This window comes from Buteo buteo, chromosome 11 (genome assembly GCF_964188355.1).
Source record: "Buteo buteo chromosome 11, bButBut1.hap1.1, whole genome shotgun sequence".
NCBI lineage: Eukaryota > Metazoa > Chordata > Aves > Accipitriformes > Accipitridae > Buteo > Buteo buteo.
Window position 1 is genome coordinate 20,794,244 of NC_134181.1, and position 470,641 is coordinate 21,264,884.

Sequence of the window (470,641 nt, forward strand, 5' to 3'; positions counted from 1 at the left end):
TTTTAGATAGTAGATTTTTACATATTATGATCACATATCAGTGTTGGCACGAGGAAAAAATTCCTACAGTTAATAAATAAAACCAAACTGTCCCAGGAAATCTCAACATGAGTGCTCCAGAGTGATTTTGGCACTTGTCCCTGGCGTTAAAAGTCCTTTATATTGTTCCATTATAGTCTGTTCTGTTCCTAATTATTTAAGAAACCAAGCACCTTGGATAAATTCCCACCTGATACTAGCAGGCAAGTGCTGTGGAGTCCCTGGCATAACTGTCCTTCAGCTGTGAAGGACAGGGAACCATCAGCAGCACAGGCTGGAGAGCCACAGTAACAGAGTAAGATTTAGTCAAGAATGGGAATAAGTGCAAAAACCTGTTGGTGTTTTCAAGTGAGTTGCACCAGAGATGTGCTGCAATCACGCTTTCAGTTAGCCAGGAATGTCTGGACCAGATTAAGCATTCAGCTGTCTGCAATACTGACAGTGCAAAGCAATGGAAATGAGCTTTTTTAGAAGCATCCAAGGGACTTATGGGCTTTCAGAAACTTTACCCAGAAACTTGTGTGTGTGTGTGTGTGAATAGTTTGAGCTATAAAAGATGATTAGTGATTAAAAAAACAACACCAAAACAGCAAAGCATTGCTTCAGTATTTTAGTTAGTGCTTAAGTAAAGCAAAAAAATGTGAGCTATTTCCGGAGTCGATAGTTGTTCTTGCCAAAGTCTACAGTGAACACTCAGTCAAGAGCGGTACTTCATCCTCATGATCCCTGACCATGCTGAAACACAGTTTTGAAACTTCCTGCTCCCTTGACTCCAGTGATTTCCTGGTTGTCTGCCCTCCCTCTGATCATTCCCCTTGGTGTATATTTGGAAGTTTTTCCAAATCCTCTCTCCAGTTTTCTGTATGTGGGAGGCTCAAAAGCTTCTTTTCTGCCACATTTTTTGCTATGATTCATATACAAAATTATCCACCATCACTTGTTGAGGACTAAGAAATCTACCTTTTTATTTCTGTTTTCTACCCAGAAGAGAGCCTTGGCTAAAATTTATACTTGCAGATAATTTAACATGGTGTTAAATTCGGTGTGGCTGAACAGAATAGTTGAGGTTGAAAGGGACCTCTGGAGACCATCTAGTCTACCCCCCCTGCTTAAAGCAGGGTCAGGTAGAGCAGGTTACCCAAGGCCATGTCCACTTAGGTTTTAAATACAACCCAGAATGGAGACTCCACAACTTCTCTGTGCAACCTATTCCAGTGTTCAGCAACCTCCACAGTAAAAGCAAGGCTCAACTTTCTCCCCCCTTCTGCAAGTCATTTTGTCTAAGTCCCTATGGAAATCATTGTCCTGCTTGTCAAAGAGCTCACTTTGAGTTTAGACTTATCTCTAGGTTCTCACTTAGAGTTTCTAATTCTTGCTGCAGGACAAATACAATAGCTATGCTCTCACCAAGACTCATCCTGCAATTGAATTCTCAGCCTGAGATGTTGTCTTCCTTTTCCCTGAGCAATAGTGACATTTATGTAAGGGTATTTCTTTTGAAGTCTTCCCTGCCTATGTTGGCTTGTCCCTTTTTATGGCTCTCCTAGCTCCTTATTCCTTTCTGTCAGTTCCCAATCAACATCTGCTTCAGTAAAAGTGGAAAGAGCAGAATGTAGAACCAAACCAAGAAGCCCTAGTAGATGTATACTGGCTGTGCTGTTTCTGCCACTAATTGTCTTGGACTGATGTAGAGGTCGGCCCAATGAGGCACCTTCCCAATTTTCTTAAACCAGGTTTGTCTATAGGAAGATCAGAAGAACTGCTTGTGTACATTTCCATATCCATCTCTGCATGACATGTCATTGATTATAGGTTACTCTCGAAAGCTGTCAAATGAACACTCTTATTTCAAGGTACACTCCGTGCTTGAGAATAATTACCTCTATAACATTGTATGGATACTGGGAATGTGCCTTACCAGTGACAAAAAATACCAACACCAAATGCATGCAAAAACTGTCGCTTCTTTCTATTAATGTCCAATTTGATAGCCTCATATTCAGTAAATGCAACTGATGTTTAAAGTGATGGTAAGGGACTGTTTTGTGTTCTGTAACTAAGATTCATGATTAATGTAAAGAATTGGAAATTTACTGAAGCCTCTGTGAGACTTCTGTACCTATCTGCAATTTTGGAAGTTGCTGTCACTTGATTACTAAGATACTGTTATTACTCAACACAAAGCTTGATCGCAAGGGTGAGATGATGGCTTCTTTGTAGAGAGTTACCAGGATACTGATGCCAGTGTCACTAGCGTAAAAGACAATACCTTGACTGAGAAGTTCAGAGAAGCAGGTCTGCTATTAAAGTAGCAATATAGTCACAGAGCAAAATCAGAAAATGTCTGTTTCTCATTATTTGATCCCAGCACCTCACATTTCCCCCCCCAAAGTAGGCTTTAGAGCAGCAATCTGAAGGTTGATCCATCCACACGTTCCAAGTCAGATCAATAGATCTGTCTTCCACTGAAGATGATTATACAACCTGTTTTCAAAAGTCCTCTGTGATAGGGACTCCAAGGCCTCCTCAGGCAGTTTGTTCCAGGCCATCTATTACATGGGTGACTCTACTTTCTGAAAAAGGTCTGCACAGAGTTCTGCAGCAGCCTTTTATGTTTTAAAATTAATTATCATGTCTCAGCCCCTTCCTCTCTGGAATGAGCAATCCCAATTCTTTCAGTCATTGTGTGGGTCACAGTGTTCTCGGTTTCTCTTCTTTCCTATGGATGATGCTTTATTTCCTGTATATTGATTACCTAGAAACAGTATGTGGGTGGGTTCTTGGAACTGGGAATGAACCACTGATTCCTATTCTGGTTTCTGGGTAGACTCTGGACAGAGGATCTGAAGGCAACTTGCAGAAACCATAAGAAATTATGGTACAGAAATTCTTGGGGTGACATTTGGTATATCATTACATTATTTTTCAATCTGCAGTAAGCATACTGTGACTGTTGTAGATTATCACTGATGTTATTTAGATTAGAACTGACCTTTTTATTCCTGTTGGGATTTCATAGTGTTTTACTTTGAAACCAGCATATACTTAAGTCTTTGTGGTATCCTGTGCATATCATGTTGGATGGAAAAAGCCTGCACGGGCATGTGACCAAGATCACTTGTATATTTAACATGCTAAATTCATGCCATCAGCTGTAAACGCCAGTAACAAAGTGCATCTATGGGCAGGTTTTTTTAAGCTTCTTTGGACAGGTTTGATTTTAGTTTGCCTGTTGTCTGCAAGATGCTACATACTTAAAATGTAAGCTAGAAGGCTTTTTTTAAGCCCAGGTAATGAATCTATGACATCTAGAACACATAGTCCTAATCTGTTTCTGGGCCAAAGATCAGAGTATAGGAGTTATTAGGATTACAGAACACAATCCCTTTATATCCTTTAGGTTCTGACTCACAGAAAGCAATTGCATTTGATGAAACTAAGTGCTGGAAGGTGATTTTTTGAGAATGCTTACAAGGGTGAGAGTTAAAGAATAAGGTATGCAATGAACAACTGCATCTTTCATGTTTATAAGTGACATTTTAGACATGGTTTGGGAAACAGACTTTTAGTTCCATACATATTACAAATAAGTAAACACAGTAACACTTAAAAGCTGACATTGTGTGAACAGAAAAGGGCCAAACTGAGCAACATAGACATATAGCAAAAGAAAGGTTTCCCAAAGGATCTAGAAACTCTGTCTACTATTTAGATTCCAACTTGTTTAATAAGCAACCACTTCCTCTCAAAAGCCATCAGCAGGCATGCACCTTGGGTAGCTGAAAATGTCATTACATAGAGCAGAGCCCACTGAAGGATTCCAGCTGTGGCTTTAGCTCCAGCAGTTAGTAAACTGGAGACCCTGACTAGGTTCTTTCTTCTCTGACTGCCCAGGTTACCTGGAGAGATTTGTGGTTACAGCTTTCCTCAGCCCCCCTTCCTTTGGGGGAATTTAATTGTTTTTCAGCTTGATCTGTTTACAACAACTTGCTTTTCTTATACATTACTTACCAAGCACACTGTAAGGGAGAGGCAAGAAAGGGATGTTCTGCAAGGGAAGGTGAGCAGGCAGGGGCAGTGTCCTTCCCAGCAAAAGCTGCAGTCCTCCAGTACCCGAACAAGACAGCGGAGCAGACCTGGTGGTCACAGCACAAGTACCAAGCAGTAAGGTAGGGCTGAGAGCAAGATAGGAGTAGTAAAACACTAGACTACATACAGCTCAAGCAAGGACTCAAAGTAAGGTCTGGAGCTTAAATGCAGTTCCTGGGCCAGTGGGACAACAGCATGTGGGTGGAGACCCAGATGGTGTTGATGAGGGTAATTAGGACCTGTTGGTGCTCTCAGGACCCTGACACATTCCAGCAGGTAGAAAAAACTTGCGCAAACAAGATTTTGCTTTTGTAAATGGAAGTCATATGTTTAGCAATGTGAGGGACTAAAAGAATGTGAGTGCAGCATTAGCTGAGAGAGCAGCAGTACATCTGGACCAGGGTGCCAGAAAAGCTTTGTGCAAGGCGTATTTGTTATTCAGACTGTTACAAGGATGCATGGTTTTGGAATGCCTTGGAACAAGAAAACCAAGTTATTTTTCTGGATGTTGGGTTGTTGTTGTTTTTTTCCCTTGCCTCCAGTTATCTAACACTGTCTTGAGTAGGTGGACTTAAGTTACCTTTTTCACTATCTAAATTTCTGCAGGAAGGTTTTTTTTCTACATTTCCTTCTTCCACATAACTACATTGTTATAAGAAGTGTGTCTTCAACTTATCTCTGCAGTACTTTTCTTTGGACACTGGTCTTTGAATACAACAAGGATATTGACCATTATTTAGCACAACAAAATAATCTGGGTGTGTTTTACCTTCCAGTACAGTAAATATTTATTGGGCTGTAAATAAAATTCCTAAATAAATGAATCCTTGCAACAAGGAGGATGGAGAAGGATAGAGGATCCAATCTGAGCTGAGACAAGAATGTCAGTTAAAGTTATTTAAATGTTTGGATGTTGTGGGAGAACTGCTCCTTCATCTAATGGATTTTATTTCTCAAAATAAATTTGCATGCTCCTATCTCATTTAGAATTAATATAAAAATTCTTCTATATAAAAAATCCATGATTTCACCACTTATTGGGAGGTACAAATACATCTCCATATAGTAATTGAACCCAGAATGACATGGCCATTCTCAGGCTAATTTGTTTTCCATTTCTATTAAAACATGTGCCAGACAGCAGTATGTCCTATGAGCCATGGTTAAAAAATCCAATGGAAAGAAGTTAACCAGTTGAAGCCCTTTCTGCCTGTAGCACTGGCATTGGGATATAAATAATAGGAAACTTTTTCTTCCTCTCTAATGAGATAAAGTGAATGCATAAATCTTGACTAACAAACCTTTCTATCTATTCATAAAGTTTTGGACTCTCTAGGAATATAGGCTTTCTTATTGTCTTCCATTTCCTTTTTGAAGGTAGGCAGAGATCTTAGCTCTCTGAGGATGTTCTGGTGGACCCGGAGGAGTATTCTCCTTGTGGGTACATTGTGCAGCTGAGAACAGAGAATTATGAACCAGTATTACACTATATGTCTTCACAAATAGTCAAAGTTTTCACTCTGGCAGCTGACAGATGCAGGATATAAACCCATTACTGAAGTAGGAGCTAGGTAAGGGTGGGTAAATGTCATGTATGTTGAAAGATCTTTCAGTCAGGGAGGTTTTGCTTTATTTTTTCAAGTTAATTAAATTAAAAGCAAATAATAGAGCAAGTAATCGCATATACCTTGCTGTTAGGTATGGAAGCAAATTATGAGGTTGGAAGGAGGCACCTTCACACCAAATTGAAGTAGGAAGCATTTCTTAACAATGGATTTATAGCCTATATAAGGCTTCAGAAGAGCAAAAGATAGTTTAAATGGGCAGAAAATTCCCAGAAGGAACAGAAATTCATCTGGGGCATTTTGAAACATTTGGGTTTGAGAGTCAATGTCTGTGAGACTTGCCTGGGCCTCCAGGCTGTGCAAGCTGCTTTCCACAGTTTGCTTCCCATAGCACCTAGGCAGAATCCACTGCTGCTGCCACCCTTAATTTTTGCACCCTGTGTATTGCATCTGGAAGAAAGGGGATTATCAGAGGCGTCAGTGGGATGAAGGAGCCTTAGGAATTCATGGTGCCAGAAAAGGTATAGAGGGTCAGACGAGGTGATAGGGAACAGCTCATCCTCACATGAGGCTTGAGGCATTTTCTCTCTCTTGAGAATAATTGAGATCTTCTTAGTGTTTGGTAGCCTTGTCATGTGCTCTCTGCAACTGCTTTGCCTAGAGGACGTATCAGTGAGAAACTTGTGGGAATTTAATTTTATATGTTTTATTACAGGAAGCTACACAGCTAAATTCAGTCTCCTCTTGCCCAGAGAATGATAAAAAGTTCTGCCATGCCAAAGAGGCTAGTTTTCTGCTTTTTTATTAGGAGAGTGATGTGATGAGGTAATGAATGCTAACCTGCTCCTGTGGTTCAGATAACTGTCTTACCTGTCCCCAGAATTCAGATTTCAGAACTGCCAGTGTCAAGTTTATGTTTTAAGTATTTTAAACCCCAAATAACAGAGATCACATTGGTCAGAGTGCTGGCAGGAGAGCAGAAAGGACCGAACAGAGATCCTATTTCATAGAATCATAGAATAGAATCATAGAATCATTTAGATTGGAAAAGACCTTTAAGATCATCGAGTCCAACCATCAACCATGCCCACTAAACCATGTCCTGAAGTGCCTTGTCTACACGCTTTTTGAACACCTCCAGGGATGGTGACTCAACCACTTCCCTGGGCAGCCTGTTCCAATGCCTGACAACCCTTTCAGTAAAGAAATTTTTCCTAATATCCAATCTAAACCTCCCCTGCCACAACTTGAGGCCATTTCCTCTCATCCTATCTCCAGCCACCTGACAGAAGACACCAACACCTACCTCACTACAACCCCCTTTCAGGTAGTTGTAGAGAGCCATAAGGTCTCCCCTCAGCCTCCTTTTCTCCAGGCTAAAAACCCCCAGTTCCCTCAGCCACTTCTCATAAGACTTGTGCTCCAGGCCCCTCACCAGCTTGGTTGCCCTTCTCTGGACACGCTCCAGCACCTCAATGTCTTCCCTGAAGTGAGGGGCCCAAAACTGAACACAGGACTCGAGGTGCGGCCTCACCAGTGCCGAGTTCAGGGGGACAATCACCTCCCTGCTCCTGCTGGCCACACTGTTTCTGATACAGGCCAGGATGCCGTTGGCCTTCTTGGCCACCTGGGCACACTGCTGGCTCATATTCAGCCGGCTGTCAACCAGCACCCCCAGGTCCTTTTCTGCCAGGCAGCTTTCCAGGCACTCTTCCCCAAGCCTGTCGCGTTCCCTGGGGTTGTTGTGACCCAAGTGCAGGCCACCAAGAACAAGGCACTCAGCCTTGTTGAACCTCATACAATTGGCCTCGGCCCATCGATCCAGCCTGTCCAGATCCTTCTGGAGAGCCTTCCTACCCTCGAGCAGATCAACCCTCCCTCCCAACTTGGTGTCATAAGGTTCATGCAGAAGAAAATTGGCTTTATGTTTGAGTGACATGGGATGGACATGGGATGAACATGGGATAAACTAATCTTTATGCATACTGTCATAGACAAATTTTTCCATTAGATCCAGAGCTGTTCTGGAGACAGTTCAATCTGGCTGAGCTGAATAAAATGTTAAAAATCTAAAGTTGTTCCTGAACCCACCTCCAGCATGCTCTAGTCTCTGCTGTAGTTATTCCTTTAATAACTCCTATTATTCCCAAGAACCATGTTGTCTGTGCTGATTTCAAAGGACAGCAATCAATACTCAATTCCACACTGTTAAAACCCAAATTTTTTATTTATCTCATGCTAGGAAATTTTCAAGGACTGTTCCTCAAGAAGATATTACACAACATATCTTCCCTTTCTTCCATTCCTCCTTTTAGCTTCATTTAGTATATTGAGGCATGATTCAGACTATTGCAAGTGAATGAAAAGACTTCTACTGATTTTGCCAGGCCTTCAGTTAGGGCCTGAGAGCCCAAGTTAGATGCCAGTCATTTCACATGCATGTATGTACTTAGGGAGAACAGTAGTGCTTTTGAGCCATTCAGATTAATAACTGTGGAGATGGAAATCACCTATTTATCCATACAGCAAGTGGAGGAAAAGTTAGCCATGATCTCCTGAATGTGCTTATTTTTGGTGCAGAGTATTAGGGTGGTCTTACTGACATGATTTATTTCTTTGCCTTCTTGGACAGACTGATAAGAGTCTTGATGGAGCTTATTTTTATAATTGTGAGAACCTGAGGGCAGGCTCACCTGGGATCTTCATCCCCTCCACCCCCGCCATGGCCCCAGGAGCCCATTTAATCTCAGTCCTGGGCCTTTAGTCCTTGCCTGAGCTGTGGATGTGCTAGTCTCTGTGTCTGGCACTGGTTCTTACTGCTTCTGACCTGTGGACTGACTTCTCACCCTGACCTTGTCACTGTGGACCTGTTTAGCGATCACTGGCCTGCATCTGAGCTTGGTTATCCTCCTTGGAGCTGACCTGCATATTGAATTCTTGGCTTGACCTTGGACATGCCTTGTTACCATGAGGCTTTCTCATGATCTAGGTTCTCAGCTGGCTGTGGCCGTCCTCTGTGGATGTGATCATGGGAGCCTTAAACAAAGTTTCAAGGCTATTTTTCCAGGTAGCTACACATTTTCATTAACTACCTTGATCTTTTGCTATTCTTAATCAACTTGAAAGCAATGAAATATTAATCATGAGATGAAAAGCAAAGCAAGAACCTAGCTTGTCCTATGATGGCTAATAAAGTGGTTGTAGCCACAAGGCAAAGTGGATTGGTGTTTACTGGCTTAGAGAAGATGCAAGCAAGTTTTTCTTTTTAAATAGGAGTTTGCTCCTGATTCTGATGATTGACTGTCACAACAAACAGTGTGTTGATACAACTGCGGGCAGAGAGTGGGTAGCATGAGAAATCACTGACAGGAAAGGTGGACTATTGCTGATGGTTTGTATCATCAAATCATGTCCCGAGAGTCCTTTTCTTAATTATAGCATGGCTTTGGGGGTTACAGTAGAACACAGCTTATAGAAGTGATTTTTGTGTTGAGATTTTAAGGTTGTTCAAAGTGGGTACAAACCTGTGCCATGAGATTAAATTCACTGAACAAGCACAAGGGAGTTGTTAAGATTGCTTCCCCTCTATCCCAAGGCTTCTTCACTTTAACTGCAATACTGTCTCAATTTTTAAATATAAGCATTAATTAAAAGCAAACTGCTTGAATATTTCTTTAGATTTTTTTTTACAGAATTATAGTACAAGATCCAATATGGGCTAAGTAGTTCTTGAAACTCATCTGGAATTCTATGGTAGTGGTATCACCTGTGACAGCTTAATTGGATCTGAATCTTCTGCCGAGTGTTCATCTGTAAATATGTTTTTATTTCAGATCTGTGGCTAGTAGTGGGCACCTTGCATATGTAACTGTCTTCTGTGGAACTGCCAAGGTGGGAACTCATAGGAGCTGTAATAAAGCCTTAGATAACCATGTTTGTGTTGCAATAACATCTAGTTGTCAGTTGCACTAAATGCAGCGCTAATAGTGTGAGACAAGCCCTTCCTTTCGATGTTAACACTTCAGTTAATCTTTAAAGCAATGTTAGGCAGCCATTGTGAAAAAAGTTTTGATTTTCTTGGTGTTACCTTTCTGATAAAAAACCCGGAAGTGTAAAGTGTTAGCAACTTGAAGTTCTTGCCTGTGTTTTTGACTGAGGGTGCCTAATGACAGGCACTTAAGTTTCCTTTTAGGCTGTTTTTATACAATTTTTCCAGTGGTTCTCAAAGTACAGATTCTACTGAAATCCAGAATATCTGCCAGGGTGTAATCTCTGAAACTAGGTGTCATGGTTTAGACCCAGCCAGCAGCTAAGCCCCACACAGCCACTTACTCACTTCCCCTGGTGGGATGGGGGAGAGATTGGAAGGGTAGAAGTGAGAAAACTCGTGGGTTGAGATAAATACAGTTTAATAGGCAAAGTAAAAGCCACGTAAGCAGGCAAAGCCAAACAAGGAGTTCATTCACCACTTCCCATGGGCAGGCAAGTGTTCAGCCATCTCCAGGAAAGGAGGGCTCCATCAAGTGTAACGGTTACCTGGGAAGACAAACGCCATCTCTCTGAATGTCTCCCCTTCTTCCCCCAGCTCTATATGCTGAGCATGACATCGTATGGTCCAAAATACCCCTTTGGTCAGTTGGGGTCAGCTGTCCCAGCTCTGTCCTCTCCCAACTCCTTGTGCCCCCCCAGCCTGCTGGCTGGTGGGGTGGGGTGAGAGGCAGAAAAGGCCTGGATTCTGTGTAAGCACTGCTCAGCAGTAACGAAAACATCCCTGTATTATCAACACTGTTTTCAGCACAAATCCAAAACATAACACCTTACTAGCTACTATGAAGAAAATTAGCTTTATCTGAGCCAAAACCAGCACATTAGGGCTTCATGATTTTAAGTCACCTAGTTAGGAAAATACTGGTCTTTAATTGTCTTTATGCACTTACTAATGATACAAAGCAAAGCATTTATGGTAGTTCAGAAGTGAAAGGTGGAGCTAATAGGAAGATGCTATAATGTAAACCACACTGATCTTCTATTACTGCCTTAGTATCTGTAGTAAACTGGTTAGTTATCTTTGAAGTGGTTGGAGTGGTGTGTATGTGCATGTGTATATATATATTTGGGAATCAAAACAGTACATCTTACTATTGTGCATAAACAATATTGATGTCACCTAAAAATGAACCCTTCTGATATTGGACTGGAATGTTACAAAGTTTCTGTAAGCTCAGTCTTGCAGTAGAGAAAAGTACATGTGGTAAATGAAATGGAAAATTCCTTTTTCTGGAAAATTATTGTCTTCTTTGTATAGGTTTAAATTATAAATTTAATTGTTAATGTCTTGAGATGTGAGTAGTTAAGGGTTTTCTCCTCCCCATCTTCAAGTACATCTTATTAAACATATGAAAGTCTAAGCTTAGATAATGTTGCAGCTGTGCAGTGCCTGCTAGTATTTATTAGCTATATAATAATTTGTGTAGTGTACCTTCCCCTTCACCTTCTGCAGGAGCAGCTGTGTTGGTTTGATGCAGCCAGTGATTAGAGGCACAGAGTGCTATTTTAAAGAATTTTTTGGTGTTTTCTTGCCTCTTTTTCTTGAAAAGAAAATACTTAAAATATACATTTGCTCTTCTTGGAGTCTCATGAGGCAGACTTTATCTTCGCTTTTCTTGGCTTACACTTACGCTTTATGGACTGGAGTTGAGTGTATTATTCACCTTGTAGTTATGGAGCCAGAACCTGCATTGTTACTTTCTTGGGAACATGGTGGTGTGGTGTCAGCACAGAATTTGTGTTGTCCACTGTAACTGACAGCTATATTAGTTCAAAAGCAAAGTCTCCTACATAGTGCCTTTCATCCAGAAAGTACCTCATGCCAATCTAGAACCCTCTTAGCACATCATTTATTGTTTTTTAGTTCTTTTGGCTGCAGTGGGATGGTTTCAGATCGAGCTGGGCTAAGCAAACTGTCTTCACAATATTTATGTATCTATAATGCAAATAATACTGGACTGAGAGCCAGCAGCTTGTTGAATGTTACTGTATTTTGCTAATTCCTCAGGCTGTAATAACAAAATCTGAATTTGACCATGATACTATATCTGAATTTCTCTTGTAACTGGACTTAAAATGTCTTCAGTGGTTTTTTTGGTTGCTAATGTCACTCAGTAGCTCCGACTGACCTTCCACAAGATGGCACTTCAAGTATCCTGATGGAATCTGTTCAGTACTAACATATAGAAAATGATACTGCATTATATATCTCAATTTGTAATGTGCTGCCTTTGATATTTTTTTTAATGTCTTAGGACTGGAATCAGCATGGACAGCTGTATCCCCAGGTACAGACCCTCTGAATGCAGTCACATCGTGTAATCTCGTTCAGACTTTCCTGCTCAGCTTTTATGCTTGTTAAGCTGTTTTCCTTGGAAATCTCCATCTAAATATGGCTTGGTCAGTCCTGTTGTGAAGCTGTATGAGATGAAAGCTTTAGGAGGTATGGCTGCAAGCCACTTAATACAGATATGTGGCCAGAAGTCTTCTGAGTGTGTCAGCTGGAGTTCACAAGGACCATGCTGGGTTTAGAGACATGACACTGAAATACTGCAAGAAGAGAGGCAGTATTTTTATGGAGAGTAATATATCTTATTGATTCAATACAAATGTAACTGTATATAACTTTAAAAGCCCTCAAGAAACCATGAATATGTAATTCTGGAATATGTTCAGTTTCTATTGTGGTGTTAATATACCAAGTGCTGAGATTTTCAGATTACTCATCCAGAGGCATGAAAAGTATACTTACATATTTGGAAAAGGCCTCTAATTATGTGGTAAAAAAATCAGATGTTCATCATTATAGGTCTGTAGAAATGATCTGTTTAAACTGTTTGTATTAGCTTTTGAAGCTGTAAAAGGGATTGCAATCTCATTTTTCTCAATGCTGTACAAACATGCTTTGAAAAATATTCCCTGCCCATGCAATATAGCTACAATCAGAGGATAGAAGGTTCAGAGAGCTCAAGTGACTTATCAAATGCTGATCAAATCTGGAGATAACCTTAATATCTAGGTTGGTTTTATCTATCAGGTAACGCTTTTGTTAAATAACAATGTAAACTCTTCCTTTCACATAGATGTCTTCTGTAATTCCTCTGCATCTTTCCCACTTGCTATAGAAAGACATCAGGAAATAACTCTTTTTATGCTAGAGCAATTGTGTCAAGACACAGGACTTCTAAATCTTTCTACCCATTGCTTTTAAAATCATATTCTGAGTTTAAATTAATACTTATAATATCTAGACATTGCTGAAAAGTGTTCTGAAGCACGGGACAGACAGAAGTAAAGCCCCTTTTGCTACTGTAAGGTGACTGTGGTACTGTCACATCTTCCAACACTTTGAGTGTTGGACAGTGAATAGAGAACCTCCAGGGAGCTATAACAAGCTGTGTAACTGAGTTAGTCCTTGACAAGGATGAAAAACTTTTTATCCCTCTCATAGGACACATTACTTACTGTTGATCTTGCTGAGGATGCACAGGTCAGTTAGAGATATGTCCCTGGGCAGACCAGGTGCCAGTGCTTTCTGCTCTAATATAATTCACTGTCTTAGAAAGCTGAATGCCTTTGCAAAGTAACAGGCTTCTGGTTTCTCTGGGTGTGAATCTTTATCTTTAACAACAACTCAGACTTGTTCAGATTGATACTTCTAGTTCAACAAAACATTGGAACCATTTCCATTTTTGAATTCTCAGATCTGAGTCTTTTATTCTTTGATTATATAGTAAAACTGAACTTGGAAGTGAAGGGAATGTGATTGCAAAACTGTGGGTGCTTTTGTCTTCATTGAGTTCAGTACTACTTGCAGCTGAACTTCAGACATGAGTTGTCTTCAGCAAGTTTTTTCTGCCAACTGAATTGTAGGAAATAGTTGGTTGTTAATCACCAATGATGATAAGATTTCTGTTTGCCCATTCCTCATTTTATGGGGGGCGGGGGGGAGATGCAGGTAAAATCCAGCTTATATATAAACAGGCCTTTTCAGACATGACTTGATTTTTTTTTTAATTTTTTTTTTTGAGATCTGATGAAACACCCTGAATGGGGTAGTTAGAATAAGGGTAAAGGTAAAGTGAGCTCGCTGGCAGTCATTTAATAATATGAGTCAGGGAAGAGGAAGCTACGAGACAAGTGATCAGTATGGTCTCATCAGTGTGGGTGAGAGCAACATCCCAGCTTTGTCAGCATGAATAATACCCTGGAGCTGAAAGGTTAAAAATGTACCTGTCAGTCTCAAACTGGCACTTCAGGAGTTGTCTGCCGAGCTTTTTTAAGGGGCTAAAAATATGCAGATATTAGATTGGAGAAACTAGAGCCCATCTGTGCTGCCCTCAGCACCAGTTAGGGAATTGAAAGAGCAGCTGAAGATGTTTCAAAAGAAAGAAAGGGATCTCTGAACTCCTGTTTTCAAATAAATGGAAGCAGCATGGGCTGCAACAGACTCTGTTCAAAATAACTCCAAATTATTTGCACAGGCTGCTGTTGTAAGCCAGGGGAAGAAAAGACTTGCAGATATAACTTAAGCTGCTACCACAAATACTACTGCAAGCAGGTCAAGGTTTCTGTAATCTGTTTGTTTTTATTTATTAACTTGATGTTTTGCACAAACATTTCATACTCTTGCATCATGTAGGGCTGTGTATTTACTATGTGAGTAGTCTTGTGCCTTCTTTCAGTTATCTTGTCTTCTGAGAAGAGTCTGAATAAGTGTCTTTGGTAGAGGTTGTTCCAGAGACAGCTTAGGAGCACAGCCATAAGAAATGGAGAGGGACTGGCAGCCCACAGAGCCATAGACTTTACTTTTTTAACTGGTTAGTGTTACTGTGTTTTACTTATGTACATGGATTGGAAAACATGTTTCTGGGTTTTCCTTTGATAGATGTAGCACGGAGGGAGACTGGTCCAACTCAAAGCTCTAGAAAAGACTTATGCTCATTTTTAATATTAATTTGTCTTTTTCCATGCTTAGAAATGCAAGTGTGTTTTCTAGGAAAACGCAAAGCCCTACTAGGAAAGGAGCAATCTGATATTAGTTTGATTAATCTTCTCTTTATCAGGTTTCTTCCTAAAACTTTGAGATTACTGCCTTGGTGTGTGAAAAAAACATTGTACCTTTTCCTATATTACAAAACCATCATAATATATCTATTATATAGGAAGGCTAATCCAAATGCCCTTGAAACTAATTGGAATGCTTACCTCTGCTTCAACAGGCCTTTCTATTTAATGTGGTGTGATTTGGCTCAGACCCTTCTTAAAAACAGAACACACAAGATATTCCAAAAGTAAGTTTTCAGGAATGTTGACAGGCCCCTTCCCCCTCAACAGCCTCATTCTTGTTAGTGTTTAAGATGAGGAGATTGAAGTGGATAATTAACATGTATGAGCTGCATTTACAAGCTGAAAAAATGTTTATCGTTTTATGCCTTAAAGACTGACTGCCTTGCTCAACACTAAACTGAGTAAAACCAGGAGGAAAATTATCCTAGTTTTTATGAAGAATGTGCTTCTGACAGTAGGGAACTAACTGGCTAAGACTGTATGCAATTCTGGCAGCTATCTTATGGTATCTCAGTTAACAAATTCCCTCTCATCCATCACTGATACTCAGCCAGAAAGAACTCCTTCCTGATACCTGATACTAGGCTGTTACAATGAAACCTTATACACTTGAAATTCAGGCTTGTTTTAATGTGTTGCTCAGACACTTTTTGTATGTCTTGGACTTCTTTCAAAACAGCTTTATGTTTAGGAGTTTAAATAAACAAACCAGCAAGGTTTTGTCTGAGTTAGAGGGATGTGGGGTACCTGCTGGCCTCCCCACAGGTAATTTACTCAGTAGACAAAGCATCTCTGGAGGTGTGGGCTAGTGTCATTCAAATGCAATACACTATGATCTGTATTTCCCAGTTTTTAGAGCAATTCTGTGGTGAGCAATGTCCTGTGGAATAGGATGTACTGTGTGACACCTCTCGCCACTGGTGGAGCTGGTTGCTGCTGAAACTAGCAAGTTTCCTCCAAGGACCTGTTGCACCTAATCAGATAGAGATGGGTTTATTTCCCTTAAGGCTCTTTTTCTCCCTCTGCCAGCTGTGACTAGTGAACCTGCCTTCCTGTACTAGGCACATTCTTTTGCACCAAACACTCCTTCAGCAAGCTGCTGAAATACCTGCTCTGCTCCAGTGAATATGCCAGTATTATTCCCAAACTGGTATTGGGCAACTGATTTCTAAAGATTTTGGCAGAATCTTTAAAGGACTGGAGATGATATTAGGCAGAAGAGGTTTGGCGTGGAGTTCTGCCTGACTCAATTGTTTCATTTCCCAACAGAGCACAAGCTCTCTGCTTCGTGGCATGTTGCTTTTGACGAGCTTATACCTGAACCGAGGCATGAAGCCATCTTTTGCAAGTTTTAGAAAAGTATATTGCTTCTTGGCTGAAGAAATAAGGAACAGAAAAAAAATCACTTGGTAAGTTTCAGTAAGGAATTTTTGTTGGGAAAAACCCTTGGAGGCCGCATAGTTGCAGTATATGAGTCATCTGAAACACATAAAATGAACTGGGTAGTAAAGTCACCATCCCCTTCTGAGAAAATTAAGTTAATTATTATTTCTAGAAGATTAGGAAGAATAGGGGAGAGTGGATAGATGTTTAACAAGTTGACCTTCCAAAGTTCATGGAAGTAATTTCTCAGTACAGGCTAAAGATAAGATCAGAACCTGTGGGACAAACATACCCCCAGGATAAAAGCAGCATACAAATAGTTTTAACACAAAGTTCAACAAACCTGCTGTAATAAACTGCTTGTTTTAGTTATTAACATATATATTAGGAAATAAATGCTTGTATATTGGAAAATATGCAAAGTTTCTGTAGAAACTGCAATTCTGTAGAAATTTATAACTTCTTGGAGAGATGTGAAACTGAAAAATAATTTAGCTATAAAGATGCAGGAATATCTAAGTCATAGACTGTTCCTATAGGGGCCTATTATACAGGGATTGTTGGGGGTTTTCAGCAAGAATGCCTGATATGAAATGCACTCTATCCTAGTGATGCTAAAGGATTTAGCAACTGTATCAGAAGAGATGCCTGTTTACAGCAGAACATGCCTGAACAGTGCCTGGGTATGTTACAGGATGCTGCATGGCTGAGGAGACTGCACAGGCACCTAAGGCCAAAAAACCCTACTCAGAGCATGCAAATGTGAATTCATTCCTGGGAGATCATATTCTATAACTAAAAATGAACTTGTATTGTAAATAACTATTACAAATCACTTAGTCTATTGTATTAGAAAGTTTTAGCACTTTTTAAGGAGATGCTCAATATTTGTTATCAGGCACAGAAAGGTGTGACAGGTTGTTCTCTTGTAGCATAACAAGAAATCTGGATAATTTTTGTGCTAGAGTAGCCCTGTGGCTGAAGCATAGGCCAGGAGATCTGGGTTCACTCCTTGCCTCTGTTATGGCACTTATGAAGCAGACACTTAATATCTGTGAATTGTTTCTGTGTCCTTAAATGATTGAAAGCATTTATTTGACACCCAGTCACACCTATGTGATACTTATGTGACAGACTGACACCTTGTTAAAATTAGAGGTTTTCCTTTACATTATTAAATTCTCCTACTGTTTTGTAAGAGGATTTCTGCTATTATATGTTCATTTGTGTGCCACTCAGTTATTTGATTGGACTTTTTGCTTTTCTACTACACCTTTGTGTATTTGTGATGAACGGTCCACTCTCAGGATACAGCTTAGTAATGACACTGACTTTTAATGGTGTTCCAAGACTAACGCAGGACAAGTTTCCCAAATGACAGAACAGGGAGAAAACCATCAAGGCTTTATACTGAATGCACTTTGCTTTCAAGATATGAAAGTATCCCAAAGCTACGTGGTACTCAAAATCCCGTAGCAAGGTTTTATGGGAAACTACAAAAAAAGAGCATATTTTCTAAAATTATATTCCGTTGTAATAGTTTGTATTAATAACACAGGTAAAAAACTTCATAAAAATCAGAGGGATATATGGAAAGCTTGCATAATTCTATAGGTGCATGTAACTGGAATTATTTTGCTAAAGCTACTTTTGTTTCATTGTATCTTAAGATCAATGGCTGCCATAACATTTGACCTGAAGTGGAAAGCTTTGATTCAGCAAAGAACTTGAGGATACTAAGCATTGTAACAAATCCTTTCCTCAATTAAAGTACTTGATCACATGTCTACCCTTAACCATGAGTGCAGCTGCTCTTTTGTAATCACGTATGCTTAAATTCCAATTAAAATCCATTAAATGGAAAAGGAAAGTAATTCAAGATAATTGTTTGACAATGATAGGTTTTTTTACCTTGTGAAGCTTGTATGAGTACAATTTATTTCCCAATATAGTTGTGCTCATAGTTGATATTCTTATTGACAAGCTGAATTGAAGAGTTGAATAAAGTGTCGTGTGTACTCATGTACACTGATGGTAGTGGTTTTGGTAAGTGATGTGAGAAAATGAAAATTCCTTTTAGAGTGGAGTGAAGCATGTTACTTTCCTTTTCTTTTTAATCATAAGTTTAAATTTTTAGATTTTTTTTTGTTTGTTTTAAATCATGTAAGTGAAGAAATAAAATGTGCTTTCTTGGTGTTAAAAATTCATAATATTCAGATGCAGCTGAAACTATTACATGTTATTCACTGAACTTATAAATTCTCTCAAGAGTACTTTCAGCGGAAAACATGTCCAGAAACTTGTCCGGAAACTCAGTTCTCAACTCTGGAGTCTTGATACTTTGCAGTGCCAGTCAGCATGCTGGAGCAATTTTGGGCCAGGAGCTGAATTCCTACGTGCCACAAAACATGCCCGTGGCAGGGTGTGCCACCCGATTTTTCAGAGGCACTGACTTTGCAATGCACTGAATGCTGTGTGCCAAAAATCTAGGAATTGATGTTTGTTACAGCTTACCATAGTGGGGACATCAAACATGAGCAAATTGACAATTGGCATGTGGCTTATTGTTGCTGCTGAGACATTTATGAATGCCTGGCTGGCTTTCTTCATGGTTACTAATAAAAAAGCTTTTAACATAAGTCAGTGGGCGCAGGGGTGAGACAAGGGTAGGGAAAGACTGCAGGAAGAGAATAATGAAGATTATAAGGTAGGCCACAGTGGAAGACGGAGTAAGAGACAATAGATGGAGAATGATGTAGTAGTACAACAGTGACTTGGTTGTATGCTGGGATTGTTGGCCTGAAGTGGAGAAGCAAGACTCGAAGGCCAACAGAATGGGCTTCTTTTCTGGCAAGCCTGCATGCAAAAGGGGGTTTAACATTGCAGTGTGGGTAGCAGACATAGAAGATGTGGCGCGCTCATGCTCAACAGCCTTATCTGGTTTCCCCAGTTGCAGGAGGAGTAGGGAGGGAGTACTTTAGAAGTCCTGCACATTACCTTGGTGCTGCTTAATATCCATTGTGTCTGTTCCAGGTTAGCTAAGGGTCCAGGTTAGCTAAGGGTTCAGTACATTCACTGGCTGTGCATGTACTTTGCCTCTTTCAAATATGCATGAATAACAGCCACTCCTGAGGCAAACCTATGAGTGACTTTGCATAAGCTCTTCATGTATGCTTTTTTTTCCAGGTGAGAGAAAACAAGCAGATCAAGACCAGGTCAGGGTATGGAGTGCAATATTAGCTCTTTGTGCTTCTCTACTGTGTTTACCTAAAGCCATCTCCCTCCTGAGGTACAAGGTGAGAACATGCTTCCTCCCACACACTGGCCCTTCAGTGAGGTTTGTGAATAAAGTGTATCCAGAAAGTCTCCAAGGCTTTCCACTTTGCTTTTTATCAGGCATGTGGGTGACTGCATTGGTTTGAAGAACAAGGTGTGCGATGCTTCTGTACTGTCATACCACTTCACACTTTTGCACAATTCCTATGTGTTGTCTGACACTCTGGCACAGGTCCAGGCAAGGAAGCTCAGTCAGAGTAGTGACTAGCTTGAACTTGAATCTAAGGTCATGATAAATAGTCCTGTGGAACTGTCAGCTCAGTGTTTACTAGCAGTGAGGCAGATCAAGTGCCAGGAAAGGATGGAGGCCAAACCAGAAGGCTGCTGCATAAACCTGTGGTTTGTCTGTGCTTAGATTACTGGATGATGTGCTGTTTTTCTCATCTCAGCATATGAGAGATCTGGAGAAGGTCTAGAGGAGGCAAAACAGGTTGACATAAGGTATGGAACAGTTTCTGTATTGGGAATAAGTCGGAGGACTGAGAGGAGTGTAACAGAAGTATATGGAGCTGAGGGGTGTGGAGAGGGATCAGTTGTGTAATCTCCCTTCAATACAAGTACTAGAGGCCGCACGTGAAATTACTAGGAACTAGATGAAAATAAATGGAAGGCTCTAGCAAGTGAACAAACCTTATCAGATTTCAGCCGGTTCCCTCAGCTGCAAATAGCTTGGAGGTAGGGGAAGACACAAGACAAGCATCACGTGCTTGTCCTGTTCTCTTCTGTGGGTGTCTGCTGACGCCCACTGCTGAGGATGGCATACCAGGCTGGATGGACCCTTTGAGTCAGTCTGGCCTGTCGAATGCTTGTGCCTCTACAGGCAGTGCAGATACAGGGAGCTCTAGTTACCTAGTGTGACAGCTCAGGCACGCGTTCAGGCACAGCAAGCTGCAACAGCAGAGACAAGGACGTAAGCTCCCCATGACATGGCAGAATAGCTCTGATCTGCAGTTATTACTGATAGCCTTGAATGTAAACCTTCAGGGTATCAGGAGTGCAAAAGAAGGCTTTAGATGGAACCCTGGTCAGAGCTCCCAGGGAACCGCTACCAGATAGCCTGCACTTCTGGTCACCTTGGTGCCGCACCATTCTGCCCTGCTGAGCACATATCAGTCTGCACTGATAAACAGAGCAAGTCAGGTACTTCACTGTCACAGCTCTGCTGCATGGCTTCAGCCGTGAGGTAAAGGGTCATTGAATATTACAGTCTTCAGGCTCTTTGGTAGAGGTTTTGCTTGATGATTCTAACTTAGCATTTTCACAATCAAGACTAATATTGACCAGGGAACCAGAAATACCTCCTCCTTTTCATCACTGCTTGGGACAATTTCTCTGTGGAAAAACAGGAAAATTGGGGCATGCTGCAGCTGGTCTGACAGCTGCCAAAAATGTGAGTGGATTATAAATAAGTTATTTCTCTCAATAGAATAATTATTGGCAAGGGCTTACGACTAATCTAGAGTCTCTTATCTCTAGACTAGACATAGCTGCTTGGTAGACAAAAAATAAAGCACACTAAAAACCAAACCAAAACCAAAGTCATTCAAGCAAAAAATACACCTGAAACAACAATAGTTAGCTTTTGGTAAAATAGCTGGCGAGGAGAAGCAAGGAAGACACCTTTAGTGAAATTTCTCTGCAAAAAGCAACTTGAACAAGATCTTCAGTGGTTTTGGTTTTTAATCTGTTGGATGCTGAGTATGTATATTGAAAGTAATTCTTGCTACAGCAACATTGCACACTTGTTTCATTGACCTATGCTCAGCTTTAAGCTTTGACATGTGCAAAAATGGATGACTGTCAGCTAAATGTAGAATTACACAAATCACTAGGTATTTCTAAAACAAATGCATTGGGGAATTAGTTACTGAATGACTTTATTCTTACACAGAAATCCTGCCTCTTTCTTTCCTGTAAATTCACTGTGCCAAATCTTTTCAGAGTTCATAGTGAATATTCTTGTATGTTCCTAAACCACAGAAATGACCCCAGGATATATGCATGTATTTCAAAATAGCACATTCTATTTTACAGCAAGTGGCAGCTCCTTTCATGTTCTAACCTCCTTAAACTAGTCGAGAAACAGAGCTGTCAATTACAGGTGAGAAACCTTGACCTGTGAAATAATTTTGTTACACTTTAATACATTACTGTTATACTGTGACTAAGTGATAAGACTGTCTTTGAAAAAGATACTGGTTTATCCAGTTTTGTGCAGAACAGTTCCGAGGGACTTTAAATTTCACTCCTGGCAGTCAGTGTTACAGCACATGGTGCTACTGTGAGGGGAAATTGGGGTCTAAGAAAAACTTATGTTTGAATATATCACTTCAGCTGATCTTTCAATCCGCATGAAAGCCCTGTTAAGAGGAAGGAACTTGCATGCTAAAATCTCTTAAAATTTCCCAGAGACTCTTAAAGTTACAGCAGAAAGAAAATGTTGCAAGTCAGGAACATCAGAATTGGTAACCTGGATCTAAGCAGCATCTACCTCTGATAGGCAGTATCAGCTGCTTAAGAGGAAGATGAAAATAAACCTGGGGGTAGGAAGTTGCAGGATAACTCTATCACAGTCCTTTTCTAGACCCTCACAGCTAAAAACTATTGTGCTCTGCTGCAAAAATGCATATTTTTCTTTTAAGAAATCAATCATGCTGTCTATATTAGCTCTGGATGCCCTTAGCTGTATATGTTTCTAAACCTTTCAGGAATGCTACTAAATCCTGTATCTTAAGTGATTCTTGATCTTGATAAAGTAAAGAAAAGAAAACTTTGAAGTTAGGCTAAAGAGCTGCAGAATGGCTTAAGCTGTGACAAGGAAATCGATCCAAGAATCTCCAAAAGCTTTCTGCAGCCCTTTTTATGAAATTTTGTGTTACTGAGTTAAACAAGCTCATTGCATTACATGCTCCTTTTCCAGTTTTGAATTACCCACTTGTATTTGAAAATTACTGTTTTGCCTTGAGGGAAAATATGTACAGAAAAGATGCTCAGTGCTCACAGTTAGGCTGTACCTCCTACTTCAAGGTTTCTTCTCTGTTGGTTATTCCAGTCAAGAAACCGTGAGCATCAGCTTTTGTAGGATATTTTCTGCTTTGGGGCATATGCTTGCCAAGTTGCTCAATCTGGCACATCATAATATGATACAGCAGTTTATTAAATTAAGCTATCAGTTGCTAAATGGCAGTATAGATTAAAAGAACATAACTGAACACTGACTTCAAGGTTGTAGAGACTAAAGGCTGTGTCTTCAAATGATCCTGCTATCCTGAACTCATGTAAATATTTATGAATATATTGACGTTAAGATAAGAAGACGAAAATTCCCTACCAGCTTCATGTGCAGTTTAATCTTTGACTAGGTCATAGCTGTTGTTTGTTTGAAATGAAAGTGCACGTGTTTACTTTTTCCCCAAACCACATCAATGTTGAGATCATGATCTGAGTGCAGTGCATGTGAGCTGAGCTTTCCCCTGAGTGTTACAGGAACAAAGATTCTGCAAAGGCCCAGTCCTTTGGGGAAACAAGCATGGCTGTAGTTCCATGAACCTAAGGACTGCACCTCTTTGCATCCAACTAGTTTCTTGAAAGGAAGCATATGTGCTGGGAAGTAGAAAGCACACTAGATTTGGCTATCATCCCCATACACTGTCATCTGAGGAGAGAACAGTGACCCTCAACTGTTTTCTGAGGCAGACCAGGGGACATGCATGCACAGCCACCCAGCACTCTGGACTACTTCTCTACATAGTCACTTCACATGTGAATTCAGAGTGACTGTATTTTTGCAAGATATCCACTGCTTATCTGACAGTATAGTGGACTACTTTGTACTTGCTAGGAACATGTTTTTCAGGTTGTGTTTATACAGACTAGCCAGCTCTCTGCTAATGCTCTCCATTATTGTTCCCTTAGCCTGGATAGAGAAGATGTGTGAGACCTCCCAATAAGGCATTCTTAGTATGCACTAGAGTGCCTAGACAAGTCTTTACTGCAGAATAGCCAAAGATATGACTGCATGAATGTAGACAGTAGAGCTTTGTAGCCCTCCTGGGTACCATGATTGATTCTCACCTCCCCAGATTTATTTCTTAACAGATGTTTTCAAGACACAGTGGTAGAAGTGGCTGATGCATCTGAATAATGAAGGGTGGTGAAAATCTTTGGTTTGGTCTCATTGATTTAGGAAGACAACCCTCTTAGAGAATGCTTTCAGGGTAATGAGTTGAGAGCAAGGAAAAGCAAAATTCACTGTTTTAAAATAGTTCCAGCAAAATGTAAGGTTTTGCTTTTTCCTTTCCTCAAACATCTTTCCAGGTTACTGGGACAAAACCATTTCAATCATTTATCTGACTGAGAGGTCAATGTTCCCTTGAATAACAGATGGGTGCGGTGAACCTTTATGTCTCTCCCCTTGGACCCAGCTGCCTAAACACTGCAAAAAGAAGTATGAACACAGGACAGATATGGCCTTGACAGGGACATGGGAAAGTTGGACACGTGCTCTGGGCCAAATCTTTCTTTAGAGGAAGCCGTGTGAAAGCACAAACACATGTAGGAAGTCGGAAGTATAACTGAGAGCAGAACTGGGTCTCACACTTGCAAAGTTGCCTGAGCTGCTTTTTCTGTCAAGCCTAGCAATTATCTGGGCTTCCCCATGGCTTTTTTAACTCTGTCATTTAGCAGAGCAAGTAACATACCTCAGAGATCCAGCTGCTGTCAGAGGTGGTGTGGCCACAGCTTGCCACTTCTGATTCGGGAGATGCCAGGACATCTAGAGGGAGCATCTTGCTGATGTGGGTCCAGGTTATGGTGTTGGTGACAAATGTGGGTTTTTTTCAGTTGAAGCAAAAAGAAACCAGGTAAAATGTTTCAGTACTGATGTCAAACCATATATTATTAAATATGTGGGTTCTAGTTTTGGTGCATAAGCTAACATACTGTTTTGTAAGTGGAAGTTTTCCTGTGTGAAAAGAGTGGAGATGCTTTAGGCAGCAACAGAGCAAAGCTGGATTGTAGGTACTGCACAGACATCATATAGAAGCAAAATATGTGGTCAGCTTTTCTAACACCTGAATTTGAGATTCTGCCTTAGATTAAATGATCTGCACTGAATGTTCTCTTAGGCGGAAAACATGCAGAATTTTGTATTTGTGTTCTACCATAATTGAAAGAAACATCAAAGCACTGCCGTGGCCCATGGAGGATCACACTGGGAGTGTTCCTCTAATTACAAAGAGCCAGCAGAACATGAAGTTCTAATGTGTGAAACAAAGTAGTATGTCATGATAATTTGGCACATAGTGATGGTACACCTTAAGTTTGGCTAGAGGGGAGGGTGGGTGCTACAGAGGTACTGTAAGAAGTGTTCCGCCATGAGCTGTCAGCAGCAGAGGTAACACCAATGAATTCTGACACCAGAAGGGTGTTACTCCTTAAGCTCCCCCAAATCAGAGGACAGCAGAATCAGGGCTATCTGGCACGTCTCATGAGTAGAACTTAGTGACCTGACGTGAAAAGTCAGTTGGCAACAAGGAAATTTCTTGCAACAAGAGATGGTCCAGGTGCAAAATGTTCCCCCCAGAACAGTGCTATGGCTCTGTCCATGCTTCCTGGCATATTATTCAAATTTTACCTTGGTAAAACATAGCATCAACTTGTTGGAGTTCTGAGAACTATATTGTGGCTGACCTAAAGGGAAACAAACTGACCTTGGCAACAAATGCACCCAGGATTGCTGATACTGTGGACTGCAGACTTGCAGCTGTATGACTTGAAGGTGGAATGAATGACAACCATGAAGTCTGCCCCTCTTTTCTGCAGGCCAAAACCTTCTCGGGGGGGACTGATGAGTTGTACAGTGTTTTGAATTCCTCCGTACACCCTGATAGGGGATGATTTGCCTAGCTACCATTATATTATGTGTAAGGCTTATTCATATAAAAGCAAATGTAGTGCTCTACCCCTGTGCCCTGTGTTTTTGCAAGTACAGATGAAGATAACATTGGTCCTTTACATTATCTGAAGGCAGTCCTTAATGTCATAGGTCCTATTTAAAAAAAACAACAAACAACTTTTTAAAGAAGGAATCTTTTCACAAGCTGCTGCATAAATATTATTTTGCTTTGGCTAGATCATTTGGTGGTGTCTTGCTAATCTAGCTTAGTATCTGTTTTCTCGATAATGTTCATTAGAGGCTAAGCTTTACTATCTTATTTTTTAAAAGGAAAACTTTTAAAGAACAGAGGAGAAACCCTTGCAAATAATCCATATAGCTGACAGTGTCCACTTAAGTGACAAATCTGTTTGTACCCTGTGATAGAGATGTGGACTTTTCAGATCTCAGCTGGAGTATAGTGCAATACACCTCAGTGAATGAGCCTACAGACTAGTAGTTTAGATGAGTTTTTCTTTAAAAATCTGAAGCCCTCTAAAGACCCTTAGATGTGCATGAATAAAATGTTTTATCAGTTTGCGCAAAGAAGGAAGTTAGTGTTGTTAGTCAACTGCTTACTCTGACAGCTATGAAGTGCAAAGTCATGCTGGAAGTCTACATAAGCTTTTCACTTGAGCACTTAACTAATCTGAATATACTGCTTGCAATTAATCAGGAAGAAAATATAAGTGAATTGCATAACTTTGTAGGTCAAAGGCTGGCTGCCAGGTCAAGTGCACATTGCACAATTACTTCCTCTTCTGGAAAGTTTGTGCAAAGTGTTGGGCTGAATTATTTGTTTCTAGATGAGGAACACAAGGAGAAACAGTAACATTGATATATATTCCATGTGATGTGTTTGTTGGGATAGCTATAAAAAATAAGCCCCCAAATTGCTGTATTCAATGGTCTTATTGTACAAGCAAATAAAAGACAGTGGGTTATTGTTGTACATTAAGATTTTCTTGTAAAGAATTATACTGTGTGCAAAAATATGATAGAGCTTGTGGTTTTGGAAAGACATCCTGGCTTTATTTGCGGAGGTAATACGGATTCTAGTTTTCCAAATTCTGGTGGGAAGTGGAGAGGATCTTCTCTTCTTGTACATAGAGCACAACTTTATTTCTGCAGGTTTGCACACATAGGAAGTATTCCTGATTTTACTGCTTATAAAGTCTGCCAAACCATCATATGGCTTCCTCTTGTATCTATGCTATGAGCATGTATGGACTTGAACATCTTTGTTCTGAAACACTGACATGCAACACTGCAATGTATTGAAGAAGGCTTTTGAAAAACCTGGCAACAGGACAGTCTGAAATCACCTAACCAAACAAATGCCTTAGTTTCTCTGGAAGCTTAATTTTTCCTTGACTGATACATGTACATTTGTTACCTGCCAATAAATATCTGAATAATGCATATAAAAGCCTTTGCTCCTGTCAAAGAATCAGTATGAGTTACTTAAGAGCTCTGTGCAAATGCTACCTTGGATGAAGGCCCAGGCAACTTGAAAGACCTTAAAAAATAAAATAATAATAAAAAACCCCCAAACCAAAACCCAAACCCACCACTCCTCAGTCCGATAAGTATTTACTGAGTCAGATTTTCAGAGGAATCGCTGTTAGTTAAATTTTAAGTGAAATGATGGCTTCATAATTATTAAAACAACTTATTCTGGTAGAGTTAAAATAGATTATGAAGCATCCTACTTTGATGTGGATTGTGAGTACAGAATTCTTTCTTATGAACTGTTTTTATCTTTTATATCACATGGTTGAAAGTATGCATCTTAACTGGGTATCAGCAGTCCTCCTGATTCCCTGGAGACTGTAGTTTCAAAACAGATGACCTCAGAGATAAAAATATGCTGCACTTACTACTTGAACTGAACACTTTGGCACAAATTTATTTAATTTGTTATCGGCACTTTAAATTTAGCAAGCTTGATCGATTATTCCACTGAATTGAGTAAGATATCTTGGATAAAAATCGTGGTAAGTTTCAAGTTTTGCAGGAAGTAATCAGACTCATTTTACTGCTAGTGTGCAACAGGTTTATAAGACTTTATCTCACTGAAGAAAAAAAGATAAACTGAATTCCATCTTTTCAGACCCACTATATCTATGATATAAGGTGAAACTAAACCCACAAACTGTCCAAAGTAGAAAGTAAGTAATCACATCTTCTTGTCCTTTTGTGGCCAAAGATATGACTAGTTTTGAAGCAAGCATACAGTGCTATCCTATCACTTTTATTCCCACCTGTAACTATAACCAGCAGTTTTTCTTTTAAATACAGAGGAAAAACCCAGTTCTGCCACAGGAAGCATTGCATTTTATAAGGTCTCAGGTTTAGCCCTGAGTGTTGAAAATGAAGATATTTGTTCAATGCAGGACTTCTGCCATGCATGGTTCCTATAAGCCTGCTTTTGCTGTAGTCATGTAGTCAGCTGAACATTACTAAGGAAGATCACTACATCATTCATTCACAATCTAGGAAGGGAAATATTCCTGCTGACTCATGCTTATAAGTATTTTCCTTGCTCCGCCTCCATTCATTTCAGCTCCTCCTCTCCTCTCTTAGTGCTGCTAGCCTACTAGATTTAAACAGCTGTCTAAGAGCAGAGGCAGGATTCAAGGTTTGTAGTTTGGTTGGCGTTCCAGGCTGTACAGGCATTTCCATAAAGGTCCTACTTCTCATCGGACCTGCTGCTAAAGGTAAGAAGGGTATAAGTAAATCTAGAGAGCTCTGTCTGGCATACTGTAACATTGCTTTCTGAATATCACAGGGGTGTTTTTCGAAAGGCATTATTGTTATGTACCATAAAGTTGAATTTTTTTCCACATACCTTAATTGTGTTTGTGGGGTAACTGGCCTGGCATGTAAGAGTGATAATGCAAGGGGTGGGGGGGGAAACAAACTTCTGAAACTTGTAGGAAAGCATAAAATGTAAAAGCTATTGAGATGCCTGCTTTTTTATTTTTAAAAGCACTGATGAATTAAATTTTAAAAACTGCTGGTGAAATGAATGAGTTGATGAAGAAATGAAGCTGAAGAAAACTGTTGCATTTGTGTTAGAATTGTTCTTGTTTAAACCTGAGTGTCATGGTAGCTCTTTCAGTCTCTTCCATTATTTATATACTGACTGCACTGCTCTTTTAAACTCTCCCCATGTGCTGTACAGGCCACACTCGGTGGTCCTTACTTGAGCGAAAGTCTCATTGATGTTACAGGGAGAGCTACTTGCATATGACTGATGTAACTTGGCTTTTTATTTCTGCTAAAGATCATAGTGTCACTGTCTTGCTAAATGCATCTTTGCTTTTTCTTTTACTTACTTAAAACCTGTTTCAGTTGTGCAGCCTGGAACTACTAGGGGCCACACTGACCGACTTTATGTGAGTTATAGTCCCTCTGGGCTTAAGGCTGTGTTGGGAAGGTATGCAGAGTTTGGCCCAGAATGAGCTGGGTGCTTTTCTAAGCCAGAACAATTATGTAACATCACATAGACACTGAAAGGCTTTGGAAGCAGCGAGGAGATAAATTGTGGAGCTTGCAGCATGCTCCCAAATGAAGAGGAAAGAGATGCCTATTTAAAGTAGGAAGCCTAAAGCAGGAGCCAGAATAGGGATCAGTGTCACTGAGCTGGCTAAGTGTGAGTGCCCAGCAACCTACTCTACATAGAAGGAGGGTGAGAAGAGCAGTCTTGAGTTTCTTGCTAGCTCAGGCTTTCTCTTACTGCTAACTAGTTTTGTGTAGGTTTGAAATTTACTTCAATGTCCTGTATGCTTTCCAATAGCCTCTGCAAGAACAGGCTTTTATCTGCTATGCTGTATTAGCTGTACAGGTTATTGAAGTATATGTTCTCCCTTGATTCTAAGATTGCCAAAAAAAAAAAAAAAATTAAAATAATCCACCTTTAATTCTAATGGCAGAAAAAGTGAACATCTGGCCTGAAACTGAAATGCTTGAGATGCTCTGAGTTCAGTTTTACCCCCAGAAGTCAAACATTTAGCCTAGAGGATGGGAATAGCTATAAACAGGGTTTAGCATCTGGTTCACTTTTTACATAAAAGGAGAATTATTAACTATGAATTACAGAGATGGCAGCTATAGGCTATGGAAGGGACTTCTCTCATTTGTAGAGACATGCTAGGATAAACAGAAGCATTTCTGATAGTTAATCTTGTGTTGATAGAATTGTGCAGTGTCAAAACTTCAGGAAACAAAGTGGGTAGTACTAAAATTGTCATTATGGGGTTTTGTGAACCCAGATCCCAAATAAACGGTGGCTAAAAATGATCCTGTATGTGCATGGATCTAATAATTTCATCAGACTAACAATTGTGCTCCTCTAGCCATTAAGATTTGGTTTAATTCTAGCAAATGCACCCTTTTTCATATGTCAAAAGGTACAGAATGGAGGAGGAGGAGGGTGAAATGAGGAGAGCGAGCCAGCAGCTGCTGGCTTTACTCTTTATCAGGGTGGGGTAGCATGGTGTAGTGCAATGGCCAGGAGCCAAGGCAACCTTCCTTTAAAGCAAGGAGGACTGCCAGGCTGACTTCTACAGTCTTGTGCCTTTTTTGTCCCCTTCAGATCCCCCAGAAAAATGCTGGCACGCAATGGCATGACTTTGCGCCCAAGTCTTGCAAACAGACTTGCAGGCTGATTTATACGCTGGCTTTGCTGCTTTCCTGGAACTGTTGCCATGTGCAGTATTGGGTTGGTTCTGCAGCCCTTCCAGCAAAAGTCCCACAGATGTTGCTGGGTTACCACTGTCTACAGAGTGCGTACAGTCATTCTGTGCATGCTGTTGCAGAGTGCTATGGAGCAGAAACCTGGAAGATCGCTTCCAGAGATCTTGCTTCTCTTTTCCAGACTCCCAATAATTTCACAGAAATAAGATGTGCACTCTGTGTTAGGAAAAATTAATAAGAACTTGTCTTCTTCTGTAGTACAGCCATGGAGGGGATTTATTTGTTATGATGGAGAAGAAACCTCTGCTAACCTTCAGATAGGTACTGTGGTTTAGCTGGTTTGAGGGGAATACCTTACTGGTCACACCAGTGTCCTGTTCCTTTGGTGTCTCTGGCCATCCCAGGTGCTAGTGCTGAATTCTACAAATTGCAGCTCTGGAGCTTTGTGGTAGGGAATTATTTGGAGGTAAACTTACACAACAGTCTGCTGAAGGTGGTGCAGGTTTTGGTTCATGTGGGAGAAGCTACCCGAAAGGCTTGGGAAATACTTGGACAGTTAGGCTGTGCTCCTGCAGCTACCAGGGATGCATGCCTTGGTATGGACACTAACACACTGAAGTGTTCATCTTCTGTAGTGCATGCATCTGCCTTTGAGTCCCAATTAAACTGGGAACCTGTTTCCTTGAAATCCAACTCTCTTCAAAGCTAGATGCTTGAAATGACTTAAATTAGAAAGCACGACTATTATGTCTTTTAAGTGGTTCTTGCCCTGTCAGGCAAAATGCATGAGAGTCTTAGACTAATGCTTAGTTAAGTAGTAATAGGCAACCAGTAAGCGTTACTAAGCTGTGATGCAAAGTTTTGGACAAAGCTCCTACTTTTGAATTCAGCTTGTAAGCCTTAAGTGCCTTTTTACTTGGATGAACCCAGTCCTCTTGGAACAGCTCTGTCTAGCCCAGCGACGGCTGTATATTGGTGTATATGAGAACTGTCACATCCTTGCAGGCAAATGCACTTACAAGACTCCTCCTGAAGCCTGGGATTCTGCAAAACCAACTCACCTGTGGTTTTCTGGCTGTTCATTCAATCACCAGGGTCTTGCCTCATTACTGTAGTTGCTGGTGATGTAAATGTCAGGCTTAAAGTGGAGCATTACACTTGTAGGATGACATTTACTGCAATACCTTTGTCAAAGGCAGTGATGTGCCAGACCTTATGGAAGGGTGCAGTGCACTTTCCAAATATCTTTCTGGGCTTGAAAAGGGTGTGGAGAGCATGCCCTACTGAACAAAGTCATGCCATTCAGTGGATTTTTACTTGGCTTTCCAAAATGAGAATAATGTTTTTATAAAAGACTGTGTTCTCTGTAGAATACCTTAAAAGCTTATGCTGAATTAAAAAAATCTCATGTTTGTTGCAGTAAAAGTAACTTTTAACTTTTCTAGGTTAGTGACAGTATAGTTGAATTCCCTGGAAAACTAAAGAAGTCATTATTTGACATGGTAGGATTCCTGCAGGAATGCCAAAAAACTTTGATTCACTGTTCATTGAATATCTGCATAATGATTAGATTAGTTTTGTAGGTGCCACTCTAATGACATCTTAGTCTCCAACGTAATTATGATGTATATTTAGTTTAAAGACTTATTGTTATTTACTTGTTCAGACCTAGAACTCTCTGTTTTCTGGAAAATTAAGAAATATTCAGGAACTAAAGTAGCACTTCTCAAAAAACCCTGTAGTGATGGAATGGTACATATTTGAAAATGCAGCCAGGAGATTTCCAGCCTTTGGGCAGAAGTCTGGAATGAGGTTTGCTCTACTTACCAGTAAATGCCCAAGCTGCTTTTAAAAGTACTAAGTGTTCATGATAATTATGACAATTTTCTACACAGTGTGGGCAGAAGTGAAGTTTTCATTAACAAGCTGCAACACTTCAGTTACTGTAGCCAGAGGGTTACTGAAGTTGCCAGTTGCCAGCTGTTCTGGAGGCACTGGAATTCATGTGTGGAAGAGAAAGATAAGGATTCTCTCTTTTTTTTTTTTTTTGTGTGTGTGTGTGGTGTATAATCAGGGAATCATCCTTTCGTTTTGGGGGCAAGAGGAGAAAAAGATAAGTAGCCCTGACCTGAGTGTGGAAGTCTAATGTGATGGTCTGCAATGCAAGGATAATAATTTAAAAGATGAACCTGGGTTTGTGGACTGTAGGAAGTCACAGGGTTTTTTTGTCAAAAAAGCAAATAATTCAAAACTTACTTGTTTTAACAGGTAGACTCCAGGACCTAAATGCTTCCGGACAGGAAGATGTATGCTTTATTGACCAGACCCCAGAATAAGAGTGGGTTCAAGCCACTGCCTGTTGTGATCATAGGTGAGCTTTCTCCTGCCAGCATTACTGTGCACTCTCGTGCTGTTGTTGCTTTGGACTTACTATCTTCAGCTCTTATGCCACATGTTCTTATTCAAACCAGAAATGCCTGACTACTGTTTCTGCATTCCTCCCCTGATAGTCAAACTTTCTCTAGTACTAAGAGAAAGACCACTAAGAGTTGTGGGAAGTAGGGAACTAGTTATCTGACTAACTATAACACATACCTCTTTTTTTAATAGTAAAATTGGTAACCTTTTGGGCATCAGTTCAGCTGGGCCTGGTTTTTCTCTGTTGGATATTTAGAAGGGATTGAAACTTTTTCACTACAGATAGTTAATCAACTTGCTGTGAAGTGATTATCTGTAGTGCTTGAATGGAGGTGGGTTTGTGCGATTTTTTTCCCCATTGTGTGTGTTTAGAAAGTGCTACAGATGCTGTTAAAGTTTCTTGAAATTTTTCACAGATTTATTTTAAAATGCAAATCAGCTACACTGATTTTGTACAGATTTAATAGAATGGTAAAAAACTGAGGGTTTTTTACCAGTTTAGGAAAGAGGTTATGTAGTAACTGTCTTGTCTCCCTTGCAAGAGGGAAGCTTTGTAATGTGAGGTGATTCTTGGAGCAAAGCCCAAGTAGTGATGTCAGTGTGTTCCCCTCTGTGACCGATCATGAGCTGTGCTCGAGCACAGGTGTTGGACCCTGTTTATCTGAGCATGTGCTTAAATGCCTTGTAGAGCTGGGTTCCTTCCTTATCTGTCATCTAATTTATAGCACCTGAGAGAGCTAGTCCAAAGTTAGTGCACCACATAAATCACACTTAATCCTTGCTAAGAGCGAGTTTGACGAGGACACTACTCCCAGCAGGTTCTAGTCTGAGAGTGACTTTGTACTGCCCAGTTGTGCAAGTCTTTAGGTGGGAAGGAGGATATTTCGGTACTTCCCTAGTGCACCTATATAGGGGTCCAGCACGGAGATGTCACTAAAGCCTCAGAAGCACCAGTGTGAGGATGTGCACTCTGAGGAGGCTGTTGGACTGAAACAGCTCAACTGCTTCACTGCAGCTGGACACTGCATGCAGGTTCCAGCTACTTCCCCAGGCCCTGCTCCAGGAAGGCTGTGGGCTCCCTCAGCTGTGCTGGCAGCCTCATGAAAGCAGTTGCTTTCTAGAATAGTTTGAGCCGCAGAAGCAGCTGTACTTATGACCATCCATATCAAACTTAGATGTGGTTCAGAGTAAATCCGGTGTGTGTGTTGCTGAGTGTTGTGCACTCAGGTGATTTGAGTTTGGCTTAGGTGCCTCCTTGTACTTCCTAAAGTGAAGAAGAAACCTGAAAAGTGTTATATTTCACTATAGCTGCAGTTTAGTTTGCTTTTAATTTTTGTTGCTCTTGGTTTTGGATAACTTTCCTGCAAGTGGAATATTCCAAACACTGACCCGCAGCTGCTGGTCCTTGCTCAGCACAGCAGGCTTTGGCCCCAGCTGCGGCATATACTGCCCTTCACATAGCTCAGCCCACTGTTAGTTTTTACAGCCTGAGCCTCCCTCTGTCTCATATCTCCAAGAATCGGCCTTTGCTCCAGTCACTCTCACATGCAGCACAGGCACTGTGCCAACACAGGCTGCTGTGTCACTTCAGCTCTCCTTCCCGACATCGTCACCGCGTTATGTAATGGTGGTTGCTCACATAGTAGTGAGCAGCAAAGCCTGAGCAGCCGGAGAGGCTGACACCTAGTTATGCAGGCACTGTAAAATGTTAAACATGCTGGAGAACAGCCATGTGAAAACTTTCCACGAGCTACTCTCACTGGGCTTTGGAGTCACATATATCAAGTTTTTCCACTGGTTGTTGGATGGTCAGCAGGAGTTCAGTCATCCAGCAATCTGTTCAAAGTGCTGTATTCTGAGGGGTTGTCTTGGCATGGCAGAGAGAGTTTTTTCTTTAACACACTGCCTGCAGTACCATGGTAGGGCTGGTTCCCATTTGCAAGTGTTCTCAAGAACTGTTAGTCAAAACTGCTATTGCCACATCTCCCTTGTTAGAAGGCATTTCTTACTGAGCAGAGCTGTTCCCCGTTCACTTCAATAGTTACTCTCTTTTCTGGACTTACTCTGTATCCTGTGTGCAATGAACTACTCTGCACTGGTTTGAAATGTGCATCCAGGAAAGCTGAGGTCCCCAGTCAGTATGTGACCAGTTTCTAAACCTTTAAAGTAGTTAATGAGCAATAACTCAATTCATCAGCATGCTAGAGACTTCAAGCTTTAAGTGATGTTAACCTCTGGCTTGTTTAACCAAATGTCTTTTCAGCAAGTTCTGAAGACCTTGCAATGCAAATAGATGCAACTGAGAAGGAGAAAGGGAAATATGAGAGTAAAATTACTTCCCCAACTCCATCCAATAAGTCAGTGGTCAACGTGGAATAGAAAATCCTCTGTATCCACAGCAGTGTCATAACCTTTGGATTGGTCTGGATATTAGAAACACTCTTCAAAGGGCTGCTTTATCTGCAGGAGTATAAATTCTTCTCCATTGTGTCTTTTTAGGGAATGGACCTTCAGGAATCTGTCTTTCATATTTGCTGTCAGGCAACATCCCTTACTTCAAAAGAGGCTCTCTTCATCCTCATCCCATTCTTCAGAGGAAACTGGAAGAGGCACCAGATGTCTCCATTTTGGACCAGGTTTGTGTAAAAAGAAACAGTATAACATCACAGTAAAGCATCCTAGGGGTATATTATGAGTGATAACCTGATTTGAATTTCCAAAGTACATGGACAGAATGAGCCTTAAGCAAAGTACGCACAATAACAGGGTCTGTGTGCTGGTAAATGAGCTTTGCGGAACACCAGAACCACTGACTGGAAATACTGGAGTAACAAGCTGTCTGCTGCCTGGCAGGACAAGTATTTTGATTATCTGATCTGCCTCTCTTTAGGATTTGGAGTATCTGTCTGAAGGCTTGGAGGGACGATCCCACAGCCCTGTGGCTCTTCTGTTTGATACTCTTCAGCGTCCAGACACAGACTTTGGTGGAACAGCAGAATCTGTCCTCACTTGGTGGCATGAGACCAACAGAGCCATCCCTCACCTGGTCCTTGGCAGAAATGCTCCTGGAGGTGCCTGGCATGTAGGTGAACTGAAGCCTAACTGCTTAGATCTGCATGTTGTAAGATAGCCAAATGTGTTGACTGGAGATGCAAAAGCTCCTTTAATATGGAGTCAGCCATGTTTAATTTAATGTATATAGACAAGCAGAAGTTTAAAAGGGGAAAAAGCATGAGAGGTAGTTATACTTCCAGTCTGTTGTTCTTTTTGGAGAATGTGGATGGTTTCATCCATGATGGCAGATCAGAGGAAATCACTGATTTCATGATCTGTGCCATATTGAAACATGACAAAATTGCATTTCGATTCTTGCATTAAATAACTGAAAATCATTTAACTGTGTTTCTTGTTCCAGTCTATTGAGGGCTCTATGGTTACCCTGAGTAGAGGGGAATGGATGGGACTCCCAGATCTCCCATTCAAAGACTGGCTAAAGCAAAAGAGAAGGTAAGATATCTGTGGTGTGATTATTTGCAAACATCTGGAGGTTATTTGGGAAACTGGACTGGAGTGGACTTCTTGAATGTAGCTACCCATCTGTTATGGATGATTCTAGTGAGAGAAAGGACACCCTCCCAACCCCCCAGTAAAAGTCCATTCTGCATTCAGTGATTCAGGTAAAGTTGCAGTGCTGCTTGGAATGTGTCCTTCTCAACACCCCCTGGAGAGATGAATCACAGGGACCATGAGTTCTGAATAAAGCTTGGTAAAGGCATGGTCATCTGACTTCTGTGTCTACTGCTGCTGTCCCTAATGACAAGTATAATCAGCTCAGCTACTGTACTGTCTCTGAGGTGCTTCTGCTCTTGAGATCTGTAACAATTAATATTAAAAACTCCAGGAGTTAAAAATGGAATGGAAGTAAGATGTGAGAGGAAAGCATAAATGAGCAATCATGTTCTTGGGGATTGGATTCATGCTAGAGAAAGCTGCCTCTGTCCAACAGCTTGTGGATCTGAGTGTTAGCTCCATATACCAGGAATAACTTTGCTGAAGTCAGGGAAACTAGATAAGTCTTCTCTGGTAGTGCAAGGATAGATGGCTCTAGGATACATTCAGTGGAAAAGGGCAGAAATTCCAGTCTCTTACTTAACTGCTGCTTGACCTTTGTTTGTACTGTATTACAGAGGCCTCAGAAACAATAGAGCCACAGCAGAAGACATTGCTCAATATTACCAACACTATGTGATGAAGAAAGGACTGCAGAAGAATTTCAGATGTGGTACTGTTGTGACCTCTGTGAGGAAAGTGAGTGCAGAGAGCATCTCCAACCACACACAGAAAGATCTGCTGGAGAATAGTGACTCACTCTGGAACTTCAATGAGAAAAGTGCGGAGGTCTTTCAGGTGGATGGATTTTTCAAAACTGTGAAAGGTGATAAAGAGCCCTTCTCCATCTATGCAGAGAATGTGGTCTTAGCTACAGGAACATACGATAGTCCTACTTGGCTTGGGGTCAAGGGAGAGAACCTTTCCTATGTCCATCACCAGCTGTCTGCCCTGGAGGAAGCAGTGAAGAACAACAGCATTGGCATTATGTCAGATCCAGTCTTGATTGTAGGTGCTGGCCTGACAGCTGCTGATGCGATTCTCTTTGCTCACCATTGCAATATTCCAGTAATCCATGTTTTTCGGAGACAAGTCAGTGATCCGGGTCTTATTTTTAACCAGCTCCCCAAAATGATGTACCCTGAATACCACAAAGTCCATCAGATGATGAAAGAACAGTCAGCTGCTTGTGCTGGGCCCTATGAGTGTTATGTTAGCCTTCCTGAACATCACGTGCTATCCTTCGGCAAGGACAAGAAATGTATCTTTCAAGACAAGAATGGCTACCAGAAAGTTTATAAAATTTCCATGGCTCTTGTTCTAACTGGCTCAAACCCCAACCTCTCCTTTCTGCCAAATAATGCCATTGACTTGGCAATGGACAGTGACCAACCAGTCAATCCAAAGAGGAATCCCATAGATGTTGATCCATTCACCTATGAATGCACTCAGGAGAAAGGGCTTTATGCTCTAGGACCTCTAGCTGGAGATAACTTTGTACGCTTTGTACAGGGAGGGGCTCTGGCTGTTGCCAGCTCTCTGTTAAAGAAAGCAAACAAAAATCCCCCCTAACAAAAAAAATCCCTATGCTAACTGTGTCTGAATGGGCTACTGCTGTTTTCTTCGAGGAGCAAGTCATCTGATTTTACATCCTCAAATGTAAAGCCCACTCCTGGTATTCTCCAAGGTTATGCAGAGAGTAACTAAGTTCTTGCTGAGTTATTTGAGAAGATTAAGTCACCAAATACAGAGTGGGTTTCGCACACAGCAATGCCTTCAGTCCCTGGGGATTCAGCTCCTTTTCTGCATAGCTGTGCCTGAAGGCCACAGGGGCTTTGAATCTTGTGCCTGGAAAAGTAGGGGCCAAGATAGTGATGACTCTTTTTTATGTAACATCTTCAAGGTTGCTGAAAACTGAATTGGGGAACAATCAATATTTATTATTTCCAGACAGCAGGCAGACAACCCTGTGTCTGTCAGTGTTTCACGGTGTTTTTTCATGGAACAAAGTAAGCCAATGTGGTTTTATTTGCTCCTGTGGCTTGGCTGTATGCTCATATTAGGGCAGAAATCACTGAAAGATGCTGCAAGTACCTCTCTGGCACATGAAGTAGTACTCTGCAAATAAAAACTGACACAGAAACAGTCAAAACTGTATTGTTTCACTGACACCAGCATCAAGTAATATGTAATATCTTTTTAATCAAGAGATTCCTGTGATTTTTTTTCTCCTTCTTGAGAAGGAATGGTACTAATTTACAAACACGTGGTTTGCCATCTTGCAGCTTTCTACTTTCTAAATCCTAAAACTGTGATAGCCAAATTCTTGGCAGCTGCTGTAGAGACGGCAGAACTAAAGGAGAGCTACTGGTCTGTCTTGTAACTGCCCAGGTACTATATGGGGCTTCTGCTGCACAAGAGTATTTCAGAAAGATGCAATATGTTATACGTTGTGTGAATTTCTAATGTAATGTGATTTATTTTTTTTTAGAGTACTATTTGTGTAAAGGGGAAATTGGCACGGTCACTTTTTGATAGTTTTATGCTATATGGAGTATTTTTTCATACTGTTTCCTAAAAGATTTTTATTGGCAAAATATTTTGTTACAGGCTTTCAGTCAGTGTTTTGAATGAGCTGGGATGGGTGGGAATGATGCCTTATGTTGCAAATAGCATTCTCAACAGACCTACAAGGCCTTTCATACCTCTCACAGGAAAAATCAGTCATAGCTAATCTTATCTGATGTAAAGACAGACTGCACTGAAACTCACTGACATGACAGGATGCTGCACATGTCTCTGGAAAGCTGAGTATGTGGAGACAGTGGCTGTTTGTAAACGAATCAATCTCAAGTTGAGATGTGTAAGGAGCTTGTTTGTGGTGTTGCTGTATCACACTTGAATATTTTTGCCACTGACTATTCTTGTATTAAATTTTTCAATAAAGCGATTTCAGACTTAGTCTGTGTTTGTTTTTTTAACTGTGACTTTGAATCTCTCACCCAGTGAAGATATAACGAACTGTTCATCAACTTCCTGGCAAGCACCAGGTTGTAGTTTGTGCCTGCTAAATCCTGCATCTTTCTACTGCCTAGGAGCACAACACTGTGGATTTGCTTTCTGTGTATCTTCCTCTCTCCAGTAGGATAGAGAACCCTTGCAGAGTGCTTTGGCAGTGTCTATCTCTTGTGAGGCTAAAACACAATACCAAACCAAGCTGTTTGCCAAGCATGTTCTTGCCTAGGGGATCTTAGATCCTGTTACCTACTGTTTTCTTCTGTCTGGAAAAATCCCAAATCAGGGCCTAGTCTAGTAAGTCAATAAGACAGTTTAGATCAGAAAGGACACTTGAGGGTCTCTGGTCCAATGCCACTAAAACAGGGCAAGCTTTGAAGTTAGACCTGGTTGCTCAGTGCCTTTTTGGGGAAAGCTTTGAGTATCTTCCAGGATGGAGACTGCACTATCAACACTTGCTTGCCCCATTCAACATTTGACCACCTTTGTTGTTGAGAATTGTGGGGTATTTTCTTAACTAGTTGAAGTGTCCCTATTGCAGCTTATCAACTGCCTCTTGGTTTGTGTTGGTGGTTCTTTTTGCGTGTGGTGGTGGTTTGTTTTTTTTTTAACTGCACAGCTCTGGGAAGAGTCTGGCTCGATGTGTTAAAAGAGCAATCCTCATTCTTCTCTGAAGGCTGAGACTGGAGGCCCCTCAGGATTTTGTGGGCACAGAAGTGGTGGTGTGAATGAGTTTCCTGGTCTGTAATTGCTCACTGGCCAGAGCGGTGGCAAAGCCCTCAGGGCTCTCTTTGGCAGTATTGCTCTAAATGAGATGGTAGTTGTTCCCCTGAATCTGTTATCCTGGCAATATGGGGATTACGGAGTATGGATAATGTGGTCCTGAGCCATCTTACATGTTTTTGGTACTCCCCAGAAGCGATGAGCTGATACTCCTTTCACCCAGTCTTATGCTCCTCATAGGAGCTTAGGTCCCAAGCAGTGCAGGATTGTGCTGTTCCTCTCCTGCACCTGACCTTTGCTAGAAAAAAATGAGTGATCAATGTTCACCTTTCTAAAAATACCATTTTTGGCTAGTTCTCAAATTCCTGCATCAAAAGCAAATGGAGCAGAGAACAAAAGCCAAAGGGCATCTTAAAAAAAAGAGGGGGGGGGGGCATCAGAGTGTGCTGGGAATAAGGGCATAGGACTGGTGTCAAGTGAAATGCTGCTCTTCCCATCACTGAGGTCAAAGTCACAGTGTTCATGCTGATCATTCCTGTATCCTGTATTGCATTACAGTGATCTAATTTGCCCTGTGCCGCGAAGCTCCTAACTAGGGCAGCAGCCTGTGCCTGCGTTGGGTGACTGTTTTAAATAGCCGGCTTTCTCACCCAAGAGGGATAAGCTGATTGCCTGCCCTGTGTAGGACCGGAAAGGGAAGTGGTTTTTCACAACTGATCCTTAAAAAATATCCTACATTCTGCCCCAGAGGGATGACAAAGCAGAGGATCTCAATAGCAGAGGTGGTGGTTTGCTCGTCAACAGCAAGTCCTCAGGGCAAGGCTGCGCAGTGCTAATCCAAGTTGTCATTCAGTTCTCTGTATCCAGGGAGGCAAATATGAATTACTGTTCCAAAACAATCAGCTGTGAGAGTTAACAGATACCAGCTTTGTTATGTATGGGATTCATCCTTGCATTATGACCTTGACCTACAGCATGTGACGGGACCAGGAAAAAAAAATAGTCTCCTCCTGGGCCTTCTGCACATCACGTTCCACCCATGCTAGTGACGCAGCTTCATCAGGTGAGGTGCTAAATGCTTTCACCACCATTTCCACTGCTGCATGTGAGGCCCAGCTGGGAAGTTACCTTGGTGAGTTAGCGGACTATTTAAAATTGGAGATGACTCTGCTTCATTTCTCCATCCCCTGCAAGTCCTTTGGTGTCCTCTCCATGCTGGCCAGTGGGAACCTTCTGCAGCCATGGTGACCAAAGCAGATCAGTCAGGGAAGCCTCAATCAACTCCCTGCACTGCTGAATTTGGATAGAGCAGGATTTTTTTTTATTCAGACCTCTGGCTGCCGCTAAGAGGTGATGTTTGTCACTCCACAAGAAGGGCTACACATCAGGCACTCATTTTCTGTCCTTCAGCGCTTCTCAACTTCCTTTGGTTTCCTCCCTGAACTGATCCGTCCCCAGTTTGTGTCTTTGCAGAACAAGCTCCTGAGACTCGCTGGCACTTGCCAGGAGCAGTGGAAAATTATGCACCAAGAACAGAAACAAGGATTTTAAGTTTACCAACAAGACAAAAAAAAAAAAAGAATTTTTTTTTTTTAATTTTATTTTGTTAGTAAGTCCTTGTAGTCAAGGCTGATGTGTTTTAAATAAACATGCTTGCGGGTGTGGCAGAACTGACTGTACAAGTCTAAACTCAGGTACCTTTTATTATGCAATTAACATGCAAACTTACTGCTTCTACTTTTTGCTTTGATGAAGGACTTAATAAGATGTCAGAGCATGTTTGTTGTGAGCTTTCGCTTCTTAAAAGAAGGGAAGGGTACCCTCTTTTTGAAAAGAACCATCTTTTACCTATCATCTGGATTGAAATCATCTCAGTAAAATAGTCTTGGGAACCCCTTTGGTTGTCCAGCATTCACTTTTTTTGGCCGCATTTCTGTCTTTGAGCATAGGACTAAATCCAGCCACGTCTTGGCCAGACCACTCTCTTTACAAGGTGTACAGGACATTACAATATATTGCGAGTTCAATGATTGCCTGAGTCTTAGCTTTATAAGGACCCTTAGGGAGCTGTTAGACTGTTGCAGACTGTGCTGGCTTAAATTAACCTGCTTTATTTGTGAAATATAGATATTTGCAGGCAGGCCAGCAGCCAGTGCATCACTGCCTAACCCACAGCTCCTGAGGTTGTGCTAAGCTGCTCATAATTGGGGAGCACTTGGGGGGTGGACGGTGGAGGGGGGGTCTTCTAGCAGAAGGGGTTTCAAGCTGGAACCAAGCCTGGAGGCTCCAGGGAACAACATCTGACCTCCAGGGCTCTGAAGCAAGCTGCAAGGGTTGAAGCAAGCTCCTGGCTAGAGAGTGGCTAAGTGAGGAGTAAGAAAAGGGAGCGCAAATTTTGATGCTATTGTTGGCTGGATCCTGTCTTCTGCCAGAGCCTGGAAACCTGCATGGATCGGCTGTCCAGGAAGAGTTTCCTTTGGCATCCCTGGGGACTAAGCCTTGAGGGCCAGGACAAAACCAGGATCCTCTGCTGTGCAGCTCAGAGACAGAGAGATTCTGCTCCATCATGGGAAGGAAAACGTCTCACGGCATTTCTGCCTTCGGGAATATGAATGTGCCCTTCTGCTCAGTAGGGGCACCCATATGTAACTTGGCTCAGAGAAGCAGGACCACTAACATATTGATTTACAGGAGCTTGTCTGAGGAGGGGCAGAGCAGGCAGCTCCCATGAACTTTCTGCGAAGGAAACAGAATAGATTTTGTTTTCCAGTCCAATTTTTGCTGGTTACGTTCATTTCTTGGAAGTGCCATTGATGGTTCTGCCTGATTTTACCGCTACACCGCAGCAAGCTGGAAACAAGGGAAAGGAGGGGAATCCCAAGCCAGGCAGCATGCATGCACGGGCAGCATGGCCCTGCTCCATAACCGGCACCACCGCCAGCCGGGAAACCCTGTTGGGAAGGTGCAAGCACTATTTATTTAAGGTATTTACCCCGCAGGTGAATTTCCATGTCTTGGTCTCACTGGAAGTGAAGGGGCTGGTGAAATAACTGCAGGAACAACCTTCTGCAAAGTGCTGCGGTCCTCACGGCGGCCGGCCGAGCTGGGGTGTTTGATTACAGCCCAGCTATCTCCGGGGTAAACAGAGCTGGTTTGGCTGCGGTGGTAGGCTGGAGCCAGGTCAGAAGGGGTTTGCTCCGTGAAATAGGGGCTAACTGCAGGCTGGGAAAGAAGAGGCGGTTCAACAGGGGTTGTGAGCGTGTAAAGTTACTGCTGATGACGGAGTGCAGATTTTGGGATATTATATTGGGTAAGTCTCCAAATTTGAGTTGCGCTTTTATGGGCCACTGAGCCTTTTGCCAGGGAGGCGAATTTTAACCAGAGGACAAGCAAAGGGCAGGATGAAATCATTCCTTTAATGATAAAGACGTAGAAAACCAGGAGAGCTGTGGGTTTTTATGAGACCACAGATGCAGTTTCAGGCCCAAACCATTCATTCCTTTTGAGAGCTGGCCCAGCAGAGCAAACCTCATTTGCAACTTGGCATTAATACCCAAGTTATCCAGTATTACCGTAACTCCGAGTCAGCAGAGGTCTCAGAGGCAGAGATAGCTTTCAAAACTAATAAACCGACCCATAGATCTTTCAGCTGAAAAAGCTATGGAATTTGTATGTCAGAAAAAAATTCCTTGGTGTTTTTCTGGAGTAATAAATGGAATTTTCAGTTAAAACATTAAGCTCTAGCAAAACCAAGCAAATGACAAAGTGGTGGGATGCTGAATGCGGATGCCCTAGCGGCTGCAGTGCTGGGAGCTCCATGGGCTGTGCCAGATTCAGCCCATCCCTCGCAGGGCATCCTGCCTGGGGATCAAAGGGGACACAGGGGCTGTGTGGCCTCGTCCAGCTGGGAGGAAAGGCGTATGTGTGATGGGCATCGTGACACGGAGGGGGGTGAGAGGTTTGTCTTCCCAAGCTGCAATGGCAGCTGCAATAAAGATGAACAATGAATCAATTTGCACAAAGTTAACTTAGCAGTGTTGTTTCCAAGCAAATTTGAACTGGTGGAAAGTTTATGCTATGTGATCCCCTTGTGCTGTGCAGCTGAGTTTTCTTTTTCTTCTCCCTTTTTTTTTAAATCTGGTTGCTGGGATGCCAGTGCTGGATTTACTCTCTTATCGAACCGCAGCCTGGGAAAAGAAGCAGCGGCAGCAGATGCTGACATGTCGTGGCCCAGGGCTAGAGGGATTTCACAGCTGATGCTTCTGAACAGCTTTGTGGGTGGGATGTGCTGTGGGCTCGCTCCCACAAGGGTGGTGGGTGGCAGCCCTGCCCGGAGCTGGCAGCCTTCCTGAGGGCACGTGTGGGTGTCTGCGTGGGTCTGGGGGCCATGCGGATGGGAGAGGTTCAGCAGGGTCCAACCTTGCATGTGGAAAATGTAGGGAAAGGGAAACTGGAGATACGGGGTATCCGCTCCCCAGTAGTTTTCCTGCAGCTGGTTGGGAAGGATGGTGTCAGCATGGCCAGAAAGGCAAGGGCCAGTCCTGGGCACTGCAGTGGGAGCACTGTTTCCAAGCTCAGATTTTGCAATCAAAGTTTTCCCTGAGCCCTTTCCAGCACCTGTTTGCCAAATTCCATTTCACAGAGGTTGCTGGAGCAGCTTTCCCGTAAATGCTGCTCTTGTCATGGCATCTCTGGCAGCTGCCCAGGAAATTAAGGCAATTAATGAGCAATAAGACACATGAGAGGGAAGGGTGGCATTTCGTATGAATGAATTACGAGTGACTGGCGCTGCCTGAAGTAACCTATTTGCAAAAACATACCTCATCCCCTGTATTGCACTTTCACGAAGTTTAAACAAAAGAGTTTCTCAGGAGTATGAATAATTGGCAGTATTTTTGCTGGCAGGAGCATAACTAAGATGGCTTAGGGCAGTGTGTTAAAGCAGGCAACATGCAATCTCTGTGATACATTGACCTGATCAAATGTATAATAGTAAGAGGGTGTTCTCCCCTGAAAATGAAAGCTTTAAAATCCTCCCTCTGTTTTACACAGAGATGGTCTTTGGAAATTTTTCATTAGAAACAGACACAGAAACCAGCATTTGATCGGGGATTTATAGCAGAACCTCAGACACAGCGCTCTGATGTTGTGGTGAATGCTGTAACCTCTGGGATTTTAGGGTGGATTTCTGGTTCCCCTTTTGGCTGGCACTCCCATCTCAAGGCTGAGAGACATTTCCAGATTTGTGTTTCACCAGAAGTGGTTTCTTCCCCTGCATATTTCTGGTTTTGGTGAACTGGTGTTTGTAAGAAGAAAAAAAGTTCCCAGGCAATGCTGCAGAGGTCTGCAGCAACCCCTCGTACCATTTTATAGTTAAGGTGGCTGTCATCCTGAGGTTGATATAACTAAGTTCATGTTCCTGAAAATATAAATATTTAGATAAACATCCAGGAAGATAGAGAAGCAAGTGTCTGAGAAAAAAATAAAGTTATATAAATAAAGGTTATCTGTCTGATGTACTACTCCAAATACCTCATCCACTGAGTAATCTGGATATGATGTAATGGGGGAGCTGGATGAGAGCTGGCCAAGTGAAATGTTCTCACCCCAAAACAAAGGAAAGCAAATCAAAGAGAGGTGGAATTGCTTGTTCCCAGGCTGCCTGTCCCCTGTGACCTTCCTCGTGCTCTGTTACATCCATTTCCAACAAAAGGTTTTTTTTCCCCCTTCCTTTAAACAATGTAATGGATACCCCTCCGTCCCTGTGCTGGAAAATGGCTTGCTGCAGGGGAAGCGATGCAGCTCCGCTGGAGCAGATCCCTGCTTGCAAGTGGAGTGTGTGCTGCTTTCCCAGTGTTAGGTGAAGAAAATTACAGGGCTTTGAAAGCAGTCCTGCAGCTGAAACAGTAGTCTTACTCTGGTTGAATATCATTATGGATGAATGATCTTCCCCCTTTCCTCATGTGAGCAGTCCCAACAGGCTTTGAATACTGCACCGCTAAGGGAAGTGGAAATGCATGGGATAAAAGTGCTTATTCTGTTAAGGGCTGAATGACTGAGCCCCAAATTCTCACTGTTTCCAAGGCTAAAAAGTTCCAATAGCCCCTGCTTGGTGAAAGAACTAATACTAAGCATTTTCCATATGGAAATATAATTTCCATATTCCTCTGATTCCCTAATACTCAGATTTGTCAGGATGATATTTCATGAATTATTTACTATTTTGAAGTTTATATTATGTGGAAAAAGCTCAGCAAGCAGGACAGTCCATTTCATCACACTTTGAAACTGCCACCTGAATGTGTTTGTTTTTTTCTTTCTGACAGCTCTTACAATAACAAATGGGAATTCCATTCTCAATAAACAGTCCACCCTAGGAAATCTCACTGCTGGCAAAGTTTGGCTTTGAAATCCTTACAGTGGCTGCAGGTAGGAGCCACCCCATCTACGAGAAGGATTTGATGTGTCCTAGTGATGGGTAATGGCCAGTTCAGCAAACAGGGCTGTCCGGAATGGGGAGCTGAAGGAAAGGCTTTAACAGGGCAGCAAAGATGTAAAAGGCCGAAAGAGGACAAGCCTAAAAAAATATGAACTATTTGAGGAAACTTCCTTGGATTTGCGCCAGAGGACCTGAAGGTGGCAACTGTGGTGGTGTGCAGGGTGCTGGTGTGCCTGGCTCTGCAGTCGTTGATGGCTTTTTGGAGGCTGCTTCCACGTACAGCTCTGCTGGTGCAGAGGCAGAAACTAGCTGGGCACGGGCTGCATATTTCTTGCTCTCCTTTAGAAGAGAAATGCAGCACATTCCTGGAGGAGGAGGGGTGAGATTATTACAGGGAGCTGGGAAATGAATTTGCTTTTTATTAAGAGTGGACATTTTCTAGGTATGCTTAACTGCCCTTCACCAATGCCACGTGGCCCTTGAATGAAGCTGGTCCCTGCTGCATTTTTAGTCTGGGAAGGGCAGATAGTTTGCTGTGCTTCACTGTCACGTAAAGGTGGTGTCTCCAAACTGGCCTTTGTGGGAGCCACAGGTGCCTTTTTCTTTCTAGCTCTTCTCTCCATTTTCAGCTCTCCCAAACCTTAGTTACATCAAGAACCCCTTCAACGCAGGGCACAGGCGAGCACCCTTGTGCTGATTTAGGAAGCGGAGTATTGTATTTATCGTAGCTTGCTTACCTTCTAGTGTGACTGCAAACGTAAAAACTTCCTGGTGTGAGCTGGTGCTCGTATTTCAGTAAATATTAAAAGAAATCATTGTTTATTTGTGTCCTGGTTTCAGCTGGGATAGAGTTAACTGTCTTCCTAGTAGCTGGTACAGTGCTATGTTTTGAGTTCAGTATGAGAAGAATGTTGATAACACTGATGTTTTCAGTTGTTGCTAAGTAGTGTTTAGACTAAAGTCAAGGATTTTCAGCTTCTCCTGCCCAGCCAGCAAGAAAGCTGTGAGGGCACAAGAAGTTGGCACAGGACACAGCCAGGGCACCTGACCCAAAGTGGCCAACAGGGTATTCCATACCATGGGACGTCCCGTCTAGTTTAGGAGCTGGGAAGTGGGGGTGGGGAATCGCTGCTCAGGGACTAACTGGGCGTTGATCAGCAGGCAGTGAGCAACTGCACTGCGCATCATTTGTATATTCCAATCCTTGTATTACTACTGTTGTCATTTTATTAGTGTTATCATTACCATTATTAGTTTCTTCTTTTCTGTTCTATTAAACCGTTCTTATCTCAACCCATGAGTTTTACTTCTTTTCCTGATTTTCTCCCCCATCCCACTGGGTGGGGGGGAGTGTGTGAGTGGCTGCGTGGTGCTTATTTGCTGGTTGGGGTTAAACCACGACAATTTGTTGAGGGACCGGCCCCAAATACGGCTTCCTGGCAGTATCTAATCTGGCTGTCAGGGCTGGAGGGCACTGCCCATACTACTAGTAGATATTTTGCGGTTGATACTGGGCCGGGCTGTTATTTTGTGGTTGATACTGGGCCGGGCTGTTATCCAAGCGTATTGTATCGCGAGGGTTGTTTATAACGTTGGCATGTGAACCACCATGAGAGATTGAGCCTGGGCAGCAAGTCATTCAGGAGGAGGATGAATAGGTGATGGCGTTATGTTGTCATAACTCCATCCCCAAAAGTCATCGAGAAAACCTCCTCTTGGCAGGTGGACTCAGAAACATATGAGACTATTCTGTTAGCCAAAGCTTTTGTATTTTGCCTTAAAAATGGAGCATCCAGTGCTTTTCTGCAGCCTGCCAGGGCAGGTGAGTGTTGGTGTCTGTGGTGGGGGATGTAAGAGGCAGCTTTGCTGTCAGGCATGTCGTGACTGCCAGCACAGAGCTTGTCAGCATGGCAGAATAGGAGTGAGAGCCATAAGCTAGGGCTGGGGAAGGGGATGGGTTAGTAAGCCAGCATCACCCATATGGCCATTTTCCAAAATCCCAGATGACTGCCTGGAGGGACTTCCCCAGCCGGTTCAGGACCATGATGTGCAGTGAGTTGTAATTCCAACTAAATGCCTCTGGCACCTGTTGATAATTTATTTCCCTGATCCCTGAACTTCCTAGCAATGAGATCAGTCCCAGCAACACATAGTTGGTGCAGCCATGCCAGCCTGGCTGGCCCCGCCTGGGGACCCTGCAGGTGCCCAGGTTATTCTCACCAGGCTTCGTGGCCTCTCCTGGTCCCACTACACTTCTTCCCAAGCTGACAGCCCCGGTGTCCTCCAGCCTGCTGGCTCTTTGGGACTGAACTGCGCCTGCTCCTCTCAGGAGGGGTTATTGGGAGACTCACATCTCCCTGCTGCAATCAAAGTTTGCAGTGGGCCATTAAAGTGTGCCCTGTAATGCTGTAAAATAAACAACTCTGGATTGGTTTTTTTACAAGTTTGAGACTAATAGCTAGAAATGCTTCATAGCCATAAAGAATATACAGTAGGACAGGAACATTGCACTGGGAATCTCTCTGCTGGAGGTGGAATGGTTTTCAAGTCTATAAGGGGTTTCTGGAGTCACTTGGCATAATCCTGGAGGCAAAGGTAAAGCAGTAAATCTGCTGTGATTCAGTGTGCACCTGGTAGAGAAACCCTCAGAAACATTACTGCAAGGCACCAGATTTATTTTGGAGACAGCAGGTGAGGCACATTGGGGGAATCCCTCTAAGATTGCTCAGAAACGAAGGGAACCCAAACAAGGATCTGAAACAATCCATGGATGCAACCCATAAGCACTGTTTTTTCTGCCAGGAAGAAAACCAGAGATCCAGGTAGTTTATCTATTTGCAGTTTAAGATTTCTCTATTTCTGCAGTCACGGATGCAAGCTTTATTCTGCTATTTAATATAGCCACTCTTCACAAATCTGAAGTGACAAGTGAAGAAAACTGCTGGTAGATCTGTCAGGTGGGAGCCTTGTGTCCTGGTACCTGATATCCCACCCAATGCTTGCGCTTCCTGGATGCCCATCATGAGAAATGGGTTTCTACCATGTGAGAGTCGGTGCTAAGGAACCCGAGAAAGAAACCTCTCCTTTTGAGACAGAGCTTGCTGCAATGAACTCAGACAATCTGGGTGGCCTAGGAGTCCTTTGCAGTTATAACTATAGCATGGTTTCATTTAATAGCTCTATTTCTGCCATTTTCATGGGAAAAGTCATGTGGTAAATAATTAGCTTCATATTTTTGCCGATGTGTCTCACAGTGCATTGTCTCTTACTGAAATATGTGGATCATCAGGTGCACCTAGAAACTGGGAATGAAGGCGTCTCTGGAGAAACATTACAATAGGTCTTTTACCACTTAAATTTGTGGTTTGCTTTGGATCTTTTTTCCAGAAGTTACAAAGTCGTAGTTACCTGGAGTTTAATTGCCACCCTGTGTCTTGCTATCTGAATTCACTAAGTAGCAGACAAAGGAAGGGTAAACCCCTTCAGATATCTATTGCTTGTGCTGGAAGATGGGTTTCTCTGAAAATCTGTGCCTGGGACCCCCAAAAAGATGCTGTTCACTGCTGGGCTGAGGGCTTTGCATGCTGGCCTCACAGCAGGAGCAGACAGCCAGGGCTTTGCCAGATTTGCACAGAAACAACGTGGTGATCTTCTCCATCACGGTGTTTTGGACATCGTATTATGTGATTATCTGGGTACAGACTGTACAGACATGTTTTTAAGGAGGTGATTAGCTGTATTGCCAAACCCGAAGCACCAATCTGGACTTGCACGGGGCAGTAAAGCTGTCAGGACAGGTTTTGCTGAGAAACGGTTTGGGCTTCTGGAGGTGTGATTCAAACCCCAGTTAAGAGAATAAGACCTATGTGTGTGACCTGGGATGCAGTTGGCAATGGGAAGGTCAGAGCTGGGATCTTTCATGAGATCTTTTAAAGAGATGCAGGTGGTGGGTGCGAGGGGGCAGGATGGGTGGGTGCCCAGGGGTGCCGGGGAGTCACACAGAGGCTTTGTGCAAGCAGGGCAGCACCGAGACGCGGGTAGCAAGCTAGTTAGTTAAAAAAGTGATATTTAGGGGGCCCAAAGTTATTCATAAACTTGCACCAATTTTGTGAATGGCTATGGTTTTTTTAAACTTCCAAGGAGAGAGGGGAAGCCGACTGGAAAAATGTTGATGCGTTCAATTAAAACCTCCTTAAATCAGTATTTTATTTAGGAAACACGAGCATACCATGCTCCACGGTCTGGTCGACAACAGGCTTTCAACCCTCCCTGAGGCGTCCGTGGGTCCGTCCCGCAGCAGCAGAGCTCCCTCTCCCGACCTCACCAGCAAAGCTCACGGCTCCGAAATGAAGGGCTTGGGAAGCTCTGTGAGACGAGTTCAGTTTTGCAGAGCAAAATTCCTTTACAGCAGGAAGGAAGGCATCCCTACCTGCGGGCATGGGCTAGATTAAGCCATCCCAAATCCGCAATTATTTCAGGGTCTCTGTTAAACTGTGTGGCCCAGTGGGACCTTCCCTATCTCCAACCATCTTCGTGGAGTCTCGTTTAAGGAAAATCTCTATTTTACAGTGAGGGCCGCTGCTTAAGGTGGGCAGGGGCATCTGCTGGCAGTGCCTCGGTGCAATGAGTTTCTGTCCTCAGCTGCAGCGTGCCGCAGTGCTCGGCCGGGCGACTGCCCTCCCTGCTGCCAGCCTGCGTCCCGGGGCTCTGCGGGGACAAGACCAGTACGGGGACTACGCAAACATGCTTTGTGCCTAAACCGCCGCTACACCCGTGTGTCACTCTGCGGTGCTCTGACCTTTTAGCCCTGTGAGATGGGTTTGAAATCTTGATTGTCCACCTTCCTCAGCTGTGGATAGCTTAGATTATCCTCAGAAATACGGTATTTCTGCTTGTACAGGGGCTTGACAAGCCCTGTTTTTGTTGCCCAAGCAGCTTTAATGCACCTGGGTAGCTTGGATGGGAGTATGTCCTCTGAAAACAAGATTGGCTTCTTCTGCTGCAAACCATGTGGTCAGCTCCATCCCCAGGTGCAACGCTCTGTTAGGATGCTGGGTCTGTGCCGAACTTTGAGAAGCTCACAAAACAGATAGAAGAGAAGAGAAGAATAGAAAGGTGGGCACTGCAAGTAGATGAAGACACAAATCTTACATTCTCATCAGCCCTGCTGCATTACCTACATTACCCCATGAGCGGTGCGGGACGTGTCAAAGCCCAGCTGGGGAAACAGCCCAAAGCTGCCCAAACTGGACCTGTCAGAGGGGCTGTGTTTTACACAAAGGGACAAGGGCTTTTTGGGAGCTCTAGCTGGTGAGATGAAGCCCCAGACATCACAGAGAGCTGAAACACATCAGAGCCTCACAGCGACCCTCCCACCAGGACCCCACTCTGGTGCACCGCTGGTGCTGGGCCCAGGGGGACTTTTTGTTGCTGTGAGGAGATAAACTGCCAGAAAACCACACTTTGCTGTAACCCAGTCCCTCCTTGCAGCCTCAGCATCGAGCACTAGATGTCCTTGCATGCTGTGCCAAAGGCGTGCAGCCCTCCAGTACCGCACAGGCTGCGGGCATGGCATTTCCATCAGGGTGACCACCGCTGGATGAAGGTGGCCCTTTTCCAGCTCTAGCCTTGTGGGATGGAAGGGTCCTCATGGGGGAAAAGCACTTGCTGCTCTGTTCACCGTCACGCTTCCCTGGGGGTGCTGGGTCAGGAGCTGCCTCGCGCAAGGGGACATTTTCCGTGAGATCCCAGCAAGCTCTCGTCCATGTGCACTCCAGCACCTGCAGCTCAAAGTCGCTTAATGGTGATCCCATGAAATTATTTCAAGAGCAGCCCTTTGTTGTGGGAAATCGATAGCTGCCTTGCGGGCCTGTTGATGTCTCAGTGAAACCCATTAAATTACATGGGTTTGATCGCAAAGTGGCAAACACAGCAGCATTTTAAAATAGCTTCACACCCAGGAAACCAAATAATGTGCTCATAAAGTGATTTTTTTTGTGTGTATCCACTGGTGAGCAGGACTGGAGAAATGGAAGATGTTACTCACCCAAACTCTTGGTGAATAATTACTGGAGCGGTGTAAGATATAAATAATTTCCCCACTTCTGTCACTTTGAGGACAGCAAATAAGGACAAGTAAAATGCTGCAGGAAAAATGAATGTGCCTGGTCCTTGAGCAGTAAGGAGCAGCCTTGAGTCTGCTACTAAATTGATGGTGTGTACATGAAAGTCCGGTTCACACCTGGGATTTGCAGCGAGCATCCTTTGGGGAACACCTGACAGACCTCTCTTCCTCGCCGCCAGTGCTTGCTGCCGGGCCACTTGCTTACCCTGAACCTCATTTACTGTGTGTGCTTGTGGCAGTGATCCCTCGCCCGTGGGGATCCCATCTAGGAACACGGTGTAAACACACCAGTGAACCCTGGAGCTATGTGAAACTTTTAGTCCCAGATGTCCCCGGAGTGGCTGAGGGCAAATTACAGCCATGTGGCAGCTACCCAAGTGGTCCCCGAGCGTTAGCACAGCGTGCCAGACCCCTCCGGCATTTTCATGTCCAACTCCTCCTCTGGCCAGTCCATTCCCGCAGAACGGGTCGGGGGTGCTCCCGCCCTCGGGCTCCATCCAGTGTGGTGCTGGGGCTATGTGAAGCAAGCCTCACTTGTAGGTTCAGCCTCTATTGGCACAAGTTTTGTGCCAAAATCGCGCCTATCCTGCCGTTTCAATGGCGCTTTGAGGAGAGCGAGCATTGCTGCAGGCAAAGGGATGCTCAGGTAAATTTTATGCCCTTCTGAATAACCTCCATGCATTCACAGCTTTCACCACAGCCTAAATATGTTAAGAACAAGAAAGGTTTCTATTTTATTTCTTTAAACTGAGCATTGCCTTGGGCAGCTCTTGGCCAGCATCCTGCCTGCAACCCTGCCCCGGCTCTTGGCAGGAGGGACGTTGCCATCATGCCTATATTGGGTACCCCAGAGAGAGTCCCTCTTACATTGAAAGCTGTCAGACTTTACCCCTGAGTGGTAATTAATGGTATTTATTGTTCCCAATAAATTGGGGAAATCTTCTTGTCCTCCCACAAATGTGGCCAGAGGTGGTATCTGCTGGGCAAAGGAGGAAATTACTTTAGAAATTAGTTATGAGGGCATGAGCAATGGGAGAAATGCCAGTCCCTCCCTCTCCACTTTTGCTATGAAGAAGCTTGATAGCTCTATTTTCAATACATTTACAGACACATTTTGCCTATTAAAATAATGTAAATTAATAGTTTTATGTTGCAGTTGGGGAGAACACATGAGGTCAATTACAAAGAGGCATTAATTTATTTAGGTGCAATAAATCAACTGCTTTTTTAATTGGTGGTCATGCCCACACACAGGCTTATGAATCTGAAAGTCTACAATTCCCCATTTCTGTGCTTTTTATACTGTTACATATGATCCGATATGAGGTGTACCAGGCACGAGAAACAAAGGGTAATTTTGAAAGGTCACTAGAAATGGATTAGCTTATTCCAAGGGTTCTTAATAGTTCTGACCTAAATTGCATGTTGAAAGGAAAAATATTTTGGTCTGCTTTATGTGAACACTATTATAATTAATAAGCATGCAAGAAAATTGTTACAATATCTCTTCTCTACAGCTACACAACCACAAGCTCTATCAAGTCAGTGACGTGTAACTTTAAGCAAGGGTGGGGGGTCGGTTTTGGTGTTAAGTGCTCATTTTCTCAATTGCCAAAACAACAGAGCTGTGTAACACCCCCTTAATACCCAAACAGACTAAAACCCACCAAACCAAAACCAACCTCTGAATATATTTAGCAGCCATCAGCAGAACGATTTTACCTGCTGTTTGCCTGCATCCCTGCACCTCAGAATAACAAAAATGCAATGTTCTTTGGTTTTTAAGGTTTCCACTAAATGTTGGCAGCTTGCCTGGGGAGGAAAGGCCATGCCTGGAGCTGGCGTGGAGCCCCCAGCCCAGGTGTCTTGAATTTCACAGAATGCCCAGAGCTTGGGAGAAGCTGCACAGCTCCCAGGCCCTCTCAGGGATGAGCCTGTGTATGGCTTGGAAGGTGTCTCTTATGATTTGGAGCTTTGATTTTTTATTTATTTGGGGTCTTTTTTTTTTCTCTTTTTTTCTTTCTAATAGTGGTAATTGCTCATACTGCTCTGGAGAACCATCTCAGAGCTCTAGGGAAGTCTGGGTATCTGAGGACTATGATCTCCTAATGCTGCAGGAGTTCTATTTGACAGTGAGGTTAGTCCAGGTAATTCCCCTTTACAAGGTTTCCCAGATATCTAGGGGTTGCCTTTAGGATTAAAACCAGGAATAACCTGAACTCTCACGCTGTGCCTGGTCTCCATTTACAGCAGCCAATTGCACTGGGTGGGCTGAGTAATTCCTCAGAAAAACCCTTTTGGTTGTCTGCTTTCACACAGGAGTGCTTTAAAAGAGGGGGGGTTTTGCTCATTAGTGTAACTGCAGTTGGAAGAGGCTCTGGAGGTATTTAAAGTCAAAGTCTACATTTTATCTTAAAGCAAGACCCAGTGTAGCACTCTAAGATCAATGTGACGTAAAATGATGCATTTGAAGCTTCATACTCGCTTTGGTTCCTGCCCTGCTTGCAGGGCCTGGATCAGAAACCCTGATCCCAGTGATGGCGGTGGACTCGATGCTTTATTAGCGGTGTGGGTGAGCTGTGTTACCCAAACCATCAGCTCTGCATCCCTCAACTTGCAGAGGGGAGGAGGTTTGTTGTAATTTTGGGAGTTAACATAGATTGCATGTGTACGTGGTCTCCCTGTGTCTTCTTCAGTTCAGACAGGTGCATTACCTTGGTGCTGTTGGCAGTGTGAGGTTTTCAAGCTGGGGTATAAATTTGTTATAAAATCACCCAGTGATTACCTGTTGTATTATAATAAACCTAAATTAGTGCAGGGACTAAGGTGGCATTTCAGCCTCCAGGCTGGGCAGGCAAGGTTGCTCTGCCTAATTCCCATCTCTGTAACAGGGTTGCCATTTCCCCTTCCAGCCATCGAACTGTTGGATTAACCTCAACCCCTCAGTCATTAGTAAATATTAGTAAGTCATATGTGACATTTTGCACTAAGTGAGGCTGCAGGTCCTGCCTGTTGGAAGTTTTTAATTAAATAAAGGTCCCTGCTGTGCACAGAGGGGCAGGGGGGAGAAGGCAGAATTCAAAGGAGAGATGAAAGCTGCTATCTGTGCCTGCCACGCTGAGGTGCAGGCAGGACTTCAGCTCTGCCTCGGACTTTTCTTTCAGAGAAGCCCTTGGGTTCTTCAGGTGGCCTCTCATCTGAAATTACAGCACATGGTTTGAGCTCCTGCTCCAATAGCCTTTCCAGAAGCTGCTGGAAAATAGTGGGTGTAGCACCTGAATAAAGCCCCTATGAAAGCTGGTAGAGCAAACATCACCGGTGATGGGGTAAACCAATGCTCTGTGCTGAGCACCATGTGCACCAGGGAGGAAAAACTGTTGGGCCAAGATCAGGCTTGAAACTGGAATAGCAATAGCCTTTTCTTCAGATCTCGGAGTTTCTGAACTTGGAGCTGGGGTGGGGGAGAATAGGTCTGATCTCTCTCAGCCTTCAACAACCTCCCTGTCCTTACTGTATCCTTCATTTATAAGACTGTAGTGGTCTGGGACCACGCGTGTGCCTGGTGAGCGCAGCGGTGAGAAAGGTCACTGTTAAATATCAAGGAAGAGAAGGTGGAGCTGCAGCTGCTGCCCTTCCCCCTGCAGCTCGCCCTTACTGCCATCGGGCAGGGTTTGAGCTCTCTGCTCGCCGAGCAGTGCGGAAAGCAAAATGCCACCAGGTCAGCGGTGGAGACGGCAGGCTGAGCTGCATGCTGGGCTCTGCTGCTGTTGGGCACTGCATGGCCTGAGCACTCTGAGTCTATCAAGACCTGTAATTAATGCTTTCTGCTTTCACTGGGATGCACTTTGCCTGGATTTAACTTTGCTTTTTTGTTGTCTCCTCTCTATTCTCTCCTATTTATTGCTATGCCACTCAGCATCTGCGTTATGCATACGCATAAAACTTTCAAGGCAGCCAGTGGCTGCTGGTGGACCTGCTTTCTTCAACCTTAAGGCTGAAGCAAAAACTGTGCTGGATGCCAGGGAGCAGCAGCTAAAGAGGCAGGCAGGTGTCCTACAGCAGGGAAAACCTTATTGTCTCCACCTGTCCATCACTTGTTTGCTTTGTTCTTCTGGCCCTGGTTGATGGCTGTCTGCTGGGGACCCTGGCAGTGCTGTGACTGGTAGCACAGGGTGGCGGGAGAGGCTGGCAAAGCTCTGATGCCTCGGCTGCAGTTGTGTTTATTTGCACAGGACAGTGTCCCATCTCCCTTGGCAAGAAGCAGGGGATGAGTTTTGGCACACCGAGGTCTGTGCCTCTGCCCTCCCCCTTGGCTGTGGTGTGACAAGTGGGATGGGACCAGTCTGAGCAAACGCCTTTGGAGTTCCTGTGGTCTCAGCTGGCTCAGATAAGTACGGAGTTGTCTTTTCCATTTATTCCTCAAAGGGAGACTTCAACCTCATGGAAATCTGGGAATAACCGAGCCCATAGCAATTTGGCTCGTTAACTTCCCAGTGTGAATGGCTGGCTTCTTTCTAATATCTGAGTGGCTGAAACTCTTTCTATCTAGATCCATTTAGGAGGAAAAATGAGTATTTAAATTCCATAGAGCCAGTTTTGACATTAACAAGAACTGATTTTTGACAAAAGCTCAGAAATAGCCCCAAACTTCCAAGCCAAGTAATGAATCTTCATGGCACACAGAAAAGATAATTCAAAGAACCTTATTTATAAACTTATTCAGGAAATAGTTTTAAATAACGAGCATATAGTAATCCTAAACTGGGTGTGATTAAAACAACCTGAACCAGCCATTTAGCCATGTCTAAAGGAAAAAGAAGCTTATAAATAATCTGAGGATTGTACAAAAGAGAGCAATAATTCAGGCCATAAGGGGTACGGGCCGATCAGCACCAGCAGTTGGTGAGTAGGGATCCAGCCCACCTAAGCTGGTGGTGAGGATGGTAAAATGTGTCTTGCCTTAGATTATCTTTGCTGTGAGATGTAAGTGGGGATTGAGCAATGGCTGGGTTGCACACCAGCCTGCTCTGAGCATTCCTGTAAATGAACACAGAGCCATTAAATTGTTCCATGTAGCTCCCACAAGCCAACATAACCCCCCTGAACTTCTTCCATTTTCCCCCATTAATTCTGTATTGCTGAAGAAGAAGGAAACCTTGAAGGGCGAGAGCTTGGTGAAAGAGGGGCTCAGCCCATGGGTGTTCTGGCCTACTGCCACACTTCTCTGTGCCCCATCTATTTAAAAGACTTTCAAAAGCCTCCAGCCATTATCCGTGTACTCCAGCAGAGAGAACGGGGCTCCCACTCGCTTTTCTTTGAGCAGCAGCTGAGAGGAAAATGTGCATTCCCCCACCTATCGCTTCAAACACAGAAGTTTCACCCTAATTTACCCAAATAAAGATGGGTGGTTAGAAGAAGAGGCTAAGTAATACCTCCAGGTAGGCTTTGCTGGGGGGTCTGGGCTCTGGTGCACTGCAATATATAAGCTCTGTTTCAATAAATCATTTATTGCTGTTTTTTTTTCTCTTAAAGCAGTAGCCGGTCAGGCCTTTGGGAGTGATCAAGCTGTTCCTCGTTTGGAGATCAGGCGCAGGGCTCAGCGTGGGAAGTGTGTAATGCTTGCATGGGGGTGCCGGGCTTGCTGGCTCCTGCGTCAGAGATGTTCAAATCTGGGGACGTGGCCCTTACGGGGCATGAAGCCCCCTAGGGCTGCCTGTAAGAGGGTCTGGCTGCTGTGGGTGGGCAGGGGGCAAAGGCCATTCGGAGCCTGTGGCAGCTCCAGTGCTCTGGGGAACCCTCCGAGAGAGTCTGGGTCGGAGCTCTCTGGCTTTGGTGCCTTTCTGGGTCTGAACTCAAACTGGGAGGGAGCATCTGCTCAAGTGTGGAGCAGCAGATGAAATGATTTAGTGTCAATTTGGCCAGAGGACTTACTGCCCCTACTGCAAGTCTAGATCTTGACCTGTGTAGGTGAGCACAGGAGTATCACCAAGGAATATCCTTATAATAGAGAATGACAGGATTAGAAATGTTTGTCCGGCTGAGCACTGTGATGATGAGCTCTGTAGCCACGAATGCTGCAATACCCCAGCTGGAATCGCTGGCTATTCATTGTACAGGGACTTTTCGGAGTAGGGCTAGAGGGTCAGGAGCAAATTTTATTTCCCAGCAAGAAAATTGTTCTCTGCTCTCTGTACAAAGAGCTGCGAAAATCTGTTGTGGGGGTAGGGAGGCTGCAGAGGGGAGAGGGCATGCCATAGGAATACTCTTTTTAGATAGAAAATGCCTAAAAGGATGCTTTATGTTGGAGCGGGGGGAGGGGGGGGACACGCAGGCAGCACCCACCGGAGCTGCTCCAGGGTGACATACCCCCCCTTCCCCCCCTTACTTTTCGGGCAGGACCCGCCGTCCGCCGTGTGCCGGGGGTGGGGTGGGGGGGAGGAGGAGAGGGAGGAGGAGGAGGAGGAGGAGGAGGAGGGGGGGGGATGTCCCCGGCTCCGGCATGAGGCCGGGCTGAGCGATGTGCGAGCAGGCAGCGCGCTCCTGCCGGGCCGGCGTGCAGAGGCTGCTGCGCAAGCCTCCGCCGGCGCTCCGCGGGCTGGACGGGCTGCTGCGCTGGGTGGTGGCCAGGATGAGCGACAAGGGGGTGGCCGAGCGGGAGCTGCTCAGCCCGGGAGCCGCCGCCGCGCAGAGGAAGGGCACCTCCGTCATCCTCGATGTGAGTGTACCCCGCGGCCGGCCCCTGCCCCCCTCACCCCTCCCGGCCCGCCCCCCGCCCCGGCTCGGGATCGGGGTTAGTCCTCGGGGCCGGCCACCCCCGGCTGGGCGGGCGCGGCGGGGCAGCCCGGGGGCCCGACCCCCTCGGGCCGGCTCCCGCGCCCACCCGAGCAGCTCGGGATGGGCGTTATGTCCCGGGTTCCGCATCTCCCGGCCCGGCTGGGCAAGAGGCTGCACCCCGGCTCCCGTGTCCCCTTGCCCGGCTCCTGCGAGCGCAGGCTGCCCGGCACGGGAGCGCACCGCGGTTCCCGCACCCCCCTTGCCGGATCCCGCACCCCCCTTGCCGGATCCCGCACCCCCCGACCGCCTCGGTAGCAGCGGGGTTACTCCTCGGATCCTGCATCCCAGGCCGCTTGGGCATGGGATGGGGCGCAGCCCAGGTCCCGCAGCTCCCGGACTGGCTGGGCGGAAGGGGCAACCCCCTTCCAGATCCTGTGCCCCTGGGCTGGCTGGGCATGGGCTTGCAGCCCGGGTCCTGCGCCCACTTGTCCGGACCTTGCACCTCCTAAACTGGCTGGGCACCAGGGGTGCAGCCCGGGTCCTGCATCCCCTTGCCCTGCGCACCCTGGGACAGTTGGCAATAACTTGCACCTTGGTTCTGCATCTCCTGGACCGGCTGCATGTGGGTGTGCAGCCCGGGTCCTGCATCCCCTTGCCCTGCGCACCCTGGGACAGTTGGCAATAACTTGCACCTTGGTTCTGCATCTCCTGGACCGGCTGCATGTGGGGGTGCAGTCCGGATCCTGTACCCCCTTTCCTGAGCCTTCCATGCCCAAGGTGGCTGGGCATGAGGGTGCAGCCCGGGTCCCGCATTGGTTTTTGACTGGCTGCGCATGGGGATGTACCCTGTATCCTTTATCTCCTTGCCAGGATCCTGCACCCTCTGGACGGGCTGGGCGTGGGGGTACACCTTGTTTCCTGCACCCACTGTACTAGCTGCGCATTGGGGTACACGCCAGGTCCTGCACCCCCTGAACCAGCTCGGATGGGGAGGCACTGTAGGTCCTTAATCCTGGTATTAGCTTGACTGGATAGGGATGCAGGACTGCAGGGTCCTGCAAACCTCCCAGTCTTGCACCATGGGTTGCGGCAGGTTAGCTGGGCATAGGGTTGCACCTCGGGTCCTGCATCTGCCCCAGGTCCTGGACCCCAGTCCCTGAAGGGCTGCAGCTGCGAGAGGCTGGGCAGCATGGTCCTGGATGCCTGCGAGTGTGTGCGACCCGGGACTCCCTCACCCAGGTTTGGGGGGGCAGGCAGGGGTCTGCTTAGTGTCTGGGCTGAGGTATTTATAGACTTCTTGATTAGGGAGCTAACGAGGCTATTTGCACTTAAACGAACCGGGAGAACAGGGTGGAATCAACTGGAATGCAAACGGTGTAATTACACAGTCTTTCTGCAATATCTAGTGATTAAACACATAGATCCTCAGCTTTGCTATCTCCTAGCTTTAAAAAAAAAAAGTAGTGAATGCAAAAATAAACTACTGAGGCATTGGCTGTAGTAAAGGATAACTCACGCTCTCCTCCAGCCTCCTCGGACTCAGGCAGTAGTAGCTCTGCCAGGCAAGCTCTTGCGTTTTCTAAATAATTTGGTGAATCTTCTACCATGTCCCCGGTAGGCATTGGCATGGGCTGGCAAATCCAAAACTCATTAAAACTCTGAGGACGCTGGGCTGATAGGCATTTCGGTTCCCTGAATGAACTGGTGCAGTTGTGTCTACTGAGGTGCCCAAAGCAGCTCAGAGCGTTTGATGGATGGTCCTGCCTGGTGAAATGGGCCAGCAGGTGGGCAGCTCTGGGCTGTGCGAAATCTTGCTTCATGGGCAAACTGAAAGGGAAAATGCAATGTCTTTTAAGTTAACTTGTCTGTTTCTGGTTTTGGTTGGGCTTTGGTTTTTTGGGGTTTTTTGGGGTTTTTTTTAACCTGCCCTGAAATTACCAAAATTTTACAACAATCTGGAATCTGGGCTTCAGAGTATAAATGCAATGGGGAAGCAACGTTAAGTTTGTACAAAAGGTTCTTGAGTTAGGACTGTTTTTCCACCAAAATGGTATCTTATCTGTTCAACTTTACCATCTTTAAATGGACTTTTTTTTTTCACTTTGAGGTTTGAGCTGAGAAAATGAGCCATGAACTTTCAGAAATACAATAGAGCTGGATGTGCAGCTCCTGATCCTTTTTCCCTTTCATAATGGGAATGGGAGCGCTTTCTCACCTGCTGAAAGTAGAAATGGATGCTGGAAATGTAAGGTTTGAGGGGTCGGGGGTTTTTTTCCCCCCCTCCTTCCTTAGAATTTGCTTCTCTCCTTTTTCTCCAGTTACAATAGAAACATCAATTGAAGCTGTGGCTTTGCTGTAACAGGCTTTTCAAGTGCACTGTGAGACACACACACACCCTTTCATAAAAAGAGTTTAAATATGGGAACACACATTTAGGTTAATTTTCACACATTAGCAGGTAAGTAACAAGGATCCCACTGAATCCTCAGGGATAAGAACATGCCTTCCAATTAACTCATTCATGTTATTGCATTACTTGGATGTGCTGGGGAAGCAGCGAGTCCCAGCCACGCAGCAGTGCAGCTCCTCGGTGGGTGGGGATGAAGTAAAAGACCTGTAAGATTTTACATTTAACTAACCTGTTTCCACAAGCTAGTGTGCTATGTAGGCAGTTCATTGGGGGCTGGGGAAGGAGGGTTAAGCTTGGTTTTGGCTACGAATTAGATAAGATGGCTCTGACCCTAATGGTACCTTAGTCAGTTTTTCTTCCTCTTCTGTTCTGGCTTTCCTCTGACTCAACCATCCCCGATGCGCTTGTTCTGACTCCTCCAGAGTGTGAGGGTGGCTGGTGGGTCAGTACAAAGATCCCTACGCCCTTTCCACCAAAGAAACAAAACTGTGGTGTTGTGGGGCAAAACTGAGGGCTGAGGAAGAACAAAATACAAGGGGGTTAGATGTCTTCTGCCATCAACCTGGCTACTGCCACTTGGGGGATGAATCTTAACTTTGGGCTAGTTTCAGTATTTTTCTTTTATTTTGCCTGTGTCTTTTTAGGTAAAGGATTAAAAAACGTTGAAAATGTTTACTAGTTCAGCTCAAAATCATAGATTTCCAAGTGTAAAAAATAGCTAAAATTGCATATTAACTAAACCCTGCTAACAAACTAATGAAGAAGATATTTAAGTCCTAAGCATTGCCTAAAGTAGGCAGCAAATAAAACTAGGGAGTGACAGATGCTCTTCAGTGGTGGTCGTAGATCAAGTGGAGGTGATGTGTCACTCCAGGAACCTGGAGAACATCACTTTGCATTTAATGGTCAGCTCTTACAATGTCAGTCAAATCAGCATAAGGGGGTTGGGGTTGAGCAAAGGGTCTGTACCCATCCTGTGCTCACCCTGAGGTGTCTGCCTCTGGGTGTTTGTTCCGTGGGTCTGGATTGCACATGGCTGCTCTGTCTGCAAGAGCCAAAAACTTAGGGTTGGCAGCATGTGTAATCTGCTGTAGATAACTAGTGTCTATCCACAGCTTATGATGTGAGATTGTGGTAATGCTACATTCTCTCTCTGCCTTCTGGGCTGCTCGAAGATGCCCCGACCTTCCTTCTGCACCCATGAGGACAAAACCCCTTTATTAAAAGGAAGCTGAAACTGTCATGGTGCTGCTCAAATCCACATGTGGTGGTGGTGGCATTTCCAGTCGAGAGCAAATCCTCAGATGTCACAAGACTTATGAAGAGGAGAATATAGTGTGTGTGGGTAAGCCTATATCAGATCATATTTGCTGAGTGTGAATGAGTTCACATGCAATATAGAGCTGAGGTGGATGGCTCCCAAGGCATGGGAAATGTCTAGACAGGTATTGCTCTGTCTGGGAGTAGTTCAGTGCTGACTTACAGACTCTCCTTACTCATCTCTTCCTGCCTTCACATCGCTGTCAAAAACCTGCGATGACAGCAGGAATGTGAACTCCAGCTCGTGTAAGACCTGGTCAGTCACAGCGCCTGCAGGCAGAGGTGCTCCCTCTGGTTTACGCCAGGGAGAGCCCATTGAAGACCTCATCTCCTACTTGGCATCCAAAATAAGGGTCAGCTTTCGGTATGGGTGAGCATCCCCATGGCAGGACTGCGCACTCCAAGGGGCACTGGCATCCCTGCCTCCTTTCTGGCTTTGCCAATGGTGACTAAATACATTGCTTTTTGGCTTTATTTTAAATGCCCTTGAAAAAAGCAGTGCCATTCATTTCAGGTCAGATAAAGCTTTCTGTTTCATCTGCCCTGTCTTTTGCTGAAAACTAATTTTGACCCTTACCTGCCTCTTCCCTTCTTTGACAGGGTCAGAAAGATCATTTCAAATCCAGCTCTCCTGCTTAGGGCTCTTCTTGAACCTTCTCTTACGTGGCCAAATCTGATTTGCACTTCTTCACCCCCATGGGATTGAGCAAGGAGTTTGGATAGAAGATATAGAGAATTTGGTTTGTGCCAAGGGTGTGTTTCCAAATGTAGATCCAAAAACTGGCACAGTTTTCCAACTGTTTTGTCAACGATGCAATTTCCAGTGCAGCCCTAACTAGCAAAACTATTGCAGCCACAGGAATCCCTTCCCAATCCCCTTCTGCTTTGACCTTTTTTCCTTCTGTGGTTTGTTTGGGTTTTGATTTTTGTTAGTTTGGTTTTTTTTAAGGTTGATTCACTCCTCCTTGTATCCTTGCTTACCTTCTCACTTCTCTGAGTGAACCGGGAAGGCCATTTTCCTCCTCCTCCATCCTCCCTCTGCAAAATCCGTGGTTTGAAATCGTCCCCTTGAGCCACGCTGGCAGGGCACGGCTGGGCTCTGTGCATTTGAGGTTTGCTCACTGCAAGGTACATAATTGCAAAGAAGAGTTCAGCCTTTCCCTTCTGTTCTTCAGGGCTTTGTAAGCAGGTGCTTGAAATGGAGCTGCACCCAGGGCCAATGTTTATGGAAAACTAACTTCTAGTGCTGTGAAGGTGGTAACGTCAAATGTAATTCTTACCTGTCTCATGCAACTCTTATTTAGGACAGCTAGGTAAAGTCTAAGGAGAAGGTGAGAGTGAAAGGAAAGGATAGGACATGGTGTTAACTGCTCTTCCCTTGGGGAGGAAAAATAAAAAAGTGCTTTGGAATGGGAAAAATGCCAGGAGACCTGGAGCTCTGTAGCAGCCTTGCTCTGGGGGGAGCCACTCCAGACAGGACAATATTTGCACACCAATGGTATATTTCTTACTGAAACACTAAAATCAAACCTTTCCCCTTGCATGGGGAAAGGTCATTAGCCTGATGGTGTCTAAAGATGTAGTCCAAAATGGCAAAGCTTCAGGTCAGTATTTTCTTGCGTTATTACCGGGAAGAGCAATATAGAGAGGCTGTAGGAGAGGAAGTTCCTACCGGTGCCTTGAGTTCAAGAGCTAAAAGCCATATCTGATATAAAACCTTGTCTTGGCTCCAAATGCAGTGTCAAGACTTGTAGGGAGAGGAATAGAAAGGAAGGACAGGAATGTAGGAACATAATGAACAGATTCATCAGGTTTTTAGGTATATCTGGGTATCTGGATGCTTTCTCATCCATAGGCTTTCCTCGCCCAGGAGACTTAGCTTTGGTTTGTCCTTGATTCTGCACCAAGATTATGATGGAAAACATAATTCTAGCTCCGTTGCACTCTAAGTCAACATCATATTAACCTGCTGAAGGGATAATAAACTCTACAAACCCTATAATAATTCCTAGGCTTGTTGGGGGAGTGCTTATGTGAATTTAATAAAATTGCTGAGAAAACCTGCATTAAGCAGCCTCCAATGTCGTACATTCTCATCCAGGAGCTTTGAGAAGGCAGAACTGAATGTTTAAATTTGAAACCATCATTTATTTTTTTTTTCAAGTTTATTATTACCACTAGCATTTTGAGTTGCTCACTTCTGCCAGCCAAATATCTGTAGTAACCATTTGAGAGTACAGCAAAAATGTACATTTAAAAAAAAATTATTGGAAATCTTGGCAGAGGTTGTTTGGTCTAAATAGTTTTTATATTCATCTAGATACCTGGTAAATGGAATAAGTATGCTGCAGACAGCAAACTGCATGCATTGCCTGTGTAAATCCTATAAAATGGGTTAATGTGGGCCATATTGTGTGTATCCTGTGGGCTCACGTTGCGACTTATCCTATGCTTCAGGAGACTTGCTAAGTAGTTTTAAAGTGTAGCTGATAGGGGAGATGGTTGCTGTAGTACTTTTTGGACTGGATAATTTCTCATTTACCATCTCAAAGCAGCATGTTACTCTGATGGTTGGAGAACTGGGGGTGATGGAGCAGAAAGAGCATCCCTGGTCAGGCTTTGCAGTGCTGCCGGCTCATTTTGTGAAGCCCTTGGCCCCTGGGGATGGTCCTCAGCCAGGGCGGAGGTGCAAGAAGCCAATCGCTGCCGAGGGCCTGGCAGGACAGGGCGTTTCTCCATCAATATTTCACTGCCTCTACTCTCGCTGACCTCCAGGGCTGATGCCTTGACTAAATCTAAGTGACATTGGTGCTGAGTGAGAATAGCAGTGGTGGAGTTACTGCAAGCCTGAAGAGAGCCACGGCGGGGTGGACCCGCTCTGCAGCCTCAGTGTTGGAGATGATGCAGCACCCTTGCTTGCATTGCCTTCTTCCTGGAGTTGGTTGGAGCTTTCCTTTCCCCAAGCTCCCTGGGAACCTGGCACTGAGCAGCCCTCGGGGGTTTGACCCACTGGTAGTAGGGGAGGTGTGAGGGGCTGCGGTTTCCCTTCCATGACCACATCTTACGCCTTTCCCTTACCAAAAGTACGCCGCATCCTTCCCACAGCGCAACAACTAATTCAAGACGTGAACAGAGGGCATCTTCAGGTCGTGTGTGGGAGGCCACTCTTGTTTGCTGAGCTAGAGCGTAAATCCTGGGTCTTCACAGAAGCAGTGTTTTTGTCAGCATTACCAGTCTATCATGGAGTATGTTATGTCTTTATCAGCCTCCGGATGCTCATTCCAGTGTTCATACCTTGATGTACTCCCTGCCTGTGCTGACAGATTACTTTATCTCAAATTGCTTTCCCTCCAGGTGTCCTGTTTGAAATTTTTTTTGTGTCTGCAAATTTTAGGTGGGTCAATTAAGTCGGAAGAATAAATCTTGCTCATTAGCAATAAAAACTAAACAGCTTGGTCCTGTAGAATAAACCTTGGTGGGTAACACAGCTGATGTGATGTTCCATCAACGTGTTCGTGTACAAATAGTCATACTTTCTAGGAGTATCTAGGGGATTTAAAGCCCTAAAAAGTTCACTTAGTGAAGCTGGACATAAATACTTGCATTTATTAACATTTCTTCCATTTCTTAATTATTTTTTTTTCTTCTTGCTCTGAGGGTTCATTGCAAGGTTGGTGGCTCCACAGAGCAGAGCACTGCAGATTGAGCCTTTATCTCACTTTAAGCTACATTTTACCTATTGTTTTTGCCTTCCTGTTCTCCCTCTGCCAGTTGTGCTTAGCAGGGTGGCGATCCCCCACAGGACCTTAAAATAGACATAGCTGCTTCTGCGTTAGACTCGATGTAATGTCTTTGTTTCAAAGCGGTGGGAACAGTAATAGAAGGATGTGGTGATGAAACAAAGAAAAACCAGAAATAATCAGCATCTAGAAAGAAAAGTACCTCATCTGGAGGTGCTCATGGGGAGTGAGGAGTTGGGGTGTCCAAGCCAGGAAAAGAGGAATATTTCATACTCTGGGCAGGGCATATTGTGCATGTCTGGGTGATGTGTGCCAAAGCCACGGGGCTTGCTGGGGTTCTGCTTGTCCTGCCTGGCTTTATTCTTTCTTCCCATAGACAAGCCATGACTGGCCGGCCCTTCAAAACCCATATTTAACCTCAGCAAAGTCCATAAGTGTGGAGGTAGGTAGGATTTTCCCCCAAAACTTCTAATTGCTCTAAAAAACTGAAGGTCAGCCCAAGAAGTAAGCAGTTTTGGAGTGGTCACAAGCTGTAATCCTAGCAGAGTTTTTATGACCCGCTCTTCAAGCTGGGACACAGTGACTCCAACCATTTGGGTCTGGCTTAAGCAGAGGGTGTTTGCCTCTGCTGAAGTACACCAGAAAGTCCAGCTTTGACTTTGCCCTATGCAGCCTAGGAAGACCTTTGGGCAAAAGAATTATTCATGTTCCTTAATGAAGCCATGTTCACTTAAATAGCACATTCTGAAATTCAATTTGTCTCTTGGGTTTCTTGTTTTGTGCAGCAGTTTCTCTTCTGCTATTTTTTTTTTGTAATGATTTTATGACCCAGAAAATAAGAGGTTCCATTTTACAGCTGACTCTGATCTGTCCTGCTGGTGCTTTTATTCCCTCTGCAAGGAAATTTCTTTGTACAGCCCAAGTCCCTGCTCTTGCACAAAGTAATAGGGTCAGGTTTGAAGAGATGGTGAGAATGTCATCCCTTTTCTGCCCAGTTTATGAACGTGTTAATTTTTGGTAATTTGTGGCCAAACCTGTGCTAGCAGCCATTTTTGGCAGGAACCTCAAAGATTTCAACTCCTACAGAAGCCTTCTGCTATTAATTGCATTGTGTCAGGGGACTACCTGTAAGCTGAGACTAGTCAGAAAAACAGCAGTTGTTTCTCCTGTCTTTCTCCCTGACAAATTCTACTGTACTACACATTGTTGCAATTTTTTTTCTTCTGAAAGGGCTATCTGATTCCTCTCTGTGGGCTGTTCCTCCACATTGTAGTTTTAAGTCTAAATATAATCTCCTTCCCACACAGGAAACTTGGTTTTAAAAAAAAATATTGTAAATAATTTGTTTTAGAAGTACAGAACTGTGAAACTTGGTTTAAGAGATATTATTGATGCTAGAGAAATTGGCTGGGCTGGCTGCATGGCTGTTGTAATTTTTTTTAATGGGTATTTTTCTTGTGTTGGGTCTCTGTTGCTGGCTTTCTTCTATGAGGGAGATGGGAGATGCTAGAACTGTTGGAAGCATTTTGTGTTACCTTTATTTTGCTAGCTAGCTCCTTTTCCAGCAGTTATTCCAAAGGCAACGACATTGATACTCTACCTGGCGGTGGTTGTCCATTGTGTGGGTCTGGGAGAGGTGGGCAGAGTCTTGGGAAGAGTGAGCTCAGTAAAGCACCTGAATTGGCTCTTGGGGTGCTGGAGATTGTGGTCCTGCCCTGTGCATGGGATTGAACATGGTCCTGGTGCTCAGGGCTTCACCCTTTCAAGTGGAACAACATGGTAAAAATGTTTCTCTCTCTTTCAATTCCAGATTTTCAGAAGAGCTGACAAAAATGGTAAGTCTGTACATTCATATTTCACATTTCTTGATTGAACTTTTGTCAGTATTACCATTTTTCCTGATAGTAACATCTAACTGTTTACGCATTCTTCAGTTTACTGGGTCTGACGCTGATATGGTCTAAGCATCAGAAAAGGTTTTGTTGTTTCTTTGGCTGAGATGTTCTTAGAACGGACATGCTACCCGTGTGCGAGTCGGCATAGCAAGATCCACCAGGCTTGGGGCTATTTCACAAAGAAGAACATAAAAATAGATCGCAGCTAAGTGATAAGTGAGGATCCACCTCTCGGTAATCTTGGAATAGCTTTGCAAAACAGACCTAATCTGTGAATATTAGTAGTTTGGTTCCTGAAGGACTGGACACACACATCAAGGAGCAACATGTATTGATGTGTGTTTTCAGTCTGTGCCTGCAGGAAGCTGAACAACTCCACTGAGCCTCGTCTTGTTCTTAGATGGGGAATAACATGGAGGGGGTCTTCATTAAACGACTGGGGATCCTGAAAGAAGAGAGCTGCTCTGCTGTGAGATAACGTAGTTGTGGGAAAAAAAGGCAATGGTTCCAGTCCCAGGATCTCTCTCCACCCTGAAAAGAAATTTAATTTTAGCTGCTAGCTAAAATCCCAACAGCTAGTCTCTGTTGTTTCCCTGTTGTACAAGAAGGCAATTAAATATGCATCAAAACTGTGTGTGTTTGCAGAGGGACATGTGGGAGGGTTGTGCAGAGGAGCGTAGGGGAGTGTTCAGCTTTTCCCTACCAGATTTGAAAGAGAGATACCTGATTTCTGCAAGAGCTTGTAGATACATACGTTCACTGCCTCTAGGTAAGGCAGTGAAGGATCCTGTGAGCTGGCTGGCATATAAGCAGCAAATGCCCTGTTAACGTGGGTATTTCGTTACAACAACTGATACAGTAATAAGACATTGAAATTTGTTTGCTTGGGTAAGCTGAGCATTTGTGCGATGGAAGGGGAATGCTGCGGGGGGGGGGGTGGTATGGGGGGAGAGCACCCCAAATGCTCCTTACAGGGAAAAATTAATTTGTGCTCTTGACACCCAGACTGTCACGCTTTACAGCCTCCTGAGCACTTAATTGTTGCATAATTGGAGACCCGGAGGTTTTGTCTGATGAAATATTAGATGCTGCCTCTGACAGATGCTGCCTGCTTGCTTTCTGCTGGCTGGTGTGCCTGCCCCATGGAGCTGAGTGCCAGGGTTGCCAGCTTGCGGCTTACCTGCCACTTGCTCTCCATCAGGAGAAGCCTGATGAGCTTTTTGGACTACAACTCTCAATGTCTTTGTTGCATGCAGGTAACAGGCTAAAATCTGTGCTTAGTTATTCCCATCTCAGTTTGAAGTTGAAAATGCCACTCCAAACTTCGACCTGTGAAACTGTTCCTTGCTAAACCTGTGTTTAAACCTCCTTTCTGCCACAGCCTCCTTCCAGTTTCCAGGACAGCCTTTGGGTAGGGCAGCTGAAATCAAAAGAAGTGACTTTTCTTCTCAATAACAAATGTTACTCTGCTGAACAAAGCTTGAAAGGATGCACTTTAACGTATTGGCCTTGATGTAGTTATTTCCAGTGACTGCTTTTTGAGCTCTGCCAAATGATGCTGCGCTTTTGTTTTAGTCTTGATTAAATTTATGACAGCTGCGATAGGGCTGAAGAATTAGAACTTGAAATACAAAATCTTGTCTTGGCTGTTGTGCCATTATTAAGGCTTTTCTAGGATGGGTGAGTGGAGCAGCTCAGAAGTTGCTTTTGAAGTTTTGGTATTCCTGGCTCGCCGCAGCACAATGGAAGGAGCTGCTGCCTGCCAGGGCCAGACACGTCTTTCCAACCCAGCCAAGACGGCAAAGCTGTCATTTTGGTGGTTTTACCACATCACGAGGTTGTGGGGGTTAAATTTCAGTATGGCTATTGCCACAGGGACAGCTCTCTTGGTGTATTCGGTAGGTGCCAGTGGCAAGCCATGAATCCTTGTCTTGTGGCGTGGGTGAAAACTTGGGGAAATGATGAAGCTTTGGACCTGCTTGGTCTGCGCTGGTGAGGGTCTCTGAGAAGAAAGACATACCTTTGGAAAGCTGGTGGCTTTTGCTGACCAGTTCCCTTGTTGTTGAAACCCATCCAAATCTCCTGTTTTTGCAACCTTTATACTCTGTTACTAATGACGGGCAAACACTCCCTCAGTGTTTTAGTATGAGTAACAGGTGAAAGCCAAAAGAGGTGTTTCCATCAGCAAGAGCAAACCTGTTGTTCTTACCTCTGCCCCTCACCCTGGTAAAAAACTACCCAGCTCCTCTGTGGCTTCCTCCCTGGACGTTCCTTCCCTTTGTAAGGCTTGAGCAAGTGATCTGCGGACAACGGGCAGGATCACTCCACTGCACGTGGGCAGGAAGACAGCAAGCAGCTCAGGTACAGCGTGCCAGTTAGAAGCATTTTCTTGTCCTGCTCAACCGACCAGTGGGAGTTTGGGTTTGAGCAAAGAAGCAGATTAATACCCCTGAGCTGACGTTGGGGTGTCCATCAGTCACCCTGGGCACCCAAACTCCTCTCCATGGAGCTGCTGTCCTGCCCAGCAGACGTACTCTCCTGGGGGCCAGGTGGTCTGTAACGTAATGCCCATGGGGAGCATTGCTCATGGACAAGTAGTCTTTTTGGTTGGCCTTGCTGTGCAGACATAAAAAGGTGTTTGCCCCTTTGGAGGTATTCACCTGGATGCTGTTTGAACATCTTTATTCCATGTTAACCCGTAATATCCCAATTAAAACTCAAGCAGGGATGCTTGCACGGATCAGAAGAATTGGAGCTCTTCTTGCCTGGGTCACAAAACGTTAAAATGAGTGTGGATTGCCAGTGACATGTCTGCCACCCAGTAGCTGTTAATGCGTTGGGTGTAAAGGTGATGGGCTGACTTGTCAGGACCCAGAGTCAGCTTGGGCTGGTATGAATGGGCACCAGCAGGGCAAGCCTTACCCCGACATCTGGTGGTGAAATTGGTGGTCCGTTGTCAAAGATGGTGCTGGGCAAGAATTTGAACTGCTAAGGGTGAGAGCTGTCGTGGCCAGGGTGCAGCAGGTCTGAGCTCTAGGTTTGCAGGGGGTTGAGGAGACCAACGCTTCTGGGCATAGGCAGAAAAGTGTGTGCCCCCCAGCCCTGGCGAGGCTGCTGGCTGCAATTGCTCTTCTGAAATTTGTCCTGCCTCTTTCTAACCCCGGATGGGCACTGCAGGGGGGTACAGCTGGCTCTGTTAATAAAGGCCAAATGTTCTCTGGAGAAAGAGTTGTCTCCATCTCTGGTTCCACTCTCATTACTTGCAATGCAGGTGACCTACAACTACATTGTTGGGACAACACAATGTGGTGCTCTCCATGGGACTAATGCTGCCAGGCAAACAGGATGCTGCCTTTTGCTTTTTATGACCTGGATGACAGGCTGTCACAAAGTAGTCTGGATTTAAGTGGCAGCTCTATCCCCATGTTGGTTCCTGCAAGACGAGGTGACCGAGCAGGTGTCAATCTCAGCGTGGCTGCTTTCCAGTCCCACTGGGTAGGGTTGTCCCTGTGATCTTGGGACTGTCTTCTGAAGGACTGTATGTCCTGCAATGTTTTTCCCTATACTTTTCCAGTTGTTTTTTTCTTGAGACATCTGCCAGTCGTGGTGGCCAGCTTCACCAGCCATTCGTATTTGCTGCTCTTCATAATTAGCTCAGTATGTTCCTCTGCAGCCTTTTGGGGGTATGGCTTCCCCTGGCTGCCCCTGCAGCTCACAGCAGCTGCTGCAGGAGACGTGCAAGAATATTTCCCTCGGTACAGCCTTCCCCGCAAGCTGTGGCTCAGAGGTTTCCAAAGCCGGAGGTGGTGTCTTTGTATTTAATATCCCTAGGGTTCTCTTTTTTTTCACAATTTTGTCTTTGACATCCTGGCCTTTAATTTATTGATTTGTTGAAATTCAGTCTCTTGATGGCTTTACCTGGTACAGCCCCAAGGAACAGTAGAAGCATCAGTCTGCCGCTTGCATGTCTCGCCGCAGGTGGCCTGTGTGCTGTACACAGCCCTCCGCTGAAAAATTAAAATCTTGCACTTCTCGATTTTTGTCAGAATCCCAGGAAGGTGCCCTGAGCCCTGGACAGGCTGCTGAAAACACAAGCTCACAGGTTCCCAAAATATTTTACTCCGTTAAGATTCTTCTGCTGTCTCCACACCTGCAGAGGTTCCTGTCCAGCAGGGACTTTGCTCTTTTTAATTAACCAGCTGAGACAACTCATTATCCAGTGCTGTGTGCTGGTGACATACTGGGGGAGCGAGCTCTCAGGGCAGGGAGTGCTGGCAGCTTTACCCAACCTGGCAACTCTTGCTTTCCTCAGCTGTGCTAAAGCCACTCTTACAGACCTGTGTGGGAGCCCTATGGAAATAGGGGGGGAAATCTGAAGAAAACTTCAGCTCTTGCCATCTAGTTTAACTAGAGCATCTCATGTAACTTTTGCCATCCAGAGGACAGATGATTAAAGTGTCACCTAAAAAGCAAAGCAGTGATTGTAAGCTTAAGGAATTGTCTCATTTAATGTGCAGCTTCCTCCAGTCAAGAGGTCCTAAATTTGGAAATCTTTTCAGCATCTTAAATTTTTTTTTTTAAACTTTGTCCCCCCCTGCCCCAGTGTGGTAAAACTGGCATGTATTGTGTTAAAGCAACACGGCTTGTTCAGACACGGTAACTATGGAGCCTGATCGTGTGAATTTAAGAGCCTCTCCCTCCTTCCTTTCCTTCCAAAGCTCCTCAGCATAAATTGTTAATGCATGTAAAATTGGATGTTCTTGGTGCAAGGTGCTAAAACACATTACTGTCCCTGCCATGTTCAGGTACTTGTATTAAGGTGATTTGATTCAGTGCCTGCATGTACTAAGAGACCGTTAATGAAGCAGCTCTTGCTCGTTAAAAGACATCTTGGTCTCCTGCCCCAGTGAAGTGAGATTCTGCCTCTAATGTGAGTTAAGTCCCCAACCTTTTCCCCATCAATAAGATCAAGCAGCTGGACTTACATCTATCTATACGATAAACTCAGCAAATGGTCTGGACAGTACACCTTGAAATGATGAGCACATTGGAGATACCTGGATAAACTGGCAAATGGTCTGAAAAAAGGGAGAAGGGCTGGGGCGTAACCTTCTGACAGTGAATAATTCAGCTAACTCTAGTCATGCTTTGAAAGGGCATGGCTGTTAGTCATTCGAAATAATCTTTTTCTTCTGTGTAGGACTGTTTTTCCTTTCTCTGCTAATAAATCCACCTACTGTCTTGTAATCCTCCCAGTCCCAGTAAACAATACTTAATCGTTTAATTGGCATGTGGTAGGAAAACGGAGGTATCTTGTTTTAGGCTGGTGAAGCAGAGCTGTCAATCATCTGAGTTATCTACTGTGTACTTTAATCCTCTCATTAGAAAGCTGTTGATCAATTATAAGTTAAATAGCCCAGGATTCTCCTTGAAAGGTTAAGACGGCTATTTTGACAGAACAGCCTAATTGCTAACAATTCATTATAGAAATGTTGCTTCCCAAAACCTGGAGTTTTTATTATCTTGAAATCTCCAGTCACTGCAACTACCCAACTCCTGTATCTTGAGTGTAACTAAGTGGTTTAGTTTGGAGTTTTTGCCATAATTACTAGATGTCATTGATGGAAATGGCCTTTGGTCTGTCTCATCCATGGGGCTGGCTTGCTGGGCACTGGGGGTTAGGTGATTCCTCTGGATGTCTGCCATGGAAGAGGAGAGATGCAGAAGAAAACGTGCCAAACATTCTGTATATGGTTATAAAGCACGTACAGAAAATGGCAGGAGGAGCTAGTGGTGGTGCAGTATTGTACTTGACAATGACTAGGGATGAATTAGTATCATGGTTCTTGGCACCTTCCTGTTGCTGCTGTCTTTGTGACTTCTGCACCAAGAACTGGCCCAAACCGTTGTGCTTCTTCCTTGAATTTATCATATCTAGGGAAGGTGTGGATGGGAACGAAGCCATTCAACACATGCTGTCTTAGATGGCTTCTGCTGTTATCAAAAATGAAATACAATGAAGTGTGAAAATGGATTAAACTAATTTAATTTATAAATTTAATGTAGAGATCTGGAGGGCAAATGCTGAGAGGAGTTTTTGGTTTTTAGTTGATCTGCGTGGTCAGCTGAAGGCCTGTAGAGGACATAGCAGAGCTAATAAAGGAAAAAAGGAAGCATGAATGCAGCAGGAATAGGAAAGAGTTTCTTGGTTAAGAGCCATGAAGGGCAATGGAGTTGTGCCCATTCCTATCCCAGTAGGGCTTGTCCTTTAAATAGCTGCACACAAGATATCTGTTAGTCACTTAGGAGCTCATTAAAGGAGATTTATGCTGTTATTCTTTGTAAGTAAAGGTCTGCATATCCAGTGTTGCAAGCTTCCTAGCAAATTGCCCTGCAAACAATGGGGGCACATATAGAGCTGCTGACAAGCAAGGAACAAAAATGTCTTTGGACATCAGCATCATAACAAACTGCCTAAGGAGCCTGGTTTGCTGGCAGTGGGGTTGTGCCCTTGGAAGTAGACCAAGCTCCTCCTCTTACGTATAAACCAGCAGTGCTGCTCTGCTTGATGGCTTTGTGGCTGTAATGCCCTGTATCACTGCTGTCCCCTTGGTCTGTGGAGCCCACAAGCTTCAAAAGCTGGAAAAAGACAGAAAAAGAAAACCAAGTAAAGAAAAAACTTCAGGGCCATCTCTCGGCCCCAGCTTATCATAGAATCATTTATGTTGGAAAAGACCTTTAAGATCATTGAGTCCAGCCATTAATCTAACACTGCTTGATACATTAAAGAACTGAGGCATGTCATGAGTGTTGCCTAAGTAGAAATTGGTCTTGTTAATCACCAGTATGCAAACGAAGAGCCTGAGGTTCTTCCATGGATTGGGTTTCTTTATTAAGAGATGGTGGTGGGAGAGCAGGGAAAGCCCTGGACCCTCAGCAGAGGGAGAGGGCTGAATGAGTCCTGGTGTGGTGGGTCTACAAAAGAGCGTGTGGGTGAAGCTCAGGGCGATTTCCAGCCCTTCCCAAGTTCTCTGTGTCTGTCCTCTGTGTCTTGTTTGTAGGCAGATACTGTTCCTCTGAGTAAGGACTTTGGGGATCTGGGAAATGTGCAGGACTGTTAACGGTAATAGCTCTCGAAGTCTCACCCACACTCTCCAGCCCCCACTTGGAGAAATGATTTTGATCACCTCTAGTGAGCCCCGAACAGGAACAAAGGAGTGTTTGTCTGTGGATGTGCTTAGGGCCCAAATTCACAGCAACTGGACCCAGAGCACTGTGTAAATCTGTTGTTCTCCCCCTTTCACTCTGAGAGTGCCCCTCACTGAGCTTGAGTCATTGATACAGAAGTTGGGGCAAAAAGGGGTGAAAACACCTCTTCAGTTCTGGCAATGTGGGAACATGGGGAAATGCAGGAGAGAGAGAGAAGGAGAAAACTGGCACTGGTGAGCAGGTGGTCTCAAGACCCTGTTTTTACTGTTCGCTTTCAATGCTTTATGTCCTCGTGGGCTCCTTGTCTTCAGGACTGCAGGTTAGAGGAGTCACTTCTGGGTCAGGAAAATGGGATTACAGTCTGAGAACAGCATTGCTATTGCAACATGTGCTAAATCTCGTGTATTGCTTGCTTGGTGTCCTGTCTGTGGTGGTGGTTGTACTTTAGTCCTTTCCTTATTTCGGAAACCTAAGAAGCTGTCACTGTTCAGCTTGCTCACCCTGCCTGGGCCTGTCCTTTTTTTTTTTTTTTTTTTTTTAATAGCATCTGATTGCCGGGCAAAAAACCTTTTGGAGTTGTTCTGAGATTAAAAATAGCAGGCATCTGTTATTAACTACCATCTTAATTTATTGAAACATTTTTAGAAAACTACTTGATTGGAATTTGGCATGGTAATTGTCCACAAGGTGGTTTTAAGACTCGAAGTACTTATCTCCCTACCTTCCCCCATCAATTTGAGGCCCTTTTGGAAAATATGCTTGGACAGGACTTGAATGGTGGTAAGCAGCTGGGACTTCAAAAATATGGCACCCAAAGCATCATGGAAGAAAAATGAAGACATTGTAGTTGTGGGTGCCTTTGTCAGATCTTAGAAAGATGCCAGGCTAGGACCATGATACCTCCATGTTATATATCAGATTAAAAAAACCCCAAACACCTAGTAAGCCACCTGTTGCACACACAGCTCTTCTTTCCACAGCCACAACTGTGCACCTATTTTGAAATTGTGCTTTTACTGTGAGGTCCCAGGAGCCACGCAGTCCCTGCCATAATGGGCTACCACTTATCAAAACCACTTATCTTCCAGACCTGGGTAATTACCTTCTGCATGGCTACTGCTCCTCAAGCACAGGGAAAACCTTGAGCTATTCATATCTCACTGGTGTGTCCAAATTAAATCATTAGTTCTAAGTGAGGATATTTATAATACTTGCAATAACAAAAACAGTATTAGCAACCACCCACGTATAAGTCGAAAAATGCAGTGATGAATCGGGTTTTCTATGTATGGATAAATCTGGTAGGTTCTTCCATGAGCAGATGACCAGACTAAATGTATTTATCTTTTCTAAAAAATAAAGAAAAAAAGATTTGCATTTAGGTAGTCTACATTTCATGTGACAATCAAAAAGTACCTTATAAAACTGTGTAATGACCTTTATTTACAAGGAGAAAGTTTGAACATGTTTTCAGTTATTTGGACTCCTGTATCACTTCCTAGCTCCCTCTATTGTATGTTCAGTTATCCTTCCACGTCCTTGCAAAGTTCACAGCACGTGGTTTTGAAGAGATGACATCTGTTTAAATTGGGACATGCTGTTCCCAAAACAATAAACAAACCTATCAACAGATGATGAATTTTGAGATAATGTAGAAAATGTGAAAGCTGGTTGCTGGCCATGCTTTACAGGTTGTCACTAGACGTGTCCAGAACTTCTGTCCACCCTTTAACCCTGTGAACTTAGGATTTGATTTTCATTACTGACTGGCTTGAAAGGGCACTTCTCAGCTGCTTTTGCCATTTCAGGGCTGCTTTTTCTTTCGACAAAGATATGAAGGTATCTGGTGCACACTGTGTGCAGCAGAGGTGAAGAGCTGAGAGTTTTTAGGACCTGTTTTTCTTCTCATGTCACTTCTTGTTAGCAATGCATGTTAGAAGCAAGGGGTATTTTTATACTTTTTTTTGGCTGGACCACCTTAATTCTGCAGAGTAGACCTTGAATTGGGTGCATAGGGTTAGGACTTCATTAACAGCTGCATCCTCATGTGCTACAGGCTGACAGTTATGCAGCGGTCCAGTTTTAATCGGGGCCCATGTGTGGTTTGCCTAGTGCAAGACTTAAGCCAAAGAAGGTTTGAGCTGGGCAAGGTTTGAATCCAGGCCAGAAACTCCCCCATGAACTCAATCCAATGATGTGGCCAGCACTTGAGCTTTAATTTCCACAACAGAAATGCCCATATCCCACCTATTCCTGCACAGCAGCAATTTATGGCCCATCACTCTCTAAAATTGTTATTCCTGTCCTATTCCTAAAGCTTTTCCCCGCTGAGAGAGCAGGCCGCCAAAACAGAGAGTACTATGAAAGCCTTCATGGGTGGCAGGCCATGGGGGCACTATTGGTCCCAGTGTGACTGGTGCATGGTGGTGTGCAGGGAATGGGACTGGTGGGTTATCCACAGCTGGGAAAGTTGCTGTATTTAAACAGAGCGCTTGGCTTCTATGCAGCTGGCTTGCGGACACTTCAGTTGATATCTGATAGCTCAGGCGCCTGACTGGTATCGTGCAGAATGCCCTTTCCTCATTATTCAAGGTACAAATCATTGCAGTGTTAGTGGCCATCACCTGTGTCCTCGCCCTTTTGCTGTAAAACCTACAGCTAGAATATCAAGCCAGACTTAAAGAAAAAATTTAAAAAGCAGCGTCACCTAATATTTGGCCTTCCTCAGGTGTGCTTACCAACCTGCGGTACTTGCTGCCTTGTGACTGTAAAGCATATTTGCATGTTGGTCCACCCCAGGGCTGTGCTGGCAGCGCCTGGCTGCCCTCTCTGCCCAGCACCTTCCCTTCTCGTGGCTGCTGAGCCTTTCTTTCCACTCTCTCTCAAAAATTCAGCTGCTGAGCGAAACCCATGGTAAGAATCAGTAACTGCTGTAACCTTCAAGGCTTTCTGATGTTTTTGTGTTGACAATAAATGGATTTGAACCTCAAAGACAGTTAGATACCTAAACACATGGGCTTTCATACCTTCATGCTTTCTTATTAGGCCATATGTCAGTCCATCAAAAACTCATGGTGATGCTGACCTGAAGGGTTGTCTTCCTATGACCACTGTCTGGGCAGAAGTATCAGCCCTTGGGCCATCGCTGACCTCTGCTCTCTGCTGGACCTCGCTAAGAGGGGTCAGATGTCGACGAGCAGGTTAGATCAAAGCTTTTGCGTTGGAAACCACCTACCAGTCTGCCCCAGGCCTGCATTTCCAGCCTGACCCATCAATCGAACCTTCTTGCTGCCTGTGTTTATCCCTGTTAGACGTTCAGGGTGGTCTGAGACCTGCCTGCCCACGAGCATTCTCCTGCCATTCATCAAACCTCTCACCCTCAGGAAACATTGCTCCCTGTGCTTAGCAAATGCTGATCTGGCAGAGCAAAGAGGTGTCTGTGTTTGGGCTCTGACTGATTAATGCAATTGTGTTGCACTGGGAAGTAGGGCAGAGGAGCTGTGTTCAGCCTTTAAGGTGGGTTTTGTGCGTGCAACGGAGCCTGAGCATTTCTACAGGCAATGCTCTATTTCTGCTGTGTCTGTTCTCTTGCTTGGCTCCTCCTTTCAATTCCTTTAATACAGAGAGTTGGAGACAAACATCAGTGCTCTGGTGTCCCCGAGAGATGCGGGGAGGGGACATCAAGCAGGGTTATTGCTTTAGCCCAGCAATTTGAGGCTGAATGTTTGATCTGGAGGGCAGTGTTTCCAAGCACTCCCGCTTTGCTTTGAAGTGCACCAATTAAGGTTTGACATACAACGTAACCCAAAGAAGACAGGGTTTATTTTCTTCTTCTCTCCGTGGGTTGGGAGATGTGGGTTTTCTTCTGCAAACCTCATTAGAGACTTCAGGCTGGACAGGAGCGAAGGGGATATATTATTGTAACAGATTTAATGACCTTGCTGCAAGTTGTGGAGGGTGGGAATAAGGGATCGTGGTTTCCCAAGGAGACTTTGAAAAGCCATTCAATTAGCTAAGAGGATTTTTAAAGATATTTCTTTCTGGAGCCAAAGTTGAGAGATTTGATGGGGGGCTACACAGCAAATGTGTCTACGTGGCATGATGACAGCCAGCAAAGGGCACTATGAAACATTTACGGAGCTACTACCTGCTGGCGATCCCTGGCCAAAGAACGTGAGCTTTATTGGTAGTGCCTTTAAAGTGGTGGTTCTTGTCCTGGCTTTTCTAGAGCATGGAAATTGCTGGGTGCTGCCAGCTGGCCCAGAGAACCATGGTTGTAGCCGTCCTGAAGGCCATTTCAGTTGAAACATATTCATGTATTTTCCTTGCCGATGGGTCAGTCTTTGTGCAAAACCGCCCTGATGTCTCTCCCCTCTGAGTTCATGGCACAAACCCCAAACCCACTCCAGGCTCCTTGTCCGGGTCAGGTGTGGGGAATGTCCCTGTGGTCTGGCTCACCTGCAGCACTTGGGTCAGCAGGTAGCAACTGTCAAAGGCAGAGAAAGCCAAAATAGCAGGGCATCCTCGAGAGGTGAGAGTCATGAGTGCTTCATGGGTCTGCTGAGATGTGGCTGCACCAGGCGCATCCGATACCTGCTGATAGGAACACAAACAGTGCAGGTTTGGGCAGGGGGGAGCTTCCCCCATCGCAGCAAAGCTGTGACCTCATGGAGTTGTCACTATGTGCATTGGCCCAATCTTACCGTAATGCCGTGCTCTGGTTTCAGGAGAGGAGGGTATCTACAAGAAGGTCTTTTCTGTGTGGAAATGGCAGCACAAGGCAAAGGGAAGGCTCTGGCTATAATGGCAAGCCAAAGAACTGATGGACGTTGAGGGCTTAACACCTAGGGTCCTTTTTGATCTGTCTCACTAATATCTCATGTTGCTGTACCCGGGAAGATTTTCAAAGTGAATCCAGCAAATCAATATTCCTCCTGCTAAATTCTTCATGTTTTTTCTGGCCAAGGTGAAATTTTAAAGTGCTTGGAAAGGACTTTTGCAACTTGGCTGGCTGTAGTTTCCTGGCAGGTTAAACAGGTGCAACTGACTGCAGGCTTTGGGGACTCGGCTGATGCGTAGAAGTGACCACGGGACATGGCTTGGGTGCAGGGACAAGTTCCCAGGGTGGACATTGGCATTTTGAGTGTTGGGAATTGAACCCTACAAAGTGTGGTAGGCTCCGAGCACCTTGTGTAGCTCTCCTTCGGCAGCTCATCTCTCATGCGGGACAGACAACTTGCTGCTTTCTTGTGCATCAAAGCTGGGTGTAGCTCTGGTTTGAGGATCTTAAATCCTTGTGATATGTAGTTTCACTGCTAGGTATTAGTCTGAAGGATCTTAGCTGCTCCTCCCAGCTCTGTATTACCATCCTTGCTGCCCATATGTGTCCCTTCACAGTGGGACGTCATACAGGGCAGTGGGGATCTCGCCAGGCACTGGAGCCCACAGTGCACTCTACATCTACCTGCCCTGAAATTGTCCTTGCAAAATCTGAGCCCCTTTGCCATAATTGAGCTTTAAAAAGGCTTGGTTTTGTCCTGCTGCCATGGTGGGAGGGTGTCACCACTGCAAGTGTTTCCCAAACTGCGTTCAAAGGCACAAGGTGGCTGTGAGATGACTTTATGCAAAGCTTGTTAGTGGTAAATGAATTTCCCTTGGAAGCACTTATGCATGATGCTGCCTTTGGTAGAGCGGTGTTACAGCCTGCATGTTTTAACTTGTTTTAAACTGGATCAGTGATGTGGTTTGTGTGTGCTTTCAGTGTCACTCATTCATAATACAAGGTGTCGTGTGGCAGTGGCAATACACACCCAGATGGAGGTGACCAATGCGTAAGAACTCCTTAAAATGCCTTTGCCACCACCACAGGCATCTTGTATGACCCCCAGCTTGCATTTTTTCTCTTGCCTCCCCACCTAAATTGTACTTACATCTTCCATCGCTGCTTTTCTCTCTTGGTAGCAGGACTTGCCTGTGTTTGCCTTTCAGTTTAATCCCTGGGAAGTTCCCTCAGGGGCAGCGGAGCAGATCCTGCGTGGAGGAAAATCACTGCTTTTGCCTCCTGCCCCAGTGCTTGCATGCCTTCCTCCACTCTCGGCGGTGTGGGAGCAAGGGGCAGCACTGGGCTCTGGCATCACTTTTAATTAGTTATCTTCTGCAGATCAGCTGTATTTATTGAAGATGGTTTATTATAGCTGTTAAAATTAAATAAGGCAAAAATTGAACCCAGAACAAATACACTACTGTAAGTAATCCTTATAATTTGCTAGCAATTTTTGCCAGACAACTGTGAGAAAATATGTTCTGGCAGCCTGTGTTCAGGCAATTGGCCAGGAACAGCTATAAATCATGTGTATCTTTTTCTTCCTATTATCTTTCTCACTCTTTTAAAATCCATGGGTTACCAGATAATATATGCTAGAGAGAGAGCAATAAGTATCTTACTGACTTGCAGTGGGGAAAGAAAAGTCTGAAGCTAAAACAATGGTACATCCAGGTCTGTAAATCTCAACAAGTACAATCTGGGAGACAGGAATAGCTGAATTTTTTCCTGGGAGGATATGTGAAAATGGATGTTCACAGACACGAGATGCTGGAGCCCGAGTGTCTTTGGTTTCACGCTTGGTTGTCTGCACTGTGGGAAGGTAGTGTCTTGCTCTGGAAAAAGCTTGCAGTGCTTTCCAGAAGTTTAACAGGTGGAAATAATTAAAAATTATTTTTAGAGTGGAAATTTCTCTTCTCTGACCCTGCTGCAGCCTCAGTACAGAGGGGGAAACCTGTTTGTGTGCCGGCCGAGTCCCAGCCAGAGCTCAGCTGTGAGGGAAGATGCTCTGGCCGCGCTCCTGCTGCTGCTCAGCAGAACGTGAAAGGGCTGGTACATGCTGGGCTCGGGTTCGAGAAACAGCTCAGCCCAGGCTTTGAGTTTGGACCTGAGATCGGTTCCTGCTGCCAAGTTTCTGCCTTAATTAGGTACTGGTATTGAGGCACCCAGCCTGACACAGCACAGACGCAAGTAGTTTCAGCCCTCTTGTTACTCATTGCTTGCTATCAGTAACGATCAGAGTGGGTTGCTTTTGGGTGCTTCTGGTGCTTGGCATGTGAACATGGGATTTCTATTCCTTAAGCCAAACTAATTGACTCCAGGACCCCGCAGAGCCTGTGTATTCTTTAGGCACATGGTGGTTCGGTTATGTATTGCTCTGCTGTGCTGGCACCGAAACACAGGTTTGCACCTGGTCCACTGATAAAAATAAGTACGCTGAGACTTATTTTCCTTTCCAAAGTATTTTCTGTTCATCATGGAGATGTTACTTTTCCAGCTGGCTTTCAAACATGCTACGCTGTTAAGCAAGGCTGGTTTTCCTTCCTCGCCTTTGTAGTACCATCAGTTGCTTGCTTTGTTTCCTTACACCTCCCTCCCCGGTTTCTAAAAAAGGTTGAATTAATATTGGCAAATAGTTCAAGATTAACCAAAATCAGTTATTTACATTAATAGGCTCTTCACAGTATAATACACTTTCTGCTTTCTTAATCCATAATCAACACCCTTGTAAGGAATTAATATCTGATGCCACTTAGTGGTTTGTTGTTCCCAGTAGAGCACGGAGGGATTACTTTTGGCTCTGTGGGAGATAAACAGGGCAATCCTCACTTCTGGCAGGCAGGAGGCGGCGCAGACCTGCCTTGGCAGTGTGCTGCTGGCTTCCTTGGCACCGGCACCGGCTTCAGGTAGCAAATGTGCAACACTCACCAGCTCTTGTGACTTCCCTGTGGGGTGGGATAAGAGGAAGGGAAGGATGGAGGGGCAGGAAGGGACCATGCATGAATCTGAAATGCTTCTGCCTGGGAAAGCTGGGTGATGGGAAGGCACAACTTGCCTGGCTGGGTTTCAGACTGGAGACCAGGAGTAGGGGATGGGGGACATGAGTCTGTCCCTGGCTTTATGGAGTTCAGGCCTTGGTTCTATGCAAACATAGTCGCGTGCAAATTTGTCTTGTTATATTTTTGTAGCTGGAGAGATAGTGGTATCAATTAATACGCTTGGTATGTGTTAAACAGTGGGGAAAAAAAGTGTGTACTATAATGGGAAGTACTTGCACAAGACTGTAAAACCAAGATGAAATATTTATTTTTTTCAAAGAAAGGAACCAGCCTTGTTTCCTCTCCCCTGCATCCTGTAATCTAGTTGTTGGAAAACAGCAGCATTTAGATCTTGCAAAAGGAATTCCTAAGTTTTAAACCAGAGGGGAAAATGGTTTTGTAGCATTTAACTGGAAGAATTAACTGAAAAGAAGTTACAGAAGTGGGACTGTGCGTAGTAAGGAATATTAAATCCTTATGTAATGAGCATTGTGAGCAGACGAAGTGATAAATACTGAGATCTTGGGGAGATGAGGGGGAAAAGAAAACTTAGCAGTGGGGGATGTTCTTGCAAAGCATCATCTGCAAAGGTGACTCGAGCAGGACACAGCCACTTACAACTTTTCAAAACCAGTTGTTGCTTTCTAAATGAGGAACCTGACATTTTAAAGGTCAGCAGCCAAGGAGAGAGTGACCCCTGTTAAGCAAATGCAATCAGAGACTGTGCTTGCTGGTTTGCCATGTCCTTCACGTCAGGGTACAGTGTTGCCTAATTGCCTGGGGAGACAATTTCTGTAGATGTTTCTTAAAAAGACAGATTTGCAGTAGCCAAATGAGGGAGGATACCTGCTATTTTTCCCATTTCTCCTTCCTCTAGGAGAGCTAATAAGGGGGCAGTGGGCGAAGAGAGACCTCATGGGAGTTTGAGGGTGGCTTTGGGTAGAGGAGATGGAAGCAGAAGGTGTCTGTTGGCAGGGGGGACCTCTCTGCAGACCAAAGCAGCAGTTAACAGCAGAGATACACCCTGCCTTGCTAACACCCCAGGGCCGTGGGGTGATGTGTCCCGTGGTGGCATCTCGGTATGTCCCTGCCCCGTCCCAGCAGGGCGAGCTCTCCCCAGCTGCAGCCTCCCACAGCTGAAGGCTCAGGCTCTTCAGCCCAAAACCCAGCTGGGAGCCGGCTATAGCCAGAGGAAAGATTAGCTGGGAGAACAGATTGGCATTTTTTTTAAATATCAAGAACCTTAAACTGTGGGTCACTGGAGCCACTCGCTTCCTTCCCATGTGCTTTTTCTGAAGACCCATGCTGAACTGAGCTAATGTATTCATACAGTGAAAGAGCAAATAACCAAGGCAACATAAAAGAAAGCAGTTTTCTTATATTCATAAGTCAGTACAGAACAGGACTGGGCCATTGCAGTGTAACACAAGTAGGTTTTTTTCCCTTTTACCTCCCATCTTCTACAAATTTGGTATTCAAGTTTTTAGCCTGAAGTATGTATTTCTTTGCTCTGATGCTTGGATGTTGGGACTGCTAAACCTTTGAATTATCAACATGCTGACCATTTTGATCCTTTTATAAAACAGGAATGAGGATTAAATGTTTCTCACAGCACTGCTGTTGCAGGACTCGGCGCAGATTCATAGAGGCTGATCTTGCGGTAGGAGCCACATTGTTCTGTAGAACAAACATCCCACCAGACTTTGGCAGGTAGGAAACCACCGAGCCAAAAGCACATTAGTGTGCTCCATGACAGAGACAGATGAGGTTTGGAATTAGCTTCTCTTTAATTAGGATGAAAATAGCAGGAAAGAGCAAATGTTGTGTTATCCCCCATGCCACATATCATCTGAGCCCTCAGTCAGAGTTTTCCTATGGATGCACAGCACCAAACCCTGCAGCACCCTGGTCTTCCTCGGCCAGACCTTGCTCTTTGCTGGGAGGTTTGCCAAGGTTTCCCTGAAGGGAAACGGCATCACAGATCACCCTCAGATGGGCTCAGCGGGGTTTGCTGGGACGAACTGGGCAGTGCAGCGCCTGTGGTCTGCTTGGCCAGTGCTACCTCCTTCTGCTTGAGGTTTTACAGGAGGTCTGACCAGCACCATGACCCTCACCAACACCAATGTTTTTGTAAAAACAGTTTTGTTTCCTAAATCCCAGATTATTCTTATGTCTTTTTTTTTTTGTGTGTGTGTGTATGTAAATAAGACACAAACCTTTCAGGTCCCTAAGGACAGGGGGTGGCTCAGAAATCCTGTTAACTTCGCCCATAGCTTTGTGCATTGAACCGGTCTAGAAATCCAGCTTGTGCTAAGAGTTTGGAAATGCAAGAGAATTTAGTGGGTTTCCTGCAGGCAAAGGAGAGCCTGGAGAGAGCTGTGCTCCTCCGAGGCTACGATGATGTTCCTCTGCTTTCTGAAAAGCTTTTCCATGACAGGTTTGGCAGTGACATGTGAGCTGTTAGTGCTGGAGACAGAAAACATCTCTGTAAACTGCTGCTTTGATGAAGATCTTAGATGAGCCTTCTCCTGCACCAGCGTGCTTATTGCTTCAAATGGGTCCAATCTCTGCTAATAAATCATCTCCTCCACGCGAGGAGGCTTTGATTGAACATCACAGGAGATGTCACCAAGGGCTAAATGTAACATTTTCTATTCCATTAGCTAAAGCTGGTAACGTTGAGTATTTCAAAGAAATACAGTGCTCCCTCAAGCGTCTCTATCGCCAAGCCAGGCAACCAGCAGTGAAATCTCCATGTGCAGAATGACTCCTGATTTTTCTTTCTTGGTTATCTTTACTCCTGTTGCAAGTCCCGAGCAGAATGGAGCAGGACTGTGCTCCCTGTCACAGGGCTCCCCAGCTTTGGGAAAAAAATGTCAGCAATTTGGATTTCCTATGAGTAGCCAGTATAACATTTCCTGGGACGGCACTTTAGTGAAATCTAGATGCTGCTGGGTTTTGGTGGAATATTTTGTGGGGTTTTGTTTTGTTTTGTTTCTAAACTACAAAAGGACTTTGACGATTTTGTTACCAGAGCTTGGGGGAGGAGAAGAAAGCTTGAAGGAGTCCGTTTTATCTTGTAAACTCTTGAGCACCTCCAGCACCGTAAGTGCTGGAGGCCCTCAGTGCTGCCACACTCCTATGTTAATTTGATTCTGCTGAAAGCAGAAGGTGGTTCGCTCTTCACCCTTTGTCAAACAAGTTGTGTATCTTGACTTTTGTGGCCAGCGTTCCCGTTTTCCTCCTCGTTTAGCACAATGCGTTGGTTTCCCAGCTGGTTGCTCATGCCAGCCTCCATCGCTTCCCCATCTGCTCTCCAGCCGTCACCTTCATGCTTCTTAAGACCTTAAAGAGAAAAGAAGGGAAGAGAGCAGCAGTTCCCTCTGCAGAGGCTGCAAACAGTGCTGTGCTGGTGGGTTTGGACATGCCTATACGAGCAGTGTTGCTCTGTGTTCCCATGGGTGCATCACTTGAATCTGGGTTAAACCTGGATGGATGGTGGCTCGGGGAGCTTTGCATCACAGAGGTCTGTGGCAGGGTCTGGCAGCATCTCCCTGTGCTGCCCGTGTGCCGTCCCCTTGGGATCCCGCTGATCCTAGGTTATCGGTCACGCCGGGAAAGGCTGCACGCTGCTGCTACTGCAGGTCGCATAGCTGCAGTGGATGCTGCTGAGATGGCGTGGAGAAAAATGTGGATTCAGCAAAAGCTAAGTAGCACACGGCATTAAAAATTCACAAAGGCTTCTCTGAAACCCGGTCTCCCAGAGAAGGGTTTTAATGAGCTGCAGCAGGTCTGAGTGAGAGAGTGGGGGGGACCCTTCCCCAGCGCTGTGTTAGGAAACAGCCCCCGTGCATTGGTCACCCCCGTCAGTTTATGCATTTATGGTTCTCAATTTTCAATGAAAAACCACACCAGAGGGTTTTTCTCTTTTTTGCACACTTAGGAACTCAGTGAAAACTTAGCCAGGTTTGCTGTGGAAAAGTAAAATAAAAATTGAGAGGCTGTTGTCAGTGTTCAAGGGAAAATGTTAGGATTAAACTGAAGCAAAACTTGATATACTCTGGGATTTTCAAATCTTCCTTTGAAAGCTTTCTTTAAGAAAAGAAGGCAGGTGACCCCATTTTCTCCTGGGAAAAACAAAACAAAACAAACTTGCAGGCTTTTTTCCAATAGCTTTGTCCTTCAAATACTTTTTTTCCTCATCTTAGATTTTGCCAAATCAAAGCGGGCTGGGCTGAACCGCAGCAGCTGGGATGCTGGAGACAGGGGCTGAAAGGAATTGACTGTGAGATGGTAAGATGGGGAGGTTAGGGGTTCTTCAAAACAAGAGTCTTCAGTTGGTACACAACTTCCCCTCTGCCTTTCGTGCCAATACTAACAGGCTCTGGCTGCTTTTGCTATTAAATCTTGACTGGAGCACATGAAACAGGCGCTTTGGGGATGCTCTGCCTCAGCCTTTTGCTGTGCTGCGCCGTGACCTACTTGTTAAACCAGCGCCCGTTTGGGTGGGTCGGGGGGTAGGCTTTTGCTGTGCAGCTCGATGCTGCAGTGGCTCTTGTTCTTATTTTATTCGTCACTTGTTTAAATTTATATTTTTTCATTTGTACTTTATTCTCTACAACGTGGGGCTATGTGGAAAACCCAGCAAAATATTTTTCCCTTCCCTTAAAACCAAAAAGCCTGATAAGAGTCCTGTTATTTTTTTTTAACCTACTTTTGAAATAAACCACCACAAAAAATAAACAGAAAAGATATTAATGCTGCAGCTTTGTTAAAAGCTAGTTGCAGAAGTATGTGGTTAAAGATGTGCTTGTTTCATTCGCTGGAGCAGAAAAACATATTTAGGGTTTTTTTCTTTGCAATCTTTTCAGAACAGATGCGCCTTCCCTGCAGGATTGTTCTGCTTCTGTGCTGCTCAGCTGGTTTGCTGAAGCAAACGGATGAAAGACTGTGGAAAAGATCTACATTGTTTGCTTTAGAGATGTTAAGTATCTTTGACAGGGCTGAGACACCCATCCTGCCCTGGACAAATAGCTGGAGACACTCAGCATAGGGCTTACATTTTTTTTCTCAGAAAATAAATGAGAAATGCAGAAGCTTATTAAGTGGGAGCGTAAAATTAAAGCAACTGTGCTGGACTGAGCGAGGTTTTGCTTGGCTGCTCTTCCCGTGCAACAACAGGGAGACGGGATGGGCAGCGCTGGAGACCCGCAGGAGCATCCTGTGGGGAGGGACCGCTCTGGCTGTCCTTTATATCGGGTCCTGAAGCAAAGATTACCCCCCAAAAAGAAGTTTCTGGAGGAGATTTGGCTGTTAGCAAAGGAGTTGCTTGGAGAGGGACCATCAAACATGAGCAGCAGTTTGGTTTAAAGCCTGAAACTTATTTTTTCAATGGGAATTTTGAGACCATTGAGTTTCAAGAAGCGAAATGTTCGTATTGCAAGAGATCAGTGTTGTAGGCTTATGCCTGGACTTCACAGTTCAGGGCTTAAGACGAGGAAGCAAGTTACTAATTATGCAGGTTCTGATTTGCTATTCAAGTACCTATTCAGTCCTGGCACAAGGAGCTGGAGGTCCTATATACTGCCAATGATAATGCAGTAGGGTAACTTTTTCTGCCTTTTGAGAATGTAAATGAGGTATCTGCTTTTCAAGCTAGTTTAATTTGGCGCCTTCATCTCTGTACAGCTCGTTAGCTGAATGGAAAACTGTTGATGCTGCCAATGCAATCTGGATATTGTTTCATGGGACTGCAGAAAGCTATGAGTTTGTAGCTCTCTAATCCGCAGTAATTTGCTGCTAATTTGTCAACAGTCAACAACTCCAATGGCTACCGCATCAAAACAGCCACGATGCCACTGCCTTTCTCTTACCAGTGGTAGTAAAAGGTCATTTCTAGCAGTGCCTTTCATCTGCTGCAAGGGTTTTGCTAAGCACAGAATAATGCCTATTTTACAAGGGGGAAACAAAATCACAGCATGACTGTTGCCAATGACAGAAACCAGGTGAGATTTCAGACTTGCCTGCGGCTGAGTGGCTCATTTCTGACATGGGGAGACCCCTCCATCCCCCAGGGACCCAGTGCAGCCGTTGTACCCTGCAGGCTGGTTCTGTCTCTTACACGAAATCCTTCAGGTAAGTTGAAATGCAACTTCTGCTATCATAGATCAGGAAATCCAACAAGATGTTATAGTTGCGTTCATTGCAATTTTTTTAACTGAGCACTCCGCTTCCCCAGCAAGGGCAGCAGCTGAAAGGCCACCCGTAGCTCCTGCCCAGGCTGTCCTTGGGAGAGGCCAGCACCATGGCACGGCCACAGCCGTCCCCGCTGAGCAGCTCGGCAGGAGCTGGCAGCAGCACCGGCTCTGCTGGCGACACCGTGCTGCGTCCATGTGGAGTGTGGTGTTGCAAGCCCTGCCGAGAACAGCCTAAAACCCCAGGGAGGTCCTCTCCCTGCCTTGCCCTGGCCACACCAGGACCACTCTTTTGAGGGGCAACACCATGTATTTTCATAAATTTCTCCTCTTTCGCTTAAACACTTGCCTCTTCCTTTTTTTTGAAGCCAAGTGCTGGTTGTAATGAGCTGAAAACAGAGCAAACGCTACCCTGGTCCTCTGAAATATTCATCTGCACCTTAGAGAAGAAAAAGTAAGTGAGAATGGCTGGTTAATGGGGAGCAGAGCCGGATTAGGGCTGTTTGGTGCCTGTTTCTGAGCTTTCCAAGAAATCTGGATTTAATAGGCTAGTGTTGGCCTCTGCTTCAGCTTGATTGAAACTTCCTGATATATCATGCCAGGTTCAATTTTTTTGATGTTTCTGCCAAAGTTTAATGATCAAGTTTGACAACTTCTGTGCTGGCAGTCTGCCTGGAGCTGATAGTTCCCGAATGTTTCAGCTAACGCATTCCCAGCTGGGGCACGGCACAAAATTACATACGTTGCCTTTCTAAATCTGTTTACTGAGTTGTCCTCAATCAGAAGCGGGGACATTAATTTGGCAGAGGAGGTCAGTATGATGTTACTATCTTCCCTTCTTGCTCTTCCAGTGAAATAACACCCAAATTTGGACAATATTGTAGTCTTAGAGAAATGGCTATATACACACTTGCTGGGCAAGCTTGCTGCAGGTCTGCAGCCCCATAGGCCAGGCTCTGCTATAGTCTGCTCTGCTGCAAGTATAGTAATGTATGGTCCTCTCTTCTCCCTCGTCAGAGGGCTGCCTGTTTTGCTGCTGTTTTGGGAGTGAGAGGGCCCTGTACAGACTGCGATGTGTTTTAGGAACGTGTGAGTAGTTACTGTCAGTAAGCGATGGTGTTTTCCCACGTGATTTAACTTAAGATGAAGAACCTGCTATCTAAAATTTTCTTCCTTCTCTCTTTCCTGTTCAGCCTGGTCTTTGGCAAAGCATGCATCTGCTGCTGCTTTCCAAGGAGGCCAAATGCTGGGTGAGCTCTGTGGTCCAAATTTGCTGCCGGCCTCAATGCACAGAGTTGTGGGGCTGCTCGTCTTTGAGCTGTTCCCTAAATCCGGTGGGGTAGACAGTCCATCTGAGAGGTGCCCCGGCGCCGGAGCTGCTGGGCCCACACTGTGGCTGCTCCAGCAATTTCCTGAGAGTATTGGTCATGCCCTCCTGGTCTGGCTGGGTGCGGGACGGAGCTGTAACTCCAGGGTCTGCTTTTCAGCAAAATGAAGCTTTTGGCTGCCTTCCTGGAGATGGAAATGAAGCGGCCTTCTGGTAAGCTCCAGAAGTGATGTTTTGACTTGTCCCCACAGAGAAAGCCAGGTTTCCCTCTGGTGCTGAACATAGCGGGAGGTCAGGCATGGGTGTACCTATGTGGTCTGTCCTCAGCCACCCTGGAGGGAAGGGACTCTGCAATATGTAGCTACCCATGGTAGCTTCTCAGAGGCTTTTTGTTCAGATAAGGTGAAGGTAACCTGGAGTTCAGAAATACGTGAGCTCCCTTAGGCCCCATCTCATTGTTGTAGGAGACATGAAGGAGAGCACACCGAGTGCTGTCGTGGCTTTTTGTCTCTGCCCATCACCCCCAGCTTTCTGCCTTTCAGCATATCCAGTGGGATGCATCCGGAGGAGGACCGTGGCATGGCAGGAGTAAGAGCCTTGCAACAGCCTGAAACCACACATAGCTTTTGATATGCATGGGGGCGATTGCAAAAAAGTCTCCCAAATAAACCCACTCCTCTGCTTTGATGGTGGCAGAGCTCAGTAGCAGATCTAAATTTCTCTGTGATTCCCAGACCACCTCTATTGTGCATACAGAGAAATACTTAACCTTGCAGGGAATTACATATAACACTGTGGTTTGCTGCTGCGTAGAAATGAACTATTTGTTGCATACAAAAATAGCAGCTATACTATTTAATATTTTAATATACATATCCAAATATCAGTTTTTCTCCCACTATTTGTTTTAGTGTATTTTTCAAGGTTTGTAATACTTCCCATGGAGAATGGTTGTTTTTAGGGCACTGTAGGAGGCAGGTTCTGTTTCCTTTTAGCCAGGTCTCCTTGGGAGAATTTTGCCTTAAATGGAAGGAGGAAGTTTTGAAGTCAGGATTTACAGTTTTGGGAACACTGGAGCATGGAGTAGTCTTGTATTAATGACAAGCTGTGCTGTCTTTATGTTTTATTTCCCTTTTAGATCAAATGTTTAGACAGGCTGTCAGTAGCTTGTGTGGTTTGACCGGAGGTTTGGTAGTGGAGAGCTTGCTGGTGTTTTTGAAATGCAGTGTTTCGGGAGGGTGACTAAAGAAGGGGTCTGCAATAAGGCTGCCTGGGAAATAAACAGAAATTTTGGCAATCAAGTGGTAGGGATCAAAGGTTGATGATGTTTCAGGCACTTCTCTCCATACAATCCCCTCTAAAACAGAAATCCTAGTTTTGTACAACTGTATCTACAACTTCATTGCATGTTGTATCCAAGAGTTCAAAAAGGAAAAGAAGGTAGGGAGTGTGGGGAGAGAAGATACTGAAGGCACATCAATGGAGAAGGAGGACAATGTTTGGGACGACAGAGAAAGATGGGGCTGAGTAACAATGGAGAAAGCAAGGCAGATATTTGAATATGTGGAGAATCAAAGCCTTTGGGAGAGAGAATTGGGCTCTTTGGGTCAGGAGGCTACAAGCTCTGCACAGGAATCTGCTGTTTTGCCATGGTGGCTTGTGCTTGTGTAACTCAGAGGGAAACAGTTTCAATGGGCAAATAAATCAAAGGTGCTAAAAAGCTATGGTTGTTCAAAGTCAGTCAGCCATTTAATAGCACCTAATATAAAGGAGACAGGCTGAGGCCAACTAAGATGAAAAATAACTAGAAGCAGTGGCAGTTTTATGTCTGGAGCTAAGCTGGGTCTGCTGGTGGCTGCAACAGCTTGGAAATGGAGATCTCCTGATGGGGCAGAGGGGCGAAAGAGGGGAGAAGGCCTGTCCCCAGTCTCTTTATTTATTTATTATATGCAATATATTTATGGTACTTAGCCCAGAGGAGCCCTGAGGTCTCCTGTGTGCTACCACACTGACCAGTAAATACCCATGGTGCGCGTCCATCCGGGCTGCCTCCCCTCCAGCCCCTCTTGGCTGCCCAGGCTGGAGCCCAAAGGCAGGCACTGAGAGTGCAGGTATTGCCTCTTAACAGGAACTATTTAGCAGGAGGTTGCTTACTGCAAGCTATGGTTTCTCTTCCTGAATGTTTTCCCACTAGTCTGCCCAGAGCTAGACCAACATGTTCACGTACAAATTGTCCCCGGGGGCCAGATCACCTGCGGTTTTCATAAACTATTAGAGAGCAGCAGCACGTGGAGAGGCTGACTCGGTATTTTCCTTGTGCCACTACAGATGTGAAGCAAATGTATTGAAATTGGCTGTTGACATTAATTTTCTTTTTAAATTGCAAGAAAAGAAATCTAATTAGCAAGAGGAAAACTGAAACAGGTTACCTCCTGTTCTCCATAGGCAAATGGGGGATTAAGAAAGCTTTGTGGATTACTGGCATCTCTGTCTGAATCCTCTTCCAAATGTTCAGGTAGGGTTTGTTATGGCCTCTATTAAGCAGCAGTCACATTGAACCTGGCCAGGCTATTTGCACTCTGGGGAAGTCTGATCCCAGCATTTAATTTGTAAAGAACTGGGAATTTCTTTGGAAGACATTCCTAAATAGCTATGGTAAAACATCCGAAGTCAATATATTGGGTGAGTGCAGAAAAAAAAAAATTTAAATCAGCTCATTACAGCAGGGTGAGGATTATCTGGGAAACTGAAAAAAAGTAGAGTCTTCACAAAAGACAGTGGGAGAAAATGTGCTATATCACTCCTGCATGTCTCCCTGCCTACCGGCCTACATTTGATAGCTATCTATAGCTGCTATTAAAAAGAATTTCAAAATTACTTCTAATTCTAGGATGACAAAAGGCTTGATTTGATGATAAAAGCTGAGCAGCTTAGGGAAAATTCTGGCATGTTATTGGGCATTGCTGGATGCCCTGGCTATTTCTGGTGGCAATGAGGTGCAGGTTTCTGACTACAATGGAAATCCCCCCTTTTGCCCAGGCCAGGTCCTAAAGAGAAGATTGCCAGCCATCGTCTGCTTGGTACATGCATACTCATCATCCTAGGCAAGAACCAGGCTTTCAGTCATTCCTCAACATCTTAGGCTGACTGATGTGGTCACTTTGAAATGAAAGTCACTTTCTCCCCTTTTTAATGGAAATTAAAAGGTTAACCCTGGCACAAAAAGGAGCCTCAGTCCTGCTATATCAGTGCCCGCCAAGGATTTTGAATATGCACCAGTTCCAGTCATACCACGAAACTGCACCATTTGCTACAGAGCAGAAAGGAAAAGACCAAAATTGCCTTCATATTTTTTTGTATGAATTCCGTGCTTTGATGCAGAGAGAAGTACCTTCAAATTGCTGAAGAAGAGCTGATCTTTATTACTGGGGTAAAAGACTAGGGAGGGTTATTGGCTGTCTTCTTAAGAGATGTTCTTTCATTTGCCATATGCAGTTTATGTCTCTATAAGGCCTCATCTGAGCATAGGAAGGAAAGATGTCCCAGGAAGATAAAGAAATCCCAAAGGTTTGAATTAACACATAGCAAAAAGAAAATGGTGATGCTGAAAGTAGAGCTGCATGTGGCATTTGCCACTGGGTTGTTGTGCCTGTGCACAGCCAGCCCTGGAGCGAGGAGTGCCGTGGGTTATGCTCATGGGAGCTGTGGTGGGGTCACTGGCAGAACATAGGAGACACCACCTTGAAACTGCATTAATGGCAAGAAGACGAAGGAGGCAATCATGCCCAATACATAGAAGAGCATTTATCAAGTGTTTTCCAATGAGTTGAGTAAGCAATACCCCAGCTCCTGAAGTTCAGTCCTTGGCGTTGTCTGTGTGGGAAACGGTGGCTTCTTCTGTACCAGCCTTTGCATTCCTGTGCCAGCATCCACCAGTCAGTCCCATCAGCAATCCCAACCAGCATTAGGAAGTGCACAGGAGTGTTTCAAACAGAGATTATCAGCTATGATGGAAACCTCAGTCTGTCTTAGGCTATCCAGGTGGATTGTTTGGTGTGGTACCAACCCTTGCAAAAACATCTGGGCTGGGCATTAGTTAACTTTCAAAAAAAAGGTGAATTTGGAGTCATTCCGTAAATTCCTTTTGCTAGAAAATTACTATAATTGTAGTAATTTCCTTTTAACGATGTGCGTTACACCTCATTAGCAAAGACGTTTGCAGGGGCTCCATTCCAGTGGCAATGGCACTGTCCCTGTAAGGAGCCACTGAAACGTGGGCTGTGCTTCTCATGCAGAACTCCTGTGGCTTCACAGCTTCAGCCAAAGCTGGAGGTGAATCACCAGGCCTGCTTCCAACTAAATTCACTTGTCCCCGAAGTAACACTGTAATATCGGAGTCAAACTGGGTGGATAATTTTCAGCTGGCTGCTATGTGCCTGCGCAAGTTGCAGAGGAGTTGCAGATGACTTTGGGAGCGGATCAGGTGCTGCCGTGATCGCACCCCTTCTTTGGCCAGTGGAAAGGTTCATCACAGATCAGGTCTGTGGACCTGGTCGTAGTTTTTCCTAACAGCCCAGGACTGAAAACTCAAGCCCATACCCAGCTTCATTTAAATGAATAAAGCTGCTCCTGCTGACTTCCAAGGGGGCTGGATGAAGGGTCCAGGGCAGAAGCCAGTCCATGTTCTTGCTGACTCATGTATCTGCATGCACACACCCCCAAGAAAGAAGAAAAAAATAGAGTTGTCACTTTTATTCACAGGCCACAATAAAATCCAGTTTGCTTACCCATAGCTCTGTTGGCGCTTGCACACTAAGTGGAACTTAAAGCATTTTTGTACTCATAGAGTAATAAAAATAAGTAATGAAATATATTCATAATATAGCTAGAAAATATATGAGCAGCCTCAACCTGATGTAATTGAAAATGGATTTAGCAAACTCAGGCTCAGAACAGTGACCTTATTTTGTAGATGCTTTAAGCTATTTGTATCGCTGAGTGAATTTCCCCAAACTCAGCCATTAGATTTCCTATATTTTGGACAATTTATGATCTTAGTTTGATTTTTCCCTCGGCTGCATTAGCAGGTGGGAGCAGTCTGATTGTGCGAGTTAGAAGGCATAAAAGCTGCCTCTAGACTCCTCAGATTTTAACGATGGCAAATGGAGCAATAATAAAATCCCAGTTGGGGCTTCCTGATAGTCTCTGTTATATCCTTCTCTCCCCAGTTAGTTTTAACTTTGATAACTCTGTTTGGCCAGTAATTTGCTTTAGTCTTTGCCCATGATTGAATTATTTTGAAAAACTAGAGTAAAATAAAGATTACTCTCAGGAAAAAATGATGGTAGAATATCTGTGGCCTGATTATCTCTTTTCTCAACTGATCAGCGCCAATGTAGATGATTTCTAGTTGGTGGCGTTAGTCCTTGCTGCCAGCTTAGGTGTTGACTTCAAGTACCGGGTGTAAAGGGAAGGGGCGGGGGGGGGTGGGGGTGGGTGAAAGTAAGTTGCCTGCCTTTAATGTGGTCATCCAGATGAAAAAAGTCACAAAGATTTCTTGAGATCTTAAAAGTGATGGAAGCCTTATTTTGTTTAGTGAGATTTGGTGTGGAATCTCAATTTTTCTATAATCCTTCCTATCAAAAGTAGCTACGTAGGGCTGAAGTGTCCCCAGACAAGCTCCTACAGGGCAGGGCATGGGCAAGGTTGAACCGTATGATTGACGCTGCCACTCTGGTGCAACGCCTGCCAGTTCATTTGGAGAATTTGTATCTCTCAAGTCCAGGAGCTGTCAGCAAAAAAGCAGGTCTCTGGAAGTCTTATCCGTTCTTTGGCAAGTGCAGGCACTTCTGCTTTCAGAAAAAGCTTGCTTTCCTGTGACTTTCCTGATAAGGCTGCTCCTGGAGCACAGCATCTCCATCAGCTCTTATCACGGCACTCGCTGGCAGGTGGACCTGGTGTCCGTAATGCTGTGGTCAATACTCCTTGCCCAGGATTTTCTGCAAGTTTAATTTTAACTGCCAAATCCCAGCCCTGTCTGCTTCCTCTTATCGCCCAAGTTGCCCAAAGGCTTCCTTGCCCACTGGGCACCAGCAACCTGCGGCTTTCAGGCTCTTTCACAATTACAGATATGCAGCTCAAGGATTATCTTGTTTCTCTGGAAGGCTTTTGCTTTGTGTGTTTGCGGACAAGTATTCCAGCTTGTATTAAATAACAGTCAGCTTTAAGCTGACTGGTACTTTGTAGTGGTGTTTGTTGGGGGATGAAAGTCTCGAGTGCTGTTTACGAGTAAAATTTGTACTTTTATTCAAATTTCTGCCAGGGGCCAAACAGTTCTGTGGGGGTCTCCAAACAATAAAAATGAAATAAAATTTACTGTCACCTCCTCCTTCCTCTAGATCCTTCATCACAGAATCATGGAATGTTTTAGGTTGGAAGGGACTTTAAAGGTCATCCAGTTCCAATCGCCCCGCCATGGGCAGGGACACCTTCCACTAGACCAGGTTGCTCAAAGCATCATCCAACCTATGCTTCCACCTGGCCTTGATCCTTCACCCATCCTATATTACTTTGGGCTGTTAAATGCCAAAAAAATCAGTGCGTGTGCTGTTGTTTTTCAGCGATCTGACCCGTCATGGTAGTTGGTACCTACGATTCTGGAGGGGCAAGATAGGAATCAGAACAGCATTTTGGCACAAGTTTTAAGCACTGACGTTTCAGAGGCTGCAGCAAAAATGCAGCCTGGCACACATTACTTAAAAGAAAAAAAAAAAATCAAGCAAGAGTAAAATGAAAGACAGGTTATAAGATATAAGCTAGGTAAAGGAAAAAGAATTTTTTCCTTAAACTTAGAAACACCTTAGTGTCTTTCAGAGGTGAGCAAACTGTAAATTTGGATTAAAATACTCTCCTGAAAAAAATCACTTCATTTTACAGTTTCTCTTTCCCAGTAAGTTGATTTATGTGACTTTCCTGGGAATTTAATTCTGCCTGCCCTCTGTGTGGAAGGACAATTTTGAGGTGAACAAGCACTGATTTAAGGTTTGCAGGGACTGTACCCCAGATGAAGAACTTTTTAGCCGTCATGGGATAGAAATGCCGTTATCCTTTTGATCTTGTTGCTTGAAGACATATATTCATTGCCAGTCAGGATCAGAAGAAACCAAACCTTGATCTTGGCTAGGATACTGCATAAATAGGAGCACTGTGGGGGAAGCTTCTCATCCAGTTGTGCAACGTGCAGAGGTGGAGGTGGATGGTGTGGATGGGGCTCTTGCTCTGGGCACAGCCTTTTTATCTCCTTCAGCAAAAGAGTGTCACCCCTGGGTTAGCCTCCAGGTGACACTGGTGGGATGCTTCAGGCAAGAGGTACTTGTTGAAGTACAGATGCTTTAGTTTTCTGTAATCAGAAGCAGACAGCAAATCTGGGACCCATCCTCTGAGCCCTGCATTGGTATTCTTCACCCTGCCTGCTGCAGAGAAGTCACGTTTTGGGGAAAGAACGCAGAAAAACAATACAGGCAGCTGGGCATTCTCTGTAGCTATTGTGGTGTTCTGACAATGATACCCTTTTCACCCAGTGTTGCTGTAGATTTTGTTCTCCTGCTGTGTTCCTTTCGTAATTGCCAATTAAATAGGCATCTTCGGCTCAATGTATCACTGGTCTAAATTTGTCTTTCAGGCAAGGGAAACTGGGTTAGCATTTGGCAATGCAGGTATGTTTTAGGAGCAGCAGACTTATTTAGTTTGGGGAAGAAATATTGATGTGCGTGTGGTAAATTGGCTAATTTTGTCCTCTAGCATCATTTCCTGAAAGAAAAGCAACAGGGTTTATAATTGATTTGATTAAATAATAGATGATACATTCTCCTACTGCGAAGTAGGCAGCATTTCCAGTCTATGAATCTTCTGTGGATATGAATGGAGAGACTCTAAACAGTACATGAGCGGGGGTAGTTATTCCCCTCTAGGCACTGCTGCACATCAGAGCACAGTGTCAGCGACTTGAACAAGAAACTTGAGGTAAATTAAAGTTCCTTTAAAGTTTCTTTTTTCTCTCTCCCATTGCTTTATCACTGAATTTCTTCATAGGATCTTTCTCCAGACCTTCTCACTACCAGCTGTGGCTTTAAAGATGTGTTGTACCTGTCCACAGCACATAGAGAAAGGCTCCAGATTTGACAGTTAGGCATAAGCCTTTGTCACCTTATCAGCAAAAGTTGCAACGGACTCCTTTTTATATCCCCTTGTACATGGAATTGATAATTCTTTTTTTCTTTCTTGGTCATTTAAGTAGGCTGTAGTAAGCCTAGTATTAAATTGACGCTGGGGCTAATATATAAAATAATATGCAAAGTGTATGGCCAGATTTTAAAATCTGGATGTTGTTTTTTGATCTCTGAGTTGAGACCAGCGACACTTTCCCCCAAGCATTGACTGTCTGCAGGGCCATTTCGTACAGCTGGACATGAGGCTGCTAAAGTGCCTGTGCACTTCTGGCCAGAGCCGCTGTCAAAATAAACATTCAAGGATGAGCTTGGAGCTTGCTGCTGAAATTCCTGCAAGTTCATCTCTAGGTGCCCAGGAGAACATTATTAAACTTCTGTGTTGGGACTCCTTTGCGTGCTGGTAGGTTTGCCAAAAGGCACCCAGCAAGCTGTAGCCCGTATGGCCAGGCAGATGGATTTTGTGCGTCATCAGGTCCCTTTAGAAGTAAAGGCACAACATTAAGATGGCATGGTCCTTATGTGTTTAAACAGTTGAAGCAAGAGGTGTCTTGTTATGCTTGGTAGCTGCTATTTGGCGTTTCTGTCCAGAACTGGGAGATGCATTGTGTTGGAGAGGATGCAGCTGGATGGAGAGGGCAAAAGATACTGCCAGGTCTGTCATTAATTCCAGCCCTGGGTTTTTGCCTATCTATTCTATGTCCCTTAATGAGCATCCTGCATCATTTGAACATATGGTAGACAAAAAGCTCCGTAATTTCTTAAATGTAATTCAGTTTTAGGATGAAGCTTGCAGGCTTTTCCTCTTCAGTCTTGAGTCATGCTTTGGGTTAATAGCCCAATTAGTTGCTAATGGTCAGTGCACCCATAACCAGGAGCAATGAAGCTTCGCCTCCAGTGCTGCTAAGTCCCACTCTGTGGCCAGTGAGCTCTGCATTGGTTGAGGGCCAGTTCTGCAGAAGCACTTTGAGATAATTTTGGTCTGAATTTTTAAATCTGAACATAACTCTTGATTTTCAGTCGTTGTGCCCCTCACTTTGCCCATTCCCTAACGGTGGCTGTGTTGCTGTTTGCAGATGATGGGAAGCTGTCCCTGGAGGAGTTCCAGGCCTTTTTTTCTGATGGGACGCTCAACGAAGAAGAACTTGAGAAGCTCTTTCATACCATTGACTCGGACAACACCAAGTAAGTTCCCTGTGCTGACATCCCCCTGTTTCACAGAGCCTTTGGATCACGGCATTAGTGTGCAGGGGCAGTGCTGCTCTGGAGAGCTACCACAGAGCACCACAGAGGCTGCTGGGGTGCGACTTGCTTTGCAAAACTTTGCAAAATCTCAATTTCTGCTTGGTTCGTGTCTCAGCATGATGGCCACTATGGCTTCTTTTGTCTTGGTGGTTTTTTTAGGCTATTTTCTTTAGTGCAACCTGATCTTTATGGCATCTGAAATGATGCTTAGTTTTACCCATGGGGGCATTTATATGGCTCTTCAGCTTTTCCACTTTATCTAAAAGCTTCACTCTACTATAAAAGGCAACTGTGTGAATCTCTGTAAGCATAGTCCTATCCAGCTATTTTACACAATCAAACTGGAATGATTTGTGGTCTTGCCTCTTTGTGATGTCTCTCTCCCCTGCACTTGGACCATGCCTGCTGTGCCTCCCATCCAAAATATCCCCTGGAAAGTAGTAATCGCTCTAGCACTTAATAGAAATGAGCCCCCTTCTCTGTGAAGTTCAGCTGCGTGGAGGCCATCACAAGCCCTGCAGCCACTGGCGTAGATGCTTTGCCTCAGCTCAGATCCCAGCAGCCTGATGTGGCTATACGTCTGTCCGCACAAAGCCTGGGCAAGGCAGCAAGGGGACGGATCCACGAGCAGCACTGCGCGGTCTGCATCGCAGCTGCAGTAGCAGCAGGGAAAAACCATGGCAGAGGAGGGCTCTAGGCATTCTTTAGGTTGATGTTACATCAAATTTGAAACTAAATATGGCACCTAACCGCTCTCACTGAGAATCAAGCTTTCGCAGGCTGCGCTGAGCTATCAAATTAAGGTGACAAGCACGTTAGCAGCTGATGTTTCCTTCCCCTCCACCTGCCTTTGCTGTCTCTCCCTCAGCACCTCCTCTGACTGCCTTTGCCTCTGAAGGGGTCCAAGGTGTTTGTGGGTCCCCTGATGAGTGTCTGGCACTGACGGCATTTGGGATCGGCACAAAGCTGTGGGGTCTGGGGGCCCCAGTGGGACGCCCCCCACCAGCAGGTAACAATGGTGCTGGGCACTGGCACATGGGACACAGCCCACTGGTGGGTTTTCTCTTTCCAAGAGGAACCCGTCTTCAAACGCCCGAGTAGTTTAGGCTGTTTGGAAATACAAATGAAAAGCCAGCTTTGAGTCATATTCTAGTGTGACTCTTATTCCTCTAGAGAGAAAAGCTCTGTCCAAAAAGCAGATGAAAAGATAATCCAATTTCAGATGAGAAGTCTTGCAGTAAGTGCTTAAAAAATAATAGTCTGCTTAATTATAAAGCTATCTGGCAGCACATAGATCGAGCCTTGCCCGTGTGAGTGCTGCATGCTTTGCCACCCATCCAAAATATCCCCTGGAAAGCAGTGATCGTTCTAGAGTGTGCTGGCACCAAAGCAGCAGATGTAAAACTCATCGACCCGATACAAGGGCTGCTGCTGAAGGCGTTTCTGAAAGCAAAGTAATTGTGAGGTTTCTCAAAATCCAGTCTTTCCCATGCGTCTAGTTCCCAAAACTTATTCCAAGATCAGAAATGCCAAAGACCAGCTTGGTGTTGTCACGACCCAGACTGGACAGACCAGGGAGTTGTGTTTAATTTGAAATTCCCTCGGGCTAAATTAAGGTGAAACGACAACAAACGATCAGTTAAAGATTTTATTTATGACAAAAGCAAACTGAACTGGGGAGGCGTGGTAGTAGGTGGCAGGGTTTCTCACAACTGGAATTGCCATAAGACTACTTCTGTACACCATGTAACCATATACATCAATTCAGGGAATAAGGAGATCCCTCCCGTTGAGTCCCGAGGTTCAGAGCAGACCCCCTTGCTTTCCAGACTCCTCCTCAGAGAAGGGCCCAGGGGCGGCTGGATCCACTCTTAGTCTCAGACTTGGTCAACAGTTTATATCTTGAAACAGATGAGGTGTAGGGTTTGTGGAAAAGGAAAGAGAGAAGACAGAGAGAGAAAAAGGAAGAGAGAAAGATCTCACCAGTCCTGGGTCCAGCATTGGTTCAGTCAGCCAACAGTTCCAGTGAGCTTGCGCACCCGGGGTTTCAGTCTGTGTCCTTTTATCATCCTTGCCCCTCCTTCGGGTGGGCACCTGAACTCCTCTAGTTAATGAGCAGTTTGTGAGCCTTTGGGCTCGTTTGTGGAGTAACTTCTCCTTCCCTGCAGACATAACCACTGTTTGATCTTTATATCAGAACAGGGAGCTGCATACCCTCCAGCACACCCTCCCACTCCTGTTGCTGATGTCTGAGCTGATGGGCTTTTCACCTTGGCTCCTTGCTGTGCGGGATTGTCTTTAAGCAGAACTTGCCCCACCACAATGTTTGAGAGATTAACTCTTTCAGTCTCTCACAGGCGTATAGTATTCACTGAATAATTAATCAAAGGAACTTAAGTGATCTTGTTATTAAAATTAGCTGGGAATGATCCATCCCTTCTAATGGTTCCTCTTCAATAGATACTAGATGCTGCCTTGCCCTTTGTGGGTCTATTTATTGAGCTCCAGGTGATGCTCCTGGGTGGGCTCTCTGTAGACCTGCCTCTGTTCTGAAATAATTTCTAGCATTGCCTGAGCTTATCAGCCTTCACCTGGCCTTTGAAAGAATGTAGGGAGCTGATGTGCATAAACCAGGATGTATGGGACTTAGTGTGTTCGTTTCTTCTGGCCTTCTTCAAATGGGAAATTGAATTGCCATCCATTTTTGTCTGGGGATTGTAGAGAATCTGCAGCTTGCTCCGAGCCTTAGTAAGGGATGTCTTCTAAACTGGACAGAGAGAAAATGTGTCATTTCTAATGTCATGCAACAGTGCTGCTGGCAAGCAGGGTCTTGCTGAGCAGCTTTTGAGCGTGGCAAGAGTTCCCACAATTCAGTAGTATTTTTCTTTTGCCAAGCTGGCTTGATCCAGTCATCAATACGCGTTAGGGACCGATACTTGCACAGAGCATGTAGCATCTGCTGTTCTTGGCTGGAAGGAAAAGCAATGAGTTGGTCACCCTTCCAAGTTAAATCCTTGCATGAAATTGGCACTTGCTTATTGATTTGGAAAGCATAGACACCTACAGCAAATTTATGAAGTTGGGGGAAGAAAATAGTCCTCATTTTTTATCTGCAAGAGCTCTCAGTCTCCAGAAAACCTATTTCAGAGCTGGGCTTCCTTCTGCAAAAGTGCTTTTCACTATGAAACGAGTAGTTTGCTTGACTGCAGTCAAGTTGTGTGTGTGGTCTTCACCTTGCACTGCTTTTGTTCTCCTCTGCACAGTAAATTGGTGGGTTTGTGGGAGGTTGGGCAGGAAAGATGCTGCCTCAAGCCCCCGGCATGCCCAAGCACTAGGGTTGCAATTTTGAGCACTGCTGCCACCGAGCAAGAGGAGTGGAGCGGAGCTTTCATTCTTCCATTTTACAGGGGAACGTAGGAACAACATTATCTTTTCAAAAGGCTATTTGAATGACAATTATTTGCTATTTGATAGAAGTTTGTTTATTTTAAAGGCTGGTTTTTGATACTCCATTTTATCCGTGTGTTTTTCTTATATCATGTTTGTTTAGTGTGCAAAACAAAGTTTGCTATTGAAATTACATTGCAGCTAGAGTAGAAAATGAAGAAAATTATGTTCTTGCTGATTATTAGTAATTGCTGTTACCAGCCAAATTACAAAATGTTCATTCAATTTCCTGGAGTATTTTTAGGAGCAGGGAACTGCCTTACTGGAGTAGATAAAATGAACGTCTGTACTGGTTGCTTGACTTGCTTTAGTTGGGAAGGTGGTGGAATGGAGAAAAGTTGGGCAGAGGAGTGGGAAAATGAGGCTGGCTATGGATGCAGGCATAGATGTGCTGCTGGGGGGAGTCAGTCGTGATGTGCTGTGGCTGGAGGAATGCGTGCTTCTGTCTCGGGCATCACAGTCCCCCAGTGAAACACCTCATTGCCAGCAAGGCCAGTTAGGAGGTTGCTGAACTGAAATGAGATACCCCCAAAATAGGCCAGGGGTGTTAATGAGGCTCCTTCTTTCTTCTTGCCTGCCTGGGAAGTGTCTCTAGGAGGTTAATGATGTGGCGTGGTGGGCATGGCTCCAAACACCCGCCTCGGGGGTTTTATTGCCGGGTATCTCCATAAGAGAACCTGCCATCCATGGCAGGGTGCGACGACTGTGCTGTAAGTCCCAACATTGCTGGCTATTTCATCTGGCAGCAGGCACCTGCCAAATGTGTCATGTATTTCCCTCATTTTTTGGCAAAATTATATTCATAAACCTACTGTTGCTTAAAAACGATGATTAAGTGGCATTTTTCTCTCCATTGCTCACACTGGCTGCCCCCCTTCACTCCTCCCAGCCGAAGCAGGAGGCAAAAGCAAGATGTTGCTAGGTGGTTTTTCACTATTGTGTTTAGCTGCTATTTCAGGAGGTTTCAGCACTGCTTTATGGGGAGCTGCCTGAAGATTAATGGGGAGGTAATGATATGTTACTATTAATATAAATGCTACTGGAATCGCACAAATTATATGTATGATATGTAGACATACATATTTAAATATACATATTTGGTTTAGTGGCAGAACAGGGCTTTAGAAAACATTAGATTGATGTTCACTGGGGAAATCCTGTTATATTTGCAGAGTTATCTAAACCTTTTCTTACCTTTTCTAACAATATGTATCAATTTTAAAAGGAAAAAGTCACTGCAAATGGAAAGTCAAACAAGTTTTAGGGTCATGAATGACCAGATGAAGCCCTTTAACAATGTTACTGTGATACTGGACAAAACTTCCTTTGTCTGACCTACAGTTCCCATCTTCTTCCAGCTCCCTGGGCCAGCACTTACACCCGCTTTGCATCGCCTCGGAAGGAAGGAGCACCTCTCAGTCCTTGTGGAAGCAGGGGGAGGTCAGACGTGGCTATTGACCAAACAAATTTAGTCCTGGCAGGAGATATTTCAAAAATTCCTTTTCTATCTCGTACATTTTTCATAGCTGCAGAGGGCAATCCTTTGGGGAGAGATCTGCTCACTGGAGCAGGACTTGTCCGATGAGCCGTACAGGTCCATTCACAAGGAGCCAAGAACATGGCATTAGCATTCTGCTGCTCTGTCGTTTGTTATCTCTTTGCTAGGCTTATAGCTATTCTTTTAATTGCTTCATTCCCCCCTCTCCCCCTCTAAATGAGCTCTTTTCTCCAATGGCAAGCACTAGAAAAGGTTGGAGCATTCATGTAGGATAATTAACAGAAGCAGTATCTCTTCTCAGAAGCATTTCACAGCTTCCCCAGACTGTCACTTTTGCCAGAGGATTGTGACAAATGGAGAACTGAAGACGCTCAGGTTCTCCAGCCTGTACCGCATTCAGCAGCATGCCGTCTCCTGCTCTTCCTGGCAGTTACCCAGGGTGGAAGTCCAGAGGGGCAATGATAGGCGATGGATGGGAGAACTGATGGCGTAACTTTGGATGCAGAACAACGTCCTTCTTGGAAACATGGAGCCACCTTCCTTCTCCGCCCCCTCAGCTGCTGAGATATCACAGGGAGCTGTCTTATAAATCAGTAATTTGGGATCGCTTTGGGGTGCAGGGATGTAGTGGGGTACGGTCAGGGCAGCTACTAACCTGAGTGCTGTGTTCAACCCCAGAGCCAGGGGAGGCACGACTGCACAGGGCCACCACAGAAGCAGGTAACAATGCTGATGAGCTTCTCTGCCTGTGCTAATTAGTCCTGCCCGGAGAGCTCTGTGCTGGCACAGCCGTGCTGCTTCCAGTGATGGATTCGGCTCCAGCATTCCAGGAGACCCGCAATGCCAGTGTGGACAGGGTGGGAGCTTGGGCCTGCCCCTGCTTTTGCAGGGAGATGGGGTGTACCTGGCCCTGAGTGGGGTGTTTAAATGGCTGTGGTCCCAAGTGGAGCTGTTGGTGGGGACAACCTTGCTGCCTGGCAAGGCGAAGCTGGCTGCAGTGGGTCCAGCCCTGGGCTGGCATGGTGGGACAGCCTCTCCTCAGGCCCGGTGATACCAAAATTCATGGCCTGCTGCCAGCGCCGCTTACTTAAGGTTGATGGAAGCAGAGCAAACGAGGAGGGACAAGTCTATATTGCACTGGCTGTTAATTGTGCAGGAGAAGCTGTTAAGATTGTGTTAGCGCTAATGAGGGATACGAGCAGGAGCGAGCCATCTCCTGCAGTTGTGACTGACGGGTTACGGTGTGTGTTTCGAGCCAGCGGTGGCTGTGCAGAGCATTGGTGCCAGTGCCGTGGCCTCTAAGGAGAGGGAGGGAGCAGGGCAGTGTGTGCTCCTCCTGCCCACCCTCCCCAGGCCCCTTCCTCCTCTAACTCAGCTGGGAAAAATCCCCTCAGCTCTTGTCCAATTTCAACCCTCTGCAAACATCATCATGGCATTTGTGGGGCCAGAAGCTCTCAAAATTGGGCTGATAGCTTGCAGGGATGAGTTTTGTTTCTCTGTTACTTCGATTGCATTGATACCCAGAGCGTAAAATTGTGTTCCCTTAGACCCTGTGCAAACACTTAAGACTGTGCTGTGGCTATGAAGCTTAATGCTCCATAATGGTGAGCAGCATCCCAAAGTGGGAGGAGATGCTGGCAAGGTGCTCCCAGTGAAGTTGGGGGTCTGAACTGATGCTGTTTCCCATGAGAGGAGCCGAAGGAAGGCATCTCCGTAGCAGCCCTGCAGCTCTCCAGCTTGGTGGTACCCTGCCTCTGAAAACTCCTGGTTTGGTGTTGTGTAAGAGCAATGTGGCATTTTGGAAGGGTCAGAGACAAAGGCAAATGAGCTCAAAATGTGTTCCCAAGCAAAGAGCTAGCAGCAAACAGCTTGCAAGGAAGCTTGATGTGTGCAAACTAAAGCTACACCTTGTGCTCCAGCTGATAACCTGGGCAGAAATGGACCTTCACATCATCACAAGTGAATATGAGGTTCTCAACATCCTCCTTCCAGCACACAACCCTGCTCCAGACCTGCACACCCTCAGTTCCTTCGATCACGCAGCAGCCTGCTGTCCTTCTGCTCCAGTAATGATTTTCCTCTGGTGGAAAAGGTCTGTTGTCACCACTTTGTTTGGATACCACAGTCCCCCCCGGCACACCCTCTGAGCTGCTTTACATTCCCCCAACCTGCATTGGACCTGCTGTCCTTTGGTGTGAGGACACTGCGTCTGAAAGAGTCCACTGCGGACTTTAGCCCATGCTACCCTTGCTTTTCTCCAGACTTTTGCAGTCCAGTCCTCTCAAAGTTGAACAGAAAGTACTTCTACTTCTTGGGCAAGGAATAATGATGATTATGATTAAGGTGGTTGGTTTTTTTCCTGTTTTTTCTCCCCCTCTCTAATCTTGGCTATTTACATTGCAAACCTGATTCAGTGGAGAGCTGGATTTGTCTGGGAGCTGAAGCCCACGCTACGGAGATGGATGTACCCATTGAAACCAACTTAATTTTTGAATAGTGAATGTTCTCAATTAGCTCTCTGGGAAACAAACTACAGATAGTATAATCAGCTGAGATTTTAACTGATTCAAGAGACAGTTCTTATCCCTTCTGAAAGGGACAAAATGATTGCACAAAAAATTATATGTCTGGCTCTAATTTCTGGCTCTCGAGAGTGTGAGCATTTGGTGGATTTTGTTCTTTCTGTTTGTGTGGAAGATGTTTTTTGAGTCCTAGCTTATTCTTCTCTGTGCCGACATATCACTTATGCTATCCTCTGCTCTACTTTCCATTTAAGTGAAGATACACTTGGTGCCAAAGCTGGTGCTCAGCAGCTGCATGCTGACAGAACTACTAAACTTCTCAGACTCATCAAAGAAAAGCGGCTTTTAAAAAATAAAAATTTCTCACTGGGAAGGTCATCAGGAGAAACACAAAGCTGGAAAAACTGCACAGAAACTTGTTTGAAAAAACATTTAAGTACGTTTTTCTATTTCTAATCATATTTCCCAGGTGTTTTCCCAGGCAGCCTCTCAGCGGGGTCCCTGGAGGGAGCCTGTTTAATGCTGGCAACAAGGCAGATTGGAGCTGGGAGCAGCAGGCTGGTGTTTACTGTGAAGGGCAAGGATCAGGGAGGGTTTATCTGTGCAAACAGAGTGGAGAAATATCACACCGGAGGGTTTTCTAGCTGGGACTGGGGCTCGGCTTCTTATTTTTTGATTGTGCAGGGCCATTCTGCATCATAGATTTTCTTTTCTAGGGAATGGAAAGATACCAAGATCTTGCATTAAAACCATAGAAGTGACTTAGGTATTTAATTCTAATCAGCTGCTTGTGTTCGAGTCATGTAGGCATTCAAATAGATTATAGCGTTTTGGTTTAAGCTCCAGTCTTACAAATTTATGTGTGTGTTTTTTCTCAATAAATGTGCATCGGGCACCACAATCAAGCAGCAGACGTGTCCAGCTGCTGCTTGGCAGGCAGAGCAAGCCATCTGCCTAGGGACTGAATTTGGGGAGTGGGTTATTTAGATCATTTTTCAGTGGCAAGAGAAGAGAATACATGAGAAACAAAGACATTGGGAAAATACAGGCAACAGAGTACAGGGATTTCTTGCTTTACTATTCTTTTACTAGTTCCCTGCCAGTTGTGTGTCACATATCCAAACCTGCACATTTGTTGCTCTAATTTCTTCCTCTCCTACATACAACTTTGGTGATAACCAAGATACCTGCTAAATCTAAAAGGAGGTGGAAGATGATTTAATTTTAACTCATGCTCTCAATGTCTTACCATTTGCTTCTGCCAATTAGCAAATCATTCAGCTGAGCTCCGAACAATGGTTTTTCCCTGTCTCTTTTGCAGTTCGATATTACAGAGATTACAAATAGACATCAGATTAGTCCAGACTTCCGTATCAAGTAGAAATAGGCAAAATGTTACATGTTCATTCATCAAAAAAGGCCATCTCTGACTGATTCATACTGTTGGCAGTTTGTGCAAAAAAACCCTGAGACCCTCTCCTCCCCCAAAAAGGAAGGAGTATTTATTTGTTTTAATGGTTTGCTTTGAAAATTGAGCTAAAAGAAATAACGAGAGGTTAAAAACATGCATAAGTGACTTTTGATGGAAACGAGAGGGCCAAGAAGTGGAGGGAAGTTTGTCTCTGTGCAAAACCAGCTGAAGTATAGCTTTACTGCAAGCCATGGAAAGTTATTGGTGCCATTAACCTGCCCCTGTGAAGGTGAAAAATCACAACATCCCTTGGCTTTCTTCCCAAGGAGGACCAGGACACCAGCACCCCAGCACGGCTGGGCAAGGTCGTTCAGTCAAACAGCTCTTCTCTGGGTAACTCAGCCCTGCAGGGTCCAGCACGGTACCGCTCTGAAATCCAGGCAGTGACTTCCAGTCCCTGTTATGCATACATAAATCTTTTCCACATTTATAACTGGTTTATCACTGCATTCACACACCTATCTTGTTCTTGTCCCTGTCGTGGTGAAGAGCAGTGTTGGCTTTGCAAGCGCCCTCAAGTTCCCTGCAGTGGTATTTGGTGGGGTGATGACCTGAGCCCCTCCAGTCGCCACCCAGCATCACAACTGGGAGAAGAAGAGATGCTGCATAAATGTGAGTGAGCAGTACCTGACAGCCGCTTAGATTGCCACCGCTCTTGCTTTTGGCATGTGGCACTGTAGGATTGCTCCCTATATGCAGGGTGTGCATGAAGCAGTCCTATCTGAATGCTGATTAGGCTTTAATATGCTTGTGGACGTTGTCGGCTTTTAACAAAGCAGCTGGGAAAATATTATTGAGCTGGCCAGACTGGAAAAACACTCATGGGTTCAAAGGCTGAGTGGTGGACAGGAGCCCACCTGGACAACTTTCTGTTTCTTTGGTTTTTAAAGCACTTTATTGAGCACCCCATGGCAGGAGGGCTATGTCATGATTTCATAAATAAGCATCATAGGTCAAACACATTATTTTCCTTCCTTTTTCTTTATATTTTTCTGCAGACAGGGGACCCCTATTACACAAAACCAAAATAGTTACAGTAGCTATCCCAGTAATAGAGCTGACATTACAGAGTGGTCCAAATGCATCACAAACAGCTGGTATTTAAAAGTCTGTCTTGAGGCTGATCAGTTTGAACAAGCCTGACAGCAAAATTGATGCCTCGTTAACTCAGATGCAACTGCTGTGCTTACTGTTCATGAAATGCATGTGCATGATGAAGAGCTCGGTTTAAAGCAGGCTGTGTGTAGGATTCAGTCTGAAGATACAGGCTCTGCATGGGACCAGGATGCCAAAATTAAATAATCAATTATCTCAATGTAACTTGATGTAAATATCACAAAAGATCATGCTGTGTTTCCAAAGCAGAGCTGGTGGAACTACCCTGAGAGCAAAGGGGAGGTTGCCTGTGCTGTCTCTGTGCTGGCCATGGCATGTACAGCCCGTCCTTCCGAGGCTTTTAGTCCCAGTTTTGCCTGGCACTGTCTGGGGATAAATTAAATGAGAGCTGATATAACCCAGTGTATATACACACTGGGCCCAAGTGTGTATATAAAAATAGGCAGCTCAATGAATTTGGAAGTGGCATCCCTCCTAGCAGCTAAGTTACTTGTAGACTGTAATTAAACCTGCCTTCTCTTTTCTTTGATGTACTTGTGGGCAGAGTGATATTTTTAAGATCAGGTCATCCATCCCCCCTCCAAAAAGTTGAGGGTTTAGATGCAATTTATTCAGGATTTGGCACACACAGACTTGAAAATGTTTAGTACTGTATTAAGCGTCTGTTTAATTTAAGGCAATGACTGTGCTTAGAAACCAACTGTTGGATTAATCTTCGTAGATCAGTGTGCTGCACTGATGTGTTTTTCAGGATATCAATTGCACTGTAAACAGGCATTTTATTGTGTTGTCATCTTGTTCACAGCTTTTGGGAGCTTTTCAAGAGATTTTCTTTTGCAAGTGCATGTCCACCTCTGACAAAGCAGAGAGAGAAGACATTGATTATTATTAATAGACTGTGAAATAGTCTTACAAGGTACAAAGAGAGACACAAGAGGAACATGCCTTAATCACCCCAAATTTTCTTCCACAGGCAGAAACAACCCCACCAGTTTTTGCTGTTAACCTGCAGATCTTGGGTGGCCCAGTCGGATATGGGGGGGGGGAACCTATCCCCTTGCCCCCAGCTGAAGCAGAAGGCTGTGGTGTCCCCCACCCCACAACGAGGTGCCATGCTTTGCAGAGGGCAGGCAGGGAGAGCAGTGGTGGGACATCTCTGCCTTGGGCTTCTCCTGCACTCCACGGAGTTTGGGGATTTGGATTAATGATGAGTACTTTGTGGAAAATTGCACCTTTATGCTGCCCTTTTTGATTTATAGAAGTGATGGGGCAGGAAGGGCAGAGCCTCACCGATGCTGAGCCCAGCTCATCAGCGGTACCCGGACTCCGGCTCCAGAGCTGTGTGACAAAGCAGCAGCTGACAGCCTGAAATGCCATATTGCAGTTGCTGATGAATGAACAAACAAATGTCTGGTACTCTGCAGGTGCCACTTTATTGCCCCTGCCTTTTTCCAAAGTGACATTTATTTCTCTTTTAACTAGCGAGAGTTTAGAGCATGTTTTCCAACAGCATCCAGACCATTAGTTTCATTTTTATCCACATTCAGTCACTTTTCTTGGTGTCCTTAATGGTTAGAGCTGGGTGTTTTGCTCTGTCAAATACCTCACTGCATAGAAAATGTTATCTTGGTTGTCTTGAAACTACTGATGAAAGCATCTGGTCTGCATCGGGGATGGTTTACAGCTCAGGACTTTCTGAGGATGTGGGAGATGCAACTGGGCTCTTCGCTGTGCTATTTCTGACCTGTACCTGCAGCTGTAGGTAGGAAATCAGGTTGCACGGAGGCTTGCACGGGGCAGGCTGACATTAGGTGGGACCCGGAGCTTCATAAATGTCTGTGACTGCAGAATAAATCAGTATGCCAAGGGAGTGAGGACCTGAACCAGCCTTGAAATATAGCAGCAGGTGGGAGTCTTTAAAAATGAGAAACCGAGCAAATAACACGTCATGTTGTAATGGTCTCTACCTTTACGGTAGATATTGATTCCCTGAAAGGAAATGGAAACTCTGAGAGTTGTGCTGCAGAAAGAGTGTGTTACAAAAGAGGGGTGTTTAATCCTCCCCACCCTGACGAAGTGCCCATGCTGGTTTTATCAGCTGCACAAGCAAAAGCAGGAATATTGCTGCTAGCAGGCGTTATTGCCAAACCAAGCCCCAGCGTGCGTATATGGGCCTTGTGCTCCTTGTACCTTGCACCCTGCGCACAGCCCTCGCCCATGGCCGTGGGGAGGGGAACGGCGTACGTGGGCCACTGGGGCCGATGGGGTCACTCACGGGAGCCTCTGCGAAAGTGTGAGCTGTCATTGCAGAAAAGTTTTCCCTTTTCCAAACCCAGGAAAATCCACACCAAAAGCCTTTCCTCGAGGATTGTGATGAGTGTGAAATTGTGGCCGGGGTAAGGGGCTCTGCTGGGAGAGGTGGGGATGGATCCCATAGGAGAAAACCAGCAGCTGTGACGGGGTCGGGGGGGCAGAGCTCTCTTCGGCTGCTGCATCCGTACCTTGGCTTTGATAGTTTTGGACTTCAGAGATTCTCTTTAGCAAGTTTAATAGCCTCTTTGCATTGTTTTTATGTGGTTTATTACTGCTACAAGAAAAATGCAATTTTACTGTGGGTCATTGGCTAGACGAGAGACATCTTTCCATCACACCCCTAATTACAGCTCATGTTGAGTGCTATGGCAACCGCCTTTCTGCACCACGCTGCCAGGCAGGACATCTGCACTCGGGTATCGCAGGCTTTTTTGGACCTCTTGCTCCGCAAAGTGTGCCGCCCACCTGTGGGATTCAGCATCATGAGGAATCAATTAGGAGCTAGTATTCAGTGCTTACCATCCTTTTATTTTTCCCTTTTCCTTTGCAAGCAGAGCTGGAATAGCCTTCGTAACGCAGGCACCTTACTGCAGAGGTATGAAAGCTGCTCCAAGCTGAACTCAGCATCTTCTGGCATGGTGGAAAGGATGCCCGTGAGCAGGTCTGCTTGTAAACCCTACACCCTGGGCTGCGCAGTGGCTGTAAGGCAAGGTGGCACTTGCTGAGGGTGTGACTGTCCCCTGGAGAGCCACCAGCCACGCTCAGGGTCTGCCCAGGGGCTTCCACATTCAGGAGGAGGAGAAGGGAGTGAAGTTCTTCTGCTGGTCTTCCCCATCATGCTAGAAGGTCACCGAAAGGAGCGTCTTTGGTGATGCTGAAACCACAGATGTGGGTATCTGAGATGCTTTTTGTCTGGTTTGGGCAGCGAGAGCCCTACCTGCCAGTGCTCAGCAGGGAGCCAGGACCTCGTGGCTTCTCTCTGTGTTTCTGCAGGCAGAGCAGGTCCGTCCTGACCTCCCAGTGTGACACTGCAGCAACTTCACAGGGACTTCTTGTGTAGGGAGGGAACAGCCTTGAAGCAGGATGAGTCAAGGAGTGTGTTTTAACCTGAGCCTGCCAGATTTACCGTGCTTGTTTATACTGAAGGTCAGCTCGGTTTACCTTGAAAAAAATCAGAGTTTTCTGGATTACTGGCTTGTAATGAGGAGTCTGCTGCCCCAGTGCTCTGGAGCAAAGCGCACAGTGCAGAGCACATAGCTTTGGGCACTAGCATTTCCAATGAATGTAGGCTTATGCTTTGAAAACTGGATCTGGGCAATGTCTGTATTAATGAGAATGCAGATGGCTTGTCAAGGTGAGGAGCCACAGAGAAAGCCATATGAAAATATTAATATTAAAATGTTAAAATATTACTATTTAGTGGGTCTGAATACAGATTTGCTGTGCAGCCCTGCTGCTGCTCACCTTCTGTCTTGCTGAGTGGCATTAGCCACGGTGGCCATGTGGTGTGGAAAAGAAGCAAAATTGTCCCTATCATGGTCATCATCTGCCTAAATCCAGAGGAAGGCTGTGTAAGGGGCAGGAAGGGGCTGCACCCTGGGTTTAGGTGGGAAAACATCCTTGGGGACACTAGACTTCAGCCTTCAAACTGGTGAACGAAAATCCTGCCAATAGCAAGGGCAAGTAGGAGGAAAGGGATTGTCTCCCAGAGTACCTAGAATCTGTTCTAATCCCAAATAACGCACCATAGGTGATGAGGATCTTCGTAATACAAAGTCTATATGTGAAAACTTCATACAAAAATCCTCCTTTTGCTTTTTTTTTTTCTGGGCACTTCTTTGTCCCTGTCTTTTCTTCTCTGTGGTAACAGTGCTTCAGAGAAAGACATGATTCACTGCTGGGCTTTCAGACCCCCTTACTGTGCTCCCCAGGTGCTCGATGATGGAGCACATGCCAGGGGAAGAATAAAGTTGTTAGTTTTGCTTTGGAGAAGGCAGCATTTCTCTCTGTTTCAGAAGCCCCCATCGGAGCTGTTCCCTGTAGGTGTTTCAATCTAAATCATTGGCTCCAGTGCTGGCAGTGTCCCAGTTACATGGTGATCCGCATGGACTCTGCAAAACTGCCCCTGTTTCATATAACACGGATTTGGGGAGAAACTTCCGTCTGGAGTGAATCGTGAGCCCTCTGTCAGCTCATGCAAATGGGCTCTCCTCCATCCACTCTGGGCATTTAAATAGGTGGTACTCCCTGCCCAACAGGAAAAAGCAGAGCTGAATGAATACATGCTGGGTTATTTAAGACTCACTGCTCACTCTATTTATTGGTTGTACTGAATCGTGTGCAGGGCAAGTGTGCCTGTGTCAGTACACACATCTTTGAATTATTCCTGCCGAAGCGCACTGCAAAATACATTTTAAATTTATTTTGTGTGGGAAGCAGGGACATTTGACAGGAGATTAAGACCATCCTTTAAAGTAGGAGCCAGGTGGACACCACAGCCCTGGCTGCCAGCTTGCCACAGCTAAAGAAATTAAGGCCCAAACTGACATATGTTATGAATACTTGTCTGCCTATGTCATTCAAACCTGCAGCTGGCTGGATGCACTTCTGGTTGTGGACAGCCTTGGCATATGGTTTATGCTGTTTCTTTGCATGTGGCACCTCAGATTTTGGAAGTCCTTTTTTTATGTCATACTATAAGAGTAGTGGGTTTTTTTAAAGCAAGTGGATAGGTCTTGGGAAGGATTTAGCAGGGTTCTCCAGAAGAGTACGATGATAGGCTTGGAAAGTTGCTTAGTTCCTTAGAATTAAAGTTATTCAGCTCCTGGCTGGCATCCAGTATTTGGTATTTCTCTTGCTCTGCCTGGAATAATTTCTCTTGCTCTGGGGTTTGTGTAAAAATGTTTCAGTTATTAGTGACCATCTATAACCCCTTAGTAGGCATCTGGATGTACATTTTCCACTTCTGAGGTGTTGAGATAACACAGCACTGTTGCTGCTGGGACTAGAAGGCATATCATCAGATGTAATAATACTTTCCAGCTGCACATGTTGTTTTTTAGTCTTTCCTAAATGAAAATTAGTTTTGCAGGTGGCTAACACTGGAGGATAATTTGCTTCCATGCTCATTTGAAGCCTTGTAGCAAACCCAAAGCTATGAATAGAAGATGGAAATAAAAGTAGAACGTGATTTCAGAAAAACCTCCATTTTCTGTGCTGGTGAAGCAACTAAGCCGTGTGGCTGCTGATGCAAACCTTTCATCTGCTGAAGTGAAAGGGTTATTATGTGGCATTTGAGCAGCACATCCAGGCAGCTATTTGCATGAGAAATAGAGAAATACGCTATGAAGATGAGACTTTGATGTATTTGCAACTTCTGAATTGCCATTATGTTTCTGATTGTGCCACCCGTTGGGAGAGCCTGGGACACCTTTCCCTTGGCTGAGCTGGAACCCAAGAAGGGAATTTCACTCTCCGCTCCTCCACGTTATCTTTTCCATTCTGAGATAACTTTTCTGCTTCTCTCTATAATTGAAGAGCAGCAAGTCAGAGGCTGACAGCTTTGCCTTAGGAAGATGGGGAGATGCTGGGAAAGAGAGTGAGAGAGGCTGGATGGTAGATTCATGGCTCTTTTGATTGGAAGGGACCTCAGCAGGGCTCTAGTCCAGCTCTAGTCCCCAGTAGTGGGACCAGCACCGGACCAGGACAGCCCTGGCTTTTCCCTGCTGAGCCTTGAAGACCTCCTGGGATGCTCTCTGGGTAACCCCTTCCAGTGCTGCGCTGCACTGGCCTTGCTTATTAAGAGCTAAAGCAAACAATCATGGTGAGAAATTTCCAGAAATACTTTTTTCCTGCTGGAAAATGCTGATTTGCTTAAACAAAGTGCTGGGCTGATCTGGAGCTTCCGAGCTGAGACCTGGAGGTTACATGGGAGACGGTCACCCAGACAGAGACCTGGCTGCTGGGATGCCTGGCTTGAGCTCGTAATCCCTGGGCTGTTGGACACCCTGCTGCAATGTGCCCTCTGTCTGGTGTTCCCACCCCACTGTTCCCTGGAAGAAAGTCTCAAAGATGGCAACATGTTTCAAGAAAGGCGGGTAAAGAAGAAAAGAAAGCTTCTAAGTGATTTGAACTGATGGAACAGCATCAGTCAGTACAGGGACAACTCTGATTAAAGCCCATCCACTGGAAAATCTGCAATCAGGGACACAGCAAGGCAAAGAGGTGGCTTTCCAGGGATCCTCGTTAGCTCAGGCGCTCATCAAACCATATTTTAACATTGGGTAGGGTTTTGGGGGAAGAAATGCATTTCTCTGGAGTACGCAGGAGGCACAGCAACTACTCTGGGCAGCCGCCTCCTCTTGCTGGCCGTACGCCAATGATCACTCTCTGGGCAAATTCACGTAATTAAGCCCACTGAGGAGATGATCTCACAGCATGGTTGTTGCTCTTTAAACTCCCATGTATGAGGGGAGGGAGTATCATGCTTTGAGGACTTTGCTTTTTCTTTGAAATAGCTGGATGTAAACCAGTAGGGAAAACTATTTCCCTATTGCCAATATGTTTATCTGGTCAAATTATCCCAGCGTATTTAAATGGTGGTGGGTGGTGAGCAACAAATAATCCTTTTTGTGGCCAAATGAGCTTATGGCTTGGACTCGTGATTTTTCAGAAGATACTCTAGGTTGAAAGCTGAGCGCTTGTGTTTGGCTCCTATTTCTGTTGGAGAAATTAGGTCCCAAGTGGCAAATGGAAGATCTCTGAGGTATATCTTTGCGTTGGAAAGTAATCTCAAAGGGTACACATCCCCAGTGAGGTTAGGGATGCAAGGTTGTGCTGCTCCACGTTGCAGCTTCATCGGTTGGAAAACAGAGAAAAAGGCCTGAAACCAAAAAGACTTGAATTTTCTTGATTTTTTTTTTCTAGTTTGAAAGAAAGACTGGTTTCAGAAAGAGATCAGAAAGATGTGGCCTCTACTATGCAGAAAAAACTGTATAACACAGGAGTCTAATGATTTCTTCATTTGAAGTTTCACTTGAACATTTTTATATTCTGCTTAGTTAGTTGGGTTATGGCTTCAGTAAGTTCTTTAATTAGTCATACTATTAATGTAAGAATGCTTAAAATTAAAAGCTAATTCACAGACAAGTGTTCCAGTAGCAGAAAGATTTTTTTTTTTCTGAAAGAATGAGAACAACTTGCTGAGATTTTTCTTTTTAGTTTATTGTAGCTTATGGGAATGTTGAATATTTGGCAGCTGAAAAAAAAACAAATTTGGTAACTAATGCTCATCAAAATGTTTTCATTTCAAAGGTCTTTGTGATATGTGACCACTTCAAAAATCTCCACTGAATGGCAGTGCTGGGATGAAGGGTTAGGGATGGCGAGGGTATTTGTGGGTAACTACCACCTCCCGTTTCACAAGGCTTGAAGCCCAGATGCTGAATATTTGCATCATAAAAAATTCCTACTGGCAGAACCCATGGGATGGTTAGTTACTAAAGCATCAAACTACAGAGCAGCTTGTAAATTGTTTCGTATTTGGGTATTGCACATCCCTTGCTTTGTGTGTTCAGCTGTGCAGCACCCATGTCAGGCAATAAAACTCCTGTAACACCAATGGGGATGTGGCTGTGTGTCAGGGACGTTCCCGATGGGCACGCTGCTGTGGGATGGAAACATCCTAGGAAATGCTGTGGGTTGTGCTCAAGTACACATTGATTTCTCCATACAAATTTTCATCTGAACATTATCATACTTTTTATTAAGTCAGCTTATGACTTCAGTAATTTCTTTAATTAGGCTTATTCTTAATGCAAGATGGCTTAAAATTAAAAGCAACTTCTCAACCAAGTTAACATTCAAGCACAATTAAGTTAAATAATATGATGGCAGGATGTGAGGAAGTAGAAGACCATTTTTGGCAGCAGCAGATCAATAATTACAATGCAAAACCATGTGGAATACAATAATAGATTTTTTTTCTTCTTAGTAACATGCCCTAGCTGCAAACCCATACCCACTTCAGTAGGTGTTTATAAACACTAACTGGCTTCTGAAAAATGTTATTTAAGCACTTTGTGGGTGTTGCTGATGTAAAAACTACTCCTGTGCATGTGTCTGCGAGTATTGGTTGACTTCCCAGGCTCCATGCTGGTGAGAGCTTTGATGAAAGGCTGACCCCGGTCCTCGGACAGGCATGGGGCTGTGCCAGTGCTGGAAATGCATCTTCTGGGTTTTCTCCCCCACCTGAATTTTCTCTGCCTGTGAATTGCTGAGGCTCCATGTTAGTTATCGCATGCTGCCAAAGCTCTGTGGACTATTCGGTCAGGAGTTGGCTCTTTTGGGGAGTGTTTCGGATCTGCATAAGCAGTAGATTTGGGCATGAGAACATCAAGTCAGGGAAATTGAGCTTGCAGCATCCCCAGGGAGTTTTATAGGATTCAGTGAAGTAATTCCAGGGTTTGAGAAAGATGATAAAACTCCGAGAGAATTAAGATAAAGTAGTGTGAAAGCTCGTTTTGCAGAGAGATGCCTGTGCTGCCTGTACCTCTGGCTGAAGCTCGTGCCAGTAGGTTTGCTGCCAGCAGCTGTCACGCCATATATCCTGCACCACGAAGGTGGCTGAGATAAGAAATTACTTTTTTTATACTGTGACAGACATCAGTTACCCAAAAGGCTGCATGATTCAGTAACATGTGCTTTTACAGCGTGAGACAGGTCGAGTGGCACCTTTCTGGCAGCCGACATCTCGGAGCATCAAGATGTTTGTGTTCGCCTCCAGTGCTCAGCGGGTCCCACAGCTCAGAATTGGTGGTGAATGGGTCCCCGGTACCGTCTCCTGGGGCTGCTTTTGGGGAGACCCTGCGCATGAGTGGCACTGTGAATTTGGGGAATTTCCTCCCCAGATATCACCAGTGCACACATGTGTTTCCGCTTAGCTGTTGTGCACCCGGCTAACATGCCTAGGGGATGAAATGTATCTAGTGAGAGGTCAGCAGGGTGCCCGAGCTGCAGGAACTTGCATCTTCCCAGGCAGAGCCTAAATAGAAAGAAAAAATCTCCTACATTAGTCTTTCTGCTAAAGCAGAAGTGCTCTTGAGTGCTATTTGAGTGGGAAACGCAGCCTGTGATCTGTCCTGCTGCCACGCACAGCCCACTGAGGCTGCTCTGCTCACATGGGGTCTGAGCCTGCTGCAGAAGATGGCAAAAGATTTCAGCCGAGATGAGAGTTTCCTGGGTACTTCAGCTTGCTGCAAAGGCATCGTGCTTTGTGTCATGAATCCTCGATGATAGGGTTCAAGCGTGGCCTTGGAAGTGAAGACAGCAATCCCAAATTAATGCTTTCCCATCACGCGTCATCCCTTCAGAAGGATATTTCATCCCAAGAGAGGGCCAGTGGCAAGTGAAAGCTTCAGGTCAGGGAGGGAGGGAAGAGCCCAGGTCCTGTGGGCTGGGAACAGACCTGTCAGTCAGGGCATGGGCAAGTGATCGGGAGGATTTCGGGGTCTGGGGCAGGGCTGTGGGAGGATGCCACTAATGAAAGCGGTATTGAAAACATCTCTTTCCCTAATCCACTTATGTTGACAGGTCAGACAGAGCAGTGATGAGTTTTGTTAAAGAAATAGCTTTCTAAGGCATAAATGGATTGATAAAATATAGTTCTATTAAGACATCATTCCAGTGCTTGAACAGCACTAAGAATTGTGGGGGAATCTGAGGCACAAAGAGATTAGCAGCAATCTTTATTTCCCAAGCAGGTTGTCTGTTGAGATGTCGTTACGTAAACTAAATGTTCATGTCTTAAGAAGTAATTGTGCAGTTTTGTCCAGAGGGAGTCCCAGGCAGGAACCGTGCACAGCCCCGTGGATGCTTCGTGGGGGCAGAGTCAGGAGAACTGATCCATCTAGTAAAGTAAATTTTGCAAATTTTTATTCCAAGCAAATGGGAACAGATTCCTGTGCCACAGCAGGTGCCTCACCGGGGTAGATATTTGGGAGGAAGGCAGAGGAGTTGTTGTGCTGAGTGGGTACAGAGTTTCCCACAGGCACAGGTCCACCCCCAGGGGGGGATGCACAGATCCCCTTTTCCCCCTCAGGTAATATCCAAAATAATGTGCGAACCCATCCCAACTGCACCAATGCTGAAGGTGTGGAGGTGTGTGGATGTCCTGAGTGGCACCAGCCGTTGCCTTCTCCTTAGGCTGTCCCCACCCACGGCTGGGGGATGCTGAGGGGGCAGGTGATGTTGCAGGTGGGTATCTGGGGTTAAGCCTGCAGAAATCCTAACTGTAGCCTTCAGCTGTCCTTTACATTAAAATCATCTTTCTCTCTCCTTTTTTCCTGCTTCCTCCTCTGCTTCGTCCTCCCCTCTTCCAGCAACGTGGACACCAAGGAGCTGTGCGGTGAGTGCGGTCCCTCTTTTGGGGTGAAAGCAATCATTACATGCACGTGTGCTTTTGAAGGATGCATGAAACCTGCTACAAAGCTGGTGGTGCCATGGTGGCTGTGGAGTTGGGGGTGGGGTGTCTCAGCACTTCTGCTGCTTTGCCACTTGTTCCACGGAAAAACGGGTAAAACTTTTTTTCATTTTCTTGCAACACAAATGGGGTCAGAGCTGAGTGGAGCACCTCGCTGCCGTTCAATAACAAGCTGGAGTTTAATTTCTGGCAATGTCATGGCTTCTGGCTCCACTCTGGCGTTCAATAAACCGGTACCCCTCTGCAATACCCATAACATGTTTCTCCTTAGGCAAACCTTCGTGTTTCCCAGCAGGCTGCCTAAGGAGTACACCACCTCTGCTGCACCTCCCACAGCTTGCAGAAATTAAAGGCCGAAATGGAAATCTCTGATAATGTTTTGTTCCACACCTTGACCAGAAAGGAAATATTTCCTGCCAGGATTTCTGAAGGGCTTTGCCTTAATAGGAGGTGACTCATGCACGGGGCTCCTGCTGCTCACTCGGGTGTATTTTTCCATGGACACTTGGTATTAGGAAACATTTCCTGCACCCCAGCTTTTTGGGAGGACCTGGGGAGACAGAGGTGTGTGGCCTTGCACATCCGTCTCTTCTCCTCCCCTCCTGTGCCAGCATGCAGAAGAACATACAAAGCCACTTTAGCAGGTCTTCGCCATGTACTTTCATCACTTTGCCACTAATGACAGCCTTCAGAGGCCTGGCTGAGAGCGGGTTGCGCAGCCAGAAAGGCGCTTGCCGGGGCGCCCGTGCCAGCACCAGGCGGTTACTCGTCATTCCCGATACTTTTAAGACCTCTCTGTCCATCACAGCCTGCGGCTCTGCCTGCACCAGGAGATTGTCTAGGGTTTCTCTCCGCCTGGTGTACTTAACCCCTGCCAACACCCTGCCTTTCTAACAGCAGGATTTTGAGCATTCAAGCCTGCAGCAGACTTTCAGTTGGTTATCCCCACTTGTTTTTTGGTATGCAAGAAACTAAGCCTTCCATAAAAACCTTTTGGTTTGCCGACAATACGATGGGCTTGTTCCCATCACTCTTTTCTCATTGCATTAGGTCTTCTTGCCAGCTGCCCCAAGAAATCAAAACCCCACAGCTTGTACCATCAACCTTGCCAGCAAATACAGGGGTAGTAATGTCCTTGCTTGACCCCACCCTGCTTTCTCCATCAGTCTGATAAAATCAGAAAATCACATAGCTGTCACCCAGCGTGATCCCACCTTGCTGCCTCTCCCAGGGGTGAAGCTGCCAGGAGAGGAGGGAGATAAACCCATCACATCCTTTGGGAAGCCGGAGGAAGGATCAATCAGGGAGAGATCCTGCCTAGATCTGTTATCTGCTGAATACCTGCTCTTGCCTGCAATTTCTTATTTGCTTGCTACTCTTCTAAGTATTAGTTTAAACATAAAACCTCATTTTGGCTAAATGGAAGCTGTGGTCTCTCTCTTGACATGGGTTGTGTGTTGTAAGATGTTGAGAGCATCTTAAAAGGGATTTCTTGAGCCCTGCAGCTTATATGGGAAATTTGATATGGCTTGATCTGTATCAGGTAGCCTCTCACAAAGTTCCCATTTTTTTCCTGCCAACAAATGCAACAATCACCAACACCTAGACTGACTTAAACATGGTTGTGCAGCTCCCTACCCCCAGAGGAGCTCCCAGTCATACCTGGGAGCACCTAATACACCCAGAAAATGTGAGTACAGCTAGGAAATTGTACCTGCCACCTTTCAGTTTAAATGAAACACAGACATTGCATGTAATAGTACAAACTGTCCAGCAAACTGAGGTGTACTCTACAAACAGGAGATGCACGTCGACCTGTTGCAGACTGCCAGGGTGGTGGGTGATGGCTTTGCTGGGAAGAGTGGCACCCACCTCTTCCCACACCAGCCCTGGGTTGCAGTGATGCTCATCTCCTGAGCATTGATCTCATTGCTCTCTGCAGACGTGTAGGAGCCATCAGCAAGAACCATGTAGGATAGGAAGAGCTGAACTCAGATGTTCACATGAGTAAATAAGGCTAAAACAGTAGAACTGAATACTTCGGTTAAGCCAATGCTGTTTTCCTCCCAGGTGCTCCTTGGTCAGTCTTGAGGGCTGTGCTCTGCCCACAGCAGCTCATTTCTTCTGAAATGTATGCGTCCAGCTTTTTCTTTCAGGACTTACAAAAAGTCTTTACCTTGAAGATCTGCTCAGTTTTTCTTTCCCAAGTAAAGTAATAAGAATGGCACAAATAAACACACTGCAGTGAGAGTAAGCTGTTTGGCTTATCGTGGAACCGCAAACAGCTGCTGTCAATCACGCTATGACATTCTGGTTTCTGCCAAAGTCATCTTCCCTTTGGATATGTTCTTGGGCTGTAAATAGCTATAGGCACTTCTAATTAAGCCAAGAGAACCTAGTTAGTGGGATTGTTTCCTGGAATTTATGTCTTGTTGCATTCCACAGAGATGTCACCTCAGTGTGAAGCTTCACGTCTTAGCGCTAAGAAATGGCACTGGTGGCTTTTAAGTGACAGCTTTTAGCTGTAGCCTGTGTCAACCACCCAGAAACCAGGTAACGCCACATCTACGCTGCAAACTCGCTGCACACCTCACTGCCATACTTCACCTCTCCCTGTTTCTGTTGTGAACAGCGAATTCCAGGACTCCGTAGCTCATGCACAAAACCACACCAGGGCTCATATGCGTCATGGAGCCATCAGCTGTGTGGGGTCACACTGATTTTGGCTGTATTTTGCATTAGTGAAGAGTGGTTGGGATTGCATCTGGCGGCTGCCGGAGCTGCAGTGCAGCCTGGCGTGGATCACTCCTTCAGCAGGAGGGATGAGGATGGCATGGAGAAAGTGTGGACTCCCTCTGTGTGGAGAACATGTGCTTTTGTGTCCAGCTTGCAGCTCCATTCTCTTCCTTTTGAGGCATATTTTGCTCTCAGAAGCCTGTGCAAACTGTGATTGTGGGCTGAGGTGCAAATGTGATGGGAATGTAGGGAAAGATGTAAGGCCGGTCTCAGCTCATATAAATTGGGGTGAACCTGGCAGGTATTTGGGTGCTTTGAGTGGTAAAGACTGTCAAGGGAATAGAAAGGGGATTTGTCTTACGACTTCTCTCTCCATGTTGGCAATAGGAGGGAGAGAGCCAAGATATGGTCAAATGAAGAAACGGGCATGGAAATAAAGCACCTGCCAAGTTATTTTCAATGGGAGCTACTGTGCCTTACATCTCTTTTTTACCATGGTCCCAAACTTCATGGGAATTGCACCACTTCTTGTCCCTGCAGGACAAGTTGTAACTTTGGCTCAGGATATAGAATATAAAAATATATCTGTTTTTTTCTTTCCACCAATAAATAGACCTTGCTGTGTCACATAGCCTTCAAGCGTTAAGTTACATCAACAGTTCCTTTCATGTCCCTCTTGGTTTTCCCAGACTATTTCGCTGACCATATGGGAGACTACGAAGACGTCTTGGCCTCACTGGAGACGCTGAACCTCTCCATCCTGAAGGCAATGGACTACACCAAACGGGTGAGTCCTCCTTACTGCACCTTGTGCTCCACGGGCTTGGAGCAAATGGTGCAAATGTTATGTTAACAGAGCATCTAAATCCAAAGGTCTTCATCCTATTCAGCAGTGTTGTTTCCCTGTGCTGTTGCATTTGTGCGGTAAGTGGATCATAGCAGCAGAGGATTTCTTTGTGTTAACAGCAGGTGAATCTTGAAAATCTTGGCCAGATTGTGAACCAAGGTGCCAATGTCATGCGCAGTAGATGGTGGCATGGAGGTTTTGTGGCAGAGCACTGTACCTTCTCAGCATCCTTCCGAAGCCTGACAGGCAGTCTTGGTTGTGCCATGGCTTACGCTCTGCGACCCCTGAAGCAAGAAGATGCTCCAGTTGTCTTCAGGCAACACGGCCCGTGGGTCTCTTGGGTGGGATTTTGAATGCATGAGTTCTTGTTAGTGTCATTGGGAGTGCTTTTGGAAACTTCATATTACAGAGTGCCATTAAATACAGCTTCCATGTTGGAAGGCATCCTGAGTTCCAGAAACACGGTGGCTCATGTGTGCAGCTGCTGTGTTAGAAACTAGAGGGCTGTGTGTTTGAAGGACTACAGGGGAATCATGCAAGCACCAAAACCGAGACATAATGTCCTATTTTATATGTGCAGAGTTCCCCTAGCTTCTTAAAAAATCCAGCGTGTACCTTAATGATACTGTTAATAATGGACCACAAGGCAGTGACACTGACCAAGAAGCATACTGAGGTTTATTTACGAATACCTAGAAAATCTGAGTTGATGTACCAGATAAACATCTCCGCTGACAGGTGTGCCATTCATTTGGTGTCTTACTGGGAGGAGACCAGTGTTTATAGTGCTCTCATTCCTTTGAAAACATTTTCCTGTGCTTTCCATATCACTTAATAAAGTAACTGGACTATATCGGTAATATTTATTACCTCAGGATAGTCAATCCTTCTCCCACTTCTACCTTCAACCATATTTAGGTAATTCTTTTGTGCCATGACAAGAGAAAAGTAGTCTTCCTCTTCACTGGTGAGCGGTAACGTGGTGCACTGAGAAGCAAGCCAAGGAGGGAGGTTTTGCTTTTCCCAAGTACCTGTAAGGACTTCCCAGTTCAACTCCAGCCCTCCTCTGAGTAATCCAAATTGAAATCTTCATTCCATTTATCTTTGAAGCTAAAGGAGAAACTCAAATTACTCCTCACAAAAGATGTGGTAATGATAAGAAGTTTTAGGTGTTAGAATGGGAAACAGCACATTTCTCTCCTCCATGGTTGCTGAGTGAGGAGCCTGATTTCCCTGCTTGATCAAAACCCATCCTTTTTAGTGTTTGTGAGGAGGGCAGCACCGAAAGTGAAGCCACATATTTCATATGTTGATGTCTTGCCATAATAAACTAAAGCCAAAAGTCTTTGGAGAAGCACTGATCTGTCTGAAGTCTTTGTGAATTTTTTATCAACATTATGAGAGGGTAAAAAAATCAGGACAAGGGTAATAATTCATTTTTGCTAATTAAGTTGCTGAGTCTGTTTATGCCTCATTTATATTCATTATTAGCAAATTTTCTGGCAGTGAGATTTGCCAACTCTGTATTCAAAATACATGTTAACATCCTAATAGATATCTCAGTAATTCACTCCAACTCGTGATGCCTTCCTCCATAGCTTTTTGAATGCGAGGTTAATACATATGACTAATTCCTCCCAGTATTTTGCAAGAGGATGATAGCTTATTCCCTGTTTATAAATTAGAGATCTGAGCATGTGGGTATTACTTTGCACAAGAAACCTGCAGCAGAAGCAGGATGGTTATTCATAATTCCAACCTACTGCCTTCATAAGAAGAGCATCTTTCTCCCTCCTTGATTCAGCAACTCATGGCAGGATTCACCTGCCTCAATTGCAATGGGTAAAGGTGATTTACCTAAGCCTGAGCTCTTCACCTCCATCATGATCTTGTGGAGGGAACCAGGGAGATCCGGAATGCTGGAGGCATCTTCCTCCTGTGATGCTGAAGGACCACAACACTCTTCATCTCAGATGCAGACATTTCCCTTCTAGATGGCTAAAGGCAGACAAGGGAATGCTGCCCCAGCATCCCCTCATCACCCCCATTTTATCAGCCCATGGGGCATGTCACTTTTTGCCACCTGGCAGACTTTTAGCAAGTGAGCAAACAGAGCAAGACTCCTTCACAGAGAGGAGCTGGCAAAGATGTATTTCATGAAAAACACCACTCCCTGCTGTGATTTTGTGAACAAAGTGGTACAAACCTCATCATTGAATTATTCAAACGCAGGTGCTTTATTCAAGTAAAGAACTGAAGGAAAAAAAAACAAAACCAAAACCCCAAATCAGACAATAAACTGTTGTAGGTGGTAGAGAAACTCATCTCCAGTGTTCAGATAAGACAGACTTCCAGGCAGCATCAGAAGCTTTTCCTGAGTGCAAACCATTAGTACTTTTTTTTGAGATGTGAGATTTTTTCACTATGTATTTTCCCTAAAAAAAACCAAAAGTATTTGTTTACTAGGCTTTCTGGTTTTAGTGTCAGAAGTAAGTTTCTTATGATCTGAACCAATAAAATAATCTGGTTGAGGTCTTCTCACCAGTTTCCAGATGTGTGTTCCCATACCCCACCCCAGCCTGCAGGATGTCACAAGAGTGTTTTATTTCCTCCAGGGCTGGGACCCACACCTACAGGATAAGGCTTCAGCCCTAGGGAGAAGATCCATCCCAGGACTGCAAAAGCTGGTGTGAGCTCCCACTTGTCTGATGGGTCCCCCATAAAGGTCTCCTTCTGCTCCATCTCCTTTGCATGTGATGTTGGAACCAAGGGCCCTGTGCTGATGTCAGGAAGTTTAGGAGATGCATAAATATATTTTTAGAAACTCTGCATCAGGGAAAAGACTGCCAAAGCAGCAGGTTTTGGTAGAAGCCAAGTGTGGGTTTGTGCCCCCCGATGCTCGAGCCTGTTGCTGTCTCTGCAGCTTTTCTGCGAGGCTGGATCCTGTACAGGGCTTGGTGCTGATGCTGAGCACTGTGACTTGCGAGCAAACTGCTTTCCTTGTGAGATGCTCCTGCTTCTCTGTATTAAAATAAGCATTTCATCAGCTGGGGAAAACTATTGATCATTTGAGAGTGTTCCTTATTCCCTCCCTTCCCCCTCCATTAAAAGAAGTATTGGGTGCAAACGATAACTGAAGCCTAACCTTCTTCTGTGTTGGCTTTCTGTTGAGAGGTGCCTGCTGACGAGAGGGGTTGGATAGCCATGGTATTTAATTACTGTTTATATTTCTCACCTTAAAAGACAACTGATTATTTCTTGCTCATAAAAAGAGAAAGCAGCAATTATCTCGTGCTGGAGGAGCTCATAAAGTATCAGCAGTAATTAGAGTCAGTAGTGGAAGGTCCCATACAGCAAAACAAAATCTGTCATTGTAATTATTTTCCAATACATTGATGTCCATGCTGCGTTGAAATGACTGCCAGTGATGGTGGGAACTGCAAAGTTAGATTGGAGAGAAAGGAAATGAACTTTCAGGATCTAAAAAAAGCTGACGGCGGGAGATGTTCTTGTATAATTTTCATTTACTGTTTTATAGTGCAGTCAGCAAATATTAAAACCAATGTGTCTGGGAAGGACATAGTTTGTGTGTCTGGTGTTGAAAGATGTGCGGGGTGCGGTGGGGGCTGGGGGACCGGAGCCAGGTGGATGCTGTCCCTCCTGTTTGGTTACTGACCCCCCTGCCCCAGGCTGCCTGCTGTGGGACGGTGCCCACCCACTGCCTCCACCACCCTGCCAGCCTTGGTGGGTGCCACGGATGGGGAAGCGGGGGACAGTGCGTGGGGAACCAGCGGGACGGCGCTGGGGCGATGGCTACCACTGAACAACACCCTTACCGACACCCCAGGAAATGTGTTTAGCTTGGTAAAAAAAGGACATTTTGTGGGTTTTTGAACCCGAGAGGCTCAATTAGCCCCGTTCCTGCCAGGTACGGCTTCTACCGCCTGCCGCACTGGGGTTGCTCCTGCTCCCTGCTTTTGCTAAATAAGCATTTTGCAATGCTGAGCATGGAAATATTAGCAAGGCTGACCCTTAGCAGTGAGGCAAACTTCAAAATCTAGCTGCAAAGAAGTCCCAAAAATGCTGAGTGAGGAACACCCTCAAGGATGAAGCAGCTCAGATTCAAGGTCAAATCCTTCCTTCCTGGAGATGCTCCTGTTGGGCACCAGACAGGTCCAAGAAGTGCTGGTGACTGTCCTTGGCCTGTCCTAGCTGGAAGCAAAGTGCTTGGAAAGCAAAACTGCCCAAAATCTTAGCTGAAATTGTAACAGCCTCCCATGCACGTACTGGAATGAAATGGAGCTGATCTCTCTGGTGCTCATGGACATGGTGCAGGGGAAGGCTGTGCCGCTCTGCTTCAGTGGAGGCCAGGAACAGGGTGAGCAGAGCAGGGAAGGGGGGTGCTGACAAATTAGGGAGGAATTCGGAGACTGGCTTCAGGGTGGAGTGAGGGGCAGCAGGAGGGATTTACGGAGGAGGCCTGAGGACCTGCGGGTAGCCCTGGAGCACCCTTGGCTTGATGTTCAGCACCACCTTCGGTCCTGGAGGTGAGCAAAAGGAGACATGAAAGACGGCGTTTCACTCCTTGCTTGCTTGCTGCCAGCTCCGCCGCCAGTCTATCACTTGCCAAAGTCCTTTTTATCTCATTTAATGGACCTGGAATGGAAATACGAGGGAGTGGTGACACATCACACACCCCCTGAGAGCCTCCTTGTGTCAGGGTGCCAAATACATGTGTGTCTTATGGACAGGCACTATACCCAGACCAGCTGCAAACACATTTTCCCCTGAGAATCATTATTTAGATGAGAGAATATCTAAATTATGAAGGGAAGACTGAGTGTACTGACCTTCGGTACCAGCTGCTGATGCTCCAGCAGCGCTAGGGAGCTCAGAGGTATATACATATGGGTGAATAGGTTTGCATACATTATTTGTGAGTTAAATTGTTCCTGCTGTAATTCACCCTTCTTGTCTCTGCCCTAAGACATGTCGTCGCAGTGAACAGGAGATGCCAGGCTCCTGGGGCTCGATGGGAGCTGCTGCAGCAGACCTCCTCTCCCTGCTGCTGGTGCTGGTGTGGCCGTGGGTCTCCCCGAGCTTTCACCACCAGCAGCACACTGCAAAGCAGCGAGTGTTTGAGCAGCTCAGTTACAGCCCCAAAGCAAGCACCATCTGCCACCAGTCTTGGATGCTAAAAATGATGGATTTTTTTGTTTGTTTGTTTTATAGCACAGTCCAGAACTGCAATATAGAGTGCTCTCATTTGCATTCTTACCTGCCAAAATTAAACTTACCAAACATATTGCTTTTTTTTGAATGATGACACCTCGAGATAAAATAGTCAGTAGAAATAATCCTTAAAATAATCTTTTCTTCCCACCCTCCAGCTAATCCTTTATCTCGTCCTTTCATTTTACCTGAGCAGGTTTTCTCCTGCTCTTCTGAACAAACTCGATGTTCACGCCGGGGTCAGCTGGGGCTCCTGGAGCAGTGCTTTGCTGGGGCAGGAGGCTGGCCCGTGGCAGGGTGTAACAGCAACACAGTGGTGGCAGCTCTGGATAGTGCCCAGCCCAAACAGCATGAGCTGCACGAGGCTTCCCATAGACATCGTGATCTGGCCCCAACTCGGCTCACACTGAGCCGTGGGGGTTACATGAGCATCAGCTGAGGTCTCCTGGTCTGGGCTTGAAGCCTATGGGGTACCACTGCAGCGCAGCACAGCTGTTGCTTCATCTTTCCTCCTGGGCAAATTTGTAGCCCACCACACATCAGGGTCTCCTCTGGAGAAGTGCTTCTCTGGCTTCCTTGCTGCCGAACACAGGAATAGTTTATCTCCCGGTACTTTGTACCTGGTTGAACCCCAGGAGACCCTGCGCACCTTGTCATCCTCTTCCCCCTTGGAAGTGTTTGGCTCTTCTTTAGGGGTCAGGATGTACGCTCAAATGGCCAGTTTCGGGGGGGCTCAGAGCATTGTCTGTCCTCACCTTTGCAGCATGGAGATCTGCCCTGATGGGGAGAGAGATGTTTTAGGGATTATGAGCTGCTTTTTTGCTCCTTTCTTGGATGGGTGATTTTATGATTGAACGCCAGCTTTGAAACACTCCTGTAATGCAGCTAAAGACGTATTCATGGTGAATGGTTTTGTCTGAAAAAGGAAAGGAGTGGCGATGGGGTGGTGAATTGGTGAAGGCTGAGTCATTGTTCTATATATTTTAAATGATACTTTTCCGAACAATTTCAGTATCAATTTCTATAGCAAAAAAATGATTTGGATTTCTGGAAAAGTTATAGAACTTTATAGTTCAAGAATCATCTAAAAGGAAACAAGGCATATTTGTTTATCTTCTCAGAAAGGATTTCTGCAACTCTTCTCTGAAATTAAGAAAATATTGCACTGTAAATTAGAGCAAAAAGTGCTACTCCAGTTCTGCAAGAACTGAATTTCCCCCAACTTTTCTGTTCAGACTCCAGACCAGAGAGCTGATTCTCCATGCGATGCCATTCGGAGTGATTTCCTTGCCAGCCCCGCAGGGCTGTGTGTGAGATCTAGCCGGGCTGCCAGACTGCCAGGGAGCACAGCGGGGCTGGCAGGGAGATGAATCTTAAGAAGGTCCCTCTTGGAGCTTATTTTTAGACTAAGATGTTTATTCACTGCTCTTCTGCTTGTCTGTCGCTGCAAAATTCATGTCCCTCCTCTCACTCAAAGAAGGAAGAGCACCTTCTCTGGACATCCTGCTCATGCTGCCCTTGCTCCAGCTCTCATGGACCTCCTGTAGGACATGGTTTTCCTCCTCCTTCCTCCTGTTTTAAGGCTATTGCTCCTGGGATTAGATAAATTGTATGGTGAAGGGAATAAATCCACCAGACATCAGTGCTGTGGTCTTGCCAAATAGCCCAAGAGCAGTTTTGAAGGAGCCACCAAAAGGAAAGGCAGGGACCAAGTCAATGTGTAACCAGCTGGCACAACGAGGCTGAGCCTTCAGCAGCATGACCATCCCACGTCGTTACATCTGCAGGGTCTTTTGAGTAGGTCCTGTTTGGAAAACAAAGTCTGTACTTTCCTTGGAAAACTGAAATAAAATATGTATTAATTTACTGTCTTGTGGATACTAAATACAGCTAATTAGGAACTTGTGTGAAGGGAAAGGCTAATTATAGCCAGGGTGTTCAGAAGTAGGAGTCCACGCTTTGTTTCCAAGTCTGTTCTTTGCCTGCTAAGTAAGTGGATAGGGTGCACACGTGCCATATGCCTCTCGATCCATAGATGACCTCAGGGGGTGTGCTGTATAGTGCATGCATGGGCCAACAGCTACCTGCCCTTCACATCCACGTGGCTGCAATGAGAAATGATGGGATTGTATTGCAGCAAGGAGATTTTCTAATAATGAGAGGAGGGAAGTCCTGTGATAAATTGCTTGGGAAGGGTCCATGGCAGGAGATCTCCAGGACTAGACAAGGAAAACATGAGCTGAGAAGGGTCCAACACTGAGATTTATAAAAGGAGTATTTTATAGCAAAAGACTTTTAAAACCCATGTGATAGCACCATCTTTTTTTTTATCTGAACAGGTGTCTCATTTGTTTTTTTAAAGCTGTTTCAGGAAGGCTGAGGGTCTTTCATATGTTAATGCTTTCATTTATCAACTATTTAAGTGTCTGTTCTCTTCAGGTTTCTTCTACTGATTATGTGCCAGGCAATCAGTTTTGGGTCTCCGCTTTTGACGGGATTTAAGAGTCGGGGGGAGGGAAAGGAGCGAGAGGCAGGTCTGAGTGTTATTCTAATTATAAGAAAATATCTCTTGGAAGAAAACAGGCAATTATGAGCAATGAATTTAGATCAGCCACTCAGAGGTTACAGCACAACACATGCCTGGCTTTTAAAGGGGTGAGTGGGTGGAAGATAACCTCTCCATCATCCTGGGATGAGGTTTGACAGAGGTATTTCATGGCATGGCAGTGGGTTTGTTGTTGGGTTGTTGGTTTTGTTTTTTTTTTTTAACTGGAGGAAAAGTGTGAGTGAAACAGAATTGGCTTTAGTTTCCATTTGAAAAGCCTCCTCGGTTCAGTGCCATTGCTCTGTGGGTGTGCTTTGGCGGTGGTTAGAGTTAATAAAAATTGGAGAAGCCGTCAATGTCCCCAGGCTTGGTAAATGTCAGCCAATTTGGCCAATCTTGCTGAAAACCAGCACTGGAAAGCCTCGCTGGTCAGGCTGTAACACTGCAAGGCAAAGGGAAGGTGCAGGGTTGTCGTGGGGGGGGGTGTCTCTGAGTCCGTGGGTGGTGCAGAATCATTTATATTTTACATCCTGTAGTCTTAACGAGCTAAATAGTGACCTTTAAAAATGCCAGTGAAGAAGCTTTGAGATGCTCAACAACATTGAAAATCTCCTTTTTCAGTCATTTGATACCCCCAGGAACATGGCCGTGAGAGCCCAGTTTTAGGCATCAGTTTGCAGTGCCTGGTGAGGGACGTTCGACACTGCTGTTGGCAAGTCTGAGCACTCAATGGCACCAAAATCCCAGCTGTGATTTGTACAGGTAACACATCCCAAGGGTGTTTTCATTAATCTGTGCCAGAATCTGGGCAGATTTGGGGCAGGTGCATGTAGAAATGGAAAGCCAGAAGAGCTGTGGCGGGGCTTTGAGCAGGCTGTGCCCCAATGTGTGCACCTGCTGTGTGTGGGAAGGTGCATTACAGGCACATAAAAAGCCTGTGATGTGAAGAGAGGGGTGGGATTTAGGGCTTGGGCCTCAGCTGACTGACCAGAGGACCCAGTACTGGGCAGTATTTCCCCAACTACCTGTGGCTAAAGCAAGTTGTCCTTTTCCCACTCCTTCCTCCTCTCATTTTTCAATGTCTCTCGCTCACGCCCCAGTTTGTCAGATGATGACACTTTCCGAGGCTCTCCTGAGACCCATTCGCTGCCAAAATCTCAAGGCCATCCTTTCAACGAGGCTTTTACATTTGCTTCTCACTGCAGATGCATGCAGCCACCCGTTTGCAGCAGCGGACGTCAAGGTGAGGTGGCTGGGGATGTAGTAAAGGGAGAGATGCCTTTTTTCACCCTCCTCTGCCTCTTCAACAGCCACCCTGCTCCTTCCTCAACCAAGGCTTGCCAGCAAAACACTCTGCAGTAGGGTAGTATCTGTCATGCCAAAGTCTTTATAGCCTTGAGCTAATGGACTAGCTGGATGGAAAAGAGCAGGCTTGGAAATGTGCCCCTCCAAGAGCTTCTGGCACAAAGTGGCTTCATTGAGCAGCAATTATTATAATATCTCAAAAAATATTTTAACTTCTCAAGCAAAGCGAGGAGGAAATAACTCTTCAGGGTGGAATTAATAAGACCAATTCTCATTAAATTTCCCTAGGACAGACTGACAAATGTTTTAATAAGATGATTGGAAGGATTCCTTTGGAGCTGGTCTTCTTAATGACTTGTTTTTGCAATGCCAAATAAGACATGTGCTCCAGGAGAGCCTGAGGGATTGCTGAAAAGCCTCTGAGCACACACAGTTCAGACTCGGCTCCTGAGAGCAAATGTCACAGCTACGTTGGCAAATGGCCAGAGTCAGTTAAGTGGAGGAAAAAAAGCCTACCGTCTTTTTAATTTCAGAGCTATTGGACTTACTGGCCTGCCAAAAAGCATCACAGACACCCCAATATTCATCTGCACTGGCTGGCATAGCTCTGTACTCAACATGCCTCCATCCAACAAATCTCAGTGTAAGGAGTTAAGCTGTTTTAAATGAATGTGGGAATCACCTGTGTGATTTTTCCTAAAGCTGAACCAAGATTATAGGCTATAATTAGGTAACAAAATCCCAACATTTAACTACACATACTCTCGCAGCCTTATATTCTAGCACCCAGAGTCAGTCTGCGTGATCAGACAGCACTCGACATAGCCTGCGCCTTCATAAATACGATTTTCCAAAGGGAGCAGGCTCCCATGCTAGGGAAGGCGATGTACTCACACGAGGCGTGGGAAGGGTTGATCAGGAAATTGTTTGGTGGCATTTGCAGGAGATAGGCTATAGAGTCCTGCAGAGCAGCAGCAAAGTGGAGGTAAATAGCAGCACGTTACCCCATTTATTTGATGTACGGATTGAAATGGAAAAGCAGCGGTGCACTCTTTGCACCTCTGGGAGAGAAACTGAGTGTGGAATAAACAGCACAGAGCAGGTGTAAAATCAGTTGATGAGCTTGGAGTCTCCATGGGGGATGCGGTACATGGTTTGGACAACTATCAGAGGAGAAGAGGACAAGGCAGTGGTGTTGCGGATCTCGCTGGAAAGGGACATTAATAGGGAGTTACTGTGTCTTTACAGAGCAGTAGTGCTTGGAGCAGCAGTGGGGCTCTCAGGGCAGGGGGTTGCAGCCCCCAGCTCCAGCCAGCCCCACACTTGCAGCCAGCCCCCGCGCTCGGCAGGGCAAATCATGTCCCAGAAAACCCGTGCTCTTAATTAAAAGAATAATCCCATCGGCCACTCAAAGGAGCATGCACAGCTCTGTGTTTAGCAGTGGCAGCTCCCAGAGGCCTGCTGGTCTATACTAAATTCACAAGGAAGGACATAGCCCCCAGCCCTCGGGAACAGCCGCCCTCCGCCAAGGCAGCAATCAGATCCCCAGTGCCAGCAATCAGAGCAGGGCTGGGTGTGAGAGTTAATCAAAACCTATCTGTAATTAGAGCAGAGCCTGTTTGAGCGCCTGATTAATATATTTACGCCTTCATTACGGGCAGGCTGCTGGTTGCAGGCAGGGGTGTGCGCAGGGAGAGCAGCCATGGAGGCGGGGAACCACAAAAGAAATTGTTTCAGATCCCAAATGCAATAATATGTCTTTGCCAAGGAGATTTATTGATTTAATACACCCTCCTTAGCCAGACTGTGTGTAGTGGGAGATGTATTAAATGATAAAGTAATTGCCTGGGCAAAGGGGTGGATTTGGCCCAGTGTAGGGCCCTTTCCAGAGCGTGCCGGCAGAGGAAGAAGAAGGTTGATGTACCTTAACAGTGAATTTAATACACTGTCTATACAGACTTGTTCGGATGTGATCTCTATGTCTCTGTGTGTATGTATAATACAGTGCTTGGAAAGAATACACGTATATATATAGTATATATTGCACGTTCTGAGTGAGTTGTATTTTTCTAGGGAGAACAGAGATCGTCCAGCTATCCAGGAATATTTGTGACTAGATTTAAAATTTTTTTCCCAATCCAAATGCTCAACAAATGTTTTCACATCACTCCCTTGGCTCAATTGCTGTTTATTTGTCTTGAGGTAGTGTCTGTGCCTCCCACAGAAGGGGCCCGGTGTGATGCTCCACCAGCTGCCGCATCCATGGTCCCAGGCTGCCTGTTCATGACTCTCCCTGCCTGCCCGGGGCGAGGGAAAACTGGGCAGGACTTATCAGGAGATGTCTGAGCTCTGTATGGTGGCACTGGCGTCCTGGTCCAAATAGCCCAGCAGCAACCCCCTCCGTAGCAGGCAAGGAAGCGCAGCCAGCCCCAGCAGGCTGTGTGGTCTCATGGTACGGCGCCGGCTGCTCCACTCCCCAGTAAAATAAGGCAAAATCCCAAAGGGGAGAGCAAGGGAGACATGGATCTTTGGTTCCCCCCCGGCAAGGCAGAGGTGGTCTTGAGGCAGCCCCGACGGGGACACTGCTCCATCATACTCATTTGTATGGGTGAGTGGTGCTGCACCGGCTGTGCTTGGTTTCAGGGCGTTACAAATCTCACTATTAACAACCAGCATGTGAGGGGTTTTTCTAAGCTGGCTGACCTTGTTTTCAAACATCGCCAGGCCATGGAAGAAGGAGATAACTTGGAGGCGATCACTCAGTGTTAAGGGTTGTGTTTCTGAGGCTTTGATGATCCCTGGCCAGGGAGATCTGCCCTGCTCCTGCCCGGTCTTCTGACGCATCTCCCCGAATCATGCATGATGCCGGCTTTCCTCCCTCTGACCAGCCTGTCAGATAATGGTGGTGCCGGTGGAGCGTGCTGGACTCTGCCAGGGCTGCAGAGGGGAGCATGCTCCTGCTTGGAGAAAGGCTTAAAAGGTGGCAGGGTCCCATGTGCACTGCTGAGTGCATCCCCCAAATCCGAGGAGCACCCCGGTGCCTGACTGTCACGCAGCCCATGGAGTGCCCAGAGCCAGTCCCATCTCCGTTTGCCCAGTGTCCTGGGATGGGCTGTGCTGGTGAAAGAGCAACGCAGAACATCAGTCCCTGCCCTCCTTATGTCCCCCTCCCTGCCACCCAATGGTGCTACGGTGAGCAGCTGCAGGAGATCATGAATACTGCATGGCAGTTTGCTTCAGCATCCCTGTCCGGCAACAATCACCGCATCGTGCACTTCCCCCAGAAACACCGTGGCTGTGACAGGGAGGGGAGCAAGTTCTTTGTGTTAGAGAGAAGTCATTAACCACCACACTGGTTGGATGCTCAAGAAGCCATCAAGAAACTTATGGTCCCCTACCAAATCAGGGGTGAGAAATCAGCTCTGCGACCAGTTTCCCCAGAAGTGTTTTTCTTCAGCTCATTCTTCTTTTATGATTTAAAATAAGAGATAAAGGCCCTCCAGGTTCTTGCAGAGCTGCTCTGGTTGCCATGGAAATAACCCTCATTAATCGCTTCACCATAAAACAAGAATAATTTGCTTTGGGGAGCTTGGGGTACTTATGTGGTGCCGCTGAGTGCTCAGATAACTGATGGTGCTGGGACCACTCCAGTCTCACCCCTGAGTTTGGTCATTGCTGGTGGCATGCCGGGAGCCAGGGGCATCCATCCCCGTCTCATCACACCAAAAAGTTGTGAGTCCTGGAGGAGTCCCATGCCAAGAGGTGCCGGCACGCAGCGGTTTGCCGGGGCCACATGCTGTCCCAGCAGGCACTGATGGGTTAGAAAGAGTCTGGGGAAAAAGTGATGCTAGTGAGTTTGGGTTTAGAGGACCCTTTTTTTTCACCACAAGTGTTTTTAGCTCTGATGCTGAGTGGTTAGCTATAGCCAGACCTGGTGTGGCCAGTAGCCTGGCTGGGCTGGTCTTGGTGTGGTTGGGCTGGGGTCAGACCAGTTGGGCTGGTGTCGGACTGGTTGGAGTGGTGTTGGGCCAATGTTGTACTGGTTGGGCCAGTATTGTACTGGTTGTGCCGGTGTCCGTCCAGTTGTGCCGGTGTCTTGCCTCTGCCAGTAGCTGGCAGGAGGTGGAGGAGCAGGACCGTGCCATGGACAGGGCACAGCAAGGCTGTGCTGGGGAAGGGGCCCTGGGTGCTTTAAGCAGATCGGTTGTGCTGTTAAAACATTTTATTAAGTGTTTTCTGTCTCGGGAGGGTTTGGATTACCCTGGGAGCTTCTGTTGCTCGAACAGCTTGTCCTCCTCCACCAAAGCTCCCTGGGAGCAGCCTGCATCCTGCTGAAGGCACTCCTGCTCTGCGGGCGGTCTCCATCCTGCCTCTGGCCCCAAAAGGCCAGAGCTTTCCTTTTCTCCCTCTTCAGAATAAAAAACTCTAACACCAAAATAAGCTGAGGCTCTTGTCTCGCAGCGTGGGGTGGAAGGGAGGCTGGGTGGGGACTGCCAGAGCTTTCTGCTGCTGGCTTGAAGGCATCTTGAGCTTGCAGCTCCCCAGTGAAAGCCATGTTCATCATCCCAAACCCTTTTTACTTTAGCACTGTGTTGGCCATACTGTTGTGGACTAAGGCACTAAACTAAACTAACATGATGAAGTTCTCAGAGCAGGGATCTCCAAAGCACAGGAGGGGCCACTTCTCAAACCTGTACCCACTGGGTCTTGCCCTGCAAGGCAATAGTCAGGTAATTTAAGATCACAGTAAAGAGAGCAGCTATGGACTTTGGGTAATCGCTTCTTTACATTGCTTTATTTATTTCTAAATAAAGCAATGCTGATGTGCCTCACTGCCCACACTCCCATCACAGCCTCTCTAAGTCTGTCCTAGGAGTGATGGATGCTGGAGGGGCTATACGCTGGGCGACCCACAGAAGCTGGAGGGCTATATGCTTCCCGTGGGGTGGGAAAGCATGTGCTCATTCCTCCTGTGGCCCTCACAGTTGGGGACATGGAGGGGACCAGCTTGCGTGTGGGCTGTTGGGTGGATGCTGCACCAGGCAGGGTGCCGGCTGGCGCTGACCGCTCGGTGCTGGGTCTCACCGTGCTCGCTGTCTGCCTTGGCAGGTGTACGAGAGCGGCAGCAACGTGGACCAGTTCGTGACCCGCTTCCTGCTGAAGGAGACAGCGAACCAGACCCAGTCGCTGCTGAGCTCTGTGGAGAGTGCCGTGGATGCCATCGACGAGCAAACCAACCCCGCCAGGTCTGCCGCACCTCCTGCCCTCCTCTCCGCTTCCCGGTTGATTTTGGTGCACGGGGGGTGGAGGGAAAGGATGAGGAGGCTGCTTTTGCCAGGCAAGGGAAAATGCAGCAGATGGTGTGCGGGAGCAAAGGGGAGCCAGGCAAGTGGCTGCCTTTCTCTTTGCCTCCCTTCCCGGCTCTCTGAGAGCTCTTGGGACTTTCCTCTGCCACTCTGTCTTGCCCTGTCGCTTACTCTCCTGCAGCCCGAAGGGTCCCTCTTGACCCCTTCGCCCACAAGTGGTGCAGGAGGGGATGAAAACAAGGGCACAGCACCCTGGAGCTGGGCTGGGCAGCGCTGGGTGCATGGGGCTGCTTCTCTGAGCAAAACCACCAGTCCCATCCAGGGCAAAACACAGGCACCAGCAGTGGGGTGGCTGTCTGGGGTGTGCTGGGGACAGCCCACGGTGGGCGGCTTCCCGTGCCGGGGATGCTGTCCCTCCTGCCGGGACACCCAGCGGGTGAAATCATCCACAAAGGCAAAAGGTGCTTGTGCACTGGGGACAGGTACTGCCGTCCACGGGTCCCATGTGAGGGGACCATCCCCAGCCCAGCAGTCCAACACGTGCTACCGAGCTTGGAGAAGACGGAGGAGACAGTTTCAAGATTTCTCAAGTGCTGCCAGGGTTGAAATAGAAGGGGTACCCAGAAGCATAGCCCAAACCTCAGCAGAGCCCCCCTTGGTGTCACAGTGTCACTCACCTCCCTGGAGTACCGCCGTCACCAGCTGTAACCAGGACAGGTTGCCATGGAAACCGTTCATCAGATGCTCATGAAGCGAATCCCTCTCCTACCATACCTGCAAACCAGGAGCCCATGGGATGCTTGGGGGGGAAGCCTTGGCTTCCCCAAGCTGTGGGCAGGCAGAGGGGCCTGAGGCACATGGACCACAGAGAGTAAAAATCCCAGCTCCCACACCGCAGGGGCTGACGTCCCCAAATGCTTCACTGCAGCCAGGTCTTGGTGTTTTGGGTTTTTAACATCAGCAGCAGTTGCATCCTGAACAGGCGGCAGTGGGCTGCTCTCACAGGAGCTGTTGCTGCCTGGTACACAGTGAGACCCTGGGCAGTGCAGGTGACATCTCACCAGCTTTCCTAAGAGGAATGCTCTGGGTTTCATCAACCCACATTGCTTTCTTCTCCCCATTTTGGAAGGAAACTGCTGGCCTGTGGCAAACCTTGTACAAAATGTGGAAAAAGTAAGAGCTCCTGGGAAACAATGAGGAGGAAACAAGCCCGACATCAGATGGAGCAATTAGAGCCCATGAAAAACTTTGCTGGCTTTTATTTGCTGACGTGTGGGCCCAGTTCATAATGAGGACTATTGTAGTTGTTTTCTCATGGTGATAATAGAAAAAATAAACCAACAACCACAAAAAATTATCATCTCATGCATCCGCATGAAGACAAAGACGTGGCCTAAAAAACACCAAAATAAAGGGCTGTAAAACAAAGTGCGAGAGCAGAACATCCAAGCCTGAGACACTTCATTAAATTGTGATTAAAAAGAAATCTCTGTCTGTTCTCACCTAATTTCCTGCCTATTGACTGGGGATTATTCAGCACCAGCAGTGGGATTATTGCACAGCCTGTAGCAATGGGGATTTTCCTGCCACCTTTATCGCTGTTCTTGCTTTCTTATCTTGGGGATGTTCTTCGGGACCAGATCTGCTTCTCACGTTTCCATGTACGTGGCCAAGTCCACACTGGCTGATTTTGGAGGACAACAGCTGCCTGGACATTGCTCCCTTGGCACCAAAGGAGCCAGCTGAAACTGTCGGGTGTAGTCAGGGAGGGTAGAGAGGGCACCCGCTGCTGTGCTTCGGAGGGAGCTGGGTGCCTGAGGAGGGACAGGAGGGCAGGGACAGTGCCGGCCATTGTTGTGCCCATTGGCTCCCCAGTGCTCGGCGTGTTGCCTCCAGCCGGGATCCGCATGGCTGGCAAGAGATGCCAAGAGGAGCCAGGGCTCCCGGGCACCTCCACCAGTGGGCAGCTGGCATGGAGCTGCTCTCACTGGAAGGAAATGCTGGAAACCCTCTGAGCAGCTCAGCCTCTCCCTCTGCGGCTCAGGCTTCCCATCAGTGGAGGAGGAAGGAAAGAGAGGCTCATCCTTCCCAAAACCCATTCCCATCTCTCCGCACACTGATGGCAGCTGCAAACCCTTGTGGGGGTGACAGTTCTCAGCATCCCCTCTGACTTGCAAATGAACGAGGGCCTGGGGGGGACCACCAAGGAGCTGGGGCTGGATGGTCATTGATGTCTCAGGGGTACGTGCATGCATGAGCATGTGTGTATGCACACAAACGCACACATTCCTTTTCTCCAAGAGGTGTTGCAGGATGAGCCAGACCAAATGGGCTTTGTAGCCCCAGAGGAAGAAGCAAGGTGGAGGGGATGCTACAGTGGATGTGTCTCCATTCTCCAGGAGAACTGCGGCTGCAGCCTGTTGATGGGATGCATGGCCAGGCTGCTGGGATGCATGGCCAGGCTGCTGGGTGGGCAGGCTTCCCCTGCTCATGGGCAGCAATTTGGGCATGGGCAGCCTATGTGACAGCACCTTTTCCCACATGTTAGTTGCCAAAGCCATCCGACTGCAAAACCAGCCCCATGAAGGTGCAGCCAGCCGGCTGGGCACAGCTACTGGCACCCAATGTTGTGGGTGTCTGTCTAGGGAAGAAAAAAATCCCTGAGAGCTGCAGGAGATGCCAGAAGGGCTGCTGCGGTGTTTCATAAGCAGGAAAGTGATGGCTGCTGGGAGCAGCCCACTGATGTTGCTCTAGTTCTGACCCACTCCCCTTGCCGGGTGATGTTGAAGGATGATATGGGAGGGAAGCCTGCGCTGCTTGGGCACGGTGCAGGCACTGCTGCTTTCCAAGGGGTCTGGTGTTGGTGGCAGAGCTACCAAAAAGGCTGCTCCAATGTCGGCTCCCTGGGGCTGGCTCATGCTGTGCTGTATGTGCCCGGCTCTGCCCCCCCTGACCGTCCACGTGCTCTCTGGTTGCAGGCACTACCCCAGCAAGGCTGGCCACGGTCTGATGGACTCCTGGTACGACAGCTCTGTGCCCAGCTACTCTCCCACCAACTGGATGGTCCCCAGGGAGCATGGGAAGAGCTGCCAGACTGGTAAGCAATGGCCGCTTCCCAGCCTCACTGGCAGCCTGGAGTGGCTGGGGGCACTCGGGGAAGGGAGCTCCGGTCCCTGCGGCAGCACGGAGGCAATGCTTGACTTGCCCGGAGGGCAACAGGGCTCTTGGGGGTGTCCGCGGGTGCCTCTTGCTCCATCACTGCCTCCTGGCTCTGCGCAGGGTCCCCCGACACCAAGGCGGAGGGGCTGGAGGGGCAGATCAACAGGCTCGCCGAGCTGATCGGCAGGCTGGAGGACAAGGTAAGGGCCAGCGTTTCCATGCGTGGGGCTGCCCCTTGGGTGTCCCCGCAGACCCAGCACCTTCCTGCCCTGGTTGGGACAGAGGTGATCAAGAGGTAGCCATGCCCATCCCTGTGCTGTGGCATGCACGGGCCACGGGTGGGAGTTGGGTTGCTGGTGGTGGTGATGTTGGAGGATATTGCATCTGACGAGCTGATGGCAGCTATTGAATGTGGAACAATTAACTGAGTTTATTTAAACAAGGAAAAACATAAGGAAGAAGACAATGTCTCTTGCAGAGGCAGTCTTACTCCATCTAGGGACTTGAAGGAGAAAATGTGCAGTACAGGAAAGGTTTCTGAAATCCTCCTGGTTTGCACTTTCAGGGCAGAAGGGGACAGGGGAAAAGTGGTGCTGTACATGGCAGCAGAGAGGTGCCATGAAGGCTGAGGGCAGAAAAATGTTGATCGTGGTTGCCAGAGGAAATAAGAGTGTGCCCAGGGCTGGGAAGGTGCAAGTGGGCGCTGAGGAGGGATGGGTACCCCTGCTCATGCCACCCCAGGGACAATTCAGGGACCGTGAAAAGGTGACAGCTATTTTGGGGCTGATGCGAGGACGTGGTGTTGGGGATGTCGGCTGCACTGGGAGCACGGGAAGTTTTTGCAGAGGGTCTTGATGGGAGGACGTTAAGGTGCAAACAGCTCTTGGAGCCATCCCCTGCAGAGAAGGGGGAACAGCCCATAATGCCAAGCACAGGGACAGAAACCTGCCAGCCTGGGAGGGACACAAAGCCTCACACCCCCCCCCCCCTTTCCCCCTTTTCCCAGACTCTCTGGTTTGACCTGCACCAGCGGCTGTCGGACAGCGAGAGCACGGCTTGCACGGTGAGAGTGCCTGGCCGCCACCCATGGGGTGCTGGGGTGTCCCTGCAGCGTGGCATCGGACTTGGGGGTGGGGCGTGTCACCGTGTTTTTTGGGTCTCACATGCCGCTGTGTTTCGGGGGGCCTGGCAGTACCTCCTCCTGGTGCGGGATGAGATGACGGTGTCGCACAAGCATCTGGGCGAGTTTTGCAGCTCCCTGAAGCAGTACCTGAAGAGCGTGGCCGGGGAGCGGGACTGCTTCCAGTGGGTACCACCGGCAGACGTGCAGCGGGGGGCGGGGGGGGGCGGGGGTTGTCCAGCTGCCCTCACAGCAAGGGGCACTCCACCAAGTGAAGGGCTGAGGCAAACCAGCCAGGATTTGGGGGTGTAGTGGTGCTTGGCCTCCAAAACCCTTTTGTATGGGCTGGGGAGTGCTGGGATGGCGGGGGGCTCCCCCCACCTGGGCTGCTGGGGCTGGGGTCACCCCCTTGGTGGCCTACCCTACAGTGTCGTGTGGCTGCAGAGGCTGAGGGGGGAGGGATGCCCCACGGTTCAGGGCTCACCCCTCTCCCCGCTCCTGCCAGCGTCACCGCGGTGAAGCTGCCCGATGGGGTCACCTTCATCGTCTACGAGTTCTGGGAGACTGAGGAGGACTGGAAGAGGTAGGGGAGGGGGCGCAAAGAGCTCATTTTTGGGTGGGGTGCTCAGGCGCGGAGGGGTGCTGGAGCTGCTGAGTCCCAAGCTGCGTCCCCTGTCTGATGGCAGGGACGAGGATCCATCTGTCTGTCCTGGGGCTGTCACTGTAAAGGGGACAGGGGGCTTGGGAGGTCTCTGTGCATCTTCTGCCTGGGGATGCCTGTGGACATGGGGGACTGGGAGGTCTACGCGGTCCTGAACCATGGCAGGGTGCTTTGCCCAAGGGGAGGGTGAGCGGGATTGCTGGCACCCAGCCCCTGCCAGAGCCGCCGGGGTTGCAGGGGGCTGGGATGGTGACTTAGGGGAGGCTGTCGCCCACTCTTTCCCGCCCGGGCGCAGGCACCTGCAGAGTGCCACCTGCAAGGGCTTCCAGCACGTCAAGGTGGACACGCTGAGCCAGCCCGAGGCCGTCTCCAGCGTGGCCGTGCCAGGTAGGAGGGTGCCTGCCCCGCGGGGTGGGGGAGAAGGACCCCTGGGTGGCCAGCACCACTGCTGGGGAGCTGGGGTGGGCAGGGGGCACGGGGCAGTGTGCGCTGGGTGGGCTGGGGTGGTGCGGGGCTGGGCAGAGGTGACCCTCTTGTGCTGTTCCTCTGCAGCTGCCTGGTGCACCCTGAGCCGAGAGTGATCACTGCTGCCGGGGGCCCGCCATCATCCGTCCCCGCTGCGGGGTGGCCGTGACTCCCTGCGTGGCTGGGGCGGGTGGGAGGTGTCGGTGTGACCTGTCTGCAGTGAAGGAAACCCCTGTGTGTGTCCCCAGCACCCCATAGGATCCCCCCTGCTGGCTACCCCGTCACCTGGGTCACCTGTCCCTGCAGTGGGGTGGTCTCGGGGGGGGGGGGAGTTGGGGGGAGGTAGGGGGTGTCCCCCTGGGGTCTGCCAAAGAGCAGCTGGCAGGGTTTGGCGGGGGGGGGGATCCCCCAGGCATGGGCAGGCCGGGAGTGGGGGGGGCAGGGTGCAGGCAGCCGGGTGATGGGGAGGGGGCAAGGCAGGGGTAGGGAGCCAGTGATGAGTAACAGGGGTGGGAGTGGGAGGCTGGAGCCCCCCTGGGGTGGATAAGTTGGGGGGGTCCCTGCTAGTCCCCAGGGCCACCCAGGGAGGGGGCTGGGGGGTGAGACTGTGCCTGGAGCAGCGTGTGTGTGCCTACAGGGATGGGGACCCCTGTCCCTGAGTGAGGGGGAGTTCAGGGTGGTGGCAAAGGGAGGGTAGCCCTGCTACTGGGGTGCCTTTTAGTCTTGCGGGGTGCGGGTGGTCCCGAGGGGTTTCCTTTGCGTGTGTGTGTGTGGTGGTAGCAGGTGCCTTGCAGGTGTGGGGGTGGCTGCCCTTCCCCCCCCCCCCCTTCCTGGGGTCTGTACGTCTGTCTGTGGTCTGTCTGTGCGTGTGCAGCGCTCGCTGCCCATCCTGCCCCCACCCCGCCGTGCGTGGGGATCCCTCAGGGTGCATGGCGCAGGGCCCTCGCCGATACCCTGTCCCGTCTTTATTAGCCGCTGTACAACGGGGACGGTGATGTCAAATAAAACCGTGATGGGATCCAGCAGCGCAGCCGTGTCCAGGGTGGCTGTCCAGGGTGGGGGCGGTCATGGTGGGGGGGGGCACAATAGCGGGGTCCGCTGCCCCTCAGTGCAGCAGCCCCAGCACGGCCAGGGCAGCGCTCTGCCCGCAGACGAAGGTGCCGCAGAGCACGGAGAGGACACCCCAGGCGATGAAAGCAGCCCTGCGGGGACACGAGCAGGGGGCCGGTGGGACAGAACCAACCCCCAGTAACATGCCACCCCCTGGCCCCCGGCCCCCCGCGTGTGGGGCCCTCTGTGGGCGCTCAGCCTTCTCTGCTACGCTCCTCTGCATCGCTCCCGGCGGATGGCCAAAGACCCCGGCAGCCCCTCCGGCTCATCCCCCGTGCCCACTGCAATGATACACGAAATCTGGTCAAAAGCCTGGCAGCCGCCACCACGAGACCAACCCCGGTTCTGCTTGTGCCCGGCAGCCCCGCCGAGGGGGCGCAGATCCACATCAGCCCCCCGTGCTCAGGCACGGCCGCTCCCCCACACCCCCAGTGCTCACCCTACCGCCGCATGCCCCCACCCCCGCCCCCTCCCCGGCTCCATCCCCAGTCCCGTGACCTGTGGGTCGGCACCTCCCTGTCCCCCTCTCGCCGGGCACACAGCCCCCCTTCTCAGCCGGACGCCGAGCCCCCAGGACGTGGCACTCACCCCCAAACCTCCGTGCTGCTCTGTCGTGGGGTTGTCGGCACCGTGCACCTTCCCGAACTGCCCCAGGCGGGCTGGGACTGTCCCCATCGCTCCGGCTCATGTTGTCCCCTCCTCGTGACAGCACTCCCGGGCTCACGCCCTGGCGGGTTTCCCCGAGGCACCTCTCCAAGTCCTTGTCGCCCACCTGGGTGCCCCTGCTTACCTCCTGCCTTGCCCCCCCAGCACTTCAGCATCCCCAGGGGCACCCTCGCCCCTGCCCAGACAGCCTTGCCCTCACCCCCATCCCAAGACACCCTCTTGGCTGAGACCCCAAGGTCCGGGGGTGCTCCCTCCAGCTGCCATGGGGGACAGGACCCCCTCACATCACCTCCATCCTCACTCAGACTCTGCTGCTCCCCCACGGGCACCGCAGACACGCTTTGGCACACGCTTACCCCAAAACTTGCCAGCACTGTGCCAGGTCCACCCGACACGGGCCGCTGCTGTGCCCCAGCCTCTCCAGCCAGGAGTGGTGATGGGGACGCACCACCCAGGCACAGCAGACACTGAACACCTGACGACTGCCTGCCTTGGGGCACCGTGCCCCTCTGACCCCCACCCGAGCCCCCTCCGGATTCCCCAGTGCTCCCAAACCCCACGGCTCTCCTTCCTCTACAGCTGCTCTGTGTTGCAAGGGGTCTGGTACCTGGGCACCTCCCTGATGCCTGGGCACACCCCCAATACCTGGGCACAACCCCATTGCCTGGGCACACACCTGGTACCCAGGCACATCCCCAATGTTTGGGCACCTCCCCAATGCCTGACCACATCCCTGATATCTCCAATGTCAGGGCACATCCCTCCATACCCACCCTTCAGCCCCACCGCAGACCTCACATCCCGCAGCAAGTGCTCCTGCTTTCAGTGCTTACAGGTGCCCCAAATCCCCCTCCTCGTGGGGCTCCCACCTTGGCCAGGGTGACCCCCAGGGACCCTGCCCGAGCCATGGGTCATGGGATGCTGTACCCTGCCCCTGCCCGTGCCCGTACCCCTGCCCCTGCCCGCACCGCCGAGCCCACAGACACTCACTTTTTGCGTGGTCTGAGGGTGCGGGTCCCAGTCATGCACACCAGGCACAGCCCTGCCGCCAACGCAGAGGCTCAGCCCCGCTGTCATGGCACCCTTTGCCCAGACCCCACCGTGGCATCCCCCACAAGCAGTCCCCTGCACCCCCAAAATGGGGCCAGGATGAGCCACCCACCACCACAGCCCCACCGCAGCGACCCTCTTGGCACCAGTGACCCCCTCCCCTCCCTCCCACCGCTCACTCTTGCCTGGGAAAATGAAGATGAAGAAGGCGCTGATGCCCCCAATGAGCTCAATGACCTTGCCAATGTCCGGGACGAACAGGGCGATGGCGAGTGTGGCGGCCATCCAGGCGACTGTCAGTGCCACCCGGTTCCGCCGCTCGTGCGCCTCGGGTACCGCCGCGGCCCCGCGCTTGGGCGTTGACCACACATCTCGCACCACCGACCTGGGGAGGGTGTCGGGGGGGCTGACGGCACCCGGCAGAGCCACACGGGCCGGGGGGAACAACCTGGCTCGCCACCACCCCCTCACCTGCCCAGCAGCACCACGATGGGGTAGATGGTGACGATGGAGACGCCGAAGAGCAGGCGGGCGACGATGACGATCGGGTCATTCCCTGGGTAGGACATCAGGATGTCGGACGCCACGGCCTCGCCGAAGGTCAGGTAGCCGTAGAGCCCTGCCGATGGGGAGGTGGGGGTGGGCGGCCGTGCCGCTGAGAAGGACAGAGGAGCCCCAAGGAGGATGGATGAGCCTGGGGCCGGGGAACCCCTGGGGCAAGGAGGGGGTGAAGGGCTCCGGTGCTGGGGTTACCGGTGAGGGAGTAGATGAGCAGGCAGATGAGCATGGAGAGCACAGAGACGGTGACCCAGTGGGAGAAGCTCTGGTTGCGCATGCTGCTGTAGATGGCCACGCAAGCCTCGTGGCACTGCAAGGCAGGGGGGGATGGTGCTGGGGCCCCATGCAGGGACAACCCCCACCCCCAGTGACTTCCCTCCCACCCGTGGGTGCCCTGTCCCACTCCCCCCCATCCCCAGGGGCTTGTGTCCTGCCCCGCAGCCACCACTGGTGACAGCCATGGGTCCCCTTCCCTGCACCCCCCCCCGAAGGGATGGTGTCCCCACGGTCCGGGACGCTGCGGGAGGCTGCCAGCACTGCCCCGGCAGCCGGGGACTGTGGGGATGACCTACCTGGAAGCCAAAGCAGATGGTGGGGATGACGCTGAAGATGGAGGCCCAGGAGGAGGCCCTGTGGCATGGGGGGGGGAGGAAGTGCAGAGCAAGGGGTGTGAGGCCCCCAGACGCAGAGGGGACCTTGGTGGCGTAAGCTGTGAAGCCTGCAGGAACCTTCTGCCCGGTGATTTTGGGAGATGGGAGGATTGCTGGGGTGAAAGCTGGGGCTGGGGGCTGCCACCCACCCACCACCCTGCCAGTGCTGTCCCCAGCTCACCCCCCGCCCCCCCATGGCCACTCCCTGCATGGCCTCCAGCCTTGCCCCATGCCACTGCTGATGCCACAGAAGATGGGGTGGAAGGGACGCGGGGCTGACCCCCCCCTACCTGGAGGGCTGGGGGGGCTCGGACGAGCTCAGGCTCTCTGCCTGCAGGTAGTATTTCAGGATGATGACCAGGGTGAGATAGCAGGCGGCCAGCGTGCCCAGGATGCTGCCAGGGTATGGGAGAGCGTCAGCATGCAGACCCCTGGCAGCTGGGGGGGAGTGGGGGTGGGTGGGAGGGGTGTCCTGTGGCCCCACAGGGACCCGGGAGGAGGTGGCCGGGGGTATAGGGTGCCCAGGGGTGGGCCACCACAAGGGTGGCCCAGGTGGTACCTGGAGTACTTCTGGAAGCCTATCTCCCTGGGGACGGAGAGCGGGAAGATGACGAGGATGCAGAGAGCCGAGAGGGTGAAGCGCTGGTCCACGTACCAGGGGGGCGGCGGGGGGGCCCCGCTCAGCGTTCCATTGGGGTACAAGGAGTCGCACACTGCAGGGGGCAGTGGGGGGGGTCAGCAGCACCTCGAAAGGTAGCCCAAGGGGGTTGGGAGCATCACATCATGCCAGGGCCAGGGAGTCCCACATCCTTGGGGGGTCCCAAGAAAACCCCGGGGCTGCCCCCAGCCCACATGGGACCACCTGCCCCTCACTCCTGGGAGCCACCGGCCCCGAGCGTGGTACGGGGGGAAACAACTCACATTTCTCCAGCTGGTCACCCACCACCCTGAGGAGGGCCACGGAGATCATGAAGAGGTTGAGGAGGAAGCAGACCTCGCAGAGCTTCCCCGCTGCTGCCCCGCACACCGCCCGGACGACCCCCTGGTAGGTGGGCTGGGCGCTGAGGGCTGCGGCATAGCCCAGCACCGCCAACCCGCTCACCAGGAAGACCAGCGAGCCCTGTGGGGACAGGACCCGGGAAGAAACACCACAGGGACCCTCCATCACCCCCCAGAGCCGGGGGGGGACCCAGAAGGGCCATGGCCAGGGACCGGGTCGCCAGCCAGGTCACCTTGTGGCCCCGGGTAACACGAGCTAGCAAAAGGATGGAGAAACAGCCCTGTGTGATACTTTGGGTTTAGATTTGAGGGTTTGGGGGCATATAGGGGACCAGCCACCAATTTTATTTTAGGTTGAGCTAAAAGCCAGCTAGAAGCGTGGCTTCAGAGGCAAAGAGCATCTCTAAGGCGGCAGCGGCTTTTGCACCCCTGTTCTCCCTTTCAGCCCGGATCGGGACGCAGGTACAAAGGGCAGGGTGCCCCCGCCAGCCCCCCCAAAAGCCGGGGCAGGTGAACCCCGCCTTCCCCTCGCCCCTTTTCCCCAGGCCGGCAGGTACCTCGGCTCCCTTTGGGGATGCCGCTGCCCTCAGCCCCTCGCCCCCGTCCCCCCCACCCCGGCTCGCCCCCCCCCCCGCCTTACCAGCTCCACCAGGAGGGCGGGGGCGGCCCCGCCGGCCCTGCCGAAGGCCCAGGGGAAGCTCAGCAGCCCCGCGCCCAGCGCCGACTTCAGCATGATGAAAACGGCGCCGGCGGAGGAGAGCCCGGCGCTGCCCGGCAGCAGGGGCCGGCCCTCGCCCGCCGCCCGCTCCATCCTGGCGCCTCCTCGGCAGGGCTCTGGGCCGGGGCGGGCAGGGGGAGAGCAACCCCCCCTCGCCCCCCCCTCCCCTCCGCCGGGCCCCGCGGAGGCGGGCGCGGGTGAGCGCGGGGGCTCCGCGGACCCCCCACCCCCCGCACCAGCGGGGAGGGGGCAGCGGGGGACGGGGCAGGAGCCGGCCGTGGGAAACCCCACCCGAGCTCACCCAAGGAAAGCCCCGTCCTGATCGCACCCCGGCTCGGGTGCAGGGGGAGCGGGCATCGCCCCAAAGCTCCCGTGGAGAGCGGGGGTCCGCGGTTCACGCCTCGCCCTGGCTCGGGACCGGCGGTCCGCGTCCCGCTCTCTGCGGGTATCCCCGAGCCTCCAAGAGCTAGTACAGACCCCAGGAACACCAGCAGCCCCAGCAGCTCCCAGCACGGGGCTTGGGCTGGGCAGGCTGGGGACTCCCTGTCCCAGCTGCATTCACCCCACCCATGAAATTCCCACCATGAGGCACTTTGGAACATCCCGGGGCAGGGAGGGCGAGGGAAGGGGGCTGCAGCGAGAGCCCTTCAGACCGTTTGGCTGGCTGATGCTTCTCCGCTCCTTGGGCGCGGGATGAGGCCAGCACCCCTCGGTGTCTCCACAGCAGCTAAAAAGCCCACCGGGCACTTGGGAGACCTTAGTGAGGAGCCACCCCATCCCATCCCCTGCTCCATGCAGGGAAAGGGGGTGCCGGGATAACAGGATGGGGTGACTGGTGCTGCAGGGGACCCAGACGGAAGAGGCTGCACCCCACGGGGACGAGGGGCCCATCCCCTACACAGGGGGACAGGCAGCAGCTCTGCGCCGCTCCCAGCACATGCCACTGCCCCAGGGCTCAGTGCGCAGGCCCCTGATGCTGGCTGACAGCCCCTAATGCATTTTTGATTTCCCACATATGTGCCCTTCTGATCTCGGTAAGACGGATAAAGAGACTTTAATCAGCTGCTAGGAGGAATTATGGATGGCTAATTGTGCCTGCCACCTCCATTACATCTCTGCCGCCTACGGGGCTTATAACCATTTAGAAGGGCCCTTCCAGGCCTTCATTAGCTGCACACCAAAGGCTTCGGAAATAATTGGCCTCTACGATTTAGAAATTGGCCACTGGGCTGTAAAATACCAGCCACTGGGAAAGGCTCTTAATTCGGACTGGCGCTTTGATACAGCTTGACTCTGGTTTCGAGGCTGTAATGGAGCTATAATCTCTCATTAGTGCTGTGATGAGCGGAGCAAGCCTCCTCATTAGCACCGAGCGGAGCAGCGGCACCAAAGCTTTCCAAGCTCCCTCTGAGGGGAGCGCCTCGAATTAAAGGGATGCAGCCCACCTCCCACACTGGCACAGCAGCTCCAGGCAGTTTCTCTGCTCAGGGACTCTGGGCTCCCTTGCTTCGATTTTGTCACCCATTCTCCCATTTACCAGGGTGCTCCAGCCCCTGGGCTATGAGCTGTGACCCAAGGGTCACTGTGGGTTGGCAGCTTTACCCACTGCTGCGTCCCCTTGGCAGGTGCCCTCCTCCCTTCCCTTTGATGGAAAAAGGGCTGTTGATATATTTTCCATGTTATTACTCTGAAGACAGTCAAAGGTACAAAAGTGCAGACAGTCCTTGTTTTGGACAAATGAAAACAGTGACTACAATTACGCTTTGTTACTTGCATTTCCTTCTGAGGTCTCGCCCTTCAGATTTTACACCTTTACTGGCAGCTCTTTCGCAACCAGTATGACTTGCAGAGCTCTTGCCGGTTGGTCCTACGAGAGGCCCCAATGCCATGGGTCAGATGGAGAAAATCCCCTCTGTCAGCATGGGTCCGTGGTCAGAAAGGGAGGAGCAATGGGCTCCAGCCCCATTGGGATGGCACAAGCAGCCCAACCTCAGGGCAATCTCCTCAGCCCCAACAAGTTTCCGCTAACGGCTCCAAAGTGAAAGCTTGATGCCTTCTCTGGCATGGCAACAGGATGTCGCCTCTTCCAGTGCATCCTCATCTTCAGAAGGGAAGAGGCAGGCTGGGGAAAGCCAACCACTCTCCAGGTTAGGGAAAATGGGTTTTCACAATCCTTTTTGCGGGACACTGGTGCACTGTGAAACCCTATCCATGGCCATCTCCTGGAAGGTTTGCCCCAGGCCACATGTTCTCTCCTGCAGTGCCCTTCCCAAAGCCCACCACCACCATCCATCATTGTAAGCACCAAACAGGGTAGGTACAGTCAGACCGCCCAGCGGGGCTGTCCCAGGCACCTTCTCCCTCTCCAGCTGTACCCAGGGCTGTGCAGGAGCCGATGAGCTGCCCAAGAGCTCACCCAGGACCATCCACCGGTACAAACCACTTCCCTGCCCAGGCACTGCTTCTGTTCACCAACAGAGGTAGCCGTCACCTCCCTGCTCCTCCTGGGAAAAGGTACTCTTATTTGGAGCCGTGATAAAAGCAGCTGTCAGGGAAAATCTCGCAGCTTCGCTACAAAAGAGAGAAGCTATTTCAATGATGGCAATGTTAACTGACACCACATGGTCAGGGGCAACTTGTGCCTGCATCCTTATCTAAGCCCATAACAAGTCGCAGGCTTTCAAGCAGGACAAACCAAAGGAGACAGGGTTTTTGGCTTTGTGACGTATAACACTATGCTGTTAGGTGCCATCCACGTGACAGTTTCTTATACAGCTTATCACTGAGCTGCCCTTTGGGAGCTCTCTCCTCGTTAGCTGCTTCTGCAGTTTTGAAGGTTTTCAAAACTCTGCGTTCATTCAGGGCGAGCACCGTTTATACGACTGTCCCATTAATGCTCCAAAGGAAAGTCTGCAGCATAGGATGCTGATGTTAAGGATAAAGATACGGGGTGAAGAGGGGAAGACATGAAAATCTTCTCTACTCAACTTGCTCTCTATGACTGGCAGTGGAAAGAAGAGCCATCTAGCACGTTGTTTTAGCTTCATATAGATAACATATTTATTGAAAATCTGCTTCACCAACAACGGTGAAATCATGACCAAAAATTACAAAACATCATGGTAGTTGGCTTTATAAAAATAAACTGCAGGAGTATGTCTCACCAATTTGTACTGGTCTCTCTTGCCCCCTCCCTCCTTTAATGGTGTACGTTATAATCTTCAGCATAATACCGTTCTAGAAAATTGCATTCCGTCCAAAAAAATGCACTTGTTTTTCCTTAGCAGAGGTCCTTAAAGTGACTTTTCCCCCCGCCCTCCCCAACAATAAATATAGAAAATAGCCTCTAAACAAATAAATTTTAGTTTGGTCAGCTTAAAAAAAAGGTCCATTTTCCCCCTCTTGGGATGTGTAGTGACTAAGCAGCCATTTAAACAGTATTCAAGTCTTTGGTGGCTTTGGCTGCTTAAAGCTGCAGTTTTATGTACAGACGATCAACTGAGGTCCTTTTTTTTTTTTTCTCTCCAGAAACCAAAGACTATGAGATGATGTCAGGTGTGAATTACTAGTAGGATCAGTGTTGCATTCATGGCACCTTCACTGGGAGCAATCGATTGCCCAGGAAAGCAACCAGTAAAAGGAGGTCATCTTTGGCAAGCGAGAGCTTTCACACAGAAGGCGTCTTTGGTGGATGAACCTGTTGCATAAGCTGCGGTCGTTTCACTCGTGGTTTCCGTCTCTTTGGCCTGCTCTTCGCTTTGTTGATCTGCACCACAAAGAATGCCAGAACCACCATGGCACCAAGAAAAGCAAAGACCGGAATAGTCTGCCCTACATCCTGGTTGTACCGGCCAGGCATTATACCTAGAAAGTCAAAGAGGTTTGGAAGTGACTAGTGACTGCATGAGCTATGACGTCTTTGCAGCATTAACACTATCTACCAAAATGATCCAATAGCAACTCTTGTTCAAAGACGAAACAGCTATTAATCAGATTACATTTCAGACAGGAAGATTAACAACTGCAGACCGATTAGCAAAAGTATAAGACAGGAGGTTAACATTACAGAAAAGCACCAGCATTTCCACCTTGACCTATTTGGGCACATGAAAGTATAACCCAGATTTCCCCTGCAACAACAATCTTCTGTTCTATATTAGAAGAGAGATGCAAATGCTTGACCATAATTTTACCACTAAGTAATTTCTATAAATCACACCAAATCCTGATGCCACGAGGAAGTGATTTTGTGCTTGCTCCAGAGACCATGCATGCACGTGGCAAGGATGAGTTATAGAACCAAACCCTTTGTTTTTACAGGGTTCTTTCAGTCTAGCAGCTCAGACTGGGAAAAGAGCACGCGTGAGGCTTTCAAACCACTTCCAGCTGGGTCTGCAGTGTCAAGCTTATACAGGAGAGCAGCCCACCATGAGACTGAAAGCTGTTTCAAGTGCTCTACATCATTTGTTAGTGTAACACCTTGCCCAAGGCACCATTCAGACAAAATCTTCTGGACTCTGCTTTTGTGCACTCACGCAAGGAATTTTAATTAGCAGAAGGTATCTAGCCACAGTTCCCAAGGACAGGGACTGCTGCTGACACCCGTAGGTCTGAACAGCACCAAAACAAATCTCAACTACCCAAAAAGCACCCACCAAAATCCTCTTCCCAGGATGGCACGCATGCTTTCTTCTGAATAAACTATTCCTATGCAAAAATATTTCTCTTAGGCTTCATCAGTCAGCCTTTTACAACACAGTCATACTATTATTTGCTTGTTTTTCACAACTGGAAATAAAACACGTGGCCTCTCTTCTGGCTGCACCATGTTTGGGTTTTTTTCAAAGCTTATACAAAAAGCAAAGCAAACCAGCAACTTTCAAATTTTTCAAATTTACCTCCAGGAATGTCCCATGCTCCACTTTCTCCAGGGGACAGTGGTCTCACTTGGGGTCGGTTCTGTCGAAAACTGGGCAGAGCCACTTTATCAAGGTCAATTGACAGTAACTTTTGATGTTTCCAAAGGTTGCTAGAAGAAATGTAAAGACAGAATTGTCTGCCCACTTCAGTAATGCAAGGAATTTTGTAGAAACATCTAAAGAAAGTGACAGCTGAAACCTACAAATAACTCACTAGTTCAGACCCAAATGATAATCTGCTCCATTCTTTAGGTTGTGCAGTTTGCAGGCCTCCAAAGTTAAATTCAGATGCCACAGGGACACACTTAGATAGGCAACTATTTACCAACAACTCTCTCTCTTGCACACAGACTACCAAAAGTTACCAGCTCAGCAGACAAGTATGGGCTGTATGCTGACATACTTTCCTTCAAGTTGACAAACAACACAACTGTCCTGGTTTCAGCTGGGATAGAGTTAACTGTCTTCCTAGTAGCTGGTACAGTGCTATGTTTTGAGTTCAGTATGCAAAGAATGTTGATAACACTGATGTTTTCAGTTGTTGCTCAGTAGTGTTTAGACTAAAGTCAAGGATTTTTCAGCTTCTCATGTCCAGCCAGCGAGAAAGCTGGAGGGGCACAAGAAGCTGGCACAGGACACAGCCAGGGCACCTGACCCAAACTGGCCAACGGGGTATTCCATACCGTGTGACGTCACATCTAGTTTAGGAACTGGGGTGGGGGCGGGGAATCGCCGCTCGGGGACTAGCTGGGTGTCGATCGGCGGGTGGTGAGCAATTGCACTGCGCATCATTTGTACATTCCAATCCTTTTATTATTGCTGTTATCATTTTATTAGTGCTATCATTATCATTATTAGTTGTTTCTTTTCTGTTCTATTAAACCGTTCTTATCTCAACCCAGGGGTTTTACTTCTTTTCATGATTTTCTCCCCCATCCCACTGGGTGGGGCGGAAGTGAGTGAGCGGCTGCGTGGTGCTTAGTTGCTGGCTGGGGTTAAACCACGACAACAACAGTAGGCAGTTAGGCGAGCTGTCCAAGAAGCTGCATCAGAAAACTATTTCAAAGGCACACACTGATGATAGATTTAACCAAGACTGTTCACTCTAAGGTGGGATCACTCAATCACAGTGGTGAACTGACTTGTGAAGCTATTTTTAAAATCCCCTCCAGTTTCATAGTGTTGCTATAAGGTGAGTCAGAATTATTCAGTGAAGAGGCATTAATCATTATTTCCTCTTTGCAATCTGGTATTTCTCTAGGAAAGACATTCCAGTTGTCCCTTTCAAAAGCGGATGGAACAAATAGTTCTTCAGTTGAACTCAAAAGCAAGACTTGTTGTATAGCTGTAAGAAAGATCTATACTAACCTGGGGGCAGTTTCATTCAAAGGCTGTGGTTTGGCCCAGGACAGGTGAGGACAAGCAGGAAGGGACCGGGGTTTAGGGTCTCCCAAGTGAGCCTCGAGCACCTTTGAGTATCGATGCAAATGGTTACCTGCAACTCACAGCAGAGACAGACTGGGTAACCAAAAGACTGGTAGGATAAGTTACTGACATTTGCCTCTGGCTAAACAGACTTGCTGTAAACCCAGGAGCTCTCTACAGTAACGATGACTCGTAGCTAAATCTTGGGTTAGAATTAACTAAAGGGTACCTTACAAAACAGTAAGACTGTGCACCTATGATGGTAGGTAATCCAAGTTTTGCTGGCAGCCTGTGAGACAAGACTGAATGCTTTACACGCTCCATAGAAAGTAACTAGAATGCTCCCTAGCAGAACCAGGCATCTGAAAATTCCTGCTCTATGAACAGAACATTTTCTTCAGTCAAATCACAACTATATCAGGAGAAATCCCTACAGTAAGTGCTCTCTTCTATAGTAAAACAACAGAATATTGTAGAGCTCACACCAAACTAATGTTACTGGCATATAACTCAAGGGGTCTGCCTCAGTCTTCCTAAATTTCACCCTGACACTCCCTCAGTTGTGGCTCTGCTTGGTAGTTAAAGCTCTCACCTTCCATCCGCTCGGGGAGAGAGTAGCCAGCTCCCGATGGTGGTCGCTGTCTGTTTTCGGAATGGCTGAGACTTGGTGGCGTCACCCCGTAAGAAGTGTACTGCAGGAGGGAATCCAGGAGCCAAAAGCAATCTGTGGATTTCATTGCCACAAAACAAGATATGCATTACGCTATGTTTAAAATGGCTTACCTTTTTGTTAAGAAGGCTGTAATGACATTTAGAAGTACAATCAGTTTTCCTGGCTCTTGTTCTTCTTCTGAAGTTCTAGGCCCAATTTCAGAAAGATGCAACTTTCACCACCCCACCCCCAATACACAAACACAAAAATAATCTATTCAGTCTAAAAATATCTTCTATTGTGTACCAAATCAGGCTCTTTGGGGGAGTAGGACATAAACCAGGTCTCAAATACGGGAATTCCAGGTTATGCAAGGCCATCCAAGCCCCTGCAAAAATTATGAGTTTTTTTGGTGCGGAAACCCAGGAAGCTCGGAGCTTCTGATATAATTTTTAAGAGGGTAATGGAAAACCAACTATTTTTTTGAAAGGACAAAATAAATACCTTGCAAAGAAAAGTAAGAACAAGGTAGTGTTTTCAGTGGAAAGTTATGACCCATTTGCTTTCCCAAGCTTAAAAAAATAAACAAACAAATGAAGGGAAAAGGTTCTGGCTACATCCCAGCTAAAGCAAAAGCAGTACCTACAGCAGCTGTGGTACAGACCAGGCTGGGAGTCAATGCCACAATATACTTGATCATGGTTTTCCTTTGCACTTCAACAGCACATGAACCCACATTTTGATTCTCTCCTGAATTACTACTACCTTAATCCAGAGCTATCCCTAACAAACAAGCAGTCCAGCTAGGTAACATCACAGTTCTCTAAAACTTCCATTTGCAGGAATAGGACAATGCCTTATCAGCTATTTCCACTATATAGTAAACTATTTTTCTCAGAACTGCTTCCCCCAGGAACAGTTGGCTGGGAATGGGAATTAATCTTCATAATCCTGGTGTCCCTTAAACCCTCACCTTCGATTTTTAAAGAGGTCAATCAGATTTTAAGGATTTATAGTCACAAATGTTAGGAATTTACCTCAGTTAAAGCCACCGATGTCTCTGCAGGAGACATAGCTCCTGGTTCACAACTTAAAAGCTAATTTAAAGATTTCTTTAGAGCCTCCCAATTTTTCTTGCTTCACAGGTCACACTGAATTTAACAGCATTAGGGAGGTCACAAAGTGTCATTTTCTATTACTTAATTTAAAGCTAGGAATCTTCTCTTATGCTATGAGCTTTCAGTAACCTACAGCAAGCACACAAGGCACTGATACATTGGGTGTTATGGCAACTCATTGGAAGCCACCCAAAGACAGATAAGGAGAAACTGGAGAACTCTCAAAGAAAAAATGTCTGGGAGAGAAAGAAATGAGCTACAGAGAGAGAGCTCCCTTAGGCAGTAAGTTCCTTCAAACTTAAATAAATTAGGCAAGGGATGGATTACCTAACCCAGTATTTTAAAATGTCAGGGACAAAAGCTTAAAAAAATTATAAATGTACTTTTCATCAGAAAATGAAAATTCAGGTTGAACATCACATTCAGTGGAAATGCAGAAAAACACCTCATGTATTGGATTATCTTTGGCCTCTCGAGCCACAGATCTACCAGCTTGTGCTTTACACGTCATGAGAAACCCAATCAATCTCTTAAAAATTTGAAAAGTCAGATAAGACAAAGTGCTAGAAAAAAGGTTTTATAAGGACCAACCACAGTGTGTAGGCATGAGAATGGCTTCTCTGGGAGCCACAGAAACCACATGCACACACAACTCGCACACTTGCTACCCAGAGTTGCAAACAAATGCTTTGAAAACCCAAACAGAAATTCCTACTTTCTGACATATTTACACCAGCTGGTTTGTGTCAAAGTAGAATAACCTGAAAATAGCAATGCACAACTGAAATGTTGAACATTACCATAAATACTCACAGGAAACACTGCAAAGGGAACAAGGCAAACATTGCAAAGGGAACAAGACAAACATTGCAAAGGGAACAAGGCACGCTGATGAGCAAGCTCAAAGATAAAATCCATTGTACTACACAAACATTCTGAAAATGCAACTGGGAAAAAAGTGAAGGGATCCCCTAATGGCCTCCTCACAACTTCAGATCAAGCATGTGTAACTGTTAGTGCTTTCTGGAAACAAACACACCCCAGAGAAGCAAAAAAACCCACCAACCAACCCCAACCCCACTGCAAAAAAACACTCCAAAACCAGCCCCCAAAGCTTGTGGAATGGAAAAATGGGCAAGGGGCCTGGGGCGAGGGGAATGCTCCCATCTATCAGAGGGGCTATTTAATGTGGGGTGCTCTTTTGTTTTAACTGCAGCTTACAGCATTTTCAGTAGAGCTCTGCAGAATTGAAATTAATCCCCAGTTAGGAATATTCAGAGAGTCCCTAGAAAACAGCTACTTCTGATGGGAGCTGTAAAAATCCCATAGGACAGTTGTCAGCTTCAGACAGTACCTTTTTCTGCATGTCAAAGCTTACACACCTTTCTGTCGATGGCTGTCATCCAAGCAATTAGAGTCACCGTACAAAACAATTCTGCCACCACCTTCAGAAGGAACTTGGTAAAGTCCCAAAATAGGGACATTTTCAATTACAGCAGTCTCCTGTTTTAAAACTTCAAGACCTAAAGCAAAGCACAAATAGATTTCATAGCCTGCAAAGCATCAACATCAACTTACCTGTTAAGTCAACACAGCCTACATTCCAAACTTACAAATGCAGCTATGACACTCTTCATGTCACACATTTATGCAAATGCCTTTCAAAAACTCCATGATGTTATGATAAACATGAAACTGCTCCAAGACCCTGATTATGAAGTTTCCTACTGATGTTAACGTTTTTCTTTCTTTGGTGGAGAAGCAGGAAAAGACTTCACGGCCTGCATTATCTCCAACATGCCTGAACGAAAAATCCTAATATTTTCAGCAACAGGTTTAAAATGAAAATGTTCTGCCTTACAAATCACCTTATGTTGTTTTAGTCCTTCTGCAGAATTCTACAGGACATAGTAGCTTCAGAATCAGCCATCACAGTGCACACTGCTCTTTGCCAACTTACTTTGCTGCCATGCCTACCTATTCCTACAAGAAAATCTACTACGGAACTAATAAAAGAGAACAGTAGAGACATTCCATGAAATGCAACATCTGCCTCTCTGTAAGCAGCACCTGCAAGACAAAGGCTTTGACTGAACTCATTTAAGGCAGCTGTTCAGGAGAAGCCCATTTTAAAGACTGCTGGGTTTGCATCTCTCTAACTCTGCAGTTGCTAGTTACCCTTGTGCTTCATCTGTTCAGCTTTCAATTCAGGAACAAAGAACAGTATTGTTTAGTAAGGATACCTCAGCCAAAAAAAAAGAAAAAGAAAAAAAGAAAGACAAAAAAAGAAAAAAAAAAAAAAAAAGAAAAAATAAACTCACGTGAGTTTTCTCACCTTCTCCCCCACTCCTGCTTTAACCTTTGGCAAATTTTACTCCCTCCTCACCCCAGCTGCTCTTTGAACTGGCAGGCAGAGCCAGTTTTCAGTACATCCAGCCCCACCATTGTTCATAGATCTGCTTGTCAGCCTTTTCTGAAACACTTCTACCTGTACTGTAAAGAGTAATTTTTAAAGGAGTATCATTGAAAGGCCTGCCTCTAAAAGCCCTGCAAGTATCCGAATAATAAACTGGCAACCTAAAAGACATGTTTGCGAGATATTTACAGTTATAACTGAGATAATCGATGAACAGAAAAAAAATGAAAAAAGCACAGGAACCTTCCCAGTATGAATGGGTACGTGCAGAAAAACCCAAAGGACACCTGGCTATAAACTTGCCATTTGTACCTTACAAATCCATCCAATCATTTTATCTCCTGTGAACGGAAAGCTCTAATAAACAGCATGAGTGAAAACACCCCAATTCACGAAGGAACTAAAATGAAGTGTAGAAAGCTGTTTTTAGGTTAAAGGTTTCCCGCCTCTAACATCCATTTCAAAAAACAAAATAAGACAAATTTCAAATACTACGTATTTAGTCTCCTTTACTTGAGATACTGCCTTTAGATAGCAGAAGCAAAACACAGAGCTCTTTTGCTTCATGAATTGTAATGAAAAAGATTCTACAGAAAAAACAGGTCTAGCAGGCTACTTGTCAAATTGACTCTCTCTCTCTCTCTGGGAAATACCTAACTCATCAGCATACAGTGTTCCAGGGATATCGTCTTTCCTCCAAAAGGCTCACACAGATCAGCTCCTTACTGTTCCAGAAGATTTCTCCACTAGGTAATCACATCTACTGCACATTTTAAGTCAAAAATACAATGAACTTGCTGATCTTCTCTAGCAGCTGCTGGATTATATCAGAAGCTATGCATGCGCTTCTGCTCACACACTCAAACCCTCTACACCCACATACACGAACCTGACCTGCAACACGCTAACAGTTCCGGTCATTTAGTCCTACACAGCACTTTCTACAGGCTCATAAAAAATGCGTCGTTCTTTTTTTAAATGGCCTGCTGCTGTTACAGTTCTGAATTATGACCTCACAAATGAAAAGATATTCTGATAAAACTGAAGAGAATGGATATACACAGAGAATAGATCCCTCAAGTCTGAGAGCATAGGCTTTCTGCGTGCCTAAAATTTTCCCTTATGAAAGTCTAGCAGGTGACATTTTGTCTACCAAACTTTTCCTTACCTTTATCCTTAGATCACCACAGCTACCACAACATTCACACCAAATTTGGCAATGAGTAGGGGATATATTTCAGTAGCACTTGAAATTTGTGAGAAACATGGACAAGTAACACAATTATGACACAATCCCCTCCCCTCTGAAGATGCATGACACACATACACGCAGATGTGTTTACATGCAGCAAACATAATAAAAGACTGCATATATACACTTGGATATTGCTGTATTATATAAAAATTATATACAGTCATATTGCAGCTGCCTGATAGGCATCCAACTACATATTCTAGGCAAAACGAAAAAATACCTACCCTGTCAATGTGCTTTTAAATTAATTGTTTTTACACGTTTAGACTTTGTAACTTTGCTTGTGCACTGACTACAAAGTTCTACTTAAAACAGAAAAAAGACAAGGAAGCGCATACCTTGATCCTTGAAAGTCTGTGCAATGACAATGCCATCTTCTGGAAACTTTGCAATACTGCATCCTGATGCGTAATTCACTGAAAGACATCACAAAATTGCAGTTTAGACTAGAAATTACACTCCCTCCCATCCCACCATATTCCAGTGAGCTGTTAAAACAAGCACAGCAGAAAACATTCCCGGGAACATTGCTCTGAATTTGCATATTTTGACCAATATGTGTATTCACAGAGAAGGCATTTCTAAGCACAGCTTTCGCAGCTTCACCTTTACATAATGCTTTCAAATATTTCCATTTAGGAGACTGACATGATCTTTTTTAAACTGAAAAACTTAAATCAAATGCCATGAGAAACACAGTATTTCACACTAACAGCCATTATTTATACTACAGAGAACCAGAGTCCTTCAATCAATGCTGGTGAGCATATAAAGCCCTCAATGCTGGTGCCTTCTCTTCTCACATTGTGCTGGTTTTGGTTGGGACAGAGTTAATTTTCTTCATAGTAGCTAGTATGGGGCTATGTTTTGGATTTGTGCTGAAAACAGTGTTGACAATGCCAAGATGTTTTCCTTACTGCTGAGCAGTGCTTACACAGAGTCCAGGCCTTTTCTGCTTCTTGCCCCACCCCACCATTGAGGAGGCTGGGATTACACAAAAGTTGGGAGGGGACACGGCTGGGACAGCTGACCCCAACTGACCAAAGGGATATCCCAGACCATATGACATCATGCTCAGCATATAGAGCTGGGGGAAGAAAAAGGAAGGGGGGGACCGTTTGGAGTTATGGCGTTTGTCTCCCCAATTAAGTGTTACACGTGATGGAGCCCTGCTTTCCTGGAGATGGCTGAACACCTGCCTGCCCATGGGAAGTGGTGAATGAATTCCTTGTTTGGCTTTGCTTGCATGCGCGGCTTCTGCTTTACTTATTAAACTGTCTTTGTGTCAGCCCATGAGTTTTCTCACTTTTACCCTCCTGATTCTCTCCCCCATCTCACTGTGAGGGAAGTGAGCGAGCGGCTGAGTGGTGCTTAGTTGCCGGCGGGGGTTAAACCGCGACCCATACGCTTTCCAAATGAACCAGTCAGAAGACAGATTTGGAAACAAAGCATGAAAACATCAAGTGACTTGGTCAGATAAAAAGAAAGAGTGGCTAGACCTAGAAAGTCAGAAAACAGTAAGGTCACAGACCTGTGGCCTAACCACAGAGTCTGAACTTGAAACCAAACATACTCATTTGAGGGGGAACAATTCAAAAGATTACAAGAACAGGAATTTGCAAAACATCTCAGGACGTTGTGATGCATGTCTAAATTGGCATATTCCAAGGAAAAAGTTCCTATCAATTTTCTTCCTCCAAAATTTCAAATTTCCACGTAATTGCAAAATTAAAACCAAAGGCTTCATCTTAGCAACTAACATTTACAGTCCAGACAAATACAGACACACCCCAATAATACTCTTCAAAGTATCAGTACCTGGAATGCAAGCCTAAGCTGAGTACATTCATTATCTGGTCTGAAATTTTTTCACATACAGTCTACAAAGGAAGGAATAATTCAAGCATGCTTATGAGACTCTTTGCACTGAATCTGAGCGGTTCCCTTGACTCTCGCTCAATCTCATTCTCATAGAAACTATTTTCCAAACAACACACTGTAGCCTGTGTAGGCAATGGACTCCAGTACTCACTCTCATGATTTGCCATGGTAAAATCACCTTCATACAGCCCGTCACTAAAGGCCATATTCCAGACAGAAAGCAGATCATTGAGAGCTGGTATATTAGCACCTCCAGTATCGGGCATCCACCACTGCCTGTAAAAATTACAGCGTGACACAGTTTATTAGTATACAGAATATACTCCTAGAGTTTGTGTAATGAGAAGTCAGGTGTCTTCCCGCATGCAGGCTTTTTCAGAGTCACTTAAATAATGAACTACATCTCAAAGCCTTATTTAACTCCAGGAGCATGTGAGCAGCTGTCTCTCTTTGACACCAGTGCTTTTGAGCAAAAGTTAAGTAATACTAACATAAAGTTCTCAGCGCAATTCAGTTCCATGGAAAACTTCAATTTGCTAGAAAGAAATTCAGTCTTATGCTCTTTGTTTGGCTAAGATGAGGCAAAAATGACAGTCATTTAACCTGCTTCTCATTTTTCTAATGAAGCAAAACACTAGTTGCTCACGAACTGCAAACAGATCTTTCCAGCTTAGCAGTAACACAAAACAGGCTGACAACTACAGTAATTATGACGGTCTCTATCACCACTGGTGATACTGATGTATTTTCTCTTCATATGATACACTGGAATAATTTCAATAATGGGTGCACAACCTGGCAGTACTGTTTGCAATGCACATATTCTTTCTAATCTGCTCCCCAAAAGTGAAAACACAACCATTTTCCTTTGTTTGTCAGTCTCTAATTTCTTACTTCTTTTCATTATAGATGTTTTTCTTGGCTTTAAAAGATTACATTACCATAGAGGCCTTCGCAGTCATGATAAAACAGGTAGTTATTCTCCTTAAGCTGCAGCTTAAGGTCAATTGTGTTCTTCAGGTAGTCCATTCTTACAAGTAGCATGCAAGTGCTGAAGTACAGCATATCACATTTGGGATTTTTAGGGTAATATGTGCATAAAATGGCAATTCTATGGCATTTTATTTCCCAAAGAACTGACATAAATCAGTACCTTGTGTTTTCATCATAAAACTTGACTTTTCTCATCACGGATGTGTTGTACCAATCACTAAACACTATAAGTGAAAGTCCGTTATCAACATCCCTCCTCAGCTTGGTGATCTCTTCAGGAAAATACTCTTCCTCACTGTCCACCATCAGTAAAGTCCCTGTGTGTATAAGCAAAAACAAGAGTTCACCAGGCTGGCAACTGTAATGTTATCACTATTCACACAACCCACGCAAAAGTCAACACAAGTGCACATTTTGCACAATATCTGGTCCATGTGCCCTGCTCTAGCAGCTTACCTAAAGAAGTCATATTTAAGGATGGGAAACACAAGACAATTCAGTTTACAAATGTATCCAAAAATCAGTTTGGCAGCACAGTATGCTTTTTAAGGGTGTTACGTGCAACTTAAGCTTGTGTGGTCTCATTAACTGAATGCCCACATAGGTCAGGTGTATATTTTGAAGTTTGGTCTCACCCAAATGCTCCATAAACCAAGCCAAACTGTGGCAGAAGAGGACAATCAGGAGATTCACTGCTGATACAAACTAAAGTGCTAATGTAGATGTACCCTAGTCAGAAGGTTTTTCACTGCTCCACTTCTAAAGGTACGGCACTCACCACTGCAGATTTGCAGCCAAGTAGACAACAATTATTCTGAAACTTGGTTTGATTCAGACCTTGAAAACTACAGCTGCATTTTAGTAGACCTGACTAAAGTGCCGTTGCTGCTTTCATATAACCCTCTCCCACTGCTGTGAACAAGCAAGCACAACCTTCTCTGCTTCACTGAAAAACACAACCAGAAAAATACACTTTTATTCCCTGAAAACGTGTTTATGCTTTTAGATTGCTTCTAAGTATCAAGCCATTTTGCTTCTTCACTTTCTGATTGCCCAGAGAGGTGGTGGTATTTCCTTCCTCAGAGACAACACAAATCTCGACAGGATGATACCCTGACCAATCTGATAAACCACTGATGCTGGCCCCGCATCTCACAGTCCCTTGCAACCAGGCCAATTCTACGAGTCCAGGTAGTCTGCATTTGGAAAGCCTTCTGATAAAGATCCTGTAGAAACCATGTTAATGACATGGACAATGGGACAGAGTGCACCCTCACCAAGTTTGCAAACAATACAAGCTAGGGAGAAGTGGTAGATGGACCACAGATCACTGCATTTTTCGCCCCTCACTTCTTCCCATTGAGGAAATTCTGGAAGCCCAACAAACTACAAATCAAATGAGGTACAATGTAATGGTGAATCAGAGGAGAGAGAAGTCCCCTAATGCTGCTCTCTATCAACTATAAAACTGGTGGTCTCAGAAGAGAAACTATCTTGCTACTTTTTTTAAGGGCTACCATTTTTATATCGAGTTGCACATCCACTGAACTCAAAAAGCAATGGTGAGATATTTACTGAAGAATCAAGATGAACAGAAGATTACTACTGACAACATTTCTAGAACTAGAAAACTGTCAGGAGAATGCACCCTCACTTTACAGTCAACTGAAGAACATCACAGCCCAAAAAAGAAGGTCTTGTTGGGGCATACTGGAGCAGAAAAGAGCATGGCCTGCTTGGTTTGTCCCCTGCCTGGCAAATCTATCAAATCTCCTGCCTGATGAACACAGAAGAAACAATCCACATACTGCTTTGCTATCACATATGGTTGGATGGAATACCTTCCCCACTCTTTTGTCTATCCACAAAGATCAGTGTTTTAAAATGCCACTCCTGCAGAAAAAAAAACCAACCAGAATGGGCACTTTTGATTTTAGTCTGCTATTCACATCATGCTTCAGTCTGACTGTGCCAAAATCTTTTGGCAAATACAGTTCTGCCTTTGTGGGACTGAATACAAAGGGGCTTTTAATACACTCAGAAGTGGGCTTTCCCTCTCATTTTTTCATGATAAGGACAGAAAACTGCACTAATTCTACTAGACTCCCAAGCAAGCTTCTGCAGCAACACTTCACACAACTAAGTATCAGCAGATAAATAATAAATACACCCACTGTTATAATATTTTTCTACTACCATGAGAATTTTCCTTTGTGCTCCCACAACATTTTTGGTCTTCCAAAGACCAGGCCATTTTAGGAAGAAGCTAACAGCATGGAGAACAAGGCAATTAACTCATGCTTACCATATTGACTTGCATCAAAACATGTAAATGGTGAACCAAGAACCTCAACAAAGTACCCCATGCTCCTTAGGTGCTGGTACATGTCCCTGAAGTTTGTGTGGATATGGTCACCATTCCTTAGGAAAAGAGAAAAGTGTTGAAGACATTTAAATCTAGCATGCAAAAATCTGATTTTAATCCTCTAATTATAGATTACTTCCTAGTTTCCTTTCTAAAAGGTCAATTTTTTTCAAATGATAACCTGTAATTTTCCAAGCACCATCTCCTCCTTGCAAAATTCTTCACAAGTTACACTGGTTCCAAGTACTTACAGAGAAGTTAGTTATACAGTTAAAGCTAGAAATTGAGCATGTTCCTTTACAAAGCACAATTCTACCTGTTCGCGTTGCACCAGAGAAACACTGCTGCATTAAAGCTGGATGCTCTTCACAGGACTTCCTCCTCACAAAAGAGCCAGTGAGAGCAGTTTTAACTACTAACTGGAAGAAGCACATAGGTCCACCTGTAAATAATTGCTGAAACTCAGCAGAGAGTTGCTGTCCATTTGGCACATCTGCATGCTCCAAGTAACTTTCTAAAGGGCTATGTCTTGGTGACTGACACAATTAATCCTCACTTATACGCTGTTGTACGATTCTTCCTATGAGTGGTTTCCATGATGAAAGAACACAGGTCGGCTGAGACTCGCCCTGCTTCGAAGACAGTCTCCCTCAACAGACAAGGGATTTCTTCTTTAGGATTCAGTCTTTCAAATTTCTCCTGTTTTTTTGATAAGCGAATGCTAAATTGGATAATAAAGTGCCCCCCTTAACTTCCTGGGAGAAATTACAGCAGAAAAGAAATATGCTACACTTTGAAAGCCAAACAAAAATCTCAGTGTCTTAAATGTGCATTTTAAAAGCTTTTCATTTAACGTGAATAAAACCATAGAGCACAAAAAAAATCCTGCACCAAAAGTATGCATTTTCATGGATTTCTCAGAAAAGATAATCCCACACCACACTGCAAAAGGTCAGAGCTCTCTGGCATTCAGTAAAGTTATCCCGTATCATTAACACACAATCAAGAAATACTGATTTAATAGAACCTGAGATAAATACCAATCTAACGGGTCATTCTTCATTCTCAAATTATCCCTGGGGAAGTATCCTGGTGGATAACGGAGATTATGATATTGATCCCAGAGGACTCGCTTACTACGAGGTGGAGTAGGAATAATCTTCACTTTTATTGGAAGCTTCACCGTTGAAGTCTGCTCTGCACCGTTCTTAGACTGCAGGACAGAACACACTATAGTGAAATCCTTTTTCCCCACAGGAACATTCACCATTTAACTGTGGATTGTAAAAGACCAAAAAAACTGAGGTATCAAATCTACTTTTAGTCACCTGTGCCAGCTCTGGAGACAAGGAGATGACTTTTGCTTTAAATCACCATAGTATTTTTTCTGCACTCAACAGTTTGTATTTATGCTCAGAGTATAAAATACTTAAAATATGTTAAAACTGTGACTTGTTTCGATTGTTCAAAACCTTAAAAACTTCTCAGGAACAATTAAGCATGGTTCTAGAAGAAATAAACTTAAGTAATCTCTTTTTCAAAACACATTACTTACAATCCACAATGAACAAATGAAATTATGAAGTCAGTCTCAAATAGAGGTTTTCTGATTCTAAAGCATATCCAGTTCACGGGTTAATGCTGTTCTCGACTATAAAGATCATTATTTGTACCCTTCAGTTTCTTGACCCCAATCTAACTTAGGCTTCAAATGACAGCACCAAAGCAACCCCTTAAAAAGAAGGTATTTGTTTATCAGGATGCAGTTTTAATAATTATTAACACAGAAAAACCAAAACGCACAGAACTTACTTCATTTTCTGCAGGGGATGATACTGTGATCATAACATGACCTTGAGCAATGCCTTCCCAAGATGCTGCTTTCTTTGCTACAGAGATGGAAATTGCTAAGTATCCAGACCAAGGCCACAATACAGGGGAATAGGAGAAAGCCACTTCGATATTATCCCCATTTTGGGGAAGATAGGGTTGCCAGTCTGGCTGTGAAATGAAGAATACAGGACACTGGTAAAACAGTATTTGCAGTCACTAATTTTTGCACACAGTCCTCTTCCTCTGCACAAAGAAATAACAAATCTTAGCTTTTCTGAAGATTATGTCAAATTTTAAAATGTCCACAAAGTCCAAAAGGTTGGTGTTGTGTCAGTGAATCAACCTAATCATGACAGCCTTAATTATCCGGACTATAGGCTTTTCAGAGGCAGGACTCTCTAAGAAGCTATCTGAATAGCATGCTGCGTAAGTGCGCCTGTTTTAAGGTTTTGGGGTCCTGTGCAAAAATATATTGGTAAGAACACAAAATTTCATTTTGGTAACAAAGAGAGTTAAGGCTGCAACAGATGCAGCCAATTACATCAGCTGTGTCTGAGTATTAGCATAAGTTAATGATGTTGAATAAGAGCTTCAATGCCCTTTAATGTAAGCTTAAATCTAAAACAGACCTCAGGATTCACACTAAAATGTTGAAATTAAGCTCATTTACATTGGCTAGAGTTTTGGGATAGGTGCCTTATTTAACTTGTATCAATTCCCAAATCTGTTCTGCATTTAAACGTACTTAAAAAAAAAAAATAATAAAAAAAAAATAAAACCTCCCTAGTCAACCAATATACTCAACATCACTGCTGTAAGAGAACAGGTTTTGCAGCAGACCTTGGTAAGTCAATGCATTTGGGTCATTTTGACCCATGGAAGAGGCATGATTTATAACGTCAGGATTCTTTACTGAGATTACTTATGCTCCATTTCTCTTAAAAAAAAAAATACGAGGAAAGTCTATCCAGATTTTAAATCCTATCAGAGAATACAAAGAAATCTTGAAAACTTATAGACGGCTCATGTTGACAAATCCTTTAAAATCAAACATTTTGCACCTCTTGCTCTCAGCAGTAAGAAATCTGATTTGCTCTATGAAATTCATAGCTAAAATAGTCTTTTCTGGAAATCTTTTAGCAACATTAATAGTCATGATGTGGAACAATGTTAAGTCTTACCTTGTCTACAATTCTCCCAGTGACTCCCATACCATTAAGGATAGTAACATTAACAATGGTTGGCATCCCTCCATAATATATGGGCTGAGAACAATAGGGCCACATGTAGGGACATTCTGTCAAGTCAATATAGCTTGGACTCAAACTACAGCAGGATGGAGGAGGTAAAATTAAAAAAAAAAATATTAATCAAGAAACAGAAGCACATGCCGCTATACATAACTATGAAAAAATTACAGATAAAACATGCCAGTCATAGTTACTCTATCAAGCTCTCACCTTGCTTTCCAAATCTGCCCTCAAGTCTTCTTCCCTCCCCCTCTATTTTTTTTAAAATTTTTAAGTTTTGTGAAAAGATTTTTCACACACAAAAAAAGACACTTTTCAGCACAGTGAGAATGTTCTTATTCTTGAAAGTTAGAACTTAAGTACTTTTCTATTGTGTTCTAGGTTACATTAGTCATAATATCTGAGGCTAGCAGAGAAAGTAAATTTAGCTCTCATAGACACTTCAACCCCTACACTGCTATAACTTAGGCAGAAAATACTTTGACTTTTGATCCATTCTCTCGTCAAAATTCATGCTTCAGGATTACGTAAGACCTGTGCAAGTTCTCTTTGTTGCATAAGCACAGGTTGCTCAACTTATACATGCATCACCTGCTCTCTTAAAAGAAATACAGCAGATTATAGTGTATCATTGATTAATTAAGGATTAAAATTAACCTGGCCTGTGGTTTATAGCTGTTGAGGATCTGATAAGCTCTCAGGAGATCCAGCTTGCCATGTCCTTGTTCAAACATGTTGACTCCAGGAAGTCTACGTGCTGATGCAATAAGTGCCTGCTTCATACTTGCTGGATTCACCATTTCACGCTTCTGAACTGTGCTGAAACATGAAACAATAGATCACATTAGGTGGCCTTTATTGTAGTTTCTATTTCTAGCTAGTCTTGTTTACTATTCTGCCTTAACAGTAATTTGATTTAAAGAAAATGCAATCAAAAATCAGTTTGTTGTGGGTAACATCTTCTGCTCATATTTATCTATTATTACTTGATTTCTCACTGGAACAGCTGAAGAAGAGTGACAAGTTTCTGACACATTTCTCTTAAAAACTAATATTACATGAATTTTTCTCCTTACAATGTGCTCCATGATCAGCAGTCATTACAATCAGGGAAGTATCTTCATATGCTAAATAAAATATTCTGAAAATCAAAGCCCCTGTAACCGGAAACTTGCTGGTATCTTTTGCAACATGACCCTTCCGGTGGGGAGTGGGGTGGGGGTTGGTGGATTACTTTCTTGTTCAAAGAAAAATGCACCATTTTATGGAGCAAATATGATAACTTTGAATTTTTGCTGTGTTTCTCAAATAAAGGTTTGTCTCATTCTTAGGTAGTAGCAATGACAAACACAAAGTACAGACTTGCAACTCCCACCTTCCTTTCAAGTTCTTCATTGCACAACAGATGACTTATGCAACCAGACAATAGCCATAAAACCCTAAACCCTATAAAATTTACAAGTACTTAGATAATTATCTGCTACAGGTGCCTACTTTGAGCAGCTGCTCTTCTACAACACAGTTGACAGAGGCTCAGCAATTCAAAATTATTAAAAAATGTGACAAAATTAGTTCATAATACTCATCTCCCTAGTTATATTTTCAAAGACGTTAACTACTATTCAAAACAGTTCTCAAGTTTTTTCCCAGGAAACTTAGAGCTAGTCAGATAAGATAATGTCCCAGGCAGAAGAACCATGATTTCATTCTCCGAGTTTGTTTTCCTACATCTAAACACAGTTTAGTTTTATTTGGTGGGTTCCTTTATAGGGCCTTTTATGACCCTCCTCCATCAGTATATTTTTAGAGATTCTGATTTAAGTCTTACCTCACTAACAAAGTAACAGCACCTGCCACCACAGGAGATGCTACGCTTGTCCCAGAGAGCGAGCGGCATCCACCTTTCATACCAGAACCCCTCACTCCAGAGCCGTAAGTAACAATATCAGGCTTCACTCTACCATAACCTCCAGGCAGCTCCTGTGAAAGAAAACAGACAGATTATTGCCCTAATACATAATGAACACTGGTTGCTTCATTTGGGCATTTAAACTAACTGCAAGTCATTCAGAAGTAAAATTATCAACTAAATTAGCTGAGGTTCAGCATCATGGAATAGCAAGTAACACCTAAAGAAGGACTCAAGCTGTTTATGACAAGTTCTCAATCTTTCAACATTAACATTACCGTCAATTACTCTAGTATCTATGCTAAGCATGAAACCACTGACAAAATTATAACCACACTGCTACCTGGCTAATGGATGAGATGCAATACAAACAGAAACATATAACAGTCCCCTTAATCAATATCATAATGCAGTCTCATCTGAAATCATGTGTGCAGTACCCGTCACCTCAGTTCAACAGGCAAGCAAGTGCAATGTTACACATAGCATCTAGAAATCCTAGGATTTTTAAACTAAAGGAAGGACAAGAGCAGGCCTTCATTTTTGCAGATTTAACCACACAGGCAAGTCCTTGCCATAAATCAAAGGGTACTGGACATCTTACAAATACATCAAGAATGTTAACAGCGGTCAAGACTAATGATGAGAAACCCCGCAAAGAACATTAAGCTTCTTGCTTAAAGACTTACAATCTCTTAACTATTCTGATCTTTGATGAAATGTTTTATCACTGGTTACTCCAACACATACCATCCACATGGTACTCCCCTTTCAAAAAAGCCTCCCTTTCCAAGGCCCTTATTTTGGCTGCAGATGTGGCTGGCCATAGTCAAAGTATCTTACCCAAGTGGTCATTCCCCTAGATGAAAAGCGAGCTATATTATCTTCAAAGTCAATGCCACCTACTCCAATTACATCCATCTGGTCAGCAGGGTTATTGAGAGTCCTAGAACAAGTTGGGAGATAGGAAGACAAAAAAAAAACAAACCAAAACCACTCCAAAGCCCAAGACACAGTCATAAGTTTATCCTGATAATGAACACGCTGCCATCAGATTTTTGTCAGACACTCTTTTTAACCTCCACAGAAGCAAATTTTGGTCCTACTTGATACAGTTATACTTTACAAGTCAGAGCAACTTTTCAGGCAGTTAGTAACTCAGTAAATACCAAACCATGTATCTTGAAGATAGAACAAAATCTGGTTTTAGGCATTTATTTTAGAAATACACCACAAATCATTCTGGCTTGATCCCTTCTATATTCCTTAAGCCCAAGATCAGTACCCAAAGATGTCTGCTCACACTAACAGGGAAGTGTCAGGTGGAAGTACTGCCATTCTTCTTTTACTGACTTTCCACTGTTTCAATGAAAAATATTTAACTAACTACTTCACAAACTGCTGTACTACTACAGCAAGTGATAAGTACAGTGAAAAGAGTTTAACTTGAGTCACTTTCTATAAACAGATTACAGAAAAAAGGAGGAGGGAAAACTTCCTGACCAAGCACAACTACTTCCAAAAACATGTAATAACAACGTATTTGCATTTCTTTGAAGCGGTCATTGAAACTTACCCATACAAAGGGCCGTCATTGCCAATAGCAGAGACCATGATGACGTTGTTAGCCGTCAGTTCCCACACCTACAAAAAATAATGTTTATAATAAGGCTCTGCCACCAAAAAAGAGACTTTCTAACAAACGTACACTCCATGGGGCCTCACATAAGCAAATGATTAGACCAACCCCTCTTTCTTACTGAGACTTATAAAATACATCTCACTGCTATACTCAGTATTAAGCTCCAAACTTTCTTAAGATTATGTGACCAATAACCCAGCCTTGACAGCAACACTGCTGACAGTATGTATTTACGTCACACCAAAGGAAAAACTCCTGTCCATAACAAAGCACTCCAGATGCCAAAGTCAAGTTATTCTGACTCCCCTCCAGTAATACTCCGGGGAGAGTAGTGAAGTCACTGTCAAACTAAATTTCAGTGCAGGTTATCATAATAAAAAAAGGAAGAATTTCTATGCCTCAAATCCCTTAATTACCCTTTATGAAGAAAGGTTTTATCCTTTTTTAAAATGTAAATTAATTAACTTAGTGCTTTCGAAGGACAGATCAACAATTCAAGGAACCACAACATTTACAAAGACAAAAATCTAATTCTGTCTTACCCTGGAACGAATCTCTTATCACATAGCTGAATCAACTACCTGTACTTTTTACCTATTTGTTCTTAAACAATTTGCTGCTTAATTCACGCTATACGTATTTTTACTATGAAATAAATTAACCATGCAGAGATTGGAAAAAAAAAATAGAAAGGTGGATTTCAGTTAAGCTTCTTGTACTAACGGCCCACTTAGTTGCCTTCTTGGGGGTCACACTTCCTAGCAGTACATACAGCATTTTGTAAAAGGGCATGCTTCCATAGTTCTGTGAATATCTGGGTTGTGTTTGGGTTTTTTTAATCCATTCCTTAAATATATTCCTAAAAGCCTGTACACTGTACAAAATTTCTCATGCAAATGAAACTCCACAGAAACTGTCGGCAGCACCAGATCCTGTCAGCAGCTGTGGCAAACAAGTAGCTCTGCAAGACTGACATTTGTGTGAATGATATAAATGCCATGACCACGTTACTGCCTCGTATTAACCTTGTCAACAAACGGATGATCCATGAAGTCTGGCCCACCAATACTTAGATTCAATACATCTATCTTCTTTAAAATTGCATAATTAAAGGCATCCAGAAACCAAGATGTATATGAGACCTATGTAAGAAAGAGGGGAAAAAAAGCTATCATTGGAAAATCCAGTGATTCCACGACAATACAGACTTCAGACAGTGAGGAGAAACAACACCAAAATAAAGAACAAAAGTGACAATGGTCTCCTAGTATTTCTAGTGCTCAGTACATTTGAGTGATCACTCCAACATTATACAAATCAGACTTCCACACATTTTTTCTGAAAAATATACCAGATTTGGAAACTGTAAGACGTCTTGTAGTAAGTCTCTTTTAAACAGAAAGATGTATCCTTCCCATTTATCAAAGAAAGTACGTCAACATTTACAAGTACTTGTAATATTCCCAAAGGAAAGGATTAATACAGCATTAATCTGGAAAGGCAAAAATTGAAACACATGTAAAATAGCTACCTGGTTATTGGTGAACACTCTAAAAATGTGCAGTTCTGCATTTGGAGCAAATCCCTGGCATTCTCTCATGCTGGCTATCACACCTGCTACAAAAGTCCCATGGCCTAAACCTATCACAGGGAGAAGCAAAGAAAACGTTAGAAGACAAACCATTTCGTTGTCAAGGATTTGTACTGTTAAACACTGCCTATACCAAAAATCACATCAATCTAACAGACTTTACAACAACCCACAAACACCGGGTTCAGTCCTAGTCTTCTTGAATCCCATTTTGCTACTGGGTTCAGTGGGGCCAGAATTTCCAGCACTGTCTAGCCAGCTAGCCAGCTGATGAAACTTTTGAGTGACACACTCTCGAGTCTATCCACTCCTGATTGCTACCAATGAAATCAAGAGCCACACAAAGCAATCATGAGAGAAAAAAGTTATTTTGAAAAATGCAAGTCACAAGGCCAACGTGTTTTTACATAAACTTCTTAAAAGATTTTTATCCTGACTCTGCAATAAACATATTTTGTTAAGGATAAAAAAATAAGACAAGAAAACACATTTTTTCCTCCCCTCAAACAATAATTTAGCTTTTTGCTTTCATGTGCATTATATTTCTGTGCTCCAAATTTGCCAGTTCAGCAACCATCTGGGCACAGAACTAATAGAAAGTGCTACAAAAAGCAGGTGCTGCAATGCAAAGAAATACTACCCACGATAAAACTATGGAGATGCGCGCAAGACTGAGCAAAATATGCATATACCTTGAACTCTAAAGGGATTAAAATGACTCACTGACCCAGACTATATGAGGTTAATAATCTGTGAAAGCATATGGTCAGGACAAGTTAGGGTCAACATATGAAAAAGGAACACAAACATACTGCAGAAAATAAAAATTTCTCTGGAATGTTGATAGGCATGAGCCAGCACAGTGTTTGCTGGTGAAAACTATATAGATTAGAAAAAATTCACACAAAGGTGCCAAAACTCTGATTAGTTTAGGACTGCACAATAAAGAAGGAAAATGCTCTCCCTCAGAAGTATGGAAATATGTATGCACTGTAAAACAACAGAATACATAAAAAGGAATAGGAAAGAAACAGCTTTGCGGGGTTTGCTCTCACCTCCACCTACTTTGACAACGTATTTATGCCTGCATAATGTCTTCTTGCCCTGACATTTTTCAAATGCTATGATGAAACGCCACACATGATTCAAAGGAGACTTCCACAACACCCTCCTGGAACCTTAATACTCTTTGTTGAATTTGGTATGAGTATAAAGTGCTCAGGACACTGCAAAATTAAGCTTAAACTCTCAAGATACACAGTTTCAACAGATGTTAGCACCACAGCATCAATGGCAGTTTTACAATGGAAAACAGAACATGTCAGCGTCAGGAATAATTGGACAATTGTGCATAGCAACTCACCATCATCCAAGGTTCTCTCATTAGTCCAGTTTGTTCTCTCCTTTACATTTTTGAAATGTGGATGTTTCTCACTCAGACCGGTGTCAAACACTGCTACTCTTACACCAGCACCTATAATAGAAAAGCATCGTTTTTTCTGATTCAGCTTCATAGCAAATCTATCAAGTCAAAGAAAACTTTTATGTTTAATGTTGCATGCAATTTACAAGCTCAGTAAGTTATACATAAAGAAAACATACTCCAATTCAGAAATTCAACCACAGATCATAAATATGACCAACTTCTCTTAAGTACAGTACACACATACACAAAAGAGCACTCCGTAGGTAAAAAATGCACCTCAAAACAAAGTATTTCTCAACCTTTCCAGAACTGGCACCCAATGAGAGATTAACACATAGGATCCAATTAGCCTTTCATTACACTTCACTTGTTTTTTCAAAGGAGGTAATTTTTCTAAGCCAATAGACAAAAGCATACCTGTGTAACCCATCTGCCAGAGGACATCTGCCTGCAAGGTCTGAGCAACTTGGCGTGGGATAGCTCTCAGCAAACGCCTGCTTGAGTGTCGACCTGTTGCATGCCAGAAGCCAGAACCTAAAGAAAGACTTGCTCTTCTCAAGGGACGAGACGACTGCCATTTTTGAGTCCATCTGGTTTCATTGCAGTGCAACATTGGATCAGCTACGCAGAATGAGGATTAAGAAAAGAAAATACAGTCTGAGGAAAACCAAAAAAGATTCACTTTTTATGCAAATATACATATCATATTGTTACAACAAAAATTTTAGATGAGTGAGTATCCATTTTCTCTGACCAAATTCAGTAAAAGCTTCCATTTTATCTACTACGGATATAGTGGTCCATTGTCTCTGGTAACTGACTGCTGCAAAAGAAGTTTTTATGTTGTAGTTGGAATCACTGCCATGCTTTAGCAAAGGTATGACAAGACCATGACAATTTTATAGGCAAAAGAATAGATTTCCGTAAATTAAATGAAAACTGTAGGGCACTTCTCATTTGTGCAACACTAAGCTGATGGCCTGAAATAAGGCTAAGAAGACTTTTCCAAAGCAGATCTCATGCAACCACACAGAAAATTACTTACACTCCAAATATTTGAGTGATCGGAAGACCTTCCGCTGAGGTGTTACACGTTTGATGTTTGGGTGATCTTCCAGTGTCAGTACTCCATCTTTCTGTTTCTCATTGATCTGAATAACTTCAAAATCACTAGGATAGTCACTGGCTGGGTTGTTGCGAGGTACAATCCTCCAGTTCTCAATATCACTACTTTTTAGTGCACTTGAAATAAATTTACTTCTAGCTTTAGCTGTGAAGTATCCATTAAAAGCCACAATATACTCTGGAACAAGAGTACAACTTATCAGAACTGATGTATAAGCAGCTTACTCATCCATTCACACCACAAAGGTCCAAATATTTCTTTTTTTCCTTTATCCAGAACAAACAATCACAGTTTGAGGCACTTTTTTTGTTGCTTCTAAAAATCTGCAATTTGTTTCTGCACTACATAATACCTTTTTTTTTCCATCAAGAAACCTGCAAAATATGCTAAAAACCTTTGAAACAAGGTAGAATTGTAAATATCATGGAAAGGTGAAACGATGGCGGGGAGCAGGACAGAGGTAACAGACTTACTGTTACATCCAGCAGTACAAACGACTGCTTGACACACCAATCCAATATGCTTCTGGACATGTATGATTTAAAGACATCCAGCCTCTATACGGGATGGAGCTTTAGTGCAAACTACTGACACCAAGTACGACACACACGGAGAATGAAGCCGGTCCCAACAGTCCAGTCCTTGATCTGGATTAGTGATTTGTGGACCTCAGCCCCAGTGCACATCACCACATTCACCACAGTAGTCTCTGGTGAACTACACACAGAAATGTCACTACGGACATCCTGCCTGAAAGCACGCAGGTGCACACACAGCTTCACTGCAGAAACGTGGATACCTGAGTCAGTAAGCGGGCAGAGGGCCAAGACATCCTACTGCTATCCTCTGCCATCTCAGCAGTAGTATCTGCCTCACTTTGCCTTTTGTCTGCTCCCCTCACATTATCTTTACAATTTTCCCAACTTTTTCTTGACCAAAAAAACCCACAGAGATTTCTTGCCTTTCTCATCTCTTCAAGGCCCACCTGTGGTTACATTTCATAAAAGAGTCTCGACCATACCACCGGCCAGGTCGAAACAAACAGCTGCTAAACACACCAAACTGACCAGACTTGCCCACCTGAGCCTTCACACTTCATTTTCACTTTTAACATACTCTTTATTTCCTCCTCTCTTTCTTCTCTTGTTCTTGGAATCTTGTCTCCAGTTAAACCAAGAACTTTTGAAGAAAACTGTTTCTCTTTTTTAATATAGAGAGTTTAGCAGGCAACATGCTTCTACAGAAACCCTCTGAACGTTACAATTGCACAAACACCACAAATCAGTAACATACACTTGAACTTCACAGGGATTTTTTTTTTACTGCTTAACTCTTTATTACCATGCTCCACGACTGTCGAAGTGAATTCCACTTTTAAAGTAAGGCGGGAACATCCAGGACATATGTGAGCCTCGTGAGAGGAATTCCCTAGTCTGGTACTGAAGTGTTTTTTGCCACAGAGTAAAATAACAACCAGAACAAACCAGATGTTTGCAAACTTCATGGTCATAGAAGAAAATGGTTTCATTCCAAAAATTCCATATATTCAAATCACAATTTTTTTCTTTATAAACTAGTTCATTTTTACTTCAGTAAACGTTGCTTTCACTGTGCTGATGAAGTGGATATTCTTAAAGCTGTGCCCAAAGTAAGTAGAGATTTCATGGTCTTTTGAGGTAAAGCCTTATAAACAGGCTCATTTCTTTCTACGCTTCTTCTCCATTTTGTATTAAAGGATTCGGTCACTCAGGATGTGGTAGCTGAGTCCTGTACTCCATTTCTGGTGGCAAAGTTAACTCTCTAGAAGAATTAGCAAAGCTGATTGCAAGCCAACCTGTAAGACAAGGCAATATGGAAAATAATTAGATTCACATTTGTGTAAATGTATAGCCTGAAAATCACAAAAGATAGACACCTTTGGCAGCTAGTACTAGAAATTACACGGAAAAAGTTGTTAATGTGTTTCATTTAGTAATTTTTCATGAACGCTCAAGTCTCTTCCTTGCTTGCCCAGAGCACATGCAGAACACTCAGACATTAACCTGATAATAGAACAGGCAACAGTGACAAACAAACTCCACCACCCTTTGTGTAAGGGGAGCAAAGAGAACAAAACAATATGCCAGGCCCGTGGCAAGGAAAAGTAAAGTGCAAAATAAAACACTAACGTGATAAAATGCATCCACAGATACTTGAAAAAGCACGGTGGCTTTTTTCCACTCAAAAATGTGGCAAATAGAAATTCTGGTATGTCATTTTACACAAGGAGAGTCAAATTCAAACTCTATGCCAAGGGCTGGTAGAGACAAGAGATACTACAGGAAGCAAACTTTCAGTCCCTGTGCTTGCAAGAGAAAATCAGCATGAAAAAAGTATTTCAATTTTTTCTGAGGTGGAATGCAAGTTACTACAATGTGGGAACCTGAAAAAACAGGGGCTGGGATTACGGATGTAAAAATGTCAAGTTAAAGGAAAGCGTTGAAAGTGTTTTTCACATGGAGGGGAAGTTTCTTCCCTTTGTGTTCCAAGGTGCAAGAAGCATTAGAGAAAATTTGCAATGCTAGTATTTTTTTAAATTGCAAACATTTAACCAGCAGTTGATAGATAAAAAGCCATTAAGATATGAGCGAAGAGAAACATTTTTGTCCCGTCTGTCACATGATGTGGAGAAGCAGAGTAGAACTATACATTGCTGCAGTGACCAGGATTGAAAAGTAGGAGCCTTATTAGGGGATTCAGACAATTTAGGAGAATGATGGGCTGTTGTCACGGCACAACAACAGAATTAATCAAGTCTGCATGTGACAGCTGTTACTTCATTTTTATTTAACTTTATTTAGCATTCTCAAGTATTTCCTTCTAACAGGGATAGAATTCCCCTCTATTTCTAGCTGACTGACAACACCATGACAGACTGTAAACTGCTTGCAATTACAAAGTTTCCTCTTCCTCCCTAAACTCGACAGTTACAGTACAACGAATGCTGATCTTGGCTGAGCTCTGTCTACCTTACTACTTTGTTGGCTTACAAGCCCTATAGCAATAAAATAATAAATTAACTACACAACTGAAAAAAACCTCCCACATTCTTATGGCTGATAACAGATTGTACATAATTACGATGTTGAAATATAATGGAAACTAAGAGCAAAGGAACAGCACGCTCACAACTTTATTCTAATACCCTTACTGTGTGGAGCTAGATAGGAACCTAAACTTGGCAACGCACGCATCCCCTGGGACAGCTACGCTTAGAGTTAGTCCCTGGTTCTTCTGAAGTGAGAGTACGCCAGACCGAGCGACGGGAACTCCGCAGAGATCGCCGGCTGAGAGAAACTCAGAGAGCATCAGCGTGGAGGCGGCGGGCAGCCTCTCTCCGCGGCTTCGGGCAGCCGAGGAGCCGTCCAGTCCAGGAAGCTCTGCCCGGGCCACGGAAGGGGACGCTGGCCGCTGCTCCCGCCCAGCGCCCCACAGCCAACGAACGAGTAAACTCGTCTATTCTGTGCCCGTTACCGCGGGTCGTTAGCACCACCCGGGAGAGATGAAAGCCCCGGCGAGAGCAGCCGGGCGCCGTGCGGGGCAGCGCCTCCCCGGCCGGCAGAGATGAGAGGGAGCGACAGCCGGCCGGAGAGCGGGGAGGGCCCCGCGCAGCAGCCGCCCGGAGCACGGCGGCGGACGAGGCAGACCCAGAGACGAGGGGAACGAGCGAGCGAGCACCGGGAACGGCGACTGGGTGCCGCAGGCCCGGGTGCTGGCCACCCCGCTCCGCGCCCCCCAAAGCTTGACAGCACAGCGCTCCCCCCGGCCCGCGCACAGAAGCGGCGCGGCGGAAGCAGCACCGCCGCCGTCCCACTCTCCTCCCCCGCCCGCCGCGCTCACCCTGTCGCCGCCGCCACCAGGCCTGCCGCCGCCATTTTGTGCACTGTTTACCACAGCGCTCTCGCGAGAGCTCCATACCGCCGAGGGCGAAGAGGCGCATGCGCACGACGCAGACGGGCTGGGGGGGGTGCGCATGCGCGGTCGGGTCGCTGCGGCGGAGGGGCCGCGCAGGCCCGGTGGTAGCGGACAGTGGCGTGGGAGGCGCTTGCCGCTGGGGCCGGTAGGGACGGCGCGCAGCAGCCGCCTTCCGAAGAAGGTTGGTTGAGAGGCCGATTAGCCAGATGCGGCCGAGCGGGGTCTAACTCCTGCAAGGAAAACTTGACGTGTGGGTGTTACCGGTAGGGACGGGTAGGCAGGCCTGAACCTCCCCTCTGGACAATAAATTCAAGCATCAGTATCTTCCTACACGGCCCAGCAAATACACTGGGTGCCTCCACAGAGCATTCAGTCATGAAGGCTGGGGGCAGTTTCACTATATTAAACATACGGAATTTTTGTTTCAGGTTTTGTTTTGGTTTGTTGGGTTTTTGTTTGTTTTTTTTTAAGAGCTCTACTCAGCATTTTACGTGATACAACTTAGAACAACTTAGAATTAAGTTATTTACAAACAGATTTGTACCTAGTCTCTTACTGGATGGGGATGAATACTAAATTATTCTTTACCAAACCTACTCATAAAAGCTTTGTGGGGGACAATCACTATTAAAACTCCAGGTTCTGACATCACCAGTCCAGAGCTACTGTGGAGGAGCAACAGATACCCACTTCGTAATCACGACTGCATTACTCAGCAACACGATGTGACTGTTGTACATCCTCCAGTACGGATTTCAGGGAGCAAGCTAGTATAGTATACTGACCTCCCATTGTCCCCATCGGGAAATACAGCACTATAACACTCAAGCAACAAATACTAGCACAAATGAGGGGAGGACTGCCGCTGTGTAGGAGATACTGCACAGGTATTTAATTGGTTTGGTACTTCAGTATAACACTACAGCAGCAGTACTAACGAGTCCATGATAATATAAAATACAAAAAAAGATTGAAAACATTCTTCTAAGTTGCATGCCTCTTCCAGGTAGCAATTGTGCGTACACAGAAAGGACAGCTTTCCTGACTCTGAGATGTAGAGCCTGCAACACATAATGAGCAGTATATGACACCAGATGACTTCTAGTAAGTACATATGCATAAACATATTTATTTATATAAACAGAAGCATCCAAATCATACCACATCAAAACTTCAGTAAGTTTTTTTAATTATCTTAGGAAACCAATCACTATTTTTAAATCATAACATTATTTCTTCATTATTTTTCTACAGCTAATGTGTTTTTATATTCTTTATTGAATTCTCCAGCCGTATTTCAGATTGCTGAAGCAATATTTAAAGTATTATCAAGATCATTCCCACTTGGAATAAGAAAGCATACAATCTTATCTCCAAATTCCTTTACAGCTCTGTGAGACCTTTTCAGTCATTTAAACAACCTCCAAGTCAATAGTACCTTGCCATACACCTTAAATTTTGAGAAGTTCCTTAAATAACATCATTCGAAAGCAACAACATTTGCACTTAAAACATACAAACATCTGCCTAAATTTAGAAGACAGAAAAGTTATGCAAAACTACATATTAAAGAAACTTAATACAGTTGACTGGGATTGTCTTTTTGAACAGCATGATTTTTGGGGGGCCCATTTCTAACAGATTTGGAGAATTCTCAAATTCTGTCAACTTTGCAAGTTGACACCATGTAGCCCTATGCAAGAGGCAGTCATTTACGGTTAGAATTAAAACTATACCTGCTCCTGCCCAATTACCTTGAAGAGACGGTGAATGGAGATTAACCTCAACAAGACCAGCTCTTTGTCGTGGAGGAAAAGCAGCGGAGGAGCTACTTAATACAAGGATACAGAGAGGATCCAGACTTCTGATGTCCAGGTTACACATAGCTTGTTTAGCAAGGTATGGGTAAGTTGCAGTAAGTCCACAAAGGTTCACTAAACATTTTTGCAGCACTCTGATCAGAATATACTACTTGTTACGCAGGACATCCAAATACTCCTATTTCATTTTGTGTGTTAAAGCTTCCTTGCGTACAGTTCTGCAAAAATACATTGCAAACCATGCCCAGATCCATTCAGGTAGGTGCTCACCCAATGTGAACTGTGGAGAGGCACAGGGAGACAAGAGAAAAAGAAGAAAGGAAGGGACAGATTAAGATATATTCTATTAAATAAACAAACAGTTTCTCAAGTTGCCACTAAAGCAAGGCAAAACCTGCTTGAACATGAGCAACTAAGCCTTAAATTCAACCCCCTAGAAGTAAATATATTTAGCCATTTTGGAAGTACTGCCCACAGCTGAACAGTTAGGTTCTGCAAATAAATCCTGAAGTAGTTTGTTCAAGTTCACAACAGCAATACTGTCCACTTCCTTTAATTGCCACATCTTGCCAGAATCCTTCTCGTCTATTTTATTCCTTTTGGACTAATCCCCTCTTCTTCAATTCCTTCTACTTGACCTAATGCTATAGAAAGCCACCTGAGATGCGACCAACATTCATAAAATTACTTTGGAGCCCACAGTCTGCCCCCCCAAAATGAAAACCTAACATATGGAGGACCTGCTTCCAGGCAGCTTAGGATAAAGAGGTGGGCTTTTTTTTCTGCTATTATTCCATCCTCCCTGCCCACTCTTCCCCAAAGCAGAAATATGCTCATAAATTAAGATTGAAAAAATCTACTTCTGTTCATAGAAGACAGTGAAATGCTTGTCCTATCAGCAACACCTCAAGTGAAATGAGATACTCATGTTTTTGAACAAAAAGTTGTCTCTTTCCCATTTTTGCTGGGCATTGCAAGTGGGAATTGGATTCACTCTCTCATTCTAAAAATAAGCATGCCCAAGCATCATTTTCTAAAGCAGAATTAGTGAGAAAATATGGCACAATGCCTTTAAGTGCTACAATATATATTGCACTTTTTCTGAATACAAGCACAGTTTTCATTCAGACTCCTAAGAAAGTAAACTTCTATTGACAAACATGAAATAGTTTAATGAATTCTATTACCTTTATTGCATGCTTCCAGTAACCAGTAGTCCTTGTGGATAACCCAAGAGTAGAAATAGCATGTCTTACATATTCTTCAGCAGAAGGAAAAAAGAAAGATCTCCTTGATACACTGCTGCCGCACTCTGCCATTTTTGTAACAATTATGAATGGGGTTAAACTCTGAACAAAAATTCCTTTTGAGGCATATTCATAATGTAGTGCTCTACTGAAATAGTCCAAGTAGGTCTAGGATGACAAAAGCAGAAACAAACATCTTTTTTCTTTCTTTCTTTTTTCTAAAAACAATCAAGTCTTAGGGCAGAGGTTTATTAAAATTACAGAAAAGTTGTAGCATATTTTTTACATAAGCTAAAAAAAAATAAAACCTCGAACAAATAGCATAAAAATACACATTTCTAAAGCATTACCAACATTTCTATTTGTTGTTATTTGTTTGCTAAAAACCTGCAACAGTACAGTAACTTGCAGGACAAAGCAACCTACTACTTACCTTACTTACTAATGCCTACCTACTTTAGGTAAACAAAACAACCACTTCAAACATGATACGCTGTTAATGCACAAAGGGGCTTAGGAGGCTAGAGCAGCTTGTTCCCACTTCTGTGCCAACATAACTGTACAAGGGCCAGGCTTTAAACTGGATTGCTGATCTAGGATTTGGATTAATGATGGCAGCTACAGGAAGAAACTTTGGTACACTTGGTTTTGTTCTGTTCTTTTTCATTCAGGCCTTTTAATTGCTTCAGTTCAGAGTGCAGTTCTACATACACTTAGCATAACCAAGGGGAGATCTCTGCAACAGAAACAGGAATCTTAAGCCAGTTTCTACACTGAAGAAAATCTGCAAGGAGTTTTATGCCTTGGGGTAATGAGAGCTGGTTTTGCTCCAAGCAAAAGGAAGTACTTGCAAGAGCTATCCCAGGAGCAAGGCTGCACAGGGGTTAGGCTACAGCAGAGGGCAGCCACCGACAGCTGGGAGCAATAACCGCTTGTGTTTAGACACCAGATTTAGGCAAGATCCTAATCTCAGTTGCTTTTGTGGAGTCAGCAGCAAGTCATCCAGTGTAAATTCACATCCCTGCATGCATTCGTACTTCCAGCATCACCCAGCTGCCGCATCCTATTCATTGACTGAGTCTCCTCAGGAAAAATAATTATGGGGGGAAAGTTCTTTTCAGTTCTCCCCAAATACGGTACAGACAATAGTGTAAGAAGCCTTTGCCCCTTCATGTTAGGTGAAGCAGTGGCTTGATTTGGCCACAGCCCTTGTCACAGTAGTGGCCTGAGCATGAGTACAGGCGCTCTTGCTACCAAATACTAGTGTGTAAGTAGCTTGAGCTATGCCTGCACAGTTAGCTGAAGAAGAGAGATTAAATTCTTGACCCTTTCAATGGGTCATAGAACTGCCACTTTGCTTTGCACATCATTCCTCCGAGGAAGGTAACATTTTTCCTAGAACTGTTATGGCACAGTTCACATATAATCCAGATAGCACTGACTTTGGTTCAAAGCCCAGTATTGGTGAGGATAAAGACTTTACTGCATATTGCATGTAACATTCACCTCTGGTATTTGAACAAATCCCTAGAAAACTTTCAAGTATATTTTGATATCCTTGCTGAATGTGTTTACAACCAACCAACCTACCTATAATGCATCCCCTTTCTAAGGCATGCCATTAAACATTACACCCCAACTTACTTTAGAGGCTCCATAGATTGTCAACATTGGTGTCGGCTGACAACAGGATGCAGAAGAAACATTCACAATTGCCCCTTTCTTCTTCTCTACCATGCCCGGCAGCACAATATGTGTCATCATGTTAGCAGAAGCAATATTTATGTTGATCATGTCCCACAGCACATCTTCAGACACGTTGGTAAAATAGTCTGGGTAGGGATAAAACATTCCTACATTATTCACCAAAATGCCAATTTCTCTGTCTTTCAGAGCCTTCTTAATAGCTGCGTAAGGCTCACGCCCCTTGCTGAAGTCAGCTACTATGAAATCTGTTTCCACTTTATAGGTTTCAGATATGCTTCTAGACACAGCCTCTAGCTTCTCTTTATTTCGGCTGATTAAGATAATGTTGACACGACGCTTTGCCAGTTCTTCAGCATACGCCTTCCCGATACCACTGGTGCTACCTTTAATAGAAAATAAAAAAAACAAGGTGAAAAATCAGAGCAGCCCCACCCTTCTCTTTTGCCAGTTCTTTCATTTATAGCTTTATTCCCTTCTCTGAAGATCACATGGCACTGAATATGGTGATCTCAAAACCACAACAATAAAGACAATGTTGTCATAGCATCATAGAATTGTTTAGGTTGGAAAAGACCTTTAAGATCATCAAGTCCAACCGTTAACCTAGCACTGCCAACTCCACCACGAAACCATGTCCTTAAGCGCCACATCTACACATCTTTTAAATACCTCCAGGGATGGTGACTCAACCACTTCCCTGGGCAGCCTGTTCCAGTGCTTGACAACCCCTTTGGTGAAGAAGTATTTCCTAATATCCAATCTAAACCTCCCCTGGTGCAACTTGAGGCCATTTCCTCTTGTCCTATCACTTGTTACTAGGGAGAAGAGACCAACATCCACCTCGCTACAACCTCTTTTCAGGTAGTTGTAGAGAGCAGCAAGGTCTCCCCTCAGCTTCCTTTTCTCCAGACTAAACAACCCCAATTCCCTCAGCCACTCCTCATAAGACTTGTTCTCCAGGCCCTTCACCAGCTTCCTTGCCCTTCTTTGGACACGCTCCAGCACCTCAATGTCTTTCTTGTAGCAAGGGACCTAAAACTGAACACAGTATTCAAGATGCGGTCTCACCAGTGCTGAGTACATGGGGACAATCGCTCCCCTAGTCCTGCTGGCCACAGTATTTCTGATACAAGCCAGGATGCTATTGGCCTTCTCGGCCACCTGGGCACACTGCTGGCTCATATTCAGCTGGCTGTTGTCCAACACCCCCAGGTCCTTTTCTGCCAGGCAGCTTTCCAGCCACTCTTCCCCAAGCCTGTCGCGTTCCCTGGGGTTGTTGTGACCCAAGTGCAGGCCACCAAGAACAAGGCACGCAGCCTTGCTGAACCTCATACAATTGGCCTCGGCCCATCGATCCAGCCTGTCCAGATCCCTCTATAGATCCTTCCTACCCTCAAGCAGATCAACACTCCTGCCCAACTTGGTGGTGTCTGCAAACTTACTGAGGGTGCGCTCATCATAAAATCATAGAATGGTTTGGCTTCAAGGGACCTTAAAGATCATCTAGATGCACCCCCCCTGCCATGGGCAGGGACACCTTCCACTAGACCAGGTTGCTCAAAGCCCCATCCAGCCTGGCCTTGAACACTTCCAGCGATGGGGCATCCATAACCTCTCTGGGCAACCTATTCCAGTGTCTCACCACCCTCATAGTAGAGAATTTTTTCCTAATATCTAATCTAAATCTACCCTCTTCCAGTTTAAACCTGTTACCCCTCATCCTATCACTACAAGCCCTGTTAAAAACTCCCTCCCCATCTTTCCTGTAGGCCTCCTTTAAGTACTGGAAGGCCGCTGTAAGGTCTCCCTGGAGCCTTCTCTTCTCCAGGCTGAACCACCCCAACTCTCTCAACCTATCCTTGGAGGGGGTGTGCTCCAGCCCCCTGATCATCTTCATGACCCTCCTCTGGACCTACTCGAGCAGGTCCATGTCTTTCTTATGCTGGGGGCCCCAGAGCTGAATGCAGTACTCCAGGTCCCCAGTACTCCAGATTCCTTCATCCAGATCATTGATAAAGATATTAAATAGAACTGGCCCCCATACTGAGCCCTGGGGAACACAACTTGTGACCAGCCACCAACTGGATTGAACTCCATTCACCACAACTCTTTAGGCCCGGCCCTCCAGCTAGTTTTTTACCCAACAAAGAGTACACCCATCCAAGCCACGAGTAGCCAGTTTTTCCAGGAGAATGCTGTGGGAAACGGTGTCAAAGGCTTTACTAAAGTCTAGGTAGGCAAAATCCACAGCCTCTCCCTCATCCACTAAGCAGGTTACCTTGTCATAGAAGGAGATCAAGTTAGTCAAGCAGGACCTGCCTTTCATAAACCCATGCAGACTGGGCCTGATCATCTGGTTGTCCTGTAGATGCCATGTGATGGCACTCAAGGTGATCTGCTCCATAACCTTCCCCGGAACCCAGGTCAGACTGACAGGCCTGTAGTTCCCCGGATTCTCCTTCCAGCCTCTCTTGTAGGTAGGTGTCACATTTGCTAACCTCCAGTCAACTGGGACCTCCTCAGTTAGCCAGGACTGCTGATAGATGATTGAAAGTGGCTTGGTGAGCACTTCTGCCAGCTCCCTCAGCACCCTTGGGTGGATCCCACCCAGCCCCATAGACCTGTGTATCTAAGTGGTGTAGCAGGTAACTAACCATTTCCCCTTGGATTACGGGGGCTTCGTTCTGCTCCCTGTCCCTGTCTTTCAGCTCAGGGGGCTGGATACCCAGAGAACTGCTGGTCTTACTATTAAAGACTGAGGCAAAGAAGGCATTCAGTACCTCAGCCTTTTCCTCATCCTTTGTCACTATGTTTCCCCACACATCCAACAAAGGATGGAGATTCTCCTTAGACCTCCTTTTGTTGGTAATGTATTTATAGAAACAATTTTTATTGTCTTTTACAGCAGTAGCCAGATTAAGTTCTAGTTGGGCTTTGGCCCTTCTAATTTTCTCCTGCATAACCTCACAGCATCCTTGCCATCCTCCCGAGTTGCCTGCCCCTTCTTCCAAAGGTCATAAACGCTCCTTTTTTTCCCGAATTACAGTCAAAGCTCTCTGTTCAGCCAGGCCAGTTTTCTTCCCTGCCAGCTTGTCTTTCAGCACATGGGGATGGCCTGCTCCTGCACCTTTAAGGCATCTTTCTTGAACGATGTCCAGCCTTCCTGGACTCCTTTGCCCTTCAGGACTGCCTCCCAAGGGACTGTCAACCAGAGTCCTGAACAGGCCAAAGTCTGCCCTCTGAAGTCCAAGGTGGCAGTTCTGCCGACCCCTCTCCTTACTTCTCCGAGAATCAAAAAAACTCTATCATTTCATGATCATTAGGGCCAAGATAGCCTCCAACCACCACATCACCCACAAGTGCTTCTCTGTTTGCAACAACAGGTTCAGCAGGGCACCCTTCCTAGCTGCGTCAGGAAGTTATCTTCCACACACTCCAGGAACCTCCTAAACCATTTCCTCTCTGCTGTATTGTATTTCCAGCAGACATCTGGTAAGTTGAAGTCTCCCACAAGAACAAGGGCTAGTGATTGTGAGACTTCTCCCAGCTGTTTATACAATATTTCATCTGCCTCTTCATCCTGGTTGTGTGGTCTATAACAGACTCTCACTATGATATCTGCCTTGCTGCCCTTTCCCCTGATTCTTACCTATAAACAATCAACCCTATCATCACCATCATTAAGCTCTAGACAACCAAAACACTCCCTAACATACAGGGCTACCCCACCACCTCTCCCTCCTTGTCTATCCCTTCTGAAGGGTTTATAGCCATCCATTGCAGCACCCCAGTTGTGCAAGTCATCCCACCATGTTTCCGTGGTTGTCAGTAGCTACCTTCTGCAGTCCCACCTCATACAAGTTTTATATTTTCTATGACGACAATAGAGAGCTTAGAGTAGAACCTTAACGAAAGGCAAGGATGTCAGAGGTACATGACTTAAACCTTGCTGAAGAACTTGAGCACATGTGAAAAGACCATAGCAAAAAAAGGATCTTGTCTGCATCTCTGCCTACACTTGTATGCGTTCAGGGTGTACCTTGCAATTTTTGGTAAAAATTGCTCTGTGATTGTTTCCCAGCAGTGAATCAACACCCTGACCTTGCCCATCTCCTGAGGAACTGAATTTAGTAAGGCACTGAAAAACTGCCACTGCTCAAGCAGATTAACTTGCAACCTGAGATAATGCAGACCCCAGCTTGTGACATAAAGCAACATAAACCAGCAAGTTTTACAGTACTGGCACAGTATGTTATATAAACATAAGCAAGTATACTGCTTCAGTCTCTTACCAGTGACCACGGCCCATTTTCCGTACTGCTTTACAAGATCAACCTCGCCACCCAGCTTTGGGATTAAATGCAACCTAAGCATGCTGTAAGTGTCAAACGCAAGAGAGACACATTTTCTGACTGTGTACCAAGCGCCAACTATAGCCAGGGCCTCTATGTAAGAATTGCAGGAACGACTGATCTCTCTGTACAAGAGGTAGAAACGATCCACTGCAGCCATGGTGATCACAAGCCTGGAAAAAAAGAGACATGAGCAATTACAATCACCTCCTGAGCCACGTAAACTTTTCAGACTGAATGGATAACCTTTGAGATTCAGCACATTACAGTCTGAGCATCGGTTTGATGCAGAAAAGCCACAAGTCAGCCAGCTAAAATTTGGATATCACCTACCATCATCCTCACTGGTTTAGCTGCTGTTTAGCCCTTGTTCAAGGCTTTAGCTACTGATCAGTTATACCACACTGACACCGATCAATGATACTGTAAATAACACAATTCAAGTCCAAGCAAATAGGGAAGCTCAACATGTAAAAACTACTTTTGGAAGATTAAGATCCACGTACAAAAGAGGCAAGGATAACCAGCAGGAGAGAGCTGAGCACACAAGAAACAACACGCTCCTCAAGTGCAGAGACAAAGCAAGCTCAGAGACAGATTCATAACTTTAGTCCCTGGCACTACCACAAAGCACTAACCCTTTCCCAGCAAGTGCACCGCACCTACCGTGTCCTTCGGGTTTGAAAATCCTTGAACCACGGGACAGTGCCATGCATTAACGTCACATCGCACAGCAGATGTCAGCAGAAAGCTTGCTGTGCCTCACAAGGCTTTTGACAGTGAATATATTGATTTGAAACAAGCACAGAACCCCACCGCCGCCTCCTCGGCAGCACTCGATCTGCAACCGGAGCCGGCAGCTTACCGCCGTCACACACCGCCCTCCCCTCGCCCAGCGAGACGAAGCGCACTCCGGCCCGCAGGCCTCGCTCCTCCCGGGAGGGATAGCGGGCTCCGGGCGCGCCCTTGCTGACGAGCCCCAGCGACCAGCGGGCCCGGCCCCACCCGGCCCGGCCCGGCCCGCCGCCTCGGCCCCTCGCTCAGCCCCGGCCATGCCGCGCCCTGCCCGGGGCCCTCCCTGGCCCCAGCCGGGCTGTAACGGAGGGAAACCAGCCAAACAACCCCCGCCCCCAGCCGCGGCCCACGGGGAGGAACAGCGCGCCCAGCCGCTCCCCAGGGGCCGTTCCCCGCCCGCAGCGTCTCACCCGCGGCCGCCGGGCCGGGCGGGGCCGGGCCCTCCTGCGACGCCGCGCTCCCCTCGCCCGCCGCCACCTGCGCCGCTGGGCGGGGCCGCCGGGAGCGGCCGCGGAGCCTTGTGGGCCGGCGCGCGGCGTCGCCGTGGCGACGGCGGCGGTTGGGCGCTGAGGCGGGGAGCGCGGCTGTCCGCGCCTCGGGGGCCGCCGGCGGCAGCGGGGTCTCGGTCTCTCCGCTCCGCTCCGTCCCGTTCCGTCCCTCGCGGTTACCTCTCCTGCCGCCTGGGAGAGACCGCGGCGAGGCCAGGAGCGGCCGCCGGCCCCGTGCGCCAGGTCCAGCCCGGGTCTCGGGTCAGGTAAAGGTTGCTGGAGGTTTGTTTAACGGGAGATACGAGTCTTCTCTAGAGAGCTCCCGGGCTACGGCAGCGAAAAGTGCAGGGGGGGAACCTGACGGTGTCTGCAGTCCTTGTGAGGAGGCTAAAACTCGCCTCAGGAGCCCACCCGGCTTGCAGCGGGGCAGAAGAGCAGGCTGTGCCTCAAAGGAGCACCATCGCTGTATCCTCAGTGTGCTGGCTTCCAAAGGAAAAAAGTGACTCACTCTATTTTGGGAGGCTTCTTGGCTGTGGTCCTCTGCTCTGAGTGAGATCCACCATGGGCAAGATTTAAGATAAGCTCTCCCTGCCTTTTCATATCTTCACCGTGACTAGGCACAGGTTGCCAGCTCCATGCAGGCTTCATAATTTACTCATATTGGTCTTCTTATCTGTTACAGGTCCTCTTACTAAAACCTTTAAACATTTTGTCTGGAAAAGTTGGATTGTAAATCAAATACTGTCTTGGCTGATGTTTGTCTAAACCACATATCTTAAAATGCAATCACAAATTGGAGACTGGGACAAAGGCCTTGGAAGGGAGGTTGCTCCACAAGAGGCATCACGGGAATCTCTGAACGACACCAGAAATGAAGATGCCCAAACAGAAAATGAAGGCAATTCTGTCAACAAAGGTGAGCCCATCCAGCTGGCTCACTAGGACTACTTTAGGGAAAACTTCAGTGAACATAAAGCTTAGACATCAAGTCTGTCCTTACTGATCTGGATGCAGCAGGAGTTTATCCTTTCTCCCAGTGAAGACACTGAAAATCTTGCCATAACTGACGCTTTCTCAATTGCTATCATCTTGTGCTTTTTTTTTTTGGTTGGTTGGTTTTTTTACTTTTCTTCTTGCTGGAGGGATATGTTTTCCTGTGTTGCAGTCATACAGCTAGCCTGACCTCTAAATGTTTTAATTACAATCATATTTAAATGAGCTCATACAATCATCTTGTTCACACTGTCTCTTTTTAAGTGTACAGACTACAAGTGCAACTAGAAGGTGCAGAGCAAGAATCTGAAGAGAAGAGTATTGAAAACGTAATTAATCAAGAGCAATCTAAAGACAGCTTGAATGAGTATAGCACTGGAGACAGCTTCCGAAGAGTGCAAAAGGGTAAATTTGTAGAAGACCTAGACTAACAAAGAGTGCTTGAGGTGACTCAGATACGCCATTACTGTAGTCTTTCCATGCAAAGTTAGAAGTCTTGTTAAATTATTGTTAATTAAATGTAATATATAGTAGATGTCTAAGACCATAAGAACATTGGTGCCAGGGCTTTCTTGTCACTGTATGTTATAACAATCTTAAGACTAGTGGGTACTACCTGACTTCCAGAACTAAAAAAAAAATATGCAGATTTCAACAGTTTATTTTGCTACTATATATTTTATGCCTTCTAAAAAAGTTAAGTTTCCTTTCATTAGAAATGTAAGCAATAATCTTGGTTAGAACACTGCTTTTCTTGAAATTCATATTCAAATGCTCTTCAATATTTCCCTAAAATAATTGACAACGTGCCAATTTTCCCCACCCGTGCTGTTAAACTGCACTTGTTTTCTTACTTACAAAGATGTTAAAACTCAAGAGAAAGCTGTCAACTGTATGTCCAGAGAAGATCAACAGAATGAACAAAAGTCAGATGATGATCACACATCAGTAACAAGCTCATTCAATCAAAGGGCAGAAGAAAAGAGGGGCTGTGTAAGGTAATACATTGTTTGTGGATGTTTTTTATTTAAATCTTGGCATCAGTAAAGTCAATGGGAGTTTTGCTATTCTACATGTTAATTCAGGAGAACAATTTTGAAAATGAACTTGAGAATAATTGATAAATCAGGAATTAGTGATATTTCCAGCATCTGTACAGCTTTTATTTATGGCCATGGTAGCAAACTACATTCTAACTACATGATGTAGTCTAATGGATCTGGAGAAAACTCTTTTGGGAGTCATTTGTCAGTAAATTTGACGATTTCTCAGCATCAATTCAGACAATGCATTGTATTCATTCATCACAGTGTAAATATTACAGTTGTCAAGATAACTTTTAGCAGAGGAAATCCAGACATACCTCAGATGGTTGACAATAAGACACATCTCCTTTGTAAGCTTTGGCTCCAATTTTGGTCCAGCCTAAATCAGCATACGCTGCCATGGCTGTTCCTTAATAGTTGTGAAATGGGATTATTCTCCTGTTATCTCTGATTAAGCACATTGCAAGCAACTAATAAAATTAAAAACCACATTTGGTATTATTTAATAATATTGTTGAAAGTCTGGTCATGTGGGCTATTTATATAAGGAACGATGAAGATTTACCCTCCGTTCCTGCACTTGCTTACATGTTGGTGAAACTTCCCAAAGGTTACATTGCTACTAACTTTAACATAGCTGTTCTATTAGAGACAGTTACAGTCCTTTAAAGTCAAGGCAAAGATTCTCACGGAGTTATCAGGAGGTAGATTAGACTGTACTTACATAGAAAAACTTCATTATCCTGTGCTAATCAGCCTGGCACACTTCAGAATTAAGTTCTTATGAAGAATGATGACAGAGAGCAATAACTGCACATAAGATAATTAGTGTTTTGAAGGAACACATTTTATGATCCTATAAATTGCCTGAAGATGCTAATCATTTGATTAACTACTACTACAAATAGCACAATGAAAAACAGTGGGATATACTGCATGTAGCTAGCATATGATAATGTACCTGGGCTGACAATACTGAAAAACAGTATATATTTAAAGATTTTGCTCAAAGTTTATAAATCTTTCATTCCTTCAGAGATTTATGTCAGGCACGTTTGGCTTACAGGGCAGTTACAGGCTGACAAATGTATTTTATATTGCCTCAGGAGCTCAGTGGACTAGTTGATTGTATTACGGTTTTGGTTTTCAGCAATATTGAGATTTTTAGTGTAGTAAGTAAATATATCTAAAAGCAAATCTATTATGAAAAATTTAACTTCATTGCCTTTACTCAAGTTTTTTTTTTGTTATTTTGAAAATATCTTCATGCCAAGAAAATCTTACTGTTCCAGACCTTAGGCCTACAAATACTTATGACCACAAATGCAAAGTTCAATTTGTTAATAAGGAATGTAGAAGTAGAAAATAATTTTGGATCATTTAACATTGTACTTTTGCAATATTTCTTTAAGTGGGGGATATCTACTAGAAGTTTTATTCTGAAATTTTGCTTTACAGAATCTAATCTTTCTAAGCAGGAAGATAGAGATATTTTCTGCTTTGGAATGTTTTTGCTAGCTGTTTTTCTGGTGGTTTCCCAAGTTGCTTGTCTCTAATGTTACTAAATTTTCTGTCACCCTGGAGAGCTTGCCTCCAAAACCAGTGTCCTGTCATTCTTTGCAAAGTCCCTGCTAGGGGACTACTAACTCTGTGAAACTGTTGATCCAGTGCTGTCTAGCACAGGGTCCCAGATAACGGCGTAACTCATCTCATCAGCTGCTCTTCACCGTGATCCACTCCTGTTTTAACAGTTTTCAGGCCACCTGTGTACTCTGCCACTTCGGGGGTTTGCTGTCTTGCTGACTGCCATGTGCAACTTTGGCCTTGTTTGGCTGCTGTTGGCTGCTTTGCCCCCTGCAGCCTCTGCTGTTTCACACTGTAGCTTTCTGCCTGATCCCGCTTGTCAGTCCTCTGCCCCTGCACTGTTCAGCTGTAGCCCACAGCTTCCTTGAGTGGCCTTTTCTTGCTTCTCACTTGCATGAATCCCAAAAGGAGTGGAGCTGAACACTAAGCAATTACAATTGAACAGATATTCTTCATTTTCTTACTGTGGCATTCCTAGCCAATCACAGTTGTATATTAAAACTGTCTTGAGTGCTATTTCAGAGTCAGCATTTCATTAAAATGTTAGGTTGATAACTACTGAGTTAGTAAACTAGTCTGAGAAGAATGTTGTGTATTGGCTATGCCACCAAAGGTCCTGCACCAAAGCAGCAAGGAAAGAATTTGAGAGGAAGGAACCAGAATCTAACATAGAATCATGCTGCTCTTTCCCAAGAAGATGGACTCCCTTCCCACTTTCCTACGTACTCTCTGTTTTTTAGCAGAAGAGCCTGGTAACTCACTTCAAACAGGCAGAAATGGAAAGCTACTCTAAAAAAAACTGCTGCGTTTTTATTTGGAGGATAGTCTTGAAAGCTGTAGCCATTTCGCTTGCATTAAGGAACTATTAATTGTGTTGCATTGAAATATGTTAAAACCCCAAAGATTTCAGAATGTGCACTGAAATACAATTTTTTGTTTTGCTTCTGCTTCCCATTATTATTTTAGAATGACAAAAAAGATTCTGCGAGACATCTGTAAACAGCAGAAATTATACTTGACCCCATACTTAAATGATACTCTTTACTTGCATTATAAAGGTAAGATGTGGACACGACTGTTTAGTTTTATCATTCTAAGTAGCATTTTAGCAGAGAATCTAGTTTATGGGTCACTGAAGTAAAATATCTAATAATTCTTAGAAATATAATTTAATTTTGTACAATAATGAAATTATGAAACAAAATGAGTCAATATGAAGGTAGAAAAGTGAACTGATTATGTACCTAATTCACTTTGTGGAGTCATTCAAAGGATCAGTAGGAATCAAGGGACACTTTTTTTTCTCAAAACAGTAGCCTCTGAGAAATGTCTTGAAATACTGGTCTGGGTTGCATTCAGAGGAAAATATATGTATTTCTTCTTAAATATTTTTTTTTTCCAGTTTGGGGGACTTTTTTACTGCCAAATAAAAATGGTCAGGAAGAAAACGAACGGTAAACACTTGATGCATGTTCTCAAATACTAGTGAAAGAAAAAGAAGTTGCTAGAATGAACACGGATCATCCTTTTGTGATATTTGAGCAGGTTTTTGCACGATACATTTAGCTGGTTCAGGTTAGCGTAAGAATTGTTTTAAATAAATAGGACATGCTAAACCTACCATCTACATTTGGTCTTGTTTTTGCTGTTTTCTCAATATGTATTATTTGAGAACCTGAAGGGCCACATGAGATACAGACCAGAATAGGTACCTATATGTTTTTGCCCTTTATGGGTCAGATACTGTATCATTGATTCAGTGGAAATATTGGCAGCAACTTGAGTACAAGTGTTCTCACAGACTGTTTCAGCAGTGCTGGTTTAATGAAATTTACTCTTCCAAAGACTTGTTTTCAGCCAACGCTATTTCATTTTAAAACATCTTTTTCTGCAGGATTTGATCACCTGGAGAATCTTGAAGAGTATACTGGATTGAAGTGTTTATGGCTGGAATGCAATGGCTTAACAAAAATCGAGAATTTGGAGGCTCTGACAGAGTTGCGTTGCCTCTACCTGCAACTCAATTTAATTAACAAAATTGAAAACCTTGAACCCTTACAAAAGCTGGATTCCCTCAATATGAGTAACAACTACATTAAGACCATTGAGAATCTCTGTAAGAACTGTTGGTGCAACATGTTTTAACCTATAACGAGCCCATATTCCTAAGCTTTGACTAAGCTAAGCTATTATTAGTGGCAGTAATTTCAAGGGTTTTTTTAATTCATGTTAAAATTGCCTTGTCCACAAGGCTTCTACTGAAGAGTCAGACCTATGTATTTTGCAATTTAAATGAATGAGAAAATAGAAAAGATATAGTAATTACTTTCATGTGGATACCTAGGACAATGAAGTAGTTTTTTCCTCACTTAAGACCATTTCTGTACTTATCTGCGTTGCAGACAGGCTGACAATCCAGATTTCACCATTTACTTGACAGTTAAGATGTGCTTTGGCAGTTGCAGACATGATTACCAAATCTTTTATGTCTGTTAAAGGATTTATTCCATCTTCAGCAGAAAATAAAAAAAATCCTCTACATTATCATTTGTGTACATTGGGACTAATTTGAAACACAAGATCTTGCTTTTGTGTAACTGACTAGATTGAAACGTGAATTAAAAACAACCACCATCTTAAACCCGAACAACGGTGTTTCCCGGGGTGAAGAAAGCAGCTTTGGAGGCCTAGCCAAAAAGTGCATATAGCAGAATAACAATTTTAGGAAAAAAAAAAAGTCTCCACAATTCAATATAAACAATTATTTTGACAATACAGTTTTCTACTTTCTCCAGAAAATCCTCTGTGAAGCAATGACTCTTACCTTTCCTTTCATTGTACTGTTCTTGTCTGACAGCATGTCTGAAAGTCCTGCAGACTCTGCAGATTGCTCACAATAAGTTACAAACAGTGGAAGACATACAGCACTTGCAAGAATGCCCAAGTATTTCTGTTCTCGATCTTTCCCACAACAATCTAAGTGACCCAAGTATCATAAATATTCTGGAGACCATGCCTAATTTGGTAAGCCAAATATAGCTGAGGGTTTGTATCATCTGTATGGGTGAATTCCATTAAATGGTTTTGTCGAGTAGTCCGGTGCACAATAGGTCATGATCTAAAAGAAATGTTATTAAACATTATTTGGTTTTTTGTAGATTACCTGTGACACCCAGGATGTTTTATTCACTTCTTGTTTTCGAAATGATGGAGAAAGTGCATATATCCAGATAGGAATTTTTTTGGTACTCAACTTTAAAAATTGTTTCCCTTGTTTCTCTAGCATGTGCTGAATTTGATGGGAAATCAAGTGATAAAGAAAATTGCTAATTATAGAAAAACACTTACTGTTCGACTAAAACTACTAACATATCTGGATGACAGGCCAGTTTTCCCAAAGGATAGGTAAGAAACAGGGCCATCTTCTTTACACAGCAATAAAGCTCAAATGCTAATGATCACTCATCCATTTTTTGTCAATATTGTCATGGAAGGCAAGGAAGACTGACTGGTATAATTTATTGAGGGTGGGTGACTGAGTACAAGAGTATTATACTATGGAGTTCTACATTTAACATATGTAGAAAAAAAAACCATCTATTTTTTCACAAGAGAATTAATTCTTGAACAGAATTGTTTTATGCCAACTCTGTAGACCAGAGGCAAATCCCAATTACAACAGAAACTGAACAGGTATCTGGAAAAGCAGAGCCAAGATCAGCACTCCTAGCAGACCTTTGGTGGGATAATCACCAGCATTTGGATACTTTTGTTTCTTTTGTTGCAGTTGCACATACAAGATAAGATATAGATACATCCCAGTGGCATAAGGGACTGTCACTGCTATATGCTTTTTTCTCTTGCAGCTATTTTTTGCTGTTGCAAGCTATTTTAAATTTCTGTCTCATTATAAAGATGGGCTTTTATGGCTATATTATAGTGAGCTTTTGTGTTTTCATTAGAGCCTGTGCAGAAGCCTGGGCCATTGGAGGGCTTGAAGCTGAGAAAGCAGAAAGGGAAAAATGGGAAACCAGAGAGAGAAAAAAAATCCAAGATAGCATTGATGCTTTAGCAGCAATCAGACAAAAAGCAGAGGAAAAGCGAAGACAAAAGTATATGGAAGAAAGAGATGCAAGTGCAAAATGTGGAAATGGAGATGCAACAGCCATCCTAAAAGGTTTGTGGTTACTACTTTGGAAGATGTCTGTGTCTACTTCAATTTGAATGTTTAAAATAAATGAATGGTTCCTAAATGTTCAGAAGTAGGCCAATGCAATTTTTAGAATATGGTTATGAATCTTCTTTTCCCATACTAAATACCTTATTAACCTTGGTGCATCATAGATTAACCACAACAATTTTAAGCAATCATCACCTTTCTCACTGCTGATGAAGCAAAAAACCAACAAACCGCTTTCTGTCCCAGTGTTTCAAGCCCTTGTGCTCTTCACCAGAGCAACCAGGTGCTAGTCAGGGCAATAATGGTTCCAGCAGGCATTCGTGGGTGGAGGCTGGCAGTTGCACCCCAAGAGTGATATTTCCCCAAGATGCAGAACAGGGCTGGCTTCAATAGGCATGTGGGCTCCAGTAAGGCCCAGTGATAACCGCCTCACCAGTCCCCATCCAGGCACCTCTCCGCTGCTGCATTCACTAACAGTAAGAGCTTTAGCCTAGAGCCTACAGCAGTGGTAATACAGGCAGTAAGAGGAAGGTCTTTAATAATTTGCTTCACTTGCTGCTCTTTTTTATGCCACACATTCTCCTGTCACATTATTCAAGGAGGCATACGTTAACGACCAGTAATAGGTCCCAACCTAACCTTTCTAGAGGAGTATGCATGTTTCAGGATAAAGAGGACTGAAGCCAAATAAGAAGACAGTACTACAGTGCAGAGGAGTGTTTATCTATCCAATAGGCTTTTGGGTTTCACAGGCTCTGAAATCGAATGTGGTTGACTAACAAAACTTTTTCTGCAAGCAGGTAGACTGCATAAAGCAGAAGATAACTTCAGCATTTGTCACTGATCCATCAAAATGCTCAAGCATATATTTAATATGTAGCCACTTGTGAGTCTTTTCAAAGTTAACCATAGATACCAGGCAATTATTTACTGTAGTGTTTTCCCTAGAGTTTTTTTCCTGGGGAACTGTATTTACTGGGCGGCTGAGATGGGAAAACCCACAACATTGCTGCAATCTTGGGAGGACTACTGATCCACAAATAGCTGCTCAAACAAAGTCGGAACTTTTGAAGCATATTTTAGGCAAAACTATTAAAAGCATGTAATAAAGTTTGGATATTTAGAATGAGTAATGGTAGATTAACTCAGCAGTTTTAATGAGCTTGTTTCTTCTGTAGGAGCACCTGCAAATTCAGACGACAGTGATGGAAATTCTAATACATCAGAGACTTCAAATATATCAGAAGAGGAAGAAACTCAAGAGAAGACTGAGAAATTTAGAAATGAAAGCTTTGATGCTCATGATGAAGTGGTAACACTTCTACCAAATAGGGGAGATAACACAGATTTCACGTCTGGAAATATTCCTGCTAGAATTCAAGAGGATGCACAAGAATCAAACTCTTACAAACACTCAAACTTCAACAATAAGACAGACGGTAATGTACACAGTGAAGAATGAAACCAAACTGAGGATGCAGAGACAATGAGCCACTCTGTCTTAGTGTAGCACTGCCTCTGCCCTGATTCAAACCAAGTGATTCATAGATAAGAACATCCCATTAGATTTCCACAGGGACCAGTTAAAAGTCAAGTAATACTGGATAAAATATTCTTTAAATACAACAAACAAACAAAAAAATTCTGAGGGCTCAACCTGCAACTTCTGCTACATAAAGGTGGAATTCCACTTCTCATACATGCCAGGTTTAGCGACACAGGAGAGCTTACAGCCTTCCCTTGCTCCCACATAAACTGTGTGGTCTGTCTGCCAACAGAAGCTGGACATCACTCTAGAGGTGGTTTTGTACCTTCACACATGGAAGAATGCATTTGTAGAATACATTATTGCAAAATGCAAATATTAATTTATACAATACAAGGGAAGCCAAGAATGTATGATGGAAAGACAAAGTGCTGGATTCAGCTGTGAATTCTGCAGTGGTAGTCAGGTCCCCAGCCGTTTGGTTTTGCAGTCCTTGCTGTTGCAACATAGAAAGTATTTTATTCAATTAGTTCTCTGCAACTGACTGTTGTTTTTTCTTTAGATCTACCAAGAGAGAAGGCAGCTACTGAAAAAGCCGTGCTTGCTGAACTCAATGATTATGCTGAAATTGAACAGATCAAACTGGAGACACCGGAGAAACTTTATCTTGACGTACGTATTGGATTCAGATTTTGACAAGTTCAGATTTGGGTATTGTCTGCTCCCAAGTTAATTCTTGTAACATCCTGGCTAATAAAACTATATGGCCAGGTTTCTAAGAAAGGCCTACTATTAGGAAAAGTAAAAGGAAAGAAAGAACCGCCCCCCCCCCCCAAAAGTAAAGTTGTAGGGGTATTCATTCTCTCCAGTGTAGCATGTGTAAAGAATTTACCACCGCTTCCAAAGTTTATTATGTCTTTGGCCATAAATCACTTGAAGTTGACCTTCTATCTCTGTGATTTCTCTGGAGAAGTTAATGAAGGCTTTCATTTAAAAAACAGAAATCACAACAACAAGAACCTAGTGGATACATGTGTCCGCTTAGGCAAAACTAATGAAATATGCAGTTGAAAAGGTGAACTATTGCAGAAAAAGCATAAGGAAGAAATAGCCACCCACTCATTGTAAATGTTAGCTAGCAGTATTAGATATTCTAAATTAATTCTCAAAATATAACTTTTAGGTATACTTCAAAAAAAAAGCAGAATGTGCATTATTCAGGTATATAATAAGTGATTGACATTTGTAATATGGTCTTCTATTATCTAAGACTTCTATCTGATGATGCAAACATTTAAACATGTTTAACCACATTTAACCATAAGGAAGACATGGATACCACTGAAAAATATAATCTCACTTCAAAGGAAAACTATTCAATATGTCCTAATTGTGACACTGCTGCTACACTGACAGTGTCAGATTATGACTTAACTAGCAATAACAAACTTCTGAGCTTATGATTTCCCAGAGCACTTAATATACTCTTTGATCCCTTATACTGCCACTGTTAACTAAATTCTTACTGGAGTGTTTTAGAAAAGTCTCTTATATATTTTCCATGCTCTTAATTTCCAAGGAAAAAATTTCGTCCTGTTACTGAAGGGCTCAACTCACTGCTTCAGTAGAGGGCTTACTGCTGCATCTTCCTGTTTGGCTGGTTTTAGTAACAGTTTTAACAAGGATAGTAGAGAGAACTGACAGCAATTCCAAGTATATACAATATTACTTTTTTATAAGCAGATCTTGCAGGGTCTGAAATAAAAGACTTAATAAATAGCAATACTGTAGGTACCCACAACATGAAGACCTCATAGATTCAGTGTTTGTTTTTTTCTTGGTGCTATATGGCACCGTAGCAAGCTCCTTTGCACAAACTTTAAGTAGTATACAAGGAACTCTTCAGCATACGTGCATGGCATTTCTTTTGACACATAAAAAGTGTGACTATTCTAATTCTACAGAATCAAAACCAAACCTAAATCACACGCTACTACACATTTCAGTGTTCTATGCTTCTTCATGCTCCAAGTGATGTTTAGTAATGGAAAGAGCTTCTCACTACAGTCACCAATACTTACGCTATTGCAGATTTTCCAAAGAGACTTAGCACTGACATAGCAGGGAATGGCTGTGACGATGCCAGTGGTGAGAAGCTCTGAAGCAGCAGCGTCATCTTTGTTCATATCCTGGAGTCAGTAGATGGTCTCTGGTGATATAAGGGAGAAGAGTAGACAAGGATTTATAATGCGGTGGTTATGACATCCCTCTGTCAAGCAGAAACAAGCTCATGTTGCTGCACTTGCCTTGGTGGTGTTTGAACTACATTCTGTGTATCTAAACCAGGATAACTTTTAGTAAGTGATTTTGGTTTGATCTGCAAATGCACCCCGCTGATTGGAACAAGACTAATAGCTATTTCACTTCCCTATTGACATCGAATTTCACCCATTAACATCAGTCTCAGATCTTAATTTGTACATTTTTAATGCTATTGTTGTAAAACTGTGCGACTTCAGGACATGCTGCACTAGCTACAACCATATCAGAAACCAGAAATTGTTGATTTTAAGTCTGTAATAATCTTCACCACACATGACAGTACAGATTAGATGTTCCTGATGCTACCATGCCAAGCAGCTTGCTACAAAATCATTAAGCTCTAAGAACATCTAAAACCAAAAGGAGATGCTTTTACCAGTGTTGACCTACACTAAAAAAATGGCAAAACGGTATTACTTTCTACCTGTGATTTTGTGTTCCCACACTCTATTTTTACTTTCATGTCAGCAAGTGATATTTGTCTTAGATAGTATTTTCTAATGGAAAGCTGAAATAATTGGAGGAAAAACAGTTCTCAGCAAGTCCTTAATTATGAGGCATTCACAGTAAAACATTGTTTTATTAGATGTATTTAGGCTAACAGAGTTTACTGATAAACAGTTTCAGGTAGACTGCAGATCTTGATGTGGCTCTTACCCATACAGATGGGTTGCAGTTGAGATTAAGCATAGTAGAAGATAGCGTTCAGTCTGACATTAAGGTTATTGCCTTCCCATCTGCTGTTTCTGGAGACACATGAATTTTCCTTTTCCCACATGTGCTTGACAGAGAAAACTGTCATCTCAGAGAGGCTGACAGTGTGGTACTGCTGGCTGTGGCCTCTTAGCCTGAAAAGCGTTGCTTTGAAGAAGATTCCCTGTGAGATAGAGATGTCGTATTTTATAGGTTACAGTAGCTTTTCCCACTGATTAATGATCTGGTGATTGTCTTCAGGAACTGCCTGATTTAGAAGATATAGATGTAAATGAATTTACCCCAGAAGAGGAAATCTTTGTTCAAAAGGTAAGATTCGTATTAATTCCAGTGATAAAGCTTCCCTAAACACATTTACAAATATTTTGCAAAATGAGGATAATCTAAATTGTGAATTGCTGTTTTGGGAGATGCAATCAGGTATGCATTTACAAACTAAAATAGATGTTTCAGCAGATCTTTATCCACTTGTAAATTTTTTTATTATTATTTTTTATATTATTGCATTGCAAAAATAGGAGAATGAAAACCTAAGATTGAGTAATGCAACAGCTAAACAAGATTAATTTCTTAGTAGCATGTAGTGTTTTAGTGAAGATTACTCTTAAAATATACTTTACCAGTACTAATATGCTGTAAAGGACTGCAGGGCTAGAACAAATTGCCTGCTGCTGAATAAAATCAGACTTTTCAACTGAAAACACAGAGAGATTGAAACTCCTGCAGGCTAGTCAGATACAAGGCAGTTCACACCCCCATTAGCATTGTGCTCTGCTCAAACTAATCTGCTAGGCAAAAGCCTATAAACAGAAACAGAGGAGAAAAAAAGAAAAAGAAAACAACAAAGCTTAAAAGCATAGCTTTGATTCTCGTGATACAGTAGGTGTTTTTACAAGTCCCTCCAAGATAATGCAGACTTTTCCTACAGTCAGTGTAAGGCATGGAATTTATTTGCTCTTTTGGTCACAGACTCATAAGTGTTGCAAAACGTTGTGGCCAACAAAGCTTCCAATTAAAAGAAGATAAGGGAAGGGAACAAGGAGTACGTGTTAGTAGCTCTCATGCTCCGAAGGGTGTTCAGTTAGGCAGGTCCCTCTGTTTGGAGCTAAAGTAATAGAACTGAGCCCACACATTGCTGAATTGCTGAAATAGGTCTTCTTTTTATGAACTGTTAATAGTTTATTGTCAGTTCGTCGCTAATGTGTGAGAAATAGTTAACCCAAGATTCATCCATCAGGAAGCAGAGCTATGGGTGAAGCACATCTTCCATACATTTTGGGAGAACAGAACATCAAAGTTGACAACTGTTATGTGGATCCACGACATATTTACCCATCTTTTAGCTTTTACATCTAGAATAATATATTTTCAACTGCATTTTCTACCTTTACAGCAGGAATATCACCCAAAGATTGAAATAATTTCTGAAATGACAAATGACAGTGATTCTGCGTTAGAAGAAAACAATAAAGGCACATTTGAGAATTCAGTAGGGGAAGAAGTTCCAACAGCAATTTTTTCAAATGTGTATAAGATACATAAAGAGCATGAAAAGGAGCACTTAAGGCCCATTGTTGAAAGCTTCTTTAGAGAGCCTGCTAATTCAGAAAGATATCTGGAGACCAAAGATAAAAAAGCAACCCTCTCGAAACCCTTGATACAAGAAGTTATCACTGAGCCCAAGGATAATCTACTGTGGTCACCAATCTGCAATCGACCAGATGACCCAAGCCCCTGGGAAGAGGATGGTAAGATTACAGTGACATAATTAATCACAGAGAAAAAGGGGGGTGGCACACACTAAAAAGTAAGGATTTGTTCAGCTCTTGTTGAAAAAATTTTCAATCCACTGTTAGTTAACAATCACTTCTTCCTTTTATTTATGTGGCAATCCTAATAAATTAGGAATTAAAATGTTATTTTCTCTTTTTCTAAACAGATATTCTTGCCAAGTTTTATTTAAATGGTTTTAAAAAATGGGGCTCTACTTTTCTTTTTCCAGTATTACAGACCACCACTAAGTTTCATTTGTTTTTTGCCTTCATACTTTTAACAGGGAATGGCAGAGATGGAGAAGTACAGTGCCTGGTTGAGGGTGAAGGATGTCCTCACAAAGCACAAGATGACGAGGACAGTGAGAGTAGATTAGATTCATCACTTTGAAAAACCCAGACCAAATCTGGAGCACAGTGCCTGGCTGACTGCATGTGGTTATTCTCAAAATGCAGAGCTCAGCAATGGGACCGTTCGTTACAACTGACATAACACTGTGGTATAAAAACCACCGCCTTCAACAGGAAGACTTAGCCTTTCAGTCAGTCAGAGGCTGCTGCAGCCTCCAGCATCTGACCTTCGGGTCAGAACTGTTGGTTGTGTCAGTGTGAGAGAAGCCCATAATCCTCTCTAACCCGCAGGCAGCGACTGCCGTGTGCTTCCACTGCCAAAGCTGCTGGAGATGCCTCGGCTCCAAGCTCTTCAGGGCAGCTAGCAGCGTTCACTGCTCTGAAAGCAAGGGCACTGCTGTTTTAAGGTTAAATTCCACTCTTGTGTCATTTTTTCCCTTGCAACCTTCTAGAAGTTACTTAGTTAAATGTTTATGTCTTAGGGTTTCAATTACATTCATAGTTTCAATGCATATTGTTAACAGGTTTCTGTCATTTGAACTAAATAAAGATTCTACTTGTAACCACCACAGATATTTTAACTTGTATCATCTCCTTACCAGTATATGTCATACCAGATGGGCTTCAATGACAAACGGAGATTGCTTCTTAACACCATATTTTACGAATCTAATATTCATAGACATTATGATTGTTTATGCAAAAACAGATGCAGAAATAGCGTCCATACATGGAAAATCTGGTTTTACCTTTTAGGGCAATCTGTGATGAAGCATATACTTGTATCTGCCGTTTTCATTGTTTTTCATTCTGAGCTGTGTCTCAGGATCTGGATTTCAAATACAACAGAAAAATAACCACCCAGTCAGTAGTGGCAGAAAGACAGCTTTGGTGTAAAAAGCTGATCAAAGGAACTCTTCTTTCATTAGCTTCTCTCTTACACCACAGTGGTAGTCTTGTGCCAAAGTGAAATGAAGATAACAGCAGTGATGCCTCAGCCAGGTTCTCCTTCCCTTCCCTTTTTTTTTCCCCACTTCTGCCCCTTCTGAGCTAGAGCATAAAATTCGAGGAGGTGGAGATTGCTTGAGAGCAGTGCTTCCTCTGTGACACCGCAAAAAAAAAAAAAAAAAAAAAAAAAAAGAGTTGGGGGAAATGGACAACTCTTGGCCAATTCTGCTGAGGCATTAATGACTCTCGTTTTCCTAACACAGAAGCAGCTTGCTAGTCAGTTAAAAAACATAATTGTACACTGTTTAAGCACAATGTAAAAGAGTTGGCCTCACCTTCAAGGGCTGATGTTGGTTTTTTATGATGTAACGAACAATTGCAACATCAGGAGTAAGCCAGGCTTTAAGTGACCTCACTTCATTAAGCCATACCCAAGTTTAGGTGGATGTCTTTTTTCATATTTCTATAAATCTCTAATAATTTGTAATGAATAGAATTGAACAGGTCTTGTAGATGTGCACATTTAAAGGAAAAAATATATTACTATGGGCTCGCTGAAAAGACATATTTCCCATTAGCTGGGCCTAGGTGCCATCTGGTGGTAAGAGAACTGGTCCTAACCAGAAGAGAAAATAATCACAAAAGCCCTCAGGGAAGACAATACAATTGCTTTAAACTTAAGCCATTTTCTACCTCCCGTGAGTTAAAAACATGCTGGTGAAATTCTTGGCCTCCAGCACACGGCAGGAGGATGAGCAAGGGCCTGTGGAGAACAGGCTTGCCTGAAAGCATCTTCACATGAATCTTCTCTTTAGAAAGCTGTAAATGCTGCCAACATCTGTGAGCTCGGTCCTAAAAAATATCTGCTTCCCTTTTCCAACAGAAAGCTGAACAAGGACTACTTTGAGGGCTTTGGGTTGTGCATTTTTTGTGCTGTGTTTTAGTGCCTGTCCTGGTACCCCCTTACTACACTGGGAACAAACAAGCAGGAAGGACCACATTATCACATCACACTTAAAAAAGAAAAAAATGTTTATAAACAAAACTTTAAAAAGTAATTCCAAGAGTGAAGTTTGACCTCTGTTATCACTCAAAGCAAGAAAAAAAGGATAAAAAAGGCAAGTAATTTCAAGAACTATAGATTCTTTTACTCTGATCCTGCTTTTACCAGATATACCCACCCTGACCGGCAGGTCAGTTTGAAGAATTCAGCTGCTTTCTGAGCTGTGTTTACTTTGCCACATTTGACATGCTAGATCCCTCCAGCTCCTGTTTTTTCACACAGATGATCACAACCCATCAGCGGGCCCTACATTTTCTCACAGGTGAATCTCCTGAATTCCTGGAAGCTATTTTTCACTTACTGGTGAGGACTTGGGAAGGAGGAAAGGAGTAAGGGGTAGGCGAAAGTAGTGAGAGAAATGCCAGAGCAGGACTAAATGAGAAAAAGGAAACATATTTAATTAGTGTTTTCTGTAAAACTTTACAAATGTACAGCATAGTGCAAAAACGCAGTCTCAGCACATCACCTTCAAGTAAAATGAACAATGTAAAAAGCCAAGGAACACAAGCTTGCTTCTTCACGGGAGTGGCTCTCAAACACTCTTCCTGGAGGTTCCTCTCGCACCATCAAGCTCCAATCTCATGTTTATAGCAGAGCAAAAAGCCTAAAGAAAAACCCAAGAACCATCCCGGGTGGCTGCTCACAGCTAGTGCAGTCTGCCACTTGGCGCTATAAAAAACGCTGCAGCCTGAGATGGTGTCAGGCACCCTTGTTGTCTGAGCTGCACCTTTGTCTACCCAGAAGTAGCTCTCCTAAGATGGTTCATTTCTCAACCCCAACTAGACAATCCAGTAAGATGCTGAAGCGAATGTCTAACCTCAAGCATGTGATAGGCTTCATAAAAATACGGGAAAACTGCTCAGGAGCTTGAAGTTAAGCACGTGCTTAAATACCTTATTGGATCAATACATTCAGTGTTAACATTAAGGCAATCTAGCGTGTGAAGGTTCGGAAAAGGATGTTAATCTTGAACGGGGATAACATATGCTGTCGGGTGATATGAGACACCACCAGACAGTTTTCAATGACCTATGAGAAAAGAAGTAAACAGAATGCAACATAATGACTTTCCATTGCCAGAAATGACAAAATACAGTGGCAAATGAGCTGATCTAGGGGAACTTCCTAAGCACAAATCTGTCAAAAAGGAAAACCTTGTCCATGATACACTCAAGCACACCATCTAAATACCAGGCCAATGGGGGCTGCCTGAATTTTCCCTTAGTCCTGAACACGAAAACAGTGGCTGGAATTAATTCAGAAGCTCTCACAACTTCACTCCTGCGAAGACTGCACCAGGAAGGTGGTGACAGAACTCTTGGCCCACAGTAGTTAGCTGGGGAAAAATGGGCTCACAAGTGAATGTTTCTGAACCAACACATCTGTTCACGTACTGATAAATGGATGGAGGAAAGGGCTGTGACAGGAAGGTCCATTTAAAAAATGCTTATCTTATTAAGGAGAATTTGAGCCTGCATTCATCTAATTGATTGACTACATTTTGGGGTGGAGGCTGCTTGACCATTCACGATGCTCGAAATATGGTTTAGAACCCACAATCCTCATGGGAATGAAAGTGGGCAGAGCATTTCTTCCAATGATACGGGCATGGCTTATACCTCCCTGTCTAAGCCCTTAGGAGGCCTGAGTCAGTTGTATTTCCTGGGTCTGTCTTACTGCATTTGGGTAGATTTCCTAAGGTAAAGAAACTCAATTAGAGGATACTGAGATAAATAATACGTTCTTATTAGAACTACAGCATAAAAAACAAAGCTCTGCTTTGTTAAGAAACTCAGTTGTCAGAAACCACATGAAAAAGGAAGATTAATTCAACCTTTGGAGGCTGGTCTCAGATGCACAAAGGACAGAAGAAAAGTTAGTGGGACATGGTGGACTAACCCTTCTGCCTCTCTCCTACACTGAGCAGCTGAGAGTCCTTCTAAAAAGGGGATCCAATCAATTAAACTGGTTCATCAGGTTTTATACATCAATAAACCAACAGGCACATCTTCAGGGAAAATAGAACAGGTCAAGGCTAAGGAAAAAAATCATTGGACTGGACACGGAATACTTAGCCAGTACCAAAACCCAGAGTCCCTCAGTCCTCTTTGCACATGGAAAATGGCATGCAGAAGAGTCTATCCTTTTTTTTGTTGTTGTTGTTGTTTTTAAAGTATGGGGTGTCCTGCCCTTATGTTAGAGAAAATAAATTTGGTGCAAAAAAAAAATTCCCAAACAACAAACCCTCTCAACTTAGCATGGGATGTTTTGGGGTCTGTGATGGTCTGTAACTCCTCTAGGAGCCAGAGACATACTCTTGGAGTGGTCACTCAGAAAATGATCTTCTGCACACCCCAAGAGGTCTTCATTTTCCTACTCACTCTAGAAGGATAAGGGAGAGGCACAAGTGCATCCCATCAAAACCAGAAAATGGATAAAAGAATATTTTTAGAGCATTGGACTGGTATATAGAACTATTTTCTTATTTAAAAAACAGCATCCAGAAGGGTCAGGCATCTTAGCTAATCCATGCTGCCCCAATAAAATCCCAACAGTTTGCTGTTGCAGGCACTAGTCAGGATCACTTTATTTTATGAAGTCCCTAATGTACTTTCAAGCTACGCTTCAATTAAATTTTATTAGAAGATTTTAAATTTCTAAAAGCATTTTCAAGAAAAAAAAAATCCTGCCAAGCTCTCACTCCCCATAGGAGGAAGCATCAGAAGCAGTATTTTGTTTTAAAATTGTTATCCTGGGCAAACACTGAAATCCAGGTGCAGGGAGGGTAATACAACAGCTAATGAACATTTCCACCTACTCAAAAAGAAAGGGCACAAAAAGAAACTCTCTTGTGGGTTTCTGAGTCACTTTTGTTTCTCTACATTCAAACCTGTGGATGCTTGGATGGGTGGGAGGGAGATGATGTTTCTGGGAAGCTAAATCACTGGTTGTTGTCAGTTGAAGAGCTCAGGTTTAATGGGATATCCCCTTGGACACCCACAGAGGACAGGTAGGAACCCATATTTTCAGATGGAACATAAAGCGATGAACTTTCAGGCAAGCTGATGAGGTCATTTCCAAAGATTGACTGACGATCAATGAGGAACTGCTGGGTGCTTTCAAGAATGACATCTTTCCCTAGAAATGCAAACAGACAACAGAACACTCAGTTTCTGGAAGGCAAGTTACCAGACTACATATGTAGAACTGAAAAGTGGCAAATCCCCACCGCAACAGGAGGTGAGGGGCCTCACTCCTGCTAAAAAAAGGCTGGAAACACTTGAGTCAAACCTGGACTCACTCAAAAGCCCATTAAAATCAATGGGAACCTCTGCACATTGCCAAGCTGGGTTCTGCCTGAATGCTGAGATGCCTTACAAGAAGTGAAAGAGGGATGACCAAATGGCTGGAGACACTGAGAAGTGGATAAGAGCAGCTTCTCTGCTCCTTCACTCAAGAACTGTCTGTTTTTCCTCATCTTTGCAGAAGGAGACATCTGTCAATTGCCCCATTATTCCAGCATCACGCCACTGCATGGACCAGAAAGGCTTTGCAAACAGGGGATGCTCCTCTTGTGCAGTTCAGCTCCAGCATGCTTAAGAATTGTCTCCAGCGTAGCTGGGCTTTTAACACCTCTGATGCTCATGCAAGATGCTGAGCTTAAGGTGGAGACTGGAAGTCCTTGAATGACACGCACCCCATCAAAACTCTGGGGTGGGGTCAGGTGGCTACAGCACCAAACTGAGGCTCACAAAAGCTTCTCTTTCAGGTCTATCCCAGCTGAATACACATGAGAATAATAATATATCACTATTCCAAGACCAAGGAAACACTTCTAGATTCATATCTAAGGTCAATGACACACTTTATCAGAGTCAGTGAGTGGGAGAAGATCAGCTGGCCAGTTCTCCTGAGGTCTGGTAAAAGGTCTGGAGAAACTGAGACATAACCTTTGCCTCTGCCTGCTAGCAGCTACTGGGTCACCTCCTCTGCAGCAGAATCCAGACAAAACACGGGGCCTGTGCAGCTCTCACTCCCCTTACCCACTTGGACTACCACATTGGTCTTAGGTGTTGATGAACAGGCAGAGAAAACAGTGGAGACACTGATAAATACGAAGTGGACCCAAGCAGAAACAGAGGTAGTTCAATTACATTTAAACTTTAGTTTATCTCCCATACTTTTCCTACTGCTCAGTAACTAGCTTAGCAGTTGTTGTGGAAACATTGCTGACTGACAATCACGAAAGTAAAGTAAGACACTTGTTTTGTTCCCTCAGAGTGGCAAATGATCAGTGCTGGATGTTGCATCTAGCTGCTGACATGTTTAACACCTTAGTTACATCCCCATTCCTGAGTCTGCAAGAGCTGCTAGTGCTCCTACCTGGGCAGGTGTTGTTAAATGGTGGGTTGAACACTTTTGAGGGCAGCTCAGTTGCATTCTTCTCCAGATCCACTGTGAGTCGCTGCATCTTGATGCAAAAATATAAACTACAATGTACAATTATACAAAGACAGGGGAGCTTGTTAGAACTAGGCCATTTCTGAAAATCACTGCTTCATCAATGCTGCACAACATCCACCAGCAATGCAATCTATCCTCCCTGCCCTGCCTCTCCTCCCAGCCTCACCTGCACTTTGTTAAAATAGCCAAAAGCATGCGCTCAAGGGCAGATATGTCTGAAAGAGAGAGCTAAGGGAGATGTAATCCCCTATTAGCCCTGGCTAATGTGATGTGAAGCTCCTGTCACATGAGGAGGCCAGGCTAGCATCACTGTGGCTGTCCCTGCCCAGCTGCTGTACAAAGCAAACCCACAGTCTTCTGCAGTCAGCAACAAATATGAAAGGAATTTTCTTTCCATTTGCCTATGACTGTCTTTAAAGTAAAACTAGCTTTTGCTTCCACAGTGCTTCTAGGCATGGAGTTGCTGCAGGTATTACTTCCACGCTTCTCTGTGCTCATGACTTTCTGTAGGATGAGCAAGGCTAAGGATAGGCTGCACCAGATGCTGGGAAATTCAGTGGACTCGAGGACTGAACTATTGAACATTGCAGCCTCCCTCTTGGCCTTTTCTCTCATGCAATCCTTTTTAAAAGAGACTGTCCCTTGCTTCTAAGACTTGCTAATATTATCTCTCTCTCAGAGACTCTCTTTCCTAACACTCAGGAAGTGGAATTACCTAGTAAATTCAAAATTATTAAATCAAAACCTGAAAAGGATAGTGATATCATGAAGAAGGCTTAGAGATCTTTTGCACTTCATTAGAATAGATTACACTTTGCTTGTGCATCTGTAGAGATGGCACAACCATCCAAGTCTTTATCTGACCTGGCAGGAAGGGGCTCTGAAAATTCACCCTTCATCAGGCAGGAGAAAGAACCCAGCCATGAAACACACATTTCCTTCACTGTTTATTAAATCACCATATGCACTTCAGAAATGTCTGTGTCAATGTCAATTCCAAACAAATACTGTCAAACAATTTCTCCTTGTTTCTTCTGTAGGGGTATGCATGAACCTCTATTCTAATTGCATGTGGATCTACTGGTCCTAAAATGTACAGGGATGGCTGCACTTTATAAAGGCATATTTTATAAAGAGCTTTGGCACAAAGATACTTTATGAATCTACGGTATTAGCAGGACATGACATTCACGCTAAGAGAAAGTTTAGAGTGGCGAGTTTCAATTAAAGACTCCAGGACACCAACATGCCTCTAAACAAGCGCTGGTTGAGTGGGAAAGACAGGTCAAGAGTATAAGATAACACTCTCAGCCTACCCTCAGGAGATGCATATTTGTTGTGCTTTACCACACTCTCCCCTCTGGCTATAAAATAACTAAGCATTCTTCAGTTACGCAAAAGCTCTGCTTCTTAATTACTTTATTATTATTATTATGATACCCAGAAATACACATCTCTTACCGGGGACAGACTGGCTTCCATTTCAGTCAAATTCCACTCACTCAAAGACAAATTGGGATTAAAGACCTGTTGGGAAAAAAACACCATTAGGGCTCTGAAAGATGTCATGGTTCAAGATACTCATATCCTCAGCTGTCTGCAGGAGGTTGTAGTCCTGCTGGCAGAGATGCCAGAAAGCAACTTCTGCCTGTGCCTCAGCTGCTCTGACATATTAACTGAAGCTACAGGCAAAGGCTCGTGTGTGCTGATTTGTAGCACAGCCAGAACAGCAAGAGCTGAGTTGTGGGCACTTGTGCTGATCCACAAGCCTTGCTGCCTGACAGTGGAGGGACAGCACAGACCCCTGGTGCCACAGTCATGTCGTAAACCAGGGCAGGCATTTGTGTGCACTGCAAGTCAAAGTCCTTTTTTGCTGCTCTTGGATCCTAGGACACTTCCAGACTCATATGATGTTTTTTTAAAAGCATTCCAAAACACAGTAGCAGATTACTGCTGCCTCAATGACTAGATGCCAATTTCTTAAGAAGTCTGAGCAACCTGGGAAAAGGAGCTGTTGATCTGGGGTACAGTTTTATGATTCATTCTCACTCTTGTGATGTTCAGTTGCACAGAGAGAGAAAAGTGTGTCAGTAACAGGAAAACACCTCCTAATGAGAAATAAGAAACAGGAACCAACGGAGTCAGTGATAGAGCAGGCCACTAGAAAAGCTTTCTGTAAAGTCAAAATCAATCACAGACACTTGGGAACTAGCTTTAAGAGAATAAGATTGATTTTTTAAATTATTTTTCATTCCTGTTTATCCATGCAAGCTTACCACGTGCCTCTATCTGAAGCATCTCCTCAAGGGAGCATATCTTTGACATATAGATTCTCTGCTATGTACAGAGTTATTTCATTATTGGAAAAAACCTTTCATATACTGACTATATGTACAAGGAGAGAAAGAGAGAAATTATCAAACCTTCATATTTCTACATATATACTGAAGAAAAAAGCCACCATCAATTTCTAAAGAAGAGTCACTGGAGAACTGCAGACAGATAAATATCTCAGCAGAGAGAGAATTTGACATTGGCTACACTTCCCAGAGTGTGAGGAAAAGGGGAAGGTAGTAGAGCTAAACAATCTAGGACTATCTAAGACGCAGAATATGCAGAAAATAAACTAACCCACCCAAAGCAATTACCAAACTAGCTAGTGAGTTGTATTAAACCTATTTTACGTAAGTGTGTTAGGTCTCATGATGATGTCTTTACCAAATGCACCATGTTTTGTGCTCCTATAAGTTAAAATATGTGTATTTTCAGAAGACATGTAAAAAAGCATCATTTAAAGTCTGAAATCCTGCCAGTTCTCAGGAGCAGGTCAAAACAGAGCTGTGACTCTACTGGCAGCATGTGACAGATAAAGTGCCACAAAAGAACAAGCAGCATGGTCTATCTGATTTACAGCCCAGAGGTACCGCTGTGAACTTCACAACTCTTTCCCGCAGCCGCCCCAGTGGAGGGAGGGCCTGACACTCACATCCAAGAGGCTGGCGGGCTCCAGGCCGTACTGCTGGCTCCTCAGCAGCAGCTGCAGCCCTTCCAAGCTCCAGTCCGTGCCTTCCAACGGGTCTGAAATATCTGTTCTGAGAAAAGACAAGGGGAAATATTGCCACGAATGAGACTTGCACAGATACATATAGAAAGCAGGACTGAGCAGCCCTCCAACATGAGGTTTATGCTTAAATCTCATTTTGAAAACCAAGAGCCCACTGCCAGCCTGGGTTTATGCCATATGAGTTGGTTTAATCCTGGAAGTCCAACCCAGCAGAGCAGACAGGCGACTGGGCTGATGGTAAAACAAGTGAGACTACTCCTCTCCTGGGTGATGCATGTGGTTTGGGGATAGATAGTCTGTGCACGTAACTCCTCAAGACAGGGAAAACTAAAGCTTTACTTAGAAGAAATCCTTCTAGGGAGGCACTTGGGACCCAGAACAGGCTGCATTCCCATCCTCCTGGGTCCAAGATGGCTGAATTCCTATTAATGAATGGGTTTTAAAGGAGTGATTTTTACCTGCAGGCATTCAGCCTGCAGGCTACATTTACATGAGACATTCAGCTAAAGGAGCAGCTGTGAGGCCCTGCTGTGTTTAATCCCCCTCAAAAGCTACAAAATTTTCTCTTAAAATCCAGAGTCTTTAAAAAAGGATGATTTTTCTTCTAATAAAATGTTTTTAAGTAGCCAGTGGGTTCAGAAGGAGAAATTTGGTTCTCTGTAAATACCCAAAGGAAAATAGAAGCTTTTCTGATAACTCTATTGAGTGTTTTGAGTCCGTCCCTCCCCCCCCCCCCCCAGTCCTCCTTACATTGCTGCAGTTGCCATCAAGAATGAATTCTGCAGTTAACTTCCACATCATCCACCAAGCTGCAACCATGCCTTCCTCCTGCTGGTGAAGTCTGCTGTACACTCACCCATGACATCGGTGCTGTTGGGATTTCAGTCTCAGACCACAGCTCCAAAAACGGCTCACCCAGATCACCCTGTGACTGAGCCTAATGACACTGTGCTAATCCCCCTTACATGCCCTGGCTTCAAAATAATGAAACCTCCATTTCTTTATATCAGACTTCTGCACTCAGTGAACACAAACTCCCAACTCTTCATCCCCGTGAGTGACCTCATGGGCTATTTCATGATTTTAAGGCGTGATTTTATACCCTTTTATAAAGCCTTGCTTTGGACTGCCTAGCATTTTACTGAGCCCCTGCAGTTCAAGGAGACAAGCACAGCAATGCAGCTAACTTTCATGGGTTTTCACTCTTAGTCAGAGATGGGGAAGCAGAGATCTCTTGCAGCGTCAGCTCCCCAGTACCTGCCCAGAAGTGTGTGGCCCACGTGATGGTGCCAAAGTGACTGGCTGCCCCCTGAAGATAGATCTAGCACTGACTCAGGAAAGTCACCTTGGAAAGGTGATATAAGGAGATGCAAAGGGAGAACAGACTAAAGAGAAAAGTCTATTTGACTTCACAGCACAGGTGAGGAGAAGAAAGGGGGCAAATTATTTCCTTCTCAAGCCCAAGCCTGTGCCTGATAAATGCTTTGATGCTTTATCAAATATATGCCCTACTTAGTGCAGAGGTTATGATGACGATTGACTGTCATCTTCCATCACTGTCTGTGTATTGGCACACAAGTGACACCTTATTCACTGCACAGAAACACCAGTGACAAATATTTCCTTATGACTTTACGTAACTGAAGACTCAACAAATGGCAGAGGGTACACAAGCTATGGAGGTGCAGTACTGTCCAGTGGCCTGCAACACTGCAGACGTGGATGCTGGTCTGGGCTCCAGCTTTCGCTTGGACCTTGGACAAATCCCTCTCACTGCAAAAAAAAAGCCTCTTCCTGCTCCCATGGTTCTGATGCACATGCTCTGACAGCTCTTCCTCTGTTGGGTCCTTCAAGCAAGTCACCCACAGACCCCCTACCCCTGTGCACTGGGCTTCAAGGGTCCTCTAAGCAGGTGCCACAGGTACAGGATGGAGCTCACCAGGCTGCATTAGGTGACTTAAAATCAGCCTCCCTTTTCTTCCCCGCTCATGGGAAGAGAGGGCCATGAAACACACAGGGCCACAGCTCGCTCTCGCTCCCCTCACCTGTCCAGCAATGCCCTTCTGCCTCTTCTCTCAGATGGCTGTGAGGTCCCTGGTGGGGCTGCACCACAGCTCCCTTTGCCTTCCAAAACAGACTGAACCATGGCGACTGGGAGCACAGGCGGCTCAGAGCAAGCCCGGCAGCCTGGCAGGTGGACATCAGGCTCAGTGCTGGCTTTCACTCCAGGGCTGACTGGCTCTTCCTTGATCAGCATGAGGCACTTCTCTCTGTGTCAGAGACAAGACTTAGCACCACACACACACTGCTCCACAAAGGCCTTGCGCTACTGGGAAGGGCAATAGCACAACGGCTTGCTTCCATTTCTCATCAAACTGCCCCACAGGCTCTTTCCATTCCCCTAGATGGGCAAAAGAAACCAGCAACCTTGTTTTCTTTTCAGCAAGCTCCAGAAACAAGCTCAGCTGGAATATCTTCAGTCAATTCATCAGTCATAGCTGTAATGAATTCGCCCCATTTGATTGTTTTGCAAATATGGAAAACACTTTTTTTTTTATCATTCCTCAGATGAGTGTTAGGCTTGAGACAGGTTAAATGGTCACTAGGCTAGAGAGGTTTCCCTGAAAAAGAAAAGTCTCCACCCTAGAGATAGGAATGGGATCAGTAAGACCTTCCCATGCAGGAGTTAGGATTGGACCAGCAAGCACTCCAGCGATCCCAATGACACAGGTCAGGACCTTGTGGCCCTGCAGGATTTGGAACAGAAGCTATCAAGATCTGACAGTCCCAGTCAGAAGTTTTATTTGCTTGGAAGCAGAGGTTTGCCTTTTTCCAGTGGGAGAGGCACTCCACGTTATTCCCAGACGGACCTATGGCATTGAAGTTTTGAATAGTAGCATTTTTTATGTAAAAATCCACTCTGTACTACTTACAGGAGATTTTACAGCTCCCTGTGAAAATGCACAACTGGAGCCAACATGACAAAGGCATGTAGATCAACAGGCACAGGGCATGGAAAAGTCATACTGAAAAAATATTATCTTACAACACTTACAGACTAGCTTTGCTGCAAGACAACACATGAGCATGTCACAGATATGGGATGGTAAGTGACACTACTAAGCCTTTCTCGGCATTCCTTTCAGATCATCTTCTCATCTCGTGAATCCTAAACTCCCACCAGAAGCTCATGCTGATTTGGGAAGTACACACTCCTGAACTCATTAGGGCTCTGGCTGGCTCAGATCCTTGAGTCATGCAGACACAGCACAGATCAGAGGCCACCAGATGGCACTCAGTAATTGGTAGAAATAAGCAACTTAACTTGAAGGTTATATTAAAATTTTTATGCTTTAGAAATGGCTTCCAGGGTTGTTGGTTTTTTTTAATATGGAGCTCTTTACATGCTTCTAGCTAACTTTATGGCTATGGTTCAATTATAAGGCAGATTTACAGGCAATTTCTAGAGTATAACTGCCTTGCCTCTATGCCTGAGAAACTGTTTCCATGATTCATCTGTCTACTTACTTTCCACTGACATAGTTGTAACTATTCTGCTACTAGCCCTAAATACACTGCATGCCTGTGGCAGGAAGAGATAAGCATTAAAATACCTCTGCATTCAGTTCTTAAGTTACTGGGACCTTTTCACAGAAAATTTGTCAAACATCGGAAGTTGTTGTGATGCAACCTTTCTGTTCTCATTAGCAGAAAGATGTACAGTTTGATTCTGATTCTTCTTTATGAAAGCCAAAAGGAAACTTCCTTTCTCTCTCCCTCTCTCAATAAACCCAACAAGTGTTAGCATCTCATTTATTTGATAAAGTCTGAGACAGCCTGTCTTGAGAACAAAATATAAAGAAACATGGAATACTTCTCAAAGAGGTGAGTGGGAGTTCTCAGCATGAAACTCATTACTTTGTTGTGAAAGTTATGCTGTTATTAGCCCTCCCTAAGTCGGAGAAACTGACCCACATTGCAAACTGGAAAAAAGTATTCCAGCCCACCATCTCTATAGAGGTTTGCGAATTAGACAGAAACTTTGGTGCAATTACAGCCAGGAAAAACTCTTTTGAAGTTATGCAAGTCCACAACAGACCCTCCCTGTTTTTAATCACAAACATGTTTACCTGTCATTTTCAGGAGGGGATTGCATATTTATTATGTTGGATGGTGATGCCTCAGTAACATCAGATATGATGGGTCCTCCAGCAATCGCAGGGCTGTTTAAGCAAGAGGCAGGTTCTGTTGATGGCTGAGGAAAGCAAAAATCATATAGATTTATCCTTCTGGGGCCCAGAACAAGTCCAAGGCCCTATCTGAGATATAGTCAGGGTTTACTCACTGTGCCCTTGAGTCCTCCTTGTACAGAAACCAAGAAAGCTTTTACCTACTATGCAACATTATAATTTCCTCTGGTCTTTCCTCCAACCACGCAGAGGTGCAGGTGTAAAATAAGCACTGTGACTGAAGTGTCAGCTACTGAGAGGTTTTACCATGTCTGACATTTTGCCTAGACTGCTTAGCTTTCTCTGGAGGGAAAAATTGAACACAGCCCAACAGGGGAGTGTGGCGCTCTCATGGCAGTTCAAGTATTTTAACTGTATGATGTAAGTGTCGTGTGTCTGGTGTCTGCTTTGGTGGGTTAGGTGTGGTGGGGATACCTCAGCAACTGCAAAAATCTGGCTCTGGTCAGAAAGATCATAGTACCCACTTCTAGAGCATACTTCTGCCTTTCTCCCCTTGAGATAAGCCAGGCTGGAATAACACCAGGGAGAATCTGGTGTGCAGGGTCTGCCTTTCCCTCCCACAACCCATGGCCTCCCACATGAACACGGCAGCACAAGCATATGCAAGCATGTGCCCCTCCCTGAAGCAGAGGAGCTGAAGAAATAATAAATGTCACTCAGATTTGCAAACCTCTTCTCTTCTTCACTGCCAAACTCTTGCTAAACTACTTATTCTGTAATCTGTATTATTACTTCAAACATTTTTCCACCCTGGCCAAAGAAATCCCACAAAGCTCAGAGGCTGGCGTAAACCTACCGACTGTATGAAATAGGGGTCATGCAGGGGGTCTGTAGACAAATGCCGGCTGAACTTGGCCACTTGTGGAGCTGAGATCCCGTTGTCAAGCATCAGAGGTCTGTAAGGAGAAACAGGTTTGTTTTCCCAGCACGTACTGACTGGTTCCTGGTTGCTCATACAAGAAATGTCTCTCAGCCAAGGGTTGTTTTCCCCTGGGTACTCTGTTTTTTCTCAGCTGTAAGGTACTTTCTTGTCCAGTGTTATCAACAAGGAAGGGAAACAAGAGTTTTGGAGGATGTCACCATTAAAAAAGGGCATTAGCCATATATGGAGGGGATGATCCAGGTTTTCTAGATCTTATTTGAAAGATGCAAGTAAAATAACAAATTCAGTTCGTATTTTGAATTGAACAAATTCAATTCATACTTTCTTCTAATTGCTAGTGGTTTCAAGCTCTAGGCTGGATCCCCAGCTTGTTTAACTGGAGGTAGCTATGCTGAAATTATTAGTGCAATACTGGGAATCCAGCCTTGTTACCAGCTCCCTCACACTCAGGGCCACTTTGGCAAAACTACATCTCGGTATGTAGCACTGCATAAAAGGAACTTGTGCCACCCACTAAGTAAGTAATAAAACAGAGGGAGACACAAAGCAGACCAGAGCCTAAACTCATTGCATACAGGCTTTTAAAAAAAGACTGACAGGCTTTTACAGATGGTCACTGACAATAAGAAGCATGTCTGCGTGCTGGGTCCTGTAGCAGGAGAGCTTTATGCATAGTAAATGATTGAAGCCAAGAGCAAATGAGAAGGAGCCTCAAAATGGCACTGCCTTTCTATCATGAAACTTCCTGGGTGGCAGTCCTTGGTTTTGTGATACAGTCCCAGAGAAGCTGGGAACTGGTATATTTTGCTACACACCCACTATTGTTATTGCTGTGATGATCCTATAAAACTGCCTAGCAAATCCCTCTTCTCCTCCTACTGTCCCACAGTCAGGAAAAGCATCTTCAGGGTTCATTTAGAAGACAGTGATTTGGCAGAGGTCACCAGGGAAAGCCAACAGTTTTTTCCACAGTAATGTCTAACAGGCTTGACAGAAGATAATTCCTAGCTCCCTTCATCCTACAGACACTGGAGCTGGATATGTTGGGAGCAATTATGGGTTTGCTCTGACTCCAATTAGATCCCACAGTGAAGGGCATTATACAGCAGGACACAGTGACCACAGTGCTTGAGAGCTCAGTGTTGTCTAAGGGCTCGCTTAACAGGCTTTTTCTATCCTATGACATTAACTAAAGACACAGAATAAAAAAGAATACTTGAATCATCCTGGCATGGACCTTGTTATGGCATAATCTGCCCTTCAGTACGTACCGAGATACCTTAGCCAGCCCTGCAACAATTACAAATTTGTAAGTGTCCAGCTCTCTGCTCCAGGAGCCACAAATGAACCTCCCATCCAACATTTCTTATCAAAGTAACTTTAGTGTCTAACCCGTCTAACAGTATCCCAGGTCAGATGTGCCCATCCTGCCCAAACCTACCCATTGCTCCCAGTCAGCACTCTGGTCTGTGCCAACAGTTGTTCCAGGCTGTACGCTATGCTTTCCTGCAGTCATTTAGAAGAGGCAGGAAAACAAAACTGAAAGGTAAAACATTAGAGGTACAGATATAGAAACGAGAGCTGAGGTTCCTTGAAGACAGACCTTTGTGTTTCCAAGGAAGCAGAAACTCAAATTAACATGCACAACACTGTGCAAATTGCAGCTGGGTTGTATTGGTGTGATCCCTCTTCATAAGAAGGTCAATACAGTTGCTGGGCAGATACTTCTGTGCTCTTCTGCCCCTTTCGGCACAGTTTCTCACTAATGATTTGCTTTTTTCAAAAAGCAGTGGTCTAAGACAACATTTATTGGGCTGCAAAGCTTTTACAGGGAGGGCACAGCGCTGACCGTGGCAATTAGAGATCAGATCCAGCATCTCATTTCTCTGCTTCCCCACTCCACTGGAGGAAAATTTCACCATTCATGAACCTCAGTGACTCAGAGCAGCTGATATCCTCCCCTCGAGCCCTCTTCTTTGCTACCATTCACCTTGCAGTGTTTATCCCTTCCAAGAGGCTCAGTAGAGAGGGTAGACAGAGGTAAGCATACCCAGCTTGCTTGTACAGGTTATGGGCTCCTTCATTCAATCCTGTGTTTCCTTTACAATCCTCATGAGAAGACTCAGCCAAGAACAAGGACACTGACTTAAAGAAAATCAACTCTCCTGAGCAGTCATTCTTGGGAAGTCTGGCTCCTTTCTTGAGGCATGGAGAAGTTTCTGAGTTGCCAAAGGCCACAAGGTAATAAAGGCAGGAACTGGAGGCAGGTCCCTGCCCTCAGCCTGAGCCACAAAGGCAAATTCCTCTTAGTAGCCCCTCTCCCCTCTTTAGATCACAAGCACCACAGAGCAAGAAATGCATGGCTGCTCTCCTGGAAGGCACTAAGCTTCCTAATTCAAGCTCCTCTATTCACTTGCCTTGAAGAACTTATTTATGACTCTAAAGATACCCCATAGCTAAAATCTTTCTCCCCCTTCCTCTTTGTAAGGCCTGCAGGTTACATGCCACCAAACCTGTGTCAGATACACACCCCATTCAGTGACTGTGGGTCAAACTAAAGGTGTCTGTGGGCTGGCTGGGCCCAGCCATGCTGCTCCTGATGACAAGTGGCAAAACTGGAACCTGTAGGACCAGCAGTGGGGTCCTGCCCTTTACCCTCCGACTAGGTAGTGTTCCCATCTCCCATCGCGCTCTGCGTTCCCCAAATAAAGGTCATGAGCTGACACGGTGCTTCTCTAAAGACCACTGAATGGGGCATGTCAGCAGGTCTGACTCGGCAGTTCAGCCCATTCATTTCCCATCACCATGGTGCCCTGGTCCGGTGACCGCCTGTCTGGGCGAGCTGAGCTTGTGCTTTTAGTGAGGGGGCAGCATTATGCACCCGTGAGCGTGTGCGCACCACACAAGGGTACTTACAGCTTCCTCTTTATCCCAGTGCTGCTAGGGCTTGATTGGAGCTGGCCAAACAGAAACTGAATCAGCTGTCAGGAGAGATCAAAATCCGGTGTTAATCAGCAGAGTGATTCAGCACTCCGTGCTCTTGCAGCCATTCTTATCTCACACATTCCTCCCTCCTGACACCACCCCAAAGCTGGGAGCAGCCATGATATATGGGAGCCAAATTGCATGAGACACCAGAGCCCAAAACAGGACTAAGCTCTCCAAGAACTCAGATGACTTGCCTGGCTTTCAAGCAATACAGCCAGGTGCCTGCTTTGCACAAAGGCTGCCAAATGCATGTGCTCAGTGCTTTCTCTCTCCACTGCTGTGCACGCAGAACACCAGCTAACCCTATTAGACTTGGGAATCTGCCTGTGAAGTACACATGCAAACATTCCTAGGCCTGGAGTTAGTCTTGGCCTCTGTAAAAGTCTTTAGAGACCTTTATAAGAGGCTCTATACAGTCTGACAAAGACTTTGCAAATGAAAGAAGCAACCCTCTAGGGGAGTCCCTGGACGGAGGTCTTCACTCTTTCAGCTGAGTTTTCCAGCCCTGTAAAATACAGTGTTGATATAACAGGACACTAAAAGAGATGCAGAATGGCTTTGGAGAGGAATCACTTCGCAACATTTTCCTAGGTCAGCTTGAACCAAATGCTCTGCTTTGACCTCCAAACAAAGCTAGCATTATTATTATATATCACAGCTGTCTCTTACTCATTGCTCAATATAACAAAATAGAGTTGCATAAATGCCTCTACAATGAGTGGTGTGGCTGGTCCAGCCTCAGAGCTGGAGGAAGGTTTGATAGCCTCATGCATTTCTATCCAGTCCTATGACTCTGCGATGCCACGTGAGGATCAGAACGTGGGTCCCAGGGGGACTGGGAAATGTGACATGCTCAGTCATGTCAGCACCACCTGGGAATCACTGGGGAGGCCTTTTCTAGTACTGGTCATGCTAGGTTTTAAGGGAGATGGCTCCTCAGTGCTCCTTCAGTCTAAAAGGTTGTACAGTAATTCCTCAACTATGCCAGTAACACCAGAAAACGTAACAGTTGCTGGAGGTCCCCACTGGAGGAATGGCTAGCCAATTCTGCTGCCTGCAGCTTCAGCACTAGCCAGAGGGAGAGGCTCCTCTCTCGTACAAAGGAAAGAGGAAACATTTGGGGAGCCCAAATGCATCGGTACAACCAGAACACAGTCAATACAGGGCAATTACCGAGAGTTGTGCTCCCTTGCTTAGGACGTCGACAGAAAAGTGGTTTCTAACATCACAGCGAGGACTGACAGGGAAATTAAAATCTTTTTCTCAAAGGCATAATCTATGCTTTGTTAATGACCACTTCCCATAGGACACGTAAGAGCATTGCACAATTTGAAAGAGGGAAAATAAAATATACAGTGATATCAGAGTGTGGAGAAGATTATGGGACAAGAAAAAAAAAATCAGAAGAGGACATGTACCATGCAGTACAAGTGAGTTTGGAGTTTATATGACCACTACCTTGTTGATCACCTTCTGTTGCTGTGAGTGGTTCTGCCGGAGAGAAACAACTTCCCGCCAAAGAACTTCATTTTGCCTGAAAGTGAAACAGAAACTTGCCGTGAGCACAGAAACATCCCAACAGCCTACAGTGCTGCCATGATGCACAGTAGACCCAATTGTGCAAAGTCTGTCTCACTTTGGGGCTCTTGCAGTCCTTGGCTCTTTTCAGGTGTCCCAAATGGGGTCAAACAATTGCTTTCCTTGTTTTCCTTTGACCTCAAAAGAACTACAGACCAAAGCATGGAGTCAAAACAAAGAGAGGGTAACAAGAGGACACGTGTGTTTAGTTTTAGTGGAACATTTGGGCCAAAGTCAGAATTTCAGCAAGGCCTGACTTGGGACTTTGAATGATTTGGATCACCAAGACAGTTTCCTGTGGGAACCAAGAAAGCCCAACCTCTCCACAACTGCCCCTAGTGCCCCTAAAGACCAAGAGATCCTATGGATAGGGATCCTATGTATTCTGCCTGCTGAAACCTCATACACATGGTGGTATAAAAGCATATTTGGGAGTGACTGGAGCAGCTAAAGGGATGCTTCTGCATCTGAGAGCCTTGAACTAGGAGGACTGTAATGATTTTATTAGTGGGAGTCACTAATTTCATCCAGCACAGACCTGTGTCCAGCTTGCAATTGCATAGAGCATATTTATTTTCTGTCTGCAAATGCAGCACACAGGGGAGTTTACAGGCTTTCTTGAACAGTCGGCCCCAGAAAGTGGGATGGGGAGATGCAGAGTTTATTTACTGTGCTGCCTCCAAATCTAGGAGGCCAGCCAAGTGCCTGCTGCAAAAGGTTTTGCCAGTCAATTTATCGCAAGAGTATACGGATGTACCAAAACTGACAGGCTAGCAAAACCTATCATACAGGTGAAAGTTATAAATCCTTTTGCTTTTTAGTCTTTCTAGTGGGGATGCTAAAACTGGGAAGATAAGATCCAGGGCTTGAAAGAGCACAGTAGCTGCCCTAGTATAGCAGCTTGTACAGCAAGAATCTCTGCAGTGAACTTTATGTACTGGTACTGACAGGATTTTCAGCAAAGCAGCTTTGCTTAGTCTGACAGCTTGTACTGGAGTTAGGTCCTAATGGTTCTTCACCAGTGTAAATTTCTTAATATGGTTTCAGCCTGGGATTACTGGTCTATCTTAGTTTATAAAATTGTATTATTTTCATCATTTGAATGCAATGTTGTCCTTTACCAGATGGAGGAAGGGAACAAGCAAATCAAAACAGAGAATAAACTAAAAGCAAGGCCAAATCTTCAATACTGGAATTCCTTAAAAATTATGTAAGATACAAACCTAGATACTCTTTCATTGCCATTGTACCTGGATTTCATGGTGTGATTTCATGCATGTGCTAAGTGTGGGAGTCATTAAAAATTGAGGAGGGTTAAAAATATTTATCCATTGCACATGAGGTGCTGGGCTGGAATGAAGTTTCACAGTATATGGTGTTGTCTCAAGGCCCAGGATGTCAGTGTCATCTGGTGATGTATGAATATCAGCTTTCATTATAAAAGAAGGGCTTTGGGTCTTTTTGATCATTCAAGTGCTTTTTAAACGAAGTTCTCTGTAAGGATTAAAATTCTGGAGGCAAATAAAAACCTCTCCAAGTGCATGATTTATAAAACCGTATCCATTTACTAAATTCCTAGTGACCATGTCTGACTCAGAAAATCCCAGAGTCTCAGACAGCTGGAGGTCAGGCAGCCACATGCAAGATGCATTGTACTTGCTCATTTTGCTCTTATACAACAATTTTGGCCATGTCAGAAGACATAGTCTTTAGAGAGACGGGTCCATGGACTAAACACTACAGCAGTTCCCGTGTTCTCATATATTTTAGGCCAGTCATATATTTTGGAGGTGGAGGATGACAGAGGGGTTTTTTATTATTTTTTTAATAGCTGGAGTGGACACCACCGCACTTCTGCCAAGGACTCTTCTACATGTGAGAAAGAGTTAAATCTTTACCATCATTTCTATCTGGAGGAAATACATTTATCTGAGTTAAGTCCCCAGGTTATACACATACTTCCTACATGGCCTACTCTGTGCTTTCCTCATCTGCAAAGGAAAACATAGAAGTAGAGAATATGTCTACCTTTCACAGAAGACAGAGGCTGAGCATTAATTCATATTTTATAGATCATGGGGTCTGCGCAGAAATCCTACGGTATTGTTTCAAGCACATCTAGTCCCTATGATTAGTCCCTGGCTCAGTATGTGCTCCCTGGGAGGGAGGTGCGTAAAGCTTCTCCTTTCAAACATTCCCCAAGATCAACAACCCTAGGGAAAAAAATGCCCATAAGAAGCAGGCTGAGTAGGATTCAACTCACTGCTTCATGTCCTGCACTTGACACTCCATGTTCTCCTGCTGACTTCTCAGTATCTGTACCTCGTATAGCAACCTGCTGAGGTCCTCCTGGCGCATCTTGGTCTCCTCACTTTTCACTACTGACACCTGAGGAGGAAAAATCAAAGGTGGATTCTAGCAAGCAAGAAGGGCTATGAACAGACAAAGTCATTTCTGTGGCTGTGGTGCAGGACTTCCACCAGCCAGGCTCTGACGTGCTGAAATACTAGGACAGGCTATGTGCACAAGTCTGAACTATCCTTAGGGTATTATTATAAGAGCCAAAGGGATAAAATAGAGCAAAGAGCAGGACAAATCCTTTTGTACAGAGGGTCTGTTGGCAGCAGAACATTCCAGAACAGAGTGGGGACTTATTTCAAATCAGCTGGGGGGGGGGGGGGGAGGAGCTATTTTGAGGACCAGGGAGGAATTGAACTAGGTTGCTTGATCAAATCTTTCTACTTTAACTACAGAGACACCCAATCCAGCCTCATGTTTTACAGGTATGAGCCTGAGGTAATGCTTCAAATTGACATATTACACTTGGATTTCCAGAAGGCTTTTGCTGAAGTCCCTTTTCTGAAGTTGCTACGCTAATTCAGTAAGAGAACAGCCCTTTCGGGCATCGATAACAGGTTAAAAGACAGCAAACAGAGGGCAGGAATAAGTTTTCTCTTCTAAAATGACAGGAGCTGACTGTTGGGAGACCCTGCAGGAGTTAGACTGTACTTATCTAGAGAAGAGGGTAACGATTCAAAAGCAGAGTGGTGCGAAGCAAGCCTGGCCGTGCAGCACTACACGAAGGTCTCGTGATACTGAGTGACAGAGCAAAAAACCACAGGCAAAACTCTGATGAAAGCCAAGCCCTGCACACCGAGGACCCCCACCACAACCGCATGTGTGTATGGAGAGGACAGAAACCAGACCACAGGGCGATCTTGGAGTTATGCTGAGCACTCTGTAGCATGGGGGGCTGTGGTCTGGAAGCAAGCAAGCCTTTTGGGAGCTATCAAGAGAGGAATGCAGCTGTGGTAGAGACCCTCACAGTGACCACGGAGTGCTGTTCTGTTCAATCCACCCCAAAAAAGGGACGTGGGAGGGTTAGAAAGGCACAGGGCAGAGAGCCATGGCAGCGGGCACAGAGAGCTCCTGCTCAGGGAGAAACGAGGCGTTTTCCGCTCGAGATGTCTGAGGGGCAGGAAGCAAGTATTCACTACTTCTCTCCTAGCAGAAGGCCCAGGGGAAACAAATTAAATCAAGGGACAGCAGGCTTAAAGCAAACCAAGGGAGCTACGCCTCCACGCAGACCCTTAGTTAAGCTGTGGGCCGTACTGTTGAGGGATGTTTTGAAAAAGGACCATGCAGCCTCTGCCCGCCGGTGGTATGGAGCCTTCTAGAACAGGGGTCTGCCACACCTCAGCCTTCCCGCCCAAGAGGGCTCAGCGGGGGGCCTGCCGAGGCCTGGCTGCTGTGCGTCCCCCCGCCCGGCACCCCCTCACCTTCCTCTTGATGTGCTCCAGGAGGTGCTCGTGGCCCTGCAGGAAGCAGAGGTGCTGGAACTCGGTGTCGTCCCGCTCGGGCTTGACGAGACCCCCCTGCTCGATGTTCACCACCTTCCTGAAGCCGTCTGCATGGAGAGGGCACGGCTGAAGGGCCGACGGAGGCAGACCCTCCTCCTCACCTCCCCCCCATCACTTTTGAGGATGTTTCTGTTCACTCCCCCCACTTTCTGAGCCGCTCTGGTGCTCAAGGCACAGCCATGTCCCCTCCCCACGGCTGGGCACGCTTTTGGGACGTATCTACAAGAAATCCAGACCAAGAGAGAGCCCCGTGCATCCTGCTGGACACCCCGTGACTCTGGGGACATGCTGCCGCTGGCCCATGCTGTGAAAGCCTCACTGGCAATCCCTCGGGCATGCCGGTCTGTCTGCCAGGAGCTGAAACGCCTGTCCTTACAAAATCTCTAGTTTGATTTGCAAGCCAAAGGGATTCAGGGGAAGGTTTTTCAAAGGCACAGACCAGCATCAGATGCCACTTTTGGGAAAAAGGGTCACATGCACCTTTGGAAATCTACTTTGACTACTTCTCTGAAGTCCTAGAAAGGTTTCTAAACCGTATCTCAAGACTGGCCTAAAAATTGCAATAGGGCTACTATACAGTTAAATAGCAAAGTTAAAACTTTACTGAGGAACTTTGTGAATTAGTTGTTGAAAAACTTCCAAAAATGATCAGAAAAGAACCATATTTAATACAATCGTGGTCTAGATGTGGCTGAAAACTATACCTAAACCTCTGTTAAGGGGTGAAAACGCCCAATTGGCAAGGCAAGGTTTGCAGGGAGAAGTACTGTCCGTAATTAGTTTAGCGATATGGCTGGGAAAATGGATAAGCTCTGGGCATGTTACCCTCAAAAGAAGCAGTTTCTGAGGGAGGTGTCACAGTATCAGGTAGCTGGAAAAAGCCCCATATAGAGTAAAATGGGAAAGAAACAATAATAGGTCATCAAATTGATGCAAGAGAAGCGGGAAACCTGGTAGCTGAAATTTCTTAGCTCACATCTTACGATTTAATCTAACAAGAAATTTCATGCTGGAATCTAAGGTCAATACAAGGAAATTGCTCCCCTGGCATCTGAGAGGCAGGTCCTCTTTGGCAAAATCAATTATGCCACAATAATGTGTATATGTGAGAGCTCAACTTTTCTGTCCACAGTTCTCTTTCATGCCTCCCATCCCACCCCCACTTTCTGTCGCTCCCCCCCACGTCTGTAGGACCCACATGGCCTGAGGATCTGGAGGTTGAACTTACACATGTTCAGCTGCCGGACGAAACTGGCCATGTTGTTGTGTTTGAAATACTTGGGCAGCACCTCTTTGGCAAAGCGTCCTTGGTCGAACACATGGAAGCTGGTGCCATTCTGCAAAGGAGACAAGGACAAAGGTGAAGTCAGAGGAGCGTCCCTGACCATGAGAGGGGCCCAGGAGGAGGTGATTCCCTTGAGTCCTACAGCAGGGGAAGTCATGCCCTCTGAATTGTCACCTTGAAGCTGAGAAGAGTGACAACAGCCTTCAATGATGGATGTGCTCCTTTCCATTGTGGTATAGTCAGTTTTGATCTTTTTCTACTAAACTTTGCTACTGCTTAGTTCAGAGCCTTGGATGTGAGAAAGAAACTACAGACTTTTACACAAAAATAGCTGGTAACTTGTGATTGTCCACCCTTGCATGGACCTCACAGAAAGATTCTGGTGTCTGAAGAAGGTCCTGGAAAGTGGGAATTGCCATTATAACCCCTCTATCTGCTTGTATAGGTCTAACTCTGACCCATCTGCTCCAGAGTGCAGCAGTCCTGGAGGAAGCGCTGCCTGGAGACATGGTACAAGAAACAGCAAGGCAAGAAAACAAATCATCCCTGGAGACACCACACTGATCCAGAAGCACTACGCACCTTCTCTTGACTGGTTTTCAAGGTACACAGCCACAAGGGCAACCGCAAAATGTTAACAGTCATGCTTTACAGTCCAAGCTAGCAACATGCATGTTAACCAGATAAGATATCCGTTTCGGAGGTTGCATTGCCAGGATCTGTGATTGCAAAACAAGGCAAAGTGCCCGGGATTGCTGGCAGAGACAGACACATGCAGGCCATCTGCTTCCCCTGCCTGGCCTTCTACCTGCGGACAGTTTTAAGCTGGTGCAGAAAGGGCCTGTGAGACACTACGCACTGAAGCTGCCTTGGAACTTTTTGCAAACAGCAATCCATGTGACCTTTTTAAGGGACAGAAAAATTAGCAATTAATTTTCAGCTGTAACCAACAAGTAGAAACAACATCTTCTAAATCTCTGACCTCAACAGATCAGTGTCTCCAGGACATGGTGACAGGGGGACCACCTTAAATCCTACCTCTGCTCCAGATGGGGAGGCAGCACCAGGAATTTGGAGGAATGAAGACTCATGATTTCGGACATGGAGTTTGGGGCACGCATGGCATTTTTGTAAACTTGCAGAGAACGGTATCTTCCAGGGGCTCACATTGGCTTTGCTTGTGGAGAGAGAAAGAGCTGCAAAGAGCTACCTGGGGAAGCACCCAACGTGCAGCCTAAGCTCTCCACAGCTTTACGGAGGGACAGGCAAGATGCAGAGACCTATGCCAGGGCCAAGACATCAGCAGACAGTTGGGACTTACCAATTCAGCTGCAGTCCAGTTTCAAGGGACAGCTAGCTAAAGACACCAGGGTCTGTGCAGTGTTGGCAGGGAGGGGTCTGAGACCAGCACAGCCATAGTCATCCTCCTGCTGTGTTCAGCGTTATTACCGGCAGTCAAGTGGTGTGTCAGCTTCGGGGGTTATTTCACAGCAGAGTGGGTTTTGACAGAGGACAGTGTTTCATAAGAGTGAGCGCTCAGGCTCTGTGTGCAGTTGGAGCGTACCAGGGGTGTGTGGGTCCCGCCACGCACCCATCACAGGGTGTGTAGCTGCATGGGTGCTCTCAGGGCTGCCTGGAAGTTTCTAAAACAGGGAGTGTAATTAGGACCACGAGAAAGTTCAGCAACTAAAGAGGTGCGGGTATATGCCTGTAGCCTGCCCATGGCCACCAGAAAACAGGCAGCTGGCAAACCCTGCTGCCCTACTTGTTGCCACCATCACCAAACGGTGCCAATTCCCACTGTGCTCTGGCTGTTTGTCAGCTCTGATGGTTAACCCTGTGCACCCACAGACACATGACTCTGGGTCAGCTGTACTTCTTGCTCCTTGTTCACTGCTGCAAACACTGAACATGACTGTTTGCCTTGACAGTGCCCTTTGACCATCACCAGGGTCTTTCCTATCATTCTTTACCCCATGAGGCAGAAGCAAAGGCTAGTCAAGTGCTTAAGAGACTCACTAATAATCTGTAAGCTGAAGTTATTCTCACAGACTGATCTCGCAGACATGACAGCAGGGACCAGGGTTTCCCAACACTGCAAAGGCTGTTTGGGGGACAGAGCTGGTTTATCCTGCTTCCCTTGTGCTTCTGCCCACTCACTCTCTCTGGGATACAGCTGCGTGTCCCAGGCTGGGCAGGCTGATGTAAAATGAGAAACACAAGGGTTTTGTGTACCTGAACATCTCCTTATGGCCTCTCTCGAGAAGTCATTCCTTTGAATTCAGGACTGCAATGTTCTCAGAAGCTGGCACACCCGAAAGGGTTCCTACAGACACAAGAGACTTTGGAGTTACTGTGTGTTCACCGATGAACCGTGCATGTGCCAGCTTGTTCCCACACAGCAGCTGTGCCTTGCTTGTCTTACATCATGGGAGCGCAAGCTGGGAGACACTTCTCTGCCCAAGGCAAAAATCACTCTGCAGCATGTCAGTCTTGGCAGATGCTTATCATCTTAACTGTTTTTGACAGACCCATGATGACAGATGCCCTATGCCCTGCCCAGGCAAGCTACTCCAGGAATTTGCTAGGAGTTCTTCCTAACTGCATCTTCCATTTCAAAAATTCATATAATTACTTCTGGTCCAATCTACCATGGACACAGCAGACTTTTCCTTTCCACCTTACAACAGCCTTTAGTGTATATATAAACCATTACCACATTTCCTCTCCAACTCTTCCCCTTCATGCTAAGAAACAGTTCTTAAGTCCTTATAGGTCCTGTTTTCTAAGAGTTCTGATTATGTCCAGAAATCTTAGGCATGCACACAATTTCTCAACTCAAACAACGCTGATAGATAGAAGAGGAAGAACATGGGAAACATGGGAGCATGCAACATGGGAAACTTAGACATCTAAAAGCCTTGCCCAAACCTCCCAAGAACATAGCTGTAGCTTATGTTAGGTTGCAGGAAAGCAGAGCATGGTGGTGGTGGGCAGTCAAAAATAACAACATTATAAGCGTAACAGAGAAGGGACTATTTATATGTTAGAAAATCCTTCCTAGTCTGAAAGTCCTTATTTAAAACACACAATGCCAAAACTTGGTCGTTCCCAGAGGTATGGCCACGTAATACCAATATCAGAAAGCAATCATTGCCTTGGATAACAATGCAGCTCAAATCCTCTCTCAAGTTTTGAATGAAAACCCTGCTGGACACAAACACATGACAGAAAGGCTGCTTTAGACTTTTTTTTCCCCTTTAAATCTGCTTTTGTTATAAATCCTTGATTTTGAGAACAAGTTTGTGCACACAACTTATCTGATAACTTCCTGCTGAAGACAAATCCCATTATTTGCAGCAAGTCTTAGTCAGGTCAAAAGCACAACGTGGTGTCAAAATGCCGTATGAGGGGGACAAATAAGTCATTTTAATTCTCTGATTGCCCTTAGTGTATTAATGCTTCAGTGACAAATAAGAAGCCAAAGCAAAGCAACCTATCCCTATGAAGTTATACAGACAATACATACACACATCACCATGATCATCACACAGACTCATTGAAAAATCAAGCTCTTCCAAAATGTGAGTAATTTAGGGTGCCGGTCTGAGATCTGTTTAAACTTTAGGTTTTAGCCTGAGGTCTGAATGCTGTTTATCTGCTGCCTTCTCCCAAGGCATTTGTGAAAGGCTGCTAAGAAACACATGTGAAATAATACAAACAGCAGTAGAATTTTTTAAGGTCTTTGCACCTTTTCTAGAAAATTTTAGGGAACCGCAGATTGAAGCAAGGTGAAAAACCTCTCTCTCAGTCTGGATTTTTAGAAGATTCAATATTAGACACCCTTTAAGATGCTTCAAGCAAAATGTGTAAATATTGTTCTTAAAACACTCCCAAACCAGCTGTCCCTTTGAAACAGAAAAGCCACAATATTGCAGATAAATAATGTCAAGTATATCCAAAAGGTCCCCTAATGAACTATTAGTCCTTCCAGTCTCCCCGTTAGCTGGTCAGCACTTGTCAAGCAAAGGGAAGTTGCTGTGCGATGCAGTACTTTGGCCTTGCACCTGGTTTTTTCCTGGTGTTGCAGGCACTTGGTGACACCCGATATTTGCTGTACTTACAGTACTCCAGCAGATGAGATGGTTCGTTTCAGGATCTTCCACCAGCGTCCAGAGTTTGGTTAGGAAGGCTGGCACATTGCTGGAGTATCCATCCATCACCAGAGAGCTGGGTGAGTCCTGCATAGTTTTTCAGTGTCCCAGCTACACTAACCCCATTGCTCTTGGCGTGCCTGCCTTCCTGCACGCGCGTGCGTCCGACAGAGAATGAACCACCAAATTTTATCCCAGGCCAGTGGAAAGTAGGCTCCCAGGGAGTCACATCAGCAGTGCTGCTCGCACTCTTAAAAACTCAGCACAATGCGATGGCATCACCAGCCCCAGAGAACAATACACAGAATGAAAATGCACTGCAGCCGATCTCACAGAGCTGTGAATAAATACGCAGCGTCATGCAAAGGGAACACGTGCTACGCACCTTATGCTGAGAGGTTAGCAAGTCACCAGAGTGAACCCACCTGCCGAAAGTCTGTGGGATGCCCAGGCACAGCAATGCCAGGTTTGTGAAGGCACCTGAATTATTATTTTGGAATTTTCTTGTCCTAAACTTTGGCTGGCATAGATGAACAAGGGCTGGCCAGACCTCAGGGCTGCACATCTTTGGCAAGGTTTTGGAAAGTCAAAATTGTAAGCTGGTTTGGCTACAGATCCTGTGTTATTTGTCAAGTGAAACGATTTGGCTCTTGGGTAAGAAGAGAGGGTGATAAAAAAAGCTACACATAGAATCTAGATGACAATATGCTTTATTGTTGTTGTTGTTGTTGTTATTATTATTATTATTATTATTGTTAATGCTTTAGGTAGCTCTAAATAGGTGCTCACAGTGTAGCTTTATGCCAGGATCATTTCAACTCAGAAACTGCTCTTCAAATAACATTCACCAAAACCTTTGGTACAACAGACCAACACACACGTATCCTAATTCAGATGCAAGGTAACTTGCATCTGAATGCAGAAAGCAGACGCAACAACTGTCAACACTCTTGATTCTCCTAAGAAACACTAACGATGTAATAAAAGCAAAGGTCTTTCCAAAAGGCCTTCAAATTATAACCTGGAAACCTGCATTCCTGAGCAAAAGAAAGACAAGATGGACACAGAAATTTGCAGGCCACATGCCTTTTATTACTACTTTGTGAATATTTTTCCTTAAGTGCTTTTTCTCCTGCTTGTATTTTCTAACATATTTCAGCTCCCGTTACATCCCTCCAAGCTGTAAATTTCCTGACGACTGGATAAGGGGTAAGCTTACCATCACTGAAATGCCAGAAGAGGCATTATCAAGGTTAGAGGGAATTTTCCATCAGATGATCACAGTTCATTGCTATAGCTCACTGAATCTGCACGGCTAAGTACCCCACTGGGCATAAAATGGCTGCATTGAAGCTGCCACTTCCTTAACTGCCCATTTAAGTAGTTGCTGGGCAACACGTAGGTGCTGACACAATGCGCTTGACTTTGAGATTCTTTTAAAATGTAAAATCAAAATTAAATTCCACTGAGGTCCTAAGTAAAAACCTGCAAAGGGTAAACTGGGCATTCCTGCTAAATAAAGCAGCAAAGAATTAAAAAGACCTGCCCTACATACCCCCATAAAGAAAAAAAAGACCAAAAAAAAAAAAAAAAAGGTGGCCAATTGTATTTCTCTGTATAACTTTTTCTCTATCACATTTGAGTGTAAATGCTTGGCCTGCAGATCAGGTATGCATCATATGTAACAGCCAGTGCTGGTGAAACAGCACGTTCTCAGTGAGCGCAGAGGGCATTTGGCAGCATTTTCCTTACAGCCCTAAATCTTCTTTCCGTGTCCTCTTGCAGATCCCCACGATTTCCCCAGGAAGTCAGTAGGAGCTGGTCACTGGACTGTTACTGGTTTCCAGGGGTGCCGTTCCTTGGTGACCTTCAGAGTGTATTGTTTCAGACTGGGGCAGTGTGTGAGGAACGCTTCTACCACCTCCTGGCTGACCACACAGTAGCAGTGGATCTCCAACAGATTTCTGCAATGCCTAGCCAGATCTACTAGCGAGGAATTTAAGTCCTCCGAGGATGTGGTTTGCAGTGTCAGCTTCTTTAAAGTACTGCTGTAGCTCTGGGTGACAAACCTAATCTGACTGACCATGTAATTATAGGTATTAAGTTGCAGTGTGCTCACAGGTATATTCAGCTTTAGGATCCGCGGTATTTTGCAGGCAGGGACCGTATGATCAAACTCTAGGTCTACACAGAGTTGAGGATGCTTTTGACTTACAGCAGCCCAGAGCTCTTCTGAGATGACTGGTATATATTTGTCCAGGCGCTCACAGAAAATGTCTAAATGGGTAAAAGCTGCTCTTTCGGGCTTGAGCAGTTCCTGAAATACATCGTCAGACAAACTTGCATAATAAACCCCCAAGGCTGAGAGCTTGGGACACGCTCTGAGAACCTTCCTAATGGTGTCTGGTGCCACATTGCATACCAGGGTGCGGTTGTTGATGAACAAACTGTGCAAGTTTAGGTTGGTGGTAGCTAACAGTTCAACAAGCTCACCATCGAGAGTGAAAGGCATTTTCCGAAAATCAATATGCTGAAGATCTATCTGGTTTTTAGCATCACATATATTCCGTATGCTCTGTAGGATGTCCTGGCCAGAGTAGAAATAGGGATTCTCCCCATGGCACACAATGCATAGCTGCTGCAGCTTGTGGTTCTGTTTTGCCAACATATCCAAGATGCGTGTCACATTCTTCCGGTTGACCTCCTTAGACTGGTCAAACACAATTTTCAGGTGTTTGATTTGGCTGAGAAACTGGAGCAGGCTCTGCAGCATGCCTTCCTCATCCTCTGAATCACAGCTGGAAGGGTAAAAAAACTCTTAGTCACTGTGAACGCTGAGCTGAGCAAGCACAGAGCAGATATGCTCCTTTACTAGTGCTTCTGCAAACATCAACAGATTCCCCAGACATTTCTTCTCAGTTGATGCCTGGAGAGTCACTGTAAGGCCAAACACTGAAGGAGTCAGGAGGTGAGAAGAGTCAGTCCCCAGAAAGACTCACCAGAGAAGTAAGTGTCATGACGAAGTTGACTAGTTAGTAACTATCTCTTGCCATTTTCAAATGACAACTTAGAGCAATGTACTAAGAATATAATACTTTCCATAAAACCCAAGTCGGCAGCAGCAATTAAAAAACTCCAGCATATAACACAATTTTCTCTATTATATAAAAAGGTGCTAGTCATGTAAGATAATACCATCACACACAGAAATCACAATTAATGTCAACAATGTCACAGTAGGGTGGTGTAAGTGTTTGACAGGCACTGAAAACATAATGATCTAGTTATGCCTGCAGAGATGATCGGACATGAGAAACACGCTCCTCTTACCTGATCTCTGTGAAATGCCAAACAGAGCTAGAAGAAACAGCTGTAGCCCACTGTCTGCACACCTTGAAGACTGTGTATCTATCTTGAAGAGAAAGATAATAGAAAATTTGGATGAGGATTTCTTCTGGGATGTAGTTCCACAGTCCTGGAACTGGTGCAGGCATTTTGCCAATTGAGTCAGGTTTAAAAATGGGAAAAACTTCCAAAACTGCAATTAATTCTCCAAAGTCTCTGTTCAGAAAAACAAAACAAAACAAAAAAAAGAGAGAGACACACACACATTAGGAGTTATTTAACAAATCAAACCAATGCAACTGGATCACAGAGGAGGTCAACATTTTTTTCGAACTTGAACTTTCACCAAATTTTGAAACTGAACAAAAAAATGAGGAAAACCTGTTTTTTCAATTTTTTGAAATTTTTTCAATCAGTCCTAAGAAGCTGGGTGATACTTTTCAAGAGTTAAAGATGCCAGATCAAAGCTTTGGGGGAAAAAAAGCTTTTTTTCCTGCAGTGAGGTTTTGCTACTCTGAGTAATAAAAACGCAAGAGAATTTTCTAGTACTGCTGCACTGGTATTCAAAAAGCTGAGACGGATTTCTCAAACTGTGGGGGAGAAAAAAAACCTCTTTGCAAGCAGAAGCTCTGCACAGAAAACAGTCCCACATATCTATTTTTTACTGATAGTGAAACAGAAGGCCTATAGTAAAAACACGGTAGCTTAATCACAGTGGTCCTTGTCTGTGATGAGACGTGACAGTTTGAAAAAAGTGTTTTATTACTGTGACTCCAGTTCTCAGAAATTGCATTTATACATGTCTGACTTAAAAATGGAAAAGAATATTTTGATTAACCTTTCATGTGAACTATAATGCAAAAGAATAAATGCCTGGGAAGAAAGCTGAGGTTCTTAGCATCAGGCCATTACCTAACTTTTTGATTCATCATCTTCCCAAAAGTGTTTTATCCATCTTCTAGATTTCTGCACAAATAAAACTACCAACATGACATTTTTTTTCAACCCTTGAAGAAAGAAGTAAGGGATTTTTAAATGCAAACATTCCCCTTCCTAGGCGAGCACTGGAGCATGGGCAAAGTCTTGCAATCTCACTCTGAATTTCATGGCATGCTCCCTTGCTTTTGAAGCTCCAGGTCCTGGAGTCACAGCATTACCTCAGCGTTGCAGGTTTCATCTAAATGAAAACCTGCACTTCTAGATATCCTAAGTAGGGAAAGAGTTGAAAAACATGAAGCAAGTATGGAGTAGCGATGCAAAAAGCATAATGCAGAGGGGAACACAATTGCACGTTTTTCTAGAATACACTGCTTTGAAGCGTGACTCATTATTTTGAGTGCGAGGTGGCAGTAGCATAGCAGCTATACTATCTTATCTACCATCGTATCAGCGACAACCCCTGTTCCACCCAGCCCCGAGCTAGAACAGCCAAGTGATACAGTCCTGCTTCCTTCCTGGGAACTCGCTATCTTTTGTCATTTTTCTCTGACAAGCACCTTGATGGCTCGGACCCTGCTTTTCTACTTTTAGCTGCTTTCAGTACAGTCTCTAATACATGTTTGCCAAAATGTTAAACTGCTCTTTGCCCTACATGAAATCTCACGTGTTCAGCTCCTTTCGTCTTCCTTTTGGTATTTTTCCTGAAAGCCCAAGCCCTTGGAGCCATGTAAAAAGGACCTTGAATCGCTTAGAAAGCAAGACTGCATTTCTAGCCATGGTGATTGCTTGGAAAAAAACTTAAAAACACAGCCTGAGAGCAGGAAGGCAGGCAGAAAGGCAAAATTATTGATGTTCCTTAGAGTAACTGAATGGCTTTGAGTCACCAAGGAGCACGGTTTGTGGTCTGTGAACACTGCGGGTTGGCTTGGGTCCACCTTGGGTGCCTGCCCCGGCGAGGACAGCCAGGTTCGGACCGGATCTCGTGAGCCATGAAGGATCTCCCCGCTTTACTAGCCACATGACGGAAGGGGTGCTGCCGGCTGCCGCACCGAGCTTCGTCAGCCCTCAGCGTCGCAGGCCCCAAGGAAGCCAGGCAGCCGCTGGCTGGGGGCGAGCGGCCGGCAGCCCAAACAGGAACGGGCGGTGCTGAGCTCGGGCGAGACGCCCACGGCGCTTGGGCCTGGCCGCCGCTCTCCCTGCGAGCCGAGCGACACCGGGAAGCCCCCCGCCATGGCATCCCCTCCAGCCCCGCGTAGGCCCCGCCAGGCAGTCTGGGCAGGGGCGCAGCGTACCTCTCGCGGCGGAGCCCGTCTTCCCCTGCGCTCCCTGCCTGCGGCTCCCAGCACCGGCTGCGCCCCAGAGGGAGGAGCGGAGGAGGAGATGCCAAAAATAACAGCTGAGAGAGAGGCGCCTTCCCTGCCCACGGGGTGGGAGCCAGGATGCTGCACTATCCTTTATGGGAACACACAGATTAATAGCCCTGTCTTCCTCCTCCTTCAGCACCCGTGTGTCGGGTGTCACCCCCCAGTTACCCAACACTCCGCTTCCCTGAAGCTGCCCCTGTCCTACCCCCGCCGCGCGTTCCCCAAGCAGACACGCTGTTGAATCCCAAGACCCAAATCTTGTGCCAGCTGAGCCCTGCTGAGCCGCAGCCTCTCCCCTCACTGGCATCTTTACTTCACAAGTGGGAGACAACAGGGTGAAACTCCAAGTGCTTATCGAGCACTTTGATTTCACCACACGGGATTGCTCCCTGAAAACACGCACTCAGCAAGGGTTAGCAGAAGAGAAACTCGGGTCTTGGCTACCCTTTCTGGTTTTTATTCCCTCAGTATAGAGCGAACGGACTAGCTTCAAGGAGAAAATGTTTACGGGACATGGGTGGGTAATGTCCCCACAGCAACTCACCCTGTGGTTCCCACCTGGCTCTGGGAGCCAGCGCTGCTTCAGGCTTGGTTTTTGTAGGGGAAGGTTGGGACATCTGGGCTCATTTAACCCCATTAACCCTTAAATGTATGAACTCACAAGTTGCTTCCTAAACTGTCAGCAAGTAAATGCCTGGTTTCCAGAAGCACTGGCACCACCAGGCCTGCTGACCCTGAAGGGGACTGTGGGTGCTGCCTGCCCCCCAGGGCCTGGCCCTGTGAACCACAGCACCGAGGAGAGCCAGCCCGGATTAACCCCATCAGGGATTTATTTCAATTATGTTTTTCCTTTGGCAAACAAATTATATTGTTAAAATACTGTTGTTGTAAAATAGTATTAAATAGATATGTATTTTAATAGATATGTATTTCATATATATATGTATATTAAAAAAATCTTTTCTAATGCTTTCCATTGTTGTTTGAAGTTCAGTTCCCCAGAGAGTTTGCACAACCTGATTGCCGAGCCAGAGTGACAGCAGCTAGCATGTGGGCACAAAATCTGGCCCTGGGGCCACCCCAGCTTCTCGCCAGCTGGGGACAAACAAGGGAGCTGCTGTTACCCCTCTGCTTGCGGGAGGACATCCATGCAGGACAAATGCAGCCTGGGCAGGAGGCTGTTACCTGAGGTTGAGCAACGGAGACCTAAATCCAGCTCCTTGCCACAGAACCTCTCATGGCTCAGGAAAAGCTGCTTTACTCTCTCTACCTGTATATTCAGTTTGTCAAAGGAGCACAGTGGAGTTAAAACAGCCTCACCCGGCTCAGAGAGAGGTGGGAGATCATTCAGGTGTTACTGCAGGAAGGACTAAACCAGAACACCCAGCAGAATTCAGCAGCTATATTGACACCATCATCTTGCCCCTCCTGCAGGAGACCAAAGGACCAGCCCAGGTGTCCCTACCTGCTTGCAGAGCTCACTATCACGCTGCTCTGCTTTTGCTAAGCAGAGTCCCAGAGGTCCCCTCCATCAGTGTTGCTCTCACAAACGGTACCAGACTCTCACTCATCTCTTTTGGGAGCTTTCCTCCTTCGCCCACTGCACTCTTGAACAGCAGTATCCCGTCAAGCCTGCTGGATTTGCCTGGGGAAGGGAACTCCACATCACTAATCCTTCTCCCCTCCTGAACAGACATCCCTGGATGCTGTCACAGATGCTGCAGTTACTGCATTCCTCAAATTATCCCAGGACAGCTTTTCAAAATGAGGTCCAGGGAAGGGAGGGTGTTAAGAGGTGAACTCCTCTGCTTCTCAGTAATTACTAGCCCAACCAACCTTTGTTTTCACTGTTCACCCTCGTTAGCGGAGTCACGGGGGAAAGCTGACAGTGCTGGCCAGGACCCACCAGCCTTGCAGTGCCGTCAGCCACAAGCTACGCAGGGGCTTCAAGCAACCCTGCTTTCCCGCATCCTTAGCAGACCAGGGACACGCACCCAGTCCCAGGCGGTGGGCAGCTCGTGAACTATCTGAACAGAGTAATTGCTGACCATCTTAGGTAGCCTCACCTACGGGAGCGACCAAGTGACCGAAGCTGGGTGGGCATTCAGCTGCTGCCGGAGCCACCAGCCGCCCTGTGCTGTGGAGACCTGGAGGCGTCAAGGCACGGCGAGAACGGCTCAGACCTCCTCAGCGAACAGCATCCTTCCCCGCCGCCGGGCCGGGCCGGGCCGGGCCGGGTCGGCGGCTTCGGGTGGGAGTAACACGGGCCGAACCCAGCTCTCGGCGCTGGTTTTTGGGGCAGCACAAGAAACGCAGCAGATATTCGCGGAAAGCGGGCTACCGCTCGCGTTGCAACGGGCTTTGTTTTGGGCTTGGTTGGGGGTTTTTTCCGCTTTTCCGCTACCCCCCCTCCGCCCGCGCGGGGCCCGGCTCCCCGCGGGGCCCAGCCGCCCGGCCCGTGTCGGCGGAGCAGCGGGCGGCGCCGCGCAGAGGCGGAAGTGGCGGCGCCGAGGCCGGGCGGCGGCGGTGGCAGAAGGTAAAACCTCCCGGAGCCGCCGGAGGGGGCCCGGGCTCGCCGCCGGCGGGCGGCCGCGGAGGGGGAGGGGGATGGGGGCGCGGGGCCGCCGGCCGCCCCGGGGGCGCGGACGGGGCCGGGGGCGCGGGGCCGGGGCGGCCGCCGGGGGTAGGGCCCTCCGGGCGGAGGGCGCCGCGGGCCGTGCCGGGCGCGTCCCGCCGGAGCCGCGCAGGGTCGGGCCGGCGGGGCGCTCTCTGGGCCCGGCCCCGGCCGGTGCTGCCCCGCTCGCGGGACGGCGGCGCCGGGGCGTTCGCGGGGCGGGTCAGCAGGCCCCGGCGTCTGACCCGGCGGGGACATCCAGGTGCCGGGGAAAACGCGGTGCCACCACGGGCGGCACAGGCCGGCCGTGCCCAGGGCCGGGGGCTGCCCCGGCCTCGCCGCCCTAGCTCTTTTTCCTTGAAATAAAGACGGCCCCCCTCCCAGTGAAGTCTGTGACAGGAATTAAGCAGCAGCCGCCTGAGGCGTGCCGAAGGTCGGCGAAAAAGGCAATGACGGCGATCGCGTACGTTACGCGTTGCCCGGGGCTGGTCTTTCTAAAGCACCCGCAGCCGTTTGACCGCTGCTGCTGCTGAGGCCCACGGCGAGGGGGGAGCGGGGCGGAGCAGAGCTCGCTGGGCTGGAAGACTCGCCTGCGGGGATGACACTGCAGAGGCACGACAGCAAAGGGCTCCTTAACCTGAGTTTTTGCAAGCCCGGTGTAATTTCCGGGCTCTCCGGCGTTGCCGAGTCGAACCAGGCGGTTGCTGAGGAGCGAGAGCCCGGTCTGTGTGGGGAAGGGGGGGCAGGGGCAGCGGGGTCCACGCTGCAGCCGCGGGAGCAGGGCCCTTGGGCATCATCTGCCTCTGGGCTGGTAGGGAGCTCTCGGCCATTTGCACTTCAAAAGACAAACTGTTCTGTGGGTTAAACCTTTTAAATATTCCACGGCTGTAGTTTTCTAAGATGTTACTCAGATTCTGTTACCCTCCTTCTGCGAGATGCTAGGAGATGGGTGCCCAGATCCCAAACTTCCCGCCCCCTGTCTGGAGGCCCAGACCAGGCCTGGACAGCAGCGGCAGTGCATCCTCCTCTTTCTTCTTTACGAGATGCTTTTCTACAAGGCCTGTGTGATGTGGCAGCCCATGGCCATGGGAGCACTCCTGCATCCCCCACAGGCACTCTGTGAACTCCAAAGTTCAGTGTGAATTTTATGATTCACTGGTTATTTCCTGTATTTTCTGAACAAGTAGAAGGCTCCCATGCTGAAGTAAAAGGCTCCCATGCTGGGCACAGTTCAAGGCTATGGTAAGGAAACAGGAGGGGCCATATATTCCAGCGCCCTGTTGGATCTGCTGCCCAGGGCGGAAATGGTTCCCAGCCCCAGCGACCACCTGGAGGACATCTTGTCCGTGGGAGGTCGTCGTCTTGGTCTGGCAGCCCCTGGGGACGAAAGATCTTCACACCCACCATCTAAAGGACATCTGAAGTCAGGGACACTGTCATGGCCAGCAGTTATGCTGTTAGGCCAGTTGCTTTGCAGCTGAGGGAAGGCTATTGGGGTTGAGAAAGAGGGCAGAAAGCCTGAAGGAAGGGATGCCCAGGGGGAAGCAGCTGATGGTGTGACAGAGATGTAAACAAGTAGTCAGAGAGGGGGCAGGACTTGGGACTGGGGCTGAGTCAAAAGCCCCAAATTACTTGTCACTATGATGCGATGAAGGGCTGACTCCGAGCGCTGCTGTCTGTGAGAGCAGTTTCGGGGGGCTTGTGGTGACCAGCTCATGGACATGCTCAGACAGTTTGTGTACATACCAGAAAGGAGAGGTGGCCATGCTTGTCTCCTGGGCTGTCAGGTGCTCTCCAGCCACCACAGTCTCAGTCCAGTATTGCCCACTCTAGTACAGCTTTTCCATGCTGAGCATCTGTAGCCTGGGAGGTGTTTTGGTTCATCTTTGCCTTCAGAGTAGAGTTGGGTGCAGCTGTGGTAGGTATAAGCATTGCGTTAGCTGGCCAGCGAGGAACAGGCATGATGAGAACAGAGGTGGATGTGCTGTCTTCCAGGTATGTTGCTGGAAGAGGCAGATGGTGGAAGAGGAATAATAAATGAGCTAGTACATAAAGCAGAGTGATAGCCCTGTGTCATAGAATCATAGAATGGTTTGGGTTGGAAGGTATCTTTAAAGGTCATCTAGTCCAACCCCCCTGTGATGAGCAGGCACATCTTCAACTCGATCAGGTTGCTCAGAGCCCCGTCCAACCCGACCTTGAATGTTTCCAGGGATGGGGCATCTACCACCTCTCTGGGCAACCTGTGCCAGTGTTTCACCACCCTCTTTGTAAAAAATTTCTTCCTTCTATCTAGTCTAAATCTACTCTCTTTTAGTTTAAAATCATTACCCCTTGTCCTATCTATGTAAAGTATCCTGCTACATGAGCCCTGGGCTCTGTAACGTATCCTATAGTGAGGACAACCAGGGCACTGGGACCTCAGGCAAAATGCCTCTGCCTTCAATAGGGCTTCAGTCTGTGCGAACCTGCCAGAGCCAGGACTGCTGCATGCTCCCTGGGGCACCCTAACTATGCATCTTTAGACTTTGCCAGCTTGGCTAGGCAGTCAGAGGCTTGAGGACTGAAACTCTTTGCTTTGGAGTCTCTTTGGACTATAAAATGAATGGAAAATGAAAGGAGAGCTTTGTGAGCTGCTGAGTCTTTGGGACACCGTGTCCCACTGTGCTATGCTTTACAGAACAGTAAACTCCTCAAAGGTTACACTTGCTTTAACAACATCACCACCTCCTCTAGGAAATAACGGTAAACCCCCATAATCCTGTTATGCCTGTGCTTAGTGTTTGCTGTAAGCACTCACCTGGCATCAGGCCATTTTCCCTATATTCTCTCAGCTCACCTGTGTGATTTTGTAGCGTGCTGAAGATGGCAGGCAGCTCCGCTCCTTGGATTGGCAGCGCTTATCTCTTCCTCCAGTCGACGTGCAAGACCATCGTTCTGCCATCTCTCTACGAAAGCTCCCAAAAGAAACCTAGTGTGTTCAAGGCGCTGAAGCTAGCATTAGCAGGTACCCATCCTCTCCGCTATCTTGGCACACTGTCTCATCTCTTCATGCAATGCCTTTCTTTAATCTCACACTCATGGGTAAGGAAAGCTGGTGCTCATTGTATTTAGGAAAGACAATAAAGTGGAGCAAGTTCAGCAGAGGTCCACCAAGATGGTTGGGGGCTGGAGTACTTGTTGTGTGAGCAGGGGCTGAGGGAGTTGGACCTGTTCAGCCTGGGGAGGAGAAGGCTTTGCGGGACCTACCAACATCCTGCCAATACCTATGGGGAGCGGGAAATGGACCCATGCTCTTCACAGTGGTGGATGGAGGAATGAGAGGCAACAGGCACGAATTGAAACAAGAGAAGTAGGCACCAGATATAAGGACAAACATTTTCACCATGAGGACAGTCAAGGAGTTGCCCACAGCAACTGTGTATTCTCCATACTTGGGTGTTTTCAAAATGGGACTGGATAAAGCCCTGAGCCACTTGATCTGACCTCAGAGCTGACCCTGCTTTGCATGGGAGGTTGGACTAGAGACTTCCTGGGCTTCCTTCCAACTTGAACTATCCTATGAGTTATCCTACTTTATGAATGTTCATTTAAACCCATTTATGTAAGAGGGGAAAAGATTGCAATTGCTCCAAAAGAAGATTTAATTTCTGTCTTTATACCACCACAGAAACATGATTTCTGTTTTAAGAAGCCAATTTTTTAAATTAGTGATAGCCAGTGTAAGTTGTTTTCTGACAGGCACAACTACATTAGCTTCAACTCTACGTAACCCTAATTACATCCAAAAAGGACTTGAGATGCAAATGGCCATAAAACTATGTTTCTCTATCCACCGTTGCACCAAGCTGACTGCAGAATAATAGTAATTTGAAGAGTTTATCATACTTACCTAGAATGACTCTCATGGTGTTCTTTACCTGTCATACAGCTGAGCCTATACTGTTTAGTTGGGCTTGTGTAACTATTCTGTAACTTCTTCTGGCAATCATGAGTCTAGCCAAGTCATCCAATACAGGCCTGCTCATCTTGCAGCAGCTCGATCCAAAGATGTGAAGCAGCAGGAAGCCTGACACAGTTGTCCAGTTAGGCTCCATTTATGGCTGCTTTGTGTCACTGGAATGTGCATCTGCTCACATGTTTAAAGAAAAGCCCACAAAAACACTAAATCCTACTATGCTTATTCAGACCTAAAAAGGACATGAAATCTGAAGCTGTCTGAGGTTTCATGAAGAAACATGTGCAAAGTCCTCTCTTTTGAGGCAGCTTTACAGCTGTCTTGTACACCATTCGTAAAGGTTTCCATGTCTGTGCAGCTTTTCCCTCCGCAGCCCTCTTACCCTGTTAAGGAAGCTTCTGTTTAACCAGCACTCACAAAAAACACAGCATGAAGGAAGCGATAAAGAGATTTCTAGTCAGCCACAGTGAATTAAAATGCTTCTCCTAGCTGCCTAACCCCATGTCCCAGTTACATATCTGGTCCAAACTAGACTTTCTGATGCAACCAGGACTCAGTAAACCCTGTAAAGCCACTGTTAGATCACATACTTCTAAATGCCAGGTCACTCATCCTGCCTAATGTGGAGCACACAAGTCTGCTTTGCCTTGGGATTGTCCTCCAAGCATGTCTAAATAATGCCATGACGCGTGGTTTAGGAATACCTGATGTATTGCTGGTCTGAGCTGGCACCTCCATACGGCCCTGTGCAACGACAGGCCAAGAGGTTAATTCGGGTTTGGAAGCAGTACAGTCAGCCTCCCACAGGCCTCTGCTGCAAACAAGAGAAAAACACCTATTTTGAACTGTCATCATCAGCATACAAAATCCCTGTGGAGACAAGGTCAATGTGCACAGCTAATCAAATTTTGCTGGGAGAAGGAAGAATGAAGGCCTGACCAATTTCTGTTGTTTATGTCGCTCGTGCTCCCCCCGCACTAATATTAGAGGGTATATCCCTGGCTTCTCCTTGCTTAGATTTTACTGTGAATTAATTCTCTGCGCAAAAGACCTTAACAAGTCAAAGCCCAATCTCAAGCAGCCTAAATTCCTGTGGCTGGATCTATCATTCACCATTTGTGAGATTGTGTTGAAGGCTCAGAGCCAGCTAAAAGTTACCTTTAGGCATGGAGTGGAGAGGAAATGCTGGGTCTCTTTCCAGGACCTTCATCACTGCATAAAACTCCAGTCACAAGGACTGAAGTCTGACTGAGCACTGAGCTGAACTCTGTGCTTTCATCTATAAACCTTTGCTATGCTGCTGGTTTAGCATAACAATTTCTGTCCTGGAAATGGAGCCTCAAATGTAAATCCTCCCCTAATGAACACGTTGGGATAATTACCTGGGCTTTAGTACCATACGGCTTCAGTTGGGCACCTTACTTTATAAGGATTGATGGTGGCAGGGCAGCAAAGACTTAATCCTTTCCTCTTGGTTTTACATACAGGTTTTTCATCCCAGAGGACTTTATCACAGAGAGAAGAGAATTCAAAAGCTACTCCATTGCAGGCTTGGTGGTGGATGGGAGTGGGTCTGGGTTGTTTGTCTCATGCCTGGATAGTGACTTTGCTCACTTCTCCCTGCCAGACTCCACCGGCAGCGTGAATGGTGTGGACATGCTCAAAGTGCACTGCAGTCACCCGCACCTGATAGTCCAGCTCAAGTTCTGCAAGCAGGAGAACTGCCGCCGGTTCCTGCAGAGTTACCGGGAAGGAGCGCTCCAGGAGTCCCTCCAGAATCACCTCCAGCTCTCCTTGGCCATGACCACAGTGCCTCTTGAAATGGAGCTGAAGGCTGGCAACGAGCACCTTGACAACATGCTGAAGGATGAGGATCGCTGCCTGGAGTGCATCTACAGAGAAAAGGTGAATGGGAGAGGGAGGCAGGCAGGCCAGGCAGCAATGAGAGGTGGTAGCACAGGACTCGGGAAGGTGGGTGCAAATCTTGCTCTGCTGCAGTGTTCTGTGTTGTTGACTTCTCCATCTTTCAGTTCTCAACTGTAATATAGAGAAACAGCTCTGCCCTTCCTCAGAAAAGAGCCGTGCACTTTTCTGGAAGGGTAATAGAGTTACCTAAAACAGCCTACAGAGACTCTGCTAAATCTCTGTGGTTTCTGTGTATAACAATTAGCGTGGCTGTTATCACCACTAGGATGCGGAATTGTAGAAGGTGCAGTTGAGAGCACAAGCAAGTGTGCCTCAATACACCTGTGAGGCAGGCAGAGAGGACAGCAGTCCTGTGTGGAACCAACACTGCTCAGCACCTTCCTCCCCCGCCTCACACAGCACCTCCTCTGAGAGTAGCACCTAGAAATGAGCGTGAGTGCAAACACTCTGCACATTATACCGACAACTTGTGACAGAGCGGGGACACACAGCATCTGCTGCCAGCAGGAATAGGCTTCCCTTCTGAAGGCAAAGTCCCTCTCTCAGGGGTGATATCTTAACGTCTAGCTCATCGCACACTGGCACTGGCACTCTAATCCTGCTAGCAAGAGCAGTGAGATCTTGTCATCTCACCACAGAACCATGGCACTTGACATGATTACACTCATTGCCTTTCTCCTCTCCTCTTTTTTTCCACCTGGAACTAGCAATACCTTATAGCTCTAGTTCCCTCTAGATGGTCCTGAGAAATAGGTAGTCACCATCTACTTGGGAAGATTACGCACAAGAGCATGTTTTGCCAGGTTGCTTTTCTGCAAGCACAGAGAATGAAATGCAAACCTTTCAGCCCTGGACCAAACAACATGTGATATCCCATACTCTGTCAACTTCTGCTTGCTGCTCTCTCCCTCTGCTGAACTAGCTGACCAGACAAAAGAGATGGGCTTATTCTCAGTTCCCCAAAACTGACTCAGTCTGACCGCTGCCTAACAGCGCAACATCAGAAAGATGACACTAGGGCACAGCCGTCCGTGGCTGAGGGCAGTGCTGGGTGCCTGCTGTACGTGAGCTAAACACTAGACTGAGTCAGAGCACTCGCCAGGTTTGACTCTTCCCATGTGCTTTGCCTTCTTCACTCCCTTTCTTATGACCTGCTTTTTGGAGGTCAGACTAGTTTTCTCTTGGTTAGTGAGAAAAACTGGCTTGGAGAGGATCCAGGAACAACAGAACTTAGGTAATGGAGGGGCAGAGAGAGAGAAGGCCTGCTTTGGTGGCCATGAGCTGTTGGATCAGGTCACCCTATTCTGTGGGTCTGACCCACATAGGTCATCCTATTCTGTGGGACTCTGTGGAGTAAGTCAGAGAAGCCACGCTGCCTATGTGCACCCTAATTCTTGCAGACGGCTGCTGAAAATAAACATGAACTACTAGCAGTTTTGTGCAACTTGTAAGCACTCACTGCTGCATGTGAGAAACCCAGGAGGGGGAGATTGCCTCTTTCACATCACATTACAGATTCAAATTCACATATTGCAGCCAGAACTCCATTAGACTATCTCATTTGGTCAGTTTAGAACTCATGCTATAGCTGTCTCATTGCTCCTCTCTTGACACCATCACCTTAAGCTGCACCTTCCAGCTAAGCATCTACAGCTTTACAAGATGGTGAACCTGGCATGAATCACTGATGCTGTTTGCATTACAGCCTGACCGCCTGCGGGATGAGGAAATCACAGAGCTGGAGGAGTGCCTCAAGAGCCTGATTGTTCACCAGAGCATCAACAACAATATGGCTGTAAAAGACTGCATGTCTCTGAACTCTCCATCTCTACCTTATCCTTCTCAAGGCAGCTCCCTTTCCCCACAAGTCACCTTCATCTTTCAGGGAGAAGAGTTCGGTGAGTAGCTAGAATTGACCAAGAGAGCCCTTGGTCTTCCTCACCTCAAAACCCAAGAGGGAAGATTAACGTGACTACATATTGGGGTCCACCTCAGATAAACCAAGGATTTCCCAGCATCCCATAAGGAAGGAATTACAACAGTCCTAAGATACTGCCGTGCTGCTTCAGATCAGGCCTCAACCTGTTTTCTTTTCTGGGGTGGCACAGAACCAGATGCTTCAGAGTCTGTGTCCCTTCCAGGTTCCTCACATTTTAAAACTCCTTAATACTGAAAGGAAGAATACAGAGTAGTTTTCTCTTCCTCCACGTCATTTGGTTGAGGTGAGTTAATAGCGTAGTTTGGATCAGACCGGGAAGGTTATTACAGACACCATCAGCCCTGCTTTCAGCCAGGACTGGATTTGTCCAGGCTCCCTGCAGTGTACCAGCTGTCTTTGGGGTCTGTCCCCTACAGAGAGCTTTCAGACAGTCTCACATAGCAATTCTAGCTTGAGATCGGCTAGATCACTTCTGAGTGTGTTTAAGCTGTGTATACAGTCTCCAGTGCTAAATAGCCAAGGAAAGAGCTCCTGTCTGTGTTGCAGTATTTTGAGGATGCTTAGGTAGGGAACAGGGGACTTGGTCAGAAAGGTCTTGCCTAGTTGCTTTGGAAAGGCTGAAACAAAAGAGGATGTCCATCAGAAAAAGAAATATGCCCTGGCAAACCACAGGACAGTCCCATCCTGGGGGAGGAAAAAAAAAAAAGGAAAATAGGCATTGCCAAGCTTGCGGGGTGGGGGCAAGCGCAGACACTCTCTGATGTGGGAGGATTTCGGTAAGGGAACGGCCTGAGCAAGGCAGGGAGCTCAGATGTGCCAGGGCAGCAGGCTGTGAGCAGGTAACACTGTCGCCACGTACTACAGTTTGCCACCCAAGGCACCAGCACTGCCCTGGGGGATGGCAGACTACGTGGAGAGCAGACATGTTCAGCTCATACACAGAGAGCAAGGAGACACTAAGCGGTGAGGCTTACTCCAGCCAACTTTCCAGTAGTGGAGGAATGCCGTCAGAGCGCACAGACCCGTGTGCATGACCCTCTGCCCGTGGCGGGGCAGTCCCTTTGGCTTCACTGCTCTTGCACTTCTGCTCCAAACTCACAGTGCTGCCCTGGTGTTAAAACACCAGAGGACAAGCAGAGCAGCTCCACAGCAGTTTAATAACATGCTGTGGACACTGAACAGATTCCCTGCTCCACAGAATATTGAGCAAACCTTAGACTGGTCCAAGCTGCATCACATCAGCCATGAAACCCCTATGTTTTACTGGCCCTCTATCCCTTTCAGCCAACAGAACGCTCACACCAGACGACCACCAGAAATTTGCCAAGCTCGTGTCCAAGAAATGGAAGCAAGTGGGTCGCTCTTTGCAGAAGGACTGCCGGGCCCTGCGTGATCCTGTCATTGATAACCTGGCCCTTGAATATGACCGAGAGGGACTATATGAACAAGCCTATCAGCTGCTTCTCAGATTTATCCAGTCGGAGGGGAAGAAGGCCACAATAGCACGGCTGATTGCAGCCCTGGAAGAAAATGGTCTCATCAGCTTGGCTGAGGAGCTCTTGGGCCTCCACTCCAATGAGGACTGCTCCTAGAGCCTGAAGGGTAGTGGCATCGCTAAGGGCTTTCTTGCTTTAGCTAGTGTATAAGACTGCTGCCAGTGTCTGGGAATGTAAAGTCCTGAAAATCACCGCAGGTTTCCATGTAGGTGGGAAAGCCCGGGGTAGAGGTTCTGTGCTTGCAGAAGCCAGCACGGACCTCTGACGTTCCTTATTTCATTCTGTTTCCAAGAAGTCAATGTTACCTTCCCATGAACTGGTGAGAGAGGCTTTCAGCCTGACTTCCTTCAGGACTGAAATGTCACAGGGAAGCAGCCAGACAGAGAGCCCTAGGGGAGAGTGGGGGAGAGGAGAAAAGCAAGGAAGGCATCTTGGAGGATTTCTCTGGGAAGCAGACAATGCCACGGTTTCTCAGGCTGTGGCCCAGGGCCATCACCTGGAGAGCTGCAATATATTTTTTATATTGAAGACATTTATGCCCTCAGGCATGACATCCAGCAAAGATAGAGGGGAAATTAAGGAAAAGCCAATTTTATACTATTTTCCTTCTTCGTTCTTCAAACAAGGAACATCTGTGGCAAGGGCATCTGTCCTGCCCTACTCCAGTATAGCTCCTTCCCACCTCTCACCACCTGAAGGTTTCCCTTTTACTTGGGACAGTTATAATCTTCCACAGGGCACAAGGTTGCTGCTGTAGAACAAATTTCAGGCACTGAACAAGCAATATGGACAAACATAAATTCAGAGAATGATTCCCAACTTTTTCTGGACCATGGTGGACAATAATATATTGACTACATCATGCTTAGCTCTCTCCCACCAACCTGAGAGAGCCTGCATCTGTGAAAAGCAAAACACAGTGCTGAAAGGAAAACAGTCTCCTAGACAGAAAGTTACCTATGGAGCGTAGATTGGAACTGCTGCTCTAAGGTGTGTTGCAGCATCAAATACCACCCCGAACCAAGCCCACAGAGCTGAGCAATCGTCTCTGACCAGCTGGCTGCTAGTGCCTTCGCTCATTTCTTAACCGCCTGCCCTGGGCCTGCTGAGTTCACCGGAGAGGATAGCTTACGCCATCATGTCTCGCAAATGTCGGGATCTGCACAGAGCCTTTCCCTGACGGTGTTGTCACTGTGTGACAATTGGGCATCAGCTGCTGTGCCTGGATTTACCTGCCCTGATTTTGAGGGTTAAAAATGGCTTAAAGGACAAAGCACCCAAACCTCAGGGCTGACTCGTGCCTTCAGTTCTGGTGGGAGAAGCTGACTCTGCTGGCATGGTTGACGCAGACTGCAACAGAGCAGAGAGGTTACACCTTTGCCTGTAACAAAGCAACAAGTATCTAGCATAACATGGGTCCCGTAAAGCACACCACCTTCATTACCTTTGACGTATTCCCTGTGCTTTCCTGATATGTTTTTACTTATCCTTTTTCATTAATTTTACCTCTGTTTGCTCTTCCCTTCCATAGTAATAGCCAGAGGGCCTTGGAAATTATTTCGGATACAGAGGATGGCTCTGCCAGCACATGTAAAGCCTGCACGTGCACGCAAGTATTGGGCCGCTGGCAGTCATGGTAGGACCAGCTTTCAGACAGGCAAGCCCTGATGGCCTTTTAAACCACAGCTCGTATCTTAATCCTTCCTGGAGTCAAAGCTGTAATTCGATAAGGAGGGATGCAACGTGGGATTCAGGTGTGGGCTCAGATCTGAGTGCCTGGGGCTGGTGCTGCTCCTTTATCTTCTGCTAAAATGTATGCTGTGAGCATCAGCTAACTGAAGACCTGTATCAGGAGGATTTAGATGGCTAGCTTCTACCCAGTTGGGTTCCACATGCCTCAGATATGCTGAGCATCGCGTTCCTCAGTGTAAGCCTGAGGAACCTGGCTTTTTTCTGCAGATTTTGAATCCCTGAGCTTATGTACACAGTGTGGAAAGGAAATGGAGGCAATCAAAGATGGGGAGAATGTTTTCAGGGTGTGAGTGAATCTCTTGCTGTCTTGCCCTTAGCTTCAAAGGAAGCAAGACTTCATGCCGGCACCATCTCTACAAAGACTGTGGCTCCGTGTGACCTTTTATTAAGCCATTCTACATCAGTGCTGTTGCAGTCTCATCTCCCCCATTCCTGCTCCATGTCCTACCCTTTCCCTTACAGCGGTACCAGTGCTCTTCCCCAAGAGCAGCAATCACCTCTCTGACAGTTTTGCTTTTGGGACCAGCACAGCTATGCTGGTCTTAGTTTAGGCTGCTGTGGAACCATACCTCAAAGCATTTAGCTTTCCTGCCAGATCCCAACTAGGGAACTCTGTTTGGCAGCAACCCACCTGGCAAATGGTATTTAAAAAAAAAAAAAATCAGAAACTTGAAAATTACTTTAACAGCAAGAGGGTTTGCTCTTGATTTTGCAAAAATGATTTTTTAGAAAACAATGTCATATGCATAGCCTGCTGTCTTGTTTCTTGTTTGTAATGAATATTTCTAAGCTCTCAAACTAGCTATTCATGTGCACAACTTTCATATACAGTTATAAGGCAACCACCGAGTAGTGAAAACTGCTGGCTTTTATAGCATCTGTTAATGCTCAAAATGAGAAAGTCCAAAAAAATTCCTTGCTGCTATTACTGTATTACAGAGGACTAAGCATGAATGCTTTTTTTCTTAATGCAAACCTTGTGCATTTATTCCTCTGCCAGCAATTGGCATACATGTTTCCTCTTACTCACAGATTCCCTCTCAGAAGTGCCATTAAGTGCTGGAGCTCCTGGCAACCTTTCTGGAATATCATCATCTCTAACAGCATTCACAGGTGCCTTCATTGCAGAGACTCAAAGGAAAAGGGTTTTCCAGTGATATTCCATGGTGGAATTGTCTTGAGCACATGGCATGGTTTGGGACCATAGCAGTGGCTGTTTCATACCTTCTTTTCCATGGTTGGTCATCATCATTGTCATCATTATATGCAATGAAAAGTCTATTCTGGTCTCAGGCAGACTCCTTCCTGCTAAAAGAGTAGGTTTTTTTAGTATTATCTGGCACAAACATAGATGGAGACAATTTTCACAGAAGCCTTAGATGAAATAATAGATAAACTGGATCATGAGCACATGGTGTCATTTGCTTTGATTTGGCATTTGGCTGGGGCTTGACTCTGAATTTACTTCTGTTTTACCCAGAAGGTTTTACAGCGGTTTTACACCAGTGTGCAAAGACAAGGGAACTGGCATCACACAGGGAAGGAAGAAGCACTTGTGAAGAAAAAAACATTAGCAGAGATTTGTTGGAAGAAATTAGAGGTGTGTCTTTACCTCTGATAGTAACACAATGAGTGGAACTGAAGAAAGAGCTAGATGTTGGGGATACTTGCTGATACACACAAAACTCAGCACTGTATATGCTAGACCAAGGGCTATAACAAGCACCGCTGGTGACTGCCTGGCTGGCACGCTGTTGGAAGAGGAGCACACTCGTGCTTTCTTCCTTGCCTGTGCAAAGTTAGTTGCACACATACTGCACCTACTCAGATGCCAGACATGTAAGTGACACTCCCTTACTACTATTTATAACGATTAGCTAATGTCTAGTGTGTGAGATAAGCCATGGATGGTGCTGCTGCTGGTGAATTTGGCCTTATCCTGTAACAGCTCTTCTCTATGTATTGAGATCTGTCTGGGAAAAAAAAAAATAAAATCGGGGGTAGGGTGGGGGAGGGGTGGTGTTTCAGACTCACACATGCAGCAAACCAGCACACGATATTAAAAGCAAATAAAGATGCAAATCAGTTGCATATTAAAAATGAAATAGACAAAATATAAAACAAACAGCAGGATCCAGGCCAAAATGTGCTTACAGGAAGGGATCCAAGAGGGCTTTTTTTGTAGTACAGTTTGTTTTTGTAGTTTTAGCAATGCTTCAGATTTGAAGGAGGCTCCTTTTAGTCTGCCAGAAGGAATAAAAGATCCATCCAAAGGAGAATTTGAATGATTTGTTTTGGCATAGCTGAACTACAGTGTTCAAACAGATTAGAACAAAGAGAAGACTGAAAGTTAAGATGGTCACCAGATACACTTTGACATGAGGCATCTGACAGAAGTAAACTTCAGAGTATACCCTGATATAAAATCATGACAAAGGAAAATATCAAACTGTCCTGGAGAGCAGAGTTAGTGAAAGGCTGACTTAAACCCTCTTAGATGCTTGTTAAAAATACACCATAGATCTTAATCTGCTGAAGATGACAATGCACCATCACGGCAGATGGGGAAGGTGCTCTCGTCCAGCAGCTTCAGTTCTCGCATGCCACAGCTGCTTACAGTGGACCAGTTTGTCAGGTGAAAACAGTACTTGACTCAAAAATAAGGAAAGGGTTCAGCATTATTGATCGGAAGTGTTTAATAATCATGAGCTGGGCCTTAAAGAAAGAATAAAATTTTCTTCCAGATTTTCATAGCAAGCCAAATTAAAAATGAATGTCAACAGCTCACAGCAATGCTTTCCAGGTTTCCGTTTTCTGCTTCAGCCCTACCATTGAAGAGATGGATATCTAGATTATTTTTAGTGCAAAATGGGGTGCTAATGTCACAGCACTGCAGGTTACAGAGCTTTATGAAAAAATGAGAGCCTCCAAGTAAAACAGTTTGCTGGAGTTTCATAGCTGGGAAGTCTCAGAACTATATCTGTTTCAAAATTTGGGGGAAGTGGAGGCAGAAAACAGAATATACATTGCACCACTGTCAAGGTATGGAAAACATAAAGGCAAGAAAGCGTGTAGGCTTAGAGCTGAGGGAAACTGCTTCTTCAGAGAAGGCGTAAGTGCTTGGTGCGGGCACTGCTCCAGACAAAGGTCATTGCCCAGTGCGAGGAAATTGTGGGGTTTTTCCTTACCTGTTAGTTTTGCCATTCATTTCAAAATCCAGTTCAACATTGAGAAGCTGTCCTACTGCCTGGGTCACCGTGTCACCTCCCCTCTACGGTTTCAAAAGGTACCTTAGAGCCACCTCCAAGTCACACCCTGGCAGCTGCCCACAGACCCTGAAACCAAAAGTGAGCACGTACAGCAATGAGGAGCCTCAAATTCACTTAACCTGCTGATTTAGTTTAACTGAAAATTCTGGTATAGCCATTAACCTCTGGTATTGTACATCTTAAACCAAGGAGATGCTAGAATGGGAGTCAAGAGGGTTTCTTCGGTCTAGCCCACGTATTGGAGAGTGTACATGAAATTGGTGAGATACACTGCTTTACACTGGATAAGGGTCTGGCCATTTGTCTTTTGTACAGATGGGCTCAAATGGTGAGGCGATTTAAGGCCTAGAGTAAAAAATGTTGGGGGTTTTTTTCTTCTCTGGATTGAATTTTAAAGCCACTGAAGGGATTTGGCCATACATCTCTAACTGAAATCCATAGGTCATGTGTGGTTAAAAGTCCCTTAGTCATCAATGGAAAAATCTCTGCTGACCTTCTAATTCCAAATTTCTGTGATATTCAGCATCACATCTGGATCAGCCATCTACAGCTACAGACTGCAATGCCATGTATACTCAGGTCTAGGACATTCAACCTCCAAGGAAGTGTCTTTTATAGAAAAAAGCACTTCAGTCTATTTTTTTCTCCAGTCTGTTTTTTTATAAATAAATACACACTTTTGATGAAAAGGGCCTCAGAGACTTTCATTAAACGCTTAATGCAGTAGTAAGAAAGGGATTCACTGAAGGTCTGGCCACATTGGCCATCACCAGCTCTCAGAGGAGCATCCAGCCAAAGTGTCTGGATGCACAGTAGGGTCCTGTCCAATGTCACACGTATCTACTGACTCACCAAGGCTGGTGCCCCACTGGCAAGTTAATGGCTCTGATTTCAAGTCAAAACCAAGCTGAGCCACCACATTTGGTCAGTTTCCAGTTACTGCTTTGATGAGCCTTTTTAAGCAAACATGGCCAGAAGGGGAGGGTTGTCCCAAACCTGGCACCTGGCAGAGCTCCCAGTGTTTCTTTTGGTGCCATTATCTGTCTGGCACTCCTCCAAGGCCACAGCACCACTGTAATCCCAAAGTGCCTTGCTGTTAGTGAGCTTTCTCACAAGGCTGCCTGCTCCGTAGGTGGGGAGCCAAGGAGCTTTGACGCTAAATCTTCTCCTGCGGCTTTTCACAGGAAGCCACTGGCTGACCTGACAGCTGAACCTGGGGAAATTCCTTTTGCCATGAACTTGAGCAGAGCAATATTTCACCCTGAATCACTTAAACCTCAGACAGTACTTGAAAATCACAAGATCAGCCCTTCTTTATTTACCGGAAAGCTGTATTCCCAACCGCATGGCTCGATGCCTGCAGGAATACAGTAACGGGGAGCAAGGCTCTGCCCTACTGTGGGTGGAAGGACATTGGGCACATGGCTCACTTAAAGCCATGTGCCAACACACCGACCCAGGGTTAACAGGGTTGACCTACTGATGAGGGTCAACGAGATCACTGACCCGATCTTATAAGACAGAGTGACAAGCCATGGGATGGACCAAGGGCAACTTTGCCGGCAGTGAGAAGAATAAATCAGCCATGCATCAGTGCCCAGGGAACAACGTACAGGTGAGACAACAACCAAGTAGAAGCACCCACAGAGAAAACCACCTCCCAAGTTCCCTGCATGACTCTCCAAGCCACGGCAGCCACAAAGGCACCGCACAGCAATGAAAGCCTCTGTTTTCACTGTCATCCCGTGGGAGCAAGCAAAAAGGATAGTAGCTCCCAAAACCTGGGTGGGGGAACGCGGTGGAAATACCTGCTGTGAGTCCCTGATGGTGATGGGGAGTGGTCCCCCTCACTCCACAGCCAGCCCCCCTGAACAAAGGTGGACACTAGTTTGCTCTTCTCCTCTGTGACCATCATCTGCCTCCTTATGGGGCAGGGATGAAAAACAGCCTGGGGCTGCTGCTGTGGAGAAGGAGGATAAAGGTACCTTGGGTTGGCACAGGGAAAGCATGAAGCCGAGTAACATTTATGGCCGAGGTTTCCGACCCGCTGCACTATCCAGCAGGGAACTACTACGTTTCAGACAGCTGCGGGTCACGAGGAAAGGGCTTTCCCAGGCTGGAGCGCCTGAACGCCAGGCTGGAGGGTTGCTGATCAGGAACCCGTCCATATGACAGCTTTTCACAGTGACATTGTGTTCAATCAAGCAAAACGTTTGAGCTGAAATTAAAAATATATCAAAAAAGCACAGGCTTATAAAAAAGCCTTTTTACATTATGTTTAAAAAACAGTCGGGTGTTTGTGAAAACAACAGAGTAGATCAAAGCCTGCTTTTATGACAACTTCACTGTAAATTAAAAACTTTGCATACTAAAGGGGCTGTGGTCTGGGCACTCTCCAGACCCATGGTGTGTGTTAGAGAAATAAGGGTCAATTGTTTCCATTGCAGAAACAAAGAAACAGCCCAAGATAGGAAGCGCTATGGCTGCAGTCAGCTGGCAAATGGGTTGCGGCAGCAATTTAGATTTGGCTGCAAATAAAAATGTTTTGGTTAGAACTAATTCAAATTCAATGAAAAAAAAAAGAGTGGGGATTTTTTTGTTGTTGTTGTTCAGTGTTGTTTTGGGAGGACCCTTGCATCTGTCTTCAGCCTCTGCACTCCTCAGCTCCCGCCTCCTCCCGTCATTACCCTACTAGGCAAAAAGAAACCAACCGCCAAGTGGATATTCCTTCTGAGCTGAACCCAACCCCAATTTCTAATTTTGAGCCTTTGCAGAGGTCAAGTAAATAATCACAAGGGGATGAAAGGAAAAAAAAAAAAAGCCAAGTTGTTGGGGAAAAAAAAGAAAAGACAGAGAAATCAGTACACTTCCTATTGAAAAAAGTTACAGTAAAAAAAAAAAAACCCAGCCTTTTTTGCGGTTGTTATTTTTAACCGGTAAAACAGCAGAACCGATGGAAGTCCCCAGGCCGGCCCTGCACTCGGTCCCTCGACACCTCCGTCCCTGCCCCGTCCCGCGGGGCGCGGGAGCTGTGCGGCGCGGGAGGCCATCTGCGCGCCCCGGCCCGCCGGTCACGTGTCAGGCGCTTGGAAGCGGACCCAGCTCCTTCCCCTGGCGCGGTTGCTCCTTCCACCACGCTACAGCAAGCGAGCGAGCGCGAGGAGGGAGCCCGGCGTCTCGTCTCAGACCCCGTTGGCACACGCACCCCTTCCCAGTAGACGCACCAGCGCGGGGGAACTTTGCTGGCTTTCAGCATGAAAACGGCCCAGAGCGCAGGAGACGGAGCGCTGCTTTGCTCAGCAAGGATTTCCTTGGTTTCGCTTAAAGGCTGAGGAATGTCTAACGCTAACTGTATCCAGATGTGCCTACTTGGCAGCCTGCTGCTGAGACATTACCGAGGGGACACAGGATCAGCGCTATCAAATGGGATGTAAGTATCTATTATGTATGTTTGATCAGGGTGGGTTGGGGAGAGTTATGCAGCAAGCAGCGTGAACTGTAGACCGTCCTTACTGCTTTCCTTTTCTTCCAGCCTGCGGCTTTTCTTTTTGCCTTGTTGCTCTTGCAATGTTGTTACATGCAGCAACCTGAACCGTGATGGTTAACATGCAGCAGGGCTGGGTACAGGCTCCGAACACGCAGCCTCCAGCCCTGCTAGGTCTGCTTTGCACTTGACTTTCCAAAGAACTTTCTTTGGGTGTTTTAGGTTGTTTTTACAGAAAGAAGTTTGGGGCTTCTTTAGAGAATGCCTCCAGTGCTCCAAGACAGGGTTTCCTCCCAACCGTGAACATGTTCCAGTGGTGGCACATTAACATTTACAAGCCCTTCCTTATCAGTAAAAGGACATGAATCTTCCCCAAGTAGCACTATTGTGTGCTTTGAGCAAAACATGGAAATTTGCAAGCTCTCTAGTGTCGCAAAGACAGAAAGAAAAAAATTCAGTCCCAGTGACTGGGAAGTTACTGATTGCATTTTTTTAGCAGCCTTTGGGCAGATTCTGATAAACTTATGTGTTGCATGTCATCTTGAAATTAGTGGGGCAAGTCAGCACGCACTCTCTCTCCCGTTCATGTCTGGGTGTAACAATACACCCATCCTAATGCACTGTGATTGCTGGGTTTTGGGGCACATCAGGCAAATTATTCCTTGGATCAGAAGAGGGTCTGGGAGCTGAAAAGGCAGCGAGTGCTGCAGCCTGGGGAGGGCTGGGAAAGGAGGGTGGTTGTTTTGGTGCGGCTGTTTCATGAGCCTGCAAGGCTTTATTCTCCTCCTGGGGCCAGGGGAAATGAATGTTTGCAAGAGAGAAGGCAGGTTTCTCACCCTGCGCTTGGCTGCTCCAGGAGGGGCCTGTCTCCCCGAAGCACTCAGGGTGTGAATTGAGCTGCTGAGCTCTCCATAATTCTGAAAATCAGACCACCTACACACAAGATTGCATCTGGATTTAGGAAAGTACCTCTCAGGGCTGCTACGCCTGTGGAAGATAATTGCGTGTTAGCTTCTCCTACCTTGTGGGCAGCTGAATGCTCTCTTTAAGAGACATGGTGCTGCTCTTAAGAGGAGCTAGAGTTTTCCCGGTTTGCCGGGGCTCGCCATGGCGTGCCTGGCAGCAGTGCAGTCCTGCACGGGCACTGCCCCGATGGCACGTCCAGCCCCGAAAGGGCCAGGAAAACATCCTGCGCTGCTTAAACGCAGCACAGCTGCTGTCCCCAAACCGTGCCACGTGTACGCGAGTGACTTACTGCCGGGTCAGCAGGGTGACAGGAGGAGCAGTGCAGGCACCCGCCGTTCCCTGGAGGTTGTGGGGACGGTCGTGCAGGCAGCCAGCGCTGCCCAGGGTGATCGGGGCTCCCGTGCACAACTGCCACTGCCTTCTGCCATGGTACCACGCGATTCCCCGCCAGGGATGGTGCAAGTTCCTTTCTGGGACCCCTGTACGTGAGAGCAGACATCTCAGGCTGCGTTTCCAGCCTTTGCACAGCAGCTCTGCAGTTTCTCTGCATTTCGGTTTGTATACTTCAGAAAAGTTTCACCAACTGGGGTGAAAGCTAAAAGGAGGCAACTGCAGCAGCTATTTGCAAGCAGTTGTCTAATGCATGACTGGCATTGTGATGGTGAGACTGGCAGCATCAGCAGGAGAGGCTGTAATAAAATGGGACCAGCCAGCTGGGAAGCTGATGAAACCACATATTTCAGGACTGTGGCAAGCAGAGATATAAATAAGGCACCCTGTCCCGTAGCAGCGTGGATCTTGTCCATTCCTTTGCGCTGGCCTGAAAAGCAGCTCCGACAGGAAAGTTGGAAATGGTCTTTGGAGTGGGGCCTGCATTTTTGTTACCTGCTTGCGCAGTGTTTCAACCAACAGAGCTTTTGCTTCCAGGTGCTGCAACGCAAGTAACGGCAGCAGTGAGGCCGTGCCGGTGACACCGGCGCGCTGCTGCGACAGCGGCACTGGCCAGCAGCATCTGAGCAGTGCCATGGTGTGCACTGCGAGCCTCTGCCCCCCTGTACTGTGTTCGTTTGGCTCTGGCTCACGATCCCAACTCCTGGGAAAGCTCTCTTAAGACATGCAGGTAATTAAATCCCGCAGCCTATTCTCAGTTTGTTTATAGACTTCAAAACTTCTAAGCAGCTGAATGAGATCGGCTTTTTTCTGGTAAGGCAGATTAGCGATTGTTTTGGTTACTTCATTTTTCTAAGGCTTTGTGCTAATGAACGTGCGGAATGGCGTCTCTTGTATTTCAGCCTGCCTTGTCTTCTAGTCAAGGAGATCAAATCGTTCAGCATTGCTTTGTAATCCTATAGCTCCAAATGAGACCTCTTCACAAACATAGTAATGCAGAAAGGAGTTGTCCGGCACCAAAACCACCTGAAGGATCAACTTTGATGAGGTTATTGACTTTGCCTGGAGGCAGGGGGAAGGGGAACCAAAAACCAAACCAAAAAAGAAGCCATGCAGGAATAAAACTCGTTACGTGACACCCAAACATAGAAATGAAAGAGGGCTTCTTCCCCTGCTCCAACGCATAGAACTATTCTTCCCCTTTAAACACTCCAAAACCAGCTCAAACCGTTAAACCCAAGTTGTTTCATGCATATTTTTGTATGTGGGGCAGAACAAACCCAGTGCTGGAAGCCAACGCACTTCCCTGTGCGGGTACCCCAAAGAGCCCAGACATCCACGCGATGCAAAATGAAGATGAGGTTTTTGCCAGCACAAGACCCATACCGAGATAACTCAGCTGAGAGGTCAAACCTTTGCCTTAGTGCTTCACTTCAGGTTTCTGCACAAGGGCAAGAGAAGGATGGCAGCCCAACGCGGCTTGAAGAGAGCAAAACAAGTGATCCCCACGCAAAACAGAGTGCTACTCGTGTCTGCATGTTCAGCAACGCATTTAAACTAAACCGGTGCGGACACAGAAGTCAAACGCTCTCCTGACCGTTGGGGGCTTGGAGGATGGGACCAAGCGAGAGTCAGTAGGGACACGTTGTCAGCAGAGCTTTGGGCAGCGCAGACTTCTTGCTGTCAGCACCTTGGTCTGGTGGGATAGAGCTAATCTGCGCACGTCTGTTTCACACAGTCCCAGCTGCAGGATGGGCACAGGGTACGTTGTTATTGTTGCTGGTGCATTCTTGAACAGCATCAGGAGGCGGCGGCAGCAGAACAGCAGCACAAGGTGTGGAGGGGCCTGGGAGCTTGATTTGCTCTCGCTGAGTGAATCAGGATGGAAAGACTGCTGGAAATGAGGTGGGAGACACACATGTGCACAGACCTTCCCACTGCAGGTCAGAGCCCGGGTCTCAGCTTCCGGCACTGGGTGTTACAACCCAACTTTGCTCTCATGAAATGCGTTCAACCAACATGAAATGAAAACAAATATCCAAAACCTCAAGCATTGCCTCAAAGCACCCTCACCAGCCAGAATTCTCCAAGTTCCCCCGAGGACTGCAAAAAACTTATTGCACCCACCGGTGCTGGATCCCCAATACTTTCTTTAGCTCATTTTACAGAGAAACAGATAAGACATCTCCATCAGCGACGACAGCCCTACATATTGCGTGGCCCACACAACGTATGCGGCCCCTCCGTTGCCCAACCGAAACCTACCAGTGGCAGCTCCAGCTTCAGGAGTGAGGAGGGGAGCCGGCAATGCTTTGCATGCAGCAGGGCAGCAAGTTGATCTGGGGACAACCCACAGTCGTGCTTGGTGGGGACGGATGCTCCCGTGAGCCAGGCTGGGACAAGCAAGCATGCAGCAGAGCTTGTTGCTGTGTTTTGTACCTTCTTGCTCGGTGTACCGCATTTCAGCTTGCCTTGCTGTTGCAGCTGCTTTTCCTGAGGCTGGGTGGGTTGAATAATCACTCTTCAAGGCACAAAGCAACATGCCAGAATCCCCAAGGCTTCTTGACTGAATGTAGGGACAGGATCCAGAGGATTTTTCCCCACCTGGGCCCATGCGAGCAGAAGTGCCAAGAGATGGAGACGTGACAGCTGCTGCAAAAGAAGGAAGTTTCCAGGATGAGCTCAAGGCTTCACGTCATTCAACTGGGAAAGAAGGACAAGCAACTTAAAAAAAAAAAAATTAAAAAAAATCATAATTTAACTGCTTTTATTGCAGCACTCCTTGGCTGTATTTCAGAATCCTCCTCTCAAATAAATGAAAACCAGGCAGAGGACTGGGCCCTCTGCCCGAGCGTGCAACAGCGCAGGTCAGATTCCCTGCCTGGATGCTCACCAGGGTGCCGTGCCCTGCTCTGCCCACTTCCAGCTTTCGAGCATTTTGTTGCCTCTCGAGCCATGCAGGCTGTGGACCCCTCGGTCCTTCCAGCACGTTCCCCACGTACAGGCTCCCCATGTTGCTGCCTCATGGATATGGGACCTCTCACCCTCTTCCTACAGCCCAGCTCAGACCTCTAACGTAGCTGGTGCTCGCAGCCCAGCACGCAACACTCCCGACCTTCCCCAGGACCCACCTCGTCCCACTGCCCGGGCAACCTGCACCCTCCCATTCAGACCCGCACGAGCCGGGCTCGAGATCCTTACTGTAGCCATCCCCGGGCAGCCAACACAAAGAGGGACCACTGCCCATTTTTCCAAGCTCGGAGGACACGGGAGGCAGCCCTGGCAGCTAAGCCTGCATTCCCCGAGGCACTGAATGATGCAACAGTTTTATAACCCCAGCTCCGTGTCACAAGTTGGACGCAGATCCCACCCCCCCAGCAGCATACAAAGGAGAGGCGCATCCGCCTTGGATGCGGACACACAGCGAGACGCTGTCCCGAGAAACGTTCTGCTGTTCTCACATCTCTCTTGTTTGGCATCAAATATTTTCTGCTCACTTTGACAGCTCTGTAATTTTTCCCCCTCTCCCCAGTGTCGAGGTGGATGAATAATCTTTTTGGCTTTAGGACAAACCGGAGTCTCTGCCAGAACCATCAATCCCTCCGAATTCAAGAACAGGACAGCTTTTCCTAGTGACATCTGTGGGTAGAGTTCACACCTGTGTAATAATCGAACATATTTCCTTCAAAAGAAGGAAATATCTAACAAAGATTGGAAAATACATATAATTCGATCAAGGAATCACTTCAAGGGCCGGCAACATCTTTTGAAAACGAGATGTCTATATTCGGCACTGAACTGTTTTATTTCAGCATGGAAATCGCTGTTTCGGTTTCTTTTATTTCAATAAATGAAAACACAGAAGAAAATCCGGGCTATCAGCCCAGGCTTGTAACAATTTGGGGTTTTTCTTGGCTTTTCCAAGGATACTTATTGCCAGATTGTGAGATGCTGGCAGGATAAATCTGTAAGCCATGGAAATTATGAGTTTCATGACACACACATTTTAGTCCAAACCCTCACCGATAAAATTAAACACAGGAAAGAGCCAGGACTTTCATCCAGCTCCTTAATTACCATCTGGAGTCTGGCAGCTGAAATAAGTTCAAACTTTTGCATAGAAAAGAAAAAAAAAATTTGCTATTACAGTGGGGAAAGAGATGAGACTTTACAAAGAGCTTGAGTAGAGTTACACAAACATCCCGACGCTATCAGGATCTGTCCTGCCAGGGGCTGTGCATCTCCCACTCGCTTCTCGTGTGCACAGAGCTGCATAGCACCTCAATAAAGCTTATCCCATCACTCCAGAAGGAGCAAAAATACCTTAGTTTTAGTTCTTATGAGCTTTTTGAGACAGGGTCCCTATTTCGGGTATCTCAATAACACCCAGCAAAAATTCTTGCTTGTAATGGGCAAAAGAGGGACAGACGCTTTCTCCTTAGTGGATCCAGTTCAGTGGCATGTCCTGGGTGTAGTGGGAGCATCCCTTCATACCCCCGGAGCTTCTGGAAAATTATTGAAGGCAACGTGAGGGAAAGCCTGCTGGGAGCCGCATCCTGACAGATAAAAGGTGATTTAGCACAAAACTGAAACACAGCGCGTCACTGCAGAGCACCGCAATCAGGACTTGCCAAGGGTAATTTGCACACGACAGATGTAAAATGCAAACTAACATCCTATAGGCATTCGAAGGGACTGTTTCACAAGGCTGAAAATAGTTATGAGCCAAGTCATGTGGCAGAAAGAACATAAACAGAAAACAGCTTCTGATTCTTGTAAGTATTTTAACAACAATTTATGAGAGATCAGAGAAAATTCTACAATCCTGCTATTAACATCAAAGCTGCGCCGGTTAAGACATCTGCCTAGCCTAGGAGAGAAGTGAAAGGTACAGTAAAAAAAGCCAACAAATAGAGAAAACCCCAGCAATCTCTATTAGAGGCCAGAAAACAGCAAGAAAGAAGGCCTGAGGACAAAAGCATGGTCATCAAGACAAGGAGGAAGTGATTTTAAATCCACCAGGAAGGCAAAGAGCCTTACACCAAGGCACAGATAAGCCATTTGCTAAAATAAAGTATTCAGAAATAATGGAGACAAAGTAGACAAGGTCAGTAAATATTTTGGAGCTGCACTTAGGGAAAACATAGGTGATACCATATGATGATGAAATACTCTCCATTTCAACAGTAACTTGGAGATGCAGTTAACCGGTAATGAAAAAGCAAAATATTTTAAAATTATGAGATCCAAGTAATGTGCATCTAAGAATTTTAAAGGGACTGACCAAGAAATCAGCTGGTTTATTAATTTTGCTTTCTCATAAGTCTTGAAATACTGCCTAGATCCCACAGTGTCTGGAGGTAATGTTGTGCAACTACTTTAATACTTCATAATTACAGACTCGTCAGTCTAATTTTGAGCTTCAAAAAGTTAACGTTATGGCTGGTACAAAATTGATGGCTAATGAACAATTAGCAGGTGATACAATCCACGACAGTGAAAAAAGATTTGCTGAAAACAGGTGCCGCCACACTAAAGAAGGTCCTGTTTTAGGTCATAATCACGCCGAATAACAATATTCTTACCCAGCACTTTGCTGCCCTGTTAGATGTTTGAGTCAGTAAGGTGGCTACAGGGCTCGGCAGGAGGCTGAGCATCCGTGTGCTCCACAGGCTAACAAAGCTGAAAACACTGAACTGCAGGGATAAATTGCTTAGGAAGGCGCAGGCCCTGACTCCTCCACCCTTTTCAGTCCTTAAGGAGCATTTCTTAAGTGAAGGCAGACTGCCATACAACCAGGCAGCTTTCAATCAAGAAGTTTTTGGATATGAGCTCAGCTAATTCGAGACAGACAGACAACTGTAATACCTTCAAAGGTAGCGTCTACTAATACAGCCCAGGCAAGACAGAGCTGTAAATCACTTATGAGTGTAAAACATTATCAGTGGATGTATAAAATACTTCTGTACACTTGTGGGAAAATTTTGGGGTGGAGCTAAACTTTTAGTAATATGCTCCTTGCTAATGATTGTACCTTCTCCGGGAGACCGGAGTGACTGTCGGTCCCTTCTAACTCAGTTGTTAGCTGCCATGGGGAACGGCGTGGCTGCACATACAGTGGTGATGAGAGGACCTGCCTTTGCTGCAGCTACGGACACTTGACCAGCTCTTTCCCTCAGCGATGGTTACATGCTGCTTTCTGCCTTCTTACTACTCTATCATTATTTTTTTTGTTTGTTTGCAGTTGAAGAACCGATCAAATGAGACAGAAGATCTCCAGGAAAAGTGTAAGTGAGCAATCCAATCTTGTATTGCAAAAGGCAGCTTCATCTATCACATGTGAATAAAACATTCCTAACACCAGGCTCTGCCTTGCTTCTGCATATTGGGATTTATTTACCCGCATCTTGCTTACCAGTTAGGGTGATTTGGCAGAGGCAAAACACCCATGGCCCCTTCTAACCTTATTAATGGAAGTTATTTATAATGGTTTAGTATTTTATAAAGAATACTGGCAGCAAAAAGGCCCTATGTGCATTCAAGAGGGTGCCTAATGTATTCATTTTGAAGGCAAAAATCAGGTTTATGGGAGCTGCCTCTGTGTGGGGGGCAATGCCAGCAACACGCTGCCACTGAAAACTCTGCCCTTAGGCAGCCAGCTCTGCACCTCCCCGTTTCGACCCAAAAAGGGTAAAAGCAGCAAGAAACAGTTACCAAGTTGGGGGGGGGGGGGGGTTGGAATCTAGTTATTTATGGAAGAATGGCATTGTTCATCATTTTCCACCTTGTTTTTCCCAAAGCAGTGAAATCTCTGAAATGGCAAAGCGTGTTCAGCAGAAAGGGACGTGGGAGGAAGGGCTGATTTCACATTGTGTTTAGGGAGCGGTTTTCAGGATGATGGACGACTGCTCGGTGACTTAACTAACCAAGTCACAGAGCCAGAGCAGTCGGATCAGCGTTAAGTTTGGAACCCGCATGCCTTTTGTCAAGTTCCTTAACATGTCTGTGTTTGTATGAGTAAAATGCACTTTACTGCTAGTTCTTTAAATGGTGTTTCAGTTAGTCTTGCCTGCATGCTTCAAAGCTGCTGAATCCTCGTTGCTGACACACCGTATGTTTATTTACAGATGGACACTGGTGCCAGGCAGCTCAAACACAGCTTTTAACAGTCCCAGAAACACCGCGGAGACAATGAGAGTTCGTCTCAAAGGGGATGCAATCTGTACCCTCTTCCTGCTGGTAGCACTTTGCTCTCTACTCTACTCCCAGCTGGAACATTTAGTCCCGATAGGAAACAAGGAGCCAACACAGAAGAAGCCTTCAGTAACACCGAAAATACTCTCTGACCCCAGAGCACCTTGGAGACTGATGCCAGCAGAGGCAACAGTACCCAGACCCCAGGTAACTCCCATCGTTAGACGAACAGAAGTGGCCAACAACAGGGTCCAAACTACAACTCCATCCCCGTTGACTGATTCTGCCTTCAACTTCAAGCGCTATCTCCTAGACAAGGATAACAGGAACTTCAATCTCCTCATTAACCAGCCCAAGAAATGCAGGAAAACACCTGGAGGTCCCTTTCTGCTCATTGCTATCAAATCGGTAGTTGAAGACTTTGACAGACGTGAAATTGTCCGGAAGACTTGGGGCAGGGAGGGTTTGGTGAATGGGGAGCAGATCCAGCGAGTGTTCCTCCTGGGAACACCAAAGAATAGGACAGTGCTGGCAACATGGGAAACCCTGATCCACCAGGAGAGTCAGACATACCGGGACATTTTACTCTGGGACTTCATGGACACTTTCTTCAATCTGACCCTGAAGGAGATCCATTTCCTGAACTGGGCTGCTGAATTCTGCCACAACGTGAAATTTATTTTTAAAGGTGATGCCGATGTTTTTGTCAACGTCGAGAACATTGTTGACTTCCTGGAGAGACATGACCCCACTGAGGACCTCTTTGTTGGGGACATCATCTACAATGCCCGCCCTATCCGTGTCCGAAAAAGCAAATACTATATCCCAGAGACCATGTATGGGCTAAGCATCTATCCAGCCTATGCAGGAGGAGGAGGGTTTTTGCTGTCCAGCCGCACCATGAGGAAGCTCTCTAGGGCTTGCAGAGAGGTGGAACTCTTCCCCATTGATGATGTCTTTTTGGGCATGTGCTTACAGAGAATCAACCTCAAACCCATTTTGCATGAAGGATTCAAGACCTTTGGCATTGTCAAGCCTTCTGCTGCCCCACACCTACAGACATTTGACCCCTGTTTTTACAAAGATCTCATGGTAGTTCACAGTCTGAAAGTTGCTGAGATCTGGCTAATGTGGAACCTGCTCCACAGCCCACATCTTTCCTGTACTCAGAAGAAGCAAGTGAAGAAGCCTTTCCAATGGAAAAAGAAAGCTCAAATAACACAGGCAACACCGCTCAGATAATGCAGGCAAACTGCAGCAAAAACGCATTGTAAACCAGCTGAGAAAGGGAACCTGGAAATGTTGCAACCAAATAAGCCGACTTTAGAAGTATTTTAGGACATCTTATTTACAAAATTAAGAGAAGGTGACAAAGTATTGCAGGAATTTGCCAAAATCCTACATTTGCACAACATACCATGTAGGTCCTTCTCCATTAATGAGTCCAAATAATCATAACAGTATCTTTAATTTATTATTATTTATTAGAATTATAGCAGTGCTTAGCAGGCCAATGTCTAAAAAGCACATTGCAAAATGCAATCCTTGGAGATTTTTCAGTGTTGTTAGAAATGTGAGAAATGAAAGAAGATAGAGGGCAAGAGATGACACCAAGGAGCACAGGGATCGTTGTCAACTTGTTACCTTCACTTGGACTCATTGAAAAATGACCAAACTACACAGTAACTAGAGTAAAGGAAATCAAGTCACCTTAGTGTATGCTCAAATCAAATCACCGCTGCCTGGTTGGCTTTCTGTAGGCCTCATAAGAGGAGAAGAACGGCTAGCAGCTATTGAAATGGGGTCCTATACATTGTAGATAGGATGGACAACAAGAAAACAAACTGGAGGCTGAGGGTGGCATGGCTGGTTGAGCAAAGGACAGGTAAGTAGACAACTGGGAGGGGCAGACTTCCAAAGGGCCTTTAAAGAAAGGACAAGAAGAACTTTGAGTTGATCGCTTCAAGTCTTGATTTTTTATTATTCGTAGCAACACCTCAGTTCAAATATCTGCTCCATTGACACACTCAGGACTCAGGGGACCAGGTTTTGGCACTTCCATGAGCTCAGGCTCTACACTATGCTGACTGGCACGCAGTGAAAACTCAAAGTCATCCAACAGCATCTGATCTCTCTCACCATCTAATCCAGATCTTCAGAAGGTTTGCATCTGGAGAGATCCTTTGGCCTTTGCTTGTGAGGGTAAAACCACACAGAGTTACTGCTTGCGTCACATTTGGGAGCTTCTTCAAACCAAAGGAAAACTTGTCAATGGACTGGACTGGTTTCTATAGACCTTGGTGCTCTTGCCTGGCATACAGTCAACTACAAAGAGCAGCCAAGACTTTTCATATTGCTGCGGGTGTCACGTGAAGGGAGAAAGCAATCTTGAGACAAAAGGGCTTCAGAATAAAAGCCTTTCTAAATTTATTGCAAGAAAGCAAAAACACAAAGCAATCTTTCTGTTGGACTTTGCAAGCTTCAGTCAGCCTGTAACTTCTTAAGTATTTTAAGCATCGGACAAGAACACTGGATTGCTTAGTTTTTCAAAGAACAGTCAATACTTTGAAGCATTTTGGTTTTTCCAGCAGCAGATTACCTTAAAAGAACACCCTTTTCTTGGACATCAAAGCGGAATTAAAATTCCTCTAAATCAGGGTTAAAAAACCTACAAAATTCATGGGGCAAAGAGCCTGAATTCACCTCTGATACTGTGTTTGTTAATTCTTTTGCAATTTTCCCCCCCTCAGCAAAACTCCTATCCATCAGAGAACCCCCACTGCCATTCCTCTTCAGGTGGGCACATACACACCGCTTCAAAGGAAACTACAGTCAGTCATAAATGTCCAGGAAGTTGCTTTCACTTGAACAGAGCCTGCAGCGCAGCTGCATTTCATGTCTGGGTATAACCTTCCTCCTGCCCAGCAGTAGTCCAGGTTCAGTACTCGTATTAACTATGCACAACACGGGGGAAAGCAAGCTGGTAATAGCCACTGGTAGACTATTAACAACCGTCATACATGCTATCTTCATCATAAGAGTTTAAGCCTTACAGTAATGTATTTCCAAGGAAAGGTCAGCTGTATAGAAATCAAACGACCATATGTTGATTTGGGGTATTTTCAGGATGCAATCCTGAAATACAAAATGCTCGTGTAAGATTTACAAGGAGCTCTGTCAGGTGTGGAAATAAGCCAGAGCCTTGCTGGTGGGAGAAAGCCAGTCACGCCCCTGTCTGCTAATATGTGTGATACTTATGTATTTATGAGCTTGTACAGAAATGTATTACCTGTGATTAGTTTACAGTTTGGGAAATTATTTATATCATAATTAAAAGACAGCATGCAGACGTGCCTCTAGTTGTCAGAGTGAGTCTGTCAAGTACATCTGCACACATGTTGTAAGACTAACACCACAGGTATTTTTCATGAAGACAGTAACATGAAAAATACATTATTCATTATTTTGGATAACTTGGTAAATCTTTCCCTATGCTGGACTTAATTTACTGGTAATGACAGAAAAATAAACATGTCTTACCTTATTATTTCCTACAAGGCAGCTAGTCAGGTTCAGCAGTCCTTATTAAGATCTTCCTTTTAACCTCAGAGATGCACAGAGATTGGCTCCTCCCTCTATAATATCTTCAGATCTGCAATCTACCTACAGTACAGCATTAATGAGAGCATTTTGTCCCAGAACAAAGTTGTTGTTCAACACCCACCTGTACCAGCACATACTCTGATAGATTGCGGAAATGGAACTAGAGCAAACTGTTTACTCTGTTGTGTTAGTCTATGGAATAGCTTGTTTCTTTTATCCAGTGAATACTAAATCTAGTATCTAAAAATGAAAGATACATCTGTTTTTGTTCTCAAGCTTCTGCTGCATGGCCTGTTTGACCTGGTTTTAAAAGTTTCCATTTGCTTCTGCAGTTGAGCTGGAAGTTCACAGACTCCATATGTGAGCATAACGCACTGGAATGCACTGGGGAAATGCTGGTAGGCAGTGCTGCATCCCCTGCAGTTTATTAAATTCTACTTCCTGCCACAGTAGGCAAAAAGTCTTTGACTTCATCCATGCTGGAGATTGTTTCCTAAAATATGAGGTTCTTTTCAGAAAATCCTAAAACCCTAGGTGTGTATGAGAACTGGCAGGAAGGACCTTCCACCAACCTTTCCGACACATCTCAGAAAACCCAAACCATCCATTTCAGAATGACATTCTGAGCAGCTTTTATTAACTGGCTAATTCAATGCACCAGTCAGGGTTTTGCTACAAAGCCTTGAGTGGCAATTTTTTTCATGACTAACCCATGATGAGAAAAGAAAACATAAAAATATCCTAAGTGGGTTCCACCAGTAGCAAGGAAGGCAAGCAGACATCCTCGAGACAGACATAAACATCTGAAGCTAATACAGTACAGTAGGTTTTATTGAATCCCAGGGACCCACACACAGTGAAATTTTGTTCTTACTGTATGTAAGTAGCCAGATTTGGTCACTATAACGAGCAGAGCTGGCTTGAAGCTCACATTCAGCACCTCCAAATGCATCTCTGGACACATAAACTGGTAGTGAATGCCAAGATCCATCATTTGGTCAGGCCACTGCTCACTTAGACATCATAAAAAAAAGAAAGCAAAGCCCAAGATGGCTCTGGAGCAACTGAGTATTAAAATACTGTGCTTCCTGACTGCAGCTTAATTATTCATCTTTCTACAGCAGGTTCTTGGAAGCAAACGCCAACTACAAAATCAAACAGTACAAAATAATCAAACAGCTCAGAGAATCCTTGCTAAATATTAGCACTGAGAACATTCCCCAGAGAGTGCTGAAGTACCATCAGATCGGGGGGGGGACGGGGGAAGTCTACCCCAAAGCCCAGTTTGAAGAACTGCTGAGCCCGAGTTGTACCTTTCAGCCGGAGTTGCAGGGCTCAGCAGCCCTGAAAATAGCCTACCGCATTTCCCTAACGATGCTACTAACTATACTGATGTTTGTCAAAACCAGTAAAACTTTTAAATCCAACTTTTCATGATTTTCTAGGCTTATGGTCAATGAGAAAACCATGCTGAGAAATGAGGAAACCAAACCCCAAAGGACAAGTGCATCCGAGTCCCTCCAAGAGCAGCAAACAGCTTCCCCACCAGTCCTGACCAGCCCAACGCTCTCTCCAATTCATCCAAATCCAGCTCACACATCTTCTCTCTCTCCCTCTCTCCCTCCCTCCCTCCCTTTCCCTGCCCACCCATTGACAAGCCCAGTGCTGAGACCAGTGAAAAAACATAAAGTAACACAGGTCCGTGGCGACTGCCTTGTCCCCAGGGGACTGACTGAGCTGGGTGGGAATAAAGGTGTGATATTCGGACAAACACTCTCTATGGCCATAGAAGCAGAAGAAAAGGGTGAAATAATCTTGTTAGCCTCCACACTTGTGGATGTAACAGAGCTACCCACTGAGGAACAGGGTAAACTCGGGCTTCCAGGGCTCCAGTCTTTCTAAGAGAGACCAGTGGAGGTGAAAAGGGAATAAAGTGATTCAGACTGGTTTGATTACTTTGCTGATTAGACTGCACACTGCATAATCATGCAGGGGGTTTCTGTGATTGGTATTTAAACTAAGTATCTATGAAACTTACCCACTAGGTGGAATATGTAGCGTAGGTGTGAAACATTAAGGCACTTAAAACCAGCTTCTGAAACTGCAATACCCAGTACTTTAAAATGACCAAACTAGTAACACTTAAAGGGGAATTAATTAGGGTATGAAAGAGAAAAGGTTATGTTAACTCATTATAGTCTAGTCCAGAACAAAAGTTACTGTTGTAACAGTATCTTATGCAAACTCCAGCTTGCCTTTCCGGCTGTTTCAAGCAGCCAGTGTTCCCAGATCATGAAAAGGAACGATTCTGCCTGCTGGAAAAATACACGTCCCCACAAACAAAAACAAAAGCCTTGGATAAAAGGTTTGGCAGGTGAAACATTTAAACAGTGACTTTATTAGTTACAGCTAAAATTCACATAGGTAGAGAATATGGTATTTAAATTCCACCTGAACCCTCCAAGTAACACATATACCTCCTGCAAAAACAAATCCCTTTGTTGGTGCAGTTTTCACGCAGTGAACTGGTTACACCCTGGCCTTGAACAAAGCCTCCCTACTTCATTAACTCTCAATCCTATTTTAATGCTAAAGAGTTACATCTTCAGCAAGCTCCACTTTTAACTTCCCCCTATTTTGCTTCAACCTTACCTTACCTCTGAAGCATCCTGGGCCATATCTTACAGGAAAAGAATGAACCAGAACTAATTTGTATTCTATTAACTCCCCAAACACACACAGTGATGTATTTAATTGGCTACACATGCTGTGTCAGGTTGTGTCTGACAGGATCAGCCAGAGAGGAAAGTGTTGGTGTAATCAAGATAAAGGAGGTAAAATAAAAGGTGTTTATGGGGCAAAAGTGGACATGGAACAATTGTATCTGCAGAGCTAGCACAGAATAGCCTTTTTTGTATCATGACACCAAAAATTATTCTGAACTCAACACAACCAGCCCGTGAGAAATTCTGCCATATCAGACATCTTGGTCCTTGTCCAAATACTCTGAAGCAGGCAAATAGCTATGGCTTGGACGTAACATTTCTTTCGAAGTAACAGCCACTCAGCTTCACACGCATGCAGATTTACTCTTACATACGTCTGGAGCCATCAAACACAAAACCTAACAGAAGTCAGCTTAGCAGAGTTGCTACGTGACTAACAGGCTCTAACAACATGTAGAAAGTCAATGTGAAGTGGTCAACAAGCCCCTCGCTTTCCCTTTGGAAAACACTAGCTGAAGTCTAACCTCCAGCCAGCCCCTGGTAACAATGAGTCACCATCTGGCTGTAATCCTGAGACATGGGAAAGTTTGGGTTTTTTTAAACAGGTTTGATGGCAGTTCTAGAATATGAACAATCATGAGTGCATGAATCAGTTCTCACACACCACCCAATTACTATTTAAAAAAAAAAAAAAAAAATCTGTTTAGAATTAGAAGTGTGACAGTTCCTGGCAACAGAAAATTTGGTTTTCTTGACAGGAACAGCATTTTGGGGAACAGAGGATTCTAGTATTACACAGCAGCACTGATCTATATAGTACTGCCTGTAATATTCACAGGAGACCAGGGACTGCTTGCAGGCCTAAAGAATACGGGAAGAAATGTCAGCTTCACCTCCAAAAAGAAGGGCACAACATTATTAAGTGTGAACAAATGAAATACTGTGGAAAATACTGCAATATTGAAGTTAAGCAGACACCCACACAAACTCCTAATTTCTACACAAAGGAAAAAGGCACACATCAAAATGGGATCATATGCAGAATGTGTTTTATTAAAAATGCAATTGTACGTAACATTATATCAGTTTTATCGTATGAAACCAAAATGATGGACCACCAACGTGCACGTTGGCTACATGCACGATCTGTACCAAACCATACATAACTCTGAGAAGGGCACCTACTGAGACGGGATCTGACACAGCCCAAATCTCCCAGTTCCTTTGGGAGGGGAAGGTGATGCCCCCTGCCTAGCTGGCCTGGCAGAGCTCAGGCTGGCACACTGCTGCACCCTGAGCGCCCCTCTGCAAGGAACAGCACTTGGTTCAAACGAACAGCCTCGTCCCAGCCCCTCCTTCCTGCCACACTGCCATCCTCACCTTCTTCCCCAGAGCTCCTCTATTCCCTACTCCTTCCTCTCTTCATTCTGGTGATTCAAAACTGCTCTCACTGCCCCCCCCCCCCCTCAATTCCTAAGGTTTTCATGCCAGCAAGTCCTTCAGGCTCCACATCAGCTTCCCTAATGCATCAGCACAGGAAGAGCTTGGCTTGGCTTAGTCCAAATAGCAGCAAACAAATCAAAACATCTCAGAGAAGCGAGCTATGAACAGCTGCAATCACAAAGGAAGGGTGAGGAAACCCAAAAGACCCGCTCCACATTATCTCCCCATGCCCTTCTTCAGCTCCGCCTCCTCCAAAAGTGCTTTGCGCTCCGCTCACCATCAGCAGCCAAAATGCAAAGTTGCCTTTAATTTTTGTCTGTTACAGAGGAAGTTTTCAAGATGAAGGGACTGACCTTGAGAAGTATCTGGGCTGTTAAGAGAGGACATTCCATTATCTACACTGTTTTAGTCGCTTTGACTCACCAGAGCACTACAAGTGAAGATGGGAGTCACTAAGTTAGATACCTTTGGTTAGCTGCTGACATCCTGTCCTACGTCTTGAGGTGCACGCTATAGCAGCAGTCCTGACCTCACACTTCTGAAGAATTTCAACTGAATATGCTTGAGAGCAGGATAGTGGTAGTATCTGCATAGCCATTACTCAAATTGCCCCATCAAGAATCTGTCTCCTCCTGCAGCTAATCTGGAGCCTTTATTAGAAAACGATTAACTAAAATTAACTGAAGTTATTAGCAGGATTGCAGTCATATTTTAGTAACAAGCAGAAGCATGCACACCATCTCAATTCAGAGATCATAAAATTCTCCAAGAGCATACTGAGCCAAGCACTATGCAAGGTCATTTTATATTCCAGAACTGAAGGATGCTAAAGGAGGGAGAGCTAAGTGCTCTACGCTGCATTATGCAGCCAGTACAGGAGAAAGGCAAATGGAAACGGGACTCCCACTCTTTATGCCCTGCATTAACCTCTAAACTACTTCAGGGTAAGCAGACTTCCAATGCTTTTCTGTTGAAGTACCTTAGGGCACAAGAAAGCAGTATGAGAATTCATGTTTACTCCTTTTACTGCAGACACTTCTTCCATTCTGTTGTGCGATATTCAAACTCTTTGAAGCTTGATCGATTTTAATGACACCCAAAGGCTGACATGAGTGTAACAATTGCATTTTTGAACATAATACAGAAGCCACAGTGTTATTTACCATGGTTTAAAGACTTTCCTTCTTTTGCACTTCAGGGCAAAAATTTATAATACACTTTCATGTATCTACTACGAAACAAACTGCAAGTTATGTTAGTTTTTACACTGTTTCTTTGGAGAACATACTGTATCAGCTGTAAAGCAAGAACACTAGTCAGGTACTTCAAATATAATGTCTGAAAGTAAAATAAAAAGAACTAATTCATAAGAAAAAAAAGCACAAGAACATCCATGATTTTATTACAAAAACACCCAGCAACTGTATTTAACACAAAACCAGTAACTGAGAGTCTCTTTATTTTTCTTTCAGTGTACATGCTCATTATTATTCCATTTAATTTACAGAAGGGCTATGTAAAATGAAATTAAAATTAGAGAGGGAACAAAAGGAAGGTTGAGGCATAGAATTTTCTTAGCAAGCAATGATCACAGGAGACAGCACAGATTGAACAGGGATTCAACAGGAGTGACACCTAGGGATAAAGGTAAACAGTAACTTTTTCCTTATCCATTAGATTCTCCATGGGGCTTTTTTGTTTGTTTTAGCAAAACAGTTTAGAGTGTCACAGTATACAGGAAGACTAAATGGCAAAGAACGTCTCACACACACACCACATTTATCCCTGCTACTGGTCCAGGATCCAAAACTTCAGTTAACATTCGATTTCCTCTCTCTCATTCATTGATAAACTATACAGGATTACACTGTACATGGAGTTAAAATTACAAAAATGTCATATTTACAAAATCTGTACACACATAGTAAAACTCACAAAATCGTCATCTATGTATCACAAGTTGCTACACCAAAATATTAAAAATGGGATAAAATTATACATTTCTCTTGTCCATTTTTAAAAAGGGTTCAATATTTCAAAGACAGACCACCTATTTCCCCCAAATAAGACCGGTAAGAGAACTAGAAACCTAAAGTATCCTCCTGGGATAAAATGTCGCGAGCAGCATCTCCCAACTAGAAAGAAGCCTATATCCTGTCTGCTGGGGTGGGGTGTGCAGTTAGCATGTATGTACAGAAATGGTGAAACTACAATAAGGATGTCTTTGGCTAAACCTTTGGCATAAATTAAAATCATACATCAAAAAGTTACAGAAAAGGTTTTCTTGGTGATGGCAGAGCTCGGGAATTTCTTTCTGAGATACCATTATATACAGCTTTTCTTTGTCTAAGGAAACAGAGTAGGAAGTAAAGGATTTTGGAACAGAGGCAAATGAGGCAATGCTATTTCTTTGTTAAATTTTTCACTAGTATGAAAAATTGTATCAAATCTTTTCACTAAAACATAAATCAATCATAGAAATAACCTCTTCCAGATTTTTTCTTTTTGAAACTGTGTATGAAAAAAAAAATAATTAGTAAACCAGCCATGGCAGAAAAAAATTGTTTCAGCATATCAAGTACATATTAGTGCAGGAAGGTGGATAAATTTGATCCACTGTATAAATAAGCTTTATGCGCAGCGTACATTAAATAACCATCACACCCCACTCACACCCAGTACACAGATGCTCCTCAGTGAAGATAAACGTTTATCAAGTAATTAAAGTGTATGTAGTGCAAATGTTACAACCAAGTATTATGCACATGCTACTTGCTTGGTTTAAAGTTACACAAAGATGTGGTGCCTGAAATCATGGACATATATACATCCTTGTCACACTTGGTACAATGTCCTAAGCCACAGAAATACCGATGTGTTTATATCTATATATATACACACACACGTTTTCTTAAAATGTGACCACCACATCAATACAGTAACACAAACAGACTAAAATCAATACCTGCTTCCAGATGCTCCAAGGCTCAGAAAGTTTGTGCTTCTAACTCTTGCAGTCATTACGTGCCCCTCTTCCATTTCCCCCTTCTGCCAGTTGAGAAGGGAGGACAGTCTCTTCAGGTCTGTGCTGCATAGGATGAGGGCAACGGAGAAGAATAAACGACGGCACAGGCACCTAAGCTGCTTTCCTCCATCAACAGTTCCATGCCCCATGATGAAGGGTTGAGAGAATTTTCCCTCCACACCGCTCCCGGGTGGAAAGGCTTATTGGAAAAAAAAAAAAAATCGTAACGTGCTTTCCGTATTATAAGTGGCAGCAAATCAAGGCACGCTGTACTAATTTCGTAGCATTGAGATTAGCTGACTTTGCAGGGGATGCTCACTGGGGAAGGTCCGATGTTCTCAACTGGCTGCTGGGCCGTGTTGGGCCATACAGAGTAACAGAAGCTATGTGATTATTCTGCATCACCTGCAAAAGGATGGCAGGGAAAAAGTGAAGAATCATACATCAAACAAACTCAGAAGACTGAAACTGGCAAATATGAAATTGATCTGTCTGAAAAAAGAAATCCCAACAACAAAGGAAAGCAATAAGCTCTTGGCTAGTTCCTAAAAATGGTCTCTAGATTTCCATGACACATTTAAACACCAGCATGCTCCACCACTACTCAGAGCTCAGTGCACACATCTCCTGCTAGTATGAGTTCTGGGTGACAAACTTGAAGTGCCACCTTTAACATGCAAATGTACAACCTCAGAGAAGAGATTGGAAAGTTGCCCATTTCTGCCAATAAGCTCTAAAAATACAGCCACTTCCAAGTGCTGGCTTTTCTTGAAATGGGAAATAATAAGCCAGTTGTAATAATAGCAAACTCCTCATCTTCTCTTGCCCAGACAAGTACGAACATTTTTCTCCTAACCTCAAAGATCATTCGTTGCAGTCCAAAGCAAAAGGTTGACCCAAATGGGTTAGTGTTGTTCGGAGATGATGACCTGAACAGATAAGGGGGGGGGGGGGGGGAAGAGCAAAAAAGGATGTGTGAGGATCAGGAACTTCTCAGGGAAGAATAACCACTCAGTAATATAAGGTAAATTATGGCATCTTTATCATGGCTTTCATCAAAAGAAAGTAAATCTACATTATGCAACACCACTGCTAGATTCCAAGTGAGCCAGAGGATACCTCTGCTTAATGTCACAGAGCCATTGTTAATATTCAGGGAGAAAGTAACCAAAAAGTTACTAATGACCTCTACAGGAAAACTCTCTTTCACTGAACTCCAACAGGAAGAACTCTGAAAATAAACAGATACATAGGAAGAGAGAAGCACCATGTAATTTATTACGAGTTATTTTTGTGCAAGTTCCTTTCCCACTCTTCAGTCTACTTTATGACTCAGCCTCCACCATATGTATTTACTATATGCTATCTATTAAGCCACTTGTTTTATTGTGTTAAAAAATTACATGGTTAGATACTGAAATAGAATAATCCAAATTTCATTAAACAGTATTATTAAACACAGCAAATGTAAGGACTCTTCTTTCAGGCTGACTGAAGACAGAACTGTAGAACAACTGTCTATGTTCATAAAAGCAAATCTTCTTCAAACAGACTGCTATCATATATACTAGGCACTGTACTGTATGATGTCAAGTTGCTGAAATGCATGTGACTAGTTTAAAAAATCTACACTATTTATTACACAAAGAGAGAGACTTCTGTATATGCTGCTTAGCTCTTCTCTGGATTTTACAGTTCAAGGAATTTTGGAAATGTTTTCATTCTGCATGTCAGTCTATTTCCTCTGAGAGCAGCTATCTAGTCTTGTTAGTGGCCCAAAAGTCTGAAACTTTAACAGCAAAGCAGCCCAAAAGTAACTAGTGCAATAAATACCCTTCCTCTGCCTAAACTCATCCTCTGTCATCAGCTCAATCCCTGCCAAGCAAGACAAAGAGAGATCTTTACCTGTGAAGTACCACTGGCTTCTCTACAGGGTGCCCCAGAAGGTCCTGAATACTGTCCCACTGTAAACATATCAAAGACTTTGTGTTAAAATGAGGCACAGGAAACCTTTTTTTTCTAGGAAGAGTCTCGTGTACATTTTTGTTTGTGACATGTTCATTTGCCAAATAACATAGAGGTTGTATTTACAAAAGTATTTTGTGACTGGAGCCATATTCAGCAATGGAAACTATCCATTACTAGAGCTAGAAAATACTCTCAGGGTTTATTCTCATTTTTGTCTCAAAATAGCTTTGAATTAGAATTATTAATATAAAAAATTCTATGGGTCTTATGGGTAAAGTGTAGCTGGAAAGTCTCGTAGCATTTCAGAGAAAAAAACAGCTGTAGGAAACCTCAGCAAAATATCCTCTTACATAACTTTGCAGAGGGAAAAATAGCATCACTGCTACCTCTCCCAAAAGCCTTTCCTTGATTGAAGCGACGTTTGGAAAAGAAGAAAGCCGCACTACTTAATGATTGGGAATGTCCAGCACTTTTCATTGCTCTAAGCAGACCTAATAAGAAACTGCAGTTTCACACACAAGACTGAAATAAGTCAAAGCACTGAAGGATGTAAGCAATTCAAATCAAAAAGTAAAGAATGCCAGCTTCCAGGTTGCTGACTCCAATTTTTTCTTCCCAGTATGGGACTCAAAATTCACTAAGCAAAGCCTTTATTTAGCACCCCAGGAGCCAAGAGAGCAGCACTGACCCTGGCTGAATGTTAACTGTAGAGCCACTGCTGAACACAATTTTTGAGAAGTTTTTCAACTTAATGTAGCTCTCAAACATGCATCAGCAACTGCCCAGTTGGAAATCTCAGGTGGTAAGGCTATACAGTTTTCAAGGAGTTCACTGTCATCAGGAGGTGTCACACAGGCAGTGACATTTTTGTATGGCCTGCTGCTGCCTGAGAAATGTCCCATTACTGGCGCTGTTCAGAAGAAAGTGGAAGGGCACTGGACCCTCTTGGTCAAATACCACATGCCTTCAAAAGCTACATTAAGTAGAAAAGCTCTCAAAATTTTGTTTAGAAATATCTCTTCCAGCTAACATTCAGCCACCACTGCTATTGGTTCCCCCATCGCTTATTTTACTGTTCTATTTCTACCTGCAGCTATCTGTCCCGGCTTCGGCTGGGATAGAGTTAACTGTCTTCCTAGTAGCTGGTACAGTGTTATGTTTCTGTTCGGTATGAGAGGAATGTTGATAACACACTGAGGTTTTCAGTTGTTCCTAAATAACATTTAGACTTAGTCAAGGATTTTTCAGCTTCTCATGCCCAGCCAGCAAGAAGGCTGGAGGGGCACAAGAAGCTGGGAGGGGACACAGCCAGGGCAGCTGACCCAAAGTGGCCAAAGGAATATTCCATACCACATGACATCATGCCCAGTATATAAACTGGGGGGAGTTGGGCTGGGGGGAATTGCTGCTTGGGAACTAACTGGGCGTTGGTTGGTGAGTGGTGAGCAATTGCATTGTGCATCACTTGTTTTGTATATTCCAATTCTTTTATTAATATTATAGCCATTGTATTAGTATTATCATTATTAGTTTCTTCCTTTCTGTTTTATTAAACTGCTCTTATCTCAACCCAAGAGTTTTGCCTTTTTTTTCCAATTCTCTTCCCCATCCCACTGGGTGGGGGGAAAGTGAGTGAGTGGCTGTTGCGGTAGTTAGTTGCTGGCTGCGGTTAAACCATGACACTATTTTAAACGCAAAGCATGCAATAAGCATGAAGTGTGCTATTATGAATGCCTTCAATCCTTAACACAACAAAAATGTTTAAACCACAAAACACACGTTAACTTTTGGCCTTCAACTTTTCTATTTTAAAACACCACAATACAACTGCTATTACTTCTTCAAAGCATATTACAAATTCCGCATAGATCATTTAGATGGTTTAAGAAAAGGAGAACATTCAGTTCTGCACAGACTTACCTTGCTATATGTTGTACATGTTTCTGTCTGTGAATCAGCACTATCTATGAAAGAAAAACAGAAAAGCATTTATAAGCTTATACTCGAACCTATATAATCCTATATTTTGGGAGGTTAGTTCAGATAGCAGGAGACATACAAGCATTAGATCAGTTCATACACAAATTTACCAGGGTTTACTAGCAACCAGAATTGTCAACATTGACTAAATGCCAGTTAAGGTGATTAAACAAACCTGCCCATTTACAGCAAGTTCCAAGTTCTAACACTATATATGTTTAAGCTGTAATCTTACATAGAAGAATGCCAGAGTAAAAGAAACATATCTTTGCACTGTTAACATGCCTAGCACAGCCACTCATTGAGATAACGTGATGTGCCACTCCTCAAGTCCAAACACTCCACTGCACTTGAAAAGGAGGCTGGCTAAAACTGACAGCTTGAGACTCAGGAGCTGGCAGGCTTGAAATCAGCTAAAATGCCACTCTTTCAAAAACACATATAGCAGAGAGCTTGGGAATTGCAGTCCACCTAGTAAATAATAGAAAAAGCTACAGGCGAGGACAGCATTGCATTTACGCTTACAGTCTTAGAAAGAAATTGTTTGCTGGTGGTTTCACGCAGTGTTTCAGACATACATTTGGGGACTTCTGAGTACTGAAAGTACCTTCCTGGAGCATTGGGAATGGACCTAGATGCTAAACAATTCAAACATAGCAAATAGTCTTTAATTTGATTGAAAGCTCCTCTGTATTTTCCACCTGCTAAATAAAAATGCTCTCTTCATGTTGAAAGAGTTTAGTGCCTGTGCAACTTCAACTCTGGCTGTCAATTTATTGTCTGACATTGAACTACAGAAGGGAGTTAATAAAGCTGCATCAGACACTGCCACCAGATGGAAGAAGATGGACTCTTCATAAATTTTATAACATTTGTTTACAATTTGTTACATGTCCTGAACATAAGCTAGAGACCAGAAAGGTGAGCTAAAAAAACCCCCCAAAATCCCAATACACATTCAGAAGAGATTCATGGTATTACTTGAGGTGAATAAAAATCAGAAATTAATGCCTTTGAAGTAGTGCACAAAAACCTCATGGAAAAGAATTTAAAAAGTGAGAACTTTCATGCTTATTCTCTTGGCTGAAGTACAAATCAACTTTCACATAAGCTAGCATATACAGACATTGTTTTTCCAGATTTTCATTCCTCTACGTGCTCAAACTGCTGTGACAGCCACCGGAGAATTGCACTTTACACAGGAAAGTGCTTTCAGTGAAAACCAATCAGAATGAAGAAAGCATCCCTGGCCAAAACCTAGCCAGCATCCACCATTCCCTGGGTAATCAAAATACACACTTTCCCAGTACACCTGTTAATTCTTATATTAAAGAAGTCTACCTCGATCCCTATGATCTTCAATCAAACAAGGTTCCCCATAGTTTGTGGAGATGACTGACTTACACAGAGCTGGGCACATCTTAGTATCTTGTGGAATCAGCATTACTGATTATATATATTTTTTTCAAGTAGAGATTTTCAAGTGAACACAACACACATACTTTGTCTATAGCACATAAAGCCAACATATTCCAGATGTTTGTTTTCATTCCCAGCTAAACCAGTTTATATTAAATACCATGAATAAAGCTTTCAAGAGCGAGCTCAGTGTTAAAAAGTTCAACAGTGGATTGGACAGACCAGCTCAGACTAACACTGCCTTACAGATTTTGAACCTCCAGGTACAAGGTAATTGATTTTAGCAGAGTGGCAGCATTACAGAAAACTAGTGATGTTGCAGCTAAATATTTGTATGATCCAAGTAAGTAAACAAGGTAGCGTAAGTAAAATCAGAGAACTGCTAACATGTCCTGAAGTATCTTTTTCACTTAAATAGAAACCTAACCCCCAAATTTCTCCTCCGTCTCAAAGACTTTCACTGTTAGCATCCTCTGATAATGAAGGATGCTTTAGAAGTGAAAACTGATCATGCCTCCACTTTGAGGATTTTGTGGTACATGCCCCCTGAAGCAGGACAACAGATGAACTACTCACCTCGCTTAATGACTAGCGGAATCTTGAATTCACAGCGATGGTAACTAGAAAGTGCAAATCGTAAAGCTATTAGAAAACAGAAAAGCCAACATAAACTGCATAGCACAAACTTAGGGCTCTTAACCAGTTTAATGAAAAGTCACATGAATAATAAAATGAAAATGAGAGTCTCAATGCTAACAGATTAAGAAGAGTTCTTATTTCTATTTTCTAGATCAGAAAAGGCAGCAGCCTGGGAGTGTCCTAACACAATTTTCTAGAGGACACAAAAGATCCTTCAGCACAAATTACTCTGCTGTTACACAGAGTGGATGGAGAAATATTCAGCTTAGAAACAGTATTATAGAGTTCTCTGTCACTAACGCTAACTGCTTTAATCAGACATCCACTCACTACTACTTTAACTCGTATTCCTCCTCTAAAGAGTTTACATTTTAAAAGTATTGAAAATATGTTCAGAAGCATGAGAGAATTTTCTTTTTTTTTAAATCACTAACTGAAATAGTGTCAGGAAGAAAACAGCAGCCTACCTACCAGTAAAATGGACACTTGCTAATACGAAGTTCACCTCTAGCAAGACAGTTTGCACATTATAGCTAGAACTATCTTACCTCATTTACTGCTTTAAGACATACTTGACAATATAAAGGCATTTAAAACTAAAAATAAAATAATAAAAAAAATGTGCTAATAATGATGGCTGAAACCTCCACAGATTACCAGATACACCAAAGACACTTGGAAAAAATACTGGAATTCTATAAGGGGAACATAAGATTTCCTTTTCAGGTGTTTTAAAATACTCTTTAAGAGATCATCTCTTCACACTCACATGTTAAAGTTGTAATGACCAGGATAATTTGTATGCAGGACAAATTTCTTCACCTTGTGAGTGTTTGCATCAAAGAGAATATCCTGTTGAAGAAAAAACAGACAGACATGAAGCAACTTGGGTAGCGGAAAGTGGCTTTCCCCAAACTAACCTGAGATTAGTTACAACAGTACAGGCATATAGTGATATGTATCTATCCCATTGGAACCAAATGGAACTATGAAAAGAAGTATTTGAAAATGAGACTATTTGTAAATTCAAACAAACACACATTTCCTCCAGCACTTAATCACAACTGCAGTTCCACTTGCTAATGTTGGCAAGTTTTCAAAGGAGGTCTTGTTTTTCCTGCGTATTATTTACAGTAGACGAATGCAAAATAGCTGTAAGGAGGGACATGAAAGTTGAACTACATCCCACAGCTCGGCAAACTTTCACAATTGGTGTTATGGCACATTTATGTCAGATCTGCGGGACAGGACCATGGATTTCAGAAACAAGAACTAGTATAATCTATGCATCAGGCATGGCAGACAGAGAAAACCTAAGAGAGTGCAAAAGCACAAAGAGCCCTCCATCCACTGGTGGAGATGATAAAACATTACTGATTGAATTCACAAGTACTAGAGAAAAGTCAGTGTTGTTTTTCATACCCAGAGATTCCTAAGGCAGCAATCAAGAGTTTTGCAGGCTCTCATTTCCCACAGCCTTTAGCCTTCTGAAAGGATTGCTGTGTAACCAAATCAAAACTTTACAGGAATTTGTTTATGGAAGCTTCCCACTTACCACTCCAAGTGTGAAATAATTGAAGAAGTAGTCATTGCACTTTGATGGGACCTGCTTATGGGGCGAGGGTGAATGGATTTTCATCTGCAAGAAACACATTTTTCAGATCTATTTAATAACGCTCACAAAGATGAATGCCATTAACATCATCACTACATTCAAACAAATTGTCATAATCTCATTTGAAGCCCTTGTTCAAACATGTAAGATACTGTGCTTCATGACAGGACCATCAGCTGCTTGCAGTGGCACAATGACACACCATTTTTTTTCTGTTTTTAGTTATCTGAAGTAAAAGGTTTACTCATATGCTGCTATGTAAAAACATCAGGAAAGGATCAAAGTATGTGTTGAAGTTATTTTACGTAAAATATAATTAAAAAAATAGGCAGTACACACTTGCTAAGGCTCCTTTGGATTCAGAAGTGCTCTTATTTTTATCAACTTTTAAACAAGTTAAAATGATGCAATTTTTTTTTTTTTTTTTTTTTTAAATTTAAACAGATTGGCATCGATTTAGCTTAAAAAAGCTTTTTAAAACCAAATTATATAATGGTTCACCCTGGTCTATTATATGTCAAGTGAAGCACTCATAATTTGTGCTACATGGCAGTTTAACTTCACTGGTCTTGCAAAACACAGGCCCTGTGATTAAACTGAGACAGCACTGAACAGAGACAAAGTCCTGCACCTGAATGAATTCCCTCACCTTATCTTCAGACTTGTAGAAGACTTTGTGCGGAGACCCCAAGGTGCTCAGCACATCCTGGCACGAATCACCAAAGTATACACAACGCTCAAATACCCGCATCTTGGCATCGGCTAAAACACCCGGGCCACAACCTGAGGAATGGAAAACAACTCAAAATTCATCCTTCCTGATCAGAGAATACATCAGCAAATCAACATGAAAAGCTTAGCATTCCTCTATTTATCACAAAGCAAACAGCTGCATTCTTTAGACAACAGTGCCAAACTAAATTTAACCATTTATTTTGCAACAGTTTAAACATATCTTATTGAAGTGATGTATGTGCTGACTGTTGCAAAGATCCCCATCTTATTAACCTCCAACTTCAGCAATGCTATCTTCACTTCCTTGCCATTCACATGAACATGACTTGTTTTCCTAGCCAGTCTCAATTTTGTCAGCTGGTTATTAGCATTAAGTACCAGGAATTATTTCTATACCTAAAATATTCTACTTTAGCAGCCAGAGACGTATCTCCAGCTAAAAAAGTAAAGCCCATGAAGAAGTTCCTCATCCATATTAACTGTATGAGAAAACATACATTCTTTACTCAAGATTCCCATAGCTTATTAAATCAATAGCAAGTATGCCCCTATGCAAACAATGTTAAAAACTGATCTTATTGAATAGTCATTACATCGATGAATTGTCATCAAATGACATACATTACCAGATGGTAAGAAATGGAAAGACCTTACAGTTTGTGACCCCATTTGCTTTCAGGGATGCAGCATCTTACATTTATGAGAACGCATGTATAGGTATGCATGTAACATTTGCAGTTACTGCAAAATACAGGATGTGCTCTAAATACTCACTTAGCTTTTCTCACTATGCATTATTTATGTAGCTAGTTACCCAATAAAATAAATCAGAAAAATCCAATTGAGTCATCCTTGATTTCTTAAGCAAGAGTTACTTTAAATTAATACACTTGCAGAGAAACTTGAGCTAGAACAGGTGCATAATATGTTCCACAAAGGAGTTTCTGTAAACTGTAGCAAGACAAGAACAGCACATGTCCAGACTGCCACTCCGCAAGTTTTAGTCTGACACTTACTGATATTTTAGTAATTGTTTTATTCATTGACAACATTTCCTTTAAGCTGCATATATATATTTTTAACTAAACTTGACACTCTACCTTAGAAGTGTCCAATTTCTCAAAATCATTTATATTATTATGTGATAGCCAACTCCTTCCCTAGTACACAAGGATATATGTTCCCTGTCCTAGGCAGCTCTCCATTATGTTCCTCTGTAAAGAGGGAAGCAAATTAATACTTGAAAACATCTTCTCCATTTTTATTCATATTTTATTCTTCATCTTAAATTTTCTCCTTTTTAACTTTTGCATATTGCGAATGTATTCCAAGTGTTTTCTCAATATACATACAGTTAGTAATCAGAACAGGTGAAAAGCCGAGTCTGCTAATGAAAATTGTTAAAAACATCTCAGCGTTTTTTCTTAAAAACATTGTCAAGTCTCAAGTTATGGTGACTGAACAAGGCTCCTTTGCAGTCATTATATTCATCCTTAATTTCTAAGCACCGCCCCTCCATCTCTGAAAGCACACTCAAGGAGAAGGTACTCATCAGTCTCTGTCACTTTCACTGCTGTCTCCTACAGCAAATGAAAATGAATTGAATTTAAAGTGCAGTCTAAGGCTGCAGCATTGATGTCGTCTCTTGCTGGCATTTTTAAAAGCCTTCCGGAATTAATCAAAAAAACATCAACATCATACAGCTCACTGGAATCTCAGAAAATGCACATGTATAAAAGGTTTCTTGATTCCCTGCGGTTTGGGTTTTTTTTTTCAGTGATGTACTTGCATCTGTTTTATTCTACACATACACCTGGAGACAAATCCCACTTCTGCAAACAGTCTCTAAGGTCTCAGAACTACCAAAAACAGGGCTACAGTCCTCTGTGATCTCTCCAGGGCCAGGGAAATGCAGCAGCAGGCAGACTCACCTTCACAGGGTTTTTTTTTGGTTTTGTTTCCAATAGTTCAAAATAAGGTATAGAGAACACTTTGAAACCACCTGTAAAAGCATCACAAATAACCTATGCTTAATTGATACAGGTTTACCCCTCTTTTCCGGACGAAAGCAACCAGTTCAATGTTCTGAGTGTCATTAATACCTGCAGTGAGTAGGCGAAGCCGTAAACCTGAGGGTCCAGTTCCATCTCTCAGAACGTCAACGTTCTCGGCATACACATTACCAAGGAAACAGCTGAGAGGCATCAAGGGAGCCCTGAAACCAATCACACAAAAACATGCATAGGATTCACTCAATCTTCAAATTTTCCATTAACAAGCTGGTACCAGTTCACTGGAACAGAGCACGTCAATTTTGACAAAGCTGCATTTAACTCACACTGCAGGCTGAAAGTTATATCAAACACAAGGATCAGAAAGTCTGGGGAAAAAGGAAGAGAAACAAGGCAGCACTCAAATGCAGGACCTTTACTATCAATGAAACAAACAGCAGGTTTCAAAGACTCCAGGAATTATGGAAACTGTATCTAGCCTTTGGAAACCTCCTATGAGGTGTCATCTCAGACTTCTCTCAGGGAAAATAGAAGTTGTAGAGTTTTTAAAGATACTTACTCCTTGATTTAGGCATATCACCCAAATGCAGCAGAAAAGCCTCTCCGTGATGCTCTCACTGCTCTTGGGAAGGTACTCCATAGCCCAGAACATGAAATCAGCTTATGCAGGTATACCACAAACAATCGTGCTTCTTTACTGGGAAAGTTCTTATTTTAGTTCAATTACAGTAATACTTGAGAAAATAACAACAGCCCCAAGTAAGATATTTCCAATGGAATGGCTGCTTTTTTGTGTATTAGTTTGTATATGCTCTGTAAAACTCACTGTTCTTATGTGTATTTCTCCTCTGCACGAATGACTTGAGCTAAAACACAGGCTTTGAACTCTCACACACACATATTACAGAGCCCCATGTGACAATTAGTGCTTTCACTAAAGCCCCACCATGTCACAGATGGGCACAGACAACACATTTTTCTGAAGTGCACTTATTTCTAATTAGGAGACAATGTCTGCATAAACAAGGTTCCCTCCCTTCTGAGCAGTAATCCAAAGATGTGTTAAATCCTCTCCTGGCATTAAAACACAACTGAGTCTGCAAAAACTACCACCTTATCAGTTTGGGTAGTTATAAGCTGAAAGGAAGAATTTACAGAAGTCCTTTCAGTACTTCCTTGAGTAAGGAACCTCAGGAACAATGTTTTTAGAAAGAGCAAAACATCAGATGTTGTACAATAAATTACTGCTTAAAAGAAGACAGAATACAATACCATACAAAACATTAACCATATTAAAATATAACTATTCCATTAGTATTAAGGCATGAAGATTAGTTTTTTGAGAATAGTAAGTTCAGTCAGGTAACTACAAATACATTGAATACACGGTAGATTATGCATATGGCTTAAGCCTGAAAATACATATTTTATTGTTTTTGTATAGTGAGAGAGTTTAAGACCCTTGGTAGGACCCTGCCATGACACACATACTACCAATACACTACAAAATTACTGACTGCCTACACCAAATTTGATTTGTCTAGAGAGAGGTCATTAGCATGCAAACAAAATCTAGATTAAGAATAGCCTAACTGCATCTCCTACTGGATTCACTACATTTCCTCCTTTATGTAATTAATTCATTTTCAGGTCAATTGAATTAGCCTACTAGAGCTGAGCCAAGCTGTTTTTATAGCAACATAAATCAAACCAACATTTGATTATATGGTCTGAGGACAACGCCTATGCAAATTGAAAGAGGTTGGTATCTAAAGACATTCTGCACGCTACCAAATTCATAAAAGACTCAAACTGAACTAAAAAAATGTATTATTATATTCAGCATTCACAAAATCCTAAATAAATGCGGAAGAAAAAGTATATTCTAAATTATCAAAACAGCACGACTAGCTGTACATACTTCGTATCCTGCAGACTGTTTCCATTGTAGATGTACATACGTTTCACAGTCGCACCATGTGGAATTTGCAGAGAGGCTAGACCATGGGCAAAGTTAGGCTGTGGATATACAACATCATTCTTGTTACATGACACAGTAGACACTTCAGGCCAAAGTTATAAATTACATTAGAAATATAGTATATGCTTACCAATTTGGATAAGTCTCTAGCTAAAGACAAGGGGGGAAAAACTACAATAAAACACCGTTCTAGATGGTGGTTTTTTACGTTATGCCACTCCTGGATTCCAAAGCTGGGTTGAAATGCTCACTATGTTTCTCCACCAAAAGATGGCACTAGTCTGACAATTAGCCACAGTATGTACTGAGAATTCACATTTTCTTGGTTTATCACTGGCACTAGCAATGTAAAGTATTCGTACTGATACGCTGCATTTAAGTTCTAAGAAACTGGCTATCTTAAAGGTAGAACTTTTTTTCTCACCCACTGCATTAATTTCAGCCTTTTAACATTTTTGCTGGTTTGTAAAATGCCTTTATCTGATGAACAGACTCATTCATTAAATAATTTTCCGCTCTCCTTATCACCACATTCTTACACATATTGTTTGGATAGGGATTTTGAGTGTTCTCATCAAATAGAAAGCATGCTAAGGAAGTCAGGTTCATTCTTCTAAGTGCTGTTAAGAGCCTATTTCTTTCAACTCTGAAGATGACAGGACCTTCTTGAAGACTGCCAACATACTTTGCTGGCACTGGACAGAAAAGAAACTAATGTTGTCACAAGCAGTCAACAAAAACATGATGCACAATATGCAACTATTATCCTGGTCTACTTTAGCAGGACATCACGTAAGGTAAACACAAAAAGTTACTCTTATGGAAAAGAAAAAAAATGAAAATAAACTAACCCAGAGCAATGACTTTCACTGCTGTAGGTATTTAGAAGGGAACCTCCACTACTTCGCAAATCTAGAGATGCCCTGATTTCAATTCTCTTTCTGAATTTGCCCAGAACATGAATACCTCAAAACACAGCTTTATAAAGTAGTCAGAATTGAGATTACTTTTAAACATACTTATGCGTTAGCAACAGAGAAATCTCCTCCAGAGCCATGGAAGCGCCTGGGCCACATATGCCTCATTTCTTAACAGAAACAGTGCAAGTAGGTTTTCATGTTCTCCTCACCTGCAGTTTGTCACCAGCTACATAAAAAAGCCAAAGTTTTCTTCAGAATTTTTTCATTTCCATAAGCAGATATTACACTGCTTTGCTAACTAATTTAGCATTCCTATATGATCCCCTCTGAACTTGAAAGATTTTGACATCTTCAGATTTCATTGAACTCTTTGGTCTTTCCTAACATTCCTCCCCGAAAGGCTCCACAAACAGTCATCTTCCCTGTGGACTGTTTCATACTACTGTGTTTTCTAAACTATCCTACTTCTATCTATTTAAATCCTGGGGAGAATTTCACCTTTCACTCTGTGCAAACAGCATTTTACTAACCTCATTTGAACAACTGGATGAAAGACTTTGAGAACGCAAAATTATTTTCTCCACTGTTCTGGCAGCTATGAAGAACTGTATCATCCCCAAGAACCACACTATGTCCCTCAAAGCATATTTGCACCAAGCATTCTGTAACTATCCCTAATTATTTTCTTAGTTAACTGAACCACGTACCAAAACACGATACACAGATGCAATGGCTAAAAATGATTCTAGCAGTTTTATTTTAGTATCTTTTAGTTTTAGGTAGTCCTCAAGGAGTAGGGAGTTGGACTCTGTGATCCTTATGGGTGCCTTCCAACTTGAGATATTCTATGATCTTTTCAAATCTTCAGTGTAACAATTGACTTTCTTAGCAGCTCAGCCATTTCATTCATAAATACCCTGGGAACTCTTGCATGAAAAGCACCTAGTCTTTGTTGGGACATTCTTTCTGTTTGGCTTATTATGTTTCTATTTACCTTCCAGTATTTCTGAAACCCAACTGACCTTCACTACTGCTAAATAATAACTTCCCCTAAGGTTACCCCCTGTTCTCCCACATGTCAAAACACAACTACTAAAGTACTAGGCTGTGACATAAGAACATGTGTAATCATGTTGGTTGTTTTCTTCCACTTTGCTTTGGCTCTTATATGCTCCTTCTTATTTACCATACAGCATGCATTCTTTTTAACTGATGAGCCTAGATAATACAACTGAGGGCATTTCCATCCTCACAGAAAACAGGTTATATGTACAGTTTTGTTAGTATAAGTGGAAATCACAGAAGACCTGATCTTGTTTCCACTACAGACAGTGATTTCCAAAATTTCAGAGAGTACAATAATATGTTCAATTATTCAGTAACTCATTGGAACATTTGGTGAATATGCAAACAGGCATTACAAATTAAGCTCATTCATTTGGCTTTCTAAAAGCACTCATACTGAAGGACACTTAAGATGAAGGACGCTTAAGATGAAAATGTATTTTATGAACTCTCTCCTAGTTTAGTTACATAATCACTTTGATGAGATTCAAAAATATCTGATAAAAGAACAGCCTTCCAGTAGATTGCTTAATATTCACGTATTTGCATAGACACTGCTCATATTTTTAGAAGACTCCTTTCAACAACAGAATTGCTAGTCCCAGTTCATGATACAAGCAAAACCTCTCAGCATATGCCTTCTGCTAAAAGGAAGAAAATTTTAAACTTCAACATGATATCATAGCACGAATAAGAGCACAGCTCAGGAGTTAAATTCCTTCCAAATTACTGGTTTCTTTTGCTTGCAGGCGAGACACACTGTAGGTGATATTTTGCAAGTACCATAGCTGCAAAAAGTCTATCCATTAACTAAGAATGATTGCTGACCTCATACTTCGGAGTTTCAGTCCAGGAGTCTAACTGAAAAGAAAACGACAGTCCTCTGAAGTTGAGGTGAAAGAGTTGCTCAGCTGAATTATACACTAAAAGGGAAAAGAAAGTAAAAACAGAGTTACCAAAATAAACTAAGAATTTTCCAGTTCAGATCTAACAGCACTTTCATCACCTCAATGAATTTACTACATCTCAAGATGTGGGAGGAACACAATTACACTAGACAATAATAGTTTTGCTTTTAATTTGTTGCAGCAGAAACATACCAACAAGAGAAACCTTAGATTCATTAGAGTTGCCTATGCAAGCCTGTAGGCACTAACCTATCCCTAATGATACAATTATACAATGACACAATCAATTATACCTTAATATCCCTAAAGTAGTTTAAACAGCCACTATTAGTACAAAACAATTCTGTTCATTGTTACGTGAAACACCTGTACAGTATCAACCAGAAAGTCCTTTAGACAGATGTACCCCAGAACGCTGATAAATTCCATATTTCACACCGCCAGGAAGCATGTTCCCGAGTGGGAGCTCACAGGTACCTCCCTGCCACTTCCACCTCTCTTCCCACGAGGAGCTCTCGCTTGCATGCCCCAGTTCAGATACCTGCATTCCCGAGTAATATGGCACAACAAGAAAATGCTTCAGACATGCAGGTCCTAGGCCATTTATGATGATAATTAAAAACAGTATCATCAGAAACACCAGCCAATTGGTCAGCTTTTACAAAAAGCAGCAATACATTAGAACACACACAGACTTCCAGCTGTCATCACATCACGAGATGTCCTGATTTACTGCAATAAATTGCACAGCATCAACTATAAACAGCAATAAAAGTCACCCCAGTACTTACTCTAACCAGACATACTATTTTGCGAGACTGTGGAAAGCTTAAAAACAACCCCAGGAGACTGGGAGCTTGGGAACAGCTTTGGGATTGATGCTACCAAACTTCAACCTGTGCCCAGTAGCCACTGGGGGGAATGCAGTGTTCTTGTACCACACAGAAATTGGTTCATTTGCAAAACAGTTTGAAAACAGCAGAGGCAAAAAACAATAAGGAAACACTCTAACAAGAGAAGCTGCTTTCTTCCACTTCACCAAGGGAAACTGGTTCAATATTCCCCTTTTTTCTTACAATTTTATATTTAAGATGACATAGCATAGAGAGAAAAATGCATATAAATATCCCCCCCAAAGTGCCTTTCAAACGTTCAACTTGAGAGACATGTCACAAGGTATCTGGACAATGCCAGACCACACAGGATAGAAAAATAATAGTTGAGCAATAAGCATTAAGCTTTCAAAAGTCATCATTTGCCTTTTCTGCAGAATGTGCTGGTTAAGAGCATTTTCCCTGCTTGTCGCTCAAAGGAAAACGTGTGGGGAGAGGGAAATGTTTTGATCTGCAGGAAAATTACACAAATATCTCTCATGTGATAAATTATGATGCATCTTTTCCAAAGCCCAGAGCCAGCTGGAGAAGTGTTTTTCCCCTAGTCATGCCAAGTGTGATATCTGATTATATAAATCACATCAGTTCCCATCTCCTGCAATGTTTGTTGATGTTTAGGCTTAAAGGGCAAGGAATGTTTTTATCCTTATGAAGTTCTCTCATGTATCCCTCAAAATCATATGTCACAGCCACGTGACTGAACAAGGTAAGACTGTTCTTTATTATTATTTTTTAAATTTATTTACTACATAGGTACCCTGCAGAATACTTTCATTCAAAATTGCTGATAGAAGCAAAAAGACTGCTTCTTTGCTGCCGCACTTTGGGTGAAGGAAGGGAAGAGAGTCTGCCTTCCAGGAAAGCAGCAGAGTGTGACCAGCTGGAAAACGTTTCTGTAGAGCAGGACAGGACAAAGCCACTGACACCAGCAAGCCAACACAACAGACACAGTCCTGATAAAAGCAGAGGCAGATCCAAAAGCCAAATCTTCCTGGTATCAAGCACAAGACCCCTCTGGCACCTCAGGGGAGACTGGGCAACCTCTGAAGTCTCTGAGACTTGCAGAGCTACAAGACAGGACCCCCCCAATCCTTGCAAGGTCACTGTGGCAGGAGGGAAGGATGGTTTTTTTTCCTTCCATCTTATGATTTCAGTTCAATTCCCCAGCCCTTATCCATGCTCAATGGCACTTCAGCAAACAGCCACATCCACAAGGACTCAGAACAGGATGTGATTTCAACAGAACCACTGGCAAGAGCAAGCGCTCCCCAGCAGGAGGTCAGGTCAGAGAATCATGGAAATGTGGGATACAATCTTGGCTTGGATGAAGCTATTGACCTCCAAAGTGGTCATATTTCAATCAGCCCCATGACAAAGATAATACCATGTTTCAAACTAACATTAGCCAAAAAGTAATTAAGATGGTCGCAATTTTCCTGACAACTCTTCTTTTTTAAAGCCACTGATTTGGCATAACCAAAACTGCTCACTGAAGGTCGGTTTCAACACAAAACCGTTGCAAACCTTTTGAAATATGTTTTGAAACTATCACTGTATCCTGTTGCCGGAAAGTTCTGCTGCAACCACCTTGGTTTTAAGTAAAAGACAACATTTTGTTTGAAATCCTAGTGGTGGTTAACACAAATAAACAACAAAATACTCTTACACTTAAAGGGCTTGCATTGGGGTTTTGGAGGAGTAGTGGTACAGAGAAGAAAAGGGATAGTTATGTCATACTTTCATTCATGAAAACTGGCATTTGGTACTTTGGTCACATTAAGAGGAAGGTTTCTTTTCCCACCTTTCTCTCCCCACCCCACCTCAAATTTTTGTGGGACATGAAAACACCGTCATCATCCCTCCCACATGCTGAAAACTATTCTGGTTTTTTGCCTTTGCTGTTTCAGAAAATACAAAGAAAAAAAGTTATCATCAAAAACTTGCACTGCATGATACAGTTCAAACTGTTTATGACAGGCAGCTTAATAAAGAGCATTTACTTCTGCTAAGTAGGCTACTAATGGAAGATACCAAATTTCCAGTGAGGAAACTGAATAAGCAAATGCACTAATGAAATGGTAAGAGGCCAATATTTTAATAAATACATTTTCATATCTACATGTCACTAGATGAAAAGATGTTATGAAAAGCTATCATCAGCTGAAGCAAGTGCGCAAGTTTTCTTAATTGAATATGACAGGCGCACAAGATCTGGCAAACTCAGCATGAAGACATGTGGTGCCAAACTATGTTTAAGTGCTTGCACACAATTTTATGCAGTAATAAAACATGCTATTTCTATCATAAGCAATGCTTACAGCTTAGTATATATTTTTATCGTTCATAATATCACAATTTTGCAAGCACTTCACCTCTAAATATTTACAAATAAACCACTGTCACAGAACAAGTAAATATTATACACTGTCAAGGATATGGAACCACTTTCACCCTTCCCAGATTCTACATAGTCTCTCGTACATACTATTTTCATAACAGATCTAACTATAGATCTCAGAGTTTCTGCCTAAGAAGAAACGTTAAGATCATGACCGAAGTGAAGTTTAAAAAGGCCAGTTCTGGTTCTTGGAGTATTATGGCTAGAAATCCAAGATTCATTTATCTCAATCTGATATTCATCTACTACAGCAGGCTTTTAAGCAATGATGTTACTTTAGCCACATGACCCTCTACAGTTAATAAATCCTGTTCTGTAATGTGCAAGAGATTGTCTGCAGAAAACACAGACAAAGACTGGATATGCAATCGCCATCAATCACAAAAAACACTAGCCTATTTGGGATCAGCCTGACTACTGCAAATGGACTGGGTTAAGCTAAAAACAGAAAATGATGCTCTAAAAAGGGTATGTTGCCTATATGGAGTTAATCACCTTTCTTGTTATGCCAGCTTGTGGCTCCGTTTCTTTAAAGTTTCTGAGCAGTTTTATTTTAAATATCCTCTTCAAAGTTTCACCACTAGCTTATATTCATCACTTACCAAACCCCTGAAATACACTCTCCATTCTCATATGTGAACAAGGAGCTTAAAGATAGTCTTTTTCCTGCTACAGAGGTGGTGAACAGCCAAGTAGCTGTGCAAGAGTCAGAGTGGGTTCAGCCAGGTTAATTAAACTTGTCCTGGTTCTGGTCGTGCTGACATCATCTGGCTTCACACCTCCCCAGTGCTCCCAGTAACAGGAAGGAGGGCGCAGGGAGATGCAAGCCAGTTATACACAGGCTCAGACTTGATCCTGCCCTAGCAGGGGTATAACTACGTTCTCAGAGCGCGGAGCCTTAGCAAACAGTCCTGGCTGACTCTGCACAGAGATCGGCTCAAATGACTGTATGTTCATGGTATACTTAATCCCTAAGGACATTTGAGAGCTGACCATGCATAAGAATGTGTAAAAACAACAGCATCAACAACAAAGCTCACAATTTTCTGGTACTGGCAGTTCAAAACAGATCATTAATGATCTCTGAACACACCATTCTGTGCCAATGACTCTCTGCCTCACTATTTCACTTAAAGTCACAACTGAACTTACAGTACATTTTACATGATATCCCAGTAATAAGAATACAACCATTCTGGAACACAATTTCACATCATTTGACAATAGAAATGTCTACACACTTCTCTAGGCAGACATACAAGGAAGACTTCCTGGAAAGAAGTCTGTCAATCTAGGTGTGCTTCTCAAACAGACTTACCTCCTGGATGTGTTGCTCCAAATGACTGATCAATTTGTTCTATAGTTGGAGCAATTGCCTGAGAGTTAAAATGGACACCACTGAAAAAGAAAACAAAATGAATCTGTCTTAAGAATATTGAACGGATGCTACAAACATTAACTAATAGCAATACCACATTTAAATTGGAAGAAGTCTTCAAGACTGAAGGAAAGAGTAAACTGGTAATTTCACCAAGTGCTATGTTCAAGAAAGGATAATTATCTACATTCTTTTTTGACAGTTATTTTGGTTTTTTAACAAGAATGAGTGAAAAAATTGATTCAGGATTAAAAAAAAATTGAGAAGACAGTCACTAATCAATCATGGGAGGTCTTAAATCACTTACCAATATTTTAACTTCACCTTAGTCAAGTCATAAACTTCAATCACCTGAAACACAGGAAACAGAAACATTACCATACTTCACACATTTGCAAATCATTACAGAGGCAAATTCTTGTCAAAAGGCAAGACTAGCTAGTGCTGCTCGCTCTCCTCCTTAACAGAACTCTGCTAGGATAAATCACATTGACAGAGATGAAACTCCAAAAACTTGACTCAGCATCTGCGCATCTGAAACAAATCCTGAAGAACAACGATGGGTTCAGTACAGTACCTCCAGATCCTGTGTAAATCAGCACTGACCAGCAGAAAGTAATCTTTTCACTAATACATCAGCACCTTGATTTCTGCAAAGATTACTCCTCAGCAAGTTCAAAGGAAAGTAATAGCAAAGGTTAGCTAATTAGGGAATCCTCTAATGAATGTCAAACAGTAGGCCATTCCTTGGGTTGCTTTTATTACCCTGAAGAATGCCTGTGCAGGGTAGTTAAGTCCTAGCACTGACTGCACTGTTCTAACTTTCCAACTCCTTCTAAAGTAAAAGATGAACACAGCAAGACTAAGTAGTAGTATTCCATTTCAATACTACATAAAAAGACATCTAGCAATCTCTCCAAGCATTACAGAAGACAATCAAGAGAGCAAGCCACAAAGAATCAGAACAAGCCATAATACCTAGTTCTGATATTTATTAAATATTTTAGACCTAATTGAATATTCCAAGGAGCTACCCTCTCTGCAGACAATATTAGGTATGGATCCTTTGTTCCGAACACATTACTGCAAATGTGCATCCAAGATTGATTTTTATGTGACTGTTACTGGATCTTGAGGCTAGACTGGGCTTTAAGCAGATCATTTTTGGCGAGTAACCATTGTCAAACATAAGCTTCTTCCACCCTACATACATGTTCCTGTGTCAGCAGGAAAAGGAAAAGACATAGAACACATCATAACTGCTGTAAAGAAAAGGTAAAGCACTTGTTATGCTTTGTATAATCCTCCAACAAATCACTGGCAGATTTAGAAAGGCCTCACTCTTTAGTTATGGAATAAAGCAGAATTGCCCAGGGAGCTTCCTAACAAATGTGGCTTTAAAGCCTAAAAATATCATCAGCTAAGAAGGAAGTCTTGGTTTTGGGAGATGCCCAGCAAATAACCCTAAATAAAACAACTTGCAAAGCTTAAACCACCATCTTATAAAAAAATTAAAAAAAAAAAAATAAAAAAAATCAACATTTAATGGTATGCTGTTGACTCATAAAAAGTTGGAAGAGTTCTCTGAAGCACTTTGTTTGCTCAGGAAGCCCACACATTTCAGGATATAAGCAACAAGTACAGCACAAAGCAAGTAACAAATGAACATTCTGGCAAAACCAACATAAAGAAGAGCAAACACATTTTTCTTCTTAATAAATATACTTTGAATTATGCTTCTTGGAAAAACTTTGTTATCCAGTATTTTAATTCAAATGCAGTTTGACAAGTCCAGGTTTCCTTTACTGCACAGCTTGTTAAAAACAAAGGCTACTTTTATGAAAAGCTAGGAATGATTTTACATTTTTTTTAGTGACCTTGCACATCATCTTTTCCCCCATTCCAGAAAATGTTTCTTAAAACAGAGAAAACCACCCTCCCCACAGATCTAGTTTTGGAGCAACTACCAGAGAGCACTGGGCACTCTCCTGAAGTTCTGCTGAAACATGCTGCGGTGGTGGAAGACAAAAGGATGAGTTGAATGACAAAAAGGAGCAGTACATGAGGAATAGCACATTGCACAAATGAGGTCCCCCATGAGAGAAACACCCTGACAGCAGCCAACAGGCACCGATTTACCATCAGCCCTCCTCCCACAGTTCAGACAGATCTATTCACATCAACATTTCTTTTTACTAACAGCAGAGGAAGAAACAAGCGCAACTCAGCAAAATTTAAAGGTAGTCAAAAGATCTCATAGAAGTCATGAAAGACACATATTGAAGAAACACTGCAACAGGCCATAGCACTAGAAAAGGATTTATTTTTTAAACTACAGAAGCTACACTGATAAAAGGATTAACGTGATCCTTTCTGTGTGCAGAAGAACAAAAACTGAAAAGACCAAGGACTATTCAGTGATGGGTTTACTACACAGCCAGAAGTCAGGTGGTTTAAATGAGTAAAACCTGATGTTTTGTCAGACTCAGTGTTTTGATAATTACTACTGAGTAAGACTCATAAAAACGTTCAGGTATGTACTAACCAGCAATAACAACAGACCAACACTCTGAAATCTGACTCTTTTCGACCTCAGAGGGAGCATGTGCGAGACCCCTTGTTGCTAAAATTCATAGCAATGTTTTCAGGACCTGGTCCTGGATCTACTCTTTCATGTTAGCTCATGTTAGTAACATCTCCTGCAGTGCTTTGGCTACTGAAGGTGAGTAGAGAGACTATGCACAAGCCTCCCTCCCCTCCCTGAAAAAAGGGAGGAAACTTTTTAGGAATATTGCTCTGGCTTTACTCCTGCACCAACTTCTTTGGCTCTATCAAGACTTTCCATTTTAGTAGCCTGTATTTCAATCTCTTTCACAACCAAATCTAATAGCTAGTGTGTATTAAAAAAAAACAACACACAAAGCAGAGAAAAAAAGGCATCCTGATTTTTCCAGTTTTGCTGCTGCTGAGCAACACTGAAAACACAGAGTCATAACATCTTAAAACTAGGCATGACTTACTCTACACCTACACTATTCTTCAACAAGCCCTCTTGCTCACTTCTGAACCGATCCCATAGAATTTCTTCTATAAAGAAAGCTTTCTGAACACTTTTACAAGTATAAGTTTTCATAGCATTGCATGCATTTACATAGCTTTACTCTTCATAGCTCAAACAAACAGTATCACTAGACCAGAAAAGTGATACTACAACATACCAGAAAAGATAATTTTTAATATTTTTTTAAACAAACCTAGAAACACGTACCAAAAGAGTTGGTTTTTTCCTTTTTTTTTTTTTTTTTAAGTTTTAAAACACATTGTGGAAAAAGATGAGAAGAAAAGCTCTTAGAACACTGGGTGTTGAAATGACAGCCAAACCCTCAAAAACTGGAGATGAAGAGACATGGCATACACTAGTTACAGCACTTCAGAAACTCTACAAGACTGCAACATTCAAAAAAGTGTCAGTAAGCAAGCCATGCACTTGAAGTGATTATGTCAGTTTTGAGTTCAGCCTCCTTAAGAATTAAATATATTTTGGAAATATTTTGTACAGCAGGTGTAGCTTACACTGATAAAGATCTGACACAGAGACTTTTCAAGATATTCTCTTAAAAATTGTAAATCGCATATACAATCTGAATAATTAAGTTCTAAATCTTGACAAAAATAAAAATCCCATTATTACAGAATGATTTCATGAACAGAAACTACCATAAGGCAATTACAAACTGAAATCTGGCAAAAAAGTGCCCAGTTGTCCCCGATCTGAGCTCAATTTGAACTGAAAATTGCTCTTCAAAATGTGTACTTTTATAGTTAATATGAAAAAGATTTTGAAAAAGAAAAATACAAAGTACCATGGTGTTACAGGTTATTACTAGAGAAACAAGTACTTCCAACAGCTACTAATTTGGGTTGGTATTCAATTTTACGTATACATTTAAAGTACATGAAGAGCTCAAGTTTCAGCTGATGGCACGCTGCTACACTCTTACAGTCATTTGGGGGATAAAGCCCTAGGCTGACATTTTGGAGAGTGACGTTTTGCTGCTGGTTTTATTGGAAACGTGAGTGAGGAAGGGGAACAAGATTAGCAAGATGAAGGTTAGCAACCAGCTTGCCCTTTATTTTGCATCTTAACTACACAAAGCATCCTAGAGAGAGGCAGATCAACACTGGGTCACCTAAAAGCACAGAAGCAGAATTGCTGGTCTGAGGACTTCAATTGCAAGAATAAAAACTCATCCAGAACAAATGGAAGTCAGTGCAGGAGTCAGCTGCTCACAATAGGCCTGAATGTGGCTTTCTGGGAGAGATCACGCACTCTAGCCACACAAGTATCCTGTGAACCTAACTCAACTGAAAACTAAAAATAGGAGGAAGTAAGTTTACTTTCAAAAATAAAATGGCAGCACAGATAAAGGAACAATCTGGGCAGAAAACAAGTCTGGTTTGCATTAATTAACTAATGATCTGATTTTAAATCCTAGGCTTAACTTTAGTAATGGCCTTTCGCAGCTTCTGCTGCAATTCGAGACAAGATGGACAAGTGAGACCACACTGGACCATCATACTCCTGTGGCACTCTTACAGTACCTAGTACAAGGTTAAAGCATCTTAATCCTCTAAACAAAGACGTAGCCCCCAAACTGAAGAAATGCAGTTCATTATCACAAGAGAGCAGAATATACGGCAAATTAAATGTCTGAAAGAACCACATACTTAGAGTCTGTTAAGTGTCAATATCTCCTAGGCTTTTGGTTTGCATTGTTTTGTTTGCAGGAAGGGTGTTTTATTACCTTAAGTCTCTGATTGAAAGCATCAAACAGCAGTTTGATTCCATCCTGAGTCAGGTTAAGGATGAGGTCATGGCTAAGAGGTGACTGTAAAACAAAAAAAGCTGTTAGGCTTTTAATTTCAAGGCTTCTTTGTTAAGATACATATCATCGTGTAAGTATAAATTGGTTATTTTGGAAAAACAAAACTGCCTCAGAAAATCACCACTTGTTCAACGAATAAGCATAACGAAAATACATTTGGCCAAACCTCTCAAACACTTCAGTTTCCTTATGAAAAGAAACAGAAGTGCCTGTGTAAGATCTGCATCCTGCAAGAACTCCCAAAAGGGTAGTTGTCCATTACTTTAATGGGGGGGGGGGGGGGGGGGAGGTGCAGGGATGGACAGGGGACAGGATGACAGACACAATCATCTTGAACATTAACATTCCTAGTTTAGCATCAAAGACATCACTCAGGGACAATCTTGCATTTTTGGCACACATAATAATAGCCCATCTCACCAAGCCCAAATCAGAACCAAGTGTACACTTGACAAAAAGATGGTGAGAGGGCTTTCCACTTCAAAAATCGAAGAGTGTCACAGTCTTTTTCAGGCCTCAAAAGGAAAGCTTCAGGCCTTTATGTTGTGAATTTAGGTTTCCTTAGTTACTGTGAATCATAACAACTAAAGGCTTAATTTGCAGTCTGCTGGAGTCAATAGGAGACATTCCACTGGCTTCACTGGTGTCTGTATAGGCTCTACGCCATCTCAGCCTGCTGCGACACCGTGGAAGCTGCTCACTCCTGTACCAGTACAATCCATGCATACAGCCAGTTGGCCCTAATGCCGCTATTTGATCATGTACCATCTAAAGCACATTTGCTTCAAAAAGCTCTACCCTTCACAACTGTCTCCTCAGAGGAGAAAAAAGGCTGAATGACAGGCAGGCAGCAATATTCATGCCCTAGAACTGCACCAAGCAGTTATCTAGCAAAAGACAGAATGGGGATGGGACATCTGGGACATACACAGGCTTCTAATGCAGGCAGCCACACCATACAGCCCTTTTTATGAATTAAGCAAAAGGTACCTTAAAAACTGTTACTCTCCCCTTTGTTCTACTGGGAGAAGGACTGTGTTTTGACTGTCAGGAGTCTAATTTTCATCCTAAATTTTCTCACCTCTTTATTCTCACATCAGCACTGTCTTCTAGCCTGGATACTTTTTGTGCATTTTCACATGCATCTCCCAGCACTTCCCAAACCATATATTTAAGAATCAGATCCTAGACTTCACATCACTAGGTCAAAACAAACCACAGGGCTTTCAGTCCCCCGTGATGCAGATTTCCCATTCCCCTTGATCGCTCCAGTAGCTTTTCCTGAAGCAGATTCAGTTCAAGCTCATTTTTCTTGAACACCGGTGACCTGGTGTGTTAAGCTGTCTTCTCAATGAAATCTTCACAGTGCCTTGCACAATGGCATCAGTACTTCATTATTGCTGGCAAACTTTTATGATACCACATAGAATTGAAGCAGCACTGCGATATAGGCATGAGCCTGAGACAAAAAGGTCTAATGTTGATCCTGAAGCTCTTTTTAAAATCCCTTATAAATCTAATTTAGAAAGGCTACAGATAGAGTAAAAAGACTTGTCATGTTGCATTTAAATATACCAACAAAGTTCTGATATGGGATACACCCTGCATTTCACTGGTTTCTAAGCAGAATTTTCATAAGGTTATTCCAAAATGAATGAGAGCATTAGAAGTACTTTTGAGTGGGTGGGGAAAAAAAATTGAGGAAAAGCTTGATAATTATTACAGCAAATAGCTTCTGTTCTATGCTGGCATATTTTCTAATAGAAGAAAAGTTTCAAGGGCCCAAATTTAGTTCCTGTGACTTAATACACAAAATAGAACCTCAAGAATGAAAGATGATGCCAGGAAGCAACAGAAGAGTCCTTCCTGACAGAAGCAACTCAGATATGCAGTTACATTGCTAATCTACACAAAGCTGCAGGAAAAACTGCAATCACCGAACAATCCCATCAACACAAATCCAGAGGAAGAGGCTTAGGAAAACATACAAAGGCAATTAAACTGACCAAAAAGGAGTTAAAATTCTTTAGTCACAGAAGAGGGTTCATCAAGCTTTTTGGCACAGTTTGGGCATCCCATTTATGTCAAATTGAAGAGAGCCATGGGCAGATCTAATTGCATTTAATTGTCATATAAATTTTTGAAAGGAAATACTTGCTGCTGGAGTTCCAGGATCAGAAATTCAGCAATTTAGATGCAACAACTTTCAATAACATTTGATCACTATGCTCAAAGGCATTCTTTTAGAAAGCAAAGAGGAAAGATATGAAGGCTGTTCAGGTATAGCTTAGCTAGATAAAAGTTGTGCATGGCAAAGCTTACTTAAAGCTTTGACTCTTCCAAGAGCTGCAGCAGCAGGTCTTTGTGCTCAGCTGCCAATGAAGTACATGATGTTCTGCATGAGGGTAAGGATATAGCCAGACAGTCAACTGCAGGCCCCGAGTGGCATATGGAAAAAAAATGCACCAGTATCAAGCACTGAATCGGAATAATATACAGAAAAAATATCATCAGCACAACTATTCCACAAAGTTGAGAACTACTATTTTGTTGCACTACGCAGATGTTAAAAACATCTTTACATTTATTACAGCTTGGGGAGAAAAACCCTACACCCTCCCCTGCCTTCCAGATAGAAAATTCAGTGTACATGGTCAAGCACAATGTAGCTTTCCAACAGGCGTAAAAAGCCAAGCAGCGGTATACCTTGCCTTCTAGCACTACACCACTAATCCTTCTGTGATTCTACAAACCTGGGAGGAACAGGAATCTCATAATTTATCCAAACAAACCTGGAAATAATTCCGGAATGCACTGTGGTAAGAAAAACTAATACCTCAAAAGCATACAAAAACCAAGGAATGCATTCACTGCCAGACGGGTGCTCCCATGCCTTAAGTACAAGGAGCTAGATTTTCAATTTGCAATTCAGTCATCATAAACCCCATAAATTACAAAGATCTGTCATCTACAGCATATGAATACAATCTTCTGATTAATGTGCATTTCACATAATACACATTTGGAGAGTCACAATACTCCTTTGTCCTATCTCCTCTTCCCTTCCACTTCCTTCAAAGTAAAGATGGGTATACAACACATTTTATTTGATCTAGCAGAAAGGTTTCACTTCTAGTCCCCTTTTTGGTGGAAGTCAATGATATTAGGAACGTAATGCTTAGTTATGAAGAATGATTAAAACATCTACAGCTGGTTTAAATTATTACATCCACTTTCTGCAGACAAAATTGCAGATCCAGAGAGAAAGTGTGGAAGCCTTCTTAGGGGGTTCATCACCTCTGAACCAAACATGAAAGCAGAAGGTAATGAGCAATTCAGTACTTCAAAAATACTTGACAATGATAATGTAAAAAGACTAGAATTAAGTTATCCAACTAATTATAGAACATTTCCCTTCTTAATGGAAAAACAATACTACCCCACCACTCCATATACAAAACTGATACCTGTTAAATCACTGCAATGTCCTGAGGATTATTACACTTGATGTGAAACCATTATAGAAGCTACAGCTCTGATGTGGCGGTAATTAATTTGGCATAATTCAATTTCAAGTAGCTCCATAGTTCATACAACACACACGTTAGCATGACGCAGTAGTAATATACCCCCTAATGCCTTAATTCTGGGACACAATGAGGTGAATGACCCAGACCATGCAGTACTCACCTGCTCACTGTAGAGAACCTGGACGTTTTTGATAATGCGACAGTGTTTCTGAAGAATTGCTACAGCCTGAGCCAATGGCATTCCTGTAAATAAAAACAGTTGCATTTCTTCAGTTTGGAGACCAGCTAACAGTGTTTTTCAACAGAAAGGTTACAGGTGAGTTAACAGAGCCGTCATCAGCAAACAGTACATTACAACAGAAAGGTACGCAATCAACAAATAAGCCTACTGGACTCATGGTATCAGCACAGGTCTGTTTCTGTTTTTGTTTTTTAAACAGAAAAGTCATCGTTTGTCTATCAGTTTGTTAGGCATATATGAAAGAAAATTATCTCTAGCCACAAAATTAAACAGCAAAGTTCAGGCAGAAAATGCACAGATCTTTCTTCAATCTGTGCACAAAATTTTCTGCTTTTTGGGGTGAACAATCCAGTAACTGATAAAATAGCCTATACCAAACTGCACTAGAGCTGGCTAGAGCACTCCTATACACATTCAATAGGCTCCTGGACTGCATTTTATGGCATACACTTTATCAAGATTGATAAAGTACTGAGTAGTTGTACAAGACAGATACAAATACTAAAACGGAGCAATGATTCTCCTTCGACCTAACTGGCCACTTTAGCTGCTGATAGGGCTACACTTGTGTCAAGGAAGGAACTTTATCTTCTCAGTTTACAGACAAGATAAACATGCTAAACAATTTGGTTCAATTGAAGTAATGCACTTAATAGTCATTCACCCTCTAACACAATTTCAAGGGCTTTTTTGTTGTTGTTGCTGGTTTTTTTCTTCAGTGTATATCTTATCTTTACAGCTATAAATTTTTGGAAGTGGAATGAAACAGCTGATTCTGCAGAAAGAATAGCACCACACCATCTCATCCTTTATCCCACTTAAAACCTTTGTTGCCTTTCCAAATGAAATGTGATTGTGTTCCTGGATTCAAAGCAGGCATTTATAAAGAAAGGTTATGAGCTCATAATTGTGAAGTTTTATTTCCCTACTAATTGCTGCAAGTCAATTTAGATTAGTTATCTGACATTTTATTTACATTCCTTGCCCTGTTCTTCTCTATTTCTATTTCTAGTTTTTAAACATTAAGAAGGTTGCCTTGATTAGGGAAAATTTACCATGGGACCTACACTTTTACTTAGTTAACAGTTCAGGCATTCAAATTTTTAGTTAATAGCCACACCTCTCAAACTCAGACCATACATCATGTTCCAAAGCACCTTTTAGACATTATCTACAGTAGGAAAGTGAAAAACTCGCTCTCTCTTTCCATATATATATATACACACACACATATATAAAAATCACACTCATGCCTAAATCACCATAGGTACTACTTTGATGTAAGGCTAGCATAACACTAAAAGAAAAAAATTATTTTCACTGTTGCACTAAACTACATGCCTGTCATGTCCACACATTGCAGGTTTTCTGCAATTATGAAATCAAGTTTTGGCAAAACAGGCTTACAGATTAAAACTACAGCGATTCAACTTGTAATTCAACTTGTAAATACCCTATACAACTGTTTCCGTGAAATTGTTTTTCACATTAGCCCATAATCCTGGAAACAATTTTTTTCTTTTGCAGCTAGAAATTATACACCAGAAGATGATATGAAATCAAAAAGAATAATTATTATTATTTTAATAATGGTAATAAAATTAAAATGCAGAGAGCCACACAATAAAGCAGCACTGTTTCCTGTTATCTAGGAAATGGCAGTTGCCTTGTAGTCTAAGCAGTTGATTTTTAAAAAGACAGTTATTATGCATTAGGTAGTATTTTCGAAGTGGAACAGAAACATAAATAACAGCAAGAAGCTAAGCCAAAAGATGCTGCCATGAAAGTTTCACACTTCTATCATAGTAAAAGCTATGATTCCAAAAGAAGTAAAGGTGATTTAAAAGCATAAAACCCATTTTCAAAGTCAGTATTCCTAGGAGACTTGCAGAGGTAAGACCACGAGCTCTTTTAAAAAACCAAGTAGCAAAGGATCAAGCAAAGCCAGCAAAGAAGCTGACAGAATCTATACGCTGATGGTAAGTGTCAGAAGCATGTGGTTAAAAAAAGTGAGCACAGACACAAAGTTCAGTTTGTAGTCCGATGTAAACTGATGCAATCTTGGGTAAGTGTGCAAACAGATGGCTCATGTGACTCTCTTACTCAGAGCTTTCTCAAGCTGCAAGCAAATGGACATGGAATGATTTTGTTCGGTTTTCAGCAACTGAGAATCAAGCAGATTTTGCCACGCAGCTGCTTAGCAAAGCTACCATGAGCAACTTGGGTTCTGCAAACTGTTCTTGGAGAGCTTAAAACATGCGTGAAGGAGCCAGTATCCTTGCTTTGCCTCCATTAGCAGAGAGCCAAAGGAGGAGTAAAGAAACTGGGTTATTTTTACACACACACACACACACACCACCCCCTTTTCCCCAACATTTGACAGCTTTTGCAGTCAAAGAGGAAAACAAAGAAGTCTTTTTCCCCTGCTCACCAGTCACGGAGAATAGGGAAGCAAACATGGTTTCCAGCACATCAGATAGTCAACCCCACTGAGCCATGGCAAATAACACCCACAGAGATCAGCACTAGGACTCTCCTACCACAAACTTTTCCCTTTTCTAAATGCTGGAGTGACAAAAGTGACACAAGTCACACCTCTCACATACACTGGTCATGAACAACATGGCTTGAAGCGTTAGCCTATACTAAGACTGTCTTGAAGGGCAGGAGGGTAGAGGAGTGAATGAAGATTAGAAGAGAAGAATACAAGAAAATCCAAGAGAAGATGAATTGTAACATGTTACATAAAGACAAGTGAAACTTAGTAGGAAAAGAAAGTATAAAAAGCAAGAGAAATGCAAGTATGCCTTAGAAATTATACATCTCAAATGCTAATAATACAGCTATAGGCACTACAGAATAAGTATTTAATTGTTCTCCTTTAAAATGGCTGGAATGTAGCCCGAGAGGTGCAGTGACACAGGTATCTAATTGAACACAAAACTCAGCCTCAGTTAAATTTTTTATGCTCTGGTCACACAATGAGTCAACACTGGAGCCAGAAACAGAATCCAAAAACTCATGTAAAAGATTTTCCTGGCATTTCCCCTCAGTCATCTCCATTGTGGGCACAATACTGGAAGCCAGAGTCAGCAGCAGTTCAGGAATACTGCCATTAGTTCTGCTAAGAGCAGATCTAAACAAATGATGACTAGAATACTGCTGGCAGCGAGAATCCCATTTACACCGGTGCTTCCAACCTTGCTATCACTAACACAGCTGAACCAGCTTTATCAGCAGGGACAATTTTCATACAGTATCGCTAGCGCAGGACAAAGTTAAGTATCTTAATACCTAGTCAGCCTCCTGCTCTACACCAGCAGGTCATGCTAATTATATATTAGACACATCACGTGGTGGCTATGTTTACTCCAAGAATTACAGCTGAGTTTCCTCTCTCACATCTATCCATGTGTATACACACACATAGACAGAGACACAATATGTAATTTTAACCATGCGACTGCATTAACGGGCTTCTTTGGGGGTTCTTGGGAAAATGAAAATCATTTTCTCTCTTCCCTTTTTTTTGTTTTTATAAGGAGAACAGGGGGAAGCTGGTACTATGTATTTATGAAGATTGTCAGGGTATATAATTTGAGATTGCGTCTCTTTTCAGGTAATACAGGCACTAAAGGATCGTGGAAGGTCACGGAGAGCTGAGAGCGCACAGTAACATGCTAGCGGTATAAGGAGATCACCAAGATTTCAAAGGGTGGGACCTGAGGTACTATAATTAGCCTCCAAAAGCCATTCTAACGCTCGCTGGAACCATTGAGTTGTACTTGTTCTGAAGGCACAGCAGCATAAACAGCCCTTTGTGTTTGATGGGTTTCATATAAACAACTCTACATTGCAGCACCACTCCTTTGGTGTGACCCAAGTTCATGGCAGCTGTGTAACAGTATTTTTAAGGAACAGCCTGTCCCCCTGCTGTCACAGGTGACAACAGCAGCAGCAGAAGTGTAACTGAAGTTCTGGCAGATACAGATGGCTGCCACGCACAGCCCTGTTTACATTAGCCCAACTACTACTACCATTAACTGTGCTTTAGACAAAGCAACAGCAAAGCTGGAAAACTGAGAGAAAGAGACCAATGCTGACATCTCAAACAATCACTCGGAAAATGTGACAGCTGCAGTATTTTTTGAGTTTTAAGGACTACCAATATTGACTTGAAAACACAAGTCATCTTAAGAATCCATATCATCTGAGTTTCAACTGTACATTTAAGCATCCTGGGCTGAGCACCAGCCAAATTTCCATCAGCTGGGGGAAAAGTTCCTTCTCATTGCAGTAAATAGAGCAATGACTGGTAGGGAAGGACCTCTCAGAGAGACAAAAAAATACAAATCATTGCGGGGGAGAAATACTAGTTATCCAACCCTGAGAAAACATCTCAAAAACTTTACTTTCTCCATTATAATGTCGCAACCCAGCAACAACACAAAGAAATTGTGAAATTCAACTCACGTTTACAAAGAGTTTGTAGAAAAAAGCACAGTATTTATGCTAAGTATTAGCGCAGAGTTGAAGATGCCGCTATCACCTGACATATATTCAGGTGACAATCAGCACACCCCTGCCTCCTCTTTTAGGAGTTATTTAAATAAGTGACTAGCCTAAGATGGCAAGGTGAGACAAAACAAGGTAAACGAGTAAAAGAAAGCATACAAGCTGACAACCAAAGCACAACTCAGCGTGCAAAAGCTGAAGATGAGACTATAGATGAGACTATACGCTACAAGGGAGTCCCTAAAGCTCGTACGTTAGTATTTTCAGCGACAGCTTTGACTCTCTCTCTCTTCCGCTCTTGCAACTCCCTGAAAGCGCTGGGAGAAACCTTACGAACGCCGGATCAGGAGGGGACCCGAATCACCCCGCTCACGCAGACAAGGCCCGGGGCAGCCAGGAGAGCTCCGGGGGGGGGGGGGGGGGGACACGGGACGACACACGACACGGGACACACACTTACCCAAGGTGAACTCCCATTGCTCGTTCCCCAGAGACCGCTCGGGCACCACCTCCAGATCTAGCATTGGCTCAGGTAGCGCGGAGGCCGCGGGCTGGCACGGCAGGTCACCCGGGGGCTGCGCCGGACCTCTGAGGGAAGCGGGAGGGAAGCTGGCAGCCTGCGTGTCGGTCCCCCCCGCGGGGACCCGTCACCCCCAACCCCGCCGGGGGACAGCGCTGAGTCACAGCGGAGCCCCGCGAGCCGGCATGAGGGGGGAGCCCGGGCACCGGCGCCTCAGCAACCAGCCCCCGCCTCACCGCCCCGCTGCCCGCGCCCCCCCGCCGCCCCGCCCCGCCCCGCCCGGGCCGGGCCGGGCCACCGAGCGCGGGCAGCCGCTGCCCCCCTCCCCGGGAGGAGGAGAGCCGCCTCGCCGCTCGGCCCGGACGTCCCCGCAACGGCCCCCACCCGCCGGGAGAGGGGAGTGGGGGGGTTACAGCCCCCCTCCCCCCCCCGCGCTGCGGGGCTGCGACTCACCTCACTTGCGGCTGCTGAAAAAGTGCTTTGCAGCTGTCGTCAGGCGAGCCCGCGCGTGGGGCGGGACGGAGGGCAGGGGCGGGGCCGGGGGAGGGGCGGCCCGCCCTGCGGCCGTGGGTGAGGGGGGAAGGAGTCGGCTTGGCGAGGGGGAGGCCGAGGGTTCGAGTCCCGCCGCGGGAGGCTCAGGGCTGCCCAGGGGTGGTGGGCACAGCCCCACTGCCACCCCCTGCCCTTGTCGCCAGGTGGGCGTCAGAGCTACACCGCCAGGTCTAACTACACCGTGTCACAGCCCGCCACGGTAAGCTCAGGATTAAAAAAAACCCGAACAACCCAAACCCGAACCAACCCATTGCTGCATCCAGTTTTTCCAGTTGAAAGGCCAGAGTGGGGGAAACAGTTAAGGAGAAATTAGTCAGCAGCACGAGCAAAGCTGCTGGAACAAGCTCAGGAATGACTCAGTAAGGAAGAAAGTAGGAACGAGGTCACCGTACGTGAACCTGCGTGGCTCAGACCCAGGAGACCCCAGCACCCATGCAGCAAGCGAGGGTGACGGAGCTCTCCCAAGGCGCCGAGATGCTGCCACCACATCGGACACCTCACGGCAGACCGTCCCCCATTACGACAGCAGAAGCTTCATCTAAGAGGAATGGCACCACGTCAAGCATTGCCCAACATAAGCAGAGAATTAAAAATAAATGAGAAAAACCAAGGGTGTGGACTCCTGCCAGCCTCATGTGAAGTGACAGATCTGCTGGAGTAGGGCTGCACAAGCGATGGAACGTTAAGAGGGTCCGGAGGGTTTGGAAGTGGCTATAACTCCTTCTTCTGGCAGGTCAAGGCTCCAGGAGGGGCAGGGAGTGGGGGGAGATGCATTTTTCCCATGTTCATTTGAGGGTGGTAGCAGAAAAACCTCTCCTTGGGTGATACCCATCTCCCGTCCCCTCTCCTCTGCTTCATCCCTCGGGGGGGTGGGGGGTGCTCGGTCCTGGCTTGACCCCGCCATCCAGAAGCTGCCCACACACCCCATCCCACGCGCCCACCGTGTCCCAGTGGAGGTTTGCAGCAGGCCAGCACCATCGCACAGAACATTTCACAGTGGGACAGAAAACACCAATTAAGAAAACCCTTCACCCAGCTAACCTCAGAAGTTTGGGTTTCTGATAGTTAAAAATAAAAGAGAAAAACAAAATTTCAGTCTAGGTTTTCCACTGCATCTCCTTCCCACCAGCAGCCTCACGTTCATGTCAGCTGCTCCATGTGTTCCTTGTGTCACCAGCAACCACACCATCCTCGTAAAGCCCAGAGTGAGCCAGCCTGCTCCGGAGGCTCCGGCTCTCGGGTGGAAAAGGGGCAATTTGCTTTTCCCTCCTGCCTGAGCTGATGCCTGCTGGTGAGCTGCCCGCTGCACCGACGTGGCCTTTGCACGGCAAAGCATCGCGTTTGCTTTCTAAAACCCAACGTATGCAAGCTGTGCACACACCGCTTCTGAGCCAGCTGCAAAGAAAAGCTGTCCATTTTAGTTTCAAACAACTCTTTTAATACCAACAGGCATAGTCACACCTCTTTTTCCATGGGCAGACCAAGCCACCACTGGCAGGGGGAATCAAAGCATTAAAAAAGAAATCCCAGTCACATTTGGGAGCAGGACATCGGCCAGGCTCTGCTCAAAACACTGCATTTCTCAGCATCTCTCTTCAGGTCACAGAGCTGTCAAAGCAGGCAAGATTTTAATGTATACAGCCTGGAGCGAGCCCCAGGGAAATTAGCTTTCCCTTGAAGCCAGCTCCACATTACTCTATTTATTATTCATGCCTTGCTTGCCTTTTTTTTTTTTTTTTAAATCCAAGCACGGTGACATCTTAATGCGCTGAAAAGCGCAGAGGTGCTGCCAATTTTTCCCCTTCCTTCCAGCCCTCTGACACGTCTTTATTGGCTCAAAAAGAGAAATTAGCCTTTCGTCTCCGGGGAGCACAGGGTGATCCTTCATCACGAGCCACCCGTGGCACTCCGACTCACCATGTATGTATATATATATATAGTGACATCCATAAGGAACACACCTGAAAGAAGAAATACCTAGCTAGAAATCTTGCACACCCCATTCATTTAATGGGACATCAAGGACACCCCAGCACCCACTTTTAACCAGGCAAGGGTGCACACACCCCTCAGGTGGGGATGCTGGATGGAAAGCAGGTGGATGCAGATCAGCTGGGCTTTGCAGAAACTCTTCTCTAACTCGTTCTTGCGCTGGGCGATGCCCAGCGCTGCAAACTGAGGAATGCAACAAGCTGGGCTTTCAGTAAAAAAAAATTCAGCATCTTTTGAAAAAGAGTGTGGCAAGTACGAGCTGAATTCCCTGTGTAGGTTTAGAGATAGGAAAGCAAGAAGAATAAAGGCCAAATACAACTGAGGGGAAAAAAAGAATCCTGAGCTAATTGATTTCTGGACGCACCTCTACCCTGCCATCTGTTTTCCCACATCACCCCAAACGCTAACCTGGGACAGAGGAGGGCTCCGTGCTGCCGCGGCCGGTGCCCAAGCCACAGCCACCTCCCAGCCCTGCTGCGCTGGGGCTTTGCTCTTTAAAATAATAACCAGTGTATTGAGAGGGGGCTGTCGTCCAGGGACCGTGCCAGCCCTTTCTATGTCTCTGAGCTTAAAATACACCCCTCAAATAACTGGGAGGGCAGAGCAAAGCTGCCGGGGAGGAGGCGAGGGCAGCGGCACTGTACAGCAGACACGGTGGGTGCTTTCTGGGCAATTGCAGTGAGTCCCCCCAGGGTGAGGAGGGAGGTCCCGGGGCGCAGGCATGGAGTGGCAGTAAATCCCAGCTGCCTGAAAATCCCACCGCAGCATCCTGAAGGAGGGCGAGAGCAGGCACAGCCGGAGACGGAGCACCTCCTCGCAGCCGTGCCCGCCGCCGAGCCGCAGCCCTCTGCTTCCCCGGGCACGGGAGAATACCCCCCATGCACCTAAGGCATCCTCCCTGGATTCCCACAGGGGCTGGTTTCCTTTCAGAGCACAGCTCTTGTTCCATCAGCCAAGACAAGTAAAGGAAAAAAAAATCCCAAGTCATTAGAAGGCAGAAAACCCACTCAAGGCTTCGTTTGCATAGATGGCGGTTGCACCACCGAAGGCAAGCGGCTCAAAGGTTGCTTTTAGAGCCACTTGCTCTGAAGGCAGTGGGAAGGGAGGTTTGCACAGGGGACCATCAGTTCTGCAGGCAGCCTAGAGACCCACTGGGGTCACCTGTGTCTCCTCTGGGCACACCTGGGTGCCTGGAGAGGCTGTCCTGGGCAGAGATGCAGCTGCAAGCTGCATTGATTTGTTTTGGAGTTTTTTTGCACAGCTGAGACGGCAGTTGTGAAAATTCCCAGCTGCCCCCAGCACCTATTCTGCTCCTAACTCAGCCAGCGCCAGCGAGCTGCCCCGGGACACGGGAACGTTTCTCCTCGTGGACACTTCTGTGCCACAGGTTGCGTTCGGGGGCGAGCAGCAGCTGGTATCTGCGGCGGTGCCGGGGATGGAGCTGCACCGTGTGTCCACGCTGGTGACCAGGCGCTTTCCCCAGCTGGGGCTGGTGAAGGTCATGAGCAGAGACAGATTTGGGCAACTGAAACCAAACACCCCGAGAGTGACTGGAGGGACCCTGCCATGCTCCCCCAGTGACACCAAGTGGGATGGCATTTTCAAGGCAGGTTGGGCAAAGCACTGTCATTTTAGGAGTCTGCAGCTCTGACAACCAGGGGAGTAACAGGTAAAACTTGAATTTAAAAAAAAAAATAAAAAATCCTTCTGACTCTCCAGATTATGGAGCAATTCCTGGAAAATGCCTGAGCCCGGTCCCAGGGGTCAGAAAATGCATGGCTTTATGAAAATAATAACAACTTCTTTTTTGGTTTGGTTTTTTTTTTTTTTTGAAGACCAGTTCAGTCGTTAATGTTTCAGACCAAAGGAACCACAGCAGGTGCATCCATCAGACACGATCCCTGTTCCCTACTACCAAAGGCTTGTGATGCCATCAGAATTTGGGGTGGGATTGGCAGCTGTAGAGAATTACTGGGTTTTTACTTGAGTTTCCTAAATTCCACACATCTGTGGGGAGATGTTAGCAGAGAAGAGCTGGGCTTTGCAATCCAGCCAGTCGAAAGAAAGGGGAAAAAATGCAAAAGCTACCAGGAGGGACTAAAATGCACCAGGGTGTCGGGGGATGCAACGAGCCTACGGAATTCCTGACAGTTCGAGAACAGTGCGACCTTGAGCAGCTTGTAGTGTATCCTTGAGAGTCTGGAAAGATCCGAGAAGACCAGTACAAAAACAAGATAGTGATAAGAAGAACCGTCCTAACGAACTCACCAATCATGAGTTGTTAGTTACTAACCAAACCAATCATATACTAACACATACTCAAAAGAAGGGTATAAAAAGGTGTGTTAGAACAATAAAGTAGCCATTTTGCATGATCTATTACTTGTCGTGTCCGTCTCTACTGCGACAAATGGTGACCCCGATGCGTCTGAGCGAACAGATCATTTAAAGGCAATAAATCCAGCACTAGCAAGAAGTATACCGGCGGCGACGAGCGCTGCGAAAGAGTATACGGGCAGCGAGACAAGCTGCGGAGACGGAGCCCGGTGAAGCTGAGAGCAGTGGAATCTGCCTGGTCCGGACCTGAGCCTAGACACCTAATAAGGTGAGCCACCGGGGACAAAACTGTTAGAATGGGGCAGCAATTAACACAAGAAAAGGAGACGATTTTGTCTACCTGGAAAGCCCTATTAAAAAGAAAAGGGGTTAAAACCCCAGAACAAAGCTTGAAAAGGATTTTAATATGGTGTAAGATGCAAGGCTTTCAAGCCACAACAGTTACTGCATTCAGTGTGGGTGTGTGGCAAGCAGTGGGATGGAAAATGTTTGGTGAAATCTCTAAAGGACAGAAAGAGCTGTGTATGTTGGCGATCGTATGGCATCTATTACGCGAGACCCTGAAGGAATGGACAGCAGAATGTGATGTGAAAGATCAGCAAAAGAAAGCTGAGGACTCTGACAATGTTAGCAATGAAAAAGTTTCTGCTCAAGTAACAGCTGCAGCCAATGCTGCAATCTCAGCAGTTGCGGGCAGAAAACCCCTCACGGGCAAAATCAGATCATACCCTTATTCACCTCCTCCTCCTCCTACGCCATTAATTACTTTACCGGGCGATGAGGGGCCCTCCTCACCTACTGGTGTGGCAGCAGAAGGGGTGACTCCATCAGCCCCCGCCGAGGAGAATGATGTGGCAATTAACACCGAGCCGGACAGTGTGGGCCGTACTGAAATTGAGGGCCGAAAGGACGGTGAGAGTCAAACTGAATGTGAGGGCCGAACGGAAAGTGAGAGCCGAAATGAAACTGAGGCAGAAAAATCTCTAACTGACACTATGCGATCTCTGCAGCTCACAGATAAAACCATACCGAAGGAACCCCTGCTGGGGGCTCTCCCTCCATCCACAATAACTGTGGTCCTGAGATCCCCTGATCAGTTCTGGGAGGGAGTTAGAAAATATGCTGCCGACTCTGGCAACTGGGATCTAGTAGAACGCCTCAGCCCGTGCTCTCTAACACCGGCGTTTCTAAAGCCTCTAGGTAAAGCAGCAGAGGCTCCTGTTACATTTCCTGTTTTCAAAGCTGCTCCAGGCACAAACCGGCACGATGACCACAATCCAACCGGCTGGAGAGTAGTGCAGGATTTGCAGAATAGAGTACAAAACTACGGAATCAGTTCTCCTGAGGTGATGCAACTTATTCGTATAATCAGCACAGATCTGCTGTGTCCTTATGACGTTATGCATCTAGCACTCGTGCTGTTTCAGCCCGTACAATTGCACGTATTTCAATCTACTTGGAGGCAGATGGCACGCACAGCAGCACAGCAAAATTTACGACTGCTACAGGGTGACCTGAGATTAGGCCTTGGAGAGGATGCTTTGCTTGGTGAAGGGCAGTATAGTAGCCCTCAGCTGCAGGCTACATGGCCTCCGATGGCTCTCGAACAAGCACAAAATATAGGCCTTATGGCAATAAAGCGACCCATGGACGTGGCAGCTCCGAAGCAAAAATATGCCACTATCTGCCAAGGCCCCACAGAACCCTTTTTACAATTTGTAGAAAAAATATCTGCCGCCCTGGAAACACAGGTAGAAGATGAGGTCTTAAGGCAAATTCTATGCAAACGGTTGGCAAGAGATAATGCTGATGAGGACTGTCAAAAGATCATACAGGCTTTACCAGGCGACCCTTCTGTCCCTGACATGGTAGCTGCATGTTCTAAAGCTGGGACACTGGAACACACGGTGACCACCATAGCCAATGCTATGAGAAATTCTGGAAAGTGCTGTGGGTGTGGCAGTGAAGGGCATATCAATGTAACTTCTCCACACAAAACATCACCAGGTCACATTTGTGCGATGGTTTCGACCCCCTACCCACCAGTGACAATCCCTAAAGGTACTCGTATTGCTCAACTTGTTCCTTTTTCGAGTTCTATTTCAAGAGCAGGACAGCACCTGCGATGCGATGGAGGCTTCGGCTCTACGGGACCCCCTCAGTTCTGCTGGTCTCAGACTGTCTCGTCATCCCGACCACGTATGACGTGCACGCTGTCGAATCACGGAAGATCGCCGACTACAGTAAGGCTTGCAGGGCTCCTGGACACCGGAGCCGATGTGACTATTATTGCCGACTATCTGTGGCCATCTACCTGGCCGACAGAGGAGGCTGGTATGGGAGTGGTGGGGCTGGGAGGCTCTGCGCAAGCAAAGACGGCAGACACACCAGTTCTGATTACCAATCCTGAGGGCCAACAAGCAGTTATTAAACCATATGTGACGGCAGCTCCCCGCAATTTATGGGGGAGGGATTGCTTGTCGCAGTGGGGGGTGAGAATTACCACGGATTTTTAACGGGGGCCACTGTGCTGCAGGGTGTTAGACAACCCATGCTTGTTTTAACCTGGTTAACAAATAACCCTGTGTGGGTGGATCAGTGGCCCCTACCAATTGAAAAATTAAAGGCCCTGCAAGAATTGGTAGCAGAACAACTAGCTGCCAGACACATTGAACCATCTCACAGCCCATGGAATACTCCAGTGTTTGTGATAAAACAGAAATCAGGTAAATGGTGATTTTTGCATGACCTGCGGTAAGTCAATGCTGTCATGGCCATGATGGGGGCTCTGCAACCAGGCATGCCTTCACCTGCCGTGATCCCTCAAGATTGGGAAATCATTGTCATGAACCTTAAGGATTGTTTTTTTACAATTCCATTAGCTTCTCAAGATGAAGAAAAATTTGCATTTTCTGTGCCTTCTATCAATCATGCGGAACAAGCAAAAAGATATCAATGGAGAGTTCTGCCGCAGGGCATGAAAAATTCACCAACCATTTGTCAATGGTTTGTTGCACAAGCTCTGTCACCTGTAAGGGAAAAATTCCCCACTAGTTATTGTTATCACTATATGGATGACATTCTGTTAGCATCAGACAACAAGGAGCAGTTGAATGACATGAAAAATTTGGCCACAAATTCGCTACGACAATATGGGTTGGTTATTGCCCCTGGAAAAGTGCAAGAAATAGCACCCTGGAAATATTTGGGAATGGCAATTACAAACATGCAGGTTGTGCCCCAACCTGTGAAACTTAATCTTGCAGTTAAGACACTCAATGATGTACAGAAATTAATGGGATCCTTGGACTGGATCAGGCCCTATCTTGGACTGACCAGTTCGCAGTTACAACCTCTCTTGGACTTATTAAAACATTCCAATGATCCAACAGAACCCAGAATATTGAATACGGAAACGTTAAATGTAATTCACATGGTGGAACAATGTATATACTAGAAATTTGTTTCTCGAATTGATCTGTCTCGATTGGTACAATTCTTTGTGCTAATTGCCAAAACTGTGCCATTTGGTGCTTTGGTGCAGTGGAATTCTGAGTGGGATGACCCATTACATAATTTAGAATGGATGTTTTTGTCATTCCAGCCATGAAATACTGCTCCTGGCTTGTTTGAACTTATTGCTGATGTAATCATAAAAGCCAGAAAACGCTGTGTAGAACTAATAGGACGTGATCCAGCTACGATTGTTTTACCTGTTCAAAATTGGTACTTTGAATGGTGTCTGGCAAACAATTATGAGCTGCAAGCAGCTATGGCGGGTTTTCAAGGACAGATTTCGTATCATCTACCGTCGTGCCCGCTCCTGAAATTTGCTCAAGAAATACCATTTGGTCAGAAAAACTTAAGCCAGTTGGAACCTGTGAAAGGCCCTACTGTCTTCACAGATGGTTCTGGAATACCGGGTAAAGCAGCAGTAGTATGGTATGAAAACAACAACTGGAACGGCAAAGTAGTACATCAAAATGGTTCTCCACAAGTGGTAGAGCTGCGTGCAATGGCTGTTGCTTTTTCTATTTTTTCTACTCCTGTAAATATTGTAACTGACTCAGCATATGTAGCTAATTTAGTTTCTCGACTAGACAAAGTGGCTTTGACCATGTCAGACAATCAATTATTATTTGATGTGCTTTTAGAACTCTGGAAAAGTATTCAACTACGAACAGAACCTTATTTTATCGTGCATATCTGGAGTCATACCACTTCACCAGGTTTTTATACGGAAGGTAATGCCAGAATAAAAAAAAACCAAAAAAACAAAAAGGGGGAATGGTTGGGGAACTACCATAGGCATGCTTAGATAAAGCAGTTTATGTTCTTAACTTTCTCCGTTATGGGGACAATTCTTCCCTACCTCCTCTTTCTCAACACTTCTCTCTTTTCAACACAGAATTTACAAAAGGGTATCAAAGTACATGTTAAAGATTTAGTTACTGGTCAGTGGAATGGACCATGTGAGCTATTAACCTGGGGGCGAGGTTATGCTTGTGTTTCCACAGATGCAGGCCCACAATGGACTCCCGCTCGATTTGTGCGACCGTCATCATCTGGAACATCCCAGAGGGTGCGGCAATATAAATACCATCTCAACCAAAAAACTAAGTGTAGGTCACCTTGGCCAATATAACAGGTCAAGATTCTCTGTGCATTGCAACCGCATCACAAAGCCCATGAACCAATAGACAGGATGGCTATGACTCGTGCAGCGCGCCTGGCCAGCAAGTGCATGCGTCATAGGTTGCAACTGAGGTGGATTTTGGCACCCGCTGGCCACGTGTGTTGAAATCCGTTCCTCTGCAAATGTATAAATACCGGGATTTTCCGAAGAGCATCGGGCTGGTGTACAGCAAGGCCATCGTTGCCTCCGTGGGGACGCCCACGCAAAGCTGGCACCTACCGATTGCTGGGCTGAGTTCGTGGAGCAAGACAGCACAAGAATGTACAGATGGTTCATCTACCTCACAGTCCTCAGATGGACATAGTCATGGATACCGCCGCAAACCAAAGAAAACATCTGGATGACCCTGGCTGATGTGACCGGACAAGATTGCTTATACCTTAGTACAGTAACACCAAGCAATCCTTTTTTTGCAGGTTTAATAAGGGGTTACACTGAAATCAACAGAGTTTAAGAACTTATTGATGGAGACCCCTGTGCAGCAGGTCATGGACTCAATGGATGGGAATGCCTGGTTTCCACGAATCGGGCATTCACCCTCATTGCCACCCCAGGAATCACAAATTCTGGGGTCCCTGAATACAGACTGGTGTAGTATTATCTGATTTACTGCTAGACTTTGATAGTGTCAGACATGCTATGCTACAAAATAGAGCTGCAATTGATTTCTTGCTTTTAGCACAAGGACATGGTTGTGATGAGTTTGAAGGGATGTGTTGTATGAATTTATCTGATCACTCAGAATCCATTTTCAGTAGTATTCAACAATTAAAGAAGGGAGTCAGTAAGCTGACAGAAAGCGATGAATTAGATTGGCTGACGAAGATGTTCGAGGGTTGGGGATTGTCTGGATGGTTGATATCTCTGCTCAAGACTGTGGGGGTAGTGATCTTGGTTGTGATAACTATGCTCCTGATGTTACCCTGTCTTTTCGGCCTTCTGCAAAGGGCCCTGCAGAGGGCAGCCGGGACAATATCTTTAGCACAAATACAAAAAGGGGGAATTGTCGGGGGATGCAACGAGCCTACGGAATTCCTGACAGTTCGAGAACAGTGCGACCTTGAGCAGCTTGTAGTGTATCCTTGAGAGTCTGGAAAGATCCGAGAAGACCAGTACAAAAACAAGATAGTGATAAGAAGAACCGTCCTAACGAACTCACCAATCATGAGTTGTTAGTTACTAACCAAACCAATCATATACTAACACATACTCAAAAGAAGGGTATAAAAAGGTGTGTTAGAACAATAAAGTAGCCATTTTGCATGATCTATTACTTGTCGTGTCCGTCTCTACTGCGACACCAGGGCTTGCAGGGCATGGGGCTGCAGCGGTGCAAAGGGAAAAGCGCCGGCGGCCCACGTCGAAGGTGAGCTGCCCTCTCCCCATGAGATTTAAGAGCAACACAAATCAAGCCTGGAATGAAATCTGCCCTGCAGCTGCCCAAAAAATTGTGCTGGAAACACACCCCAAACTCAGCAGTGCTGTTTCGGTCGGGGGAAGGATATTTGCTATAAAGCTCTAAAGTTGCTCTTATATTTGTGGAGGTGCATTTCCTGCTGAAAAGCTTTGGCTTTGCAGTTAGAAACATTTCCAAACAGCCTTTGCAGCTCCTCTGGCTACAGACTGCGGGGGGGCTTTGCTCATGTGCCAGGGGAAGTGCTGGGAGGGGGACGGGGACGGTATCCCAGCTCTTCAGGGGGATTTATCCCACAACCAAGAGCTCTGGGGTGCCCTGGGTCCCACCGAGGTGGGCAGCACCCATGGACCCAGCTCGGGCAGAACGACACCGCACACTGTGCCCCATCAGTGCCAGGGCGGGGGTCCCCAGCCGGGCAGAGGCTGGCAGCACCGAGCCTGGCCCTTCCCAGGGGAGACCCCTGGCTCCATTTTTCCCTGGCTCAGCGCTTCTCCCTTCCTCGCCTGCACTCAGCACGCCCTGCCGGGATGTTTTCAATCACCCAGAAACGCGCTGGAGCAGCAGCCAAGGTTAACGCGGGCAGAATGTGCAGCGTCAGCACCCGCCTGGGGTGCGAGGAGCTGCCCCGCTGCTCTGCCTGCGGATGCTGCAGCCAAGGGGCGGTGGGGCAGAAAGTGCCTTTTTTCAACGGGCTGGTTACCTGCTCATGCAAAATCTGCAGCATGTCGTGAGCCTCATCCAGAGAGCCGCCATAGGCTGGGGCTTGAATGTTCTGGGAGAGCATCCTTCTCTTCACCGGCCCCAGGGCGTGCTGGGCTCATGGCCATACGGCCCATCAAGAATAAAGATTTTCCGGGTGATTCTGTGCTTGGCCAGGGATAGGAAGGCGATGGGCGCCCAGCACGGGCTGGAGAGCAAGGCAAGGCTTTGGCACGTGATTTGCTTAATGAGGACCACGGTGGCCATCGGTATCCCTTCCCACATCCCAGATTTGGGTGCCTGGCAGCTACAAAACCTCCCCTGCATTTTTGCACCATGCCTGGTGTCTGGAAACGGGCAGAAATGGGAGGTTCCCAGCACTGACCCAAAGATGCCAAGATGGTATGTTAAACAACAACCAAGAAGAGCAGCCGGCATGGCCCCTGCTCCTTGCAGGACATTTTACAGGGCTGGGGTGAGAGCAGGGGCTGGGGAGGAGGACTGGATGGATGAGGACAAAGCATCTCCACGAAGGAAAGGGAGCAGCAGTAAAAGCTGGTGGCAGGAGGGACTGTTAATCACAAGGCAGCAGCTCCTCTGCATCACCCGAGAGCGAGGGCAGCGTTCCCTACTGAATGGCCGGTGTGGCTACGTGCTTTTTGCAGAACTCGTCCCCTCCAGATATATTTAAAAAGCTCTGATTCATGCAGGGCTAAATCTAAATTGGCTTCGGCTTCATTAGAAACAGATGCGCCGGTTTCTCTTTCCTTCTCAGGGCGGTTTAGCCTGGGAGATGCAGCCAGGCGTGGGCAGGGTGCGAAGTCCAGATCCCGGCGCTGCCGGGCAGGGAGCCAGAGGTGCGGCAGGACCAGGGGCAGCCAGTGGAGGTGACGGTCATTCGGCCCTTCCCGGACCAGTCAGAGCAGACCCGCTGGCATCGGCAGCTGGTGCAAGGGGACCGTCCTTCCAGCGAGCTGCTGGCCGCTTCGTCCTTGCTTCGGCTGCTGCCTAGCGGGGTGCTTGCGGTTTTTAAGCGTGCATCAAAAACTCATGGGAAAATTCACCCTGGGGCAGAATACGGGGTTTCTGGAAAAAAAAACCCAAAACCCAAACAAAAACATTAAAGCACAGGTTTTATAAAAAACCCTGGAAGATGGGTTTCTACAGAATCCCACAAAACCCTTATCCCAAGGGCTTACAGAGCCAGGAGTGCTGCGCAGGTGGCAGGGCTTTCACCTGGGCTGTTTCACCTCCTGAGATGTTTCTAAAAGGGATGTTTGAGTGTCAGAGTGGATGATGAGGAAGGGCCATGGGGCAAAGTGCATGAAGAGGGGGGTGGAGGGCACAGCCCCCGACACCAGCCTGCTCCAGCCCCAGCACTCAGGGTTTCATCATTTAACAGGAGATGAGTCAGAGCAGCAGGTTTAGGTGACAGAGCCCTCTCGGAGCCCCTGAAGATCTCCGGCTGCCCGCTTTGTTGCTGACTTCTGGCAAACGAGCAGCGCTGGGGTGACTCGAATCTTACTCATAGGCTGCGACGGATAAAACAAACAAAAGAGATGCTCCTTAAGCCTCGCTCCCAGCCCCCTTTCCAGCCTGGTCACTTTACAGCGGGAAATTACTTGGTCCAACATACGCATTGCTGGAAATTCCTCCCTGTGGCCGAGCTTTGTTAAATGATGTTCAAGAGCATCCCCGGTCCCTGCAGCTCTGGGTTTCGGGGAGCAGCACGTGAAAGTGCCCAGGTGCTCGCTGAGGCCAGCAGTGGCCGCATTCCCCATAGCCATAGCTACGTTTCTGGCCTGTATTTGGTTTTTCATGGTTGTGGGACACAAGCCAACTGCCCTGCAGCTCTCTGGGGAGCCGGGAGGAGCATGTGCATCCACCCTACGCTGCCACCGGTGCTGCTCGCAGGGACGTGGCTGTGCAGATCCCCCACTGCTAGCCCAGCCCCGCTAAGAAAGGGTCTTGGGCCCAAAGGATCAGTTTTGTACCCGAGCCAACATCAGTGCTTGCTGCCGCTGTCTCGTGGCATCCAGCCCGCAGGGCAGAAAACCATAAACCACCAAAAATCCACTTTGCAGGGAGCTGAGCTCCACTTTGTGTGCCACAGCCACAGAGCCACACCGCCGGTCTCTGTGCAAACCCTCCACCTCGGTTGACCGGTGCATCCCCTTCACCGATATTTTCTTTGGAGCAAGAAATTGTTTCAGGGAGGTAGGGGGGCCAGATCCTGTGCTATGTGCCAGGGGGTAAATGCAGCACTCACGGAGTGGGAAACCTCTGCTGGCTGCTGCTCGGTTGAAGCCACCAGGCTGAGCAATGGGGCTACAGCACTAAAACGCAGGGCAGCACATTAAAGGGGTGGCAGATCGTCAATACAGTAACAAGGACAGCTTTTCAAAGGGCCCACTATCTGTCACAATTAAAAGTCTCTTACGAACTTATCATAGCTGAGCACAAGCCGAGTTTGCTGGCAAGAGAAGAAGTCCTGCTATGGCCAGCGGCTCCTGGCTGCCATGCGCCATGCCAGAGAGCCGCGAAGGATGGCCAGCATCCCTCCCTGGCCACAGCAGACCAGCAGGAGCGAGGTCCTTCCCACAGACCCCGCTTTTCCACCTCCTCTCCTTTTCCCTTCGCAGCTGTCTCTCACACTCCTGGAACACAGGGTCTCACTTTCCAGTTTATTCCCTCTTTTGTTCTGGTCCCACTTTGCAGCGTGGTGACCCATGGTCCCACCAGCACATCCTGCCCTGGACACAGAAGCAAAGGACAAGACAGCGAGAGGGTTTGAAGGAGCCGGTGACTAAGGCACCTTGGTGGGGTTGGTGGTTTCGGAGAGTCACGCGCTCCGCCGGCCCACCGGCAGCAGGTCCCGGCGGTCGTATGCCCGGCATGCTCTGCAGAACAGAACCGAAAGCAGAACCAAAAAGAGGATCTGTCCTCTCCTCTGTGTGGGAGCATCCGCCCAGCAGCTCCGGGCCGGGGCCATCGCTGCCAGGAAGGGGCTCGGGGGCTTCTCAGCGGCACCAGCAGCTCTGGCCCAAGCGGAAGAAAAGAGCCGGGCAGCTCAGGAGCAGTCTGTGCATGCAATACCACCTACCCCTCCCTTCTCTCGCCCTGGCCCCCAGTCCTGAAACGCAGCCAGAGCAAATGACCTGGAGCTGGAGCACAGCTGGCCCGCGTAGAGGGCTGAGCATCCCCAAATATCCTCCCCTTCTGAGCTGAAGGAGCTGTGGGTGCAGGCTCCTGGCTCTGGGGATGGGCTACCCGGGTGGCACTGGGGAAGGCCACTGAGGAGCAGGATGGTGCTGGGAAGGGGACTGCAGCATCCCACCTCTGGGGCAGGTGTCCCACCACGGTGCTGCCCTGTAGCAGGGGCTGGGGTGCTGCAAAGCACGGGGCTGCTGGGCTCTTGGTGGGGCGGGAGGGGACCTGGCACTCTCTGGGTTGGTGACACGTTGTTCTGGGAAGCGAGATGCTCAGCAGCCTTCCCAGCTCAGAGGTGATGGTTAGTCTGGTGTTTCTGGATGGAGCCACCTGTTTCTTAAGAACTGTCTTCTGATAAGATAAGTTGTTCCCTCCCATGGCTTTGTTTGCAATCTAGCAGCAAATCCATGTTCCCCCCGTCAATGTCTCTGCTCTCTTTGAAGCTTAGAGCTCCCGGGGTTTCACCAGGACATCACTCCCTCCGTGCAGCTCTGCGTGCTCAGAAACAGGGGTTGCAGAGAAATAGCTTGCCATGGGAGAGGATTACTGCTGCAGCAGCGGAGATGCAGACCAAGGCCCTTGTTCGGGGGCAGTTTCAATATCAAGACAGGCAGGATTTTAGAATAGGCATTGGCACGTACTGCAACAGAAAGCACAATGCACAAAAGAGAAACCCGCAGCCGTACATCAAGCTGCAACCAACCTCTCCTGCCCTGCCACCTTCAGGGGCCGAGAACAGCAGCCTGCTGCACCAAGACTGTATGAAATGGGAACCAGGTATTGCACCGTTAAAATGATCAAGTCAACCGAAGAAGCCAGGAAAGAGCCTTGGCAATTCATTCAACACTTCTGGCCACGAAATGGCCCTGAACGCCCAACCACCCCAGACAACCTTGGGCAGCAAGGAGCCTTCGAGCAGGGACGCTGTCCCCGGCCAGCTGCGTTTGCCCAAGCAGCAGCTCAGCTGGCTGGTGGGAACCAGTTCCCAGGGCGAGCACCGCTCACCTCTCGGGCCAGCCTCCTCCAAGGCTTTATGGTATGATATATGATTACAAACAAGACCTAAATACGGCTCTGCAACGCCGCCGCAGCAGAAGACAGGGACTTGACATCGTTTTCCAGCTGAAGGCAGGCAAGCCAGAAGGCAGGCTCACGCAGGATGCAGGGGCTTCAGACGCCGGCATCCTTGCTCGTACACGGGGATACCCCTCCTGCTTCTCTCACTAAATCTGTAGAATAAATCCACTAATTGGCAACAGATCCACTAATTGGCACACAGAACTGCTGCACTAATTACAAGCTCTCAGTACCGCATGTCCCTTCTCCCGCTCAAGACTCAAGCCAAGAGCCACAACCATTTTGGGCAACCTAAAGCGAGGGCAGGCACAACCGTGCCCGCTAGACTTGAAGGAAACAGTCAGTGTCAGTAATGTCTGCCCCAGCAGGTCCCCCCTTCCCTCCCACCCACCCCCTTTTTCTCTTCCAACCTGATGTGCTCAGGTACCTGATCACTTCCCTACGGCAAAGCCTTCCCGCCCAACCTCTGCGGTTGAATCCACCTTCACATAGCTCCTTCCACGAACTGACTGACTTCCCGCCGTACAGACCTCAGCTCTTCATGTCCGAGATCTCCCCAAGGAGCGTGGCCTGAAGAGCCATGAACTGCATCACTGCTGCAAAGGGCCAAAGCCCTGAAATACTCCTGAAATATCCCCACAGCAGTACCATCACCCCAGCCATGTGCTTTGCTAACAGCGTATTCACATAAGAAGCTATCAGGGCCAAGTGCATCCAGCAGCCAAAAAGTTTTAGTGCTCTTATGCTGCTCGTTTCTCTATACCTATACTATATGCTGGGTTTTTGCCCAGTATGAATAGCAAAATCTAAAAAGGTTGGGGGATGCAAGCGGGCAAGACTCATAGGGACAGTCTCTTTCAGCAAACCAGCGGATAACAACCAGAAAAGATGGGAGCTTTCAGGTGCAAACTTTTCTCCAGCTCTAGGTGGTTTTTCTGTTTTCAAGCTAAGCCATCACCTGCTATGGGGAAGAGAGAGGACTGCAAAGGGTGGAAGGTGATAAAGCCACCAGTTCCTGTGACAAACAGAATAAACAGCTCGTGGAACAAGGGAGAGCGGAGCACCAAGAAAACCCACGTCCCCCAAGACACCCTTGACAAGTCTAACAGGCTGGAAAACACCGAGTTACTCATCAGAAGAGTTGTGGGGAGCAACAAAGACTTAGCAGAAGTCTCATCAGCTGTGATAAACTGTGGACCAGGCCAAGTAAGAAGCATACGGCTGAGCAAGAAACATTCCCATTTCCCACTTCTTCCCCTCCTGCAGGTCCCCCATTTTTCCACAGCCACCCACTGCAGGGTGATGGCAGAGGCCGAGGCAGCACTCGGCTCTGCTGCGTTACTTTTTTCTCCCCTCGCTCCTGAGCTTTAAGAAATGAGCCCAAGGCAATTCTGGAAATTCACTTATCTCAACCTGTAATTGAGAAAGCTATTTAATAAAGTTACTTAAACCCTGAGCAGCTCCGAGCCATACAGCAGCTGATGAATATGCATGGACTGGGATTTACATTTTGTGGCAGTGTGAAGACAGGATGTCAAGCAAATGAGTTAGGAGAAATGTTGCCTATGCAAATGTTCGCTCTGCTGCAACTTCTCACTGTAATTCTCATCCTTGAAGCCATTTTTGTCATCCTCTTATTTGCATTGGAAATGTAGTAACAAAATAACGTAACTTTACAGAAATTGGTCCTCTTTTTATGCAGACAGGATGGATTCCTAAATACATCTGTAATAGAGTGGACTGAACTAATGGTGGACAAAAAAAGGCCTGCCAAGATCCTGTCAGGCCATGCAATTTCGGAGTTCTCCAAAACCACATCTCCTTCATTTAACTTCCCAGCCCTTACCTGAACAAGGCTTATTATTAGACAAAACACCATAGATCTGCAAGAACAAAAAAGCCACTGTTTTCACCCACAGTTTCGTTTTCATAGTTTCCTGCTTTCCAAAGGGGGACCAGGAGCCCAGACCAGGACAGCTGATGGCTGCCATTTCCTTCAGGAGAGACTAGGAAACCCGCTCGTTCAGGTTTTGAAAAATTCAGCAAAATGGACTAAACAGTTAATACCCTGGATTCTCTCAGGTTAGAAAGAGGCTGTGTTAACTGCAAGAGGTTAAAAAAGCAAGCCAGAAGTGACCATACCTCACCTGCTCCAGTTGAGCTCCAGGTCACCAACAACCTTCCCCATTCCAATAAGCTCCAGCATTTCCAGTGGTCTTTCACTGCCAAATTGAACACAGCCTTTCTCAAGTCATGGTAATTGAGGGGAAGGACTGTAATGTTTCAAAAATCCTCTTCTGCTGCAGGTGCCTCATGAAGGAAGCTTTTCAGATTCCCTCTGCTATTCATGCACCTGAGAGGCAAACTTGGTGTAAGAGGAGTCAGGGGACAAAGTGCCCCTCTCCTTCGGATGCCTCCACTCAAGAAAAGGCTTTACAAAGAAGGTACTCATCCACTTGTGATGCACCCTGGGCAGAACAGTGAATCATTCCATGAACCTGCAGGTAAACCAGTGAGTTATGGAATGGCTTTACTAACTGCTCTTTAAAGATGCTGTTCAAAATGAGCGGCTTTGATGGCAGAGCCTGCAGTAGCTAACAAAGATACTGTTTGCCGTCAGGGACTCAGAGTAACACAATTTGTCATTCATGTCTGTTTTAAAAGCCACCTCTCTTCCAAATTAAGAGTATCTTTGGAAGAACCACAGGTCACAGTCAATGCCATTTTTATTAGGGGCACTCTGTTTACAGTCAGATTTTTGAAGTATGAAATAAGGTTTACTATGTCCCTTTGCATGTAAGCACTTCCAAAAGCAGACTGCAGGTCTTAAGTTACTAAGAATGCAATCCTCTACATGATTTTGGTACATGCCATTGTCATTCAATGTTAGATATTTGAAGTTATACCACCTAAAATTTTAGCAGCTTTGCAAGAGGTTTTCAGCTGTAGCATGCAACATTCATATTTTCTCCTCAGTACTTTACCACGTTTCCCCATTTCCTCAATTTCAACGTGCAAACTACCATGTTTTCCTCCTCATCCAAAGCAGCACAATTAGCAAGGTTTGTAAAGGCTGCTATAAAAATGTGCCCATAAAGAACGTTCAACTGTTACGACCCAACGAGAGAAAATTTCTTCCGGTTACTTAAGTGGATATATGCTTTCAGATTTAAGCAGGGCATATCAGTTCTAAAAACCCACAGGAGTTTTAGGGTGGCAAACCCCACATTTTCCCCCATGTATGCCCTTATATCAAAGGTTTTGAGAGAGCCATGAATGCCTCCCCCAGACGGTCCCTAAACACGGTGGGAGGCTGAAGGGGGGGTGTTCAGGTTAGTTAAGTGACCACTGGATGTCACTATTGCTTTAACCACGGACATCAAGGCAGCCTTGCACTGGCAGGAGGTTGGAAAGTTACCCCATAAACACGTAATATGTTGGTGCGGACCACCAGGATGTCAGAAATAAGTTTACAGCAACTTGTTTTCACTACACATAAGTTTATTATGAAAGTTAAACATACAACACAAAAAGTAGCAAAAGCAATCCTGTAGCTTAAGGCAACTCTTACAGGAGATGAATTCAAGAAAGATGATGCAACTTCAGTTTAAATAGAAATTATGAAAAATATCAAATTGCATCAATAACTTAAAATGCACTTTAAAAAGTCTGCACTAACCAGCAGAGGGTAAGGGCTTGTGATCTTAATGCCAGCATTAAGATATCGAAAGCAGCAGAATGCTATATGATGATAGGGAAAGTTCAGTATTTACACAAAGATAGCAACGTTAATATCTGATAGCGTAATTTCCTGTGTACTTATGGTTTAAAACCACTGTCTGAAACATTAGGAAAACCTTTTAAAATAAATCTTCAGACTATTCCATCAAAAATACACAGATGGCAGAGAAGATCCAAGGCTAGGGATGCGTGCGGATGCATGCGTGTGTCCCCTAAATAACTCATTGCAGAAACACTTTAGAAAAATTATTTCTTTGGGGGAAGAAGAGCAAGAAGAATACATGGCCACAGAGTGAAAAAGGTTATCTTTCAGGTGAATCACATTTAAATTGAAGTATCAAAATATTTCTATTTGATGACATTATCACAGTTTACAGTTATTGACATTTTTAAGTGAATGTTAAATATTCGTATTATTAACATACAAAGATTCTCCTTCACATTGACATCTGCTTACATTTTTGCAAGACCTCTTTTGCATCAATTGTTTTGCCATTAATGAGGAATGTAATTATCTTAATTATAGAATTTAATAAAGATTTAACTGTTCTAACCATACAGAGTTTCTACCTTCAAAATAATTCTTAATACACTGAAGTTAGATCACCTATTTTAAAAAGGTATTTAACTGACATTTTTATTCATCAGGCTGTACAGGAAGCACCACATTTTAACAAAGCCAAATGACATCACATTTCCCATCAATCATCATCAAATATTGGATGCAATGAAAAATTTGGAACAAGTCCATTCACCATCACCCCAAATAAGATTAATTCACACAGATTAACTCATCCCAAATCTTACCCTGTTAGAAAATGCAATATATACTGCAATGTAGTCTTAATTTGCATAAGATTTAATAGAAGTGTCCTATGCACGGTATGAGATTTTCTGCACACAACCTCATCTCAACTTTTCACCATTCAGCACAACTTTACAAAAAGCCTAAGATATAAAATATACTTAAAGCAGCTATCTTAAACATGATTTAATACATATCACCTTGGCAGCTGATCACTTCTGTTCCCAGTTTAACACGCTGTTGAATCTGATTGTATAGTTGCAGTATCCCTTTCAAGAACTATTTAAAAAAATCCCTGAATAAAACAGAAGCCAGCCTGCGACTTCCTATGAGTTTCAGTAAAGTACTATATACAGGGGTATAATAACCACCCAAACTCACTTGATACAGAATAAAACCTAAGAGATACTGGGGCAGAATGCATTAAAATGCATGAAAATATATATTTTATCATTTAAAAAGTGGAACCAATGAATTGTTAGCAGTTAAAAGAATACTGCAACTGTAACATTTACAAACCCACAAAGTTTGAAAACTGATTCCAACAGCTCTGATTCACTGGGTTTAGCTTGGAAATAATGCAAAATAATGTCAGCAGTTTTAAGAAGGTCTTGCAAATTTAGAAAAAAAGAAAACGGAAAGAAAGATAAGAATGCGTATCTAAAACAAAGCAGGAGCACAATAAGGACAATCAAAATTCCAAAAGCCCATATTAAAAAAATTAAGCTTGGAATGCATTGGCTTCCAGCAGTTTACAAAAAAACCAAAAAAACCAAAAACAATAAAAGAAGTTTTAAATCTGTAATATCTTGACCTATTTTTAAGTGACAATTTTTATTACAGTTGAGAAAAATGGTTTTATAGCTGCATAAGTTTCCATTTCACTAAAATAGTGCCAACAAAAATAAGTTTGCATAGAAAAACAAAATTTCAAATTGCCACTGGCTACATGCTTAAAATGGGAAATGCAGGTATTGTAACATAAACATAGTGCAAACCATGGCAGTTCATGGTGATTTTGACTGCCGCAGGTCAGGAAACAGACCATAGTATACCCAGTTATCACAGTTTCTGGTCTTTTATTAAATCCTTTGCCAAGTAGAAGCAATGCATGTGTGCAGACCCATGGTACGCCTGCTGCTGTTGATTAACGTAGTTTGAGATCATCGCCACTTCCTAGGTTAGATCCAGGACTAGGGTCTTGCTGTCTTCTTGCCTGCAATAATAAACACATACTTAGGATCAAAAAAATTATTTAGAAGTTATGAGTTTAATTTCTTCAGTGTATTAACATGACTAAGACCGTAACCAATTCTAAGGCAGAAACTTTACATTTCAAGCAGTAACCAATGCATTCATTTTTAACATTAAAATCATTCTTTCCCCCTCAATTCAATAATCCCCCCGAACCAAGAGAAATCTTAGAGGAGGGCTGTGGACCCAGCAGTGGGGCACCCTCCTCTCTCTGGAGGGGTACAGAGCTCTGGCTCTGCCTCTCCATCCAGCCTGGGGGCAGGCAAGGCTGGCACTCTCAGGAGTGAGTGTGCGCACACACATGCGTACTCAAGACTGCCTCAGAAGCCCTCTGCAGCCAGGCTGGAATGCTTCTCAACATCACTTTAACAATCAGCAAGAGACTTCCGCAATAGTTAGGCAACAATTTTGTGTCTCTTCTTCCAAAACACATTTTCTTTCCTGTGAAATTCCCTTCTGTTAACCTTTTCTGTAAATGTTTTCAAGATCCAAGATTTTGGGGAGAAAGGATACAATGCAAGATGGCAGAGTATCTTACATCAGTTCCAAATAAATCTCCCCTCAGTATTTTTATGTGGGAAACATTTACTTTAGCTTTTTCTGGAATAACGAGACTTACAACACGGTAACACGCTAGCACAATTTAATCTATAGCTTGACACACATTTTAGCACTTCCTAAAAGTTGGGAGTTTACTGCAGCATACTTTTTTTTTTTCCTTTGGTGCACCTGTAAAGTTAGCAATAATACAAAACTAAGAAAACTCTGGTACTTATGATTGCACCCCTGTATTAAAAAAAAGTAACATAAGTTCTCCTTTAAATAAATGAGTCTGTTGAACAGTTTGAGTTGATGGCATTTTAAAGAGGAAATTAAGGAAGGTCATCCATAGTAATATCAGTCACAATAAAAGACACCACTATGTACTTTCTCTACCTGTACACATGCAGGCTGCTTTCAAGTAGCACACACAAATGCTGCAGGTAAATACTTAAAAACATTGATATATTTTAAAGCAATACTTCGATTCTGGGAACATCTAATATATGCTAGCTCTTTTTAAAGACATTTTAGTAACTATACTTTTATTTAACATTTACAGAGTAAAGGCACCTTGGCCTGTAACTACCATGCGATCCAAATAGCATCAGGGCCACATTCTCAGCTGGTGGAAGGCATAACTACACAAGCATTATTTGGTGTAGCTCCATTAGTTTCATCAGCTGCAATAACCTGCCACATTCAGTGCTTAAAAAAAACGCTCTCTAAAACATGCAAAACAAGTGACCACTTCCCTCCTTTGAAAGACTTCTTGTATTTTGTTGAAAGAGGCAGGAACAGACTTAATGCAGGCAGTTGTACCACTGAAATATGCAGTTGCAGCTATTGCCACGTTTACAAGATCACACTGAACAATATGAGTACTTCAACTAATCTGTGACTAACAGCGACACGAGTGCTGCTGTTAGGTGTTCCCTGGGCTCTTCTGAGTCATATTTACTGACACAGAGGAAGCCTTCCTTCCCGCCAGCGCGGCAGTTACCCCAGCTCACAGCCTGCTGCTTGTTCGCTCCCATACGAAACAGCAAGTGAGCCAAGTCTGTCAACTCCCAAACCCTCTGGCACATACTGCCAACACCATTTTCTCTAATTTAGACTTTTCTTTCTCACTTCACTTCTTCCTCCCTTATCTACCATTCCTCTTGTCTGCCTAATTTTATGCTCCCAGTGCAATTGGTTAGCTTCACCCAAACAGAGAACTGTTACTTCCTTCTCCTATTTAAACACAGATTTAAAGTTACCTTTTCCTTTCATGTGCAATGATCCTATTCCGATGCACAGAGTTCATTCAATAAATCCCTCTAGTAATCAGCATGTTTCCTTCCAGAGAAGACAATTCTCTCCTGCACTTTCTTTAGTGGTTTTATTGCCATTATTGTTTTGGAAACACCCTCACTATTTTAAATATCACAATTGCTACCTACTACGTTTATGTATCCAGTACTGTTGTTGGTTGTGTTTTAGGTACTTAGGGATGAGATGATCTTCTTGCTGTGTTCTATCTGCACTGGTCACACTTGTGACTGAAGGAAACAATCTGCTTTTCCTACATGCAGAACAACTCTGAACGTGACAACCAACATCACTGCTGGTGCACAAACCCACAGATTTCTCGGTAATCTTTCTGAGGAATCATGTTAAAACAAACAGCTGTAATCACATACAGGGCTGAAGATTTTAAGTGCTAAAGGGCGTATTCCTTTTAGCCCCTGATGCAACTTTTGCAAACTGTCTTCTTTGTAGAGATGCAGAATATTGGGAGATGGTATTTAAATGAGTTTTTCACATTATTTCCAAAAGCCGTATCATTCAGCTTTGACTACCAAGATCACTGTGGAAAAGTTAACGAGGGAAAGCCCACACTTTTTTTTAATTCAACAGGAAAGTAAAAGGTGCTGTAAAGATTTTTCTTCATACAAAATGGTTGTTCAACAATTCTAAATAGTACAACTCTTAAATTAGTGTGGAAGCATCCAAGATTAACAAAAGGATAACAGTTCCAGTATGCATGCTTTTCTCCTATTGAACAGACTGTAACAAGATTTCTTCTGGTTTTAACTGCTACCTCTTTCTTCTAAAAGGAAACAAAGGCATGCACTGTCTTCAAGAATTACTAGAATCTTACTTATATCAATCTAGTTACCAATTTTGTACTGGATAAACATTTTTACACTTAACTAGAAAAAACCAGCAAGTTAATTGCTGTTATACTACTGATCTAAAAGCAACAGAGTTTCTTCTTCAGAAAACATTCTTCTTCAGAATATTGTCAAATTTCAGTGAAGACTCCAAGGTATGGGCATATGGTTGCATTTATGTTTTGCCTAAAGTGGCCTTTTCTTTCAAAACATATGAAGGAATTCACATGATTCATGACCTCATTGCTACTTGCAGAGTTTGCAGAAGCCGCTACTGAACAACTACCAGATCTTTCCTTTCAAGTGATATGCAAAAGGCATGACAAATTACCCTCAAATGTACTGAAAGCAGTCATTACAATATCTTAAACTAGCATATGTGGATAAAGGTGTAATTTTGCATTTCAGTAAGTGGGGATTTACACAAGCAACTTCAACATGTTAGAATGACAGCTCTGTCTCACTCAGACACCCTCCTTTACTTGTGCTATACTACTATGTAAGAGTATGTACACATTAAACATGCTTATAGTATCAGTCACCATATTGCCAAGGCACACGTGCACAGTATTTAACAACTATGACTGTGCTTTACATGCTGGGGGAGGGGGGTGTGTGCGCATGGTGTAAAAGCACCATATATGCATGTATCTAAAAAACACTCGTAAAAGACAGGAGAAATCACCTTATATGTAGACAGCAAGCACGCTGTAGAGCATCAGGCATTGGGTGATATTTTTGTCCACTGACAATGGGCAAAATACAACTTTCATAAGAAATGCCACAAGATCCTTAACACTCACTTGCAGAAGGAGTGTGACTACCAGTATGGTAGTATCTGCTAGTTCTCCTCAGCCTATTACAGGAAGCTAAAAGTTCCCTTTTATAGATGTAAAATGGCAATTTCCAGAGTTCTCTTAATTTGGGGTCTCATACCCTCAGCATAGCTAATCAGTCCTCTGAATTGCAGTATTTGCTGTAATTTTCAAAATGCATACCTTAAAACCCCATGCAGAAGCATCAGAATTACTCTCAGTGAATGAGCTCAGCTTCTCAAAGACTAAGGAGACTTGCTTCAATTAAGAAAGATGCATCTATCTTGCCATTGGGAAATGGAATAAATACTCTGCCATGTGTTGTGCATAATGAGTCATGAGAAAACAGTAGTTATTCATCTCATCTCAGCGTATTTCATTTTTCAGTCAAATGCTAATTTTAAATATGAAGGCACTACTTCAAATGTTATTCACCTGCTATTTACTGAAAGGGTAACAAATATTTGCTTGCGAGAAAAACTTGTAAATAGTACACAGATCCCACCACAGTTGTAATTTTCCTAAAAATGAAATGTATTTTAACCAACACTGCCAGTTTCCTTCCAAGTATCCTGAAATTGAATAGTTAATGCAATGGACACATAGGGAGTTTCAATACCCAAAAATACTTCGCACTCAGCTTTCAGCACATGAAGCCATGCAAATCTTCTGCAATACGGAAGGAATTATAACTGGCCACAAGCCATTTAAAACCTCTACTGCTGGAGATGGTATGATGACCGACTGAAAGAATTGCAGGAACGTATTTGGCAAAAAAACCATTTCAAAGCCTCCTATAATGTGCTATTCTAGATTTATTCACACTGAACTCATAATGCTGATACCATAGGGGTAATAACACTAACAAACAAGAGAAAAGTTACTAAGAAAATCATTTTGACTTGAGGGTAAACAAACACAAAAAGTATCCCCTGCAATACTCTTACACCTATGCTCTTCAACCCTGTGATCTCTGAGCTTTTCCCAAGCCTAAATATAGGCTAACTGGCATGGGCTAAAAGTCATATCAAGAGTATGGTGCAGCAATATTTGCATCATATTAATTTTCTTCTTAATTAATTAGCTTGAAATCACCAAATCATTAACTGAGAATAGTGACTGTCTTGGACAAGGATCACGTTGGAGCATTTACATCTGTTACTGGGGCACTTAGGAAAAACAGTCTAAGAATAATGGCAATTAAGAAAGGCAGCACACAAGCAGTTCCTCCAGCAGCCAAGACAGTCGGACACCATCCTCCTCCTCTGGCCACTCAATCCTGATCCATGCTGCAACTGATCGTGCTTTCAATTGTGCCAATAAAACTCCTTAAGCTGGCTTTGAGAAAGCATCTGTAACCATCTCCTTCCTGTGCATGTTCAGAGGCCTCTAACATACCTAAGGAAACCAACTCCTCTTACTACACCAGTTCATCAGGAAAAGATAAAGCGATCCCACTGTGTGGTTTACACGATGGCTCTGGGAAAGCAGAACTGGGAAAGCTGGAGGTAAATTTAGTAAGGATGGACAGGGCTGCCATGAAGATAGCCCTCCCTTTCAATGAATCACTTAAACAGCAGGCAAAATTGGGACCTCTGAATACTAGGCAGTAAAATCACAAGCACAACAATACACACTGCATATGTAACTTAGGACACTGGTGAAGAGGAGGGAAGGAAGAGGGAAATAATTTGAAGAAGGCCTGTCACAAACAGTAGCCAAAATAAAGTCTCTCTATGGACAACTCCACTGCAATTCTTTAATTGCATTCTGGCAACTCCATACCACTGAAACAGACAGAGCAGATGCATTATGTGCCTTGGCATCTGTCATCTATAATTTACTAAATAAGTGAAAAATCAGGCTATGTTATGAAAAACTAAACAGTGAACATTTGGATTCTCTTAGAAGGACTGTCAACCTCCTGAAAAGGATTAAAACACACCCCCCCCACCCCCCAAATCTCCCAAACCACCACCACCAAAAAACACAAAAACACAAAACCAACCCGAGAACACATTGCAGATACTTTTCTAAAAAGCATACAACCACAGGACAAAAAACCACCCAAACAAAAGAAACCCTGAAATAAAGAGAGCAATACTCAGAAAAATGACTAGTTACAATCAAGCACACCTCCACATTAGTCTTGCTGACTGAGGCAGACCCACATCAAGAAAAGCAAAAAACTGAAAAGCTCTTCTCTGAGCTGCCAGTTAGTGACAGTCTCTCCTGTGAAGATCTGAACATGGTTAAAATGCTGGCCATACCCCTGCTTCAGTTACCCTTACTCAATAGAAGAGTAGGGGAGGGGAAACTCAGCCTTCTCAGAATTAAAGTCAGCAAAACAGGGCCACAACAACATAGTAAGAATGGCAGCGTAGATATAATAGAACTTTGGTCAGTTATAGCCTGATGAAGCACCCTGTATACTTTCAGTCTCTGGGGGACTTGAAAAGAGACTCTTCCTCTCAATCTTCATTTCTCAGAACAACTTTAGCTACAGCAGCAAAGGGACCCCATCTTCACTACATATGGCATCTATAAGCTACATTCCTGGCAGGTGTATCTATCAGCATGAGACTTTGTAGCCTAGATCCAGTCTCTGGAGTTGCTTTGTTTGCTGGCCATAACATCCATTTTGCAATCACCTCTCCTTTTCACTCGAACCTGGGAAGAAGTAGCCTTGATCTTTCTTAATTATGTCAAGCACCACTTAAATGATGCAAATAATGGAAAACGGTGTCTCAAATTTGGTAAGAGATCTGGATGTTAGACTAGAGTCCTTGTAGAACGATTGATGTTACGAACTCTATACATGATGCTCTTTTTTATTCCTACATCCATTCTGATTGCCTTTCAAGCTCAAAGTCAAAATAAACAATTTTCTTGACAAAGGCCACAGATAAAAATCATTTAGCACCTACCTCTATCAAGATTTCATTTCAAGCTTCCAACAATCTACTTCCTAGAAACAGAGTACTCTTCACTAAAAACACACATCAATTGTTTTATATGCTGAGTCTGCTCTCCCACCACCAGCTGCTAGAGCTATAGAGCACGGCCAGGCCAAATAGCATAATTTGCTTTCCAATCCTGATGCGCTCTCTTGCCCAAAATCTTTGCAACGGTTTCATCTTTGTTTAAAAGCTATTCTGAAGCTACAGATTCTGGTACACCACATTGTTAAGTGGCAAGAGTATAGCTGTTAAGATCTTTAAGTACAGACTAAAATTTTTACCTTTGTATAAAAACTTCTCTTCCAAGGGAAAAAAAGCTTGAAATGCTCCCTTTTAGAAAGTGTTGTTTGAAGGCTGGTATAAAGGTTATAAATTTATAATTAATATTGATTGCCTCCAGACAGTATTCCTGTTGCTCAGCCCCTTTCTAACCTTCATTGACTGAAAGAAGACGCTTATATTACAGTATTCCCTGATTTGCAAGATTGATCTCCTCTGTACTACAGTCAGCATTGATCCTGTACAGCACAAATTGTTTTTCTGATATATGCATTCCGTAGCACTTTTACACAAATACCAGCTATTTAAAGTTCTTGTGAAGCAATCTAGTCATAACGTTGCTGACTTGCTTGTACTGTACATGTATTGTAGAACCTTTTGAGGCAACGCATTCACACACATAATTTGGAAAAAAAGCATTAAAGTATGTTGTAGTCATCCTGAATATAAACAAATCATATATATATATATATATATATGTGCTCATATACACACTCACACGCAAGCATATACCAAGTCTGCACTACCCATTGCATATGAAGAATTAAGAGTTTGGGTTTCTTTCACATCCAAAAAGCTGTATTAAAGGTTATACTATTTTCATATCATTGTAAATTTGGAGATTAAATACAGTAAGCAGTAATTCAATTCATTCCAGATTAATTTTTGAGGAAAAAAACCTTAAAAATCAGACTTTGATGGGGGGAGATGACCTTATTGGAGTATTATATTTTCTTCTGAAGCCAGTTATATTTGACAAAAATACTTATAATTAGTTAGAGCATTTATTTACGTTTTTTTTTTTTTTTTTTAAGAAAGAAGGGAGAATAACTTCATTGACTGGAATCTTGGAAGAATAGCAAAGTTACTCCTATTACTTGATTTTGTTACAGCTGTGAACTGTTTACATTTCTGTAGCAAAATCCTATTTTCTAAGAGTTCACAACTTCAGCACAACTAAACAAAATACATTTCTCCCATTTCAACTCATAATTCCCAACAAAGAGCAAAAATGTGTAGAAATCTAGGGCAGGATGGAGTATTTAAAATTTAGGTAAATTTATACTCCAGCAACTTTTAAAAGGTGGGTCTGGTGGTTTTTTTTGGTGTTTTGTATCAAGAGATATTTCTATTGGAAGAAACAAAAGTTTCAAAACAGTTGTGTTGGTTTTTTTTCTCCAGCAAAATGAAGGTTTTTAAAACAGGAATTTCATGCAGTTTCCTAAAATGGCTCTGCTTAGCCATTAATGTAATTTATATTTAGCACAAGACCACAGACAGATTGTTAGCCTAGACTGTTTCAGGGAAGAGCAAACCACTCGGCCTCTTTACTCACCGTGTTGCTAAAATAAAGACCATGGCAGTAACATGGGAAATGAACACAAAATAGAAAAATACGTTTAAAAAAATGCCAGTTGAACAAATTACACTGGAAAGCTGAGAAGAGATCCAACCCATCCTCAAGCAAAGCAATCAGAAGAACATCCTTAGCTAAGCTCAAGAGTAACAGAGTAGGACAAACTGCACACTCAAATAGATTATTTCAATTTTGAAGTTATAGTTTGCCTATACAAAACAAGCCTTTACAAAAAAACCCAAACCTATCTGCACACAGCAACAAGACAGCTTATTCTTTATCCATCCCCTTGAAAATCCCCCGCTTTCTACCTTCTGCTCCAGTGAAGAGCTGGCAGGAGGCACCTGCTTGCTGCTTTTCTGGACCAAACACAGGCCATTACTTTCAATGTAGTCTAATTTCACTAACTGGTGGCTGTTTAAAATCTCTCAAAGTCATTCTGGACAGTGTAACACATTTTGCATCATTCTGCTATGGCCAGAACACTAAATAAAAAGCAAAAAAGTTTCCCCTGGAAGATTCAAGCACGTCTAGACAGCAACCTCACTGCAATTTCTACAGAACACTTCTTATCCTGACACTGAACACTGGTCATTCATACTGAAACCATACCAAACAGAAGAAAACACTAGTACTGACTCTCTCAACCAAGACACAAGGGGATAAAAAGATAGTGAAAATTAAGCATCTGCCTTACTGATACCCCGTCAGTGTCCTCACTCTCTTCCATCAGTTTGGCAAAGGGAAACGTACAAATACTTCAAGTTCATATACCTGTTCAATGGCATCAGTTCCAGAATACATCCCTAGCCTACTGGCCCTGGACCAAGTTCCCCATGGTGTGTCACTTGCTCAAAGGAAGAGAACTTTGCCTTTGACTGGTATGAAGCCATTAAATAGTGCAAATTTCTACGTAGCTCAGTGTTCCTAAACTTATGAAGCTTCATACAATCATTTATTTTTACAATAGTCTTTAACTGGGGATAAGGTCTTTCTTCATGCGTATCATTAAACATTTACTGTATCAGCATTCCAACGTTTTTGTAAAAGTGAAAGCCATTGGAATACATTATGAATTTTGAAGGCATTAATTAAAAACACTCACTGACTTCAAAAGCATCTTTGAAACAAAAGAATCCTGTACAGTGAGGCAGGATTTGTGGTATCTGATATTACCAAGCTACATTAAGTTGACAGAAAAACCCAAAAGTGCCTTGTATCCAAAACTGAAACTATGTTAAAAATATAAGAGAACACAGTTCAACTCAGAGGCACTTAAAAACTTCAATGAAAATTCCTAAATGCACTCACACCCTATTTACATTCGGGGAGCTGTAATTGCACAAAAATATGATCACTTCTGGAAATTCAAGCACAACCTACCAACCACTACTGATTCTGTCCTCAGATGCAAGGAATACAGTCATTAAAATAAAGATCTGTTGTGCCAATGAAGTCATCAATGGAAGGGATACTATGTGATGAAAGGAAGGCAAACAAACCTGACAGCACTCTGAGGGGGTTTTTTTGTTGGTGGTTTTTTTGGTGTGTGGGGTTTTTTTTTTATTGGTTAGTTGGTTTTTTTTTTTTTTTAGTATACTTAAATATGAAAATTAATATAGCGATTATTCCTAAATTGTTACTGCATGTGCTATTTTTCCCATCTTCAAAGTATCACCATTCTAATGTCCAGCTGCCACTTACAAGCCATTTTAACTGTTTTCAACAACCTTCAGTGATCACTCCTAGGCAATGATGTACCACTTTGTTTTAAAAGTCTACAGAGAGACTCAGAACAGGGAATCTTTTCTACACAGAAAGCTGTATAAATAAAGAGCTGAATCTGATCATTTTCATATGCTGCCAGGCTTTGGATGGATAAATGTTTCCAAAGAGCTGGCGCCTCTGTTTTGGGTAGAAGTGCATGGAATATTGCAGGATTCCCCTTCCCTCCCCCACTGAAGCAGAATCTGGTCTCTATTAAAGGCATTTCAGCTGTAATTCTACTGTCTGAAATATCCTGATTTTATACAGTGTTGCAATTCCTAAACCAATCATTAACACTGATGAGATTTTGTTCCAGGTCTGGCAATTCCGAGTTTTACTGTCCATGACAAGCTTAGAAGGAAACAAAAGTTTTCAGTTTTAGTAATGATGAAAGATGTATAGATATCATATTAAAAAGATTATGCTGAGGGGATCTTCATCTGTGTGTAGAGTAACATACATAAAAATTCACTCCGCACACTTAGAACCCACCTTTTCTAGCTGCCCTACAAAAACCTTCAAGTACCACCTCTGTAGTGCAACCAAAGATACTATTTGACCTATTGAAATTACACAAACAGTACACAATACAGTTGGACTAACATTTTTACAGTTGTCAGCAATGTAATCGTCAGAAGGGTGCAACTGACAAACCGTATTTCCAAGCTGACCAAGCATGTGAGCATTGGAAAATTCTATATAGGCCATAAATACAACATGGGAAGACACATTTATGCATTACTTTCTATTGAGAATGCTATATGATGATCATGAGCACCTTATATAAATGATTACTGATTAAAGTTCATTTGATTCTGCCAGAATGCTGCATTAGAATACAACTGAAGTGAAAGTCAGAGAAATAATGAATAGTTTGGAAACCTGATTCCTCCTTAGAAATGCATTGTAAGTCTATCTCCAGCTCTCTCCCCTGCCCCACCCCAAAAGATCCTGATTTTTTTGCAGTCCTAAGAGCTAGAGTACAAAAGCTCATCTGTAAACATTCCAGATATGTGGCCAGGACATCTCCCCCCAAATACACAAATGAAAACCAAAATGTAAAAGCCAGTTATAGAACTACAAGTAATTGAGGCAAAGATCTCTTGGTTATACATATTAAACGTGTACAGTAAAATAAAAAATAAAGAATACATCACAAAATGTATTGCAATTATTAAAAACCTGTATTTGACATCACATAAATTTGAAGTACCTTTTGACAATGTTTTTCATTCTGCTTAAACATATTTCAAGTCAGTAATATTTCCTTTTCCTCCTTTCTGTAGGTGATGTATACTAGTGCTTTAGAGCTGGGACAATAATTATTGTTGTTTTAAGAGAAAACGGGTACTGGCAGCTAATAAGGACACCATTTAATAACAACTGCCTGCTGCCTTATTAAATGCAAGAGTCTTTTCAGAAGTTATTGAATCCAGCTCCTGCAGCTGGCCAGGGATGTTGCTTTTTGTGTCTCAGTGTCACAAGTTTTGATGTCTGTCATGAAGCACCAGGTGCTCAATATTACCTCAATCTCACTGTTAATTGAAAGAGGTTTTGCACATCCTAGCTGCAAATAAGTGTTTTCTGCACTTGGAGGAAAGAGCAAGTCTCTCAGAACTCCAGTTATTTCAGGAAGCCTCATTCTTTTTTAACCTTCAGCATTCAGTAAGCACACAGCTTCTTCTCTGTACTAACAGGAGTGGGGAAGAAGGGCACAGTAAAGGAAAATAAATCAAGAACAAGCTTGAAGTAAATTGAGGTCAAGGACATAAATAAGGCTGGGCTTAAAGTTCCTACTGTGTTGTTAAAATTAAGGCAGGCTGCCACAGATCTTCATGAACAGCTTTAAGTTAATTCTACCTTCCTTTTGACCTGAACTTACAAGCAGGTTCCAGCTATGCTGTGACAGAGACAGAATGAGTCAGGTAATCTAGCTGTTGCTCCAAGGATGCAGTGGTAGTGAGGCTTCCAAGGCAAGAATTTTACCTTTGCTACAGCTGACATCTGACCTGGCTACATCAGTGTCTGTAAGGAGATGCACACACCAGCCATCCCTTCAGAGAGAGAGAGACATTATTCTCTGCATCTGCCTTTTCCCTCTCGTTCTCATGCTCAGTGTCTTCCAATTGTACTTGGAAGGGAAGAAAGTCTGTCCAATCATCTCAATTATCAGTAAGGATGCCAGAAGAAAAGTAGCTTAGCAATAACAATAATCAAATTTTCTAAAAACCTGAGAAGCAGCAGAGTGATCACATTTGATTATATTAAAGTCAGGCTGTACTGATGAGGCAGGAAGTAGGAAACAGAGTTAGTAAGGGGAAGAAATTCAAAGTGTTTCTGTTTTCTCCCTATTCTCTGCCTGACCTACAGCCTGCCTTAACTTGCCAACTCTCCTTATGTATTACTCGTCCTCTTACAGCTCTTGCCTTTCTGACATCTCAGAGCAGCTGGTTTCCATTCCCTTTTACTGGCTCCTCTTTTCTTGATCCCAGTAATTTCTGCTCTCATCAAAAAAGACCAAGATCCAAGACTGTGGGACCCTAATGAAGCAAAGAACAAGACAGGGGGGACTACACCAGTGAAATAGAGGAGTAAGACTCCCCGCTAGTAAGAAAAGGTGAGAGAAAAATGAAACTAGCCTGTACAGGAAAGCAGACCGTGGCATCTGATTAAATTCAATGGTAATGTTTCCCACAACATGGGATAGCAAGCTACAACATTATGTGCCTGCAGTTCCCAAAGCCTTTTCTGTGCTCATGAGAAATGCATGGGGCAAAAGATCTCTCTCTCTGCTATTAAAGTATCAGTTCAGAGACATAGCAGCTCTGTGAACAAATGTATCCTTACAGCTTAAGTACCCACAGAAAAGGCCATCTACAGAAAGGAAAAAAGGATAAAAATCAGAGAATTCTTATCAGAACTTCAAAACCTTGAAATTAATTTTATGAGAGTTAAAACCAATGCATTTTGCAATTTTTACATGACATCAAACAGCAAACAAAACACACAATATCATACAAACAGACAAATAAATGGAAACAATCTAAAGTTTTGGGAAAGTACTAACCAGTTACTGACAGCAGCTGTGAAACCCTCACCTCCATTTCCTCCCGATGAGACCTGTCTCTATCCTCAAATTCACGAGTTCTTCGCCGAGCTTCTTCAAAGGCTTGTTGTGCCAATGCATCCTCCTGCTACCAAATCAGATAACACAGAGTGACACAAGAGGCTACCCTTATTTCTATCTGATTACATTTCTTTTGAATATTAGGGATCACTTGGCAGCAAAGACAAGTATGTCCTACAGAATCCGCTAGAACACAGGTGAGTCCCAGCAAATGCCAATATAGGTTAATGAAATAATACTCACCTTCATCATTGCGGTAGAAATACCCAAAGCTGCAGCCACAGCTACTACTAAAATACATTTTCAACGGAGAACTGCTTTTCCAAAGTAGTTTAAAATGCTGCTGTTTTTCTAAAAGCTAGGAATTCTCAAAAGTTACATGAAAGAGGCAATACATTTTATTCTGCTTATAAAAGTCATTTTGAAGACAGTATTCACAGCTCTAGCTAGAGTTCACTAGCATAATTATATAAAAATGGTAATTTAATTCTCCTTCATTTTAAAAAAAGGTATTATCCAAGTTACAAACCAAATAAATCCTCTATTTTATCAAAAGCTGCTGAAGATGCATCAGTATGAACATTCCTAATCCTTCAGTATTATTTAAATTTAGATGCATAGGAAAACGCAAAGCAGAAATTATTCCTCCACTAATTTGTGCACATCCCCATACAATGCAGAAGAAACCTGCAGGTTTTCAACAGCCCTGTTGTTTATTTTCAACAATGGCTTATGCACAGGAGTAGATTTAATAAATTAATGCTCAAAAAAAATTCCTTTGAACCATATTTTCTATTAGAAAAGGTTTTAAATAAAGTGTTATTAATATGTAAGCCATTATTAATTGGGTTACAAATTATTTCTCTTAAGAGACCTTTTAGCACATATTTTGCTCAGAATGAAAATAGATGGCTCTGCTCCCCACCAGAATTTTAAAATGTTCAGAATGGAGGAGTCAAGTCTAAAGAGGTCCCACAAAACAGTGAGGGATAAACTATATTAGCTCTTCCTCCTCATAACTCAGCTGTAACTACTACTAACTCTGCTTATGATTCCCATGTATACACAAATGTTATTTTCAAGTTGATAGTTTTATTAAAAAGAAATCCTCACCTTGACTGTTAGAGGACATAAACATGTTGAAAGCCTAACTAAATTTTAATATACCAAGGGATTAAGCACATAAATTTTTTAGTTTAAGATAAAGCATCCCTAGTCTGAGAGGACGTTAAATTGCTTTTTTTGCCATCGGCACAACTGTGCACCCTAAAGCTACCTTGTGAAATGATGTGAATGAGTGCCCCTTGTGGCCTAACACAGTTAAATACAAACATCTGTCAGTCAATAACTCCGCACAGCCAGGTCCCCAGAAAGCTATGTTGAAAGGCAATGTTTAAAGCTGCCAGTAAGATAACATTTTAACACTACCTACTATTTTTAAGAGTAGAATTTGGCCCTTTATATCTATCTTAATGTTCACGCAATGCATAGCAACCAAGGTCAGACAGTGGAAAGTAAGTTTGTTCTTAATAATGCAGAAGGATAAGAGATAAAAGATAAGCTTGTCTCCCAGATGACTACAGAAAAGCTGCCTTATTTCTAATTTACAAAAGCTATGTATGTCTTGTTTAAACAGACTTAAATGAAAGCAGATTTTTTTTAATGAAAGATTTTTGCATTTTACCATCATTTAAAGTGGTCATGAAATAAAAGGCAAACATATAACCTCAGACAGAATATTTTAGAAAAATGGTCATAACCAGAAGAAACCAATCAGAAATTAACAGAAAAGAATCAGTATGTTGACATCCACAATGAACACACTGTTGACAGCTGAAACACTGGTTTACTAATGGGGGGGGGGGGGGGGGAGCATCAGAACTTTTTTTTTTTTTAGGTAAAAAAAAAATCCTGCTCTACTCCTGGTGATGTGTTGTAACAGAAATTAAATAAACTAATGTCTCAGGATCTTGAACAACAGGAATTTAACAAACTTTTTTTCAAGTGTCATTCAAATCTAGTAATTATAGCCTAACGAATTTGGCTGTACAAGACCCAGTCATTTATCCATCTTAGTTTTAATCAATAAAAATGCTCCTGGTATGAATCTACTAAGAAAAGGAAGAAGCGGCAAAACATGAGCCATATCAACAGGAGAACAGAGCAAAACAAACCCCCCAACCCAGAAACACACAAAACCAGAGAAGCTTAAACACACCCCCACTCATACACATATCCCCCCGCTCCAGCAGCCTGGTAGGAAAAGACTTTTTGAGAACAACCATTTGTAACTACCAAATCTACATAGCAAGAATCGTCTATTACAGGAGAGATACTAAAGTACTGAAGACAGAAACAGTCTTTTAATGACAAGATAAATGTCAAATCCAGGGAAATTTCAGCCCCAAATGGGGAATATATTCAAGCACATATGTAGAGCTTTGTGTGTGTTAGTCCACTGAAGTCTGAACAAGCAGCTGAATCAGGGCCTCCAATAACAAAAAGTAAGACTGCTTAGTAGTAAGACATTAACAGGCTGTGAATTAAATAGAAAGAACACTAGCTTAAAAGTTACAATTAAAGTACTTTATTGTCATACATGTGGTTTTTCTTCCTAAAATATTTTTTGACCTGGTGAAGGATAGTATAATTTCCAAAGTGCATCAGCAAAGAAGAATTTTATCCTATCCCAGTATTAGTTAGTAAGAAATGGTAAGAGACAGGAAAATGCAAGAGCGTTACATCTGTATAAGGCAAGCCTTCCAGAAAATGGGAGTAAGGGGTGCATATGAGGGTGTGTGTAAATGCCAACAGGACCTCTTATTACAAAAGACTGTGGGTACCACAGGCACTACATTGCCTAGTATGAGGCACTTAAACCCATTCTGACATCAGTGTTATTTTGGGATCAAGGTCAGCAGTTAGGTGAACTGCGACTAGCCAGTTTTTAAAAGGAAGCAAAATGACAGATATAGGAAAAAGGACACTGAAGAACATAAAAGATTGCCCAAATGTTTACAATACTAACAAATACAAGGGTGCAGCTACTTCTCTGTGTCTGTATAGAGCCTTATGACACTGGGAACTCTTAGGTACTACTACTGTAGCAAATGAGATGAGCGATGACCTCCTTGTAATAGCTGAGAAGCACAAACTGAAAACAAATTGCACACCTGTAATTCAATGCAAACGTATCTCTGTAGATCCACACTGTGTAATACATCCAGCTCAGCACCCTGTACTCAAAACTCAAGAAAGCACTACCACCTGAAAGCATGCATACATCCCATCACAACCTCCCCCCCAACAGAATAAATCACGTGCTTCGTGCGCAAACACTTTCTGAAGACAACAAAAAGGAATTCTTAAGTGTCAAGACAGCATATACCGATCGGGAAACTAAAATAATCCAAGAGCATGCAAGAATGTTTATCGGGGAATTAAGAAGAGAAAAACTGAAACCACAGGTCACCTGACCACCCTCCTTTTTGGAAGGGTGCCTACTTTTTTCAGGAACTATGCAATTTTGGAAGAGTGACACTATCTCCTTCTGAGCACATGTTCAAATCAGTCTCCTCTCAGTTCAGAAGTCATGTGACTTAGTGTTATGTATCAAGCTTAAAAGTCAATAGATCAAGAACCTTGGGATTTATCTTGCACAGTCCTCAGGGGTCTACATTTGACCTTGCCGTATAAGACCCTACAGTCTAATGGCCTCCTAATCAATGGGAGTCCACAGCAGTTACTCTTTCCAAAGAACACAATGCTGCAACAGGAACTTAGCTAGCTCAAAATGGCGACACCCAGCTTTGGAAGAAGTGAATGCCACAGCAAATAGTAGCATTCAAGTAAAAGCTTGTTTCTGTGGCTTTTCGTCCAGATTAACAAAAGGTGGCAGGACTATTCTCAGAATAGCATACCCTCTTTTTCTAGGCATCCTGAAGAAAGCATGCAGGGATGTAACTATTTCAAAGACACTGTTTTGACACAAAGTATTTCTATTTAACCCAGAACATAGTCACAATAACATGATCTCATTAATGTGCATATTGGTTTCTTAAGTTAGCAAAAGGCAAGGCACCACAAAGCTTGTAACTGTACGTATCTCCATATAAAATTTGATTTGAATGCTTCCAGCTCTCGAACAAATTAGTCAATATGCCCTCCAGTTCCGCATGCCTAGAACAGAGGAGTGCTCTTGGTATTTAGGTGGAATCACAGGATTCCTACTTGTTATGTAGTGACCAACTGCAGCTGTAGAAGGACTAAAAGGGAAACCCCAAGGAAGTGAGGGCTGAGAATGAGGCACACAGTGGAAATAGAAAATGCATCCTTATTTAAATCAGTTCCAGTGCACAACTGCCAGAAGCAACCCCCCAGAGGGCACAAAGGGAAAGTAAAGGTAACTTGGAAAAACAAACAGTTTGTGTGAATATTTTTGCAAAAATGACCTATATGTATGACATACACAAGGTGTAACAAAGACAGACAAAGGGAATCACCAGTGTCACTCAAACCAGTTCAATTACTCACATGAGTTGCTTTGGGTCCCTGAGTTTAAGGGAACAAAAGGAAGGAGATAAAGAAAGCCCCAGTTTTATTATGCTATCAAGATGAAAAAGACAAGAGTTACCACTTAGGAGACATTCAACAGTGGTTCAAAGTGAATTACTCAAGTTTTCAGAAAAGTTAGGGGAAGTCATGATGGTCTTGGGTGAAAGAAGAAGTCTTCAGAGAGAAGTTAGGAGTAAATGGCTATATACAGGTACAGAGTAAATTATTAAGAATAATTTGCTGGAGTACCAGTACAGAACTTGGGGAGGAAAAAAAGGCTGCAGGAAATTGCTCACTCCTTTTCTTTGCATACTTAACAAACCCTTGTATTAAGCAGCACTTTGGACCATGCCTTCATATAGTGCTAACACTTCTAAATTATCAAACTACAGAAATGAACTGCTGAGTTCACCACAAAGTACAGATTTTAAGTCAGAACCCTGGTACCTGATGTTACTACATCCAATTTACTGTCCATTGCAGAGACAGGTGATCTGAGTGGAAGCCCACGCAAACCTGGTGCAGCACCTTTCAGTATCAGTTAAGTAGCTTTGCTATCAAGCTACATCTCAAAAGCCAGGATCTGTCTCAAGTCTGACTAATTAAGGAACCCTACAGCTGTGTAAGCAAACTGTACGTATGGGATATGCACTTAAAAAGTCATTTCATCTGTGTTTACTTTGTTCTTGTGCATGTCCAAAGATTCAGCTGCTAGGACAGTCACTTTGGTGGTAGAAGTAGGTAGATAGGAAGTAAGTTCTCAAAAGCTGCCATAGCTTAAGAGAGCAGAGAGTCTACCCCTGTCAAGAGAACAAATGAAAAAACCCTATTCATGCCCCCCCCCATATGTAATAAAACAAAAAGCTACTTAAAAAACCCAATCACCCTAAAGTAAACAGCTAGAATAGACTTGCCAGTTAAATCATTACAAGTGACAGACATTGCTTTTCAAATACTTGTAAGATTCACTAGTCCATAGCATAGTAACAGTGCTAAATCACCCACAAAGTTGTAAAGTACAGATGATTCCTGCCTCTAATATTTTGATCTAATTAAAATACTAGCTTAGCTGCAACCACGTATTTCTGAACTTCTGTACTGGAAGTTTTCTTTGGAATTAGTACTCAAAGTGAAGGCAGAAAACAAGCAAATTACAATGTGTGATCACTACCTGACTGTGCGTTTCCTTCCAGAAGACAAACGTCTAAGGCACAGTAGCCATGGGCAGACTGTCTTACCTGTGCTCTCTCTTCATCAAATTCCAGGCAGCCCATACCATCCAGTCTCTGTAGATCTATCCAGCCTTTCCAGATTACACAGACACCGTTGAGAATCATAGGTGCCTTCAAGTACACCTGAAATAAAAACAAAACACATGCTATGAATTTGAAAGCATTTACACACATGCCTGCACAATGAAAATACTGATGCAGGAAGCTTCTGTATGTATTCTTAGAAGAACATCCAAACCAGCTGGTAACATGAGACTCCACTTAACAGCTTCTCCTGCCTCTTTTCCAAGAACTCATTTTAATCAAGTGAGTGCTGTAACTTTTGCCTACTGTACTGGATGGAATAAATTTAAGCTGTGTTCTCATTTTATAAACTGGCATGCACCAGGATTTGGTTAAAATTCTGTTACTGCTTTCAGTTAAAGTAACTGCTTTTCTTGTCAGCTTACCTTTGTGTCACAAAGTGGCATGCTGCCAGACAGGGAGGATGCTTTACAGTACATTTAAATGGTTAAATGAACACATGCTTTGCTACTCCCAAGAAGCACTGTATTTTACCCCAATACATGAGCTCTTTCAACAAAGAACAAGCACGGGTTCCAGTCCTCCTCAAATTTACAAAGTCAGGGTTTAGTAAAATACACTATATATACACACCATGCTAAAATTAAGAAAGTCTTCCTGTGTCTATTCTAGCCATTTGTGAAAAGCTTTTCAAAAGAAGCAACACCAGACGATCAAAACCCATCTGCAGCACCAATGTGCATAGTGCCCTGAGCTGCAGCAAGGAATAATGCATGAGCTTAAGGCCCTACATCTAGATCATGGTAGATGATACAGTCATTTAAAGCAGAAGTATTTCCCCTTCTGAAGACCAGAGATTAATCTCCACACAGGAAATTTAAAAAGAAGCAAATAGAACACTAAATGAGTTTGACACCTTGTATTTAATGACATCAGCCTTAAAAAAACCAAAACAAGCCACAACAGAATTATCTAAATTGTAAAGAAAAATCCACCTTCCGTAGTTATTTCAGCCTATTTGGCAAGTCAAAACCCCTCATGGAACAGAAGTTTGTCTATGTTGAATCACCAGAGAGGCAAACCACCCGTGCAGGCTGGCACCCACTTCAGATTTAAAGACTGCCTAGACATTGAAAATCCTACCGAGCCTTTTCAGTCTTCAGGAGTGGCCCAGCTAGGTAGTGGAATTTTCACACAGCACCTCCTCTAATAGTTCTAAATTCATCCTCTGACAAACCAGCAAAGTATAATTGATGTTTAGCACTATAGCACATTTCAAAGCACCCCAACTGGGCCTACTTGCTCAGTTCCACACTTATCAGCTAAGGTCGCTCAAGCAGAAGAAGAAAGGGCCTAGGGATACAAGAGGTACAGAAAGAAGGTAAGCCTTCCTTATGCAAAGGCTGTCCTGGTAAAATTAAGCACTGAACAACATGAAAGGCAATCCATGAGTGGAAGAAAGGCAACAAATAACTGACAAACAAGTAATGTTACTTGCCAAAGAAAATACACATTTGATCCCTGAGCTTGATTTTTACAAGTTATCACACTGCAGTATGAAGTGACATACTCTAGAAGTTTTAAATTAGTACAGTACCCAGTAGCTCAATAATGAAGAAATAAAGGTTAGTTCAAGCATATATCTTCTTTGTTATCAGCTCTCCTACTGCAGGGTCTCCACTGAGAAAAGCACAGACTGGTTTTCTGTCCTTGGATTCACAGACTAGCTATGCAAGCCATCACACCTGTGTCTTCTGTGATGACAGCACACTACGCAGGGTGCAGGTCTACCAGCCAACAGCCTTTGTGAGCAGAGGCGTCAGAACCAGCATGAGTAAGAGGTGGACTACCAGGAAACTACCTCCCACAACCCTCATTTCAAGAGTAATGATTTCAAACATACGAAATACAACATTACTCCCTTTCAGCACAGCCTTCACTCGTTCATCTCACAAGAAATAAACGAAGTACGCACCATCAATTTAATAGATGCATTTAATTAGCTTCGAAGTGAAAGACAATTAAAGAGGCTATTAGAATCAAAAGTCATTCTCTTGTAAGAAGAATGCAGAATAATTCAAAAGGAAAAAATAAAAGGCAGCAAAACCTAACTATGGGTCTGAAAAGACAAACAGTCTGTATTCTAATGCTAGTTACTTTTTGCAGAAGCAAACAAGCATTTTGCTGATTTTCATTTAGGGTTTACCTTTCACCTAGCCTCCCCTATCCTTCTGGCCCACAACAAAAGCCTGGGACATCAAAAGTTACATGGACTTCCCACAGTTGACAAAATGTAGCTTTTCAAGTTGTCCAGAAGGAGAGTATTTTTTGTTTTGTTTCTTTGACAATGAATATTATGCTGCCACTAACCGTCTCGTTTCAGCAGCTGCTCAATTGCCTTGGTTACTGCAGCTGCTACTGCATTATATACAAACTTCATAGCTCAGGGCAAACAGTAGGTAGCTCAGATGTAGCTGCTGAGGGCTCAGTCCTCCAAATGCAATGCCTTGCACATCACCTGGAAGCCTGAGCAGTGCTGGAAATTCTCTGAAAGTCCTCAGAAGTCAAAGGGGAAAAAGGAAACATGTTGACAGAGCCAATGTGATTACTGATGTCTACTATCTGCCCTAAGCACACTGACCAACAGCTGAGCTGCTGACAAAGCATCTTGTGAACCACTGGCATGCAGCCTGACCTTTTCAGATAAAGTACTCTGCCTTTGCTCCTGAATCAGAGCCCTTAAAGCCTTACACCACTGGATTCAGTAGGTCTTTGAAACTCAGATAATAAACATGTTTCACCTCTGAAAGGATGAACTCCTTAGCAAGATATTTGAGTTTTGAAATTACTATATAATCATTCAAATTTTGTATAATTCATATTGAAACCACATGCGCTTATGCAGGAACTTTTCTCTCATTAGAACAAACAATAAAGCATACTGGTGCTTTTTCCTTTATTTTAGAGAAAGGAATTCAGACTCCTTTTCCCCCTCTCCTCTTTCTGGAGAACGCAAACCACCTAAGACTGTAGCCAAAACCGTTTAACCACCTATTTCCTTCTCTTCAGATAAAGCCAAGCTGGTTCCGCTTCAATTTCCGAACTTAACAGAATTAATAAATTACTGCTCTTGTCTATGAGCACATGATCTGTTATGGCACCTCAAAATCCAGCACACAGTTGTCTTTTAAAAACTTTCAGAATTCTCTATTCTGAAAGTTGCCTTAAGACAGTCACAGTAAGAGAGCAAAGGCAAAAGCCACATTATTTCTATAACGACCCCAACTTCTCCCCTTACTACTACTGAACTATACAACTTGATTAAAAGTAGATGTAAGTATGTCTTTGTTAGAGTAACTCTTTCAAGGTTTTGTTGCTAACCCCAGATTAACTGCACTTATTAAATTTTATAAATCCTCCCCACAGCTCTGGGTGCTTTTCATAATAATACCTGGAAGTCAAGACACTTAGGTGAAAAGCACTAGGGAGCAGTAGGAAGAAGGAGGGGCTGGTAGTCAGGCAATTACCAACTTCATGTTCAGTGGACGAATTTAATGCCACATAAAGAAACACCATTATAGGGACATACAAGAGGAAAAGATATATTACACAGCTGCCTCCTTTCAGAGTACAGTCCATCCTATAAACCAAACAAGGTATGGCTTTTCTGACAGTGACAGTAGACAGTTGTATAACTAAGTTAAGCATTACTATACTCATATTTAAGGAGTAGAATAAGTTCTCCCTCATTTTGCACCCTCGTTTTCCACACACCGGCACAGACAAAGCTAATTAGTTTGTTAGATTTTGAGACCTAGGTAAACTGTCACATACTGAAATATGCCATTTTTCCTAGCTTATACCACCTGAATTTTTGTTCAGGTGGCTGTTATACAAAAGTTTAATTTCACCTCAATCTACATGTTCCATTTCAAACTCCTACTACAAATCAAAGTAGCATTAGAATTTTTTAAACAAGAGAAGTAGACATGTTACTTTTACATTGGAAACAGGCTTTTATTGTTAGAACAGATATTCAGCTTGCTGACTAAACAACCACCAAGGGTAAACACTCTTATCTCCTGACAGATTATCTGGATGGAGGATGAACAGCACCACAAACGCATGTAAACTTGAGAATGTGCTGCATGAATATGTCAGGCTCTAAGTTGCTGGGCTGTGCTTGTGCTTTCTCCGCCTACCAGCCGGCTTGATCTCAAAGACCTGTGCCACACCTTCAACATACTGTGTGTATCGCCTTCCTTTTTGTACCCTTTCAACTAATCTGTTATTTTCTTTTCATCTGCATTTAAATGAGCAACCCTGTTGTCCAACTAACTGGGAATTAGCTTCGTTGTTAAAAATAGGCAGGGACGTGGCTCCTGTAACCCCATTCGTTCATGTTTTAAAAACCAAACTTGATTTGAATATAGCGAAGCAGACAGAGGACAATTCTCAATGACTTTAAAAAAAAAAGCTGCTTTACTTGAGCACAAGACGCAAAACCTCAGTTTCACATCCTATTTTAGTCCTCTAGTAAATCCTTATCTCACAACACCAGGGCATTTAACTGATGTGCTATAGATATGCTATCTGCATGCTCCATCCACACATCCTGCAGTTACAGAAAATGTTCCTTCTCCCTAAAGCAACCAAGCCATTTCCTCCCCCAGAGATTGCACACAGTTCTCACCACCCACTGACTAATGAATCAGCACGCTCACAACAGCCACTGATGAGACCAGCTTCACCCCCCCAGGAAACACCAGTCCCCAGTGAAGTAGTGCAGTCCCCTCCCTTCTGTTTTCATTTTCCCAGCACACTGGAGCAAAACGCATTCTTTCAGAAGAGGCTCAGTTCTGACTCACCGTCTGTCTCATCACACACGCATCTGCCCATTCATAACTGCTCACACAAGCTGTCTCTCTCTTGGTTGAGCCAAGTGCGTATGTCCCGGTTTTGATCCCACCTTCCCCTGAATCATACCCCACTTTTAAATATTTAAACAGCAGTCTCCCCACTAACTTCATATATGAAACACTGACCACTAAGAAAGAAACAGCTGTAAACATTTACTCCAAGTAAGATAGATGCTAAATCGGTTAAGGCTAGCCTCATCATTTCAGCTTCTCTTAATGTGGTCTGTATACACTGCCGAGTAAAAGGAGACTACCTATTCAAAACGTTCAAATAGGAAATTATGTATTCATCTGTTTCCTTTAACAGAAGTCTTAAAGGAGTATATATACATTTTCATAAATAAAACATGGTGATCTTCCCATTTCTTGCCTGAAGTGTGAAGTTGATTCAGTCCCTTGCCTCCCCCCTGCCTCCCCAAATACCAAGACTCACTTTCATATCATAATCAAAGAAGGGTCGCTAGCCTGGGTTTCGAAAAAGGGGGCAGAGCCTGAGAGAGGAAACAATCTATGAAATGCAAAAACAAACAAACAAACAAACAAAAGAAGCTTTTCTAAAACTTTCTAAAACATAACTTAAACACTAAAATCCTCAATTATTTGGGGAACAAAACAGAATAGTACCTTCATTAGTGTAACAACAACTGAAGTTACAGCAAAAACTGACAACTCCACACAAGGCTTCAGACTACACTTTTAGGTATTGGTCACTCATATTTTAAAAGAAACTAATGAGAAATAACCAAGTCCTGGACAGAGTTGACAACATTTATCAGACTTTCTAAGTTCAGTTCTCAAACAAAACCCTTGTAACATAGTTTTAACTGGGAATGAAACAGTAAATAGAAACAGTTGAGAAGAATCCCATTTAGAAAGTCACTAAGAGTGAAACAGACTTTTTAGTGTTTTTAATCTTAGAACAATAGACACATCATTACAAATCATAAGAGCTCAAGAATTCAACAAATTTAGACCAATCCTTCTGTCTCATGCCTCGAAGCGTATTATTCTTCTTTCTTTAAACATAAAATGTTTTCTAAGTTATTTTGAAAGCTACATCTTGAAACAGCTTCCACTATATGAAAATGAGGTTTTGTTAAAATTTAAACCTTATACTGTTCTGTAAAAACGCAAAGGAAGCGATACTTCCTGACAAAACAAGAGTCTTTCCTAAACAGTTGTACACGGATGACCCAGCTGTGGCTTTCAAGATGAATACAGGTCTAAGTTTCTCAAGGGTGGCACCTATGTCACAACTGTACCACACCACCGACAACAGCCTTTCCTTGCTGGTTCACGAGCGGCTGCCAAGGTGGGAGGGACTGCCGGCACGGCGGGAGGGCTGCCCAGGGACAGCACAGCGGGCAGGCACAGCAGACCCCGCAACACCCAGCACCAACACTTCCCTGCCTGCGACCTGTTCCTATAGCTCCTCCTTTTTGGGATCACCCAAAGACATTTCACACTTGCCACTTTAAAATAATTTGAAAAGAGGCTGGTAAGATCAGGAATTACCAGGCCTGTTGCAGTGCATGTGATATTCTTTGCAAAAAGCCCACTTCAACTTTTTAGTTTTCTTCTTTCCTCTATGTTACCTACACATGCCGTAATGCCCACCCAAAAACCCAAACACTAAGAGACCAATAAACAACCACCCAGGCATTAGTTTTTACAGAACACAAGAAGAATTTTTTGAAAGAATGTTTAACACTCAAAATGAAATAGGGTTACTCTATTTCATCAGCTATGACAAAGGTCGATTCCTCAAGCAAAACCAGAAATATTAACAAAACAGTACACTTGCTAAGAGTCTCAATCTAGACTGTTATCCTTAGGGCGGGGCAGGAGAAAGTAAAAGTTCTAAATGCAATCTTTCATACCACAATGTTTTAAATTACAAAAAGCAGCAGAAATACAAATTCACCAACTGCGAGGAACAAAATATCTTGAAGAAAAGAATTTGCTGAAATATCCCATTAATTGCTAACAGCCTGTACTAGAACTTTAATAGCAACAAGTAAAAACAGCTAAGCACAAGGCCAACTAATTTTAACTATTATTTGCAGGGGTTTGGTGTATATAAGCAGTTAAAATTGTTGTTAAAGATTTTAAACCCCTGGATTTTCCCCCCTTTAGAGCAATATATCCCTGGTTCATTCTGCTTCTGCATACTTCCGCTTCAAGTCCATTAATGAAGTTGCAACCATGATTTCATTTTTCAGATTTTTAATTTAGTCTGACCCTTACCAAAATACTGTACCTGCCAGACTCAGGAGTCAGAAGAATACAATTTATTTTTTTAAATCTAAGTTTTAGGCTCTTAGATGCATTTCCCACCCCCTCCATGGAAACCTACAAATTTATACATACTAATGTCAAAGGTGATTCAAGATACAGCTTGAAATATTAGCTTAAGGCACTTCACAGCCAAGAGAAAAAAAAAAAAAATCTCAAAAAACTTCTGCAGTAAGTTCCATTCAAGAACACCAACAACACAAAAATCTATTTTAGCTCTCTAACTATAGCAGAAGGTGTTTGGATAACAAGTGATAGCATTCTCTTGGTGTATTCCCCGAGGAAAGAATGCACTCCAATTCACAACCAGAAAACCATCTCAGAAATTACTTGCTACAATTTTCAACTTCATAGCAAAACCTGGTGGTCTGGTATTATGTACTTCGGCCGATTTTTAAGTATGCCTATATAAGTCACTGTTTTTATTACAAATATCACTAAAATTTCCAAAAATGCCCATCTAGATAAAACTCAGATGCAACAGAATCCATTTTTACAATTCTACGTAGTAAATATATCCATGCATGGACTCATTAAAAATGTCTTCTTAAGTTGTATCAGAGCTGTGACAAAACCTCTCTCAACATGCTTTCTGTATTACTGAAATATTGCAGTGATGGTTTTTGGTTTGGTTTCTAAAACATCAAAAAAAGAACAGCAGAAGAATCTTCCTCACTTTACTGGAGAGACACAATTTACAAGTAATTTTTAGAAAACCTGGTATTTTTATGGTTTTTTGCTCGTTAGTTTTATTCTGCATAGTTAGCTCAACTATGTAATTGTGACTCCTTTTCCAGAGTAGATCAATGTTTCATTAAATTATGCAGGTTACTATATTAGTTAACTAAAAAACAAGTCTATAACTAAGAACAGATACGAAGTGTTAAGGATGTCAGAGCAAATGTGATTAAAATCTGTGGAGACTACAGCATTTTATTGCTCAGTTAAGATCACTGGTCAGTACTTATGCTTAGAAGCTAGCAGAAAAAAACCCTACTAAAATGCTACTGCACAGAAATTGTACTCATCATTAAATATCAAGTAAGTCTCCAGGCACAGTTCATCATTCCAAAATACTGTAATTGATGGACTAAGCAGGAAACATACACTACACTTGACCAAACCCACCAAAAAATCCCCAATACAAAGCAAAAAGTAGGTGGTGGCTTATTTTCACAGTGTCACTACAAAAAGGTCTAGTGCTTCCTAACATAAAATGCGTCTCATGCTCAGACTCACTCCATTTGCCTTCAAAAAGACAAAACCAACCACATAGATGGAACTGAGAATCAACAAAAATGCAGTTAGCAGAATATAAGGATAATCTGAAAGGCAAATACATGCTAGGCTTTTCCCCTGTGATACTTTACAGGGTCTTTTATCAGTACATCTTTACCGCTCAATTCTACATGAGAAAGATGGCTGGATTTCAAATCTACTCTCCTGAAATGCCATGCACTAAAGACCCAATTTCTCTTGCAATGTTTAAAAAGAATAATGTTTTTTCAGCAAAATATTGCTAGGAGACTGCTGCTGTTTTGCTGCTGCAAGTACACATGCATGTTACTGACAAATGCTTATGCTCACAAAACCAGTTAACTAACAGGGATACACACTGTTTTCTGCCACGTTGACAGAAGATATTTTCCAGACGGAAATTTCAAAATTGGTTGGGAAATTAATTCTTTTCAAGCTTTCAGAAAATAGCATAGCAAAAAGCAGTTATAACTAGAAATTCCAATAGAGGGTTAGAAAGAGAGGTTTATCTAAAACACAGCATTTAGACACCATGCTACCCGTGTGCAAATAAATAGCCTATTAAACCTGTATTTTTGAACTGAAAATTTGAAACGTGTAATGCAAGTATACTCAACTAGAAGATAACCTGACTTTGACAACATGGGCAAGCAACTAATAAAAACCATCCAGGAACTGACTCAAGCAGGAGAGGGGCAAGAAAGGTTGCCTCTTATGCCCTTCGGCTTTCATTATGTTCTTGAACACTTTGACAGCCTCACCCTTCCCTCTTAGGCAGGACTCAAGTCTGGAAAAACTGCATGAACATTTATTCAACCAGCAAGTAGTGCTGCATCAAGCCTTAAAATAATGCAAGTTAATGATTTTTTTGTCTTTTGTATACCATAACAACTATGTAGCTTTCATAATCCAACAAAATTTCACAGTGTCATAATTATTCTGTAGAAAACTATCAGCTTCTGCAGAGGAAACATCATTAGCAATGGCTGGGAATTTTCTTTAACAGAGTAATTAACACTTTAAGATATATATTTAATATCAAGTTCTCCAAACAGTAAATTCCTGAAGAAAATGAACACAGTTATAAAGATAGCAAATAATATAAATACAGCTTTGGTTAGCCAAAATCCAACAAGAATTCTCCCAGCACAAGATCAGGAAAGGACAGAACCAATGCTGTATGGACCCACAGGAGAGGGGAATGGACTTAAACTCTTATGCACTATTTATTTTTATTACCTATAAACCACTTACTGATTCATCTTCTTGAAGTTCAAAACATTTATAGCTGACATGAGCTACACTTCCTCGAAAGTCTGATTTTCAAGTTCTAGGTATCAGAATACAGCTTAAAAAAAATTTCATACTACTTCTCTGAATGCTTTGTCAGGAAAGTACCATCTTGTATGTTTCACATACAGTCTGTTGTAAGACCTTTCAAAGTGATTAGAAACATCAGCTTTCTGGTTTGCTGTAACTAAAATCCTCATAGTTTTCTGCAGTGAAAACCCACCAGGCTACCTGGTTGTGCAATCACATTGCAGGGTACTGCACTCTGATTCCCTTAGGTGGAGGCATCTGGACATGAGATGCCCACTGTCCCTCTACCCAAGTGAAAATGCTTGCCCTCAATATATTTAAAAAAAAAAAATAAAAAAAAAATAATCAGAGAAGCATGAAAGCTTTATAAAGAAATTCCCAAACGCTCTTTAGTAGCATGAGAAAAATACACTACTGAGATGTTTTACTTTGTCTAGATGCCTTCCTGCCTTAGTTTTCCTATTCTTAAGCATTCTTTAGGCTTGTATTAGTTTTCCAAAAAGTCCAATATTGCCTTTACTGAAGAATGTAAGTTCTTCCCCTTTTTTAATATCTTTTTTTTTTTTTAAAGGAATACATTGGCTGAAGAGAAGCTAAAAATTTCTTCTTGTCACCTCCAACCTGTTTCGTCAAACAATGCTGGCTACTCCTCAACTGCCGTCAAGAGATACTTCATCTGGAACACTTGACAGGGGCTTTTATGTCCTGAGCTGCTTTCTGCCCTAAATTTCAGAACTAAAAGTATTTGAAATATGACAGACAACACTTTGTCCTCAGTCACTCTATTTCGATAGACAATTGAAAGTTTAATAACCCTTACTGTAAAAATTATGTCAGGTTTAAGAACTCCCTTCTGTCACCTTCCATAGGTTTTATGTTCCATATTTATATTGAGATGAACAGATAAAACAAGTTGCATACCAGAAGTCCCACAACGTAGAGCTGCTGCCTGCAACTGTCTAAGCAAACTATCTTACATACAGAAAAGAAGGCAGAAGTTCTACACAGACTCCTCAAGTAGCTACAATTTGGATCTCGTATATACAAGTCTAGATATTGCTGTAACAGAAAAGATACAGACTTTCTGCTTAGACAAAACATGTGCAGCATCAGCTATTCCCCCCCAAAATGATCCTTTCATTAGCACTCATCTTCTTGGAATAGCAGTCTTGTGTAAGAGTCCTTGTTTTTTCTCCGTATTGTCACAGTACATATTTCACCAGGCCAACTTGTTAAACATCAAATATGCAATTATGCAAGCTAATTAGCTCACTTAGTTACTCGTGCTTTGGACAATAAAGCTTGAGGAAACATTTCAGTAACTTTCAGAAAAGTGACAGTTTCTTGTAGCAAATGTTTCATCACCTTACTGAATTTCTTTCTTTTTTTTTTTAATATGAAGTATTAAGTGATTTTCATGAAGAAACAGACATCCTCAACAGTGATGCTCTTACTTTTCTCATTCATTTATAAGAAGAGCAGAGAAGCATAATGTTAACAAACTTTGCTTAGCAAGTGGAGACTGACAGGCAAACAAGAGGATTCAACAATCCAAATGTCTGGATTTCTTCCAGTATCTATGCTGCAGAGATCTCAAGTATTGCTTTCGTCCACACAGCACTCATCTGCCCTTACATACAGCTGGTTCCCAAATGCAAAATTTAGCTCACTAACTCTGGTTCTGTTCCTCTTCTGGGAAACTTTAGGATGATGGTATGAGTAAGTTTGAAGTCTTGTCTATACAACTCTAATGGGTGCATTTAGACCGCTGGAAAAAGTTCAAGGTAATATATAAAATATGACTGAATAACTGCTTCTACAACATGTAATAAAAGATAATCAAAAGCAGGTTTACTGATGGCAGATCTTAAGTACTTAGGACCTACAGAAAGGATTGATAGGTAGGCATCACAAACAGCACAACCATGCTGTAAGCACTGTTCATTAAGTATTGCTTCAAAATGGCATCATCACTGCATGAACCGTAATACATGAAGAAGGCTGCGTGCAGTAACAAAAGTATTTGGAGTGAAAGGATTATAGGGAAAAGGCTGTGGATACGTGTCACATGAGATGCCTGGTGTGACTCATGCTTCAGTGGCGGAGGGCACCCTATGATAAATCACTCTTCAGGAACAACCGGCCAAATCTCAGCCAGTGGCTGCTTGCCAGCACAGGACGTGTACCTAACAGGCTGCAAGCGCTGAAGATGCCTCTTCCCAAAATCCAAGTTCCTAACTGTTAATAGTGTACAAACGGGATGCAGATAGAGGCATCTCCCAATTGTGAGGGAAAGTGAATAAGCAAACATACACTATGACTACCTAGCTTCAAATGTGGTTTCAATTAAACAGTTCTCCTCTGTGCAACAGCAGGTCATAATGAATAACACCTCAAAGTATCTATGCAAAACAAGAAAAAGTTTCACTCTCCTCTAAAGCAAAAATGGTATAGGAGCATAAAAAAAGAAATTACTGGGGGGGGGGGGGGCGACAAACTGAGCAGTCTCAGCTAAATAAAAGACTCTTAAGCACAAACACAGTAATAAAATCTAGAATCGCAAGCATCTATAGAAAACTAGTGTTTTACCCAAACCATACAGATGATCCTGGATGAAAACTGATCAAGGGGACGATCCAGTAAAGTGGATTCTTCTCATTCACCAAGCCTTCGAGGACTCCCACCACACAACTCCAAGAAAAAATTAAGCTCTTTAGCCAGGCTGGGTACAAACTGGATACCCCACCAAACCCATTTATCTGCTGTCAGAATAACTGCACACTGACTTTCTTGTTTGGAGCTTACAGAAAAAGCCTGAGAAAGATAAAAAAAGCAACGACAGCGATGTGGGCTTCATCAGGGCAACACCACTTCCCTTGGCTGAAGCAGGCAAAAGCACCTCGAAGGGCCTGAGCACACAGACAGTTCAGCAGCTGATGTGCCTTCACGAACCACCAGCTGCTCTTCACAGAAGAATCTCTCCCAATTACCACAATGTTTTGGGATTGTGGGGTCATCAGGTAGACCCAAGTAGGAGGATGAACAGTTGTTTAAGAGTGCTCAGGAAAAGCACCAGCTCTGAGGACAGGCACCAGTCAGATCTTCCCTGCCCCACATTCCTGAAGTAAGCTGAAACTAAGTCAGAAGACGAATTCTGTATCGTTCTGCTAGCACGAAGGGAGAGAACAGTAGACCCCAAAATATCATTACACTAATGCACCAGTGCATTAAGGGACTAGCTAAAAATCAGTCAAGGCCTGTACAGAGCTACACAATGAACCTCAGCATTACTTCAGATCTGGAAGCAACAAGACTCTTCTGCAAGAGAAAGCATTTATGAGCAGGACAACTGGGAAACAAAATGTCCTCACCAGATGCCCTCACATATTAAGAGACGATCCACAAAAGAATGCCAAGATACCCCTTAAAAGTTGACATTTGCTCGGTTTAACCAAGTTACATCTTACATGCCCATATGCCTCCACCACATACAAATAACTCCATGAACTTTTGTTAGGTGATGCCCAACTCTTCAGGTTTGTAGCACTGTCTCCTGAAGCACTTTAAACAGAGACTTTCACAATAATTTGAAGGAGCATTAAAATACTACAGACAAATAAATGGATGAAGTCTTGATAACTGTTAAGAACACATGCATCTCATGGCTGAGACAGTCTGCCCTATAGGGTGGCACACGAGTGTGGTGTTTAATTAATATTATGGCTCTAGCATACTGTTGTTTGTTTTTTTCCCTAAATCCCTAACATCAGACATCCTTTCCCACTGATTTGGAAGAAAATTAAACTCAAATCCTTTTTGTCCAGAGACTCAGTGGATTGCAGGGAACACATACAAGTAACTGCTAACTGTGAGAACATTTTAGATGGTGACAATGCAAAAACCCCAAATGCTGCTGGACTGAAAATATAGGAACGTAAGGAGCACTGCAGTGAGGGTACAATGAGAGCCGAAACTGTAAATCAGTTTCCCAGACACACTTACCCATTTTTTAAAAGTAAGCATACCTGAAGAAAGCTGCTACTCCAACTTTGTTTGAATGACTTAATGTTTCATCTAAATTCTTCAGGAAGTGGTGGGGACCAAAGCAAGTAAAGAAAGTAAAACTTCAGATTCAGTACAGGTTAGCACTGATATTCAGATATTTCTCATAAATTAAGCCTTCGCGTTCCAAGCAAATTCCACTGGGTACACTGTGATCCTACGTATGACTGGAAACTGCATTTGCTCAGAAAATGGAGCAGCCAATACACCATCCCAATACTCTATGAAATTTTATTGCCAAAGTCAGAAAAGAAAAAGTTGATTTGGGGACAAGTCCTGTCTATCAAACATCTAGTGAGAAAAGAGGACAGAAGTGGAAAACTGCTACTGTTGGTTGCCATTTAAACATAGTTTTTATTCAAATACAGCACCTTTCTTTCTCATTATGTTTCTGTAACTGCTGTAATGTCTGCAGCACAACAGAGTTTTTCAGTTTTTTAGATTCATCCAAGCACTTAACATCAACTTTTAGCCAAATAAAATTTCCTAGTTACGACAAAAAACTGCACGAGTAGACACTCAGCATCTTCAGGAAGAAAAATGAAGTCCAGTAATCTTTACTTACGGCTAGAACAATGCTAATGGTCTAATGAGTAGAAATCCTAGCTACATCACACATGGCATACCAGGCACTCCAAATCAATTTAAATCATGTCTGATGTGCTTTCCTCCAGAGTTCATAGTGTATTATACTGAACTAAGCCTGTGTTGAAGACTCTGGTTTATGAGCAGCTGCCACCAAACAGCAGACAGGAAGTTAAGCTGCATTAGAAGAGAGATGGAGAATAGTATTATAAAAGGGAGGGGAAGCAAAAGAACTTCACACATTTCATTGGTGTAGTGACTGGTATTTAAACAGTAAGAAACAATACCCGAGAACTAATGTTCTTTCAGGTAAGAAAGAGCAGAGCTATATAAACATCTTGAATAACAAATGAAAACCGGGAACATTTTGTCTTACAGTAAGTAGCATACAAAATGAACCACGCAAAGTTGATCACACAGTTCTTAACAAAACAAGGGGACTTTCAGTAAAATTAGATTTTTCAGAAGCACTGAAGTCCACACACAGAGTTCAGCCTCAAGTTCATATGGTATCAGTATAAAACAGAAGTAAAAATTAAAGAACTTCATTAAGCACAAATAAAACTAGTCAAAGTAATTAATGATACCAGAGAACCAAGGTGAAAATAAAGCTTTCCACTTCATTCCAGGGTTCAGTTACGTGAGATTTCAGGCAATATATTACGCTACTACACTGTCTGTGTCTGACTCTCTTAACAATATCTATTCATTTATTCTTTTAAACAAACAAAAAGAACTGGACATTAGCTGACAATACAAAGGATCAGGTAGCCTTGGTATGATTCGGATATCCAGAAACAGGACATACACTGAATTTGACACACCCCACTTCCCCACAATCACAATAAAATACAATGTTCTATCATTTTTACAATGTAGGGACCTGTTTTTAATGCTACTTTTTCCTTTTGCTATGACAAACCTGAAAAATTGCTCAAATACACAATTAAATTTGCTACAGGTCAAAGACAGCACAGAATGTTAAAACTATCTCAAAAAAAACCCCATTAAGCTTGAGTTTAAAACGAGTAGAAACATGAAGTAAACACTTAGCTATCCAATTCTTGAATGAATGAAGACAGGGCATCCACTAGAGGCCTACCCACCCATTGTGAACATCAGATGCATCAAATTAAAAGGCAAATTAAGCATATGAAAAACCCCTCAGTTAAGAAATACCAGAACAAAAAACCTCAAGCCTATGAAGTAGATATTCACAGAATCCTGACTTTTGCATGGATTCACAAGGTTGTTGCTCTTTCTAAAAGTTAATCATTTAAGAAGCAATTCTAGCAGATGCTGCATTGGTAGCTTTGTCAATCTGTGTACAAAACTGCTTAGGCACAATAGTGAATATTTCAGCTCTGGAGAAACTATTTTGGGCCACCATTTGCTTAGCCAAGCACCAACGAAGAATTCCAGAATAAAAATATTCTAGTGTTGGTAAGTTTATCTACATTCTAGATCTCAAACTAATGCCTAAAATAATAATTAACTGACAGCTCCCCCCATAGCCTCTTTCTATTCATATAATTAAAAACATGCCTTGCTGGCTTAAATCCAGTGATGAACAAACACACATTATGCACTGCCTCAAGAATCAAAGCTCATAAAACAATGTTGCATAGAGCTACAAAAATCACATGGTATTAAGAGACTGTTGAAGCCTATGAAAGAAATTCTTAATAAAAGCAAACGACAAAAATCTATAGAAGACAAAATCTCAGACAATTCGTACGAAACACTTAACCGTTTCTGTTGATAACATGAGAAACACTCTCCCATTCCGCTTACTCCTCTTCTGAAGTTACGGGAGTGGCTTACTTTCAGACAAGTTTAATTCTACGCAGAGCAAGCCTGCACTCACATGTAATTTACACTAGTAAAGTTTTATTACAACGGTGAATTTGTCATTTGTTCATACTAGAGCATAACACTAATCCCATTTATTAGTTTGTCCACCTCTGGCCTCATTCAGATGAATTCTTCTACGTGTTTTAGTGAAGCACTCTAGAATTTACTGTAAACACAAATAAAACAGGGAGTGGCATTCACTAATGAGGCTCATATTCTGTTTTAATACACAGCATATCTACCACGCTCTTACATGATTAAGACAACGTAAGAAAATGGATGAAGTAGTTCAGTACTTTAAGAATTCATTCAGAGAAAACAAAGTTAAAAAAATCATAGGAGTAAATAAAATTAGTTTTGAACTGGCTAGAAGAAAGACTTCAGTCTTCTTACACATTACAAGAAAAATTCCTCATTCAATTGTGAGCCAGAATCAATATTTTTCAATAAGAGCCAGATTCAATTCAGTTTCCTTAGCAAAGCAGTCAGTACCCAGCATAGCCAACTTCACTCCTTCTCCCCCAATTTGTCAAACTTCTGCAAGCCTCACAGGACTAAATGGAAAAGGATTTTTTCCAAAAAAACTCATTAACTTGAATTCCGAATACCATATCTGCCCTCAGGAATTTTTTTTTCTTCCAATCAAGTTTTCCCACTATAGGAAATATTCATCTTCCACCTAGCAGCATTTAAAAGACCTAATATGCTATTAAACCTGAATATGCTTCAGATATTTCCTCCAGCCTGGTAGGTTTGGTAGCATTAGCTGTTACTTGTAACAAGAGTGTATAAAAAAAAATCTCAGGCAAAAGCAAGAATTTTGTAGTCTATTAAAAATTTTTGAAGTAAAAAAATTATACAGAAATTAGCCTGAAACAGAAAGGCTATGGGGGCTTGAATGCTGGTTCAAACCTACTGAGGTCTGCAGAAAGTCTCCTATGGAATTCAGTGATCTTTGGATCAGTCCCAAATCATCTACAGTAGCATAGATAAGAGACAGCATCTGCATTTTAAAGGTATGTTTCTCCTGTAAAACAAAACCAGTTTTAAGTGATTTCAGTAACTTTATTCTGAAGAGACTAAGCAACATTTCTGACTCTAAATCTAATACAGCTTCACAGTAACCACCACTGTCATTAGGGAATTCTAGCTTTCGCTATCAGTCTATGGGACAACGACCTCAGAAAAAAAATATTCAGAAATCATTCAGAATTCTGAAAGGGATGCTTCTTCTATATTATAGCTTATGGTGAAACTGAGAAAAAAAGCTTCATTCCACTAAGCAGCACACTGAATGCTTGCTATATCAACTGGTAACCTAAGACCCAATGAAGCAACCTGTTCAAAGTGCAAATTTTCATTAATCTACCAGAATTCATTGGCCAAAGTCTAATTTCTGAACCATTTTAGAAGCACTGACTCAACACCAAATTTAAATTGTTCCCCAAAATTTTATCACAGCATGGCAGTAGAAGTTCTGTTCTTCAAAATAATAAAAAGCCACCAGTACTGCCCACGTTTCCCTCCAGAAATATTAACATGCTTTTAAACAAAGCGATACCAGATTTTATCCTACCAGCTTTCAGTTGTACTCACGTGACTACCTACACACACCGAGATGTGAAATATTAGTAATTTCGCATCACACATGCAGTCCGTGCTAATTGGCTTATAAGCACAACATAAAAATTGCTTTCAGTCACAACAATTTCCTTCTTACCTTGCCTCCTTCTCTTTCAAAGTCGACATATTCCCGGGTCGGTGTCTGTCGCTGCTCCCCCTGCCAGCTGGCCGGAAAAAACTGGAGAGACAGATTGGTTCCTGTGGCCACAAAAGCCTTTTAGAAAAATCAATACAAACAGGATCAGGGAGCAAGACATTACATAAATTATGCAGGCAGTCATTTATTTTTACATCAGTTTATGTCTTAAGCCAGGCAGCATAGAGAATACTTAAAGTCAAAAACATGCACTCATCATTTTTCTTAAGTATTAAGTTACAAACATCTGATTCCATTTTGACAACATTTGCCATTGGCTGCTTCAGATATAAAATACAACATGGAATCAATACTTCTTTCAAATCAGTTTTGCTGACATTAGAATCTGTCCTTTCAGTTCTGTTTGGATACCCTGCACCAACTTAGTACCTGAAACATTAAAAATTGCTCATGCTTTTTCAAGAGCTTGCACATCTCTAAAAGAAGTACTGCTGACGGAAAATGAACTCCTGAGACCTCTTACTAGGGACAACTTTTTTAGAAAGAAAAGGACTCCCTTCCTTTCACAATCTGCTTGTACCTAGATAAACACTTATCTGAACGGAAATGTAAACATTCCTATTTTATCATCTACAGGCAAGCAGCAACAATATACAGCTCAACTAAACTTCACAGGACAAAAGTCCTCTTGCCACATTAAGACACCAGTGAAATCCAAATCAGCAGATGCTGTGTCAGTGAGAACAGGCAACCATAGGAATTCTCAGCTGCAGCCCTTTGTAAAAATCATTAAAGGGACTGACTTAACCATATTAGAAAAAGCATACACTGCTTTCAAGTAAATAATTTTCTATGGTTTCAAATGAAAATAAGATTCAGTTTTCTTTATAAACTCTGTATTTATTTGTATATCTTATCAACTCCAAGCCATGAAGAGTATGTCAATTTCTAGACATGAAATAAAAAATGATTTTTGCAAGTAGAAGACAGATTCACAGTATTTATACCCTTCTCTGGTACACACGAGTATGTCCTGTAAGCTTGCGAATACTCGAACATGCTCCCAGAATACAGCTCTACTCAAAATCCCAGGGTTAAATGTAATTTGGTGCAATCAAATAACTGTATGGATTACTGTGATCACTCAGATTTAAATGGTCATTAATCCAGAATACAGCTTTTCTTAAAAGCTATAAAAATATTACTCTAACAGTTGGAATTTCCTGACAAGCAGATCCCTTTCAAGCAACCCAGAATTCAGCAACTTTATGGTATAATTGTACTGCTACCTATGACACAATAGCTCTACATGTTATTTAAGATAGTTCCGGTCATGTACTGCAACACTGTCTGTCACAGGAATAATACCTCCCATTTTGAAAGTAGAAGTGCTTTGTCTTGACTTTTTCCCCTCCGCCAAGGGAGACTAATACTCTGCAATCAGGTTCCATACCAGACGATGCTTAAAAGCAGATTTTTTTAAATTTTTTTTTTTTAAAAAATCTCCTGTTAAGCACATTCTCAACATCATTAAAATTGATGAATTGGTCCTACTAATACTGGGGGGGATATTGTATTAGTACATTAATATTTGTTTGCCCTACAATACGCAAAGACAAACATTTCAATCAATGTAATAGAAGCTTCATTGAGGATACACTTGCACAAATAGGAAGCATCAAAACTGCGACGGCTGCAGACCAGTATCAGGCTGACTAGCTTCTATTATCCCTTTATTTTCTAAGTGATTCTATTTAGAGATCAACAAAAACATTACACCTATCTCCAAATATTTCTAACTCGTAAATCATCACCACTTAGTCTTTGCAAGAACAACCTTCTCACCTCCGAGCATCTTTAGCAAATACATGTTTTATACTCCTTAATTTCTACACTTAAAACAAAATGCCAAGGAGTGAGATCTTTGAGTGTAAACCAGCTGACCACTGCAGCCCTCTGGACCACTCCAGTTTCTGCAGGCCCCAAGCATACTGGGTCAGAAGTACTGTACTTGCTTTCCGGGAAACCAAGGGAGACAGTGAAGTGCCCACACCTCCCTGCTTCCATCCCCCAACTTGCGCTAGAGGGCCATGAAAAACATATCAGAAAAAAGAAGAAAATTCAAGTACACAAATTCCCACATCCTCATGGAGTCATGCAGGCAACATTTAAACCATAGGCTATTTAAAAAGCTATGTAGATATTTATTCTCTGGATTTTTGAAGCCTGTTCCCTCCCTTTGAACAGATAAACCCATCCAATTAAAACACCCACATACTTCTCAAATCAAAATCATAGGTCAATACTGAAAAACTCCAGAACAGTCTTGCTAGTAACCACACAGGACTACACCGAACCCAACAATTTTCTTCTAGTAAAAGCAAATTAAAAAAAAAAAAACAAAACAACAAAAAAACCCCACACCACTAGCTTGGTCTTAAACTTGAAAGTGAGAAAATTACGATTTTTTTATACACAGCCTTTTTAAGCTCAGTCCAAAATGCTATCATACACATATGCCTCAAATTTTGCAGAAAGCTTATCAGGAGTACAAGGGTGATCTGACCCACATGTACACAATGTAAATACAAGTACCTTCCAAACAAATAGGTAGTTAGGAAGGCTCCCAAAACAAACTGAACATGTGAAGTTATTTTCAAGTTAACCCGAAATCTTATTTAATATTTCACAGTTACTTTCTCAGTAATACTGGTAATTATTTTCTTTATTCAATCAAGGGTTATTTGACAGAAGTAACCAACAACCTACTGCCAGTTCTACATTAAATCCCTAAGCTGTTCTCTGGGGTTTTTTGCCTGCTTAAAAATACATAAGGTCATTTGCAAAGGCTCCCTTTGGAGATAAAAGAATAAATCCTTGACGTCTGGAAAAACATTCAGGACTAAAAAAAAGTAAAATTGCTAGCTCTTTTTAACATCAGTCATTACACATACTACATTTCTAAATAAACCTGACTACTTGTGCCCTGGTCACAAAACAAAACCAGATGTTTCAGATCAAGAAATTTAGAGGCTGTTTTATAATTAAGCAGAAGTAAAAATACGTAGAACAGGCATCACTGGTTGCTTCCAAGGGATGAAGTTCTGGCAGAGAAAGACAGCAGCAGGCTTACAAGCACAAAGGTGAAACTACAGTGATTTCCCATTTATATAAGTAACTGCATAGGCTGCATTAGAAAGCTAGTTTATACGCTACACTTCCTTTTTTTTTTTTTAGGGAAGAACTCAGGTATACTATGCACTTTCACCTGTTCAGGAACTTCAAATGCTAGCAACGTTTTCCTCACCCACCCATTGTTTCCCTGGTGACTTTTTAAAGGAAGCAAACATGCACAATGAAAAATGAATGTAAAAAAAACCAGTAAAATTAAGAGACTGACTACAGGGGACCTCTCACAAAATAATGTTACAGGTTCTAAGACCACAGGTAATGAGCAGGGATAAGATTCAGCTAAAATAAAGATACTCAGTAAAAAGATAACCATGTATTTGAGTGTATATTCTTTTATTCACAAACGCAAATGAACAAGATCAGTTGCAGTAACTGGTATTCAATTATATTTGTTTGGATGTGCATAAGAGTAATTTCATTGTGCATAAGAATAATTTTATTGTGAACTGACTAGCAATATCAATACCATGTGAAATTAAAGAATTATCATAAACCGGACTTGGTGAAAGTAGGGGCTATTTTTTTACAGGAAGGGAATTTTTACCTAGTCTTTCCTTGTATGCTGTAAATGAAAAAGAGGTTACTTCTGCATTTTAAGAACAGAGAAGAGTTAAGAACTTAACAGCAGCGCTCTGGGATACTGGTCCTATAGAAGGAACACATAGCAGAAATCAAACCAGGAAATAACTAGTCAGTTCTTGACTACTCCGAGCCATACTTCATCTCACTTCTTAATTCAGAAGAAGAGAATAGTCTGTAGCTAACCTTAATGAATGAGAAAATGGGGCTGAGGTTGTGAGTTTCAAAGCCTAATTTTAAAAGCATTTGATTTAGTTCACAAACACATCAAACAGCTCATTTGAGACTTTTAGCTAGTGCCTTCTGAACAAATTTTACTCACTTCTGAAAGCTACTGTTTCCGAAAAAAAAAAAAAAGGGGGCGGGGGGGGGGGAAGTTGAATACTGAAATAAGCAGCTTACAATTGCAACACGTGCCCTGGGAAGGAAGTACAGCCAGTTCGCACTCGCGGGTGGCTCTGAACGCTCCGAGAGATTTTCCTCACCTACCTATCACCCCCCTTTAACCCGACGGCGCTTTTACTGCTCTAGCCAAGGCAGAGCCCGCTGACGCCTTTTTGCGAAAAAGCACTATTCTTCGGGGGAGAGAAGTGTTGCCTTTTAACGAGAGCCTCCTTTCCCTCGGCGGTTGAAAGGCGGCAGATGTAGGGGGGGGGTTATTTTTTTTTTCCCCGAAGGAAAACTTTCCAGCACGGCGCGGCCACCCAGACCCGGCCGTGCACCGCCCGCTCCCGCCACACCCAGCGCCCAGCATTCTAGCTTAGTTACTTAGAAGCGTTGTTCCTCCTCCTCAAAGCCTCCCCGAAACTTTTCACTTAATAAAAAAAAAAAAGGGGGGGGGGGGGGGTGAGCGAAGCGCGGAGGTGGCCCGGTGCCGGCCGCTCCCCGCCCGCGGCTGACAGGCGCCGGCGGCCGCCCCGGCGGGCCCCGAGGGGAGCGCGGCGCCACTTACGATCTCGGAGCGGCCGTCGCGGCAGGCGTTCTGGAAGCGGGCCTGCCTCTCCTCGTGGGGCCGGTCCCTGAAGCCGGTGTATTTAATCTGCGGAGAACAGGGCGCGCAATCAGGAGGGGCCAATCCCGGCGATAAGGGGGCAGCGGAGTGCACAGACTGCGCCTCCCCGCCCGGCCCGGCGCGGCTCCCCCGCCGCGGCTGAGGCGTGAGGCGAAGCGCGGGGCTCCCCCCCGGCCCCTCCGCGGCCCGCGGAAACTTTCCCCGCGGCGAGCGGGCGGAGGGAGGGAGGGAAGGGGGGGGCCTCGCCGCCGCCTCACCTCGCACTCGCGGCTCAGCTTCCTGAAGAACTCCTCGTTCTCGAACTTGCTCCGCTGGTCGGGGACAACCCGCGGCATGGTGGTGGGGCCGCCGCCGCCGGCTGCCCTCCCTCCCGCCCCGCGCTGTCCCAGCCCCAGCGCTCGCCTCGCCCTTTGTTAGCCCCCGCCGGCGGCGGCGCCCCCCTCCCTCCCTCCCTCCCCCGCCTCCTCCCTCCTCCTTCCCCCCCCCCCCCCCCGGTGCCGCGCGCGCAGAGCAGCAGCAGCCGCCGCCGGAGCTCGCGCCGCCGCCGCGCGCTCGTTCCCGCCCCCCCGCCCCTTCCCTCCCTCCCTCTCCGACTTCCTCCCCGGCTCGTAAACTCCGGCCGAACAGCCGCACCATTCACAACTCCGCCGCCGCCGCGCATGCGCCGCGGGGGCTCGCGCGCCTCCCTCCGAGGCGGGAAGCGGGGTGCGGGGATGTGAGTCAGTGTCCCCCCACCCGGGCGTTGACTCAACCCTCGGGGCTGAGGGGAGCGGGGTCGCCGCCGGCCGGCCCCCCCCACCCCCACCCCCCCGCGTTAACGCGGCTCGTCTCGATGGTTTCCGGCTTCCTGCTTCGAGGGGAGCAGCCTCAGCCCTGCCGCGGGCGAGCAGAGGCCGCCCCCCACCGCCCCGCGGGCGAGGGGGAGCTGTCCCCTCGCGGCGGGGACTCGGCGGTCCCTGCCGGGCCGCCCCCTGCACCTGCTCCCGCCGTCCCGCTCGCGTTGGGAGAAGGGAGAGGTGGCCGCGTCGTGGCCTCCTCACCCCCAGCCCACGGGCGGTGGCCGTGAGGAGGGGGCAGGTAGGGAGGGACGGTGCTGGCGTCGCGCCGACCTCTGGCTCCCCTCACGGTCAGCGGGGGCTGACCCCGGCCCAGGAGCCAGTGTAAAGGCCTGGCTTAGCCCAAAGGATGGTCCCAGAACCGTACCCCACCGCTGGCAAAGGACCCCCCGCCCCAGCCAAACACGGCTCTCCGGGGCTGCCTCGGTCCCTGCCCCTGTTCGGTGGTGGGAGAGCGGCTGCCGATCCGCGCACAGAGCGCAGGCGGGGGGCCTGTTCCCGAGGCGAGCAGAAGCACCCACCACTTCAAAATGCGCAGCAGGGCTGCTGGGTGTCTTTGAAATCTTGGTGTCAGCCTAGAGCAAAAAAAAAAAAAACCACCCAAAAACCAGCGCTTGGGTTCACCAGCACTTCAAAAGTTCACTTAGCATGCGAGTTAAAAACACAGCACCAAGGCTGCAGCCTGAACTCTTGCTTCTTCATCTTCACAAACAGGCATTTTACAGGCGCTAATTCAATCAAGGAGCACAGCAGGACATACATCACCTGTCCCTAAATCCATTTTTTTCGTACATACCTTGATTATTTGCTCCCTACAACCCCCCCCCCCGATTTTTAGCAGCTCTGAAGCATCCTAAGGATAGTTGCACATGCCAAAAAACAGTTGGATATTACAATACCTATTGCCGACACAAAAATATTAGAGCGTATTAGATCTTTTGATAAAGAAATGAGGTTTTCTAATCTCTCAGTATTATGATCTTAACTTCACACGTACTCATGCAAATTAGAAGAGGGCACTGCTAAGGTTAGCCAGAAGGCATGATTTGAATCAAGTACGAGCAAATTAATAAAAAATGAGGGAAGTGTCTGCATCCCTTAACTAATTGTACACAGACTTCATTAAAAAAAACCTGTAGAATATTTTCTACATTTAGACAAAAACTTCAAAGAGAAGTTTAATACATTTGTGAACTGCAGATTTAGGCAGTAACTCTGTATGTGTTTAAGCTGTATCTTCCCATTATTGGTGTGTTACTGTAATCCAGATATGCGTGTAAATTCAGAAGTTAAAAGCACTAAAAGAACTGTTTTAAAAGCTTTCTTCAATAATAACCAAATCTGAAAAGAAAATACACTGAAAACATAAAAATGTTCTATATTATCTTGATTAGTTTAATACCAACCCCTTAAGAGAAATTCTCGTGAATGTCAGGCACATTTAAAGGTCCCAAAATAAGACATCTTTAAAAAAATCCATATCGCTATTCATCTTACAGCAAGATCAATACCAAGAGCATAGACCTGCAGGAGAACTGCCAAGTTCATAAGGTAGAAATCTGCTCTCTTAACCCCCAACAATCTTTCACTACTTGCTAGTACATCACCCAGTTCCCATCTCCTCACCCCCTCCCAAACTGACTGTGCCTTCTTCCAAAACAACAATTTGCAAAAAAAATTACCAAGATCAAAAGCAAGACGAGTGGTTGTAAAGCCCAAAAATAAGAAACGGGAAACATAATCACCTAGCAAGTTTGGGGTTTTGACCTTGGCATATATTTTTCAAGACTTTGGAAACAACATTAAATTTCACTGCTTTCCTCCACATAGCTCTTTGTTTAATGTTTGTCATCCTGGAGTTTTCATCTCTCCACTGCAAAGGTTTTATTTTAAATAAAGTGAGTCAATATTATCAGAAAGTCTGTAACAGATCAGACACTGCCTCTGTTTGTTGCCTCAGTTGGTCTGATGCAGAAACAGGATAGCTGGAAGGGGTGAGATGGAAGACGGTGGCACTGTATCATATTCTTCTGTATTTATCCAGTTTCTATACACTAAGCTGACACAAAACAAACAAACAATTCTTCTGCTCTGAAGAATACCTCCTTAGTGAAGGGAACTGATTCCCTTATATTATTACAGATATAACTGGGAGAAAACAATTATTTTAGGCCTGTTTTCTCATCAAGGAAAGCTTATAAAATTGGAACAGCTCTTCCTCTCTCTACCTCATGCAGCCCCCAACATTTAACAAGGCAATTCAGGTCTTAAAGACAGAGAAGCTCATACTTTTTTTTGTTCCTAACTAAACAGAGGAGAGGCATGCAAATTAATGTCTTTGCTGCAAGAAAGGCTAGAGCATAATTTCCACAGTTATTTACCCTGTTTAGCCAGAGTTGCTGGCCACCAGCCAGACAGTCAACATAGATCAGAAGCAGCTTCGCAGGTGGTAGCTGGGAGACATGAGAGGGAAAGCTGAGGTTATCATGTTGGAGATGGGATACAAACTCATGGGAATTCTGCACCTCACCAAACATTTTTTTTTGGCTTTTAGCGCTATATCATCAACACACCAAGAAGAGCTAGAATCTTTTTCCTCATGCATAACTAAACATAACTGCTTCCTAAAGGTGTCTCAGCGATATCTCTGTAAACCCTTTCAGTGTAGTTCAGGCTGCTCAAATATTAGTAGACTTACCTTAGTCTGCAAATCCTTGGTCTGTTGATTCACAAGAACTTAGGCTGTTCATCAGGCCTCTGGGTGAGTCACCTTCAGAAAATAGAAATGGTCAAGCCTTGTAGGCATGCTGTTTCCAGAGTGATTTCTCAGACTAGACCCCTTTCCAAAATAAGATCTAACATGTTTACAGTGCATGGATAATAGAGACAGAATACCATTCAAAGATTTACAGATGGGGTGTTTTTGAGAAAGGGAGCTTTCTTCAAGTGACAAGTCCTGTGTGTACTATTCTTTCTAGAACCCTTCTTTACCATGTCTTTATAACATCTGGTTTCCCCTAGGTAGCAGTATTTGTTGAACAACTGCATGGCACCGATGTTACATTGTTCTCTAGACTTCACACATGTGAGACGCTAATAAGCAAGACTCCTGCGTATCCATTCATCTATGGCAGCTGCAGCATAATCAAACACCAATGTTATGTATATACAAGCTACTCTATGATTATAGATCCATTAATAAACTGTTTGCAAGATATAATTATGCACATTAGGTGTGAAATGCAATCCACTTACGCAAGGCCTATGCTTATGGGTTCTACAAAATTCAGGAAGGGGGGAGGAATTGACTTCTTTCGCCCAGACTAATTTTTGTTTCCCTTCTACTACAACCAGTGCTCTCAGCCAGAATATCCTCACTGAAGTCATTCCACCAGTGACATGGGGTATTGCTGATCGGTTCATGGACCCACAGTCACATGCAGAAACCATCCTGAAATGCTCTAACTGACCTCCAGAGCAGCCTTTCGTGTCTAGCCTGCAAACGTCAGCATAAAGATCTATCTTATATCAGGACTCCCAAAGCAACCCTAATGAGGAACATGGCAATGCAGAGGGCCATGAGCTATTGGAGTCAATTCACATCTGTGGAAGCACTTTATGCAGAGATGGATGTAGGTACTCCAAACGCGACAACACGCAGCTTTCAGGACTTGGTTAAATCCAAAGTTGATACCTAAACATCTTACATAGCATACAAAGAGAGATAAGAGCCCTACCACAACAGTTAAACAAAATGATCTAACTTTGCATTCTGAGTGGGAAGCTGTCTACCAGTTAAAAAAATGCTAAGCATGGCAGGTATGAGGGAGGAAGCAGCACCTGATGTCTTTTTTCTCTAAACCAGGCTACAAGACAGATGCATCTGTTCACTCCAGATACCAAAGCTGGAACCTTTTTCCTAAAAGAAGATGCCTGCAGGTGCTACTTGAAATAACTGGATGGGGCTCTCCCTTATCAGAGCATGACTCCTGCCTGTCTTTGTTGTTCCCAAGCATTTCGAGTACTCAGACAGGACATATGAGACCCTTCCCACACTGAAGCTGTTGAAGACCAAATTTCCAGCCTCCCCTGCAAGCACCCTAGTCACAGTGACTCTCACACTGGAATAGCTGCTTTCACACCTCTGCTTTGACCTGGGTTACTACCACAGTGCAACAAAAGACCTAAGTCTTCATGGGCAGGCCTAAATGAAAAGCCAGTGAAAACAACCATCCTTTCCCAGCTGGCTGATTTGGACACCCTGGGCTATTTCTGGGTTTGAGCAGTAGCAGTTTAACAGTGTGCTTCACAAAGAAATAGTCTTTGTTTCATTAACATACATGTGCAGCATCTCCCACAAAAGCATGGCCTGTACAGCCTGAACATCCACCTGAATACACTCTTCTGACACTAGCATACCAGCAACTAATCATACAAAGATCAGGGACGTGCAGCTATGGAAGTACAGTGTGATATCAGGTACAAGAGTCTGATGTAGCAAAGGCAGCCTCTGATTATGGAGCTTGGCACCGTTTTAGAAAAACACAACATCATAGTGAATTGAAAATCTGTTTAAATTCTTCCAATTAACCAGGGGAATACAGGTGTTTTTCTAGAAACCAACATGAAATGAAATGAAACTCGAGGACAACAGAACCAATTATTCTTCCAATGATGCAATGGAGGCTGAACTACACAATTAGAGAACTACACCAGATTATCCCAGAAGGCTACTTGACTTTCATACTGGTTATTGGAAACAGTGATGATGAGCGAAGTAGGTATACATTTCTATGATTCTGTGCTATCTATACATGTTTTGGCAATGGAACTATGCAGCTTTTATATTAAAAACCCTTTTTTCATTTTGCCAGTGGCAGCACAAACTGTGAAAAGAAATATTATCTGAACTCAGTCTCCATTGTCTGATGAGCAAAGTGCAGGACTGGGTGCCTCTTCCAGCCTTGCCTGTAGCCTGCTAAATGACTTTGGGTATATCACTTCACCTCTCATGCCTCAATTCCCCCACCTATCAAATGACTCGAGATCTCCAGATGAAGCTCTTGAGATCTCTATGTAAAGAGTCAGGCACTGTCATTATCCCCAATGTTGAGCAATGAGGAGAAAGTTTAACTAAGCACAAGGCATGACTCACCCAAGCCTACATACATAAAAGGAAGTGTTTAAAAACTGTCTTTGTGAAATTAGTTCTGAAGATGCTGTTATCGGCATATGGACAATGCTATAGGCACTCAACTGTATGTTGTTCAGGCACAGCTTTTTCTCTATATTATCTACCATGCTGCTATCAGCCACACTGTCTCATTACATAGCATTTCTTAATCCATTAAAAACTTCAAAAGTGTATGCATGGTTTTGGGGGGTGGCATGCTATGGTAGAGAGCCTTTTACATGTTTTAAAAAACATTAAGCACGAGACCTGAAAGGGCCAGACAAGATCTGTAATCTTGTAGCTGTTCTAGAAGTCCCTGCAGATTTTCGTATCTCAAGGGCTTCCAGGAAGCAACCTGAGGATGGACAATACAGACAGTTTCAGTTCCTCGGGCCCAGCACAAGCCTGCTGTAGTACCCCAGCAGCTCAGAGTGGACATGAAGTTGTCTACCCAGGATATCCGAGGTTTTCTTCCACAAGAAGGAATCAGGGTGACACTAAGTGGTCACAAGCAGAGACCTTAAAGAAACAGTCAAAACATGTATGTGCTCTAGTAGCCCCCAACAGCCAAATCTCTGTTAAGCTAAATGCAACATCATCTCTGTGGGTTAATTATATTTGCTCCTCTCCTGTTCCCAATCTTCAGGGTGTTTTTTTTTTGCTATTTTGTGTGTGTCCCTTGTTAGCATACACAGCACTATAAGAAATTTGTTGACACAAACCAAGTTGGTGGCTGGTGTGAGAGAGGAACTCATGTACGGGACAGTACAGGTCCTGCAGCCATCCCTTCTTGTTCCTGCATGAGCAGCACAGGGTATATTCACATTCAAAGCATGGAAACCAAACACTTGTAGGCATAGCTGTTCATGGCTTGAATTTGAGATGATGGGGGAGAAAGCTAAACAGTGACTCAAAGCCCTGTTCTTGTTTCACATGTGAATGTTTATCACTGAGCAAGCTGTGTTATAGTCTGTTACACTTTTGATTATACTCAGTACAACTGTTAGAGGTGATTCAGTCTCAGTACAGCTAATGTCCAAGTTACTCTTCAGATTCAAAAGAAATTATTCTTGTAAGCTTTGAGCTATAATTCTTTCCTCTCATTGATCCAGTGGTGGAAAGCAATTGCATTTATGAAGCTTTTTTACCTTCTCTATGGTCAAAGCAGGAATGAACTCCCAATTGTAATCAAGGATTTGAGGACTTTGCCCAACTGAAATAAAAATATCAATAAACTTCACAGGAGGGGAGATTTCCTACAGGCACATCTTAGCTGAAAGTGTTTTGCTGGTGAGAAACAAAGAACTTTGTGCATATAGAGATCTCTCCGTCCAAAATTCCATATTTGTTTAGAAGAGTCAGACAATTCCAGAGGATTTATCAGCACAGCTTGCATTAATCTTAATGAGAATTTCATTAAAATCCCCTGTTCTGTTTCTAGGAATTTTTCCTGAAGATATAATTATAAGTTAAAGTTTTTCTACTGCCATTCAGTCCTCTTGGTCACTCACACTTTATCCGCCTTTACAACACATGCCAAACTTTATATTTGCCTCATAAAAGGCAGCAAAATGGTGACTTTCAAACCATTAGATTATTCTGAAAATCTTGTTCTTAAAGAATTAATTTCATTTTGAAGGTGAAAAAGTTGCAATGAAAGTTGCATTTCAGAACTGAGTAGAGCTCTGCTGTCATTACACACTAAACACATCAAAACCTCACATTCCTGTACACCTAACACACCAGGCTGCCATGCCATATCGTAACAAATGGATTGTCAGCTGTTCTGTTGTGCTTTCAGAGAAATTAGTTCTCCACTTAGGTGAACGCAGAGACTGGGAGACAAAAGTCATGAATCACATTGTCTAATTAGACATTCAAAGCTAGGAAGAGCTGCTACCATTTACAGATGGATCACCGAGAGGTGAAGTCTCTTGCTGAGGCCGATACTGGAAATTAGCAATATTTAAATTTGTGTCTCAAACCAAGTCCGCAAGGAAATATTCCTCTCTATCAGCACATTCCATCGCAGGCAGGTTTGGAGTGCTCTGGCACAGGGGGTGCCGACCGCTGCTTTCATTATGGAGCTCCCAAAGTTAAAAAAAAATACCTGGCTGCTGCTTTGGGGCTTTACCGAGCTCTGCCTGCCTCGTGTCAGCTCCGAGAAAGCAAAGCCAAGCAAAGCCCATTTCTTTGGCGTGCTCTGCTGGGGGAGCTGCCTTTTCACCTTCTTTTAATACAGTGCTGTTATTGTTTTTGTTCCCATTGATCTTATCCTTTGAGAATTTGGAAGGGATTTCAAAGAGGCAGGGTGTTGATAGTAACTTTGTTTTCATCCTTCTCGTCTGTTGCTAGAGCTATTTGTTTTTACTGACTAGGAATTAGGATGGCCCCAATCCTCCACCATGATCCAAACGGGCATGCCCTGGGTCAGAATGAAGTCTTGTAGACTTTCCCTTGACTTCGTAAGAGCACAAGTATTTCCCCATGCAGATTTGATTGCACATTCCAGGTTGAAGGGTGTATTTACAGCTGCCCCTTTGCCTTCTTTATGTCCCAAGACAGATTCCTCAGCACACTCTACCATAGGATTTTCCTATTAGATGCAGATTTCCCCTGCTCAAGTCTTTAGCATTGTAACTTGCTGCATTTTTGTGCTTTGCTCCTCCTGTGCAGGCCTGTGCTTACCAACAGGAGGGAACCCAGCAAGATGTCTATGAGCCGATGCTACAGCAGCAGCAAAAGAAACAAGGCACAAGAGCAGCAGAGGTTGCTCTTCACCTCTCAGTCACCTTTGTGGTCTCTGTTAGCAGCTGCAGTGTTTGTAGATGTCCAGTTAAGCTCAAGACTGACCCACAGAACAAGGAGGAACAAAGGTCACTTCCAGTTTCACCAGAAAGAAATTCCAGTGGCTACTCCAACCCCATAATCCAGCCGTGATAAATGTGTATCGAAGGCGGATCTGGTTTCATCAGAGATCTTAGATTTTGAACAGTCTTAACTGTTGGGGGGGTGGGAACAACAATCCTTGAAAGCTGAAGGAGGAAAAGGAGGAAGGGGGAAAAATACAGCTCAAATACAAGGCTGGATCCTGTTGCGGGAGAGTTAACAAATGACAGTGTTCTGCCAAACACAGGCTGCTCTGGGGAGCATTAAAACAAAGGTAGGCTGGTTTCCTCAGGATTTGCACCTCTATTCTCCCCTTACACCCACAACACCTAATCTAAAGGCTTTCAAAGGAATTTCTGAAAGCCACTTTCCCTCCCACTCTCAAATTTACTTGAATTCGACCTGCAGACTCAACAATTTGTTGTTTAGGACAGCAGAAAAGAGGAAAAAAGGTGCACAGGTATAGTGATCTCCCACACTTTGCTTTACTACGAGTCCAGTGTCAAACTGAGTTTGTGCAGGGTGAGACTTTTTTGGACAAAGTCCTTTCAGGACAAGGAGAGTGACTCCTGAACATCTCAAAAGAAATATCTCAGGATCAACTGAGATTCCCAGGCTGGAGCCAGACCAACCAACCCGTGTCCGCCATGGAGAGCTGTCATTTTGGGGAGGGTTAGCACCTGGTTGACTGATCCTCAAGTCACAGCCCAGCCCCCAGATTTCAGATCAGCGCACTCAATATTTCCAAAAATAGTCCCATCACCAAACTTCTCCTGTTCAGCTATAATGCAGCAGTATCATTCCCTAACCTCATTCTCAGAAACAGCTGAGATTTTTGGCTGCATTTTAAAACAAAAAGGCAAAGAGGAGGAAAAAAGCAGGGGGTGGAAAACAGCTTGAGGGAAATGCCTGGCATGGAAAAGCTTTAGCCTAAATAGCTGAGCTTTGGCAAAGCTGTAAGCAGTCAGACTGCTTCTTACAATGAAAACCACCCGACACACTTGACTGGTGCATACCCACTCATATAAACGCAGACACCTCTTGTATCTACAAAAACCTCTGCTCCACAGTGGATAGGGTGAGCAGTAATGAATGGGTTCAAATCGCAGCAGCAAGATCAAGATTAGGTAACAGGGGAACATTTAACTGTAAAGATAACTTGAGTCCTGGAATAGATTTCCCAGGAGAAATCAGTTTCCATCATGGGAGGTTGTCAGAAGTGGAGCGCAACTGTCCCTACCGTAGCAAAACGCAGCTAAAAAGTGAAACAGGTGACACATCAAGACCCCACAGTATTTACTCTATATGCAATCATTTACACATGCTAACAATGAGCAATAATGTTCTTTCCTTAGTAGAAGGATTTTATAACTAAGTGATCTATTTTTCACATCTGTGTTTTAACAGAGACAATATCTCAACCCCCACCTGACAGAAGTGAGGAAGCAGAGGCACATGGGAGTTGCACGACTTGTCCATGCTCATAGAAAACCAGTTTGGGTAGGGATGATGACACCAGCATTTAGAGTTCTGCATTCATCACTTCTCAACCCAAATTATTCTTCTCCCTGGGAATTTCAGAAAAGTTCACACACACATTTTCACGGCCACTGATTGATGGAGTTCCTTTTTTTGGCTGCTGCTTCTTCTGCTCTAGGGTTTATCGGAGCCCAGTACCCTAGGATCTTCTTACAGCTACCTCATCCTCTCTTTCTTTTCTCCAGCCAGGGGATTTCCACTCTGTTTTCAGATCCAAGGTTGCATACATCCCTTTTATCTAGCAGTCTGCTGTGCTTCATCTTTCTGAGGAAAGATCCTGGATAGAAGCTTTTCCTACCTGTTTTCATCATCTACTTTTCAACTCCTTCCCTTCACTTGCAACCTGACAGGTGTTCACTGTGTGTCTAACTACTTCATAAAATGGGGATTCCTATTTATTTGCTGTTTCTGTTCCTTCTCTTTCAAGGCTTCATTTTAATTGTAGAAAGTCAAAGAGGAATCCTTTAGGAATCAGAGGAAGCCACTTGAGAGTGTCAGAAGATTCAACCAACAACATCCTACTGCTGTCCAGCCAAGGATGTCTGGTGGGCAGCTCATGACCCTGGGAACAGCTTGTTTCCTCACCACTTCTCTTTTGCTCTTAACAGCAGCTTCCCTGATGTTATCATGTACCAACAAATTTATAAGTACCAGTTTTGAGCTTCACAGATCTTTTGAGATCCAGAGGTTTTTGGTTTCTTCCACCCCATTGTCTTTTAGACTTGATTTTCACATCCTTCGTATTTGTTCGTATTTATGGTCATTTTCTCAGTAGCACCAAATTGCTCACCTGTTTTTCTTTGGTTTGCCTCTAGATGGGAAACAGCTACAATTAATTCAGGATCTGTTCTTATTTTGCACTCTGCAGACTGATTTCCCACACTGTTGGATCCCAGCCTCTATCACATCTGCTCTCACTCAGTTTGGCAACGCACTCATTTTCCACCGTGGTATCTTAATGACTCTTTTCTGCTCTGGTAAGGAGTCTACTGCCATTTCAGAGTTTTGCCCTTTAATATGTCTTTACCTGCCAGGAACCTGAAGCAACATTCATTTCCAGAGATTAAGACCAGGTGGGCTTTTCATGCTACTGTTTTAGGGTCAAGAAGGGGTATGTTTGGCCACCCAGTTTAGGCTTCTGCCTCCAGTAAAAGCCAAGTACAGTTTCAAGGGATTCACACCTTCAGCTTCACTAGTAACCAGTCTGGATAAAAGTGTGCTGAAGACAACCTGCAATGGCACTTGAGGATTACCTTCCCGACAGATCTGCCTGCAGGCAGCATAGTTCTTCATCACCTCCAAGGTAAAGCTTGCAGATTGTTATGAAGGGGAAAACAAGCTTAACTAACTGTTACTTTGCAGCTCCTTCCCAGTTAGTGAGTTGTCATGGCAGACCTGTTTCTCTCTGCCAAAGGAGAAACATAGTCTGGGCACCACTCAGCTGAGAGGGGATGAGACAATGACCGGGGAAATTCTTTTTAGCAGAAGGTATTAATTCAAGCACTTTAACTTTCATGTAAGAGCTGCTGATAAAGCATTTCAGAGTAGAGCTTTAAGGTCCAATTCTCCCTGTTTCAAGGTGTGTCACCCACCACAAGGTCTTGTAAGTCTTGGTTGCAAAAGGCTGAATTTCAGTGGGTTTTCTCCCCTAAGCTGTACATGGCTGGAGTTTTCTCTCTCATAGAAGAAGCCATAGATACCTGAAAGTGTCTCCAGGAAGCAAATTCCCTCTGAGAACCACAAAGCTGGGAAAAGCCTCCACTTTCCATCCACTAAAAAAATACCCTAGTCATTTTAAATTCAATCAGTTACAGTCCCTGAATTACTTCGGAGCACGTTGAAATTAAAGCTCGTTGAGTCAGTCCGGTCTTTAGGTAACCAGAGCTCAGTGTTAAAGCCACACACTACTACCATCCCCACCCAGGCACAAGAGTACAGAAAGTTCTAGCAGTGCTCTCCCGTGGGTCCATTTCCCAGCATTTATCATGAACATTACATTTAGGAATAATGTGATTGTCAGCAAACATGTAACAAAAGCCCAGGAGCACTATGCAGTGATTGAACTCACTGCCTGGGAGCTTCTTGCTCCCGCAGCTGCTGCCTGTGCACCAGCTTTCACTCTGCTTCATGTGAAGGGCATGCAAAGTGCTTTGAAAGTCATGTTTTTCTCTGAAGCTGCCTGTAATCCACTTTTTTTTATGCTTACGTAGGCAAAACCAAGTACCTCGGGCGACTAGCTAGAGTCCCAAGCACAGAGGCAGGCTGTTAAACACACTGCTGCCCTTGGTTTGAAAGCACCATCCTCCTCCACTTCATTTCTCAAACACCAGTATTTAATGAGAAACAAGAGCTTTTCTCCAAGGAAAGTGACATTGCCACAAAGCAGAAGTGAGAAAACAGGTTCACGAGCCCCAAGTTCTTAGATGAGTAAACATAGCAAGAAGCTACATTTAAAGTACAGTCAAAGCAGAGGTGTGCATGAATATGGACATAAAGCTGGGACTCTCCATCTCAATTCCTCTGCACTGCCTTTGAACTGAAGAGGAAGTGCTCGTGGCAATGCAGGATGCAAAGCTGATTATGCTTTGCTCTGTAAGAAAACATATGTAGCCAGGGAACACATGACTGCCGAAAGATTAAAAGGAGACTCAAATTCAGCGCTTTGTCTTCATTAGCAGTTCCACAAAGTACTCGCTTTTTTTCATCCTGCTTTCTCTTCAAAGACTTCAGAAAACACATTAGAAATGCTTAAAAAAAAATACCCCAAATCCTGAGAGCAGAGGTAGGGAAACTGAGGTGTAGTTTATGTTCCTGTTCAGCTGCATAAAATGGGCTAGAGTGAGGCAGCAGCTGCAATTCAAAGACCTCAAGTCACAACCTCTGCCTCCTGTAGCAGCTACTTATATTCCCACCAACTATTTGCTTGTAGGTTTGTGAAAGCTGCCCAGCATTGAACTCTCCTAATGCATCCTTGCCCTATTCTCTCCTTAGTTGACAAAGTGTTTCAGAAGCTCTTGGACTCTTACAGAGACCATGTTCCCTCTCTTGCTTTCCTGCATTTTCCATTAAACTACTCAAACTCTTTAAATACCTTCGTTGTCTTTTTGATTTCCTAATTTTCATTTTAAGCACGTGAAGCCTTTGCTATTACAAGTGTTCCCCAGCAGCATGCCTGTTTCTCTGCCGATGAACCTCTAACTTAAATGTAGTGCAGAGCATCTGTGAGAGATGCATGTTCAAAAAGACAATTACAGTTTCTTGGGGCATTGAGCCAGCAGCAGCTATTAAAAGTCATCTGGGGCAGAAGGTGCTCCAGCTGCTGATGGCTTGGAGGTAAAGGAAGGACCACTTTTCCATTTCTGGCACTCCCGTTGCAAGCAAGATAAACACACCTAGCACAGAGCTCAGAGGTACTTCAACAGCAGCGAAACATAAGCTTCAGCCTAATTTTTCTTCCAAAGTTTCATTACTCTCGTGAGATATTCTTGCAAGATGTACTGTCCTAGCCCTGAGGGGCTGGCTTGTCAAGCACAGCTTTATCCTGACTTGTAAAGGCAGAAATACTAGATCAAGAGCAGCTGCTTTCTTTACATTACCAATGTGTTTCCAATGACCGGTGCTTGTGCTGTGCTCACCGGTACGGCCACGGTTCAGGAAGACATTCATTCAGCACATGCCTAAAAGCCATCGACCTGAATGAGACTCAAGCTTATGCTTCAGATTTGTTCTGAATCAAGGCCTGAGAGATGGGATATTTTTTTCTGTTCATTTAAACACTGAAACCCAAGACTGTAACACAGTACATTGAAATGTCCCTCTACTGCTGTTCCATCAGCTCATGAATCTTGTGGAAAGGCCATCAGTTACAGGTTGCTGCAACTGTGGTAAAAACTGAACCTTACATTTATCTTTCCACAGCATACATTAATGACTAAGATGTACGATGTTTTCTTGCTATCAGATTTAGAAAAGTTTGGGAAGCTTGTGGCATATGATGGACTCTTTGAAATGTTTTCCTTGGATTGAATATCAGGTTGCATTTTGATTAGGAGAAATATATATTGGGGGAAGGCAGGCAGTGATGAATTAACAATTTCCTATCGCCTTCTCAGACTTACTATTCATTTTAGGTGGAACAAATTTGCGTCAATTGAATAATTCCATAGAGGCATTGATTTATTTGGAATTGAAAGGTATACTAAAGAAAACATTCAAAGAGTCTTAATCATAAGAAGTATAGTTTTGATTAACTCTAGGATTTTAAAAAAAGGACCAATTATTTTCCAAGCTGTGGCAATTTCCAAAAAGCTTTCTCTTTGTATCAACAGTTTAGGTTGAGGCATGTTTTTTCTAAAAACCAGAACAGCACTTTTTGGGTTTCTACCATGCAGCACTAACACCAAACTAGCCTCATTTGTCATGTTCTGCTGCTGTTTGCCTTTATGATTATTTTAATTAGAAATACCCAAAGGGGCCAACATTGGCCCCCACCCACACTGAAGTGGGGATGCTGAAGACAAATACGAAGTTACCCACTGGAACCAGCGCTTGCTTCCCTGATAGCTATTACCCTCTCAAGAAGGTTTTGGAAAAAGCAGCTTACAATAAAATTCTCCATCACTCTAAGGGAAAAACAATTGGTCTATATTTAGGTTGAAAAATTAAACAGTAGTAAACCCAGTGAATTATAAGCAAGCCTGACAGTAGTGCTCAGAGGAACACAGCCACAGATGAAGGGTCATGCCAGCAGCGGTCTGCCTGTGCTGGCCACTGTCAGGAAGATGTCCCCAAGCAGGCTGGTACCCGCAACCACATTTCCAACAGCAGAAAAGCGTGAGTAAAAGCCCCAGCGATGCTGACAGCGTCTTGCTCTTCAGAGGTACCGATCCAGCTGAAGCCACGTGTTCAATCGCATGGAGGGGATGATTTACAGCCCGAGCTGTTTTAGGGACCAGCTGCTGGAGACCATCTCCTGCAGAGCAGGGGGCTGAGAGAAGGTAGCTGCGACCCTCCATGGGGGCAGAGAACTGCTACCTCCAACGATGCTCCAGCCTGTTCCCAAGCCCATATGATAAGACACACAAGCACCACCCACCGCACCTGCGCCGTGGCATCCGCACACACCAGACCTCTGGCAACTTGGAGCAACTCTCCCAAATGGTGTAAGACCCACTGGTGCCTCCCAGCCATCCTGAAGTAATTCAAAGTTTGGACTAATGCTGTTTCCCAGGGCTCCCTATACACTACCAGAAAACAGGTATGCAAGAACACATAAATTTAAATGAGGAAAGGGGCTGTGGATCTTTTAGATTTAAATGAAGAATTGGATCATGTACAATAATTACAGCCTCTGCAGGCAGCAAATGCTTGAGTCAAGTTCACACTCCTTTAATTAAAAGGGCTATATCTCCTTCCACATTAAATATCCTCATCTAAATAATGAACTTTCAATACACACGACCCAATAAATACTGCCTCCAGATCGCATATTTAGTATCTTCAATAAATAAGGCTGCAATTTCAACTACTAACTAGTTATGAATAGCAGTTTAAAATAACAAAGCAACCATTCAAATGCAAAGTTAAAATGGCATTTCAAGTTCTAAAATTGTTCGGAATTGTCACTAACGGGAGCTATTCTGCTCCAGTCAGCAGCCTGTTGTCACAGAGCTGGATGGCCGAGAGACTCCTACCTCTCCATCACGCTGAGCTCAACTTGGGCCTTGGGTTCAAGCTAATTGGAGCAGGCTACAGATGGCCAGAGCACAACCTCCTTGGCTTTGTTTACGGAGGAAGCTCTTCTCATTAGATAGCTGGATGGGCCTGCACATTGCTGGGAGACAAATATATGGACTTTCACTTGTAGGTCAGCAGTTCAGATCTGATGGGGATGAGTAATGACAAGCTAATTGATCTCAGATGGCCATTTGGTGGTCTCTGCAAAATTAATTTGGTGGTCTGGGTTCATGTCTCGGGGGACGAGCATCCATGTCGTACAAAAACCAGCACTGAGCAGCTCTTCTGCAAGTGCAAGGAGACATGAAAAACACCCTCTTTTCTTATTCTTAGAGGGGGTCCCTTTGTGGCAGGGCTGGAGCACACCAGCAGCTGGAGTTAAAAAGTTGGCTCTTGCTGAGAAACTTCACAGTAGCTCTGAAGAGATGGGCTGCGTTTTCTCACCCTTCTCCTCCACTCCCAGCAGAGGAGATGAAGGTTTGCTAACAGCCCCTTTGCGTGTTGGGGAACTTGATGCCCACGCCTAATTGGAGAAATGCTGACAAAGTTCTCTCCTAATCAGAAACTACTGTTTGCATTCTGGCTCTCTAATAATATATCCCCTGCCCTTCCAGGATACGAGGAAAAACGTGACCCTTTGCAACTCATCTACTGGCTAAAATTAGTGATTTTTAGCAGTAATGCATTTCTTAAATTATATCCAGTGGGGCAGAAAGAGCCTCAAAAACTCCTTCTCTCAGGAGGGTCATTTATTCTCGCAGAAATGTTAAAGCATATATCTTTCTGTCACAGCTCTGGCCCTCAGAAGAATTTCTAGATACAGTATTGCTTTTTTTATTTCTTTCGTTTAAACATTATTAATTGCCTCCCCAGCCCTCTTCACTGAAAACAATTGTCTGGGGTCAGACTTGAGGGCTGTTGTTTCCATTCCTGCTATGCACAAAGGACCGCTTCATTACAGAGCCTTTCTGGAGGAGCTGCAAACGGACTGATCCTGCTCTCCCCATGGCTTAATCCTGGGCTAGCTGTTTTAATACCAAAGTTGCTCAGCAGGTTTGCTCTTGATTTGCAGGGACAGGCAAACCTCAGCCTCTCCAACAGGATCGACCTAAAGCCAGAAGTACCAAGGCTGAGATGTGCCTCCCAACAGGGCTCCAGAGCAAAGGGGGGGCCGGTGCATCCCCCGTTTCCTAGCTGGGCTCCTCAGAAGCAGCAGCTCGAGCAGGTAAATGAGGAGGACACCTCCTCCCCAGCATGCACGGCCAGCCCCACAGGCATTTCTGCTTGGCTTGTCCCCATGGGAAGCCACCTTGGAAAAATGGTAAATACTCCAAGGAGGAAGTCTGCTCAGGTTGGCGGGGAGGTGAAGCACTGGCTTTGTTCTCTGTCCCAGATGCAGCACGTGGCCTCGAGCGAGCCCGTGAGCACCAGGGTTCCCACACGGCCGTGCGGGCAGGTGTGGGCACCGGCTCTGCCTGCACACAGCCCCGGGTGCCCGGGCAGGTCCGGCTGGGCAGGCGCAAGGATGGAGACACCCAGCGCTGCTGGCACCCGCAGCAGGGATGGGATGGCACGAGCTGTACTTCTCCCCTTTGTGCCCTGAAATGGGCAGAATAATGACTGGTTCGTTAGTGGTGGGAAAATACACGGGGGCGCTCAGAGGGAATGCGCTGGAGAACCGGAAAGTACTGTATTTGCATGTATAATGGCCATGTTTGCTGCTCCCTCCCCTACTCCCCCTCACCTTCCCCTCCCTGCTTCTGCTGCCGTAAATTAGGGAACAGGCAGGAGGTGCGCCTATGCTCATCTGCTGGTAATTTGGTTGAGGCAGGGTGTAGCCACAGCATGCAAATAAACTCTTTGCTTCCTCTTCTGCCTTGAGCAGGGTGCCTTTGCACCCATCTCTGCTGGCGAGGCCAGCAGTGAAGAGCTACATGCCCAGCGCTGGCCACTGCAATTCCTTGTGGCCAACCCCAGCTGAGGCAAAGCTGGCCAAGGATGGTCCTCTGGTGGCGTGGAGGCAATGTACCAGGTCCTGCGTTGCTTCCTTCCCCATGGCAAGTGCCCTGGGGCTTCCCACCAGCCCTTCCAGGAGGGCACTGGTAGGATTTCACCATTCACATAATTTTGGCCTGCTTTAAATTAGGAGGGCCCAACTGGGACACAGCATGGGAGTGCTGAGGCTATTCCTCCCGGCACCTCCCTGCCTGCTTTGGGGGCACACAGGGACGACCGGGAGGGCAGTCCCACACTTGAGTCATGAGCTGCCCAGCTCTCAGCCCACTTCCCCCACGCTGTCAGGGCCACCATGCTCCCTCTGTGCATGCTTCATTCCTGTGCCAGCTCTGGGCAGGATTTACACTGGAAACAGCTTGTTCCAAGTTCGAAAACCTCATGCTTTCCAGGAGGGTGCCAGCACAGCTCTTGGCAGGGGGAGGACTAACCGGCACCTAGCCCTGCAGATCTCACAGAGGCTGCACCTGGATGGGACCAGGACCCTTTTAGGGGGTGCAGTGGGCTGCAAGGACCAGGCAGAGGAGACCCAAGCTCCCAGCAGGCATGAGAAGTGATGTGGTGAATGGTAATTGCCCTCTAGATCTACTACCACAGCTCCTCACCTTCCTGCTGCTGTGGTTGTTGTTGTATTCAAATCAAGGACTGATGTCAAAAATAACCACAGCTAATGCCACTTGGTCCTCCTCAGCTGATTTGTTTCAGCCAGCAGCAACCACATCCCTCCCAGGTGCCGGGGTCTAAGCAAGGACCCTCTCCCAAGCTGCTGCACCGTCCTCCTGGGTGACATCAGCCACATGAGCCAGTGCTGGGGTCAAGCAGAGCCTCAGCCTTTTCTCTTCCCTTTCCAGCATGCAAGGGGCAGGTTGGACTAACTCTCAAGCAGCCTGGCAAGGAAATATTCAATTTATTTGCCCCCAAAGCGAGCCCTCCTGTAGCAGTGGCTGCTCAATACCCCTGTGCCAAAGCACCTGGCTGCATGCAAGCAGCAGCAGCACATGAGGAGGCCACCTGCAACATCTAGGATGTTTAGCAGGAGAGAACATATAGGTGTATATGCTCTTTACTCTCCTACCTCACTGTAAAACAGTCTTCCCACAAGGCCAAGTTCATTCATCTCAGTGCCTCTGGTGAGCTTGCAGCATGGTAGCACACATGGCTCGCCACATGAAGAGGAAGAAGCATGCCTGGTCCTCCTCCATAGCAGGAGGGGAGTTTGAAGATAGCCTACAGGGTTTTGTGACTCTCAAACCCCCACAAATCTCAGCTGAGAGTCTGCCAGTGCATTTGCTCCAGTGTTGGGTTCAGGACCAAAAGCTTTTACCCCATCCCTTTCATGCAGCATCTTGTACTCTTTCCACCGAAGCTTCTCTCCAGAAGCTCGTGGTTCAGCACCAGGTGATGCCAGCCTGGGAAGAGCTGCCCTCTGGTTTCAAAACCTTCCTATAGGCACACACACAAGCACACACTCTTGCATTTGTGCTTCCAGGCCCTGCTCACCCCTGCAATCAAACAGCACATTTCTAAACCACCCCAGGGCAAAGGTACATTTAATTCCTAGCAAAGTCTCCACACACAGATGTCAGAAACTCCTTAGACCACTCTGTTGCTACTTCCAGCCTTCTGGACTAGAAAGAAAATCCCCCCTCCAAGATCCATCTACGACTCTGGCAGTTGCTGAAAGCCCCAACTTCTTTTTCTGCAGGCAACACTCCTGTTTTAGCATCTCTCCGCTTTGACACCCAGACCGACAGCATAGCCCCACAGAGGAGAACACCCCACAAGAAGCAGCACCACCACACTGCTCCATATTTACCTGTTCTGCAGCATCCCTTTCCTTTCTGTAGGGAGCAGAGGGTCAAGCATCTCCTTAGCCTGAACTCAAGTGCACAAGCCCTTTCTCTTTACAGAAGCACCACAAACAACCCTATAAGCACACACTGAGCCTGGCTGCAGCCTTTTATACTCCTGTGGGCAACTGCCTGATGCTCCTCAGGTGTGGGCCTCCATGGGTGGCTGGGACGAGCCCTTCCCCACGCTCTTTCCCAGGGCAGGGAGGGGGGTCTGCCTGCCCCTCAGAAACCAAACCCATGGACCACCCTCCTGCTGCCCACCCCCCTGTTCCCAAAGGGAACGTGGCTCCCCGCCACATCGCACCGTCCCTTCCCACCTCATTTGCTTTGGCCTCAGTGGTCCCATCTGTAAAATGGGGCTGTCGTAGCTCCCTTGCGGAGCTGGACGGGGGCTCAGGGAGTGCCAAGAGGCTTACCGCCAGCCTGGCAGCCCCCGGGGACCCTGCGCCCACGGCCACCACACTGCTGGTCAGAGGGCAGGGTCCCCGAGGGGATGCCCCTGGGGGCTGCTCATCCCCCAGGGAGGATTCAAGGGTTAATTTTCCCCTTGAGTAAGGGAAGCTCTGGGTTTGGTTATGAGGGAAGCGGGTGCCCACATGAGCAGGGTTAGCCTCATATTTGAAGGAAAGCCGTTGTCCGGAAAATACTTGTAATACAATAAGCAGGTTTAATATTTTTTTATACCATACATTTTTCATAATAAGGCCAGGGATATGTTTTCTGTGCATTGTAGAGAGGCAGATGTGGAGAGCTGATGTTTGGAGTCATTGAAAACTTAATGCTTCTCAAGAGAAGGTGGGAATTTCTGTGTGATAAGAGCTCGAGCCCATTGTGGGGCGAGGGAGGGTGCTGGCGAGGTCGTCCCCACACCTCCCAGCAGGTTCAGAGCTGGTGCCCACTGGAGCTAACTGGGCAGCTCACGCTCCATTTGGATGATCAGCATCAGCTCTCCAAAGGCTCACGGGCCGGATCCAGGCTGTCTAACATTACAGAGGAGCCTACGTTAGCCGGATGCCCGGTTTCCCCCAGAAGATACAGGGTGCAGGGGAGGAGGGAAAAGGCTCTGCGGGTCACTCCTGCCTGTGATGTTTTCCAACCTTTTTTCCTGCCTGGCCAAACGAAAAGAGCTCGTTTCTAAATGGTAACATGGGGCAAACGATCCCGACAACAGATGGGAAGAGCCCAGCATGATTTTCCGTGGGACACAAGCCTTCTCCGGGTGTTTCCCAGTGATGGAAATATCACCTTCAGATCAAAAAACCAACCTCGCAGCAGAATGCAACCCAACGGCTGATTTATATCGTGGAAAAGCCAGAGGTGCTCATCAAAAAGCAAACTTATAAATAACATTGTGTTGATGTTCTCTCAGTTCATAAATATGCCCGCCCACTCCACAACTTGGGGGGGACTTTTTTTTGGAGGGGAGGGGGGAAAATGGAGCAGACGGTGATCGTGAGCTCTCTTTTTTTGCGTTAAATGCAAGGAAGAAAAAAAACAGCTCTGCATATGGAGCTACCTGGGCTTAGCTGCTGCAGGAGAAAACAGCTCTACCCTTTGCTCCAGTGTCCTCATGCCAGGCTCCTTGCGGCTGCCTGCCTTTGCAGGCTCAGCAGCAAGCCCCGGAGCCTCTCGTTGTTGCATTTTTCACCCCAGCACTCCCAGAGCAGGCAAACCGTGCTGGCTGTGCCTGTACTCCACAGTGTACCCTGGTTTCTGGCTGGTTTTACTCCTGGATAAAGATCGATTGTTATTTTATATCAGAAATCCCCACGGCTGCAGCTCGCCACCTTCCCACGGGCGAAACAAATCATGCCTTAACCTTCCTTGCACGGATGCCTTTGCACAGCAGGGACTAAGCCAGAGGAGGTGGCGAGCTGCATTTGGCCACCAATGCGTGCGGCCACAGTGCACCAGCTCCTAAACCACTTGGCGCTTTGGCTGCTAACACACAGCAACAGTATTACCTTGCTGGGCAGCTGATTGCAACGGCTGCTTGTTTAAATAAGAACAGCAACTGGTTTTTTCCATGCCGGAGAGGACCAAAATAAGGCAAGAAGTCCTGCTTATCATGTTGTGATGTTACGTGCTCCCAGACGTACGGGACGGGAGGTCCCTGGGGGGGGTCTGGGGGCGCACGCGGAGCAGCTTTGCCAGCCTGGTAGAGGATCTCAGAAGAAACACAAAAATCCGCATGTGTGACTTGGAAGAAGAGACCCGGTTGCATCACAGCCCAGACCAGCTATGTCTTGTGAAACCAAGCCATGATTAAAACAACAGACGTGTTTTGGTTTGTCGTCTTTTTTTTTTTTTAAAGTGCTTTAGATCTCTCATTGAGGAAAGCTGGGAGATGACTCACCCTTGGCTTACAGACCCAGGGGAAAAAAAAAGAAAGAAAAAAGAAAAAACCAAAACCCAAACCATTTTCTAACCAAATGTTTCAATGCATTTGTTTTTGGCGTGCCCATCGGCAGGCTGCGAGACCAGCCCTGCGAAGCTGCCTGCCCGCTGCCGCACACAGCTTGACTTGAATTTTGAGTAATCCACACGGGCTGTTTGATGTGGTTGAGCCTGGCAAGAAATGGGGTCGATACAGGTGAACGGCTGTGCTCTCTCTTTCTTCCCCATCTACACAAACTCGCCACCATCTGATGGGCAAGACCTGGGCATCCCGCTGCCATGGACCGGGGTTATGTGGCCGTCCCTGCCACGAGCCTTGGGGAGGTCAGGATCTGCCCCGGGAGGTCTCTGTAGAGGCGAGGTGGATCTTGATGCTGTTTACTGGGAGCTCGGGGAGGCACCTTTGGCAAATACATGAGTAAACATGTCTAATCGTTGGTTGCAAAGTCCCCCAAGCACCATTTATGCCTAGACGGTGAGGACCCCGGGCTCCACCTCTGCACGGGCACGTTGGGCACGTCCCCGCCTGCCTCCGTCTCCCCCGTGCATGGGGGGGGAGGCACAGGGTACCCCCAGAAAAGGAGGTCGCAGATGGGCTGTGCGAGAGTTAACATCGAAAGGGAGAGCAGAAAAAAGCTCAGATACTTCAAAAGCCTCTGGAAGGCTTCTGAACATCTCATACCAGTAATCTAATAGAAAATTATAGGAATTACCTCCAGTAATGGGTTGATCTTGGCTTTGACATTGCTTTTAGCCCCAAGCTCCGTATTAAGTAGGCCAAAGCCCACAGAAACGCTCTGAATAGATTATTGCTTAATAAAGCAATCCAATGTATTTTTCTTAATAGATTGCAGCGTCCTCAGCTTCAGCCCAGGTTCCTGGAGAGCGCTGGGGCGTGCGTGGAGGGGTGAGCCCTTCTGTGGGCAGCCGAGGAGCCCAGTTCTACGCTCAAACACCCCCTTCCCACAGTGGAATTTGGGGGTTTTTTGGGTCCATAGGTGGGTTGTACAAGGTGGGGGAAAAGAAGGGTTGAAAGGTAATCAAAGCTCTTTGAGGGATAGGAGCGGACTCTGCGTCTCGTGCCAGGAGTGGCGTTTGACCCACCACCGTTCATTAGAAAGCCACTTTGGAGGAGAAAGGTGAGGGCGATGCTCAAGGGTTGCTGAGGCCTGGGGGGAAAAATCACCTTACAAACCCTCCAAACCACCCAGAGGGTTTTGCGGAGGGAGGAGGTGCTGTGCAGGGCCAGAAATGGGGAATGAGCAGAAACCTCAGCGAGCCAGCGCACCAAGGCAACTACCAGCAAGCGAGAGGGATGCTTTGCGAGCCGAAATCATCTTTCTTTTCCAGACAAAAAAAACCACCTCAGAAGCGCTACCCTGCTTCTGAGCCCAGTGCCTTTGTGTGCTGGATCTCTATCAGAAAAATATAGCATTCACCCAGGGGTTTTTATTTAGCGTCCCTGCCTTTGTGCCAGCAGACCTTGCATGGCAGGTTCAGTGACTTTCCACGGGGCCTTAAGAATTCAATTTTGCTTTTAGATTTGCTGCCTCTAGGCAAGATGTAGCAAGTTTTTATGCACATGGTGCCTCTTTGTCTGCGTAGTGGTCTCATGCATAACAAGGAGAAGAAAAACAAAAAATCTATCTATATAAAGGATGCTATTGTGTGAAATTATTAAGTAACAGGGGAGCTGGGGCGGGATTTGCCCACACCCACGCGCTGCCAGTGACTGGGCTGGCTGGAGCAGAGCTGGGGTGGGCTGCACCGTCAGCTTTAGTCCCCCTTTTCCAGCAACATCGCTTGCCAGGCCCGGCTTTCACAAGAGTTTATTTTCGGAGCTGCTCCCTCTGAGCAGAGAGGAGCGGGAACACTCCAGCCCCGCATCCCGCTCCCGGCACTATCCACCTTCCCCACAGGGAGGTTTTGGCATGAGCTACCCGACTCATTTCTCTCTTTACTGCTGCCAGAGACTCAGCCAGCGATAAACAGCAGCGGGTGCCTTTTAATTAACATCCTCGTTCAAAGCAACATATTATTTTCATTAAAATCAATAAATAGTCTCTGCTTGGACTTTTTCGTATGCCTTATATTTAAAGCAAACAAAACCCTACTCCTGGCATCTGGATCCCATACTTCCTCCACGGGATGCTCCACCACTAAGGCTGCACCTGAGTGGGCTCCGCTCGCGAGATGGGGATTTTCCGGTAGGAAGTGCAGCAGTGGGTCTGATGCCTTTGGGGATGCTTCTCCCTGGGTGAGGAAGTTTATTATTTCAGATACAACAGAGGGCAGAGCCGGTGAGCGATGGAGCGCAGCATCCCTGGCAGCATCCTGCCCCGGACCGCATCCCTTCCTGCCCCGCGTGGACCTTCCCGCCCAGGGCGGATGGACTGGAGCAGCTCCGGACCTGTATGGAAGTGACCTTTTCCTTCTAAAAATGGGTGCTGTTAAATTAGCGTGACTGAGCCAGGTTACCTGAACCAGGTTAGGCCAGGCCTGGATCTGCAGTCCTTTAGGATCTGGGCTGAGTAAGGGGTTTAAGTGGAAAATCACCCCGCAAAAAGCAGGCACGCGCTCACTGCGTTGGTGAGAAGTGGGTCCTGGCGTGCTGGGCTGGGAGTGGGGGGTGCATGGGCATGGGGGTGCCCATGGGCGCAGGGGTGCACCCGGGCAGGGGACTGCACGTAGAAGCAAGGGTGCGCGTGGGCACAGGGCTGGGCGTGGGCATGGGGGTGCGCATAGGAGCAGGGGTGCACGTGGCTGCAGGGGTATTTGCACGGCCAGGAGCTCTCCTTTGCAAAGCAGGAGAAGGGCCGAGTGGGGTTTTGTCCCACGACAAGCCAGCCAGCACAACTCATCTCTCTCTAACACACTTGCAATATGTTCCCAATATTATGTTCCCAGTGCTGTCCGGGCAGGCCTGCCCAGGCACAAAGCAGCCTCAATCCCCTTTCTGTTTCCCACCAGCAATTCTTCAGTTCCTTTCCTCCCCATACTAAAGTCAGCTTTTACACACAAAGCCTCAGTTTGTCCTCGAAACTCCCCAGTGCAGAAGTGCTGCTGTCCTTTCCTACAGGCAAGGGGCCAAAGCACCATGCTGAGAGATTTCCCCCGTCGAGATTCGCACCACGCGAAGAGGTTTCCCACGGCCACGCAGCAAACCGACAGCCCTGCTGAGCTGTATCAGCCCCATCTCCTCCCCGGCTGAGCCCCGACCCCCAGGCTCATCCTTGCCCGCTCCGCTGCACCGGGGAGAGATGCCTATGTTGCAGTGGCTTTGGCAACAACTTTTATCCCGATGACTTTTCCAGGAGAGCTGGTGAATGGGATATTTGTCTCCCGGTTCTTCACAGTTTATCCAGCCAGGTTTATTCTCAGGGAGTGGCCCGGGTTTGTGCTGCCCCAGCCCAGGAGCCAGCTCGAAGGGATCCAGTTCCCAGGGACAAAATAAATCCATTAGTTGAACACGATCTGTGTGCAACGCGGCACCCTTGGACTCCACCCAGCACAGAATTTTCCTCCTGTTTGGGGCTTTATTGCAAATCTGCGACAAAGCCTGGATTTGTCAGATGATTAATTTTGACTCCAGTATCAAAAAAACCCCAAACACAGAACCCACCCCTAAGCTGATCTACTGGGCGGTCTCGAAGCCCTGCCACACCGGGGCAGATGTTGATTTAATGAGGGGCCATGGTGGTTTGGCGTGAGTTGCTTGGGCATTTTGTGGAGGAGTATAAATAAATGCAGGGCACCCGCCGGCTGTCCCCAGGTGACTGCTGCAGGACCTCCGGGCGAAGGCATCCCTCCAGACCTCCCGAAAGCCTCGCAGAGCCGCTGTTTAACAGCTGGCAAATGGGAAAAGCCCCTGTCCCTTGCCCCTTGCTGCTGCTGGGGACATGTCCCGCCACCCCTTTCGGCAGGCACGTTCCCAGGAGTGCTGATGGCCTCAGTTTGCCCTCAACAGGTCTGATGTCTTTGATAAAGAAGGTGTCCCAGAGCCTGCCTTGGGTTACAGCCCAAACCTGAGCACGTGGGAGCTTACTCTGCCTTCGGTTTCATATTTTGACCAAACCAAAGCTTCAGAGACCTCCAGACGCTGGTAGCTGGGGATGGCAGCTCACCGCAATGCTTCAAAACCCAACCAGCCACCAAGCCCAGCGAGCTCCCGCAGAGCCGTGTCCTCCCGCGGCCAGGACACCCCTGCGCCCAGGACCCCGGGCTGCCATCAGTGATGGGGAGGAGGGAAATCCAGTTGTTTGTCACTGAGCAGCTCAAAAAAATGGGTTTTTGTAAAGTGCACCCACTCCATTTGCAGCCTTGATCAGCAGCCGGCTGCCTGCCTGGGAGATGACGTGCTGCGATAACCATGTTTGCTAGCTTGGATTTAAACCAAATGATCACCTGCATGTAGAAATAACGATCCCAGGACAGTCTGGTGCCCCTTTAAAACTCCCAGCTAAAATCAAACCCCAGGAGATCCCGGCACGCAGAAGCGACCCAAGGGGCAGCCCCACGTCCTGGCTGCGGCTGTGCCGGAGGCTGACGCCTGAGCCCCGCAGCTATAAAACGCGCCTTGCTGTTGGTTTCTTGGCCGGACTTCTCTTGAGCAAGGCCTGTCTGAAGTGGGATTTCTTGCTGTGCTATTGTCCCTTGAAAGCCACCATCCAGCCTTAGTCTGGGGATGCTGCCTTGCCAGGGCGGGCAGCCCTCGTCCCCAGCAGGCAGGGATCTCCAAGCCCTGCCAGATGAGCCCTGCCTGCTTACATGGTCCCCGCTTCCCACTTGGGGATGAGCGAGGGGAGAGGGACGTCTTCTGGAGCAGCGAACTGAAATGTATCTGATGTTCAAAACAAAGTCTGGAGTTCATTAGAGCAGCAATCCACAGATTGGGAATCGGGCACTTCTGAGGGATCACACAAAGGCACTTCACGGGGGTGTTAGCTCGCGTCGGCGCGTTTTCTTCACGGCCCAAATTATTAGAGGATCCAGATGTGCTCAAAGGCACATCCGCAGCGCGCGTAAGCCTGAAGGCAGGCTGGGCGCCCGTGGAGGCTCCCGATCCCTTTTATAACCCCGCTGATGCAATTCACGCCTGCTGTGCAGCCCAGCGCCCAAGCCTTCCTCCTGCCTGAGCCCCGGGGGAAAAGCAACAGGACCTGACGATGCATCACCTCAGCGGCAAACACTTTTTGGACCGGAGGCAGTCTTCGACCCAGGCTTAAAGTTAAGCCCGTGCTTGAATGTGTCGTGGCCATGTGCTGGCCCTTGCCTGGTGACGGAGGGGTTGATTCTTTGCCCGGCTGCACCCCGCTGCAGGGCTTGATTGAATTATGGCAATTAAGGGACATTAGTGCTGCTGCTCTCAATAGTCCCAAGCTCAGTTCTTTGACTGGGTGATGGGAATGCCAGTTCCTCCCCAGCAAAAACCCACTTTATGGGCAAGATGGTCTAGTTTGCAGAAGCACAGGTCTATGCAAAATCACTCCAAGCTGCTGAGCAGCCCCGGAGTCCCCTCCAAAAGAAAAGGGGGGCGGCTTCAACTCCGAAGCAGGGCTCCACTTCTCCTCTCATCCTCGGCAAAAAAACCTGACCACCCCATCTGCTCACGGGGCTGCAGGGTCCTTGTGCACCTAATGATGCGTGTATAACGAGGGCCGAACACGTCCCGTCCTTGTCAACTGGTTAAGTCATGAGAAATTTAGTGATGTTGGAAAAGAGCTGCTTGTGAGCGGAGCCCCGTCGGATTAGTCCAAACAAAACACATGTGATGGATTAAAAATAAAAATGCTATTAAATTCTTTCAGGATGTGAAATTTAACAAAAGGCCTGTTGTGCGCAGAATGGAGGGAAAATGCTAGAGTCAGGACCGGGAACTCACTTAGCCAGGCAGTTCTGGAAGGACCACCTTGGATTTATTTTATCCCACTATTTTTGGCCTTTGCGTGCAGGTTTTGTTCATGGAGTGATCTATTAATGCCTCCGTCTCGTCTTCTCGGGTTCCCTCTGCCCCACGCCCCCGCAGCGGGCGAGCTCGAGCAGCCAGGCTCCCAAATGACAGGGCAGGCTGGGAGCGAAGGGCTGTGTCGGAAAGCAGAGATCTCCCTCCCTGCCCGGGAAGCCGTGACCTTTCCCAGCAAGCAGAAACAAAACCCGACAAATTCCAGAAAGTTTCAAAATCACGACGGCAAAACCCCAAAGCATCGCCTGGGAGAGGAAAAGCCCTTTTCAGATTGATGCTGGAAGCTTTTCGGCTTTGATTCCCAAATGCTTCGGTCCAAAAATTCACTTTATTTTTCCTTTTTTTTTCCGTCCCAAGAGGAAAATTTTAACTCCACCAAAGCCGCATGTTGCACAAGGGTTTTGTGAACCATTGTGGCTTATAAAGCAGGATGGAGATAAGGCATCGCTGCCCCAGCGATTGCTACACGCCTGCATTTCTCACTCCCCCCGGGGCTAGTTTCTGCCCTTTGCTGCTCTGCGCCCAGCTCGCATAATCCGTGTTTCTTCTGCCGGCCGGCCGAGGGGAGCCTGCCAAGCTGGAGGAGGGCCCGGAGCCCCGGCCCACCGCAGCTAATGCAATATTTACTGCTGCAGAGCGGTGCTGGAAGCTGCCGAGAATGAGCTGCTTTGTGCGGGGCGGCTGCAGGAGGGTGGGGGTGCCTGGAGGGGGGGGGTGTGTCACGGGGGTCCCCCCACCGCCCTGCCTACTCGTGGCATTCGGGGTGAAACCAAAACTTGCCAGGGCACGGTGGACCTCAGACGTGAGCTGGGCATGGTCTGTAGGTCAGGCAGGGTGGACATGCACGAGAGCATCAGCGTGTCCCAAAGGAGCCCCTGCAGTGCTCCGGGGACACCTGGGGACACGGGGACAGTCCTCGTGGCCGTGGGGCAGCTTGGTTACCGCTTCTGCCAGGACGGCTGGTCAAATCCTTTCTTTTCGGAAAGATGGTAAGAAAAAGTGGAAAAGTGGCCTGAGTTTGCAGGATCTCCATTTGCAGGAACAAGCAACCGTGGAGCGTGCCCTGCTGCAGGCGGGTAGATGCCCCCGCCACTTGCCGACCGCCCCGCGCGTGGGCTGTTTTAGTTAATCAAGTGCAGGTTTTGTGCAACGTCCTGCTATTTCGTCAAGAGGACGAAAAGCACTTTCCAATGGCAGCGGGCAGAGCTCTGCATCCCCCCCTCTTTCCAGGTAGATTTATTTTATTGACTCGTTTTACTGAGGATTTACCCGCAGGACCAAATCTGGAGCTGCTCCAGTGACCTCCATGGGAGCACCGCCGAGAATGCCTTTGGCCTTGAGAGCAAAAGCATCACGTTTTCATCAAGCACTCAGCTGCCGATGAGGCTTTGAGCCGGGGAAGGTGCTGGGCTGAGCTCCCAGGAAAATCCAGGCTGGTGGAGCCAAGGTGCCTTGGGAAAACCTGGCTGGGATGTGCACTGCTCTTTGCAAACTTGGCATGGTGCCCCTCTGAAAATCTTGCTCCGGGACATATCTGAGGTCAGCCAGGGAGGCAATTACAACACAGGAAAGGCCATCCCTCCACGGCATCTCTGGGCCAGGAGGTGTGCGGAGCACAGCAGGGCCGGACCCCCGCGGTGAGATGCTCGTGCGAGAGCTTCGGAGGCAGTGGGACCATCTGCACCCTCACTGTGGGACGGCTGCGCGGGTCAGGTTTCCCATACCCACTGCTTAACCAGCTGGTTAGTGCCAAACAGTTAAACCTAGGTGAGAAATGAAGGTAGGTGGTACAGGCAACCAAGCCTCCATCCATATTCTTCTGTGGTCAACGGCTATTATTCCTCATACAATAGCCACCCCGCTCCGCCCAGAGTAAGAGGGCAGTTAAGCACAGGCAGGGTATTCATTTGCAAAATGATTAACAGTGCGTTTATAATTTAATTCTGCCTCTGAGTCCCCGATTCACAGCAGCCGTGTTTGCCAGCAGGGCAGGCTGGCCACTTCAGCCTTTCCTGTTACTTCTGCTACGGGCGGAGGGGAATGACTTCTCCAGCGCAAGTCCATTTGGTGTTAAAAACGGGAAATCAGTTTTCTATCGATTTTCATTTCTCTTAACGTATTCTCGCAAGTGCTCATTAAATTTTCATTCAATTATCCCGGGCCGCATTGTATTCCTCCCCCCCGGCTTTTCAGAAGGAATAGGCGATAATGGACGCATCCATCCCTCCCGCGGAAGCAAGCCGTTCAGTGTGCAGCTAATTTAATCGAGGAGAGGCAAATCTTAATACAGGGGGAGGGAAGAGCAGTACTCGTACCAGGACGGCTGATGGTATAATGACCCATCTTCTGAAGAAGCAGAGCAGCCGAAGCTCTCCCGGTGCCATTAACGTTCGATATGTCAGAGCTGAAGGTACCAGTGAGAGGAAAACAACATCATTAAGCAGGACACTCTCACGCTGGGAGGGGAGGAACATTTATATTCTGACAGGGGATTATCTAGGCAGCAATAATAATAGCAGGAGTAATAATAATAATAATAAATCATCATCACTTGGCATTGCTGGCTGTAGTGGGGCCCAAGGGTGTGAAATGGCTCCGGTAGAGTTAAAAGGGTGAGTGGTAGACACGAGCATCAGCAGGAGAAGACGGGTTTGCAGGGTGATCTGGGACGAGTGTCTGCCTGCTTCTGCCTCAGTTTCCCCAGCTGTAAAGCCAGGCAGTGATACCTGGCTTTGCAGAGAGCGCTGTGGCTTCTCAGCTGGGTACCGCTATTTAATCTTAATGCATTTCCATTTGTTCTTCTCTACCAAGACTGAACTGGTACGTAGCCCACCCAACACCATCAGCTTTTTGGGGTGGAGAGCTGCAGCCTGAGCTCAGCTTCTGGTGTCGTGGCCATCCTCAAGTCCCCCAACCTCTCCTATCTCCAAACAGGGGATATTAAGTCTGGATTTGCCCCTGCTCTGCCTAGAAGAACTTTTCCCTATGGGACCATCCCGCTCAGTGCAGAGTCCCCAGGGACAGCCCAGCCCTCGCTCAGCCCTTTGCAGGGGAACAGGAGGGATGGTGCCAAATCCAGACCTTGTCTGAGCTTGAAGGTGGGCTTGTTCTTGGATCCTTTTCAGATTTTCACATTCAGACTCACAAGAGCATTTGTCGTAAGGCTTGTGACAACAGATCATCCATCTGCAACGCTGACAAGCCCAGCCACTAGTCAAAATATATTCCAGGTTCAGCTCCACGTACCACCTGCTTGACCCGTCTCTGAGGACCATATATTCCAGATAGACGTGTTGTTCCTATATGCAGCACGTTACCGGGGTAATGCCCACGTGGCACAGTTGTGCATGTCATTTGTTAAGGTGCGAGCAAGCGTTCAGTCTCAGGGAGAGGCGCTTGCTGTTAGCACTGGCTTAGGTAGGCAGGGCTGTTGGCAGAGCCGGGCCAGCAGAGGAGAGCGGGGCTCTGGCTAATCTCCCCAGCATGTCTGGGCGGTTACGTGCGAGGTTGGGAGCCTCGCTGCGTACACCACCGCTTATCTGGGTTTCAAGACAGCCTTTGATAAAGAACCACAAGGCAGACGGCGGCGGCAGCTGAAAGGGATTGGGGATCAAGGTAGCGAGGGAAGACCTGGCTCCGAATCAAAAGGATCTCGGCGGCCGTGCTGAGGGGGCTGGCTCCTGCTCAGGGCAGGACGGGGATGCTCCCTCCTCTCCAGAGGAGGGGAATGGAGGGGGACTGGGGGAGCGAGGCTGCCATATTGCTGTGCACCCTTCTTGCACGCATTCAGCTGTATTTTGCTGCACTCATTCCCTTCGCTCTGTCTCCTGCAAAGACCTGATTTGTCACCAGCATTGTAATGGCTTGTACTGCCCATAATTTAAACCCAGCTGGGGCATGGAGAAAGGAGTGCCATGCACCCCGTAGCCGTAAGATGCTGCCCCATTGCACGTCCAACACCCGTGCAGCTCAGCCTCCCCTTTGCCATCACCCTGCACCATCCCAGGTGTGCTCTCAGCAAATGTGGGCCTTTGAAAGGAGGGAAGAGATACAGGAACTCAGGATGTGCTCAAAGCAAATAAGTGTATTAGCTGAAGCGATGAGGGCTCTTTTTCTGAGTGCTTGTGGTAAGCTCCATTACTGCCACCGCGACGCACGCCGGGGCTCGGTACCTTCGGTGCTGTGCAGTTGGGGAGAAGCGCTCCTTAATGCCAGATTAGAGCTGTCTTTTGTAATGCAATTATTGCGCAATAATCTTGAAATGGAATATAATTAGGAAAGGAAAAATGGAGGGGGAGGGTGCAATCGTAGTCGAGAGCTGTAATGCATGGGTTGTGCCGGTGCTGCGGGGAAGCTGGACACAGCCGTTGGCCATGGGCCATCCCCTCCCTGTGGAGCTGGCTGAACCCTTTACCTTAAAAATGAGGAGTAAAGAGGAGGTTTTGTGGGGGTTTTTTTCCTTTTATCTTAAAAAATAATTAGGGTGAAAAGTGTTTCAGAAGAAGCTCGCAAGCTTTAAATCAAGCTTCCAAAGAGCCTGTTCAAAGCAGCGGCATCTCCAACTGCAGAAGCCCCCTGGGTTATGGGGCTCTGCTGTCGTCTCCAGATAACCCCTCCCAGCCAGAGGGATCTGAGTCCAGGACCCAGGGATGGAGAGGGATGCTCGTTGCAGACAGTCCATACATGGGTGGACATACATGGGTACCCTAATACCCAATGGAGAATTTGCTTCCTAGCACCGACTCTGAAGCCCCTGATGGTCCGTGTGGTCCCTCTCTTGTACCCCGGAAGGCAAAAAGTTTAAATAAACTGATGCTTAAATGCACTCAGTGTCAGGGGCTGAAGGTTGAAGGGGTGTCTGTGGGGTCTGGGGGGGCTCCAGATCCCTGGGGATAGGTGCAGGGAACACCCCCAGACCCCCCTCTGCCTTTATAGCTTTAGGGCTTTCGCTTGCCAGGGGGACACACGGAGCCCCTGGGCCACAAGCTGGCTTTGCTTCACCCATCCCTGACAGACACCCCATAGACAGACACCCCCCCAGACAGACTGCTTACCCGTTTCTGGGAACTCTTAGCCATGGAAAAAAAATTCCCAGCCCTCTGAGTGACTCACAGGGGACCTAACTGGCTACACCACTTATTTTTCTTCCTCCTCCTGCCTAAAGAAACCATCATCTCCAGCGCCCAGCACTGGGACACCACGACTTTCACCCTTCCCCTTTGTTTTGTCTGACTTATTGACACCGGGGGGGGGGGTTTCCTCCCACTGCCAGAGCCCCCGGCAGCGGAGCAGGGTTGGGGACATGCCTGCTCCCCAAAGGAGCCACCCTGCTGCGGGGATTCTCTGGTGGCTAGAAAGAGTTGTGCTCGTGGTGAAAGTCCCTCCCTTTACCCCATCCAGCAATTTTGTGAAACCTGCAGGAGCGCAATGACCCCTGGGGCCTGATCCTGTACCCCACTGGGCTGATACCCTGTGCAGAAGTCGGGGCAAGACCCACAAATGCCACACACATCCCTCCCCGTGAAGGCACCAGCCTCATTTTCTGCAGGACTGAGGCTGGAGAAATAAAAAAAAAAGGCTTTACAAGCAGCCCCGAGCTCACATGCCAACCTCTCCTACCGAGGGGCTCCCTGAGGAGCACCCTGGCCCGGGCAGGGGCTGTCGCACCCCGGCAGCTCCCACGGCCCCGGCTCCACCGCACACCCCACGCCGTTATAAAAGCTTTGCTGAATCAGATCTAAACCAGGCCTGGAAATTCCTTTGGCATGAGCCGAGCCGGGGATTTCAAACCACATATAGCTTTTTCATTACAACGCCTGTGCTTTTTTTTTTTTCTTTTATATATATAGCTATATATTTTGATTTTCAGAGGGTGGGGGGGGGGGTTCACTGCTTTCCCAGCCTGTGGGTTTGGTTGGGTCCCCGTCCCGATGCTGCTCAGCATCCCAGGGCCGCCCCACTCCCACGCTAAAAGCTTTTGCCTTCCGGCTGCCGGCTCATTAATATAGCTCAATTAATGCTTACTCCCCTGTTGTCCAAAGGTATTGGATTTCCAGTCCCTTCTCACCAGGCTGAGCTGCCAGAGCCCCTGTCTGCTGCGTGCACAGTCCTACCAAGAGCCAGAAGCGTTACCCCTCTTCGGGGTTAAAAGCGTTTTTATGGAGATTTTCCCCTTTCAGCCCTGGGGAAGGGGGATTTATTGTGGGTCACTGGAGCAACACTGCTGCAGAAGGACGGGACAGGAAAATAGACACACATAGCCTTCGTCTTGGCTTTATCTTGTGACCTACAGAGTGAATTTAAACATATATCCTGGTTCAGTAAAGGACGCAGGGTCAGTTACCGGACAACTAGCACCCTATTTTGCAGGGCGAAACCCTCCCCATGCTGCCGCCGGGGCATGAACCAGCTCCGAAACGGTGAGAGATGGAACCTGGGCAGGTGGGAGAGTTTTTCCAGGGTGCGATTAAGATAAAACCATTTCCATCTGTGCCCCTGCCTACCACGACTGGGCAGGGCTCCTGTCCTACACCCCTTTGTCCCCCTTCCCCTTCCCACCTCCATGGGGAGACGCCGGGAGCGTTTAATAGAAAATCAGAAGTTTAAATTGGCACAGCAGCAGCTGAAGCAGTGCTTGGAGGCATGCTGTGCTGACAGTTTATTTAACAAAATAATAATAATTAATAATAATAATAATGATATTATAGATGCAAAATGGAGCAAGGGAGAAGGGGACTGTTCTAGTGATGCTTCGCCTCTCTGTTTGGGGAGACTAAGGAAACATCACTCCTGGGCTTGGTGTAAGCAGCACATTTAATGCTTAAATTGCATTTCTTTGCTGTTTGGCTAGCAGAGGTGATTTGGTTTTGGGGACCAGGCAAGGCTTCAGAGACGGCATTGCTGTCTGAGCTGGGGTCTGGAGAAAAACCAGCAAGGACCCCATACCTGGGGGGTCCTCCTTGGATGCTCTGCCGTGGCTCCCCAGGGTCATTATTTGAAATATTTCCCTTCCTCCATGGCAGAAGGCAGCAGGGAGTCCCCAGCAGCCTCACGCAGGCAGGATTTATCCCCTTCCCTAATTTCCTAGACTGCCCAGGCAAACTTCTGAGAGCAGAGGGTTTCTTTTGAAAAATTTCTCATTGCAACAACAACAAAAATGAACCAAGGGGGAGAGAAAGGGGATGAACCGCTTCATTTGCTTTGCCAGCACGAGGGTTTCCTGGTCGGGGCAGGTTGGAGGCTGGAGAGACGGCAGGGAAGGATGGGGCTGGGTCCCCCGCTCTGCGGCGATGCTGGGTGCTTTCCTTGGGCAGCCGGCAATGTCCCGAGGAGGCTGGGCAGGGCAGCGAGCCTCTATGCTCACGGTGGAGGGAAAAGAGCCTTCAAAGGGATTTCTTCGGGAAAGGGGGCTATATTTACCTGTTTATGGTTACAATTATTTCCCATTGTCCCTCACAGCCCTGCCCCAGCTCAGTGCTGAAGAAAGCGCTCCCCCCCACCCCGGGCACGGGCTACAGAGTGCCTGGAGGTCTCCGTCCCATGTATTTAACATCCAGCCCACGACTGCCTTTCTGGTAGCAAATTCCTTTCCAAATCTCCCCTGCAATTTGCGGCAGGCAAACCTTGTTTGAGTTTGAGGATTTAGCACATTTTTGCCACACCGTTTTTCGCAGGGAGGGCTCAGGGCCGTCCGGGCTGCGTTTTGTGTGGTCTGGCCACCCCCAGGCACGGCATCCCGCACCTCGCCTTGCTGGAGGCACCCCCGCACCCATCCTGCCCGGCCCCCGGCGGCAGGAGGGCACTGGACCCCCCCACGGAGGGACCGTCCCGCCACCCATCTCCTCTGCCCTGCACCCCCGCACATCTGGGGCTGCCGCTGAGGCTCAAGGTCGTCGGGCTTTTTTGTTGTTCTTTCTTTTTCCATTTTATGTGGTTTGTGGGCACGTAATGGAAGGTGGATTCTGGAGGGTTTTGTTCTCTTGCCAGCCTGAATTATTAATCCAGCCAGGCTTCTTTCTTTCTGTTTCTCTTCCCCGCCCCCCCTCCCCCGCCCCCCATGGATTTTATTTTAGGCAATGGCAAAGTCACCAGCTGGCAATGCCGGCCTTCGCACCAGCCTCCGATAGCATCGCTCACCAAAGCGCAGCCACGGTCTGGCCCACGGCAGCAAGAAGCTGCCGGCCCTGGGAAGCATCCAGGGGTTTATCTGCTGCTGGTGCTCCCCGGGTCGGCATGGCCAGCGGGGAGGAGACCGGGGGTGCCCGTGTACCGGCGTGCGGCAGCCCTGCACCGCCGCCCTGCCATAATCTATAGGCTTTTGCTGGAAGAGGGGGTCGAAGGGTGAACTAAAGCCTCCTCCTGCGTGGGGAGACGTTGCCCGTGCCGGAGGAGACGGGCACGCAGGGGCTGGTTACCATCCTCACCGAACGGCACGGCACCGGGGTGGTGAGAAATTAAAAACTTTGGCCAAGACGGTGCAGAACCAGAGCTGGTCCAGCTCCCTGCAGTCTCCATCAGCACCCTTAGCCATCCCCAGCTCCCCCCGGGCAGGTTCCCAAGGGGCTGCAGACCCCCGGGGGGTCCCCCATCCCTCACGGCGGAAGCGTGCTCGCTCCCCTTCTGCCCCAGCGCAGAGTCACACCGCCCCGAGCCCGCGGGGCAGGGACATCCCACACGCATGTCCCAAGCTGGAGGGGCCAGCCCCAGCCTTCCCCCGCTGAGAGCAGCGTTGGGGTCCCCCACTGCCCCCCTGCCTTCACGTCGGGGCGGTTGTCGGCAGGAGGCAGGCAGGGAGGAGGCATCGCAGCTCTGCCCCCCCCGGGCGCTGGCGGCCTTGGCACCCACCACTGCGGCTTTGGGTGGCCTCGGCCCACCCAGCCGCACCCGGGGCTGCTGCCCGCCCGCCAGACACCGCGCTCCGCTTTAATTAGCAGGGTGGTTTAATGAACGGCAGCTCGGCTGCGACCGCGGAGCCTTCCTGGCTGAGCAGCCGCAGTTTGTTATGGCTGTGCCTGCTCGTCCCCCTTTGCACCCTGTGTGCCCCCTCCTCTTCCTCGTGGGGAGCAGAGCACTGGGGAGAGGGCTACAGTGGGGACCCACCCCTTATGATACACCAGAGAATCCACATCAGAGGGAGCGGGTGGGAGCACCCTGGCACGCAGAAGCAATGCAAGGGCATTGGGGATGTGTGGCTTTGCCAGCTCTCTGCTGGAGGGCTGCCTGGGTCGCAGTCCCCCCGAAAGATGCTTTGACTGGCACCAGCCAAGGGGCGATGGACGCCTCCGGGTTTGCTTCTCATCCCCTCCCGCTGCCCCCATCCATGGGCAGGCATCAAGGCATCAAGCTGCTGTCTCAGGGCTGCGGGCGTTTATCGATACTGGGAAGACTGGGAGAGCATTATTAAATTGAGTGTCGCCAAATGGCCACTGCGGAGGGGAAGCTGCTCCCGCCATCGCTGAGGCTGGTATTGCTATTCCCATCACACGGCGCTGGGCGAGCAGCCTCGGCCTTTGGAGGGAGAACGCGCCTTCCCGTGCTCACGGTGCTAACGAAGCCCCCGGGAGCCCGGGCAGCACGCAAGCCTGCGGCGAAGAGACAAAAGCACTTGTTGAAAAAGCCAGCCAGGCGGCAGCAGCCTCGGGCACCTCGCCGTCTCATCACGGCACGGCAGCGGGCTGCTCGGCCACACGGCATCGCCAGCACCTCACCGCCTAATTGGTGACCCCAAGCCGGCGGTGGTAATTAGAGCCCCAGCCCTCCCCTCTGCTAGGGACTCTCATTAATCACCTCCGGCTGTCCCCCGTGGGGAGTCGGGTGCGGGAGGCTGGGGGTTTGGCGAGCGCGCTGCCTGCCGTGTGCGCTCTGCCCACCGCTGCTGGAGGAGGAACGGGATGACAATTCGTAGCCGCGCTAATTGGCCTCGCTGCTGCCGAGCTGTGCCGAGTGGGGAGCGGGGAAGGTCAGCGGATACAGGGTCATCCTCCTCCTCCTCCTCCTCCTCAGAGCAGAGGGTGTCCGTCCCCAGGGGCTTCTCCTTTGCTTTTATTCCCTTCCCCAAAGCAGGTTTTGTAGCAAGCGAGATGTCAACGTGATACCTCACGTCCAGCTCCGGAGAAGGGAAGGATTCAGTGGCCAGAGGGGAAAAAAAATTCCCCTTGCTGAGCATTTGAGGCCAGGTACTCCCATTTTTGTTGACACTGAAGGGTATTTTACTCCTTTCTGGCTTAATGTTATTTTCTGTGTCTTATAGCTAAGCAGAACCAGGATGCAAGTCATTAAAATCACCTTCTGAACCTGCCATTTCGTGAGACCTGAAAAAGGGGAAAATCAGTGAAAACCACAAGTGTGGAGACAGTCTCTGTGCACCAGGTTGGGCAGCTGGAAACAGCCTCATCTGCTGCTGGTGGAGAGCTGAGGCTTTGCTGAAAAACAGGGATGTTGGTGTAGAAACCCAGGTCTGCGGGCGGCCAGCAAGGGCCCAGCCCCGAAATTAGGGCGCTGATGCAGTGGGCTTGGAAAGCACAGTGAAACCCAGCGTCCGTCTGTCCCCTCCATCCCAACATCAAATGGCTTCTCTCTCAGAGACGAGATACCCGGCTCACCGTGGGAAGCCAGCGGCTGCCGAGGCCCAATCCCGGCGGCAAACACAGCATCTTTGATCTGGCCATGGCCGGTGCTGGCAAGGCTGCCCCGTGGGGTCAGCTGAGAACATGGCGCAACCAGGCTTCCCGCTCCCAGCCTCAAATATCTGTCTGCTCCACTCTGGCCACAAACCCTCCCCCGGACTAGAAAGAGGGAAAATTACATGTTCCAATTTGCAGATTTGGCGGGGATAAATCCCCCCTCGGAAGGCGCGGCTGGAGATGCCGGGGCCGATAGCGCTGGGCTGTGCGTGCCGCCGGAGCGCCCTGTCTCCCACCGTGCCCGCTGCCCTGGCACCGGGGCTGCCCTGCTCCTGGGGAGAAGCTGGGAAACTCCCGCCCGCCCTGCTCGGGGTGGCAGAGGGCCAGGCTGATCCTGTAAAACCCCAAGGGTGGATCGCTCCATGGGCAAAATTGTCTCGGATTAAGCGTGGGAAGAGAAGCTGAGAAGTGATGCATATGGGGCGGCCGCTCATGTAGCAAGAGGCTTTGGCCTCAGTTGCTGGGGAGGGTAGCCAGGCTCAGTGGTGTCCCTTCTTTTGGGAAGGGGCAGAGGGGATGTTGGGGACAGCCAGCTCCCAGGAGACCACCAGCAGGGAGTGATGTGGGGGGTACCAGCCCCTCCGGGATGATGATGCTGGGCAGAAGGTCTGCTGGCTCTTGCAGGCAGCGAACTGAAAGCTGAGAGGAAGGGGAAAAAAAAAACCCTGACGTGTGCCATATTTCATAACATGAGATGTGAGAGTTTAATGGGCTCTGAGATATCAAAGAGGACAGGAAGCCTAAACCTGTACGCAGCACATAAAGCCCAACAGCAACACGCGATACGATCACCACGTTCCTTCGCCTGCGGTGCTTGCCTGCGGCCCCCGAGGACAGACCCTGCTTGCCTGCAGAGCACCAGCTCTGCTGCTTAACTCAAAGACATATCAGTGCAAGAGATCCTGACCTGAAGAGCTGTGACAAAGGAGTAAACAAGATTTTAAATAAAAAGCGATGCTGCCCAAGGCCGGGCTCTGGTGAGAGGGGCGAGCTGGGAAAGCATCCTGGCAGCACAGGGCCGGCAGGTACGTCACCGTGAGTTGTGGCCAGCACCGTATTTCTCTGTTGCAAAGTTGAGCAGTAAATCCTGGCCAGAGGATCTCCTGGAGGCACTGAGGGACAGTCACCTCCAAAATTTATGGCTCAGAGGTGGCAGAGGCATGCTGTAAATATAAGAGGTGTGCAGAAGAGCTGGCCCCTGTGCTTCCCCAAGAGGAAGCTTGTCCCCTTGCCTGCCCTCTCCCCCAGCCTAATTTTCTCTCATTTTGGTTTCACAGCCAGTGCTGTTCATTGCTGTTAAAACAGCCCCACCTCTGGAAGTAGCTGGTACCTGTCCCTGGCAGCACCAGAGAAGGCCGTAATGGATAACAACCACCGTGAGTCACACCACTGGCATCGGGAATAAGAGGGAGCTGAAATTTGGGGTGGTCGTGTCTGCAAGCCCTCTGCTCTGCAGCAGCAGTCCCTCCCCATCACCACCATCCAGGCTTTGCCACCTGTGGTTGGCGTCTCCTGGGGTTTAACCCCCCCGGCTGCAACCGACAGGCTCACTCCCCATCGACCCCCACCGGAACCAAACCCTGCAGATGCTCCCACCTCCTGTTTAAGGCCAGAAAAGATCATTTCAGCTGCGTTAGCACTTATCCCAGTGAATAAATCTGCGGCAGTCGCAACTTCTCTGCCAAGTGATGCTGATGGTGGCCGGCGGGGCTGTGCTAGAGGTGAATGCGGGTCTCAGCTGAATGGGCCAGCCCATGATGGGTGGCACTGGGATGCAGGTGAGTGGGCTGTGAGCACTCTGGGGCTTCATGGTGGGTAGGGAAAACTAGCATCCGTACTTCTGAACAGTGGCCAAGGAATCAGAGGACATTATCAATGGGCTGGAGAAGGGAAGGGAAAAGTCTCCCGGGAGGATTAACTGGGCATATGATCCCACGGCAGTGGTTATCCCCCAGGTGCGCCAAATCCATGGACATGGGAAGAGAGCCTGAAAACAGGTTCAAAGGGACAAGGCGGAAAATCCCATTGGGAATGTGAAAGAATAAAAGCAGCTGAAGGGGGATTAATAAATATCTGTCCAGGAATTAAAAATAATAATTATGAAATAAACTAAGGTTCTCCTGTTGACTTCACTTTGGGATTTCGCCCTGATGAGGGGGGATTTGTAAGCCAGATATCCTTCTCATTTGGGGAAGGATTTGCAAACCTGCACCCTTATCCATCCCCTAAGGCAGCTGTGGGTACCACGCGCCTGGCTGTCCTGGGCACGGCTGATGCTTCTGCCTGGAAACTGCATCGGGAGCAAAATCTGTGCCCAGGATAAGAGGTGATCCCACCCGGCGGGGACGGCCACCGCAGTATGATGGGGCAGCTACGACCTCGCGTTGACAGCATGTGGATGGGGAGATCGTTATTCCAGGTAGGAAAGTGCTCCTCCAGCCCAGCCAAGTTCCTGAGGACAACAGGCAGCCAAGCCCCATTAAGCTCATCACGGCAAAGCCATTTCTGTCCAAAGGCGGAGGTTCATTTTAAAGGTCTGCACATTAAGAAGTCCCAGCGAGAAAGTCAATAAAGACATGGAAGAGTTTCAAAGAGAGACTGCAGGCAGGGCTGCCTGCTTTTACTGCAGGGGCTTGGAGAAAAGCTCGGCGGGCATTTGCAGGCAGTCGTTTACCGCCAGTGTTCAAATCTGTTTGAGGTGGAAGAGCGGCAGAACTCGGTTTCCAAAAAATCACAAGAATCACCCCTTGCCCGGCACTGTGAGGAAACACCCCCGGGACTGAGAGAGGCTCAGCCCCACGGCCCCCTCCCTCTGCCTGGGTCCCATTCTGCGCCCACCGGGCACAATACCGCCTTCGGGATGGGGGGTGGGGATTAATTAAACAAATAAAACCAACTACAAAAGCAACTAAGAAACCTTGGCCCCCCCCCGCCCCGCTTTGCCCCCGGGGACGCCCCCACCCCCCCCGCGGTGCCCGGCGCGGCGTGTCCTGCACTGCGGCGCCCCCTGGCGGCCGCGCCAGGCGCTACCGGGGCTGGGGCCCGGGGCGGGGGGGGTGCGTGGGGGTCCCCCCGCCCCGCCCCGGGCTGGGGGAAAACCTTATGGCACCGGGGGGGTTATAAAGCATCGCCCCGCACACAGCCCCACCGAGACGGTACGAGGCTGCTGCTGCTGAGTGCTGCAGCCTGAGCCCTGTGGGGGCGGGGGGAGGGGGGGAGGTTTGCAGCCCGACCCCGGGAATATCGCCTGAAATAAAAAGGCAAAGAGGGATATTTGAGCAGGAGAAAGCCCTGCAAAAATTGCCGGGCTATCTCAGCTAACCCCATCCTGCAGGAGGTGATGGCTTGTAGCCCCGAGGAAGGTGTCCTCTCCAAATGGCTGTCAGCAGCAGCTTTGCTCCCTGCAGTCTGGAGCATTCACTCCGATGGTTTCAAATCCTGCTGGGCTTTTAGAAAAGGTGCCGGTTTCTGGTAAATCCCACAGCATTTAAAAGCTGTTTAATGTCTGGGCTGCTCCCCGCTGAGTTGTAAATAATTTTTTCCAGCACTGAAAATTGTTTACTAACATTTTATTGAGGCCTTATTTTCCAAAGAGGGGATGCGGCTTGGAAACGAGTGGGGAATAGCTCAGTCGGGGCTCTGGGTCGCATGCAACGGGCTGATCAAAACACCCTCTGAAACTTATTTGCAAAATTCAGAGTGAAAATTTGCACAGTTTGGAACCAAAACATTGTCTCCCCTCTGTCTCAACATTTTATTCACAGTTTTCCTACATTCTATCCCAAATCCATGTACCAACCCCAATCTATCCAGCTGACCAGGGTTTTGAATCTGGATTTAATGCCCCCGCTGCAATGTCTCAATATTTACGGTATTATGCATCAGCGTGTCTGCTGGGATGTCTCCAGCCACCCCAGGAGAGCGATAACAGCAGAGGGCTTGGCCCACCGATTCCATCCGGAAAGCCGTGACGTGCGAGCCTCCCCGGCCAGGCCCCTCCAGAGAAAACCACCATAGGATCCGGCGCCAAGCTCACGGACTCCAGCCCAAACGTCTTCCTCCCACCAGTGATTTCTGCATGGGGCCTTGGCTCTGTAGTTGAAAACATCCTGCCAGTGCCAACCCTGGAGTCAGGAATGGAAATAAAACACCTCCCTGGGGAGGACACCCCGTGCAGGGAGCTTTTCTCTGACTACTTATAGCTTTGGTCCTGGAAAATGGCCGGGTGCAGCAGCATGGGCACGGGATGCACCAGCCCGTGGTGCACACAGCACTGCCAGCTTTTTGGGTGCTCGACCTGCGGCTGCTGTCGGAGCTGGGAGAAGGGCTGCACCACACCCCTGCTGTGTCATCACCCACATTTCTGGGCTAAAATCTCACCTCCGACTGCCCGGGTATCATGTCCTCATACCTCAAGCCAGCCATCTGATGGGTTGCGGAGGAAGTACTGGGCTCTGCGAGAGCAGGCGGCCAGCCGGTGGGGACCTCAGACCGGGGACCTGTGTCCCCACTCACCCGCACACCGATGTGACTAAGCCCGTCAGCAGTGCCCAGGCGGGTCTCTCTCTCTGTTCCCTATTTCTGTTTGACTAGAAGGGGTACCAGCACTGAGCGACTCCGGTGGTGCCGCAATGCAAACGGATGCTCAATCGCAGACGGGGCAGGTGCCGGTGTGGGGTGACGTTAGAGCAGCTAAAGAGAGGCATTGCCCTGGGGTGGGGGTTAGATCGCCTTACAGCACCCCTAAATCCCTGCCCTCGCTCTTTGAAAGCATTGCTGGCGTGCTCTGTACATGGGGTGGGGAAGCATCTGGAGAACAGGGCAGCCAGCGGGGTCAGTGATGCTCATGGTCCACCAAAGGACCTGTGGGAGGCTACCCAAGACACCTGTGGCACTGGAGGAAGGAGGATGGGAAAGCATCAAGGTACTGCTTTCCAGGACAGCACGATATCAGCAAATGATTGGGTTTGAGTGCATTGCACAATGTATATGTGAAATTACCGACTGATTATAAAGCCCGTGCTAGAGAGAGCGCAGAAGCTGGTGGACATGGTTGCATACGTCGGAAATGCACAGCACGGTGGAGAAAGGGAGCTGGGGCTCGGGGCGCTGGGTGGCTGTTGGGTGCCACAACATGCTCTTTTGTCCCTCTGAGTGGTGACACCCAAGGGATGAGCAGAGCCCGCAGCTGAGCCAGGGCTCAGGGGGGCGCTGGGTGCACAGCAGTCCCAAAAGCAGACCCTTCGATGAGCGAGCCCTGATGCCTGGAGCGGCTGCATCAGCCTGGGGCTTTGGAGATGGCTGCTGGGGACATGGCTGGGGCAGGAGGGGACAGTGGGGAAGGACGTGCTCCCCTGGCCTCCTGGGATCCAGAGAAATCCCCAGAAAGCAAACAGGGTTTTTTTCCCTGTGGAAAGCAGAGCCCCGATGCTGAGACACACAAACCCCGGCTGCTGCGGCAGCGTCGGAGAAGTAGCAGGGCTGCATGTGACACTGGGAAATTATACAGTCAACGGAGCTGCTCTAATGAGAAAATGAACCAGACATCATATGGTGTTGATATAGTGCTCAAATGTGAAGAATAGGGGAAAGGGAGGAAAATAATGCCAAACAAACCTCAAACCCCCATGAGTTTATAAAGGCGCTTTGTGCAAACACGCTGCTTTTACCCTGCGAAGCAAGCAGCGTTCCTCCTGGTGCCCGTTCAGGGCTGCAATTAATCTGGTTTCAGCAAACCAGAAACAAAGTCCCCAACTCTATTAAGAGCCACCTCTTGTGGAGTCTTAAACATCTGAGCAACTCAATGCTGCTCTGTAAAATGTGGCAAAGACAAAGAAAATTAAAGCATCGCTCAGGATAAAGCCATTCAACTCTTCCCCACAACAGTTTTCATGATGTTTTAATCATTTGAGGCACCTAATCAGCTTCCAGAAGTGTGGGCCAGCATTGCCCTTGGAAACTTTTGAAGTCTTCCCACTGATTTCTAAAAATTGTGCGTTTGGGATGCTGTCAGAGGTGCTCTTGCTGGGGGATGCTACAGACTGTGACCACCTTTCATGTCCTGTGGCTACAAAAACTAAACACCCCTTGTAAGAAGTCCCAGGGCTGGTGTCTAAATTAAAAATGAAGCCTGTTTGTCTTTCCTTTAGGAACCTGAATGCCAGCTGTTAGCAAAACAAATGCACCCTACAGCCGAGCTCCGGGCTATTAAACCGAAGTAGGTTTCCTGAGTGATGTGACCCTAAATCTTCCCTGTATCTCTGCTCCCCGGGGCCATGGCTGCAAGGATCAGCAGACGACTCTGGATTTTAATCAGCTACACAAGTTCGGACTGAATGATTTTTTTGCAAACCGCTCTGTTAAAAACTTGACGCAAATACAAGTCTCCCTTGAAACGCTCTGTGACTAAGGGTGGCCTGCTGCCCGGTCAGCCTGCTTGGGGAAACGCGGGAGTTCAGCTAAGACCATCCTGTAAACCAAAACCAATTTAGAAATCTGAGCCATCGGTAGTGTGTGGCGTTTGAATCACCCACACTGAGTCCCCTCAGCAAAGGCAGAGGCAGACCTGTGTTTGGGGAAGGCGTAATTAGAAGAGATCCCAGACCATTAACTTCACGTTACTTCAGCCGTGATTAATAGCAGCAGCGGGAGCAGCGTGGAGCATCGCCAGGGAGGATGGATGCAGGATCCCAGCCCGTCGGTGATTTCCCACCTCCATCTGCTGCTCTCGGTGGCTGAAAAGGGAATTGAAATTAATTTCCAGCCAATACCTGCTCCACAAAGCCGGTACCTCCAAAACGCAGGTAGTTCAAGCCTGCATTGGGAAAAGGAGCCGTAGAGCCCCGTGGCTTGGTCCCAGGGTTGTAGAGTCAGTGGAGCGATGCTGGGGATATGGCGGCTTCGGGTCTGGGGCTGTGGGGTTTACGGACACCGCATGTCTGTACCACACCATCACCTACTTAAAGCACCACTTGATTTACTCCATAGATAGACATTACGATACTTGGTTAGTGAACGAGATGGTCTATTTAATACATAATACTCCAGTAAGGTCACATTAATCTGCTTTGGATTTTTTTTTTTAATTCATTACATGGCTGTGCTGTGTTTGTCACCCACCGCCTCTCGTCCGGGACGCCCGCGAGCGGCTGCCATTACACAACTCCTGCTATTCCTGCCGCCTCCGGCTGCTCCCGCAGTGTACACCCTGGCCGACTGTACATCCTGATGGGATTTCTTCAATGACTAAATCAACATGCCAGCGGCAAATCCTACTGAGTAATAGCTGGAAGAAGCCGGAGAGCCTGTTCTTACAGCTGGAGGAGACAAGTGATGAGGCCATCTCGGTCACAGGCAGAGCTGGCTCCTCCTGTGAGATGCTGAAGATGGCAGCATGTACCGGCAAAAGCAAACCAACCGGCAGGAAAGCTCCTCTCTCTGAAAAAAAAAAAAAAATAGATCATGAGTTTATAGGTTTTTCTTGCTATAGGTCAGGAGCAAAAATAAATAAAACCCAAAGCTCGCAAACTCCGGTCTTATATACCCTGAGAAAAGCCATGCATGTGCATGGATACACACTCGTGGGGAAGAGCAAGGTTTGATGCAGCTCATTTATGCCCACACAAGCCATGTGCGGAGCTCGTGTTGATGTTCATCTTCCTACCCTGATGAGGATATACTTTGGATATACTTTTTGCTCGGAGTATTTTGTTCAGCTAACTTTCAGAGGCTTTGCTCTGGACCACGCCATGGTGGCTCCCGGTCAACCCAGCTGCTCCCTCCCTTGCACAAACCTCGTGGGCAGAGACTTGGGGTGATGAGAGTCTCCCTGAAAGGGAGACCCAGGGAAAGCACCCTACATCCCAGCTGGCAGACAGAGAGCCACAGAGCCAACGCTGCTGGGGAGCTGCTGCTGGCACGCTGGCTGCGGCTCGGGGCGTGAAGGGGCGAGTGAGGGCAACAAGAAGAAATGCTTCTGCCCCATAAAGCAATCAGGGAGGCAATTAGACACATAACGAGTAGCATTTGTGTCGCACCTGCCAGGCCGAGGGAAAATGGGCATGCTGCAAAACTGATGGAGAATATGATTTGGGCTTGGAATTGCCTTTTTTTTTTTTTTTTTCATGGCATTAAGTTCAAATCCAGGAGATTTGTTTTTTAAGATGGGAAGTGCTTCATTTTGGAAATAATTGGTTTCAGTTCTGAGCTGTTAAAAGGCATGTTTGGAGTTTTAAAGGGCAAAAAAAATTGAAATGAAGACATCTTGGAGAGTAGAAATGAAGAAAACAAAAAATAGTCACTTCAGAGACTTATTTCTAAAAGAATAATGCACCAGAGCTGACACATTCATTTTTCTTTCTGTTGTTCCCAGAACAAAGTGCTTTCCCCATTGATAAAGTCCTCCAGGACTCAGGAATGGGAACCACTCAGCACCCCAATGGAAGCAGCAGAAAAGCTGTATAGAAGCCCAGAGTATGAAGAAAATCAAATGAACTTCACTCAAAGTGTGTGAGGGAGGCAGCATGTCCCACTGGGATGTGGCTGGGCACCTGCCCAAATCCCAGCTCTTCCAAGGGCTGCAAAATCCCCGAGTATCCCGACTGCGGCAGCCCTGGGGCTCCTGGGACTCAGGGGACCTTGCAACCACTGCAAATGCAGCAAGGAGAGAGGACACTCGCAGAACTTGAACCCCGAGAGATTAAACACCAGCCAACGAAACCTTCCCCTAAAATCCAGGTATAATCCAAAGAGCAAGGATTCGGGGAAGGAATCAAACCTGTGCAAAAGCCGTCTCTAACCAGCAAAACGGCAGTTTCAAGGCAATCCTAAGTGCCTGGGCTTCACGAGGTCATTAAAAATGTTTAGCCTGACTTTCTCCAGGAGCTGGGACGGGGCAGCCAGGAAGGCTGTCCCCTGCCTTTGCACGCATGGCAAGTGCCAGAGGCCAACGCGCACGGTGGCTTTGGTGCTTAGCGGTGACTCGGTGGCAGTAGCACACCGGGCTGCTGCAGCGGCTCGGCGTTTTTCCCTAAGGAAAGCCTATTTGGCAATCCACAGCGCTGATTTAGTGTGAGCTGTCGCAGGCAGTGATGCTTCCTCGGGCCTGGGGATGCAAAATCATGACGGACCATGAGGATGCAAAATCTGGATTCTGTAAAACCAGGGCTCTGCGGTAGGGAGAGCCATCGCCTAACGAGAGCTGATGGACAAAATGGCTCTTAACTACCAAAAGTACCATTAGAGCTGATTACCACCTTCCCCCCACTCCTGGGGTGGTGTGCAGGGGATGGCCACAGCCAAGGCTGGGGAAGGTGGGTCCTACCTGCGCCTCTGCCTTCACTTACCTTAGCAAAAATAAAGATTGTTTTCCTATTTTTTTTGTATATCCATCTTCTTGTAATTTCTTTGGGGGGAGGAGGAGTTTTGCCCGGGAAGGCACCACTCCTTCGCCGGCTGCACAGCCCCAGCACGGCTTCCCAGGCCACCGCCTGCTGCAGAAGTCCCCGGTACTTGGCAGGGGGGACCGAAAGCAGATCTAAGGCAGCTTCACGCTCACCCCAAAATCATCTGGTTCATCTGGCAAAGGCAAAAGAGCTGCCAGGCCTGGTCCTTCATCAAGAAATGCTCCTTCCCCCCCGCTCCCAGGGCAGATATTGGGTGTTTATTTGGTGCTATAACCGCCCTCAGCGATTGTTTGGTGCACAATGATGGAGAAAGAGAGGAAGCTGGGCTGAAGAAACTGGAAGCAAATCCGTGGTTCCCTGCAAAGGGATGGGGCTGCAGCGGGAAGGAGAGGGCACGACAGGAACGCTCCAGGGAGACAAGAGCATCCCCCGCAGCCCCGGGCGGCTCAGCACCCACAGGCTCATGGCAAAGAGGGAAAAGAAGGAAAGCAAAGCACTGCAGCTGGTAATTTCCCTGACATTGAGTGGCAGAGGATGAAGCCATCCTCCTAATTAATTGCAATTGTTTTTGGACAAATCAGGAGGGAGGGAGAGCAGCCTCTGCTCGCTGAAGTGGGAAGCAAGAGCCTCTGGATGGGAGTTTGGGTGCTGAAGGAGCTGCAGCTGTGGCTCGGGCTCAGGTGCCACTGGACCCCGGGGAAGGGGCCAGAGCCGGAGGCAAGGGGTGAGAGACGGGAAGGAGCCGGCCGGCACCTCTCACCCCGGCCGGACGCCGGTGGCCGGGGATGCCCCGCGCATTGTTCCCCGGATCCGGCCGGGGCCGCAGGATATCCTGGAGAAGCTGCCGGACCCCGCGGCTGCAGGGGGTGAAGAGGGGGGGCTGGATTGGGCCCACCTCCATCCTCCACCAAGGACGCTCGGTTTTACTTCATCTTCTCTCCAAGATAATTCGTGTGTAGATGATGCCGAGGTTGTGAGGACTTCTAGCAATTTGGAGTGAAGCAGGAAAACCGGCTTAGTTTGCTCCCACCTGTTGAAGAGTTAAACGCAAGGGATTATAGTGACCTATAATGTTATGTGGGTGTTGGGTGAAGGGGTTGGGTGGAAAAACCGCAGCCAGCAAGTGGCCAGCTGGAGGGAGGGGAAGTTTCCCAAGGTCTGATAAGCCCTGGGGACGCGGCAGTCCCACTCTATCTGCCCCACCGATAAACTGGGGCCAGCCGGCGCCTGCTGCGCCCCGGCAAGGTCACACACCCCCGCCAGCACCGGCAGCCCCCGAATCCCCAGAAGGTCTTCTGCAGCACCCATGGGTGCCCAGCAGTGCCATCGGCCCTCAGGCTGGAGACGGACCCAGCCTCGCCGCGTGTCGCCTTGGCTTCTTGCCATTCTCCCAGTATCAGGCTGCTAAAAATAATCCGGAGGCAGCAAAGAGAAGGCGACGAGTACCCGAGCCTTCACAGCTTTGCTTCACGGAGCTTTTTCATTTTGGCAGATGGAGCTGGATGGGCTGACGTGGCTGCGCTCTCATCCCAAGGGGCCCTGGGAGCCGGGGGGGGGGATCTGCTTTTCCCCATCCACCCCCCAGTTAGGGCTAGAAAAGCTCCACCGAGGTGCCAGACCCAGTTTGGTTTTCTCCCATCTGCTTTCCTGGCAATGGGAGACTGCTCAAAGCGATGGCGCTGATCCTGCCACCGACTCCCCCGATGGCCTTGGTCACATCCCTGCACCCCCACTGCCCCCTGTAAGCCGGAGGACCCCTCGGCTCACGCCAGCAGGCAGGGACCCCTGCAAGTGCTGCCCTTGCCGCCTGCACGGTTTCCTTTGGGGCTTTTTTTTTGTGTTTTTTGGCTTTTTATCAGGGTTCAGGCAGCAGGAGGGAGGGGGAGGATTGCGACCCCACGCTCACGCCTTCGTGCAAGCACCCGCAATCTGGGTGCACAGCTCGCGCCTGCCCACACACCGGTGAGCTCCCCACCAGCTCCTGCTCCAGGAGGTGTCACAGCTCCACTGAAACACCGGGATAATATTCCTTGGGTTTTTCTCTAATAGTGGCTGATTGAAACTGCTGAGAGGTCTCAAATATTCAAAAAGTTCCAGCGAGCACCAGAAATACGTATTTTTATCCTATCTGGGTGATCACTCAGCTGCTCATGTATTGTATTTGCAGCCCAAATATATGCACTGGGGAGCTGATGAGAGAGCAGCAACCAGAACAGGTTTCTCCAGACCCCGAGCCAAGAAAACCATCAGGAAAGGAGTTTCTTTTGGGGGAAATGGAGATACAAAAAATTCAGCTAGGCTTGGTATGAGAAAAGGGCAACTGAATCAGGTGAAATGTCTCATTTTGGAGCCCAAATTACTTCTTTAAATTGCTCTGGGGAAATGTCAGTACAGAAAAAGTGTAAAATCCTTCTGAAACAACTGGTGTGAAAGAGTCTGACTTGGGGGAAAAAAATGGGTTTGTTTTTTTCCTTCCTGAAAAATGTGAGGAACAAAACAGGAATTCATGAAACGTTCGACTTGACATGACTCTGCCTATTTCTGTGTGAGAAAAAAAAGAGAACCCACGATGCTGTGACTCAAAAATGCTGCCCGGTGCCTGCAGCAGCTCCCGCGCCGCTCGCTGCCAGTGTGCCTGGCTCCACGCCGCTCCGAGCATCGTCAGCGGCCATCAGTCAGGCCGGCAGCTCCCGCATGGGATGTCTGTCCGGCTGCTCGCCCGACTCAACATCACCTGGCGACGTGGCATCAGCCACCGGCTCCCGCCGGTGGTAATGGGGATAATACCCAGCTTTTAAGGGATGAAGCGCGTTGGGCAAGGGAGCCAGTCCCGGCTGCTGGAGCGATTCCTCGTCAGCATCTGTCAGGGAAGATTAATGCCTAAGTAGGTTGTGGGCTGGCTTCCAGCAGCATTTTTAATAATCAGATGCCGCGCACTGTTCGAGCAACGCGCAGAAATGAAGTTGCCTCGTTACGAAAAAGAAATAAATATGTTGACATGAAGTAGCTCATTTTCTGGGGATGTTAAAGCTGGTGACAATCCCAATTCACGCCTGGGGGTCTGACACCCCCCCAAACCCTCTCCCGGCTGCAGCATCGCCTGTGCCGGCCCCGCGGCCTGCGGCTGGCCCGGCCGGCCAAGGAGGGTTGTGCAACCAGCACAGCTCCTGCAAAAAATGTAAATAAGGCCCCGAGCTGGTGCTTGCAAGGTCTTGCAGATAAAAAAAGGGCAAATTCCTGCCTCCCGGGGAAGGGGCCCAGCTGGGCTTGGGTTTCGGGGCCAGGAACCCACACGCAGGGGTCATGCCTCAGGGCATGGCCATGGCTGCGGTGGCATCACCGGGGGAAGCATCACCCTGCACCTCATCGGCAATGCCACCGATCCCCAGTGTTTGGGATACAGTGGAAAATGGCTCTTTTCCATCTGCTGGCACTCAGCGCCAAACCGCTGCCTGATGCTGCCATAAAATCCAGGTTGCTTTGGAGTTTCCACTTCATTTTCCTCTACCTGCAGAGAAAAATTACAGATATATTAACGTGCAGTCCTCTTGCACCAGATCATCAATCCTAATCCCGTGGGATGCCGTACTGCTGGTGGAGAGAGCCGGGGAGCAGAGGGCAGGACCTTGTGCACCCAGCCAGCCCTGCCCGGCCCATGGGGGCCAAAGGGGCTCGGGCACATCCTGAAGCTTCATCAGGGCTGGCAACCCCGATCATCCTCATCCTCATCCTCCCAGAGGCTCGCTTGGCGCCAGCCCAGCATTAAATGGGAGCTTAACTGCCCGGAGAGGCTGGGCAGGATATTAATAGACCCAAGGCGGAGCGTGCCACTTACGGGTCCCAAAATAGGCTGCCGAGGTGAGGGGATGCCCGAATGGGGGCTGCCCTTGCCAGACAGCTCCCCAAAAGGGCGGCGAGGGCAGGGGCCGGCACCGCTGGAGCCGGGATGTGCCAGGAGCAGCCACAGGCACAGGGCAGCATCGGGCCCCGTCCCTGTCCCTGTCGCAGGGCAGCGGCAGCCAGCAAGCGCCGGCGTTTCGCTGCCGCAGTGAAAACGCATTTCTCCTCCCCGGCATTACACAAAGGCTCCTGCGGGCAACCCAGGCTGACCCCGTAAGAAGATTACTGGGCTATTAGTGGATTGGGACCGTGAGGAGGATGTTTGGAGAAATTTGCTCTCCCTCCCCTCGGGAAGGGCCGCTCGCGGTCCCCAGCGGGTGCCCTCCCGCACGCGGAGCCGTGGGTGATGCCGGGGCTGTGCTCCCCATCCCTGTCCCCCATCCCTCTCAGCCAAAGGCCACCGGCAGAGATGAGGACAACCACGAGGTGAAGATGCCCGGTCAGGCTGCAGCCGGCACTTGGAGCCCTGGATGGGCTCACGGAGACGATTTGCCGGGGTCGGGATCTGCACCGGGCAAGCCTAAGCCCCCCGCCACCTGCAACCCCGCCGGCACCGGCCACCGACCGTGGGACACGGCCAGCTCACCCGGGAAAACTCCTTCCCCCGGAGCTGGAGGGATCCCAAAGTCTTACATTTATTTAACCTGAAAACGTAGCAGGGTGGAAAGAAATCCGAGAGCTGTATCGACAGCAAAATCCCATTATTGGCCATGAAATATGCACGCGCTGTAACTGCGCGCGAGGGCACAGGTGGCCGCCCCGGCAGCCTCTGCCACCGGCCCCGGCCGGGCATCCTCACCCCTGCTGAGGGCAGGCAGACGGGCAGCGCGGGCAGCTCAGCGGATCCCCATTTTACGTGCCGGGGTGCAAACCGAATCCCTCCTCGTGCTCCTGGGGAGCAGCCCCCCACCGACATGCCGTGCTGCAGCGCTTATCAGGCTGGCAGAAGCAGAGTGTGCCTAAATATACCCCATAGTATTTATAATTCAAGGAACAAGTTGAAGCCGCACCGCCTCTGCGCTTGCCATGTGCAATGCCCTTCGCATTTCTTCCCTCGTGCCGCTCTCATCCAGCCCCTTAAATCAACATGGGGGATTATATTTCGGGTCATTTGGGGATATTTTCCCACCAGCTCCAGGGGGGAAATTCCAGGTTAATTCCTTTTCACTCGGTGCTGCTCCCGCTGCCGGTTCCCATTGCTTTCTGCTGCTCTCAGGAGGCAAAAGTGGAGCTGCAAAGCTGAAAAACCTGGTGAAAATTGCTCGCTGGTGGAAAGCCCTCAGGAAGGATGGGGATGCCCCAGAGCAGGCCTTAATTATGGCTCCAATTAATTGTTGGTTGTTGTCAGAGCCAGAGAGGGCTCTGCGGGAGCGAGACCTTGGCCGTGAGACGGCAGGAATGGGGTACCCCCTCGTGCAGCTGGCTGCTGCCCCAAAACCGGGGTGCTGCAGGGTTTGCAAGGTGCTGCCCGGCCATGCTTCTTGCCAAGAGACGGTGCTGCCTGTTCTGCCGGCACCGCGGAGCTGCCTGCGAGGGGATGCCGGGGCCTGGGGAGCAATCCTGCACACTGCTGCTCAGCAGCAGCTCCGGAGCACCCCACCCACGGGTGCAAAGTGAAATGCCTGGCTCCAGCCTGCCCGGGCATTCGCGGCCAGATTCGGCTGCCCGCACCTCCGCTGAAACACATCCCGTGGGTTCTTGTGCTGGGATGTTGTGGGAATGGTTGGGTTTTGCAACCCGGGGGGCAGGAGGCTCCTGCCTGGGGTGAGGGTGCAGGTACGGCCCCGCGGGCTACACCAGGCTGCGTTACACAGCTGCTTCGCTGATATTATTTATCACCCCTCTTCTCAGCACTCTGTACTCTGGCACCAGGCTCAGGCGCATCTCCATCCCTCTTCCCAGCCGCCCCGGTGAGACTCTGTGCTGCCAAAACACCCTTTGGGGTAAAATGGATCCAGCCCCAAACCCAAAGAGTGGAAGTTTCACCCCAAAAGCTGCTCCATCAGCTCAGTGCATCCCGGGAAGCTGCTCCGCACTAGCAGTCACGTTTTAAATCGACACCCAGCTAATTACCTCCAGCAAGAAGGAAACCCTGTGTTTGTAGTGAGTGTCTGCTTTAAAATGATGTTTTACACAACATAAAAGGATTATTTTATAATTAGCTGTCTTCTAAACCCTGGCCTATTGAAATTATGATATTAAAACATACACCGTTCTCTGCTTTTTAAATATCATCTGGAAGTTGATTAGTTTTGCATTACTAAAGAGCAACCCATTGAAATATTTAATCATCATGAGACCTTTTTCATATAAATGTCAACATTTCATTTTTTTTAAAATTCTTTTTTTTTTCCCCCCAGTAATTACTCTAGCTTTGCTTACACCAAAAAAAAAATCCTTGAAGTAATTTTCCTGCAAGGAAGGGATCAAAATAGTCCTGTGATTAACACCTGGAGCATCCTTCAGCATTTGCTGCCTGGCGCAGCTCCAGGTGGGAGTTAGTGCTGCCGCTGCAAGCCCAGCTACCACCCTTAGGACCATTGTAACGGGGTGCGATGCCCTGGGGGGGGATTTTCCTTTCCCAAGGGGTTGATCCCGGCTCCGGGGGGAGTAGGTGGGAACAGGGCGGGTGAGATCAGGTGATCTGCCCCAGGGGATGTATGGTTTTATACAGGGTGACAAGAGATTTTAAGACAGACGGGGCTGAACTGCAAACTCTGACACCAGGATGCGCAGAGCCTGGATGCTGGAGCATCACCTGTGGACACACAAAATGGCGTGGGGATGCGGGGCCACATGGGCAGGGACACCCCTGCTTGCAAAAAAGGGACGGTGGGAGCTTCTGGTATGCTAAATCCAAAAGGAGAAGCTTTTGCGGGGCTTATTGCCTTTAAAACCACAGAGAAATGCACGTGGGCTGAACCGTCATCGCGTGTGCTCGGGGCAGGTGGGTGCCAAAGCGTGCCGCTCCGTGCAGGGACGGGTGCAGGGGACGAAGGGCCAGACAGCCTCATCCCTTCGGGTCTCAAATGCAAAGAAAAGGAGCAAAGGCTGAGCTGGGAGGCCCAGGAGTCGCTGGAAGGAGCAGGATCTGTCCTGTGGCTGGGCTCTGCCCCCGGCACGAGGAGCAGCAGTCTCCGCTCGGCTTGCCTGGCCGTGTCCGCACCCGCACGGGGAATAAACCATCTGGATTTAGACACACTTGAAATTCAGCTCCTGCTCCATGCCAGTCATCGGAAATGATGCATTTGCTGTGAAATGAAGCCAAGACAGTAGTATAGAAAGCTTTTTTTCAATATGCCTTAAATAGCCCAAACGTTTATTCTATAGGCAATGAAATTCTTACACGTTTCGGTCAAATAATGAGGATAATGTTTCTGGCTTAAGGAAAACACTCCTAACATCAGCAAAGGGGAAATGCACATTTCAATTTATAATTTTAAGTTACAAATTTGCATGCAAATGTATATTTAGAAATTTGAAAGAGCAAAATCATACATTTTGGGCAGGCTCTTACTTGCAAAAGATATTTCCAGCGTGGCTATGGCTTTGTATTAAATTCCATTATGTTGCTTAGAAAAAAATATAAAAGCTATAGAAAAGTGAAGGAGCTCCGGGAAACACAGCCGGCCTTTTCCCTAAAGCATGTCCTCTTGTGCAGCTGCACCAGTAGGACCTGGGAGCATTCAGTCCCCGCCAGAAAAACAGTCCCAAATTGACATTTGTGGATTGTTTTTTGCAGCCTGCGCATGTTGCATTTGCCCCCAGATTTGGAGTTTTTTTTACCTTTCAGGCAATTTAGGGGACAGAGTGGTGCTGGTGAATGCAGTGGGGTTGGGGAGTCCCAAAACCTCTTGGCAGAAACTGGGGGGAGATGGGTCCATCTCCTGAAACAAAGCCTGAAACCACCATTTCCAGCAAAGAGCCACCCTAACCAGTAACAACACATATTTCTGCCCCACCACTGCAAGAAAAACTCTCCTCCAAGCAGTGGCACACTTTAAAATAACTTTAAATATTGCTTTAAAATTCTTCCCCTCCTTGTTTAAGTCCATAATTGTTTCTACTTGCAGTAATCTTCTCTGAGATGTTCATGGCTGATTTATTGAATAACTCCTGCTGTGCGCATGGAAAATCACCCATTAGTTGTGGAGAGCTCGGTGCTCCATTAGCCATCATCATTTTGCCTACATTTTGACTTGACATCAGCACCCAGCACCCAGCACCCGCAGGGCTGGGGAGGGCACTGGCATCTGTTTCCCCACGGTTACGCACTCTCACGAATGCCATTTGTTTTGAAAAACAGGCGGTTTGGGTTGCAAAAGGAAGGCTGTGTCTCTTGGCACCCATCACATTGAGGTTTGTCTCCAAGCCCTGCTGTGGACGTGCCGGTGCTGGCTGCCTGCCCGGGTTCCCCCTCGCACCGGGGACGGTGCGTTTCTGTGGCTCAGAGCAAAACGCGTGAAGGATCCCCCCAAAAGAAAAAAAAAATCAGAAATTGGAAGCAGCAGTGTTGCTAGGGAACAAGACGTGAGTGCTCAACTCCTTTTTTCCCTAAAGGAGTCCAAGAGAAATCCCTGAATTTCAGGTCATGTGGAAAGAGGCACTTGGCTGGTGGCTCCTGAGCCTCCGTGCTGGCTCCTCTAGGACATCAGTATCAGACAGAGCCAAATGCTGCTCCTGTGCTCAGGATGCAGTGATGCTGTGATCCCCTACAGCCACCCGGCACATGGAGAGGGCAGCGATAGAGGTGGAGAGGGCAGTGATGGAGGATGGGAAGGTCAGCGATGGAGGATGGAGAAGGAAATGATGGAGAACGGGAAGGACAATGATGGAGGATGGAGAGGGCAGTGATGAAGGATGGAGAGGGTGATGATGGAGGATGGAGAGGGTAGTGATGGAGGATGGGAAGGACAATGATGGAGGATGGAGAGGGCAGTGATGAAGGATGGAGAGGGTGATGATGGAGGATGGAGAGTGTAGTGATGGAGGATGGGAAGGACAATGATGGAGCACCTAATCAGAGGGAGTGGAGCTGAGTCAGGAACAACCAAGGGCTGTGGTTGTGGCCACTCACTTGACCCAGAAGAAAATTCATTAAGTTTTAATGCAGTCTGGCACCAGTGGGTATTATTTATGAGCTTCCAGCATTCCTGTATCAGAAGGCTTGAAAAAGGTATAAAATATGAACGACGCTAATGAGAAACACAGGGCTAAGGGCCCTCCAGGCCACCGGGGAGGGATGCGCTACGATTGCCCGACCGGCGACCGCCTGTGTTTCACCCACACGTCCCTGGGCCGCTGCTGGGGCCGGGAGCACCATGTGTCCCCACTGCGGCCACCCCGGCTGCAAACTCAGTCAGTCTGCAGAGCACAGACCCCCTGTCCTCTGCAGAGTGTTCTTCCTCACGCCCTTCATTGTGGAGCTCGAACCTGAATCCTGGTGCGTGGCCACATGTGATTTCAGAGCACCGAAATTATTCTTACCCACGTTGTCTTCCAGCTTGGGAGCTGACTGGCTTCTGTTACTAAACATAACTCTGACTTTTCCTACTTTTTCTTCTGAAGATATTCCAAATATTTTCCAAAGCAAAGCCCCAGAGGATGCTATTTTCATCTCCCCAGTGGGCTGAGGATCTGGTTTGTTTTCCAGTCACCAAAATAGCCATGATTTTACATGGATTTGTCATTTCTTCTCAGGTTGCTTCCCATCGGAACCCCTGAGCAGCAAGGGAAAGGAGGCTCCCTGGTGCTGCCCTGTGCCTGGGCTAACACATCTCAGACATGATGGAGTTGCTGGTGCACTGCTTTTTTCCCTATTCCCTGCAAAGATTTTGATTTTCTAAAACTTCCCATTTCTTTAGCACTGACAATTGCAGAGCTGACTGTCTCGTCCTTTTGAGGGATGTCCAACTGAAGGGAGTTTAAAACACACAGCCAGGATAACAGGATTGTTGCTGGCACTGCAAAATGCCACCTGGATCTCTCTCCATGTGAAGTCAGCTGAAGGATTGCAGAATTTCCCAGATTAAGCCATTTTAAAGAATTCGACAGCATGGGGGATGCTGGCAACAGGCAGTGCTGAGATTCAGCTCACCATCACCCAGGGTTGCCAGCAAAGGCTAAAATTCTGGGTGCTCTGGTTTAATTCAGAGCAAAGACATTTATTCACAGTCCCCATGGGGTTACTGTGTCTGGAGAAGGCACTGGAGGCTTCAGCTCCAGGAGATGGGTGGTGGGCAGAGAAAGAGTATGGATGTGCGCGCTGGAGGCTGAGCAGGTTGATTTTGGAAGAAGAGCCCTGCTAAAGCAGAGCAGACCTCACCTCGCACTGTCAGGGATATGAAGGATGCTATTTGCTATGAAACTGGAGTGACAGCGCACTGAGTCCGGCTCCTGGCTGCTGCATTAAACATGAGCGGAGAAATCCCCACGAGCAGCCCACCAGCTGCTGCTCATCCTTCAGCAACTCTTAACAATTTAAGGGCCAAATTTAAACCCTGTAAACTGAAGGGTTTTAATGGGTGGACTGGCATAGGCTGCTGCTAATTGGAAGCTGAATCCCTCTGCCCTGAGAGCTCTCAAGCAGAATCATGGGCTATACCCAGCCACTGTCTTTTATATTTCTGTGGCATTCAAGGTTCGACTTATTTGCCCACAGTAAAAGCCATTTTGTTCGAGAGGTGCCTTAACGCAGCTGAGCCCCATTGGGTGGATGCTCAGAAGGGAATCTGACATCTGGCTAAGACCCAAGGACTTTAAAGAAGATTTTCATCTAAAATGCTACATAATCCTATGATAACATAACCTGAACTTGTTCTCTGAGTCACCCTTTTGCTGCCAAACCAACCCAAACTTCAGTAATGATCTGTAAGCCCCCAACACCAGCTCAGTGCTGGGAAAACAAGGGGATGTTTGTACATAGCCAGAGCTGCAATTCTTAATCCTGCCTGGTTGGGGGAAGAGTGCAAAGGACTGCCTTTTCTTGGGAAAATATAAACCAGTTCCTTCTTCCTTTGGCATTCCTTTTCTAAATTAGAAGTCGGACAAGTTCAGCCACTGGGGAGGACAAAGCTGGAGATGACCCCATGTCCCGGTCCCAGCTGGAGACCTGACACACTTGGCATCATCCAGCCCTTTCCACCCACCTTCAGCCCACCATGGTCTTCCTCTGAACCAGACCTGAGCTTTCCCACATCGCAGCCTCTGCCCCAGAGTTCCTGGTCCATGGGTAGCCTTTGGCATCAGCAGGGTGAAGGACCCAGATCCCTCTTAGCTACGCTAATTCTCCCTCTCCTTCTTCTGCCACAGCCACCTCGCTTAACGTCTCCAGCCCTTCTTCAGTGCCGGTGCCCCGTCAGACCCTGCCTCCCTCCCCATGCCAGGCACCTGCCTGCTCTGACACTGGCTTAGCGCTGCCGAGGGATTAGGATTACACACACTGTCAGGCAAAAACATGCCCAGGGAAGAAAGCACTTAGTGTTGTATTATTTTTTTCCTAAGTAGGTGAATATCCGTGGTGAGTGAAATATGACTATCCATCTTCAGGGTCAGGATGGGATTTGGTGCTGTAAATCTCTCTCCGGGCCAGCTCACTCCATGAGGTTTAACCTGGGGTGACCCAGGCTGGAGCATGAGATCCCTGTCTCAGGTGTGGATGAGGCTGGTTGGCACATCCATCCCATCTAGTCCATCCATCCCAAAAAGCAAAGGGACTGAAGGGAAGGGAAAAACCTGCTGTGAAACCCAGCTGCTGAATATCAACAACACAGTGGGTCGGCACCTGTCCCAGGAGCAGTCTGGGCTATTGTGGAGGGAAATTAATGGGAATGTTTCCTATCCGATCAATAGGAAGGTCAGTAGCCACTTCAAGTGCCATTTTATTCATGGCATATTTAAATGTACTGATTTTTCAGCATCCCAAAGGGAAAACCAACAAAGCAGCTATGTAGAATAAATAATACAATAAAACAATAAATGCGCTGATGTAGGTGAAGACCAGGGAAATGCAAGGATGTGGCTCTGGACTGTGCAGCAGCTGCGGGACCATCTCAGATGCTACAACCATAAGCCATCCTGAGCTTACCAGGCATAAAAAAACAACTGAGCACACAAATAATGACCTGTGCAAAATGTTGGGGCACTTAAACTTTGCACTAGCATTTTCCCAAGGGGAAAGGTTCAAGTCTGGGGCAGGGGAAGCTGTGAAAGGCACCCAAAGGCTCACAAGCACAGAGGATGGGTGGGGAGCATGTAGGGGAGGACACAGGGGACCTTTTAAGGTCCCAAGTGGTGGGATTAGTGCGGGGCACACTGATTTTGCTGCCGGGGCTGGAGGAGAGGGGCACAATTTGAGCAATGATGTCTCTTGGCAGCAGCCCAGGCAGAGGCCAGGGGATGATGGAGCCAGAGGTGCCACTACCTGCTGCTCACGTTCACAGCGTGGTTTGAGGCAGGGAGAAGCAACACATCACTAGTCAAAATTTCTTGGAAACTCTTCCTTCATTTCATTTCTGTGGCTGTGCATTGGCATCCTAGCTTTAACGCTAGTTAATTTTTCTATTTGCTTGCTGATCTTGTGGTATTTCTTCTTCGGGGCTTTTTTTTTTTTTTTTTTCCTGTCCTTTTAAGCTTGACTGCAAAACCACAAAAGCTAAAGACATTCAGAAAAGAAGATGAATAAGGTAAGATCATCTTACAAATCACTGGACTCCAAGAGCAAAGGCTTAAGGGAGAAAAAACACCAACCCCAATCTCGTGAGGATCACAATTCCCACCACCAAGAGACTGCCATCCATGGGGACCCTGCCGCAGGCTCTCTACAGGGGTAGCAGGAGCCCAGCTATGGTCTAGCATTATGCATGAGTCTTCCCTAGAACCAGCATAAAGAAATAACTACCTAAATCCCAGCAGAGGTGGTGATGGGGAGACATCTTTTCATGTCATAAAAATGCTCTTCAAATAATTGCTTTTCTTCATTTGCTGACGTTTAATGATGCAAAGCCAGAATAAAAATTCATTTCAGGGTGAGCCAATGTGACACTGGGTTTTCAGTTTTTCCACTGAAGTAAAAAAGAAAATAATCCCCATAGGTGGAGTGAAACAAATCATTCCACACTCAGGACTTTCTGTTTGGTTTTAATATTTAATTGAGGAGAGGTAATTTCGTGACCAAAGGTCAGTTCAAGGCCAACATTTGCAGCGTTTTGCTTAGAAAACAGTGGAACAAAAGGCTTTGACATTTTGGGAAGGCGCGTTGCTGGTTTTCCTGTCGCTCTGTGCTAAAGTATTGGTGGGAGAGCCCTCCCACGCTGGGGTCTGCCTCCTCCTGCTCCTCCTAACAGCAGGAGCGGCTGGGCCAGCGTTGCCTGGAACCGGCTGGCACGTTAGCCCTCTGCGGAAGCAATTTTATGCCATATTAAGCCCTCCTCCCCCAAAATGCAGCTTTGATCCCAGAGCCCATTTGAGGGTATCTGAGCCTTGCAGCAATGTCCGTGCAGAGACATCACTCCAAACCACAGGAAAATAGAAACCTTAACCCTTATTTTCAATGTAGTCCCCAAAATACCTTCCTCAGTGACTTCTTGTATTTAAGTTTCACAGGCTGATGATGTGACAGACATCTCCACTTACATCGTGGTGGCTATTCCTAGCAGCATCCTGCTGTCCAGCCACTGCCCCTTGCCCCCGCGTGCTGGGATATATGGTGCCCCTTCCCCGGTTGAGAACAGACCACAATGCTCTATGGCACTTTTTTTGGACCTATTCTTGTTTAAACCCAAGAGTTTCCAAGCTTGGCAGGGTTTTCCTTCTGAACTAAGCTCTCAAACCGAGTGTGCCCAGCAAGGGACGAGTCCCAAGCCAGACTAGTCTTCATAATCATAGCAGAGGGCAGTGTCTGAGGGCAGTGTCCCTGTTGGGGACAGGGTTGGTGACAAGCACGTCAAAGGGCCATTGGGATGCTCTAGTGATGGGCTGGCCACCAGCCACACACAGCCCCAGCCCTTCGGGGTGTCCAGCTGCCTCTCACCGTGTCTGTCCTCCCACTGCCGGACACAGTCTCCTTTCCATCATATATCCAGTTGCCTGAAGTACCCGCTCACCGGAAGAAAGACATTTTAGAGGCAATTAATATCCAGGGAATATATATCTCTGCTTCCTATGCTTGTACATTTGTAATCTGAGTCTCCCCACTCACTTCTTTCCCTTCTCTGCAATGCCCTCTGGGGAGAGCCGAGCCGCAGGGGGATGCGGGGGGTGCCTGCCCCCTCCCCAGCCCAGCACCACGGCTCGGACCCTATGGGCCCTTCTGGGTCCGTCCTTGTTGGGGAAGGGCAGACCCCAAAATCCGCCAAAGGCCATGGGCAGCATCCCAAGGAGAGCTGCCTTTCTCCTCCCCGTGGTTCGGTTTTCCCTGGGGAGCCGTGCCCTTGCCTTAAATCTGAAAGGCATTGCAAGGGCTGAATCGGGATTAGCTGAGAAACCCAAAAAAGGTCAGGAGATTATGTTTCCATTTAATTAGCCACGCGGCTCTGCTTTACCTCCAAAAACAAACCACACAAGCAATGCTGAGGAGATGCCTGGGCCCATGTGTCACTCACACTCGTTTGAGCTAAGTGCATCTCCCACAGCCCATTTCACTGCTCCTTGTCTACTCCGAGCAGGATCACTAATTTGAGCCCGGGCTGTACGTGGTCTTGAGTGATTTTCCATCCTGAACTCAAAGAAACCCACCAGGAGCTAGGACATGCAGAGCCAGCCGTCACCTGCATTCATCTACATCAATGTTATTTTCCTCAAAACCCTCTCCTGTCCAGTTGTCAGATGCCTAAGCCTGTGGTCACAGCTGATGGAAATCTGGGCACCGAAACTAATGCCCACAAGCACCAGCATGAAGGGAGTTATGCCAGCAAAGGCTGAGAGATGGCTGAAACCCCCATAGCCTCCTCAGGTGGAGGGCGGGAGGAATGAAGAAGTTCTGGAGTTGGGGAAAAGATCCCATCCCACCCAGAAAATACTTTAAAAAAATTCCATTGCATATGACAGCTACATCATGACCGTTTTTCACAGGACAAGCAAAGCCCCTTCCAGCCTAGCTAACAGCCTTGCAACCAGGGCACTCAGCTGGGATAGAGGGAAACAGTATTGAGGAGGATGAAGATGAGCCCCGTTCTGCAGCTGAGGCTCTCGGCGGATGAATGCATCGCCAAGCTGGTTCTGGTCCCTGGTCCTAGCACGGGACTGGAGAAGACCCCGGGAAAGACAGCACCACCAAGCCAAAAGCATGGGCACGGCCACAGCTTCACCATCCTCGCACGCCCCGGCTGGCCCAGTGGTGTGTGACACCAGCGTTCCCAGCCCTCACCTGCTGGAAGTGCTGCCTCTGCACTGACATGTAATTTAACACTAGCACAGAGCATCTACTCCGTATTACGACCTTGAAGAGCATCCTTGTTAGGTGCTCTCCTTCCTTGCGGACGCTGGCGGGTGTCGGAGCGGGTACCGCTCCCTGCAGGCAGGTTTTCCACTGGGAACCAGCAGTCCTGGGGAATGGGAGGATCAAGCCTGAGGACACGGAGAGAGGGCGATGTACAGCACAGGGGGGCAGGTGGAGCCCAGGTTTCTAAGGAAGGGTGGGCGAAGCAGTGAGGCCCTTGGGCTGGGTGTCATGATGCCTGGGGTCCTCCTCCTGGCAGTTCACTTTCTGGTTTTAGGACATGATGCACCTGTTTGTAGTGCAACTGGGTGCTGCACTCTGGCTGTGCAGGATGGTCATAGGCTCAGCTCAGCTAACTCCCAGTGCCTAAAAGTTGGATTTCTACCCCCAAGCCCCATGGTCCCTTGTAAAGCATGTAGCCAGAAGAAAGACCCAGGCAGCACAAGGTACAGCAGCAACCTTAGCACACCTCTGTGTTCAGATGCGCTGATTCACACCGCATTCCTCCTGGGACGATAAAAAAAGCCCAGAGTGACTGATCCCACCTGTGGCCATCGACTTCCAGCTGCCCTGCGTGGGGGGACATAACCCTGTGGGCCAAATCCTGCCTCCCTCCCTCCTCCACCAACCCAGGCTGCCTTCTATGAGAGCAGTTCAGCTGTGAAGCTTTGCAGCAGAAATGAGGCAGGAGAAATCCCCTCCACCCTTTTTATGCTGCATCTCCCGCACTGTGTTGGCACGGGCAGCTCAAAGCCTTTGGGCTTGGGACATTGCATCTCCAAGAGGTGGATGTCTTGCCTGCACCAGGGCCGATGGAGATATCTAGGACATGGCTCTCGCTACCTGCCTCCGGACAGGATGAATCACCTCCTGGAGATGCTGTGCTCTCTCTGTTAGCCATGGAGAGAAAATTGCAATGCAATTTAATGAAATATTAAAATCTGAGCAGCCCTTAGAGGAAGGAAAAACAGAGACACCCTGAAAAACCCATGAAGCAGCCTGACTTCTCCTCCTTGATAGCCCGGGGAGCCTGTCTGGGCCCTGCTCCAATCTCAGCCAGGGCCTGAGCATCCCAGGGACGTGTCAGGGCTTCCCTCCGCATTCCCGGGGTGCCCCCATCACCTCTCCGAAACCCCATGGGACACTCCTGCAATTCCCCAGCACACCCCAAGTGGGGAATAAATCACAGCAACCTCCCCCTCCCTCCAGGGCAGCCCCCCCAAAGGGCAGCACAGCACACAGCAGCACCCTCAAAGACAACACAGGGCACGTGCTCCAGGGTGGCTCACCCCAAAGCAAGTCCACATGTTCCCTCTGCCCTACGGTCCCCCCTCTGCCACCGAAGTGGGGACTAGAGGCCATGCAGTGGTCCATGCTGCCTCACTGGTAGCACATCTTTTGCTGGGTTTCCATGGAAACCAGCATCACACACATGCCAGCCAGGCCGGGCGGCTCCCACCCCCAGGAGATGCCCCATGTCAGACCCTGCATCTCCGTGAGCGCCTTCACCTCCCACCCCGGCTCTGGCATCGCTCCAAGCCCCTCACTCCTTGTGGTGTTTTCTGGCCGGTGGGAGCAGTGAAGAGCGGTGGGTGAGGCAGTAAACCCATCGGCTTGGTAATTCAGAGGGTCCTGCGGGCACACAGGACATGCCCATTGGCATGCCTTGCTCTCTGCGCGATGCGCTTGCAGGTGGCACATGAAAATGCCTGGCTCGTGGCCTGGGGTGATGCAAGAGGTGCATTCCCAACGGAGGAATAATACCCGCACATGAGGCTTTTTCTTATGGTAACTTGCTGCCCCTGGGTCTCAAACAGATTTCTGGCAAATAATCACAGCCCTGCTATCCTCGCCCCTACCCTTCTCTCTCCTACATACATTTCCTTGCAGCTCAGCTCCCTGCTTCTTCTCCCAGGCTGTTATTTAACGGCGTCACACTGGCGTCTTGGCTGTGTAAGGAGGGATGCACGCTCTGAGCAGCTCGGAGAAGATGCTGTGCCGGCTCTCCTCAGTTCAGCAGTGCAGAAGGGATTGAATTGCTCTGTGGAGCCGGGCTGGTGAAGGAGCAGGAGCTCGTTCCCACTGTGCCAGGCTGGCAGGCAGCGTGCAGAGCTCTTCTTACTGCTTTCCAACTTCTCTCCTCTGCAATCTGGAAGTCCTGTAGTTCCCCATCACTATTAAAACCTTTATGAAACAGAAATTCTGACAATTGTGCAGTTTATCAAACTAATTGCTCTCCCCCACGTTTCCAGACACATCACTCTGGTCACTCTCCTCCACATCTTCCCCACTAATGAATCACAAATACTTCTGCAAATGCAGGCAAAGCATCTGCAACCTCTCCTGGGCTACAACACCTGCCAGACAAAAAATACCACTGAAAAGTGAATTCTTGCCCTTGGCTCTCGCTAGCAGCGATGCAAACCCCACTTGCAGTTAGCAGGAGGTGCTTATCCAGTTCCCACCCCAGGAGCGAGAAGAAGACAAGTGCTCTGCCGGTAAATACAGCCCCAGGAAAAGGAGGAAAGAGAAAAACAGCCCCCAGTCAACGGCCACATGGAGCTGCAGTGATTCCTGGCAGTGATCTATGGCAGTGTTAGCAGCCATATCAATGCCGATGAGGATTTTTAAACCCTTTTACAAAACCTGTGGGTATCCCCTGGGTAAGAGTTTTCTCTAAGGAAAACATCTGAATTCAAGAAAGGGCATGAAAAAGAAGGTCATAACACTTTCAAAAAGGAGATACTGTTTCCAGCTATGTCCAGCTGTGGGGCTGGTTTCATCTTGAATTGAAATCATGACAGGGATGCAGAAAAGTGGTACTCTTAGGTGATGTATGAACACATTTACTCGTAATAAAAGGCAGGTCATTTTTATTTGGTTTGCCAGTTTCTTGACTGGTGAAGGAATTTGGAGACAACCTCTACTCCCGAAACGCAACATTTTGTACCCGCGTGTTCCACATCACATCCAGACTGATGACCAGCACCACCTGAAACTTGCTGGGGTCAGCAGGACTCACCCTGTTTGGGCACGGCTGCTCCATAAATCCCCAGCACCCCACTATTTAAGCAGGTACTTATCCCTAGACATGTGGCTAATACTATTGACTGGAACAAAACGTGGGCATGTCTCCTTGTTAAGCACGCAGCCAAGTGCTTACTTCTTCCCACAGAATCTTGAAAATGTTCTGTTTACTAAGGCAAAAGTAGATTTTTACTTTTTTAATGCAGTCTTGAACTTACAAGCTCTTGAAATCCAGACTTTTCGTGTTGCTTCACTGCTGTCTTTGCTTTCTGGTTGCACACTATACAGTAAGGATGCCACGTCCTTGTCCCCACAAGCACCGAACCTTGTATTTATCTCCCAAAAATCGCTACGCAATGCAAATTACTCCATGTCCAAGAGCGCTGGCCGGCCAGAGCATATTTTCAATGCACAGGGCAGAGGATTGGGAACAGCCTCCATCACTCGCAACTGCTCTGCGCCAAGTGGGAATAAAAGTTTCATACCGAATTAGAAACACGGCTCCCATTCCTGCACGCAGATTTGTGTTCTGTGAATACAGCCAAAAAGAATGAAAAAAAAAAGAAACTTGGCATACACTCATTCACTTTGAATGAATTTGCTTTGACCGACCGCACGAGGTTTCCACATTTGCGGCTTCGCCAAAAAAAATGCTCTGTGCGCAGTCAGCAAGGCTAAGTCCTGGGGGGCAGCGGGGAAGCCCCAGTGCCACGGAGAAAATGTGGCCTCTGGAAAAAAAGTGCGTACCATGATATTCTGGTGCATGCAAAATGCTTGCCGATGCTCAGCTGGCCGTGGCACTGGGGATCGTGCTGCACACCCGTATTTTCTTGTGTTCCTCACTTCTCCATCATGAGTCCATCTGTATCTGTTGGCTCTTCTGTTTTATATAGGGACTGCGGACTCCATTTCTGAAGCAGCAGAATGCTAATCTATAATCAATGCTCCGGAAATCCAATGCTCTGGGATCTTATCTGAATGCACTGATTGCAGTATGCTCCTGAGTGATTCCTCTATTTGAACAGCGCTAGTCAAAACACTTCACATCTTGAATTTCATTGGGTGGATATCGTTAATGAACTTACTTCTGCATTTTCTGTAGTTCAAAAATTGTCGGCTGAAGGGTGAAGGGAATCATAACATCTTCCCTGCAACCTGCAGAGAGAGAAAAGGGAAGAGCTCTGTCACATAAATGATTCATTATCCAGCCTTCTCCCAGGCTAGGGGCTTGTGTTAGCATCTTAAGAAGCTGTCTCCACACATGGCTTCTCTAATTGCATGGCAAGAGCAATCGGTGATGCCCTGCCAGGGCGAGCAACGTCTTGGGGCTGGCACTGCACAGGCAAGGTGTCCCCTGCTGCTGGGGACACCCTTAGTGTCACCTGTTTTGGGGGGAGCAGCACCTCTCCTTAACCTTAAGTAAAAATCCCTGCTTCCACAAGACACCCTGAAAGCCAGAAACCCCAATCTCATGCCAAGTTAAAGGGATGGGAAAGAGAAACAAATAAGCATTATATATCTCTGCAGGGCAAAATATATATATATATATACACACAGACATATATTATTGACACCAGCAAGATGCCAAAGTCTACTGATGGGCTGCTGTATGCCTGTTCCTGAAAGAGTAATTACCCCATCAAGTTTCCAGCTCTTGATGATACAGAGGATAAACAGAAGTTTCCTGTTCAGGGCTTCATAAACACCCTGAGCAGATAAACGCTCATAAGCAAGGGGCTTGGGACGGGGATGCAACGGGCAGCAATCCTCTTTTATGAGAAATGAGATTGGAAAAATGGTAATCTCCTAAATGGGCATGGCTGGTGGGCTGATAAACAGAGCTCCTGGTTATTACAGTGATGAGCTCAATAGAAAAAGTGTAATCCCAGCCCAACTGTTCGGGAGATCGCTGTGCAGCCTCTTCCTCCCTCTCCCAAATCATCACATTAGGCTGATAGGAGAAAATAAATGAGATCTCTGTGCCAGGTTGTGTAATGTCATTGAACAGAAGCATCGAGCTTTGCACTTTCATCTGGGGACATCGGTGACTTCCTACCCTGGATCAGGGAAAAGAGCCTCAATCTCCCTGCGTGCAACTCCTGTCCTCTGGTTCCCTCCTTTCACTGAGCATCTCTGATGGGTCTGGCTCCATCTTCTCCACCGAGCAGCAGTGACCATAGGTGTCTTTCCTGGACCCTTTTTCTGGGGTCCTTTTCCAGCCAGGAGCTGAGTGCCAGGGCTCCCTGGCCACCCAGGGCAGGCTGGTGGGCACTCGTACCTTCCCAGCAGCAGCATCACTGCTGGGCAAGCCTCGCCGAGAGGCCCGGCACCCATGCCTACTGCTGTGTGTAGAGGGAGAGGCATCAGGGGAAGCCCAAAACACAGCTCGAGGATGTAAATCTGCACCTTATGGGGTTTCTTCACAGCCCCCTCAGTAGGACCGCAGAGGAAGGCTTTGCATCCCAGAGCATACGGAAACCCTCTCCCGACTGCCAAAACTGCAGGCTGGGGCCAAATTAAAGACAAAGGACAAAATGCCATTTGACGTATTTTTCTTTATTCTTAAAATACTGGGGTGGGGGGAAAGGCCACGGAAAAAGCTGTAGGCAGCATGACAATTAGTGACAGGATAATGACTACCCAGCAGCACCGAAAAGCTGTATGAACATCACAGATCCACAGTGCCAGCCACACCAAAGGAATATAAACAGTACCAAATTAAATCAGCCAACCAGCAAATCAAAGCAAAGGGACGAGCTCCTTGTTTCTGGGAACATACCCACAGTCTTTCCTCCAACCCTTTGCAAACAAAGAGCTTTCTGCAGTTTGCTTGAAAGGTCATAAGGTTTGGGCTAATGCAAGTGGAGTCAGAGGGATGGCAAGCGAAGGGCAAACGCAGGCAGTTTGGGGAAGTCAGTTTTTAAGGTGATAGTTTTTAACAAATAGTTTTGAACGCAGAGAATAACAAAGAGACCTCAAGCATTCGTGGCATTTTTTTAATGTATTTTGCATGAAATGGAAAACTAAAACAACAAGTGGTATATACAGTAACAATAAACAGTGCGAGAATACAACAAAAAGAGGATTATAATTTCAAATTGGCATGCCCTGCATACGCAGTGCTTCAAGTGCTAGGGAGCAGATCTGCCCTTATTTCTGTTGTCTGCAAGGCCGGGTATAAAAGATGTCAAACTGCAGATAAAACTGCGTGTGCTAGGATAACGGTAGGGTAAAAAGATGAAAAGGAGGTTTCATATAGCTAAACCCATGATTCACATTCAAGTATTAGGGTCTAAAAATAATCCCGAAAATCATGTTTGAAAAAAAAAATGCTTTTTTTCCCTCCTTTTCCCCACTTGAACAACTCCCAACTCCGGAGTTGGTTGTGGGATGGACATGGGTATTTAAGTTCATGATTTACAGCCAAGCAGCAGGAAGACGGGATGGTGTTGAGGTCCCCTGTGCTAGAATTGGGTCTGGCCGAGCTGGGGCTACCAGCCAGGAGAGACTGCATGATGCAGGCTGTCATCTGCTCGGGAGGTAATCAAAGACACGGGAAGGTGGAAGGAGTGGGCATGATTCACCCTGGACTTCAGAAAAGCTTTTGATGCCTCAGCACATGAAAGCGTTGCTACAGGGGTAGTAAAATAGGATTGGAAAAGAGCGATTCTTGGAAAGATAAAAAAGCTAAAAACAGGAGTAAGGATATCAAAGGCTGCGGGGATCGCATACGCTTCTGCATGCCAGTGAAACATCGCTGCCACAAGTCCTGCGGGCTGCGGGGCTGTGCAGTCTCCTTTGGAAATCAGCAGGCACAGTGGCAATGAAGTCGGCAGTGTGCATTTGTAACTATGGGAAAACCTCAACAGGGCTCTGACCCCAGAAACGCAGCATCTGAGGGCTTTAAGGACCTTGTGCACTGCCCCAAAAGCCCCAGTATCCATTTTTCTCCCCTCTCCTGCTTTCCCCGGTAATATCCAGCCCTCCTCCCTCTGCCTTTAGCAGAGTACCCCGAGGGGGAGTGGGAGATGTCCCTTGCTGGGGGTCAGGGACAGGGAGTGATCTCCACGGAGCCTTATTCCCCAAAGGAGTGCAAGATGTCTTATTAAGAAAGATCAAGAAGTTTCAACCCACCAGTCTGATAGAAGTCAAACATTCTTTGGCTGGTCTGGGAAGGGGTGGGTTCAGAGAAAAAAAAATCTCATTCTCCATGCACTTAATCGGTTGAGAAAAAGAAAATTCCACATCCCACCCCCCCACCCCCCCCCAGCAGGCAGACCCATTTCTACAAACATTTTGAGCCCGCCACAAGCTCAACGCAATACCCAACACCAGTTTGGGCAGAGCCCGTGCAAGCAGCCGTCTGATGGCCACTGCCATCTGGAAGAGCAGCCACTGGGAAGAGCAGCCACAACTCCTAAAATAAACCTCCTCCCTCCCGCCCCACCCCGAGGCTTGGAAGAAGTCCCAAGGACTCTTGGTTTGCTCTCCCCCATCCCTGCTCTTCCTCGCTTTGGGTGCGTCGGAGGACGCGGGGAGGAGATGCTCCCTGTTGCTCTAAGAGCCAGCCAAGGCTTCTCGCCCAGGGCAGGGAGAGAAGAGGGTGCTCTGCCGCTCTGCGCTGCTCCCCTCCTGCTCCTTCAAAGCTTTTAAAAAACACCTAGTATGAGAAATCATATATTTCAAAGGCACTTCATGCAAAAAACCCCGACCTTAAGCCCTTGAAAGCCTGCTCAGTACATGGGGTTGTGTTGGAGGCTTTTACACAGATGCTGAATCCTTTTCTCCTGTTTTTGTGGGGATGAAATGCTGCGAGGACAGTTGGGGAGCCCGAGATGGGTCTACGTCTGCACCAGCCTGCACACGGGGTTGTTGTATCACTGTTCTGCCAAATCAGATGTGGGAATCATCTCCTCTGCCACTGAAATACAACCTGTTCTGGGGAAAAAACCCTCATTTTAGCATATTCTTATTTCAGAGGGATTCTGGATTAAGCCCTGGCTGTGCCCAGTGCTGTACAAAAATTAAAGTAAGAAGGTGAGCTTACCTCTTGCAATTGAAATATGAGACAGGAACTGGGGGGAGGATGCAGACAGGGGCAGCACAGGACCAGACCTCCTAATTTAGGACAAGAAATAGAGTTTTTGCTCCAGCTGAGATCTGGCAGACAGCAAGCCAGGGCTCAAATCCCCTTATATCCCCTTTTGTCATGCAGGACCTCGCAGTGTCAGGGACTGTACAAAACCCAGAACAAGCAACAGCCCTTCCTCCACAGGGCATACCAATAATGACACCCAGTGCTTCCTTCCCGAGGGAGCTGGGAAGCTTCATTAATTGAGAATTTCAAGGATCTTTGAAATCAGCAGCTGAAAGATGTTCCAGAAATACAGAGCAGTTTTATTTTTAGAATGGATGTACAGTAAAATCTCTCCCCTCATTTTCTGAAAAGGGCTTTCTCCCCGTCTGGAAAGGCCAGCTGGGCTATCTGAGCAAAACTGCAATGCAGTGTGACCAGAGGGAAGTGAAAAAGAGAAAACAGAAAAATAAACCCAAGGCAAGACGGACAAAGGTTTTTTTCTTTTTATTAAGAAGGATGATACTGAAAAGCTGAAAAATACCGCCGGAGTACCATAAACCATGAGAAAATCTGGATTATCGGAGCATTTTCTGCCAGGTGAGCAACAGCAGGAGGAGCCGAACCTCCCTGCACCACATGCACTGGTATCGCTGCGGCAGGTACAGCAATGGTGAGCTACTGCCAAGCAATTTGCCAGCCCTGCAGGGAGCCCAGGCACTTGCCGGGAAATTAGGAGGGCTTTACTGAAGATGGGTCTTGAAATGAGCCAAGGAATCTGGTCAGACTAGGCATCTTCTGGGGATAAGACCAGCCTCCAAGCACAGCTGGAGCAGGAGGGATGCAGCTCTGCCCTGGACGGAGGGTTTAGCCCAAGCCTTGCTCTGCTCCAGTCATCACCCCGTCCTCCACAAGGCCATGTGTTTCCCTGAAGAGCTCTGCTACCTCCAAAAGCCTCTAGAAATGAATCCTTAGCCCAATAATCTACTTCTGCTCATCACTTCCATTGACCTATTACATTCTCTTTTCAGGGTATAATTTAGCTCTGGATTATTCAGAGGGCTGAAATGAAGCGACACAAAGCAAAAAGATAAAATGGGCTGAACAGAGCACAGATGAGATCTGTTTGGCCTTGAGAAAGGTACAATTCCTGTTACAGATGGGATTGAATGACTGTTTGGACATATTTGAAAGGGACTAAAGCTATTTTCTGCAAACCTGAGGTTGAGCAAAACTTAGGTGCCAAATGATGAGCCAGACTGAGTTCTACAGAAAACCTCTACCACCTGGACACAGCTGGGTTTCATCCATCATTCATTCAGCACTTTTCAAGCCATTTGTGTTTGTCTCTCCTTTTCCATAAGACACAAAGCCATTGAAGAACATCTTCCCCAAACACCCATTTCTACATCATCAGAGCCTAAAAATAGGGAGCTATCAAAGTGAGACGCTTCAGTCAGGGCATCCAAGCATGTTTTGCCCACATGTTGCCACAACTTAGCTGGTCACCTGGGGATTAGTTTCAGAAGGTGGAGGCAGATTTTCGGTGCCCAATGGATCTAAGGACAAGTAGAAGGGAGAGCAGGGAGGGAGCATCTCTCCCCTCCTCTGCAGCCTTACTGTTCCTCGTAAATGGCTGCCATGGCAGGATGGAGAGAGATGTGTGCCAAAAACGGGGCGAAGCGGCACCTGGGAGCTAAACCCTTCATCCCACAGCCGGGGGATCCCGCTCCCTCGCCAGTGCGGGACGGGGCAGGAAGGAAGCGTGGCTGAACAATGAGCTGCAGGAAGCCGCAGTGGCCGCCCCTGACCAAAAGCAAAGGGCCTGACTCAGCAAACATCGACTCAAGACGAAGCTCCTGCCAGCCAAGGCAGCGGCCTCAGGGGGCTGCAGCCCATGGTTCCCCTCATGGTGATGCCCAGGGCTGAGTTCGGGGTGGGGGGGGCTTGGCCAAATGCACCCGGTCCATGTTCCTTGTGGGAGACATGCCCTCCGCATCCAGCACGTGAGCAAAAATGTCCTGCGACACTACCCTGAGGGGCCAGATCCCACCCTCAGCCATAGCACAAGTGCAAGTCATGCCCTAGACTTTGGGGTTTTAGCTCAGAGATGGATGGGAAGAAAATGGCTTTTTAAAACACCTGGGTGTGAGGAAGCTGGTGCAGAACTGGGTGTCTTCTTGGCTCTCATCCGGACGGTGTTTTCCTCCCCTCCTGGCTTTCCATCTGTGCAGCTTTCAGTGGCTCATTGGGCTGCACAAACACCATCTCCCCTCCGGGACTTTGGGAAAGTTCTCTTTTTTTCACTTGCCTTTACAATTTGGCTTTTGGCTCCAGGAGAGCATGCAGGGGAGTCCTGCACTGGGGCATGTGGCTGGGACCTGGACCTCAGCAAAACACAGCACGCTGCACTGATGTGGGAACTAACCAAAAATATAAATAAATAATAAATTATTACTAAATTATTACTAAATAACGCCTTTTTCCTCTCTTCTTATGCTTGCTCCATGCTCAATTGCTAAGCGATCTGGAGGTCCTTGGATCATAGGTGGCCTCATGTAACAAACAGATGATCATTCTGATTTTTATTAACTGTCTAAAACGTTATTCCATTGCAACGTATTGCCCTGTGTGCCGGTCCCCCCGGGGTACTGAGCTACAGCATCCCCTCCCTGGGGGCTGCAGGGTGGCCGGAGCACCCCAGGGTGCTGCCGGAGCACCAGTCGTGGGGACAGCGGGGATGGTTTGGAGCATGGAAGGAGGAGAGGAGATGGGGGGAAAGCCGGCTCACGTTGCTCAGCTGCTGCTGTTGAGCCGCTGGTCTGCATGGTGCCCGGCTGCTGCAGTGCACGAGCGCACACCCTCCGACAGCTTGCCTGGCAGGAAAAAAAGCCAAGCTCATGTGCTGCCAGCCAACACCCTCTCTCCTCTCTAAGGCAGCTTACAAAAGCCATTTGCTATATTAATGCTGATAGCCCAGTGTCCCCCCCCGCCCTGTGCACATTTTCCATTCCCGTGCCCTAAAAGGCAGAGGTTGGGTTTAGGAGATTAACGCTGCCTTTGGGGAGCTTCACCTCCCAGGCTGGACGCAGCCCCGGCACTGCACAGCACCTCTCATCCAGGGCTGTGGTTTACAGGGCAGAGCCCATCCTAAGCCCGTTCAGATGCCCATCGGTGGGACCCTGAATTGTTTAGCTCCAAAAGGCAGAAATAGCATTTTTCTATTCTGTGAATTTTCCCAGCGGATTCATCTAACTGATTCCTCTGCTTTCCCAGCCTGATACCAGGATTTCCAGGAGGAAGGAAGTCTCATTCCCAGCGAGACTAATCAAGCATCTCACTGGCAAAGGCATAAAGCGGCCGTTCACACACCCAGAGCATCGCGCCGGCTCCACGTAAGCAGAGGTGCTTCCCCTGCTCCCTCCGGCCACGCACCCATCACCCATCTTAAGGGCTTCGGCACAACACGTCAAGCCCCCCCAGAAACACGGCAGCCTTAATTTTGCAGGGAGTTACTGTAAAACCAGCGATGACCGTGCCTGTTCCTGTGCCGAAAGGCAATGCTGCAGGCTAGCCCTGATCGCTGTTACTCATCCCAAGGTTATGGAGAAACACAGACAGCAAAGCAGCATGTGAGAAGCAGCCGTTCACCCCTGATGGGATTATTCACCTATGTCCACATACAGAAGCTGTTGTTCTCCGAAACAGAGCAGAGCCCAGCTCAGGGCCAGGTTTAGCTCTTAAACCTCAGTACCAGTGGGCCAGGAAAGGCAGGAAGTTGCACTTCAGTCCCTAATGCCCAAATCATCGTGTGCCCAATGCCACGTTTCTGTTTGGGGCAGAACAGTGTCTCAAGCTAATGCCTCCCCCACAGAGAACTTCTTCACCACCTTCCAACATGAAATCTGTCCCCAGCTAGCCCCCAGTATTCACAGATACATGGCTCAAATACAGCATTGATTAAAGCGGTGGGTGACACGGTCTTAAGAAGCTGCTTCTTTACAGTAGAGCTGAAAGAGTCAGAGACCGAAGAGGCTGGAAGAAGACAGCATTAAGGAGATGTGGATTCAGGAGACCTGCAAGCAAAATACAGTTGCAGCTTAGGCGCTGCAACAGAAAATGTAGGGCAATAAATTTATAGAGTGAAAGCAACTTGAACATTGATCAAAAGTACAGAGAAAGCATCAGGGAGATGGGGAAATAACAGAAACTTTAATTCAGGATCCTACCTGCCAGTGCAATAAATATTAATGGAATAAGTTGGAGAAAGGGGAGGCTTCTTTGGGAAAGCAATAGCAAAAACACTGAGATTGATTTCCCATCAAACAATTTTTGACAAAGTAAAGCAATTAAGGGCTGAGAAACAAAACCTAATTTTAGGGTGGTGATAGGCAGGATAAATGGGGTCCCAGAGAACCAATAATCAAAGCTTTTGCATTCACTTCAGGCCTACTGATGCTGGCTTGAATTAAAGTGCCCAGCCCTTCACCAGGCTGTGCCCTTTGAGCACCCTCTCTCCAGAAGGTCTGTCCTGCCGTTCAAGAACCAACAAAACATGTTTCTAACCTCAAGGCTCTGTAGGCCCATAAAACTCAGACCCATCCACAGAAGTGACTTGCACTCCCTATGATGAGCCACGTCCACACGCTGAGCACCACCGTCAATCTCCTGTCCCATAGCCGGCAGCTCCAGAGCCAAAAGCGGTGAGGAAATACAACTGCCCTCTTCTTTTTGCCCTCCTGGGCAACTGGAAACTATTCCTGTTCACCACCGGTTCCTCTGGCAGGATAGATACCTATGCAAGTTGCTTCTTAGCCTGGACACGTATCCATACACATACTCACAAGAAAATAATTGCCCCCATCACATGAGCCTGAGGACTGCTGCTCTTCCAGTTACCTCCGCCAGGTTTTGTCCAATTTACACTAGGAGATATGCACAATTTGGTCTGAGGGCACTATTGAACATGGCCCCAGATCTTTCTCTTTCGGAGAAGCTCATTGTTGCCCATGAAAAATCTCCTCCTGTTGATTCCCAGTGAGCCTATCTGAGTGGGGAAACTGGGAGCTTTCTGCCTAGTTGGACAGTTGATGATGCATCCTGTGAGGGACTCCCACTGGCATCAATAATGTTGCAAGTAATGAGTTCATGCAGTGCCCCAGGCCAACTTTTTACTCCAACAGAAACTAGCTATTGCTTGTTATCTTCAGCTTCCCAAGTGCTGGTACATCACTAATGTACAAATTTGTGTGGGGTCTTCCGCTGCTGGGATGAGATCCCTCCTCTCCGTACCTTTGATGCTCCCTCAATGAGGCAGAAAGCAAAGCTCCTTTGTCAATTCACCACCCACCCCATCCAAACCTTGCTGAGCAGGCTCCGCTGCGCCAGGCATCACAAGAGGAGCTCATCAAAGCAGCCTTTTAATTGCTAGAGTAACGACTTCGATGTACAAAAATTCCAGTGAAATTTGCATGACTAATTAAATCATTAAACACAGCCTGACAACTGAGGAATACAGCCACGCAACCAAAAATCAAAAACACCTCCTAACCACTGGCAGCAAGAAATAGGAAGGGATTCACCAACCCGCGTGTCCCATCAGCGAGACTTGCTGATGGGTTGTGTCTTTTTGATTAGAAACCAAGCATAAGTAACAGCACCACCATTCTCTGATGAAGCCTTTGATCTCTGCCCAAAGAGTTGCTGAATGCTGAGCTCAAGCTAGCAGCTGCATCGGAAAAGCAGGGCCTAATCCAGCCACACCGCTGGTGCTGCTGGAGTGAGGACTGGGTGCTGCGTGCAGGTCCCTGAAGACCTCTGTGTAGGGTCTGCTAGCCCAGCCTTTGATGGAAAATGTTGAAGAGGCTGCAAACCACGATGCTGGTCAGCCTTGGTGTGCTGACCCAGCACCCCACTGTGAACCTGGTAAGGGAAAGGTCAGGCTCGTACCTCATCTCCCACATGCCTCCCAAATTTGACCTCAGTCTTCAGCAAAAAGCAAATCCTGCTCCCTCCAGCCACATGTACTGGACCCGAGGGTTAGGCAGTGTCATTTTCCAGCAGGGAGAAGGCAATCTGTCCCACCTCCTTCAGCCCCACTTTTTCAAGAAAGCATATAAAAGCCACTTAAAATATTAATACAGATATGGTCAGAACTGCACAGGCTAAAAAGGAATATGAAAATATTAATTCCCTATTAGAATCCAAGCCTTGATTTCATAACCTTAGAAAGCAGATTCCCTGAGACTCTGCTGGGCTGCGGCTCAGCGTCTCGCCAGGACGCCTCGGTTGAAAACACCAAGACCTGACAGGAGCCAGAATCTGACATTCTTTAATTCTTTAAGAAAGAGCAGCAGCAACATGGGCTTGAGGAAGGAGGGAGAGGAGACGGGAAATCCAGCTTTAACGGAAAGGCCTGGGACGCTGCCAATATTTTACATTCTTCGTGACACAGTTTGCTGCTGGCTCCATCGCCTGATGTGATTAGCCCAAGAAAAAATTGGCCAGTGCTTTCCCAGACCAGTGCTGTCAAGGTGGCTCTTGACTCCCACTCTGCCCACAGCCAGCATCCTTGCAGTCACAGGAGCCCCGCAAGCCCCCGGGTACCCATGCGGAAAGTTCACGATTTCTTTCCTCTGCGTTTGGTGATATTATCTGGAAGAGCACTGGCACACTTTCAGTCTGGATCTTATTGATACACAGACACAGAGGGGAAAAATACATCTCCCTAGAGGAGTAGAGAAGGTCTAACATGCATTTTAGTTCCAGAATAGATCAGCTAAATGAGCATAGCCTCTCTGGCCACTAGAAGAGCAAAATACTTCCTCCCCATCCCCAGCTTCTCACAAACCCTGCACCAGGTTAATAGAAACTCTTTTCTGAGTCAACATGGTTAAACTAGTGCAAAACCTCTACGTGCTCAACCTTGCATATGTTTCTACCGCACTTATATAAAGTGATTAGTGATAAACCGATAAAAATCCAGTGTGTGGATGAAGAGAAATAGCTGGATGAGCCCATCACAGGGCTCCACTAGAGCAGCTGTACTGCGCACACCAAATGTAGAGCAGCAACTTACCACTGAAAGCTGAGAATCAAACTAGAGAATCGCATTGATTTCTCCCTGCCCCAGTGTTTGAAACCAAACCCTCTCCCCTGGGCTTGCTGCTGAATGCCGGGTGCTAGTGCTGAGCATGCCTGAGCCCGCTGCGCTGCGCTGCGGGGTGGGGGGGTGAAGATTGCACGGCCTCAGTTATCCAAAGAAAAAACAGATCCTCCAAATGGCAGCACTGCTATAAACAGAGATGGTGCCATTAACGGACCTTGGCTTGCCTCTTTGCTAACTGTGCAAATAATTTCTGTGCAGCAGAAGTGTAAGTAAATAGATGAGAAGCATATAAGAGAATGTATTTCTCCAAGTTACTGAAGTCACTAAGAAGCATCAGGGCAATTTTTTAAAACTGCTCAAGCAATCGGGAGCTTAAATTCTGTTCTTCTGTAAAAAGTTTATTATTTCTGGCTGTATTTACAAATCCAGGTAAGAGACCATCTGGAAAAGCTGATCCATTTAGCCTCTGTAGCAGAAGTGTGTCGGGGACTCACAGCATATAGTGGAGACCCAGGGCAACCATGCTACTGCATTCGCCATAATTCAGAGCTCCCTCAGGTCACCAAGCCCAGATGTCAAAAAATGTAAAAAAGCATCCAAAATCAGGCCCAGAGAAACAAGTTTCCTTCATCTGCACTGCCCTGGCACAACGAGAGCTCTTGTTTGCTGAGTACTTGTAAAAAACACTGCTCATTTTTCACATCTCTGAGCAATTTCATACATTTGGCCCCAGAAGATGGCGTTGGAAAAACCAGGACCCTTTGAACCAGGCAGAAACCTGTGCTGAGGTTTCCTGATGAATGCTCAAGCAATACCCTGCTGCCAGAGCTGCTGGCAGGCTGGTTCTAGCCTCTGTTTTCTCGGTACCTCAGTTTGTTGATTTGTAAAGCTGGTAAATACAGACCCACCTCCAGGCTTGCAGAGCTCCTGCACAACTTAACTATTTGTCCTATCAGTGATGTCGGAGCTGGGATGGGCTAAGGGTACAAGAGAGACCAGTAGAGTTACAGCCACAAAGGTGATGATTGCCATGTTAATAATTAGCATCTGTTGCCATTAGAGCCTGTAAGACAGATCCAAGCAGGGATGAAAATGCTGAGTGCTGAGCCGGCATCTCCAGTGGTTTTATGGCTGGTCATCGAGATTCTCCAGCTTCCCACCACCTGCAGGGACCAGCGCAGGCTCTTGGAGGCAGTGAAAATTGTGTGTTTAGAGCAGGATCTGTATGTCTGGAAACAAGAGCTGACCCTCTTCCTTGGCAAATGAAGCCCGGAGACTTTGCTTAGACCTTTTGCCCAAACCTAGTTTGGAAAAGAGAGAAAAAGACCACCCCACAATGAAACCTCACGTTTCTTGCACTGAAAAGCACTTTGTTCCCAAAGCACAAAGCTAAACCCAGCCTGCACCTGCTCCTGAAGAAAACCTCACTCAGTTGATTCACCGAGCAACGTACACACTTGCTGCCTGAGGGATTTCCAGCCCTGGAAGATGCTCACACCTGCCTGAGCAATGGACTCCAGGTCGCAGTTACACTTGCCACCACTCCTTGCAGCTGAGGATCCAAGCTGGGCAGCGGCTTTCATAGGGGTTCCAGTACATGCCTGCCAGATCACCCTGATATCTGCCTAAATAGTGGAGATGAATAGCAACACTCCCAACCTGGTCCTCTCGTATTTTAACAAACACGTCACATCTCAGTGAACCTTAGAAAACATGCTCTGGAGTCACCTTCGCTACCAGGAATCTTTTCCCATCTCAGTGGTCCCCTGACAACCCGGCCAGGAGTGCAGACCCAGCTGTAAAGGTGCCTTCCCCCTGCAGCCAGCCCCTTCCCCCTGCAGCCAGCCCCTTCCCCAGCACCTCTGCCCTCTGCAGACGGAGCAGCACCGGCCAGGAGGTTTGCAGAGAAACCAGGAGTTCTGAAGCGTAATCCCGAACAGATGGCAGCTCGAGCTGTGCTGCCTCAGAAAGGCACTTTTAAAAGTAAATAGCAACAAATGTTTTGGTGTGTAATGCGTTGAAATCTTGATCTCACACAGAGCTTTTTTTCTTTTTTTTTTTTTCCTCTCCCAGCAGTGGCAAATGGCTGAGGACAAATGCTGCTGAAAAGAAAGAAGGAAAAAATCCTCAATCAATTAAATGTTTTAGAAACAATTGTGTTTCAAAATCAACAAGAAGAATTCATGAAAATCAATCCTAATTCAAGAGGGCTGTACTGATTTGTTCATCTTTCCCCTTTCCTGCCTAAGCAACCAAAGCAATAAAAATGATAGCTCCATCTCAGGCAAGGAAGCAATTGAAACTTCAAAAACATTCAACATTGGCTGATGAAGCTTGATGCAGTCTCCACGGCCTGAAAGCTAAATATTCTGCAAGAGAAGCAATGTACCAGGCAGATGAGTGGGAGTTTCAGATAACTCCTACCCCTTCAGCTTCCTTCTCTCAACAAAGCCAAGCAAACCAAGGTAAGATTGTCCTGCCACAGGGGAAAAGCAAACCTGTTTGTATCAGCAAAGGCACTGCACAGACAGGAGCTGCCTCTGTTGCTCTTTGCCAGTAGGAAACAGCAGCTCCGCTCTTACAATGTGTCCACCCAGGGCCACCACCACAGGGACATCAACAGGGCAAACCTCCTGGCAAGGAAACCCAGGACTCGCAATGCAGATCCTGCTACGCCTTCCTGAAATGCCACAGCCACAGGAACACAGTCAGAGGGCCACAAACCTGCAGTTCTTCGTCTTATTGCACAAAGTTGTCCCAGAGGAAAGACTTCTCAGGAAACCCGAAGTGGGGGTTTGCTGCTCCCTAGACGGGTCGCACCTCAGCGGCACACAAGGAGGAAAGCACTTTTCAGGCTGTTACCCTGGCACGGAAGGTGCCTGGGGGGATCAGGACCAGGTGTGACAATGTTGCCCCGAATAAATTATGTTTCCACCAGAATTTCCCTCTCCAGTGCGGGGTAGGGGGGACGGGTCTCTCTGCCAGGGTCTGCCCTGCTTTAAGCTGACCTGAAGTCATGTGAATGTGATTCCTGCAGCACCCAGCCTTGTGCAAATAAACCATGTCTAACCCCCTTCAGACGGCTTCCTGGCAGTGCAGAAAGCAAGCAGAACCAGAGCAGGGCACCAGCACCCGCAGACTCACGTCATCTCGCCTTGGCACTGCTGACAACAGCTACTGAGTTTTGTTTTGAGGCAAGCAAACTCAGGCTCAAGTGTGGGCTTAAAGGTATTTGGAAGATAAAATCTTCCCAGATAGCAAGGACATGCTCCCAAAGGAGGGTTTTGGTTTAACAGGCAGCAACAGCTCCCTGTGTCACTGCATAGCAAGAGCTGAAATAGTTACTCGCAGTGGAGATCGTTTATCTGTGGGTCGCAGACGTCTTCTCAGCTATCCCCAATGTTCTCTAAAAGGGAGCAGGAATTTGAGCCAGAAAACAAACCTGGGAATAACAAGGTGGAATGAAGTGAGGAAAGGCAGTTAAGAGAAGGAGAAAAAACCTGGAGACAAAACATAGCAGGAAGAAAAGAGAAAATGTAAAACATGGTCGGGAGAAGGATCTCAGACATCTGAGATTTGCACAGGTTAAGATTTCTTCAAACAAGGCTTCTCCACTTCTCTCTATAAAGTAATGAATTTTGTTAGACTTGCATCTGCCCAGTACAACCACAAAAGTTATTTGGAGACACTCCATCCTTCTTCCTACATGTCTAGTGGAACCAGACGGAGACTTTAGGAAGGAGCCTGTAGGTACCTACATGTCCTGCTATGGTCGTAACCCAAGGGATTTAGATACCACTTGATAACTCTGTATATATTTAAGGATTCAGTGCCCTGTTCTGCTATTTCCTGCAATGTATTCCTATTGCTGCATCTTAAACAAATCCTTCAGGGCCTGGCATGTATTTCTCTGTAGCACTGCAACAGAAATTGTAAAGAACATTTTTAGGGAACAGAGCAGCCCCTATTAAGATGGCACCCAGGATTTGGGGTTCTCTTTGTGACCCTCCTGTCAGTAATGTACAGCTTAATTTCCTTCTTGTCTTGTATTCCATCAAAAAACACAGTGCATTTTCACTGTGGCTCAGCAGAGGCCAGGATCTGAGAATAAGACACGGGGCTGAAGTTTTTACAAGGAAAGAGAAAAACAGGCAGAGATTTACGCTCTGCCAGCCCCTGCCTGGACCAGCCCAGCGACACAAGCATGTGTTTGTACTGCCGTTCAGCGCTGGCATCACCCAGCAACCAACGATACCGTTCGCTCGCCAGAGAAGCTGCAAGAAGGTGACCGAGTACCCCAGGGCAGGATGGCCTCCCAGGGCTGTTCCTGGCATGGTGCAATCAAGGGGTAGGTGCAACGTTGCCCAGCCTAGCCATGATGTACTGGAGGGTCATTGCCAAAGTCAGCTGGCTCGTCTGGGCACACGGGAACGGTCCTGCCTGTCTGAATGAGCCTTGTCCTGGGTCAGAGAGTGAACAGAGCAACCCATTTACCCAGCAGCATAGCCACACTTGCAAGCAGATTTTTCCTTCCTCAAATATAGCCATTATATCTGTTCATTTAGCTGGGATTCACTGGGAATGATTTGCTGTAGTTTTGGGTAAGAGATTAAAACTGTATTTATTCCTGAGCCAGCCAGTCTTATGACCCATTTCCTACAATGGATAGAGGAATTACAGGTCCTCACAATTTTTTTATGTCAAAACTGCCCAGGACATATCCTCCGTTCCTTGTTGGGCTTTGGTTTGATTTTTTGTAATCCCATGCTAAGGGACACATAGCTGATGTGAGGGCAAGGCACATTTTATTTGCTTGACAACAATTCTGGAGCTGAGCAGCCAGAGAACCGTCCTGAACCATCCTCCTCTTGCTGGGAGTACAGGTACAACTACGATCTGGCTTCTGAGATATACATGCCTCTGGTGTTAAATTCATGCAGGTCAGGGCTGCCCTGGGACAGAGGAGATCTATGGTTGTCACATTAATCTCCAAACCCTCCACAACCACTGATTATTATCAAGAAGAATAAGTGGCTCCTAAGACCCTTAGTCTCTGCCTTAGAGAAAACACATTTTAATTCTGCCTTGGTATCAGCCTGTTGGCGGCAGTGGACTTATATCCAGTCTGAATTTTCTTGCAATACCTTCATCCAAACAACTTCCAGCTTTGCACACAGAGGTTGAGTCCTACCACATTTATCTTCAGTACTTCAGTACTTTAAAAAACCCTCTCATTGACCTATTTTGTTCTTCATATCAAGCAAAGCAAAGGAGAGAGGGTAGAAAGAAACATCATTGTTGTGTACATGCTAAGGGATCATCTACCCTTTTCCAAACATGGTCTACTCAAAAATCAAGAAGCTATTAATATCTTACATTTACACAATGCTGTTCATGCTAAATATGAACACCAAACTATAGGACTATCTATGTCTCGTGTCACCTCCTGCTGAAAGGTGGAATAGGGCAGGTGTTTAATAATTCAGTGTAATTGTCCCCAACAGTGCAGGAAGTGAAGAAAAGCACATGACATTCCGCAAAGAATTCAAGAAGAGAGAAAGCAAGAGGCAGCCAGCTTAATACTCATGTGAACTATCGATGCAGGTTGCCAGAGATCCCACCCCACCATCCAAAGTTTCTGGACACAGTTCTGTTGGGAGATCAGGGAATTCACACAGTACCTTTGAAAAACAATTCTTCAGCCACAGAACAAGCATTTTCAGCCAAACCTGGGATCTTCTGGTCCAGGCAGCAGTCAAATATATCTCAGATAAACTGGATTTACTATGGAAGTCTGGATTCTTCATGCTGTGACGATGCATTTTTCAACATCCTAATCATTAATGCAGAACTCTCTTGATCTGGCCAGATGCTAAGTTTCTGACACTACTGAAATCAAGGGGAGTTTTGCTGCTGCCTGGTGAAGCCATAAGAAACAGCCAAGAGCAGTCCTCTAGGGAAATGCACTCCTCTTGGCAAGTTTTACGATATATTTCCTAGCCACAGTCAAACTCAGTAGGTAAGGATGGCTACTACGTGCCAGACCAATGGGCTGCCCAGCCCAGTCTCCTTGATTCTCACCAAGGCCAATGGAGGCTGTGGTAGGAGGGTATGTAAGCAAGGCACACGTACAGTAGCCCTCTCCTCTGGCACTCACAGCTCCAGACAGCCTGTCACCCAGGGACATCTTTAGCCAGAGGCAATAATTTTGTGTATTTAATAACCTTTGATGGATCTTTTCTTCATGAATTTTTTCTTCCTGCTTTTTGAACCTGGATCAGGTTTAGCATCCAGCCAATATTTTGATATTAACTGAGTGTACTGATACTCCAAATACCGAGTTTGCTTCAGGTACTGTTTCGTCCTTGACTGAGATGTCATTTCCCCCAATATGACCTTCTCAGAATAACACTGCCTGTTTTGCATGTGCAGAACTTGTTCTCCCCCATTCCCTCCCAGTGAAAGCAAGTCCTTGGCTTAGAGCATTGTGAGGGATGCTCACAAAGGTTAACTTCAGCCAAGGACAGCCAGTCTCTACAGGCTCTCTTCAAAATCAAAGGTGAGAGATGATTCCCATTATTCATCCTCTGCTGGAGGAGTGTCTCTTTTCCTACACTGATTATAGCCTCTGTCAGCTAAAGCTAGCCTTCCTGAATCACATCAGTACTTACAATCAGGAAGCACTGCATGACACTGAAATAACACTCGGTAAAGCTGATGCTTATTTTAAATATATTAACACATATTTCTAATAGAAGAACAATGTGATAATTCCATACAAAAAAACACCAAAAGGTTTTTGCAGAGAAAAAGAGCAGGAGTTGTATGTAACTAATGGGATATTTGTACTTGGAGTTAGCTTCTGAGAACTGTGAAGTATACACTCATATTTTCAGGGACTGAATTAGCATTCCTCAATAAGATCACTCATCAGGACTACTTGTGTGAATGAGACCTGCAAGGTTTCTGGATAGCCTTTATATAAAAACAGGAATGTTCCTGAAGTGCTGTAAATGGAGCTGCTTAAATTGTCTATCCAAATCTTGCATCTGATGATAGTAGCTGAGCAACCAGTTGCATGTTTGAGCTTGCATGCTTAATGCAGAAGGTTAAGCTTGGTTTCACCAAGACCAAGCAATGAATGATTTTCCTGCACAGAGGAATCAAGACTATGCCTCTAACCAGCGTTCCTGGATCGTGGCAGGAATTGTTTCATTCCTACTAAATCATCACCTTTCATATTGCAGAAATAGGAATGGTAAAGGGCTGACAGGGTCCTTGTCCTCCTTAAGCCCCAAGCCAAGGTCAGCTACCCTGTCTCATTTTTGGTGCTATCTCACCCTTGCCTGAAGGACAACATTGTATAGCTTCAGTTTCCTGGCTTTTCAAGGTTACTAGTGCACCTGCTGAATCATTCATGCTATTATAGGTTTCTTACTGCAGAAAGTGGATAGAAGTAAGCTTCTTCCCCACTTTCTAGTTCTGTTCCATTTATGTTCTCACATCACCACCAAAGTATGGATATCCGCACTACCATACAAACAGAAATTGAATCGGATGGAGGGATAGAAAATAGTTCATCTTTACGTAAACCTGTCCCCAACAATGAAAACACCCACAAAGGAGTCTGTACTGATTTCTTCTCAATGATCAGCAGCAAAATAGTTAATAATTTAGCTTGTGATTTTTATTTTTTTTTTTAGGCGTCCAAGCTTTTCTCTTTATCTGCCATGTGTCCCTGGACCACTAGAAAATGGAAAACATTGGCACTGAAAAGTGTCCTTGGAGCTGGGAGTTGAGAGTCACTGCAGAAAAGGGAGAGGAGTTCACACCTCATTAAGGGTTATTGACAAGTTCCTTCTCACTTCCACAAACCATAACTCGGGGCTCTCTGTGGATTAAGGTGATGTCCTATTTCAGGCCACATGATAAATTTATTTTCACAATAAGTAGTAGAAACCTTTAATTTTATATTAAAAAGCCTTTATTGTGCAGAAACTGATGTGGATCCTTGGGAAATTGCTGGTGTGAGCCCCAGTACTGAGCAGTGCTTTCATTCAGCCTGCTGTCTTCTGGGACTGGTAGACAGACCAGCTCCAAGAGCTCCTCCAGCCCTGGTACATGCAGTTCTCCTCGGCTTCCCTGGCAGATCTTCTGTCTGGCATTTGTTATTTTCTCCTGAACACATCCCGATCTCTCTCTGTTCTCCCCTCTGTGGCATGAGAGACTTGAACAAAAAACTTTCTAAGGTTAGTTCCAAGTACTTTGAAGACAAGCTATTGTACTTCTCTGTCATGCAAATGTGTTAAGCACTGCCACTCCAGATGGCAAACATTTCTAGCCCCATAAGCCCTAGCCCAAAAACTTCAATGAATTCCAAGACAGGAGCTGTCAGTGATCCCAAGTCCTGTAGTTATCATTGTCCACCCAAATAGACATGAAAAACTAACAACTAAAGTAAGATTTTCAGCATTTCTCTAAACGTGGTCAGGCTGTCCAACTTCTTAACGACAAGTATATTGCAGGTCATATTCTTATTCATGGAAGGGGGATTTGGGGGGTGTGTTGTTTGTTTGGGTATTGGTGGTTTTGGGGGATTTTTTTTTTTTTAAATAGGGATATCTCATTCTTGTTTTGATGCCAATTTTCCACACAATAAACCCACCCCACACCTTCTTTTCCCTTAATACTGGTCTCTACTTCTCCAAGTTGCTAGTCAAATTCTAAGGTGCTTCCTCATTTGATTTGCTGGAGTAGAACATATTTGTGGGGTATGGAGTGAGTAAGAGTGAAGTAAGGATATTTGTAATTTGACCTAGTATCTGTGCATTTCATTAATCCTTCCTTCATCAACCACTTAACCTTTATGGGCGCTCTTATTGCCTCTCATTGCATTGATTTCTGCCCATTTCTCCAATTTAGTGAGATCATGCAGTATTTTAAACCTGTCTTCCACTGCATAACTAGGTTTAGCTGGGGGGTAATTGACATCAATTTAAAGAATGAAAAACTAGGCTGAATATCCGGGGAAAACTTTCTAATGGTGAGATCTGCTAGAATGCATTGCTGTCTCTCCATGGGATTGGTGGCTGTTCCATTAGCATGTGCATTAAAACCATACTGAAGGAATATAAGATTATAGATTGGACAGAACAATCCTGAAGTAGGAGGGGAAAGTCAAACTGCAAAGCACTGCAGCTTGCCTCCTACAGTCATCTCATCCTGGATTTGTCCCTCTCCCTCTTCAAATCACCTACCAGTTCACTGAGGATATGCTCAACCAGCAATACCAGCTAATTACGGGGATGGGATGCAACGTGATGCTCTCTCCAACATTATTGCAACTTCACTTGTGATGGTGGGAATGTTGTGGTAGCTGTGGGACTTTAAGTCAAAGAAAGATTCATCCTTCTTGAGGCCCGCTGGATAGTTTTCCCACCCTGTTTTATTTACTAGCTCCTGGCAAGCTGTGAGGCATGCACTAGTGGCATCCAAGAACACATGCTGGCATCGGTGGCAGGGGCTTGCAAATGCTCCCTGAGGCCGTGTCCAGACTGTGAGACCCAGATGGGCTCCCTGCCTCCCACCTCATCACACCTCTCCTACGTTTCTGTGTGAAAGAAAACAAGATGCCTGGGCTGGAAGAAAAGCCAACCATACCCTGGGCTGCATAAAAAGAAGCACGGCCAGCAGGTCGAGGGAGGTGATTCCGCCCCTGTACTCCGCTCTGGTGAGACCCCACCTGCAGTACTGCACCCAGCTCTGGAGCCCTCAGCACAAGGAGGACATGGACCTGTTGGAGCGGGTCCAGAGGAGGCCACAAAGATGATCAGAGGGATGGAACACCTCTCCTATGAGGACAGGCTGAGAGCATGGGGGTTGTTCAGCCTGGAGAAGAGAAGGATCTGGGGACACCCTATTGCAGCCTTTCAATACTTAAAGGGGGCTTATAAGAAAGGTGGGGACAGACTTTTTAGCAGGGCTTGTAGCGATAGGACAAGGGGTAATGGTTTTAAACTAAAAGAGTGTAGATTTAGACTAGATATAAGGAAGAAGTTTTTTACAAGGAGGGTGGTGAAACACTGGCACAGGTTGCCCAGAGAGGTGGTAGATGCCCCGTCCCCGGAAACATTCAAGGTCAGGTTGGACGGGGCTCTGAGCAACCTGATCGAGTTGAAGATGTCCCTGCTCATTGCAGGGGGGTTGGACTAGATGACCTTTAAAGGTCTCCTCCAGCCCAAATTATTCCATGATTTTATGATTCTAGGAAGAAAGCCAGAGCACTCTACAAACCCTGACCTGGGTAGTCAGAGCCCAGGATGGTGAGGTGTGCTGGAAGGCACACCTCTCCCCAGTCTGGATGCAGCCAGGAGAATCTTTAGAGATACCCATTACCCGCAGGAAGACAACACACCTGAGATCACAAAGTCATCATCTGTCCTGCAACATCACTTTGGCACAGTCTGTTTCAAAGGCATCCGCCAGTTCTGTTACCATCCTTCACTTCTTAAAGAAATTACTATGGGATTAATTTTTCTAGCAGAATGGTTGAAAACTGATTGCAGAAAGAAGCCTGTTTGTGCCGGGGCACAGATCAGAGATACAGGAGAATAAGGGTTTTGGTTTAAAATACACTGCTGACTCTTAGGTTTGTAAAGATAACAGTCCAAGCAGAAACAAGCATGTCCTTTACACACCTCGAATGAAATAGTTTAATTGCAGGAATGGCCAGAAAAAAGATTCTCCTCCCCACCTTTATGGAGAGGTTCTGTTTTATTTAAGAAAAAAAAAAAAAAAAAAAGCCTATTTTCATCTGAAGTTGTTACTGCCAGCAACCACTTTGTATTAAAAGAGGACTTCTGTCATCTCCTGAAAAATGGAAACATCATTTTCAGCAACAAAACCCAACATATTTATCTCAAAAGCCAAGTAGGCTGGTACATGTTTTGATTGTTTGGTGGGGGAGGCAGGCTTTTTTCTTTTCAGGTTCTTGAAATTCGTCTGCCATGAATAAGCAGATTTTTCAAAAAATGAAATTTCCCTCTAAGAAAATTTCAAAGGAAACATTTCCATCAGCTCTGCTCAATTAGCAGCAGCATAAAAATGGCTGAAAAATGGCTCAATTTCACAGCTGCTCCCCTGAATCTTTCTGAGAGCTGAGAGAGCAAGAAGACTTGCCCATTTCCAATCTTCCCTTAAGAAAGAAATTAGCAGATATTTGTGTAGCGACAGGGATGTACATGGGACAAAGGGCTGAGTGTGGACTCCGCACTGGTCAAGCAGAAGAGAAATCATTTTCTCCATGGCAGGAGGTGCAGGCTACAAATTTGTCAGATTAACAAGTAGCCAGAGGCTGATACAAAAGACTAATTCTCTTAGTAAAACCCTTGGAGGGTATCCCAATATGACTCCAAGGCTGGCAAGCTGCTGGAGAAGATGGGAAGTAAATGCAGCCATCTCATGAGGACACTGCCTCTGGATTTCTTGATTGTGCCTTTCCTATATGGTACTTTTCATAATGCCCTCTGGCTAGAACCATTGAAATGAAACTTATTGATTGAAATTCTGATCCTATTGATTTTACACAAGAGATTTGCGCAAATATGAAAGAGCAGGAACCGCTTTGTAACTGCTCCCATCTCCATTTATTCCCTGCTGAACACATGCGGTAGGCTTGCTTGTCCATCTCAGTCCCCTGAGCTTCCAGAAATAAATTACCCAAAATTCAAATATACACTACCTATTAGCTCACAAATGTGCGGTAAATATTACTGGTCCCTGAATACACTAATATTATTTATGAGTTCCCTTTTGCTTTCTTTTGTCTGCTTCTGCCTCACATCCCCTCCTTACCTCGTTAACCACACGCCATGTTTTTCCCCTTCATTTCAGAGGTGTAGAGGGAAAATGGGAAGAACGTGTTCTGAGAGGAAAGTGGGATGGGAAACAGTGCTGGGAGGAGATGATGTTTGCCCGGAAGGAAAGCGCCAGGGAAGTCGTGCTTAAAATACTGCAAGTGCTATTAGAAATCGTATTTCTACCCCTAAAGGAAGGGTCCTGGATATGCAAACTGCAGAACTCAGGACAGCAGAAGATCCCAGAGGAGGCAGTGAACAGATGTCCTAAGTGGAAAACCAACACAGTGTGAGCACGCGGTCACCCACATCCAACACCACAAACGGCAGCCCACTGCCTTCCCCCAGCCCCTGCGAGGCAGCCCCAGCACAGCCCGGACCCAGCGTTTCCTTCCCACGGCACAGAGATGTTCCTGTCAAGCCTCCTGTAGCCATTTTCTTTCTGGCAGGGAGGTGGAGTGGGCTTTAGCGGCAAAATCAGCTGCCTCACCATTCACGTCTACTTCCTAACAACCAGAACTCCCTTTGCAGACTTGTTTATTAAAGTGGTGGGTGTCCTTTCTATATATCAGGCAGCGGTCCTTGATTTTGTTCATTTTAGTTTGATGTATTTTCACTTGCTGCGCTCAACACTTCATTCTTTCCTCTCTAGATCTTTTTATAGTCAGACTGTCACATATCAATCAATCTTATGGATTAAAGTTGAATATATCGTGACTTGTCTGGGCCTCTAGGAAAGCATTTTAAACAAAGTCCTATTTATTTTATTTTATTTTCCCCCTTGACATTTGTTTTCTTCTCTATTTCCAACCTTGTGAAATGGCAAAACCTGCCAGGAAAATTGCACGGGTTTAACGCGCTAGAATTCCTAAATAATTGTTAGATGTCATGGAATGTTTATGACAAGAAGGCAGGTCATCTGGCAAGGAGAGATCTGTGATTGCGCTGCAACACAAAAACCCCTGCACCAAACCCCTGTTAATTACACTGATGGAAAACATAATCCAAAATGGTGGCCAAACTCGGTGCCTTGCATCAAGCATGGATACGATTCGCATCGCAAGTGTTGACTGAAGCGATTTAGCCGTGAGGAGCTCGAGAAGGACTCCTCGCAGGTTACATACGCCGTGCCGTGCCGTGGGGGCCGTGGGGGCCGTGCCGTGGGGCGGATACAAGTGCAGTGCGGGGGCTCGGAGGACCCCCACGGCACGCGGGGAGCCAGGGACCTCCACACTGCGTGGGGCGGGGGTACGGCAGCCCCGGGACTTTGGGGAGCCCAACGCCCACTTCACGACGCTGCCGTCTCCCCGCTCCCCAACGCCCGAGGCGCTCGGCCCTGCACCGCCGCGTCAAGGCAGACCCCAGCCCCGAGCGGCCGGGGAGGGGGAGGCAGAAGCCCGAGCCAGGGCCTCTCCCCTCCGGGGGAGGGCAGCGGCCCGGGGCAATGCGCAGGAGCCTGGGTCACGGCCGCCCTTGACCCGGGGCGAGGGGGACGGGCACCCAGGCCGCGACCTCTC

At 45.5% G+C, this 470,641-nt stretch overlaps 12 protein-coding genes across 20 annotated transcripts; 5 read left to right on the top strand and 7 right to left on the bottom strand.

Moving 5' to 3' along the window:
- The first annotated feature begins 28,042 nt into the window (after positions 1–28,042).
- OSGIN1 (oxidative stress induced growth inhibitor 1) lies at positions 28,043–39,153 on the top strand. Its single transcript, XM_075040337.1, has 6 exons — positions 28,043–28,184; positions 32,434–32,536; positions 35,083–35,219; positions 35,474–35,665; positions 35,999–36,090; positions 36,771–39,153. Exons 2-6 carry the CDS (start codon positions 32,452–32,454, stop codon positions 37,762–37,764), a joined length of 1,500 nt encoding a protein of 499 aa, XP_074896438.1. The 5' UTR covers positions 28,043–28,184; positions 32,434–32,451; the 3' UTR covers positions 37,765–39,153.
- Positions 39,154–43,102: 3,949 nt separating this feature from the next.
- NECAB2 (N-terminal EF-hand calcium binding protein 2) lies at positions 43,103–145,060 on the top strand. 2 transcript variants are annotated; one of them, XM_075039382.1, is made up of 13 exons: positions 43,103–43,240; positions 68,548–68,572; positions 87,910–87,994; positions 100,524–100,632; positions 124,964–125,061; positions 139,313–139,449; positions 142,488–142,606; positions 142,789–142,868; positions 143,675–143,731; positions 143,861–143,973; positions 144,294–144,371; positions 144,745–144,836; positions 145,002–145,060. In XM_075039382.1, the coding sequence occupies exons 3-13, from the start codon at positions 87,992–87,994 to the stop codon at positions 145,028–145,030; spliced, it is 915 nt and encodes a 304-aa protein (XP_074895483.1). In that variant the 5' UTR covers positions 43,103–43,240; positions 68,548–68,572; positions 87,910–87,991; the 3' UTR covers positions 145,031–145,060. The 2 variants fall into 2 exon arrangements, with proteins under 2 accessions (XP_074895483.1, XP_074895484.1); XM_075039383.1 differs by lacking the exon at positions 87,910–87,994 and adding an exon at positions 121,438–121,463.
- Positions 145,061–146,019: 959 nt separating this feature from the next.
- Positions 146,020–150,758, bottom strand: SLC38A8 (solute carrier family 38 member 8). Its single transcript, XM_075039384.1, has 10 exons — positions 150,588–150,758; positions 149,870–150,068; positions 149,508–149,661; positions 149,239–149,343; positions 148,871–148,928; positions 148,494–148,608; positions 148,212–148,359; positions 147,926–148,125; positions 147,681–147,732; positions 146,020–146,116 (listed from the first exon to the last, which is right to left on the bottom strand). The coding sequence occupies exons 1-10, from the start codon at positions 150,756–150,758 to the stop codon at positions 146,020–146,022; spliced, it is 1,299 nt and encodes a 432-aa protein (XP_074895485.1).
- Positions 150,759–153,706: 2,948 nt separating this feature from the next.
- On the bottom strand, positions 153,707–180,213 carry MBTPS1 (membrane bound transcription factor peptidase, site 1). Its single transcript, XM_075040338.1, has 22 exons — positions 179,808–180,213; positions 178,386–178,643; positions 177,758–177,961; positions 177,278–177,388; positions 175,855–175,964; positions 175,349–175,465; positions 174,258–174,325; positions 173,525–173,627; positions 172,601–172,752; positions 171,430–171,591; positions 170,704–170,848; positions 169,502–169,690; positions 168,730–168,902; positions 167,630–167,745; positions 165,485–165,641; positions 164,483–164,607; positions 162,789–162,866; positions 160,162–160,302; positions 157,602–157,733; positions 156,953–157,079; positions 155,564–155,694; positions 153,707–154,529 (listed from the first exon to the last, which is right to left on the bottom strand). The coding sequence occupies exons 1-22, from the start codon at positions 179,992–179,994 to the stop codon at positions 154,333–154,335; spliced, it is 3,183 nt and encodes a 1,060-aa protein (XP_074896439.1). The 5' UTR covers positions 179,995–180,213; the 3' UTR covers positions 153,707–154,332.
- A 3,306-nt stretch (positions 180,214–183,519) lies between these two features.
- On the bottom strand, positions 183,520–192,845 carry HSDL1 (hydroxysteroid dehydrogenase like 1). 2 transcript variants are annotated; one of them, XM_075040341.1, is made up of 5 exons: positions 192,752–192,845; positions 191,487–191,719; positions 187,132–187,577; positions 185,428–185,655; positions 183,520–184,520 (listed from the first exon to the last, which is right to left on the bottom strand). In XM_075040341.1, exons 2-5 carry the CDS (start codon positions 191,704–191,706, stop codon positions 184,419–184,421), a joined length of 996 nt encoding a protein of 331 aa, XP_074896442.1. In that variant the 5' UTR covers positions 191,707–191,719; positions 192,752–192,845; the 3' UTR covers positions 183,520–184,418. The 2 variants fall into 2 exon arrangements, with proteins under 2 accessions (XP_074896442.1, XP_074896441.1); XM_075040340.1 differs by lacking the exon at positions 192,752–192,845 and adding an exon at positions 192,213–192,450.
- A 182-nt stretch (positions 192,846–193,027) lies between these two features.
- Positions 193,028–207,791, top strand: DNAAF1 (dynein axonemal assembly factor 1). The gene is made up of 14 exons (XM_075039385.1): positions 193,028–193,095; positions 193,512–193,745; positions 194,087–194,227; positions 194,685–194,820; positions 197,419–197,510; positions 198,347–198,568; positions 199,310–199,476; positions 199,736–199,857; positions 200,415–200,629; positions 201,811–202,071; positions 202,681–202,790; positions 205,395–205,463; positions 206,548–206,902; positions 207,211–207,791. Exons 2-14 carry the CDS (start codon positions 193,610–193,612, stop codon positions 207,315–207,317), a joined length of 2,133 nt encoding a protein of 710 aa, XP_074895486.1. The 5' UTR covers positions 193,028–193,095; positions 193,512–193,609; the 3' UTR covers positions 207,318–207,791.
- Positions 207,792–211,425: 3,634 nt separating this feature from the next.
- HSF4 (heat shock transcription factor 4) lies at positions 211,426–235,907 on the bottom strand. The gene is made up of 13 exons (XM_075040342.1): positions 235,785–235,907; positions 231,604–231,712; positions 230,295–230,422; positions 228,779–228,903; positions 226,396–226,471; positions 224,866–224,930; positions 221,863–221,962; positions 220,947–221,071; positions 218,862–219,086; positions 216,739–216,844; positions 215,214–215,279; positions 213,672–213,759; positions 211,426–212,426 (listed from the first exon to the last, which is right to left on the bottom strand). Exons 1-13 carry the CDS (start codon positions 235,905–235,907, stop codon positions 212,230–212,232), a joined length of 1,533 nt encoding a protein of 510 aa, XP_074896443.1. The 3' UTR covers positions 211,426–212,229.
- A 607-nt stretch (positions 235,908–236,514) lies between these two features.
- Positions 236,515–243,888, bottom strand: FBXL8 (F-box and leucine rich repeat protein 8). 4 transcript variants are annotated; one of them, XM_075040347.1, is made up of 4 exons: positions 243,529–243,885; positions 242,928–243,107; positions 239,145–239,375; positions 236,515–238,612 (listed from the first exon to the last, which is right to left on the bottom strand). In XM_075040347.1, exons 3-4 carry the CDS (start codon positions 239,306–239,308, stop codon positions 237,637–237,639), a joined length of 1,140 nt encoding a protein of 379 aa, XP_074896448.1. In that variant the 5' UTR covers positions 239,309–239,375; positions 242,928–243,107; positions 243,529–243,885; the 3' UTR covers positions 236,515–237,636. The 4 variants fall into 4 exon arrangements, with proteins under 4 accessions (XP_074896448.1, XP_074896446.1, XP_074896449.1 ...); XM_075040345.1 differs by lacking the exon at positions 242,928–243,107 and having other exon boundaries at positions 243,529–243,888; XM_075040348.1 differs by lacking the exon at positions 243,529–243,885 and having other exon boundaries at positions 242,928–243,138.
- A 58-nt stretch (positions 243,889–243,946) lies between these two features.
- On the top strand, positions 243,947–275,969 carry TRADD (TNFRSF1A associated via death domain). Its single transcript, XM_075040349.1, has 4 exons — positions 243,947–243,998; positions 246,932–247,083; positions 249,662–249,939; positions 275,499–275,969. Exons 2-4 carry the CDS (start codon positions 246,942–246,944, stop codon positions 275,511–275,513), a joined length of 435 nt encoding a protein of 144 aa, XP_074896450.1. The 5' UTR covers positions 243,947–243,998; positions 246,932–246,941; the 3' UTR covers positions 275,514–275,969.
- B3GNT9 (UDP-GlcNAc:betaGal beta-1,3-N-acetylglucosaminyltransferase 9) lies at positions 253,489–273,798 on the top strand. Of its 2 annotated transcripts, XM_075040343.1 has the most exons (4): positions 253,489–260,031; positions 261,362–261,846; positions 269,501–269,543; positions 270,384–273,798. In XM_075040343.1, the coding sequence occupies exon 4, from the start codon at positions 270,448–270,450 to the stop codon at positions 271,690–271,692; it is 1,245 nt and encodes a 414-aa protein (XP_074896444.1). In that variant the 5' UTR covers positions 253,489–260,031; positions 261,362–261,846; positions 269,501–269,543; positions 270,384–270,447; the 3' UTR covers positions 271,693–273,798. The 2 variants fall into 2 exon arrangements, with proteins under 2 accessions (XP_074896444.1, XP_074896445.1); XM_075040344.1 differs by lacking the exon at positions 269,501–269,543 and having other exon boundaries at positions 253,489–261,846.
- A 3,679-nt stretch (positions 275,970–279,648) lies between the features above and the next one.
- Positions 279,649–315,359, bottom strand: PHAF1 (phagophore assembly factor 1). Its single transcript, XM_075040350.1, has 17 exons — positions 315,304–315,359; positions 314,791–314,918; positions 309,735–309,817; positions 305,964–306,047; positions 301,466–301,509; positions 301,099–301,178; positions 296,410–296,504; positions 293,537–293,634; positions 291,706–291,818; positions 289,518–289,651; positions 288,809–288,892; positions 288,023–288,105; positions 287,191–287,234; positions 285,136–285,179; positions 283,153–283,211; positions 282,104–282,176; positions 279,649–281,652 (listed from the first exon to the last, which is right to left on the bottom strand). The coding sequence occupies exons 2-17, from the start codon at positions 314,852–314,854 to the stop codon at positions 281,563–281,565; spliced, it is 1,272 nt and encodes a 423-aa protein (XP_074896451.1). The 5' UTR covers positions 314,855–314,918; positions 315,304–315,359; the 3' UTR covers positions 279,649–281,562.
- Positions 315,360–334,293: 18,934 nt separating this feature from the next.
- CBFB (core-binding factor subunit beta) lies at positions 334,294–378,646 on the bottom strand. 3 transcript variants are annotated; one of them, XM_075040351.1, is made up of 6 exons: positions 378,497–378,646; positions 378,180–378,266; positions 373,457–373,573; positions 355,427–355,543; positions 349,606–349,701; positions 334,294–336,592 (listed from the first exon to the last, which is right to left on the bottom strand). In XM_075040351.1, the coding sequence occupies exons 1-6, from the start codon at positions 378,572–378,574 to the stop codon at positions 336,524–336,526; spliced, it is 564 nt and encodes a 187-aa protein (XP_074896452.1). In that variant the 5' UTR covers positions 378,575–378,646; the 3' UTR covers positions 334,294–336,523. The 3 variants fall into 3 exon arrangements, with proteins under 3 accessions (XP_074896452.1, XP_074896454.1, XP_074896455.1); XM_075040353.1 differs by having other exon boundaries at positions 349,575–349,701; XM_075040354.1 differs by lacking the exon at positions 373,457–373,573.
- Between the last annotated feature and the right edge of the window lie 91,995 nt (positions 378,647–470,641).

Bases quoted from the DNA above. Each gene is read 5' to 3' on its own strand.
- HSF4 (XM_075040342.1), bottom strand. From the start codon at position 235,907: ATGCAGGACTCACCCAGCTCTCTGGTGATGGATGGATACTCCAGCAAT. The intron at 216,845-218,861 runs GTGAGGGGAGCG...GTCTTTTCTCAG, and splicing joins AGAAGGGCATTGCTGGACAG to AACAGATATTTCAGACCCGT. The intron at 215,280-216,738 runs GTGAGTGTCAGG...TTTTCCCAACAG, and splicing joins AGCCCGCCAGCCTCTTGGAT to GTCTTTAATCCCAATTTGTC.
- PHAF1 (XM_075040350.1), bottom strand. From the start codon at position 314,854: ATGCTAGATCTGGAGGTGGTGCCCGAGCGGTCTCTGGGGAACGAGCAA. The intron at 301,510-305,963 runs GTAATAAAACAC...CCTGTGTTTCAG, and splicing joins CTTTCAATCAGAGACTTAAG to GTGATTGAAGTTTATGACTT. The intron at 291,819-293,536 runs GTATGTACAGCT...GATTGGTTTCAG, and splicing joins AACAGTCTGCAGGATACGAA to GGCTCCCTTGATGCCTCTCA.
- B3GNT9 (XM_075040344.1), top strand. From the start codon at position 261,752: ATGTCTAACGCTAACTGTATCCAGATGTGCCTACTTGGCAGCCTGCTG. The intron at 261,847-270,383 runs GTAAGTATCTAT...GTTTATTTACAG, and splicing joins TCAGCGCTATCAAATGGGAT to ATGGACACTGGTGCCAGGCA.
- OSGIN1 (XM_075040337.1), top strand. From the start codon at position 32,452: ATGCTTCCGGACAGGAAGATGTATGCTTTATTGACCAGACCCCAGAAT. The intron at 35,666-35,998 runs GTAGGTGAACTG...TTCTTGTTCCAG, and splicing joins CTCCTGGAGGTGCCTGGCAT to TCTATTGAGGGCTCTATGGT. The intron at 36,091-36,770 runs GTAAGATATCTG...ACTGTATTACAG, and splicing joins TGGCTAAAGCAAAAGAGAAG to AGGCCTCAGAAACAATAGAG.
- NECAB2 (XM_075039382.1), top strand. The intron at 125,062-139,312 runs GTGAGTCCTCCT...CTGCCTTGGCAG, and splicing joins CAATGGACTACACCAAACGG to GTGTACGAGAGCGGCAGCAA. The intron at 139,450-142,487 runs GTCTGCCGCACC...CTCTGGTTGCAG, and splicing joins GAGCAAACCAACCCCGCCAG to GCACTACCCCAGCAAGGCTG.
- MBTPS1 (XM_075040338.1), bottom strand. From the start codon at position 179,994: ATGAAACCATTTTCTTCTATGACCATGAAGTTTGCAAACATCTGGTTT. The intron at 177,389-177,757 runs GTATGCTTTTGT...TTTCTATTATAG, and splicing joins CTGGCAGATGGGTTACACAG to GTGCTGGTGTAAGAGTAGCA. The intron at 157,734-160,161 runs GTGTGTAAGCTT...TGAAATCCACAG, and splicing joins TGACAGCCATCGACAGAAAG to ATTGCTTTTGGCTCCTGGAT.
- TRADD (XM_075040349.1), top strand. From the start codon at position 246,942: ATGGCAGGCAGCTCCGCTCCTTGGATTGGCAGCGCTTATCTCTTCCTC. The intron at 247,084-249,661 runs GTACCCATCCTC...TCTCCCTGCCAG, and splicing joins GCTGAAGCTAGCATTAGCAG to ACTCCACCGGCAGCGTGAAT.
- FBXL8 (XM_075040345.1), bottom strand. From the start codon at position 243,566: ATGCCCACCCAGCTTCGGTCACTTGGTCGCTCCCGTAG. The intron at 239,376-243,528 runs GTGAGGCTACCT...TTTTCTGAACAG, and splicing joins TCACTTGGTCGCTCCCGTAG to AGACTTTGGAGAATTAATTG. The intron at 238,613-239,144 runs GTAAGAGGAGCG...TTACCCTTCCAG, and splicing joins TGGCATTTCACAGAGATCAG to CTGTGATTCAGAGGATGAGG.
- DNAAF1 (XM_075039385.1), top strand. From the start codon at position 193,610: ATGCAATCACAAATTGGAGACTGGGACAAAGGCCTTGGAAGGGAGGTT. The intron at 193,746-194,086 runs GTGAGCCCATCC...TCTCTTTTTAAG, and splicing joins AGGCAATTCTGTCAACAAAG to TGTACAGACTACAAGTGCAA. The intron at 194,228-194,684 runs GTAAATTTGTAG...TTACTTACAAAG, and splicing joins CTTCCGAAGAGTGCAAAAGG to ATGTTAAAACTCAAGAGAAA.
- SLC38A8 (XM_075039384.1), bottom strand. From the start codon at position 150,758: ATGGAGCGGGCGGCGGGCGAGGGCCGGCCCCTGCTGCCGGGCAGCGCC. The intron at 149,662-149,869 runs GTGAGTTGTTTC...TGCCCCCTGCAG, and splicing joins GGGTGACCAGCTGGAGAAAT to TGTGCGACTCCTTGTACCCC. The intron at 146,117-147,680 runs GTGAGTGTCTGT...GTGTCCCCGCAG, and splicing joins ACCCTCAGACCACGCAAAAA to GGCTGCTTTCATCGCCTGGG.
- CBFB (XM_075040351.1), bottom strand. From the start codon at position 378,574: ATGCCGCGGGTTGTCCCCGACCAGCGGAGCAAGTTCGAGAACGAGGAG. The intron at 373,574-378,179 runs GTAAGTGGCGCC...TTTTTCTAAAAG, and splicing joins GCGACGGCCGCTCCGAGATC to GCTTTTGTGGCCACAGGAAC. The intron at 349,702-355,426 runs GTAAGACAGTCT...CTGATTTGGTAG, and splicing joins TTGATGAAGAGAGAGCACAG to CAGGAGGATGCATTGGCACA.
- HSDL1 (XM_075040340.1), bottom strand. From the start codon at position 192,262: ATGCATGGCACTGTCCCGTGGTTCAAGGATTTTCAAACCCGAAGGACA. The intron at 191,720-192,212 runs GTAGGTGCGGTG...CTTTTTTTCCAG, and splicing joins TTTCAAACCCGAAGGACACG to GCTTGTGATCACCATGGCTG. The intron at 185,656-187,131 runs GTAAGTTGGGGT...TTGTCATCCTAG, and splicing joins CAATCTATGGAGCCTCTAAA to ACCTACTTGGACTATTTCAG.